The following is a 463,797-nucleotide window of genomic DNA, read 5'->3' on the forward strand; positions in this document are numbered from 1 at the left end:
CCCTTCCATTTCTCCTTAGAAGATTGTCGCTAATTGTTCCCTTAGAGCTATGGTCGCCTTTGCTTGGAGGACCCGGAATCCCCATTGGAAAATGGACAATTTGGCTCAAGTGTCAGGACGAGGTCTATCATACAAGAGAGCAGCCTGTGTGGGCTAGAGGGGAACTGGGCAGCCCAGCGGACATCTGGGGTGCCAGTCTCAGCTCCCTTCCCTTCCTCATCCCTCAGCCACCATCTCCACACCCTACTGCCTGCACCCGGGGCCTGTGGCTTCATGCCCTGTCTCCTGGAGCACGGTGCCTGTCCATCTCCCCTCTTCTGTCCACCCCTCGTCCGGCTGCCAGCGTCTATTCTCTGAGACACACAGAGTTCGTGGAGTCATGCAGATCCAGGGTTCAAATCCTGGTCCTCACCACATGCTGGGACAGCCAGAGAACCGCTCTTGTAGGTTCTCTACGGGGATTGGTTCCAAATGCTCACCACAGAGAAAGTTCTCAGGGAATGCTAGCTGGCCTTGTTGTCATCTTTTATCGTCATTGCTGGGCTGGTTGTCACTCATCCTTCCCAGCCAGGTGACACATATTGGCTCCGTGACAGTCCAGGGTTTCAACCCGAATTCCAGGCTAATCTTTCCTTTGACACTGTGAATGCCCCTCGGCCCACAGCCCCGCTCCCTGGGGCAGCCCACGTCTTCTTCTCTCCTGGCTACAAATGGGCTCGAGGATACCAGCTCCTAAATGTACAAATGTTACAAAAAAAAAAAAAAAAGCTGAGCTCCCTGTCTCCCTCTAGCACTTACCTATGTCACCCATTCACAGGACAGCACCTCGGCAGGACTCTCCAAGCGGGCTCTCAGGTCACCTGCACAAATCTGGACTTAAGGGAAGAGAAAGGCCAGGATCCTCATCCCAGCTCCGGGCTCGTAGCCAGAGCCCCAAGCCAGGGTGCGCTCAGGCTGGCTCCCAGATCCCGCCCCTGCGCCTTCCTCCTCAAGGGGACACTGTTCAGCCCAGCCAGCTCTCTGCTCACGCACCTGTGTCATAGACCTGAGACTGTGTCACAGAAGCAGACAGAGCTGAGCATCCACACACAGGTGCACGGGTTCGGAGATACACACTGGCTGTGACACCCAGGAAACAGCCAGAAACAGAGCCACTGTCACTTATCCTGCACATACCTACTCAGACTTCCCAGATGCCTGGAGCTGGGCTGGGACGGGGATAAGGCAGGGGCATAATGGCAAGGGCACTGTGGTATGCTGAACAGAATCCCCTCAAAATTTATGTCCTCTGGAACCTCAAAATGTGACCTTGTTTGGAAATGGAGTACTTGAAAGTATAATCAAGGAAAGGATAGAGATGAGGTCATACTGGATTAGGGTGGCCCTAAACCCAATGACTGGTGTCCTCATAGGAATAGAAGGGGACACCCGGAGGACAGAAGGCCAGGTGCTGGTGGAGGCAGAGATTGGAGTGCTGCAGCCATAAGCTATGGAATGCCTGGGGCCACCAGAAGCTGGAAGAAACAAGGAAGGATCCTTCCCTGGAGCCTCCTGAGGGAGCGTGGCCCTGGCAACACCTTGGTTTTGCACTTCTGGCCTCCAGAACTGTGAAGGAATACATTCCCAATATTTTAAGGCACCCAGTTTGTGGTACTTTGCTACAGCAGCCACAAAAACCAAATACAGGCACACACAACTACACATACACAAACACACTCAGTGCACACAGGAGTACACAGGGGTGACACACACATAATAAGCACACTGTGACCCTTCTGGCTCAAAATCGCCCTCCTCCCAACCTGTTACAAAGACCACTCTGCCTGGGAATGGACCCTGGCCATTATGGCTGCTGTGGGTCTAGGCACTGGGAGGAGACAACTGTGGGCAGTAGATGGACTCAGTGTGGGACCAGAAGCCCAGACTGGTAGACGTAGCCTGGGACCAGGTGTTGGGGCTGCAGACCCCCTCTCCGCCTCACCTTACTCCCGTGCCATTTCCCCACTAGGGCCTTGCTCTGCTCCAGTTCTCTGTGGTCCGCTGGCCCTCTCTCTTCTAGTCTCGCAGCTCTTGTCACCTATTCCTGGAAAATGGCCCTGGAAACAGAAGCTCCACTTGCCTTGTTCTTCTGGGGACGCCTGCCTGCAGCCTGGCCTGGGGCCGCCCCAGCAGAGCCAGTGGTGGTAGACAGGTGGCTTTATCTCCGAGGGCGTCCTCCCCAGTGGTGGGTTCCCAGAGGCCTCTCCCAGGAGCCTGGGGATGTGGGATGTGTGGTCCTCTGAGTCCAAGGAGGGTAGCTGGGGCCCTGAGAATGCCCCTTCCTCCTTCCTTCCCTCCCTCCCTCCCTTCCTTCTTTCCTCTCTCCCTCCTTCCTTCTTTCCTTCCATCCTTCCATCCTCCCCTCCTTCCCTCCCTCCCTCCCTCCCTCCCTCCCTCCCTCCCTTGTCCCTTCATCCATCTGTCACATCTTCACTGAGCCCTAGCTAAAGAACTTGGTCTGGATCTGAGGACCAAAGAGAATCCTGCCATTGCCCAGCATTAAAGGAGCCCTCAGTCTTGGGAGAGGCAGAGCTGAGTACAAACATCCCATCTCCTGTGATCAAAACTAAACAGCAGGAGAACCAGTAAAGGAAAGTGAGACATCGTCCTGGGAGGGGGTGGGGGGCATACTGACACTGAGCCCGGGAGGGCACTTTCCCCTCGGCTGTGTCTTGGAGTCTCCCTCTCCTGGTTGCTTTGCCCGCATCATTTCCATCTGAGGGAATGCCAACCTTCCCTCTGTCATACCATCCCCCCATCTCAGCCAAAATCTTGCCTTCAGCCCCCACCACACCCTCTTCCTCTCCACAGCTGTTTCACCACCATCAGTGGGTTCCATCACTTAATCAAGACTCAACTCTGGCCTCTTTTGTCACCTCCACCACTCCCACCCTAGCCTGGGCTATCACACTTCTATCTCTTGCGTAGATACCTTCACAGCCTGGTCTCCAAGCCTCCAGCCCCACCCCTCCAAGTCTACGCTCTGAAGAGCAGTTAGAGAAATCATGAAATAGATCATGTCCCTGACCTGCCTCAAACCCTCCAATGTCTTCTCAGATTAGAATAAAATCTGAGCTCCCCACATGGGATATAACTCCAGCCCGCATTTCACCCTCACTTCCCTTCTTCCATCACCACATCTATGATTTCTCCTGGACGCACATGGATCCCATCCTCTGGGCCTTTGCACATACTGTTCCTTCTACCTGGAACCCCTTCTTCCCATGATTCACTCTCACCTGGCTCAGTACTGTTCTCCCTTCGGGTCTCAGTTTAGACATCACCTCCTCTCAGAAGCTCTGGTCATCAATCCTTCTCACTCCTTACCCAAACTGGGTAAGTCAGGCTGGGCTCCCCCAAGTATAGGTATTTTGGGGAAATGGGACTGGATTCCAGGATGATTTCTTCTAGGGTGGTTCTTTCCCTCAGCAGACGTCAGGAAAGGATACTGGAGAGCTGTAGATGTCTGGTCCTCAGAATGAACATGCTCTACTGCTGCGTCTTCCACCCCAAACACTAGACAAGGTGACCCATTCACTGTAACACTTTTAGAAACAGATTGGCAATACAGGTTAGATACAATGGAAGAGAAAAATACAAGAAATAGAGTCTAACTGTAGGGTGTATGAAACACAGAATTAAAATATTGGATAACAAGTGTATAGAAGGAAGAGTAACAAAGCTAAAGCATTGTCCAGTCCATACATTGTTTGGGAGAGGAGTCAAGATATTATTTATTCACAGATGACACAACTGTCTACATAGAAAAATCCTAAGGAATTGACAAAACGTAAATGAAATCATAAATGAATTTAGCAGGGTGAGAGGGTGCAAGGTCAATATACAAAAATCATGATCGTTTGGATATACTAGCAATAAATAATTAGAAAATAAAAATGTTTGATGTCAATATCATTTATAATGGCATCATAAAAGTGAACAAGAGAGGGAGTTTGGGGAGGGGGAAGAGCAAAAAAAAAAAAAGTGAACAAGAAATAAATTTAATGAAAGTGATGCATGATGTCTCCACTGCAAACAACAAAACAATCCTGATTAAAAAAAAAATTTTTAATCTAAATAACTGGAGAGATAACCACGTTCATTGCTGAGCATTCTCCATATTACGGAATTGGAAAGAGATCCATGGACTTCTGGTGTATCTTTAGTGTTCTGATTCTTGACCTGGGCTACGTGGGGTTCGTTTAAAAATATTCCTTAAAATGTATATTTGGCACACACACGTTCAAAGAAGCACTGTTCACAATTGCCAAAGGGTACAAATGACCCAAATGTCCATCAATGGATGAGTGGATAAACAAACTGGTACATGTAACGTACCACATTGTAATATGCCGTATGGAATATGCCACATGGGATGTAATACAATGGGTTATTCAGGTATAAAAAGGAAGTGCCAATACGTGCTACAATATGGGTAAACATTGTGGTGGTTAATTTTATGTGTCAACTTGACAGAGCCACAAGGTGCACAGATATTTGGTCAAACATTACTCTGGGTGTTTCTGTGAGGGTGTTTTTGGATGAGTTTAGCATTTGACTCGATAGACTGAGCAAAGCAGATTGCCCTCCCTAGAGTGAGTGGGCCTCATCCAATCAACTGAAGACCTAAACAGAGCCACGTGCTTCCGGCTTTCCTGGAACTGAGAGTTGGAAAATGTATCTCCTGGGGTAATTCCAGTCTCAGGGGCTCAAGTTCCCATGGTTGCTAATTTTCTCTCTGACAAAAAAAATGGAGATAAAAAGGAGCTTTCTGATGCAACACCGTCCTCCAGAGCCTCTATCCTCAGACAATTTTGTCAGTCGCTCCACAGACCAAGGCAAGATTCATGAACTGAAGGTGCTGGATGCCAGGGAGGTTTTATCAAGAGGGCATCCCAGGATAGGAATTCAAGAGTATGTAGGGGCTGGGAGGAGAGTCTCTCAAAACATGGCAAGGAGAGCTGAGCGTCTGGAACCCCACTGCTCGTGGGGCTTTCTGGGGTCTGGGTATGGTTAGAGAGGAGCTATTGTAGCAAGAAAGAACCCCAGGAACTGATGGTTTTATAATTCATTTTCATAATCACACCAAGTTTGAGTATATGCAGGCATTTGGAGGGAGAGAGACTGTATATGCCTCTTAATGTTCCCCAGCTCACAGCTGGGCATCTGACCATTTGTCTTTTTCTCCACTGAGCAGCACTGCCGTGAGTCCAAGTATGCCAGACCCTCAGGGGAACTCACGGATTTTATTTTATTTCTTTTTATTTTTTAATTTATTTTTTATAAGACTTTGTGTTCAAACATGTTTGGAAAATTCTCTTTTTTTTAAAGATTTTATTGGGAAAGGGGAACAGGACTTTATTGGGGAACAGTGTGTACTTCCAGGCCTTTTTTCCAAGTCAAGTTGTTGTCCTTTCAGTCTTAGTTGTGGAGGGCGCAGCTCAGCTCCAGGTTCAGTTGCCGTTGTTAGTTGCAGGGGGCACTGCCCACCATCCCTTGCGGGACTCGAGGAGTTGAACCAGCAACCTTGTGGTTGAGAGCCCACTGGCCAATGTGGGAATCGAACTGGCAGCCTTCGGAGTTAGGAGCATGGAGCTCCAACCGCCTGAGCCACCAGGCCAGGCGTTTTAAAGTCCTGGAACTGAGAGTTGGAAAATGTATCTCCTGGGGTAATTCCAGTCTCAGGGGCTCAAGTTCCCATGGTTGCTAATTTTCTCTCTGACAAAAAATGGAGATAAAAAGGAGCTTTCTGATGCAACACCGTCCTCCAGAGCCTCTATCCTCAGACAATTTTGTTTTAAAGTCCATACTTGAACTTGCTTAGAAGCTGCTGAGCTGGGAAGACCTGGAGCTCTTGATCCTTGCTGAGAGGTTAAACTTAGGACATGCTCCCTGGCACAGCCCAGAGACTCCTTCAGCTCCTTCCAAGGACAGTCTAAAACACTGACACGCTGAAGCAGTTTCAAAGGTGAAATCAGATTAGCTTGGAGAGCCAGAGCAGAAAACGCCAAACCTCTGTCAAACCATCAGAGGAGAGAGAACACATGACTTGGAATTGGTCAGAATGGGTTCAGCTCCAAGCTCTGCCAGTCAATCCCTTTACCACCTTAGACACGTTCACTCAGAAAATGCTTATGGAGTACTTGCTACGCTCCTGGTGTGCTGTACGGTTGGGAGTGAGGGTCAAATAGACAGTAAAAGCAAAAGAGCTTTGTGAACTGGGCTCTCAAGTCACTCATTATTTGATAAGTAACCGAGAGAGCGAAAGCTGGGGCTGCAGTGTACTTGAATGGGCCAGAGGCACTTTTGCTTCTGTGAACTTCTTCCTTCATAAAAAATTAAAGATAAATAAATAAATAACATTAAAAATTATATTTTACAACTTGTTGTTGGTACAAAGACACGTACACTTCAGGTTGGATAGAGTCATCTTTTCTCTTCAGAATTTAAAAGAAATGAAACCATTTGCATGGACTTTCTGTGCCTCCTTCATTCTCCATCAAAGGTGAGAGATGCTGCGAAGGTTTCGCTGGCAACAGGGAGTCAGCTAACCCAATGCCTCTTCTCTTGTCTCTCATTTTCAGCAAAGGGCATCAGATCTGAAGTACAAGTAGCAACGAGGAAAATGTGAAAAGGAAGGATTTTAAAAGTCAACTCAAAAAACTGGCCGGAAGTGTTCTTCAACCCAAAGTGTGAAAGAGCTGATTTAGGTCAAGGACATAACAAACCCCAAGCCAAGACTTCTCTCTGTGCAGCCCTGCCTGCCGGACTGGGGAAGGTGGGTTAGTGGCGGGACTGGTCTTTTTACTAAAGTGCCCTGAAGGAAGAATGTGCCCAAAACCCAGAGCAAACCATGGCAGTGCTATTGGAGAAGCTATTTGCAGGGGGTCCCAAAAACCAGAGCGGGGAAATGCTGCTCAGTGGATTCATCATTAGCAAAGGGACCCCCTGGTAATTCTGGAAGGGAAGGTGAGGTCAGGGAAACACAGTGTTGAGCGCGTGTGAGAAGGAAGGGGGCCTCTTATGGGTAAGACATTGGGGGATGCCATATATTCTTCAGAGGTAGAGGATCTGAAGTACCAGGGCCAGTGATATTAAGTTCACATCGTGTTTCAGACCAATCGACGCTTCTTGGATGTAAACCAGAGTTGAGCTACATGGTATCTTCTCACGGCAGACACTAAGGGGCCATCGACCAATCAGCTGAGATGACCACCGTTTCAGAGCTGGGTGAGTGACCAGGGGGAGCACCAGGGCAAGTACACCTAAGAGGACCCTGGATCCTACAGCTGGTGAGGTGGCTTCTGTCCCAGGCCAGGCAGTGGGACAATCATCAAATCGATGAGGTACACATAACATAATGGGAGCAGAAAAGCCAAAGGTTTACTTGTGGAAGCAGGATCCAAAAAAATCCATTACTTTTTGTTGGAAAGTAAGATGTAAAGGGAAATACAGGAACTCTGGACTTACACCAGCTGTTGTTTAAAAATTGATCTTGCCACTTGTCCGCTGGGTGATCTTAGGTTGATGTACGCGTTTCCTGTCGTGGTTGTAACAAAGTACCACAAACTGGGCAGCCTAAAAGAATAGAAATTTATTGCTATGGTTCTGGAGGACAGAACTCCAAAATCAAGGTGTTGATGGGATCAATTCCTTCTGGAGTCTCTGAGGGAAAATCTGTTTTATGCTCTTTCAGAGTCTGGTGGCTCTGACAATCCTTGGTATTCCCTGCCTTGTAGCTGGGTCACTTCAATCTCTGCCTTCATCTTCAGCTGGCCATCTTCTCTGTGTTTCTGTGTGTCCTTTCCTCTTCTTATAAGGATACTAGTCATTGGATTTAGGGCACACCCTAAATCCAGGATGATTTCATTTTGAGATCCTTAACTAATTACATCTGCAAAGACCCTCTTTCCAAATAAGGTCACAGTCACAGGTACCAGGTAGATGTGAAATTGGAGACGACATTATTCATTCAATCCAGTATAGTCAGTTACTGCACTTCTTTCATTTTTGTTCGCTCTCCCATGCAAGGCAGATAATAACACCGACTGGTAAGAATCAAGTGGAAAAAATATGCCTATAAAATACTTCAAATTATCCAACCCAAAATGTCAATAGTGCTAAGAAACCTATCAGCCATTCTCTGACCTCAGCTTGGTGCCCAGTGCATAGTACATGCTTAATAAAAGTCAACTCCTAGATATCGGTAAAAAGAAAAGAACCAAGTACATTGTTCACATGAAAATCCTTTGACAAGGTCCAGTGGAGCTGTTAGGCTATGAGTTGGCCCCAAAAGATAATGCTTAAAGAACAAACAGTTCTCTACACAGAGATGTGGAAACAATGCAATTCTCCAAGGATTTAGATTGGGACTAGTTTTATTAATATTTCCTTTTAAGTGTATCTGAAAATCTCTAGGCATGCATGGGACATGAAGCTCATCTCTGCTGAAAAACTAAGTCAATGGACTCAGCAGACTTCCCAGAGGCTCCATCCAAGGTCAGAGAAGGGTGATGGATTTCAGTTGAAGGGTCTCTCAACCTTGGCACCCGTTGAAATTTGATACCAGATAATTGTTTGTGGTGGGGCCGTCCTGTGCACTGTACGATGCTTAGCAGCAGCCCTGGCCTCTACCCACTAGGTACCAGTAACACTTCCAGTCATGACAACCAAAAATGGCTCCAGACATTGCAAATGTCCCCTGGGCAGGGAAGAGGAGAAAGTCACCTCTGGTTGAGAATCACTGAGTAAGACTAATAACAGGGGAATTGTCATTTCAAAAGAGCATGACTGAGAATGAATTTGAATTTGATGGGTTTTTGCCATGCGACGGGACAAGTGTTACAGTGTTGAATAATGTCAATAAAAAAGCTAATGTGTATTGAGCAGTCTTATTATATTCTAGACACTGAGCTAAACACCAGGGATATATTATCCTACCTTAAGAAGGGTTTTAGAAGTCACCCAGCTGATCTTTTTTGATGTTTACATTTCCTCTACAATATGAATCATAGTTGGGAACTTAAATCAAGAAATTACCATATGCCTGTCATTGTGTTAAGCTCTTTAATTCATTTTTTCATTTAATGCTCACAGCTACTCCCACAAAGAAGGTATGATTTATCCCCATAGACAGATGGGGATACTGAGTCCCAGCAAGGTTAAATAACACACCCAAGGTTACAAAGTCATAAAGTCAAAAAGTTACGATGAAGCTGAGCTAGCATTCAAATCTTGCTCTCAGCCCAGACTTTATTCTCTTAATTATATACCAAACAATCCACACACACCATATTCCTACTCTTTGGAATGATCTTCCTTTCTCGATCTGCCTAAAAAATAACCCTACCCAACTTTCAAAATTCAGCTCAAAAGTCTCTTCTTCTCCCTAGACAGAGTTGGCCACTAAACCCCTGGGAGCCCCCAACACATTACGTATGTCTTTATCACATCCTTTTTCATACTGTCCCAAAGTGATTTGCTTACCTATTTGCACCCCTTGTCAAACTCTAAGTTCTTGGAGGACAGTGCTAAGAGGTCTTTTTATTTTCAGCTCATACATCATGGATTGAATTAGACAGACACTACCTCATGAAGCTCTCCATTCCATTTTGGGGTATTTCTTGTTAGTCAGAACCGTAGTTGTCCTGTTTGGTTTCCACCCACAGGTAGAATCAGGTAGTTAGGTCTTCCTTCTTCTTATAAGTTAGATTTTGAGGGCAGCTCTCACCTCAACCACATCATTCAAAGATGTTTTCTCTAGTAAGTTCCTACAAGATCACTCTGTTTATATATTTTACACTTATTTCTACTTGAAAATATATGGTTTGCTTGTTTCTTTGTTTCTTATGTCTTTCACGAGAGCAGGGACCTTGTCCACCTTTTTCACCACTGTGTAACTTATGACTCCTTCAGTGATTAGAACTTTGGAGGAGCTGAATTAATTTTCATTAAATGAATGAATGAATAGTTGGGGGCAGGATAATGAAGGGCCTTAATGTGATGTAAAATCACATAAATTTAAGAAGGGCTTACATGCCAGCCTTAGTGTGGCATTGATGTGGGTGAAACAGAAACATAAAGATAGAAAGGGACAGTTAGCAGTTAGGCAAGGGGAAAACACTTGACTGTGTTTCATGATTAGAGGGAATCAAGTCAGAGAAGATGAAAGATGTTTAAGGTAAGTGTCATCAATGATTTGGGCACCAGAGAGTCTTCAGTAGACACCCACACAACATTGATCTTTCTTGGTTGCTAAGCAGCCCACCTCCTTATGACACCTGGTAAAGCAAACCTCTGCGAGGATCTATGCAACGCTGAACCCTCATGGTCTTAAAATGCTGGCTTCTCTGTACGACGCTATATATGTCTTTGTATTTCCCCTTTGATGATGGCAACAGATGCTACTTTGGCCCAGAAGTTCTCAATGTTGGAGATGATGTGTATGAACAGTATCCTAGGACAATCTGAGTTTTCCTGAGAGGTGATATTGAAGGTAAGAAGGTCAAGTATGAGTATTCTTAGTTAGGTGCAGGCGGTCCCTCCTAATCCTTCATCTTCTGGTCCACTGCATTCATGCAGCAAACTTTTGTTGAGTACTTAATACACACTAAACATAATGTTCTGCACTCCCACCTTATGGAATTAAACCTCAAAAAGATGGATGATATTCCAAACAACTCGTCATCCACAACCCCAGACCATTTGGTTCCAACCCCTGTCACTTATATGTCTCTTTACAGATAGATGCTTTGGATCCACATTCTAAATGTTATCTCACCTCTGACTCTTCCCCGTGAGTTTGGAAACAAGCCTTTCCTCATGGTTTTGGACTTAATTTTTGATCCATCCTCATCACCATATATCAACTTTGGCAAATTCTCCTTACTTCATTTTCTAGTCTCTTCAAAATCCCACCTCTACTTTGTCCCCTAGGGCACCTGGAATGAGGTGTATTCCTATATTTCACTGTGGCTGGCTTACACTCTCTAGCTTGGAGACAGACAATTTAACTGCAAATGTTGGGGAGTAGTACTTGCCTGGAGGGTGAAGGCAAGACTTTTACACAGAAATAGCAAAATCAGGGCATTATTTTGCTGTTCCCCATCTCCTGGCCAGAGAAGACTGAATCAAGCATGATATTTTTTTTTCCTACTGAGACTGAATGTGCTCTTCATGCTTCTCAAGAGACTCCAACAGTCACTCTCAAACAATTGCAGTTGCCATGTAAGGTGAAACTACCCCCAATAAGACTCCTTGCCAAGTATCTTCTTCCCGCCGATGAATGATACCCCCCAGAGGATGGGAGAATCAAATCAGTCAGTGACCTTGGACTTCACTCTCATGGGTCTCTTCAACCACTCAGGGCCACATCTGGTCCTATTCTCCCTTGTGGCAGCCGTATTCACCACGGGCCTTCTGGGCAATGCCATCCTGCTCTTCCTGATCTGCACAGACTCCAGGCTCCACACACCCATGTACTTTCTTCTCAGACAACTCTCCCTGTTGGATGTTGGCTTTCCACTGGTCACCATCCCCAAGATGGCAGCCAACTTCCTGCAGGGAGAAGGTTCCATTTCCTTTGGAGGTTGTGCAGCTCAGATGTTCTTCCTGATGCTGTTGGGTGTCTCTGAGGGTGTCCTGCTGTCCCTCATGTCTTATGACCGCTACGTTGCTGTGTGCCACCCCCTACATTATCCTGTGCTCATGAGACCCCAGGTGTGCCTGCTCATGGTGGGTACTTCCTGGTTGTCAGGTGTGCTGGTGGCCTCCATCCAGACCTCCATCACCCTGCACTTCCCCTACTGTGCCTCACACACCGTGGACCACTTCTTCTGTGAGCTGCCAGCTCTGCTGAAGCTCTCTTGTGTGGACACCTCCGGTTATGAGTTGGCGCTGTCCATCTCGGGGGTGCTGATTTTGTTGCTGCCCCTGTCCCTCATTGTCACCTCTTATAGCCACGTTTTGGGGGCTGTTCTCCGCATGCGCTCAGCTGAGGCCCGATACAAGGCCTTCACCACCTGCTCCTCGCATATCACTGTAGTGGGGCTTTTTTATGGGGCTGCCGTGTTCATGTACATGGTGCCAGGAACATACCACAGCCCACAGCAGGACAACGTGGTCTCCCTCTTTTACAGTCTTGTCACCCCCACACTCAATCCCCTCATTTATAGCCTGAGGAACCGAGAAGTTCGAGTGGCTTTGGTCAAGGTCCTTGGTAGAACTGGCTTCAGATCAAAGAGAAGACATCATGGGGTGTGCTGGGTTGATCCAAGGACTCTCCCTTACAGCTAAGACCTTTCTGTCATTTGCAGTCCATGTAACGCAAAGCATTCTGTGACCACAGTATCCTAGGACAATCTGAGTTTTCCTGAGAGGTGATATTGAAGGTAAGAAGGTCAAGTATTAGTATTCTTAGTTAGGTGCAGGCGGTCCCTCCTAATCCTTCATCTTCTGGTCCACTGCATTCATGCAGCAAACTTTTGTTGAGTACTTAATACACACTAAACATAATGTTCTGCACTCCCACCCTATGGAATTAAACCTTCCTCCCCCCAGGCTCACTTTTTCTCTTGTGGATTTGTAAGAAACAAACATAGCGATCCCCATCACCTAAACAGGAGGAGTGGTTGGGTTATACATTTTGTCTTAAACAAGAAAATTTTTACGGCAAAAATTCCAACTCAACATCAGAGATGAATCCCAGCTCATGGATATTTTGGCCACCTATAAGTGTCCTGACTTACACCCATTCTTATACATTTCAGTGCATTGAGCGATGGTTCTGGGACCCAATGCTTGAAATCCAAGCAAGAAAGGGAATTCAGGGACTGGTACTCTGAGAGTGATGCTCAGATAGTCCCTGCCTGTGTTGGTTCTTAGCACAGTCTTTCTTGGAGTCATATGTTTAGGTTTTACAGAAGTGGGGACTGCACCCAAATGACCTTGGTTGGTCAATCCAGCATGTGTTACTTTTTCTGTCTCAGTTATTATAGAACAGAGATGTAAGATGGTGAAGCTCACTCTTGACTGAACGTCAGGGCCATCTAAGATTTGAGGTTGGCATTTTTGAACTTCTATTGCCATCACCAATGGGAACAAAAGTTAAGGTTACTCAGTTAAGGATTTCCAGGGGAATGATACATCCCTGTTCTTTACCTTTGCAGAAGTGTTTATCTAATGTATCTTTGACACAGTACATTTTTTTTTGTTTAAGGAGGGCGCAGCTCACATGTGGGGATCAAACCAGCGACCTAAGTGTTATTAGCACCACACTCTAACCAACTGAGCTAACAGGTCACCCCTCTAATGTATCTTTGGATCAATAATCAGAGCCATTTCTGTGTATACAAAGGCTGAGTTGACATGCCATCCTAAGCATTTTGAATGGCAGGTGCCAACTCTGAGTCGAGGTATTGTGTGTGTTGAGGAAAGAGGTTGTCGAGTGGGAGCTTTTAAGGGTTTGAACAATGCCATCAAGCCCACACTCAAGCTCAAGCCCTATTTTCAAAGTTGTCTGGGACTAGTCAATATAGGCATCAAGAATGCTATCTGTAGTATACTATCTTACAGTATAATATAACTTTATACAGTATAAAATCACTAGAATACTGTATTATAGTGTCAGGGATGACCTATACTGTAATTTATGTGGATAATAAATGAGCTTGTACTTGTAAAGCCACAAGGATTTTCTACTATCGCAGCGTATACCCTCAACAACACTATGAGTACATACTATTATTGTCTTATTTACAAGTGAAGAAACTGAAGCACAGGGAGTTTACATAATATGTCCAAGGTCACCCAGCTGGGAAGTAGGGGAACTGGCCTCATTACGAGGTCATAGGTGAGTTAGGGAAGGTCAGAGGCAAAACTGGAAGCCCTTATCATGGTCGTGCTGCTCTAAGAACTGAGCAGGTAAGTGAGGTGTGGAGGGAATGTTTTATGCAGTTTACAAACCATCAAAATTAAGTCAGTAAGATCTTGAATATTCTCTGTCACCTTTCTCTTGGATTTCTACCCCTGCTTCTCCCAGATCTGGTAAAACTTCCCTGAAGTTATAAGAAATAGACTTATAGTTTAAAAAGTAAGCTGGAGGCATGGGTATATTTCTCCCCAAACTTAAAATACTTTGAAGAAATATTCTATTGTGTTTGATGTAGTGAAGGGAACATAAACAAGATAAGGCTCCAAAGGGCTGGTGGGTTTTATTTCTTAGACATTTCATGAACATCGCAGAAGGAGGGAAAGGTTTTAAGCCACGTTCAGTGGGGGAAATGATGCCAGTTCTGCTTCTAGCTCTTCCCCTTCCTTCATCTACATGGCTGACCTTGTCAGAAGGACTGGATCTCTCACCTCGTCCCTTTTCTTCTTCCTTCTCACACGCAACGGAGATCTCTAAAAGACAAACGGCTTTATTGTGAAGTACACACATTTTTTAGTTTTAATAGATAGTCCCAAATTACTCTGCAAAGGTTGCCACCCATGGATGAGAGTGATTATTACCCCAGCTATGTGACTGACATGTTGGGTGATAAAACTTCACATTTTTGCCAATTTCCTGGAGGAACATTACATTTCTTGGTTGTATTACTTTCAAGGTCCCTGATTTCTAGTGAAGGCGAGATTCTTTTCATAAGCTTATTGGCCATTCAAATTTCCGTGGCTGTAGATTTCTTGTAAAAGTATGGAGAGACAATTATGAAACTACTAATCATAAGAAAGTTGGTGTGTAACATATGGTGTGGGTAAGCTGGACAAACGCATGATACATGTCCTGGGAGGGGTGGAGCAGGGTGACAGAATTTTCATCCCGTGCGCTACTCAGAACGGTGCATAATTTAAAACTTATGCATTGTTTGTTTCTGGAATTTTCCATTTAATATATTCTAACCACGGTTGACCACGGGGTACCTAAAACCACAGAAAAGGAAACCTCAGATAAGGGGGACTACTGTATTACTCTCAGGCAAAGCACACTTGAAAGCAAGGAGAATGATCAGACATAAAGGACGTTTCATAACGATAAAAAGATCAATTGATCAAGAAGATACAAATATAAATGTTGTAGATGCATTAATTTCTCAACTCCCTTCACATTGATCCTTGATTCTTCCGTAGTGTGTATTTCAAACCAATAGCTAGGCGGCGCTAGCGTTTCTAAATCAAGTAGGTCGTTCCCAAGATTCTCCAGAGGCATATTTCACCACTGAGGTTCTAGCCAGCACCAGCTATGTCTTTCCTCAAGCATCAAAGCCCTGCAGTGCCTGCCCCCGACCTCTGCAGCTTTCCAGGAGATTCTGAAAATAATTGTGATCAAGGGATAAAAACAAACAAACAAACAAACAAACAAACAATGAAGCAAGAGTTTTGCTCCAAAACACGAAAGGAAAACCACAAAATTGAAATCAATAAATGTTTAAAGAAATGACTACTAAATGAAATGTTACATCAACTTCACTAATTGTTGGCTTTAATATTTATAAAAATGCCAGTATAGTCCACAACAGTTTGCTAAAAGAGTGGGTCTTAAGCGTTCTCATCACAAAAATAATGGTAACTATGTGAGGTAGTGGGTGTGTTAGTTAACTTGATTATGGTAACCATTTCACAATGTATACGTATATCAAATCATCACCTTGTACACCCTAAATATATACTATTCTATTTGTCAATTATACCTCAGTAAAGACGGAAAAGGGGTCCCATCTAAAAAAAATGTTAAGAAATTCATAAGCAAAATAAGCGTTGTAATTGTTGTTTTAATCTACTAACTTTGCGGGTTACTTGTTACTCAGCAATTGATCACTGAAACAGCTGGGATGGAAATCAGCCTCCTCCGCAAAAAACATCCAAAACATCAAGAAGACTATCAGATATTCAGACTTGTATGTACTAATGTCAACCATGATAAGTGCCTTGAAGTTTAAGCTAAGAATACTACAAGTCTCTGTATTATAAATTCATTTAAATAGAACTCATCTTATTCTTGCTTTCTGTACATTAATATTTACAGTATATGGTTTATAAAATATTATATATTATCTCTGTGGTAGATATAATTTATAATTAAGTGTGACTATATGGCTCAAATGCTTTTACTTATAAAAGTCTGTGTCGAAAAGTATGGAGGCCCTGTCTAGAGACAGACATCTGGCGAGATTTTGGGAGAAGGGCACCATAGATTTGCAACAATGACCCAAAAGTGCCAAGGGAATTCTGCCATCCAAGAGCCCTTGAAAAAAGTTCTCCCCAGGATAAGTGCCTCCGAGATCAAAGCCTCTCCCCACCCCAGGATCAGCAGAAGTGTGGGAAAAGGAAAAAATAAAAAAAACAATGAGCGTCCCTTGCTTTCCTCAAGTGGCCACATCTAGCAGTGGTTCCGTTTAGGGCAGACAATTATTTGTCATCTGGATCCCTAACAAGGCACTTGAGGCCTCAGCCCAGAGCACAGGGATCAGAGTGTGAGCACTAAAGTTCCTCCCTGGGGGACCGCAGACTTACCTTCCCATCACTCAAAGCCCCAGGCCCCATTCTCCTTGCAGCCAAGTTCACTGCTCAACAAGTATCTCCAGATCCAGAAGGTAGAAATATGTGGGTCACCCTGGGCTTAGTGCTCACCTGCCAAGGAAGTGGTGAGAGAGGTGAACAAGTGGAAGCAGAAAGAAAGAGCAGGAATTCTGGAGTCAACGAAACCTGCTGTGTGACCTTGGGCAAATGACTTTGCCTCTCTGAGTCCTGATGAGTTAATCTTCATATTGTATAAATGGGACCAGAAAGTCTTCATATATGTAAACCATGCTGGCTCCTATATCGAAATGTTTTATGAGAGCAGGCTTTGGAACCCAAAAGACCGGACCGATTGGACCTCCTTCTGCCTCCAAGTTTTCCTAAAGAATAGGAGTAATGTTAAAATAAATAAAAGAATGAAGAGGAAACTTTAGGTGCAAAGGCAGAGAAGTGTCTAAACGGAATGTTCTGTCGGGGAAGAAGGACACTTACTTCCGGTTGGAGTTTGGGTTTCGTGAAGATGGGACAACTAGGAGAGAAGAGGAGGAAAGCTGGAAGGCCACCCATGGCTGTAGGCTGATTTTCTGCAGCCTCAAGTTGGGGGTGATCAAACCCTCGCCGGGTGCGTTTCCTAGTCCGGACTCTGGGAGGCGCTGGTATATCGCCGCGCCAGTAGGTTTTCCAAAAGTCTTTGAAAATGTTCAAGACCGGGAAGAAAATATTAAAAATCACAGTCTGAGGTCTGAAAACATAAAAACAAGGCTGAAAAATCAAACTAAAACCTTTGAATGAAATGTCTTTTTAAGCTAACATGATGTCAGCTTCATTCGTTGTTGTCTTGAACACTTTCCCAAAATGTCATTACGTTGGAAAGTTATCTGTGGGTTACGCGGTCTCCGTTTGCAAAAATTCCTGTAGATGTATAATAAGTAAATGAGTTTTTCATGGCACCAAAATATTTTTTTAAAAAAAGTATAACTATTCTTTCCATGTTTTTTAAGCAGAGGAAGAAATAGACATAATGTGGGTGCTTTTTAATATGTTTGCTACGAGGCAAAGCAGGACCCCAGAGAATGCAGGTGCCCAGGAATGCCCCACCCAGCCTCCTGCCTTAGCACACGCTGTTGCTTCCGCCACAATCACTCTTCCTTCTCACTTTGGTCAACCAAACTCCCATTCATTCCTCGTGTCTCAGTTCAGTGTCACCTCCTCAGGGAAGTCTCATGCCTCCTGTGGGGACAGAGGCTCAGAGAGCAGTTTCCAGGCTCTTGGCCTCACGTGGAAAGGTGCTGGCTCGGGTAGTAGGTGGTCATCAGCTGTGACTAGTTGGCCATCAGCTGTTACCGGTTAGCCATTAGCCACTGATGTAACTGCCGTGGCTAAGCTAGCAAGGTGTGGCGTGGCGTGGCGGAGTGTGGATTGCAGATTGCAGAGAGGTGGATTGCAGTTAGCAAGTGAGGTTGTTTGGCCAAGACAAGTGGACGGCAGGTTGCAGATCGTGTGGCTCCTGCTTCCTGAGTCTCCAACCCAGCCGCCAGTGAGAATATAGTGGTATAGTGAGCCATTAACCACTAATATAACTACTGTGGCTACGCTAGCAAGCGCGGATTGTGGATTGCGGATTGCAGAGAGGCGCGGATTGCAGTTAGCACGGCGAATTGCAGTTGGCAAGTGAGTGTGGGTGGCAGCAAAGCGGAGGGCAGGTTGCAGATCGTGTGGCTCCTGCTTCCTGTGTCTCTAACCCAGCCGCCAGCGAGAATATAGTGGTATGAGTCCCCTGTGTATGGTCTGTGGGTGTTTCCTTTTGGCCTCACCATATCCTGCGCTCTATGTGGGGAGCGGGAGCTGAGAACCCACATGACACCCGGCATGACAATCACCATAAATTTATGAATTGTGCAAAGATTGGATTTCTGTGTGTCTTCACTCAACTGTGATCTGGGTGAGGGGAGACATGCTTTCTTCACCTGGCCCAGGGCTTGGTACATAGTAGGTACTCAATAACAATTGCATGAATGAATGAGTGACTGAGTGAGTGAATAAATGAACAGATGCCTGAGCACGTAGACCTGTTCTTGTACAATCTTCCCACTCAATTCAAAATTCACATGATTCCATTACAAAACTTTGAATACTGGTTCACACAGTCCTCTTTGAAACTCATGCTGATTGTTTCAGCAACAGTGCCTGTCCTGCCAGCCCTCTGTGCCCAGCCCCAATGCTGAGCAGTGTTGGGGCAGCAGAGAAAGCTCAGTACAAGACCCTGCCCTTGAGAAGTTCCAGTGTGGGGTGGAAGCACAGAACGGGACACAGAACTGGACTCCCAGCCCAAAGGTTTCAGGCTGGACCAACGTGAGGTTCCCAAGGTTGGTGAGCAGTGAAGGGAAAACGTCCTGGAGAATTGCCTTGGACTTGCCTGGAGAGCAGAGTATGAGGAATCATTAACTTGGAGGGATGGGAGCATTTCTAGCAGAGAGACTGCGTGTGCAAAGGTCCTGAGGCTTGAGAAAGCATGATTTTGCGATAGAGAGGGCATGGGAACTGACTATGGAGGGGACTGGCAAGGCCAACTGAGGCTATGTTATAAATGATCCTGATACCAAGCAAAGGGGGTGGGACTACATTCCACAGCAAGAGACTAGACCAGCATCATCTGTTGTCAAATTGGGGCAAGCAAGTTGTTACAATGGGAGTCAGGGCTGCTGGGAAAACAGTGGAGCAGGCTGTGCAAGGCACTAACCTCAGAGGGGTGCCATTCACACAGACTGCAATGAAAAGGGTGCTTACACACACACACACACACACACACACACACACACACACGGGGAAATTATGCCATACAGTGGCACTTCATGTAAGGAGAAAACTGAAGAACATCCATTCACATTCATTTTTATTTTCCAAAAAATGTTTTAAAGAATAATAATTAGGGAATGGATAAAAGACTTGTACATTTGAACTTCATCAAAAAGGGTATACAGATGACAAACAAGTGCATGAAAATATGTTCAACATCATTAGCCATTAGGGAAATGCAAGTCAGTGCGACACACCTATTAGAACGGCTAAAATAAAAACACTGACAATACCAAGTGGTGACAAGAGTGCAGAACAATCAGGACTCTCATATGTTACTCCTGGTGGGGATGCAAAATGGTGTGGCCACTCTGAAAAATGGTTTGACAGTTTCTTATAAGTTAAACTTCATATAACCCAGCAATCTCATGCCTGGAGAAATGGAAATGTGTGTGCATGAATATTCATTGCAGCTTTATTTGTCATAGCCAAAACCTGGAAACAACCCACAGTCCTTCAATAGTCGAATGTCTAAAGAAACAGTAGTCCATTCATACAATGGAATACTACTCAGCAGTTAAAAGGAATGAACTATTGACACATGCGACAAACTGGATGGTTCTCGAGGGTCTTGTGCTGAGTATAAAAAGCCAATCTCAAAAGGTAGCATACTATATGGTATGATTTACATAACATTCTCACAATGACAGAATCACGGAGGTTATGTTAACCAGATTACAGTCACCAGGGGTTAAGGAAGTAGGGACGACTACAAAGGGGCAGAAGGAGGGAGTTTCTTTGGGGTGATGGAACAGTTCTGTGTCCGGATTGTGGTGGTTTCATGAATCTACACAAGTGACAAAAGTTCATAGAGCATTTCAAAGCAATTGAGTGCATAGAAAAATTGGTGAGCTCCAAATAACGTCGTTAGTTAATAGTATTGTGCCAAAGTCAAACCTGGTTTACATAATTATACTACAAATATATAATTATATATAATATTTTATATAAATATAAAATACTACAAATATATAATTATATATAATATTTTATATAAATATAAAATACTACAAATATATAATTATATATAATATTTTATATAAATATATTATATAATATATAATTATACCTCTTGTATATATAATTGTAAGTTTTTATTGGGGGAGGCGGAGTGGAGGATACCTAGGACCGTTCCATACTGTGTTTGCAACATCCATGTGGGTCTAAAATTATTTCAACATTAAACATTTTTTAAAAAGTAAAAAGAATGTGTACTTCTCTAACATTTCCTATTTCACTTGGTTGACTCTTCAGCTTTCAGCCTATTTTGATGTGTATAACTCAGTGTCCATGTACCAAGACTAATAGATTTACAGATTTCATTATCCATTTTTTTTCTCAACCCATCATCAGAAATAAACCTGTGAAAGACCACAGGTTGACCCTAACACCAACCAAAAAATGGTGATGGAGACACTTCTACCTCTAAAATGAACTTTGTGTCAGCCACATTGTGAGGGGAAAAAGTGATGACAAAGAAAGCATTGGTGATGAGAAATAACCAAGCATTATTTAATTGTAAAAAACCTATTTGTTGTAAGTGTTTCTGTCTGTGACCCTTTACCATGAATTTTGCCCCACGGTACCTCGAAGTATTACTGTGGGGACAAAGCCAGGAGTGCAGTTTCCAGGCTCTCCGCCTCACGTGGCAAGGTGCTGGCTCAGGTAGTAAATGGCCATCAACTGTGACTGGATGGCCTTCAGCTGTGGCTAATTGGCCATCAGCTGTAACCAGTGAGCCACTGGCCACTAATATAACTGCAGTGGCTACGCTAGCAGCAAATGGGGGCTAGCAAGAAGATGGTGGCTGAGCTAGCAAGCGCGGATTGCAGTTAGCACAGCGGATTGCGGCCAGCAAGTGGGGTTGGTTGGTTGGCAGAGAAGCAGACAGTAGGTTGCAGATCGTGTGGCTCCTGCTTCCTGTGTCTCCAACCCAGCCGCCTGCGAGACTATAATGGTATGACTCCCCTATCTATGGCTCCATTGGTGTTCCTTTTTGGCCTCACCATGTCCTGCATTCTTATGGGGGAGCGGGACTAGAGACCCTGCATGACACTCGGCATGACAGTTACCTACTGTTAAGGTTTTTACTGAAACAACCAAGAGTTTATTTCATCCTAATAGCATCCCTTTTAAATTTCAATTTGGGAGATCTTTTATAAGCATTTATCACACCATTAAGACAGTGGTGTCATATTTAGTTTTTAAATAAATATAAATGTAGGAGGGGTATGTGCTCAAATATACAGAGGGTGCCAAAAAATATATACACATTTCAAGAAAGGAAAAAACTATATTAAAATTGTAATGTTCCATATATATCGATAACAAAAGATAAATACAAGTCATGTGCATACATTTTTTGGCACCCCCAGTATTTACCAGTAGATATTTGAGGTCAAAAATATTTAGAACATAAAAAGATGCTCAACATCACTAATCATCAGGGAAATGCGATTCAAAACACAATGAGATATCACCTCGCACCCAACAGGATGGCTTCTGTGGGGGAAAAAAATCAGACAAGTGTTGGTGAGGATGTGGAGAAATTGGAACCCGTGTGTACTGTTGGTGGGAATGTAAATTGATACAGCCATTGTGAAAAATAGTATGGAGGTTCTTAAAAATATTAAAAATAGAGTGACCATATGACCCAGCAATTTCACTTCTGGGTAGATCCCCAAAAGAAGTGAAAGTGAGGTCTTGAAGATATTTTTGTACACCCATGTTCATAACAGCATTATTTATTATAGCTGGAATGTGGATGCCACCCAGCTGTCCACTGACAGATAAGTGGGTAAACAAAATGGTCCATCCGCACAATGGAATATTATTCAGCCTTAAAAAGGAAAGGAATTCTGCTACAACATATTTCAGGCACTCAAAAAAGCATAGATCATAATTCAAGCTGGAACACAGCTTGTATTCATGACCCAACTCAAGAAATAAAACATTCATGCACATCTCCCTACTCCCATACTCCTATTCTCCTGTCTCTCTCTCCCTCTCTCCTCCATCCTCCCCCCTTCTCTTTCCCTCCCTCCCTCTCTCTGAGACATCAACATCCTACACAACTGTTTTCACGTTTCAACAAGAGATAGATCCATGAACAATACATAGAATTGTGTTGCACGTTTTTAAACTTTACATAAGTGGCATTATTCTGTGCACCTCCTTCTATGGTGGTTTTTCTCCTGCCCAGCATGATGCTTTTAAGATTCATCCAGATTGATGCGAGCAGTTCAACATTTCCTCCATTTCTGTGACTATAGAATTGCTCATGGAGTGGGAGGTTCATATTTGACGGATGGACCCCGACTGTGGTGGACACTTCTCTTTCCAAATGTCCTTGAATGTGCCTCACTGTGCACCTTCAAGAGAATCCCTCTGTGGAGGAATTGCTGGGTCGGGAAGGGAACCCTGTCTCTGTCACTGTGTCAGAATTCCTATCCCCAGGTTGGGGGATGCCTCACTTAAGATGCTTCATGAGTGATCGATGAATTAACAGGGATGTAAAACAGGGTGTATAGACTTCCTGGGCAAAGGAGGAGAGAAACAGGGCAGCAAGCAGAGGGACCCATGGAGAAGGTTCCTTTCCAGGTCAGAAGTCATAGGATAGAGGATTAAGCGGCCACTACGGACTGAGCGATAGGACAGGGAAAGATTCGAGGTGGGTCTTGTGTGCTGGAGAGAAGTCCTGAGGGAAGAGCATTAGAAGCAGAGGAAACAGCAGGTGCAAAGGCCCAGAGGTAGAACCAATCTTGGACCAAGAGACCTGCTTGTGTGTGGCTGGGGGACAGTGGTGTGAGTGGAGATTGGGGAGACGAGCAGGGGCTAGACTTTGCAAGATATGGACTTTTTAAAACTTCTTTTTAAAGATTCCACGTACGAGTATACAACGATATCACACAGTGTTTGTCTTCTTTTGTCTGACTTAGCGCAAGGCCCTGAGGGCCTATCCGTGTTGTCATAAATGGCAGAATTTCCTTCTTTTCGTGGCTTAATAATATTCTATTGTGTATATACACCACATTTTCTCGATCCATTCATCCATAGGCAGACACCTCGGCTGTTTCCATGTCTTGGCTATTGTGAATAATGCTGCAATGAACAAGGGGATGATGATATCTCTTTGACATCCTGTTTATTGGAGCATGGTGGCATATATACAGTTTTGAGAAAAATGTTTAAAGTGTTTCATTTGAGTTACATCTTTTTTGAATCATCCAGAGATAACCTAACAAAGAGACTTGAATGGTACCAAATTAAAACATCCAGCAACTTTTGCAATTTTTCTGGAAACTCGGAATTACGTGATATCTGTACAACAGCCAAGAAAGTCTTCACATAAATATTTTTCATTGCAATGACATTTCTAAACCAGCACCAGAATATCACAAACTTCATTTGATTGTGTTTTAGATTCAGTAAATTTAATTCTATTTTTTCACTTTTTTCAGATTTTATTTCAGATGTTCTGAAATAAATCACCACTTCGTGTGATTAACAACAAACCTTGAACTGCTTTCAAAGTCCTGATTTCCACTTTTTAAATAGATTACGGAAAGAACTTTAGCAACACCGTTGAAGCTTCATTGATCATGATTGAAATTATACCGACTTACGAGGTCTGACAATTAAGTTCTCAAACTTGTTGCAAACAATGTTGCTAACCTTTTTTGATATCAAAGGGATATTCATGACAAATTTGTACCAACTGGACAAACAGTTAACCAAGTTTACTATTTGGAAGTGCTGAAAAGGCTGCGTGAAAAAGTTAGACAACCTGAACTTTTTGCCAACAATTCATGGCTCTTGCATCACGACATGCACCAGCTCACACGGCACTGTCTGTGAGGGAGCTTTTAGCTGTAAACAAATAACTGTATTGGAACACCCTTCCTACTCACCTGATCTGGTCCCCAATGATGTCTTTCTTTACCCGAAGAGAAAGGAAATATTGAAAGGAAGACATTTTGATGACATTCAGGACATCAAGCGTAATACGATGACAGCTCTGATGGCCATTCCAGAAAAAGTGTTCCAAAATTGCTTTGAAGGGTGGACTAGGTACTGGCATCAGTGCATAGCTTCCCAAGGGGAGTACTTTGAAGGTGACCATAATGATATCCAGCGGTGAGGTATGGAGCACTTTTTCTAGGGTGAGTTTGCAAACTTAATTGTCCGACCTCGTATGTAGTTTTCCACAGAGCTGTTCCCTTTTCAGTAAACAGGTTTTGCCATGAGTCTGAGTGGCAACATTAATCCCATATTGATATTACAGTTTTTGAAGTTTTATTAATTATTTCCTATCTGAAAAGTCTCAATTACTTTTAACCATACATTAGAGTATTTTAAAAGTCTTACATTGCTTTCTAAATGCTTTCGGTCTGCTTTGCCAACATTCTTTGACATAAAAAAATTTTTTCTGGAACTTTTTATTATTCAAATGTTTGTTGTTTTTTTTTAAAAAAAAAGATTTTATTGGGGAAGGGGAACAGGATTTTATTGGGGAACGGTGTGTACTTCCAGGACTTTTTTCCAAGTCAAGTTGTTGTCCTTTCAGTCTTAGTTGTGGAGGGCGCAGCTCAGCTCCAAGTCCAGTTGCCATTGCTAGTTGCAGGGGGTGCAGCCCACCATCCCTTGCGGGAGTGGAACCGGCAACTTTGTGGTTGAGAGGACAGCTCCAACCATCTGAGCCATCTGGGAGCTCAGCAGCAGCTCAGCTCAAGGTGCCGTGTTCAATCTTAGTTGTAGGGGCGCAGCCCATCGTCCCTTGCGGGACTTGAGTTGAATCCGCAACCTTGTGATTGAGAGCCCACTGGCCCATGTGGGAATGGAACAGGCAGCCTTCAGAGTTAGGAGCATGGAGCTCCAACCGCCTGAGCCACCGGGCCGGCCCCTTCAAATGTTTTTTTAATGTGACATGGAATTCCTCATTGACTACTACAAATTTCCTTTCTTTGAGCCAAAATGAACAAAACGTGATTGCCATTCAGATGACATATTTAAGTATCAACAATTCCGACTTTAATGAACAGTTTTTGAACAGCATTTGCATCCAATATTTACAGCCCCTATTGGCATAAACTTCCCACAGTGTTATTTTTTTTTCCACAGTGTTACTTTTTAACTTTTGTTTTTTATTCCAAAAAATATAAATTAATTGCTATATTTTACAGAGAGTCTTACCCGGCAGGCAAACTGTTCCAGGTTGCTCTGAGTTCTCCAAGTATCAGATGTGCCAAGGCTGCAGTTCACTGTAAATATCAGTTCTCGTGCTCCCACAAGTACAGCGGAGTGTCAATTGTGATATTTAACAGGATCATTAAAAAGCTTATCCAAGCTTGGTTGCCTTTTCATTCTGGATGTTTTCTTTTAATCTTTTATTATAGACTTTTCATTTTATAATTATCAAAGCATTGCACACTTGCACCTCACATAAAATGTACAATGCACAAACAGTAAAAGCCAAAGTAAACCTTAACGATTAACATTTAAAACCAGAACCAATCTTGAAATTTGAGGATGATGATAGACTGGCACCTCTCCGGTAGGCCAGAGCGTTTCATATGCTCACAACCACACTGCTCACAGTAACAAGAGCCAAATTGGCAAAAAGTTTTGCAAATGTTTCTCAGATGCTCCCAGTGTATCAAAGCTCATTGCAACATTCAACAACAGTTAGCTTGAAATAGTGAGCTTACATTACAATTTGTATTGTTGATTAATTTTCCTGTTCTTTGGGAGGATTATACGTGTATTTTCTAGCCTGTGCCAGGTATTTCTGGATTTTATCAAGGGGACAATTGTACTGATGCATGCTGGATGTATACTAGCCTTGGATTAGCAACAGGAGTCATGGTTGTTTTTGACAGACAAGGACTGGCAACGTTTTGAGGAATGTTGGGGTCCAATGTAGCAGAGCCAGGGGGCAGTAGCTGGAGGGGTATTTGGGATGAAGAAGGGATTCTTTCACAGATGGAAAAGAAATTTTGGAGCCCTTGCATCTTACTTAGTGTGGGTTCTCACCAAAGCAGGTTTTGAATCAAGGACTTGAGTGCAACTAGTTTATTTAGGAAATAACCCCAGGAGACCCAACAAGCATTTGGGGAAGAAATGTGTGAATGAGCAGGTTCCCACTCTGGGCAACTGTGGGGTGATCCTTTTAGGGATCTCTGAGAGAATGTAGAACACACCTCAGAACTGCCTCCCTCAGGAGTGATGAAACCAGGAGAGTCACCCATCAGCGCTGTTCCTCGCTGGGGGTGTCGACTCCCAGCACTTCCATGTAACCCCATCTGTGGGCTGACCCTGCTGCTGGGGCCGTATAAAGCCCTGGGGCATAGAAATACAGGTGGTGGGGCGGCTGGTTAGCTCAGTTGGTTAGAGCGCGGTGCTCTTAACACGAAGGTTGCTGGTTCGATCCCCACATGGGCCCCTGTGAGCTATGCCCTCCTTAAAAAAAAAAAAAAGAAAAGAAAAAAGAAAGAAAGAAATGCAGGTGGTGGAGGTGAGAAATGGTCAGTGTGTCTGGGAGTTGCACCAAACTGCAGGTGACGTCCTGCAGGTGGGCTGTGGGCAATGAGTGGTGTGTTCACTGATGGAAACAATGCAGCAGATGGGTGGGAGGATCCTGTTGCAGGACAGAGTGGGAAGAATTGATGAATGTCTGAATGAACGACTTGTGACGAGATGCAGTGTCCAATGAAGGGGCTGCCCTTGGCCAGGACCTCGGACAGCTCCCCCATTTCCTCTCTGATTGATACGGGATGGCCATGGAAGGGGCAAACCTCACCTGGGTCTCTGAGTTCCTTCTCTTGGGCCTCTCAGAAGACCCTAAACACCAGCAGCTGCTGTTCATATTGCTCCTAAGCCTGTACCTGGTCGCTAGGAACCCTGCTCATCATCCTGGCCATCGCCACTGACGCCCGGCTCCTCACTCCCCTGTATTTTTTCCTGGCCAGCCTGGCCTTCATGGATATTTGCTTCACTTCTACCACCATTCCCAAGATGCTGGCCAACCACGTATCAGGGCACAAAGGGATCTCTTATTCCAGCTGCCTGATCAAAATGTCCTTCTTCATCTGGTTTGCCGACATTGACAGCTTCCTGCTCACCATCCTGGCCTACGACCACTATGCAGGCATCTGTCACCCTCTGTACTATGCCACATCTGTAACACCGCAGTTCTGTGGCCTCCTGGGGGTGGCATTCTGGGATGCAGGCTTCAGGAATGCCCTGACCCACACGGTGTTACCGACCTGCCTCTCATTCTGCACCCACCACCAGGTCCCCCACTTCTTCTGTGACCTCAGCCCTTTGCTGAAACTGGCCTGCTCTGACCCCTTTCTCAACAATGCAGTGGGGTACACAGTGGAGCCATGCCCATCATCACCCCCTTTGTGGGCATCTTTGTCCCCTACAAACACATCTTTGCTGCTGTGCTGAGGATCCCGTCCACGACAGGCAAGCGGACGGCTTTCTCCACCTGCGGCTCCATCTCTCTATGGTGTCTGTGTTCTGTGGGATGCTCACTGGGGTTTATTTCAGCCCCACGTCCTCCCACACGGCCCGCAGAACACGGCAGCTGCAGTGATGTACGTTGTGATCACTCCCGTGTTGAACTCCTTCATCTACAGTCTATGCAACAGCAACATGAAGGGCACCTTGGGGGCCCTCGTCAGCAGAAAGCCAGTTTTTGTTTGATGACCACAGCACGGGGACGTCTGAGTGTCTGCACAGAGTGCCCGTCTGTCCTGAATCTCCCTCCATGGTCCCAATCTTAGATATTTCCTTCAGATCGTTCTTGGCTTATTTGCTTATTTCTTCATCCTTCCAATAGCTACTTACTGAGTATCTATTACATTTTCGGCACTCTTTTAAGGGCTGAATGTCCAGTAGGAAACAAAATCCCTGGCCTTGTGGTGCTTACACTACAGCGTGAAGAACACATCGTGGAAACAAAAGACACCAGGATTCAAGCCCCAGTTTGGGTTAAGGTTCAGGGTAAGCACCTCACAAAAAGACCCAAAATGCAAAGGCTCAAAAGTCATAAGATTTTGCTAACTGAGCTTATTATTACTTTAGCAAATAGCTCCTCTGAAAAGCTTAGCAGGCATCTGGTCTAGGTGCTTCTAGTTTTCCATTGCTAGGAACCACATCCAATGTTCTTTTCTAGCCATAGTTCTTGGGTCTATTTCGTTTGCCTCGTTTACTTCCTTGAACTACCTACATCTTTGTAACTCAGCTAATGGGCATCTGAAACCATAGCCTTGTGTGAGAGGCGAGATCTCTATTTATACTGTTTTAGGGAACAGGAAGCTGTTGGCTCTTCCAATTTTGTGATGTTTCTAACTGAAAAGTGGCCGATTCTTGTCTAAGATTATCTTATTCTTGCAATTCCTTGCTACAATCACCAAGGAGCAGCCAACTCACAGTGACATTCTAGCTCTTCCCAATCACTTCTAGAGACACAGGCTCTGTAGATCTACGATCTACCTCTCAGGTTATCACAGGTGATGGTATTACCAAATGTTGTTCTTTGGTATAACAAAGGTCACCAGCTTTCTAGCCTGCAATATATGTCCTTACCACTAGACCACTAAGCTGATGCAACTAATTTTTCATTTTTGTGATTGCAGCAACCACTTCTGGTTCTAATTTTTGTATGAGAATAAATAAGCAAAGTAGTAGTTTTCTAGGGCTTCTGTAACAAACTACCACAAACTAGATGGCTTAAATAACAGAAACGTGTTCTCTCACAGTTCTGGAGACCAGAAGTCTGAAATTAAGGTGTCAGCAGGTTGGTTCCTTCTGCGGCTACGAGGGAGAATCTGTTCCAGGTGTCTCCCCTAGCTTCTGGTGGTTTGCTAGCCACCTTTGGTGTCCGTTGACTTGTAGATATCTGCCTTCATTTTCACAAGGCATCCGCCCTGTGTGCATGTCTATCTTCAAATGTCCCCTTTTTATAAGGACACCAGTTATCTTTGAATAGAAGCCCACCCTACTCCAATATGACCTCATCTTAACTATTATATCTGCAACAGTCCTACTTCTCAACAAGGTTACATTCTGAAATAATGGGGGTTGGGACTTCAACATATGAATTTGGGAAGGGAACATAATTCAACTCATAACATTTGCTAAAAAGAAAAAAGAAAGACTAAAGGAATAGGACTCAAGCAAGGTAAAAGTTTGTTCCTCGTGTAACAGTCAGAGTTCCAGGTCAGTGGGTGACTGCTCTTTTAAGTCATTTACAGACCCAAGTTCCCTATGTCTTATTTCTTGCCTGTCTTCCAGGGCATTATTCTTGTCTATAAGATTGAAATTGTGAACTCTAGATTACAAAAATATATAATCAGAGAGCACAGGGGAGGCAAGTCTTTGATCTTGAAGTGCCACGTTGTGGGGACAGAGCACCAGAGAGCAGTTTCCAGCACATGGAAAGGTGCTGGCTCAGGTAGTAGATGGCCATCTGCTGTGACTAGTTGGCCATCGGCTGTTACCAGTTAGCCGTTAGCCACTGAGATAACTGCCGCGGCTAAGCTAGCAAGGTGGTGGTCTGGTGGTGTGGCGTCCGGGCGTGGCATGGCGTGGCAGAGTGTGGATTATGGATTGCAGAGAGGCGGATTGCAGCTAGCAAGTGAGGTTGGTTGGCAGAGACAAGTGGACAGCAGGTTGCAGATCGTGTAGCTCCTGCTGCCTGTTTCTCCAACCCAGCCGCCAGCAAGACTATAGTGGTATGACTCCCCTATCTATGGCTCCGTGGGTGTTCCTGTTTGGCCTCACCATATCCTGCGTTCTTGTGTGGAGAGAGGAACTAGAGACCCCGCCTGTCACCCCCATGACACACGTACTTCTCATTTTCCACACCAGGTTATACCTAGCTGCAAGAGAGGCCAGGAAATATGGCATAGGTGGTCAGCTGTGTTGCTAGGCTGTGATTCTGTTATTACAGAAGAAGGAGAGAGCAGATTTTTCTGGAGAGCTAGCAGTCCATGTTCCATCCCTCTAGCTACCAAATACAGGCATACTTCATTTTAATGCATTCCACAGATATTGCGTTTTTTACAAATTGAAAGTTTATGGGAACCCTGTGTCAAGCAAGTCTCTTAGCATCATTTTTCCAAAAGCATTTGCTCACTTCGTGTTTCTGTGTCACGTTTTGGTAATGTTTGAAATATTTCAAACGTTTTTGTTATTATTATATTTGTGATGGTGATCTGTGATTGGTGATCTTTGAGAAATTATTTATGAAGAGAAAACTCAATCCATGCATCAAGCTTCATTGTTGTCTTATTTTAAGAAATTGCTAGATATATGTGCACAGAGGAGAAGGTGATATGCACTTAAGAAGAATGTGTGTTCTGCTGTTGTTGGGTGGAAGGTGCTACAGATGTCTATTAGGTCCAGTGTGTTTCAGAGTCACGCAAGTCTTCCATTCTTGTTGATCTTCTATTTAGGTTTTCTATCCATATTGAAAGTGGGTTGTTGAAGTCTCCAACTATTATTGTTGAATTGTGTTCTCCCTTCAATCTATCAATTTTGGGCTCATGATATATCTACACATATATTCTTTAGTTGAGCTGTCGTGGCTGCCTCGATGTCCTGAATCAGTTCAAAACATTTTCCTTTCATGGTCATTTTGACTTTGAGGAAGAGCCAGAAGTCACACCGTGCCAGATCCAGTGAATAAGGTGGAATGAGGACACACTGTAATATTTTTATTTGACAGAAATCGCTGTACCAGAAGCGATATGTGACACAGAGCATTGTCATGATGGAGGATGAAGTAAAGACACGTATGAAAGAGGACTTCCAGAACTGCTTCAGAAAGTGGCGAGAACGATGGGATAAGTGTGTTTGAAGTGAGGGGGTGTATTTTGAGGGTGATTAATGGCAATGTGTCTTTTACTGTAATAATTTTTTTTTATTTAAACATTCAAAAAAAGAAAAAAGAAATTGCTACAGCCATCTTCAGCAACCACCACACTGATCGGTCAGCAGCCACTAATATCAAGGCAAGACCATCCACCAGCAAAAAGATTATGACTCTCTGAAGGCTCAGATGATAGTTAGCATTTTTTTTTAGTAATATAGTATTTTTTAAATTAAAGTATGAACATTTTTTTAACTCATAATGTTATTGCACACTTAATAGACTAACGTATAATGTAACATAGCTTATATGTACTGGGAAACCAAAAAAATCCATGTGACTCACTTTATTGCGATACTTGTTTTGTTGCGGTAGTCTGCAACCAAATCTGCACTATCTCTGAGGTCTTGTTAACGAAAGCATGCTTCTTTCCACCCATACAATCCACTTCTACCCACCTTGGAGGAGACAACCTGAAGTCCCATCCTACCAATGCATTCGGTTTTGAGTCATCAGGGTGGAAAATTTCTCCCATGATCCAATAATTTATAAATGAAAAGTCCATTTATCTCACACAGTGCACAATATGAGACCAGCTGCTGGTCCTTAATAGAAATCCAATCCCACAGGGCAGGATTTGTTTAAGAATTCCTTGCTACGAAGTGGAATAAATTCTTTGGCTCTCTGGAGGAGAGTCCATTGTCTGTTGTTCACTGTGATCTGTGGTTTTGCCACCTGTGGGGACCGAGTCCCAGAGAGCAGTTTCCAGGCTCTCGGCCTCACAGTGTGGGGGTGGAGGGTGTGCTGGCTAGGATAGTGGATGGCCCTAGGCTGTGATTGGTTGGCCGTTGGCTGTAGCCGGTTGGCCAATTGGCTGATGATGTAACTGCCGTGACTGCGTTGGTTGGTTGGTTGGTTGGTTGGCAGGCAAAAAAGCCGATGGCGGGTTGCAGATCATGTGGATCCTACTTCGTGTGTCTCACCCAGCCACCAGGGAGGATATAGTGGTATGACTCCTCTATCTATGGCTCTGTGGGTGTTCCTTTTTGGCCTCACCATATCCTGCATTCTTATGTGGGGAGCGGGAGCTGAGACCCCTCATGACACCCTGCATGACACCCTCTGAGGTGATCTTCTTTGTTATTACCCTCCATGATTATTTCCCTCACATTTGAAGTGAATATAGTGGTTGAGTCCTGTTTTGGGGACTTTACTGCCCTCATAGATTGATTCCTCCATGCAGATTAGAGACCTGGAGAGCATTTTAAGGCTCAAACAGACCCAAAGTGGGCTCATAGTTTCAAGATAATTCTCTAGAACACTTAGTAGGCTATTTGTTTCCATTCAGTAACCACGCCCAAAGTTCCTTCATTCCTCGTTACATTCCTTGAATGACTCAGGTCTATCATGTTAAGAATGGCTGACTGAGGTAGTTTGACACAAAAGTCTCAGCCTATCCATAGTGATGCCGTCAGCTGGACTACTTGCAGCAGCCCCCACAGACGTTTCCCCATCAGAGCTGAGTCTATGCTGTGGCTGGACCAGTTCTTGATTGTAAGACACACCTGAGCAACAACCATCAGGGAACTTTGAAAAAAAAAGGTTTATTACTCACAGGTCCTAGAGGGTACATGGCATACCTGGGGTCCACACAGCAAGGTCGTGGGGGGAGAGAGAAAGAGAGAGAGTAGACCTGGGGCTCTGTCTTTATTGGGGTCTGGGTGGGGTGTCTAAGGTTTTGTGGGTTAAGTCTTTATTGGCTAATTTGAAGGGTAAGAGAGGGACTTCGGGTGCAGGAAGGGAAAAGCAGGGTCACTTACGCGGTCAGTTATCTAGGTCACCCAGAGCTTTCTGAAAGAGGGATCTTTGTGGGTGGGGGTGGCCTAATTCTTTATCTGGTTGTTCTGCTAGTTAGTATCTGTGTCATACAGCTGGCAAGATGTTTATTCAAGATGAATGAGTTATTATTCAGCCATAAAAAAGAAAGAAATCCTGCCATTTGCAATAACATGGATGGACCTTGAGGGCCTTATACTAAGTGAAATAAGTCAGACAGAGAAAGATAAATACAGTTTGATCTGTTATATGCTTATATGTGTATCTACAGAGAACATATCGGTGGTTGCCAGAGGCAGAGGATGAATGTTAGGAAAAATGGTAGTCAAAAGGTACAAACTTCCAGTTATAAAATAAGCAAATTATGGGGATATTATGTACAGCATGATGACTTTAGTTAATAATACAGTATTGTATATTGGACAGTTGCCAAGAGAGGAGGTCTTAGAAGTTTTTCTCACAAGAAAAAAATTGTAACTACGTGTGGTGATGGATGTGAAGTAGAGTTATTGTGATGACCATTTGGCAATAGATACAAATGTCGAATCACTATGTTGTACACCTGAAACTAAAGACAAAGCAAAACAAGTTGAGCTGTTATTTAGGACAGGAGTCAGCCAAATGTGGCCCACCACCAGTTTTTGTAAATAAAGGTTCATTGGAATATAGCAACAACAACAAAAAATAATTTAATTTAGGAATATAGAGGGATTTCTCAGAAAAATAGACTTTTTAATCCAAATAAAGCAGCTTTGCTGGATGCCCAAGATGTGTGTCCTTCCAAAAAGGAGTGGTTCTCAACCAAGAGAATGATTTAACTCCCCCCCCCCCCCCGCCCGGGGACATTTGGCAACGTAAGGAAACAGTTTTGGTTGTCATGACTGGGGTGCTATTGGCATCTAGTGGGTAGAGACCAGGGCTGCTGTTCAACATCCTATATGCACAGGACAGCCTGTGACTGTAAAGAATGGCCTGGCCCCAAATGTCAACAGTGCCACGGTGGAGAAATCAGCCTTAAAGCCTGGCATGCTTTAATTCTTCACCACCCCAATCTGCACCAGGTCAGAAAGGCAGCGCCGAGGTGGGACCTACACAGGCAACATCCAGAATCCCAGGAGAGACACATGGCTGACAGGTTACCTCACAGACAGAGCAGGTAGGGATCAAGAACTAAAAAGGGTCTGGGAGTTCTCCTACTTTCAAGTGGATAATTTAACCTGCCGTGGTTTCCCCAATGCTGACAGAAGATACGAGATTCCTAGGTCAGAGACAAAGGACTTATTCACAGCACAGCAGGCAGCATAAACTTTGTGTTTGCTTGTTCCTCTCAAGTCCCACAGGGACAACGCAAGTGAACTCAGATTGGCACTGGATGGACATTGGCTTTGCATCACAGCTGAGGAGCTCTGAGCTTAGAAACCCCAGTCTTTTCAAGTGGACTGCAAACAAACTTGCTCTCCCTTTATCTCAGAGGAGACATTCATCTTTATTATATGGACAGCAAACAAATCTGCCCTCTGTGCCACAGGAGGAAACTCTACCTTCCAAGGCTGTTTGCTATATAAATATCTTTGAAAAGATAGCTGGAACAAAAGCTGTCCACACCCCTGCCTGTGATGTGAGTTATATGAAAATACTAGAAACTCAGGGAAATTGTCTCCCAGCAGTAATAGCACTGACACCCAATGGGCAGTGGCTGTCATATGTAAGGGTAGTTTGGGCCAGAAGTCACACGTATGAGGCTGTTTAGGGTATAATGTAGTGGTTCAGTGTGTAGGCTTGCAGTTAGACAGACTGGGTTCGAGTCCTGGTTCTGCTACTTCTTAGCTGTACGACCTTAAGCAAGTTACTGTACTGTGACCTCTCTGTGCTCCAGCTTCTTCTGCCATATAATGAAAACAACAATAATCCCTACCTCATAGAGTTATTGTGAAAATTAATATATGAACTTATATAAGGTACTTGGAATAGCGCGGGCAAATTGAGGTCCATGTCAGTGTTGATTATAATTATTACTAATTATCATGATGATGCTGCAAAGCTTGCAGTCATGCCTGTTTTTCTGCATTTGTGGGCAAGCTGTGTAACCCACACAGTTCCCTTGGAGTCTGTCTCAGAGAATTCGAGGACACCAGGGCCTTTTGCTCACTCCTCCCAACATTGACTTAATAAACAGGGCTGCAGGGCTGGAGCAGTAGTGGTTTCAGGTCCGGGGAATCAGAGGGACTCAGGTTCAAATCCTGCCTGTGCCATGTGCCAGCTGTGTGACTTTGGTGAGCAACTTCCCAGCTGAGGACCTACAAGTACTTCCTGCACATTGTTCTGAGTGAAGAGAAAGTGAACCCCCTATTCCCGCCACCCTACACGCCCCACGTGACCTGCTCAGGTAACACTCTGAGTCATCTTTAGCCTGTGTCATTTTGATTGTCATAGTCATATTATTATTCAATAAGCAAGACTCCACTGGGTACAAGCTGAGAACATCTTTGCTCTTTTCCTCCAGCACTCAATACATTCATTCTGGCCTGGCCGTCACTCTGAACGCCTCAAACTCCAGGAGAGATGTTGGTGGGGGGTGGGCAGGGGCACCCCCATACTCTCCTCTGTCATCTGATCCTTGCAGCCTCATCCAAGGCACGCTCAGTCCCTTCCACCTGTGGTCTTCGCATATGTAACACTCATCTCCACCACCCCCACCATCACACCTTTCAGTCCCCCAGGCATGCCCCTCAACTGCCACCTCCTCAGGGAAGTCTTCCCTGACTTCCACCCAAGGCTCATTAGGTCCCCGTGTTGCAAATTCCATTAATATTTTTATTCAAAACTCTTGGTGCTGCCCAAGTCCCCTCTGCTCCCATTGTTCTCCACTCCACTGCAGTCCTACCCAGGGATTCATTCTTCCAGAAACGGCAGGTCTTGGGGTGGGGTGGGTTTTGTTTTGTTTTGTTTTGTTTTCCCAGCTGCTGAGGGGGGCACAACCACCCAAAGTCAGGCCAGAAGTGCAGAGGAATCAACAACCGCCGGCCTGCCCAATCAGGGAGCAGCCTTCAAGGAACGAGGATAGGGATTGGTGGATAAATTCCAGCTCCCACGCCCCTCAGCTCTGAAGACCCTGAAGAGCCTGCTCTCTGCTGTCCCCAAGAGGTCCCCGGCGGGACTGCGCCCCAGTTGTCCAGAGTGGTAACTGTCTTCATTACTGCGGTTACTGGCCACATTCCCTTGTCTCACCTCCTACCCCTTACCCGGTGTCTCCTTGAATTACTTCCCAAATAAATTACTTGCCCCCGAATTCTTGTTTCAGCATCGGCTTCGAGGGGAGCCCAACCTCAGACACCAGTTTGCCTTATCCTAATGAATTCCGTAATTGTTTGCAGGTATTGGGCATCTCTCCCCTCTGGCTTGAGTCATGTCCACCCTAGTGTCTCCAAAACCTGTGCAGTGCCTGGCATGTAGTAGATGCTCAATAAATGACCCTGAGTCTCTTGCCCATAAGGTGGCCAGGATGATAATGAGGAGGTCTGCCCCCACTGGGGTCCTCAGAAGCCCTCAGTTGGAGAGCTACAGTGCAGGAGGGGAGATTACTCCTCCCAAGCTATAAATGGCAGCCTCCACCTGCCTCATGCCCCAGGTCACACAGAATGGACAGCTGGGTCAGGGCCCCCAGGGGCCAGGAACCTAAGATGACCTTTCAGGCCTAGCCAGGATTCCTGGTGTGTCCCGAGGCAGGTACACGGAGCGGCGGTAACTCTAGTCCTAAGACTGCAGGAGGTGGGTGGAAGTGGCACAGCTGGTACTAAAGCCATTCCTAGTTTCCCTCTTCCTTCTCAGGCATTAGATTCCTCCTCCGGGAGCTCCCTGAGCAGGAGGCTGGTCCAGGGACAAGGGTCTGCCCTACAAGGCCACAGAGCAAGTGTGGGCATCTCCTGAGGGAGGGATCCTTTTCGGAGCTGGTGGTGTCAGGCCTGGAATTAGCCACACCACCTGCGGGGAGGCGGGTCCCAGGTCTCCCTGGGGGTGTAGGGGTGAGCTGACCTCTGATGACTCAGCCTGAGACAATCAGGGAATGTGGGGGGGAAGGCATGGTGGGGAGAGATCTTAGGACCTCTCTCCAGCTCTGTTCTAAAGTCAGCTTAGTCACAGGCTGGGTGACTCTGGGTGGGCCACTCTGGACCTCAGCTTCCTCCTCTATAAAGTGAGAACAAAAACAGTCCCCTGCCCCTTGGGGTTCAGGGAGGCTGAAGTGAGAAGCTGCTGCAAGTCAAGTGCTCAGAACAGCATCTGATACATGGTGGGCACTCAGCGAACAGTATTTTATTATCTACCTCTGTACTCCGCACAGCCAGGACATGGGGAGGGGGATGTAGAACAGAGTTGGGAAGTCTGGGCTGGACTTTTTCGACTCTCTAACATAGAGAGAAACCAGTGTTCTCAGAGCATAAGAGAGGTTCCAGAATGTTCTGTTTGCTACTATTTTCACCCCCATGCCTTTGGGTGGGGAGTTCTAACCATGACAAACAGAAGGAAGCTAAGTGGCAGTAAAGGAATCAGGATGGGGCACAGGGAAGCTGAGAACTCTGAATCTTGGCCTGGCCCCGAAGATCCCCAGTTGCACTGGCCACTGCCCAGTCTCTCTTTATCCCACTCCCTTCCTTGGCTTTGGGCAGGAAACACGGAAACCTCACTACCTCCACCCAATTCCACATAGAAGTCTTGATGCTGGGCTGGGGTTTCAGGGCACTGTCCAGGAAGGCTTCCTGGAGGAGGAGCCATCTGATCTGGGCTTTAAAGGATGAATAGAAGTTTCCTAGTTCAAGAAGTGAGTGAGTGTGTGTGTGTGTGTGTGTGTGTGTGTGAGAGAGAGAGAGAGAGAGAGAGAGAGAGAGAGAGTATTAGGCTGGTGCAAAAGTAATTGCGGTATTTGCAATTATTTTTAACCTTTTAAACCTCAATTACTTTTACAGCAACCTAATATATATAGAGGGGGATCATTCATTTTAATTATCAAGGATTTTCTGATCTTCAGAGGCCCACAGATAAGACCAAGGCACAGTCATGTCCAAAGCAGCTCCCAGTCTGCAAACGGCGACCAAATAATAAGAGTAATGGCTCCCACATTCTGAACATGTGCTGCTGGGCCTCGGCACGGGAAAGGCACTCTGTGTTTGTGAAGCACATGGATGAGCAAACGGATCTTTTGAAAGGCAGTGAATCCTGCCCCAGTTGCTGGAGGAGACAGGGAAGGCACAATGGGCAGAGAGGACCTGGTACAAAGGCCTAAAGGTGGGAAATGGCAGCACTGCCTGGGAAGCTGTGGGAGGAACTCTGAGCTCCGAGTGGGGTGAGTAGGAGTCTTGAGTGAGAGGCTGAAGGGCTAACGCCTCCTGGAGCTGAGGGTGCTAGGGAGTCACAGCAGGATTCTGAGCAGGGGAGAAAAAGGTTGGCGTCTGATCTGGGCCTGCCTCGGCCTCTGAGAGTTTCTGAGAGAAAGATGGCTTAAGTCAATATCACTCTGGTGAGCTGGATCCACAGCGGGAAGGGGAGATGGTGGAGAGAGAGGGAGACATAAAGAGAGAGAAGGAGCGAGAGGGGAACCTGGAGAGATAGAGAAGGACAGAGACAAAGAGATACAGAGAGAGAGAAAGAGGTGGGGAGACAGAGAGAGGGAAATGGAGATAGACACAGAGACACAGAAAGAGACACAGAGACAAAAAAGAGAAATAGAGGCACACAAAGAGAGAGACAGAGAGGTGGAGGGAAACACAGATAAAAAGAGAGATGGAGAGAGACATAGAGACAAAAAAGAGATGGAGGGAGACAAATGGAGAAATAGAGACTGAGAGTTACTGAAAGAGAGATGGAGAGAGACAGAGGGATGGAGAGAGACACAGACACAGAGAGATGCAGAGAGACAGAGACAGTCACCAAAACAGAGACAGGGGGAGAAGATGGTGAGACAGACACTCCAGAAAGAGGTCCCTGTGGCCATAGCAAGAAATGGGATGGGTCTGACCCCCAATTCCTGGAAGCAGAGCCCAGTGGGGAGGAGAAGGGAGGACAGGAGTCTCGCCAGCTCCCCACACTCCTACTCTGCAGCCCCCTCCTGCCTCCCAAGCAGAGATGGGGAAATCGAGGCCAGCCAGCAGGCGGCAGGGGTCCTCTGGGCCCCGCGCTGTGCCGCTCGCTCACTCAGGACCTGTGTCACCAGGTTAAAAATGGAAACGGGTCGGACCTTTTTTTTTTTTCCTTTGAGAAAATCCTAGGCCCAAATAAGGCATGGGCTGCGGGGCAGACGGTGAGCTGGCCAAGTCCTCCTGAGCGAGCGAGTGGCGGCTGGCCCAGCCAGCCTGGGCTTGGGCCTCCTCCAAGACTCGCCCAGGCAGGGCGGCACACCCTTGGGAGGCTATAAGGGCCTCTCCCCCCGCCCTGCTGCTCACTTGACAAACGCCGCAGACCCCACCACAGACCCCGCCGCCTGCATCCCTGTCTGCCCAGCCATGGAGGCCATCAAGAAGAAGATGCAAATGCTGAAACTGGACAAGGAGAATGCCATCGACCGGGCCGAGCAGGCTGAGTCGGATAAGAAAGCTGCTGAGGAGAAGTGCAAGCAGGTGAGGGGCCACCCATTGGGCCACGCAGGGCAAGGCTCTGGGCTGAGCGTGGGGGTCTCAGAAACCTTGCTACCTGGAAGTTGGGAAGGGGACAGAGGGTGGTGACGCTCCAGCTGAGAAAGGGCGAGGGGTCATTGTTTCCCTGGGGAGGTCCCTGGGCTGGGAGAGGGAGGAGTGACAGGACCCACCCAACATGGCCAGGGGGAGCCAAGCAAGTGAGAGAGAGATGGGACATGTGTGTGTGCTGGATGTGTGTGTGTGCAAATGTGAGAGTGTGTGTAGGTGTGTTGGGGTGAGTGTATCCGTGTGGGGGTGTGTGTAGTGGATGTGGTGGTTGGAGTATACTGTGGTGTGTGTGTGTGTGTCTAAGTGTATTTGTGTGTGTTTGAGCATTTCTGTGTGCACATGTGTTTTGTGTATGTGTGTGTGTTTCTGCTGGAGAGAGTGTGGAGGGGTGAGAATGAGTGTGTGCAGAGAGAGGTATGAGTGTGTGGCTGTTGGAAAGCGGGTGTGAAAGAGTATGGATGTGTTTGTGAGTCCGTGTGTGTACACGGTGGTATCAGTGTGGTGTTGTGTGTACGGGGAGAGGCTGGCTGTGTGCACTTGTGCAAAAGCTGGCATGACTCATGGAATACGCGAGTGTCAGGGTGAGTTCGTGTGTGTCTTGAAGTGACTATATTGGTGTTGGCCTGTGTGTGCTTGTTGGTGTGTGCTCTTTGGTGTGTGTGCGTGTGCCCGCTGAGGTGAGGGGGGCGGCACAGAGCTGTCTGTGTATGTGGGTGCCCCTGTGCCTAGGTGACGGTGAGCCTGTGGGTCCCCACTGGTGACTGCGCTGGGAGGGTGGCCCAGTGTGGGTGTGTGGTGGGGCCAGCTGCGACTGGCTGCAGAGGCAGCTGGGTGAGGGTCTGGAGACGGGGATGAGTGGAGAATCTCAATGAGGCTCTGCCTATCTGGGGTGCTCCTGCTGTCCCTGCTGTAAACCTGGCAGGGCCGCCTGTGGCAGGCAGAGGCCCTGGACCCAGAGCTTTAGAGATGAGAGTCTCAGGAGTCTGACAACACGGGTACATTGGGGAGCTAATAGAAGCGCAGTGGCGGAGGTGTGGGCTCGGGCTCGGCACTCCCAAGGCCATGGCTTCGGGCAGAGCGGAAGTCAGTTGTGTGGTTCTGCCAGAGCAGCCAGTGGGAGGAGGGAAGGGGGTCCTGCCCCTTCCAGAGTGCCCTGCCCCCCACAGGGCTCATCCATAGCACCCCCCAGGTCAACCAGTAAGCCCTTGGTAGCTTTCAGGGTCTCAAATAAGCCCCCGGAGCCGCCCAGGATAGTGACACAAAGTGCCCAGCCCTGCCCAGCCTGGGCGCCAGGCCAGCTTGGCAGGTAAAAGCACAAGCTCTGAGCTCAGGCTGGCCCCGTTCGCAGCTTGGTCACTGAGCTCCCTGAAACAAACACCTTCACCTCTCTGTGCCTCTGTGGCCTCATGTATGAATTGGGGAAGTGACAGTAGTGCCTCCCTCGCCACCATGAGAGGACTAGAGGTGAATGTGCAGGTGGAGCCCTTGTCCCCACACCTGGCACAAAGTAAGAGCTCCATAAATGAGGGGTTTTTTCCTACGCCGTCCTACTTCCCCTTTGGGCTTCCATCCCCCACGTCCTGGGGCTGCCCCGAGTGCCTATGACACATCCGCATAGGCCAGCTCCACCCGTGTTCCCTGGCACATATGCCCCCCCCATGCTCCTCCCTCGCAAACACAGACACCCATCCTATGCTGGCCCTGAGCTGCCGGCTTCCATCCATCATTCAGCTCTCATCAGGAGGGGCTTCGGTAGGGAGTCAGAAAAAAGAAACTTGATGGCTGCTCCTATTTTCACTAAGGTGTAAGTGGGTGACTGATGGAGCCTACTCTACCAAGGCAGACGCAAGTTCAAAAGGGAAGGTTCCCAAAGCCTCCAGCCAACTAGGCGGCCAAGGAAGAAGGGACAGATTCTCTGGGCTTCAGCTGGATTTTCATTCTGTTCTTATTTTCACACAAAGCCTCCTACTGGGGTGGATTTGTGCTCGAATCTAGGCTGGATTATTTTCTAGCTTTGTGACTCAGGGAGTGTTGCTGCACAGCCTCTCAGCCCTCAGTGTTCTAATCTGAGGAATGGAGCAAACAATGCCTTCTGATGGCCAGGCATAGGACCCAAGACCCCAGAGGTACCCAGCAAATGCAGAGCTCCATGGGGCCCATGGCTAGTCCTGCCTGGGAACAGAGGCAGGAGGCGATGAGGGACTGACTCAACTTACCCAGAGTGCCTTATGCTTCAGAGGAGACCAGAGAGTGTGGGTCTTGGGACCAGCCTGACTCTCAGGGACCCTGTAGCAAGGTCCCGATTCCGGGCCCCATCTGTCCAGTGTGGGAACAGCACTTAGAGATCCACCCTGCCTGTTTCCTGCCCACTCTCCTCCCAGGGCAGTGACATCCGCCACAACTGGTCTTTGACCCCACATCCTGTCTCAGCCCTACCCGAAGCCCCCTTTTACAGGGACTAAGATATGCTGTCCGTGACTCTCCCAGCTATTTTATAGGCAGGGAAACTGAGGCCCAGAGAAGGAAGTGACTTGTCTGAGATGCCCCAGAGCCAGGGCAAGGCTCTGCCCATCCAGCAAGCACATGCTTTGTGTGTGGAATTCAGAAGGAAAGAAACCAATTTGTGTCAGTCTTATTTATTTTTCATATGGGTTCCAACCACTGAAGGGTTTAGGTTTGTGTCATTGATTCATTCTGAGAACTTCCGTGGTGAGTGTTGGGCCTAGCCCCATGCCGGGCTATGCTGGGGCTCAGGGTGACCTTAGGCCCTGGCCCGACTCCCAAGGAGCCCCAGGCTGTGGGAGACAGAGCCAAACATGGAGGGACACCCCCTGCCTCCAGGGTCAGCGCTAGGTGAGGGACGGACAGGGCCTGGAGGGTCCAAGGGGAGTGGCAAGGGCTCTGGCCAGGGCAAACTGCCCAGGGGAGGGGGCATTGGCGGTGGGTGTGGAGGGTCAGTGGGAGGAGGGTGTGCGGGGCAGTGGGTATAGCATAGCCAGCGGTCAAGGGAACCAGCTGCAAGTCAGTCTGACAAGGGTTCAAATCCCCTATCTGTATGGCCCGTGGCAAGTCCCTTCCTCATCTGGGGTCTCAGCTTACCCTTCTGTAACATGGGCCTTCAGTAATAGGCTTGGCACATTCTGAATGCTTCATAGCCCCCTGCCCACTTTATCCTAGTCTCCACCCATTGTCCAAACGTTGCCAGAAAATGTTGTCAAAACCCCAATCATCTTTGTACCCTGGTGGGGTGCTCATAGACCACTATGTCAAGGCCTCCATTTTGCAGAAGAGGAATTGAGGCTAGGAAAGGGGACAAGGGTCATACAGCTGGGGTTTGGAGTCAGGCTTCTTGGCTCCTTGCCCAGACGTCAAGGTCAGGTCCCATAGACCCTGATTTAGGCCTGAGCTGCTGCTACCCTCTCCCTCCTCAAACCCCCCACCCACTTCATATTCCCCAGCTCAGTGTGGGACACTCAGGAGCCCCTGGATGGGAGACTGGGTGATATCACCTTGGGACAGGGGCCCTTCTAAGAATTTGCACTTTTAAGAATACACACACACACACACACACACACACACACACACATTTTGCACATCATCTCAGGGGTGACCTAGATCAGATTCGAGCTTGATCTAGAAGCTGCAGGCACAGTCGCTTTTATAACATACCCTCTTTGGGAAGGGAGAGAAGTAAGTCAGAGAGAGATTCAGGAAAGCAGGCCTGGCAGGAGGGCCTGTTTAGAAGTGGGTTCGAATTTTGTGCTGTGTGACCTGGGGAAAGTTGGTATATCTCTCTGGGCTTCCTGCTATGAAGAGGAAGCAGGAGGATGAAGTGGGGCCAAGTGGGGGCTGCCTGCCCACCCTGAGAGCATGGACAGGATCAGGGTTCAAACCACCAAAGACATATGAATAAGTCAGATCAAAGCATGAGTTGGACTGACCACCCCAGCCCAGAATGAGAGGCAAGGAAGGGAGGGGCAAACTGTATGTGGCAGAGAAGGCTTCCTGAGCTGACCCTTGACTGATGTGCTGGGGAGCAATAAAGATAGGGAAGTTAAGGGGTGTGTGGTTTGTATCCCATAGACCTGAGTTTCTCAAATTGGGGATACAAAAAGGGGGGGGCAAGACTCTCAGGATAAACAAAGATGACTCAAAATTTGGGAAAAGTAGGGGACATTTTTATTAAAATGAATACAAGCCAGATGTCCAAGAATTTAAAAGATTTAACCTGAGCCTCAGAAGAAAGTGGACTTTGAGGGGTAGCTCTCTTTTAGCCAAGCCTCCAAAGTCCAGGAATACTGGGGGTCTGAGTCCTTTAATCCTTCAGGGTATTTTTGTGAGATAGTCCGAGAACTACTCTCTTGGGCAATGGGAAGCCATGGCAGGTTCTGGGGAGGGGGGAGGACATACACTTGGAAAGGTTCTCTGGCTGCCAGTGTGTGTGTGTGGAGGGGCGCAGAACCAGAGGGAGAGAGCCTGGGGGCAGAGGGATGGTCTAAGCCTAGAGTGTGAGTGAGACTCCCCCTTTTAGTTTAACCCAGATCACGGAGAGGCTGCGCCCCTGAAACTGGGATGCAAAACTGAATGTGTGTTTCTGAGAAACATTCAGGACTCGTTTCCCCAAAGCTGTGCCCTATAGAGTATTGGGGGACCTTCGAAAAATAAGCACAGCTTGTCCCAGGACTAGGTAAGGATGTGAAAACCATATTAAAAGGTAGTAACTGAGCGGTGCAGTGTTGTTATTCCTGTCTTATAGGTGAGGAAACAGGCCGAGAGACAGAGGACCCTGTGAATGCGGGGGGCGCCCCTGCACCACGGGGACGTGGCCTCCAGACTGACGAGTCCCCCCCCCCCCCCCCGTATCCCCAGGTGGAGGAGGAGCTGACACACCTCCAGAAGAAACTGAAGGGGACGGAGGATGAGCTGGACAAATACTCTGAGGACCTGAAGGACGCGCAGGAGAAGCTAGAGCTGACTGAGAAGAAGGCCTCAGACGTACGTGCGCTGGAATGCGGGAGCCCGCGGCGGGGTCCGGCAGAAGCCTCGGGGAGGGAGGGAGGAAGAGGAGAAGGAGGAGAAGGAGGCGGTGCCTCCCGGCGCTTTCTCCAAATAAGTCCCGAAAAGGGGCACTTTCCAGCAGCTGCGGCCAGCGGTGCCGACGTCAGGCCCTCCCCCAGCGGTGCTGACGTCGGCGGCCGGGCCCGGTGACCTCATCGCCCCGACGGCGGCCGGGCCGGGGGCGGGGAGGGGCGGGGGCGGCCCCGGCGCAGGCAAAGGCTCGGGGGCCGGGGCGCGGCTGCTGCAGCTCTCGCCGGAGCCGAGTCCAGCCGAGCCCAGCGCCCGCTGCGTGCGCCCCGCGCCTCTGCGCCATGGCCGGCCTCAACTCCCTGGAGGCGGTGAAACGCAAGATCCAGGCGCTGCAGCAGCAGGCGGACGAGGCGGAGGACCGCGCGCAGGGCCTGCAGCGGGAGCTGGACGGCGAGCGCGAGCGGCGCGAGAAAGTGAGAGCCGCGCCCAGGACCCCCGCCCGACCCCGCGCGCCCCCCGGCCTGGCATGACCCCCGGGCCCGCGCGCCCCCGCCCCGCGCACTCCCCGGTTCGGCCCCGCGCGCCCTCCTTTCTTCTCTCCGCGCGGGTCGCTTCCCGCGCTCCCGCTCGCCGCCGCCGCTGTCCACCCCCCATTAGCCCGCCTTCGCGCCCTTGGGCCCCACCGCTCCCGATCGCGGGCCTGCACCCCCCTCCCGCTCCGTGCTGGTTGCTGAGACCCCTTCCTCCACACCCTCCTCCTCCTCGGGTCTGGAACGGGAGAGGGAGTACCGCAGCCGGGTCGGGCGGGGCCAGCCGAGCGGGAAATGGGGGGATGGGGCAGAGGGGTTGGCGATTCTGGAGGTAGGGGGTAGGAGGCACCTCACAGCTGCCGACTTGAGGCTGGCGCCGGGGTCCAGAGCCGGGGGGATCTGCGGCTGCACCTAGGAGCGGGGAGTGAGAGGTGGAAACGAGCATCCATTGTCTAGGGTTGAACTGGCCGACTTGACTTGGTGCGGGGGAGGGGGGTTGCGTCGCACTTTCTCGCCTCTTCTGCGGCTTCCCGGCTCTCGCTAAACTTTCCCAGCTGTTCCCAGGGGCGCGGCGGCGACGTGTCTGCTCCCGGCAAGGGGCGGAAGTTCAACCCTGAGCCGCCGGCCTTAAGCTTCCCAGCTGGTCCCTACGGGAACCAGGGCCGCGAAAGGGACCCTGCCTTCCTCCAGGAGACCCTCGGAGTGTTAGCACGGGTCCCTCGATCCCCCCGGATCGCTGTGTGCCTCCTCTGCACGTCTCGGGGGCTGAATGAGAAGGGGGCTTCGCTGCCCTCTCTCCATTCCCTGACTGTCCATGGGGGTGGGACAGATGGTGGCAGCCTCTGGGGCTGAGGAGGGAGAGATCTGGGTTGGTACTTAACTCCTAGGGGGAGTCTCCCCATCTGTACAGTAAGGGTGATAATGATGGCCACTCTAGGGTAGCTAGGAGGGTGCCAGGAGTGAAACCTCCTGTCGTGGCATCTGGCAAATAGTAGTGTTCGATTTTATTTAATGGGGGCAAGGGGGACAAACACATAAGGCTGATTTGCATCCCAGGGGTCTCTGTTCTGGGAGCGCGGCAGGGAAGCAGCCATCCAGTGGGGCTTCAAAATGGAGGTTGAGCAGAGTCTTATGGAATAAATTAGAGTTTTCTAGGACAGGACACTTGGTTGTAGGAAGACTCAAAGGCAAGAAAGTTGGGGGAGAGGGTAGAATCCTAGGGATCCTGAAAGCTGGGTGGGGACCCCAGAAATGAAGATGCCCGGCCAGGTGGAATTGCCGTGGGTATGGACAGGTCTGGCCCCAGACTGCTTTGGGTTTGGCCCAAGTCACAGCCTTTAATTCTGTAAGGGCTGCTCTGACCCCCATGTAAGCCTCCAACAGTAGCTGGTTTGGCCTCTTTCGCACACGTAACCCTCCCTCTGATCTCATCCCAAGTCATCTCACTGGAGGACAATTACTTCTGCTTAAAAATGGCCCTCAGCCGTGAGCCAAGACAGGAGTGGGATAATCCAGTGGGGAGGAGAGTGTTTTTGGAAAGTTGCAGACTTCTTTAAAAAAGTTTGCTTTTCAAAGTATGCTTCTCTTGATTAGGAGGGAGAAAGCCTGAAGAAGGTTCCCGGGCAAAGGAATGGAGCCCAGAGGGGAGGGGGGAAACCCTTTCTCCGTCCCTTGTAGAGAAGGCCAAGAGCGGCGTGTGGCAGACTTCTGGGGCTGCCTTCGACAGCTGGTTTCATTTAGATTTTTGTGTGATTAACCGACATCTTCCTGTTCCTTTGCCACATGTATCTAGCAAGCCTCTTTTACCTTATAAGGGAAATCCTTTGTAGAGTGTAGAAGCTTTGATTGCAGGAAGGGGTGGAGCCCAGAATGACTAGCAGTGACTAGCAGTTTTTCAAAAATACATATATATGTCATAGATGAATGCATCTGAGAGCTCTTTCGATTCAAGATAGCTGAAAATGTGCCGAAAGAGTGGTTGTCAGGATTCAGACTCCCCCACATAAAAGCCGCTCACTTTCTTTTTTTTGAAAAAGCTATCTCCTAAATCAAGCACCTCTGTATGGTCTTAAAAATCAATTCGTTGACCACTGACAGGTGTGGAGTTTCTTGTTGGGGTGATGAAAACATTCTGGAATTGGTGGTGGTGGTTGCACAATTTTGTGAATGTACTTAAAAATCACTGGGGAGAAATTCAGTTCCTGCCCCAGTTGCTGGAGTAAAGATTCATGTAATTTAAAAAGAATAAAAGGCACTCATTGGAAGGAGTGGGTGATGTTTCTTAAAAGAGTTCGGCAGTGGTTTTTAATGGATTTTTTCAAACTGGTGTTTCAGAGGAGGCTGCCATAAGAAACACTTGTGGGAGCTTCTCCATCTGCTGCTAGGACTCGAACTGAGAAAAGTTACCTGATTCTCTGTATTTTTCAGCAACTCTGACCTCATTCTATTATTCCTTTATTTTTTTTTCTGTGTAAAGGAGCAGAAGGATCAGTTTCCCACTTTTACAGCCTGCCCCCATTCAGAGATTATTATTAATTTTTTTTTTTTTGACTTGAAGAAGCCAGTGTAGTTTTACCTGGGCCTTCACTTCACCCATTCTCAATATCCTTTCCTGAATGTGCCTGGCCTCCAAGCGCTGCAGGATTCAGGGTGCAGGTTCAGCGAGGGAAGAGCCCTGCGCTGGGGCACAAGAGGCCATTCCTTACCAACTCTGTGACACTGAACAGGACTACTTCCCCTTACTGGGCCTCAGTTTGCCCATCTGTAAAATGGGTGGGATACGAGAGGATTAAATGAGGCGAAATCCTGGCCATAAGAGCTGCCCTTTAGTGGGACTTCCACGTGCCAGGTGCAACACCTCACCCTTCAATGACAGTCCTCGCAGTGGTGTGGATGTAAAGTAACCAGGACACGGAGGCTTAGCGTGGTGAAGCAACCAGCCCAACAATCACATGGCTACAAACTGAGAAAGCAAGCCAGCAATTTTTGATTCTGGAGTTTTTGCTTTTATGCACCACATTATCGTCCTGGAAAAGCCAGTAACACTGTTCAGACATCTCCTCCATGCCTGTAACCAAGATTTCTTTCTTATATCTTTCTGTCTCATCATCTCTTGGCCAAACTTTGTTAAGTATGGGGGTTCCATCTGGGCTGCTTCCTTCCCCCAGTGTACGGCCACCATTTCACTGAAGGTTCCATTTTCTTGGCATTTATCTTGCCAATGAGGTGACTGGGAGGAGACCTCACTATGTGACAGGGTGAGCCGGGTCACCGGTGGCCTTGTTCTCTAGGAATCCATGCAAGGAGAGGTCAGCACTGTCCTTTCAGCATACGGTGTACTTGTCTGTCTTCCGTGTTGACTTGACTTCCCATCCTATACTGGGACACGTCGTTGAGTGGCAGGTGTTCACTGACGTTTTTGGGGAAGATCATACAGAAATTCACGTTCTCCAAAAAAGAATGTGAATTTTTTACTGCCTAGATTCCTGGGCTCTGGCAAGGGAGTCATGTTAGCTGAGGGGAGGGCAGCGTGTGAATGGGGGACTTCCGCCGCTGGCTGGCTTCTTACCTCCTCACCTGGGTGCACCTCTGACCTCCTCAGGCTGAAGGGGATGTGGCAGCTCTCAATCGACGCATCCAGCTTGTTGAGGAAGAGCTGGACAGGGCTCAAGAACGACTGGCCACAGCCCTGCAGAAGCTGGAGGAAGCAGAAAAGGCTGCCGATGAGAGCGAGAGGTAAGGATGCTTCGACCCTGGTGGTGTTGGTGATGGCTTCTGGGAAACGGGGATCTAACTGGGTGGCTGACCTCGCGTAGCGGTGGTGAGATCACGTGGAATGAACATGTGCACATGCAGACAAGGTGTGACCGCACCTTCTAAACTGTCCCACTGTGTGTAGAGAGGTGTTCGTCGTTGTGGTGGTGACGGAGAAAAACTCCCACCAGGCAGCGGAAGGTAGAAAATATGGGCAAATAAAACTGCAAGTGTGACTTACAGAGCCTGGAAGCCACTGTGCGTCTCATCCATGTTTTCAAGACATCACCTTCCGGGGTGGTGTGAGACGGGGGCAGGTGAAAAGTGGGAATGCGCCGTCTGCGTAGATGACTTAGCAGTGCTGTTGGGCAGGCTTTGGGCGACTGAACAGTGACAGCAGGGTGTCAGGGACATGTGCAAACTGACCCCATTGATGTACTTGCAGCTGACGGCGCCCCTTACCTGTGTGGCATGAATGCTGCGTTTTGGGCCTCCAGCAAGGTGCTCCATCCCCGGGAGCGAGACAGTTCTCTGGCACAGTTCTCTCAGATTGTGATTCTCAGAAGCAGCCATCTCCATGGGGTGGAAATGGGTTCCCTGTGTGGCAGCGGTGTGGGTCAGGCCGGGGGTCACTGCATGTCTGCCACACGATCCCACCAGCAATCTCACTTGACCCATCCCTCATGGTTGCCCAGGATGAACTCCTCCAAAGGATTCATTCCTGAATGTGCTGTGGTGACTGCAAACCAGAGATTAAAAACCAACTGGGGAATCTTGGAGATCGACTCTGGGAGTTGCCCAAGCAGGAAATTTCTTCCCATGCAGTAGAACAGCCTGTGCCGAGGGCACAGACCCCAGGACAGGCTCTTAGTAGAGGGAGAGAGGGCAGCCCCAGGGAAGTGTGAAGGACCCCGTGACCCGGTGCTCGTGGCTGGGTTAGCTGCTGCCCGTGTGCACCGGCAGACTAGCCTGGCCAGATGTCTCACTTCCAGGATGGCCCCAGGGCAAACCCCAAAAGCCTGGGAAGGCCCCTCACTTGTATAATGTCACCAGAAGCTTTTGGTGACACCGTTGTTGGCAGCTGATTATGATTATGATTATGATTATTATTATTATTATTATTATTATTTTTGGTAAAAGGAATTCTATACCAAGGAGCTGGAGAATCTGGGTTCAAGTGCTTCCACGTACTACGTGGCCTTGGGCAGATCACTTTGATTTCTCCAGGGCCACAGAGGGTTTCCTAAGCTTGCTCACCTGCTGATTTTGAGGCCTTGTACAGGTGCACAAGGTGTTGTGACAGTCAGTTGAGAATGATAGTGACAGCCCACATGGAACTATTTACTAGACGACAGAAGTATGTGGTCCTCTGCTCTGGGCAGGCACAACACACAGCGATACGTTATCCTGGGTCAGCCTCTTCAGAGGTACTGCTCTGACCTGGTCTCGTCCAAGCAGTGCAGACCAGAGTGAGCTCATCTCATGGTCAGCCCGCTGAGTTGTGCCAGACTTCGGATGGATCCACTTCAGGTTCTCCTCCTCCCTCATCTTGTAGGTACCTGTGTCTCACCTGGGCTTTCCACAGCAATTCACATGGTTTTGGTGTTCACTCACTCCTGTTTTTGAAACCTTCCAGTGGTTCCCTGTCCCCTCGACATAAAACCCTTAGCATGTTATTCAAGTACCTTGCCTGCGGTCTGGCCACCCTGACCTCCTGCCACGTTGTGTCATTCCTCTGGGGCTTTTTTATGTAGCTTCCTCACTGAAGAATAACTTTTCCCTTGTTCACTGTGGCCTCTCTTTTGGAAAGTTTTCCGTGACACATGCACACCCCCTCCCCCACTGCAGCAGAATTCATCTTTCCCATAGCCAAGATGGCCCAGACCTCTAATCGCATGGTAGTAACAATTGGAGTACAAGTACACCCTGTTACTACCGTGTTTCCCCGAAAATAAGACCATAACCGGACGATTAGCTCTAATGTGTCTTTTGGAGCAAAAGTTAGCATAAGACCCAGTGTTGTTAATGATATGATATGTTATGTTATGTTATATTAGACCCGGTCTTATAGTAAAATAAGACCGAGTCTTATATTAATGTTTGCTCCAAAAGACGCATTAGAGCTGATTGTCTGGCTAGGGCTTATTTTTGGGGAAACACGGTCGTTAGAAGTGGTATGGAATGGAAACCCAGGCTCTGGAGCCAGACCACCAGGTTTGGGTCCCAGCTCTGCACTTACTGTGTATGTAACCTTGACCTGCTCACTCAGCCTGTCTGTGAAATGGGGTCAGTGTACCTACTAACTACTTCATGGGGCGGTTGTGAAGTGTGAGGCACTTAGAGCAGTGCATGTGGGCAGCTCCACACCTTCCTCTTTGGAGTCTGGTTCCCGGCAGATGTCTGGGACGTTTTTTAGATGCACAGGTGTGTGATAAGGCGATGCTGTGTACGTAACAACCATGTTACTCCTTGTAGAGGAATGAAGGTGATAGAAAACCGGGCCATGAAAGATGAGGAGAAGATGGAGATCCAGGAGTTGCAGCTCAAAGAGGCGAAGCACATTGCAGAGGAGGCCGACCGAAAATACGAGGAGGTGAGTGGGGCTGACAGATGGCGGCAGCGGCAGGAAGCAGGGAGGAAATGGACGTGTGATAGGGAGACTCCAGGGCCGCCCAAAGGAAGCTCTCGGGTGGGTCAGCTGTCCATCTGCATCCACATCTGTTTTTCCAGAGACGCCATTTGGCTGGGAACTTGATCTTCCACAATGCCAAAAGGTCCTGGGGAATTCTGTGACGCTTGTCTGACTTGGTGGGGAAACCAACTGACCAGATCGCTTTTTGTCCTGCAGCTGCGTGTTTCAGCGCAGTTTGGCTAAAATTGGGAATCGTGGTCCCCGGCCATGGGTCTTGCCAATAAGAGCTCAGTCCCCCTCCTGCCTGCCTCCAAAGTCTCAGCTCTTCCTTCCTCTCTCCTGTCTGCCTCACTCCTGGGGCCCAAGAGAGAGAGGTTAGGTGTCGTCCAGGACTGAGGGCAAGCAGCAGCAGAAAGCCCCACGCTGGCAGATAGTCTGGGCATGGCCTTGCTATCTGTACCGGGAGGGCATCTGACTAGGTGTGGCTGTTGCAGGTCAGTCTCTGACCATCCTTTCTGTCTCTGCAGGTAGCTCGTAAGTTGGTCATCCTGGAGGGCGAGCTGGAGAGGGCGGAGGAGCGTGCCGAGGTGTCTGAACTGTGAGTGGCAGAACAAGACTGAGCGGCCCAGCTCAGCTCCTGGGCCGGGCGGGAGGCAGTTGGTTGACACCGACCAGGGCCTCTGTTCAAGCGGATGGGCTTCTGGGACTCATGGCTCGGTCCCTCCTCTTGGCCTTTGGGGCTGACAGAGAGATGGTGACTGTCTGTCCTTCTGCACATGTGTTGACTCTTCCCACCAAGGTATCGGGAAGTAGGAGGGAGACGGCTGGTAGCAGAGGAGCCCAGACGTCTCATTCTCCCAGAGAGGGTATCTCAGGAGGCTGTGCCCTCTTAACAGAAAGCTGAGCATGGAAGGCAGGCTGCTCCCCACCCACACACACCCCCCACCCCCCAGTGTTTAAATGCTTTGCTCCTGATGCCATTATTTGGCCATGACTCGTTTCTGGGGTAGGGGGTGGGGTTAGAAGCCTGACCAGAATCCCACAAGCTCCAGAAAAACAAAACTCCTCTCTCCTGGGCCCTTCAGTGCCGTGGAGCACCCCGCATCCCACATCCCACATCCCACAGCACTGAGAGGCATCCAGTTTCGCAAATCTGTTCGGAGCTTGCTTCCTGGAGTGTCCGGTGTAAACTCTGGTTGCAGTCTCCCAGCCTCCTGCTCTCCATTTCATTGCTACACCTTCCGGAGTCGGAGTCGGCCTCATCAATCATAGATTCCGCAAGTCCCTGTTGCCTCAGACTTGGCAGGAGCCCAGGAGCATTCTACAAACCTTCCAAATATCCTCAGCCCGCCTGCCGCGCCTTTGCCTGGCACGATAGGGTTTTGATAAGTACACAGCGCTCAGCTCAGAAAAGGCCATTAACATTTCCCCCCTGCATTCCTTGTGGGGGCCCCAGGCAGTGTCGTGCCCTTCTTTGGAAAACTGCTTTTAGGGGAATTGCCTGCTGTAAGGGAGGTTAAGACACAAGCATCCTTTGTCTTTGTGCAGAAAATGTGGTGATCTGGAAGAAGAACTCAAGAATGTCACTAACAACCTGAAGTCGCTGGAGGCTGCCTCTGAAAAGGTTGGTTGGCTTGAGTTGGAGGGTGACTGGCTAGACTTGCTTCATTTCTTCCCCCAGGGTACACAGGAGCACGCTGGGATGTTCAGCCACAGTAGCTTTGGTCCCCAGCAGCTGGGTTTTCCCCCCACAGAAATAGGTGTTCGGTGGGTGGATTTCCCTCTTCTGTGGGGTCTTAGCACCATATTTGATCTCCACTTCGTATGAGGGTGAAGGTGGAATGTGAGATTGGTGCCTAGTCAGGCTCCTCTTGGGGACATCTGAGCATTAATCCTAGAAATACAGAGCCCTGCTCTCATTGGATCCCCTGGTTCCGCCAGAAATACGTTCTTGAAGATCATGCAGCAGATATCAGGGGAGGAATTGGGCTTTTTAGGTTGAAACAGTACCCAGAGCAGTCACTACAGGATAGGGTCACATTAGGAGTCTTCCATGGCTCACCCCGCCGAATTCTCCATCCTCGTCTCTTCCTCACGCCCTCCTCCTACTGCCCTCCAGTTGCATTGAACTTCGGTTTCCCAAACATTCCGTGTTCTCTCATCACCTCTAGTTCTTTGAACCTGCTGTCCACTGCAGCCTGGAGTGACCTTTCCTTTTCTCTTTGTTTGATAAACTCCTATGCATGTTTTAGGCCTCAGCTTAACCCTTTTGCTGCAGTGGTTGGATATATCTGAATGAGTATATCTGAAATTTTTATACATAAAAATAATGTCATTTATGTACAAAGCAGCTCAAATTGTTGTTATTAAATGCATAAAATAGTCAAAATATCAACTTTTTGTTTTTTGTGGATTTCTGACACATTTTGGGGAAAAAAACTTTGAAATCAATTAATGCAACAAAATTAAATAGCACTTCTGCTGAGAAGCCATCCCTGATTGCTCATCTAGGTTAGGCGTTTCTCGGCTGCGTAACCCCACCTATGTCTTTTCCTATCATGATGGTTGATGACATTTATCATGATTACTCAATTGCATGTCTTTCTTGCTAGATAGTACACTTTAAGGACAGGGTCCATATCTGACTTGTTAAGAGATGTATCATTAGTCCTAGCCTTGTGCCTGGCTTATATTTGATACTAGAATATTTGATGAATAAATACGGTCCAGGTGTTCCCACGGTACCGTATGGCCTCTGCTCCTGTGAGAGCTCAGAGCTGAGTGGAAGAGACTGACAAGAGAACAAGGTGCTTTGGGACTTCAACAGAGGGACTTTGGAAAGCTGGGAAAGGTGTCACTAGGCAGTGACCTTTAATAAGGCATGATGATGTCCAGGAGCTCAAATTCCAGAGTCAAGTTCCAGCCGAGGCTGGGTCACTTGATAGCCATGTGACCCTAAACACATTTCCTGACTCTTTACTCATCTGTAAAATGGGATTGAGGGTCTCTCTAGCAACATAGCGAGCAGTTGATAAATGTTAGCTCATATTAATCCGCGGTGAGCCTTGAAAGACATACGAAATTTTTTTTTTTTTTTTAAAAAGTAACATTTATTAAAACAGTACAAAATCATTTTTTATTTCGTGAAGAAAAATTTTATTAGTTCAGGTGACATGTAATCCTGACAGGGAGTAATGGGGAAAGGAACATTCTGTCTTGGAGGACCCCAACACAGACAAGGGCTGGGAGACCAGAGGGTACGCAGAATCTATTGATGTGACTTGGGGAAGTTGGCAGGAAATGGGGTAGAAGCATGGATGTGGAGGACCTTGAGTAGCATGTATTTCCATTCAATCATCCGCCCACCCACCTCACACTTTTATTTCAAGTTATCTGCTCAGGCCTTTGGATCACCCAAAGATTCTCAGAGGGATCACCCAAAGATTCTGAGTTTTGCACACATTTCTTCTGCCTGGAAAGGTGCCTGCCTCTACTTTGCTTCTTAGGCATGTTCAAGCACACGCTTTTCTCCAAGGAGCAGGGAACCGGTGTTCTTTGATGCTTTGCTTTTGTCTCCTTTTTTTAAAAGCAGTGTTTTGGTTTCTCCCACAGTATTCTGAAAAGGAGGATAAATATGAAGAAGAAATTAAACTTCTGTCTGACAAACTGAAAGAGGTGAGTGATCACACCCAGCTGGTTAGGTTTCTGCTGGGGCTGGTCTTGAAGCAATCATAGCTACTCCTGTGTTTTTCTTTAGGCTGAGACCCGTGCTGAATTTGCAGAGAGAACGGTTGCAAAACTGGAAAAGACAATTGACGACCTGGAAGGTATGAAATTACCATGAACTATGTTTGCTCTGCCTCCCCCGTCCGACACATCCACAGAGAGTTGCGGGAGATGTGTATAGAGGCTGGGTTCGGCTTTGTTTGCCTTAGGATAGAAAAGTGCGTCATGACGTCACACCTGGAAGTCTGGAGCACTGGAATTGGATAGTGCAAATCAGACTCAGGCTTGGGTTGCTATTTTTCGAGAAGTAAACTGTCTCTGGTTAATTAGCTCCACATGTGAGTACAGAGACAAATATGGCTGATTTAAAAAAAAAAAAAATCTTTAGAATGGCCTTCTGTTGCCTCATTTCTGAGAGATGCCTTGCATTTTTTAGATGCCTTGCATTTTTTACAGAAGCTCTCTCCCAGAGAGCTCAGAGCTTATCACCAGATGAGAAAACGGAAATATAGAGAATGTAGAGACTAAATAAAGACTCCAGTCTGCAAGCTTGGTGCCCACTGATCCCAGAATTTCTTGTAGAGTTCCAACTTTTTATAAAAATTCTGTCCCGTTTATTTTCATGAAATAATTTGGGAATTGCAGATCTTGGGTTTCATACGGAATTTCTCAAGCTGCCTGTTCCACTCAGAAAGGGTGCAAAACTCTCAGATCACATGTCCCGTGTTTGGTTTGGGAAGTGAGGTTTCCATATAAGGGGAATGCCCCTGGTCCAAAGTATGACCTTTGAACCAGGTGACATCATTGAAAATCAGAAACAACGCAGGGTAGGAAACTGGTTAGGAAAAGCTCTGTGCATTTCCTGCCGCCATTCCTAAAGGTTCATTATGGCTAATCCCCTGTAGAACCTCAAACCACTTAGAAATCACTGTCGATCTTTTGTTTTCTCATTTGTTTTCGATAGGACACAACTTCCTCTTAGTTCATGCTTTGTTTTCTCACTTTTTTTTCTTCCTTTCATTGCTCATCTGTGGCACACCATTCCGACCCTCGTGTTCTGTCCCCTGTACCTCTTCTTCTGAACTCTCCCCGGGGACCTCCGCCCTCTAGACGAGTTGTACGCTCAGAAGCTCAAGTACAAGGCTATCAGCGAAGAGCTAGACCATGCTCTCAACGACATGACCTCTCTCTGAGAGGCAGCAGGGGTGCTGCCCTCTGTCCTAGCAATACTGAAGTCTGCCTTCTCACTGTGGTGCCTACGTTCCGTGGGCTTCTAGAAGCTCCCGTTTCCTGCCTCCTGGTTTGATCCTTCCAACTGCCTTCTGTGTCTGTGACCAAAATAAAAACAGGCGGTCCTCATCTTCATGCCCTCTCATTCTCATTTTCTCCACTTGCCGCTTTTGAGCCCTAGTAGCAATGATGCCCTTGACAGTGGCTGCAACAGAAAGTGGGTGGTTCAAATGGAGAGCTCGTTTCAGAACGAAAATTATGCCCACGTGATTCTTTTCTGATGACGTGAAAATAAAAGCTAATCTGGGACTAACTCTCAGACGCGGGGTTAGCTAACTGTATATGACACCAGTAGTGGGTTTTCCTTAAATAGGAATTGTTTTGAGTGCAGACTCACCCACCTTCTTAAGCAGCTTCATAACATTGGCAGAACTTGCAGAAACCAGCTGGCTTGTGTCTAAAAGAAAGCTACCATTGAATGGTGTTTGCTCTATGGATTCAAACAGCGGCAGTGGCATTTTGGTCTCTTGATTCCTTTTTTTCGCCATTTGTTTCTTTGTGTTACACTCTGAGAATGGTGCCTGGGGTTCCCCACGTCTTCACTGTTCATGAAACATCTATCCACCTCTTAGTCCTGAGAGGACGTTCACTCATGAAGTTCACCTCTCTATACCTTGGCCTTAGAAAACTACCCTACATGGAATTCAAGAGCATTAGATGGAAAGGGAGTGGAAGCTGCTGAAATGCCAGAGAAAGGAGGCGAGGTGATCCTTTCCTGAGTTCCAGTTGCCTGAGACGCTAAACGAACATTTACCTCCCCTCATACTTGCAATTAACTAGTACCGGGAGCCTTGCTTTGGTTGAGGAAGAGCTCATGAAGTTAGCCTGTGGGTGTTCAAAAGTCATGGTTATAGTGACCAAAAGCTCATAGGTTTTTCCAAGAGAGTCCAAATTTTAAACAGTCTATCCAGTCTTCCCCTGCGCCCCACCACGACCACCTCAGATTGTCCCAGAAACACTGACATGTTGATGTCCAAGCCACACCTTCCAGACTGCCCCTTGAACCTGAAAATGGCATGAAAGTCTCCAGTTAGAATCATCAATGTTGGGTCCCTGTAGCTTTTCATTCCTCATCCTGTAATTTTTTTATTCAGGTGGGAATCTGTCCCGATTCTTTTTTATATTCATTGCTTCAAAATACGCCTCCCCTAAACAACCTAGACCCTTCCACACGCAGCCTCTCCCTGTTCCTAACTGCCACCCACTGGGAACTTCTGCACACACTGCTCCCCTCACACACTGCCGTACACATCCATCCCTGGAAATATTACAGACTGTGTGGGGGTGGATGTTTTCTGTTCGCTCTGTGTATTTGTTCCTGGTATTTTTCCAGACATTTGTATAGCCTCCACTCTTTGAAAATAACTGTAGCCCTGCCTCTCCAGTCATTCTGCTTAACTAAGCACCTAAGTAGAACTTGACTGACAAGAGATTTGGGCAATGGGGATCTACTACGACCTGTTGACAGTCCATGGGTCTGTCACGATTCTCAAGGGCAAATAACACTTTCAGGGAAAGTTATTTTATCTCAGACCTAATAACAAAGTAGATGCCAGGAATCTAGTGGCAAGGTGAGGTCAGGATGTGTAGTTGGGATATCTGGGTTTAGATTCTAGCTCTACCACATAAGCTGTGTGTCCTTGAACAAGCCATTTAGCTGCAAAATAAAGGTGGCATCTTAGCTATCGCAAGGATTAAATGAGATAGTGGAGAAACTGGCTCACACAGTAGTAGGCACTCAATGACCATATGTCTTTCCAGACTGAACAGGCCTGGGTCACTGTTCTCTCTGATGGAATCCTCGCAGATTAGAGTGGCTTGATTTTCTTTTTTTTTTTAAGTGCCTCATCAAATGAAAGGTTCAGTAGTTGGAGTCGAAAGGCTGCTCTGTTGTGCAGTCACTTTTTTTCTTTCTGAAAATTTCCAAGCTGATCCTATCACATTTTATAAGGCAGTTTGCTTCCCTCCAGTATTTTAATGAGCCTTGGCCTAGTCTCTTAATCGGCCATCACTCATGGCAAACCAGTTCTCCCTTGTGCTCTGTCATGCATAGCTCTAAATGGCATCTTACTTTGTTTATTTGTTTCATCAGCTCAATCATTTAGTAACATACCTATAGTCTGGCTTAAATCTCAATCATTTTGCGTTTACCTGGGGTCTGACTACATTGCTATGGACACAGACACGGTAACACAATTACACCTGGGATTTCAACAGCCATTCCCAGAAGCACCAAAGGAAAGATGGGTTACAGGATTGTATTTTCCTCCCCAAAGCTCAGGGACTAATTAGCTGGCACTAAGGGGAAACTGTATTAAGTCACCCATATCTAGGACTGAAATCTTATGTTTGTATAGCACTTCATAAGTCCTGAAGCATTTCTCATTTCTCATAATAGCCCCCATACCACACATTGGTATTGTTATCTCCATTTGACAGATGAGGAAACTGAGACCTAGAAAGGTTCAATGGCTTACTTCAGCAGCACAGCTGGGGCTTAAATCTAGGTGTTCTGTCTCTAAAACCAGTATTGCCAGATTTAGCATATTAAAATACAGGACGCCTGGTTAAATTTGAATTTCAGATAGGCACTGAATAATTTTTTGGCTTATCTCATACAGCATTTGGGATATATCTACCATACTAAAATTTTATTTATCTGAAATTCAAATTTAATGAACACCCTGTATTTTATCCTGCTATCCTATCTGACTCCCAAATTTTGTACTTGATCTCTAGTATTCCATCGTGTTCTTTTATAATTAAGATGCAAAGTACTTTCTCTGCTATGATTTGCTCTGGCAGTGAGGAGTTTAGAAAACCTTTTTGCCCTTTAACAAATGTGCTTATTAATTTATTTTTCTCCCACTCTTTTATTTAATTCTCACCAGAAAAACTTGCCCAGGCCAAAGAAGAGAATGTGGGCTTACATCAGACACTGGATCAGACACTAAATGAACTTAATTGTATATAACCAAAACAGAAGAGTTGTTCCAACAGAAGCTCCAGACCTCCGTGTCTTTCTCTTCTCTTGTAAGAAGTTTCCTTTGTTACTGCATCTGCGCTTTGCTGGAAATGTCAAGCAAATTATGAATACGTGACCAAATATTTTGTATCAGAGAAGCTTTGAGCACCAGTTAAATCTAATTCCTTCCTTTTTTTTTTTTTCCCAAATGGCACCAGCTTTTTCAGCTCTATTTTTATCCTTAAATTGCATTTATCACTAAGGTAGGCAGGGTGTTTCCTATTGAACATAGTCTCTTAAGACTGAGGGCATTTGGTTCCCAGGAGATTAGACAATACCACACTTTCAAAACACAGAGTCCAATATCTAGTCACTGGTCAATTTAAAAGGCTGAAGAATAGAACCTCTGAGCCACCAGTGGACACACTACAGGAGGCCGGGGACCATCACATGAAAATGGGTGGGGGTTTTCCTTCCAGAGCAAAAAGGGGGCGGTGCTGTTGTGGGAAGTCATAAACCACAGATAGATTAACCTACTCACCCTGGCTTTTTTCCACATTCTACCATGCAGAACAAACATCTTCTGAGCAGTCAGCATGAGAATGCTGGGGAAATAGTCATAATACTCTGATAAGAAGCCATCCACTCAGCAGGAATGAATATGGTAGAATTTAGTACTGTTCATGGGACTATATCAAAAAGACTAGTCACCATCAATAATTTAGCAAAAGCATTTTTCTATTAATAAATATTGGTCAGAAAAGGCCTCTCTGGCAGCAGAGATAAAGTAACTGGCCTAACTTCATCTCTTCTGTACTTTAGGGAATGGTACATTGAAGATTTACGTGTCTAAGATTTTAATTCCTTCTTCAGGACCAAGTTAATAAAAGACCAGGAAACTCCTGATTAAACTGGATATGGAGTATTTTGTAGACAGGGCTGCACATGTTAGCTTTGTTACATTCTCGCTTTCTCGGTTAACATCTCAGAGCTGAAACATTCCATATTCCCCAGCAGTGGGGGGGGCCAGTTTACAATTCTGACTAAAAACCACCCTGCTTCTAGCTTATCCGACTCCTCTGCCCCTCACTCCTATTTATTACACATCACACTACCCAGGAGATACACTAGCAAATTGTGCAATTGAATAGAACCCACACTTTTCATTTAGATTCTTGCAGCTGTATCATATGTAATACGTAGTATCACTTTTTCTACATTTTGGTCAAATAAATTTTTACATAAACTATAATTTGTGTGACTTTTAGAATGCGTCGAGACATAGAAGGCATTTTGGTTCATTGAATGCATGGGATGCGGAGATAACTGCCACAAACTTAGCAAATTTTATTTATTGGCTGTATACCACAACTTCATGATGTGAGGATTGTGATCTCTTTATTACAGGTGAGAACACTTTGCCTCAGTAACTCAAAAGCTCCTGTCCTTTGTTATTCCCCAGTCCTGCTGAGCCAGGCTGTGAAGAATGAGGAAGGTTTTAATAGATGAGATAGGAGCAGGAAAGATGGTCCCTGTTGCTTGAGTCAGGAAAGCATAGGCCTGCCTGGGTACGGTCTTCTGTGTGTTGAGTATATAAAGGAAAGAAATCCACATTGATAAGAACCTTAATTTGGTCAGGAGTAGAAAGCCCCTGACATTAGGAAAACCCACTTAGCATTCATTTTCAGGAAGGGCTCTTAATAGAATGGAGGGAAACTAGTGGCAGGAAAACCAGTGAGGAAGATGTTTCCATTAATCCAGGGAAGCGTTGGCCGTGAAATCAGAAGGAAGAAGTGATCTGCAAGAAGTAATCTTACGATTTAGCTGACTGAATGGTACAGAACTTAAAAGTGTCAAAGGTGACTGCAGTTTCACTACCTGACTTGCTTTGGTATTTGCCTCAAGATCTGATATTGGGACAGGCGGGTAGGGAATCAAAAAGAGAAATGAAAGCCTTGAAAACACTGATGCAGTATGCAAACAATTTTTTGTTACCAAGTACAACTGAAAACATTTCCTGCTATTCAACACTTAGCTGACACTGAGCTCGTTTAGATGGTAGTTGAGAATGTCAAACAAGTGCCTTACCATCATTACTAAGGTGAAGTTCTTTCTCCCTCCTACCCACCCCCTTGGGCTGTAATCTAATCTCAGGAAATTGTGTTAGTCATCCTTGTGGCCCGGCAATTAACACAAATATTCAGTGTTTATTCAACTGCCCTGTCTCCGCTCTTTTGGAGTTCCCAGGCCCATGAAGTGTGGGTGGAACAGCAGATGAGGTTAGGACTAGGTTGTGAGGACTTTATCCTGCCCGTAGACCATGGATGGACATTGGGTAAGTGCTTTAGAATGGGCACACTGCAGGGTGGAATCTGGATTAGAGAATGATCGGGGAAACCAATGGAGAGAGGTGATGATCTCATGGGTGATGGAAATAGAAAAGCAAGATCCAAGAGCTATTTAGAACCTCCTTCAGAACCAGGATGTGAGGGATGAAAGAAAAGGCTCAAAGACAACTTATTTCAGTAAGAAGGTAATTCGGGACAAGCTAAGTGTGAGTAGAAGACAGTCGAGCTCAGTTGTGGACATGATGAATTTGAAGTATCTTTGACAAATCCAAAGGCAGATATCAAGAAAGTTAGACATTGAGGGATGGCTGGGCGGGCGATGGATTCTCTAAGAAGTGAAAATCACCAGTGTGGTTTCACTAGAAGCCACAGGAAGTAAGATCACTCAGAAAGTGGGAACAGATAGGAAGAACCGTGAGGAACATGGACATCTAGGGGACAATCAGTAACCCCCGCCACCCCCAAAGACTGCAAGGGAATCTGAGAAGCAGCAGCCAGAGAAAGGGAGGTGGACGTAGCTGGTAAACAGGCAATTAAAATGGAGGAGTGCCAAGAAAAGGAATTGCCAGAGGTGTTCAATAGCATCAAATACGGGGGGCAGGGGTGGGGGTGTGGGGGAGGGGGTCGGTAAAGCCTACAAGGTGTCCATGGCTCTGGACGAAGCTTTTTGGAAACATTAATAGAATGAGCTGAAATGCAAGGTCGGGGCGCCCTGGGGCCATCTCGGAAGATCCTCCGGCTCTGATGGCCCACAATGAGGGTTTGGCCCATCTCTGAGAAGCAGGAAACCCTAGTGATCAAGAACTTGGCCTCTGAAGCTTCCCGGTCTGAATTCAAAACCCAACTTCCCACTTCGGGGTCCGAGAAAGTCACTTAGCCTCTGTGGCCTCGGTTTTCTCACCATAAAACGTGGTTAAACAGCAATACCTACCCCACAGGGGGTTGGGGTGGCGATGAAATATTTTGGTATTAAGTGTTGACACCACTGGTGGACACAGAACCAGTGTTCCTCAATATACCTGTAATTCTCATTCTAAATCCCTCGGCGGGTTCTGGACCTCCGAGGGCTGACTGGGTTGGGGTGGGCAGGCTCCAGGGGAAGAACTGAAGGCAAAAAGCGGTCTGGACAACCTCTAATTAGGGCCGAGGGCATGTCGTGAGTTGTCCTAGCGCGCTCAGGTGGCGAAGGCCTGGGGATCTCTGAATAGGTCCCCTGGCCAGAGCTGGGATCCCGGAGCACGTCTCGGGGGCCCTCGCTTCGACTGTGACGATCTCTCTTCAATCCTTTCCTCTTCGGCTTATCCAGGCCTGACGTGGAGGCCCCAGAAAACACCGCCAAAACCATCGCACTTTCCCCCTCTCGCCCTAGCGCCTACTGAGCCTGTGCGGGCCGAGAGGGCGGGAGCCAGAGACCAACCCCACGAGCGTGCGCCCTCTGCTGGCGCCTAACGGTCTCCCCGGCGCGCGTGCGCACGAGCCCCAGGCCCCGCCCCCAGGCTGCGGGCGCGCGGAACCGTTGGTGCCGCTCCCCGCGCTTCCCCGCCCCTCGGGGGCGGGACGGGGCCTCCCAGAGTCGGTGAAAGAAGGCGGGGACCCGGGATGCCACGCCCCCTATCCTGGTCTTCATTTGAAGCCCCTCGACTCCTCACCGCTGGCCAATCGTAGCCCGCCCTGTCCCGAGCGTCGGCCAATGAGCGGCGCTCTCGGGCCTCTTCCGGCTCCGGGCCCCGCTCGCCCCTTCCCCAGATCTCCCCGCGATGGGCGGAGCACTGTGGCGGGCGTCGGCCGCGGTGACGCGCGGCGGGCCGGGAGCCAATGGGAGGTGGGCTGGGCGCTGATGGACGGGGCCAGCGGCCAGTGGCGAGGCGCTGGCTGCACTTCCCGTCGGGGAGAGAGTGTAATATGGCGAAGACCTACGATTACCTGTTCAAGCTGCTGCTGATCGGGGACTCGGGGGTGGGGAAGACCTGTGTCCTGTTCCGCTTCTCCGAGGACGCTTTCAACTCCACTTTCATCTCCACCATAGGTAGCGGGGCTGGGGAGCGGCCGGGGTCTCCGGAGGCCCGGGCTGGGCGCGCCCCTGAGGGGCAGGGGCTGAGGGAGGGGCCGAGCCGGACGGACCCAGGGGTCTGAGGGGGTCGAGGGGGTCCTTGGGGAGAAGAGCAGCCGCCTCCGCTAGCGTTCGGGCGTTCCCGGGCCATGTGGGGGAAACCAAGTGCCCATTTTGCAGATGAGGAGACTGAGGCCCCGATCCTCAGCCCCCTGTTAAGTGAGTGTATGTCCTGGGCTGGGGTCTTGGCGTCTGTCATTTTGTTCTGTCCTTACAGCAGCCCTTAAAGTAGTTCTTTTGGGGTCCCCGTCTTGCAGAAGTGAAACTGAGGCATGGGGAGTTGGCCGTGGGTAAAGACCCCTGACATCTGACTTTATTGAGAATGTACTGTGTGCCAGGCACTGTATGTGCATTATCACACTCTCCAGTTCTCTATATTAGGTCTGTTGTGAGCCCATCTCACAGATGGTGAATTTGAAGGTCAGGGAGGCGTGGGACTTATCTAAGGTCATACAGTCTTCAGGTGACAGCGATGGGATTTGAATCCATATGTGCCTGACCCCAAAACTCAAGGCTCAGCCATCCCAGAGAGTGGGAGCACAGGACAAGCACAGCTGATCCACCTTGGAGCCAGGACTCTAACCTAGACCTGTCCTGTTCTTTCTTCAGGAATAATCAGGGGTTAAGTCTCTAATCCCTGACCCTATGTCCCCCATAGGTGAATTTCCTCTAGAAGGAGTGGTGAGAGGGAGTCCAGAGCCTTTCCCTGCTCTGCCTCCCATCCCACTCAAGGGTCACAGCATTGGCAGGTGACAGCTGCCTTCCCTGGGACCTGTCATCCCCAAGGAGATGCCTGATAAAAAGCTTCAGTGAGAAACCGAAATCAGCCACTGCCACTGACAGCCCAGACTTCCCTATCATGAGGCCCAGGACACCGGTTGTCACTTTGCAGAACAGCCTTTCCCACAAAGCCAGCCCACATTGTGGTTGAACAGAATTGGCTTGTTGCTTTTCAGTTCTGACGGCCACAAAAATGGATCTGACTTCTCCTCATGCCACACAAACAGCTATTGCCCACGTGAAAAGGTTTGACCTGGGAGAGTAATACTGATCTATACAGCCTTGCTCCGCAGTGGAGAAGCTGGAAACGGTTGCCAAGCCCAGGAGTTGATTCTGAATGGAGAAACTCTAGGGAACAGGCTCTGCCTTACCCCAGTGTAACCTGAACCCAATGAACTCATCTCCTGAACCCCACGATGAAATGCTGATTGCCCTCCTTCAGGAGCTGCATTTTGCAAAACAATCAGGTGCCAGGTGCAAAGTAAAGAAAATTGTTCTGCTTGATTTCCAGCTGCTGTTCACCCTTGAACAATCACTTCACCTTTCTGAGCCTTGTTTCTTTAGTTTAGGAGTAGTGCTCTGTGCAGAGCCCTAGGTGGTGGAGGATCAGAACTGTACAATGAATAGAAGGTTGTCTGCCAGGGTCCGTCCAGAGGAAGCAGAGTGACTCCTGTAGTGATAGCGTCCCTCCCTGGGGCACAGGTGTTTCTGATTCTTCCCCTCCCCCGCTCCAAGCTTGAACCTTGGGATAACCCTTGAACCCCCACCAATCACTTAACACCTGGCAGGCTGTGGGTCACTCAACAGAGATCTCACTTTCCCAGTGTCAGGATCTTCCTGTTCAGCACAAGCACTACTGCGGTCAGTGCAAGGGTGGGTTTTTGTTTGGTTTCTGATTCTTGACCAGAAAGTCCAGGCTGGCATGCTAGGGCTCTGAGGAGGCTGGCCTCCACTTACAGAGGAGGCCATGACTTGGGCAAGGTCACCTAGGTAGGTGGAGGTGGCACTTGAACCCAGGATCCCTCCCACCCACTCTGTATTGGTTTCATGAAACTTTCCTGCAGGCCTCTGTCTTCTAGGAAAGTTTAATTCACCCTGACCTTGAAGTTACGGCCTCATAACTCTTAGGTCTCATAAAGTTTACACGTCCTAATTAAATTTGGTGTGTTAATAAAACCCGGGAGGAGGATAGGGCCGAGTGACGTGGGGCTCTGCCAACTGAATGGTGCTTCTTGATTTCATAGGTGCCTTGCATCTGTGATGAGATGGGAGGTGTTCTAGGAAGAGATGACCTGGGCCACTTAGTTTTGAAAGACAACCTAATGCATAAAGGGGAGTCTCTGTTGGCACTCAGTATACCTCTGGGTTTTCTTTATAGATCAGGGATTAAGTGGCTCTTCATTTTCTGCCCAGGTTATGTTTGCCAAAGTCTGTTTTTGTAAGCTCCATTGATTGTGTGTGGTGTGAACTTGGCCCTGTGGCTCCAGGAGTTGGTTCTCCCCAGCCTGGCTTGGCCCTCACTACCTCCTCAGGACCTCATTCATTCATTCCTTCAGGGAGACGGATGATGTTGGTAAAAGTGCTTTTTAAACCATGCAGCGCCACGTAGGTCCCGTTTCTCTTAATTCTTTCATTCAACCATCTTTCTGTGATGTCCGCTGTGTGCCTTGGTACGGGGGCTGCAGAGATGACTCGGATGAATCAGGGAGAAGCAGAACTGTAACAAGGCCTGTAGTCAAGGTGTGTGTGCAGGATGAGGCAGTTGGCTTCCAGAAAATAGGTATTCAGCCCCTGCCACGCTTAGTCACTGGATATGTGGCCATAAAACTTTTTGAGTCCCTGTTCTCATGTAGCTTATGGCCTAGTGGGCACAATTCAAGTGCAGGCTTATATTCTTTGCGGTCCCCAGGACAGCTCCTGAGGCAGGGAGGGATGAATTAGCATCACCATCATGGATTCTGAGGGGTCAAACCAGGCCGGAGACTCGGAGCTTCACAGGCATTGATTTAGAACAAACTCCCGGGGCAGAGACTGGGTTTGGCTGTTTCCTCTCCTTGCAGGCCATTCAGATCAGCAGGTTTTGCTTCTAACGTTCGCAGAGCAAAGAAGCAGATAGACTATGTCAGGGATAAGTGTGTGAAAAGAAAAACAGGTAAGAGGAAAGTAGAGGATGGTGAGGAAGGCTCCTTGGAGGAGATGCCTGGAGTAGGGACCTGAGTAAAGGGAGGGGAGCAGGGTGACCGTGGAAGGAAGGACATTCCAAGAGAGGGAAGAGCAAGCGCCAAAGCACTGAGGCCAGATCATGCTTGGGATGGCTAGTCAACAGCCACGTGGGCAATGTGGCCAAGGTGTGGCCCGACAGGAGGGCATAAACCGTGGGTGCTGAGAGTTGACACGGTTAGGCTAGACCTTGGAGCACACAGGCAACTGTTTTCACTTTATTCTGGGGCTGAGGGGATGGTGGGAAGCTCTGGGAAGAGGTTTGGGTTTTTGTAACAGTTTTATTGAAATAAAATTCACAAACCATAAAACTCACTCATTTAAAATGTATGATTTGGTGGCTTTGAGTATATTCAGAGTTGTGCAACCATCACCACCATCGATTCCAGAACATTTTTATTATGCCAAAAAGGAACCCCAAACCCCTCAGTTACACCACCATCCCACCCGCCAGCGCCCCATCTCCTCATTCCTCCTCTAGCCCCTGGCAACTGCTAATTTCATTTCTGTCTCTGGATTTACCTGTTCTGGACATTTCCTATAAATGAAATCATACACTGTGGGGTGGTTTGTGTCTGGCTTCTTCCACTCAACGTGATGGCTTCAGGGTTCATCTATGTTGTAGCGTGTGTCAGTGCTTTATTCCTTTTCATGGCTGAGTAATATTCCACTGCATGGACGGACTACATTTCGTTTATCCATTCATCCGTTGGTGGACACACTGGAAGGTTGGGAGTTGAGGTTAGCTTTGTGACGTGGTTGAGTTGGTGTTTTTGGAAGCTGGGGAGGGGATTAAGGGAGCAACGGTCACAGCCTGGAGAGGAGCTGAGGACACTGAGAGGTCACCCTGGTCCGGGAAAAGGGGACTAAAGCCGGTGGGTGGGAGAGAGGAAGGCAGGGTCAGGAAGGCTTCTTTGGCGGTGACCTGTGAGTGGCTCTTAAAGGAGAGAGGTTTGCCAGGCTGACAGGTGGGGAGGGTGGGGACCACCGCACAGAAGGAACAGTGTGTGCGAAAGCTGGAGGCCCACGTGTATCAGGAGCCTCTTGGGGCTTAGTGCTGGGAGGGCCAGGGGCGCAGGAAGCGTGGGTCTCTGGCCTGCAAAGGGCTCTGTTGGGCCCACTCTGCTAGGTGCCTGTTGGGGGAGGAAAGAGAGCAAGGCTTTGGCATCTGAGCTACCTGGGTTTGCCCGGCAGCAACCAGCTTCACTCCAGGCAGCTCCTGTCCATCCTCTGAGCCTCAGCTTCCCCGTCTGTGAGAGGAGAAAGTTCTCTGGATGTGTCCACATTTGTTGTGGGGGATTCCAAGACCCACCCCACGTGCCCAGTGCCAACCAGATGCTCCATAAGCCGTGGCCACTGATACCTGCACAGGTTGGCAGTGCGCGTCCTAGACGCAGCTTGGGAAATGGCCTGACAATGATGTGCCTTTTTTTTTTAATTTTCTTTCAGGAATTGACTTTAAAATTAGGACCATAGAGCTCGATGGCAAGAGAATTAAACTACAGATATGGTAAGTTATTGCTTTCGTCAGTGCCTTCCGCTGGCGATGCTTCGAGCAGAGGCCCCTGGTGTCCCCGCCCCGTGCCCATGCCCTCGGCCTCCCTCTCTCTGTGCCCAACCCAGACACTTTCTTCAGAAGCCCCTGGAGCTGTCCTCTGCTGGCTGCTGGGACCCAGAGTCTATGTCAGCACCTTCTGGGGACATAGCTGCAAGTCGCCATCAGCTTAGCATTTGGGTTTGGGCACAGCCTGGCTCTGAGCTTCAGAGTGGCCTGCTCCCATTGGACATGGAGAGAGCCCTCTGTGGCTGCGAGGACGGCGAGATTCCCTGGCCTGGCACTTCCCTCTGAGCCTGTCAGCTCCCCGAGGAGGCCGCCATCACTTCCTCTTTCCTGTCCTGGGGCCGCCCAGGTCTCACTTCCTAACACTCAGACCTGAAACCCCAGAACCAAACATAAGCTGAGGCTGGGCCTCATGGTGGTACCGGTTTTCATTCCACTCACCCGGGGCCGACTTCTGTGCCACAGAAAATGGAGGAAGTATGAGTCCCTGGCACTCATGCTGACTGGTCTGCAGCCCACAGTGCTGGGAGCTCAGGCTGAGCTCAGATGGTCAGCTGTAGGGCCGTCCTGCCCTGTAGCCACACACTTGCAGGGAAGCCTGAGCCCTGAGCAAAATAAAGAGAAGTCATGTTTGCGAGGGTGGCACCATCCCTGCGGTCCAGATGAGCGCCTGTGGGGGTGGGAGGATGCACTGAGATGGCCTGCAAAGCCACCCCCTCCGCCCCGCTGCAGCTCAATCCCCCGCTCAAGTCTCAGAGCGTGAGCGTTACCCCAGCCTGCTTCTCGGCTTCCCTTGACTTCCGTGGTGTTCACCTCTGAGTCTGATTGCAGAACCAGAATTTGGATGCGGCCTAACACCTTGTCCATCCTGCAGAGCTCCTAGTCAGTCAGCTCTGGCTGCCTTACAAGTTACCACCTTGTGAGTTATAAGCCAGACAAGTTCCTGCACTTCCAACCGTGGCGCCCCAGCCGCCTCAGTGCCCAAGTCCAAAGTGACACTGTACCGGCAAGCAGAGTTTCGCTTTCCTTTCCTCCAGTCTTCCTGCTTTGGCTCTTAGGAATCTCAATGGGGGGGCTTTCTTAAAACCTTTCTAGACTAGACCACGGTTGAGATTAAAGTGGCTGTAACCATGAATGTCACCTGCTGTTGGCATCAGAAAGTCAGCTGAGTCCCCAGCGAGGCGTTCTGTGCCGGCCAGACATGCAGAACCCTCCCTGGATGGGAGATGAGGGGTGCAGAGTCGCGGGGGAAGCCCTGGACCCGGAGACAAAGGACGTGGCCCTGGCTCTGCCACCGATCTGTTAAGTCACCTTGAAGCCAAACACGGAACACGCTCCATGCTGGGAGCTAGGCTCGCCCGAGCCTGTCTTACCCAGGTGTCGCCTCTCTGCAGTGAGGAAGGACTTGCCCCCTGGCCTCCACTGAGATGGCGTGAAAGTGCTTCCTGAGTCTCCCCCGCTGAGGTCACCCAGCGGCTCAGCCCATCAGCGAGAGCTGTGTTCCCAGGCCGCATGACCAGTCCCTTCCACACATGCAGCCCTGGAATTATACAAATAATAACATCCAACTATGGCTTTCCTGACCCAGAAACTCTGGGAAGAATCCCCAAGAAGCAGAGGTACAGAAGATGGTGGCTTTGCTGCGTCCCCAGCTGGGAGACATTGGCGGGTCCTCTGAGCTACACTTTTTCTCTGACAGAATAATAGAGTAGGGGCCACTGCCCACCGCAGGATGACAAATCAGAGGTGGCCCGTGAGAAACCTGGGCATCCATCCTGGGTTAATGCCCTTGTTCCCACTGTGACAGCACCACTAATTTCCCTTCTCCTTCTCATCTTTAGGGACACAGCTGGCCAGGAACGGTTTCGGACAATCACAACAGCCTACTACAGGGGCGCAATGGTATGGCTTGGTGTTTTTTGGTTTTTGTTTTTTAAAGTCAAAATGGATGTCACTGCTTGGATACCAAAACCTGGCCATTTCTGAAGGAGCCCCAGGCTTTGGCTCCTCAGGGGTCCGTAGTCCCAGGTTAGTTTTAGGAAAAGGCTGTGTGGTGTGCTCCTCCCCCACATACATACAGCTCCTTCTGGCTTCAGAGACAATGCAGGGTTTAAGGAAACCTAATTCTTTGGGAATGAAGGAAGACACAGGAAGCCGGTTCTTCCAGGTGAGGTCAGTGAAATCGGAGACGGCATGCCCCAACACTTAGGAGCATTCACACGGCCCGCGTCGGTCTCTGTGGAATTTGCTACTGAAAACTTGACAGTGGTCCAGGAGCTGACTTGTTCTGGGCCGTTGGCTGTTATACTCGTTGCCTGGGCCTGAGGCGGGATGATGTGATCAGGAGACTGGCTCATCATCCCTCAAGTATTTTTCCCGAGTGCCGTGTCCAGGCCAGGCTTGACTTGGGTGCAGGGGGGACCTGGAATGGGCCGGGGTCCCGCCCTCGAGGGCCGAGCGGGTCATGCACGTGTGAGGTCTGTACAAAGCAGGGTGCTCAGGGGCCAGAGGGAACAGACACAGACCCAGGACCTGGCTGAGCACCCTGCGTCAGCTTCTGAACTCCGTCTCCTTACTTGGAAAGTGGAACCGAGAACAGGGACTATGCCCCAGGCAGCTGAGAGGCCAGATGGCCGCCTCTCCATTTCCAGACCCCATCACGCCCTGCCCTCTCCATGGCACACCTCATCATTTCACTGTAAAGACACCTGGTTCCTTCACGAAGCCATGCGCTCCGTGAGGGCTGGGCCGCGTCTTGGTCACTCCTGCCCCATGCCCTGTGCCTGGGACTGTGCTGAGAATGTGGTGGGAGCTCAGGAAGTGCTGCTGGATGGCAGACATGAATGGGGACATTAAGTATTTAGAGTGGCCCACGCTGTGTCTGAAACATCATGGAAACTCAGTCACAAGGGTGGCAACCTTAGCACTGCCCATTAAAATTAGTTTACTAATTTTCCCCTCATCTTGCTGTGCTCTGGTGGAGTGGGGGCCTTGGGGCACTCGGGTCCTGGGGGAGCTTCTGCTGTGTGGCCTCAGGTAGGCCCCGTCCCTTTATGGGCTGAAATAGAGCCCACCACCCCCACCCTGCACCCCCTTCACCGAGCCCTTCCCTGTGCCAGGCACTGGGACCAGATCTTGCCATAATCCCAACTCCCCTAGCAGGGATGCCGTGGTTATCCCCACTATACAGATCGGGAAGCTGAGGCTCAGTGCCATTCTGTACCCAGCTAAAGTTCACACAGAGGATACATGTCTGGGCGGGTCCTAGTGGGCTCTCTCTAGCGCCCACATCCTCAGCCCACCTCTGACCAGGCTGGACTGAGCCATTTGTAAGACCTTGTCCAGCCCCAAGGGGATTGTGGTCTGTGATCCTCCTAGACCTGCACTGCTTGTACAGAAGCCACCAGCTATTTGAATTTAAATTGCTTAGAATAGGAAACAGCCCTGCAGTCTCCCCAGCCATCCTCCAGGTGCCCACCCCATCAGGGCTCAGATGGAGGTAGGTTCCCTCTGCAGCTCTTTTGGGACCTACGGACTGCTCAGGTATGCACACATTGATGATGGAACCACAGGGGTGTCAATGCTGCCTGGCCCTGAGCTCGAAGCCAGGCCCCACTCTGGGGGGGTCCCTGGAAGGCACAAGGGTGTCAGGGTCAGGCTGCCCAGGGTGCAGACCCCAGCTGTGCCCTTGACTGTCCTGTGGGACTGGAGACAGGACCTGTCCACCCCTCCCTCCAGCCTCAGGTTCCCCATCTGCAGAGTGGAGATGACAGGACCACCTGACCTGGGCCTGGGAGGTTTCAGGAAGACCCCAGTACAGTGCCTGGCACACAGTAGGTGCCAGACAAGAGGCCATGCTGGAGCCCCCAGCAGAGGCAGTGCTGGCTGAGCCCAGGAGATGACTTAGGCCAGGGCGGGGGTGTGAGTGAGGGTGGCAGAAGCCGAGCACGGCAGAGGTAGTCGGTGTGGGAGGGGAGCACCATGGGCGCTGGGGCCGTGGAACACGGCGTTCGGGGAGCTGCAGGACATGAGGCTGGGAGGTCGGTGGACCTCGGGGGCTGCTGGGGTGAGCAGGCCGTGCTTTCCGTGCCTGTAATAGGGAGCCAGCAAACCCACTCGTGAGCATGGGTGTGGGGTGGTCTGGCCTTTCGGATGGAGGCTCACCTCCATGGGTGGCTGAGGGTCAGGACCAGAGCGTGGGAGGCCACCGAGAGGCTAGTGCTGGAGCCACCAGAGGAGCCCCAGGGATGGAGAGGAGGGAGCTGTGGGGAGAGATGTCATGTCGGGGGCCTCCCGCCCCGAGAGCTCGCAGCTTGTCCAGAGTGCGTCTCTGTCTCCCCCTGCTCAGGGCATCATGCTTGTCTACGACATCACCAACGAGAAGTCCTTTGACAACATCCGGAACTGGATTCGGAACATTGAGGAGGTAAGGCTTGTGGGCCCCATCCACGCACGAGGACCTTCCCATCTGTCCTCTCCTTGGTCCTCACCCTGGAGCCCCTGGTTTATAGATGAGATCGCTGATGCACAAAGACACCCACCAGGAAGTTGCCCAGAGCCCCATTCACTAGGAACATAGCCAGAGTGGGGCCTGGAACCCCGGTGGTCGGTCCCGGAGACCACGCTGGCCTGGCCGCTTCACAGAGCGGCTCTGAGAGCCCACTTCCCCAGCTGGGCTGTTGGGTTGGGTGATGTGTTGGTTACGAGAGAGGTGATACTCAAGCTCTCGGTCACCACGAGCATTTGTTGCTTTCCAGAAAAGGAAGGTTCTAGAATTGGCGTGACCCTTCTATTTGGAGGGTGTGGTGAGAAGATGTGTCAGGTGTACTTTGAGCCATAGCAGAGCAGGGTGTGAGCTGGTGTGAGCTCCTCGTGTTCAGGCCAGCAGCACTCGGACTGTAGCTGGCTGTGAAGGGAGACCTTGAACCGTAGAGGGAGCAGAAGGTGGCCAGCCCTGCCTCCCCGTCCCAAAGCCAGTGTCATCACCTTCGTGCTCTCCAAAGAACTTCTCACCTCTAAAGCTGTCCTGGATGATGGCACATATAGCTTTTGGTGACTCACCAGGTGGGGCGTACGGTCTGAGGTGTGGCCAGAGGACTTTCCCCTCCTGGACTCACTGCCGGCCCCAGGCTGCTGAGCAGGTGCACAGGGCCACCTCCCTGATGACAACAGTTTGCTGGTGGGAGGCTGCACGTGGCTGAGGAGAAGGAACTTCCATTCTCACGGCGGGCTTTGTGGAAGCTCCGTTTCTGGCCAGCAGGCGGGAGGGCCTTTGGGTTGGCAGGAAGTCAGGAAGAAAGCCATGCAGGGCATTTCAGTGAGACCAGGTCTGAGCTGCAGCAAGCAGGTCCTGTCCGGTGGCTTCAGGAAGCTAGAGCCACTGCCCTGAGCAGGGGCTCGGACAAAGGTGCCATTTTCAGGCAGAGTTAAGGGACCACCAGGGGATCACGAAGCACCAGGGCTGCCCCCCCGCCCCTCCCCCCGGCACAACCGGAGCCCAAAGAGAGAGCTGGAGCAAGGCAGAAGCTCCCAGGACAGCAGCTGAGGCCCCCAGCAGAGGAGCCTGGGAGGGAAAGAGGGAGGTGAGCAGGAATACCTCCCACAGATCCCGCCAGGACAGACACAGGAGCCTGGTTGACGCAGCCCATAGAGAAGCCATCCTCCGCAGCCAGAAAGCTTGATCAAAGAAGCAGCCAGAACCCTGGACTCGGCCCTGGCTTTGGCTGTGTGACATCAGAAAGGCCACTCAGCCTCTCTGAGCTTCAGCTTGTCATCTGCACAAGGGTGTGTCTAGCAGTCCTGACCCCACCGTTCTGATTTCGGGGGTCAGGCTGCAAGTGGGCCTTGAGCCAGTCTGACCACGCGTCTCATCTCCCCTGTCTGCCCCTCTGCCCCCAGCACGCCTCTGCAGACGTCGAAAAGATGATACTTGGGAACAAGTGTGACGTGAATGACAAGAGACAAGTTTCCAAGGAACGGGGAGAGAAGGTGGGCGTGGCAGCTGGCTTGGCTTGGCATTGCCAGGCACCTTGGGGCAGAGGGACCTCGGGATTTAAGGGTTCCCTACATGGAGGCCAGCCATGCCCTGCCTCACAGGGCCCCCCAATTGCTTGCTGATGGGAAGGCCGACTTTGGGTTAGAACCCCTCAGAATCTTCATGAGCATAAGGTGACCCACCATCCTGGCTTGTTCAAGACTGGGGGTCCTAGGACAAGGGACTTGGCTGGGCACACCGGAACAAGTCAGCCCCTTCCGTGGGGCACATGGCATGGGAAGAATGAGTGGGAAGCATGCCCAGTCGAGCTTCAGGCTCAAGACTGCCAGCAGTGAGGGCTTCCAGGCTGTGCTCTGCATTGTCCTGCGTGGTGGAACCACAGGAAGCAAAGGGTGGAGCCGTGGTGTGAGCCAGGCCCCCGCCAAACTCCTGCCAGGGACAATCGCCACCTGCTGTCCACTGGTGACTCAGAGGAGCAATTCCACAGCCCTGGACCTGTCCCCCTATTACTGTTCCCTCCTTAGGGTGCTTCCTGGGGGTCAGGGGCTCCTGGCGGCTGATGTGTGTGTGTGTGTGTGTGTCTCCCTCACAGCTAGCTCTGGACTATGGAATCAAGTTCATGGAGACCAGTGCAAAGGCCAACATCAACGTGGAAAATGTGAGTCCCAGGCCCACAGTGACAGCCCCTTCGGGCTGAGGATCAAGCTGTCCCCTCTAGGGAGGCTCTGCCACAGGGAATGGCCACAGGCTCTGGGCTGCCCTGTCGGCCATCCGTCCAAGAGGCACTTCCTGGGTAGGGCTGTGTGTGAGGCCCAGGTGGCCCTGGGGGAAATTACCCCCATGTTCTGATGTCAGTAGGTGCAGGCCTTGGCTAGGCACTCAGGACGTCATCTCACTGGCTCTTGGGGAGCCCTGGGCAGCAGGCAGGGGTTTACAGATGGGGAAACTGAGGCCTAAAGAGTCCCAGCTGGCTGGCGCCCAGGCCAGCTCCGGATTGGTGCTCTTGGCCATGCCACCCACACAGAACGGTCCCAATCACGGGCCCAGATGAAGCAGGGAATCCAGGCCAACCTCCTTTCTCCACAGTGATGCCAGCCTTGCAGTCCACCTGGCGGGTCCATCCCACCACCCCAGTGATCTTTCCAAAACGGGTCATCCACGGCACTCCCACCCTCAACCTCCTACATCAGTCTCAGAAGGCCCTCCGAGCCGGCCCCATCGGGTGTGTGCCGCCCATAGATCAGGCCTTACCCACCCCTCTCCATCCCAGGCCACCTCCAAACCTTTGCTTATGGTCCCTTCCCTCGCACCCCCTTTTCTATCAGGCCTCTCCCCAAGGAATCCTCTAGCTCTGATAGGGATGGCTCACCGCTTTGGGTCCCCAGCACCTCGAGCCCCCCTCCATGACAGAACTTTCCTCCTCGTGAGGGTTTGCTGAGACTGCCCCTCCCACCAAACCAGGAGGCCCTCAAATGCAAGTGCTGAGGCTGAGTCATCCCTATATGAGGCCCAGGGGACTGAGTGGGGTTTGTAAGTATTCACTGATAGAGCAGGCAAAGGAAGGGAAGAAAGGGTCAAGAGGCTGCGACGGAGGCAGCAACCTGGTGTCAGGCCAGCTCGCGCCTTCGCCATCCTTGGAAGATGACCCTTTCACCCCATCCCAGCCCTTCCAGGCCCCTCTCCCGGGCAAGGACCCAAAATGAAACTTGTTTGGACAAAGAGCTGCTTGTCTTTCACTGCCCTACCCCTGACCATCAGAAAGGGGGCAAAGTGGGCAGACAGTGCACGAGTCAGGCACAGGTTCTCTTCCTGCATTCTTCCAGATTGGTCAGTTAACCGCTGGGTGCTTTGGGCCAAGTCACTTGGCTCCTCCGAGCCCCAGTTTCTTCCCTGACCCCACCTCCTAGGGTCACTGATGGGGCCGAACAGGTGAGACCCGCCCCCCACACCCTGCTGTCCTACCACAGCCACTCCACAATGGTGCCCAGAACCAGCAAGGCCCACCGGCTGCTCATCTCTGGATGCTAACTACATCCTTATTCCACAGGCATTTTTCACTCTCGCCAGAGACATCAAAGCAAAAATGGACAAAAAATTGGTGAGTGTATGTCTTTCCTGATCCCCGCATGGCTCCCTGTGGAGCCTGCCGTCCTCTGTCTCGGGTGTAACGCAGCCCTGGGCACGTCCTGCGTTTCAGGGCCCAGTTGGACCCAGTAGGGCATGGCTGGGAAGGACTAAGACATAGCAGGTGTGGTTGGGACATCAGCCCCTGGACACGCTCATCTGCTCACTCCTTCCTCATGGCCCAGAGTTACTCAGCTCCAGGCTGTGCCCAGGCAGACGAGGCCCTGCCTACTGAGCTCACAGGCCAGCCGGGGACACAGAGACGATGGCCCCCAGCAGCACCCATCCTGATGAGTGTGGCAGGTCAAAAGTCTTCCCCTCCCCCCAACCCCAAATTCTGCAGGTTGTGACAGCTGGACAGCCTTCAGTGGGTCCCAGAGTTCTGACACCCCAGGAGGTCCTGCCTGAATCCCTCCCATGCACCCTTTCATTTATTTCTGGGGATTTTTTTACTTACCACAGGAGTACTTCGTAGTTCCTAGCACTCTACATAACTAATGCTTTCTTGGTCAAGTTTGAATGCTCAGCTGTACTTCAGGCACGTTTAGCACCTAAACAGTATCATGAGTGTTGCTCGGTTTCAGTGGTCATTCTTTCCCGGCCAGGGGACCCTCCCCAGTGTGACAGGAGGATAAAGTGCTGTGTTTGTGGAGTGTTTTACGTCTTGTCACACAAGAGGACACATGAAACAAAAAGTGCCAGTCAAGTAGTTCACACCTGATTTAAAACGAGTATATTTTTGTAATTTTAAGATACCATAAATTGAATCACAAGGTACAAAATCGATTTAATAGCAGCTCTTTGGCCAAAACGGGAAACAGCCCATGGAAACCAATGTACTTTTATTACAAAAAAATTTCTTACAACTGTGATTTTACAGTTCTTTTTCTCTTCAGGCTAATGTTACATTTTTGATTTTTAACAATCCTTCTGACGCACTTTTGTCCACTGGCAGCTACGCTGAGCATCACGGTGCCCTTGGCCTGTGTTTTTGATACTGGCCCAATGATTCCTCCAGAATGTGCCATATCCTTCCAGGGCACAGATTTCAACGTGCTGATGTGCAGCCATCATCCTTGTGATTTCGCGTTTTCTGAAGTGAATCACAAATCACTGACAGTCAAATTCCTACCCATTTCCTACCACCTTTGTTAAATGCAGCCATTTCATATTGATCTTTTTTTAAATTTCTTTAATTGACATATAAGAGACATACAACATTCTGTAAGTTTGAGGGGTACGATTTGATTTGATACATTAGTGCAGGGGTGTCCAAACTGCGGCCCGCGGGCCACCTGTGGCCCGCAATCCATTGTTAATTGGCCCGCAGCAAATTCCAAAAATATATTTAGTTTACTTAAATAAACCAGGTGAGGCAGTACGTACTTCACCTCGAGTGAGTGGCCCGGCTGTTTGTGTATTTTACTGTATATGGCCCTTGGTGAAAAACATTGAAAACAGTTTGGACAGCCCTGCATTAGTGTATCGCCGTGTGATTACCATGGTAGCGTTAGTTGACACCTCTGTCACGTCACACAATTACCGTTTCTTTTTTGTATTGAGAACAGTTAAGATCTGGTCTCTTGGCAGCTTTGCAGTTGGGAACACGTATTGTTGACTGTAATCACAGTGCTCCTCACTGGCCCCCGGGAGCTGTTTATCTACCGGTTGCAAGTTGTATCTGTCTTCTCCACCACTGACATGGCCAGCTCTCCCCACCCACATCGTCTCTCCTGAAAGTGTTGCAGAGAGCCGGCCTCTGCCGATGCCCACCCCGGCTCCGGACCTCTGGCGTTCTCCCTCAGCACGACCCCGTGCTTCTCACTGCACACCCCGGGCCAGCGTCCCTTCCATGGCCACCTGGCCTCGTGGTCTGGCTGCTGCCACCCACTCTACCTTGTCACCTTGCTGTTACCCTGCCTCCTGTGCTCCAGCCACACTGGTCTTTTCTTGTTCTTGAAGCACCCCAGTATTGGTTTGGACTTCCTTTCCCCTCCATCTGGGGTGCCACCGCCTTATTAGTTCCCTAGGCCTCCATAACAAATTCCTGTGACAAACTTCGCAGCTTACAACACATACACTCATTATCTTAATGTCCTGTAGGTGAAGAGTCCGCTAGGGGCCTCACGGGGCTCAGAGCAAAGTGTCGGCAGGGCAGTATTCATTTCTGGAGGCTCCAGGGGAGAATCCATTGCCTTGCTTGTCCAACTTGTAGAGGGCACTGCATCCCTGGCCTTATAACCACTTCCTCCATCTTCAAAGCCAGCCACTCAGCGTCATTCTGACCCTGCTTCCATCATCACCTCTCTTTCTTGGACCACAGCTGAGAAGGTGTCTCTGCCTTTGAGGATTCACGGGATTAGAGGGGGCCCACCGGGGTGATCCAGCCTGTTCTCCCCATTTCCCCTTAGTCACATCTGCAGCATCCCTCCTGCCACGTCTGGTACCATAGTCACAGGTTCCGGGACTTAGGACACGACGTCTTTGGGAGCATCTCTGCTGACACACACCAGGACTGTCTCAGGCGTCGCTCCCTCACTCCCTGAGGTCTCTGTTCACACGTCATCACCATCAAAACACTTCCACCCCTCGCCCTGTCTTTTCCTTACTGCTCCCCACCGGGAAGTCACGCTTGTTTGTTTACCTGCGTGATTTCCGTCTCCCATACAGTGTGTTTCCCAAAGCAGGGGGCTCTTATCCGCCACTGCATGCCCGATGACACAAAAGTGCCTGACGCAGCATATGCACTCAAGGGTTCCTGTTAACTAAATTCAGGTTTTACCTAAGAGCTGAAAGAGGAGAAGGAATTAGTCAAAGAAGAAAGGCTGAACCTTTTCAAACAGGGTGACATGGGAGAAAATAGGATTTATGTTCCCAGGGTTGGCAGGGGCCAGATGACAGAGGCTCCGAATGCTGGGTGACTGATACGGGCCAGTCCTCTGAAAAGAGTGTGGGGCACTGGTGTATTTTCAGTAAGGCTTACATGGGCAAGGTTAGAGTTTAGGGTTAATATCACCCACAGCGGGGTGGCAGGTGCACTGGGGGAGGAGGTGGTGAGCCAGAGCCTCAGCACAGAGACATGGGGACCAGCCAGGTGTGAGTGGCTTTAGGACCTTGAACCCCAGCCTCGCCCCCCAAATCCTAAAGGACAGAGTCTTTCTGCTGCCCCTTGGCTGCTTCACTGATAGGTGCTCGGCACAGAGGGGCAGAAATAAGGAGGGAAGGGTCGGTGGGTAGAGAGAAGGCAGTAGGGAAAATAGTGAGATGGGTGGATAAATGGAAAGATGTTGATGGGATGAATGGAAAGGCTAGTGGGTAGGTAAACAAGTGATTGAAAGAATGAACGTGGTAGAAAGGGTGGGTGGGTAGTAGATGAAAAGTACATCTGGGTTTGTGAAAGATGGATTGTCAGTTGGAAGGGACAGTTGGATGGGGGATGGAAGGGGATAGCTGGGTAAATAATGGTTGGATGGAAGCATACAGACTGATGGTCGGTCGGTGGAAGGGGATGGATGGTTGGTTGGTTGGTTCCTTAGTTGGCTGGGTGCTTAAAGGACGTACGAGACGTAGTGCTGATGCTCAGCCGTAATCTCAGAAAACCTTTTGTGACTTCAGGAAGGCAACAGCCCCCAGGGGAGCAACCAGGGAGTGAAAATCACGTCAGACCAGCAGAAGAAGACCAGCTTTTTCCGATGTGTTCTTCTGTGAGGAACGCCGCCTTACTCTGAGCCTCGCTCAGCCGAGCTGACTGTGCCTGCCCTGAGTGAGCCCCTCACTCAGCTGGGGCCCTCCCCCCAAAACGTCCCCGCCGTGGCCACCGGGCCTACGGCCACCAGAACACAATTGAGAAATTGTTTATTTTAGTAACTGTCTAATCTTTTTCAACTTTGAAGATGGAATAAGTTAAGGATTTGCTATTTTTCCTGTGACGTCCGCCGAACTGGCCCACGCATCGTGTGCCTGGAGAGGACGATGGAGACGAGGTGAGCCTCCATCTCCGGGGCGTGACACAACTAAAACCGCACCAGAAAGCCCATCGACATCCCCCACCGCAGAAGTGAGGTCCCCAAAGGCCAGTGATGGTTCCCGGAGTGCCCCGCTCTGCACCATCAGCGAGGTGACCCACACCAGGCCCTGGAAGCATCCGCTGACACAGCTGACTCCCACTTTCACCTTGTCTCTCAGTTTTGGACAAGTGACAAAAACCGTTGTTTCTTTTTCCCATTCTCTTTGACTCTCAAACCAAAGGGAAGCACACATTAAGGAAATCCTGTGTAAAGTGTTGAGAAGGAAAGAGGAGTGGAGCGGCCTTTCCTGCACACAGCCGGCCTCAGTCTGGAGCCCAGCCAGGCCGCGGGCGTGGTCGGCGGGCTCTCGGCAGCCCCCGTCTGATCACCAAGGTGACCCTGCGTCCCACGGGTAACCCCGAAAGTACGACCATACACTGTCCACCCGCGATTGGGGTGTCCGCCTTCTCAGCCCCCAAACAGCCTCCATTCTTCTTCATCTTCCCACAGTCTCTCAATTGGACATTCTTTCTAGCTGAGATTTTTATTTTTCCAGATCGGTAGTGCCATGAAGTGATTCCGTCTTTGATTTCCAGTGGCAAACCCAGGTGACTGGGACAGGTGCACACCTATGGCTGGATGTGGCCGAGAGCTTGAAGCGTCCCTGGTGACAGACTGACCGCAGAGCCATCTGGGCTGGTTGTTAACTCCCGTCATTGGTTTCGTTTTGACAGCTCTGCCTTCCCATAGAGAGTACGCAGTTGGGACCAGGTCACCAGGTCTGAGGGGTGTCACCAGGGAGCCTTTCTTTTTCTTTTTCTTACCCTCCCCCCAAGTTGCTGTCAACCCAAGCCACTGGCGTCGTAATTTCTTTTTTGAATTAAAACCAACATACCAGCCATAGTCTGCTCTCCCCTGAAATCTCTTAACATGCTCTGTGTACATCGATAAACGCACTTAAGGAAAACAAACGAGTTAGAGCTCATTTTAAAGTTCACAGATTTTCATGTCCACAGTTTCCCTGTAGGTAGATGTGACCAGGTATTGAGTTGGGGTTCACAGGTTGCCCATTTAAAATACAGCCCAGGCTGGTTGGGGCCTTGGGTCTGGAGAGGCTCAAAGTGGAGGTGGTGGGTACCGCAGGCTCTGAGGAGATAACAGTGTTATCAAAAGACTGACTTGGAAAATTAAGCTGCCACTCCCCCCCAGCTCTACCCCAACCCGCAGGTAAACGTGTCCCTACTCTTCGCACCACTTGGGTTTATCATGTGCCCTGCTGAACCCGCCAGGTCAACTTCAGACCACATGGTGCCACCAAGGTTCTCTCATCTTGGTCCCTGCTGACACCCATTCGGCAAGTTACACACTCAGCTGAGCCCCCTTCCTCACCTCTCGGGAGCACACCCCCCGATTGTCCTGGCTTCTAGCACATGGCTTGGCCACTGCCTCTTCAGACTGGCCCTGCAACAGATTTCTTCCACTCTGTTGGGGTCCCCAAGACCACCCCCTGGTCAGTGATTCGCTGGAATTCAGCATATAGCTGATGTATTACAGCCAAAGGACACAAAAGGAAAATGGGTTCAGGGAAAAGGTGGAAACCAGGTGGAAGACTCCAGGAGTACTCTCCATGTGGGACACACTTAACTCCTTCATTGCAAAGCCGTGACAACCCATGTGAAGTGTCTGCCAGGGTGCCCAGGGTTTTATGGGGGCTGGTCATGTAGGCACCTCTGCCTGGCGTGTACCAAAATTCCAGCAGCCCAGAAAGCAGGTGCTTCGTGTAAACCACATCATTTGTACAAACATTTAGGCACGGTTGTGAGCCACTTCACGTAGGGAAGGTTTTATATCAGCGTGGGGAATTTCACCCTACAAGTTCCTGAATGCCAGCCAATGGCCAGTCTGGCCAGCAGGCCTTTAGACGTGCCAGTGAGTTCTCCACTGCAGCTCTAACCCAGAGCCCAGTCTGAGCTCCAGAGACCCATGTCCACCTGCCTGCTGTCTATTGTAATGCAGGTAAATGTCATAGCTAAGAGCTCTTATCTTGGCCTCCATCCTCCATCGTGCCCTGTAGCCATCCCCTCCCACACTGGAGCCATTACCCCCTTGACCTCTTTCCCAGCCTCTCCTTTGTCCTTCAGTCTGTTTTCAGGGTATCCTTAAGAAACAGAAATAAGACGGCACCTCTAACTCCCCGTTGTATTCAGATACAACTCATGCTCCACCATGGGCCACCAGTCCCTGCATGCTGTAGCCTTGCTCACCTTTTCCCTTTTCTCTGCCGTCATCCCCCGGCTCACCATCCCAGCCCTCTCCTGCTTTACTCCCTGCTTGCTGCTGCCCCAGTGTCTGCACCTGCCGCACCCTTAATCTGGCAGTCCTCTGAAATCTGCACGGGCCACTTGTCCATCAGGTCATGACCATCCAGGGCTGCCTCTGCAGAGAGGCCCCCCCAAACCTTCCCCCCTCTCCTCCCACCTCATCTTCATCACATCTATGGGAACTCGCTTCTCATGGCCAACTCTTATTTCCCCTTCATCATGGAAGCTCCACAAGCCTGACTTCACGCCTGACATACACGGCGAGATGGCTTTGTAGTCACCTACCCCAAGGGCCATTGCACATAGGGCCGTGGAAGTCGGATCACCGCCTGAGGCCCCAGTGAGAAGTCCTGGTGTCGGAGAGCGAGGGGCCTTGCAGTCCCAGCCACAGATCTCCCTGCTCGTCCCCTTCCGGAAGTTCCTCTGGGGGCTGCCTGTCCATTCTCAGCTTCAAGGACAGGTCACAGAGAAGTGGAGGGGAGAATTATGTTGTGACATTCTCAGAGGTGATGTTTGTGGGAGACCACATCCCCCAAGCAGGTCCGAGGAGTTGGGTGGAGCCCTCTGTAGTGGGGCCTCGGGGGGCCAGCCCAGAGGTGGACGGAAAGGCCCCATGTTCCTGGAGGCTGAACTCGAGGCCAATGAGACCCTGATGGCCAGGCTTTCTCAGTGACAAGGTTGCTTGGGCACTTAGATCCCCTCCCCAGCAGTGTTGCTCCTCATCATCCAGGTTGGGAGCCAGCCTGTTGGGTTGTGGAGGGCATGGAGGATCAGAGAGGGGAAGTGAGTTGCCCAAGGTGGCCCAGCCTGGGAGGTCTGGAGCCCAAGCCTGCGTCTCCCCAGCCAGATGCAAAAGCATCAGATGAAGTCAGTGAAGAGTCCTGATATTACTCTTAACTGAGGCCAGTGCAAGTGCCTGAAGGTTGTCTCGCTTACCATCGTCACATGTCTGAGGAGGGCTATGATCGTGCAACTTCACAGGTGAGGAAACTGAGACCCAGAGAGGTTGAGCAACTCATCCAAGGCCACACAGTGAGTGAGTGAGAAACAGGTTCGTTTGTGTTTCCTACTTGGGGCTTATTGACCCACAGACTCCAGACAGAACCCCTCCGTAGAGCAGGGGGCGGTGAAGGTACCCAGCTTGAGGCTGCAATGAGGTTATCTAGACCTGCTGGGCCAAGGTGATAAGCCTGCAGGGAGGGCTCCCCGCCCGCCCTCAGCTTAGCTACGAGGATCTGGGCCATTCTGCCTGAAAGAGGAGGAGGAAGTGGTTTTGCCCATGTGCTGTAGAAGGAAGGGGGGCAGCCAGCACACATCCGGGGCCAGTTGATCCGTTAGGCGCAGGTTCCCATATTCATGGCCCACAATGTATGTAGGGGCCCCCAAAATGTTTTTTAAAATCAGGAGGGAAAAAACAAATACAGTAATAATGAATATATAATAATGATACCGACACAGTCATAATTTTTAATGGTTTGGGTTTTGTTTTTGTTTTCTTTTACAGAAGTCGTAATGTGGACCTGTGTACACAGTGAGTGAGGGCCAGCCTGTCCAGGCTCGATGCTGCCTCAGGCCCTTTTTCTGTGCTGCTCCCTTCACCTAAAGCAGTTTGCTGCCCCCCTCCCCCCACCCCACCCCAATCAGGGTGACTCCTACCTGTCCCCAGGTTCCCTTTCCTCAGATCATTAGGTCCCTCTGGGGCGGTTCTTGCAATTCCAGTCCCCACTTCCTGACCAGTTGTTCACTTTTAAACAAGGACGTTAATAATTTCTTCCTCTTCATTGCTGGCTAATATAGATGCTGGGGTGGGCGTGGGATGGGGTGGGGGGCTGTGCCTGTCTTGGAGTCTCATCTCTCCCTGAGGATCTGGCTCACAACAGGTGCTCAATAAAGGCTTGCTGAGGTCTGGGGAGAGCGAGGGTGCCCCTCCACCTGCAGCTAGCTCAGTGGCTTTGTCAGAGTTCACACAGAGGGCCACTGGGCTTGTCCGGTCCCGCCCTGGGGCTCACCTGCTGAAGGAAACAGGAACCGCCCCAGGGCGACACCCCGCCCCGCTGACGTGTGGACCCTGAACTGAAACCTAACCTTGTGCAGGCGCAGGGCACAGCCAGAACGAAGGCCTCCCAGGGGTCTCCCAGGTATGTGCCGTGCCCCGGGTGGGGACGCCTCAGTGAACCACATGCCCCCTCCTAGGCCTGCCCCCTGCCGACTGAGGCTGCCCCCACCCCACCCCAGAACCTCAGCCCCATCCTGGCCCTTTAGAAAGGAGCCCCATCCTGGCTCCTTTCCCCGGAGCTGGGGAAAGGGCATTCCCGGCAGGGAACAGTATGGGCAACAGTGTGGAGGGGAGAAAGAGCTTGGTAATTTGGGGGAGAGCAAGGATGCTGTTAGGGCTGGAACATGGGCCATGAGGAGGTGGGGGAGACCCCAATACCAGGGTAAGGAGTTTGAAACTTAGTATGGCTTCATTCATCAGTACACTCTTCATCAGCACACACCCTGCACCCTCCTCTGTGCCTGCCCAACTCCAGGTGATGCTGTGGACCCAGAAAAATCCAAAAGAACCTAGCCCTGGTCCCAGATCCTGGGAGTCCCTAATATGGGACACACAGAACCAGACACAGACACTCCAGCTCCATGAGGCAAGGCTGGGTCTGAGGCAAGAACAGTGGGGGACGTGGGGGACAGAAAATGTCACCAGGGCTTTGTTTAGGGGAAGAGGAAGGAAAGCTCTTCCCCTAGAGAGGGGGCTTTTTTTTGCGAGGTCTTGAAGGATAAGTAGGAGGTCTCCCAGGTAGAAAAAAGAACAAGCCTGTAAACATTACCCCATGCTGGGTCATTACTGGACTCATGAATATTTATTATGTACATATAGGTGTTTTGTGCTGGTCTCAGCCTATCAATAACCAGTGGTGTGGCTGGACCAGCCCTTGTGGTTCTTATTATGATTTCAAGATGCTCTTCAGCAATAACCATCAGAAAACTTAAAAATAATGATCATAAAGGTTTTTTTATTACTTATAGGACCTGGGAATTATACAACACATGTGGGACCGCACAGCGAGATCCCAGGGAGAGAGAGCAAGCGTACATGGGTAAGTAGCCAAATGGCCAATTACTGAAATCAACCACGATCTCCCAAACACAGGAGCTTCAGTGGGGGAAGGCAGCCTGACTCTTCAGTCGTGTGGCTGGCAATGTTTATTCGAGGTTGCTCTCACTGAAGTGGATGCTTCAGCAATCAAAGCCTAAATCAGATATTCTTATTACAAAAAAGGAAAAGAACACACACTGCCAGGGCTTAACTACACCAGGTAAATATCATCATTATCCCCAAATTGCAGTAGAAAATATAGGCACAGAGAGGTTTAAGTTGACTGGCCCAAGGTCACCCAGCAGCTAAGTGGGAGAGCTGGGATTTGAACCCTGGCTGTCTGGCTCCGATTCCAGGTTCTGAACCGCTTTGTCACCCTGCTTTATTAAACACTTCTTAATAGATTTAATTTCACTTGCCCCAGAATTCCTTTGGGCCGCTCCCTGTGCTTGACATCTGTTTTCTGACAGGAGAAAGTCAATATTGACTGAGTTGGTCAACAGGTCCTTCTCTGTGGAAACAGCTTGGTAGGAAGAACCTTGTGCAATATTGAAAAATTAGACAGGGACAGTATGGGGGAGGGTAGCGCAGGGCCAGTCTGGGGACAGAATTAAGGGTGAATGTGAGGGGTCAACCCAGCAGGGCACAAGGCTTTTGCTAGCTTTCCACTGACTTTGTACTGTTTTGCAAATTGGTGCTGGTTTCTTTCTGTTTTTCTCTACTTCTAGTGCTACCTGAACTTGAAATTGTCGAGAATGAATGTGAATTAACCATCTACCTGGCACATTATAGGTCTGCCATCAGTGTCGATGGCAGAAGCAACTGTTTGGGGGCACATCTCTGTGGTGTTTAATGAAACCATGGCAACCCTTTCTGGCACCCACTGCATGTCCACTATTTCCTTCATTCACTTACCATTTTGCCATTTCCACATTCTTCTGGGGACATTGGTAGTTAATATTTAAATAAACTCAGTTCTTAAACGTAAATACATATGTTTATAAAGGGAATTTTCCAACACTTGTAGTAATGGCCTAATAAGAATAAAAGGAAAAATCCTTGGAGGATTTTTAGGAGGAATCAATGAATAAATGTGCATAAAGTGCCGGCACATAGTAGCTGCTCAAGAAACACAAGCCAGTTTCAAGCCTGTTGCTCTTTCCAGCTTGGAGGACTTCTCAAAAGAGAGACAAGGACAGAACAAAGGTGAGAGGTGGACCAGGCTTGACTCTCTCCTTCTTCCTGCCTCCAGGTGACATCATCCCCGGGAAGCCATGGCAGAGGCCAGAAAGCTGCCCCCGCCTCTGCCCCCACGACTGGACTGGTTCGTGCAGACACAGGTGGACCAGCTGACCCAAGGAGGGGTTCCTGCATGGTTCCACGGTGCCATCTCGAGACAGTGAGGACCCACACACTATCCACCCTGCCCTTCACCCTCTTTCTTTGTCTGCCTCCACCCGGGGCAGGTTTTCACTGTGGAATTCTGGGTTCAGCTCAGCTAAGTGTGTTAAGAGGGTGAAAAGAGCTCTGGAGTCCTGGGCTTGAATCCTGCCTCTTCTGTGAACTCGCTGTGTGCCCCTGGGCAAGTTACTTTCTCTCTCTGGATCTCAGTTTTCTCTATACAAGTGGCCACCAGACCTGCACTGCCAGGACCTGGCAGGCCCCCACACTCCCCGTTGTCCAAGCCAGGAACCATCAATCAATGATGGCAGGATGCAGCCTCAGAATTCTTAACACAGTGCCCTAAACAGCTGCTCTTAATACATCAGGTATACAACTAATGTGCATTGTTTGTCTCAGACTGAGCTCTGAGGAGATGAACAAACTCATGTAGTTAGTCACCCCCAGGGCCTGGCTCTGTATAAATGGAGTAAAGAACATTTATTGCGACCCATGGCATGTAGGAAATCAAGAGAATATTGTAAAAGCTGTGTTCTGCCAAAAGACATAATTGTGCGTGGTTTCTGAGTTCTCGGGCGTGCCAATAATATATGAGAGCCACACACTGCAATTTTTATATTTTCAGTAGCTCTATTAAAAGAAGCAAAAGGAAACAATTGGAATTAATTTAATCATATCTTTTATTAACCTGTTATTATCATGTCAACATGTAATCAGTACTAAAAAAACATTCATAAGACAGTATATATACATATTCCTCTACTTGTACTGTCTTTAATTAATTAATTAATTAATTTTTTATAATAAATTTTTTTTTAAATTACAGTTGACATACAATATTATTAGTTTCATATGTGCAACCTAGCGATTAGACATTTATATAACTGCCGAAGTGAGAACCCTGATAAGTCCACATAGTTATTACAATATTATTGACTATATTCCCTATTCTGTGCCATAATCTGGTGCGTATTGTATGTTGAAACCACGTCTTGCTATAGACCAGCCACACTTGAAGTGCTCAGTAACCGCTCATTTGTAGTGGGCTCTGTACTGGACAATGTGGGTCCAAATGGTGTGGCTTGTCCTATAGAAGGCCACCTTACTCTCTGTGAACCCCGGAAAATAGTAGTACTAGTCATAGTAAATGATAGTAATACAGTTGACGCTTGAACGACGCAGAGTTTCGGGGCACCAATTCCCTGTGCAGTTGAAAATCCCTATAGAACTTTGACTCCCCCAAAACTTAACTACAATTGGCCTTCAGTATCCATGGGGGACTGGTTTCAGGACACCCCATGGATACGAAAGTCTGTGGGTGCTCAAGTTCTCTATATAAAATGGCGGAGAACAATATGTGCAGTCAGCCCTCCACATCCATGGATTCCCAACCGTGGATGGAAAATCCTATACATACGGCCAATTTGTATATTTATTGAAAAAAATCCACGCATAAGTGGACCTGGCAGTTCAAACCGTGTAGTTCAAGGATCAACTACAATAACAGTGAGCCTTTGGGAGCACGTACCAGCTAGAAGTTCCCACACTTATGTTGTCCCCACATTGGCACTGGGAGTGAGGGTTTACTGGCCCCTTGAGGAAGCTGAGGTCAGAAAGGGACTGACCCTCGCCAGGGTGTCACACAGTGAATGAACAGCAGAGCTGGGTTTTGATCTCAGACGCATCTGGGAACAACTCTTGCTTTACGTGTCACACCCAAAGTTGCCTTCCTGGGGGGATTCCAGGCATTGGGAAGGCAGGCAGAGGCTGTGGCAGATGGGAGGTCAGCCCGGGGTCAAGGTCATCAGAGGCCTTCTGCCACCTCTGTGGGAACATGTCCCGGAATATCCCAAGGTCTGAAACAACCAAGAAAAAAAATGCTTTTCGGTTGTTTGCTTAGTCCTGGGCTGTCTGGTGCAGCAGGGGTCTGGGTAGTACGCTGGCTGCCTGGACCTCAGCCATCTCCCCCATGTGTGCCCTTTCAGGGAGGCAGAGGACTTGCTGGAGCCACAGCCACTGGGATCCTTTCTCATCAGGGTCAGTCATACCCACGTGGGCTACACACTCTCCTACAAGTAAGGCCTGGGCTAGGGGCCAGGGCGGGGGCAGGAGGGCGCTGGGGCTTCCATGGAGGGGGCAAGGGCTGCTTCATGCCATAAGTTCTCAGAGAGCAACTAGTGGGAAGTTCTGGCTGAAGAGTGTGCAGTGCCGCTGTGGCTGTCACCAGTCGCCTCGGGCCTGATGGTAACTGAGACTTTGCGTCTGAGAACAGGGGCTGCTGGCGGCCTGAGAGTGAGTGGCTGCTGCCCGTCTGCTCACCACCACTCTCCCTTGCAGCATCTACTTGGCAACTGTCTGGCTCCACCCGGGAGGACATGTTAGGGAAAGTCAGGGCCTTCCCGCTCCCTGAGTCCTCCAACTCTGGCCTGGCTCCCACTTAGAGGATTTCATAGTACAAACTACTTTTCAAAAGGATTCCAGACCAAAGGAATGAAAGAAAAGAAAAATCCAGTGGCCGTGTTACAGTTACCCCCGGCGGGGGGAAGCTTGGGCACTGAGTGACACAGCCCCAGGCCAGTCCTGCTACTACACATTGGGTGACCTTGGACAAGTTACTCAGTCTTTTTGTATCTTCCTTAAGTCCTCATCTCTAACATAGGAATGCTAGAATTAATTCAGTCTTGATGTGAGGATTAAAAGATACAGTAAGCACGTAGTAGGCCACTAATAAATGTATCCATTCATTAACGGAGCGCTGGGGCCTGACTCAAATTTTCATTATCATTTCTGTTGATCATTTACCCCTAGCCAGGCACTTAGCTAAGCTTTTCCTTTAGTAGCTTGTTTCGTCTTCACAAGAACTGCTGAGATCAGCCTTCGTAGCCCCGTGTGATAGATGGGGCAACTGAGACGCAGTGTGGTTAGTCACCCCCCAAGTAACATGGCTAATGAGTGGAGAAGGCTGCGTGGGAACCTGGGCAGTTGGGCTGCAGCCATTAAGGGCTGGGGGGTGGGGATGGAATGAGGGGACTGAGATGTGGGGAGTGAGATGTCCCAGCCCTGGCCGTGTTTCTACAGAGCCCAGAGCTGCTGCCGTCACTTCATGGTGAAGCTCTTGGATGATGGCAGCTTCATGATCCCTGGGGAGAACAGAGCCCATGCCTCGCTGGAGGCACTGGTCACCTTCCACCAGCAGCAGCCCATGAGGCCACACGGGGAGCTGCTGAAGCAGCCCTGTGGGCAGGTAAGCGTTGGGACTCTGGTGGGGTGGGACGTAGCTGCCCTCCCAGGGGCCAAGTCCCCCAGACTCATGTTGCTTCCACCCGTCCCTTTCAGCCTCTTGTGGACTCTGTCCTTCTCATGGTCCCTGGCCCCAGCTCCACCCCTCCTGGTCCTTGCCTGCCCCCCAGCTGATTTTTCACAAGGATTCACGTGCAGGGTATAACCTTGGCTGATCTATAATAGCATATTTCCTTATAAGCTTCAGTGGGTGGGGTCTAGTCCTCAGAAGCTGCTGTGGGCGGGGCAGGTTTCCTTATAAGGATCAGTGGGTGGGGTCCTCAGAAGTTACTGTGAGAAAGGCACACTTCCTAATAAGGGTTTGCAGGCATGTCCAAGGCCCATATACGTTTCTGTGGGCGGGGCCTAGGCCCTGAGAAGCACCTGTTGGAGGGACATGCTTCCTTACAAGGTTTGTAGGTGGAGCAGCCCTAAATACCAAGGTCTGGGGACCCCAGTCCCATCCCTGACCCCTCCTTGGGGCTGAGTGCAGGTCCCCTCTGCCCCACAGAAGGATCCAGCAAACGTGGACTATGAAGAGCTCTTCCTTTACTCCAGTGCCTTGGCTGAGGAAGCTGCCAGCCCAGCCCACAGCCCCAGCGAACATCAGAGTCCTTCCTCCCGACCTGTGGCTGCACCCAAGGAGGTATGTGACAGACAGTTGGTACCTCCTACCTGGGAGAGGGGCAGTGGCAGAGCCGGCCAACAGCTGCCAGAGGAGACTTTCTAGGGTGAAGATTATGTCCTGTAGCTCCAAGCTTAAAACCTTCCAGCGATTTCCCAAGGCACCGCGATGAAAATCCTAACTGTGACTTCAGCTCCTCCTCCTGCCCATCACCAGCTCCGCTTCAGCCCCTCTGCCGTCCCTTCTGTTGTTCAGACACGTCAAGCTAACCTCAGGGCCTTTGCACATGCTGTGTGCTCTGCCTCTAGATTTCCCATGCTTGGCTTCTTCCTTCAGTTCTTCAAGTGTCTCCCTGCCATCTCTAGATCTAAAATTGGTGCCCCTGCCTTCTCCACCACATCACCCTGCTTATCTGTAACAGAGCACTCCTTGAAATTTGAAAGTCTTGTTCATCTATGGGTTTTCATGTTTCCTGTCTGCCTATCCCCTCAGTTATCACCCCTTAAGGGCGAGAGACTTGGGGTATTTATCCTTCAACTTCCGTCAATCAATGGTCAAGCGCTATTCCTCAGAGATTTTGATTCTTTGGTACTTCTGGTCTGCCATATGGACACAGTGGGCACTGGTGGCCAGAGAAGGCCCTCAGGCAGAGTCCCCAGGGCCAGCATTTGGGAGTAGAGCTGGGGACACTGACGTGCTCAGGGCAAAGGGGATATGGTTGGGCCATCAACAGCATCTGCCACACATGAAACCCAAGATTTGGTCTGAACAACCAGGTAGATTAGGGGTCAGCAAACTATGGCCTGAGGGCCACATCCGGTCTACTGCCTGTTTCTGTATGGCCCACGAGCTAAGCATGGCATTGAAAAAAATCAGAAAAAAAAAAATTATTTCATGGCCTGTGAAAATCAGATGAAACTCAGACATCTGTGTCCATAAAGTTTTATTAGAATGTGGGGCCACTCGCTTGACAACAGCAGAGCTGAGTAATGAGACAGAGACTGTATGGCCTGCAATGCAGAAAATATTTGCTCCCTGGCCCTTTAGAGACAAGGTTTGCCGTTTACTGAGATGGGAAGGATGGGCCATGAGATTAGTTTTGGGGGTTCACACGGGGATGGTTGTCGGCCCCAAGGCATATGGGTGGGACCCAGATCCCAATTTCTGGGGCAGATTCAGAGCTCTGGTGGGCGTGTTGGCTACAGGCCTCATCTACTCTCGGTTTCAGGCCTCTGCAAAACCAGTCCTGCTCCATCGGCCAAAGGAAAGGAAGCCATCGGCAGAGATGGGCAGAGTACCCACGGAGGAAACCACTTCCTCCTGCCCTCCAAAGCCCCCTCTTGAAGAGGCCTGCCACAAACTCTGGAAGAACCTCAAGACGCTCCCTCAGACTGGCAAGAAGGTCCAGCAGCAGTTGAAATCCCACCTGGCAGCCGTGAGCTTGTCACAGCTCCGGGACTCCAGGAAACTGGAGGTGACTCATGACTCAGGAGCCGAGGCAGGTGACGTGGCTAGAGACGGTAACATCTGCACACACCCCTCTGTGGCCACCTCGCTCACAAGCCCCTCACAGCCCCAGGTTCTAAGAGACAAAAAGGACTCCTCCAGGAGGGACTCAAGTTCGGCAAGCTGGAGCGAGGAGACCCTGAGGGCCAGAGGTTGGCACCAGGTGGTTGTGAGGGCCCTGTCCTCACAGGTGTCCAAACCGGAGCCGAGGGGGTTTGCAGAACCCCAAGAGGACTGGCTCCCCGAGGAGTACCGTCCACCGCCACCCTTTGCCCCTGGATACTGCTAGAAAAGAAGTTCGCCCTGGCTCTGGGATCCTTGTGGTAAGGGGCTGCTCACACCTGGACCCCCTGTTCTTTACCCACTAGCCCTCTAGACCCTGAGAAACCCAATAAAGACATTGCTTGAGTCCGCTCCTGCAATTGCCAATGGGGTTATCTGAATCACAATAATCAGCTACAGCAGGGTCTGGGGCACCTATTTCCATTACACCGCTGAGGAGGCCCATCAGGTAGGCTCTTTCTGCACATATTAAAGAAGAGACCGAGGGTCAGAGAGGAGGAGAGGCATGGCCGGTTACACGGCTGTGGGGTGGAGGGTGTCCGAGCCGGGACTGGAAGTCAGGTCATTTGGAGCCCTTTCCTCACAGCCCCTGTACTGGGCTCCACCCCAGTATGTCCTGGCCATGCCTTCCTCCAGGCTTCTCGTGCAAACAAAGGAGATGAGACACGTGGAAGGCTTAACGCACAGCAGACACTCCCGGACACCAACATCAGCTTTAGGAGAAGCATCTGTGTCATTTGCTTTAAAAGGGAGAGAGGGCCCAGGGCCATGGTTGGGGAGAGCTCAGGGGGGAAGCCTGGATCACAGGGCTGTGTGACCTTTGGCAAGTCACTAGACCTCTCTGGGCCTGTTTCCTCATCTAGAAAACGGGGAGAAGAGCAGTCCCTCTTTCTCAGGATGAAGCAGCAGGATGTGCAGAAAACCTGGAGCTTTGGTGCACAGTGGGCACTTAATAAATGGGGGTTAGGATGGGAGTGGGTTCTCTAGAAATGATACACAGTGGGAATGTCTGGGAAGGTCCCTGAGGCTGCTCTCAGCTGCAGGAATGACTGTTCTTTGGGGCCATAGATGGGGCCCCGTGGCGTGACCGCTGGTGGAATGGGTGTGGGGCTTCCCAAATCCACAAAGTATAAAGGTCTGGGATCTGGGGTGAGCCGGGCCTGGGGTCAAGTCTGCCTCTGCAGATGACTTGAGGTGTGGCCTTGGGTAAGTCACTCTGTTCCCTCTGAATGAAGTGTGACTGGTCCTTGGCCAGCCCTGCTGGGATGTCACAGGCAGCCAATGTGATGGCAGAGGGGCAGGCGGTTTAATTAACTGTAAAGTACTATGCCTGCCTCAGTGAATGACATTCCTGCCAACCCCTCAGAGGTCTCCCCGGCAGCGTGAATGAATCAGCAAGGAGTTAAGCCTTCAGTCCCTTTGAGGAATTCCGGGATTGAGGGGAAAGGGGCCTCGAGCAGTTGGGGATAGGGTTTGGTCTTGGGGGGCCGTAGGGTAGGACGGCATGGGCCTCATCTCCACACCTCATCTTTGCCCACTGAGACCCACACCGAAACACCCAGCCCTCACAGTAGAGAGAGATCTAAGTCAGCCTCTTCCTTGTACAAACAAGCCGATAGTGGCCCAGAGAGGGTGCAGCCACACCCAGGGTCACGCAGGGAGGGCAGAGATGAGATCCCAGGCCTCTTCCCTCCCCTCTGCCAGGTTTAAGTGGAAAACATGTCGTCCCAGGAGGTGTGACTCAGTGATGTGTGTTTATTCCCAGAGCCCAGATTCCATGGTGGGGAGAGGTGTCACCCTACCCTCCTCTGGCCCGGCTCTTCCTCCTTGGTGTCTTCAGATGCGGATGTGGAAGGTGCTGTGCGCAAAGAGGAACGGAGTCAGTGTCATCAGGCAGAGGGCAACCCCTGCATCCTCCTCCCCTACACTCCAGCCGGGAGTCTCCGAGGCAGGTCAGGAGCCACGTGGGGAGATGGCCTCCCCCGCCCCCCGCAAGAAGCCCCAGGCTGTAGATCTCCTGAGTCCCCCAGCGGTTGGGAGCACATCTCTTTGGATCAAAGTTTATATTCTGGACTTGCTGTGGGACTCTGAGTGAGTGCCTGCCCCTCTCTGTGCCTCAGTTTACTCCCTTATGAAATGAGGATAATAGCTGTCTCTCCTTCATTGGGCTATATTGAGGGCGGAAAGTGGGACACACAGAGGGTGCTCCATCATCCTGGTTCTCATTCTTTGTGTCTCCATCTGCTAGGAGACCAGCCTTGCTTATCCAGGGTAGAGGAAAGAGGTCCTTTGTGCAGGCAAGGACACCACCATACTAACAGCCAACCCAGCAACCACAGCACACAATTATTGAGCACCAACTGCATGCCAGGCACTGCTCTAAATTCATTCCATGTACTAACTCGGAGGTCAGTCAACTTTTTTCTGGAAAAGGCCAAATAGTTGATATTTCCAACTTGGCACAACTCAACCCTGCCTTGTAGTCCGAAAGCAGCCACAGACAATGCAGACACGAATGGGCATGGCTGTGTGCCAGTAAAACTATTGATGGACCTGGAAATATCAATTTCACATCACTTTCAAGTATCGTGGAGTATTATTATTCTTTGATTTTTTCCCCCCAACCATTTAAAAATATAATTTAAAAACTATTCTTGGGAAGTACAAAACCAGGTGGCGGGCCACCCCCTATACTAACTCATGTAACCCTCACTATCCAACATACAGTGGGGGGCTCTGAGTCTCCCTAGGGTTGCCAAGTACAGTTGTGCAGTCTGTTCACTGCAAAATGTTCAAGCAAGGGAGGACTGAAGTTCAGCCATGTTCTACTCCCCCAAAGAGCTGTGACCACCCACAGGAGGTGCCCATGGGGTCCCTAATTGTCCCCATTTTAAAGATGCAGGCGATTTTAAAGACTGAGGCCAGGGAGGTTGCGCAAGTTCCCCAAGGTCACAAATGAATGAACAAAGGAGCTTTGACAAACCAAGTCTGTGAACTCAGATCCCTTCTCACACGTGGAAATGGATTGTGCAAGGCGGCAGGGCGGCAGAGTGTCACCTGAGGAAGTCGGGTGCCCGCAGGATCATGTTCTGGAAGTCGTCCAGGGACAGCCGCCCGTCGTGGTCCCCGTCGGCCTCATCCAGCACCTTTTCGCACACCAGGCTCACCTCCTCAGCGCTCAGCTCCCCCCGTGTCAGCTTGGTCACCGTCTGTTCCAGGTCCCACATACAGATGTAGTCGTCCTCGTTGAAGTCTGAGCAGGAGGATGGATGGGGATGTGGGGTGGGCAGCACAGGAGGAAGGGTGACTGGGCCAGGGTGGGCATACCTTGTCCCCATATAACAGAGGAGGAAACTGAGGCCCTGGAGGGAACCCAAGACCCTGGGGGAGAAGCTGGGTCTTGCTTTTGAATTGGGCTGGGACAAGTTCATTCATCCATTTAACAAGTATTTATTATTGAGTACCTACTATGTGCCAGGCATCATGACGACCGTTATTCATTCATTCATTCATTCTCTCACTCAACAAGTATTCATCGAGTGCCTATTGAGTGCCAGGCACTGTGATAAATTTTTATTAATTCAACAAGTATTTATTGAACACCTACTATGTGCCAGACCTAAGAGACAGATGGTGAACCAAACAGACACTTACTGCCCTGGGTCTCCTCAGAGAGAAAGTCGATAAAAAGTGAACAGATCAATGAACAAGAAATTAAGCAGCATTGCTCCATGCTAGGAGAGAAATAGGAAGGGGGTGGGGAATGACTGGGGTGGGGGCCACTTTTGACCTAAACTTCGAGGTAGGAAGGAGCCAGGGGAGAGGTGTTCTGGGCAGATAGAGGCAGAGGTCTGGAGACAGAAAGAATTTGGTGTGTTGGAGGAAGAGTGTGGCTAGAATGGAGTGAGCAAGGAGATGAGGTCGGGAGGTAGGGTGGAGAAAAAGGCCAAGCTGGGCCTCGAAGCCCTTGGGGAGACACTGTGACAGCAGAGCAGCCCCTAGCCCGAGGCCTGGTCTTGTTCCCACTCTTTACCCCACACTCCCCAACCCAGGGTCCTGCACGCACCATAGATTTTAAAAGCATAGTAAGCTTTGAGGTCACGGGGAGCCATTTCGCTCATCACAGAAAACATATCCAGGAAGTTGTCCAAGGTCATGTGGCCGTCCCCATCCTCGGAGAAGACCTGGGCAATCCTCTGGCGGAACGGGTTGTCCTGGGAACAGGAAGAAGGGAGGCCATCCCTGGCCAGGGTCTCAGGGGCTCCATGGGGTCTCACTCTCAGCACCCACCTTCCCGGGAACCTCCAAGTAACCCCCACGAGACTCCCTCCCTCCCATGGTCCCTGGACAGAACTTCAGACAACTCCACTCTCTGTCCCTGTGGTCTGGGTGGTGTTGACCCCACTTCCATCTGCAGCGGCAGCCACAAGACCTGGGTGAGGCCAATCAGAGACTTCCATTTACCTGGCAACCGTGATTGGCTCTAGGATAGGCACATGACTCAAACTAGCCAATTGGAGGCTGCCCTGGGAGGTTTTCTGAAGAAATTGGGATGGAGGGACCTGCTTTCTGATGGTTGTAGAGCTGACAGGAGGAAACCTGGGGCCTCTGAGGGCTCCATCCACTACCTCAAATGCCATACACACTGCCTGAAAATGAGGCCTCTTCCTAGGAGCTGAGAGATGGAAAGAGATTCTCAGAGACCCTGGTTTCAGCCATACCTGATGCTAGCCCTGCCTCTGGATTTTTTGCTCATGCGATCTAATCCATTGCGTCCCTTTTGAGTAAGCTTTTTGTCCCTTGTGATACAATAATCTCTAGGCACAGTCACTCACTCCACAAGTCCCCTTCAAACCATGTGTTGAACATTAGCAGCTCGTACGATGAAAAGAACTAACGTTCCCTGAGTACTTGCCATACAACAAACCCTGTGCTAAGCATGATCTCATCTCATCTTCCCAACAACCCAGGGTTTGAATCCTGTCTCTGTCATGTTCTGGCTTCATGGCCATGAACAAGTGTCTTGACCTCTCTGTACTTCAGTTTTCTCGTCTGCAAAATGGGAATCATTGCACCTCATTGGCATGCAGCAAAGGAATTCTAGTGTTTTCCCCCTGCCTGCCCCATGACCCGGCCATACCTTCAGCTCAGGCATGCTGCCGATGAGCTCGTAGGGCACCTTCACATCAGGGCAGTTGGTATAGTCGAGGGGGACAAGCTGGGGGGCCAGGTCCTGGTAGCGATAGAAGAGCCTAGTGTAGGGAGGGAAATACCAGGAAGTGCTGGGAGGTGGGAGGGAGGGGACTTGTCCCTCTTCTCTCACTCTTGCAGCTACTCACTCCACACTGAAGGATATTGGGTCCCTAAGAGCCATCAGTCCTGGGCCCAGCCTTCAGGCACACAGAGCAACACACAGGCACCTCTATCTCCCTGGGGACAAAGCCAAGGTAGACAGACAGTCCCAGAGCTTGGGGACACCAGACTCGGAGAAGCAAGCCAGACAGGATGAAGGACTTCCTGGAAGAGGGGTCATTGGAGCTGGGTTTGGAAGCATGACTAGGAGCTCACCAGGCAAATGGGCTTGACAGAAGGGAGAGTGCGTAGGGCGAGATCATTTCACAATAAGCATTGAGAGAATCTGAACCGACCTATGAATCTCTGGACGTCATCACTTTGTCAGCAAGACCATGTTTTTAAAGACCCTCCTCCTCATTTTCCCTCTCCCCCTCCATAATGGGAGGCAGGATTCCCTCAATGAGGCAGAGCAGAGACAAAGGCTAATATTCAGGCTTTTCAAAAGGGTAACTGAAAGGCATTTTGGAAAACACCAAATGCCATACCCACTACCTCGACTGGGAGGCCAGCTCTGAACTATGATGCACTCACCTGGTGACACCATTCCTTCATTGGGCCCCTGAGCAACACCCTAATAGAGATTTTCCTTGATGACCTAATAGAGAAGTCCCCACGCTGCTAGAGACTGTCTCAGAAGGGGACAGGAGCCTTTGGGTCATACGGTGACTAGGTACTCAAGGAAGGGAGTATCTGGAATCCGGTCTTGACCACCGGATGGGTCCCCTCCAGGGACAGCCCGAGTTTGAGGTGCTGTACGGCCTTGAGCAAGTCCCTCTTCTCCTTTGAGCCTCAGTTAGTCTGTCTGACAAGCGAGAAGCTTGGGATAGACGAAATATCCGCCCTCAAACTCGTTGGGACTCATCCCATCTGCAGAGTTGGGGTCAGCCTCCCCTGTCTGAGCCTCAGTTTCCCCATCAGTAATTCGATCATCATAGCCGGGGTGACCCTGCGAGCTGTCTTCGCCCAGACAATGGGGCTCACTGGTGAAAGGTGTGCCCATCAATAATGGATGTCCGTTGCCCACACAATTGGGCCCTTGGCCCCGATCACTCTGCAGCCGAACCCTGGCCAGCTTGGGTTTCACAGCTCCAAGTTCCTGGGTCAGGGCCTCTGGACAATGGCTCCCTGGGCCAAGTGATGATGTGGGATACCCATTTATGTCTGTCTCGCTCACACCAGGGACCTGAAACAGCCTCAGGGCGCCTCCCTGTACCCTCCCCTTGACGTCAACCCCATAGCCCAGAGCTGCCTCTTGACTCTGCAGCTGTGCCCCCAGCCTCTAGTCTCAGCCTCTTCACACAGGCCTGGGGGGTGGGATCCTTCTAACATGCTGACCTGTCTCTCCCCTGCTCACACACTCTCCATGACTCCCTGCCACCCTTGGGAGAAAATCCAAGCTCGTCAGCCTACAGGCGAGACAATAAGATCAGATGTGGCTTCTCAGCCGCCCCATCTCTGCCTCTGTCCACTGACCATTAGCTCTCTAACTGCCACGAAGCATTGGCCCTTGTCAAATTCCAAACATCCTCCAATACCGTATAGAAAGCTGTTTCCGGGTCTTCCTCCCTTCCTCCCCAGACTGACCTCATGATTTCCTTCCTCGTGAAGAAGGTACAGTCCTGGGGAGAGAGACATTGGCTTGGCCCAGCCCCTACCCGGGCTTCCTCTCCCCACCTCCCCCTGCTCATCTCTGCCGATGCCACACACAGAGCTGCACCAGGAACCCTTGCTGACTGCCCACCCAGGACCAAGGGATGCTGCCCCCATTCCTCAGGCCAGGAAACCAAAGCTGCCCCACACATTACTCCCACCTGATACGCTTCCAGCTGCTCATGAGTAAAGACTGTCTGCTTGTTGCCCATGATGAAGGCCACCGCCAGGAACAGGCTCCTGAAGCCCCCAGGCTCCTCAGGGCCACACGGTTGCCAGGCTGCCACGCACCAGTGTCTAGGCAAATCTCCCTGCCCTGGCTGTCACCCGCCCACCCGCCCCATCACCCCAAGCCTGGGTGAGACTCAAGTTACAGCCAAGCTCTCTGGCCAACAGTCTGAGTATGTCCACGGCCACCAGGGCAAGAAGAAAGTCTGTGGGAGGTCACAGAGCCTCAGACCACATCTGCCATCACCAGGTGGGCTTGGGGGGAGGGGGCACCTTCCAGAGACAGGCATTATGGTGGAGAGGCTTCAAGCATATTCCAGCTCAAATACTAGTTCTCTACCCACTAGCTGTGTGGCCCCAGGCAAGTCACCTGACCTCTCTGAGCCTCATTTTGTAAGATGGAAATTATTTTTGTACCTACTTCATAGAGTTGTTCTGAGATCTAATGAGGGCATTAATGCAACCAAAAAATTGGACTTATTAATCACTGGGCATAAAGTTTCAGTTAAACAAGATGAAAAACTTGTACAACATTGTACCTGTCATCAACATTAATGTAGTGTACACTTAACAATTTCTGAAGACAATAGATCTCATGTTAAGTGTTCTTGCCACAATCAAATAAAATTACAAAACATGCAACTATCATATGACCCGGCACTTGCACTCTTGCGCAGTCCCAGAGAAATGAAAATTTATGTTCATACAAAAACCTGTAATGAATGTCTTATTCATAATAGCCTCAAATGGGAAACACCTCATATGACATTTCCCCTTAGAACATTAATTATCAGTGGAAGTAATATTACCCCAAAGGAGACAAAAAATTGGTTCAGGGTGGGGACAAGAAAACCTTAGATATTTCAATGGTTTCTGGCCCTTCAAAGCTCTACCCTCCCTGATAAAATCTTATTCATCAGTATTTAACTTTTCTTATTAAGTGAATTTAAGTTAAAGTGTTCTCTTTAGGTGTTGATAATGAAAAAAAGGTTGAGAAATACTGTCTTAAATGTTTGTAAAATATTGATGCATCTACGATGGATGGCTTCATAGTGTCGTGACAAAAGCAGGGATGGAACACTCAGCATAGGTTGGATTCCAGTTTGTGCCTCAGTTCCTCTAATAAAATCAGGATGGTTTATGTAACAAGGTGGCTGTGAGAGTAAATGAGATGATCCATGTAAATCCATATAAAGTATTAGCTGTTGTTTTCATCACCCCCATTTTATGAGGAAAGGGAAGCTCAAAGACTTCAAGCCACTTGCTCCAGGGCACACAGTCTTGGAAGCGCTGTAGACGAGCTCCAAAATTGCTGGGTTGGCTGGGGAGAAGAGATTTCTCCACTTGAGTTTCTCCTGTGTCCCTCTCTGAGGAGTTGATTCTACCATGGATGGACCCATGAGGAAGCTGGCACAGGCTGGCAGTCCCCCATGGTTCTCTGTTGGCATTCTCATCCAATTCTGAAATGCTAAAAGGTGAGACTTTGGCTGGAGAATTGGGCAGCCGCTTGCTGCCCCCTGCAGGTAGAACTGGGAAATGCAGGCACCGAGCCCTCCTTGGTCCAGTGTCGTCTAGATTTGGGGATGCTTGCTTTTTCTACCTCCTTCATCCCCTACCTTTCCCACCACCACCCTGCCCAAGTCCCTGGTACAATTTGGGCAACAGTACAAATTAAAATGCGTATTAACCATTGAACCGTCAAAATATGGCAATAAAAAAGAACAGGCTATCCAAATACATGCAAAACACTCAAAAAAGCGTTGGGTGTTAAGAATTGGAGTTTGTCAAATTGGTTTCAATTGTCTAGAGGAACCCAAAAGCGGAGAAACCATAAGTGGGGCCCAAAGCCGGAAGTGTGGCACAGGGTGCAGAGTGGCCCATAGCGCCTGACTCTGCAGGCTCAGCCCTCAACCCGGAAGTGTGGCCAAGGACGCATGCGCAACGCCTAGCTGGGCCACTCAAGACCAAGGGAGGCAGGCGTTCTTCCGGAAACAGTGAACAGGAAGTGTGGCAGTTTACCTGGCGAACTGCAGACAGGCGTCATGGCGTCCTACGAGCAGGTCCAAAAGGGGCCCTTGAAGCTGAAAGGCGTTGCAGAGGTCGGCGTGACCAAGCGGTGAGTCCCGAAAGCCCATCGTCTGCCCCGTAAGCCTTTTTCCGACACCCCGGGCTCTTGCTCTCTGGCCGCCCTCACTCCATCTTCTGTTTTCCCTCCCAGGAAGAAGAAAAAGAAGGACAAAGACCAGGCGAAACTCCTGGAAGCGATGGGAACGAGCAAAAAGAACGAGGAGGAGAAGCGGCGCGGTCTGGACAAGCGGACCCCGGCCCAGGCGGCCTTCGAGAAGATGCAGGAGAAGCGGGTGAGGCGGGTGGAAAGGCTGGGGATGCCCCGCGCCGCGGGCCTGGGTCTCCGGGGTGGGTGCTTAGGAAAAGCCCGGAGACTCGGAACCGGGACAGTCCCGGGATGCTTGGAGGAGGGCGAGCGGTCAGAAATGATCTTAATTCCGGGGGAAAGATGCTGAGCAAGAGGAAGAGTCCGCGTCTGAGGGAGCTCGGACAACGGGAAGGACCTTCAGCCCGAGGGGACAGCAGAGGGGAGAGCTAGAGATGGCGTTGAAAGGAGCCAGAGCTGGAGACCGGGTTTGTCGCTCCTTTGCCCTGTGACACTGGGCCAGTGACTCATCTTCTTTCCGTGCCCCAGTTTCCTCATCTGTAGGGGTCAAGATACGTACTTTTTCCTAAAAGGAATGGGAGCTTTGTGATGGCATGTAAAGCATTTGTCACTAGGTCTGGTATAAAGTCATTGCTCAGTTGATGTTAGCTGTTGATGTTAAATGGTCGTGCTCCCTGCTGTAAGTGTCCACAAACTCTGTTCCCGTGACGACTTCGTTGGCAGATTCAAATATGTTGTTTTTAAGTGTCTGTTATTTTTCTAAATATCGATAAATGTGGGTGGTGGGGCATAGGAGGGGGCAACGTTAGATAAGCTTGGCCCGTTACGCTGGGGGGAGGGACTAATAGGTCTCAACTGAGGGCCATTTTGTCCCCCTACTTCCCTTCCCAAGAAGACATTTGGCAATGTTTGGAGACATTTTTCTTTGTCATAACTCAGGAGGGGAGCTGCTAGCATCTAGTGGGTGGAGGTCAGAATGCTACTCAACATTCTGCAGTGCTCAAGATAGTGCCCCTACAGGGAAGAACGCAGTACCCAAAATGTCAAAGCACCAGGCTGAAAAACTCTAATCTTGGTCTGGGTGATGCCGTCAAGTGACATGGGGAAAATTGTACTTATTGCTCTCAGGCTTAATTCAGTAGTACAGAGAGAGAGAGAGAGAGAGAGAGAGAGAGATGAGAAGCACTGTCTTTTGGGTTCCAGTCTTGGTGGTGTAACTCTGGGCAAGTTGGCTAAGCTCCCACACCTCAGTTTCTTCATCAGGAAAGTGGGGCTTAAGTCCCTACCTCGTAAGTTTTTGGTGAGGATTTAACAAGTGAATGTACTTAAGTCCCTTCCCACAGTTATAATCAGAGGCAGGCTTGGGCTATAACTCCTGGAGCAGGAATGGAGTGGGGAAGAGGCTAATGCAACCTACAGTGCGATTAATAGTGGCTTCTTAGAGGTGGGCAGTAATAGTGGAAGCTATGGAAGGTATCGAATTTGGGATAGATTTGGAAGGAAGGACAGCAGGATCAGCTGATGGATTGCGTGTTGCGTGTGGGCTGGGAAAGAAGAATCAAGGATGACCAAGATTTTGGGCAGGAGAAGCTGGGTGAAGGAAGGTGCCATTTACTGAGATAGGAAGGACTGTGGGTGAAGCAGGTTTCTAAAGGGAGGGATCAAGACCTTGGTTTTAGAGAAGTCAACTTTGAGGTCCCTTTTAGTAATCCAAGTGGAGAATTCTCGTGGAGCGTTTGATTTCTGAATCTGCAGTTTAGTGGAGAGATCTGAGCCCCAGATAAACATCGGGGAGTTGCTGTAGAACTGGATGACCTCCTCTGAGGAGCAACAGTGACAGAGAAAAGGTATAAGGTCTGACCTCTGGTGATTAGAAGGTGGCAGAGAAGAAATTGCAAAGGATCATGGGAAGGAGGAAAATCAGGAGAGTGTGTATCCTTAGGAGCCGAGTGGAGAAAGTTTTGGGGAGAAGGAATTGATCAGCCGTATCATATCCTGCCAAGAGGTCTTGTGGGGTGAGCTCTGAGAGCCCTTTGTTGGCATTTGGAATGAGGAGGAAGAAAGGCTGATTCTTTCTTCAATAAATGTAATATTGTATGTCAACTATAATTAAAAATAAAATTTAAAAGGAAAGCTGGATTAGAGTGGATCCATGAGAGGGTGGGGAAACGCAGAGGTGGAAACCAGGAATAGAAGTGACTCTTAGAAGATTTACTCTCTAGGGGAACAGAAAAATGGGTCCCTTGGAACTGGAGGTGGTAGAAGGTCAAGGGAAAATTTTTGTTCTTGGCATTTAAAACGAGCAGTGCTCTTGCAGGTTTTGTTTGACCGAGGAGAGAGAGAGGAGGGGCGGATGAGAGAGAAGGAAGAAGGTGTGGGCAAAAGCTAGGTACAGTTGGGCAATGCAGATTCCCTTGTGGAAGGTGTTTCATCGAGTGCAGGGAGCATGAAGGCTGGAGCGAGTGCAGGGCCCTTGGGGTACAGCCCTGGCCTGGAGGAAGGGATCAGGCCATCAGCTGATGTGCACTCTGGTCCTTATTTTCTGTGTGTGTGAAGTGGAGATGGTGACAGCACCCAAGATACCCTGTGAACCTGATTCATGGAGTTAGGGAGAGGGAAGGCAGAGCCCCACCAAGGGCCTGGCATTGGTGACAGCTGGTGAGGTCAGCGCGGCCTCTTGTTGAGAGACATGAGCCTCACGTAGCAGGAAGAGAGGCAGGGACAGACACTTGAGAGGGAGGGTCAGCCGGTGGGAGCTGACTGGAAGCAGAAGGAGATCAGGCAGCAAAGGAGATGAGGGACAGGGAGGAGCAGCCAGGTGGCAGCTGACAGTATTATCTTATGTGTTTGTAGATTGACCAGGCTCGGCTAGGTGGTTCTGCTGACCTTACTTAGAGTTGGTGCAGTCAGACAGCAGCTGGGGCTGGAGGCCGAACTAGACTGAAACATCCAAGATGGCTTTGCTGTCACATGTCCGATGCCTCAGTGTTCCTTCCATGGCCTCTTTCCCCATATGTCACTTCCAGGTCCTTTCTTTCCACTAAGGTCATCAGACTTCCTGCATGATGGCTGGCTTCCAGGGGCACAAAGCAAAAGATGCTAGCTTTCCTTACGGCTTCAGCACAGCACTGACACTACATTCCGTTAAGTAAACTGAGACACAGGGCCAGCCCAGAGTCAGTGTGGCAGATAACTGCGCAAGGCCATGAAACCAGGTAGTGCAGCTTCTGGGTGTACAGGGTGGGGTGGGCCACCAAAGAGAGGCGAGCGGTTTACTCGTCATCCAGTTACTAAGGGTAGAGCCAGGTATGGCCCCAGGTCTGTGTGGCTCTGCATCCCACGCTCCTAACTCTTAGCCAGGTACGTTCAGGTGTTGGGAATGAGGGGTGGGACAGGTTGTGGTGATGCTGGATGCATAGTCCAGAGTCACTTGTGAAGGGGATTTGGATCTTGCAGCCCTCCTGGCAGTGTCACTCAAGCATCTACTATGTGCCAGGTCCTTTCCTCATTTTTCATCCTTCCTCAAACCCCATCTGGGACTTTTTTTTCCTGCAAAATGAGATTTCTGTCAATTGCCCAAGGAAGCAGGAAGCACTTGTACAGCTCCCAGCAGAGTCTAGTCGGTGCTAGTACATTTCCTGCCACTCAGACCAAAGGGCAGCTGACCTGGGTTTCTGGGGGAATGTGTTGTAGCCAAAGGTCTGGTCTGTCGGACCAGCCTGAGTGCAGCGGAGGGAACTGAGACCTCCAGCTGTTTTAGGTGTGAGAACCAGGCCGGCTAGGGCTCGCATCTTCCATCTTGTGCTGGTCTGGGCTGTATTGAACACATGACTCACCTGCATTTCTCTCCTCTTTTCAGCAAATGGAAAGGATCCTGAAGAAAGCATCCAAAACCCACAAGCAAAGAGTTGAGGTAAGTCACGTGCCCAGTGCTGAAGGCTGAACCATGTAAGTCCCAGCTGGGCCCAGGCAGAGGATCCGATGGAATGTCAGCCAGGAGGGGGTTTACCCAACCTCTTTGGGGTCCTTGAAGAGAGATGCCAGCGTTCTGACTGCGATAAGGCCTGGCAGGGTGGCTCTGAGAGGAGAGGGCTCACCGAGGGGAGGCAGGGTGTGGAGTAGTGCGGGTGGTAGTGCTCCATATCGCTGCGTGGTGCTGTGCTGATGCGGGCTTTCTCTTCGGCTTCCCTAGGACTTTAACAGACACTTGGATACGCTCACAGAGCACTATGACATTCCCAAAGTCAGCTGGACGAAGTAGCCTCCCCACCTGGGCTATGGAGTGACACCTTGGGGAAACAAGGTCAAGTTGGGTTCTATTTGGTGCCTTTGGTATTTTTTAGAAACATTCTTTTATACACACCATGGCGTCTCCTGCTGAGACAGTGCTTTTCAAAGCAGTGTGCCCTCATTCTGGAACTTGATTAAAGTAAGACTATCCTTTTGGTCTATGTTAGTTTCTCAAGAGCACATTGAAGATGAAACTTTGTAGTTTGGACTGGAAATTATTGAGAATTTACCCAGAGATTAAGGTTATTTCTGTTGCATCTAACTCATTTTGACATCCAGCCAGCTATCTTTGCCTGGATGAAACTGACTTCAGAGGAGAAGGAGCTGCAACGTGCAGACTCGCATGGAGCCCTGCATGTGGGGCCCGGCATATGTTGCCCTTTTGAGCTCCCTCTAGCTTGGGGCTTATGCTGTTCCATCCAGGGCCCAGGGAAGCCACTTGCAGCTTGGTGGCCTTCAGATTGCTTCCTCAGCCACCTGGCCAGGGAGAATAACCACCCAAGGCAAGGATGGAACAAATGCCTTGTCCCTTTCTGAGCTGAGCTGGTGGCTGGCATGCAGCCTGTTCCCCCAGTATCCCCATTCCAGACATGTCCAGTGGGTGTTGCCATGGCAGACATTGCCAATCGAGTACCATATTCTTTGTAATGGAACCCGGACACTGCCTGCCTCACTACCCTCAACCCTGGGCTCCAAGTAGCCCCGTTTATTCATAGTTGGCACATACATAATACCTATGTGGCATTCCTGGCCTAAGGACACCTCTTGGTGACGGGACCAGGGCAGAGCCTTAGCACAGACAGACATGGGTGCATTCAAAGGGGAGGACCCAACTTCCAGTGCTGGAGAGCCAGGATCTGTGAGGGACTGTATGTCCCCACTGCATGAGAATCAGACTGCATATGCTCCTGGGACAAATGGTCTCTGTTGATAATAGATCTAAAAGAATAACAAAGTCAGAAGAGAAAATCTGAAGTATTGGTTTTGCAGCTCTAACATGTGAACTGCAGAATAAAACAAAAACCAGTTATTAAATATAAGTCTGAGTGTCTTAATTATAGGCTGTTTATCACTAGAAACACTGCCTTTGAATTTATTGCACATGAAAAATATGCGTACTACAAAACCACTGTTTGCCCTCAATTTGGAGAAAATTGGATGACATGTTTCCACCTGTGGTTCGAAACCCACCTAAAAGACATGACATACTCTCATTAGCAGTGGGTCCTTTGGGCAGACTCCCCCATTGCCTCGTGGAAAGTCATATTCAGATCTTTTCTGTTCATGAGCCAGCAGTCGGGGTCTGTGAGCATGACGTGCTGTGGAAAGTCAGTATGGTAGAAGATAAATATTCCAATTCTCCCTGCCTAACAAACCGCTCCAAAACGGGTGTAGTTTAAAAACCATAGGATTTCTCTCTTCACTATTCTGTGGGTTGGTTGTGCTCAGCCAAGTGGTTCTTCTGCTCCATGTGGAGTTTAGTTCATTTGTGTAGCTGGGTCGACTTGCCCAGAGCCAGAAAGTCCAAGATGGCATCTCATTCTCCAGAATCTCTCCCCACACAGGCTATTTCATTGCTCAACCCAAGTCACATCAAACTCAGTCTGGGCGGGAACTACTCTAGGGCATGAACAACAGGAGACATGGTTTATTGGGAGCCATCACTGTTACAGCCTACCACAGTGGCTCTCAAATTCGGATATGTTAGACTTGGGGAGCATTAAAAACCACTGACACTGCCTGGAGTGGGGTTCAGTCATTGAGAGTTTTCAGAGCTCCCCAGGTGACCCTAATATACAGCAAACTTTGAGAAACCCTGATCTACCACAGTAAAGTCTTTTCTGAGATGTTGCAGAGGCTAAATCTGGCTTATACATTAAATATAAATGCCAAGGGTGAAATTCAGATGTGGCTCTGAATTTCCCCACATAAGGAGCAAAGGACGTTACAAGTAATTTATGTGTGAAGTGTTTACTGTGACAGTCCTCTTGGCATGTAGGAGTCTGATTCCTCAAAAGACGTTTGTCCACCCAGCCCCTGTGATACCTAGTATTAAATATCTAAACGCCCAGAGCAAGCTTGAAAATGTTCCATAATGAGAGACGTCTCCTCTCCTGGCTGGTTTTTCTTTTTGCCTTATAGGTTTTGGCTTTTTAATTAAAAACAGACATGATTTTCTAACATTGCCATAAATTGAGCAAAGTATGAGGGTAGGTGCAATAGGGTTTCTTACAAGAAAACTGTCAAAATGTCTATCTTGACTGCTTTGTGCTAGAATGCTTCCATCCCACGATTTAGTTAGCAGTGCTCCAATATTCCAGTGTTCTTGTCTGGATTTTCCTGCACTTTCATCTCTATCCTAAGCAGAGGACATATTGCAAAAGCCACCTTTCAAAACCCCAGACAGAGATAGGAGGGAAGATCAAAAGAGAGTAAATTGTTCTGATATTGCAGGGTTGAGATCCCCAAGGCACTGTGATGGCTCATTGGCACAGAATGTAGGCATTTCTCCACAGCCCAAATGTTCATGAAAGCAAATGAGATACCATTCAATTGATTAATCAGGGTTCACAATTTGCATTACCCACAACTGAAGCAGGGCCTGGTTGGGACCTCTGTAATAGAGGCCTTGCAACGTCCCACCTTTCCTTGACCTATATATAGCTTAAAAATAGATCATCCCCCTGCAGCTTGAGCTCAGAAAGTACCCTGTCCCACCCAGTTCCCTCCCTGTTTTAGAAAATTACCCTGAAATTTAGGATTAATACCCTTAGGCTTATTGATAACATTCTCAATGGTCTACCGGGCTACTCCCATCTTTTTTCCTACGTTGCTGAGTCCGCCACCAGAGAATCATGTTGCCAGAGGGAAGGCTTCCTGCAGACCCCCAGAACTTTCACATAATCTCTAGAGGAACGCCCAGATTTTCTCTTAAATACCCCAAGCTGGTCTGAGAATATTAAGGCAATTTTTGGAGGTGTTAACCCGCTGTCTTCTCAGACCACCAGGGCTCTGATAATAAATGCTTATTCCATGACCCAACTCCTGTGTCGGTCTAGTGGTTGAGCGAGCCGTGCACGCAGCTGGAGTCCTGAACTCGGTTGGCCCTGGGTCTCTCGGAGGCACTCTGAGTTCAAGCCGCAGAGGGAAGCCAGCCAGGAGGGGGGCAGGGCATCCCGGAGGCATTCTGAGTACTGGGGGCCCAGCTGGGCCCTGCTTCACCACCAGTGGGCACTAATTACAGAAATAAAACCCGTGGTTTTCAGATCATTCCAGGCAATAAACAGGCTCGCCTGCTCACGAATGTTGACAGTGACAGGTGACGCTGTTCACTTAGCTCCTGTTGATAAGGGTTGATTGCTATTCAGAGTTGTTTGCCCTCTTTCCAAGGAACCACCACCTTACTCCTCCCCATAAACCGTATCACAATTGGTGACTGCATATTAATTTTTTTCATACACTCCTCCACCAGAATAGGAGTTTCACAGGCCTGGGCCCCATGTAGGATCAACCACCGGGACCTCTCACCTAACTTGGTTCACACGAGAGGGTTTCCAGCTTTCAAGGCTTCGTCGCCCAGCTGGGTAGTTAGAGGGTGCCCTGTATCAGTGAGCTGCAACAACCCCGACGCTATGCGTCTTACTTCCGGGATGCTTTCCGAGCGGAAAATAACGTCACATAGGGCGTACTACGCCTGCGCACATTCCGCCCTGCGCCTGCGCATTCCTAGTAGCTCCTCCCTCGACCGGACATAACGGTCCGCGCGCGGCTCCCCGGACCGGAAGTGGAGTCGAACCGTCGCGGGGCGTGCCTGGCCTTCCTCAACGCCCGGCAGTCCCCGCTGTCGCCGCCGCCCTCGGCTATTGCCGAGGCTTCCCGCAGCCGCCATGTCCGCCAGTGCTGTCTACGTGCTGGACCTGAAGGGCAAGGTACGGAGGGCTCCCCACCCTCCCCGTTGCCAGGCTGCCGGCGGGGACCTCGCCCTTGGGGACCCACCCTGTTGCTAGGCAGCCGGTCAATGGGACCCACCCTGGTCCTAAGCAAAGAGACCGATAGGTCTCACCTGAGGGTCCCATCCTGTTGCTGGGTTGCCAGGCTGCGGTCTCTGGTCTACGAGACCTGCCTTGTTGCTAGGTAACCGGCCGCACGACCCCGCTCCCCCTGTGGGCCGGAAGCTCAGGCCTCCTTGGGGGCTGCGGAGACGGCGAGCAGCATCCAGCTTCTAAGCCAGGCCTTCCGGAGGCAGCGGCTCCCCGACCCTTGGCCGGACGGAGGTGGCAAGGCGTGTCGGGGCCAGTGTGCCCTCTGGGAGCACAGCCGCTTCTGTTTATCTGGTTATTTCTCTGTGCTGGTCTGTATGAATTTCTTAACGTTCGTTGTGACATTAATTTACAAAGGTTAGGTGAGGTGGGTGGTGGGCGAGCCATTTTACAGGAGAGAGAAACTGAGGCATGAAGAGGTTCCATAACCCGCCTAAGGTCGTACCCGTCACAGAGATGTGGCAGGTTTAGGAGTCGAACCCAGAATGATTTGTTCATTCAGCTGTTAATTTGAGGAGCACCTCCTAGGTGCCAGGCAGGGTGCTAACTCTTAGGCCATTTTGAGCAAAATCCGAGTCAGGTGCTGTCCCTCTGGAGCTCCCAGTCTGGCGAGGGAGAGGCACACTGATCTAAAAAGCACAAATAAATGTAAATTGCAATGATTTTGCAGTGAAGATACAATAGGGAGAGTCAGCCTCAGCTGGTGGTCAGGGAGGGCTTCCTGGAGGGAGTGATAAATCAGACTGAGATATGAAGGAGGAGTTGAGCATAACTAGGGCTCTTGAAGCCTTTCAGAAATTGGTTGTTGCCTTTCCTGGATGGAAGGCAAGTGAATGTCTGGCCTCTTACAACTGGGAGCAATGAGAACAGGTCCAGCTACATTAAACCTTAAGTCCCACATCGATCAGTGAGAGAACTTACTGGGTGTTGGGCTTAGGGGGGGCAGGCAGGAGTTAGCTCAGAAGCAGGGGGGAGTCAAGTTGGAAGTGGCTGTCCCTTCCTGCCCGACTCCCCACCCCCAGTACTTTCCCAGAGTCCCTTGAGTAGGTTGCCTGCCTTGGATGCCACCCAGAGTCAACAGCCTGTGAGTCCCAGTGTTGGGCTTCCGTCCATGGCCTTAGAGGCAAAGAACGATACAAGGTGCGCAAGGTGGGTGCAGTGTTTCCTGAGTCCTGGTAGCACATGTTCTTGCTTCCACTGTGGCCACCATGTCCCAAGAGGTCCCACAGGCTTCCTGTCACAGCTCACTTGTTCCTTCAACAAACATTTCAGCAGCACCCAGCATGTACCAAGCCCTGTGCTGACTATCTCACTGTTACTATGGAGTTAGGGCTGAGGTCAAAACTCATCTCTGCTGCTCAGTGATGTGACCTTGGGCAAGTGCCTTCACCCCTCTGAGCCCACTGTCCTTGCAAGTTCCCCTGGGCCTGGAGGTCTGGCAGGGGGGTACATGGATCCAGATGGTCAGATCCAATTAGTCACATGGGCATGAACAAAGCCCCAGGTTATATAATTACCTAACCTCAGTTTTGGTTGGAGAGGTGGTTACAAAATGCTTCCTGGAAAAGCTGGAAAGGTGATCAGGTGGCAGTCAGGTGGACAGGTAGGAGTTGCAATGGGCCCAAGGGGCAAGGAGCAGCTGAAAGTCCTGGGTAACACGAGCCTGGAGGGTGGTGCCAGGAGGACTGGCCGTTGAAGATGTCCAGACAGGAGTGAGGTCCATAAGGGGCCATTTTGATCCCAGGAAGGAGGAGCCACCAAAAGAAGATTATAGCCCAGGAGAAGCATGGCCAGTCGGCCTTGAGGGACGCTCCCGAGCAGCCACGGGCTTCCTTCCCATTTTCAGCAACCGTCACGTCATTTATTATTCCACTCCCCATTCCCCACGGAGCTCGTGTTTTGGAAGTTTGCCTCTAGCGCAGACTTCATTTAATCCAAAATAAGGTCATGGCACATGAAGAAATACATGACCATGTGTCTATCTGCCAACCAGAGCCTCTGATCACCAGGGAATCCAGTGTGGCCACACTTAGCTGATAGAAAGCTCTCCCCTTACTTTCCTTGCTTCTCTGCAGCTTCTGACACCACTCCCACTGTCAGGGCTTCCGCTGGCTCCAGGTGGCTGCACTCTGTTTGCCTCCTGTTTCTCTCAGCGGTTGCAGGTCCCTTCTCCCCTGGAGATGTTGGCCTATCAGGCTGGGGCCTACGTATAGCTCCTGTACTGTCTTTTCCTCAGACTGGCTTTGATTCATGTCAGTGTGCCAGTGACTCAAATTTGTACCACAGTCCAGAGCACTTATCTGGAGACCCACTGGCCTCTGGGACACAGTGGAGGTCCCACAACCACTGCAAACTTGGCATTTCCCAAAATGAACTCCCGCCACCCCCCCCAAAGCTGCTCGCTCTCCATTTCAGTGAGTGACACTGCCATCTATGGGACTGCCTGCATTAGAGACCTGGCCATTAGCCTGGCCTCCTTTTCATCACTTTTTTTTTTTTTTAAAGATTTTATTGGGGAAGGGGAACAGGACTTTATTGGGGAACAGTGTGTACTTCCAGGATTTTTTCCAAGTCAAGTTGTTGTCCTTTCAGTCTTAGTTGTGGAGGGCGCAGCTTAGCTCCAGGTCCAGTTGCCGTTGTTAGTTGCAGGGGGCACAGCCCACCATCCCTTGCGGGAGTTGAACTGGCAACCTTGTGGTTGAGAGCCCACTGGCCCATGTGGTAATTGAACTGAGCACCAACCGCCTGAGCCACCGGGCCGGCCTTTTTATCATCTTTGTATCCATGTTCACTGCACAGACATTTCCTGAGCAGCTACCATGGGCCAGGCTCTGTTCTGGATGTTGGGACAAAGCGGTGAACGAGACAGAAGTGATCACTGTTCTCAGGGAATGTTAGACTCTGATAGAAGTGACAGAAATGAGGATACAAATAAATGTACAATGTAGCCATGGCGTGGGCAGTGAACGTAAGGTCGGGTTGCAGACAGATCTCTCAGCTACATCAAGCAGGAAAGATTTCTTGGAGGAGGTGCCATTTGCGCCGAGGCTTGAGAAATGAGAAGAGCCAGGCCAGGGCATTCTGGGCAGAGGGAACTGCATGTACAAAGGCCCTGAGGCAGGAACAGATGTGGATTGCTCAGAGACCAGTAAGGGAGCCAGGATGGCTGGACTGGGGTGAGCCAGGGAAGCATGGATGGAGAGGCACTGTCGTGGCCGTGAAGAGCCAGATGGCCATGGGGACAGACTTGCAGTTTGTTCTCTGAGGGGAGGCAGGGGCAGACAGCAGTTTCATGGGAGAAACTGATCTGCCTTTTGTGTAAGAAGACCCTTCTTGCTCTTTGTGGGGAAGGAATTATGGGTCAAGGGCAACAGCTCAATGTTGCCTGCCTCCTCCAGCCTTTGTCCTTTCATCTGGGACCCAGCTCCAAGGCTCTCCTCACTTCACCCAACCAGTGCTCCCAAGTCGCCTCGTGACCTGTGTCCCTCCCCCTGTGCCCTCAGTCATGCTGGCCCCTCTGCCTATATCCTGCCTGTCCCCTCAGGCTTCAGTTTGAAGGTCATGCCTCCAAGGAGATCCTCAGTTCCCCCCAAGCAAGTATCCCAGTGTAGAGACCTTATTTGTCTTGGTCACCTGTGTATCCCCAGGCCCAGCACAATGCCACCTTAGAGGGACACACGGTGCATTCATGTTGAGTGAGTGGACCTCTGTTCATTCCTGGGGAGAGCAAATAAATTGCTCCCTGCTCTTGGAGCACTCTGGGGACCCGGGGGCTCCATGTCAGTGGCAGCCCCCAAAAGTGGATACCTGGGGAAGAAGGTGGGCCTTGGGAAGCCCAGGAAAACAAGGTGGTCGGCAAGCAGAAGTGGCCCTGCAGGGGGTGAGAAGTGGAGCTAGAATCCTGACTCAGCTTTGCTCACTTGTGACTTCAGGCACGTGGCACCACCTCCCTGGATGTCACCGTCCATCTCTGTAAAAATAACAGCCATATACTCCTGGCAAGGAGTACATGAAGGAGCACATGTGAATCCTTCAGCCGGGGCCTGGTCCAGGAGCCAGTGAGCTTTCCTACTGGGTGCTGGGTCCCTAAGAGGCCTGAGCCTCAGCAGGAAGAGGGCACAAGGTCCCTTGCCCACAGCCTACGAAAGAGGAACTAGGAAGGGAAGATGTTCACTCACTCTCATTTTCATTCTCACTCTCCCTCTTTTCTCCCACTCCCGGCTAGAAACAATAAAGACAGTGATGTGTTTTCTGAAACTATAGGTTCTGAGGCAGGTGGTTCCCAGGTTGGCCAGCTCAGTGATGATCTCAGTGCATTGCTAAGTCCTGCAGCTGGCTGTCCACGTGGGCCCACGAGAGTGGCAGCAGCCCTAGGCAGCATCTCCAAATAGAGCCTTGCTTAGGCTGCCAAAGCCTCAACCCTCCTTTTTATTCCTTCAGGGAGGTATAACTTACATGTAACAAACTGGCTTAGTTAAAGCCTTGAGTTTGAGGAGTCAGTCATTGTGTATATCCAGGAAGCCATAAGCACACGTTCTGTCATTCCCGAAAGATTCCTCATACCCCTTGTGTTCAGCCCATCCTCGGGCAACACTAATGTGTTTTCTGTCACCATTTCCCAAGATTTTATAAAAGGGGACTCCTGCGGGATATGCTGTCCATTGTCTGGTTTCTTTCACATGGCCTAGTCCTCCATGCTGCCGCGTGTGACTGGTCACTCCTCTTCATGGCTGAGGGGTGACCCTTGGTGTGGATGGACATGGTTTGTGTCTGTTCACCTATTGAAGGACATTAGCATTCTCTCCAGCCTGGGTCCATTTAAAATAAAGTTGTGAACATTTCACATCTGAGTCTTTGGACATGTGGTTTCATTTCTCTTGTAAATACCTAACAGAGAAATGGCTGTCATAAGCTGGTTTAGCTGTGGGAGAAGCTGCCAAACTTTACGAAAGTGGTTGTCCCATCCTGCGTTCCCATCGGCGGTGGACAAACGTTCCGGATGCTGCGCTTCCAAACCCACAGGCTGTGGAAGAGAGAGACCAGGAGAAGGGCTTGTCTTCAGGCCACAGGGGGGTTCTAGCAGATGTGGACACTGAGCAGCATCCCCCGAACGGGCGCCCTGACACAGGCAGAAGAGCAGGGGGAGTCAGCACAGGAAAGGCTCTGAGAAGGTCTGCAGTGAGAGCTTATGGGACGTTGTTGCACTTGGTATCTCCTGAGCAATTCAGTTCTGGACCCTGGTCCCACATCCCCTCCCAGCCTCCCCTGCAGAGACCCCCGCTGCCCCTGGCATGTCTCACCCCCCACCCTAGGCACTGAAAATGAAAGCTGCTTCCCACCCTTCCGCCCCCACCCAGGTGCTCATCTGCCGGAACTACCGCGGTGATGTGGACATGTCGGAAGTGGAGCACTTCATGCCCATCCTAATGGAGAAGGAGGAGGAAGGGATGCTGTCGCCCATCCTGGCTCACGGTGGGGTCCGCTTCATGTGGATCAAGCACAACAACCTGTATCGTATCCCAGGGGAGATCCCAGGGGACTCCTTTGTGGGCATGTACGTGTGCACCCACACATGCACCCGAGAGCTGCCAGCACCTGCCCTGGCCTGGCCCAGCTGCCTTGGGCACAGCGGGGCCAAGAGGCCCAGCCCTGCCATCCCGGAGCTCCTTGCTGCCTGAGGAGATGGGCAGAGAACCCATGATGACAAGCGTGATGGATGTTAGGAGAGGAAAGGGTGTGACAGGGACGTCCTCTGGTCTGGGGATCCATTAAGGTTTCCCTGAGGAGGTGACATCCTGGAGGAGACCTGCAGGAAGGCAAGAGGTCTGCCAGCCAGAGGAGTGGGTGGGCCCCAGGAGCGCGGGGCCTGGGCAAAGGCTCTGCAGGCGAGAGGGAGGCTCAGTCCAGGAGCTGCAGTGGGGGTGGCACGGAGAAGTGAGGCGTGGTGGCAGTGAGGCTCAGCAGGGTCTTGTAGGACCTCACCTTAAATGATAGAAGTGAACAGCTGGGTGGGGCTGGGGAAGGTGGTGGCCCAGGCCTCTGAATGCTCCTTAACTGTGGCCGCCATGCAGTGGTTGCCACCTCCAAGAAGAATGCATGCGTGTCACTCGTGTTCTCATTCCTCTATAAGGTGGTGCAGGTGAGTCAAGCCACCAGGGCCCTGGAGGGGTGTTGGTCACCCTGGCTCTGCTGTGTACCTTCCCTTACCATCCACCCGAGGGCTGCAGCATTCCCAGGGAGGTCTGAGACTGAAACCCCAGGAAGTGGGATGGCGGGCTCCAGCTGCCCTGTGTGTGGGATTCTGTGGCCTTGTTTGCCCCCCACTGTCCTGGTGAGGGGAGAAAAGTGAACAGGAGAAGGTGGGGCTCAGAGCAGGGGTGTCCCCTGACCCCAGGAGAAGCAGGTATGCCCCCAGCTGACTGTGGAAGGGTGGAGGCTGGCCAGCTGAGAGTCAGGGGTTGGGGAGTGAGGTAAGCAGAAAGAGGGCAGAGCTAAGCCCTGCTCAGAATCTCCCGGGGGCTCTCAAGGCTTTGGCCTGCTGAGGCATGCCATGGAGAGAGCTCGCACACATCAGGCCCAGGCTGACAGCACGATGGGGAGACGGAGAGAGCAGCACGTGCAAAGGCCCTGGGGCAGGAGTACATGTGGTATAGTCAGGGAACATGAGGCAGGCCAGGGGGCCCGGACAGGGGGAGTGAGGGACAGAGTGGGACAGGTCAGTAAGGTGGGTGGGACTGGACCACAGGTGGGGGTCAGGAGAGGCGTGCGAGGCCTAGTGCGGAGTTCAGATTTTATTCCAAGTATAATGAGCAATGGTGGAGGGCTTTAAGCAGGAGACTGCCAAGACCTGATTTGAGGTAAGATAGTCTCTGGCTGCCGAGCAGAGAAAGAATACGAGGGCAGCCGGTGAGGCTGCTGAAGCTTCCAGAAGAGAAATGGAGGGCCTGGCTGAAGTGTTGACGAAAGTGGAAAATTGGACCCCGGAGGTCTGGAGTGGGCCCAAGAAAGCTTTCGTACCTGAGGAACACCTGTGCTGAACCTTGGGGAATGGGCTGTCTGGCAGAGAGGGTGTGCGGGGAGGAGAGCAGGAAGTGAGCCTTCATTGTGGACTGGCGGTGCTTTCAGAGGCAGGGCCTGGGAGCTGGGAAGTGGGAGGAGGAGGTTCTCCTCCCTGCAGTGTCTGGCAGTTCCTCGCTGCTTTGGTGCCCTTCCTTTGGTATTAGTGCTAACGAAACGTTTCTTCCTTGGCATGCCTTCCTTGAGCCTGTTGAAATGGGAAAGATGCGTCTGCCTGCACAGCTGCACAGACTGGCAGCTCAGGGAGGCTGGCGAGTCTGAAAGACCACTTAACCTGTCCCCAGTGGCTCTTGCTTCCCACCCGAGTCGCTTCTGACTCAGGCCAAGGGTGACAGTTACCGTGGGGATTCAAGAGACGCTGGGAAGGGGCCCCAGGCCTGGGCGCGTCTGTCAGCGAGGGGAGAGCAGGCCACAGGAATGGCGAGGCTTCTGACCAGGCCTCAGAGGACGCCTGCGCAGCCCCAGCCTGGTTCCCACTTCTCAGGCAGCCACACTGCGGCCCTCATTGCCTGAAGTCGAAGGCCTAGAGCCTCCGTAGCAGTTGCCACGCCCGGACATGGGCAAATGCAGCTTGTGGGCAAAAGGGCTATTGTCTCTGGGCTGCAGGGTGTGAAGGGCAAATGGATTTGTGCAAGTGTTCATCCCTTTGCCCATCCTTCCTCTCCCCCGTCCGCCTGCCCCCACCGCCGACACCACAGGTGTTTTCAGAGTACTTCAAGGAGCTGGAGGAGGAGAGCATCCGAGACAACTTTGTCATCATCTATGAGCTGCTGGATGAGCTCATGGACTTCGGCTACCCCCAGACCACCGACAGCAAGATCCTGCAGGAGTGAGTGTGCAGGCTGGGGGCCTGGGGGCCATGGCAGTGGGCCCCTTGGGATCCTTTCCCACACAGCATCCCTGCATGGCACGAGCGCTTTCCTGTTACTAGGTCTTTATTTTCCATCCACGAAGCCGTATGAAATGCCTGGTGGTTAGGAGTCACCTGCCTTTGTTTTTATTGTCACAAAGGAGGCTGTGATTTTAAAAAAATCTTCTTTCTCCGGAATCCTGCCCTTCAAAATAAAGGCCACTGTGGATTAAGCACTTCTCATGCCCTGGGCCCTCTGTGAGCCTCTTACAGTCACCTGAGTGACAGTCTGAGGTGCTGTCTCCCCGTCGTACAGGGGAGCAAAGGAAGTCTCAGGGAAGCCATGGGACTTGCCCCTGTCTCATGCCTGGTGCTCCCCAAGTGGGAGCGGGGTCACCAAGTTACTTTCCGAGGGGGCCAGTCCCCTCTGCATGCCAACACTGGTTTTCCTCACTACTACCAGTGGCCCCCGAAATGAATGCTCCATGTTCATTGTAACTTGAGTTTGTTGGGGTTTTTTGGAAATCATAAGAGGTCCTTGACTCACACAGCCCCAGGTGAAACCAGAGCCTGCCTTTTCTGGAGCCTTCTACAGTGTGGGGCTGTCTTCAGGAATGTCACTGTCTGAGATCCTTAACTCTGAGCGTGGTCCCCCAGGTACATCACTCAGGAAGGCCACAAGCTGGAAACGGGGGCCCCTCGGCCCCCAGCCACCGTCACCAATGCCGTGTCTTGGCGGTCTGAGGGCATCAAATACCGGAAGAATGAGGTCTTCTTGGACGTCATCGAGTCAGTCAACCTCTTGGTAGGTTCCCTTCTTTTCTTTCTTTTTAAAAAATGTTGTCTTCTCCATGATTGTTGTAAAGGCAAGTAGACTTTTAAAACTAGCAAAGCCCTGAGAAATATTCAGGTTCCGTGTGATAGCAGATCAGCAGGATTCAGTTTGGACCACTCATCACAACGCGAGCTTCTTTTATCTTCATTAGCTTTTCTTCTTCTTTAGAATCAACACATGTGCATTATTTTAAAAAGACAACAGTATATACAGTTAGAAAGTGAAGGGCTCCGTGTTCAGAAAGACTACCACACTGAAGAATTCATTGTCGTCCTTTGGGACTTTATTCTATAGATACACAAACCTAACCAGGTAAAATTGACCTATGAATTTTAGAGTATGTGCAGATTTGTGTACCCATTACATTATCAGGATACTGAACGGCTCCATTACCTCACAGACTCCCTTGGTGCTGCCTCATGGTGGTCACACCTTCCCACCTGTCCCCAAACCCTGGCAACCACGGATCTGCTCTCCGTCAGTATAGTTTTGTTTTTTTGAGATTGTCAAATGAGTGAAATCCTCCCGATGTGACCTTTGGAGTCTGGCTTCTTTCACTCAGCATATTGCCTTTGAGAGTCATCCATGTTGCTCCATTTATCAAAAGTTGGTTCTTCATATATTTATTTATATTTTCTATTCTGAACCACAGTGTGTTTATCTGTTCACCCACCGAAGGACATTGGGTTGTTTCCCAGTGTTCAGCAATTGTGAATAGCGTTGCTATGAACATTTCGTGTACAAGTTAATGTGTAGACAGAAGTTTTCATTTCTCTAGGGCAAATACCCAGGGGGATTGCTGGGTCGTATGGTTAAGTGTATGTTTAACTTTATGCCACACTGCCAAGCTGGTTTCCATTGTGGCCACACCATGTTGCATCCCCACCAGTAACATCTGAGAGTTCTGGTTGCTCCACATCCGTGATGAGTATTTTTATTTTTGTCATTCTAATAGGTATGTATTGGTATCTCATCATGGCTTTAATTTGCATTTCCCTAGTGGCTCATGACGTTTAACATCTTTTCATGTGCTTCTTTGTCACCCATAGATCCTCTTTGGAGAAGTGTCTGTGTGTCTTTGGAGCATTTTTAAATTGGGTTGTTTGTTTTCTGATTGTTGAGTTTTGAAAGTTCTTTATATATTCTGGATGTAAGTCTTTTGTCAGATGTGTGATTTGAAAATATTTTCTCCCCGTCTGTCATTTGTCTTTTCATTCTCTTGGCAGTGTCTTTCACAGAGCAAACATTTTTAATTTTGAAAACGTCCAATTGATTGTGTTTTGGTGCGATGTCTGAAAATTCATTGCCAAACCCAAGGTCATATAGATTTTCTCCTAAATTTTCTTCTAAAACTCCTATAGTTTTACTTTTAGGTCTGTGATCAATTTCGAGTTAAATTTTACATAAGGTATGAGGTCTATATCCATTTTTTGCATATGGAATAATATTTTGTAGTTGTCCTATTATCACTTTTTTGAAGATTGTCCTTTCTCCATTGAATTATTTTTGCATTTTCGTCAAAAATCAATGGGCCATATCTGTGTGAATCTATTTCTGGGATCTCTATTGTGTTCCATTGATCTATGTACCTATTCCTTCGCTAATACTGCACTGTCTTGATAACTAACTTTGTAGTAAGTCTGAAAATCAGATAATGTGATTCTCCCAAAATTCTTCTTTTTCAAAATTGTTTTAACTATTTAGTTCCTTTGTATAGAATTTGAGAATCAGCCTGTCTATATCTATAAAAAAAGTTCTGCCAGGATTTTGATTGGTATTGTATTAAGTAACTATTAATCAATTTTGAGGGGAAATTGATATCTTTAGTATATTAAGACTCATAACCCCTGAAACAGTATATCTCTTTATATTTAGGTCATCTTTTACTTCTTTCATAAGTGTTTTGTAGTTTTTACTGTGTACATGTTTCATTAGATTTATACCTAAGTGTTTCATTTTTTTGAAGCTATTATAGATTGTATATTTTTAATTTTATGTAGAATTCACCAGTGAAATTTTCTGAGCCTGGAGATTTCTTTTTAAGAATATTTTTCGCTACAAATTTCGATCCTTTGAGTTATAGGACTATTCAGGTTTTCTGTTTCATCTTGGGTAGTTTTGGTAGTTTGCTGTTTTCTTAAGAAGTTGGTCCGTTCATCTAAGTCATTGAGTTTATATGCGTAGTATTGCTTATAGTATTCCCTTATTATCTTTTTAATGTCTGCCGGCTCTGTACTGATATCCTCTCTTTCATTCCTGATATTGGTAATTTATGTCATGTTTCTTATTTTTTGTCAGTCTTGTGAGAGTTTCATCTATTTTATTAATGTTTACAAAGAATCAGCTTTATATTTCATTGATGTTTCTCTATTGTTTTTGTTTTTAATTTCATTGATTTCTGCTCTTTAATATTTCCTTCTCCATGATTTGGTTTTATTTTGCTCTTTTTTTTCCTAGTTTCTTAAGGTAGAAACTGAAGATATTAATTTGAAACCTTCTTTTCTAATACAAACATTTAATGCTATAAATTACTCTCTAAGCACTGCTTTAGCGGCATCCCACAATTGGTATGTTGGGTTTTCATTTTTGTTCAACATATTTTCAAATTTGTCTTGAGACTTCCTTTTTGATCCATCTATTATTTAATAAAAGTATATTTGTTAATTTGTAAATGTTTGCATTTTTTTTAACATTGATTTTTAATTCCGTTATTGTTTGAGAATATACTTTGTATAATGTCAACTCTTAAAAGTTTATTAAGGTTTGTTTTGTTGTTTACAGTGAAAAATTTTTAGTTTTGGAATTAGCCAGCTGGACTCAATTTAGATGCTCCCAATTTTGTTGGCAACATCCAAAGCATCGTAGTCAGGAGCCAGTCGAACGTATGCCTTCTTCTCTCCGTCAGACCTGTTGAGGGTGTTGACCTTGGCAATGTCAAGGTCATAGAGCCTCTTCTCAGCCTGTTTGATCTGGTGCTTGTTGGCCTCGGCATCCACAATGAACACACGTGTATTGTTGTCTTCTATTTTCTTCATGGCTGACTCGTAGTTAGGGGGAATGTGATGATGGCATAGTGGTCAAGCTTGTTTCTCCCGGGGGTGCTCCTCTGAGAATATTTGGGCTGCCTTTGGAGCCGCAGTGTCTTGGCCTTTGGAAGGGGGTGATGTGCAGATCTTTTTCTTATTTTTTGTTTATTTATTTATTTTTTGTGGCTGTGGATGCTTTTCAGGACTGTTTTCTTCGCCTTCAAAAGACTTTGCTTTGGCTTTGGCTTTGGCTTTGGGAGGGGCAGGGGCTTCCTTCTTCGCTTGTGGCACCATCTTTGTGGAAAAGTTAAGGTTTGTTTTCATGGCCCAAAATATCTCTCTTGGTGAATGTTCCATGTACACTTGAATAAAAAAATGTATATTCTGCTGTTGTTGGGTGGAGTGTTCTTTAAATGCCAGTTAAATCCATTTGGTTAAATGGCATTATTCAATTCTTCTAGCAAGTCTTGCTAATTTTCTGTCTATTAGTTTTGCCCATTACTGACAGAGGAGTGTTAAAATCTCTGTCACTGTGAATTTGTCTGTCTTTGCTTCACATGTTTTGAAGCTCTGCTGTTAAGTGCAGACACACTTAGGATTCTTATGTTTCCTTGGTGAACTCAGCCCTTTTTCTTTATGTAATGGCCCTCTTTATTCCTGGTATTTTTTTTTGCTGTGAAGTCTATTTTGCTATTAATATTGTCACTCTAGAGTTCTTTTGATTAGTGTTTACACAGTATATGTCTTTGTACCCTTTTACTTCTCTTTTTTAAATCCTCTTACTTTTAACTTCCCTACATGATATTTGAAATGAGTTTCTTATTGATAACATATAGTAGGGTCATTTTTTAAAATCCATTTTGACAGTCTCTGTCTTTTAATTGCTATGTTTAAAACATTTATACTTACTATCACTATAAATTTTTTGGATTAAAGTCTACTATTTTATTTGTTTTCTGTTTGTTCCCTCTGTTTTTCATCCCTTTGTTTTCTTATCTTTCTGTGGGTTATTTGAACATTTTTAGTATTCTATTTTGCTTGTTGTGGTTTTTACTGTATTTCTTTGTATAGTTTTTTTAGTGGTTTCTATAAAATACATACTTACCTTCTACTTAAATACATACTTACAGTCTACTTAGGACAGTATTTTACCACTTTGATTAAAATTTAGAATCTTTACTACCCATTTATGTTGGTATTGTATACATAGTTGTCCTATGTATTCATCTACAGGCATTGAAACTCCATCAGACAATGTTAAAGTTTTTGCTTTCAGTTGTTAAACATACTTTAAAGAACTCATGAAGAGAATAAGAATAGTCTACCTTATTTACCCAGATATTTACCATTTCTGTTGTTCTTCCTTCATTCCTGATTTTCCAGGTTCCCTTCTGGTATCATTTCTCTTCCATCTAAATCTTATTTTAGCAATTCTTCTAGAAGAGGTCTACTAGCTTCAAATTCCCTTAGTTTCCTTCCTTGAAGAATGACTTTATTTCACCTTCATTCCTAAAGGAGATTTGCACTGGATGTGAAATTCTGGGTTGTCAGTTTTCTCTAAGCACCTTAAAAATGTGCTACTTCCTTCTGGGCTCCATGGTTTGTAATGAGAAGTCTAGTCACTAGTCTAGTTAGGGGAAAAATCCTTGTTTCCCTATTGGCAACTCATTGTCTCTGGCTGCTGTCCAGATTTTTTTTTTTTTTTTTTTTTTTTTGCTTTAGTTTTCAGCAGTTAGATTATGATGTGTCTAGGTATGCATATATTTGTGTTTTTTACATTTGGAATTTGTTTGACTTTTTGAATCTATAGGTTTATGTCTTTCACCAAACTTGGGATATTTTCATTATCTCCTCAAATTTGTTCTAATCATTTCTCTTTTTTCCTTCTGGACTCCAGTGATGTGAATGTTAAACATTCTGTTATTGTCCCCGAGCTCTGTTCATTTTATTCCATCTTTTCTTCTCTCTGTTGTTTTAGATTGAATAATTTCCATTGATCTGTTTTCAAGTTCACTGACTCTTTGCCATTCTGCTACTGAGTCCATCCAGCAAGTTTTTAATTTCAGTTATTGTATTTCTCAGTATAAAATTTCCATTTGGCTCTTTTTCCTGTCATGTTTCTTTATGAGATTTTTTATTTTAACGTTTGTTGCAAGAGTGTTTGCAATTTTTATCGTAGCTATTTAAAGTCTTTGTCAGCTAATCCCAAATATCTATGTCATTGTTGGTGTCTGTTGATTGTATTTTCCACGTGAGCTGAATTTTCATTCTGTGTGTGCTGAATAATTTTAGATTCTATCGTGGACTTTTTTTAACATTACATTTTAAGATTCTAGGTCTTATTTAAGTGATATGGAGAATGTTGATATTTTTGTTTTAGCTGACGGTTGACTTGGTTCGGTTCAGACCACAAGTTCCAATCCCCACTTTGGGCCATGAGTGTCAGTTCAGTTTTCAAAGCCTTTGTGCCATTTGCAATTTGAATCTCCCCAAAGTATGCACTGCCTGGTGGTCAGTCAGGAACTGGGTAGTTTGGTTCTCAAAGTCTTTGGTATGCTAATTATGACCCTCTCGCTGCATGCCCAGTTCTAGAGAGATCTAAAGACATAAGCAATGCCATGGGTCTGCTTTCCTGAACTCCTCACCCTCTGCTATCTGCCTGGTACTTTCCGGCTGCCTGGGGCTTCCCTTTTGGTTCTGTTGCCAAGCACTTGGGGCTCTAGATCCCCACTCTGTCATCCTTGGCCACACTTGGGCCTGAATACTGGGCTTGCCCCACCCTCTCGGAACAGCAGTCAGATTGCTTGGGGTCTCGGGGAGCAGAGAAGGGGGAAGAAAGGGGATTTCTTTACTCCTCTGAGTGGCAGGAGTTCCCCTTCTGTCCTGGAGCCAGAGCTAGGTGCTTCTGAGAGCCCTGTCTGCACCCAGTACTCACTTCCGCTTCCAGGTTCCTCTGCGCTTTCACATGGGGGGGCGGGGGTTGCTGCTTATTCTCGGCTCCTCCTGGATTTGCTTGCTGCGCTTTTCAGTCTTCCCATAGTTGCCTATGCCTAAAGTCAGTGGCAGAGAAAGGATGTAAGCCAACCCCACGTCACCCACAGCTGGCCTGTCTCCACATCAGAGATCGCCCCACCTCCACTGTGTGTGTGGCCCACGATGACTAGGCCGGTGCCGTCACGTGGCTCACTTAGGGACGCCCATCCTGACTGTGACACACAGTGCAGAAATGAGCGTGCTCTTGCATCCTCAGACGTGTTTTGGGCATCTCGCTTCCCTGGGCAGGATTTCTGGAGGCTGACTTCCCAGACGTGGCACTGTTGAGATGCTTCCCAGAGAGAGGCTCCTAATGGACTTCACGTAACTGAATTTGCCTTCTTACTTTTTAAGTCGAGGGGCGAGACGGTGGCTTCACTAACTGCATTCCCCTCCTACCTGAGGACCTTGGTCTGAATTGTTTGTTGACCCCAATACATGGTCCATCTGGCTCTGGGGTGTCCTGGGTGGAAAAGCAAATCCCAAGAGCAGGAAAACAGCTGTGTGGGAAAGCACAGAGAATTCAAAGGTTTGGGGACGTCCCTGCATGAGGCTGTACCTAAAGGACTCTGTTCCTCCATACACGAGGCAGCATGAGGCACGTAAGGACATCCAGGCGTGTTGGAACGCCACCTTCCTAAGTGTGTTTGCAGAGCCGGCAGCCGAGTCAACATCAGCCTTCAGAGCCCAGAAATCTGGATGGCGTAGTGCACTTAAGCAGCCGGTCCCTCGGCAAACATCTCCTCCGTGCCTGCCCTGGGGGAGGCACCGGCTTTGGGCCACTGGTCCCCCCTCAGCTGAGAAGGGCAACCCTGCTGCCCGCAGGGCGAAGATTAGCTTTGTGGGCTGTGTGGCTTTCTGTCTCCACTTCCTGGGCCTGCCTTCCCAGCATTCATGACCTCCCATGCTCAATTACAGAAGACTGTGCAGTCCCGACTCCCCAAGGGGGACACAGCCCCCCAGAGAAGGGGACCGAGGGGCAGTCACAGTGCAGGGGGTGGCACGGAGGACCCGTGGAGTAAGGCAGGTGGGAGTGGCAGCCAGCCAGAGCCCAAACAGGAGGACCCACGCCCGGTCTACCATTGCTGCTGACTTCCACCTGCCTTCAGGCGCCTCCCTGTGCTGACCCAACGGCGAGCAGCTTGGCACAGCCCCCTCACGAGGAGGGAGACGAGACAGGCAGCCGGGCTGGGGGAGGCAGAGCAGGCGGCAGCTGATGTGCGCCATGGGTCAGGGAGCTGCTTGCTGGGGTGAGGACAGCGAGAGGCCCGTGTGGCCAAAGTCTAGCGAGCGACCGAAGTGACAGAGTCAGAGCCTGCAGGGCCTCCTGTCCTGTTCTGTACCCACTCGGGGTCTTCAGCCGCTCAGTGCCTCAGTTCTCTGCTCCCCTCAGAGGAAAAGGGCTTTCGTGTGGACATGTGGACAGAATTTCCTGCTTCTTTGCATAAATCGGAAGCTCGGGCCCTCTACCATGTGTGTGGCTATGTGCCTGAGGAGTGGCCGGGGTGGCCCCAGTCTTGTTTGCTGGTGTGGATGTGGCCTCATACAGAGTGGCTCTGTGGGGTGGTGGTCAGGGTGGTGGCCCCAGCGCCTCAGTTATCTGCTCTGTGCCTTTGGAGGGTGGCTCCCCCCTCTGTGCCTCAGTGTTCTTATCTCTAAAATGGACACAAGGAGAGTAGCTCCATCAGTCTCTAGGACAGTTTCAGGGTTTGCCCGTCAGCCTGTTGTGAGTTTTAATCGCACTCTCAGATGCCTCCAGTTGGCACATGAGTGACAGGGTTGCCCAAGTCATAGCCCTGACCCAAAGATGGTTGAGGGGTGCCGAGAGAGCCTCTGGCTCAGAGGGATGTGAGCACTGTGCCTGTACCTGTTTAAGTGCGTTGTTATTTTGTATCTGTGGTTATAAGACTCAGGGTAGCCCTGGGGAGCAAGGAGGGGTCAGGGCCAGGAAGCTCCATCTTTAACAGGCGCTCAGGGATGTGGGCCTGGTGGCCTCCGCAAACCCCACATGGAGAAACAGGGATCTGGAAAAAAATGAGTGTGGCCTGCTCCGAGAGAGAGGCCTGGCACAGGGACGAGTCCCCAGGTCTTCCCCCGGCATTTAGGGCTCCTCAGAGGTCGCGATGCATGAAAGAGCCCTCAGACAGGATTCCGGGCCCAGGTCAGCAGGCCTGTCTGTGAGGGGGGAGCCCCTGTGGCCTGAGGGCTAGAGAGCAGAGCCCACAAGGATCTGCCTCGCTGGCTCTGGCAGGAAGGCTGGATGGGATGGGTGAGGCGCCCCCAGCCCGGGACAGTGAGAAGGGAGTTGAGAATGGGGGTGGCCGAGAGGGTCATGCAGCATGGCGGGGGACAGTGGCTGGCAAGCTGGGCCTCCCTTCACATCCCTCCCTTCCCCCCAGGTCAGTGCCAATGGCAACGTCCTGCGCAGTGAGATCGTGGGCTCCATCAAGATGCGGGTCTTCCTGTCAGGCATGCCCGAGCTGCGCCTGGGCCTCAACGACAAGGTCCTCTTCGACAACACGGGCCGTGAGTACCCAGGCCCGGGGCCCCGTCACACAGCAGGCCTTGCCCTGGACGCAACTGCATCCTGAGCTCAAATTAGAGCTGAGGGAACATTTACCTCAGTGAAAGAATGTTGATCTCAAGCACTTGGTTTAAAAACATTTTCATGTTGTTTATGAGACAACTGTGAAAACTAATACCTAGAAATGATACCTAAAATTAACACCTGATAAATTAATAGAAGGGACCTGGCCTGGAGGTAGCACGTCCTGTTGTGGGCCAGGGCTAGAGCAGCCTCCGGGGTCCCGATTGCTGGGGCTCCGTGTTTACAAACTGGACCACCTGCCTCCCAGCCTGCCACAGGCCAACCATGGCGGGTGCGTGACCGGCGTGGTCAGAGTTACCTCCGCAGTGGCAGAGCAGCTCCCTTCCTAGGGCTGGGTTCCACCCACACAGCCCCTCTGTGGGTGGGAAACCAAGACAGGACCCTAGGACCCAAGGGACAGCGGGGCCAGGGCCCTCGGGAGCCCCGAGCTAGTACCACAAACCTCCCAGCTGGCTTTGTTAGTCATTCAGCAAATGTGTCCCGAGCAGCCACCCTGCTTGGGGATTTGGCGTGAACCAGGCTGAGCGTGAGCCCAGCGTCGGGAGGTGAAGGGGTCTTCAGGAGGCTGAGGAGGGCTGGGAGGGTGGACTGGGGGGGGCCAGGCTTGTTTCAGAACCCGGTCCCTTTTGTGTTCAGGGCCCAAGATGTTGTCACAGATTGGGGGGCGGGGGAGCCCAGGCAGTGGAAGCATTGCTGAGAGTGGCCCGGAGGCCTCGGGTCTGTCCCGCCCTCACCCCCGCCTCCTCTCAGGTGGCAAAAGCAAGTCAGTGGAACTGGAGGACGTCAAGTTCCACCAGTGCGTGCGGCTCTCCCGCTTCGAGAATGACCGCACCATCTCCTTTATCCCACCCGACGGCGAGTTCGAGCTCATGTCCTACCGTCTCAACACCCACGTGAGTGCGCCCAGGGTCCCCCACCCTGGGGCCAGCTCTCGCCGCCATGCAGCCAGGGAGGCTCCGGGTGGGCTTCTGCCCCCTCCCCACGGGTGGGACAGTCCCCATCCAGGATGAGGCTCGTGTCCACGACGTGACCCCCAGGGCGAGTACTGGGGCTGCCCCAGCTCCAAAGAGCCTGTGTTTGAAGACGTGGGTCTCTGAGCTTTGTGAGGGGCCAGGCCCCTTCCCGGGCAGCCCCAGCAGCGTCCCTGGTGATGTTCTCCGCGTTTTCACGGAGGCCCTTGGCAGCTCTCTGCTGCCGGGGCTCTGTGCTCGGGCCTTTCCTCGTGCAGCTGTGGACTCCTCCGAGAGCCCTGGGCTCACACCCGGGTGAAGGGTCCCTCGCCCTGGGCCTTGGTCTCCCTCTGAAATGGGGCTTTGTACTACGACCAGGTGTGAGTGTCATCTCTCCTCCCCCGGCAGGTCAAGCCCTTGATATGGATCGAGTCAGTGATTGAAAAGCATTCCCACAGCCGCATTGAGTACATGATCAAGGTGTGTGTATACCTGTGCACACATCAGCCTGGGACAAGACGGTGAGGGGGCACGGGGACGACCCTTCCCAGGGCGGGGCTTCCTGTGTCTCCAGCCTGTCCATGGCCTTTGGCTACGGTTCTCACCCAGGGCTGGGGCTCCTGTGGGGCTGCCTCTGTGACTCCCCTCCTAGGCGGTGAGGCCTGTGGCTGTCATTCTTACAGCCTCCCTGTGAGCGCAGATTCAGGAGTGGGCCTGGGGCACAGAGGGGAGAATCACGCCCAGGGCCTGGGTGTGGCCATTGTAGCAGTGGCCTGTGGCCATGCAGCCAGGAAGGTCCTCCCTGTCAGGTGGAGCACTCCTTCTACTCAGTACACCCTGTCTAGCCTCGGCCAGCCTTGAGGACACAGACCTTGAAGTCCTAGGAGGCCAGGGCTGGGCCGGAGGGAGGGCTGGGGAGCCCCGAAGGTCAAGGGATTGACTAGGAAGGCAGAGACGGAACTTTCAAAGTCAGGGGTAGGGAAGATCTCGGGGCGTGAGAGAGGGATGGGCTGTGCCTGAGAACTGGTGGGGTTCAGCTCGGTGGAGGGTCCCACAGTCCAAGCTGAGGGGCATGTGGTCAACGTGGCGACAGGCTGGCGGGGCTGGGCTATCGCGCCTTCACCCTTTACCGCATGGGCCTCCTCTCCAGGCCAAGAGCCAGTTCAAGCGGCGGTCGACGGCCAACAACGTGGAGATCCACATCCCGGTGCCCAATGACGCTGACTCGCCCAAGTTCAAGACGACGGTGGGGAGTGTCAAGTGGGTCCCCGAAAACAGCGAGATCGTGTGGTCCATCAAGTCCTTCCCGGTGAGCGCTGTTCTCGGCAGGGCACCCCCTCCAGACGTCCGCCCACATCCCACGTTCCCCCTGTGCCTGTCATTGTGGCCCGGCAGCTGCGGGCCCTTTCCAAGCCTCAGGGCAGGGCTTAGGGCCAGGATCTTCACCTGGGACTTCCGGGAGGGCCAGAAGGAAGGGTGGATGGAGAGCCGAGGAGCTGGCCAGGCAGGGAGGGAAAGCTGGAGCCTTCTGGGGGGGCAGAGGGTGACTCTACCTTGTGGGGCCCTCCCCACCTTCCTCCTCAGCGGCAGGGCAGCGTCCCCTCCCCCTTCCCTCCTTCCTTCTTTCCTTCTGTCTGACACCCTGGTTTAAACTCAGCTTCCCCGAGGGGAATAGACTGCCCTGAAGTCGGAGTAGCACAGGTTTTGGGAATCCATCTCCAGCTCCAGGAACATGTACTTTGTGCCCTGTGCCAGCTCTGCCTGCTGGCATGGCTGCCTGGCTTGTGTTTAGATTCTGAGCACTTGAGTCTGGGTTTGCAGGAGTCGCTCCCGGAGCACCTGGAAGGCGGGTGTGTGCCCATGCTGATTACACTGTCCTCATCTTCTGTAACGCAGGCTCTCAGCCAGTCGCTGCTTTCCCACGCTCTCCTTTCTGTCTGGACCCTGCAGAGCTTGGGGACAATCCCAGCTGAGTTAAAGAAGCTGCACATGCAGCCATTCAAGTGCCTTGATTTTTTTTTATGTTAGTCCTTTCCCTCAAAACCATGATATAATCACGTTACAGAAAATGTAGGAAATAGAGGAAGGAGAGAAAAAAAACTGTAATCCCGCCACCATAGTGCAATTGCTATTAGACTTTTGATGTGTTTCATTCTAATCTTTCTTTCTTTGTGTTTTTGTCTGACATTGTTCTGAACAGGAATAGAGCCGATCTGGTGTTGTTCACTCGCCTTGCTCATATCAGGCGTTTTCCAGGTCACTGACTGTCTTCTTGGTGGTCGGTTTGGGCAGCAATAGAGTATTCCACAGAGAGGGTGACAACCATCCTGGATTGTTGATTCTTTCCACTGTTTAAAATAGCATTTATTTTTTAAAAAATAGAAAAATCAGAAGGTAAATTGCATGGTTAGCTATAGAGGAGGAAGAGACGTGGCCAAGGGCTAGATCCATCCAACCAGTGTAGACTATACCTTATTTTGTATCCTGTGGTGTGTTTCAGTCTAACCTTTGAAATTTTCATTTGACTTTGAAACCATCAAAGTATTTTTCATGAGTGTAAAACAAAAGTAAATCATAATGGAAAAAAACGAAAGGTAAGGATTTCTAAAAATCAAAAACCAAATGAATTTACCAGTGTATCAAGTTGAGACAACCACACAGAGACAAATTACAAATGATGTGCCCAGGAACAAAAACAACTGCAAAAAAACAATTCCATACATACTTGTATACAAATCCTTCCCCCGTCTTAGATTTTTTCCACATCACTGATTCAGTATACAGTTTGAGTTAGGGTTGGCCTTTTTTATTCAGTTTTTAAATGTGTAAATCCCTTATGTGGTTCAAAAGTCTATTTAAAAGAGAGAGAGAGAGACCCAGAAGTCTCACTTCTACCCCTGACCCCTTAATCCCTCTTTCCATTGTGGAAAACCGTGTTCATTTGTGTCTTAACCTTCTGAAGTGTCTTGTTAAAAAGAAACAAACGTAAGTGAGTATATTACTATTGCTCCTCCTTTGTTACCAAAAGGAAGAGAAATACTGGTCTGCCCTTTGCATTTTTCTCGTAACCATTCAGGAGAAATGGGTATGTAAGGAGATCTCCTTGTTCTTTTTTTCCCGCTGCATAGTATTCCACTGTGTGGCATTTATTCCGTCTTTATTCAGCCACCCACCAGGGCATTTATGTTGTTTGTAATGTTTGGCTTTAGTGAGACCACTCTGGTGATTGACCTTGGGCCTGTGTCATTCTGTTTACTTGGAGGCGTAGCTTCAGAGTCGATGCCAGAAACGGAATTGCTGGGTCAAAGAGACACATAGCTGAGATTTTGTTGGACTGTTTCCAATTCCCTATGTGGGGCTTGTGCTGTTTTATGTTCCACCAGCTCAGTTTCCCAAGCTTCACCAGCAGAGTTGCCATGGAGCTTTCAGACTTCTGCCAACTTGATGGCGGAGACACGGCCTCTGTGCCATTTCTCATTATAAACAAGGTGGAGCCCCTTTCTTTATGCCTGAGGGCCATTTGCATTTCTCTCTTTGGAAACTGTAGTAGCTGCCTCTTGCTCATTTTTCTGTCAAGTTTGGTCATTTTCTTCTTCGTTCCCAACAGCTCTTTATATACGAGGTGTGATCAAAAAAATGGTGAATGTTAAAGTTTAAAAAAAATTATTGCAATAAAGGACACATTGCTAATAATCCCCCTAAAAATACTCCCCCTCGCTTCGAACACACTTACCCTGTCGTTCTTGCCACTTTCTGAAGCAGCTCTGGACGTCCTTTCATGAGTACCTTTAGTTGCGCTGTCATGGCTGCCTCCACGTCCTCAATCAACTCAAAACATTTTCCTTTCGTGGTCATTTTGATTTTAGGGAAGAACCAGAAGTCTCACAGTGCCAGATATGGTGAATAAGTGGATAAAGACACACTGTAATGTTTTTATTTGACAGAAATTGCCATACCAAAAGCAATGTGTGACAACGTGACATAGAGCGTTGTCATGATGGAGGATGATTTACAGCACACTTTAAAACACACCTTCTTTCAGCCGTAGCTCATACCTGACTGACTGCACCAAACAAGTTGAAACTTGTCACACACTGTTACTAAGGTTCCACGCGCCGCTTCCTGTATTGAAGATCCCTGCCTTTCCGTTGGATGGCACTGGACTGCGGCATTCACCATACTTTTTTTTATCACATCTCATATGGGCAATATTAGTACTTTTTCTTTGATACAAGTTGCAAATGGTTTTCCCCAGTGTGATGTTTATCTTTGACTTTGCTTCTGGTGTTTTTTGCTCTGCAACATTTTTTGGATTGCTTCTTTGTTTCATTATTGTTGTTTAATGTACTCAGATTTCTCGGCCTTTTCATTTTATCATGTCTGGATTTTAAATCATGCTTTGAAAGGCTCCCCATTCCCAGTTATAAAGGAATTCACCCCTGTTTGCGTCTAGAGCAGGGGTGTCCAAACTGCAGCCCGCAGGCCAATTGCGGCCTGCGATCCATTTTTTATTGGCCCACAGCAAATTCCAAAAATATATTTAGTTTACTTAAATAAACCAGGTGAGGCAATACGTACTTCACCTCGAGTGTGTGGCCCTGCTGTTTGTGTATTTTACCACATATGGTCTTTGGTGAAAAACGTTGAAAAAAGTTTGGAAACCCCTGGTCTAGAGCCTACCCAGTGGCATTTTTAACCTTGGATTTGAGGTCCTTTCAGGGCATGGACTGGTAAATGGGGTGAAGTACAGATCCAATTTGATCTTTTTCCAAATGGCTATCCAGTTCCCAAACAGCATTTACTAGAAAGTTCATCGTTTCCCCAGTGGTTTGAAGCACCACCATGGTCACATATCAAATTTTCAGGCAGCATTGTGTCTCTTCCTGAACATCTTGTCTGTCTATCCATACAGCAAGGCCACAGTTTAACCTGGGGCTTTAGTCCGTGTTTTAACATCTGATAGGGCCGCCCCCACCCTCACTCCCTCGCCCCCGTCACTTGTCTGTTTCCCGGCAGTTCTTGCGCGTTCCATTTTCCTTAGGAATTTTAGAATCCGTTTGTTGTACTAAATGAATAAGTTAATTGGGAAGAATTAACACCTTTATGAGGCTGAGTTGTCCTGCTCAGAGGCTTTGGCCCGGTGTCATCTTTATGCTTTTCGGGAATGTTCTTCACGTTGACCTCATGTGGACTTTCCCATAGTTAAAAATAACAGTTTTTATTGAGGTACAGCATGCATAAAAGTACACAAATGAGTTGTGATGAATTTTCTCACAGTGAACACATCCGTGTATCTGGAACCAGGTAACAGCCAGAAAACACCCCACCCAGGATCCCCAAGGCTCACCATCAGTTTTTGTGCATTTCTCATTAAGATGATTTTTAAGCTGATGTTTTGGTAAATGGGGCCTTCTCTTCCATTCTAGCTTCTAACAGGTCACTAATGTTTGTATGGCAATTTTAAATCCTGGTACCGTACTGGATTTTTTGTTTGCAGTAGTTATTCTTTTGATTCACGTGGGTTTTCAGATATCCTTTTATATCTTTTGCAGCCAGATCAGTTTTCCCCTCCTTTTCTCTCCTATTCTTGGGCATTTGATGGCTTCTGGCATCTCATTGCTTCTGTCTCCAGGGCCCTCCCATAGTGGTGGAGAGAACGGCTTCTAGCGTTGTCCTCGACTGGAGCCACCAGGGTTTCCCCTCCAAGTTCAATGCTGCTTTGACTGAACAAAATCCAGCCCTTCCTTGCTGTGTTTTTAGCCCAAATGGGTAACAGATTTAGCCAACTGCTTCTTCAGCGTCTTTTTCAGTTTAGATCTATTAGTGGGATGAGTCTCAAACCATCAGTGTGTTCTGATAAGCTCCACCTGGTCGTGGTACATGTTCTTTCTAAGGTGCCGTTGAATTCTGTTGGTGAACACTGTTGTGTTTAGGATTTTTGCATTGCTATTCATAACTTTCTGGAACCAGAGGGAGATTGAGTTTTGTTGGGACAGTCTCTATCGGGTATCAGTGTTATACTCATTTCATAATTTTTTTGTCTCCCTTTTCCATGCTGCAGAACAGTTTAAACTTGAGATTGGTCTTGAGATGGTGGATAGAATTCAGCTGTGTAATCATCTAATCTCTGCTGCTTTCTCTATCTCCCGGAATAGAAATTGGGCTATTTAGAGTTTCTATTTTCGAGTCGTTTGAGTAAATTCTCTTTTCCTACAAAATTATCCATCCTAAGCAGGTTTTCAACTTTGTCTACATAAAGTTATAGAAAGTGTTTTTCCCCCTTCTCTTATAATAGTTACTTCTCTCATATTTCTTATTTTGTATATTTGTGTCTTCTTTTTTCTTGATAAGGTTATCTAGTTTGTCTATTTTTTCATATTCACTTTTGATTTGTTGTAATATTTTCCCATTTTATAAGTCTTTAACTTCTTAGTCTTTTTTTTGTTCTAATTCTAACTTTTTGAGTTAGATATTTTAATTTGATTCTTTTGTCTTTAAATTTGTATGGAGTAAGTACTTACACCACAGATGTTCCTCTTGAGCCCTGTCTTAGGTGTATGACCCATAGAGTCTGACATGTAATATTTGGTATCATCATTATCCAGAAATTCTGTAATCAAATAGAGAGTTGTGTTGTTTAGTTTTGTTTGAATTTCCTGGTGGAAGGGCCTTTTGTTTCCATTTTCTCCTCACTCTATAGATTTGGTACCTTAGAGTCAGAGAATGTTATTTGTACTCTTACTACTTCTAGAATTTATTGCAGTGTTCATTGTGGGCCAACATAAGGTCAGAGTTTGTCAATATCCCACATGACTTGGAGGAGAAGATAAGGTCTCTGTTACTCGGGTAGAGAGTTTGACACATATGCATGAGGTTCACTGTGCTGTGATGATACCCGCCAGGCAGAGAGCTGGGTCAGCGCTGCCTCCTCTGCTTCCCTTTGCATCTCTCGCAGCATCTGCTTTACAAAAGTTGCTGCTGTGTTCCTCGGTGCAAAGATACTCATAACTATTATATCTTCCCTGTGGATTGTAGGACTGTGGCCTGTAATTCTTGCCCTGAACTCTCCCTGTGACAGCAGCCCCTGCTCTGTTTTGTTTGCCTTCACCTGTTCTTCCTGCTGGTTTAGCCTTCCTCTGCTTTGGCAGCATAGAGTTGGGTTTTGGTCTGTGAGCCAACCTGTAATTCTTTCCCATTAATAGAAGAATTAAACCCACGTATGTCAACATGACTGGTTCGAGGTGGGTGTGCAGACTCCCCCCACCCCAGAAGGGCTGCTGCTTTGCACATTCTTTTGCTTTCAGTTTTCCTTGTCTTTATAAGTCTCGGATTTTTGGTCCTGTTATTGTTTCATACACAAGCTGATGGAGCTGATTTTTTTTTCTTTGCCACTTGCTTTGTCTGTTGCTGAGACCACATTATTCTCCCCTCATTGTCCCAGAGTCTTTACTCAGCATGTGTCAGAGTCAGGCAGAGTCCCTGTTCTGTCATCGGCCCTGGAGGCCATGAGTAAAGAGTGACCACTCCATCCCGGCAAGGGAAGCATGAGCCCAGCGCTGGGAGCTATGGCTCTGCCCGGCGTGCGAGCACAGCCCCCACTCTGGGGCAGAAGCAGCCCTGGTTGGCAGCCCGTCCTGCTGCAAGAGCCATGGGGATCCAAGACAGCAGTGTCCCACGCGTGGCAGGACCTGTGCTCCGCCCTGCCCGTCCTGCTCTGGGCGAGACACACTCGGAGCTTGGACCGCCAGGCCAAGAAGCCTTACTCCTTGTGGCCAGGACTTGGCTTCTGGTCACTCCTGGCCCTGCTCCGAGAGTCATTGCTTAGCTTCCGGGCCCAGAGCCACACCTTACTCCCCCTCAGGTGCGGGACCTGGGGCCAGCTTCTCAGTCAGCCCCCAGCCCCAGCCTCTTTTGTTACCGCTCCCCGTTCCGTTCCGCATTTTGACAGTAGCTTCTTGCTCTCACTGTCGCCCTGACACTGGGCATGTGGAGGGTTCTCTCAGAGTCTTCTGCTGTTCTCCCTCTCTTCTTCCTTCCCAAGGCCTGTTGGTCTCATTTTCCTTGAAGCAATTAGTCTCTCTCCCTGGGAGCTTGTGAGACTTTCTCTTGATCCTTAGAATTCAACGATTTTCCCCAGCATGGCCTCTGATCTGCCCGTGGGGCAGGTGGGGGAACTTTGTAAGGCCTAGATGATAGTGTTAGAGGAGCTGGGCGCTGGGTGACTGCTGGTCATACAGGAAAGGGCTCCGTGGCCGGGCTGGCAGCCTGCAGTCTCCAGGAGCAGCTCTTGGCCAGGCTGGGCCAGGGCCTTGGCCTGACCGTCCCCACTCTTGTCTGCTCCACCAGGGCGGCAAGGAGTACCTGATGCGGGCCCACTTCGGCCTGCCCAGCGTGGAGGCCGAGGACAAAGAGGGCAAGCCCCCAATCAGCGTCAAATTCGAGATCCCCTACTTCACTACCTCTGGCATCCAGGTACGTGCCAGGGCTGCCGGGCGCAGAGCAGCCGTGGACAGGCCCCACGAGCCCCACAGGGACCCAGAGTCAGTCCAGGCCCGGAGGGTTGTAGGTGACACACAGCAACGCAGCCTGCTTAGAAACGGGTTCTGTCGGCTTGTCGCAGGCGCCGTGGTGCTGCCCCAGCTCTGCCTCTCCCCATGGGCCGCCTGCACCCCAGCAGAAAGAGGCCCGCACTTGTCTGCTCAGACCCAACCCTGTGCTTCAGCTCTGAGCCCAGAGACACATTCAGCCCCCGAGACTAGAGTTTGAGCCTCTAGTGTTCACACGCTTGTCTCATTGGGGCCTGTCTTCCTGGGTATTTCCATGAAAAACCTGCTAGGGGAAGAAAACCCTGGACTTCTCCAGGAATCTGCTAGAGTCCAGGTCTGTGAGCACACATCCTGGCTCTTTGCTGCACCTTCTAGAGGCAGCTCTGCCCTCCCACGGCCTTAGCGTGGTGCAGACAGGTCTCCATGACCTGTGCTGCCCCACTCCTCACAGCACCCCCCACTCCAGGCCCTGGGGGGATGGATAGGGGGCACGGGGGGTGGGGGCAGCATGGCATGCTCAGGGCCCTGGTCCCTGTGCCTCAGGTGCGTTACCTGAAGATCATCGAGAAGAGCGGCTACCAGGCCCTGCCGTGGGTCCGTTACATCACTCAGAACGGAGGTGCGTGCAGCCTACTCGTGGGGCAGGGGATGGGGGTCCTGAGAGGGTCCCCAGTGGCCTTGCGGCTGCCCCCAGGGTGGCACTCACAGATACCTCCCTCCTAGATTACCAGCTCCGGACCCAGTGAGAGGACAACACCCCACCTCTGGTGTGGGGGCTCCTGCTGGAGGCTCTGGGAGGAAGGCCTGCCAAGCCCGCCTGAAGGAGAAGGGCACCCCAACACTGGCCACCCTGGGAGACACCTCCTCCTCCAGGCGCACCTGCTCTGCCATCACCACTCACTTCCAAAGCCCCTTCTACCAGGAGACGCTCATCTTCCAGACGTCCTGTCTGTTTGCCCCCCTCTCACCCCCGAGTCAGTCGGGGGGAAGGAAGTGAAGCCTTTCCCCCCAGAAGTCACGTGCTGTTCAGCTCCCTGGCGCCCAGAAGATCGAGAAACCCCTTGCCCGGCTGCAAGGCCGCACTGTCTGCTCCCACGCTGTGGTTTACGAGTGCCTGGGGTTTGTCTTCTCCCTCCCTCGCCATGTGGGAACCTTGTCTGCGCCCCCCTCCTCGTCCTGAAACTCTGGGACAGCACTTAGTGGGGACAGGACACCCGCCCCCTGCTCTCCTCCCTCCCGGGGTGGGCCTCCCTCCACGTAGGGCCCGAACCCAGCACTTTGGCCTCTGGTGGCTCCTGGCCTGGACCCACTGGCTTCAACGAGTCACCTCCCCAGGGCCAGCCTGTGCCACACGATGCTGTCATGCAGCCACATCAGTGTTTGTCCCATCCGGGGAGGTGGGTGTAGCAAGGGCCGCTGGCCTTGGAGGGTGGGGGGCACGGGCCATCCACAGCTGTGCTTGGTTACCTCCCCCATCTGTGTTCGTGTCATAATTACATTAAATTTCATTAATGAAACCTGCCTTTCCTCGGGTGCAGTGTGGTGCAGACTCCTCCCGGGTGACCCGGGGAAGTGCAAGGCTCACGCCAACCTGTGTGTGGCCTGCATATGTCACTGGCTCCCAGAGCCTCTGTCCCCCAAGTGAAGTGGGAACAGGCAGAGCCATTGCATTGGCCCACCAGGACCACCCCCCCCCGGGGGGCGCGCAGGCTAATCCTTCCCCTCTCATCCGAGGTAACGGGCAGCGCCCACGCCTCGGATGCCAGCAGTGCCCCCATCCCTCCCGACCTGAGGGTCTTCCTCAGAGTGTGGGCCTTGCTCCAGCAGCAGCAGTGTCCCCTGCGAGCTCAGAAATGCATGTTAATGGCCCCCCCGACCTTCCAAGGCAGTGAGGACGGGGCCCAGGAGACCTGTTAGCTGGCTCTGCACGTGATTTGTGGGCGCCCTGGAGTCAGAACCACTGCCTGGTGCAGAGGGGATCGCAGCAGGCACGTGGGAGGAAGTGCCTCGTGTTCCCACCCAGGGACCTGCCCTCCTGCTCGCTGCCCTCCACCCTTCCACTGCGGGTGGCCCCCCACTGCCTTCAGAGGCTGTGCGCCCTTCTCCTCTCCCTACCCCATATCTCCCAGCTCCCCTTCCCCCTCAGAGGTGTAGTGGGCATCAGCCCAAGTGGAATCTTGGCTTTCTTCACACGTGGACTGAACGATGCTGTGCCAGCCCAGGGCTCAGGCCAAGCCCCTGGAGGCACCCGTGGTGCCCCGCGCCTCACTGCCCACGCCCACTGTTGCCACAGCCTGATGGCCCCCTCCAGAGGCCTTGGGTCCAACCCCATTTTCCCTTCTCACTGCCGTTTCTGGAGGCCAAGCTGCAGCATGGAGCCCCTGAGGGACAGAGAGATGTCTCCGGTCATCCAGTCAGAGTGGTAGCCTTTGCTTAGTGATGTTTGGGACAGTGTTACAGTGCTACCTCGGTTTTCGAACTCTGTTGAACATTTCGGTTTACGAACTCCATAAATTTTATGGATCTATGATATCATTAGATAGCAAAATTCATGCTATATTTGCAGTTTTAGGGGTTGATTTTAAAGGTCTGGAACGGATTAATCCATTTTGCATTACTTTCTATGGGGAAACTGCCTCGGTTTTCGAACGTTTCAGAACTTGAATGGTCTTCTGGAACAGATTACTTTTGAAAAACCGAGGTACCACTGTACCTTGCAGGCCCACTATAAACACACAGAAATGCGTAAAATAAAGTGAACGTGCACAGCTGAGCCCACAAGAAAACGAAGGACCTAAAACAAAGGAACCAGGCACCAAAGAAACAGGATGAGGTGGTGCTGGGTTGCTCTCGGGAGCCTAGGGGTTTGGATTTAAGAGCCAGGCTGTTGGTGGGACTTTTGGCCTGTGGAGGTTGGTGAAATGCCATGGAGATCCCTGCATGCAGCTGAGATCCTTGGAGGTCGTAGTTACACTCACAGTAGGAAGGTAGACGGACTAGAGAAGCTGCGTGCCCTCTGGCCCTGGGAGTCAGGAAACACTATTTACTGTCTTGGCAGGAAAACTGGTAGAGAAAAGGCCTCCCCTGAAGTCTTACGACCACCAGTTTGGAGCTGAAATGTACGCTGCCCGGATGGTCTGGAGACACCTGACTTTTATGAAACATGTCTCTGGAGGGGTGCGACTCCAAGGTGCTCACCCTACACATGAGTGCACATTCTGAAAATTATAAAATGTGTGCGAGTCAGCAGACTAAGCCGCAGGATCAAATCCTCAAGACCTTTGTAAGGATTGTCAGACACATGCAGTAAATACACTCTTAAGTGATTAAAGGCAAAAGGGCTCAAATTTAGAAAAGAACAGTGCAGGTAAGACTATTGCAACATCCAACAAGATAAATAATCTGTATACAAATGGTACAACTTCTAGAAATCAGACAAAAGGAATCCCAATAGAAAAATGGGCAAAACGTGTGCACAAACAATTCTGAGAAGACAGAACACACATGGCACTCGTGAAAAGCTGTTCAACGTCATCATTAAGGAAATCAGTGATCACAGTTAGATGCTGTTTCACACTGATCAGATTGGCGGGGAAAAAACTAAAACGTCTGACGGAACTAGATGGTAGTGAACAGAGGAGTGTCAGGATGTATAAATTGATGAATTCACTTTTTAAATAGGCAAGACCAGCAAAGTTGTGTGCGCGCAGTAGGTAACACGTGGAGCGTACACTGAACACGTGCACTTGATACACTTTATATGCGCGTGTTATTGCTGAGCTTCCAAAGCTTAAAGGTTAAAAATACAGCTAAAAAAATAGAAACCATGTTAATGAAAGGAGAAAATTGCAGGAGGATGTTGTCTCATTATTCTTTTTTAAAAATATATAAATATTATGTGTTTATTTGTTAAGATTTTATTGGGGAAGGGGAACAGGACTTTATTGGGGAACAGTGTGTACTTCCAGGACTTTCTTCCAAGTCAAGTTGTTGTCCTTTTAGTCTTAGTTGTGGAGAACGCAGCTCAGCTCCAGGTCCAGTTGCCGTTGCTAGTTGCAGGGGGCACAGCCCACCATCCCTTGCGGGAGTCGAACCGGCAACCTTGTGGTTGAGAGCCCACTGGCCCATGTGGGAATCGAACCGGCAGCCTTTGGAGTTAGGAGCACGGAGCTCCAACCGCTTGAGCCACCGGGCCGGCCCCTTGTCTCATTATTTATTAAAAGTTTAAAATCATATAAAACAACACTTTCTATTTTGTATGGCCACATAGTATGTCATAAAATATAAAATCACAGAAGAGAAAGACTAACTCCACACCAGACAGTGGTGCCCTCTGGGGCAGGAGAGGATTGGGGCTGAGCCAGGAACTATGGGCTTCCGTTGCATCTGGCAAGTTGTATGGTCTGTGATACATACTTGGACATTTGTTAAATGATCACCAGTGTTTTTGTGATGGCCCAAGACTGCTCTTAATTAAGATTGTAATTCAGATCATGTCCCTCCCCTGTTCAAAATCCTACCATAGCTCCCCAGTGCCCTCAGAGTAAAACCTTCACTCCCTGCTCTGTAGTCTGGCCCTGGCCCCTCTCTGGCCGCCGCTCTCACCCTTTTTCCCTCTGCTCCAGCCATTCTCACCTCTTTGCCCCGAGCTGCATCTCACCTTGGAGACTTGGCACTTGCAGATCCCCATGCCTGGTGCGACCTTCTCTTGGCTGCCTCCTTGACACCCACAGCTCAACTCAAATGTCACCTTCTCGTGGCCACTCCAGCTTGTCCTTACACGCAGTTGTCCTTTGTTCCACATTTTCCTGTGCCCCATCTGCCTAGAAGCCCCAAGGGCAGGGTCTTCTGGTTTGTCAGTGCTATGTCCCCAGGGTCCAGGGCAGTACCAGGCTGGGTCTGGGACCTGAGGATACACCCATGTGGCTCTGCCAGTTGTGGCCACCAGGGGACGCCCATGGGTCAGAAATCAATGCTTGGGAGCCACTGGGCCAGGACCAAGACCACAGGGAGAAGTGGACCAGACAGGCAGTCCGGGGGGGAGGCTCGAGCCCTCTCTGAGCACAAGGGTATCCCAGACCCCTGCTATCCCTCCTGGGGGTTCTCACTGCCGCCTGACTTGACAGATGTGGAAACTGAGGCTTGAAAAGATCATAGGTCACAGGTTTTGAACGCTCCCTCAGCTCTCTCAGCCCCATGGAAGAAGCTAAGGAAGCGACAGGCGGAGACACTGGGGTCCTGGTCTCAGGGTGGTGCCTGTGATCCCCACCAGTTAGACTAAGGACTAAGTCAGGGCTAGCAAGGGGGCAGGCTGACCCTCCCAAACGCAGGGAAGCTCAGTTCATGACAGGTTTGCCCAGCCCCTGCCTCACAGCCCCCACATTGTACACACGGAGAAACTGAGGTCCAAAGATAGGCCAGAACAGTCCTCAGGGCACCAGGACCAGCAAGGCCCCGATGCCCAGCTGCCCTCGGAGGTGGGGGTGGGTGCCTAGTGAAGCAGATAGGCAGGGCACCCCTCACCCACTTCCTTCCAGCTCTCTATCCAACAGATGGAGAACGGGGTCAGGCCTCTTCCAGGCTCACAAGGGGACCCCTGTCCAAAGCTGAGCCCCACAGACAGGCTCCCCTTGCTGTGTGACCTTGTGCAGGCTCCTTACCCTATCTGGGCCTATTTCTATGACCACATAGGGCTTCTGCATGCCATTTTGTTAGAAAAGAGTCTCTTGAAAAAGGAAGTTCTAGGTTGTTGTCAACCAGTTACCCTCTCTAGGGGCCAAGATCCCTTTAAAAGATGCAAAGGCCCTTGTGGCAATTCACTGTTGTTTTTTTAATTGAAGTGAAATTCACATGACATATAGTTAACCTTTTTAACGCAAGTCAATCCATGGCATTTAGGGCATTCACAAAATTATGCAACCGTCACCTCCATCTAATTCTAGAACACTTCATCACACAAAGAGGACCCATACGCATGAGCAATGACTCCCCACCCCACAGCCCCTGGCAACCACCAGTCTGCTTTCTGTGTCTGTGGATTTGCTTATTCTGGATACTTCATATAAATGGAATCACACACTGTGTGGTCTTTTGTGTCTGGTTTCTCTCACTCAGCATCATGTTTTTGAGGTTCATGCATGTTGTAGCGTGTGTCAATGCTTTATTCTTTTCATGGCTGAGTAATATTCCATTGTGTGAAATTACCATATTTTGTTTATCCATTCATCCATGGATGGACATCTGGGCTGTTTCCACCTTTTGGCTGTTGTGAATAATGCTGCTGTGAACATCGGTGGGAAAATGTTTGTGTGAGTCCCTGCTGTCAGTTCTTTGGGGTTTATACCTTGGGGGAAATTGGGGGTTCATACGGTAATTCCATGTTTAACTTTTTGAGGAATTTCACTGGTTTTTATAAGACTAAAAGACTGTGGCTCCTGGCCAAACTGGGAATACCGTGCCCGGAAATTTCTGGCAAGTTCTTTTTGATGAGCACCTTCCTCTGTGCCAACCTGCCCCTCTCATCAGCCCTGCTCCATCCTGACCGACCACAGCCCCCTCCCCACGGAGACCCACAGAGACCCCCGCCGGCCCAGCCTCCCTGCCCTGCCACACTCCATTTATGTTCTCATCAACCACACATCTTTTTTTAAAGGAAGGGGAACAGGACTTTATTGGGGAACAGTGTGTACTTCCAGGACTTTTTTCCAAGTCAAGTTGTTGTCCTTTCAATCTTAGTTGTGGAGGGCGCAGCTCAGCTCCAGGTCCAGTTGCCGTTGTTAGTTGCAGGGGGCGCAGCCCACCATCCCTTGTGGGAGTCGAGGAATTGAACTGGCAGCCTTGTGGTTGAGAGCCCACTGGCCCCTGTGGGAATCGAACCGGCAGCCTTTGGCGTTAGGAGCACGGAGCTCCAACCGCCTGAGCCACCGGGCCGGCCCCAATCACACATTGTTAATGCTGCCGATAGTTCGTGTATTTAAAGTGTTACTCAATTTTCTTAGTTTGGTTTAGTAACTGTCTAAATTCATTTTGGGGTTGAGATAGAACGTGCAACAGAATGTGCCAAGCACTCAGATCTGAAGTGTGAACCCTGACGCGTTTTTCCCTCTGTGTGCACGCAGATCGATGCCTAATGCCCCTCCACCTCCTGGGCTGGCTCCCTGGTGTTGCCTCCCAGAAGGAACCAGGATCCTGTCGGCTAACAGTATTGGATTGTTTCCCCTGTTCTTGAACTTCAGATAAATAGAATCACAGTGGGCATTGTTTAGGATCTGGCTGCTTTTGCTCAGATCATGATCATGCCATTTAAGAGTCACCCATGGTTTTCATCCCTTTTCCTTGCTGTATACTATTCCACAGTGCAACTTGAAGCCAATCTGTTTGCTCAGTTCTCCTGCTGATGGACGATTGTACTGTGTCCTGGGCTATTAGGAAGAAAGCTGCTCTGAGCATATATGGCCACTGCATGTTTTAATCTCTCGGGTAAATGCCCACGGGCAAGACCTCTGAGTTACAGGGGAAGGGAGACCTGTGTCTAGCTTTAGTAGACACTGCCAGCCAGTCTTGCAAAGTGGTGGCACCATTTTAGCTCCCACAGCAGCGAGTGAGCGTTCCGTTTGCTCCACATCCTCACCAGCGCTTGGTGTTACCAGAGTTTCATTTCGGCCCTGCCGGTGGGGCAATAGTTCACGCATGTCTCAGCTCTACTGTGGTCCAGACCCCGTGCCCACTGCCAGGCTCCCCAGTGAAACTGCACCCTTCTGTTGTTCCTTCTGTGTTTTCCTCCCACCTGCTCCATCTTCATCCCCTCAGCTGAATCCTCTTTCTCGTTTTGATCTTGAACCAAGGATGCCTCCAGGTCTTCCTGCCTCCCAGGTAATGACCACAGATTCCAGGGGTCCCAACAGAACCCGATACTCTGCTTCTCCTCCTCCCCCATGGCGGGGGGCTCTCCTGCCTTGGTGAGCGTGGCCCAGCTGTTCCATGGCACAAAAGGTAAACCAAGGCGCTCCGCCCCTACATCGATCCATTGAAAGGGCTCCTGCCCTTTCCACCTTTTTAATCTCACCTCCCCCTTCTCGCCTCTCTTCCTGCTCCTACCTAGCTTAAGCCACTGCGTCCATGGCACTGGATGGGCCCAGCTCCTGACAGGTCCCACCCCACATTTGGCATGTGCCATCCAACTGACACCAAAGTGACGCTCATAAGACCACGTGGTGCCAGCTTATGGCTTTGGGTAACTTCCTAGCATTTGTGCCCTGACCAGGCCAGCAGGTAAATCCCTGCCCCGTCTGGCTCCTCTCACCTCTCCAGCCCCTGCTCCCGCCCTCAATCATTCCCACATTCATTCATTTGGGTATTTATTGCACACCTACTGTGCAGAGGGCTCTGTTCTCATGCAGACAAGCAACTGAACCAGACAATCAAGCCCCTCCCCTGGGGGTCAGAGGGGTGGGGGCAATAGGTGATCTTTGGGCTCATGGCATGTGGGGGACTGGATGGAGGGAGGGATGGGCAGACAGAGCCAGCCCAGGGTGGCAGGGGAGGATGAAGACCTGGGCCCCCCAAAGGAATGGGGAGCCATGGAAGGTTTTGGGTTTTCACAGCTTCCTCTGGGGGCTGATGGGAGAGGGGCGAGCCAGGAAGGAGGGAAGTTCGGGGGAAGGGTGGTGGGGGATGGAGAGAAGAGATCAGATTTGGGGGGATGGCCAGAGAAAGCCGAGAAGGCTTGGAGACAGCGGGGCTGTGGGTGGGAAGGTCACGGGGGTGAGGGTGGCGTGGAGGGGCCTCCCACACCCTCTGGGCAACAAACACATCCGACCCCGGGATTCAGTTCCTCAAAAATGCCACACGCACACGTGCACACACACGGGTGCAACTTGCACACAGACACACACACACACCCACGTATAGCACACAAACACAAGCTCCCTCTCAAGCCTGGCCTTTGAAGGGACAGTCTTTTCTGTCCCTCCCCCTTCTCCCCACAGGGCCCCCAATGCCCCCTCCCCACCCCCAGGCCCAGAGCAGGTTCAGGCGTCACTGAGCCAGGGTCAGAAGTCCCTTCTGCCCCTTAGCTCCTGCCCAGTCCTGACCACGTGATGATGTGTCCTGCTCTGTCCCCCACGCGGGGGACTCCTCAGGGCACATGCAGGTGTGGGAGGAGGAGTCAGCAACACTTATGAGCAAAGGGGTCTTGGTCCCCTAAGCCTCCCTTCCCCTGCTGCTGCCCCCACTCTCCTCCCACCCTCAAAGCAGGGCTCCCCACTACCCGACCCCTCATCCAGCTCAGCCTCACCCCTTGATGGAGCTGGGCACAGACACCCCAGCTCTGAGGGGTCAGGGATGAGCCAGAAGATGGGCTAGGGGGCCCAATGGCAGAGCTACCATATTTCACCGAAAATAAGACCTAACAGGAAAATAAGCCCTAGCATGATTTTTCAGGATGACATCCCCTGAACATAAGCCCATAATGCATCTTTTGGAGCAAACATTCATATAAAACCTGGTCTTATTTTCGGGGAAACACAGTAGGATCTACCCTGGAAATCAAGGAGGGCTGCCTGAAGAAGAGGCATTAGAGCTGGGTTCTGTAGGGTGAGTTGGAGCTTGCCAGGCAGATGGGGTGGGGGGGTTCTGTAGTCAGAGGGACCCACCCAATAAATCCCTCTAATGCAGTCTGAGTTCAAAACAGCTCCAATGGGAGGGATCATTGGATCATTTGCATTTTAAAAAAATTGTGGTAAAATACACACAACAAAATTCACCTTCTTAATCATTTTAAGTGGACAGTCCACAGTGGCATTAAGTACATTCACATGGCTGTGCAGCCATCCCCACCATCCATCTCCAGACTGAAACTCTGTCCCCAGTAAACACGAACTCCCATCTCTCCCCTAACCCCCAGCCCCTGGCACCCATCATCTACTTCCTGTCTCTATGAATCTGACTCCTCTAGGGACCTCGTGTAAGTGGAATCACACAGTATTTGTCCTGTTGTGTCTGGCTTATTTCACTCAGCATCATGTCCTCAAGGTTCATCCATGTTGTAGCAGGTGTCAGAGTTTCCTTCCTTTTTAAGGCTGAATAATATTCCGTTGTATTGATGGACCACATTTTGTTTATTCATTCACCTGTCGTGATTCTGTTTTCAGTTTTTTAAGGAACTGCTGTACTGTTGGTTGTTTGCTTTTAACCCCAGGGTATTCTCAGTCATCCCATCTAGGACTGAAACAGCTCTCCCTGTCCCCACTTCCATACGACAAGCAGGGTTCCCCCTTGGCTGCAACTCAATTGTTTAATTCATTCCTCAGATCTGCTCTGAGAGGCAGTGACTGTTATAAAGCCCATTTCACAGAAGAAAACTGAGGTTGGAAAGCAGAAGAGACATGCCCAATGTCGGCCAGCATGTCCCAGCTCCCAAGACCACAGGCTGGGAGCCCTTCCTCACCCCATCCCCTGCCCAGAGTGTCCCCAGCCCCTCAGCAGTTCCTGCCCAGCCTGTCCGCTGCCCCACCTGCGCTCAGACACTCAGAGCGTTTCCCATCCCACTCCTGGCTCTGCTCCCTTCCAAGAGAAACAGGTTGCACCTGGAACTGCTTCCCAGAAGGCCACGGGTGGCAGGAGCCCAGCCACGTGAGTGGGTGTGTGTGGGAGCCTGCAGTCACATGGCAGCCCCCGCAATGCCACCCCTCAGGATGGGAGGGGCCACGGGTTCCAGACCTAAGAGAGCGGGCATGGGGGGTGCTGAGCACACAGCGCTGGGGCCAGCCAGATCTGAGTGCAGCCTGGGCTCGGCTGATTGGTTGCCTGCTGGGTGACCAGGACATCTGAGCCCCAGTCCCTCATCTGAAAAGTGAACTCACAATGGCCCTGGCCTCTCAAGGAAGACTCGGGGGATGTGTGCAGGCTGGGAGAGCTGATGCATTGTCTTTCCAGCAGGGGCGGGACCCCTCCAGCTCCAGCCACAGCCACGGGTCTTCCTATCGAGTGCGGAGTGTCTGAGGGGGAAGCCAATCTCTCCCACAGCCAAGAAAATCAGAAAACAGAGGGTGCAAAGGTCCATCATTTAAAAATTTAAAAACTATCTCCAGGAAACTGCCACACACACATGTAAAAAATCCTATTTTTTTGATGGACGTGAAATTCACATATCATTAAAATGAACCATCTGAATGTGAACAAGTCAGGGGCATTTTGCACATTCACACGTTTGGGCAACCACTACCAATATCTAATTCTAGAAGATTTCCATCCTCCTAAAAGGAGCCCCCGTCCCCATGAGCAGTCACTACCCATCCCCCTCTCCCACCGCTGGGACAACCACTGATCTGCTTTCTGTCTCTATGAATTTGCCTGTGCTGGACGTTTTATATCGATGCAATCATATACCCTGTGGGCTTTTGTGTCTGGCTTCTTTCACTCGTCATGATGTTCTTGAGGTTCATCTATATTGTGGCACGTGCCAGTGCTTCGTTCCTTTTTACGGCTGAGTATTATTGCTCTGTGTGGATGGACCACATTTGGTTCATCCTTCATCCATTGGTGGGCATTTGGGCTGTTTCCAGTTTTTGGCTACGGTGAATCGCGCTGCTAGGAATATTGATAGACAGTATTTGTTTGAGTCCCTCTTCACACATTTTGTGTTCTACGAGCAGGAGATCCAAGTGGCTAAGGCCGGCTGGAGACAGCGCTGATTTATTGAACAAAGTTCCACATTTTGCTCACATCCCTTGAAAAGCACTAATGAGATCATCTGTGTCCAGCTCTGTCTCCTCCAAACTTGGAGCTCCTTGAGGGCTGGGCTGGGGGGCCAGTGGTGGGGGTGTTGAAGAAAACAGATGCCGCTATCCCCACTTGATGGATGAGTGACTTGGAGAGGGGCCTGACCTCCCAGGGTCACACAGCCATTTAACCGTAGAGCCACAACTCAACTCTGGGGCAGTTGGACTCCTAGTACAGTGCTCCTCCCCAAAACTCATGTGTTCACCAAATGACCCACCACCCACCTCGGGATGCTCGCCCTGACCCTCTCCTGGATCCCTGCAGCCCCTGCCCAGGGCCAGAACAGCCTGTCCCCTGTGGGGGGGCAGGTGCTGTCCTCCCAGTGGCCCTGGGATCACAGATAAGGCCACTGGGACCGGCTATCGGGAGGAAACAGCTTGGCAGGACAGGAAGCCACAGCATTGGCCAGCCGCGCCCTCCCCTGCCTTAGCCTATCACGGGCGAGATATTTTGGGAGCCACTATATAAACCCCAACTCAGCTCCAAGTTGTTCCCGGGGGAAGCCTGAGGCTTCACGTTCCCTAGCAGCCCCGCAGGCCTTGAGGCTGCTGTGGTCGGGGCACCTGAGTGCTCAGAGTGAGGCAGAGCAGCAGGGGCACCAGCTTGCTAGCAAGCTGACTCCCTTCATCCGTTGAGCATCCACTTTCTTGCTGAGTGACCCAGGGCAAAGTGTCTTCACCTCACTGTGTCTCGGTTTCCCCCTCCCCACAACACTCTCCTAGTCCTGTCCCAGGAAACACAGACTCAATTTCAGACACTCCTATGTTCCAGAGCCTTTCCTGAAGTTCCTGGGCTTGATGTGGCACCTGCTGACACTTGGGGGCCCACATTGCCCCCTCCCCACACCCCGGGCTGAGCTCAGGAATCTGCATTTTAAACCAGCCTCACGATGAGATCATTATACAAGTTCAAGTTTCTCAAACTCAAGAACGTACAACTGGTCCAGGCCTCTGCAGGACTCCTCGCCTCCCCCAGACCAACAAAGCCCCCTGGACCCGCACCCAGCCAGACCCGACACAAGTGCTAGATCACAGAAACAATGTTATAAGAATGTGGTTGTGATTATTCCCAGTTTACAGCAGAGGTAATTGGGGCCCAGAGAGGGAAAGGGAATTGCCTGAGGCCACACAGCAGGCCAGAGACAGGCTGCATTAGAACCTAGGCCCGGGGTCTCCTCCTGCACCCCCTGCACTTTTCATGGGGTTCAGAGGGGCCGAGTGTGGCTCCAGAGGTCACATGACTAGCCAGGGGAAAGATTGGGATTCAAACCAGGCCCGCCTGCTCCCCATGCCCCCCCCACCCCTTAGGCTACCAGGGCCCAATAACTATAGCTTGGGGCCGGACTAACGCGCATTTCACCCAGCACCAGTAAAAGTGAAACGCAGAAGTGAAATAAAAATACTCAAGAGCTCACTGGGGCTCGGAGTCAGCTCCCGCTCTCAGCCCCTTGGCCTTTTCTTAGTGAGAGGTGAGGGGGCAGGACAGCAGGCCAAGCGGGGAGGCCAAGCGTGGTTATGTAAATGGCAGGCCCAGCACCTGCGGGCCGCTCGCCAGGGCGGGTGATGGAGCATGCCCAGCGGTCCCCACCCCAGGCAGCTGCAGCTGCCGAGAGGGAACGGCAGTGCCAGATATAACCAGACCTGAACTCCACCCAAAGCCAGAGCTCCCAGCCAGTCCTGTGCCTGGAAAGCCGGTTTTGGCCAAATGACCCTGGGCAGGTCATTGTCCAAGTCTGGGTTTCCATCTCCCCATCAAGTCCATCTCAGCATGTCCACATGTCCCCTGTAGTCCTCTCTGCAAGGCTGGAGGGGGGTGAGGGGCTAGACCACTCAGCCCTGGTCATCCTGCCGTCCTGAGCTCCTACTCAGCTTGCTGCCAAGGGGGCATCAGGCTGGGATTGCTCTCCTGATGGGATACTCACGACCATTCGAAGCAGTCTGTAGCTTAGAAACTGCCTGGTGAAAGTTGGTGCCTCTCTCAGGGCCCATCCTGCCCTGCTCTGCCATCTGGCCATCTGGAGCAGGTGACAAGGACCTGGGTCTGTCCTTCTCTAGGTTAAATGCCTTAGAGCCACCAGTACCTTCTCCCAGGGTACCACTCGAAAGTGTACACACCCACCTATCCACACACACATGCACACACACACACACACACACACACACACACACACACACACAATGGTCTTCCCCAAACCTGTTGCCATCTGTCTGCTCCATTTCAAAGTGGCAGAAGCAGCTGCTTGCCTGCTCTGACCAACCCAGAATGGGGTTTGTCAGCTGAGATATCACCTCTTCATGCTGGAATCTATACCTCTATTAATGCAACCCATGGTCCCATCAGCTTGGTCGGAAACTTTGTCACAGGCAGAGGGCCTCTCATATGATCATTAATCATCAATTCAAAATATTGAGTCCACATGGACCCTTTGGCAGGTAGGCTGGGAAAGTTCTGTTTCTTGATCTGGCTGCTGGTTACATGGGTACATTCACTTTATAAAAATTTATCAAGCTGTAGACTTAGGATTTAGGCACTTCTATGTCTATATGTTATGCTTGAATAAGATGCTTAAAAAGAAGAAAAGGAAAGGAGGCAGTTTGATGGCAGGCTGAGACTGACGGGTAAGTAGGGAGTAACTAGATGAGGTTCGGAGGCGTGGATGGATGCAGGAAGAGCATTCCAGGCAGGCACAGCAGATGCAGACCTGGGGTCCTGAGGGAGCCTGATGTGTCTGAGGCCTGTGTGGCTGGGGTGGAGGACAGGAATTAGCCACATAGAGTCTCAAAAGCATCGCCACCAAGTGGAGGCTGACATGGAATGGACACATGCAAAGGCCACCAAAGCCACAGAGCCACAGACAGGGGTGTTTATTATGATTGAGTGAGTGAAGAACCCTCAGCCCATTTGCCAGAGGGGACAACTGAGGTCCAGCAAGGCCCAGTTGCTTGACCACAGGTAGAGGTGGAGGTGCCACATGAGCCTGACCTGACTCTCCAGGCTTCTTTCTTTCCAGTCTGACACCCAATGAACCTGGAGGGTGAGAAGGATCCTTATGCCCAAGAAGAAGCAAGGTGTCCTGGGTAAGAGTCCCAGCCTGAACTCGCTGGCCTCAGTGTCCTCATCTGTAAAATGGGGGCCCGGGAGGGCTGCAGGGAGTGCTTGACAGGTGGTAAGTCCAGTAGGGTCCTCCCTGTGACTGTAGTCTGAGGGCACCTGGCCAGCCCAGGGGGCATTTCATAACTGGGAACCAGAGAAACGGCTCTTCTGAGAAGCCCAAAGCTGAGGAGGAAATCTTTACCTGTGGGGGACCATGGGGTAAGTGTGCCCCCCCCACAGCCTGCACCAAAAGAGACCTTGCAGAGATGGCAGAAGGTGGGAGCTAAAAACAAAAAGATGTCCCAGTAATGCAAATTCAAGCCCACAGGGTTGAAACTGAAGTAAGAAAGAGAGAGCGACGGAAGAGATGCCTGTCAGGGGACAGCCATCTGGTGCCACGCAGGGGCCAGTCACCACTGAGCTCCTGCACCCCACCTCCCTAGCTTGGCCCTTCATTGAAGATGAGACCCTGCCACCACCCCACCCTATCACCCTATTGAATTTCTGGCTCCCAGCCTGGCCCCTGGCACTGGGAGGGGCTCAGGAAGTATTTTTTGCCTGAATAAACAATTGTAGGTGCCCCCCCCCTTATCTCAAGGGGAGCTTTATCAGCCTGGGTACAAACCCAAGCCTGGGTTCAGTCTGGCCATCACATGAACCCCCAGTGTTCTCAACTGAACTACAGCTTTGGAGGCGCATGTCTTAGGGGAGTTCCAGGAGATAAGCCATGGCACATGGAAAGTCGAGAACACAGGAAGTTCTCGACAGACACTCACTGCCGTCTCCTCCTTACCCCCATCCCTGCCTTGTACCCCTGAGATGGGGATCCAGTCTGTACCTCCCCTCCACAAGAGGCAGAGGCAGTCCCCAGGACTTGCCAGGGGCTGGCAGCCTCCCCTATCTCGGCTCTTTCTAAGAAGGCAGCTGAGATGCTATTCCTCTAAAAAGGGAACCAGTGGGTTGGGCCAGGTATTGCAGAACCCTCCTCTTGCCAGGCCGCCCCCGGGCACGGCCCGACCCCTCACCGGCTTCAGGGGCCCCTGGGCTTAGCCTGGAAAGATTTTTATGTAAAAGTGGCCAATGCAAATCCAGGGGCCCAGAGACCATGAAAGGCCCCACTTCCCCCTTTACTATCCCGGCCTGGGTGGTGGCCACATGTGGTGGCGAGCGGGAAGGCCAGTGGACACCCAGCTGTCCCAACTGGACTGGCTTCAAGCACCCACCCAGCTCTGAACTGCTTTGAGGGTCTAGGCCCCCAGACCTGGGACAGAGGGAGGGGGAGGGGAATCACAGAGGCTAGTTCTGATTTTTTTTAACTGAGATAAAATTAACATAACACAAACTTGACCATTTTAACCATTTTAAAGAGTGCAATTCAGTGACACTTAGTACATTCACAATGTTGTGCAACCATCACCTCTATCTAGTTCCGGAACATTTCTATCACCCCCCCCCAAAGGAAACCTGGTCCCCATGAGCAATCACTCCCCAGCTCCCTCCCCCGGCCCCTGACAACCACTAATCTGCTTTCTATCTATGGATTTGCCTGTTCTGGATATTTTATAGAAATAGAATCACACACTATGTGGCCTTTTGCGTCGGGCTTCCTTCACTCCGCATCATGTTTCTGGGGTTCACCCCCGTTGCAGCGTGTGTCAGTGCTTCGTTCGTTTTTGTGGCTGAGTAATATTCCCTCGTGCGGATGGACCACGTTTTGTTTATCCTTCATCCATGGATGGACGTTTGGTTTTCTCCCCTTTTTGGTGACTGACTAGAGCTACTATGAAATTGTGTGCAGGTTTTTGTGGAGATGCTTGTTCTCACTTCCTTGTGTCTGTACCTCGGAGTGGAGTTGCTGGGTCATATGGTGACTCTATGTTCAGTCTTTTGAGGAACTGCCAAACTCTTTTCCACGGCAATTGAATCATTTTACGTTCTTACCGGCAATGTAGGCGGGTTCCAACTCCACATCCTCACTAACATTTGTCCATTTTTGTCTTTTTGATGATAGCCATCCTTGTAGGTATGAAGTGGAAGCCCCTGTTTTACAGACAGGAAAACAGAGGCTCAGCGAGGGGGACCCACTTGCTAAGTGTGAAAACTCAGCTCCTTAGACTTGAAGGCAGAGAGGGACGTGGGTGGGTCACTGGGAGAATGGGGCAGACGAGCTCTAAGAAATTCTCCCCAAATGGGAATCAGAGACCTGGATGGAAAATTTTGGGTCAGAGAAGCATCCTGTCCAGCTTCCTGGTGCAGGCCGAGGCCCCCATGGAATCTTCTGCAGGAACCCAAACAGAACCTCCTTACATGCCCCCATAATGGGCTACTCACTACCTATAGGGCAGACTATTGGGACCCTCGCCACAGACAGCTCTCAGGGTTAGGAGAGCCTTTCTCAGATGGGACCTCACTTCTCTCCTGGACCCCCACCGGCCTGACACTGACCTTGACCCTCTGCTCAGGAGCAGCTTCACAGAGGTCTACAGGTACCACCCAGGCCCCACTCAAGCCTTCTCCGGCTTCACAGCCAGGTTTCTGATACATAAAATCTGTTACTTTAAAAAGAGCAAGTGATCACATGCAATGTGGGACTCTGGAGCAGAAAAAGGACATCCGTGGAAAAGCGGGTGACGTGTGAATAAAGCCTGGCATTCAGTTAATAGTAACGTAAACACCAGTATTGGTTCCTTCAATTTGGCAAAGGTACTGTGAAAATGTAGCTTCTTCAAAGCTAGGGGGGAGGGCATACGGGGCTTCCTGTACCGTCTGTGTGACTTGTTGGAAAGCCTAAAATTATTTCAAACGAAAACGTTTATTTAAAGAGTTAGCTGGACATAAACACACAGCTTCCCAAACCCCACGGTAGGGAACAGAAAAAGAATAATCTCAGAACACAGGACCCAAGCAAGGCCTGGGGACCCCGGTGACCTCCTCACCTTGAAGTGTCTGACAGTTCTGTCCCAGGCCAGGGCCATGCCTGCTGGACTTTTCCAGGGAGCAAGCTCTTCACGCCTCATCTTCATTGTAAGCTCAGAGGTCCCCCGCAGACCTTAATCCAAATCAGCCCCCTCCCCACCACTCAACACTCACTAGACCCTATACATCGATTCACAAGTATTTATTATGCAGCTGCTATGTGCTCAGCTGGAGGTACAGCAGTGAACAAGGTAGACAAGAATTCCATCAATGAGGAGAGAACAATAAAAGTATAAATGTTCAAAATAACATCTTTGTGATATAGAAAAATGTGTGGGACGAGGACAGTTGTTTTCAGCTGGGAAGGTCAAGAAAGGCCTCATTTGAGCTGAGACCTACAAGAGGTGAGGGAGTGAGCCAATGGAACAGCATTCGTAGCAGAAGGAACTGTCAATGCAAAGCACCTGAGGCAAAACCGTGCCCAGTGTGATCATGGAATAGCAAGGAGCCTGACGTGTAAGGAATGGTAGGGGATGGGGTCAGGGGGTGGCCGGGGCCAGACCACAGGGCCTTGTGGGCAACAGCGAGGGGTTTGGATTTTATTCCAACCACACCTGTGGCCAGACCCCGGACAGGGCCCAGCACGCTACAGTTGTTCTGAAAATATTTGCTGAAAATGGAAGGGCGTACTGCGTTCTCAGCTTTTGGAGTATGCCCTTGGAGCTTCAGGGCCTTTGTACCTGCCCTTGGACCCCTAGATGCAGGGAATTCAGGCCTGTGTATACCTTTCTGAGGAAGCTGGAACAGCAGGACTGAGCTGAGTTGGCCTTTCCAAGGCCTGAGCCCTTGGCCAACTCCTGCCTGAAGCCTGAACCCAGGAAGAATGAACAGAAAAGAGGCCACCGCCCTGGACAGAGGAGCCTGAACAGCTGGCACTTCTTGCCAGCGCCCTAGCAATGCGCACATTTTCCCTGGACAGCCCCGGGAATGATGGTGACTTATTCCACTCCTCCCAAACCCTGTCTAGGAAGCAAAAGGTGTTTCAGACCCATCTGGCACCAATACCCATTTGGCCAAGCCAGACCCAGGAAAGGGGGCACTAGGGCCCACAGGACCTCAGTTTTCCCATCTGTGAAATGGGTGGGAAAAGCCCCCAACCCAAGGCTACCATCAAGTACTAGAGGCCCACCTCACCCTGGTGTCCCTGAGCACCCCACGTGCTGCCCTCCGCTCCTGACCACGGCTGGGCCCAGGTACTGTTTTGATCTCTCCCTGCTCGGTCGACCTGGCGCCACAAGTCTGATGGCTGCGAAAACCACAGCTCGGGGGCTGTTATCTGCTATCAGTGGCGGGCTGAGGGTGGTTTTGGGGCCTTTCCTTGCGTGGGCTTCTCAGAAGAGCCTGCCCATGTCATCACAGGGTAGCTGGCAGAAAACAGTCGGGTTATCAGGCCTCCTCATCGCGATCCTGGCCGATTAGAGCTTTCCATGCACCTAGTGACTGTTTACAGGACTTATTTTTAAGATTCTTGGCCGGATGCCTCCTGGTCTCACAGCCAGGGGGTCAGGGCTGGGGAGAGGGGAGGCAGGGCTGAGCCAGGGGCTTCTGGAAGGCTTCCTGGAAGGGACACCAGAAGAGGGCCTCGGGGGTAGTTGCTGAATGTGGGGAGGGCACTCTAGGCAGAAGGACTCGTGGGCAAAGGCTTGGAGGAGCAGACCACCTGGCAGGTTCAGGTTAATGAACTGGGGCAATCTCAAGTGCACTGGGGACTTGACAGAGTTTAAGCCAGGGAGGGAAGGGGTTAAGGACAAGGGTGAGGTTCCAACCCCAGTTCTCTGTCTGGGCCCTGTGACAGGACAGGCAACTTGCACTCTCTCTCAGTCTCAGTTTCCTCATCTGTGAAATGGGAAGGGTGGGAGCACTCACCCTGTGGGGTGGTGTGAGGATCAAACGAGACCACTTGGGATGGGTTAGAGGGAGAAGCCCCATGTGGGGATGAGCAGGAGGGGGCTGAACCAGTGACACCATCAAGAAATAGGAAATCCATAGGGACAGAAAGTAGATTAGTGGAGGGAGGACAGGGAGGTGACAGCTAAAGGGTGCAGGGTTGTGTCCTGAGGTGATGAAAATGTTCTAAAATGGACCCGGGTGATGGTTGCACAACTCTGTGAATATTCTCAAAACCATTGAATTGGGCAATATAAATGGGTGAATTATATGGTACGTGTGTTCATATCTCAATAAAACGTAAAAACAAAAGAGGCCTTTTCTTCCTTGGATCTGAAAAGCACAGGATGCAGCTCCGAATCTCCCAGCAGGAGGCGTTTTGTTGGGCGCTGACGGAGAAAGGCAGTGAGTTCCCTGTCACCCAAGCCAGGACCAAGCAACCTCCACCAGGAACCCCAACAACCTCAGCTGTTCCTCCCCCTCCTCCAATGTGATAGGTGCCAGGGGCCGCCCCTCAGATGTGGCATCAGACACCGGGCCCCCAGCCTGCCCACGACGCCAGGCCTAGCTGGGGTTTCTGTATATTTACTACCTGTCTACCTGCTAAGCCACTTCCTCCAGGCTGCTGCTTGCCTGCCTATCTGTCTGTCTGGCTTCCCCAGTTCCTGGCACAGCCTGGCCCTGCAGAGTCAGAGCAGCTTTGCTTTGCCCCCTGGGGGTCCTCCAGGATAGCGGAGCCTCAGTTTCTTCACCTGAGCAATGGGGCTCAAATTGCTAACCACGTGGGATGGCTGTGAGACACAGGGCCTTTTCACTGGCCGTTCCCTCTGCCGGGTGCACCGTTCCCACTGTCCTCTCTCACCCCTGGGTGAAGCCATCCGTGACTCCTGCACCCATATGCACAGGTTCACTCTCCCTCACCCTCACCTTACTTCATTCTCCTCCTGAGTACCTCAGTACCTGGAATTCTATTTTGTGTCTACGGGGACTCATCTCCCCCTGGCCTGAGAGCCCCATAAGGGAAGCGGCTTTGACTGTCCCTGGCCCCCAGCAAGGGCTCAGTGACTGTTCATTCATGATTAAATGGGTGAGTCTGGTAGAATTGTGCCCATAGATTCCAGGGGGAAAATGCATGTCGTTTTGTAACAAGTTAACAAGAAAATGTCAAGGAGTTGAGGGAGAAATTCAGGTGAGTTTTCACAATAAATCCCGAAACCTGAAAGAAAATTTTGTGCTTGGGGAGGTGCCAGGCTAGATCCAGCCCCACCTCCCACCTTCAAGGGGCAAAGTTTGAGCAATGGGACCCTGGGGACCCCCCTCCCCTGCAAGGTCTGGCAGGGTCCTCCAGCCCCATCACCTATCACCTTCAGATAGTCCCAAAACCAGAAGAAAAAATGAAATGAGACCCTATCCTCCAGGCCAGGAGCTCTGTTCCTGGGGACCACTCCAGGGACCATTCTCCTGAGCCATGATTTCCTGGAAGTGGGACGTTACCTCCTGAGAAATACACTCACTGCCTGATCAGAGAAATCACTTGCAAAGAGGGGGAGGAGGAGATATAAAAATGCTGGGCTTCTCATGGCTGACCACAGCTCCAGGCCAGGGTGTGGTATACAGTGTTTAGCAAGACCTTTCCCAGTACGGCTGCTTGAGAACAGGCCTTGGTTTGGACACCGCCTCTGAGAAGGCTTTCAGGATACCCACGTCCACCCTGGGCCAGGCTGGGGGTCCTGGGGCTCTTCCTCGTTCTTACACTCCCACACACCTGAAACCTGGGGGGAATCTGGCATAATAGAAATCTCTGCCTCCCTCGCCCTCATCCCTGAGCATTTACAACTGGTTCCCAGGCCAGTGACGATACTTGTGTTTTCCAATACACAGCTCCAAGATGAGGAGGCGTGCAGGTATGTCTCCAGTCCAGGCTGAGAGAATGAGGGAGCCTGACTGGGGCAAGGTCCCTGGAAAATGGGATGGAGGGACCGTCAAGAGCGAGGTGTCCTCCAAAATAATACATGGAGCCACTTAAAAATATTGTTGGAGCTGCCACACCAGAGAAACTGCCTTGCACATCTTAGAGTTCAAACCTTTGGAATGTTATAAACAGGGCAAAATAACCTTTGGACGGGGCCTAAGCAAACTTGTGCCCCAAAAAATTGTTTGCCCAGGTAACAAGAAAGCAGATATGATGACGACAGCACTCTGCTACCAGACTGAAAATTAAAAACCTTAGTTAGAATTAATGTCACTATATTATTTGCATCAACAGAAACGCCTTTTTCTACTGATATAATTTTTCCCCTTCCCTTTTCTTATAAATACCCATTGCCTTGTTTCCTAACAGGACGTTATTTAGGCTTCTGCCTGAATCAGTGAGTCTTGGATAGCTATTCTTTTTTTATCTCAAATAAATGTTTGCTGCCTTTGACTTTGAAAGGCCTTTTATTTTTAGGTTAACAAAGGTCTCGGCTGATAGACAGGCTTGGGTTCAAATCCTGCCTCTGCTCCAAGACTATGCATTTGTGGCATTGTTGTCACTATTCTTATTATTATCTGCTCGATGCTCTCTCTTCAGAAGGAGGGTGGGGGTAGTTCAGAGGCTCAAGACAGACAATGGGCTCCAAACAGGCAGATGCTATGAGCAATTTTGTCTGGTAGCCAGTTTAGGATGCTTTCCCTTGAACTGATCTGGTTCCCCAAAGTTTCTGGCAAACTTCTGCCCACCTCCCTACCCCACTTCTTCCTACCACCCACCTTGACCTCTCTGTTTGGGCCACACGCTTTGCAGCCTTGTGGCTCCTTGGAAGTCCTGCTTGTTCCCTACCCCAGGGCCTTTGCATCTGCTGTTCCCTCTGCTGAAAGTGCCTTTCCTTCAGATTCTCACACAGTGCGTTCCCTCATTTCCTTTGGGCCTTGGCTCAAATGTCACCTCCTCAGTTAGGGGTCCTAAGCCCCTCATGCCTAAAGTAGTCCCTTCTCTCACTGCCCTGTTTATGCAATTCTCTGTCTCTATCGTGACTTGTAATCAAATTGTCAGGCTCTCTCCTCTGGAATGTCAGCTCCATAAATCAGGACTGGGTCTGTCCTGTTCACTGCTGTGTCCCCAGGGTGGGGGACTAAGCCTGATACATAGTAGAGGCTCACTAAATTCAGAGAACCAAGGGACATTGGTTTTTTGAAGCCTAAGTTCTTTAGACAGAGAACGAGACAGAAAACAGGGCTGCCACCTCATGCCACAGACACAGCAACATAGCCAGGGACAACAGGAATGTGCCCAAGTCCTCTGTCCCTGCCCCACCCCCACCCCCACTGCCCCACTGACCCCATTGACCCTCTTCTTTCTCAATTTCCCCCCTTGAACCACTTCCCTTCCAGGGTACTTCATCCTGGGGGGAGGAGGTCAAAAACACCCTCCTGCCTGTGGGTTCCTTTCGGCCTCACCCCAACCCTGCAGGGGGAGGAGAGATTGTTATTATTCTCCCTGGCAGATGAGGAACAAAGTCAGGGGGCCCAGAGAAGGGAACTGGGGGGCCCAGGGTGCTCCAAAAAACCTCCATCTTTAAGAAAAATAATATGTAATGCAGTATTTGTAAAAATCAAAATGAGTGTAAAAACATCCATGATGAACAAAGTATCAACATTCTAAATAAGGACAGGTCAGACCCAGCTTGGGCAGGATTCCCCTTCAGTCCTCACTCCGGTCCCAGAGGGGAACCCGCCTTCAGAGGGATGGCTCTCCAGCCCCAAACGCAGCCCCCTGAGAAGTCATGGTTCTGGGTGGAGATCCTGGGAGACTGTGCCAATAGGACGTGATGAGGGGGTCCTTACCATGGCAGAGCCCCAAGACCCACTGGGTGTGTCAGTGAAGTCAGCCAAAGTGGACACACGCTAGAAAATCAACTCTGAGTCAGAGCATGGGAGCAACACTGGGAGGGGACACATCAGCGGCAAGATCCAGACTGGGGGAGAAAATGCAAACGACCCAGTTTCTTAACAAATGAAAAGCAAGGGGGAGAAAGAAGGATAGAGGAGAAGCTGTAAGTTAGACATTTCAACCCAATGCCCCACTGGCCTGCAGCAGGATTCAAACAAACTAACTGCAAAAACAATATATATAGTATATATATATATATATAATGTATATTTTAAATTTATATATAATATAAATATACATACATACCAGTGATGCCAAAAAAATGTAGACACGTAGACACTTTGGTCAACGTTTCTCAAGTAGTATTTCGCCGTCATCAGGAGTGTCTGGACGCTGATGGTAACCACTTTGAGCACCTCTTGTCACTGTAGAAGTCACATGTGACTTGTATTCATCTTTTGTTATCAGTATATATTGAGTGTTACAATTTTAATACAGTTTTCCTTTCTTAAAATGTGTATACATTTTTTTGGCACCCTCTGTATGTGTACATATATGAATTGACTGTATATATATGTGTGTGTATATATATATGAATATATACAGTCAATTCTCATTGTTCACTGAAAACACTGAATTAGTGAATATTGGACTATTGTTCCTAGAGGAAATACAGGGTTAGGTTTCCTCAAGCCTCTGGTCACAACGTTTTTATCAACTGGTCAATATATACTGTATTTTGCCATGTATAATGTACACTTTTCTACCCAAATTTGTGAGGGGAAAAATAAGGATGTGCATTATACATGGGTAGTACTAATTCCGTATCTATATAAACGTTTTAAATTCTTTGATTTATGCTTATGAGTTAAAAGTATAACTCTAGAAATCAATAATGATATCCATATGCAAAATAATACTGTAGGGACAGAGCCATGAGTGCAGTTTCCAGGCTCTCGGCCTCACGTGGAAAGGTGCTGGTTCAGGTAGTAAATGGCCATCAACTGTGATTGGATGGCCATCAGCTGTGGCTAGTTGGCCGTCAGCTGTAACCAGTGAGCCATTGGCCACTAATATAACTGCCGTGGCTACGCTAGCAGGAAATGGGGGGCTAGCAGCGAATGGTGGCTGAGCTGGCAAGCACAGACTGCAGTTAGCATGGCGGATTGCAGTTAGCAAGTGAGGTTGGCAGAGACAAGTGGACGGCAGGTTGTAGATCATGTGGCTCCTGCTTCCTGTGGCTCCAACTCAGCCGCCAGCGAGACTATAGTGGTATGACTCCCCTACCTATGGCTCCGTGGGTGTTCCTTTTTGGCCTCACCATGTCCTGCGTTCTTATGTGGGGAGCGGGACCAGAGACCCCACATGACACCCTACATGACAAACGCCCTGGAATATAATAATCGGTTTTGTTGAACTTACAACGAACTTGCAACAAGGAAGAGTTCTTGGCCTTCTGTGAAGGGTCAATATCATATATTTGCTACCGGTACAGGAGTACCTTGCATCTGTTCTTGTATATTTTAATTATTTGTTACATAAAATTTCTTGTACCATAATATGCTAAAAATAAATGCTAAAATTCCTTTTTCAATACAAAAACAAGTACCTAAATGTAAACAAATAAAAATTTGAATTAAAAAATTAAAACAAAAATTTTTTCCCTGAAAGTTTGGGCCAAAAACATGAGTGCGTGTTATATACAGAAAAATACGGTAATCTTGTTTTGTGTGTTTCCGTTTAAAGACACCATATTTAGTATATATTGTTGATTTGTTCACATTAAACTCACGTCCACCAGCGCTATAACTCACCCCTGAATGAACTCTTCTAACATTTTCTCTATAAGGCACATGGCAGCCTTCTCGCACTTGGGGATACCAGATAGCACTTCAGCACTATGGTTGGGGGTCATTTTAAACAGCGAAATCACCAACAAAAGGACAAAAATGGGAGAAACGTGTCATAGATAGACAGTTAAAGAGAAAGATGCTTGTTTACAGTCTGAGAGGTGGAACAAGAGGGCACAGTATCCAGTGTCTGCAAACTGACTTTGGGGCTCCATGGACTGGATGAGGGGACATGGGAGAGGAAGAGGTTGGGTGCCTGTCCCTCATGTCTCTGAGAGGCCAGACCCTTCTCCACAAAGCTGCTCTTCTCTCCGATCCATTTGGCCCCACGTCTGGGGAACCAAGTAGCCTGACCAACTTTGACGACCCTGTGAACCGATACAATTGTTATGTCATTTTACAAATAAGGAAACTGAGGCTCAGAGAAGTTAGTGGCTTGCCCCAGGTCACACAGCTGGTAGGTGGCAGAGCTGGGATGTAAATGCAGACAGCCCAGTTCTAGAGTTCACACCGCACTATTTCTCCTCAAAGGGATGGGCTTTCAAGTTTTCTCAGCCCTGCTGAGCCCCTCCCCAAATCCCCACATTGTCCTTGACCCTCCTCCCCAGATTTGTGCCCCACACCTCAGCTGTGGTTTGGCCAGGGAACCCACCTCCCTCTATCTGGACCCTATACCTCTGTTGATGTGGCAGAGACTCACCGCATCCCAGGCCCCGCCTCCCTGCCCCTGCTGACTCATATCAACCCAACGGAACCTAAGGTTTTTCTCACAGGTGCTGCCAACATGCCGTTATCTCCCCCACCTGCTCGTGGACACTTCCTTTCCTTGAACCCAAGGGCAGGGCTAAACTTTTTTTTAATTGCAGTGAAATTCACATAACATCAAATTTACCATTTTAAAGTAAACAATTCAGCGGCATTTAGTACATTTACAATGTTGTGCAACCACCACCTCTATCTAGTTCCAGAACGTTTCCATCAACCCAAAGGAGACCCTGCCCCCATCAGCCATCACTCCCTAGTCCCTGGGAACCACGGAATTGTCTCTGTGGATTTGCCTAGACATTGCGTATAGATGAAACCCTAGACTATGTGGCCTGTTGTATCTGGCTTTGGTCACTCAGCATGATGTTTTCAGGGTTCATCCATGTTGTAGCGTGTGTCAGTGATTCATTCCTTTTTATGGCTGAATAATATTCTGTTATATGGATGGACCACATTTTGTTTATCTGTTCATCCATTCATGGACATTTGGGTTGTTTCCTCCATTTGGCAATTGTGAATAGTGCTGCTATGAACATGCGTGTACAAGTTTTTGTTTGAACACGTGTTTTCGATTTTGGGGGCTATATTCCTAGGAGTGGAATTGCTGGGTCATAAGGTAATTCTATGTTTAACTTTTTAAGGAACCGTCAAACTTCAGCAACTGCACCATTTTACATTTCTGCCAGCACAAGGACTTAGCATTTTTGAATCCTGTGACTTTCACCTAACTAGGACCCAAGTTCAAATCTTGGCTCAAGCACTGTGACCACATGATCCTTTTCTTTCCCATCATCCATCCTGCTTTTTCTGGTACCAACACCCAGTTCTCCTTCCAGGAATCACCCATCGCATCCTGGCCATCAGGCCTATTGATCTCAGAGCCCCAGACTCCCCAGGCTGGGAGCAGAGAGATTTAGGGAGCCAGAGAGAGCTCCTCCAGCTAAGAAAATCCCTGAGAACAACACAGATGTGAGATCCACTTGAGGGGAGCAGAGAGAAGAGGGCGGCCTTGGTGGCTGCCAGGGGCTCCTGAGCCAGCAAGATTTTAAATCTGTTTTTGCACAGAAATAGTCTGATAGACCTTAAAACAGGAATAAAAAAGAACCTGTGTTTAGAGTTGCGGGCCGAGTGTCTAGGCAGCTGGCAGCGTTTAGCCTGGCACAGATGATCTAAAGCAAGTGTGCGGTTAAGGTCGTGTTCAAAAATACGGCTTCGAAGCTGCAAGCTCGGGCTGGGCCATGTGCCCTGTAATTCTCTTTCCAAATAAAAGGCAGAACTATTCCTGGCTGAGCTTGGGGACTTCTGCGGCTGCTGGGGCTCCAAAGAGGCCGGCCTGGAATGTCAGGCGTGGCCCGCGCCCTGCCAGGCAGTTTACGTTTAGAGTCTGTAATTGTAAGACTTTTTAATTAAAATGTTATTCCCGCGGGGGCCGTCCGAGGCTGCCCGAGCCCGGGATCCCTTACACAGGAGACCCACGGGCTCGAGGCTGAGCACTGGGAGTGTGTGATGTTTGGCAGCTTGAGTCAATTTTGAGCTATTTGTGGAGGGGATAAAAAAAAAAATAAAACCAAGCATCCTTTGATGTTTGCCAAATATAGCATTTTGCTTTTCTATAAGCAAAGCTCTGATTTTAAAAAATAATATACTTGGTCAGCCATACAAAGGCACGAAGCCCTGATTCATGCTATAACGCGGATGAACCTTGAAACTATGAAGCTGAGTGAGAGAAGCCAGACACAAAAGGTCTCATGTTGTGATTCCGTTTATATGAAATGTTCAGAACAGGCAAATCCATAGTCACAGAGAGCAGATTGGGGGGTACCAGGGCCTGGGGCTGGGGGAGTGGGGAGTAACTCCTAATGGGGACAGTTTTCTCTGTCCTCAGGCACATGCAGCAGACCTGTCACCTTCCATTTCTGCAAAATGGAGCCAACGCTGCTCTCACACAGGGCAGGGCCGCGCTGAAGACCAGACAGTGAAACGGATGTGAGCTCGCCAAGGTGGGGGAGGGGGTGAAGAAGGGGCAGCCTCGACCCTCTACCCACGCTTGCACCCTATGCCCCCCCCTCGTGCTTCCATTGGCCCTTGGAAAGGACTCCTGCCCTGGTCCCCCTGCTGCAACTGTGGATGCTTCTACATTGCCTTGAACCCCCACTCTGAAGCCGGGGTGCCACTTTCAAAACTCCTGGTGTCCACCTCACACCCAGGAGACTGACTTAATTGGACTCAGTGGGGCCCGGGGAACCAAGGCTCTGCTTTGCGTTTCGCAACGCTCTATTTTGAAAAATGTGCAACCTAATAGAAAAGTAGCTGAAATAATGCAGCGAACATCCACATACCTTGCACCCAGACCCACACACACTGCCAACAATTTATGAAGATTTACCCACATTCTATCTATCTATCTATCTATCTGTGTATGTATGTGTATATATGTAAACAATTGATAGAAATGATATATATACAGTACATAATTTATATATTTATATATTATATTAATCTGCTCAGGCTGCCATAACAAAATACCACCGACTGGGTGTTTACAACAGAAACTATCGTCTCACAGTTCTTGAGTCTGGAAGTCCAAGATGAGGGTGTCAGCAGGGTTAGTTTTTCCTAAGGCCTCTCTCCTGGGCTTGCAAATGGCCACCTTCTTGCTGCCCTTTCAAATGGTCTTTTCTCTGAGTTCATGTCCACTCCTGGTGTCTCTTTATGTCCAATTCTTCTCCTTATAAAGACACCAGGCAGATTGGATCAGGGCCCAATCGATGGTCTCATTTTAACTTAATCACCTCTTTGAAGGCCCTACCTCCCGATACAGTCTTATTCTGAAGTACGTTCTCCTGCCTGCATCTCCTAAGAACTAGGAGGGTCTCCCACATAGCCCCAGGACAAGGGTCACACTCCCCAAATCGCACATTGAGAAATGCCATCATCGAATCATTCTGTAGTCAAATTAACCCAACTGCCCCAATCAGATCTGCCATGGTCTGAATGTTTGTGTCCCCCTAGAATTCATATTGAAACCTAACCCCCAATGGAATAGTGTTAGGAGGTGGGGGCCTTTGAGGGGGTGATGGGGTCCTGAGCGTGGAGTTCTCCTGAATGGGATTAGTGCCTTATAAAAGGGACCCCAGAGCGCTCCCTCACACCTGCTGCCATGTGAAGACAGCAAGAAGGTACCCTCTATGAACCAGGAAGTGGGCCCTCACCAAACACTAAATCTGCTGGTACCTTGACCTTAAACTTCCAGCTTCCAGAACTGGAAATAAATTTATATTTATAAGTCACCCCGTCTGTGGTATTCTGTTACAGCAGAATGGACTGAATGGACTAAGAGAATATCTTTTATGGCAACTTTTTCTTTTCTCATGTAGGATCTAATCCAGACTCACCCACTGTCTTTTGTTCTCATGTCTCTTTAGTCTCCTCTTAAGCAGGAGCGTTTCTCAGCCTTTCTGTGTCTTTCACGGTGTTGACATTTTGTGGAGAGTCCAGGCAGTTTTGCAGAACGACCCATGGCAGGCTGGCCTGCTGGTTCTCTGTGACCAGGTTCAGGTTGTGCATCTTGGGGCGGGAGCCACGGAAGCTGGGCTGGCTGGTCCTCCCCCAGTGTGTTATGTCAGGAGGCACCTGATGTTGTCTCGCCCCATTGCTGGTAATGCTAAAACTGTGCAATCTTGGTTCAGGTGGTGGAATCATATATCTTAAAATCTCCCCCAGTCACCTAAAACTAAAAAAAGGGAAAAAAATCTCCCCCAGGCAGTCAAATGTTCAGGCAGAGCTGGAAACAACTTTCTTCAATCACCTCCCTTTTCTGCAAATGCAGAAAAACTACATAGCTCTGCTAACCCCAGCTTACACGTCCATCTTGGGGCTCTCTCACACTGATATCTGATCTGGACAGGTGGCAGGGAACCAACAGGACCCAGGGATGACTCAGACCCTCCCCTGATTCTGAGGAGGTTCGTAAAGGGGCTCATGTGAGGGTGGAAAGGATGTATTACTGGAAGCTTCCTGGAGGTGGTGACCTCCAAGACATGCCTGCAAATGGACTGCACTTAGTGCCATCCCAGAGTCTAAGTTCTCACCAAAATATCTGTAGGAGCCTCCTTCTCAGCTCACCCAGCAGGATAGCCCAGGGGTTCATTGCCCCCCATTCAGGGGCTCATTTTGACTCACCCCATCAGACACTTGTGGCAGTTTCCCTGTGCAGTGGGCAAACACACTCAGGCCCCCATCATCAGGGACCAAACTATTTTGCCTTCTTTGAAGTTTATGATCTCCAGGGGATGGAATTTGAATCTCTTATTTTATCCTTGCAGCTTTGGAGTCTGAACCACAGTCCAGTGTGTGCAGTGGCTGTCTTGGAGGGTCAGAAAAAGGGGAGCTATTTTGGGTTCTGTGGGTTGTAATTTCTGCTGCTCAGAGAAAGCCTAAGGGGTGGGGAGCAGGAGGACGATTACTGGCTTCTCTCACAGAGCCTCAGTTTACCCATCTGCTAAAGGGGTGAGTAATTCACACCTCGCATGAGGGTGGTGGAGAGTGGGAGAGATGCTGGGCCTGAAACGTCCAACCCAGAGTTGGTGTTTTCTGCCTATGTGAAGGGGGGGGGGTCTCTCACTCCCCTTATACATCCCACCAACCAGGGCAAGTGGGAGGATGGTGATTTTATTTTCATTTTTTATTTATTTTGTTTGTTTGTTTGTTTTTAAATAATGGAAACAGGTGGGGTTTTTTTAAAGATTTTATTGGGGAAGGGAACAGGACTTTATTGGGGAACAGTGTGTACTTCCAGGACTTTTTCCAAGTCAAGTTGTCGTCCTTTCAATCTTAGTTGTGGAGGGCACAGCTCAACTCCTGGTCCAGTTGCTATTGTTAGTTGCAGGGGGCGCAGCCCACGGGAAGGTGATTTTAACCTTCAGGAGACACTGGGCAATGTCTGAAGACACTTGGGATTATCAGAACTAGGGGCTGGAGACCAGGGATATTGCTCAGTACCCTACAACGCACAGGAGGCCCCCTCCCCAGAGAATGACCGGCCCTAATGTCCGCAGTGCTAAGGGTGACAACCTACTGGAGAAAAATACTGTATCTGTCATGTAGCCATACGACTGTCACGTAGGTGACTTTGTGATTTAAAATATGGCTCAGGGTTACATGCAAGGGTATGTGTTACATTATTCCTAATAATGGTAAATGGTATTCCTAATAAAGTGGAGGCAGCTGAGGCATCTGTCAATAGAGAAACAGCTAACTATACACTGCACACATTCATAACATTGACTATGAAACTGTTTTGATAAAAATGAAGGGGTTCTATAGCAGTGGTTCTCACCCAGGGGCGATGTCGCCCCCAGGGGACCTTTGGCGATGAGGGAAGATTTTTTTATTGTCGTATCTGGGAGGGGGAGGGTACCACTGGCATCTAGTGGGTGGGGAGCAGGTTGCTCCTCAGCAGACTGCCGTGCACAAGACGCCCCACGACAGAAAATCATCCAGCCCCAGACGTCAGTGGTGACAAGGAGGAGAATTCCTGACCCCAGGGAGCCATCAGAGGGGACATTTGAGCTGAGATCTGAACCTGCCACCCTAAGTGATGTTTGTAGGCTCCGGCAGAGGGCATAGTTCCTGCTCACATGCCAGGGCACAACGATCAGCAAGAGAGGAAGCAGGAGGCCAGCACTGGTGTCCCTGGGCAAGATGGAGGCGGCTCTGCAACTACTGTCTCAATGACTCAAGTCTGCCTTGTAGCTCAAAAGCAGCCACAGACAAGCTGTGCATGTGTGGGTGGGGCTGTGTGCCCATAAAACTTTATTGATCGGCATCAAAATTTGAATTTCATAGAATTTCACGTCACAAAATATTATTCTTCTTTTAATATTTTTTCAACGGTTTAAAAATGTAAACACCATTCTTATTGGGGCAGAGGTGATAGCTAAGGGGTGCAGGGTTTCTTTTGGGGGTAATGAAAATGTTCTAAAATTGGTTGTGGTAATGGATACACAGCTCTGTGAATATACTAAAAGTCATCGAATTGTATACTTTAAATGGGTGAAATCGTGTAATATGTGAATTATATCTTACTAAAGATGTTATAAAAGGAAAACATACAATAGCCAAGGTGGAAACAACTCAAATGTTCGTTGACAAATGGGTGGATAAGCAAAATATGGTCCATCCATAGAATGTACAATGGAATATTATCAGCCACAGAAAGAAACTGACACCTGCTACAACCTGGATGAACCCTGAGGACATTATGCTGAGGGAAATAAGCCAGACACAAAAGGACAAATACTGTGTGATTCCACTTACGTGAGGTCCCTAGAGGAGTCAGATTCATAGACATAAAAGTAGATGGTGGTGCCAGGGGCTGGGGGAGGGGGAATAGGGCGTTAGTGTTAGGTGGGGACAGAGTTTCAGTTTGGGAAGATGAACAAGTTTTGGAGATGGATGGTGTGATCGTTGCACAAAAGTGTGAATGTACTTAATGCCACTGAACTGTACCCTTAAAAATTGTTACGATGGTGAATTTTATGTTATGTGTATTTTATCACAATTTAAAAAAAAGAAACGAAACGTTCTCAGCTCATGGGCTGTATAAAACCAAGCGGGGAGCCAGATTTGGCCCCTGAGCTGTAGTTTGCAGACCCCTGGCCCACCCCATACAGGTTGGCTCTAGGAATAAAAGTGTGTGAAGCCCAGATGGATCCCCACCCCCACCCCAGGAAAGGAGCCCACCCACGTGGGGGCTGGGGCTCTATCCCCATTCATCTCGTACCTGTGAGACCCTGGGCCAGTCCCATACCCTCTCCAATCCTCAGTTTCCCCATCTGCAAAAGGGAGGGCTCTCCTGTGCACAAAGTTCCCATGGATCCTGGGGGGGTCAATGTCAGGGCACAAAGAGTTGGTTATGCGCTCGAAGAAAATCAAAGGGCTTTGTGCAGGGTCCCGTGGCTGATAAGCGAAGGAGGCTGGGTCTGAACCAAGTTTTGGCTTTCCAACACACCCCCTTGCCTCCCCAGGAGAAACAATCGCTGCCCACAGAGGATGCAGGAAGAACGACATGTCACACCAGAACGGAAGCATTGGGATGTCTTTGTCTCAGAGCACCTTCCACCAAAGCGCAGATAGCATGGGTGAATTGCTCTTTTGCAAACGGCCATTTTTCCCAGAGGAAAATGACACGGCATTGACAAAAATAATTTATTTCAACTCCAAGCCTTAAAATCATATTGAAACACAAAATCCATCCATCCACAGATGAGTAGATAAAAAAAATCGAGTCCATTCGCACAAGGAATATTATTCAGTCATGAAAAGGAATGAAGCATTGACACACACCAGGTCATGTGTGTGTGTGAATGCTGAGTGAAAGAAACTAGATACTAAAAGCTACTGGGTGAATGGTTTCATTTATATACACTATCCAGAACAGGCAAATCCGTAGAAACAGAAAGTAGATTAGTACTTGCCAGGGGCGGGGGGTTGGGGGATGGAAAGTGCAGCTAATGGGGACGGGATTTTATTTTGGAGTGATGAAAATGTTTTGGAACTAGATAGAGGTGGTGGTTGCACAACATTGTGAATGTACCCAATGTCACCGCATTTTCCACTTTAAAACAGCTAATTTTATGTTATGTGAATTTCACCTCAATAAAAATACATGGATAAAAATAAAAAACAGAAGCATAAAAAATACACCAATGCAAGCATTTGTCTACCCAGCTGGAGGGGGATGGGCACACACTTTTTTATCACTTTGGGAAGGGACCATGGATTGGAGGTAGGGGGTGGCCTGGGGGCCCTGAGCATGGCCAATTTGTCAGCGCTATGGGGGCCGTCCGCAGGCTGGCAGAAGTGCAGGGCTCTCAAAGGTTTTCTGTCAGGGCTTTGAAAGGCGGCCAGGTTTTTTCCCCCCGGAGCCAAGCAGTCTTGGGCCTGTTGTTCTCAGCAATCTCGGGGCCGCGTGCTAGCAGGAAACACGGCCAAGTAGGGCTTCCTGCGCGTCGGAGAGAGGAAGCTCCGTAATGTTCTGGAAGGCCGGGTTAAAAATAACCCCGGTATATAAAGAGAGCGGAGGGTCTCCTCTCTCCCTCACTCTGGCGCAGGCCGGCTGGATGTCGGGCCGAGCAGGTGGTTTGGGACGTAAAGCAAGCCAATCCCCCGTCCCTGGGCCCCGGAACTGGGAAAAACGGCCAAGTTCAGAATCGCAAGGCTGCCTCGCTTCCAGAACTTAAGCAGAATCAGGGCCACTGTGGGTGTTCCTGTTTTAAATCTTTTTCTCCAGCAAAGAATTCAACCTCCAGCCGCTATCAGGGGAGACAGAGAGCTCGCTGTGATTGCGGCTGTGAATGCACGTAGGCTCGGGGCTTGGCAGCCAGGGTTCCAGTCCTGGCTCTGCCACCTAACGCTGGGTCTGTTTCCCTGTCTGTACAAATGGGACTAACAATAGCTCCTATATTGTGGTAAGCACGAAACACTCAGGGGAGATGCGCTAGTGGGTGCTACATGGGGCTGAGCAATTACTATGAATTCTTACCAGTATCTCCAGGGCCTTCACTTCCCTGGGCAAAGCACGCCCGTATATTATCTCATTTAATCTGTGCGTCAGTTCTTGTATCATCCTGCCCCCTGACAGGTACAGCAAATGAGGACTGGATTCAGGTGTTGTCCCAGTGACTCAAGACCACGTGGCCAAGTTGTCTAAGGCGGGGGGTCTCCAACCTTGCCTTCCAGAGCCATGGAGTGCCACCAGGGGCTTCACTGGCTTCACCTTATCCCTGCCCCGATGAAAAGTAGCAGAGATTTGAGCCAGAATCGTCCTAACTTTGGAGCCCACATTCTTTCTGCTCTATCCTTACAAGTTAAACTTTGGGAGTTAGGAGGGTGCCGTGGGGAGACGGATGTCCATCAGCCTGTAAGTAGGTGGTTTTCCATGTTCTGAGCTGGGCGGGGTTGCCTTCCTGCAGGAGCTGTCATCGCCGTTGTGACAGTGAGAACGAAGCCTAGCCATTGCCCACATTTGGGCACCAGGGTTTGGGGTGTCTCATCCCGAGCTGAGCCACACAGATCAGGAAAATAAAAGAAGACACAAATGACCATTGTCAGGAAGGAGAGAGGTGACCCCATGACAGATCCTACACATCACAAGGGCACATTATAAACAATATGTTGCCAATCGATGGCTCCGATGGCATGGAGAAATTCCTTGAAAGATGCCAGTTCCCAAAGCTCACCGAGATAGCCCTATGTCTATGAAAGAAATCTATGGTATGGTTGAAATCTTCCCACCAAGGAAACTCCAGGTCCAGAGGACATCCCTGGTCAATTTCCCCACACATTTAGGGAGAAAATAATGCCAGTTCTACAGAGATGCTTTCATAAAACTGGAGCAGAGAGCAGGCTTGGCAACCCGTTCTAAATGGGGGGCTGCGGTGGGGTGTGCTGTTCAGTAGAGCACTGGGGCCCCCCACACCTCTTCTCCCCAAAAGAGATGCTGTTCTCTTCAAGGGGATGTTTTCTTCTGCAGTTAGGGCAGATCCCCGCCAGGCTCGGGGAAATGAAAGAAACGTTTGCTCTCCAGAAATCGGATCCAGACGTGCCAGTCTTCTGAACGGCGCCTTTGTACCCTGAGTGCTGCCACAATTAGCGCCGTCCCTGGCTGCGGCCTGCGGATCGTGTCTGCCTGGGCTCTGAGGCCTCTTTCAGAAGTCACCGGCATCCTCCACCAGCTATTTTTAACTAGCCAAAGGGGACTTGTTATGGGCTGGGGGAGACCCGGTCAGAGGGGCTGGGGGGGACATCTGTGAGGCCGAGGGAGGTGGCAGGCCAGCCAGGGGGCTCCGCGTGGGGATGGTAAATGGAGGTGCTCAGTCAAACTCTGGGCCTCACTTTCCTCATCTGTCGAATGAAGGCCTGAATTTCATCAGGGGCTTTAATTCCAAAGTAGCGTGAGGGCCAAATTCCATCATGAATCTCAGAGGCCTGCTCTCTCGGCCTCTCTGTCTCTGTGTTTCTCTCTCTCTCTCTTTCTCTCTGTCTGTCTCTTTCTAACTCTCTTGCTCTCAGCATCTCGGCCGTGGGATGTGCGCATTTCTGCACAGTCCTGCCTGTGCAGGGAACAGTACCAGATGACCAGTTCTGCTGCCTCATTTTCTTTGTTCAGAGACAATATCACTGACTGATGGATCAATCGATTGTTCCTAAATCACTGGGCCAGAGCCTGTGTGCTTGTCCCCACGTTCCAGAAGAGTAGACTGACTTTTGTCCCAAACATCTCAGAATGAGCCTGTGCCCTCTCTATGATTCGAGTTTCTCCATTAAACAAATAATTTGTCTAGACCCCTCCAGGAAGCGGTTTCCCGTTCCTGCCGAGATGTCCTGCTGCCCCGCGACCTCCCAAGGGACTGAGCTCAACTACACACCAGCCTACGTGCAGCATCACCTTCTGCTAATACTCCACCTGCCCATCTGGGGGGCATGTACAGAGGGGAAACTGAGGCTCGGAGAGGTGAAGGCCCTCCCCCAGCCCAATAGGGGCGGCTGCCTGGCTCCAGGAACTAGGTTGTTCACCAAAGTGTCTCCTGATTGTTGAAATTTAAGCTTTTTTCTGGTCATCAGTCTGTGCTGGGGGTAAGGGTGGGGGGTGGGTCACAGCCCATGAAGCTGCCTTCCCTAAGCCGCCTCCTTGGTCCCATAGTGGCTTTCTTGTGGACTCACCCCCAGCTGTGATTCTAGCACCCTTGGCCTGTTGATGGCACTTCTCTGGAAGGACCTCCCCAGGCTCTGGGGTCACACAGACCCACATTGGAATCCCAGCCAGCCACACTGAGCCTCCGGACAAGCTCACTGACCTTGTGGGCCTCAGTTTCCACTTCTGTTAAAGGGGTACATCTATGGTCCTGGCTTCCCACGAATCAATGGGCCTGACAGCACGGCTCCTGGCGGCAGCTATCCAACCACAGAAGGTCCCTGATTCCTGCTTGAAACTCTCCAGGATTCTGGCCACAGTCCTGATGGAACCCCAAGCCCAGGCATGATTTTTTAAAAAATCGTGGTAAAATATACATAACATAAAGTTGGTGCCATTTTAACCATGTTCAAGTGTGCAATTCGAAAGCATTTAGTGCATTCACAGTGTTGTGCAACCATCACTTCTATCCAGTTTCAAAATGTTTCTATCACCCCAAAAGGAGACCCTGTCCCCATGAGCAGTCACTTCCTATCCCCCTTCCTCGGCCCCTGGCAACCACTGACCTGCTCTCTGTCTCTGGATTCGCTTGTTCTAGACATTTCATAAAGATGTGATCATGCAACATGTAGCCTTTTGTGCATGGCCTCTTTCACTCAGCATAATGTTTTTAAGATTCATCCACATTGGGGCATGTGTCAGTGCTTCATTCCTTTTTATGGCTGAGTAATATTCCACTGTATGGATGGACCACATTTTGTTTATTCATTCATCCACTGATGAACATTTGGGTTGTTTCTACCTTTTGTCAATTGTGACCAGTGCTGTTATGCACATGCGTGTACAAGGGTTTGTTTGAACACCTGTTTTAAGTTCTTTTGGGCCGATATCCAGCAGTGGAATAGCTATGTCACATGGTAATTCTATGTTTAACTTTTTGAGGAATCCTGCTCCATTTTGGTCCTGGCAGAATAAAGCCTGCATTCTCCATGCCCCTTTGGACACATCTGCTATTCATAGCACCTTGAGCTATCCGCCAGGAAAGACCCTCACACTGCACCAGCTTCTCTCAACCCTCGTCTTCCTCGTCTGTGCACTGATCATGGTGATGATTTAAAGAGATGATGTGAAAAATAGCCTCAGCGGTGACTTAGCACCCACTAGGACCTCAAGGAAGGATGGTTGCTCCCTCACCTCCACTCCTTGAGTTTTTTCTTCTCCTCTATGTGGTATTGCCAGATAAAACACAGGATACCCAGTTAAATATGAATTTCATATAAATAAGAGGTTTTTCTCATTCTGTGCAAAATTTAGGTTACACTTATGCTAAAAATTTTGTTCATCTGAAATTCAAATTTAATTGGGCGTCCTGCATTTTATTTGCTAAATCTGGTGAACAGCCTCTGTGACAATTGCTTCTCATAGTCAGGTAGAAATCCCAAAAGTTACAGAAATCACAGCCAGGCAGAAATCAAGGCAACTATGCATTTCTGGCCCCCAGCATCTGATACATCTAACTCACTTTAGCAAAATGCCTACTGGGGCGTGAGCCACCGAGATGTACCCAATACACCACAGGTTGTTGAAGAAAGGTCTGGTGACAAAGAATTTGTTAAGACCCTGGGAAATTTTTGAAGGTTTATTTCAGACAGATGACAAATGATCTAAATTTGTCCCCAACCCCAGGCTGCAGGAAGGCCAGTAAGCGAAGGGGTGAGAGCACAGTGTGGCCCCGTGAAAGGACACTTCACTGGAGCCTGCCTCCTGGGGCACAGAGGTCTGATTCACGCTTCCTCGTATTCAAATAGAGCCTGCCATGGCCGGAAGCATCTCTACAAGGGGCATATTGGCCTGAACAGGCGACACTTCTCCCTCGATTTTTCCCAGAACATGCTTCTGGGCCCTGCACACGCATGAGGCTTGGGAGGTGTCAGGCAGTGCCACATAAGGAAACCACTGTCATTGCCATCCACCCCAAGACATGACCTTGAAGGAAGACCACCTTCTCCAGGGCCGGCTGATACAACAGGGACAGGTGGCCCAGGGCTCTAGGACTTTCAGGAGGCCACAGGAATTTCTTAATTTCTTTTAAAATCAGAAGAAAATAAAAAGAACATCTAAGGCAGAAAACTGGATTTTAATTTTTTTTCTTGCCTCCAGGGGGTAATATATGAAAGGTTTAAATCAATTAAATTATTTTAACATTTTTTAAATGGAAGAAGCATATCCCATTCCATGCAATAGTTGGTACATATTTGTGCTAAAAATAAAAAGTGTTGTTTACCTGAAATTCAAATTTAATTGGGCATGCCATGTTTTATTAGCTAAATGTGGTGACCTGGGCTTTCTGTGACAGTGGGCCCTCACGGCCAGGCAGAAACCCGAGGCAAAAGCAGATGTGTCTAGATGCTCTCCCCCCAGACCCCCCCACGAAGTCCTGAGTCTCTCCCACAAAGATGAAGACAGCCTCGTTAGATGTTTGCACTGTGAAGATGGGAAAATGCCTCCTATAGGCACATAAATATCTGATGGGCTCCACATTATGTGTTTAAATGTTGGAAGGTACCTGGAGATACAACCCATTTCTCAGATGACAAAACTGAAGTTCGGAAAAGAGAAGCAACTTGCCCAAGCTGTAGGCTGTGGTTCACTAAAAATCTTCCTCTGGGGCAATGGTTTTATATTTTTTTGACGTCCTAGGCTCCCGTGTGATGAAAGTTGTAGAGACCTCATTGTAGAGAAATGTCCCAGTATCTCGCCTTCAGTTTCAGGAAGTACATAGACCCTCCGAGGCTCATCAGGGGAATAAGCCAGGTCAGGATCAGAGACTTCCAAATCAGGCAGTCGGGCTCCTGGCTCAGCAGGAGATCTGTTGTGCCTCAGTTTCCCCTCCCTCACTCCGAAGAGGTGGAAATATTACTGGCTGTCTAAATCCTGAGGACCAAGTGGGCCCCACACAGGGACTGACACATAGTAGGTCTTCAAGCAATATTAGTTTTCTTCTCGTCCCTCGGCCCTGTGTACCCACCAACTCTCTCTCTCTCTCTCTCTCTCTCTCTCTCTCTCTCTCTCTCTCTCTCTCACACACACACACACACACACACACACACACACACACACACACACACACTGGGTTGGCATTTTAAACTCAAGACCTTCCCATCTACTCCTGGAAAAAAAAGAAAGGAAAACTCCCTCTACTATACATATTTTCAAAAACTGCCCTTTTGGTGGAAAAGTTTTTACATCTTAAGAAAACCCTTATTGTTTGACTCGTTTGCAATAAACATGTGGCTATTTTTAAGTGCCAGGGGACACATGCCTGCAACCCCGTGAAAAGAATCTGTGTGTCCTCCACGCACGTCTGGAATTGCCTGAGTGATGTGGTGAGGAGGGTGAGGGGCACGAGCTGTTAGCCTGCCAGGAGCACAAGGAGCCTTCTAGAATATTCCGGAACATTCTTTCTCAGGTCATCAGAAATCATATAGTTGGGGCCCTGCCTCAAAGTTCCAGCTCTGTGAACCGTTGTTTTCCGTTTCATTTTTCCTCTTTCTTTTTTTTTTTTTTTCTTTCTGAAATCACATTTGTTTTTCCATAATCGAAAGCGCTCACACAGATCTTGCCCTGGCCTTCAAACATGCTGTTCTGACCGAGACGTGTAAACAACCGCTCCCCCCACAGCTGGCTGTTTGGGTGACACTGGAAAATCTTCTGGAGGGAAAAAAAGGGGGAGGGAAGTTTTCCAAAATTCAACTCAGGACTTACGTAACATAGAGTTTATGCAATGGGCCCCTGGACACAGATCCAGCAGCTCGTCCAGCTGCTAAAGCTCTGAGCACCGGGCGGAGAGCTGTGCTGGCAGCAATGAGACACGAGAAGGGAAAGGAAAGTTCTGGCAGGGATCCCTGACTCCTCCACGAAAGTGATAAGGGGAATGTGGGCCGTGGCTGGGAGGCCACGTGCATATTTGAAATACATTGGCAAGGCCGAGCTCTTGTAAACTGTCACAAATCTTCCATGGAAAAGGACTCCAACAGCCACAAACAGGGGAGACCCAGGCACATCTGTGGGTCTCCCACAGTGATCCAGGATTTTGTTGTTACTTCCTCTTTAATTCCTCCTAGCGCCCGCCCGTAGGGGTTCCACTGAGCCAAACACCCTTCCCATTTTATAGAAAACAAAACCCAAAGCACAGAGCAGGGAAGAGACTTGTCCCAGGAAAGTCACGTACAGCACAAGCAGCACGGGAAACTTAAAGTGAGATCTGACACCACATTCAATACTTTAAATATTTTCTTTAAAGACCACCCATCCCCCCTCCACAGGGTAGGGGGTGATTGTTGGAATCAGGACCTGAGAAATTTGTAAAGTGGGGGTGACAACAGTCGTCCAGCGCAGATGTGGCAGAGATGGCTCATTTCACAAAATTCAAACCTAAGCATTATCTGCTGGCCTGCTGCCCCTGCCCCTATCTGGTCCCCAAAGGCAGCTGGGGGAGGCTCTCAAATACGGCCAGGTTTTGTGTTCAGGGTTTGGGAGGGTTTTTCTGCAGACTATGTGGGCCATGCTCTGTGCTCTATCCTTGGATGCTTGTCAGTATCTACTACAGCCAAGACCCAGCAATCCCACCCCTAAAGAAATAAATATATATGTCCACACACACAAGAAATGTAGCCACATTATTCCTAATGGCCAGAAAAGGAAACCCAAATGTCTTCAACGAATGAACGACAGTGTATTCATTTAATGGAATACTACATGCCAGTGAAAAGAAACAAACACCTGCTACGTACATACAATGTGGAGGAACCCAGTGGGCGCAATGCTGAGCAAAGAGGTTAGACGTGAAAGAGGGCATAATTGTGATTCCACATCAGTGAAATCAGAAGAGGGAAAACTCATCTCCCGTGACAGAGGTCTGAGGTACGGCTTCCCTCGCCAGCAGAGGGAGCCTTCAGGGGTGACGGATGTTCCCATGTTTTGATCTGGGTGATAGTCATATCAGCAAAACTCACTGAGCACGCACTTCAGATGTACGCACTCAGTGGCATGCAAGTTTTCCCTTCGATTGAGAAGATCAGACAGGCATTTATTGAGCACCTAGTGCATGCATGAAGGGGCGGTGATGACGCAGACCCCACCCCTCCTGCCAGTTCAGGTGTCAGGCAGCCCACAGGTGGGAGCACCAGGTGGAGGGTTGAGCAGGAGGGTTCCACCCACGATCAGCACAGGTGCTGGGAGGCCTGCCAGCCCCGTGGCCCAGCAAACTCCTGCTCTGTCTGGGAAGGAAAAGCAATTGGTTCTGACTGAGTGGGCAGAGGGATTCCGCAGAGGAGGGACAAGCGTTGCAGGCCAACGAGAGGTGGACGGTGATAGAGAGAGAAGGTCTGAAAGAACTGCACTCACAGGGGCCACCTCGCTGTGCAGGATGAGCTGTCATCTACGATGGTGGCTACTGTGGGTGAGCGATCCCTGTGCACGAGGCACGTTACAGCTTTTATCTTGCCATTCCACTAAACACCCCCTAAGCTCCACTTGGCAAGTGTGCCCAAGGTCCCCAAATTGGGCCCAAAGGTAGCCAGGTCCCCACTGACTGCTGGCTTTCCTGGTGACTCAGCACACTCCAGGACAAGGTGTGTCTGGGAGCTGTCCGAATGCATGCAGCCTCCCCTGAGGGCCACCACCCTTAGCACACAGCCTCTGGGTGGCGGAGACACAGTGAGTCACAGGGACATGGCCCTCAGGTTGCCTGCAACGAGACCCCTTGTCGCCACAAATCAATAAGCTTGGACAAAGGCCCTGACAGGTGGCAGCCAGCCCCTCAGGAAAACTTTCCAAGTGACCCCCTTTGGACTTGATGAGGACAAAGGCAGTGGCCAGTCACCTCCAAAACTCCTCAAAAGTGAACAAATGACTCTTCTGCATGGATGTGGTCCCTCCATTCTTGTCTCAGGGAGCTTCTCTCCTCCAGGGCATTGAGGCCCACAGCCCAGGGGACAAAGGACTTGCACTATTTGATGCACATTGTCTTTATTTGGAAAATAGGCATTGGACTGTGTTTATAATGGGGGACAAGGGACTCCCCCACCCCAATTCCACCCACGGGCCACACCAGCAATCCTTTCATAACCATTCAGGGGTAATGGCAGGGAATGAGGTGGGGGCTTGTGCCAACCCACGGGCCATAGTATGAGACTCTTGACCTAACGAATCCTTATCCATCACCGCCTCCAGGCAGCCCGTCCACTCGGATGCCCCTCACGGCCTTATGAAGCTACATATACTCCCATTGTCCCAAGTTAAGAACCATCACCCTAACCTGAAAATTCTTCCAGGACAGAAGAAACCCCTCACCACCACCACCAATACTCGGGACAGAGCCTGCACACAGCAAATGCTTAAAAATGGATGCAAATCAAACCCACTAGGTTGGCAAAAATAAAAGGGGGGGGAGGAATAACAAGTGTTAGTGTGAAGAAATTGGAACCCTTGTGCATTTCTGGTGGGAATGTAAAAATGATGTGGTTGCTATGGAAACCACTCTGGCAGTTCCTCAAAAGATTAAACATAGAATTACCACATGACCCAGCAGTTCCACTCCTAAGTATAGACTCAAAATAATTGAAAACAGGTGTCCAAACAAATATGTTCATAGCAACACTATTTATAATACCCAAATATATATATATACACACACACACACACACACACACACACACACACACACACATCCATCAGTGGATGAAGGATAAACAAAATGTGGTCCATCCATACGGTGGAGTATTACTCAGGCATAAAGAGGAATGAGGAATTGACACACGCTGCAACATTGATGAACCCTGAAAACATCATGCTGAATAAGAAAAGTCGGGCACAAAAGGCCACATGGTGTATGATTCCATTTATATGAAATGCCCAGGACAGGCAAATCCACAGAGACTGCAAGTGGATTAGTGGTTGTCAGGGGCTGGGGGAGGGGACATGGGGAGGTGCTGCTCACGGGGACAGGGTTTTTTTTTTGGGGGGGGGTGATGAAAACGTTCTGGAACTAGATGGTAGTAATGGTTGCACACACTGTGGATGTACTAAATGCTACTGAATTGTACACTTAAAAATGGTTAATGGTTATGTTATAGACCAAATGCTTGTGTCCCCCTCAAATTCATACCCCAGAGCAATGGTATTAGGGGGTGGGGCTTTTGGAAGGTGATTAGGTCACAAAGGTGCAGCCCTCATGAATGGCATTAGTTCCCTTATTAAAGAGACCCCAGAAAGCCCCCTTGCCCCTTCCACCATTTGAGGACACAGCTAGAACCAGGAAGCGGGCCCTCACCAGGAGCTGAATCCACCAGCACCTCGACCTTGGACTTCCAGCCTCCAGAACTTTGAGAAAGCAATCTCTGTGGTTTATAAGCCACCCTGTCTATGGTAGTCTATTATAGCAGCCCAAACAGACTAAAACAGGCTAATTTTATGTTATAAGAATTTCACCTCAATTATAAAGAGAAAAAGAACAACAATGAATGCACAGGACCAGAGGTGCATATCTGAAATTCCACTCCCTTGCTCCTTTCTCCGAGGGTCTCTGTCTGGCAGCACCCTCCACAGCTGACTCAGCCTCCCTTCTACAAACAGCCAGGGGGGCCGTGTGTGCGAGGTCAACACAGTCCCACGCCCTTTCCCACCCTAGGTGTGCAAGCAAGCCCACAGCCGAGCCTGATAGCCATGGGTTCAGCCAATATTTTCTCAGAGGGGCGCTGTCTCTGGGCCACGGGCACACAGGTGTGACATTGCAGGCTGTGAGTCAGGCCTGGGCTGAGCTCCCAGCACAATGACACATGAGTCAGGCTGGGAGCTGATTGCGCCTCTGGTTTTTCTTGCTCTGTACATTCCAGCATATGACAGGTCTTCTTTCTGTGGTTCATAAGTCATTGTTTGGGGTAAACAGCACAGACCACTGAGTGCAAGGCTCCCCAGGGTCACGGGGGCTCTGACTTATTAAATTGCAAGTATCTAACATCTTCCATGCTGGTCATTGGGTGACAGGAAAGGGAGGTTCCCTTCCTCCAACCAAGCCCCCACAGGGCCCCGGAGTTTGCAGGAAATGCAAATCACAGATCTAAGGAGCAGCCTGGTCTCCTATGCATGGTTAGACAGAGGGTCTCCCCACTGTCTTCCCACACAGGGAAAACTTGTACACATTGTTGGTTGTCACAACTGGAAGGGCTGCTACTTGTATCTGGCAGGTAGAAACCAGGGATGCTTCTCAGCATCCTACCGTGCACGCCACACAGAGGATGATCAGCCCCAGATGTCAGCGATACTGAAGGTGGAAAACCCCGCTTATGGGGCCCTGTAACCCAGTTCTCACCCTGGCCTGCCTTCCCCCTGCCTTTTAAGATCATATTCTGGGGGATACACCTTAACCACAGAGCCGTTTTCTTGCAATAGGGACCGGAGTTAGTGGATGTAAGCAGACCCGAGTTTCTGTGTGATCTTCAGTAGGTATCTCAGCCCCTCTGAGCCTCTGTTCTTCTCGGATAACTCAGATAACCTCATGGAGCTGTGGTGCAGATTAAACCAACTCTGAGCATTAAAATGCTCATGTTCTTTAGGCTGAAAGTCAGAGAAGCACGCTTCAGACACGCCACTCAGAAGCGCCTGCTTCTCACTGTGTGTTTGAGACTGTAAAGTGTCCACATTGGGAAACTGTCGGGGGAGAAGAGGACTTTTGGGGTTTCCAGGCTCTCCTGTTAAAATTTTTCTTCCAGCAGGAAGGCACCATGAAGGGGGCACATCCTGGCACTTGGCCCAGTGCCTGATCCAGGCTATTGTCATATTCTGGTTTCAAGGAACCAAAAACCTCCCTTTGGCTCTTGAAGATGCTTGAGGAACGTTCCTTCAGTGCCCCAGTCATAAAGCACAGGATTAATTACCATCACAGTGAAAAGCCATGAGGACAGCAGGTAACCCTGGTATGACATGACATGGAGGACGCCCACCTCTGTGGTCCTCTCCCCCAAACCCCATACCTCCCCCACCCCCGGCTAATCACAATAAAACATCACGCAAACCCATACTGGGGGACATGAAGATGTGTTGCGGGGATACTGGCCAGCTCGTCATGATTCTGCCAAGGTCATGAGAAAAACAAATAAGTCTGAGAAATCATCACAGACCAGAGGAGACTGAGATGAAGGTGGGATCCCAGAACCGAAAGAGGATATTCATGGAAAATCTGGGGACATCTGGACAAATTCGGGAGTTTCGTCAATCACATCATCCCAATGTCAGTTTTTCACTTTCCACAAATGCCTGTAAGAAGTTAATTTCCAGGGGAACTGGGCGAAAAAAATACAGACCTCCACATCTAATCTTTGTAACTTTTCTGCAATAGGATTTGTCATTCCCAAATCAAAAGGTTATTTGTAAAAACAACAAGGACTCTAAGCTAAGACAGGGAGGGGAAAACCGTTATAGGAGACATACTTAGGCGGAAACGTCATTCCTGGTCTCTCTGAAATTCAAATTTAACTGGGTGTCCTGTGTTTGATCTGGCGGCTTTAGTCTGGGCAGAAAAGGAGTTCCATTAACTGGGATGGGAGAGAGAGGGACGGGCTGGAACTGGGGGGGATTATGAGCCCCCATTTCATCGAGGCCAATGATGACTCAATAATGGTAATGATAACAATAACAATTGCGTCTCTTGACATGTATCTTACTCCACCCTGGCTGTTTGTGGGTGCGCCTTACTCCCTACCAGACTCAGGGAACCTGCAGAGGGCATTCTCTGCCACATCCAGCCGCGGGCCCAGAGTGCAGAGCCCCCAGCTCTCCTTTCCAGCCAGCTCCTGACTCTATGCATACATTTCCTGGAGCCGCTGTAACAAATGATCAGAAACTGGGGGGCTTTACACAACAGAAATTTATTCTCTCACTGTCCCAGAGACCAGAAGTCTGAAGTCAAGACTGGGTTCCTTCTGGGGTCCTAAAGGAGAATCCATCCCAGGCCCTCTCTCCCTGCTCCTGGTGGCTGCCGGCCACCCTTGGCATTCCTTGGCTTGTGGTTGCATCGCTCCAATCTCTGCCTCCGTTGTCACACGGCATTCCTGTTGTCACATGTCACTTCTCTTTTCTAGTGACAACTGACACTGGACTTAGGGTCGCCCTAAATCCAGGATGATCTTATCTCGAGATCTTTCACTTAACTACATCTGTAAAGACCCAGTTTCCAAGGATTTCACATGTACAGATGTGAGAGGTTAGGATGTGAGCATACCTTTTGGCAGTGGGACACCGTTCACCCCACTGTACTGCAGATAGTTTTCTATCAGAGCCTGTCTCTCTTTAAGATTGTTTTCTACCCCGAATTCAACCAGAAAAGCATTCATCGTGTAGGGAACACAAGCCAGCCATTCGCCCAAGGTCAATGTGCAAAGCTACACAGATGTTGAAGAGCCAGGAATGGGGGGTGGGGGGTGGGGGTGGGATAGGTGTTCCAAATCCCCCCTGAGCTTCAGTTTCCTCATCTGTGGAGGGGGCTGATTTTCCCATCCAGGTGAGATGCATTCTGTCTGAGTTGCAAGGACAAGGGGAGGGGGTATCCCAATCCTCGGCTGGCCTATTGCTTGGCTCCCAGCAGAAGGTGGGAGAAGCCCGGTGTTCTCAGAACAGGGGGAGAGAGAATGTGTGCAGGAGAGAGAGAGCTGTTGTGGGAGCTGGAAGGAGGAAATGAGATTGTGCATATAGAGGCTCCAAATAAATGTCAGAAGGAAAAGAAGTATCCCTAGGGGTGGGGGGAGCATAATTAGAAGACCCCGGCCCTCATTTCAGCTCAGTGGACCCTTTCAAAAATGGATCTGGTTAGATGGCTTCCCAAAAAATCAGATATAGAATTACCACATGACCCAGCAATTCCACTCCTAGATATGTATCCCAAAGAATTGAAAATACGGACTCAAAAGTTGTACATGAAGTTCATAGCAGCCTTACTCATAATAGACAAAAAGTGGGAACAACCCAAATGTCTATCACCTGATGAATGGAGAATGTGGTGCATCTATACAGTGGAATACTATTCAGTCACGAGAAGGAACGAAGCGCTGACACATATGACACCAGGGTGAATCTTGAAAACATACTGAGTGAAATAAGCCAGACATAAAAAGGCCATATGTATGATTCCATTGATATGACATGTCCACAGCAGGCAAATCCACAGAGACAGAAAGCAGATTAGTGGTGGCCAGGGGCTGGGGGAGGGGAAGCGGAAATGAAAATGTTCTGGAATATTTACAGCATGAAGGTGATAGTTGTACATTGTGAATGTACTTCATGTCACTGACTTGTTCACTATCAAATGGTTAATTTTATGTTATGTGAATTTCACCTCAATAAAAAAAAAAAATTGAAAGTGAAGAAAATGGACCTGAAAGATATTTACACGCCTTTGTCCTCCAAAGAAATTCTTCCAGGCACTCAGAAATCACCAGTTGCCTGTCTCAAAGATGCAGAACTTAACAAGTAAACTTTAATAACGTTAAACAGGGAGCTTACGCAATTCATGCCTCACAGAACGCAGGCTCGCCCATCGAGGATGTGTCATTACTGATCATCGGTGATGCAGACATACGACATAATAACATCACTGTTACTATCGCCCACCCTGACGACGGCACTGCACGTGAGCAGGCTGAAGCCACGCGCTCGAGGCCGTTCACAGTGGAAGGGGCAGGGCAGACAGATTTAACGCCAGCTCCTCTGGCTGACGACAGGGAACTAGGCGTCGCTCTCGGGGATTCTGTGCAGGCTGGTTATCTGGAGGAGCCAGGATCAAACATTCCTTGGAGTCAGAGGCTGGTCAGGGGGCTGTGCCAGGCTCCCAGGAAGAGGGGCCACCAAGTGCCAAGAATGTGGGGCTCACACTCATTCACTTAGCCCCCGGCCCCAGGCCTCCCCACCTCCCCCATCAGGTGGGATGCATGGCTCTGCGGGAGCGTGAGCACAGAACACAGGGGCGACCGGGAGGACAGGACGCCCCACCTGGCAAGGCACGTCAGGGAGCCCAACAGGTCCAATTAGCTGCCCAAACAAGTGACTTCACAGGCAATAGCGCTGCAGTCCCAGGCCAACAAGAGGCAAAGAGGCCAGGGCATTTGAGGTGGGCGAGGATATCACTGCCCTTTTCTAAGCTATGAGTATGGGATTGTCACTAGGTTCCAAGAAGGGACAGGGATAACACAGAATTTATTGCAGCCTTAGAGGCAGCCTGCATCCATAGATGGGTGAAAGGACAGACAAACCATGATCCAGCCATACAATGGAATACTATTCAGCAGTGAAAAGGAGAAACACGCAACAGCATGGCTGAACCTCAATCACGCTGAGTGAAAGAAGCTAAAGGACCCTACTGTATTTTTGCCATTTATATGAAATTTCCAGAAAGGGCAAATCTACAGACTCCAAAAGCACATTAATAGTTGCCTGGGACTAGGGGTGGGAGTGGGGTGGACTGCAAAGGGCAGGAGGGGGTCTCCTTGGGGTGATGGAAAGTTCTAAAGCTGGATCGTGTGAGGGTTGCACCACTTGGTATATTTTACAATATGTAGATGATACCACAAAAATAGAAATAAAATACAAAATGTTTAATATAAATAAAATTTTTAATAAAAGATAAACAAAAATGAAAAATTTAAATCTAAACAACTAGCCAAATAATTAAAATAAATCTAAATAAATAAAATGAAAAACTTTTAAGTCTAAATTTTAATCTAAATAAAATTTAAATTTTTAAATAAAATAAAAATAAATCTCAATAATTTAAATCTAAATAAAATTAAAATGTTTGATTAAAAATAAATCTATATAAAGTTTACAAATTTTAATCTAAATAACACTAAATTTTTTTAATAAAATGAAAGTAAAAATAAAACAGGTAACAAAATGGCAAACGGGTAACAAAAAAATCACTCGTACGTCATCAGTAAGAAACTGTACCTTTACATCTAGGTGCTTGAGTCATGACTGATACTGATTGTGCAAACCACTGACCTACAGGATGCCTTCAGATTCCTTCTCATCTTTACTTGGCAAGTTATTGATGTAACACCTGGGAGCTGCCCAAGGGCAGGGACCACCTTATTCTGGTTGAAGGCTCTCTCTGGCACCTGCCCAATAAGAAGTATTCCATAAACGTCTATTAAATGCAGACTGAGGCAGCAATGGTTTGGGAGGGCCACCTCAGACTCGAGTACAAAAGCAGCTGCCCTGGCTTCTCCCTGTGGAATCATCTTCAGGCCAGAGATACAATTTTCTGCTTGCAGGACGTACAGTCTCTTTCTATATGTATAGTCTCGATGCATCTGTGAGTGGGCATGACTGTGTGCCAATAAATTTATGGATGCTGACATTTGATTTTCATAGAATGCTTATGTATCACGAAATACTATTCTTCTTTCCATTTTTTTCAACCACTTATAAATGTAAAAAATCTTGCTTAGCTATTGGACAAACAAAAGCTGCTGTGGTCATATATCGTATGATTCCTTGTATCTGAAATGTCCAGAACAGGCAAATCCATAGATAGAAAGCAGATTGGTGGTTGTCAAGGGGCTGGGGGAGCGGGGTGGGGAGTGACTGCTCATGGGGATGGGGTCTCCTTTTGGGTGATGAAAATGTTCTGGAACTAGGTAGAGGTGAGGGTTGCATAACACTGTAAATGTCCTAAATGCCAGGGAATTTTTCACTTTAAAATGGTTAATTTTATATGTGAATTTCACCTCGAGAAGAATTATAGACACACATATACATGTATATAATTAACATTGGAATACACATGAAATGTAAAGAATAATACTATTGATATTTTGATACATTTTTTAAAGCTTCCAGCCAGAGCAGGTCAGCCCTTGGTTTAGGTAAAAAAATTGCTACCAGGAAGGAAGGACCTCTTCTAGGAAAAGTCCTTTGTATGTGGTGTCTCCTATCTAATCAACATGTGACAAGGCAGGCATTCTCATGCCTCTTTGATGGGTGAAGGACTAAGGTCCGAAACGAGAAGGCCATTCATTCAAGGTCACTGGGTTGTGAAAGCCAGGGCCAGAATCTCACCTGGGGATCCTGGCCTAGCCCCCTCTCTTATGTCCATCACTTACTATGCTGAATAGATCTGCCGTGAGGATGAAATGAGAAAACATAGGCAGCTCTTCAATGCAGTGCTTGGCAAACAGCAGGTGCTTAATCATTGTCCCTCCCTCCCCTTCGCCTGTCTTCTGTGTGACCTAGACTAAAGCAGCCATGGCTGGCTAGTGAGGAGATGAAGAGTTCTCATAGGAATCTGGCAGTCATGAGCCACGTAAGCCTTGCACCTTCCCCGCACAGCCACTACTTAATTGTTTATAAGCAATAAGAAAGCCCCAGAGACAGTGAGACAAACTGGAAAGTGCCCTTTCTCATTGAGCCTCAGCTCTGAGCATGGCAGTGGCAAGGGGATGACCTCGGTAAGAAGCCCACTTGCAGGGGCGTCCCTCTCCACATCCATCATCCTCAAGAAATGCCGAGCTGCCAAATATCTTTACAACTTGGGGAGCCCAGTTTGGCAAGACGCTGTGAAAGACTTGCGCAAACTTAAGCAGAAACACCCCCATCCACCCAGCTGGGAGTCGTCGTCCAGTTGCTGCTGTCATGCAACTATAATTCCTCTAGAGCATTCATAACTTGTCTTGGAAGCTCAGCTGCATTTTCGGTGACGTGTTTTCTGTAGAATTCCTGAGTGCTTGCTCTTGGAAGTTGGGCTAAGTGTACACAATAGTTATTTGGGGTGGAACAGCTGGTAAAGGGAGAGGCGGGCTAAACTCGAGAAGAAAAGTGGAAAGCAATGAAGAAAACTAGAAATGACCAAGACTCAGTTCAAGGAGATTGTGGGGGAGTAATGGGTCACGTACTTTTTTAGCTTCCTCTCCATGTCCAGCAGAGCACGGAGAGGGAGATCAATGTTTGCTGCTCAGACTGACAACTTCTGATTCGCAAGTTTCCTGAGCCCTTAAAGTAACAGCCTGGCAGGAGATGGTAAATGGGAATACATAAGGACCATTCACACAAGCCTCTGCCTGGAACAGACATCACCAGTCAATCGCAGTACTGTGTCCGAGCACTGAGCCTGGATGCAATCTCAGGGACTGTGCCAGCACAGTGCTCAAGACATTATCAATGGGTTAGAGGAAAATGATCTGCCTCCTGGGCTTAGACTATTAATGTTAGGTTGTTGGGTGACCTGGGGGAAGAGAGGAGAACAAGAGTATCACCATCAAGGGGCAAAAAGTTCCCAACTGGGAGAGGGGGGCACCAAGGCACAGACCTGAAGCCGGTCCCTACTCTCTCAGAACTTACCCATGACACTTAGCACCCACCTTGGGTTTCAGCATGGTCAGTTCACTTACTGACCATGTAACCCTTGGAGGTGTGACTTTTGCCCACCCCGCCACCCTTAGCAGCTGAAAGGACAGGCTGCTCAGAGGCTGGGAAGCTTTGACAAGAGTAAGTCACCCACCTAGTAAGAGGCAGTGCTGGGAACCTGAGTTCAAGTCTAGAGCTCTTTCTCCAAAAGCATCATCACCTGAGATGTCACCAGGACACACACACACACACACACACACATACGCAGGTAGACAGAGCCTGGATAGCAGGGTGACAGGACCACAGCATGAGAGGCCCCATTTTCAAGCACCCCCAGCACTGAGCTTCTCCCATGGTGCCTTGCCTGGGATCCCATCTGGCTTATTTGCTCATGTCCTTAATTGGGCAGCAAGCACTCTTGAGCATTTACCCGTGTTTCTCATATCTCACGATGAAACTGAGGCTCAGAGAGGTTAAGTGATGTGCCCAAGGTCACACAGCAAAAATGTAACTAAAGTCCACGCTCTTTCCATTCATTGGTGGCTCTGTGTGTTCCATTCACCAGGCGCTCTGAAGTATCCATACTGCTGCCAGAGGTGCTGGTGGATAGCCAGCATCCTCGCATCATGTTTGTAGCAACACTGGGTCCACAGCTGGGCCTGCTAAACACAGAGATGAATCCAGGGAGGTCCCTGCCTTGGGGGCCTCCCTGTCTGGAGAGGAGGCCAGGTAGGAGACCAGCTGGTTTATCAACTGGTATGAGCTTTCTGGGGTGGCCACCACAAACTGGGTGGCTTAAAACAACAAAACTGCATGCTCTTATTGTTCGGGGGGCCAGAAGTCTGAAATCAAATTTTTGACAAGGTTGGTTCCATCTGACGAGGCTCTGATGGAGAATCCATTCCAGGCCTCTCTCCCAGCTTCCAGTGTTTCTAGGCAATCTTTGGTGTTCCTTGCCTGTAACTCCATTGGTCCAATCTCTGCCCCATCTTCATATGATTGTCTTCTCTGTGCTTGTGTCTCTGTGACCTTTCTCTTATAAGGACTCTTATCATCGGATTTAGGGCCCATCTTAGCCCAGAATGATCTTACTCGAGACCCCTAATTACACCTGCAAAGACCCTCTTTCCAAATAAGACCACATTCACAAGTATCAGAGGTTAGGACTTGGACATCTCTTCTGGGAGACACATTCAACCTATTGCCCATGGCGACAGAAAAAAACAAAGTCTGCAGGAGGCTGGACTGAGGTGGAGAAAGTGTGGACAATCCTGCACGACAAGGAGACACTCCCACGTGTTCCTCTGAGAAGCGGTAAGAGAAATATCCACTCGTTTGCTTGTCCATCCATCGGTGAATATTTATTGAGTGCCTACTGTGTGCTGGGCTTGGCTTGGAGAGCACAGTGGATCCAAATAATACCTGGCTCCCACCCTCCCCGCAATTCACACACTACTTGTTGGGGAGTCAGAAAAAAGCAAAAGGGTAGATAAAAATAATGACCAATAGTGAAAGTGCTGTAGAACAAACAAACAAAAAGAGGGAGCAGAAAGGAATTCTTCTTTCTTGAAGAAGAATAGGGCTGGTATGGGTGGGGCTGGGGGGAGCATGGAAAGCCCACACTTATGCTGAAACACATAGAAGATGAGCTGAGGACAGCTTTTCAACAATGGTCCTGGGACCACCAGGTATTCACAAGCAAACACAAACAAACAAAAAATTAACTCAAAATGGTGCATTCACTTAAATGTAAAAGGCAAACCTATAAATCTAGACAACAACATAGGGGAAAATGGAAATGAACTTGGGTTTGGCAATGACTTTTTAGATACAAGACCAAAAGCACAATTTGTGAAAGGAAAAAGTAATAATCTGGGCTTCATTAAAATTAAAGATTTCTGCTCTACAAAAGGCACTGTTACGAGATTCAAGAGACAAGCCACAGGGGCAGCCGGTTGGCTCAGTTGGTTAGAGCACAGTGCTCATAACACCAAGGTTGCTGGTTTGATTCCCACATGGGCCAGTGAGCTGCGCCCTCCACAACTAGATTGAAAACGACTTGACTTGGAGCTGATGGGTCCTGGAAAAACACACTGTTCCTCATTATTCCCCAATGAAAATTAAAAAAAAAAAAAGACAAGCCACAGACTGAGAGAAAATCCTTACAAAACACCTATTGGATAAAGGACTGGTGTCCAAAGTATACAACAAACTCTTCACACTGAATAAGAACACAAACAACCCAATTAAAAACTGAGCCAAAGATCTGAACAGATACCTCACCAAAGAAGATATGCAGATGGCAAATAAGCATATGAAAAGATGCTCTACATCCAGATGTCATCAGGGGATTTCAAATTAAAACAGCAATGAGATACCACCACATAGCTATTAGAATGGCTAAAATATGAAAAACTGACAACACCAAATGCTGCCGAGGTGGTGGAGCAACAGGAACTCTCATTTCTTCATTGCTGGTGGGAACGCAAATGGTACAGCTCCTTTGGAAGATGGTTTGGCGGTCTCTTACAAACCTAAACATAGTTTTATCTTAACAATCCACCAGCTGCATCTAGGTATTTACCCAATTAATTTGAAAACTTATGTCCAGGCAAAAACCTGCACATGAATGTTTATAGCAGCCATATTCAATATATATTCAATATAGCAACTATATTGCCCCAAACTGGAAGCAACGAAGATGTCCTTCAGCAGGTGAATGGATAAACTGTGGTACATCCAGACCACAGAATCTTATTCAGCGATAAAAGGAAATGAGCTATCAAGCCACGAAAAGACATGGAGAAATCTGAAGTGCATATTGGTAAGGGCAAGAAGCCAGTCTGAAAATGCTACATCCTGCATGAGTCCAACTATGAGACATTCTGGAAAAGACAAATCTGTGGAACCCAACCAGGGGTTAGGGAGGAGAGAGGGATGGAGAGGTGGAGCACAGGTGACTCTCAGGACAGTGACATGATTCTGTATAACGGTGTAACAGTGGATACATAAACACTGTGCATTAGTCAAAACCCATACAACATACACTACCAAGAGTGAACCCTAAACTATGGACTTTAGTTAATAATAATGTATCAATAGAGGCTCTTCAATTGTAACAAATGCACACTAATGCAAGATGTTACCCATGTGCAACCTGTATGTGGATGGGACGGCACGTGGTCACTCTCTGTACTATCCGCTCATTTTTTCTGTAAACCTAACACCACTCTAGAAAAAAAGACAGTTCATTAGTTAAGGAGGCGGGGGCAGATGAGCTAGAGCCAACCAAGTGGAAAGTGAGAGGAAGGAATGCTTGGTGAGGGCACAGCAAGTACAAAGGCCTGGAGAGGGAAGGTACATGGCTAGTTTCAGGGCCCGAAAGGAAACTGAGAGAGTGGGAAGGGAGAGGGATGGGCTGGAGAGAGGTGCAGGAGCTGTTGGAGGCTCAGGAGAGGACAGAGGCCTGTAACTGCCTCCGAACCATACATCTTGGGGATCAGATTTGATTCCCTAAATCTTTCCCTCGTTATCATATGGGGAAACTGAGGCCCAGAGAACAGCAATGAGAAAAGCACTCAAAGACCGCTCATGGGGTGTCATCAGCACTTCCACAGAAAAAGAGAGAGGCTGCGTGACCCTCACAATATCCGTTTGGTAAGGTACTATTATTGCCTGCATTTCACAGATGAGGAAGCGAGCCCAGAGAGGCTAAGTCACTTGCTCCAGGTCACACAGTGAGGGGTCAGTGGCCAAGGCTGACTCTCACCCATCACGGTGGCAGCCACAGGGAACACATCTGAGCTCACCCTGAAGCCTCCAGCAGCCCGGGGAAGCTGCAGAGAGGATCCCTGCCTCCTCCAGCAACTGTGCCTAGCACTGAAGCACCTCCGGGGCCCCACTGCCTGGCAAATAGGGCTTATCAGCGAGTGTTTGTCGAATGCACAGTTGGATGAATCACGGTAAGGTGGTGCACCTCAGGCTCCTTCCAGCTGGGAGGGTCCAGGATTGTGGACCCAAAAGGGGTTCCTTGGCACCTGTACGGTACCAAGGCCACCCTCCTGTAGCAGTCCTGGTCTGTTTCACTCCAGCTGCTGTCAGTAGCAAAGCCCTTCTGGCCCCCAGGGAAGGATTCCAGGGCAGGGGCTACCTGCACCCATGCCACCTGGCTATGGGACTGCGGATCACCCTAGAGGCCTCCCGGCCTAGAACGTGGGTTCTGGGGTCAAGACACCTCAAGCCTCTCCCAGTGCTCCCTGGGCCTCAATTTCCCTGCTCTGAAGGGCTTCCTGGAGGGACAGCCTCTCAAAGACTGAACATTTTTCTTGATGTCGCCATGCAAGTTTTTCTCAAGGTGATGGGTATAACAGTTGGTGAGGCTAGGTGCGCCCCCAGAAAATGAGTGGTGAAGTCTCACCATCTATCATGAGTCCTGGGAACCCCAATCTCCCCATCCATCAGGGTTCCGGGGGAACCCCACTCCGAGGTTGTGAGGCCAATCACGCCACCCATCTGGGGTTCTGGGGACTCCTCTGAGTTGTTGGGGCCCACTCGCCCCATGCACCAGGGATCCCAGGAGGCCGCAGGGCCCATGTTCCGCTCAGAGTCCCGGGTCCCGGATGCCACCCCCGCTCCAGGTCCTCCCCGTCTACGCGCAGGCGGGAGCCCACGGGGCGCCCCGGGGATCCCTGGGCGTCCCGCGGCTGTTGTGGAGCGTGTGTTGATGCCGTCGCCAAGGAGACGCGCGGAGGCGGGCCGGGTCTGGGGGCGCGGCCTGGCGGCGCGAGAGGGGCCGGCCAGCGGCGTAGGGCCCTGGCCGCCACACTGGCCAGGGACGCCGCCGCCCGCCGGCTTATATACCGCGGCTAAATTTAGGCTGCGCCCGGAGCTCGTCCCCATCCGGGACGCGTTTCCGCTGCCGCCGCCTTGGCCCGGCCCCCGAGCGCGCGCGTCTATAAGGCTTGGGCGGGCCCGGCCGCGGCCCGCAGAGCCGTCCCCGCCCGCCGCGCCCCATCAGCCGCTCACCGGTGTCCGAAATCGCGTCGGTCCCGGGTCCCGGCCATGGCGCTGAGCGAGCCCATCCTGCCGTCCTTCTCCACTTTCGCCAGCCCGTGTCGCGAGCGCGGCCTGCAGGAGGTGAGGGCGGCAGAGACTGCCGGGGCGGCCGGCTCAGGGTAGCAGAATGTGGGCTGCGGGGTAGTAGAACGCAGGCGGCGGGGACGGTGGGCTTAGGGTAGTAGAACGTAGGAGGCGGGAACGACGGGCTCAGCATAGTAGAACGCAGATCGCGGGGAATGCAGGCTCAGAGTAGTAGAACGCAGACGGCTGGAGGCGGTCCCCTGGCTCCGCCGTGCGCTCACGCCCGCTCCCCATTGCCCTGTCACCCGCAGCGCTGGCCGCGCGCAGAGCCTGAGGCAGGCGGCACCGACGACGACCTCAACAGTGTACTGGACTTCATCCTGTCCATGGGGCTGGACGGCCTCGGCGCTGAGTCCGCCCCGGAGCCGCCGCCGCCGCCCCCACCGCCTGCGTTCTACTACCCCGAGCCCGGCGCGCCGCCGCCCTACGGCGCCCCCGGGGGAAGCCTGGTGTCCGAGCTGCTGCGGCCCGAGCTGGACGTGCCGCCGGGGCCCGCGCTGCACGGCCGCTTCCTCCTGGCGCCGCCGAGCCGCCTGGTGAAGGCCGAGCCCCCCGAGGCGGACGGCGGCGGCTGCGGCTACGGCTGCGCGCCGGGTCTGGCCCGCGGGCCGCGGGGCCTCAAGCGCGAGGGTGCTCCGGGCCCGGCCGCTGCGTGCATGCGAGGACCCGGGGGCCGCCCCCCGCCGCCGCCCGACACGCCGCCGCTCAGCCCCGACGGCCCCGCTCGCCTGCCCGCGTCCGGCCCACGCACCCCCTTCCCGCCGCCCTTCAGCGGCCCCACCTTCACCGCCCCTGGGCCCGGCCTGCACTACGCTCCGCCAGCGCCCGCCGCCTTCGGTCTCTTCGACGACGCTGCTGCAGCTGCCGCAGCAGCAGCTCTGGGTTTGGCACCGCCCGCCGCCCGAGGTCTCCTCACGCCGCCCGCGTCCCCGCTGGAGCTGCTGGAGGCCAAACCCAAGCGCGGCCGCCGCTCCTGGCCGCGTAAGCGCACCGCCACTCACACCTGCAGCTACGCCGGCTGCGGCAAGACCTACACCAAGAGCTCACACCTCAAGGCGCACCTGCGCACTCACACAGGTGGGAGCGCTGGAGGGGCGGAGGGGCGGGGGGGCGCAGAAGGAGGGGCGAGCTGAGAAACCCCCCAGAAGGCGGGATACAGGAGACTGGGGAGGGGGCGCGTGTGTTTAGGACTCCCCTAGGGGCGTGGCCTGGGAAGACGCGATTTTAGGAATCTGAAGGGAACTGTCGCAGAATATTGGGGAGAGGGGGCGGGGCGCACGCTTAGGACCCTCCGGGGACCGCGGCTCAAGACTGGGGAGAGAGTGAGCGCTTTGGAACCTTATTGAGACTGTCTCAGAATGTTGGGGACAGTATGCAAGTTTAGGACCCCTTTGGGGGCGTGGCTCCAAACACGGGAGTGGACACTGTACGCTTCGGGCCCCTGGGGGCGAGAATAAGGACGTCCACGATTGGGCGACACGTGCCTAGGACCCTTAAAGGTTCAAAACGTAGAGGGGAGTGCCTCAGGGAGCTGGTTAGGGGTAGGTTAAGCGCACGCCCGAGTAGGCACTATTGGGGTGAGGGTGCGCACAGGCGGACAGTAGAGACCCTAGGAGGAAAACTGAGGCCCGCTTTCGCCCCCTCTCTGCAGGCGAGAAGCCTTACCACTGCAACTGGGATGGCTGCGGCTGGAAGTTTGCGCGCTCAGACGAACTCACGCGCCACTACCGCAAGCACACGGGCCACCGGCCGTTCCAGTGCCACCTGTGCGACCGTGCCTTCTCGCGCTCTGACCACCTGGCGCTGCACATGAAGCGGCACATGTAGCCTGAACGACCCCCCACCCACTCGCGCATGGCCGTGGCGGGACCCACGCGCCCAGCGCGGCCCCCTCCGAAACTGTGACTGGTATTTATTGGGCCTAAAGAACCGGGCCGGGCACAGCGTGGCCACCGAGGGGGCTCCCCCGACGACGACGACGGTGATGCCCTGGTCCCCATCAGAGACTGAAGGCCCGGTGGGAGAAGACCACAATTCTCCTTGACGAGTTTTGTTTTCAAAATGGTGCAATAATTAAGTGTGGTCTTCCCCCCACCGGGTCTACACTAGAGGATCGAGGCTTGACGCCTTGTGAAATGTATGCAACTTTTTTTTATAGTATTGTACATAGTGACTGTGACAGATATTGTATTAATGTAAATAAGGAGACAGGTGGGCATTTTGGCTGCCTGGTTGATTTTTATAAGACTCGTTGGTTTTTTTAATTAAATGTTTTCTCATCTTTTTGAAAAATCACAGCGCTCTTTTGGCTGCTTGGAAGCTAGGGGCTTGGGGCACTTGGGAGGGGGTGGGGAAAACAGGCAGCTCTGATGGAGGGCAGCCTGTGGGGGGTGAGGGAGGGTGAAAGTGGGTCCTGCCCTGGCCAGCATGCAGGTTGCCAGCTGCAGCACCCAGCTGCCAGGAACCTGTGGGTTTTTCTATAAATTTAAACACTGCGTTTTAGGACTGAGGGAGAGCTATTTTAAGGTTGTTCCCTGAGCCATAAATTGCCTCCTTTTCCCCAGAGCTGGGGAAAGTGCTGGTCCCACTGACGTGGCCCCTCCGGGCTAAAAAAAGCCTTACCTACTTCTGAAGCTTCTGAGGTTTTAGCCAAACTTCTGGAGTATGCAGGCATTTTTTGAAGGGGGGGGGGCGGACAAAAATGTTAAGTTTCTGACATGCTTTGCCTTTTGCCTTTTACTAGTCTTGCCTTTAAGCAGGATTTTTTTTTTTTTTTTTTTTTTTTTTTTTTTAAGGAATGGGTTCCCTATCTTCTTAGAAAAAAAGGAAGTCCATATTGAGAGCCACACATGGTGGGTGCTCTTTTCCAGATGGGGAAACTGAGGCCCAAGGTGGTAACTATGGAGTAGTGGTGTGGGGTGCTAGCCTGGTCTGGCTGCTTCCCGAGGATCCCCAAACCCCACTAGAGGCGATTAGGGGCTTTCTGCAGCAAGCCACCTGTTGCTTCCATTGGAGGGACTCGAACACCCTCCTGCTGGTGCCATTGTGAGAAGGAGTCACATCAGAGCCTTAGTGGATGGAGGTGGCCACTCCAGTAACCCACCTCATGAGCAAGGGAGACCCCTGCCTTCTACCCCAAATGTCTCAGTCAGGGGAGAAGGTTGCCTTGCCATGCCCTCATCTTCCCCCTTCTTGGGGCCCTGGGTGGGTAACCATGGCCACCAACAATTGCACAAGTGTTTTCCAGAAAGTGAAAATAGCTCATAACAGCACCCATTTTAAAACTCTCTCGCCCGTTGCGACAGAGGCTGGGATTTCCTCCCTCCCTCCATCCTCCCCACCCCACCATGGCAGCCCTGGAAACAGCTGAGAGCGTTTGGTAATCCAAAAAAGCAGAAATGGGAGATGACAATCTGATTCATCCTTCTCGAGTAAATAGCTTGGCCCCACTTCCGCTGGTTGCAAAGAGTATGTGTGTGTGTGTATCTGTAAGAGAGAGAGAGACAGAGAGAGCGAATGTGAGTGCCTCCTGTACCCTCTCTGCAGCTTTTGCCAAAACTTTCCCAGAGGGGAACAGTGGCCCCTGGACCTGTGGAAATGCCCCCTCTTTGCTCAGAGCGAGTTTTGGAGGCCCTGGGGGAAAAAGAAAGATAACAATAAATTTTCATTTTTGGTAGGGTCTCCAGTCTTTCCCATGAGTTTAAACTTATGGGGAAAGCCATTTTTCTGCTTACCTGAGAACCCCTCCCAGGTGCCCCCACCCCAGGCCTCTGAGTCCAAGGAGAGGCCAGTTATAATGGGACTGAAGCTGTTGAGTTTGTGTTTCCTGAATGCCTCCAACTGATAGAGCGTCATGCTCCAACACAGCTGTAGGTTTCAGCAAGAGACACTCGCCAGGCAAAGGGGCTGCTCACACTGATTGATGCAGACACAGCCCTCTTCGTTTTCTCTGCCCCTTTCAGAAACTCAAGTGTCGACTTCCATCTAATATCTTCTGGATGGGTGGTTTTCAACCACGGGTGACCAGATCTGGAGGAATTTTTGGTTGTCACAACTGTGGGGGGGGGTGGGGCGGGGGGGGGCGCTGCTGCTGGCATCTAGTGGGTGGGGTCCAAGGAAGCTGCAAAAACATTCTACAATGCACAGGGCGGTTCCCCACCACAGAGGATGAGCCGGCCCCAAATGTCAGCAGTGCTGAAGTTGAGAAACCTGCTCTGGTTCCTAACAGATCATCGTTCTTTGCTTTTATGAGCAAGGAGGTGGCCCCGTCCCAGGAAGCAAATTTCCATGTCAAATGTCACCCGCAGAAAAGTATTGATAAAACCTCACTGCTGGGCCCAGTCTGGATCCCAGTGAGAAGACACGGAACCTGGACACTTTGTGTTCCCATGAACAAAGTCCTGGTATCCATTTGAGAAAACATTAAATATCAAACAAGAAAAAAATATCACCCTGCATTCTACAATCCAATTCCAATCACAGTTTTTTTTTTGGAGGGAGGGATTGCTGGCCAGTGGCTGAGTTGTTGTCACAAGGCTGTGATTATCAATGTATCCTTTTTTATTTTTTTTCCAGGCAAGTTTATAACCATTTTTCCATGTTTTCTTCCTCCATGATATGTTTTTATTATCATTTCAAATGGCGGTACAATATTCCATTTAGGTGTGCCAGGATTTGCTTGTACAAACAAGCACTGAGCATATGTATATGCTTGGCCATGTTTCAGTTTTTCCTTGGGAACGGAGGTGGGTAAAAGAGTTGGAAGCGTTGAAGGTTTGTGGAGGTGGCTTTGGGCTTTGGACATCGCCAAAATGATCTCCCAAGAGTGACTCCAGTGATGAGGGAAGGATACTGGAGCCATTTTTCTGCTAGAGTTTCTTGTGTGTCAGGGAACCCTGACATCCTGCAGGATGGTGTGATGTGAAGTGGGGGAGGGAGAGCTGTGAGGGGGTAAGGTGAGTCAGCACCCTGCCCCATCTGCAAAGCTGAGCGAGCACCCAGGCCCACCCCCACCCTGGGGTGTTGAAAAACAACAGGCCAGAGATGGCTTGTGAAGGCACCAGTGCCAGCGGCTTCCTCCAATGGCCTGGACCCACACTGATTTGAGGATGGATCATTCTCTGGGGTGGGGACCATCAACTCAATGCCAGCAGTACCCAACCCCCAAGTTGTGACAACCAAAAATGTCTTCAGACATCGCAAGTGTTCCTTGCGGGCAGGATCACCCCAGATTGAGAACCACTGTGCTAGGGGTTCTGTGGACACCTAAGAGACTGTGCATCTGTAATTATCTGACCTACTGAGTGCCTAGGATGCTGCACACATTTAAATACACACACTGAGTGAAAGGGAGAGACAGTAAACTCACAGATGCTGGGGAATCACCCTGGTTTATACCATCTAACCCATCAGGAATTTATTCTAGGTACATAGTGGGAACTAGGGACCTAAATCAAAAATTTTTCCCCAAATAGCACAGCTTTTCTCACCCTTGGCACCACTGACCACAGGGGCTTATCACTCAATGGTGTGGAGGCCCATCCTGTGTGCTGTAGGGTGTTAAGCGTGTCCCTTGGCTCCACCCACCAGATACCACTAGCACCCCCTCCCCCAATCAGGACAACCAAAATGTCTCCAGACACCATCAAATGTTCCCTGGAGGAGGAGGGGACAGAATTGCCCACAGTGATGACCAGTGCTTAGGCAAAAAACACTCTTCCCATGGAAGCCCTCAGGTCTGCTGTGTGTGCCTGTTTCCTTACCTGAAGGTAAGGGTGCTACAGCCAGAACACAATGACAGAATGGGGACCAGGGCCCAGCACTGGGGCGTGGCCAGCACAGTGGGTCTCCTGGGATGAGGTTGATGTACTTGCATTTTAAGTCTCCCTGCCCCTCACCATCTGCCTCTATGTCTAGATGATAGATGATGATTGGTAGATGATAGGTAGATAGACAGATAGACAGACTGATGGTAACCTTTCTTTCAATTGCCCTCTCTCCTTTCTGTATTTTTCATCTCTCAGTCTCTCTCTCCTTCTCTCCCCCCTTCTGTCTGTCTCTGTCTCTCTCTCCCTTTCTGTCCCCTCCCATCCATCTCACTGTCTTCCCCACTTCCCCCTGCTCCTTTCTCTATCTCTCTCCTTCCCTCCCTCCTAATCATTTATTCATTCATGGTCCCGATGCCTCAGCCTCAAGTGGAGTCCTGGCGAAGCAGAAGTGACTCAGAAGTGACTCAGCTTCGGCCCTTCACCGAGAGCCAGTTAACAAGTGTTTGTTGAGTGACTAACCCAGTGCTAACTTGAATTGAACTGCAGGATTGGAGCAGGTGCTTTCATCTCAGGCATTTTCCACATATTCTCACTTTCCACCCTCCCCACACGCCAGGGCGTTGGGAGAACAACCCACTGTTTTCCAGATGTGGGAACTGGGGCTCAGGGAGGGGAAGGCGAGCGTGGGTGCTGGTGCTGATGCAGGTGGTGGAGCCAGGGCTGGAACCCAGGTCGGCCTGGTCCTGATGTCACAGCTCTCCCGCCCCCCCTCAACCAATTTGAAATATCTACACACTGAGCTGTATCAAGTTGGCTCTGTTATCCTCCATCCTCCACACACATGATCTTGGGGTTCCTGGATGCCCCAGTGAGTCCCCTCGAGGCCTCCTTCTGAGCACCTTGGAAAGCTCATTTTCCAGTAAAATCCCAGACAGTTGGGAACGGGGTCAGGTAAGGCAGGCGTTTGGCGGAGACTGGCTGGATGAATAGTTTCCTGAGATGCTGCGATAGGAAACAAAGGAGGTCTAGGAGGGCAGTTTCCCCAAAAAGCTGAACAGAGAGCTATCATGTGACCGGCAATCCCCCTCCTTGGCATAGAGCCCAAAGAATTGAAAACAGAGACTCAAACTGATGCTCGTACACGAATGTCCACAGCAGCAGGATTCACAATCAACCAAATGTCCATCAACAGGTGAATAAACAAAATGTGGTCCGTCCACGTAATAGAATATTACTCAGCCATAAAAAGGAACGAAGCACTGACACACGCTACAACGTGGATGAACCTCAAAAACATGATGCTGAGTGACAGAAGCCAGACAAAAAAAGACCACATAGTGTGTGATCCCACTGATATGAAATGTCCAGAACAGGCAAATCCATAGAGATGGAAAATAGATTCGTGGTTGCCAGGGGCTGGGGGAAGGGGGTGGGGAGTTAGTATTTAATGGGATAGAGTTTCTATTACAGGCGATGAAAAAGCTTTGGAAACAGACAGTGCGGATGGTTGATAACAGTATGAATGTATTAATAACACTGAATTGAATACTTAAAAATGATTAAAATGGTAAATTTTATGTTATATATACCTTATATTTTTTTTTATAAAAGCCTGGGAGTCTCCATAGGCGGAGTCAGGGAGTGAGATTTCTGTGGGTCTGACCCTGTGCTGAGTGTTTTCCAGGTGTCTGTGCCCATTTTACAGGTGGGAAAATGGAGGTTTGAGGGGGCGAGGCCAGCATCCACATGATGGAGCCGAGCTTTGAACCTGAATCTGCCTGAAATGAAAGCTTTTCCCATTTGTCGTAGGGTGCAAGATGGGGACTGGACTTATCATGGGGATCACTTCATAGATTGTGTAGATGCCTGACCACTGCACTGTATACCTGAAGCTGAAGTTGAATAGCATTGAATGTCAATGATAATTAAATATATGTGTGTATGTATATGTATGTGTACACACACACACACACACACACACACATGAGGTCTGACAATTAACTTCGCAAACTTGTTGCAACGATGTTGCTAAAGTTTTTTGATATCAGAGGGATTATTCATTATGAATTTGTACCAACTGGACAAACAGGTAACCAAGTTTACTATTTGGAAGTGCTGAAAAGGCTGCGTGAAAAAGTTAGATGACCTGAACTTTTCCCCAACAATTCATGGCTCTTGCATCATGACAATGCACCAGCTCACACAGTACTGCATGTGAGGGAGTTTTTAGCCAGTAAACAAATAACTGTATGGGAACGTCCTCCCTACTCACCTGATCTGGCCCCCAATGACTTCTTTCTTTACCCCGAAGATAAAGGAAATATTGAAAGGAAGACATTCTGATGACATTCAGGAAGGACATCAAGGGTAATGCAATGACAACTATGATGGCCTTTCCAGAAAAAGAGTTCCAAAATTGCTTTGAAGGGTGGACTAGGTGCTGGCGTCAGTGCATAGCTTCCCAAGGGGAGTACTTTGAAGGTGACCGCAGTGATATTCAGCAATGAGGTATGTGGCACTTTTTCTAGGATGAGTTCAGGAACTTAATCGTCCAACCTCATGTTTTTATTTATATATATATATATATATATATACATATATATATATACTTATATTTATATATAAATATATTTAAAAGTTTATATATATAAGTATATAAATATATATCTATATCTATCTCTGTAGTCGTGGGATGTAACGTACAGCACAGGGAATAGAGGCAATGGAATTGTAGCAGCTCTATATGATGTCAGAGGGGTAGTAGACCTCGGGGGTTATCACTTGGTGAGGGGTGTAAATATCTAACCATTATGTTGTTTCGTAAACCTGAAACTAATATTTAAAAAAAAAGAAATAAAATTTAAAAAATAATGCATTTTTAGAAAAAGACAGTTTCTCCCATTGAGATGCCTCAGCACTAGACATTCACTGTGTCTCTCTAGGCCTCAGTTTCCCCATCTGAAAACAACAAGGGCATTGGACCTGACGGCTCCTCTACATGGACCTCATATTGGGGACAATTTTTTCTCCCAATTAAAATCAGATGGCATCCTCCAGCAGCCCCCCACCATTGTAAAATAAATCTAAAGATTTCATTGCAGTCAGTGGGGCCCCACCTCCTTCTGCCTGCCTCTCCTCTCACCCACCTGTGACCTCTCAGCCACACTAGCCTCCTTGCTGCACACCAGCCATGCTCTCCTTCAGTCCTGCCTTAGGGCCTGTGCACTTGCTGTTCCCTGGGCCTGGAATGCTGTTCCCTGCATCCTTCCCATAGCCACTGGTAGCAGCCATGCTGAGCTATACTGAGGGTGTCTCTGCAGCCTCAAAGCCAGAAATCAGATCCTCAGGTAAGGACATGAAGCTGCTAGACACAGGGCTGGAAGAAACTAGCCCTGGAGTCTCATTTTCCAGCACCTCTGCTTCCTGCTCTGTGCCTGAGGGCAAATGGACCCTACTTGACCCTCAGCACACCGTTCCTGCTGCAGGCCACGTCCTGGGGAAAGCCTCTCTGAGGTGTCATCTCCTCATCGTTGCAGAAGAGGAAACTGAGGCCCTGAGGTGTTTCCCAGAGCCAAACACTGGTGCTAGTTCTCCCCCTCTGAAGGTGGGGCTTTTCCCTCAGTGGTGTGACCGGAAAGGCCAGGGTTTCTCCTGTTTCATGGGGGAGGCAGAGGGAGGCCAAGCTCAAGGCCCCAAGACCTGTTCTCAGCCTGAGCACTGTCTCCCTCCTCTAGCTCCCGCATCACCCTGTTCTCTTCCCTTCCATTCTTGGTTTTCGTTCTTTTTTTCATTGTGGTAAAACGCATACCGTGTTTCCCTGAAAATAAGACCTAACCAGAAAATAAGCCCTCGCATGATTTTCCAGGATGACATCCCCTGAACATAAGCCCTAATGCGTCTTTTGGAGCAAAACTTAATATAAGACCTGGTTTTATTTTCGGGGAAACACGGTATAACATAAAATTAACGATTTTAGCCATTTCTAAGTGCACAATTCAGTGATATTAAGTACGTTCACATAGTTGTGCAACCATCCTCACCATCCATCTCCAGAACTTGTTCATTTTCCCAAACCAAAACTCTGTCCCCATTAAACACTAACTCCCCATAGCCTTCCGCCCAGCCCCCGGCATCTACCATCTACTTTCCGTCTCTATGGATCTGACCCCTCCTTATGTGAGGGACCTCACATAAGTGGAATCAGACAGTATTTGTCCTATTGTGTCTGGCTTATTCCACTCAGCATAATGTCCTCAAGGTTCATCCATGTTGTAGAGGTGTCAGGATGTCCTTCCTTTTTAAGGCTGAATAATATTGCATGTATGCATGGATCACATTGTGTTTATCTACTCATTCTTCAGTGGACACTCCGGTGGCCTCCACCTTTTGGTGGTTGTGACTAACGCTGCAGTGAACATGGGTGTATAAGCATCTCTTCGAGATCCTGCTTACAGTCCTTTTGGGATTCTACCCAGAAGCTGAACTGCTGGTTTTACTTTTTAAAGCATTATTCCCTGCTGCTCAGAAGCTCAGAAATGTTTTTGTTTTCTGAGCAGCTCCCTCCGGAGCCACTGGCCAAGACCGAGCCCCTACAAATGTCCCAGAATGTTTGGTTCTCAGTTCTTCACCAGCTCGCTGCTGTGTCAGCTCCAGCCAGCCACACTCTGGGCCTCAGTTTCCTCCTGCATGAAATGGGGGCAATAACAAAAAAGTGAGGCGAGCACTGCTAATGCCGGCTCAGGGTCATCCGGAAACTCGGGTTTTGCAGCAGCTGGGGCTGTGCAGAGAGGCAGAGCATCAGCGGGAGGTGGACAGGCCTGCGGTGGAGGTGCCACTCACACCCGGCACACCCACCGCCTGCTCCACCACCAGCTGCTCTGTGTGCAGTGAGCGCCCTGCTAACCAGGCCCAGGCGTCCCAGGATGGCCTCCCGGAGAGGGGAAGCAGACGCCTGACACCAGACCAGAGACCCTCCACCAGGCAGCGCCGGGGCTGAGCCAAGGCGCAGAAATCCAGGCTCTCGCACAGGCTAAGGCCATCGGCCCTCACTCCAAAGCAGCAGAGGCCATGCAGAGAGCCAGGCCAGCCCAGCCTCCAGAGCCACTGTGCTAACCCTCGGAAACTGGGCCTATAGGCCGAGTTCCCGCCAATGATGTGCTGCTTACCAGGACGAGACTCCGTTTTCACCTAGAGCAACTTGAACAGAATATTCTATGAACAAGCCTTTCCCCACTTTCCACTCCCCATCCTGTTTTTTTTTTTTTTTTAATTTTAAATATGGGGAGTCTATAAACCAACTCGATTGAACAGGATGTCTGTAAGACCCGCCCACAGCAGCAGAAGACACATCTCTCTCAAGTGCGCAGGGAACATTCCCCAGGCTAGGCCACAAAACCAACCTCAGGCCATTGAAAAGGATCAAGATAATACTAAGTATGTTCTCCCCACCACATGGAATGAAATTAGAAATCCAAACCAGAGGGAAATTTGGCAAGTGAAGAAATCCGTGGAAGTAAAATAACAATAGTGCAGGAGCCTGCTCCGAGACTTGACCAGCAAATCCTGGGAGTGAGAGATGCATGCGAGGGCCTGAGCTCCAGAGCTTGGGGTGGAGTGGAAAGCAGATCTGGCTTTAGATGGGGGAAGGGGGGCTGGGTATACCTGGAACTCATCTGCAGAATTGGGGAGTCTGTGAGGTCTCTGGTGTCCCCCGGAGGTTTCCAGTGGCTCCTAGTAGTCTCTAGAATGGGAGCCTAGTCAGTTGCTGGGGACCCCACGATCAGCTCCCCATGGCTCTGAAGCTGGCAGTGGGGACCCCACTGGGGATTTGTGCTTCTGAGAGCCTGTCCCAGCTGTCCAGACTCACTCCTCCCTTGCTCGTTTAGAACATGCTAGAACTCCTTCACTCAGCATTCTGGCCCCTTATGGCCAGTAGCTCCCCTCCCGCTGAGCCTCTACTCCTGCCACCCCACCCCCATCCTAATCTGTGAGTCCCCCTTCCCCCACCTGACTCACCCTTACTTCTCTCCAAACTCACATCTTTGCATAGGCTGCTCCTGGTGCTGAAAAGCCTTTCTCACGTGTCCACGGGCAAAACCCTAGTCCATCCTTCGAGACTTAGCTCATGTCACGTCCGACAGGAAGCCAGCCATGACTCCACCAACACAACCCGGCCCTCCACCATGTAACCCAACCTCCCAAGGGTGGGGGCGTCGGGATGGGGATCTGGTGCCTCCATGGGACTGGGCCTGGGGGTGCTGCATGAGTGGGGGTCCTGGTTGAGAAGGGTGAGCACTATAAACTGGCAGAGTAGCTTTGCTCCCCAGTTCTCACAAGGAACCAAACCCAATTGCAGGGCTTCCGGGGTGACAGGGTTTCTTATCGACTCAAGAGGCCAAGACGGTGCTGAGCAGTGTCGGTGTACAGTGTCCGGTGGCCCAGGTCTGCGCCAGCTCTGGCGCTCCCCTCCTGGCCACAGCCCTGGGCACCTGCCGGGTCCTCTCTGAGCCAGAGCTTCGCCCTGAGCTGCTCAGAAAAGAAACATATTTTCTGCATCCATTCTTCCACCTATGGACACGTAGGTGGCTTCCATGTCTCGGCTATTGTAAACAATGCTGCAATGAACACGGGGGTGCAGATATCTCTTAGAATGAGTGTTTTCATTTTCTTCAGATAAATACGCAGTTGTAGAATTGCTGGATCATATGATAATTCTAGTCTTACTTTTTTGAGGAACCTCCATGCTGTTTTGCATAGTGGCTGCGCCCACTTACAATCCCACCAACAGTGCACAAGGGTTCCCTTTTTCCCACATCCTCGCCAACATTATCTCTTGTCTTTTGATGATATCTATTCTAACAGGTGTGAGGTGATCTCTCACTTTGGTTTTGATTTACATTTTCCTGATAATTAGTAATGTTGAACATCTTTTCATGTGGTACACACACATACACGCACATACACATACACACAATAGAGTACTACTCAGCTGTAAAAAAGATGAAATGCTGCCATTTGCGACAGCACCGATGGACTTTGATGGTATCATGCTAAGTGAAATAAGTCAGAAGGAAAAGGACAAAAATTGTATGATTTCACTCATCTGCGGGATATAAAACAAATGAACAAAACCGAAAGAAATAAACAAAGCAAAACCCAACTCACGGAATGACAACCAACTGGTAGTAACCAAAGGGGAGACCGGGTCGGGGGAGGGTGAAATGGGTAAAGGGGATCAAATACATGGTGCCGGATTAAAACTAGATTTTAGGGAGTGAGCACACGGCAGTGTATGCAGGTATCGAATTAGAATGTTGTCCACCTGACACTTATATAAGGTTATTAACCAATGTTAATTCAATTTTAAAAAAAAGTAAATCAGAGAGTTGCGTTTCCACTCGGTGGGGGCTCAGCCGTGGCTGTCCCCTCCGCTCTGTCCTCCAGTGCAGGTGGAACCCCATAGGCGGGCCTCAGGCAGGACCAGAAGATGGCACGTGTGCCGCAGCCCAGGGACGCTGGCTCAGTCCTCAGCGGGCCACACTCTGAGACACTCGGCTCTAAATTGTCACAGTCATTCAGGAAATAGTTCTGTACCCGCCAAATGCCAGACGCTGTTGTAGAGGCAGCTGTCCTAGATTGTCAAGTGCATCCTCATTGCCCTCCACCTCAGTCACCTGTGATTTCAACCTTGACCCCAAGTTGGCCTTTTGGGGACTGTCCCAAGATGGAAAGACACACTCCTGGGCCAAAACCCTAGTCTGCGCCTGCCCTCAGGGTTCTGTGATGTTCCAAAGCAAGGAGGAAAACCAGGAATCAGGAATCCAGTCGACCCCATCCCTCCGCGGGGCTTTAAAACCTGCCCAGAGACGCCAATCCTGATTCTCCCGGGCAGAATTCTCTACATTCCTGGTGTGTTTCCGTTGAACCCCAAACCTCAAACACATCCTGATGTCTCATTTCCTCAACACAGCCCCAGTGACTTAGGCCAGCTTGTGGGGGCTCATCCGTTCGTTTTGAATCATAGGAAGGTTTGTCGAAGGAAGAGTTTCTCATTTCAGAAGTTGGTGGCTGTTCCATCGAGCACGGTCGGTTCCCACCAACCCTCTGCCTCGCTTCTGTGGGGCTCACTGCAGGAGCCCGCGGCCGGCCGGCTTTGCCCTGCCTGCCAGGAGCTGGGTGCTTGGTGACAGGGGCAGCCCTGGCGGTTGACATGACAGGGGTTGGAGACACAGGACAGGTCTGAGCTCCTGCTGAGTTCACCACGGTGGACCTGGAGTCTCAGCCCCATTTCCTCCTCTGCAGAAAGAGCCCGTGAGTGGCTGTCTTGAGGGGCAGCCTCTGAGGCATGGGTCTGCACTATGCCTGGCACACAGTGGGCACTCACTGAATGAATGGTGACCGTTATTAAGAGAGAGAGGGCACAGCTCTGAAGGAGGAAGCCTGCTCATTCTACTTAATGCCACTGGCCACTGAGAAATGGGACTGGGGTGGGGGGGCTGCCATAACAATCCCAGTGTCACCAGCAACTGTCTGCCTCGGAGGTGACTTCTGCTCAGAGACAGTGTCACTGTAGGACATGACCTTGTATTGGGGTTTTTTCAAGTGTAAATCGGCATCACCTGGGTACCTTTTTTTTTTTAATCTGTGCTACACACCACCTGTTTTTTTAATATTTATTTAAAAAAATTTTCTATCACCGTTGACATTCAATATTATTTTATATTAGTTTCAGGTGTACAGTTTAGGGGTTAGACATTTGTATAATTTATGTAGTGACCTCCCTCCCCGATTAGTCTAATACCCACCAGCCCTATTCATAGTTATCACAATATTATTGACTATATTCCCTGTGCTATACTTTACATCCCCATGACTATTTTGTAACTACCAATCTGTACTTCTTAATCCCTTCCCCTTTTTCACGCAGCCCCCCGACCCCTCTCCCATCCAGCAACCATGAGTTTGTTCTCTGTATCTATGAGTCTATTTCTGTTATGTTTTTTGTTTGTTTTGTTCTTTAGATTCCACCTATAAGTGAGATTATATGGTATTTGTCTCTCTCTGTCTGACTTATTTCACTTAGCATAGTACCCTCTAGCTCATGGGTGCCTTTTTAAATGGGAGGGACCCTGACAAATTTTTGCCTGGAGGAAAACTTTTCACAATTGCTTTATTACTGTTGCTGGCTTGTTGGTTAAGAAACAAAAGGGATGTTGCTTGCAGCACTATTCCTAATAGCCAGAAAGTAGACAGGACCCAACTGTCCATCGAAGAATGAATAAAACATGTGGTCCACCCACACAGTGGAATATTACTCAGCTGTGAAAAGGAAGGAAGCACTGACACACTGCACTGTGGATGAATCTTGAAAACATGATGCTGAGGGAGAGAAACGAGACACAAAGGGCCACACGTTGTATGATCCCATTGATGTGAAATGTCCAGAACAGGCAAATCCAGAGACAGAAAGCTGATGAGTGGTTGTCAGAGGCTGGGGGATGAGGAGTGACTGCTCATGGGAACGGGGTCTCTTTTGGGCGTGATGGAAATGTTCTGGAAGTAGACAGATGTGATGGTTATACAATACTGTGAATGTACTAAACGCCACGGAGTTGTACACTTTAAATGGTTCATTTTATGTTATGTGAATTTCACCTCAAAAAACAAAATGATTTTTAAAAGAAGCAATGAGGAATAGGGGCTTCAATTGTAAAATTTTGCTATTTTTAATGAAATTCTTTTTGTGAATGTGATTGTAAAATAAAATTCATCTGAGGGAGGCATGGATAACAAAACATGGTATATACATATATGTACATATATATATATATACACACACACACACACACACAATAAAATATTATTCAGTCTTAAAAAAGGAAGGACATTCTGACACCTGCTACAACATGGATGAACCTCGAGGACATGATGCTGAGTGAAATAAGCCAGTCACAATAGGACAAATACTGTGTGATTCCGCTTACGTGAGGTCCCTAGAGGAGTCAGATTCATAGAGAGAGACAGGAAGTAGATGATGGTGCCAGGGGCTGGGGGGAGGGGAGTTAGTGTTTCATGGGGACAGAGTGTCGGTTTTGGAAGATAAAGGAGCTCTGGAGGTGGATGGGGGTGACGGCTACACAACAATGTGAATGTGCTGAATGCCACTGAACTGTGCACTTAGAAATTGTTAAGATGGTAAATTTAATCTCATGTGTATTTTACCACAATTTGATAAATAAATGGAAGAAAAGGAGGGAAAGAGGGAGGGAGGAAGGAAGGAAAATTTGAAAAATCAAACATAACAACAAAGAACTAATCTGCAGCCTCTCGGAATCCCAAACACTAATTTCACATTTGCCATGTTGTCAGTGACATTGGATCATTGTATTACCACCAGCCACACAGAAAGAATGTAGTTCAAACACTTCCGTTCTTGTTACTACAGAGAGTACACTAGCGATGTGTATAACTGGGTGCATGAGTGATTTTCAAGAAAACAACGGCTTTCCCATTTTAGGGTTTAAAAAAATTCTTTTCAGCCCATGCATTTGTCAGCCTTGAGAAAAGATGGGAAAGACGGGCCCTGATATAGAGAGTAAGGGATCAAAAAAAATTCAATGGTTTGACATTATCATTAGATTCACAGGAGGAGATGCTTTTATTTCACATAATTTCCTCTTAAACACATTGACTGTAAAATTATGGGGAAACAGGAAGGGAACCTCTGGTTTAATGGTGTTGAGAACAATATAGCAAATAATTTTTATGTTTCCAAGTAATACCACCCGCACCCTAGAGAGAGAGAGAAATCCAATCACACAGAAATCAGAAATTGTTCAGCCCTAATGAAGAAAATAAATTCAGCTGGAGTTCCTTGAGGGCAGAGAAAATGTCTGGCTCACAACCACCTCCCCAGTACCCAGCTCAGGCACTAGACCTGATGTGGCAAACTATGGCCTATGATCCAAAAACGACCCGATAACTGTGTTTGTAAATAAAGTTTTATTGGTACACAGCCACAAGCATTCATTGGCATGTATTGTAAAGCTGCTTTTGTGCTACAATGGCAGGCTTGAGTAATTACTACAGAGACTGTCTGTGATGCCCTAACAGCCAATAATATTTACTCTCTGGCCCCTTAAAGAAAGTTTGCTCTCCCCTGGTCCAGAACAAAATGAGTGTCACTAAAAGTTTGCTGAATTAACTCAAATTCAAAGTAGAATTGGCTGCTGGCAGCATCTCCTGTTTCTGGAAACACAACTGCATTTGAGGGCATCTGGTTCTGGAAGAAATGTAGTGTAGCAGATCTACCTGGTACAGTTCTCTGAGGCTCTTAGGAGAAAGCTATAAATGACAAACCGTAGGAAGGAATGCCACAGGCCCCAGGGCCTGGAGAGTGATCCCAGCCTCTCAGGTAATCTGAGGGGGGTGACTTGGCAAGAATGGCTCTGCTGTTGTTTCACCGACTTAGCGACTTAGCGTGGAAAGAATTTGCTCGATCTGGTTTCACGGCCACAACAGTCGCTCTCTGAAGGCCAGATAGGGATAGCTTCCCCAGTCTCAGTGCCTTGCCAACGTCTCCCATCTGGCTGGGGTCTCTGCGTCCCCCAAGAAAGTGCACAGCAGCCCTGGGGGGGGGGGACTCGGTCTGTTTCATGGGGAGGTAACCCAGGCCATAGCTGATGCAAAACACCTGCTCATTTGGTCAACCCCACATCTAAAGAATTTTAGCTTGGGGAATACACATGGCGCTAGCCCAGAAATTGGGGTTCACTGTCAGCAAGACAATGTGCACAAAAACAGGGTTCAAAGGTGTCGGTATGGATGTGAGAGAAGCAAAGATAGAGAAAGAGTTGCTAGAAACGTGGCCAATGTCCAGAGGTCAAAATATCAAACAATGCCACACACAGCATTTTCTCCAAGCTGGGACATGGGGCTGGGGGACAAAGAGCTGTCTGCAAAGGCAGGGAAGTGCTCTATGTCTGAAAAGAACCCCCCGACACACACAACTGAAAAATCAGGTTTCCGTTACCAGGAACCTCCATCAACTGAACCATATCCTTGGCCTGGTCAATGCTTAACAGAGAGAGAGCGAGAGAGAGCGAGCGAGCGAGAGAGAGAGAGAGAGAGAGAGAGAGAGAGAGAGAGAGAGAAGCTCATACAACTCAAGTAAGTGGGATGGAAAATGAGACAATTCTCTCGCCCTGTTGGCCTTCCCTGGGGCAGGGTGGGGGGTCGGGTGGGGACCATGCTGTCTGGGGAACCATGATACAGGACATGATAACTCTGTGGCCACACACAGATGTCCTAAGAGAACAGGTCCTCAGGGAGGCTGAGAGGCCCTGGAATTTTTCCCAGCTGTAAGGGATGTATTATCCACCTGGAAGGGCCAGAAGAGCTACCCACACCCCAGGCTCACAAACTCCAACTCCTCAAGTTTAAATGCAGGCACTGTCTATGCCTGAATGCCGTTTCATCGCCAGCTATAAAAATAATCACTGTGGAAGCAGTGACAAGCTCATGACACAGTCCAGCAGTGCCACAGAAGGGCAATGGCAACTGTCCCTCTCAAGTGGAAAGTCCCCTGGCCAAGCCTCTGAATTAGAGGCAATATCCTTGTGTCCTTGATTTTGGACACAACCGCCATTTTCCCAAATGGTGGCCAATCATCGACTTGGTCCATACAAGGTGCTCAGTACACACGAGCCCCCTTCTCTCCCAAGACCTTTGTGTGATCAACCGCACAGAAAAAGTTAGTGGCTGGTATTGGCCTCCTGCCTCCCGTCTACCCTACGCCCGTTTCCTTTAGAATTAGGCGCCCATAATGAGGAATAATGTAATCGCTTAGTTAATATAGACAGAGCCATATCTCAGCATGTTCTTGGGTAGTAGAGCGAGAATATGTCAGCCTTACTATCAAAGCGCGAAGTACTCACTATCATAGCAGCCATCGCTTTAATAATAACCATCTGAATCAGTAATAACAAAAACCACTACTACTGGCTGCGGGGAGGGGGAAATGGAGAGTTGAGATAGAGTTTCGGTTTTGCAAGGCAAAAAATTATAGAGAGCTATTGCACAACAATGTGAATATGCTTGCCATCACTGAAATACACACTTAAAAATGGCTAAGATGGTAAATTTTATGCTATGTGTTTCTTGTAACCACAATTCGTAATTTAAAAAACTGCTACTACTGTTTTTAGTCCCTGATTCGAGTGTTTAGAATGTGCCGGAATTGCTGTGGATCCACACAACTGCCCTGAGAAGTAGATGGGATTAACTCCACCTGACAGATGAGGAAGAATGACTCTAAGACATGAAATGAACTCACAAGGTCACCCGCTATCAAGAAGGGAGCTGGATGTACTTATACTCAGTTTGATTCTATGATTCAGCCATTTCCTGCATCCCCACAGCCTCTTCATAACTCTGTGACATCTCTGGTCGCCCTGAGGAGAAGGAAGCCGTTGGTCTCTTACCCCAGGACCTAGAACCAGAGCTCTGGTCTACCACATTGTTCTCTTAGAACCAGGATCACCACTTCCTTTAAAAAGTGTGTTTACGGTTCAACAATGGCTACTTCTTGCCTTGGGTCTTTTTTTTGGCTCTTGGAGTGGAAACTCTGCCCTTTGTCGTCAGTATAAAGGAACAATATTCATTGTAGACTATTATCTCTAAAAGTCCTCTGGCTCTCAGAGAGGGCGTTCACCCTTTGAAGGTTAGCATAGGAAAACCAAGGGAAAGTCACAGATTTGTTCATTTATTAAACTAGTGTTTCTTATAGCATACAAGTTTTTAAAGTTTATATAAATAATTATATTATTGTTGTATTACATAGTATTGATAGATATAATATATATTATTGATTTATATTACTGATGTATTTATTTAAACTAGTATTTTTCCTCTAGCTATCAAACGGCTATCAAGAATGGACAAAATATTTTTTAATTGAAATATATTTAACATATAACATTGTGTAAATTTAAGGTCCACAACAATGTTAGTTATATATATATAATTATATATTATAATCTATAATTTATAACCATATTATATATATATATATATATATAGTTGCTATTGAAGTGATAATTATTACCTGTATTACGTATCATGTTACATAATTATCCTTTCTTTTTAGTGGTTGGAATTATTAAGTATCACTCTCTTAGCAAGTTGATTATAATACAACAGTGCTGTCTATATGTGGACAAAATATGTTAAATAAAGATGAGGCTAGCACAGATGATATCTGCTCCATCTTCTTCTTTTATGTTACCCCAAATCCTAAAATATGTGCCTTTCTAGAGACTTGAATAATAATCGTAAGGACTTTTAGAGTTAGAAGAGTCTTCACTGGTGATCTGGTCCAACCTCACTGGCCGAATGAGGATACTGAGCCCCGAGCAGTTAGGTAGTGTGCCCAAGGTCATGAAGCAGAGTGTGCACACAGCACAGCCACGAGAAAGCAAATCAAAGAGATATTTAAAGACCCACTAAACATAAACACAACTCAAACCATGCAAGCTCACATCACGTAATTTCTTTGGAATAAGCTTGCGATAAGGATCACATTTCCATTTCCCTTTATATTTTTCCAGCAACGGCCCATGACACAATTTGTACAGCTCCTGGTAACTTGGACTGGGGAAATTTGGGGGAAGAAAAAAAAAAAGGACGGTGTTTCAAAGGAACCAGATCTGATAAGGGGGCAGAAATATTTACTCCATTATTTCAAGAGGCAGGTTCTTTGTTTTTCAGATGCTTCCTGTTTTAAAAATAGCTTTCCACAACTGTTCCAGGACTAGAGTGTCCTTTTAAATGAAATTGGCTTTGAAGATATGATTTCGTTTACGTGCAGCCAGTTGCAGATAATCAGTCATTCTTTTTCCAAAATGATGCGCAGACCAGGTATCCTGGGCCCGAGGGTCAGGTCCAACTGCAGCTGGAGCTGATCACTGGAGCCCGACAGGGTGATGAGCCAGCTGCCACGGGTGAGAGCCGGCGGATGGCACCTTCTAAGGGGAGAAAGACTTCCAACCATCAGGGAGGTAAATGAAATTACAAAATCAAAAGTTGCTGTTCATCTGAAGACATGACTGATGGAAAGAGGGTGTTACTTTTCATTTTGTTAGGTGAGATCATTGCATGGTGGTTTTAGGAAACGGTGTCCACATTTCTTAGTGACAAGTACTTAAATACTGACAAGTGAAATGACATCACAACTAAATTGCATTAAGGTGCGTCTGCCAAGAGGCGAAAAGGAAACAGGGATCAGTGATGCGACAGTGGCAAAATCGGGACGAGAGCTGATGCTGAGTAATGGATGAGAAGGGGTTTATGTCCTCTTCTTGCTGCTATTATGGTTGGAGATTTTCATCACACATGTTTTTTTCAAACTGGATACTCTTTTACGGGAAAGGGTGTGAGTGTTCTCTGCGAGGGAAGAGGCAGCAAGAGCCTGTGGCAGTGGGGAGGGATTAGTCGATTGGAGGCGGATTATATATACAGCAGATCTGTGTGTGAGTGTCTGTGTGTACGCATATGTATGGCTGAGGAAGAAAGAAACAAGATTTATAAACTGGTAACCTTTTGGGGGAGGAGTCTGGGAACCTCTAAGAATCGGATGAAAAAGTTATGGACAAAAACAAAGAAAGTCTATAAACGTGCATTCAGGAGTTGGCAGGTTATCTGGAGTCCATCCCATTCTCCTGGGTAAGAACTCCTTCAATTCATTGTATGGTCTTCCATTCCATTCCATTCCATTCCATTCCATTCCATTCCATTCCATTCCATTCCATTCCATTCCATTCCATTCCATTCCATTCCATTCCATTCCATTCCATTCCATTCCATTCCATTCCATTCCATTCCATTCCATTCCATTCCATTCCATTCCATTCCATTCCATTCATTCCATTCCATTCCATCATTCCATTCCATTCCATTCCATTCCATTCCATTCCATTCCATTCATTCCATTCCATTCCATTCCTCCATTCATTCCAGTCCATTCCTTTCCAGTCCATTCCACTCCAGTCCATTACTATCCATTCCATACCATTCCATCCCATTCCATTCCATTCCATTCCATTCCATTCCATTCCATTCCATTCCATTCCATTCCATTCCATTCCATTCCATTCATTCTATTCCATTCCATTCCATTCCATTCCATTCCATTCCATTCCATTCCATTCCATTCCATTCCATTCCATTCCATTCCATTCCATTCCATTCCATTCCATTCCATTCCTCATTCCATTCCATTCCATTCCATTCCATTCCATTCCATTCCATTCCATTCCATTCCATTCCATTCCATTCCATTCCATTCCATTCCATTCCATTCCATTCCATTCCATTCCATTCCATTCCATTCCATTCCATTCCATTCCATTCCATTCCATTCCATTCCATTCCATTCCATTCCATTCCATCCATTCCATTCCATTCCATTCCATTCCATTCCATTCCATTCCATTCCATTCCATTCCATTCCATTCCATTCCATTCCATTCCATTCCATTCCATTCCATTCCATTCCATTCCATTCCATTCCATTCCATTCCATTCCATTCCATTCCATTCCATTCCATTCCATTCCATTCCATTCCATTCCATTCCATTCCATTCCATTCCATTCCATTCCATTCCATTCCATTCCATTCCATTCCATTCCATTCCATTCCATTCCATTCCATTCCATTCCATTCCATTCCATTCCATTCCATTCCATTCCATTCCATTCCATTCCATTCCATTCCATTCCATTCCATTCCATTCCATTCCATTCCATTCCATTCCATTCCATTCCATTCCATTCCATTCCATTCCATTCCATTCCATTCCATTCCATTCCATTCCATTCCATTCATTCCATTCCATTCCATTCCATTCCATTCCATTCCATTCCATTCCATTCCATTCCATTCCATTCCATTCCATTCCATTCCATTCCATTCCATTCCATTCCATTCCATTCCATTCCATTCCATTCCATTCCATTCCATTCCATTCCATTCCATTCCATTCCATTCCATTCCATTCCATTCCATTCCATTCCATTCATTCCATTCCATTCCATTCCATTCCATTCCATTCCATTCCATTCCATTCCATTCCATTCATTCCCATTCATTCCATTCCATTCCATTCCATTCCATTCCATTCCATTCCATTCCATTCCATTCCATTCCATTCCATTCATTCCATTCCATTCCATTCCATTCCATTCCATTCCATTCCATTCCATTCCATTCCATTCCATTCCATTCCATTCCATTCCATTCCATTCCATTCCATTCCATTCCATTCCATTCCATTCCATTCCATTCCTTTCCATTCCATTCCATTCCATTCATTCCATTCCATTCCATTCCATTCATTCCATTCCATCATTCCATTCCATTCCATTCCATTCCATTCCATTCCATTCCATTCCATTCCATTCCATTCCATTCCATTCCATTCCATTCCATTCCATTCCATTCCATTCCATTCCACTCAATTTATTGCATGGTCTTCAATTCAATGTATGGTCTTCCATTTCTAAGACATAAACAGCCTCTTTCTGTGCCTTTCCTGGGTACGATGGATATGTAAAGCAGCAGCAAGCAACAAGAAATATAGCTTTTCTAAGACCAGCCAAATGCTGAGCCACAGCCACTGGCTGGCTTTGGGACTCTGGGCAAAGGACTGCAGCCATTGAGCCTCGGTTTTCCCATCAGGAAAATGGGCTACCATTCCACCCTCCTCACCTACGAGGCTGCTCTGAAGTTAGAATGATGAAAGTTGAGTTGCTCTGAAAACTGTGAGGTTTTCACCAAATGGATAAGTGTTGGTCTCATGTTCAAGTAGAAAGCTGTGACCACCTTGGAGAGAAGTGACGTGGTACCTTCCCCAAATGGCTATGACAAGAGGGGCACAGAGCACAGGGCTTTTGGATTTATTCTGGTGGTTCCCCCACAGGAGGAAGCCTTAGGAATCACTTCCAGTCACATTCTGGAAGCTGCTCACTCTTCCCGAGAGGATTAGGGGCACCTCACAGGTCAGGGACACCTCACAGATCAAGGGCACCTCACAAGTCAGGGAGCTCATGGGCCTCGCACCAGGCCCCAGAACCCCACTGCTGCACTGACACCTCGTGGGCACCGGGGAACCTCGTCCCCTCCAGAAGCTCAGAAGCCCTTTGTCCATAACCCGGAAAAGAGATCACCCAGGGCTCCGGCTGTCCGGTTGGTCTCCACATCCCCCTAAATCTGTCGGTAACCTCAATGTCTGGTTTCCTTTCAATCTCACAGGTTATGGCTGAGACAAGTCTGTGCAACAAAATACCTGGGTCTGAAATGCTGTCTTTCAAGAACAAATCTGTTTCCAGGTGATGGAGGTCAATCGTGCTGAGGACATGCAGTCTTGATAAGATGGGACAAGAGGTTGTCCCAACAGTTAAGTCCAAAGTTCTGGGATGTTCTACGGAAATTCAGCTGTGTCTTAGTGGAAAGCTCTCCCCGTCTCCTGGTTCTGAGTTCTCCCCAGACCTGTCACTCCAGGAAAACCATGAGGAAAATGCCAGACAGATCTCACTTGAGAACAAGCTACACCAGACTTGATCAGCTCTCCTCAAAACTGTCAAGGTCATCAAAACCAAGAGAATCTCAGAAACTGTCTCAGCACAGAGGTGGCGAAGGCGAGGTGATGACTAAATGTCATGTGGAATCCTGGGACAGAAAAAGGACATCAGGGAAAAATCAAGGAAATCTCAATAACGTATGGACTTTAGTTAATAAAGCTTCCTTATTTGTAACACTAATATTATTTGTAATGTCAATATTGGTTCCTTAATTATAACAAATGTACCATACAAAAGTAAGATGTTAAAAATAGGAGAAATTGTGTGAGGGGCTCAAGGGAACTCTTTGTGGTATCTTTTGTGATTTTTCTGCAAATCTAAAACTGGACCTGAAAAATAAAGTTTATTAAAATGCAAAAACAAGCAAATAAATACAGTGGTCCCTCAATATCCACGGGGATTGGTTCCACGACCCCTGAGGGTGCCAAAATGCCCAGATGCTCAGGTCCCTTTGTAAAATGGCCCGGTACTCGCATATAAACCTAAGCACATCCTCCAATATATTTTAAATCAGCTCTAGATTACTTACACCTCATACAATGTAAACGCTGTAGTTGTCACATTGTATTGTTTAGGAAATAATGACATGAAAAAAGCCTACATGTTCAGTACAGATACATAGGTGTAGCTACATGGTACACATCCGCAACGGTGTTAACAGTTTTTCCCTAATATTTTCGATCGGCTGTTGGTTGAATCTACAGATGCGGAACCCGCAGATAAGGAGGGCCAGCTGTACCTCTCTCAGAATGATTTCCTGGCTGGGATTAAGCATTTGGAATCAGGAGGCGGAGAGCTCGTGTGCAGGAGCCGGGTGGGGGGTCAGCAGCCCTGCCCTACCTGGGGAAAGAAGGGGAGAAGGCAGGGACCAGGACCCAGACACACAACTCACTGAGAAGGAACTTTTCAAAACGGTTTCTAGGCTCTAACTCGACCAGAAGGGGCTGGGTGGGTCTGTGTGCCCTGCAATTTCCAGTAAAGGCTGATTCTGGAACATTCTGGGCCTATTTAGCCCTGGTGTTGGCATCTTGCCCTGTTCTTGCACGGTTTAGGGGTTGGAACTTCTCTACTGCATTTCTCTGGATAAAGGTTGTTCTAGGGCTGTGATCAGGCCACTCAGATTCAAATCTTTATCATCTTTTCCTGAGAGAAATCAGCCTACGACGTCTTGTCTGCTTGGGAACGAAGAAGCAAAGCAGGTTCCAGTATGCAATGTCCTCAGCAAGTCCTGAGTCCCGACAGTTATAAGTCCAAACTTCTGGGACGTTCCAGAGGAGTTCCGCTGTGCCTTAGTGCAAAGCTCTCCCCGTCTCCTGATCCCGAGTTCATACTGTGAAGACTGACTGCCCCCCGTGGCCTCGCGCCTCGTGGAGATCAGGCCTCAGTGAACAGGACACAGTCTCTTGAAACAGCAGTGATGTGACAAAGGGCTGCGCGTTGTGCATCCTGGGGGACAGGGTGGCCTCTGAAAACTTCCAAATTGGCTTTCTCTGTGGCCCCGGAGTCTACTCAAACACTTAAGGTTTAAACAGAAACACTCAGCTTGGTTTTCCACGTCGCCGTGGGCCTGGTCTGCGTCTGAGATACCATGTGTGATCATTAAGGCAAACGATGTTTAAATGAAAAAGAGATTCTTGTATTTTGTATTAAAATATTTTATATTAATCATTCAAACTTAATTTTTATACAACGAATGCATACATCGCCAGGGTGTGTATCTCAGAAGGGAGGTTGAGGAGGCAGCGGCTGGTGCGTCCTGGGCGCCGGTGCTCTCGGTGACGGTGAGCAGGGGCCAGCCGGCCAGGAGACAGCCCACGCTCCTGCTGCTCGTTCCAGGTGGGGCACTGTCACCAGGCAGGGATGTCACAGTGGAGAGGTGATTGAGGTGGCGTGGCCTGTGCCTTCCTGGGCCATTCTGCAGGGTGAGCCACATTGTCTCACCCGTGAGGAGCTACCCAGAGCGTCCTGCCCAGCGAGTCCTTGACATGTCATGTGAAATGGGGACCACTGAGTGTGAGTGTGAGTGTGAGTGTGTGTGTGTGTGTGTGTGTGTGTGTGTGCAGACTTCGGAGTTTTGTCCTTACGGAACCCGCCCCACAGCCGTCCTGCTCCATCCCACGCGCGGTCAGCGCCCGTCCTAGGCAGCGGGCATGTCAGCCTTGCTGAGCGCGATGGCCAGCTCCAGGTCCTCTTGCTCCTGCCGCCGCAGCCGTGCCAGCCTCTCCTGCTCCGCCTTCTCGCTCTCCCGCTTGGCCCACGCCAGCTGCTGCTCCTCATTGCCAAACTGCAAAGGAAAAACGGAGGTTGGGTTACATGGCCTGGAGCTGCAGCTGCTGGAGGCGGGGTGGGGGGGCGATGGGAAAAGGGCCTTGCAGGTGGGCAGGGCGCCGGGAACCGCAACGCTGGGATGCATGGGCGGGGGGTAAAGACCAGAAAAAGCCAAAGCTTGTGTCTTGGCTGGGGGGCGGGGAAAGGACACCCATGCCCCAGCCCTGCCCTCCAGTCTGAAGGGGTCACATGCACGAGAAGCAAGGCTGAGTCTGACCTTATCCGCCACCTTGGGCCTCAGAGAAACTAGTCACCCGTCCCCTGCGGGGAACCGAAGCAGGCAATGAGACACATCAATGTAGGGACACTGAGAGAGTTCCAACGATCCCCCAAGACTGAGTCTATGAGACTTCATGAGGGTGGGAGGGAAAGCCCACATGGCCTCCTCTCAGTGTCGGCAGGGCATCTCTGAAAGCAGCCGAGAAGCAGAGGTCCACTGAACCCCCAGAGCCAGGAGGGCGAGCCCGCAAAGCCTGGGCCTCGATGGCAGGCCGCTGACGGTGGGCAACAGGCACTGGGACTGCAGTCTGGCTTCAACAGCTCTCTGATTTCCAAATGTGTAAAGGGGCCGGGAGGCCAAACGTGCAGAGACAAGTGGCATCTGCACCCACCCAGCCCAGCTCTGGGACGTACTAAGAGCCACCTTGGACTCGAACATTTACAGGTGCCCTGCCACTGACGCTGCCATTCAGTCCATGAGGTTTTCATTGTTGGGATCCTTGTCCAAAAGGTTCATTTTGACAAAAAGTATCTTCTTTCAAACAAGGGAAGGAATAGTTTTGATCCCGAGATGGGTGATTTCAAACCATTCAAACCATTCCTTAGCTCTAAGGAAAGAAGAGTCAGATCTCACATGCTCTGCTCCCGGCATGAGTCCCTGACAACCCAGAGTTCCCCCGGGGTCCCCAGTCACTCTGTTCCGTCTCCCGGTGAGATGCCTCCTGCCTCGTGGGACCCGACAAAGCTGTGGCCTGTTCAGGGCCTCCCTCAGTCAGCATCTCTGTTCTCAGCACCGACTGTGGCCAGCACTCTGCCAAGCACTGGGTGACACCAGAGATAAAGAGGCAGGCCAGCCCTCTGACAGGTGCCCTCGGGAGCAGACAGACAGACGATTCCAATCTGACACAGGCTCCCGTGGAGGCCCTTGCAGATCCCACGGGGCGCCGGGAAAGGAAGTTCAACAGGAATTCACAGCTACTTCTTCACACACACACACAGTCTGAATGACAGCCCAGGAGAGGGGCTCCTCCGACAGATGGGGACACCAAGGCTGGACTGTACCTGGGTCTGGGTGGGGGTGTGTGTCAGCTGTAACTACAGGAAGAGTTGGGGTACAGCATGGTACCTGGGCCTCCAGGGCCCACCTGTGTGTGGCTCTGGGTATGAAAGCACCAAACATCAACCTTCGTGCTGCCAGGACAGAGTGGGGAGGGACTAAACCAACATGGGCTCATGGGCCCCAGAAAGGAGCTGAGACCTCCTCTCTGGGGCTCCCCAGGTCAGTGAGTGAGGTGATCAAACTGGCAATTTTTGAATGTTTCACGGCTTAATGGCCGGTGTAGAGATGGGGCCAAATGGTGGGGAACCTGGGCAGGGGAATGGGGAGGGGTGGACGGAGGGAGCCTGGTCCAGAGCCAGAGGTGGCCTGGAGGAAGAGGTGACACAGCCCAGGAGGCCTCTCCCCACCTGGCCCAGGGAGCCGGGCAGGGACAGGTGGTGGGTCAGCATGAAGAAGCCTGGTCCAGGAAGGAAAGGCTGAGTCTTGGTTTCTTAGAGAAACTGCCCAGAAAAATGCTCAGGGGTCAAATGGGTCTCCCTGAAAACTGGTCCCCACCCCTTGTGTTTCCACCACAGGTCACAGATAAGCTCCGTCACCACTCTGTGGGGATTTTCCAATACCTCATTAGGAGAAAAACAAGGAAAAAACAACAAATGCTGGTGGAAATGACTGCAGGGTCCTGCTGACAGCAGCGGAGGGAACAGCTCAGCTGACAGAGACCCTGTCCCCCGCCTCCCAAAGGAGGGGGGCACAGAGGGGAAAGGGATGCGCTGAGGCCACACCACGGTCTCTGCTCAGCCCGAGGGCTTGGAATGTCACTGCACAGCCGCCTGCTCGAGGGTCTGTGTTTTCAAATTAAGCACGCTGACAGGAACGTTCCAGAAACCTTCCGAGTGAACTGGTTCAAGGCCAGCTTAGGCCCCAGCGTGAAGACTGGCATCAAGCAGCGGTCTGCACGCACTGAAGCAACATGGTGGACGGCGACGTCAAGAGAGAAAACTGGAGCAAGGGGGTCTTTGGGTCTCAGATCAGCAGCCAATCCTTTCTGGTCCCTGGTGGAGACACCTCGACAGGGCCACTCTCTATCTAGTCTTCTGACCTGTAGGAGTCACCTGTGGGCAGCTCTGATCTCTGCGTCACTCTTGGGCCGTCACGGGGCTGAGGCACAGTAGGGCACGGGGATGCCGTGCTTCCCAGACGCCTGCCAAGGGCAGCGGCTGAGGACGGATGCTGGGCGGTACAATTTATTGGTCGGCGTTCAGACGGCTCTGCACACGAGGCGCCCGGCACCTTTCCTTACTGGGGACCGACACCTGCGCCAAGACATCCAATGGCACCACCACCGCATCACCCAAGGGGACACTTCTAACAACTTCCTGTTAACTCACTTATTCTGATGTTGACATTGCATCTAACTCGCTCCACGGCGCAAAACTTATCCCATCTGACATTTGCTCTGCGTTCAATGCAGACTTCCGGAAAAAAGGGCCATTTTGCTAACCCATAAATGCTACTTCCTGATAAACACATTTGCCTGAGACAGAAAGGCTGGTTTTTCAAGAAAGCTCAGAAAGGTTTGCCACAAACAAGCACAAGTAACCCATTGATGGAAACTTGGGGCTCGTAAATTAGAGGGTCCCAGGGCAGCAGAGCCAGGGCGCCAAAAGGGGTACTGTGTAGGTGTGTGTGACATCGGCGTCCCTAACTCCAGCACGGGCCAAGCTGCCTCTGCACATGGCACACGTCTTGGAGGCACTGAGAATATCTGATCTGAAAGTCACGTGGCCAGTGTGCTGAGCATTTAAACCCCTCGGCGTTTACTGAGGAAGCTGAAATACACAAACCAGAGGAAGCAACTTTGGCCTTTTTTGAGTTAGCACACAGATCAAGGTCCAGTGAACCTCAAAACCACGGGCTGATGGGCTAAACCCCCGGACACCATAAAGATACAAAGACATCCTGAGTCCCCGGAGCGGGGCAAGTGTTGACCATGTTTTTGGACGATGGTACCCAGTCAGGTGTCCTGCCTCTCCTGCACCCCATCCCGTCAGAGGGAGCCAAATCTCACCGATTTACAGATTTCCCCTGGAAAAACTGGGGCATCTGAAGTGGGAAAGTTGATTTTAAACAGAAAACAGGGCTGCAAACTCGACTGGGCAGAATCCGATTCTCTGCCTGGAAATGAGGGTGATTAAATATCGGGGCTGTTTTAAACTTGAAGTTAACAACTGTTCTGGAATGACCAGAAGTGTGGAGCTCAATGATAGCTTGAAACCTTGGGTGTTTTTTTTTTTTTTTTAAATGTTTTCCAAAAACCAGCCATCAGGACGGGAAGGGGGAAGGGGCGGGGGGGGCAGACCACAGGAAATAGAACTATACATTTCAGAAAGAGAACAGTCATTTCTACAAATTGCCGTTCAAATCCACTCACCCCTCTGCCCTGCCCAAAACAGACTACCTGAGTCGTGTGAATGGCTCTATTTTTTTCATCAGCATTTAATATTTTTTCCACCGCAAAACAAACACCGTGCTATTCAAGAAACTGTAGATAAAGCGGGTTTTGTTTCTGGCTTTTATTAACAAGGTCTCCATTTGTACACATCCACAGTGTGCACGGGCTGTCAACAAAACCAAGCTAACTGCAGTCGTAAAATATTTACAGGTTGCCAACAGGCAGGACCGTGGCAGCGCCTTGGTGGCTTCAGGAAGCCCCAGGATAGCTGGGCACGAGGGGACTCTGAAATGGACCAGCGTTCACGGATATGGCAGAGCTTGTTTTAAGACGGATATTCTAGGAGTCGAAGCATCTATAAATAATGCATGTCACACCTAACCAGGAAACAAGGTACTTGGCAAACGTGAACTAAGAAAACTTTTTTTTTTTTTTAACACGGGCACACAACAGTGAAACCGATTCTGGGAAGACAAACTCTGAAGCTCTGAGAACAAGATGTTTGGGTACTGAGGAGGGTGCTGAAAACACCCGAAAGTGACAGCGTTTTATAATCTGGAATCTTTTTTAGCACCGAGAAAACAAAGCCAGACTTTCAAAATCCCAGGATTAGCTTCTGAAAAGGCACTTGACTTTGCTAAATAGCTTTCTGGGGACTTTTCTTTTCTTTTCTTTTTTTTTTTTTTTGGTAAAAGAGCAGAGCTTCAGAGTGGTTGTTCTAGGTTGGATTTCTCTTCTCATTGAAGCTGGTAATTGAAATAAAAGTTTTTACAAAACCAAACTGCTCTTCCTTGATGCACCCCGCCCAGTCCTTCAGTTCAGACTTGCTGCACAAAATGCACTGGGTTGGGACCATCAGAATTCTTGCACAGAGACCTTACTGGGGACAGAGACCCTAATGTAACTTTTATAATCTTGTTTTCCTTCTTTGGAAGCAACTGACTTCTCGGCTTCCAAAAATCAATGAACACAACAGCCTCTGGGCGAGAGAAACAAGACACAGTCGACCGGGAAAGACAGACGGACAGATTCGGCCACTGTGCTGGAAGGACACGTGCCCTTATCACAGAGTATCCAAACCGTAGCGCTTTTTTGTTTTTTATTGAGAAATGGTTCTTTTTCTTACAGAAAGCAGCAGCACAGAATAAATAACATGGGTGATGGCACGAGGTACCAGGGGATATAAGCCAAAAAACAGCCCCAAAGAAGCTGCAAGCGGAGGGGAGGGGTGGCACGGTGGCGGCGGCGAACTCAACTTACAGAGGTGAAGTCTGCAAAGCCCAGGGAAGAGGCTTTAGAAGGCTTAGCTGAAGAGGAGGGAGCAAATGGATCTTTTCCACTAAACGGGTCCCCAAACCCCCTTTTATTTTGGAACGGGTCGCTGCTGTCAGCCCCCAGTGGCTGGAATGGGTCGGGGGAGTCGGAAAAGTCTGCAGAACCCAGCTGGCTTACGGGTGTACTTTTACCTGGAAAGTTTAGGAGAAAGAAAAAAAAGGGAGAAAAAAAGAAATACAAGTTACTGACCACGGACAGAACAGAGTCCTGACTGAGGAGGCGGGGGGGTCAGCGCCCACTGGGTCACCCTCTCCCCTCTTTGGAAAAACTTGGAATGCCGCTCACTGGTGGACGGACTCCAGGGGGTAGGGGAATGGCTGGATCTCTTGCTTTATCCAGGTTTAGCAGTTTGTGGGTGATACCAGAAAACCACTTCAGATGACCCCCCTCTCTTCCCTGCTCACCACGGCTAAAATTTACAGTTGTCTTTAAAAAGTTTACATGCAGGCATGTTTCAAAGCGATTCATTTCAGTGTGGTAACATTCACTATCACGCTGAGTAAAAACAAACAAACAAAAATCATGGCTGAGCAGAAAAATACACAGCAAGCTTCCAACAACAACAAAAAAGGGGAGGGGTATTTGCAATGCAAAGGGGGGGCCTCATTTCACACCTCGTGTAGAGTTAGCTGTGTTAGCTGTGAGGGTCTGGCGGCATCTCACTAGACAGACGCCCCTCTGCTGTCTTGGGGTGTAAATTCTTTCAGCTCCTGCTTCTGCCCCTTTGGTGCTGGTGGCTCCGAGGACAGGGTTTGGGCCTTTCTGGGCTCCTGCCAAGAGGGTGGCTCTAGGATGCCTGGGTCCCAGTAACGCCGATCTCAAAGGGGCCGAGGGAGACAGGTGTTTAGAATTGGAGGGAAACGAGACTGTGAGACCATAATTGGGGGTGTGGCCTGAGGACACGTGGATTCTGCCAACAAGTCCCGCCATCCTGCCAGAAAATTCCATAAGGAATCAGACGCCTCTCCAGGCCTGCTTAGCAATGGGAGGCCCCACTTGACAAGACTTGGGAATCTGCCGGATTTGCGGGCCAGGTTACTCCAATAGCAGGGCCACAATGAATGAAGCTTCATTCAACAGAGGGGCCCATGCTCCCCCCCGTTCCCCGCGACGAATCCTGAAGGCCCCTACAGCCCACGGCAGATTCTGCCCAATCTCACATCCCAGTAGCTCTGCAGGGCCTGAGCGGCACCTTTGTCCCCGAGCTCCCAAAGCCAGGGCTTCTTTCCTGCTGGTCCCTCCGCCCAGAATGCACTCCCCACTCACATGCCTTCATTTGGGGAAGCCCCTGTGACACCCCTGTCCCCTGGTGCCTGTGTTCAGGACTTTCGGCCCAGCCCTGGGGCAGGCCCAGCTGTACCCCTGGAAGATGGTAAGCAGCACAGCAATCACTCTGCTGGGCCTTGCCTGCTCAGCCTCAGTTTCCCAATCCATGAAATGGGATTGTTGTGGGATGAATTGTGCCCCCCCCCTACTTATTATGGTGAGGTCCTAATCCCCAGGACCTCAGAATGTGACTGTATTTGGAGATGGGCCCTTTAAAGAGGTGATTAACTTAGGATGAGGTCATACGGGTGGGCCCTGATCCAGTGTGACTGGAGTCCTTCCAAGAGGAGATCAGGACACAGACACACAGGGCAGACCACGTGAGGGCACAGGGAGAAGGCGGCCGTCTACAGGCAAGGAGCGGCCTCAGGGGAAACTAACCCTGCCGACACCCTGACCTCTGACTTCCGCCTCCAGACCGGGAGACAATGTCTGTTGTGTGAGCCACCCGGTCTGCGGCACTTAGTCCTGGCAGCCCCCGCAGGCTCACACAGCGGTAACGAGGGGCGGCTGCTTTACTAAGCCATGTTTAATGGCACACCAATGCCAGTAAGCTGTGCCTTAGTTCATTTCTGGGTCCTCTGTGGCTGCTTTCATCCATGACAACAAAGCTGGGCGCTTGGGACGGAGAACATAAGGTGAGCAGGGCTGAAAATATTATCTAGCTTTAAAAACACAACCTGTGCATCCCTCTGGCACGGAGAGGACACACAGCTCCGATGCCTGGTAGGCGGTCAGCACACCACATGGACCAGGTCCTGAGAGGCTGCAGGAAGCTCCAGGCCCCCGGGAGTGGGAACCAAGCCAGTGCAGCTCCACCTCCTGGAAGTCAGGCCAGCGGGGCACCCTGTGGACCCCGAAGGAAACTGAGGATGCTGACTGCAGCTCTCCGTTCTGCCAGAGGTGCTCAGATACACTTGGGCACGCCCCCACCCCAGGCCTCTCCACAGGCTCCCTACCCAACGTCTTATGAGTTCCCTGCTCTGGCTCCCATCCAGTCTCCTCCAACCCTCTGCACCCCTTCCCCACTGCAGAGCAGGGGCACGTGTGAGGGTGACAGGTGTCACCCCCAGGAGAGAACACGCAGCAAGACTTCTCATGGGGTGGCTGGCTGGCTCAGAGACCCTCAAGTCCTGGAAGAGTTGCCCTGAGGAAAGCGCCAAACCCCAGGTGATGAAACTACCTGAGGTTTGCTTGTGAATACACACACGTGTTCTCATGCAAAGACACTGGGGGGGGGGTGTGTGTGTGTGTGTGTGTGTCTCTCTCTCTCTCTCTCTCAACCTGCAGCCACTTTTGGGCCCAGAGAGATGAGCCCTCATCTGCACACTGTGCCAGTGTGAGAGGACCCCCAAAGCCACGGGCAGGGGTGCCCTGGGGTACAGTGTCCAGAGGGATAGGGACGCAGGCTTGTGTCACACAGGGAAGAGATGCTGACCTTGTGACCTGGCCACCCCGGCCTCCTGTGCACAGCCACTTCCACCATCCTGACTGCCCTGTACTGTCCAGCCAGCTAGTCTCTCTCACGCCTCTCCCTTCCCCCGGCACCCTCCGCAGGGCTCACTCCTCCCCTGTAGGCTCCCCCACTGCCTTGTTCACCTCCCATGGCACTGACTTCTGTCCTCGTCTAGCCGCCAGCACATCTGAGGGTCCTTGAGGGCCAACTCCATGTGGCTGGTGGAGCTCAGCACACTGCAAGTGCCAGTAAATCCCACCCCACCCCTGGTGCCAGCCAGCCCTCTGGGGGGTCCTCGTGGACTGGACACTCCTGAGGGACTCAAAGCCTTTTGGGGGAACAGCTCTGAGAAGCTAGGAGGAAATAAAGGACATCGGGGCTTCCCTCCTTTGCAAGAAACAGCAATACTCACTGCTGCACTCTTGGGCTATTTTCGTTATTTACTCAAAACTAAAAGGATGATGGACCAAACAGCAGAATTCTAACATGGGAAAAAGTAAGAGCCGCTAGGACAGGCTGAGAGCCCCAGGGCAGGCATAACCTTTGGTTCTGGGAGCAAGTCCAGGGGGGCAGCTGATTTCTGGAGTATTCCTTGCAGGGTCTGGTCACAAAGGGCAGATATCTGAGTGGGATAAAGACGTTGGCTAACCCCAGCCAGGGGTCTGCATGTTCAAATACATCACCCACTTCAGTGCTTTTTTCTTCTTTTCAATTATGAAGAATTTCCTCCCCTGGTTTGGAGGGTTTTTTTTTAATTTCTTTTTTTTTTCTTGGAGGGGGATGTTAAGAATCCAGCCTGCTGGGATTTGAAGCTGAGGTTTCTGACAAGCAAAGAGATGATGAAAAGCATCGTTCACATCAAGAATTGTCCTTGCCTGGTTTTGCTGTTGCCGAAACCATTGTTATTTAGAAATCATGACTGTGTTAATATGAAACCAGGGCACATCAACTGCTCTTGTTTTCAGAGGGGAAAAAAAAAAAAAAACAACGGTTTTTTCTCGGTTGTCTGTTTTTGTGCTTCGACATGAAGCTGAATTATTGGACCTGACACTTGCAAAATCGGGGGCGTTCCTGGTTCGCCTGACACTCCGCTTTCTGCGGAGCACGCCTGCCAGGACTGGCGCAAACTTCCCTCTGCATCCTCACTTATTTTTAGCAGCAGCACTTTTAAAACATTCTGGGTCTAGTTCCTACTTTTATGTAACCACTTCTGCTAACTCCTTCATTGTTTTTCCGATTTTTCTGAGGTGTAGCTTATCTTAAACGTGACAGAGTAACTTTTTTGCCTCCGTGTCCCTGAGCAAACGCACGGCACAGTTTTATGCCTGTTCACGGTATGAGAAAGGAAGGATCAGGACTGAGGCATGGTTCAGAGAAGGGAACAAAAATCTTGAGCAAATTGGTACAAGAGCTAACCAGGACGGTGCCTGGCACGCATGGTTTGGTGTCCCATCCCTAGATTTCTGCTCACGGAACCACCAAGCCCTTAGCGTAGCAGAAGGCAATGACCTAAGTCAAAATAAACAGAGAGACCCTGCTGGGGGCTACCGGCTGCTGACTTGGTACCCACAGTGATTCTCCAACACTCAGAGTTTTTCATGAACAGGAGGAGAGGGACGCAAGATTGAAGAAAAGGCAAAATAGGGCTTATTTCAAACCACAGCAGTTTCAACAGTTACCCAAGCGGTGCACCGAAACCGCACACAGGACTGCCTTCAGCAAAAACAATATCAACCCGATGGTTTACCACAGTGTGTGCTGTTAAAAAAAACTTGGTGGCCGGCTCCACCCTTGGTTAAATGTCTTTAATTCTCCTATTTCTTAACTTCTTGAGGCTCGAGAGCCCCCCGGGCTGGGATCGGCGAAGTGGCCGGGGCCAAGGCAGTGACTCCAGAACGAGCTGCTGGGCAGCAAGACTCCCAATTCTGCTTTTCCCAACATGCTTTTCAGGAAACCCTGGCCGGGAAAGGTCCCCGAGAGCTGGCTCATGGGAAAAACAACGGAACACAAACACACACCCACCCCAAGTTTCAAAAAATGTGAACACTGAGAACTCTGAAAGAAGGCGGGTTCTCGTGTTCGAAATTTTTTACTTAGGAGGCGAGTGCGAGGTTTCGGGTGATTTAGGATCTCAATATTATCTGATTCACAAAAATATCAAAAATACATGTGAACGTGTATAGTAGTCATCCCAACCAAACACTTGCTGGGTTCTGCTTATAAAAATTCAGGGCTGCAGTTGGAAAACGCAATTTTGTAGATGAGCGATCTATACAAAAACAACAAAACAAAAAAATAAAAAACAAAGGTTTGTGGTCAGGACAGCTGCCCCACCTCAGCTATTACCCTACACAACACAGGACGTTCTCACAACTGCCATTTATCCCAACGTGAGGTGTCCATACAACTGTCACTCATCCTACACCACACGGGACGTACACACAACTGCCATTCATCCTCCAGAACCTGGGACTCCCACTCAACTGTCACCCATCCTACACAGCACAGGATCCCTACAAAAGCGTCACCCGTCCTACACAATACGGGACACCCACACAACCACGAGGCTTCTGCGAGTCACACCACACAGGAGAGCTGTGGCTGGGGAAGGGGCATTCCTCGTTCCCTTAGCTCTTCCCTTCCTACTTCCCACACCCCCAACTGGGGGGGCGTGGGAAGGAAGAGAGAATACAGGCTGCCCAGGGCACAACCCTTCACATTTATAATCATTTGGCAACTTTTTACTGTAGAAGCTACAGAACACGAAGCCATGTTTCCTCTGGCTCCCACTATGGTGGGCCGTGGGAGCAAGGTCACCGAGGACCATCTCACGGGCCTGCAGGTGAGGAGTCCTGCAGACCCAGCCCTGCGCTCACTGCTGCACACCGAGAAGGTGAGCGGCAGATCAAAGCCGTGCCAAGTAGCACAGCCCCGCAGATAAAATCTGAGGTCCCACCATCAGAGCGTTGAGATTTTCCACTAAAAATATTTACCGAATTTTAAGAAAATCTGCTTAATGCATTGAAAGGAACAGGATGAGGTTTGGTTCTGAATTGTTGAGAAAAGCTGAACAAATATTTACTATTATCCACGAGGCTCCCCCACAACGGGTGTGTTTTCCATCCTTTGGGAGATGTCTGCGGTGGTCAGAGGTCGTGGAAACCACACCGGGTGATGAGCCCAGTGGATGTGGGGTCACCCATCATCAGAAAGAAAAAGGGAAATGGCAGGGGGGAAGTAGCCATAAATTTTGGGCCCTCCAAAGACAAATACCCGTAAGAGTGAGAAATAAAAGCTGCAAGGTTTCCACAAAAGGTTCCTATGACATTTATAAGAAACCTGGTGGGGGCTACGTTAATTCTGTAGCTACGCCAGGGAGGGGGCTGTGTGATTCACAAAGGAATCCACAAATCCCAAGTCAATCTTTATGACTAAAAGAATACAGACTTCGGGGCTCACGGTTCCGCTTTTTGAAAAATCACACTTGTTCTCTGATTTGCACCTTCGACACACTCTGCTGGAGCAGCCCACGTGCGTGTGCCAGGCCGGCTGCCTGTGCGGGGCGAGGGGCCTTAGGGGCTGGGGAGCCAGAGCCACACAGCAGCCCGCTGGGGGGGGGGCAGCCTTTGTTCCTCCCGCAGAGCACCGACGTGCCACCTCTGCCCTGGCGGAGAGGCGCTGCGCCCACATTTAAGAAGATCACCCAGGTGCCACGCAGCGGGTCTGGAAGTGATTAGAAGGCAGGTGCGCACGGGGGTGCAAGGTGCAGAGCCCACCAGCGGCTCCCCTCCGCTGTGGGAGCCGCTCGGGAGTCAGGAGAACCTGCAGCAGAACTCAGGATCCCCACACACTCTGCTTACGGCCATCCCCCTCCCCATCGAATACACAAACTGTTTTTCAGTTGACAATGGTGGAGGGAGGGGGGTTGACTCAGTGCTTTGAATGTGAGAAAAACAAGAAGAGATGAGGGACCACGTTCACCTCATCAGAAAAGCAGGGGCCACACAGGAAGCCCCTTCTTGGGCCCCCTCCCTTGCTGTAGGTGGAACCAAGGGGCTGGGGGAGGCCTAGTGGCAGGTACACAAGACCCCCATGCTGTTTGGGGAGGGAGCTGGGGGCAGGGCAGCGGCTCCTGTCTGTTCACACCCATGCTCAGATGCAGGATGGGAGTCCGAGCTCCCAGGGCCTGCAGCCCACTCCACAGCCGTCCAGAAGCCCAGCTGGTTGAGCCAGCCAAGCTCTGACTCCTGCGTTCCAGGACCCCAAGCCTGGGCATCTGCACACCCACTGAACAACAGGTGACAACTGTGTCACACAACTCCCACTCAATCTACCCTTCTGGGTGCAGGAGGGTGGGTGTGTGCTAAGATAGGCAAATGCTTCTATTTTCAAATTCAGCCGTCTTTGCAGAACAGAAATTCACCCGAAGAACAATCCATCTCCAGGCATTTCACTTGTAAGAGGCTGAGAGGAAAATGACATTTCTCCCCCTGCTGGGAGTAGGGGCCTGCCGGCTCTGGAGGACTTGTTGTCAGGGGGCACACCTAGCCTGGCACAGACCCTCCCAGTAGGCAGGAAAGGTGGGCTTCAATGGCTGGCCAGCAGTGCTAGAATTTTCCAGGCTTCTCGAGCTGGCAGCGAACCACTTGTCCCATTCTAGAACTTCACATGTACCCACCAAATTATCTCTTTGAAATCATCGTGGGAACGGAATTAAAGTAGTTAAGTTCAAGGCTGAGGTGCTAACCGCACGGCTCAACTGGAGAAGCCATTTAAAAAGTGGATCTTGCGCAATAAACAGGTCGGGACCCACATTGGTGAAGGACGACCACCCTGGTTTTGCCCGGGCTGGGCCTCTCAGAACACGGGCAAAGCCAAGTGCACAGCAAGGCTGGCGTCGGGCAGAAACTCAGGGCTTCCTCTGTGACCATGTCCCTTGTGGCAGCTCCCCCAGGACAGTCAGGGTGACGGATGAGCAAGCAGGCTGGCCCTTGGGTGGGCGGCAACCAGAAAACAACCCAAGAGAAAGAACCAGAAGCCAGTCATCCTGTGTGGAGTCCACAAATAGGTGGTAGGAGGGGACTTGTGTTCTAGGGGGAAAATGACTTTTTTCTTTTGTTTTTTTGATAATCGTTTGAATCATACAGGACGCGGGTTAAGTAGTATCTCGTTTGCCTGGGTGCATCAGAGGGATTATAGGAAGGGGGGAGGGGCAAAAAGACCTTATTAAGTGTGTGCTTGGCTTTATTCTGGGGGTGAAAAGGTCATTAGCAGTAATAAAAGGACAATTAAATTGGGGAGAGGTTAAAGGTGACTGGCTGGTTAGTGGTGAAGGCGTGCTAGCTGGTGTCACCCGGGCGCTGCAGGAACCGCAATGCAGGGCTGCTCTTGCAGGAAGTGGCAAGGGTGGGGCCGGGCACAGGGTCCCGCTATCTGCCGCCGCGGGGCGCGAGGCCCAATCACTGACACCCACACAGCCATTTCCTGCACTTGAAAAAAAATCTGTTTCTCCCTTTGCAAATCAACAACTTTTACCTAGAAACTCTTCAGCGGTGAGTTCTGACTGATCTCCATCTCTGCCCGTTGCAGAAATACACACTGTTTACCTGGGGAGGTGTGCACGCGCAGACTCTAACTGACAGGTTTCGGCAGCTCCTGATTTGCATCTGCCAGGAAGAGACCAATTCTCTCGACCCCAAACAGACACCTGCTGATTACTGAATACCTTGATAGACCTTTCTAGAAAAGACCTGCAGGCACAGAGAATTGAATGCCCAAAGCCCATGAATACCCCAGTAGGTGATTCCATGGTCCCCGAGGCAGGCTTTCTGGCTGGGCTCAAGAGAACTGAGCAGATGACCAGCCAGGGGCTGCTCCAGTTACATGAGCATGACATCAGAACTCTCTCCTGGGGAACCTCAGCAAGGTCCCCCACTGTGACTGCACAGGCTGACACTTAAATACGTGTGTTTATCGCATGTCAATTAAAGCTCAAGCAGGCTAAAAAAAGCAAACAAAAAGTAATTCCCCTGGAATGTGAAAACTGCAGCCTCTAGTGCATGCAAAACACCACGTGTGACTCCAAACCAAATGTGCATTTGATCCTGCACAAGCGACATCGCTAAGCTTTGCCAGAGAGGCCCCTGGAGCCCTCTTTGTAGTTCAACTGCCCACGCTCTGACTTGACTCAACTGCGAAGATTTCTGCTAAACTGCAGCCTGATGGGGAGAAAGGATCCCTGATAAACCCTGCACGCATACAGCCCAGCCTCCGTCTGTCCCGGGAAAGGAGCCTGAGGAAGGGGGACCCCGGTCCTGGGCCAGCATCCCGGGGCGGGTTGGGTGGTGCACGGCATGCACGTCACATCATGGGTGATCACTATGCAGGGACTCTGCCCCCACGGGCCCCTGCGAGGCCAGCGCTGGTCCTGTGCTCAGGCGGGGAAGCTGAGGCTCAATGAGGTTAAGATGCTTCCCTGAGCCTCTCAGGGAGACGGTGGCAGGAACAGCACGTGAGCCCCAGCCCTCGCTCCAACGTCCGGAAATCAGACTGATCTAGCAAGTGCCCTGGGTCCTAGCAGCACGGGCAGCGCAGCAGCTGAAGAGAACATCACATTCACATGCCCTGGCCTCACACGTGGTGCCAACTCTAGGCACAGAGACCTGGCAGGTTCTAGAAACTTCTGGGCCCCTTGGAGTGGACAAGCCTCAGGTGGGAAGTGGCAACCTCAGACCTATGTCTCATGCAGGGTGGCAAGATGTTGGAAAAGCCCGTTCTATCACCTTGGTTCCTGTGAGTGCACGTACGAAGCTGCATGTTTGGTTTGTAAGAAAAACCGCCATCAACGGGCAGTCTGGATAGTCCACTCCGTTCCACAGGGTCACAGCTCAAACACCAGGGCCACAAGGCCCTCCTCCCCACTCAGCCACGCTGGGACCGCCACCCCGCCATGTGTCAGGAAGGCCCCTGAGTGCAATCACGTGGTGCTGCCAGGTGAAGGCGGCCGCCTCCGAGTGCTGGCCTCACGGCCTCTCCAAGCAGGAAAAGGCCGGGTCAGTGAGAGGAGAAAAGCACATTCCATGCCCTTACTTTCAAATTGCTGGACTTTATGTTTTCTTAAAAAAAAAAACAAAAAAACAAACCAAAAAACCCCAACACTTGGACATGCTGTTGGCTGCCTCCCATCTGAAGCAGCCAAGAGAACAAGAGGCATGCCTGGTGTTTTCATAACCAACGCTTTGAGCAGGACTTCCCCTTCATTCGTCTGCCAACCTGCCCTAATAACCAGGCAACCTCTGGGATGCTCCCGGTTTAAGAGCCTCGCTCCGTGCGGTATAGACGGGAAGAGGGGCCTCAATTCCCGCGACCCGGGAAGCAGCATGGGGCAGATACCCTCCTCTGCATCCCCAAATTGCCGAATGCTTGCCCCCAAATGCAACTCATAAAAGCGTCAACTGCTGGGCTGACATCGTGTGTGCCTGCGTCGCACGGCTTGCGGTTTCCACGGCTAGTGTTAGAAGTTAGTACGAACCACAGCAAAACGCCACTGGAAGCGCTCAGCTGACAACCTCCACAGTGTGTACCTACCACCCAGCGGCGTGTACAGTGCAGAGCTTTTCTGTTCAGCCTTCACGTCTAGGTAAGAGAATCAGACGAAAGACATTTAGGCCTCTCTGCAGATACGTCCTGGCTGCTCACAGATGAAACAGTGCGCACGCGTTGACAGTTTTCCACAGCACCCTGAACCTCATAGCCTGATTCTCATGATAGCTGTCTTATGGGGGTGGGAGGCCCAGGCAGGGGCAGGTCACCAAGTCCAGAGCTGGCCCTGCTGCCACCTTGATGCATGACCTTGGGTGGCCCATGTGACCTCTCACTTCCCTTTCTTCTTCTGGTAAAAAAAAAGGGGGCATCACATTGCCTATCTTGACTGCCCTGAGGGTCCGGGAAAATACCAGTCCTGTGACTGGATGTGAACAGGACCCGGGGTCCTTGCAGCCCGTGGCAGACCATGGACGCGACAGCCCAAGGTCATGAGCAAAGGCAGCCTCAGACCCCAGGGACAGGCCCAAACTTCCCCAAGTGTGGAGAGCTCTCTAAAAAGCCCGAGCTCTGAAACCAGCTCCCAGGAGGTCACCCGTCCCCTACTATCTAAGTGCATGGTACACTGAAAAAAGAAGCCAAAATGCGGAGGGTAGGCTCGCAGAGAGAGACCCGAGGGAAAGGACATTGAGGGCAAGTTCAAAGCAGAGCCAGCAGTGGTGCAGGTAAGGGGAGGAGGCCGAGGTGGGTCTCCAAGGAAACCGTAGAATGAAGCTCTGCCCCTGCTAGCCAGTGAGGGGAGCAACTCTTCCGCGAGGCCCAACAAGTGCTGCCCTGCTCTGCGGGTGTGTGCATGTATGTTGCATGTACATCCACATGGGAGCCTGTGCACCTGCGCAGTGTGCATGCAGGTGCATGCAAGCACTGTGAGAATGTGCTCATGTGAGGGTGCATGCATGGGATATGTGTGCACGTGTGTGCATGCATGTAGACATGTGTGTGCTTGCATGTAGGCATGTGTGAACTATGCATGCATGTGTGTGTGCACGCACACATGTGTGCTCTGGCTCTCATCCTCAGGCAAAGTGAGAAGGCCTGACGCCATTCCATCAGGAGACAGTCACGGGTCCTCTGAGAGCTGCTACCTGTGTCTACGGTACACGCGCTCTCTCACAGATGGAAGGGAATTCCTCTGTTGTTTTTGCTTTTCTCCCCCGTTTTATGGTAAATGCCTTTGATGTGTGGCTGATAGAGTGATCTCTTTACGCATCTGTTTCTACTCACAGTTCACTGAAAACCTGTTATAGATCCACCCAGCCCATGGTCGGACTTTCTCTCATGACTCATCCAGAAGGAGGCCAAACTGGGCTCAGCAGGTGGGGCGCCCGTCCTCCTGAGAGAAAGCCCTGGACTGGGTGACAGGAGCGGAGAGGCAGCATTTTTTAAATAACTTGCCCTCTGTTTGTCTCTGCTGACAGGTGGAAGTCGTGCAGGAAGACTGGCCAGCCTTGAACCTGTAACTAGAAAGCTCGGGGACCAGCAATGGTGATGCAAAGTGGAGCCCTTGGGGCAGATTGAAAGGAAGGAGCAGGCTCGGGCAGGTAGTAGAAGGAACAGAAGGCAGGACGGAGGGAGCACTCACAGTCTAGGGACAGTGTAGGTGAGACTCTGCCTGGAGAGCAGTGAATGAAAGAGAAGTACTAGCCAGGGTTCCGAGCATACAGGAGGGGGATGGGCAAAGGGGCTGGGAAATTGCACCGAGTCCCTCTGCTGCTTTCGAGGCTGATAACCTGGCTATGGGCCCAATACTATCACATAAGAGAGATCCCACACATGACTTAAAAGTGCTCAGAATCCTCAGGAGGACCCAGGCGGCGGCTGAATGAAATTGCAGCACCATCAAAAGCCAAGTGAGGCAGAGTCTGCAGGAAATCCCTTGCTCAGAGCCATCTGCTGAGATGGCCGGGACGGGAGCAGAGCAAAAGGGAGACCGAGCCATCCTGCCTCCTCTCATGTCAAACACAGCCAAGGAAGACCCCATGTCGACCCTCACCCCGAGTCCTTAACTAGGCTGGAGGCGCTGGATCGAGGGGGCCGCCTCAGCTGCCGTCCTCACCCCTGGGCCACCCTGAGTCAACCTGGGAGAAGCTTGCTGGGGTAGAGAGGCCAGAGGGGCCGCACAGCCTTGACCACATCTCAGCCAGGGGCCATGTGGCACCTCTCCTGGCACCCAGGAGGGCCCTGAGCCCTGGGCCTTCCAGAGACCATCCCAGGCCCCACACAGCCCGGCCCACAGGACAGGGCAGGACGCATGCTCCAGGCACACACCATGAGGAGACCGAGGCAAGTGGGCAGAGGGGAGACCCTCTTGCTCTGTGTGCAGACCTCATAGAAAAACTCTACTCTGGGCTGGAGAACGAAGGGGGGCGCTCAGTCCCCCGCCGTCCTGTGACAGTGGGCAGGTGGGCGGCGGCGAGAGAAGAAAGCGTACTGACCGCTGGGCGGTTTAGGCCGTGGCGGAGCAGGTTTCTTCGGAGGCAGAGCGGGAGTGTCCTGTTTACTTTTAAAGGGGTCATCGGAGAATCCTGCCCCTCCAAAGGAGGAGGTGAAAGGGCCAGAAGGTGGGGGCTGTAAAAGAGGACACGAAAGAGAGGCAAAAATAACTGTTAACACGGAGCAGCGGACGTCCACCAAGCTGACGCTCACGTACCAAGAGCCTGGCGAGGCCCCACCCTCTGGGCTGCGTAGCTCAGCCCCTGCTCAGAGCTGGGGTCTCTCACAAACTCCCACTTTCCTCCACCCTCAACAGCCAGGGTCCCCTGGCCTGTGCAGGACGAGCTGGCAAGCACACAGAGCACACAGGGCAGGTGAGAGCAGCCCCGTGTCCCGAAGGGCTCGTGTTGTGGGAGAGTGCTCCCGCCACACACGCTTTTGTCACCTGCACGGGACGTCTTTCATGACCCCAGGGTCCCCTGGCCTCCTGTTCATGCTTCAGACATATGTCCCACCCTCACTCCCTTCACAGCGACAAGCACCTCCAGATGAGGGTCAGACAAGCACCAGACCCTCTCTGTGCCCCCGGGGGCCATTGCCCAACTAGTGACTCAGGTCAGAGCCCACCTTTGAATACCGGGCCCAGCCCCACCGCTGTCACCAGGGCAACGGCTGCCTCTGTGCGTTCTTACAACCTCTGGCCCAGACCCTCCCCCCGCCTCTGCCACCTCTGTTCCTGACACCAAATCATCCCACTGTCTCAAACCCAAATCGGACCACATCACCCCAGCCACAGACACGCATGGAAGATGGGTGGGTGGGTGGACAGATGGTAGACGGAGATGATGGGGAGGTAGGAGATAGGTAAATGTAAGTCAAGATGACAGGTAGGTGGGTAGGGAGGTAGATGGGAAGGCAGGTAGCACTGCATAGCCCAGGGTCCCATAGGTAACCTCCAAACACTCTTTAAAACACAAAGGGCCTCATCACACCCCCACTGCCTAATTCTTTGGCCTTATCTCAGCTGTCTCCCCCATTCCCTCCTGAGACTTCCTGGTCCCTGGGACCCCTTGGACCCCCATCTCCAGGCCCCTGTGCACATGGAGTCTCCAGCTGGGGAGCTCAGCCTGCACCATCCACTGGAGCAGGGTTTCCAGGCAGGAATTCGCATCCGTTCTCAGGAATTTTTTTCGCTTTCCCGTTCCTGAAGCCTGAGAAAAGTTGATCGGGAAAATCGGCTCCTTGAACCCAGTAATACCCACAATGGGAAGTAAACGTACTACTCACACTGTATCTCTTAGACATTTTTCCTATTTACCGCTAGGGTTTTTTGGTGGGAATTCCTGCCCATTCTCGGGAATTTTTTTTGCTTTTCCATTCCCGAATCCCGAGAAAAGTTGGCTGGGAAATCGGGAAGATCGGCTCCTTGAACCCAGGTGGTTGGTAGTATCAGCTGTCACTTTGTGGAAACGATTCATTGTGGAGAACAGAAAACAGTTTATATCTCAGGATTTGGGAACCGGACAGCGAAAAACATTCCTGAGAAGGGGCGGGAATTCCCGCCTGGAAACCCTACACCGGAGTCCCTCTTCTTCTTCAGAGACTGGCTGGACGTCAATGCCACAACCAGAGCTCTCGTGGACACCCCTTCCTGCCAGCTGTGCCTGTGGATGTCCCAACAGCACCCGCGTCACGATGACACGCTAATGGGTTTCCAGGCCCAGCCCACCTAGCTGGGCAGCCGGGAGGGCAAGCACAAGCCCCCCCCCCCCTTCTCCATGTCCACTGAGCGCAAGCGCAGGTGACGGGGCAGCATGGCTGCTGGCTGAGCCTACAGAAGCAGTCACCACCTACGTGCAACCCCACCACAAGCCCCTGCATGGCACCGGGCACAACACACCTTCACTGACGGGCAGATGAGCCATGGACAGGCCAGCTCATCTCACACGATGAAGGGGCCTCGGGCACCCCAAAGGGAGATCACTTTCTACAGGCGTAGGGGACCACTTTTACTAAAACAAAATAACTAGGAAAACATAGAGCAAGGGGATACCTAGCTACAGCAGTCCCCCCTTAGCCAGGGTTTCAGTTACCCCTGGTCAGCCACAGTCTGACAATATTAAATGGAAAATTCCAGAAATAAATAATTTGTAAGTTTTTAAATTGCGCACCATTCTGAGTAGTGTGAATCATCCCTTTGTCTAGCGTCTCCACCCTGTAGACGCTCCCCGTCCGTTAGTCACTTGGTAGCTGTCTCAAGTGATTAGATTGACTGTCGTGGAATTGCAGGGCTCATGTAACTCTCATTTCATTTAATAATGGCCCCAAAGCACAAGAGCAGTGATGCTGGCAATTCGGACACGCCAGAGAGAAGCCGTAAGGTGCTTCCTCTACATGAAAAGGTATGCATGCACAGGAATAAACATTGTATATGTAGGATTCAGTACTATCTGTGGTTTCAGGCATCTACTGGGGTCTTGGAAAGTATCCCGCACGGTCAGGGGGGACTACTGTAGTAGAAACAAAAGGAATTGGTGAAACCAGTAAAAACACTAACACTAGTTACTCACAGAGCGCAGGTGAGATGTGTGGCAGGGTGGGGTGGGCTACACACAAAAGGAGATGGAGAAGGGCAAGGAGGGGCACTTTTAATTCTGCCCCCCTCCGTGGGGCCGGCCTAGGGACACACAAAGCAGGAACACAAAATACACGTGTGGGACTTGCTCAGACAAGCAGGACGAGAAGTGGGGAGAAGGGCCTGCCTCCCGTCGGCCTGTGCTGTGCTCCAGGATCCATCACAGGGATGGGGCGCAGCCTCCTCTGCCTCTGGTATCTAGTCAGAGACACTAGTCTCGGGTGGGGACAGGCGGCCAGCCCACAGGGAGGAGGGGCCTGACAAGCTCCTGCACACTCAGCTGACCCAACTGGGAACCCTGGGGCTGCCTGAGTAGGAGGTGCGAACTCTGCTGATCTTCTCACCACATCGTCCCAATGGCCTTGGCAGGGAGTCCTACTGTCACCACTTCCGTTTTTTATACACAGGGAAACTGAGGCACAGAGAAGCGATGAGCCAGCCAGTCACACAGCACCTCAGTGGTGGAGTCAGGGTGGGAACCCACGTCGTCCGCCTCCTGGGCCAGGGGCTCCTGGGCCCTGCCCTCGGCTGCTGGCAGCCTGCCCCACATGGTGGGTCTTGGGCCACATTCTGGGCAGAGCATCCCTGTCCTCAGGCCTGTGAAGGAGACACACGTGGATGTAGGCAAGAGGCAGAGCAGGCCGAGGGGTCAGTAGGCAGAAGGCCTCTGGGAAGATGGGGATCTGCAGCTCCCCCAAACTCATTTCTCTGCCAAGACCACCCTAGCTCTGAGTGAGCAGGGCTGCTGGGCAAGGAGGTACCAGCTTCCACAGCTGCTGCTCCCCTCTCCCAGGCTCTATGGTCACTTGTCCCCTTTTAGGTACAGAAGCTGGGGAGTCGCTTTGCAAAATCTGCCGCTTGAGTTTCCGGAACAGCTGCCAAGTCAGGCTGCAGGGCACGGTGTCAGGGCTGGGATCTGGAGACCCTGCCCGGCCACCTACTAACAGCCTCGGTGCCTCAGTCTCATCAGAGAAGTGACAATAATGACAGGCCCTAGCTCACAGGGCTGTGCCAGAACACAAGAAGGTCACGTGTGGCTCCTGGGCAAAGTCAGCACAAGGACAGTGTGGTCGTTATCACGCCAAGGATGTGGATGTGACTAGAATTCTTTCAAACGCCGCAAGAATCTGCAAACATCCCATCGGCTCCCGGCACTTGAACTCTGCTGCTCCTTGTTACCCGCAGAGCCTTTCCTGGGAAGAGGCAGCACGAGAGCTGGGGTGCGGTGTCACCCTGCAGCTTAGCTTTCAAATGGTTGATTTAAGGTGTTGTCTGGGAAAGAAGAACGGGGTGGGGGCAAAGGAGATGGAGAGGGAGGGAACTTCTGCTTCTGCCGTTCACAGAACACGCCCTGGGCCTGGGGCTCCTGTGATATCACCACAGCCTGAGACAGGCAGGCAGGAGGCAAGACCGTTTTCCTAGCAGAGGCAGTCTGACTGGCCCTGAGGCCCCCTCGTGGACCCCAAGGCGACAGCTCTGGGGAAAGGGTACAAAGGGATGCCAGGAGCCCTCTGGATACCGCCCCCCCAAGACCACCTGATCCATGTGCTGCTGTGGCCCTCCCGGCTGGCTGGGGACACCATGGGCCAAGCTGACTCTGCCCCCTCCTCTGCTTAAACGCACTGAGCCAGGCGGCCACTCCGACATGAAAGGGTTCCAACCATAAATGCCTGGTATGCCCACACCAGCAAATTATATCACTTCTAACACCAAAAAGCCGGCATCATTTCCGAATACCAATTTTCACAACTTTAAATTTCCCAAGAAGTCTCCTCTGGGACCTGATTCATTCCTCCTTAGGCTGTGGCTTCAGGGAAAGTCACTATTTTTAGAAGGTTTTCAGTAAAGCCAGTAGGGGCTCTCTGGGCTGGCCCAGAGTGAAGTGTGCTCAAAAAAAAAAAAAAAAAAAAAAAAAAAAAAAAAAAAAAAAAAGACAGAAAAGTTACTATGAAAAAAGCAGCTCTAAGAGAAATGTGTTTGGGGTTCAAAAATAGCCCTAAATAGAAATGCATAGCTTTAAAGGATGATTGAAAAATGGCTGAGAACGGACTAACAACCAGCCAAGTTTCATAGATGGCCTTTTTTCAGGGGAGAGGGGTGAAATAATTAAGCTGGGCTCTTGCTTTTATTCTCAGATGCTCTCTGAAATCTATTTGGGGGAATTTGTTTTGAAACCAAGGTAACATAGGCTTGAATCTGTCTAGAAAAATCTCTTTGGGTCTGGGGGGCACCTCCGATAGAACTGCAAGTCTGAAGAAGCTCCCAAAGGAATCAATGGAAGTCACATCACTGGCTGTCACTTTCCTTCAGCCAAGCAGTGGGTGGACAGCCCTGCTCAGATGGGGGAAAAGCTGGAGATGTAAAAACACAAAACAAAACAAAACAAACCAAGATGCCAAAAAAAAAAAAACACAAAAAAAAAACACACCTTCTTGCCACTTTACTTTCGTTTCCCTCAGCATTTTATTTATACACACGATGTTGTTCTTGAAAAACAGAAAGGGAACCAAAAGGGAAACGCAGACCTACAGAGTTAGGGCTTGGTATTTAGCGGGACCAGTGGCACAAGATCAGAACGGATGGGATCGTGGAAACAAAACAATGGGGTACTGGAGACAGATTTTCCACGGCCCTGTCCAGCTCCATTCCCACCCAGCATTGCCAACAGGAAGGGGCGCTGGCTCTAAAGTCACAATTGCACGTGTGTGTACGGCCTGATGGGGACAAGGGAAGGGAAACTGGAATTACAAGAAGGAAAGCGCAACTTTAGGTTAGAATGGGCAGAAATACAGGAGAGCCCAGGCTCAGAGCTGCCTAGCTCTGGGGTCTCTACAGAGTCAGCCTGGAGGAGGGAGGGGGGCCATTCTGGCCGTCAGGGCCCCCCGGCTGGCCGTCCTGCCTTGGCCCTCAGAGCCCATGCAGTCTCTACTCGGACACCTCTTGAAAGGGGGACTTCGCTCATGCCCTCGTCCTTGTCCTAGATGGGCTACTGCTAACTCACACTCCCTCTGACTCTTACCTCCTACAAGGAGAGGACACACTGAGAGTTTGAGAATCCAACGTAAACCCTTCCTTGGGGATTGCTGCCACCGTGTGGCAGAAGTTTTATGATTTAAGGAGATGGTTTCCCGCCCACAAAGCAGGGATGGAAGCAGAGGACACACAGCTCCACTCAAGGAGCACGGGCATGTGTCAGAGCCACTAAGGGACAGGCAATCTCATACCCAGGTGCTTTCTGGCCAATCCCAGACAATATCCCAACCATCAGGGTCACGGTGTTTCCATCTGAGGGATGGAGTCTCTTTCCGTCCAGGTCCTGGAAGGAGCGAGGCCACAGCAGCAGCACTGCTGGGCTCCTTCCTGCAGCGGCCAATGGGCACACAAATGTTCTGCCGCTCCCAGAAACTGTATGTGCTACCTCCCCAGTTATGCTCATGGGCTTCTTTGAAAACCTAAACAGAATTTCAAGTGTTTCTCGGAAGCCACGTGCCACAATCACACATGCTAACCACAAGCGCTCGGTGCCCAGACAATCGTGTGCTCCTGGTGATGAGCGAGCATGGAACAAGCAGGCAGGGCACCCCGAGGAGCTGGCACGGCAGGGGCACTGGCAGGGATGAGTGGGGTGCTCCTTGCTGCAGGTGCTCGCCTCTCACATACTCCGGGGGCCCCCCTCCCCAACCCCCTCTGCACCATCGGCTGTGAGCCTTACCCACTAGGATATAAGATAGGGGATGAGGGCTATATTCTACCTGTAGCCACCCCACAGGTGGTGGTTCAATGGCAGAACGAATAAAGAAAGCCGGGTCCTACTGCTTTGGGGCCATCGCAAGTCTCCTTATCTATGAGGGATCTCCCCTCACCTGCCTAGGGGGCTGCCAAGAAGGAGAACACATGGTGCCAGAAACTAGGGCCTCGAGGCTAAGATGATGCTTAGCCTAATGATGCTTTGCTTAATTCTTATCAAAGAAACATATGCTCATAGTTAAAACCAAACCTGTTCTTCTAAAGGTTATAAGAAGAACAGAAGACCCTCGGCCCATTACCTTTCCCATGTGCCAAGGCCAACGTTTTTGATTTCTTAGTTTCTTCTGGAATTTACCTCAGTAATCATGGGCTTCTACTGTTAGTTCTTAATCTGTTCATTTCAGACATGATCTACTGACTTCTCGCTACATTAAAGATTCAGCTCTAACCATACCCTACCCATCGAGCCCCTCTCGACAGCGGTCTGACACTATCGGGGGCTATATTCACAGTCTGTTAACGTAACTAGGCCCACACAGATACAATGTCCAGCCAGTGTGAGTGTGGTCTGTCTTGAACAGTTTACTTTTCACCTACAGCTTTCTTCATTGAGCCCTCAGTTTCCAAATCCTTCTGGGGTTCTGTCCCAGGGCATCTCCAGACACTGGGCGCACTTTCTCCGGACACCCACCACCTGCCAGCCTGTGGCCCATGGTTCCCGCCTCAGCTGGCTGTGCACCAGGCCCTGCTGCCTGCCTCCCTCCCAAGCCTTCTGTGCCTAACACCTTCTCAGGTTTGTTCAACCACAGCAACGACTTTATCTCCTGAGCCATCAGACGCCAGAAGGAGCAGGACGGGTAGCCCGTGGCACTTACGCCTGGGGAGGGATTGGCAGCTCAGGCCTCTTCATTCAGACGGAGATGGGTCTGGTCACAGCTATGGGCATTTTCCAGACCCTGTTTGCTTCCTCACCACCTTGTGTGAGGGTACATTGCAGAGTTTGACAGGTACAGAGGAAATACACATTAACAGGCGTTAACAACTACGCCTGGCAGCCACGACAAGACCACAAGAGGCACACGGACTCGGGCAGAGGCGTGGATCTCCACGGGAGGGGCTTTACCTTGGACATCTGGCTGAAGTCGGCAAAGCCCTCAGCACTACTGAAGGACCCACTTCCGAAGGGGTCTAAGGTTCCAAAGGGACCTGCAAGCAGCACCAACAGAGGCAGAGTTACAGGGTATCCTGGGACACGTCCTGGGGTCCGGGGGAAGTGTCACCTCTCAGTACTCAACAGCCCTAGAAGCAGGAGATCCAGGGCGGTTGTGTTTCTTTGCTGGGGTCATTTCTTTGACGGGGTGATGGCTGCTGACCCGCTGGGTCAGGAAGGGAGGTGAGAGGGAGGAGAGGAGCCATTCGACAGTGACCTGCCATCCACACGATTGATGTGGGGTGGTCACCTGCAGGTAGAGATTTTTACTGAGCTTTCTCTTTGGTGGGGTGACTTGCCTCGAGTTAACCCCCCCCATGCCCACCTACGATACCAAACTCTATAATCAATAAGCGAAATGCCAGGCCAGGCAACAGGACCAGGCAGGGCCTATTCCCAAAAGCAACGGGGAGTCTGCAAACGCTCCCCTTCCTTGATCTACAAGCCAGTACCGTTGGTAAAACTTAGGATTCTTTTAGGAAAAAAAAACCCAAGGTACGAACCAAAGATTTATATGGAGGAATGAGTCAAGAGTACCTAACAACGCTGGTGTTAATTACTGAATTAATTCCTACTGCTGAGCTTCCTTTCCAGAAGGATGCTAGAGCTTGCTCAGGAAGATGAGTAGCCAGCAGGAGCTCTGGCCAAATTGCTTCAGGGGAGGGTCTGGGTGCCACTGACTAATGACATAAACACCGAGGACACACCCATTTTGGAAATGAAAGCATTAACTGGGTGGGCTCCACTGCCTGAGGAAGAGTCAGAAGGAAAACAGCCATCAGTCTCACCTGATCCTTTTGAGGAGACACTGGAGGTTGAGAAAGGGTCACTGGATTCAAAGGGGTCGAGCTGAGTGAAAGGAGAGAGGAAAGAGTGAAAAGCAGTTCATTTGTTGTACTGTCCATTCATTCAACCACAAATTTTCTTGACATCTGTGTGCACTATACCTGGTGCTGGGCCTTGGGGAGGATAAAATGATTAAAACTAAACCCCAGCAGAGTAAAATCCCAATAAACTGACCCCTCCTGTAGATAAACTCTAGACAAAATCCAAAAACAACCAACTGCCTGAAGGCTCAGAAGTGAACCTAAGCAAGAAGGCTTTGGAGGAGAATTAAAACTTGGCAGAAAAAACACTACAGTTGACCTTTGAACAACACAAGTGTTAGGGGTGCTGACCACCCCTACTCCGCTGCGCAGTTGAAAATTCACGCATGACTACAGTCAGCTCTCCACACACACCAATTCCCAACCGCAGATCAAAATTACAGTGGACCCTTGAACAACTTATAAATGGAATAAGTGGACCCACGCAGTTGAAGTCCATGTTGTTCAAGGGTCGACTGTACAAAGTTGATTTTTCCACTTTGACAGCCACAGTCTGAGGGTACAGGGACTCCAATAAAAAATGCCATGTTTCTGCCCTGAAGAACAGAGGATGGAGGTCTCAGACAACCAAAGCCATGGGAAAGAGACAGGGATCCAGAGAGGAGAGGAAGAGAATGGGAGCCCCAAATTCCATGATCAGCTCTGCTCAAGTCTCAGACTTACCCCTTGCAGACTGAGAGCAGCCTACAGCTAAGGCCACAGTAATGAAATCACAGGCGCGAGAGGGAGACTTTGCAGTGTGAATCTCACCAAGTTAATGGCCTGCTGAAACAAAACCACCCACACTCTTTGGAGGAATGTAACAGAATCCAGACTCCACAACAGAGAACTCATAATGCACAGGCTACTGACTCATACAAAGAATCAGAAAAATGTGGCCAATTCTCAAGGAAAAAGACAATCAATGGAGCCAATCCCAAAAGAACCCAGATGTTATAATTCTCAGAGAAGGACAACTTTAAAGCAGCAACAACTGTGCTCAGTGAGGAAAATATGCTTGGATGAAAAGATAGGCGATCTCAGCAGAGAAACAGAAACTATCCAAAAGAAACAAATGGAAATTCTAAAACTAAAAAGTTTATCTGGAATAAAAACTTTACTAGGTTAGCTGAACAACAGATGATAGAGAAAAAGGTAAGTGAAGTTGAAGACAGATCGGTAGAAATTACCCAATCTGAAGAAAAAAGAGGGAAAAAAGAGTGAAAACAGAGCTTCAAGTACTTGTGGGGACATGTGTAACCATAATCCCACAAAGAGAAGAGAGAAAGACAATAGGGTAGAGAAAGAAAATATTCAAAGAAATAATGGCTGAAAACTTACCAAATTTGATGAAAGACATAATTTATAGATTTAAACCTCAGAAAACCCCAAACATCATACATACAAGAAAACCACATCCAGACACTTCACAACCACACTACTGAAAAGCAAAGATAAAGAGACGCTCTTTAAAGCAGCCAGAGAAAACAACATGTTACCTATGGGGGAACAATTATCAGAAAGACTCATGACAATCCATCAAGGACAATGAAGGCCAGAAGGCAGTGAAACAACACCCTAAAAGTGCTGAAAGGAAAAAATACTACTAGCTCAGGCACAAAGACCCTTCCAGAATGACAACAAAGTAGATCAGTATTATAAGAAGTGCCAAGTGAGTTCTTCAGGCTGAGGGGAAACGATAATGGAGAGAAAATCATATCTTGAGAAACGAATGAAGAGTGTTAGAAATGGTAAATCTATGGGTAAAATAAAAGGCCACTTTTTCCTCTGAAATTTCTTTAAAATATATACAATGGATTAACGCAAACTGTCTTATGGAGTTTATAATATATTTAGATGTTTTACATTCAGAGGACAGCTATAACATAAGGGACACTGCTAGGTGTGGGAAAGTGGATAAATGGACCTATATGATTGCAAGTTTTCTATATTTTACATTAAGTGATATAACATTAACTACAAGTAGCCTATGAAGAGTTAAGAGTATATATGGTAATTCCTAAAGCAACCTCTAAAAAATAACGAGAAGAGGTATAGTTAAAAGGCCAACAGATACATGAAAATGAAATTCTAGAAAAATACTCAAATAATCCAAAAGAAGGCAGGAAATGGGGAACAGAAGAACAAAACACACAGGTGATAAAAAGCAAGCAAATAATAAAATACTAGACTTAAATCCAACCATATCAATAATAACATTAAATGTTAATGGACTAGACACCCCATTTAGAAGGCAGAGATTTCCAGACTGGATAGAAAAGTAAGCCCCGACTACATGCTCGACACAAAACATCCTTCATATATAAATACAAGATACATTGAAAGTAAATGGATGAAAAAATATATTTGATGCAAAGAGTAAGCAAAAGGAAGACAAAATGGCTACTTTAAATGTATGATAAAATAGATTGCAAGACAAAGATATCCCCAGAGGAAAAAAAGAAACTCTTTATAATGATAAAAAAGGTCACTGCATCAGAAAGATAACAATAACCATACATGTGTAGGCACCTGACAGCTTCAAAATATATGAAGCAAAACTTGACAGAATTAAGGGGGATACAAAGGATAGAAACAATTCCACAATCAGATTTTAACACCCCTCTTTCAGCAACTGGAAGAGCTAAAAAACACCCACAGTAAACACATAGGTGACCTGAACAATACTATCAACCACTTTCACCTAATTAGCATTTATAGACCATGACACCTAATAACTGCAGACAGGCATTCTTCCCAATTGTATGCGATATATTTACCCACTCCAACCATAAAACAAGTCTCAATAAATTTAAAGGGATTGAAAACACACAAAATATATTCTCTAATAACAACAGATTTTAATTAGAAATCAGTATTATAAGATACCTAGAGAAAAAACCCAAATATCTGGAAATGAAACAATACATGGTTCAACAGAGAAATCACAAGGGAAACTAGAAAATATCTCAAACTGGAAAACAATGAGGGTACAACATATCAAAATGTGTGGAATGCAGCTAAAGCGGTGCTTAGAGGAAAATATGTAGCTTTAAACACATATTATAAAAGAAGGTCTAGGCCGGCCCAGGGCTCAGGTGGTTGGAACGCCGGGCTCCTAACACAGGTCGCTGGTTCAATTCCCACATGGGCCAGTGAGCTGCGCCCTCTACAGCTAAGATTGTGAACAACAGCTCTCCCTGGAGCTGGGCTGCCGCAGACTGCTGTGTGCTGCTGTGTGCTGCCATGAGTGGCTGGCACAGCCGTGAGACGCTATGAGCAGCCGACTGTTGACCGGCGACCGACTAGGCTCATAATACCAGCATAGGCCAGGGAGCTGTGTCCTACACAACTAGACTGAGAAACAACTGGCTTGAACCGGAGTGGGAGGGGGAGGAGGAAGAAAGGGGAAAAAAAAAAAGAAGGTCTAAAATCAATTACCTAAGGCTGAATCTTAATATACTAGAAATGGAAAAGCAAAGTACTATAACCCAAAATAAGTAGGAGGAAGGAAGTAATAAAGAGCAAACATCAGTGAAATAGAAAACAAACAGAAGAGAAAATTAACACAGCCAAAAGTTGGTTCATGGAAGATAACAAAATTGGTAGAGAGAGGATAGACCATCAATACCAGGAATGAAAAGCGGATCCCACAACAGGTCTTATAGACAGAAATGTTACAAATGAACCCCTGCCATCGAGGAGCTCTGGGCCTGGGGCTGCAGACGGATAGAGCCATAGAGAAGAGGAAAACCAGCGAAGCGTAAGGTGGGGCCAGAGATGCAGCATAGAACACCAGAGGCGGCTACAAACCACTCTCACATAGTCAGAAAAATTCTCTATTCAGTCACAAAAAGACACTTTTGCTTTTTAAATCCTAGTCAACACCAATGTAAGCCAGTCTGCTGGAGCTAACGTGCACAATGCCTGGTTTAACAGATGCGGAGTCGGGGGGCACACAATTGCCTTGCACACTAAGTGCGGCTACGCCGCAAGCCTGGACTTCCTCCTGCAGTGACGGGGACCCACTGAGGCAGTGTGACTCCAATGTCACCATCAGTGCTGTGCGTCAGGTAGACAGCAAGGTGTCGTATGGAGGCTGGGGCAGTGTGTGGAAGCGTGTGGTGCTTTGTTTTGTTTCATCAGGAAACAGAGTGTCAGGGAGGGCAGGCGACAGAGCAGAGAACACACCAGGCAGGCCTGCGCTGAAGTAAAGGAGCACAGAAAGGGACAGAGGAATGAGAACTGTTCAGGTCACAGCCCCCTGACTTGGGCTCACTGGACCACTGGATGTGACACCCTGCTTCACGGGACAAGCCCGGCAGGGACCCACTGCAACAGTCGTCCTGCCATCCAGTAATGAGACTCGCTTGGCCCGTGACCCAGAAGCTGCTAGAGAACCGCCTGCCCTCGCACAGCCCACATGGTCAGGCTTAGCAAGCACAGTGTGAACGGCGGAGTCCTGACTCGGCCACTCGGAGGGTGAGGACAAGCTGCCTTCACACAGGCAGTGCTCACACATGTAGCACCTTCACCTTCCCACGTCACTCACCTTTGAAGGTAAGGAAGGGTTTTTCGTGAATGGGTCTGAGGTAAATGGGTCGTTCTTCGTCTGTTTCTTGAAGAAGTCGTCAGGGGCAGAGCCACGAAACGGGTCGCTTTCTTTGAAAGGATCTCCTCCGAAGGGATCTAGAAAGTGTTTTGGCAAGTGAGGAAAAGAATGCCCCATGAATAAACATTATGTTTAATGAAAGAACCAAAATATGAAAGAATACGTAACTGATGCCATTTATATGAAATTCTAGGAAAGGTAAACCCATAGTGACAGAGAGTAAGTACGTCAGTGGTTGCCAGGGCCCTGGGGAGTTGCAGGTAGGTGGCACAGGGGAACCTTTCAGGACGATGGAAATGTTCTCTATCCCTTGTGACTGTACACATTTGTCAAAACTCATCTCACTATACACTTAACACTGTAAATTTTGTTGTGTATACCTCTCAATAATGCTGATTTTAAAATAATAAACAACGTTGGCAAATCAGATTGGCAAAACGTTGGCAAAAGCAGATTAGTGGTTGCTGTGGTCTGGGGGAGAGAGATGGGCAGTGATTGCTAATATGGATGGGTCTCCTTTGGGGGTGAGAGAAATCTTCTAGAACTAGGAAAACAGGTGGTAGTCGCAGAACGTTGGGAATGTACTAAATGCCAGTGAACTGTTCACTTCAAAACCGTTAATTATGTGTTATATGAATTTCACTCCAGTAAAAAAATAAAATAAATAGATAAACAAACAGGCAGAGTGATCCCAACACCACGCCCACGGTGTGTTCATTCCCCTTAAATGTGGGATGTGGGTGGCTGGAGATGGCGGAGAGCCACCTTCACCAGGAGGGAACAGGACACTAGGCTTTCGTGCAATGCAGATGGCCGTCGTCCCCAATGCACACTGCCGCCACCCCTGGGATGTGTGGACAGCAAGCACTACACAGGACCCCTGGACGCTGCCACAGGTGATACAAGCAGGCACAAGAGACCACGTTGCCGTGGGTGTGCCCTATCGCCGGGCTACCAGGAGCTCCTTTGCTAGGCACCTAGGCACCAGACTGTGAGGTGGGGGACAGCATCGCTGCCAGGCTCCTTCAGAAATGAACCGCCCTGCTGCCAGGTGGGGGGGGGGGGGCTGGCAGAGGAGGCTGGAAGGTGTTTCCAGTACCGTCGTCTTGAACGAGGAGCAGGATTATGTGAGGACCAATCCACGAAATGGGTCTTTTAACAAAGGCTTTTGTGTTTACCTGTGGAAGCTGTCTGTCGTTCTGCAAAGGGGTCGTGCTGGAATGGGTCACCTAGATTAGAAGAGAGACGACGCTTAGCTCTACGGTAGACATGACCCTGGCATGTCAAAGTGGGAGAACAGGGGACGCCACTGTCTGAGGTTTTCCATGGTAAGGACATTTCAGAGGAAATGAAAGGTACTGTTGGCCGCTCAACACAGGCCAGAGTTGCAGAAAATGTACAATGAGCCAGGAATTCATTCTTCTCTTTCTATGGCACGTGTCACTCCTGTATCTCATCTCCCTCTCATGTCCCTCGGCTACAAGCACACGGGCCGGGGGCTGCCATTCCTCGGCCACAGTGTCAGGCCTGGAGCCAGGACGAGCTCGGTACGTCTGAGCCTCAGGAGCTGCCTGGTGCACCCTGGACCAAAGGTCCTTCACTCCAAATCTGAAACTGGAAAGGCTCCCGTTGCCGCACCCTGCCTTGGCATTTTTCTCAGAAACATACAGATAGCCTTCCTGGAAATACTGTTTTGCTCTGGAAAACATAAAGAAACTTAGGAAATCTTGTTTCTAGAAATTCTTATTCTTGACTCACGTGTGGCTTTGGGTAAACTCGCCACTTAAGGCCTTAGATTTACGTGGGGCTCTGTCATTCATTAGGCAGTTTCATAATCATTACTACATCTGATTCTTTTACCAATCCTGCGAGGGGCGCGAGGAAGAATCTGCGCCCCACTGGTGGGAGGGAACTCAAGTGTGCAGTCTCAGGGCCAGGCCGTGAGCTCTTCCCACCTCAGCCCAGCGCCTCGGCTCTTTACTTAACTGGGTGAGGTGACAACTCAAGAGGCCCATGAGGCTCAAAGAATTCCTTTCCTCTTCCATTTCAGTGGGTAGTATCTCCCAATTATTCTAGTCACTAGATAACCCTAAATGGCACAAACTACACAGCCTTTCAGTGAGAGAGTGGATGCCAAGTGCGATACCTTTGAAGGGATCAGCTCCTTTAAATGGGTCGGATTTGAAGGGGTCTTCTGCCTGGAAAGGATCCGGATGCAATTCTTGGGTGTTGTTGCTAAACAACAAGGCTTTATTTTTGAAAGGATCGTCCTAAAATTTTGTGAAGAGACAGGACAGGGATTTTGTTATTTCAGATTTAAAGAAAAGTACAGAATTCCATACCTAACTTGTATATTTCCCCTTTAAGTGGTGTGATCCTAATGAGAATGACTTTTAGAAAAAAATCATTGAAGAAAGACGGACTTTAGTTAATATTGTGTCAACAGTGATTCATCACTTGTGAGAAATGTACTGTATGCTGATAACAGGGGAAGCTGGGCGTGAGGTACATGGAAACTCTCTTTACCATCTTGGCAATTATTCTCTAACACTTCTAAAATAAAAAGTTTATTTAAAAATCACTGAGTGGAAGCAACCCAAGCATCCATTGACAAATGAATGGATAAACAAACTGTGGTACCATGTTTCCCCGAAAATAAGACCCAGCCGGACAATCAGCTCTAATGTGTCTTTTGGAGCAAAAATTAATATAAGACCCGGTACTATATTATTATATTATATTATATCATATTATATTATACTATACTATATTATATTATATTATGTTATATTACATTATATTATAAGACCCCGTCTTATATTACAGTAAAATAAGACCGAGTCTTATATTAATTTTTGTTCCAAAAGACACATTAGGGCTGATTGCCCGGCTAGGTCTTATTTTCAGGGGAACACGGTATACACATGCAATAGAATATCATTCAGCCTTAAAAAGAAGGAAACTCTAACATCTGCTACAATGTGGATGAACCGCGAGGACATTACACTGAGTGAAATAAGCCAGACACAAAAGGACAAATACTGTGTGATTCCACTTACATGAGGTCCCTAGAGGATCAGATTCATAGAGACAGAAAGTAGCTGGTGGGTGCCAGGGGCTGGGGGAGTTAGTGTTTAATGGGGACAGAGTTTCAGTTTGAGAAGATGAAAAGTTCTGGAGATGGATGGTGGTGATGGCTGCACAACCTGAATGTACTTAATGCCACTGAACCCTTAAAGTGGTTAAGATGGTAAATGTTATGTTATGCATATTTGACCATAATTAGAAATTTTTAAAAAAAATCATTCAGTCTGAAAAAAGTCAATTTTTGGAAATGTCAAGAAGAAAATGTAACGAGCCACCCAACTGCAGCATGGGCCTCTTCAAATGTGTGACCTCCCTTGGTCACCTTTTCTCAGAGAGCGTGTAGGCATTTTACAAAACGCTGTTTCCACACCAAGGAGCACGCTGGCTATTTACATCCTGGGAGGAAGTGAGTGCTTATGCAGTTAGAATTACTAGAGCATACGATACTTTGCATTTTTTTAAAAAAGTGCTTATTTCTAGAAACAAACAAGCATATTTAAATCAAAAGAAAAAGATTTGCTTTTGAAGAGCACATTTTTATAACGGAAAATGGCCTGAAAGGGGGCGGAACAATATACGCGGGAACAATGCACTTGATTTAGAAATACTGCGTGTATTTTGGTTAATAAAGACATCCTCAATGAAAACATGAAGGTTTCACTGTGATAGTAAAAAGCACAGTGTGCTCCCTGACTCTGGTGAATGTGTGGGCATCTGTGTGGCTGGCACACGAATCCATTATTCTAACTGACCAAAAACAAATAAAAGAGCTGGGGCTTCTGTCAAAAAACAGACAGTGGTTCACAGGGGAACGACATCAAGGTACCAAAGGAAGATTCCTGATAAGGCTCCCACCATGTGGGCCAGTCTACCTGCAGCGGCAGGGCGGGGGGCGAGAAGGTGGGGGGCAGGACGGATTTTCAGAGGCACCGGGCTAACAGGAAGCCATGGACTTTGGAAAAGCAAACCAACACCCCTGGTCTCTGATGAATAGAGAGCGATTTTTTCTTACCTGGGAAAGGTTACTGGAGCCTGCAGCCACAGGGCTTCCCAAGGTGGGGAAACCACGCCAGATTCTTAGGCAAGTAAGTACAGAGGTCTGCAAGCACCGCGTCTGGCGGCAGAGCGCAGTCCTGTGAGGACGTTGTGGTGCTAATGACCACAAGATGGGTACCCAAGGAGCACCCGATGAGGCTCTCAGAAAACATGATGGAGAAGTCCTAATCTAAGGAAGCCTGGGAGCCAGGGGGAATATAAGCTTCTCACACTGCGTGATGGGGCAAGGTGTCTGCTCCAGAAAGATCAAGAGGGATGACGATCTGGATGAAGCAGGGAGTTAAGAATGACGGCTTGGCCTCAGAACGGAAACTTCTAATTCGTTTTTAATTGGCACTGATTTACTAATTGGTTGGGTTTCTTTGTTTGGGTTTGGTTTTTTAAATGTTTTCCATCGTTACTTGGAAGGCTGCCAAATACCAGTGGAGAATGGCAGAGAAGAGATTGACTTTAGGGGCTCTGGCTGCGAGCCCCCTGAAATGAAAGTCATGTCTGCAATCTCTCTCTCAGGGGCAATGATGTGCCTGAGGCAGCTACTGTTTCCTCCCCTTCAAAGGAGAAGCCTCAGAAGACCCCAGCAACATTCATGTGGTTAGGGGAACCACCGGGGGTTTGGATTCCATTTCACACAGATTCAGAGCAGAAAACTACATGCCCCGTGGAACAGACACCATAACCTCCCCCGTCCACTGACCACCTACCAACGAGCATTGAGCCATCTGCCAAATCGGGAGATGCAAGTGCAGCAGACCAGCACGGGGTGAGGGTTACATCCCCTGGCAGAGGTAAAATACCTTCGACAACGAGTTCAGTGACCAGTCTCAAGTTCCGCACTTCGTAGGAAATAGACTGTGAAACAGACAACTGTGAAAGGGCATTCAAGGGGTTTCTGTGACATTCCTTCCTTTTTAAAGGGGACTGGGCAGTGGGATGCTGGCGAACCAGCTCTCTCAAAGAGTCCTGATGGGCAGCTTCTGCCAATTCCTGGGGTGTAAATACACCATGGCTGATTTCAAGTTACAGGTTGAACAACCAGCTTACAAAATTCCTATTTAATAATCAGCGCTGGAGCTTCAGGAACACGGGCTCCCGTGGGCTGCTGGGGGCTGGATGCAACAGACAACCCAGGTTCTCAGGATGAGTTCTGAGCAAGGTTTAAGTCTGGATGACTTATTACCTACTTTCTACTAGAGGCTGATTGAGTACTGACAACAAGGGCAAGAGGCCAGTATACTCTTGATCTAATGAGAGAAGCCATATCTATGGCCTTAAGAATCCTGTGCCTTTTGGAGAAAGTATCATGGAGTGAGCTTAACACTAATTCAGTAACCTTAGAAGCGCCCAGGCTTAGAAAGCTGTAGCTGCACCTCTTTGGTTAGACTATTCTCAGGGAACTAAACCCCTCACTTTCACCCCCCTTTGAAGAGAACTAAGAGCTCTCTCTCCTCTGGAGCAGTCTTGAAATGTTCAGGAGTAAATAAAAAGCCCTCTTCAAAGTGTTCATTAAGAAATGGAAACAAACCAAAAAAAATGCTTTAAAAACTGTATTTGTACAACAAGATAAATATAGTTTTTCTTTCAGACACTGGTTGCAAGTTTCTATGTAACATCTGACGTCAATGTTCCAAGATGAATCGACTATCATGTAAACATTGCCCTGCTTAGAAGACGAACAAAAATAAAAGATAAAAAAATCTGGGGGGAGGGGAAGAAATCACTGGCCACTTGTAAACTGCCATGTCATTGCCAACTTTTATCCAAGGCAACCAATCTTATCAAAACCTGCCAAAGGATTTAAGAGTGAGGTGTTCCCTGAACTAGGACAGAACCAAACAAGCTGAAAGCCATGTGAGGGGACCAGTGACAAAGAGGGAAAGTAAGAGCAGGGCTGCGAAGCGGACAGACACACACCGAGGGAGCCAGACGCCAAGTGGGAAATTCTGCCCCACGCAGTTCATGAAGAATGGATGTTCGTAATCTATAGTCAAGCTGACATGGGCCCAAGAGCAGATAGAGAAGTGTCACCTGTTTACAGTTCCATAAGAATGGGGATTCTAAATGGCAGAGGGAAGCAGTGACAGCCAGAGATAGGAGACACATGAGAACATCACCAGCGTCTTCTAAGCAATGTGGGGAAGGAGGCTGTTTCCCCATAAACTCTTGGGACTGAGTACTTGGCTACTGAGAAAAGAAACATGTCAAGGAATGAACATAAAGAGCTAGTCTTGCAAGTGAGAGAGAGAGAGAGAGGCTGTATTATTACAGAGAGGAAAGGAATCCAGGAAGCAAACAGGGCAGGGAGCAGGAAGGCTCAGAGGGGGAGCCCTGGAAGAGAGAGGCGCAGTGCAGGGTGAGCTGCTAAAGGCTCTGGGAGCGAAGCACAACACATCCATTGAGATCAACCGCGTCCCACTGGCGCCCTCAAGAGCACAGAGACACTCTCCTGGGCCAGACTCAATTGGAAACAGCATGCGCCAGGTCTCTGGGCTACAATGGCAGACTCTGGTGGGAACAGGGGGACATGACAATCTGAAGAAAAAGTAACACTTGCTGGATGCCAGCACCCTGAGAGCCCACAGCAACCAGAGAGGCCCAGAGTCAGGATGTTTGAACTAAAGTGCTGAGGTTTCAAATGTAACTAGAATGTCAGGACAAAGGCCAATTCAGAGGTGAGACAGCAATGTCCCAGGAGGGCTGGCATTTTCTTGATCTTTATCAATACATTTGATTTTCAAGGTGCTCCTTGTGGAAACAGACACACACACACACACACACACATCCCTTCCCCCAACAGTGGGATGAGGGTTGCACAACATGTGAGATCGATCCAAGTCTGGTGAGGTTTGGGAAGCCATCCCCATTTGGGTGGTTGGCCCACAGAGATGGAAGTCTTTAAAAAGTGGTTTTACAAAGGAAGCAGGCCTGTCCCAGGCTTTGTCGCAGATGCCAGGATGGAGCGTGGCCACGTACTCTGGGCTGCAGGGCTGGTGGGGACTCTCAAAGCAGCAGTGAAAACGAGAAGCACCCTGCACTTGGATAGAACAAGGCTGGCAAGTGCTGGACCAAGTGGGCAGGGCATTCTCAGATCCCAACGTGGGCCCTAATCCCAGGACTGGAATACATTTATTCGACCTTTACCATGGCTCCAAAACCGCCCCTCTCTGTCAGGGAGACGCCCTCGCTCAGGTCGGCTAAGTTGGTCAGGCTGGCGCCGTGGGCCCCATCGAGCGCCTCGTCGTACTGCTCCAGGCTCCTGTGGGCTTCCTGCTGGCTTTCGTGCAGCTGGGCGAGCTTGCTTCTTGCCTGGACAACAAAGACATCACCAGCATCAAGTGGAGTTCAGGGGGGAAGTCGCAGGTGAGACCTTCTTTTCTCCGACTATCCAACCCCGAGCAATTCACGTGGGTAACTGAATTAGCCATCTAAGGAGTAGAGGACCCCAGTCGCCACGTTTACAAGAAGTGACTGCTCATAAACTAAGACGATGCCCTTCTCACAGCCCTAGGAGGCCTCTTTGTATCCCCAGCCCCTGAGGGAGGCGCCGGTTCAAACAAACATTTGTTGATTCTGAACGAACTGAAATTGGACAAAACCCAGATTTACAAGCTGTTCAAAGTGATATGAGACAGTCATTCTCTTTTATAGGGTGTTTATTACCTTATTTATTACCTCATTTGCTCCTCCTTGTCCTGGAGAAGGCACATGAGGCCCGGGAAAGGAAGACAATCTATGAAGTCCCACAGACCCAAGTGTGTACCTTAAAAGTCTCATACACACTGCGTGATCTCAGGCTGGGGACCTGAGATCTGCTTCCTCCTCTCATTGGAAATGATGGGTAACACCCCCAGGGTCTGGCAGGCTGGGCAGCAGCTACTGTTATTATCATTGTCATTATTACTACATACACTCATATGTTGGCTCCTATCTAGATTTTACAAATTCTAAGGTCTGGGGGGCGGGGGAAGGAGGCCGGGTAGAGAGAATTTGATAAGATAATCCTATCGATGTTAATTAACAAGAAAGCACAATTTGGGTATTAAAGCCCTAGTATGTGTTTGTGATTAACTTTTGTCCATAAACTGGCAAAAAGGAGCAAAGAGGTCTCTTTAGTCAAGAAAGGAAGCACGAATAGCCATTCCGGTACTGCCGAGGGCACATGTCACCCCCACTCTGTAGGGGGGAGACCCCAGGACCAGCAGAGACCCCTAAGCTGTCACACATAGAGGGGAGCAGGAAAAGAGCCCCCCCTCTGCCGGCGAGCAGCACTGCAGGCCACGTGGCTTTTGTACCGGAGCAGGACCGGGAGGGGGTGGATGAGGGCCCCAAAGCTGGTGACGCTCATCACAGGGTGCAGCGTCTGTGACGTGACGGCCTTCCAACTGCACTGGGACCGAGACGCCGGGCCACCTCTCTGACCCTGACTCTTCCGCTTGTGCGAGGACCAGGCTGTTAATTTGATGTCCCCACCCAGCCCCTGCCCACTCCCCGAAAAGGAGGTGTGCTCAGGTGGGGAGGGGCAAAGACGGGGAGGCCCAAGTCAACGTGATGCTGGAACATATGCTTGGGGTTCTCATCGTTTAACCTCCAGGCCTGTTTCCAAGAGAACATAATGCGAGTGAGGAAACACGGGGCCTCGGCACAGGCAGTCGGCCCTGCCAGTCACACACACCGACATGACATGACAGCTCGCGGCAGCTACTCTGCTTCGCAGAAGCCCCCAGAAGACGTCGGGCCACAGTGGCCTTGGCAGAACCCACGCCCAGGGAGATACCTGGTTGATTTCGTCTTGCGTGGACTTTAGGGACTTGATGATGGTTTCCAGTTGAACCTTCCCAGCCTGAATGCTCTGCTCCAGCTGGGTCTCTTCCTGCTGCAGCCGGTTCAGCTCCGATTTGGCCCGGTTCAGGTCATCCTCCTGGGACTTCAGGTCGGATTCCTGAGACTGGATCTGGGTCTTCAATGAGGAAATCTGAAACAAGATGAAATGCGGCTCCGAGAGAGAATTCTGTCCTCAGTCCTGGGTGGAACTACCCCAAGGGAGGCTAGACACCTGGTTTCCTCACAGGCCCTTTCTCCACACTCAAAACAAAGACAGAAACAACAAGGCAGACGTGCTCGCCCCATGTGACTGGCAGGAAGTTGCTTTGGGATAAGGAGGAAATGGAACTGGGACAAGCACAGGCAATCTGACTGTCCCCAGGGGCTGAACACCCCATTCCAGGTCTTAGAGGGTCTTACAGTCTGCTGAGGCTGCAGCCTCCCTGCTTTGTAACGAGCACTGAAGACAGCAGAGGAGGGAAACAGGCACGCTGGGATCCCCGGGCTGGGGGGCACGGGCCATGGTGGGGTGTCCACATACACGGGTTTGTGGGGATCGAGGCCGTTCACTTCTGCCACTTGGCGGCTAAGACTGAAGTCAGGCCCCAAATATGTGGACAGGTTTCTAAATGGCATGTCCAACTACTCTCTTAAACCAGCAGGATGTCTCCACAGTATGCTTCAAGGTCATCAGGAGCTCCCAGGAGCCCTTGGGAAGCGCCCCCCCATGTTGGGCGTGGACGGGACTCACCATCTGAGTCTCATCCTGGCACTTCTGCCTGACGTCGCTCAGCATGTCTCTGAGCTTGGTCTTCTGCTGATCCATTTCGTCCAGGCGGTCCTGGGCGTCCTGTTTCTGAGCTTCCAGCTCTTGTAAACTGCTTGTTTCCCGGTCTAAGTCATTTTGTAATTCCTACGGAAGGAGAGTTGTGTGGATTTCCTTGAGCCTGGTGAGCACAGGCCAAGCTGAGACAACGGTCACAGGGTGAGCTGGAGCCCCCTGGACATCCACGCGCGGGTGGGGGGGTGCGCCCTGTGAATATGTGCATCTCGGCTGGGTGGCCGGGCTCGATCTCTCCTTGATTCCCTCAGCAGGTATTTACTGATGGCCTAAAAGAGGCCAGGTGCTAGTAGCGGGGCTGGGTAAGAACAGCTCTCCAGTGACCTGCGGCCGGGGCAGGGGCTGGGGTAGAGGAGTCACCCGAGCACAGAGGAGCTGAGATGAAAGGCACAAAGAGACAGCATGAGCACTGTCAGAGTCACGGGGGCACGGAGAGACCCGGAGTGCCGCTGCACAGGTGGAGAAGGCCCATGGAAACACCACTTAGGGCAGACCCGAAGGACAAGCCGGCAGCAGCAGGAAAAAGCAGCAGGGATGTGGCTGTTATCTCAGACGTGCCCGTGTTCACCAGTCTCAAGTAAATCCAAAGACCCACCAGAGAGGCCCAGTGGAGGGGGCCCCGAAGAGGGGCAAAGGGAGCAAAGGGCAGCAGGGTGAGGGAGGCAGAGGCTGCACGCGATTCTGCAGCGGGAAGCCCCTGCAGGTCATTCAAGTGTGGGAGTGGGACCTGTTGCTTCTCCATTGCTAAAGCCCTTCCAAGTCGGCTGTATCTACAGAGCTAGCCAGTGCAGGAATCCTTGGCCCTGACTACAACAGTTCTAGGAAAAGCATCACAGAGGTGTATGAAGCATGTGAAAACGTGCAACATCTGTGACAGCAAAACAATGCAAATTCCGCCAGGCGGGGCTGGCTGCTAACTTCCATGGAGCTTGATAAGCACCTCAGGCTCCGAGTTCCACTGTGAAATGAACAACGCATGTGGCACATGTGTTTTGCACGCTGGCATTCGTGCAAACAGGAAGGGGAGAATATGCATAGATGTCTCTCCTTAAACATGTATGCGACCTTTCTGGAAGGCCTCCTGGGAGCTAATTGACTGCGCCTCTGGGGACCAAGGGGAGAGCGGGAGGCTTCTCGTCTTTGATTTTCAACCAGGCAAACGTCTTGTGGAATGTCTTATCTGTCTGTAAGATAACTAAAGCTGGAATAGAACGGCAGAGGAGAGTGTGGCCTAAGGGGCTGACAGAGGGAGCCAGGTGGGGAGGGGGTGCAGACTGGGCCCAGGGAGAGGTGACAGTGATCTGGGCGAAGTGGTGGCTATGGAATCAAAGGAAGGGGTGGATGTGAGGGTTCCTGTGTGGCGGGGGGAGGCCGGGGTGGTGAGGCCAATCCCCAGGGCTTGCCTGGGCAGCGGGTGGCTGGTGCCTTTTTAAGGCGAAAACTTGAAGGAAGTGCAGGGTCTCCCTCTCCCTGCGTTGAGGACAACAACCTCACGGCTCTTTCTTCTCTTGAAAGCCAAAACACATCTCTGAGTTATTTGGGGGAGCTGGGTTCTCTGCTCACCACTCTCCCTGACCCTGACCTTCAATGCGAGGAACAGCTCTCGAGCCTCACAAGTTTGGGACGTAACACAGAATGTTTGAAAGGGAGTTGGTGGAGGAGAGTCTAGATATGTGTTTCCCACATCTGAGGAAAGGACAGTTGATGGGGAAGGGAGAAACGAAGGAGGAAGAGGGTCAGGCCCGGCGTGGCAGCCTGGGGGAGCAGGTGGCCAGCAGCCTAGGCCATCAGGAATTGCCCTCATCCTGTAATGGAGAAGGAGCCATTGAAGAGCACTGCGGGGACGAAGACCCATCAGCTCGTGGTTAGGAAGGGTGCTGGGGTCAGAGTATCTGAGCAAAGAGAAGACAGAAATAACCCAAACGACCCACAAACTCAATGCAATCCACGCCAGAACCCCAGCTGGCTTCTGAGTAGACACTGACAAGCAGATTCCAAATTTCAAAAGGAAATGCAAGGGATCCAGACTAGCCAACACAGTCTTGAAAAAGAAGAACAAAGTTGACAGAGTCTTAGATTTCAAAACTTACTACGAAGCTACTGTCACCAAGACAGTGTGGTACTGGAATAAGGAGAGACATACAGGTCAGTGGGGTAGAACTGAGAGCCCAGAAACAAACCCACACATCTATGTCCAACTGAATTTTTGACAAGACTGCCAAGACCATGCACCAGGGGAAAGAATAATTTCTTCAACTCACGGTGCTGAGACAACTAGATCTCCACATGCAAAAGAATGAAATTGGACCTTTACCTCACATCATACACAAAAATTAACTCAAAATAAATCAAAGACATAACTCTAAGAGCTAAAACTGTAAAATTCTTAGAAGAAAACATGGAATTAATCTTAGTGACCTTGGATTTGGCAATGGATTCTTAGATATGACACCAAAAGCAAGAACAAAAAAAAAGGAATCCATGAATGGGGCTTCAGCAAAATTTAAAAGTTTTGGGTTTCAAAGGGCACCATCAAGAAAATGAATAGACAACCCACAGATGGAACACAATATTTACAAATCATATGTCTTATAAAGGACGTATATCTAAAAAACATGAAAAACTCTTATAGCTTAGCTATAAAAAGACAAATATCCAACTAAAACAATGGGCAAAGGATCTTAATGGACTTTTCTCAAAAGAAGATATAGAAGTGGCCAATAAGCACATGAAAAGATGCTCGATGTCATCAGGGAAAATATTCGGGGCTCTGAAATACCGCTCCACACCCAACAGGAAGGCTATAATAAAAATGGGAAATAAGCGTTGGCGAAGATGTGGAGAAACTGGAATCCTTATGCATTCCTAGTGGGACTGTGAAGCGGTGCAGCCACTTTGGAAAACAGTCTGGCAGTCCTTCCAAAGGTTAAACATAGAGTTATCATATGACCTAGTAATTTCACTCTTAGGTGTAGACCCAAGAGAAATGAAATCCTACGTCCACACAAAAACGTGCACATTATGTTTATAGCAGCTTATTCACAATAACCTAAAAGTGGGAAAACGCAAATATCCATCAACTGACAAATGAATGAAATGTGGCCCAACCACACAATGGAATATTACTCAGCCATAAAAAGGAATAACACTGACATGCTACAACATGAATATACCTTGAAAACATCATGCTGAGCGAAAGAAGCCAGACAAAAAAAGCCATATGGTGTTATGATCCCATTGGCATGAAATGTCTAGAATGGGCAAACCCAGAGACAGAAAGCAGATTAGTGGTTGCCAGAGGCTGCAGGGACGGGGATGGGTAGTAACTGCTAATCGTTATGAGGTTTGTTTTGGGGGTGATGGAATTGTTCTGGAACTAGATAGAAGTGATGGTTAAGCAACATATTGAATACGCTAAAAACCACTGAACTGTACGCTCCAAAAGAGTGAATTTTACATTATGCGCATTACACATACATGCATCTCAACAAAGAAAACAAAAAGCCCTGCCTATGATTATAGGGAACATAACAAAATTCACCTGGACGCCCCCACCGAGCTCTGGTTTCCAGTGAGTGCAGGACTGCCTTCCGTTGCCCCCTCCTGCCACCACTGATATCCTGTCGTCTGTGATGGAAACTCCCTGCGCTGCATTTGACACAGGTCGACCTGACCCGAAGGAGTACCGTGCTTACCTGCACCTCGTTCGTTTTCTGCCTGATGGCCTCTTCCTTTTCTCTAATGTCTTGTTCCAGTGAGTATTTCTCCCTGAGTGTTTAAAGACATTTCACGAGAGCACAGACAGAGTCAATAAGTCAACTGTCACCACAGTGCAGCCTCTCCCCTCCACGTCTCAAGACCCGATTCCATCCATCCCCAGCGGCCCTTACTTGGTGAGGGCGGAAGTCTAGGAAAAGCCCCAGGGACCATCCCCCTACGCGTGATCCCCTCCCCTGGGAGCATGGGGGGAAGGTGTGGATGCGACGACACGCGGCTCCCCACGTGGCCACAGGCACCCTTGAAAGCAGTGTTTTCAGAGTCAGAGTGATGCCCACGGCGAGAAGGACCTCCCAGACTGAGGGGCCACGGAGGAAGGAGCGTGGTCGGCCTCTCAGAGCAGAAGCAGCCCCTGGCCACATCCAGTGGGAAGGGAGACCGCAGACCCATCGCTGTGAGGAAGTGGATTCGGATTCCTCCCACCCACACACGCCCGCTTCGGTTGACACCTGACCTTGGCCCTGTGAGACCCTGAGAGCTGTGTGCTAACAAACGTGTGATGTTAAGCTGCTACATTTGTGGCAATCTGTTACACAGCCAGAGCAAAGTAACTGTCTTCACTCCCTTACTGAATGAATGAGGAGGGCCCACTGCTCTGAACCACCGAGTGCCGAGGCCACGGGCCACACCGCGAGCAGCCCCTACCCGCATGGAGCTCCTAGGCCAGTGGGGGGGACAGGTGACAAGTCAATGCACAAATGAACACAACCTGGGGCCACAAAGGGAAATCAAAGAGGGTAAGGAAAGGGAAGGGCTCTCCCGGGAGGCGTCCTGTGAACGGGAGACGCGGGGGAAGAATGCTCTAGATCACAAGAACAGGAAGGCAAAGCTCAGCTGGGGGAGCCATAGTGCGAGGTCTGGAGTGATGCAAAGTGGGGTGGGGCAGCACCAAGTGGCAGTGAGGGTCTCTGGCCCCAGGGCTACCCCGCCAACCCCGTGAAGGAGGCTGTGGCTGGCCGCTGTGCACACAGGCGCTCGCCCGGTGGGGCCTTGCCTGACTCCGCAGCTGCACACAGCTACCAGCAGCAGCAACCAGCATCTCCTCCTTATGGACTGAACGCCTGTGTCCCCACTCAAGCTCCCATGTTAAACCCTAACCCCCACAGTATGATGGTATTAGGAGGTGGGGCCTCTGGGAGGTCATGAGGTGATGAGGGCGGAGCCCTTGTGAATAGGACCAGCGCCCTTATAAAAGTGACCCCAGAGCGCTCCCTCACCCCTGCTGCCATGTTGAGAAGACAGCGAGAAGACAGCTATCTATGAACCAGGGGGCACCCTCAGCAAACACCAAATCTGCTGGCATTTTGATCGTGGACTTCTAGCCTCCAAAACCATACGAAGTGGATGTGTGTTGTTTAAGCCTCCCAGTCTACGACACTTGGTAACGAAGTCCGAACACACTGAGACACCCCACAGGGGCTGCCTCAGCAGCAGGGACATCGCTGTCCCACACACCCTGCCTCCTCCACCACCACCCAGCACTTGCACAACAAAAAGGCCTTCTTCAGGACACTTGCCAGAAATGAAACAACTGTGACCATCTGAATATTCACTTCCACAAGCCTAAGAGCTACCTAACAACACAATGTCCTCCTTATATCCAACCCATTATGACTGGATGACACTGCAAGGGGAGAGGCGTGTCTCCACACCTCCATCAGTAACAGCCTACTGGGTCCCTCGCGAAGCTGCCAGCTGGGGGCTGCTCCAGGCCCGGCCTCCTGCACACACCTGCCTCTCACCTGCGCAGGGAAAACACTCCCCACTGCCAGAGGCTGCACATGTGCAGATGCTCCCCTGGCCTGACTTGGACACTGGTGCCCTATATCCCTGCATCAGGCCCCTTTCCTCCTCCACCTGCAGTCCTGTCTAACAGCCCATGTGGGCTCTGGCCTCCATCTTCACAGACCCTCTTAGCCTTGCCAGGCTGCCCGTGCTGATCCCTGGTTTGGAAGACATGGCCCCCGGAGCCAGCAAAAGGTTGGAGACCATCCTCTGGGCTGACCGTGAAGGGGGCTGTTTGGCTTCCACAGGCAGCCAAGGCTGAGGCTTTGTAACCCACCTAACTGCTCCCACCAGACATCTGACCTGCCCTTGCTTTTCAGGGCTCTGCTGCACTCAAGGTCCCCAGCTGTGAGCGCTGGGGAATCAGCCCTCTCTGGCAAAGTACTGCGATTTTCATTTTCAGGCAAATAAGCGCTCTTTCCCATGGAGGGCAAAGCGCCTCTGGCCCTTCTGCTCGGTGCCCCAAAGTAAGGAGAGTGCGCCCTCCCCCAGAATTAACTGGAAAGAGGATGCTACCCTGATAAGGATCATAGGGACACACAGAAACTGGACACTTTTTTTAAGCCTGACTCCAAGAGTGCAGACACCCTTCCAAAGCCCTCGTTCACACGTGGGGAAACCGAGGCAGTGAGTACAGGGAGTGGAGCTGGAGATCTGGATGCGAGGCCACTCTAACAGTTCAGCTGTTGTTCCTAAGCCTTTACCTGACCCCCTGAAACTCTGCTGCTTTGTGTCAGAGATAAAGCCTTTGGGGCAGGGGGGAGGGTGTTGGTGCAGCCTGAGACCCCACACACCACAGCGGCTCTGAGGACTTACAGACTCAAGCTTGTTAAGCCACTTTGGGAACTCAGGGGAATCTGTGTCCCTTAGCTTTTGCTGAACAAACTTGTGATGGTCAACTTTCCAGGCGTTTCCAAAGCCTCCAACACTCCCGATAGCATCCTGGAGTAGGGTTTGTGTGAGAGTCGGAAGGGGAAAACGCTGCCCTATTCACGTACCTTTGTAGCTGGGCGATCTCTTGACTGATATCATCGAGTTCCTTCACACCAGTGAACTCCCCAGATCCAAGAGAACTTGAGCTGTCCTGAAACCAAATTCAGACACGGCATTATGAATTATTATACCACACTGACTTCACTACACAGCATGGACTAGTAGGTCTTAGAACGAGAGGTAAAATCATCCATCTCTCCCCCACCCTGAGAACTCTCTGGGCGGCCAGACACAACCCAGGGCCCCTGCGGAAGGCTCGCGGAATGCCAGCGCCACCTGGTGGCGGACTGTGGCAGCGACATGAACACAACAGGGGTGCACCAGTGGCTACTCACCGGAACCGGGGTGCCTCTCTCTGAGGGTGGGACCATGTCCGGTGAGAGGACCTGAGGAGGGTCGATGCCTTTACTGACCTTCTGCTGAATGAAATACATAGCTAACGCGAATTGGTCTTTGCTTAACTTCCCCGTTTGCCTCGTATCGGCCAGAGCCCTGGGAGAAACGTGGGGATGCTAATTACATATCACAGACATCGGATTCAGGATTCAGCCCGAGCAATGAGTACCAGTCACGGAACCCATTCTTGTAAAATGGACGATAAAAACAACTGGCCACAATGCAATGCCTTTTCTACCGAACATCCAGCTCTGGGGAATAGTCTTGGCCCCCCACCTGAGCATCGTGCCCAAAGGCTGGCCAAGGAGGGGCTGTGGGGGCTCCCTCCTGGCTCTATCACGTGGGTGGTAGACACAATGGTCTAGGACGGAGCAGCAATTTCCATGGAAATGGAAGCTGGGCCAAGTGCACACGCAGCTCTCTAGCTGGTTCCTGCAGCCGGAGTCAACTGAAAGCCTGGGCTGCTGGTTTTCAAGGGAGGACGGCAGCAGCATTTAGGGTTGTCATCATGAGGGGCTGGCTGCACTGCACAGGACAATCCCTCCCTGCAGGGGTGCAGCTGCCCAAGTGGCCTCGTGACCACTTGTCGAGCAAGGCAGCAGCTCGACACCCTTGGGAACTGGGAGTCGGCCACTATGGGAAGGGAAGCCTCATATGATAAAGACTCAGCCTCCACGTCTGTGAGAAACATCTTCCCTTCACTCACTGCCCATTCAACAGTTTTTCCCACTGTGCAGTCACCTGCAGAAACAGCGAGACCATCTCCTAATGCGCAGCAAAGAGAGCTGGAAACGCTGAACACTCAGGCCTAAGAACTGTCAGTGAACAGGGCTGCGGGGGGAGTGGAGACCTGCCAGAAGTCACGGATAAAGTCTGGTTTAAAAACGGCTTTGCTCTTGTCACAGTGCAGGGACACCATTTCACACTGTGATTACTTCTCGTGGGTCTGCCCACGAGGGCCAGTCCTGCCACACACCCAGCACACCCACAGCAGCTCAGGCTGCTGCCTCTTCTCTCTAGCCCCTCCCCTGCCAAGGCCAAGTGCAGATGCTCCGTCAGTGTCCACACCCATCCTGGCACCACGCTCACGGGGCAGGTGCCAGACGCTATTTGGGGAAAGGCCTAGGCCCCATTTCCCCTGCAACCCCTCTTGTCCTGTTCTCTCCCCTTCGGTTATGTTCCCTTTCCCTGGGCCACCGGCACACAAATCTAGACTGTCTGTCGTTTCACTTTCTAGTGGTGACTCTAGAGCTCGCTCTGTCTGCCTTTGCCCCACTCCCTGTACACAATCCTCTGTGCTCCTTCTGTGATCCAAGCATATTCATGATTTCACTGTCATTTACATGTAGTTGTGCCACTTGCAGGTTGAGGTGTATGTTATAAATTACTTCCCTTGCACTGTTGCTTCATTTGAAGATCGGGGCATCGTGTCGCTACCTTTGAATTCCACGTTTGTCCATTTCAGGTGACAAAGGGGACTGTTTTACTGGTTTCTTAAAGGGGGAACTGGATCTGAAGGGGCTGTGGGCGGGCCTCCCCCAGCTGCCTTGGTGACTGACGTAGGGCGTCATGTACTCCTTCAGACAGGACGGCCCACTTTCGGGGGCAGGGCTTCACCTCACAACATGGACACCTGTGAATTACTGCTCAGTGCAGTACTAACTCACTGCTCTACTTGGAGGGCTCGCCTTTCCAGCATTACGTGGGAATTCTCTCCTTACAACGCCCTAGTGAAGGCCCAGGGCTCCGAGGACAAAGCTAGGAAGTGACTTGCACAACTGGCCAGTGACAAAAGGAGCCACTCCAGTGATGTGAAGATGGCTCTGCCTAGCCCCCAAGGAAAGTGGGGGTGAAGCCTGCTCCTTGACCCGGCCCTCCCCCAGAAGCCGAGCCACTGACCTGCCTAGGGCCGTACCCCCACTGCCCAGGGCCGCCCTGCTGGAGCCTTCGGGGCCTTGCCTGCACACTCCCCCAGAGAGGGCACGGCTGAGTGCCTCCACCCCAACCGTCTGTGGCCAAGGCTGGACCTCCTGCTCGAGTCAGCATTACCACCAGCAAGAACGGGTCCAGCCGTTCAAGCAGGTCACCCCAGAGCTCTCTAGAGGGTCCAGACAGATCTTCCTGCTGAAGAACAGTGAACTGACGTGCACGGAACACGGGGTATGGACTTTTACACGTGCACCTCGCTCAGCTCCTATCTCCCTGGCAAGGCAGCCAGTGCAGGGCTGGGGAGGTGGCCTGACCCCCAGGTCCCTCATGACACCCCTCCGGTCCTTCACACAGCACAGCCTCATTTCCACATGGCCCCTGTGAGCCCCTCACAGCCATCATCACACACACAGCGAGGCCCGCATACCAAGGAGCAGACGTCCGTCTACCCGCCCTTACCATATGTGTGCTAGAAGGTTCTGAGTGAGGCCAGAGTGCATGAAGATCTCCTTCACCTCCAGGCCGCTGACATAGCCATCCAGGTCCAGGTCGGTCTTCAGGAATATCTCGTCAAAGCGCATCTTGTCTGCTACTGGCACCACCCAGTTCACGGTTGGCTGAAAGGGAGTTTTAAAACGGTTCATCCTCAAGCTTTTCATCACCTACAAATACGCACGACGAAAGTGCTTTCACGTGCATGTTAGCAGAAAACCCTCCTCAGGACTCCAGGCGCCGAGGGCAGACAGGATCCTGGCTCTGTAAGCAGGAACACTGAGGCTAGGAAAGGTGAATGCTGGTTGGTCCGTCTCGCCCAGCGGCCAACCTGAACCTCTTTGCACCGCAGCACAGCACCCAGTCTCCTGGTGCTGAGAGGGACGTAAAGACCCAGCAGGTCCACGTGCCAATGGCCCTTCCACCCCCCACCGCCTGGGACATGCTGGCGACCTTCCAGGAGGGGCTTCGAGTATGCCAACAAAACCCTGCTCACCACCCATTTTGGAAGACCCAGCTTCTGAGAACCAGCCCGGCTCCCACTCCAGCCTTCCTGGTCTGCTGCCTTCCGTCTATAGATGCTTTCCGGTAGCTGCCAGGGGTGTCTCAGTGGCCACAATACCAGGATTCTGCACTCCATCCTTCTTTGTCCCTGCCCCGATTCCCTGTGACACAGTGGCCCCCCATGAGGTGCTGGTGTGCACACAGCACTGATGGGGAGCCTCTGATGAGCACCCCAACACCCTCAAAGAAAGGTGCTCTCTGGCAGACGGAGCTGGGCCTCTCACACCACCTGCTCAAGTTTACTTAAGAAGGGCCAATGCCATAGAGGGTCCACCGGGCCCATGCACCTTCTCATTCGGGGTCTACAAGGCCCCTTGGGCTAATTGATTGCTAACTCTGGATGTGTCACCTTTGACCTTTGGCGCTCTCATGGCACCAGGTTCCACAGCATCAATGCCCCTTTTTCTAGAGATGTTTCTCCTCATCTGCTTGTCCTGAACGATCTCCCTCATTATCCAAGTCTAGAGGGATCCTGACCTGAGCACCAGGAATCCAGAAAGCGAGGTTGGGAAGCTAGGGCACCACGTTACCCAGAATGTTTCAGGTTGGGGTTTCAGGCAGGAAATAGAATGACTGAGTACAGCAAGGAATTGATCAGAAAATTAATCATAATCTATGGACCAACGTGAAAGGCAAGGGCTCTGGCTGCAAGAGTTCAGGCAGCAAGTGAGACCCGAGTTCTACTTGTCACATTACGCTTCCCGTCTGCTGTAGATGCGTCAGAGACGTACATATAGGAGCTCTAATGAAAAAGAGGCTTGCTGTCGTAAGTCAAATGACTGGAGCGAGTTAAACCTCAGGTGCTAAGAAACCCAAGGAAGAAGTAACAACAGGTCAGACAGGCTGAGCTGAGGGAGAGAATGCTTTCTGTGTCCCGTGAGTCCCAAGAAATTACAACAAGAGTCCTAACATTTGCTGTGCAAACAGAAGGACCTTGCTGCCTGATTTCTGGGGTATTGGAGCACATCAGCAGCAAAGCCCCAATGCCTGCTTGGCTACAAATCTACATAAGACAGACCTCCCCTTAGATCTGGGTCTCCCGGAACAGACTGGCTTTAAGGCTGACACAGTTGCTGCAGGCCCCCAGTGAACAGGAACAGACCTTGGTGGTTGGAAGGGGCTTTACCCCACACCTGGCCATGAGGCCAGGACCAGGCAGCCCTTGACCTTGAGGCAGCAGGCGGGGGCAGACAGGACATTGCTGGCCTGGAGATGAAAAAAGTGGAGGACAGGGAGCAAGTAAATTGTGGGTCCCCATTCTCACGTCTGTGATTCTACGAGCTGCCCCTATTCATGGTGAAGGGGGCATACCCTCCCACCGCCACCTCAGACCCCAATAGTGGCCACTGGTAAAATCAGTCTAGTTGGAGGAGGGGGGCGGCAGCATGCTCCTGGGATCTGGATGAGGCTGGTCAACCTGCGGCCATCAGCAACTTCAGTTCCACTTGCTTCCTTGAAGGAAAACACATCACCACTAACCTAGCCTACGGTGCTTACTAAGAGCTCCTAACAAGAATTCTGCAGACTCAAGGGGGAGCTGGGTCGTCTTGGAAAGCAACAGCTCATGCAGACCTCAGAGCCTGGCCTCTCCGTCTCTCTCGGTCCCCACCCTGCTATCCCTTGGCTCACCCTGCCCCAGCCTTCTCCCTGTTTCTCCAACACACCAAGCACCCCCCACTTCAGAGCCCTGGCACAGCTTGGTGGTCCTCAGAGGCCGTCCAGCTGGCCTCGTCGACAGGGCCGTGCCCCCTCCTCACCCAGACACTTCCAGGCCAGGCCCTGTCCTGCTTTCTCATGGCTGTCGGACCTACCTTAGTTTATTGATTTACTTATTGTCTGCCTCCCCACGGAGGGCAGGAGCCTATCGCAGGGTCACTGTGGCAGCCCCTAGGACCCCCAGGACATGCTGGGCATAGCTGGAGAGCTGCTTAAGATGCCGAGGCTGGGCTGTCCAGACACGGGGCTTCTTAGCAGACAGCCAGGGAAATCAGGTTAACACCAATCAGAGAGAACACCTGTGGGCCACGCCCTCCACCTGGCCGAGGCACTGACAGGAGCTGTGCTAGCCTGTGATCAAACCACCTACTCTATTTTTGTTTCCTCTAGGGTGTGATGTGTTCTCTGAGGTCCTTGAAAATGAGCCTCCTGAGTCAGATGGTTAACTTTACAAATATCACAAGCAAGAGAAATCAATGTCTGGTTGTGCACTGCTCATTTTCACTTTTATCATATTCTGAAGTTGCGTGGTGGTGCCAGCTAGCCTTCTTGTCACATTCATTGCTTTGCATTTGAAGCCGCAGATGAGGCAGAAAGCGAAACGTGATTCCAGATGTCACTCACATTCACGTTCTTGTGTGTTTTAGACAATCTCAGAGGTGCCCTTTTACAAAGATGCTGCATTTGCCAGAACAAGAACCATCTTTTTGGTATATAAGACGCTACTGTGCGGAGACTCTGACCCCACGTGTCCTCCTGACATGAGATGGATGCCTCTCTCACTCACCTGATCATTCAATACACATTCGCTGAGCAAAGCACCAGAAATTATTCTAGATGGTGAGGTTATAACCAAGAACTAACTCTGCTCTCCGGAAGCTGCAGTGCATGCGTGTGCGTGTGTGTGCATGCACGTGCGTGCGTGTGTGTGCGTGTGTGCAGTGCGTGCACGTGCGTGGGTGTGGGTGTGTGTGTGTGTGTGTGTGTGTAAACTTTGGGATAGACGGAGGAGAAGGGTTGGGTACGCAGGACATGGGCTGTGCTGGGTAATGGTGTGGTCACACCAGGCCCCCCGATGGGGTGCCCCATGAGTGGAGGCTCATGAAGCGAGGTGTCACGGTGAGGTCTGGGGACGCCCCTCTCAGCGGAGGGACTGCCTGAGACTGGAGGGCCAGAGGCGAGAGGAGAGAGCCTGCGCAGAGGTGGGGATTTGCTACGTGTCTGAGGAAGGGTGGTATTTCTGCACAAGTGAATGAGAAAGTTAATTCTGAACCCCTGCTGCTATGGACTGCATGTATGTGTCCCCCCAAATTCACGTGTCGAAATCCTACCCCCGCCATGTGACGGTATTAGGAATGGGGCCTGTGGGAGGTGAGGACGCCGTGAGGGTGGAGCCCTCACGAGCGGGATTAGTGCCCTTATAAGAGACCACAGGGAGAGCCCTTGCCCCTTCCGCCAAGTGAGGACACAGCTAGACGACGGCTGCCTGAGAACCAGGAAGCCCTCACCAGGTGCCAAGCTGCCCATGCCTTGATCTTGAACTTCCAGCCGCCCAAACTGTGAGACATACTTGTCTGTTGTTTATAAGCCCCCCCCGTCTACAGTATTCTGTTACGACAGCCCAAATGGACTAAAATGCCTGTCACAGATATTTTTAATTTAATCACAAACATTGCCTTTTTGAGGTAACAAATTACTTGCTCCCAAGAAACATCAAGCTGGGGCACTACACCCGAAAACAGCTGCTCCAAGAAGGGACCCCGCACACTGAGGGCACTGTACCTGTGTTTGCTTGATGCTGTGCTTGGGAGATAAGCTTCCTGTGCTGTTCAAGCTGCTGACGCTGCCATGGGAAGGCGTGGAGCGGAGGCTGTCCTTGGGTGGGGGGCTGGCGGGCAGGACGGGCACAGCGCCCGGGAACACTGTCTTCTTTCTCTTGGAGGGTGGGATGAGGGCTGGGGGCAGGATGGAGGGCACTGGCTCCTTCTCGAGGGCGCGGTACACCAAGTGCATTGCCTGTAATAACAAAAAGGAATCATGGTCAGGTGGCCAGGCCAAGCCAAGGGTGGGCAGAGGGCAGCTCTAGCAGGGGCTGTAGTGATGAGACAAAGAACGCTCTTTCAGAAGTTGCTTCCAAGTGGAACGAGTAAAAATAAACCTCTTCTGATGAGCTATGCTTCCAAAGCAGGATTTTCTAAGACATTTGTTTAACCACATGAGGCTGAATGAGTACAAAAGGAATTCAATCATGCCAGACTCCATACATGTCCCTTGACTACACAGGAGAGACACTGGCTCCAGGGCTGACAACTTCCAAAGCACTGGAATTTGGAAATCTAAAGACACTCACTCGCGAGCTGTATGGCTTCAAGATATTCCAGAGATATAGAAAACTACAGAAAAATGTGTGCTGTGCTGAGGACACTCCCTTGTTTGAGGCAGGTAGAAAAAAGAAACTTTGTCTAAAACAAGGATTTAAAAGTTTGTTTTAAACTGTAACAAAACCAAACCATAATTACAATCCTCACCACTTCAAACTACCCTGGTTCCCCAAAAATAAGCCCTAGCCGGACCATCCGCTCTAATCCGTCTTTTGGAGCAAAAATTAATATCAGACCCGGTCTTATTTTACTATAATATAAAACCAGGTCTTATATAATATAATATAACATAACATAATATAATATAATATAATATAATATAATATAATATAATATAATATAATATAATATAATATAATACCAGGTCTTTTATTAAGTAAAAACAACAGGATGATGGAGAAACATGGAAAACGCTCAAAGCGAAAAGGCAGAACAGAGTTGATAGGTGGGGAAAAACACAATCGAGTACTGTTGGGTGTCGGTTTATGGGGGAATGGTAAGAGAAATTTATAATTCCCTTGGAAAATGGTTTAGATTTAACCTAGAAGTTTAAAATCTCAAAAGCTTTACACACATAGGACAGATAATAAGAAACCTCAATTCATGTATATGTTGTAAAAATCACATTTTAAAGATGTTCAAAATTCCAGAACAGAAGATGTATCCGGAATACAGTTGTTTCATCGTTTTTTTATTGCTTGGGTATTCCCAGGTAATTCACAGTTGGGGTTTTGGTTTTGGTTTTGTTTGGTTGAATAATTACTATTTATTAGTGCTGTCCTTAACTACAGGGGCTACTTCATTCTATTTTTTTTGTTTTTGTTTGTTTGAGATTTCATGGAACAAGGTAAGAAGTAAATCCCATGAATGGGAGAGAAAGGTCCAACATGGGTGTGAGGTGGAGGGGCGGGAGGAAGAGGAAGGACAGACTGACAGGGGCCCAGGGTGAGGAGGGCAGGCGCAGGGGGAGGCCAGCCCAACCCCCTGGGCAGCTGAAAAGGTGGGTGGGTTGGGCAGCGCCATGGGAAGGTGGCCCATAGGACGGGAGAGCCCTGATCCACACACAGCTGGCTCCATTGCTGTCACTAGAAGAGGGTGCGAGGACCTGGGCTCGGGCACGGGGAGCAGATGCTGCTGTGCTAGGGTACCTGGGGGGCACGTCTACACACACACCTACTTCCCAGTTCTATCTGCTGGGAAGGCTGGGGAGCAGGGGTACCCCAGGGGCCAGATTCTGGTTTCCAACGCCATTCTCCACTACAAGGCCCGGGGCTCCCTGGAGAAAGGGCTGATACAGGACTGGGCAGGGAACCTACGGGGCAGCTAGGAGCATCTTACCGTGCCACAAGGAAGTAACTGGTCAGAGAATGATGGGATGTGACCAAAGGACAAAGGAGCCATCTGGAGGAGCTCCCACTGGGCAAAACAAGTCACACCAGTAAAGGATTATAGACAGTGGAGCAGAGGACGCATCCATGAGCGCGCTCTGATACAAACAAATTCCTGAAGGTAGAAGGCCAGTGAGAGAATGTGCAAGGAATGACAAAATTACAAGATCACCACCTGCAACCACCAGAATCCCAACTGATGCAGGCGAGACTCCCAGGAGAACCAGCGGGTAAGAATCAGACAGGCAACAGGGTGCCCAGTCTCTACGTACGTCCCACAAGAGACTGAGCACAAAGGGGAAGAGGAACAGCAGGGAGAAACCCCAGCCTCCACCCTGATGGCGATCAAAGCTGCCACCGTGGTAATGACGTATAAGACCTCAAGTGTCCTATGGATGCTGTGTGCCCCAGGAGAACTCCTGTCACCTCCATGAGGTCCTGCCACCACAAAAGTGCACAGCTTGGATCATCAGAGGAAACAGCAGACAGGCCCACACAAAGGGACACTACAAGATGCACTCTTCAAATGGCCATGACACATACAGACAGAGCAGCCCCAGATTAGAGGACATGAAAGAGACAGGGCTAGGGAACGTAACAAACCAGGCTGGAGTCTCTTAACTACAAAGGACATTTTGGGGACAACTGGAAAAATCTGAATAATATCCTTAGATTAGATAATAGATGATATAATAGATATAGTAATATATACGATGTAAGCTATAACCTATAATAGATACCGTAATAAATTAAATAACGTCAATGTTAATTTCCTGATTTTTGAATCGGACAGTGGTTATGCAAGACAATTCCCTGGTTTCAGGAAACACACATTGAAGTATTTTGGGATTAAAAGGTATCACGGCTACAACTTACTCCAAAATGGTTCAAAGGAAAAGTTCACTGGTGCATACACAGACATACTCTCATAGAAAGACAGGGAAGGAGGGAAGTAGGGAGGGAGGGAGTCAAGAAATGTACTAAAATAGTAACGCTGGGGTATCTGAGTGAAAGTTATTCAGAAAAATTCTCTGTATTATTGCAATTTTTCTTTAAATTCAAATTATGTCTAAATAAACACTTTTTAAAAATTAAAGGAGAAAAAAACGAGTCCAGAATCCCCCCTCCCCGCACCCTCCCCTTCCTTAGCAGAGTGGGGAGAGAGACACAGTGGGGACCTACCACAGCGGGGACCTACCACGCGGGGACCTACCACAGTGGGACCTACCACAACGGGGACCTACCACAGCGGGACCTACCACAGCAAACTCATCTCTGTCCAGGTGTCCGTCCTTGTCAATGTCACTGAGGTCCCAGACCTGCAAGGGAAAAAGCAGCAAGGCTTACTGGGGGGAAGTACTACGGCTTACTGGAGTGGGGGAGATACCAAGACTTAAGGGGGGAGAATCAAAGCTTAGTGGGGGAGGTACTGAGACTTACTGAGAGAGGTACTGAGGCTTACTGATAGGAGATACTGAGGCTTACTGATAGGAGGTACTAAGGCTTATGAGGGACGGGGGGAGAGAACCAAGGCTTACTGGGGGAGTTACTGAGGAATAATGGGGGGAGAGTACTGAGGCTTACGAGGGGAGGGGTATCATTCATGGCTTACTGGGAGGGAAGTACCAAGACTTATGGGTGGGTGGGAGGTACTGAGGCTTACTGGGGGGAGGTACCAAGGGGCAGGGAGTACCAAGGCTTACTGGAGGAGGTACCAAGGAATACTGGGGAGCAGGGAGTACTGAGGCTCCTTGGAGGGAGGTACCATGCATGGCTTACTGGGGGGGCAGTACCAAGAATTATGGGTGGGGGAGGAGGTCCCAAGCCTTACTGAGGGGTAAGAGCCCATGTGCAGCAAGTGAGCCCACCTGACTTCAGATTCTGAGTGCATCCCAGGGGTAAAATGAGGCAATCAAAAATGCATTAAGAACCAGTCTGTGGGTTCTCTGAAAACAAACATCCCCAATGAAGTCATGTCAGTTCCTAGGTCCTTTCTGACACATTACGGCCGTTTTCTCTAACAAACGTTCATGATTATGATCACACCCCCCCTGAGTTTTCCTTCATCGTCTTACAAAGAAATCTTAGTGAAGGTGGTTTGGTTTGGGCACAGGTGTTGCTCTGGACACAAGACACCCGACACACACACACCCATCAGCCCCCGCCCCCATTCTTCATGCACAGGGCCGTGGGCAAGTGATTGAGCAGGTCTGTGGTGTCTCATTTCTCCCATCATTGGATCGTGCAGGAGGTACCGTGGAATGTGCTAGACGCACCTAGCACCAGAAGACCAGGCGGGCAGGTATGGGTTCCTAGAAAAAGGCTGCGTGCCAAGTTTTCTAAAGCACAATCAAGGCACCAGCTTTCTGACCCAAGTGAGCTCCCCAGACAAGCCAGCCAGCCTGACTTGGCCAATACTGGGCACGGCACCAGTGCCCAAGCTACGCGTCACCCCAGGGGTCTACCCGAGATGCTTCACATGCTGGTTTCCCTCCCCACCATCATCAATCACCAGGGACTTCAGCCCAGGGACATTTCTCATGTGAGTCCTCCTCTCCACCATGCCATGTCCTTGACTCAGGTCTCTCGAACGCTCCAGAGCCTCCAACTGGCCTCCCTGCCTCTAGTCCTGTCCCCAGGGTTACCAAAGGGACTGGTCTAGAATGAACTCTGAGCCCACCCTGTCCTGCTGGAAGCATCCAGTCCCTGCCCCTCCACCTGGCACAGAGCCCCCAATGCCCTTAGCAGGCCCTGCACCCCAGCCCAGCCTCCTGGGACTCCACCTTGACCTCTAGGGACACCAAACTGTCCCCAGCCCCCTTAAGGTACGGAAGGCCCTTTTAAAGGTGCTCCGTACCAGGCTGTGCTTTATGTCTCTTTTCCATTTAGGAAGCAAAGGCTCTGGAGAGTCACTTTCCCAAAGATACAGCATATGTGCGGGGGGGGGGGGGGGGGTAGGGGCGGACGGGAGGGGCGGAGGGGGTGTCGCTGGACAGGAACAGGCCTCCTGCCTCCACTCTTCCCCGTGCCCAGGGCTTCCCCACTGACATGGGGCCGGAACATTCTTTGTGGGGTGTCCTGGGCGTTGGGGACCAGCCAGGACCTCATTCCCTTCTCTGTGCAACCCTGGGTGACTTATCAGTCACTCTGAAGACCCCTGTTTCCTCATCTGGAAAATGGGGGAGACACCATGCAGAACAGGTAGTTGCAAATAAATACTCAATGACTTCATTCATGCGAAGCCGTAGAACAGGGCCTGGCACATACTAAGTCCTCAAAAAATAAATATGAGGATCTTAACCATCACTTATTTATTCGACCTCCTGGACTTTATCTAACTTCATCCCCATCTTCCCAGTGCTCAGCACAAGGCCCGTCCCACTGGCAGTGCCCGCAGGGGCCTGGGGTAGCAAGGGTCACTCTCAGTCCTCCCCTCTAGGCCGGCAGCTGCAATCCCACCCACACACACATAACAACCATCCCGAGTCCGGAGCAGGGAACTCAGCACAGAGACAGCCATGTGGAACCAGGCTTTGCGCACAGAGCAAACACCAGGGCCCTACCACAAACCTCAAAAACTTGTATTTTTTGAGTTGTATTTTCACTTGGGAAAAAAAAACTTGTATTTTTACTTGGAACAAAATTGAGACTTTTTGGTTTTTAAAGGAAACACATAAAATTTTTTCTGAACTTGCAGGATTGAAAGTACCTTTACCTTAACGCAGAAAACAATTAAAAACTGGAAAAAAAAAAAAGCTATAGACATAAGCTACCACACTTCTCCCTGGAAACACAATGGAGAGGGGGAGATCCCAGATCGGGTTCAAGTCCCACCTCTGCCCATCCCTGGGCCCCAGGCAGTGAGTTCACTTCTGAGGCTGCCCCTCCCCCCCGTGTGCGACGGGCCATAACAGCACCTTCCCACAAGGTGGGGAGCACCCATGAGCCGTACCCTTGAGGCCGAGCCAGCCTGGCTGCAGCAATTGCTCCAACCACGTTGGCTCCCCCGATGGAGCGTGGCGGGGCGTAAAGCCTAGTGAGTGTCTGTGGAGAGCGGGCACAGGGCCGGCAGAATTCAGTGGCCCTGCAAGAGGGGAGGGAACCACTTACCCTGCCCAGGACATCAAGAGGCAGCTTTGAGTTCATGAGGACGGGCTTGACTTTGTCTCCAGAGAGCAAGCCATTGATGGGTAACAGGCTTTCAAAAATTCCATCGAATTTCGCCTTTTCTTCCACCTAGTTAGAAATAGTCTGAGTGAGTACAAACGTGGGCCTATGGGAGAGTTCCAAGGGAGGTGTGACTGGAAGCAGGCGAGGGCCCCCCCACCCAACCCCCAGCCTCTCCTAAATGCACAGGATGGTCTTACAGCAGCTCGAGGGATCTGATGCCCTAAAGGAAAGTGCTCTCCGGCCCACGGATCTGGCAGCCAAGGTCAACAGGAAAGACAGGACCTGGCCACAGGGGCTGCCTAGGAGACAAAGGTCGCCCCACCTACCTCCTAGGGCAAAAGTTCTTTAAGACGAAGAACTAAAACTGGGGATCACGCTACAGAACTAAAGAATCAAATGTAAAAATAAACCAAAGACTGAGCAACTAATTATCCAAATCAGCTTCAAGCTAATACTGAGCAACTAATTATCCAAATCAGCTTCAAGCTAATAAGTCCTCTGTGTATAAGAGTAAAAGAATAAATAATAAAAGTGCCTCATGAACAGAGTGAAAGTCTGGGCAGGACTTACAGAGCAGCGGCTGTGAGATATGACACGTGGGCAGTGTGCAAAGGGGGCTGTTGGTGAGGAGGGTCTGGGCAGGGGGCCTGCAATCTGCCACCTACGGACACAGAGCCCAAGGCGAGGGGAACTAGGGGCTGGCAGACACCTCACCACCCACGCTAACCACATGCTGGAGCCACTGGGCGCCCTAGTTAAACACCCTCAACAAGCGTCCATCCACGGAAGAACAGAGAAGCAAAATGTGCTCTATCCATACAAGGGAGTTATCACTCAGCCTTAAAGAGGAAGGAGATTCTGACATACGCTACATGACAGCATGGACGAGCCTGGAGGACATCATGCTGAGGGAATAAGCCAGAAACCATGGACAAATACTGTCTGACTCCACTAATGATGAGGTCCATAGAGAGATCCAACTCACAGAGACAGGCAGTAGATGGTGGGCGCCAGGGGCGGGGGGTGGGGATGGGAGTTAGTGTTTGACGGGGACAGAGTTTCAGGCTGGAGGTGGATGGTGTGACGGCTGCACAACGATGTGAATGTACTTAATGCCACTGAACTGGACACTTAAAAGTGGTTAAGACGGTGAGCTTTATGTGATGTGTTTTACCACCATTAAAACAAACAAACAGAAACCAGAAGCCCAGTCACTACACACAGGAGTCGCTGTGAGCGCTGAGAACCCCAACACCCTACCCTGGCTGCTTGGAGCGTCAGGGCTCCTCCTGCTCATCTGTCAGGCTCGCTGACAGGGTGCTCTGAGGAGTCCAGGAACGTTCCCAACAGAGAAAAAGACTTGGCACTTCAGGTGTGTCACAGGTTCTCTGAATGGCATCTCCCCTGAAAACAGCCGACCCACCCCAGCGCCACGCCTGCCCTGACTCCCCTTGGCGAGGGAGGCCTCCACGAGGCCCCCGCCAGAAAGGGGCCAGAACGGTTCAAGGAATAAGATCTCTTTGGTGCCGTTTTCCACCACAAAGCAGCCCTTTTTCAAAGTAGGCACTGTGCAACTAGATGATGGACAAAGAAAAGAAGCTCTTTACTACTGTGATCACAACTAGCAAACTGCTCCATTGCTCATGGAGGCGACTTCACCACTCCTTGGTCACATGAATGGCCTCCTGCTCTGTCCCCACACAGACGCCCCCATCATAACCCTTCCAAGGAGGGAACAGACCGACTGCGTAAAAACAGGCCAGAAGCACTTGGCAGGGAGTGCGGTCTTTATTTTGTGGCAAGACTGTTATTAACGGTGGCATTTAAGCCAAATACAAGTGAGGAATGCGACAATCCCCTTAGAGTGGGTGGGAGGGCAGAGGGCTCCCTATCTGGGGGTTCCCTTAGGAGAAATGCTACACTTACTAGAAGACACCACTCACTTGTTTTTTCTTTCTTGAAGCAGTAACACGGCCTTCTAGTCCTAACATCTCTTTCTTAAAAAGTTTATGCGCCGAGAGAAGCTTTTCAAAAAGCAACAAGAGCATCAGAAAGGTAAGAATACCACGTGAACTAGCCGAAAATGAGAGAAGGAGCAAAAGCACGCTGGAGCTCTTGTGAATTCTCACAATCTCTCCTCTATTCTGATTAACCAACCCAAGCAGCACAAACCACAGAACATGACCTAGAAATGCAAGATTTCAACTGTAAAATTTTCAGAATACAATGCCTGAAATTTAGCTGACTGCCTTCGTAGGCAACACCCAGTGATGGTATAAGGCCACAGCTATTTCAAAGACTTTCATTTGAAAAAGTATTTCATCCCAACGCTGTGGCACACTCACTCGGAGACAGCAGGTGATATAACCGGCCTATGCAATCTTTGGAATAGCATCGTAATGGTCAAAAACAACTGCACGTGAATGACAGCCGAGGGGTGCCACCCCTGTCACTTACCCTCACAGCCCAATGGGCCTCTGCAGAAGGCGGCGTGACCATCAAAGGGCTGCTGGTGTCGTGCTGGGAAAAAGAGAGAAACATTCTGCCGTGGCTCGCACAGAATTAAATTATAGGAGGACGTGTTTCTAGAAAGGATACACATTTCAAAGTGTTTTCAAAACTGGGGAAGACCTCAAAAAGTTACACACAGAACAAACATAGGACCCATCAACTCTTCTCGTAGGTGTGCACCCCAAAGAAGTGAAAAGAGGTGTGCAAACAAATCCTTGTACATGAATTATTATGCCCATTGGCAGATGAACAGATTAAACAAAATGGGGTGGGCTACACAATGCAGTCTTCTTCAGCCATGAGAAGGAATGAAGCACTGACACAAGCTACAGCTGGATAATCCCTTACATTAAGCTGAGTGAAAGAAGCCAGATGTATGGTTCCATGAAATGTTCAGAACGGGCAAATCCAGAGACAGAAAGCAGAGTAGTGGCTGTGAGCGGCTGGAGGTGAGGGAAACGGGGAGTGATTACTTAATGGGTACAGGGTTTCCTTTTGGGGTGATGAAAATGTTCTAGAACTAGACAGAGGTAATGTTTGCACAATATTGTGAATGCACAAAACGTCACAGAATTCTTCATTTTAAAATTGTTAATTTTAGGTTATATGAATTTCATCTCAATAAAAAAAGTGAAAGAGAAAACATGGAGTGAGAGAGAGAGAGTGTGAGCTAAACAGATGGTGGGATAGAAGGTGAACTTGAAGGATTTTGACACTTACAAATTTAGGTGGCGGCATGCTCAAATTCAGATTGCTCAAGGTAACTTCGTGGCCACTCTGTGCACAGGCCACTAGTCTCAGTGCAACATAGAAACCCTGCAAATCCAAAACAGGGGGAAGTGTAAATCCCACCCGCCGTCTGCAGCAGAGAGGTTGTGGCAACAAGCTTCAGGGAAAGAGGGATTTCAGCTCACTTCACCAAGGCAGACTGTGTGCGAAAGTCACAGCGTCAAGTGGAACGGGTCTCTCCCCGGGAATACTGTTTAAATGAATACTGTGTTTCCCCGAAAATAAGCCCTAGCCGGACCATCAGCTCTAATGCGTCTTTTGGAGCAAAAATGAATATAAGACCTGGTAATATATATTATATTATATTATATTATATTATATTATATTATATTATATTATATTATATTATATTATATTATATTATATAATATAAGACCTGGTCTTATATTATTGTAAAATAACATAGTAAAATAAATTATATAATGTAAGACCAGGTCTTACATTAATTTTTGCTCCAAAAGACACATTAGACCTGATGGTCCGGCTAGGGCTTATTTTCAGGGAAACACGGTATGCTAAAACGGACTTAGCCCATTGCATTCTGAATGCTGTAAAATTTCAAATGAATGTGTTTTCAAAAATAATGAGCTGCCAAAACTTAGGAAATGCTAGACTCTCTAAGTAGCAGGCTTAACATGTTTAAGATTATGAATTATGGTTCATATACATGACTTTTTAAATATGGTTTGGAACAGACACTGCTCTTTAGGAATTTACACCCGGGATTCACTGTGATCCCCTTGGTCTCGATGGACAGAGCATCCTCCACCCTCCCGTCCCACCCCCCGGTGGCCCCACGTGGACGTCACCTCCCACGCAGGGACCAAGGACCTGAACGACGCCATCAGTGACCGTGGCTCCCCCCGCCTTCCTTCTACCCCTGAACTGGCCACACCACAGGCTTAGTGGACACATGCAGCATCGCCTAATTTAATTGCTCAACTGACCCAAGAATATAGAATGCTTTAAAGCGATAACCACAATTACGGTTTTAAAAAGGTCGCCAAAGAGATAAACAGCCTTCCTCAAGTTGATGTCCAAAAAACACTCGCGTAAAGTGTAGAGAAAAGGGGATGTAAGTAAGTTTAGGGGGGGCTGCATTAGGCAAAGTGAACAGGTTTCTTCCCCCCAAGGCTGCGCAGAACCTGGCACAGGCAGACACACAGCGTGAATCTCAGGAAGGGCGGAGCAGCGGCTCACGGCTGTGGGTCACCAGGAAAAACATCCCCTGGAATGTAGTTTGGAGAGAACTACACTGACCTAAATTAAAATATGGCCATTTAGAATCATTTGTAAGTTCTATAAATTTCCCTTTATAGAACATTCTTGAAATGACACAATGACAGAGAAGGACCCAGCGATTGCCAGGGGCTCCAGTGACTCCAAGGGCAGTGGGAGGGGATTCTCCAGGGGGCTGGGCCAGGTGTGTGTCTTGTCTGTGGGGGTGCTTCCATGAATCTATGCAAGTGATAAAATGACATAGAACTACACACCCCAAAAACACCCAAAGAAGTGCAAGGAAAACCCATCAGCTCCGAGTAAGGCCTCTGGTTGGGTGCTGCTTCTGGCTCTGAGCACGGTGCCACGCTGACGTAAGCTACTCTCACTGGGGGAGCAGAGGAAGGAGGCATGGGAACTCGGAACTACTTACGCAACCCCATGTCAGTCGGAAGTTATTTCAAAATAAAACGTTTTGAAAACATTTCAATCAATTGTAAGCACACAAAATATGAAAAGATACGCTAACCAGGAAAGATGGCTCCAAGTATTCAAATAAAAAACCTTTATTTCAAAAGGAAACCTTCCCATTTTCACAATTTGATGGCCGCACTTTTGTCTAATTGCACGTGTCAGTGGCATGAACAGGAAGGGAGCACAGAGGTGGCCAGCCTGGGGGCTCTGGCCCGGCCCCTCCACTTGCTCTGAGCATACGTGTATATACCTGTTTGTCCAAGAACCCTTTACCTTCTGGGTCAGCCAAGTCCCATATCTGCAGAAACACAAAAATGCTTGTGAGTGCAACCACTCACTGCTCACTACCCGTTTATTCACAAAACAGGAGCTGCCACTGCTGTAAACGGGCCGTAAGGGTAGGCCAGAGCAATCCCAAACTCAGAACAGGTGAATGACCTGTGCCCTCCCTCCCCCCAGGGCACACAGGCAGTTGGTGGCAGAGCCCCGAGAACACCCAGGCCAACAAAACGACATAAATCCATAAGCTGTCAAGACCCCGTAAGCACTCAGGCCTCTTGTCTGCTACCCAACAGCGGGTGATAGCTGCCATCAGAGCATGTGGGCCCACCAATCACAGCCCTGAGAGGCTGGCAGTGGCCCGCCCACTCCCCCAGAAGGCCCATCCTTAGGAAGAGGGGTCTGCACAGGACAGGGGGACCCCGAGGGCAGCCGCAGAAATCACCCTCGGTCTTGATGTACCTTCCCAAGGATAATGTCTGAGAGCCCAGACTTCTTTAGAAAAAGTGCAGCTTCACTGGCCCCAACTCGCCCTGTGTACGCTGGGTCTACCTGCAATGGAAGAGGGACACTGAGCTGGAGCTTCAGGAAATGGAACTGCAGGTAAGGTAGCGCCCACCACACTGACTGGGGCTGATAATCCAGAGAACAGAAGGGACCAGAGGCTGGGCGGGGCTTCAGGGCTGGGCTTTCCGGGTCCCTCACTCCCTAGTTCCATCCAAAAAGATACCGGTGAAACTTACCTGCTTGTAGTAAGACTCATATAACGGATTTCCAGTGGGAATCTGTAAACAAAACCACAGATACTGGTCAAAAGTGGACACACTCCCTCTAAACAAAAACCACATTGTCCCCTCAATTTTGTCATTACCAAAATATACAATAGTGAAAAAACAAAAGTTATGCACTTGAAGCATCCTCTATACACAGACTGCTGGTGCGTTTCAGACACAGATACTGTACTTACTGGATTTAGAAAAGGAAATGCTAATGCTCAGTGAGCCAGTCCCAAACCCTGCACCAGCAATGTGGTTGCTCAGGCAGTAGTGCAGTCCCGAGGTGATGTCCTTGAGCTGAACAATGGATTCAACGTGTCTGGGAGCTCAGAGGAGAAAGACACCCTTATCCTGTGAGATTGTTCTCTGGCTCCAGAATCAGAACAGGAATCTCTGACACCCTCATGAATCACCAGACACACACAAGCTTCAGACCGGTTTCCCCACCCCAGGTGTCACCCCACCTGTTACGGCAGGGACTGCAGAAATGCACACTGCCTGGCCAGTGACCACTCCTACGTTGGTGAGCAAGACGTTCAAAGTCCTCAGCTCAAGACACTCCACATTCGGGCCATCGGATCCCTGAGACAGAGCTTTTAACAACCTCATCCAGTGTCATGTGGCAAGTCGAGGTCACGCTTGGATCCAGCCTGGCTGGCAGCCGAGCCCTTGCACTTCCCACCATGTCCAGGGCCTCTTTTCCAGCGAGCCATCCCCAGTGGTGAGGAGGGGGCACCTAGGGGAAGTGGCAGCGGGGAAGGAATTAAGCAGCCACGAAGAGGTGGGCTATAAAGGTTGACACACGTTGGTGTTTTACTGGGTGAAGACAGGAAAGCAGTACATCAACCTGCTGCTGATTTTGTGAGCAAAGGAAAGTGCAGACGACACCATTACGTGTATGGTCATATAGAAGAACAAGTGTGAACACAGCTAAAGAGAAAAAAGGGAAAGACGAGGACTGGATGAGGGATGGGATTACAGTGCTTATTAAAATGTCTTTGAATGCTGTCATGTGATTTTTTGTAATGAATAAGCCTGCAGGGAGGTACGTTCCTGTTACAGTCACTGAATTTGAACCAGCACAACACTTGCATACACTATGCCGTAAAGAGTCATTTCAGGGTAAAAATAACACGCAATTACGGTCAGCTTCTCTAGAGGACCTCAGCACCTGCCAACATATAAAGAAGTGAAAGTACCGAAAACAATACCCAGACAAAATAAAAATAGAAGAGCATAAAGATCTGAAAGAGGAGACAGGAAAATCAAAACAAAGAAAAGGGGGAAGAGAAGAGATTCTGAAAAGGCAGAAAACGCTAAACAAACAAAAAACTAAGCAAGAAAGTCTGGAAGGTGAGATGTAATGGCTTGAGAAAAGAAAAAGGGACGACACCGGTGAGGATGAAGAGGTAGCGGGCTGCCCAGCTCCCTGGCCAGCGTCACCCTCCTGCCCAGAGCTTGACACGGTGGCTGGGGGAGGCTGTCACCCTCAGCTCCTTACAATCTTAGGTGGCAGCGTCGACCATCGCACCTTGCGTGACCTCATGAGTTTAAAACTCCAAATGCTTTCAAAACACATGTCCCCAGAAGAGTAAGGCCGACACAGGAAGCAAAGTCAGGCAAGCCGTTTGTCATCTGTCAGTCAGGGTGACAGTGGCCGGGCCCAGACAGCACACCACGTCCCACTGACTTACTGGAGTGGAATGCACAGACCCCAGAGGCCCCCACTTTGAGGACAAAGGTCCCCTTCCCACCAACAATCAGGGTGGCGCAGGTCTGAAGTGCATTTCCCCTAGGCGTTTTTTAAAAATCTCACGGCAGGCAAGCAAGGTTTCCAAGTTTCTGTTGAGTCCGGAGAAAAAAATGACGGTATTTGGGGCAAATAAATAACAACAGTCTCAAACTTCCCAACTGCTTCTGAGCTACAAGATCCACAAGAGAAACAAGACCCTGAAGAGTCCGGAAAAGCACCGGAAGCCCCAGACCCCAAGCTCCGCCCCTCTGTGCTGAGGGTTCACCTCATGGACAGGCGAGGGCCAGACATTGATCCCAAATGATCGCAATTGCCGGGAAAGCACAGCGCGGGCCTCAGCCACTCCTCTGCGACTACAGGAATCAACTGGCGTGGGCTGGGACAATGAAGCAGGAAGGGGGTTGGATTTAATTACACATACTTCAGCTACTGCAAAGCAGAAGGGGGAAAAGAAGGGAAAACACCAGGTCTAACTGGCACTTCCTCTTACTACACTGCTTCCTTACCGGGACGATGGAGTCACACCTGCAAGCTGCCCGAAATGTCAATGCAACAGAGCTGAAGACACACGCTGCGAATGCCACGAATCCCCCAGTGACGGGCAGTCTGTGTGGCCCAGCTCCTGCAGAGACCTTGGTCACAACCAGCTGGCTGGTGTGGGCAGCATCTGCTAGAGGGAGTGTTACAGCTGCTGGTACAAAGCCCTCTGAGATGCCCGCCCACGTCTGACCCCAAAGCGAGCCCAGGGCCAAGGCAGAAAGGGAACGGGCCAGGGAACAAGGCTGTCACTGTAAGAGACTGCAGAGGGCTAGGTGATGGCTTCAAGAATGGAAGCGAGAGAGGCAGAGCTGGCCTGGGATAGCATTCTCTTCCACCAGCTGTTTCACTAAAATGCCATCTTCGGCTTGGCAGCATCTGAATTATTGGGGTTCGATAATTTTTGATTTGACCTTCTTTTAGTTGCTCTTCATGTCTTAAAATACTGAGATAACATGAAAAGTTCTGTGGCCTCTTTGTTCTATCCTCCAGCAATTTACAAGTATGGGGACAGGGAGGGGGCACATTGGAGAACAAGTTCACATCCTTCTGTTGGGAGGGCTTTAAAACCCCACAGTTAGGGGAGAGGCTGCAAATTTAACACCAGAGAAAACCAGCTTGAGAGGAGGCACAGCAGAACCACTTTGGGGGGAGACTCTCTGAGGACTGGGGTTCTAGCCACTCCTAATTCCCCAGGATTGAGTCCACCTAGCTCTGAGCCCTGCTTTCATCCAGGGCAGGACTCCTAAATCTTTATGCCTGGAACCAGGAGAATTCCCAGTCTGCTGGAAGTATGTTCCCTCGTGCAAAACAAGGCAAGGATCGCTGACCTTGCTCAGTTAAAAATGGCATTTTTAAAGCAAATTTGTCTTCATTGTAAAACTTTTCTTTAGAAGAGTGTCTATAATTCCCTATTCTGACAAATAGTGGATCACACTGATTGAGCTCTTTTAATCCTCCCAACAATGCCATGAGCAGGTAGTATTGTAGCCCCAATTTGCATATGGGGAGGGTAAGGTTACCCAGGATCACAGAGCCAATGAGTGACGGAGCCCCGGGGTGCCCAGGTCATGTGGCCCTAAGCCACTGTGCCCCTTGCAAAAACAGCCCTGGCATGACAGAACTGGGTGTGAGGCCACAGCATGGCCCCTCATGCATGTTCACCTGGGAAAATGCACATACGTGGTCATGTGCTGGTGTATGATTCAACAGATGAGGTCAAAGTACAAGACTCAAGACAGACTTGAGAATATACACTGACTTGAAATGCAGCCTGCCATTTCCCCAGGAAAACCGAGATCCCATAAGGGCTGTTTTCCAATGCGGTTGCCAAGTTTTGCAGGAAGTTAGGAATCTAACACCAAAAGACATGCCGGGTCTGAGTTCCCATGAGGAAAACCAGATGCTGATGCGAAAACAGGGCCTGGAGAAGTGCTCACTTGATAATCCTTATATGTTTGCCTTCCACTTAGAGTTAGTTAGTTCCCCTTGCTGCCTGCAGAACCAACATCTCAGCTGTGTGCACGGCCACATTCTGCAGGTGAGGAAACTGGGACTTAACTCATTATCACTCAAAAATCATCAGGAAACGGGGGCATCCTGAACCTTCCTAGAACTGAGAGCTCTCTCCAATTGCCCAACTAGAGGTTCCTAAACCACAGCTAAGGTAAACACGACCGAGAGATGGAGAATAACTGGACGCGAGAAAAAGCTTTTAGAAAGCTCAAGGAAAACGAGAGACATCCCAATTTAAAAATGAGCAAAGTATAAGGGAAAGGCAACTCAGAAAGAAGAGATGCCGCAAATGGGGGGAAATGTTCAATGTGTGTACTGCAAAACCAGAACAAAATGCCAGTGTTTGCCATCAGGTTGGCAAAGTCCAAGACAGGGTCTCTGCAGGGCTGGCCAAGGAGGAAATACACGTCAGGCCCTGCTGGTGGAAAGATAAACCAATCGGCCACTCTGGAGGTCCACACAACAACATGCAGAAAACGCGGATGCCTCCCATCTGCAGGTTTAACTCAATTCCTACTAAACTCCAGCAAAAGTCTCTGTAGACGCTGGTAAGATTACTCTAAAATGTAAATGGAAAGGCAAAGAAACGAAAATGGATAAAACAATTCTGAAAAAAAAAGAATAAAGAGGAATCACTCTACCTGATTGCAAGGCTTGCTATACAACTACAAAAATCGAGCCAGTGAGGTAATGATGGAGGAACAGACACACAGAGCCATGGAACAGAATAGAGAGCCCAGAAACAGACCCACACTGATGTGGCCAACTGACTTCTGACAAAGACGCAAAAGCCACTCAGGAGGAAAGACGCCTGTGTGACAAATGGTGCTGGGACAGCTGGACATCCAGAGGAAGAAAAGGGGCCTCGACATGAGTCTCACACTTTACACAACTCCAAATGGGTCACAGACTTAAATGTGAAACTATAAAAACTTTAGGAAGAAAAATAGACAATGTTCAGAATCAGGGACTGGACAGAGTTCTTAGAGGTGACACCAAAAGCCTGATTCATAAGAGGAAAAAAAGATCAATAAACTAGGTCTCATCAAAATTAAAAACATCTACTCTGCAAAGGCCCTGATAAGTGGATGAAAAGACAAGCTACAGACTGGGAGAAAATACTTGCAAATCACATATCCAACAAAGGACTAGTCTCCAGAATATATAAAGAATTCTCAAAACTCAACAGCAAAAATGCAAACAGTGCAAAGAGAACATGGGCAAAAGACATGCAGGGACTTTCACCAGAGGATATGTAGATGGCAAATAAGCACATGAAAAGGTGGCCAGCTCTTTGTTAGCCATCAGGGAAATGCAAACTAAACCGCAGGGAAATGCCACCCCACATCTACCAGAATGGCTAAGATAGTAACACTGGTGAGTGACACACAAATCAGACAGTTCATACATTGCTGGAGGGAATGGAAAAAGGTCCAGTTACTCTGTGAAACAACGCGGCAGTTTCTAAAGAAAAAAAAAAAGCGAGAGAGAACAAAACATACGACAATCACTCCACCCAGGCAATGTCTTGGGTATTCTTCCAGAGAAATGAAGACATGGGTTCACATACCATCCCGCATGCAGATGTTTACCGCAGCTTTCCTCAGCATCACCCAAAACTGGAAACACCCCAGACCGCCTTCAGCGGGTGACTGGTCCCGTGGAACACTACATGGCAATGAAAGGGAGTGCACTGCTGATACAAGCAGCAGCCCGCAGGCATCTCCAGAGGCTTACGCTGAGTGAAAAGGCCGACCTCCAAAGGTTGCGTCCTGTAGGGTTCCATTATGTAACATTATTAAAATGCTGGAATCATAGAAATAAACAGATGAGCGGTCGCCAGGGGTTCAGGAAGGGGTGAGGTGGGAGGGAAGTGGGAGCGCCTATAGAAGGGCAGTGGCGGATCCCTGTGCAGACAGAACTGTTTGTTCTGCCCCAGACTGTAGCACTGTCATGTTTTGGTTGCGACAGTGTACTACAGATGTCACCACTGGCGGCAGCAATGGACACGCTTTGGTTGATTGGTGTAGTACGGATCTGTAAGACGTTCCTACTGGAGACAAGGGGGGAATGAATACACAGGATGTTTCCGCATTATTTTTTACAAGTGTAGGTGAATCTACACTTATCTCAAAATTTAAAAATAAAAAATAAAAAAAGACTTAAAAGACCTCACAACCAAACGCAAGGTGACATTTTTAGACAATCAGAGAAATGTAACTATGGATGGGTATCGGACAGCACTAAGGAATTACTGTGTAAGGTGTGACGTGGCCCTGAGGTTATGTAAAGAAAAACGGCCTTAACTGTTTGAGATGCACATTACAATTTCTAAGATTACAAAAGCCTCCGAAATAAAAATGAACACGGGGAGATGCGGAGACAGGTGCAAAGAGGTTTACAAAACATGGGTCTCCATTGTAAACGGGTGGGGAGTACCTGGGAGCTCATGAAACTCTTCCTGAGATTTTCAGTGTTTAAACTTTTACTGGCAGATCCTAAGGTACAAGCCGCTTCAGGGTCAAGTGTGGTCAACAAAGAGCAGCTTTACTGAGTCACGCTTCTGTCCAACAGTAAAAGCTAACATTTCTTTAAAACACACAGGCAGGGCACACACGTATGCATGCCCCCCACTACTGTAAGGTCTCCTCCTGAAAGGGATCAGCTATGCAGGACGGGAAAGCAAGAGGGTTCCATCCGTTTGCCCAGCTGGAGGGCGGGGCTACAGGTGACAGTGAAGGGCTGGAAACCACTGAGGACCGGTGAAGCCAGTAAGGAACTGCTGTGTCTCCACTGAACGGAAAAGCACACGGCAGGCAGTAAAACCAGAACGGGCAGAATGTTTATGAGTGGGGTACGATCCTCAGATATCTGTCAAGTGAAAGGGAGGGCAGCAACCAGCTCCCGCAGTTATGACCTGGCTGGTAAGCACGAGGTCATCAAATCCATGTGGATTGAAATGAGGCGGGAAGGACACCACGTGCTAACAGGGATTCCAACTGGCGAACCAGCTTCCTCCTCGTGGCTTTCTGAGCTCTCCAGGGTTCTACATTAGCACACGCCGCTTTTGTAAGTAGGACAGAAAAGGGAAAGAGAAGCACAGGAAGAGGGATCTCAAGGAAGATACAGAGTTCTGCGCAGGGACCCAAAGGACCACCACGCTGAGGGACCCGCGGAAGACGTGTGTCCACCTTTCCACACAGGACCCTGTCCCACCTACTCAGGGCCGGCACGGTGACATGACACGGGGTAGTTCTCACGCCCTCCAGGAGAACCAAGAGCAAAAGACCCACAGCTGCAAGTTTAGACATGCACTGAAATGTCACTGTGAACAAGACCATTGAAGGGCGTTCAGGGCCGGGAGCCATGAGGAGCGGCTGGAAAGGCTGGGAAGGGGACAGGAACACAGAGTCGAGGTGTGAAAGCTGCAATGCTCCCAGGAGACCCTCCCTCTCAGCCCCGTCTACCAGAAATGCAAGTGAGGGAGAAACAGAGGTCACCCGACACACTGCCCTATGCAGGATGCAGCACCGCCATACAAATGTGGACTCGAGTCCTACCCCACAACTGGCATGCTGTGCAACCGTGGGGAGTGAGAGCAGCCTCTCTGTGCCTTGATTTCTTCATCTGGAAAAAACGAAGGTGAGCATCCCCACCATCGGAGAATGCCACAGGATGAGCGATGGTCAAACACTGACTGTCTCGAGTCCTGTCCTCTCCCTGCTCACTCTCCTTCCACCCCAGCTCCGTGTGCAAACATGTGCTAGTCCCAGAATGCACCCCCCAGCCCGGTTCCACTTCAAGCCACTGCCTCCCCCTACCCTTCACAGAAACTTCCTGAAAGGGGGGGTCAGCCCTTGGATTCACCAGTTCTCAACTCGTGGACTTGTGAATTCATTTGTTCTCTCATTCAGCAAACACACTGAGCTCATACTGCGGGGACGCGTGGAAGACACACACTGTGTGGGAAGGCGCTCTGGGGCTCAGCAAGGGGCGGCAGCGTGAGCCCACAGCTACAGAGCAAGGGGGCTCCAGGCGGGGTGCCGAGGGCTATGACAGCGGGAGGCGCGGCCAGGGTCCCCAGAGCCTGGGCGAGGGTCAGGGGTGGGCAAGGTGGGTTCCACAGCAGAGGGGCAGGCAGGGACTCGGGGTCACTCGGCATGGTGTCAGCCAGGCAGGAAGGGTGGACACAGTAAGATGACAGTGTCTGTCACGCCTCGCTGAGAAGCCAGGAACGTCATCTTGAAGGCAACCTGAGCAAACGTACACATGAGGAGGTGACCTGAACGTGCACTCAGCTGGCAAAAGGGGTGACAGGAGGGCAGAGAGAGCCAGGCGGGAGGGATCAGGGAGAGATGGTGGCAGCCCGCCAGGAAAATGAGGCCTAAGGAACGCAGTGATTCACTGTGTGGAAACATATGGGGGGTGGGGGAGTAGCAGTTCACCTTTAAACTTGTTTCTCTGAGGTGCCCTACGGGGGCATGGAGGTGGAAATGTCACTGCCATTCCAGCAGTATACACTGAGCGCCTGCCTGGTCCCAGGCACAGGCCTTGGGGAAGGTGCAGCAGCGAATAAGGGGGACCCCCCCCCCAGACTCAGGAGCTCCTGCTCTTCCAGGAGACCGGCATTAGAAATGACAACACACACAAAGAACCACCACCTGCTGTGACGAGAAGACAGGACACACACCTGTGAGGGCAGGGGGGCAGCCACCACCCCAGCTGAGGCTGCCAAGGGCACAGGGCGCAGAGGCTGCGGGGCAGCGCGGGAGCTGGACAGGCCCCCAGTGCGAGGGACGGAGGGACACTGGCAGGAAAACACCGAGGAAGGGAGGTCCGGGACAGACGGACAGGCGTGTGCGCTGGGGCGCAGGGTCAAGTGCAGCCCCGCGGAGGGAGCTGGCGGATGGGGCTGGAAGGGGCTGGGCGAGCAGGAGAGCCCCGACCTCTCCCAGGCAGCCTGGACGGAGCAGGAAGCAGATGCCAGCCCTTCCTCCTGAAAATGCTGCTTAAGGTCCCAAATGGCCCGGGCATCCCCACAGCCCAGCCTGGCTCCTCCAGGCGTCTCAGAGAACAGCCCTGCTCCATTGTCTTTCCTTCCTCTACACGAGGGGCCAGGTGCTGAGCAAGGCCCTGGAGAGGCGCCTGGGGGTGATGGCTCAGCACTAAGGGCCCCTACACAGCAGGGCACCCACCACACACAGCGCTCCCAACTTCCCCCAAATATGCCCTGAACCTTCCCGAAATTCCTTTCCTTCATCAGCCACGCCAGGGTTCCAAGGTCCCTGCCACCTTCTGAGCCCTGGGCCAACATGATACCGCCCCTTAACAGAGGACCCTGCCCAGAACCCAGGTCGGTCCCTACCAAGAACTCTCAGACCCCCCCGAGCCAGGTCATGTCAGCTCGCTCCTCCCCACCGTGCCCTCTGTGGGCGGCACCGCCAGCCTCCCAGTGCCCACTGCTCTTCTGGAGCCTGGGGGGCCTCTAGGCTCCAGATTACCAGGTGAGAAAAAACCCGGCTCTGCTGCCAGAGCTGAATGTCTGGTCCGGGGAAAAAACGCACACAGAAGAGCAAGCTCTCTGGTGGGGACAGGGAGAGGAATGGAGCTTCGCCCTGCCAGGGACGGGGGCGGAGGGAGGAATTAGGTGGGCAGAGCAGACAGGGCTGGCCTGCCCACCACGCCTCTCTGCACACACCTTGGCCCAGACCTGGCCCCAGCCTCCCAGCTCAACCCTGCCTTCTCCGCTTCCCTCTCCATTCCTTTCCGTCCAGCACATGGTCACTCCCCGCTCAAAAAGATCGTCCGCGATAGCTGAAGGACTGTGACGTCCTGCCCTTCAGCCCAGCCCTCGATGCGTCCCACAGCCACCTCCTGCCCCTGCTGGGCTGACTTCACTCCACACACTCACATTCACCCATATACACATATACTCAGACACTTTCACACACTCACACACACTCACACATACACAGCCCTCAATCCCCACCTTCCTTCCCACTCTGCTGAACACACTGTGCACTTTTCACCCCTTATCTTGGCACAAATTATTCCCTATGCCGGGGGAGGGGGGGTCGGAGATGGGGGGGTCTGCCTGCTGAAGGCCAATTACCTCCCAGCATTCCTGCTCTAAGAAGCCTCCAAATTCCCCCCGATTAAAACAACTCTCGGGCCGGCCCGGTGGCTCAGGCGGTTGGAGCTCCATGCTCCTAAAGCCGAAGGCTGTCAGTTCGATTCCCACATGGGCCAGTGGGCTCTCAACCACAAGGTTGCTGGTTCAACTCCTCTGAGTCCCACCAGGGATGGTGGGCTCTGCCCCCTACAACTAAGATTGAACAGGCACCTTGAGCTGAGCTGCCACTGAGCTCCCAGATGTCTCAGTTGGTTGGAACGCGTCCTCTCAACCACAAGGTTGCCGGTTCGACTCCCGCAAGGGATGGTGGGCTGCGCCCCCTGCAACTAGCAACGGCAACTGGACCTGGAGCTGAACTGCGTCCTCCACAACTAAGACTGAAAGGACAACAACTTGACTTGGAAAAGTCCTGGAAGTACACAATGTTCCCCAATAAAGTCCTGTTCCCCTTCCCCAATAAAAAAATCTTTAAAAAAAACAAAAAAACAAAACACAAGTCTCTCTCTCTCACACTCCCATAGCCCCAAACTTGCAAAGGGGCTGTAATGATCACCTCCCCCTACCTTTTCAATTCCTGCGGGGTGCAGATTTCACATCAATTCTACCTTGTGCACTGCTGGGCCCATACACAACAGGTCTTCGGAAAATGTTTGTTCACGGAATGGATAAGATTTAGGTGAAGCCTGAGGAGGGAGAGGGTGAGAGGGGAGCAGAGAGGCCAGAGCCCAGGCATATACAGCTCACCACTCAGCAGCAAAGGGAAGACAGGCCACGAAGCCTCACTGGGCCTCAGTTTCCCCACCTGTAACGTGGGAAGACAGCAGTCCCCGTTCATCTGCAGTTTCACTTTCTGTGGTTTCGGTCACCCACACTCAACTGTGGTCCGAAAATGCTACATGGAAAATTCCAGAAATAAGTAATTCATAAGTTTTCAATTTTGCGCTGTTCTGAGTAGCATGATGAAGTCTTGAGCCGTCCCCACTTCGTCCCGCCGGGGACATGAATCATCCCTTTGTCCAGCATGTCCACGCTGTACACACTCCCCGCCCGTTAGTCACTTAGCCGTCTCAGTTATCAGACTGACTGGCCCAGTATTGTAGAAAGTCACCTCATTTTAATAATGGCCCCAAAGCACAAGAGCAGTGATGCTGGCAATTTGGACACGCCAGAGAGAAGCCGTAAGGTGCTTCCTTTAAGAGAAATATGTGAGATATATATCTCACATATAGCTATACTTCACATATAGGGTTTGGTGTTCTGTGCAGTTTCAGGCATCCTCTGGGGGCCCTGGGAAGTACCCCGCGGGATAAGGAGGGACACTGTAATGTCGTGCCACGCTGAGCATTACTGTAAGCGTCAAATGAGACTACGAGGTAAAGCACAGTCTACAACAGGAAGCCGTTATACATCTATCATTATGGTGATTCTTCTTGTTACTATTGAGCCAGAGGAGCCCGCTTTATTTACAAAGAATCAAGGGGTGGGGAGGGAAGGCAGGCAAGGCTATCCATCAATCAGGACTGCGCTGCAGTGTCCAGTCCTGGTCCTTACAGCCTGCCACACCAAATGATCTCTGCCAAACGATGAACCAGCACCCCAAACGCTGGCTATAGTTTTCTCTCCTAACTAGTTGGCGGAGCTGCACCCAACAACCAGGACAGAACAACCTGTTACCAGTTCTCAGTCTCAGTCGCCAATTTTTTAAAACATACAATTTCACACACAGTAGGTTAAGTACGAGTAGTTACCTATAAAAAACCTACTTATGTGGCTGCGAATTAAAGGATATTTTCTAGTGGCTAAAAGTCAACCAAAAAAATTAAATCCATGGGCAGCCGGATGGCTCAGTTGCTTAGAGTGCGAGCTCTGAACAACAGGGTTGCTGGTTCGATTCCCACATGGGTCAGTGAGCTGCACCCTCCACAACTAGATTGAAGACAACGAGCTGCCACTGAGCTGCTGGAGGGGCGGCCAGATGGCTCAGTTGGTTAGAGCACGAGCTCTCAACAAGGTTGCCGGTTCAATTCCCCCATGGGATGGTGGGCTGTGACCCCTGCAACTAAAGATTGAAAACGGCCCCTGGAGCTGAGCTGCACCTTGCACAACTAGACGGACGGACGACTTGGAGCTGATGGGCCCTGGAGAAACACACACGGTTCCACCATAAAATTTAAAAAATAAATAAATAAAATAAAAACAGCCTACTGGAAGATGAAAGCTAAAAAGAAATTGCTAAGTTATTTGGAAAAAAAAAAATGAAATCCACAAAGTCAAACGCCAACACTAAAAGCTTGGCCTGAAAGGAAATGCTGATTTCATCGGCCTGGTGTGTGAGCAAGTGAAGTAACAGCGCTGGCTCGCAGCACGGCGAGCAGCACGGCGAGCAGCACGGCAAGCAGCACGGCAAGCAGCAGGCTCCCTGGACCCACTCAGCAGCCGCGGTGGCGGCGGAGCCCTCTGAGCCCCTCTGGAATCCTCTTCTCCATGGGTAAAGTGTCCAGATGGAGGTAGGGGTGCCCCGCAGGCCCAGAGGCCGCTCTCCTCTCTATCCAGGAAAACACCCCCAGGGAGAAACGTTTGCGATTCCACTTGGGTCTGTGGGGTTCTGGGACCCCCACTACAAACTGTGCCCTTTCCATGGTGGGGGATGGAGAGGGCTAGCCCACCCCCACAATTTTACATTCCCAATTAAGTAGTCTCCATATGAGGGCCTTATCACCAACAGTTTTTGTCCTGTTTAACCTTTCCCCTTTACAAACAGTCTGAGAGAGCATTTTCTTATTGCACTGGAAACTGTAAAATTGAAAAGCACATCCTATGTGGATTAAGAAAAGCCAATTTGCAATGGATCCATGTAATGATTGACAGGAACGTTTATTACTTTCACCAGTAAATCACTGGTCGAAAGAGAAGCCCTTCCCACACCCTCCTAGAGCAGCAGAGAAGAGTAAACGGGAGCCACAGGGGAGGGCTGGGGGCTTGGCACCAGGACGCTGGTCAGTCACCAGGGAGTGGGTCTAGGCAGGCAACACTCTGCCATGTGCCTGTTTCTTCCCCAAGAGACAAAACACCCTGCAGATCAACTGCCGTCAAAGGCAGCCACAGAGACAGACTGCACCCGGCTGCCATTCCGAGCGTGCAGTAGTCAATCAACAGACGGTTATCATCTGCCTGCCTCAGGGGCTGGGGACGCAGCAGGGACAGAGCTGCCCCTGCCCTCCCAGGGGCCCACTGTGTGGCACCCACAGGAGAGAATCATCCAGGCACCCCCACCTCCCTGGGAGGCCTGAAAGCCGTCATTTCACCTCTTGCCTTCTTAGTTTACTGGTTCAGACACGAGCATAGGCCCGACGACAGTGACGGCTCCTTGATGATAAACAAAGTGGGTATCCAACCACACTCCCTTACTTCCCTGTGAGACCTGCGCACCAAGTCTCTCCCAACACCGTTCTGGAAGCCCCTGGGTTAGCAGTCAGGGAAGGAGAGGAAGGTGTATGGATGGAGGGAGGTCTGAAAGGCCGCCTCCTGTAGTGAGTATATCAGTCCTGCTGGAACAGAAGAGGGAACAGAAAGAGGGAGGTGCAGGAGCCTCCGCCTCCTCTCCAGCCCAGTGAAGGGCTCCCACCCACGCTGCGGGCATTTGCCACACTGTGTCTGTGCCCAGCTACAGAAGAGCCCATCTCAAGGGCAGGGCTCAGTTTTGTTCCTCTCAGGCTGGCAGGAGGCGCTCAGCAGACAGAATGCGGGCTGCTTCCCGACTGTGCCTGAATGTGGGGTGTCACCTGGCCCAGACGGCCTGCTGCAAGGTGGTGGGTCTCGTCTCAGCTGACACAGCCGCCCACCTGGCACCACCCCCCTGGCAGGCTTGTCTTGTCCTGATGGCTACACACACCACACCAGCTTCTTTATCCTGCTTCCTCCCCTACTTGGAGGGCCCCTAGCCAAACAGCCAGCCCCCTCTGCTCTTCCAGGAAGAATCTCAGGCCAGGGCGCTCTTTGTCACCACCTGCCCATGTCACAGCAAGGCCTGGGCATTCCCTGCACAAGCAGTCAAGACAATCGAAACTTGTCACCTGACTCCTCAAGAACCTGGTAGCTGCTCACTGCCTCCCACCCTGTGGACCCGCCCTCCCACTCAGCCATTCATTCAACAAATGAGCAATGAGACCTGGCGTACAAGGACCGTGAGAACAGGCACAGCCCCCGCCAGTGTGGGCCGGGCATAGGTGGCGGGGGGGGGGACACCGTCAGTCAAATCCCAAAACAAAGTTACCCACTGGTATTTGTAAAAGCACAGGGCATCCCCACCAGCAGGAACAGCGAGCCTGGGAGACAGTCTGTCGGGAGGCTTCACCTGACCAGCCAATGTACCAGCTGAGATGTAAGAGTACAGATGAACCCAGAGATGAAAGGGAAAGAACATTCCAGAGAGAGGCAATAAGTAGTATGTGTGGAGGCCCTGAAGCAAGAAGGAACATCACCTGAAAGAAGGGCCCTGGGGCCCTGAGCAGAGCGAACGGGGAGGGCAGATGTGGAAGCTGCAGGACACAGGTGTGCCACATGCTGGACGGGCCACAGGCCTGGCCCAGTCCACAGACAGTGGCGGCCCGGCTTCCTGGCGCCACCTCTGCCTGCTTTCAACCAGTGTGTACGCGAGAGCTGGCTTCATATCAGCCAGCGCGAAATATAATCAGTAAATCAATTCCACTATCAAGAATCCCACCCAGCAGGCAGAGCCAGACAGAAATTAGGAGATAGCTGTGTGTTGGTCATCTGTGCCCTCCATTTCCCTCCAACGGCTTATGGCACTAAGCGCTGGCACGACCATGGCAGGCAAAGCACCTACGCGGGAGCAGACTTTTGGGCCACACAGCAGGCAGGTCTCCCTTCCTCCCCCACGTCTGTCACCAGGCACTCTCTGGGCAAGCAGACACCATCCATGCCTTTTGTCTCAGGCCACTTTATAGGCCAGGCACAGACTCGAGTGCCCCATTTACCAAACCCTTCATCCTAAGTCACCCAAATGAAAAAGAGGAATGTGGACCCCAAAGGCCCAGCCCCAGCCTCGCACTTGGCCCTTTGAGCTGGAATTCTGGCTTCTGTGCTTCTGCTTATTCTGTGTTGCCTCGAGGAGGCCACTCCTCCCTCCCTTCCAGCGTCCCCCAGCCCGGTCCAAATACCCCCTTCTCCCTCACGCAGCAAGTCATCACCCCTCCCCCCAGCTCAGGCCACCCCTGGCCTGAGTCCTTCTAGGACCGGGACCCAGTCGACCCTCTTTGTGGGTATGGCCCACTCATTCTGCATCAGCCTGGAAGCACAGAGCACCCACTCGCACAGGGAAACCTGCTGATCCCTCGTAAAGACGATGAGGGAGCCTTTCCATGTCCCCCGCCTCCACCTTCCAATGAGATTAAAACAATAAAAAAAAAATGTAAACAAGTGATCTGCTCTCCACCAGACTCCACAGTATCTAGTGATTAGGTAGCACAACCAGTGTTTAAAACAAATGAGCTCTCACACCCTTATAATGCTTGGTAGCAAAGAAACAAATCAAAAAACATTTCCAAAACAGGCAACTACAGAGCAATGCAGAGCCCAGACCTGGGTCAGAAGAGCCATGTTTGGCTCAGCGCTTGCTGGACACAACCTTTCTCAAGCGACGTAACACCTCTTGGCCTCAGTTTACCCTTTATAAAGCGAGGACGAGACCGACGGGGGCGGGGAGAGTCTGGGGGCAGAAACCGAGCAATCCAAAACGCATTTTCTGCTCCGTCCGTGGCACTGCGTGCTGAGGCCTTCCTGGACCTCACGTATGGGATCCTAACCTCCTCGCGGCACCGTTCTCACAGCACAATTGCATCGCCATGGGCCAGACCTTCTAGTGCCTGCTCATTTCCTTAAATCTGTGTCCCCTCCTTAGAAACTCAGTTTCACGGGGCAGGGCTGTCCTCAGGTTCACTGCCACCTCCCCCTGCCCAGTAGCGCCCCACAAAGAGAACATGCCCAGTAAATATTTGCTGAACAACCGGAGCGATACACAAATGAGCACAATGACAGCCCAGCCAGCCCCCCGCGGGATCCTGACACTCCACTGCCGAAAGGCAGTTATATACAGTTGTTCCCAATTTGCAGATGGAGAAACTGAGGTGCAGAAAATACCGCAGAGCTGAGGGCATTGAAAGAATATCTGGGGACCCTAGCACTGAAATACAGGAATCCTGGCACACAGGCACTCTCAAACGGTAATGGGCCCAGAGTCTTCTCCGAGGAAGACTACGTAGCAGCTTTCTGCGCGGACATTGGCTGCTCAGGTCAGGTCAAGGTGGGGAGAACCTGAGAGCACCCCAAGGAGTAGGGCTGATGAGGTGCCTCTCACTGGGAGGGTAGCAGTGTGTCCGTCTGTCGGCACAACTATGTGGCACAGCCTGAGGCATCGGACACTGGACATTCTGCCCTCGGGTACCATTTGATCGAAGACAGTCACTCCACTTCCCAGGTCAGCAGATCGGGGTTAAGAACCAGGAGTAGGAAAGTTGCTTTAAAATTCAATATTGCGGTGGAGGGGGCAAAACTTACATGTTCTTGCTTGACCAGGAGTTACTTAGTCACAAAAACCAGGCTGATGCAGGTCCATCAGACAGAAAGACAGCCAAGGAATTCTGCATCTTAGTGGGTGGGGCCCACCTCGACTCTAAAAGCCAGCTCCCTGCCCACCACTTTATACCGCACCACCATCAGCCTTCTAGTAAGGTGGAGAGAGACGAGCAATTATTGTAGAGGAAAAAAACCCAAGGGACGAAAGGACAAACAAGTGTCCCAAAGGCTCCGCATTCATTCCAGACACACTGGCCGGGTGTCGTCTGGGCGGGGTGCCCAGCAGGCTGCCTGGAAGAGGGGAAAGAGCAGGGCTCTGCAGGCAGGCAGATGTGGGTCGACTCCAGCTCTGCACCCACCAGCTACAGGGCTTTCGCAAGTTACTGCAATTTCTCTGGCTCGGTTTCCTGTGTGTGAAACGGGAATAAAACCTCCGAGAACCGCAGCACATATTAAGGAGATGGATATGAAGTACCTGGGTGTGGGAAGCACATGCCAAGGCGGGGAGGCCCCCAGTGGCCTGGGGTGGGGGCAGATGGAACTCCCTGAGCACAGCGCAGACTCTCCACACCAATGAGCCCCATGCTTTCCTGCAGTTACCGCGTGCTTCCTAGGTCCAGGGACCACACAAGGAACCCCTGGGAGGGATGGGAGGGAGGAGCTCCTGCTCAGCTGGGGCTGAGGGAAGAAGACACCACCAAAGAGGCCTCTGGGAGCCGCCTTAGGGCAGGCAAGATGCAGCAGGTCCCAGCTTGACGTTCCAGCAAGAGCCAAGGGCAGGTGGAAGGGAGCACTGGGAAGAGCGAGGGGGTTGGGTGGAGATGACGGAAGAGTGGGAGTGAGCCCCCAAGGTCAAACAGCATGAGCAGGGGTGTGGGAATGCGGGGCCAGGAGCAGTCAAGCTGGACACACTGGGGGGAGGGGAATGGGAGCAGCTAGAAGTTTCTGGAGCAGGCAGGTGGTTGAGGATGTGGTTGAGACGAATCCCACAATGGTGTGGGATGAACTTGGAGGGAGAGGTTCAGCACCAGAGGACAGCGCCAGCCCGTGAACGTTGTGGGTGTGGTAAGGAGGTGACTGGTTCCAGAGTCCAGAAGGCTGGCGGGGCAAAGGAGAAACAGGAGACTGGATTCCAGGGCACTGGGGAGGGAGGCAGGTTTCGAGTGTGGTGCACAGACTTGCCAGAGACAAAGAACATCGAGAGAGAGGATCCAGGCAGGAGAGGCTAAAGTGTGGGGGCAGAAGACAGAACGTGAAGGCCCACAGGTTGGCTACAGTGACAAGGGTTTCTGGGCTCAGAGAGGACCAGCCCCAACGATGGCCACTCGTGTTAAGGATGGCAAAGTGGCCAGTACCCTGTGAGAGCGCATGGTACTAAAGGGCAATGGGCACACATGTTTCTGGGGTGCGCAAAGCAAAGGGAAGCTGTGCAGGGAGAAACATAAATCAATGAGACGTTGATGGAGGGTAAAAAAACAAAACAACAAAGCAAAAACACTCCTACAGCAGGAACTACACAGATGTCATAGGTAGCGCAGAGCAGGGAGCAGACCAGGAAAGCTGCTGATGGGAAAAGCACAGGCAGACCTGGGGGCAGAGGGACAACACCCCACTCCGGCCCCTCTGCAAAGCCACTAGCTGACCACGTTACTCACCGTCAGCAGGTCACCCATACACCTCAATCCAACCAGAGCACAGACTCCTGCTCCAGGGGGCTCCCCACCTCCCCAACCAGAAAGTATCCTGGAGTCATATCCACGCTTCCCCTGGAATTATCTGTGAACCATACGATCCCCTCAGCCAGACCGGAAGCACCTGGAAGGGCTGTGCCTCACACCTGAGTCGACAGAAACACCTGGTATAGAGCTTCACTTAAGAACAGGGGTAGAGAAGTGTTGACATAATGACACGAAGGAAGAAAACCTGGCCACGCCTTTGTTCAACAAACAGAAAGGAAAAGGACCAGACGACAGCAACCTGAACTTGTCACAGGACCCAGGCTGTCAGTCTCTTAAAATTCTTCATTCAATTTTGCTCCTACTCCAGCCCCCAAACCACATGTAGAGAAGGAAAAAACACCTGTGAACGGTGCTGGGTGGGGCAAGTCATCGGTCCGTGCTTCATGGGTTTACCTGACACTTCCCGGGTGCTGGGCATCGGGTCAAGAGGCCTGTGCCTGCTCTCCCTGGGCACCCAGTATACTGGTGACAGACAGCAAACAGACCCACAGACATCTGTGGGCTATGCCTGCCGCTGAGGGGTGACGTGAGGGAGGCACACTGCTGGGGGGAGGGTCTACTCATGAGAGGCAACCAGCAAAGGCCTCTGGGAAGAATGACATTTGAGCTGCCACCTAAAGGAGGGAAAGGAGCCAGACACTGGAAGAACAAGGGAAGAAGCAGGGAAGAGCAGGCAGAACAGGCAGAAGGAACAGCCTGTGGGGATACCCTGAGGACAGAGAGCCTGGACTACAGGGGGAACAAAAAGTAGCAAGTATGACTGCACTTTGGGTGCCAGAAAGAGCAGGCAACAGAAGCTGGCAGATGCTGGAGCCAGACCAGCAGGGCTTCCTGGGGAGGAATTGGAATTGAAAAGGTTCTAAGCAGGTGAATCACATGACCTGATTCAGGTTTTCATACTTAACCTCACAGCCTTCCTCTAAAGCACGGGTGTCCAAACTGCGGCCCGCGGGCCAACTGCGGCCCGCAATCCATTTTTAATTGGCTCACAGCAAATTCCAAAAATATATTTAGTTTACTTAAATTAACCAGGTGAGGCAATACATACTTCACCTCGAGTGAGTGGCCCGGCTGTTTGTGTATTTTACGGCATATGGCCCTTGGTGAAAAACGTTGAAGAAAGTTTGGCCACCCCTGCTCTAAAGCCAATCCTTCCTCAGTAAAATAAGAAGCCCCTTATTATAATATACAGAGAACTTTCACATTAGAAGAACTTGTTACTTAGTAACCACTTGACTTTAATGCTTTTAATTTACTGTTACAAATTGGCTAGTTCTTGCAAGATTTAGCAGGTAGGTATGTCTCTCTCCTTGGATCAGCTGAGCAGTGGTGTCAACCTGCCTATAAGCTCTCCTAGGGTTTGGAATTCTTATTCCTGTTGTCTCTATTCCCACATGTCCAGATCTGCCAGAGAATTAAATGATGACTACATTTTAGTATCACTGAGTGCTTCTGAAGTGCTAGGCACTGTTCTAAAGGCTCTACATGCTTATTTCTACATTATCTCATTTTTTTTTTATATTCCCATTTTCCAAATGAGGCGTGGAGAGACTAAGAGCTTCATCCAAGGACACTCAGAGGAGTAAGTGCTGGAGCCAAGAACTCAACACAAAATGATCTGACCCTGTGTCCTCAACTCTGAATCCTGATGCTGAGCTAGGTTATTCTGGCATGGTGCTAATACAGTATTACAGCAAATACGACACAGGTATTTAGTAAATAAAGGCAGCTGTTATTAGCAGGACACAGGTAGTTTCTCGTTCCCACGAAAGTGTCACCTCCAGGAGAGCAGCGACCTTGTCTGTCTGGGTGACTGCTGCGCTCCCAGCACCTGGGCCAACACACATCTGAAGGTGGATAAATGAATGAAGGTCCCTCCCAGAAAGCAGGGCTGCCTGCGCATGGCTCTTTTTTGGCACGTCTGTGTCGCGCCACTGTTATTGCCCCCTTAGAGCATTAGGCGGATTTGAGAACACAGATAGGTGCCGGGAGACCTGTGATCCCCCCTTTTACCGCTCAAGGTGGCAGAAGCAGCTCCCAAGGGAGGGAGCGAAGAGTCCGGGATCCCGCTGCTGACGGGTCCTGGCTCCAGCGGGGTTCTGCTCACCACCCCGACGGGGACACTGTGCGCCCCGGCGCTGCGATCCGGCAGGAGACAAAGACTCGCGGGGCTGCAGCACCGGCACATATGCTCTCCCCCCATCGCCCACCTCCCCGGGAGGAAGCCCGAAATCACCGTGCCTCGCCCGGCCTGGGATCTGCGGTGGAGGGCGGCCGGACCCGTGGCCGAGCAGACAGGAGCCGTGGCCCCGCTTGGTGGCCCCCCGCCGAGGGTCGCTCGGGCACCAGAGGCCGCGGGCCGGGCCGGCCTGTCACCTTCAGGACCGCCCGCCCACTCGCGCGCCCTCCGCCGGGGCCCCTCAGCGCGAGCCGCCACGGCTCGGTCGGGCCTCCCCGCGCCTCCGCCTTCCAGCGGCGCCCACCTCGCGCCCCGGCGCCGCGCCCCCGCCCGTCCACCCGGCCCATACCTGCTGAGAAAGCGGGAGGAGCGGCGCCGCCATCTTCCCGCGGACTCGGGCTCCGAGTGCCGGGGCACGGGGGCGGGGCCGCGCGTGCGTGTTGATGCGAGGGGCGGTGCGCGCGCAGCTGGGCCCAGGAGAGGGCCGGGCCAAAGCAGGGCCGCGCACGCGCAGCCGAGCCTACCCCAGGCCGAGAAGGGGTGGGGCGGGGGACGCTCGGGGACTCGACCCGCGTGTCTGCGGAACTTCGAAGACCCTGCCCCGCTGTCCGACTTTGTCACAGATCCTTGCCGATGCCGTGCCATCTGCAGGGAATGCCGTTCCCCTCCCCGTGCGCCTGGGAAATGCGGTATGAGGAGGCCGTTGCCCACCCTGCAGAGGGAGGGTCGGCATCCTCTCCCTGCCCCACACCACTGCGTCCTGTTCCTAGGATAGCTCTGTGTGTCTATTCGAATTTGTGTCGTCCCCTTAGGGCTTCAGCTAAACTCGGTTACGAGACAACCTCTTCTGTGTTGCAGGAGCACGCACAACGCCTAGGGTCATTTCCCAGCCGCCAGTTTATAGCTGTGTGACCTTAGTCTCTCTGCACCACCCCCCTCCTCTTCTGCAAAGAGGGAATGGTGCTATGTGTTTACTGCTGTTCCGTCTCTATGCCTCACACTGTGCCCTGCACAGAACAGGCACCTGATATTTGCTGGAAAACCATTCCTGGAGGGGTATTTATTTATTCAGACACTGATAAGAGAGAAATTCTGAGATGTTCTAAATTAAATGACCGGGGCTGGAGTGAGAGACAGAACTGGGAGCTCGCTAACAAGACGGCTCACACTCCTGAGTGTACGTTGGAGTTTTGCATTAACTTCCAAGTGGCTATTTCTGCAATTATCGAAAAGAATAGCCGAATGCTACTGCACCCCAGCATCTCCGCTTCTCGTTTACACAGGAACTTTCCAGGCTTGCCCACCACCTAGACTCTGCACCTATCCCAGAACTCACCATGCTTCACCTTCTCCTTTATCTATAGCCAACGTAAATTCTTTCCAAACAATTTACATCTCTGCCCCCACAACTTGATGTGAAAGAAACGCTCGCCAACTCAAAGACAGCAGACATGTTGCCTTTTCCACCTGGCACTCACGCTGGGGGTTTAGACTTCATGCACCAGGAACTGCCCTCTTTTTTTCTTGCTAGCAATGGCCCAATAAACCTTTTCTTTTAAAAAGACTTTCAGCTGTGAGAGTTAAAAAGTTTTGTGAACAACACATGTTGCTGTCCTTTGGCTATGGACCCCCACTCATCTGTGGCCAGTTACCACTAACAGGGTGAGGAAGGAAGGACCAGCCAGGCAGGACCACAGTGGCCCAAGGTTTCTTCAGGGCAGGTCAGCCTCCCCTTACCTGGTCCCCTATGATGGTGGCTGCTAGAAGGCCATACGATCTCAGGGGTGGGGCACAGCTTCCGGTCTACCTGCTCTTTCTGGAGTCTCAAGAACTGCTGCTCCAGTGTCTTCAGTGACTTCGTGCCTCATGCCATTCAGATGAGCACAGAGTGCTTTGTGACTCATTCACCAACCATTCACCCACCAAATGCTCCTTGAGCACCTCAGCACAGGTGCTCCAGCGTTGGACCAAGCAGACACATGCTGTACCCCTGTTGACAACCTAGAGCAGGGATAGCGTGTCGGGGGTGAAGGGGGGGTCTTGCCCTGGAACCACCCACATCGCTTGTCAAACACAGACTGGATTTCTGATTCTGATTTATAGAGATGGGTGGGGCCTGAGATGTTTGCATTTCTACCAAATCTCCAGGAGATGCTATAGAGGCTGGTCCCAGGCCCCCATTGCGAGAACCACTGGTCTATGGTCTAGAGCAGGGGTGTCCAAACTGCGGCCCGCGGGCCAACTGGGGCCCATGATCCATTGTTAATTGGCCCGCAGCAAATTCCAAAACTATATTTAGTTTACTTAAATAAACCAGGTGAGGCAATACGTACTTCACCTCGAGTGAGTGGCCCGGCTGTTTGTGTATTTTACCGCATACGGCCCTTGGTGAAAAACATTGAAAACAGTTTGGACATCCCTGGTCTAAAGGAAGAAAAAAAGACAACAATCAATCAATCACATGAGGAAAGAGACCATTATAAAGAGTGATAGGTTCTACAGAGTACTCCAAGGGTGTGACACTTGGAGGTGGGGAGCATGCATGCAGTGACGGTGGGGGCTGAGGGCCGTGGCAGACAGAGGCAGCTGAAGACCTAAGAAGCATGGTGAGATTGAGGCTCTGAAGCTCAGAAAGCAAGACAGTGTCAAGTGGGGCCAAGAACACACATGGTCTTATGGGACACCGCTGTGTGAACGAGCAATCAATGAAAACCATGTGTGATCCAGCCTTGTCTTTAAATTGTGTTGCTCTCTGTGCCCCAAGTTCTCAGTCTCACCGTGCTCCTTCACCCCTCAGCTCCCTGTGCGAAGAGCAACGGGAAGCTTCCAGAGGGTTCTGAGCATGATCAGATCTATGTTCTAGAACAGTGACTCTGGATGCAGCTGGCAAAGTGGACTGAGACAGGATGGCTGGAAGCCAGTGGGCCATCTGGAAAGATGTAGCCGTGGTCCAGATGGGGATAATGGAGGTTTTCAGCCGTCTTGAGCACGTTATCAGTTCGTGTTCCATAAGGAAAAGAGAAGTTATTCTAGATATTTCAAACAGAGATAGTTGATACAGAAGATTGAGTATAAAAGCATTGGGAAAACAGAAGGGTTATGTGAGGTTCCCTAAGATTAGTAACTATAGGAAGCTGCTAACCCCTTTAGGGCTGGAAAAAGATGGTACCTGAAACCAATAATCGCTGGGCCCTCACCAGCTACCGCTGTTTCCGCCATTGTTGTTAAAGTCACTGCTATTGTCACTGCTGAACGTGTTGGCAGAAGCCTGAAAAAAATGGCTTCTCTCCACCTGCCTTACAACTTCCTCTGACAGAACATGATGGGCAGCAGTGTCTGGGAAATGCGTGCGGGCTTCCAGCCTGGGTGTCAGAGGCTGTCGGGGAGATACCAACAGACTCTCCAGCATCTTCTTGACTGGAAACAGGCTTGGCGGTGTGAGTGCCACCTGGCTAGCCTGAGTGGCCTAGGGTTTCCCCTACTGCTGTGGCCGCCACATTTGCCAGCGATCAACTGACCTGGGGCCTCTCTCACCAGAGTCCAGGGCTGGGCTGCCCAACATGGCAGCTATTCTCCACATGGGGCTATATAAGTTTAAATTACTTACAATGCAATAAGATTACCTCCATAGAATGTTCAACAGGAGTGAACCCAGTGCAAACTGTGGACTCTGGGTGACAACGACGTGTCAGTGTAGGTACATCCATTGTGATAAGTGTACCAATGTGGTGGGGGATGTCATTGGTAGGGGAGGTTGTGCGGGTGTGGGGACGGGGTATATGGGAACTCTCTCTCTTTTCCGCTCAGTTTTGCTGTGAACTGAAAATTTCCCTAAAAAACATTTATTAATTTTTAAAAAATTCATTCCTCAGTCCCACCAGCCGCAGCTCAAGGGCTCACATGCAGCCAGTGGCTACTGTTTTGGCCAGCACAGGTGGGGACGGTTTCTGTCTTCACAGAAAGTTCTCCAGGATGAGCTGCTGCAGAAGATGAGCTCTGGGGGTCTGAGCTAATCTGACACATCTTTGTATAATTCTTTCTGGCATTTTCTCCACAGTCCTGGTTCTCATACTTCCCTCACTAACTTCTCATCCTATTTACTGATGAAAGAGGTGGGTAGTGTTTGAATCCCACCCCTGCACAGCGAGAGAGTCAGTCTTTAGTTTCTGAGACTGATAATCAACTCCTGATAATCCATGAAGACCAATGCAGCCATCAGCTGAAAAAGGCCACATTTGAAGGTCTGCCAACTTCGGCTACAGCGAGACCAAAACTTGACAGAAATTCACTTCCTGGCCTGACTTTTCATACTGATCATCTAGCAATATGCATCTATAATTTCCAATTTATTCAGCTTATTTGTAAGTTCATTAAATTTCAAATTTCTGGTGTACTAAATTTGATTATTTCCAACACAAGTTTCTGCATGAAAACAGGTCTCTTCAAAACAGAAGATTGCTATGTGTGACTTTAAAAAAAAAAAACAGAAAATCATTTGATTTGAAAGAAAAACATTAAACTGAGAAGTAATATTTTCACTTGAGAAAATAAATTTCATTCCTCTGTTTTACAGAGAACTAATAGCCACAGAAGTGGGTCATGGGGGTAGGGGCAGGGAGCATTAGCTTCTTTCTAGCACTTCAAATGTCTGTGCACAAAATCTGGGTTCTCCAAAATAACCAGTGTACCAGCGGAGCACACAAAACCTTTCCACACCAAGGATATTGCATAAAGATTTCATGTTGGGAAAGTCTCATATGTTACTGGTAATTTACAAAGTGAAGAAATGAGGTATCATTTCCCCTTTTTCAAAGTAAGTTTACCAACTTTTATTTATAAAACATTTTGGGGGTTAAGAAAAAGCATCAAGATTTTTGGCCGGACTCTCACCAGCCTCTGGCTTCCAGCCTTCAGCTTTGTCCAGAGGAAACATCTCGTGCTCAGGGGCGGGGACTTGGGGAAACCACCAAGACGCATTGGAACATTTCTCTAGGAAAATCGAACCAATAACCACATAAGTAGAGGTCTGAGCCTTTATAAGTAGGTGAAAGTAAAGCAAGGTTTTACCCGTCGTCTTTATCTGGGGAGGTAATGACTAAAGTTCATTCCTCCTATGAAACCTCTTGAAGACATTTTCTTTCCCATCCAACTTGTCCATCAGCAGCATTTCCTCCTCATCTTCCTCACGGGCCCTCTTCAGTTCCTCCTTGGCCTGGATGTCGTCCATCTCCCTTTCTGGGCCCTGCAGAAAGAAGCAAAGATCCAGCCAAGGATTACGCTTGCTGGGACCTGACCAAGTGTGCCTGCAAGCTGTCCCTGCCTCTGGAAGCCTCCACTCCAGCTAGGGGCAGCTAAAGAGCCCCCAAGCCTATCAGGTCCTAATCCCTGGGCCTTGTCAATGTGACCTTATTGAGGAAAAGGTCTTTGCAAATGAGGTTAAATTGTGTTGAGATGGGGAGATTATGCTGGACTATCAGGTGGAGCCTAAATTCTGTCATAAGTGTCCTCATAAGAGAGAGGCAAAGAGAACTTGAAACACACACACACACACACACACACACACACACACACACGAGAAGGCCATGTGAAGATGGAGGCAGAGATTAGAATGATGTAGCCACAATCCAAGGAACACCTGAAGCCACCAGAAGCTGGAGGAAGCAAAAGAAGGATCTTCTCCTGGAGCCTTTAGAGCAGGGGTGTCCAAACTTTCTTCAACGGTTTTTACCAAGGGCCATATGCCGTAAAATACACAAACAGCCGGGCCACTCACTCAAGGTAAAGTACATATTGCCTCACCTGGTTTATTTAAGTAAACTAAATATATTTTTGGAATTTGCTGCGGGCCAATGAAAAATGGATTGCGGACCGCAGCTGGCCCACGGGCCGCAGTTTTGACACCCCTGCTTTAGAGGGAGCGTAACCCTGCTGATGTCTTGATTTCAGCCCACTGATACTGATTTTCAATTTCTGGTCTCCGGAACTGTGAGAGCATAAATTTGTGTTGCTTTCAGCCAGCCAGTTCGTGGTGATTTGTTATGACAGCCCCAGGAAATGAATACACCCCCTTCTTTCTGTTCCCAGAGCGTGTGGGTCCCTGTCATTCTACCAGCTGACCAGTGAATGGGCAATGAAAGGAGGCCTCAGAGCCTACATGAGAAAATCCAGGGAACATAAAACAGGACAACATATTGAAAGCTGTTTGGCTGTGAGGGCTCCTGTGACCCAGCCTGTCTACTCCTGGGCTTGTGTCTACTGAAAGACATGTACAGGAATGATTATAACAACTCTATGCCTGAGGCCACAGCTGGAAGCCACCACCTGAAGCTGCATTGACAGAGAATGGGTACACACCTCTTGAAATTTTCTCACAGGAAGAATGAGCTACTGCTGCATGGGATAATCTGAAAGCATTTCACTATAATGCCGGAACAAGTAAATATTGGATGGCTCCATTTATATGAATTTCAAAAGGAGGTCAAATTGATCTATGGTGATGAAATAGTGGTTTCTTTGGGGGCAGGTGCGGGATGGGAGGGGGTGTGAAGAGGCACCTGGGGCCCTGGTAGCTTTCTGGATCTTCATCTGGGTGGGATATTCATTAGTAAAAATGCATCAAGCCCTTTCCTATATGTTAGACTCAAGGACAGAAGCAAACGAATAATGAAAGAAAAGTTCATTGCGATCATCATACCTTGGTCTCACCCCAGGTGGCCTTGCCAAAATTCTCAGCATACTCTTCATCATCTGTGATCAGAAAGTTATCGAAGATGGTTCCAGATCTCACCTGTGGATGAAAATAAGGCCTTCTTTACTGATGTGAGAAATGTAACAACTTTCCACCAAGAAACAGTTGTATTTTGCTCATTACTGTGACAGTGATTAGCTCTCAAGGGTAGCACATGCTTAAACCCATTTCTAGAATGTTCATTCCCTCCAGGGCACTGCTTCTCAAAACTTGATTCCTATTGGGATCACCAAGAACATTTCAGAAACTCCTGATGCCTGGTCCCAGCACTAGGGATACTGATTTAATTGGTCTGGGTGCTACCTGGGCATTGAGACTCTGCACAGCACCCGGGCACCTCAGGCACTCAGCAGTGTCCAAGAACCATAGCTCGAGAGCCTTCTGTGCACCATGTGGGCTGTGGACAGGCCGCGGCAGAACCACCTGGGAGCTTGGTGGAAACACAGAATCTCAGGCTCCACCCTGGACCCGCTGCATCAAAATCTGCAATGTTGTCCTAAAGCTGATGGATCCATAGGTCAGCTCTGAGCAGAGGCGTGACCAATTCCCAAGAGGTCGGGAGGCGAACAGGAAGTGCCCAGAGGGTGGGAGGGGCATCTGTTTTGGCCCCGGCTGTATGTCTTGGGTCCAGGTATGGGTGCCAGGCACACAGCAGGAGCTCAAGGAATGACAGTTATGTGAATTAAGGAGGTTAAGCTAAAGTTCAGAGTTATGAAATTCAAGCAAATTAAAAACCCAGTGACCTGCCAAAGCTCCAGCCCGATGGCACCAATGTTCTCAAATTCGGAGAGGTCATATTCTGTCAAATAGTTGGTGTTTTTCATCTTTTGATGGAGCCAAACGTCCTTCTCTATACCCTCTGGTTTCAGGCCATCCTGCAATAACAAACCATATGTGCTGGTCCCGAGTGAGGCGGGCAGGGGAGGGGGCAGCCCGAGGGTGTCCCAGGGGGAAGACACCACACACCTGGTATGGAGGCTTCTGCAGCATCACAGCCGGCCAGTCCCCATCCAGCTCGTTGTTCCAATCACTCGGCTTGCTGGCACCAGCGTCCAGAAAATGCTTCTCCCAGTCCTGAACATATAGGTAAGAAAAACAACGCATTCTCAGATTTGAGAAAGGAAATTCTTAGCTACAAGGAGGAAGGGACAGGCCCATGACCCTGGTCGCTGTTTCTCCATCTCTTTCTCAATTTGCTGGTTGAAGGGCCAAGTGCTCAGGGTCACCCATCCCACTGGGGGCCTCAGGGCCACACATTGCTGGATTCTCTCCTTAACCCGCCGTGTGACTGCAGTACTTTCCCCAGGCTGTTGAGAGGAACAGCAGTGTGGAAAACTTGAAATGATGGCTAAAGATAAAATGATGGGCAAAAAGTGATGGTGGGAGACAGGGCCACACATTCACTGATGGTTAGGTAAAGTCTATCCTACATCACAGTCACACATGGACTGTTCAAGAAAGAGGCTGCAACATCCGAAGATTTATACTTGGGGACTGCTGGGTAACATGAGAAAAGCAATTATCATTTAGCTCATATATATATATGTATATATACACACACACACATATATACATGTATATATGTATATATACATATATATTCGTATACATATACACATATAACACAACACAAAATGTGATCAAACAATACAGCGAATGTTCAAATAAAAACAATTTATTACAGTAAAAGACACATTGCCATTAATCCCACTCAATATACTCCCCCTTGCTTTGAACACACTTATTCCACTGTTCTTGCCACTTTCTGAAGCAGTTCTGGAAGTCCTCTTTCATGAGTGTCTTTAGTTGCTCTATCATGGCTGTCTCAATGTCCTGAATCATTTTTACGCTGGGAAGAGCCAGAAGTCACATGGTGCCAGATCCAGTGAATACAGTGGATGAGGACACACCGTAATGTTTTTATTTGACAGAAATTGCCATATACCAGAATCCATGTGTGACACGGAGCGTTGTCATGATGGAGGATGATTTAGGGCACACTTTAAAACACATCTTCTTTCAACCGTAGCTCACACCCAACTGACTGCACCGAACAAGTTGAAACTTGTCACACACTGTTACTTAGGTAACACGCGTCACTTCCCGTATTGAAGATCCCTGCCTTTCCGTTGGATGGCACTGGGCTGCGGCATTAACCATATACTTTTTTATCACAATGGAAAGTCTCTGTGGCACACATCGCTCCTGGTACGGCAATTTCTGTCAAATAAAAACATTACGGTGTGTCCTCATCCACCTCATTCACCGGATCTGGCACTGTGTGACTTCTGGCTCTTCCCCAAAGTCAAAATGACCATGAAAGGTAAACGTTTTGAATCGATTCAGGACATCGAAGCAGCCAGGACAGCACAACTAAAGACACTCAGGGAAGAGGACTTCCAGAACTGCTTCAGAAAGTGGCAAGAACGATGGGATAAGTATGTTTGAAGTGAGGGGGAGTATATTGAGTGGGATTAATGGCAATGTGTCTTTTACTGTAATATGTTGTTAAAATTTAAACATTCACTGTATATTTTGATTATACCTCATACACATGTATGTGTATATACACATTTATACACACACATATATACATATATATATATATATATACACATGTCTATATATATGTATTAGGTTGGTGCAAAAGTAATTGCAATTTAAAAGGTTAGAAATAATTGCAAAAACCGCAATTACTTTTGCACCAACCTAATATATGGCTTAGTAGGTATTGAATAAATAGTTGTTGAATAAATGAATGGATGAGAAAAGTTGTTACAGATTAATATTCAGATAAACACATATAAAAGCATAAAAGTCATGCACAATGGTATTTTCTCTTCTAGCACTGAGAAATTATAAACATTTTTCACTCAGGGGGCTGCTCTTCCATGATACTCTGTAACTTCCCACAATGAATACATGGGAGTTACTGGCTTTTTGCCCTACAGCTTTTTGCCCAGACCCCAACTGGCTAACCATGAGCCCCTGCTGTGTTGGGATCCAGAAAATGGTTATAATTCAATCCCAGCAGCGAGGCGCCTTAGAATTGTGGGTTATCAGATCTTAACGCCATAAGGAACTAATTTGTTTAGGAACTCACACGGATGGACGTGAACACAGGGACAAAACACAGCCAGTTTGGAAAAGAGCTTCTGAAAGGACGATTTGGCCCCAGTGGGGACCTGTCTCCACCCTCTCTGCTGGCCACTTCCTCGCAGCCCAGAGGAGGCTAGGATTCCAGTCCCAAGACCTGCGTCTCCTACTGTGCAGCCTGGGGGCTGCAGGGTCAGTTTCTTTGCCATTCTGTGTCTTGTTGAAAGTAAATGCTCTTTCCGGGTGAAAACTCCCCTTTTGGTTTGCTTTGAAGGTAAGAAAGGGAGGGGGGAAACTTTGCCTTTTTTTTTCTTCCTTGAGAAATGATGGAAAAACCTTATATGATTGGGGTTTTACCCTAATCTGAAGACATTCTAATGGATTGGACACCATGGATTCCAAATTCATGGAACTTAACTTTCGATTAGGAAAAAAAAGGGTTGCCAAAAAAAATTTAGTAGTGTAAACAAGATGTCATTTTGATTTAATAATTCCATTCGGTCTATGATGAAGTATTTGATGATTATTAGATGAAATATCTGCTTATTAGATAGCAATGCCTCTAATAAGTTACAAATTGTCAGAAATTAATTGTAAGCATCAGCCCAGTACTCTTAGTGATGGCAGACGACTGTCTTCAGATAAACGGCTCACATTTTGGTACAGTGTTTGATGTTCAAAACAAAATGTCCCAACAATAAACAAACATAAACTGGAAAAATAAAAGGTAGCTGTAGTGGGTAGTTCTCAGAAAGATTTGTCCACATCCTAAATCTGGGAACCTGGGAGCGTGAGCTTATTTGGAAAAAGGGAGGTCTTTGCAGATGTAATTAAGGTAAAGATCTTGAGGCAGATCCTTCTGGATTATTCAGGTGGCCCTAAATCCAATGACAAATGTCTTTATAAGAGACAGAAGAGACACAAGAGGAGAAGGCCATGTGGCGATGGAGGCAGAGATTGCAGTGATGTGTCTACCAGCCAAGGGACACCTAGAGGCAATGGATGCGGGAAGAAGCAAGGAAGGACCCTCCCCCTCAGGCTTCAGAGAGAGTGAGACTCTGCCGACACTGATTTCTAACTTCTGGCTTCAAGAAATATAAGAGAATACGTTTCTGTCCTTTAAACCATCCACAGCAGCCCTAGGAAACTACCATAGCGTTATGTCAACTGATTCTTGGTCGTCAGGCATAGGGTGAGGCAAAAAAAAAAAAAAACCACCTAATGTTCAAATGCAGAACAGCAAAAAAGTCACTTTTAGGGCCGGCCCGGTTGGAGCTCTGTGCTCCTAACTCTGAAGGCTGACGGTTCGATTCCCACATGGGCCAGTGGGCTCTCAACCACAAGGTTGCCAGTTTGATTCCTTGAGTCCTGCAAGGGATGGTGGGCTCCGCCCCCTGCAACTAGAAACGGCAACTAGACCTGGAGCTGAGCTGCATCCTCCACAACTAATATTGAAAGGACAACAACTTGACTTGGAAAAAAATCCTGGAAGTACACACTGTTACCCAATAAAGTCCTGTTCCCCTTCCCCAATTAAAAAAAAAAAGTCACTTTTAAAAAGATTGCTGATGCATTTAACATTGGTTGAAAAGAACAACTCTTACTTGCTTTGATCACAAATATTATAAAACTCACAATACCTTGAAGCGTGCAGATCTGAGACTGGTTTCAGCGCACAGGCAGTGGGGAGGGCATTTTGATCATTACACTGCTGTCATCATGATTACCAGCCACACAGCAATCACACAGGACCTGGTACTTCCATACTTCACTTGTGCACTTTCTGGAGTTGTTCGGTATGAATCCTCACCTGGGGTTTGTCCTCTCTCTTCTGCTCCCTGTCCTCGGACTCTGCCGAAAACTTCTCCATCTTCTTCAGTGACGTTAAGTTCCAGTCATACTCAATGCTGCCGGATTCAATCGCTTGGCCATCAATTTTCACTTCGTAAGTGAGATCTGGTCTTAAGATCAGCGTGTAGAGGTGTGTAAAGCCATCAACCTGCACGCGTTAGGGGAGAAAAGGATGACAATGAGATGTCTCAGGGCAGGTCTAAACATGCACTTTAAGTTGTCACCAGTCAAAACCTTGCTATAAACAAGCAAGAAGAGAGGTCCTAGGGATAGGGGTTGGCGTGAGACTGCAACGGGGTGTCCTACGGAAGAACGCCCCTTTGCAGAACACTGCTACGTACTGGCAGCCTTCTCGTGCGTGGCTGATTCCCTTTAGTACAAAGACGCCGGCTCCCACTACAATCCCACCGGCAGTTATACAGGGTGGTCAGTGTAAACCACGGGACCACCTCGCTGTTTCTGAAAAGTTCTGTGGAAAATGACTTCCTGTTCTATATTCTGAAAGATTCCAAATGAAACTCACTGTAACGCAGGGGAGAACTTTCTGATGACCTGAGCTGTCCTACGATTGCAGCTCTGCCACGGCAGGCCCGCTGCCCCCTGAGTCACGGTGAGAGTCCCAGGCCGGACACAAGGAGAGCATTCAACAAACATGCAATTGGGGGGACGGGGGCCTGGGGGGGGGGGCCGAGGGCGCCCAGGACGTGCCTGCCTGCCAGCAGCGGAGGGGGTTCCTGCACCCCACTCCAGCAGGGGTTCTCGAAGTGTGGCCTCACAGCGTCGTCATGCTCCCAGGTGGCAGCCTGGTGGACCCAGCAGTCACTGTCACAGGCCCTCCAGGGACACACACACCGCGCAGCATCTTAAAGGTTCCGTGTCAGGAGGATTCTCTCCCTGCCAAGCGGTGAAGCTAAAGGCCTCTTCAGTTCCCGTCTGCTCGGCTCTGCTGGACGGGCCACTGCTGTCCGCCCCGGGGCCAGTGGCTCTGTCCAGAAGCAATACTACAGTCTACTCGGTGTGACAGCCACGTACCGCTTCTCCCAACGCTCTCCCCTGCTCTCCGCGGGCCTGCCTCTCAAACCCCTTTCCCAATTTATACTTTGGGCTCCCTGGCCCCATTGCTGGTGCCCTCCCTCCAGGATTTGGCCAGAGCAGAGCCTGCTGGGGAATCACATCTACTCCCACACATGTGCAATGGCTCCAAAAGGCACCTTTAATCCCAACCATCAGCCTGAGCTTCAGACCCCAGTTTCCAACACCTTACTGACACCTCTATCTATATGTCTGCCAGGATTTCACACCCCACGGTTCTAAACACGACTCCCGAGTCTGCTGTGGTCCCCTCCTTGGCTTTTGTTTCCCCTCCCGAGTAACAGCAAAGCCACTGAGAGTCATCCTCCGTACCCTTAGGAACCACATTCCAAACATCACGAAGCCCTCTGAACCCCACCCCGAATTATCTGCCAGAATGCTCCCAGGCGCTGCACCCCGCCTTGTCAGAGCCTTGGCCTGCCATTCTCACCCTTCTCCCTCACCTTGTCCCTCCCCAAAACATCTGAGCCATTTTTCTAACATGCAGAGCAGACGCCCCTGAGGGCTGACCACTGTCCGCAGGCGAAGGTTCTCCCCTTTCCTTTCCAGCATCCGAGAATGAATCAGAGCCCAGTGAAGAGAACGGCGCTCCTCCTGGCAAGAGCAGAATGCGACCAGCTGCTGGGAATGAGTGTTCCCTCAGCACAAGCGTCGTATTTTGCTGACAGGTTGCAGAAACAGCAGCACACATCCGAGGATGCCATCAGCCTGTGGGTGCCTCTCAGGGCCCTGGAGCCTTGCTGACCCCAGGTGGTCACGCTTTGGCCTCCCCGCCAGGGTCCGAGCTGCACCTCGCAGCCTCCCACACACCTGCTGTGCAACAGAGCAGTCTCTTGAGAATCGATCATAAAGACCTGCCCTTTGGTTGCAACGCTGCGTGGAGGAGGAAGACTTGGATTGTGAGCTCCCCTTTGCTCCCTGGGAGGGGTGTCAGGAAGAGCTGTGTGTGGGGAACGCTGATCTCTTAGAACCACATCGGTGGGTGGGACCCCACGGGGACTGTGCTGACAGTGGACACTCACAGGGCTGTGGGAAGAGGCCTGCTGTCTGGCTGCTGGGGTTGGGTCTGAATAAGGGACAGTAATAGGGAGATGCTTCCCCTCCGTGCTGTCAAGGATTCTGAACCAGCTTGGGCCTTCTTCCCAGATTCACAGGAGCTCTGGGCCTGGGGGACCCCTCAGGGGACAGGTCCTTGCTTCCTGGCACTTACATTCAAATGAGCTGGGCGGACACTGGGGACATACTTCCCTTCCATAGGCCCTTCCACACGCCAGGGATTTAACACAAGCTGCCTCTTTGGAGAAGGCCCAGGCTGGGCCACTGAGTTCTAAAGTGGGCCCTAAGACCTACGAGTCATTTTCACAGATGCCCTAGGTACAAAGATAAGAGTGCATGCTTTCATTTTAGAAATAGCCCTATTTTTAAATGTTGTGGTATTCTGAAGACTAATTTCTCCAGATTAATTTTCAGGAATAAAGAAATAAAATCAGGACTACTTCATTCTTTAATGATAAGCATAGTTGCAAGGTGACCATCTTGTTGTAACCCTGATGGGACAAATTATAAATCAATGTCCTAGGTCACGGTAAAAAAGGAGTGTGCCCTCCTGATGGGGAAAAACTTCAGAAACCAAAACGAAGTAGTGGACACATGTCTTTAACGGGTCTGCTAAACTGGCAAGCAGGGACGGAGGGGGCGGGGTGGGGAGGGGGTTGTTTGCAAAGACCCATCCCTGGCTCATTGAAATACTTCAAGATCAAAACTATTTTCTCTGAACTTACATTATCATCCATCATCCGGCAGGAGTTAACACAATTACTGATTTGAATACAAAAGCATTTACCTTACATCTGATAGGTTTCTTGTTTGAGTGATACTGATTCTTGAAATGTAAAATGACATGAACTTGCTTGATATCAAATCCACAAATATCGGGTCCTACAAAAAAAAAAAAACACCACACACACACACACATTAGCTGCTCTCAATTGCTTTCCACATGCATCACCACAGGATACGCCCCACCATTCTGAATCCTGAAACAGTATCTGAGGCACAGGAAGCTTCCATGTCCAGGAATAATCAGATATTCATGGGGAGCTTTTTAAGTGGACAGTGACACCATTCCCAGTTCAGCTCACTCTTCTGTTCCCCACAGCCACTTTGGACTCAAGCTAAACCAGCACTTGAGTACGAAAAGGAAGGTTTGACAGTAAGTGTCCCCAGCTTGCTGCCTGAGTCTGGGGCCCTCACTCTGAATCTCTGACCAGTGCACCAGTGCCCAGGTGAGGGCTTTGGAGCTGGACAGACTGGCCCCGACCTCAGCTCTCCTTCACTCTCTTGAGACATATTCGCCACGATGCAGCCTCCCCAGACCTCCGTGGGAATCGTGACTTCACAAAGCTATTTTATCAGTTAAATGGGTAATGTATTTAAAGCTCAATACTTGTTGCTGGTAATATTATGATGCCCCAAGACAACCCGTGCACGCGCATGTTCTTAATAACCCCAAATTGTAAGCAAAAGAGACACTGCCATCAGATAGATTTCTGACGAATTGTAAAATCTAGAGAGTCCCATTCAAAAGTTATCGATTTTTAAATTGGCACAGGGTTCAGTTTCACTCAGGACATAGAATGTTGTAGGACATTCTATTTCCTGCTTGGGAACTAGGGAGTTTTGAATATACTAAACAAGGTTTTCAGGAGGGATCTGGAAAATTAGTCAAATCTTCTGAGGGAATTACCTCACTGCAGCTTTATTGACCTTAAGCCTCAGGGAGGTACTAAAGCATCTGAAGATCTGTCTCAGATCAAATTCCACCAGATCTACTGACGCTGGCCTGCATCTACCCCTGGGGATTCTGGCGAACATGGCGTAAACACAGGCAAATCACTGCGATCTCTTCTAGAACTTGAGTGATGACCTCTCGCATAGATGAAAGAGATCAAGGCTACATGTAATGACTTAAAGAATGTTATCAATGTGCCAGAGTAGATGTGACACTGAACTTGGAAGTGGCGTATCTCCCGGCTGAGTTCTCATGTGTTTACATCATTTCCTGTTTTGATTTTCGCTGGAAAACATTCCTGTTCTATTTTGAAACAAAAGCCACGCGAACAACTTGTATGAAAGTTCTACTACCTCAAGATTGAAACACGAAATTTATTTTTCCTTCAAAATTCCCTCTCATTCGCAAGCATCTACATGCTTTTAATATTAAATTAGGCTTCAGAACATGCCTAGACCTGACCGGAAAATCTGGACGTTTTCTGTTAACAGCGATCATAAAATATTTACACACATAATGGACTTTTGTGAGGAACTAGGGTAGACAGATGCAAGTAGTTTAATCTTTCTGAGTCTGTTTCCTTATTTGCAAAGTGGGAGCTGTGTTCCCTATTTCCTAGGGTTTTATACATAATCTAAGATTGCATGTGTCAGGCCCCTGGCAAGGGCCCCCCAAAATGTACTTCTCTCTTCCCCTTCAACACCCTGAGCCTCCGCAAGCTGCTCTCACACCAAAAGCTAGAGCTGAGACATCACATGGAAGTGTTCTAACAGTGACACAGTGGGTCTGAGTAAAATGAAACTGATTTTGAGTTAAAAGCAAAAATACGGAAAATTTTTTTTAACTCCAAGATATGCGGTCTCACAATTCAGATGTAGCAGACATGATATACACACACACACACACACACACACACACACACACACACACACACATACACACACAAAATAACCACAAATATCCACCAAACTAGTAGTTTAGCAAACCTAACTAAATCAAATATTTGTGAAATCAGCTCTAATAGGTAATATTTTTTTGCCAGCTATCTCTGCCATCCTGTTTTAAGAGAATAAAAAAACCCAAGACATTTTAATTACTTTTTTCATCAAAATAAAGACTATTTCCACTCCAGATTTTAAATTCAAGAGTAAATGCAAGGTACGGCAGAGTAGAGAGAATTCTGAGTGGGGAGTTGGAAACTGTAGCGTCTGTGCAAACTTTGAATTTATCTAATGCTGTGGACTTGAACAAGTTACCTCGCTCTCCAAAATGACAGTGCAGGGTTATATTTCAATCTCATAATAACCCAATACCTAATACAATAGAAAGAACATATAACATTCATCCTGCTTCTACATACAATGATACTATGACCAGTTGTATATATAAGACCAGCAAAAATGGGTGTCTGAAGCCTGGTGCTGATCATGATAAATTCAGAGATAAGCATGGAAAAACTATGAGGGAGAAAAGTTCTAAAAGACAAACATTTCAGATGAGGGGAAAGAATTTTAAAGAATAAGTTCCCAAATTTGGATTGTGGAGGGTTATTTTAGAAATGCACCTTAATTTTTAAAAATTTTTCACTTTTTTTTTATTGTGGTAAAACACACCTAAGATTTACCACTTGAACCATTTTTAAGTGTTCAGTTCGGTGGTATTAAATACATTCACACTGTTGTACAGCCATCACCACCATCCATCTCAGGAGCTCTTTGCATCTTGCAAAACTGAAACTCTGTCCCCATTAAACACTAACTCCCCACCCCTTTCACCCTTTTCTCCTCCAGACCCTAGCAACTGTTATTCTACATTCTGTCTCTATGATTTTGACTACTCTAAGGACTTTATATAAGTGGAATCACACAATATGTGGTCTTTTGTGACTGGCTTATTTCACTTAATGTCCTTAAGGCTCATGCATGTTGTAGCATGGATGTATCAGAACGTAGTATCACCACCAGAGTCGGGGGGTAGGCAGAAGAATGGGGTGGGGGGGATTAAAAGAAAAAGAACGTAGTATGAGAATTTCCTTCCTTTTTTTAAGGCTGAATAATATTCTGCTGTATGGATAAACTACATTTTGTTTATCCATTCATCCTTCCATAGACATAGGTTGAATGCTCCAGTTTTGTTCTTTTTCAAGATTTTTTTTGTTATTCAGAGTCCCTTCAGATTCCATATGAATTTTAGGATGCGTTTTTCTCTTTCTCCAAAGAAAAGTCACTGGAGTTTTGATAGGGATTAGATTGAATCTGTAGATCACTTTGGGTAGTACTGATATTTTAACAATATTAAGTCTTCCAACTCATAAATGTGGGATGTGTTTCCATTTATTTGTCTTCTTTAATGTCTTTCAGCAATATTTTGTAGTTTTTATTGTACAGTCATTTGCCTCCTTGGTTAATTCATAAGTATTTTACTCTCTTTGATGCTATTGTAAATGTAATTTCCTTTTCAGATTGTTCATTGCATATAGAAATGCAACTTTTTGTTTTGTTTTGTTTTGCATGTTGACTTTGTATCCTGCTATTTCGTTGAATTCATTCATTTGTTCTAATAGTGTTTTCTTTTTTGGTGCAACTTTTAGGGTTCTCTATGTATAAAATTATATCATCTCCAAACAAAGATAATTGTACTTCCTTCTTTTCAGTTCGGGTGGCTTTTATTTCGTTTTATTGCCTAAACGTTCTGACTCAAACTTCCAGTATTATGCTGAATAAAAGTCGTGAAAGAACTTCCTTGCCTTGCTCCTGATCGTAGAGGAAAAACTTTCAGTCTTTCACCATTCAGTATGATGTCCACTGTGGGTTTATCACATATGGCTTTTTATTATGTTAGTTTCCTACTACTAGTTTGTTGAGTGTTTTTATCATGGGTGTTGAACTTTGTCAAATGTTTTTTCTGCATCAATCGTGGTATATAACATTTGATGAAGTTTTGTATGTCAAACCATCCTTGCAGTTCAAGAATAAATGCTGGTTGCTCATGGTGTATAATCTTTTTAATATGCTGCCGAATTCTGTTTATTAGTGTTTTATTGCATTAATGTATAAAAGCTATTGATCTACATCGTTCTTATAGTGTCTTTGTTGGGTTTGGTATCAGGGTAGTGCTGGCTTTATAGAATGAGTTAGGAAGTCTTCCCTCCACTTCAGGTTTTTGGAAAAGTTTGAGAAGGATTGGTTACTGTCCAATGTCCTTTCATGTCACCTTGCAGGACTCCCTTGAGTATTACTTGCAAGGCAAGTCTAGTGGTCATGAACTCCCTCAGCTTTTGCATATCTGGGAATGTCTTATTTCCTCCCACACTTTTGAAGGACAGTTCTATTAGATATGATTCTTGGTTGACAGTTTTTTTATTTTAGCAATTAGAATATACTGGCCCTACTGTCTTCTGGCCTCCAAAGGTCCTGTTGAGAAATCTGTTGAAAATCTTATTGAGAATCCCTTGTAAATGATGGTTCACTTCTCTAGCTTTTAAAAATATGATTATAATCTGTCTTGATCTGGGTTTCTTCAAGTTGACCTTACTTAGAGTTCACTGAGCTTCTTAGATGCTTATATTCATGTTTTTAATCAAATTTGGGTTGTTTTCAAGCAACAATTTTTTTTCCCAAATATTCTCTCTCTCTGCCCCCTTTCCTCTTTCTCCTGTAAGGGGCCAGACAGTAAATATTTCTGGCTTTGGGGGTCTCTGTTACAATGACTCACCTCTGCCATTGTTGCTTGAAAGCAGCCCTAGACAAAATGCAAATGAACTGAGTGAGGCTGCATTCCAGTAAGACTTCATTTGTGGACACTGAACTTTGAGTTTCACATCTTTTTCATGTGTCAAAAATATTATCCTTCTTTTGATTTTTTTTCAATCATTCAAAAATGTTAAAACCCATTCTCAGTTCACGGGCCATAACAGACACAGGCTGTGGGACTGATTTGGCCCATAGGCAGGATTTGCTGACTCCTGATATATTCAAAAGACTTGGGTATACATTAATGTTAAATAAATAACTTTCTCAAAAGCACCCTAGAATGATACAGTTGCCTTTTTATAATATTAAATAGGTTTAACAGTACTAAAAACCTTTGGTCAGATATACTCAACACTACTATTTTAGCAAAATCTTAGTCTACTATAGCATGGAAGCATTTTCAAAGTCACTAGAAATGGTTGCATTGTACTACCTGAACTCACCAAACATAACATAGTACTGGGATTTTCCATTCAGGTTCTTCTGATCCACGTCTGCAGGGAAGACCTTAATGTAGCCCCCTCCACAGTCCATTTTCTGCTCGTGTTTCACTGTGTACTGAATGACCAGTGTCTTCCCTTTATTGGTAAATGGTTTGAACCGTGCAGAGATGGCATAGAATCGGCCATTTTGAGTGGTTTGCAGACCTTCAAACAAAAAGCATTCATGAAGGATTAGAAATGACACGCTACTCAGTGATGCAGGAAATTAAATAGTTGTCTTTCCCCTCCCCTAAATAATAAACCTCCTAACCACTTATGTCTATCCAGCGCTTGTAGCTTTTTTATACAATATACAATGGACATCCCACTACCAGGCTCTCTGCTGCCATGGAATTTCTTTTTGACACACTAAGAAGATGTTTTTGTACTTAATACACCAATGTTATGTCTTATGTTATAAAAACATTTCAGCTCTGAATGACAAATATGCAATCTAATTATGGATAAAAGGTTAATTTTGCTTCCATTCATCTTCCAAGGGGGTGGGAACATACAAGGAAGCTTGTGTAGCAACTGAATTAAAAAACAAAGCATTCTACTTCTTTTCCTTAATTCTCATCTTAAAACAGTGAGTTAAGACACAAAACAGCAAATGGATAGAGTGCTGATCTGTAAAAAAAGTGTTTCATTGCACTGGGGGCACTGGGTGAGTGTCATCTGTATGATGGCTCTTTTTATAGAGATACCATCCTTTCGTCATGTGAAGCATCTCATATTCGTTTTATAGGTTTGTGTTCACTTCAAGAACAAAACTCCTGGACTGGCCCAGTGGCTCAGGCGCTTGGGGCTCCGTGCTCCTAATGCCAAAGGCTGCCGGTTCAATTCCCACATGGGCCCGTGGGCTCTCAACCACAAGGTTGCCAGTTCAATTTTTCGACTCCTGCAAGGGATGGTGGGCAGAGCCCCCTGCAACTAACAAGGGCAACTGAACCTGGAGCTGAGCTGCGCCCTCCACAACTACGATTGAAAGGACAACAACTTGACTTGGAAAAAATCCTGGAAGTACACACTGTTCCCAATAAAGTACACACTGTTCCCCTTCCCCAATAAAATCTTTAAAAAACTAAAAAATAAAAAACATAAGAAAATAACAAAACCCCTTTTCAAGAGACACTAGGCTCTGTACCAAATCCTTATCTTATGCTGGAATTCATCGGACACACCTAAAAACAGAGCCAGTCTTATAACCTAGTCTTCCTCGCTCCAGACTCTGGCCCTCATAGCTGCCTACGCAGAGAGTTATCATATGAACGAACTTGGCATTTCGTATCAATAGGTCCAAGCCTGAACTCACGCTGATTTCCTACTACCACACCTCTCTTTCTGTGTTCCCCATTCTTTCCTCACCCTTGCCTTTCTCAGGGGATTTGTAGCCCCTCCCCCTCTCTTGGCCTCTACCATCGAGGCAATTCCTAAGGCCACGTGATTCACCACCTCCATGTCTTATTACCCTTCTCAGCGCCCCCCCATGGTTTCCTACCACCTCCCATCTCTGTCTGACTAAATTCTATCTGTACATCCATGGCTTCTATGTCATAGTCCCAGGGGACCATAACATAAGGGACCAAATTAACTGGTATCCTCAGTGCCTTGCCCGCGTTGCATCTGCATTTAGCAGTCATGTGCTGGAGTGAATGAAATGCACAGAATCTCAGGAATCCAGACTGGAGGAAGGAAAAACATTGTGGAGAAAAAAGCAAGTGGGAACTTCTGCCCTTGGACAAACTTCATGGAATAACCTGTTTGTTTTCATTCCATGTAGTCTGAATTCCACATAGCCTGATTTTTGACCAACTCTTTGGGCCAACATGTAACTTACAAAACAACGGATATACAATCGAAAACCAGAGGCTGCTGGATAGGGCAACGTCGGGCCAAGATAAAGGTTGAATGGAAGGTGGAAAAGAGGAAAATTTTTCATCCACATAAGGGTCGGCAAATTTTTTATGTAAGGTGAGAGAGTAAATGTTTTAGACTTTGTCAGCCTTTTGGTCTCTGTCCCAACTACTCCATTCTGTCTTTGCAGTATGAAAGCAGCCATAGACTATATGTAAATAAATGAGCATAGTTGTGTTCCCCTGAAACTTCTTGTATGAACCCTGAAATTTCATATATTTCATTGAATTTTGTATAATTTCTGCCTATCACAAAATAATATTCCCCTTTCAGTGTTCCAACAATTAAAAAATGTAAAAATCATTCTCAGCTTGTTGGCTGTACACAAAAACAGGAGGTAGACAAGCTGTAGTTTGTTCCCTTTGATCATCAGGAATGAGAAGAAGCCAGAATAGAGGTTATCCTTGGTACCAGGAGGCTACTGACTGAAAGGGTGGGGGCAAAAGGGAGGCCTCTAGGGAGGAGGGGCTGAAAATGTTCCCTAGTTTGACCTGTGTGTACAGACGTAAACATTCCTCCTGTTGTATCCCCTAAGATCTGTACACTTGACAACATCTAACTTTTACCTTGTTTTACTTCTAAAAGTGAAAATAAGAAGTATTTTTTCCTCTGCAAGGCAAGGCCCGGGGGTCTCTGCAGTGACTACAAAGCAGGGTGATCTCGGGCAAGTAAAGAAAGGAGAAAACAAGAAATAATGCCAAACCCTACCTGTGCCTTCGTTTCCCCAGCTGTGAATGGGTGTAAGAGGTGTTCGCCGTGAGCCACACCTACCTTGAAAGACTGTTATGGAGAGTTTAGCATTTAGCTAGACTTTTCTCACGATTCCTACACTAACCTTTGTCTTTCTCTTTATGGCCATAAAATTTTCCCGACGAGAGTCTAAAATGCCCCAATTGGGAGTCATTAGTGGATTGCACCCATCGGTTCCTCCAGCGCTCTGTGGGGCGAAACAACAATGGTTAGGGCTGAAAACTGTTAATTTGGGTCACGGTGAGGGGGCCCATGGTGAGGGGGCCCCTCGAAGCTTCGAAGCTTCGAGGCTTAGCCTCATTCATTCCACTGCGACGCGCCAGGGCCACAGGAGACTCAGGCCATCCCTCGAGCAGCACGGAACCGGGGAGCTTACGACCCCTGCACCGCGGGCGTCGCCCCTTCACCTCCGTCTAGAAATTCCTCCTGAAAGTAGACGGTTGCCAGCGCCACTCGCAGCACGCAGACCGCCCAGGCCAGGACGTGAGCCGCTGCCATGAAGGGTGCAGGGCACTTCTGTAACCGCCTCTGCTCCCAGCGCTCTCTGCCGCGCTCCGTCCCCGTCCCGGGACTACAACTCCCGTCATACCTCGCGATTGTGACCTGAGGCATGATTGATCCCTGATGCGCGGCGTAATCCGGTCCCGTACTACCACTCTCATGACGCCCCACAATTGTGACCTGTGGCGCTATTGGTCTTTGGGGGGGCGGTACCTGCTGGGAAATGTAGTCACTTCCGCCTTGGCGCCGTTGCCGGGGCAACGGACCTTTGGTATGAGTGCCCCGCGGAGATCCTAGGCGGCCGTCGCGGATGGACGCCATGGGAGGAGGTTGGAAGGACTAGCTGGGCGGCGGCCGGGCTTGGGAGAGGAGTTGCAGGGAATCGGGGCTCGTCCGGGGCTGAGCTGGGAAGGCTGCCCCCACCTCCCGCCCCGCGCCTCATGCCTCAGTTTCCCTGTCTGGGCCCACTCGGGCGCGTGATCCGGTGTGAGTCGTTTCCGATTTGGGGAAAGACCCCGGAGAAAGACTCCGAGGCACGTCAGTGTTTTCAAAGTTTTTATTTATTTTTAACAACTTTGAGGATGCATTTACATACCATACAGTTCACCCCCTTTAAGTGTACAACTCCGTTGTTTTTAGTAAACTTACCAAGTGGTGCAGTTATCACCACAATCCAGCTTTAGAACTTTCCATCACTGGAAGAAAATCCCTCTTACCCCTTTGCAGTCCATCCCCGCTACCACCCCCAGCCCCAGGCAACCACTGATGTACTTTTGGACTCTGTTGATTTGCCTTTTCTGGGCAGTCCTTACGAATGGAATCGTACAGTGTGTGGTGTTTTGCATCTGGCTACTTTCACTTATTGTAATGTGTTTGAGATGTATGCCTATTGTTGTGTGTATTGGTATTTGTTCTTTCTTATTGCTGAATAGTATTTCATTGCATGGATGGACCGCAGTTCTCACCCACTCTCTAGTTAATAGGTATTTGGATTGTTTCCACTTTTTGCTTATTGTAAATAATAACTATTATGAATATTTGCATACATTTCAATTATCTTGGCCACATGGAGTAGAATTGCTGGATCATTTGGTAACTATGGTTACCCTTTTGAGGAACCACCAGACTGCATTCCAAATTGGTGACTGCATCATTTTACAATCCACCCCCCCAACAGGGTATGAGGGTTCCACTTTTTTCACATCTTTACCAATGCTTGTTATTATCTGTTTTTGATTATAGCCATTCTGGTGAGTGTGATGTGGGATCTCCTGGTGGTTTTGACTTGCTTTTCCCTAATGGCTATTAACGTTGAACATCTTTTCATGGGCTTGTTGGCCATTTGTGTATATTCTTTGGAGAGATGCCTGTTCACATCATTTGCCTACTGATTTATTTTTAATTGTATGTATTTTAAATAGATCTATTTTACTTGTGGTAATATGTACATAACATAAAATTTGCCATTTTAACCATTTCTTCTATTGTTTTATTTTAAAACCTAGGGAAAATTTCAGAAGAACTAAATGCTAGAAAACCTGGCCTGGTGATAGGGCCTCCCCTCTGACCCACAGAAAGTTCTGGACTGAGTCGTCTCCTGGGCCTCAGCTACAAAAATATTAACGAAGATAGCTGTTGACGTTTCAGAGCAGTATGGAGACGAGGTACGATTCTGCGTCTTGTCTCTTTTGCCTCACACATTATTATTATTATTATTTCTTAAAGATTTTATTGGGGAAGGGGAACAGGACTTCATTGGGGAACAGTGTGTACTTCCAGGCCTTTTTTCAAGGCAAGTTGTTGTCCTTTCAGTCTTAGTTGTGGAGCTTAGTTGCGCAGCTCAGCTCCAGGTCCAGTTGCCATTGTTAGTTGCAGGGGGCGCAGCCCACCATCCCTTGTGGGAGTCGAACCAGCAACCTTGTGGTTGAGAGGACGCGCTCCAACCAACTGAGCCATCCGGGAGCTCAGCGACCCCTCAGCTCAAGGTGCCTTTTTCAATCTTAGTTGCAGGGGGCGCAGTCCACCATCCCTTGTGGGAGTCGAACCAGCAACCTTTTGGTTGAGAGCCCGCGCTCCAACCGACTGAGCCATCCGGGAGCTCAGCGGCCGCTCAGCTCAAGGTGCCTTGTTCAATCTTAGTTGCAGGGGGCGCAGTCCACCATCCCTTGCGGGATTCGAGGAGTCGAACCAGCAACCTTGTGGTTGAGAGCCCGCGCTCCAACCAACTGAGACAGCTGACCACCCGGGAGCTGAGCGGCAGCTCATTGACTTCATTATAGTTGCGGAGGGTGCAGCTCGCTGGCCCATGTGGGAATCAAACCAGCAGCCCCGCTGCCCAGAGCTCACGCTCTCTAACCAACTGAGACCCCCGTCTGCGCCGCCTTACATATTATTTTGCGGGAGACATTATGCTCACAGAACAGATCTCCCTCATTCCTTTTAATCGCTGCATCGTGTTCCATCATCTGAGTGTGGTCTCCTGGACTTTACCAGGTCTCTATTGATAGGTTCAGGTTTTCGATGAGTACAAACAACACTGCCCTGGCATTCCTTAAATATACATCTCGGCGCGTTTGAGAATGTAACTGTAGGTAAATTCCCAGATGTGAAATTGCCAGGTCAGGGGTCTGTGCAGTTCACATTTTCATTGCTGGTGCTGAGTTTCGCATTAAAGGGCTGCAGCCAATACATACCCATCCGTGCCGTATTTCTCCATCTGTTTACATCTTTAAAGCCTTTTGAAACCTTTGTACATCTTGCAGTGGATCGTTCCTACTCTCTCAGGGGCACACAGGAACTCTGAGAATATGATGAAAGCTCTGGTCCTTCTCCCACAACAGTGTACGCCAGCATGCACACTCGACCTGTGGCCGACAGTCGGTGGGGGGTGCTGTGTCTGTCCATAGCTTTCCCCTCCTTCCTGGGCAGTGGTTCTCACACTTTAAGTGAAATAAGATTTGGCAAGGAGCCCATGAAATACACAGACTGTGCTTCAACAGCTTTTTGTGAGAGAGCTGAGGACACTTGGATAAAAGAGGAGCCTCGACTTGGGGTACGATTGGGGAGCAGGACTCACTCGGATGACAGGGAAAGTAACTGGTGAGGTAGTGAAGCCAAGTGGGGGACAGTGGGGTCTTTGGAATCAGACCTGAGCTTTGAATTTGGCTCAGCTACTCATCGGCCAGGTGACCTAACCTGTGGGGGCTTTCATTTCCTCCACCTCCTGTAAGAAGGGGTGACAATAATCGACTCATGGGGTTGTGTGAGGGTTAGATGAGGTAATGTACCTCTGAGCAGAGGGGTGGGCACACTGCTGAAGCCTGAGAACTGCTGGTGCTCATGTTTCATATGTGACAGGTCTCATTTAAGACCAGGTGTTGAACGGTCATTCATTAAGTGGTACCAAGTGTCTAATCATTTTACTTGTCAGCATCAGGCTTGAAGGGGAGGCTCTGGCCAGACCGCGAAAGAGGATTTGCTCTCTTCTGGGGTGGTGAGAGCCACTGAGAGATTTGAATGCACAATACAAACATCAGGTGTTCTTACTATAAGTTTTCTTTCTTTGCTCCCTAGAATGGCTTCAACAAGGAAAACCAGCCATCCCATGCGTGATATCTTGGGCGATTTCAGTGATATTTCCTTAGAAGATTCCAAGGTGGAAGAAATCAGAAACTTGAACATCAGTAAGAATCTCACCAAAAGAGCTACCAGTCATAGCAGATTTCTAAAAAGAAGCCAGACTCTGGGTGAAAAACACTTATTCCCGAAAGAGGATGCTGGCCTGGGGGGTGGGCCCTGGCTGTCCTCAGGTAGACCCCTGACCACGGCCTCGAAGCTCAGGACCAGTGCCGCACTCAGGAAGCTGGCCCAGATTGAATCCAAGATCATGAACCGGAAGGTGCAGCTGGACTTGTCTGACATGGAATCCAACCCAAAGACCTCCAAGGACAGTCTTCCCAGGAGAGCAGACGAAATTCCTCCAAGGAATACGGTTGAACTTTCTTCACAGGAAACAGTCAAAACCTCCCAGAAGCAGGCCTGTGCAAATCCTGTCACTGAGAGTGACACGCTGAGAGGAAAGACCAGTAGGTTTCTAAAGAAGAGAGAGCCATCCATTGAAAAGGTATCCCCTAAAGCCCATTTTGGGAAAGAGCGGAATTTTCCAACACCCAAAGAAAAAGAACCTACTAGAAAATTGGATTCTCCAGACAGTGATGAAGAGGAAATGAAAGAGTTGCTGGGAAGCTTGATGGAATCTTCTAGAGAAAAAGAAATACGCACAAAGCAGGGTTTAACCAGAGTCAATGAGAATGAACAAATTGAACTATTCTTGGTAAGGTTCGCATGTATTTCTTTTCAACAAAGCCTTTGCATTTGTACCTTTCTGTCATAGAGCTAGAGACTTGATAGCAGCCGTCACCCATCTACCTGAGAAAAGGGATTGCCGAGGAAAATTTGGGTTTCAGACAGTCACAGCTACTATTGTGGGCATGCTCTGTAGGGGACGGAATTATTGGGGGCACATTAGGCAGTTCTGCCATACTAACTAATTCGTTACTGTGTACGCCGCAGGACAGCACTTTGTCAGACGGATCCAACACCAGCAGTGATTAATGCCTTCAGCGACCACGCCTACTTGTCACTTGTACCACACAGCAATCGTTCACTTGGGAAGACTGTATTTCCATTTCTTAATTGGGATGAAAGTCACATAAAATTAACCATTTTTAAATGAACAATCCAGTGGCATTTGGTACATTTACAATATTGTGCAACTACCACCTCTGTGTAGTTCCAGACATTTTTATCACCCCCAAAGGAGACCCATTAAATAACCACTCCTATTTTCCCCTCCCCCAGCCCCTGGCAACCACCCATCTACTTTCTGTCTCTGGATTTGCCCATATCAATAGCATCATAACGCCATGTGGTCTTTTGTGTCTGGCTTCTGTCACTCAGCATCATGTTTTCAAGGTTCATCCACGTTGTAGCGTGTGTCAGTGCTTCATTCCTTTTATGGCCAAATGACAGCCCACTGAGTGGATGGACCACGTCTTATTTATTCATTTATCCACCGATGGGCATTTGGATCACTTCCATCTTTTGGGTGTTGTGAGTCCTGCTGCTATGAGCATTTGTATATAAGTATCTGAGTCTCTGTTTTCAATTCTTTGGGGTAGATACCTCGGAGTGGAATTACGGGGTCCTATAGTAATTCTATGTGTAATTTATTGAAAACCAAACAAATTGTTTTCCACAGCGGCTGCACCATTTTACATTCCCACCAGCAGGGGATGACGGTTCCAATTTCTCCACATCCTCGCCAATACTTCTTATTTTCTGTTTTTGTTTATTTTAATTTTTATTTTGTTTATTTTAATTTTTATTTATTTAAGTGTGTTTGTCCAGGACCCATCAGCTCCAAGTCAAGTAGTTGTTTGAATCTAGTTGTGGAGGGCGCAGCTCACAGTGGCCCATGCGGGGATCGAACCGGCCACCTTGTTGTTAAGAGCACTGCGCTCTGACCAACTGAGCTAACCGGCCGCCCCCATATTTTCTGATTTTTGATTATGGCTATCCTCGTGGATGTCAAGTGATAGGAAGGCTGTGTTTTAAGGGGAAACAATCCACATGTTTTGCTTTTGTTGAAGGCTGTCATAGATCAGGTACTCAGGGGCCTTTATTTAGAAAATATATAATTAACAATATGTATTTGAAAGCAAAGTGGTATTTCTGATTATTTGAGGAGTATTTCTAATCCTAACATTATCTTATCTAAATATTGTACCTTGACTTTCAGAGATGAGGGGAGGGGAGAGAAAGGGCCACCGAGGGATAAATATCTGACCTCGGAAGCCTTGGTCTCATGCACCCCAGTAGCCACGTGTCAAGTGATAAGGACTTGTTTATCACACATTTGGTCATTTTGTTTCTTTTATTTCCGCCAAGGTAGGCTCAGATTCCAACTCAACTGAAACTCCTTTCGCTACCCAGTGAGGAACTTTCCAGCCCAGAGCCACTTGGGACACCACATCTGCCAACCTCCCGGTCAGCAGACAGGACCCTTCACGGCCTGCGCTCAAGAGCTCGCTCCCCACCGACTCACATTCCAGGGGACAAAGGCTCTCCTGCGGTGTCACCTTCCATTACCAGCACTGTGTCGAAGTCAGTGCCCTCGATGATGACGCATGGCGGGCTCTTGTCCCCTGCTGGAAGGAGGGAGGCTGGGCCTGGGGAGGAGTTGCTGTCAGAAGCCTCCGACAGCCTAGCCGGTAATCCGCAGCCCTGGGCACGGCCGCCTTTAGGGTCCCCAGTGTGGTGGTCACAGGCTGTTGTCACAGGGAGTGCATGCTAGACCTCGTGATGGCCCCCACTCTCTGACATCCTTTCCTGGTGGAGGGGCCACGTCAGATTTTTGTTCTGTCTTTAAAAACATCCAGTAACCCCGACCAATTACAGAGCAATGACCCGAAATCTTTCTAGAAATCCTTCTAGAGCCACAAGCAATAGAAAGGCCACTCAGTTTTCCTTTTAGTGGAAGAGAAATTTGCCTCCTTTTTAATTTCAGAAAAGGAAACACGTCGCTATCACCGGTCATCATTAGACATTTCTATTATTTCCATATTAATGTTTTTATTTCAATAGTATATGTATTTAGGAAAGAGGAGAAAGGAAAAAGATGTACCAATGTGGATTTTTTTTCCCTCTGGGAAGCTTTATACTCAAATCTAAGCTACATAACTGTGTCTTGAGTGCCTGCTGTGTCTGAAGGTGACAAATGCCAGCCGTGCCCCAGGGCCTGGGCGACCATTACCTATGAATCAATTGTAGCGGAGGAAAAGGAAAAGGCTTTTTCCTTTTCCTTCTAGGTTCTCAGCTGGGGCTCTGTAACAAAAGACAGATGAAGGGGAGAACAGCATGCAGACAGTAAATAAATATTTAATGTACCTTTTACATGCTGGGAGCCCTCCTAAGGAACTGAAGACCTGAAAGAATGGGTCAAGCCTGAGTGGGTGTGTGCTAGGTTTGATGAGGGGTGGAAAGGCCTGGAAAAACGTGATGGGATGAAAGAAATGAGCTAAGGGCCATCAACGTGACGGTAAACATCGATGGAGTAAATAAACGAGTAAATATTGTCATGTTACATTTTTAATTACAGATTTTCGAATAAATATTTTATCCCTTGATGATCTGGTCCCAGCTGTCAGTGAGAAATCAGAACAGAAAGTAAGTACAACTAATTTTTCATTGTAGGTCATTACATAGAAAGGCTTGCAACCATTATGCTTCATTTAGGTGAGCGGTTCTTGGGCGGGGAGGGACGGGAAGGAGGGGATTGTGCTCCCAGGGGACACTTGGTAATGTCTGGAGACGTGTTTTGGTTGTCATGACTGGGGTTGGGGGGGTGCTACTGGCATTGAATGGGTGGCAGCTGGGGATGCTTCTCAGGTTCTGGGAATGCACAGGACGGCCCCCCACTGCATAAAATGTTCGGCCCTCAAATGTCCATAGTGCATAACACATAATGACACCTTAACATTTCATCCACGTGCCCCCTACACAGACTCGCACCGTCAGTGTTCAGTGCAGTAGTCCGCGCCGAAGCGTTTCACGAATCCTGTTCAAATACTCGGCCTATTCAAATCTAACGAAGGGCCAGTGGGGACCCTGGCCTGCTGGGCCCCCCGGGAGAGCCCTACACCTCATTCTAAGGCAGTGGTAATTTGGAGCATTGTTGATCACTCAAAAGCACTTTCCAGTTACCTCTGCCTTCATTTTAGAAAGGAGGTCAGAGGGAAGAGGCATCCAGCCAAAGCCCCTGGGCCAGGGGCCCCCCAACGGAAAGTGAGGTGTCAGAGCACCTGAGTGAGCCGTCAGCCTCCTCTGCGGGGCCCAAGCGCAGTGCCAGCCCGCGGCCTATGTCTGAGGAACCTCTAGCCAGCACAGTGAGCTTGGCTTACTCAGAAGATTTCGACACATCCCCAAGTCTGACAGCGTCAGAGCCGATCACCCATTCTGAGGAGTCTCCAGACAGGACAGTATCCACTTCTTGGGAACGCTCTGCAAGCCTGAGGACAGAGCATCCCCCACCAACACGTACCTCTCGGAAAAAACGGGCCAGGGCTGTGACAAGAGTCGTGGTGAAGGAGACGGCCGTGCAGACCCTCGATCCCGCCTTTACCTACCAGTGGACAAAGGGTAAGCCTGTGGCCTCAGGCCCCAAGGAGGGAGGTGCCGGCCGTGGCAGCAGTGATGGGCGCTCAGACTGTGCTCTGGGGCGCCCCGGAAGTGTGATGAGCCCCAGGCTCCGGAGGTCTGGGCGGTTGTCATTAAACAGCTGGGAGGGACCTCGGTGCCCCAGGCGCCCCAGTTTCCTTCTCCACAGACGAGGGTGTTGCCCACTGTCTTCCGAGCTCTCAGACATTCTGAAAGGTTCCAGAATCAAAGACTAAGGCAGTGGTTCTCAACTGGGGTAATTCTGGCCCTGGGGGACATGGGCAAGGTCTGGAGCCATTTTGGGCTGTGACTGCCGGGTGACAGTCTAGTGGGTGGGCGCCAGGGATGCCGCTCAACATCCTGCTCCCTCTTCTCGTTTAGATGACACCACAATGTAGACAGAGCTTGTTCTTGGACTGTGCAAAGGGCTCTAATTCTCCCCGCTGGGCTCGTTTGGATTGGGGACCTTAGCCATACCTCAGCCATTGCCCCAAATCCTGCCACTCACCTCCATCCCCTTTGTTCTGGGGACAGCGGCCGGCGTGGCGGCCATCGGGCCGGCCTTGGGAGGCGCCTACGTGGACCCTGAGCCCATCGCCAGTCACGTCATCAGCGCGGACGCCATGGAAGGTACCAGCCCAGCTCCGGGGTCCTTGCAGTGAAGTGGATGCATTTCACCTGCTAATTCACACCCACCCTTGGAAGTGTGGCACCCCCTTTAGCGCTGGAATCGGGATATCCATTGGTGGGGACTGTCACAGCCACGGGCAGCTGCCACAGGTCCTAGGATCCCAGACTTGAGTGTCTGAGAACCTTCTGTCTGTCTCGCCAAAGGATACCAAGGTCAGACAAAAGAAGACGGTTACAAGTAACACACCTCTAAGTCCTCCACCCCAGCGGAGCTATTTTTACTTTTTATGTTTCCCTTTGAGTGTTTTTGTCCATAATCCGTATGTGTTTCTCCCCGGTAGATACTCAGCGAGTACTGTGAGGCTGCCAGCTAGATGGACAGGGCCGTGGCCTCCTAGCTGAGTCTGGGGGTTGTCATGGGTCCCCGAGAGGAAGGCACCCAACAGCCACCCAAAAGCCACCTTAGGGAGCCCAGACTCTGCCAGATCCCCGTGGGGCCACTGGTGGCTCACATGACACCAGCAAGGGCCCATCCAGTACCTGCTCTTTTTTTATTTTTCCATTTTAATTTTCATGACATTTTAAAAAGATAAAAGATATTAAAATATACTGGTTGTAACAGATCAAATGTTTATATCTTTAAAAAGACATCATTTTTAAAGACATAACATTAACCTCAAAGATTTTTCTATGTAGTTTTAATAATGATCATTTTTTAACACTTGTGCAGTTTTTATTTTTAATTGTATTTTTATTTAAAATTTTTATTTTTAATTGTACTTTTAATTAATTCTGTTTAAAAATGCATAACATTAAATTTACCTTCTTTCCCATTTTTAAGTGTACAGTTCAGTAGTGTTAAATAGATTCGCGCTGTGCAACTGCACAATTTGGGTGTCAGTTTACTAACCTTTCTCTGTGTTGGACGTGGAGGTGAAAACTTCCGCTTCCGCCTGGGAGCAAGCTTTCTAGACATGCAGCTTTGAGGTTCACACGCATCCGTGAAAGGCACTCGTTCATTTACTAGAGACAGACCTGGAATAGGCGAGGCCTTCACTCCTTCCCCAAGTGGCAGCACTTCTAGAAAGTCTCCCGACATAGCCGCGGGGTTGGGGGCTGCAGAGCCCATGGGTCCACAGCAGCTGACGCTGGTGGGGTGAGGGTCCTGGGGGGTGATGGGCGTGGGCCGCCCAGTGAAGCAGCTGTGCTGCGCAGCCCTGACAGCTTACAGCCCCGCCGTGCTGGTACTCAATGACATGCTGAAGCAGCAGCTGAGCCTGACGCAGCAGTTCATCGAGGTTGGCCGGCACCTGCACAGGTCCCTCCTGCAGTCCCTGGATGGAGACTCCTACCACTACCACACCCTGGAGGAAACCAAGGAGGTGAGCACAGCACAGCTACTCCTTCCCTCCTGGGGAGGGAGGGCAGGCAGGCCTCCGGCTGTGGGGACAACTCTCAGCCCAGGGCAGCAGGGACGCGAGGGCCCAGTCACCTTCTGTCCTAGAGGAAGGAGCCAGTATTGGGAGGCGGGGACACCAACAGCCAGGCTGGCCTGGGGTGAAGCTGGTGTGGCACTGAGTGACCTCAGTCCACAGGTGACCTCCTTGGTGAGGGGTGGTGGCCCTCCATGGACACTTCTGCAGCACTGGCCCACTGGGGCCTCTCTTCTCAGTCCCATGGGCCGAAGCTCGCAATACCCCTTTTTCCCTCCAAAAATTTCATTTTTGTCTGATGACACAAAATGTTATTTCGTAAAAAAACTTGGTTAGAGATATGTAACTATTTATAAAGTCCTCTGTGAACTGTGTGTACAATATATAAAGTATATTACAATGTAATAGGTACATTATATATATGTATTATGTATATTTCTTTATAGAAATAGCATAATACTCTATGAACTTTTCTGCATGATTTTTACCTACCAATATTTCAGTATGTATTTCTAAAAAATAAGGACTTTTAAAAATTAGTCATATCATACCAAAACCCAATTAACTTTTCTTTGTATCATTGGACAGTCCAGTATGCAGATTTCCACTTGTCTCGTAAAAGTTGGACATTTTGTTCCCATTTTTTTCATCATGATCCAGACACAGTTCATACATCGAGATTATCTGCTGTCTTTTTAGCTTCGTCATCTGGAGCAGTGGTTCAGCCCTGAGCAGTGTCCAGCCGCCGAGGCTGTGACTGCCAGGTCCTGTTGGCAGCAGGGCAGCCCACTGGGGCCGCACTGAGAAACCTGCTCTACGGGTCTCCCTCACTCCCGTCTCGTTTTCTTGCAGTTTATTTGTTAAACAGGTTGTGTGAGACTCCCCCATTCTGGGCTTTGCTCAGTGTTCCCTGTGGGGTCCTTTAACTTGTTTCTCTGTTGGACGCCCATCAGTGGACTGGACGCAGGCGGAGGTGATCTGTCGCCTGCCCACAGCCAGCCCACCGTGGCTTCTTGTGTCTGTTCTGGGCCCACATCCTGAGTGGCACCTGGGCCCTCGTCCCCGACTGGTCACTCGTTTCAGACCAGCCAGGGCTCACGCCTCGTTCCCACAGCAGTCACATGGCATCCTGTCCCTTCCCTTTCGTTAGCCTGACCAGGAGCGTGGTGCACAGGCACCGCCCTTAGCGGCCAAAGCTCAGTGGGCTGCGGTGGGGTGGTGACACGTGTCCTCTGCCCCACAGTACATCAGGCAGCACAGGCCCGCCCCGCTGACCCTGCAGGAGGCTCTGGAAGAGGTGAAGGAGGAGCTGTGAGCGCCAGGTGAGGCTCGACTTGTGGGGCCCTAACGAGCTGGTCCAGTACACTGGCTGAGACTTGTCAGTGTCCAGGGGACATTCAGGGGGGGGGGGGGGAGCAGCTGGTACCCAGGACTCACTTGGGTGGAATCCAGCTCCAGCCTTTGCTGAGTAGTTGATCTTTCCCAGCCCTCACTTCCTCGGACACACCACAGACCAGTGGAAACGGGATGCAGGTGGCGCTCCATTACCACGTCTGGCAGGACAGGAGATGCCAGCTCGTGTGGGGCCCTGCGGGGTGGCTCCACCCAGCCAAGCGCTGGCTTCCCAGCGAGCCGAGGTAGATGGGGATACGAGAAACCCCATTTACTAATGAGGACCCAGGGCCAGGGCTCCATGCTGGGGACTCCTGTGTGACATCAGGCAGCTGGTGATCCAACCCAACCACTCAAGCCGCACTCAGACACCCTCCCTACTGCACCCGAGCACATTTCTGACACCAACGCACGGAAAAAACGGTCTTTAAAAAAAGTCTTTATTTGAAGGCAAAACAGTAAAATCCACAAATTGTTAACAGCACGTTTATGCTTTATCCTGAAACAGATGCGTTTAAACAATTCACAGCTACAGGAAACCCGGAACAAAATCAAATATTTTATCACATCAGGCTGAAAAGTTGGAGAGGATTTTGCATCTTATCTAAAAGAATTTTTCAAAAATGTTTCTGTACAAATAAATGGCACCGCACCCTGTTGCCCGCGAATGCCAAGTGCGGCCGATCCCGGCATGGTCACCCCGCGGCTCCCTCCAGGACTCACCTCCCCTTGTGGGGGTTGTGGGGGGGACAAGGAACAGGAAGTGACAGAGCAGGACGTATGGTCGGTGGCTGCTCCCCATGGTGTGGGTCTAAAGGGGCTGTCGCACGCAAGTGCTGGTGTTGGGGTTCCTCTAAGTGAAAAACACAAGTAGGTGCTAAGGGTCCAGATCCTGCAGGGACGTCGTGACGTCACGCTGTGACCTGAAGATGCCTGAGATCCGTCTCCTTAGTTCCTTTTGTTTCTGCGACAAGAGTAAATGGCTAACGTTCCAAAAACAAAAAAAATTCAACTAAAGTAACTGAACTAAGGGACCAGTATGTCTTGGGGGCATCGTTTCAAATTATCTCACTGGGGCTCATTTTAGATCAATCTTCGTTTTTTTAAAAACTCAAGAATTTGGAGTAAAAATGAAAACCCTGTTTAAGTTTGCAAATCCAGGTTCTGTGTTTCTGTTTGTGAAGAGTGAGCAGTACTGGCACCTGGCCTGAGCTGTCACGGCACATCCGGTGGGTGCAGGCGGCCAGCCAGCCCACCACACCCCTCGTCTGGATGGCAGCGCTGCTCACCCAGGGCTGCCTCCACACACGCCTGCTGGGGAGACGTGAACCAGCTGTTCCTTCAGGTGTCAAGGATTCTTGTCTGGGGTTGAGGGGTTCATGTTTCTTGCTTCACTGTCCAGGCGTTGAGCTCAGGGTGTCTCGTCTCAATCTTCCTTCTACATTAGAGCTGGTTTGCAGGTGGTTGCCTGGGCCGCCCACGTGGTCGAGCATGGCACCGGTCACTATGCATGCTGTGGCTGTCCTCCTCTTCTGTCGCTCCCCCAAGATGGAGGCTGTGTGAGAACCGAGCTGTCCCTACCATGTTCCATGGCCCCTAAGCCAGGCAGGTCCCGCCGGCCATGCTGCCGGCGGCTGGCATGGCTCCTGGCCGCACTTACTTGCACTCTTCCCTGGCTTTCATGCGGGCGATGAAGGAGTAGCTCTTGTTCCTGCGGTAGTTCTCATAGGGGTCGTCCAGGGCCACACCCACGCCCTTGTACTGGTCCCACTTATCCCGCACGTCCCCGCCCTTGATGGGGTCCTGGATCCCTTGCTCTTTCACGCCGAGGCCACCAGATCCACTCCAGCCTTAGGAAGGAAGAGGGGCGAGCGGTTACAACCCACAAAAGCGGAAAATCTGGTAACTTTCCCGACAAAGTTAAACAGAAATGCATATGGGGGGTAAGTAACGTGCACACATGCGGTTTATAAACGCGAGGCTGATAAAGGAAGAAAGAATGCCCAGCAAAAGCCTGCTGGCTTGCCCTTTTTTCAAAGATCCCGTGGTGAGCTGGGACTTCCTGTGACTCCATCACGCCCGACCCCGAATGCCCACAGTAGGTCATTCATCTTCCCTGGCACCTTACCCATTTTCACCAGCATCTGATGTCCTTTGTTCTCTTCCCCAAGCCTGGAGTCAGGTATAGGAGGTGCTGAATTAGAACCCAGACCAGCCGAGGAACTAAAATTGAGACAGGTAACTTCTTTTACAAAAGAGCTGGTACATTTATTAGAATGAAAGCTCTTAGAATATTACAGCGTGCGGCTTATGTGAACGGTCACAGTGTAGGATGGACACACATACACTTGTGTCTACCATGCTTCGTCGTCCTCTTCGCCAGCCAGATAAGGGGGTTCCCTAAATGATGGGCCCTGTCCCACACTGCACAGCAAGGACAGGTCACAACAAACCCCTAAAATGGTTAGAAACACAGAGCCCAGCCACTGCCTCAGGCTTTACGATGTGACCATAAAAAGGTAAGACCACGGGGTGAGACGAGGAGATGCCATTGTCCCCGTGCTAGTACCCGGGATCCCTGAGGCGCCGACCCAGCACGTCTTCTAATGAAAAGTTGCAACATTCACAGCAAAGCCTCAGAGCTTCCAGTGCTACCAGCGGGTGGGTCAGTGGACAGTTAAGACAGAAATCTTACGGCGGGGTGGGGCTCCTGGACCGTGACCGACGTCTCCTCCCTGGGGAGTACGACTTGGACCGGGAGCGGGAGCGGGACCGGGAGCGGCTTCGTGAGGAGCGGGATCGGCTGCGGCTCCTGCAGGAGTGAACGGGAGAGCCCGCGGGTCAGCCCACAGCCGGTGACGCCTCAGGCCCAAATCCCCGCAAGGCCGCGCCCGCCTACCTGGAGCGCGAGCGGGAGTAGGAGCGGGAGCACGAGCGTGACCGTGACCTCGAGTACGAGCCAGACGACTTGGAGGACCTCGAGTTGGAGCGAGAGGAGGAACGCCCTCTGCTTTTGGATCTGCTCCGAGACCGTGAGGGTCCACTGCAGGGAGAGGCTGGTGAGCTGGAGCTGGCACCCCCTGGCTCCCCCACAGGCCAGGCCCGCCACCCCTACTCCGGGTTTCGGGAAGACCTCAGGGATGAGGAGTAAGGACACGCCATTCACACCGGGTGTTGTGCCTAAACAGCTTGGTGGATACAGATGGCAGCAAACTTCTCTTGTGCCGGGGTTTTTCCGTTTAAATTTGGGCTTGTGGGAACAGCTCCCAGCGCCTTTATCCTTGGCACAGACCTAAGACCCAGGCAGAGGCTACACGACTTCCTCTGCCTGCGTTGGGGCATGACGTGACGTGTTAGGGCGTCACAGGACAGTGTCTGGTTCCCTCTAAGCCACTTCAAGAGCAGATGTGGCCAGGGAGGCATGGAGACTCCACACTCCTCACCTGTTCCTCTTTTCCTGGCCTTTCCTCCGTCGGGCCCGCATTTTTGCTCGGAAGAACTCATAGAGGCCGTTCTGCTCCCAGCCTTCACTGTAAGACAGGGCCAAGCCCCATGTGACCACGTCAGCCTCCCCCCTGCAGGGCCCTGGGGAAAGCTTATCAGGACGAAGTGCCACCAACAAGCCCTCAGAGGCGTGCAGCCTCCCCTTCCTCATTCACTCAGGGTGTGGAGCCCTGGCCACCAGGTGACACTCAGGTGGTCATTTCAACAGAGCCACCCTTTCTCAGGTGAGGAAGCAGACCGAGGCCAGGCTACTCGCGGGGCAGTGGAGAGGCGGGGATGTGTCCCAGCTCCACCAGGCACCCAGGCCTTTCCACACTGCTGTTCTGAGAAATGGATGAGGAGGGTTTTAGGGCCTGTGGTCACCGTAACTGGGGACCAGGAGCTCTGGCTCACAGACAGGCACACCCGCTCCTAGCATAGGAGGCCATTTTAGCCGGGCTGGTGATGAGGCCATTGGGGGAGAGGATCCTGAGGAGGACCTGTGACAAAGCCCGGGAGTGCGGCAGCCAGCAACTCCTGAAATGGGCCACATCTAAGTTCTTGCTCTAATGTGTCCCGACTATTAATAGCAAAGTCCTTCATCGAGGGCCACCATGTGTGACACATCACCCACAGCCAGGGGAGAGAGGGACCCTCTAGCTCGGACTAGAGAGCTCCTAGAGATGCCACGTCCTCACCCGGGCCTCACACCACTCTGGGCAGAAGGTATGGCTGGGAGGAGTCTTTCTCATGAAGCGAACCCGGGAAGACAAGGCGCTAAAGCGGACAGACTGCCCTCCCCTCCCCTGCCCCGCGCCCAGTCTCCCTGAGCCCAGTACCCACCTGTTCCTGGGTCTGTCATGGGAGGGAGGGCTGTAAAAGGCCTCCACGGCCGCCAGCAGCCTCTCGCTGGGTGGCATGGGGGGCGGAAGGCGGATGTCTTTAGGGTCCAAAGGCTTGTACTCGTGGTCTTCAAGCTGCAGCAGAGAAGAGCTGTTACTACACCTTGCTGGGGCCCAGCAGGCCCACCCAGGGTGCTGCGGAGGCGGGAGACAGGGCCGTCCCGGGTGTGGTGTTTGGGTTGCCCTGGGCACCAGAGCTCATCCTGCCCTTCCTGGGAGGCCCACGGTCTTGGAGGGCTCCAGCCACATCCTCAATGGGTGGTCGAGGGCCCCTCTGAAGTCCATGAAAGCCACCGAGTTCTCCAGAAACACACACAGAAGATGTGGCCTCCCAGCTTAGGTGACGGAAAGAGCCCCTGGTTTATTCCGACATTGCAGATCCCACGTGACCTGTCTGCAGAAGCCGCCCCGGGCCCCTGAATCCTACTGGGGGGTGTCATCTCCCCTGTGGGCCCTCCAGTCACACAGCAGCCTTGGCCCAACCCAGGAACCCCGGCCCAGGGACCAGCTCTCCCTGCCGCCCAAGCAGACCCATCTCCACTGCCAGTCTGCGGTGGCTCAGGGGGCACGGGAAGGGACAGCGACCAGCGGGGTCCCTGGACCCCCAGGCCTGACTCCTTGTCCACCTTGCCCCTCACGTGCCCCTCTTCCTGCGCCTGCAGATTCCCGTGTTCCCGACATGCACAGCTCAGAGGCTGCCCCTTTGCTGAGAAATCCCTCTGCCGCTAGCCCCCGGAGGTGGCTTCCGAGGGCTGGCACTGAGAAGACCCGTGCCTCATGCCCAGCCTGGCCGGCCCCAAGTAGCACCGAACTCGCAGCACCAGGAGGGCGGGGTGGACGGGACACAGGTCTCACTTGCTGCCACATCAGAAGGTTTAAGCACGTGTGTCTGAGGAAGGGACGCTGGCCTAGGCGCACTCTCACTGACTAGCTTGGTCAAGTTCACTGAGGGGTGGGAACCGAGGTGGGCAGGGGCCTGAGGCAGCGGTGTTTTATGGCCTATGGGAAACGGTTTCCAGCCATGAACTTCACACGGAGACAAAGACACACCGAGCTCACTGCAGACCTTACCTTTACGAGGGGGGCCATCAGCCCAGCAGGGAGATCAAAGTAGGGCACGTTGGGGACCAAACTGGGGTCATCATGGTTGATGTGGGGAGGGCCCTGTCGCCGCATGTGTGGGGGCTGCCCGTTGAAGCCATGGGGAGGAGGGCCAAAGTCAGGGTGCTGTGGGCCACCCCAGGGCGGGTGCTCATTGATCCCAGGATGTGGCATGCGGTGGCCAGGGTGGTGGTGAGGGGGTCCCATTTCTGCAAAACAAGAACTTGTCTCAGGCCTGCAGGGAAGTCGTGAGCAGGGCAGCGTCAGGGGTCAGGCACGCTCTTCAACGTGACAGGTGCTAGCAGAAAGGAGCTCAGAGAGGAGCAAGGACATCAACGCCCACTTCCTGGGCAGCCCAGCCTGGCAGCTTCTCTCCCTGCTCAGGCAGTGCAGTGACGAGGGAGAAGCTGAGGCTTAGAGGGGCCTGTCCTACATCCCCAGAGGCACCTGACGGACCTCGTGGGTGAAAGAAAGAACCACAGGGAAATCAGAGCACCCCCAAACAGCAATGTTATAGGCTGAACTCCTGACCCCCACAAATTCACCCCCAGTCCTAATCCCCAGGACCTCAGAATGTGACTGTATTTGGAGATGGGCCCTTTAAAGAGGTGATTAACTTAGGATGAGGTCATACGGGTGGGCCCTGATCCAGTGTGACTGGAGTCCTTCCAAGAGGAGATCAGGACACAGACACACAGGGCAGACCACGTGAGGGCACAGGGAGAAGGCGGCCGTCTACAGGCAAGGAGCGGCCTCAGGGGAAACTAACCCTGCCGACACCCTGACCTCTGACTTCCGCCTCCAGACCGGGAGACAACAAATGCCTGTTATTGAAGCCACCCAGTATGTGGCATGCTGTCACAGCCACCCCAGGACACTAACACAAGCAGTAAACGTGCTACGTGGTCTCTGAGCTGAATTGATAGCCAAAAGGAAATTTAAAAATAATGGTAGAAGCAGTAAAAGTGTGGGAATGAAATTTTTTTTAAAAAAACTAAAGATTCTTTGGGAAAAAACAACCAACCAAGCAGAGAAGTTGATGAAAACTGCAAGACGAGGAACAGGGAACCCACGATGGGCCCTGGACTCAGCGCCTGCTGACTGCCAGCCCCTCTGGGCTCCTGGGGGTCACTTCTGCTTTTGGAATCTGTCTTCCCTTCCCTGTAGGACAGATACTGCCCTACTCCTGGGTGTGTGGGAAGAGGGACAGGGTGTCACACCTCTACAGCCTGGTGCGTGGTTAGTGCTGACATCTGAGTTACCAGCCTGTTTGCCAGTCTCCCCCACTTCCTGAGGACCCAGGCTGGGCTTCTCCACTATTCCGTGACTCTGCCTGTGACGTAGACTCAGGGCACATCAGGTACACACCAAGGATCGCCAGCAAAGCCATCAGCTTGCTCAGGAGGCCGAGCTGTCAGGTGCCTCCTCCAGGTGGGCGGCCTGAACGTACTGTCTTCTCCAAGGGCGCTGCATACTCACCAGCAGGGAAGTCCCCCTGGGGGTAGTCGAAGCGGTGAGGATAGGGTGGCCGCTCGAAGGGGTGCCTCGGGGGGAAATCATCCTGCATGAAGCGCGGCGGGAAGCGGTTGAAGTTGTGGGGATGTGGTGGCTGGTTGAACTGCGGGTGCTGCTGGTGGGGCGGGAAGGGCCCTCGGAAGTGCGGTGGCCGCTGCATGCGGAAGGGCGGCTCGCGCTGGCCACCTCCCCAGGGCGGCTGCTCGTGCTGGCTGTTCCAGGGGCCCTCGAACTGGCTGTTCCAGTTGGGGTCGGGCTGGCTGTTCCAGGGTGCATCGCGCTGGCCGTTCCAGCCAGGGTCCCCGCGCTGCTCACCCCACATGCCCTCGTGGCTGTTGTTCCAGGGTGGGCAGTGGGGAGGTCCGCCTTGGTGGTGCGGGTAGGGGGGCTGTTCTGGAGGCTGCGAAACAAAGAGCAGACACGAGCCTCTTAGGAGGCCCACCCAGCACCCTGCCAACACGTGGCCTCTGCGCTACCCAGGGCTGCAGGTGACGGCCCACTGGGCGCTCCCCTGGGCAGGCCATGGTACCTGGTTTATGCTGACGTGTGCAGTGGATGCTGCGGTGCCCACCCCACCACTGGCCCCTCACATCTATGCAGATGACCCGACTCCCAACCGCAACACCTGCACCTTGGCCGAGGGCTTCCTCTGGGTCAGCACGCAGCCCCACAAGCTGGGGATCTGAACACCCCTTGCCCCCTCGGCTCTCAGTGGACGGTGCAGAGGTGCCTCCCCTATTGCTTCCAGAGTGTGCGCAGTGGCTGAGCCCCAGGGGCCCATGGCGGCCACCCACCCTGGCGGTGCCCCTCCCCCCCATCACGTGCTGTCTCCTGGGTCATCTCCCACATAAACTCCTTGCCCTCAAATACTGTCTCAGGGTCTGCGCCTGGCCCCATGCCAGGAAACGTGGTTTCCTGTAGGCTGAAGACCATACAAGCTCTGATCTCACCCAGCTGCTGCTTTGAAGACTTAAAGCTCAGATTGCAACCGAAACGCAGGGCCGGGGAGGGATGTGCCCAGATGAGGCAAACCAGAGGGCCCATCTCCAGGGTCGTGGTTGGCTAGCTTTGTTGACCGTTACCACTGGGAGGCCGGCCTTGGCCACCACACTCTCAGCTCTTCCAAGAGAAGCCAGGAAGCCAGATCTTAAATATGGCACCTATGTCACAACGTGTTAAGACACTACGTGGGCCGACCAGGCCAAGTTCATCGCCAGGCCACGGCTTCCGACAGTGGAACGCCAACCCAGGGCAGACCCTTGGTGAGGGGGTCCCGTTGTTGCGAGCCTTCCATTCATGCTATGCCAGATGAGTTGACCCCTGCCCTGGCCTAGAAGTTTCTGAGCCCAAGGAAACAGGAGGAAGTGACCAGTCTCTCAGCCTCAGAAAACGCTGCCAACTTTACATTCTGACCTCCCCCTTCCTTATGAAAGCACCATGTTTCAGGGTGACAAGGTGTTGATACTCCTTGATACTCTGCTAGTTGAACCAGTGAAACTAAGGAAGGAAAGGGAATAAATACCCTGTTGCACTTAATCATGTAGAATTTCCCAGAACTCACAGCAAAATGGGGATCTCTGTTACTGAGAAGCCCCAGGTGATCAAAGAGCCAGAAAAGGAAGTAAAGGCCTGCCTGTTTTGCTCTACCCCATCCCTGCACCTTTGGAAGACGAGACTAACACCCTCTCCCCCAGGCCTGACCCCACGGCAGAGCCTCAAGTCTCCCAGCAAGCAGCTAAAATCCCCCGTAACCCGCAGCGGCTGCCGCCCACCTGCGTTCCGTCCCATTAGGCCCAAGCGTGCCCTCCCTGCCCCTGTAAGAAATACCTGCTGTTGGCCCCAAGGAGCAACGGGGTGAGGCTGGTCAAACCATGGGGGCTTGTTAGGCGGGATCTGGTCGTGGGGCCCAGGGCCCCGGGGGCCGGCGGCAGCAGGGTCCTGGACCCCTCCTGAGGCATCATACTCCGAGGAGCCAGGCATCTGGATGGGAGGCTTGTTGTCATCTGGAACCAGGCAAGAGGGCGGTTAGCAGAGGCCCCGGCAGCAGGAGGCAGCACCCAACACGGTCTTTAGGAAACACCCGGGCAGCCCAGGCGGGGCTTTATTTCCTCATAAATCCTTGCTTCATGACCCCACTGAAAACTGATAACCGCTGGGAAGACAGCGGGAAGAGGGGAGACTGCCTTCGCACAGGACACACATTTTCCTGAAAGCTTTGCAATATCTCACTTCTGCCACGTTGGTTTTAGTTTGCAGAGGAATTTTTATTATTGCTGAATTTCATTAAATACCTTTACTGTTTCCAAGCGAACGATCATTTCTTCTCATCTGATCTTATTTTATTACATTTTTTTGTGTTACTTTATTCGACTTTTTAGTGTTGAACCATCTTACATATTCCCGGGACATGTCCTTTTTGGTCATGATGTATTTAAAAATACTTGGCGCATTTTATTTGTTAAGATTTTATTTAGTATTTCTGCATCTTTGTTCTGAAGTGACACTGGATTATTTTTAAATCTTTCCCTAATTATAGTTTTAATCCTTACCTATCTGGAGGGACAGTTACCCGGGTGTAGAAAAATGGTTTGGGCAGCTTTCCTCTTCCCCTGTTCTCCAGGACAGTTTGTACAGGAGGAGAACTGTCAGAGTTGTAAGAGTTTCATTACATTTTGCTGTGAAATCCCCCGGGTCTGGTGCTTTAAACCGATTAGAACCTGGCCTGGGATTACGGGACCAGAGTCCTTTCTGGAGGGAGGCTGCTTCCCAAGGGCGGGTGCTGAGGGGACCACGTACCAGGCTGGGTGGTTGGCGGGATGGCCGGGGCAGGCGTGGGGGCCGGTGGCGGGGCTGGCGGTGGTGGCGTGGCCTTGACTTCAGCTTCCATTTGTGGCATCTGGATCTGCTGCTGTTGTTGCTGCTGCTGCTGCTGGGCCAGGCTGTTGACAAACTCCTCGTGCTGCGTCTTGAGGGTCTGGATCTGCTGCTGGAAGGCCAGCTGCACTGGCTGGACCACTGAGGAGTACTCGTTGATGAGAGTTGCCTGGCAGAGAGAGAAAGGCAGCCCGCTTTCAGCGTGAGCCCCTCAGGGCCCCCCCCCCCGAAGCAGCATGGGACAAATGCTGGGAAAGCACCAGGAAGTTGGGGTGCTGCCATGGACAGTGAGGCCCAGGGGCCTGGAGCAGGCAGGCGACTGTCATGTAAAATAATCAACTGGGTCTTGACAACCTGAGCATGTGAATCTAGTGAGAGTTGGTGACGTGCGGTACAGTTTGGAATTCTCTGGTAATGGAATCAGGCAATGATAGCCACGCCCTGAACAGCCACTTAGACTTCAAACCCATCGCTGATGAACGTTCTGGGATGTGCTCACGGGCTGTGCTTATTTGCTGCCTGGCATTGAGTCACCACCTCCCTGAGCCTCAATTTTCTCATCTACAAAATGGGACAACACTGGGACTGGTCTCTGAGGATTTCAGAGAGAAGTCAGTGAAATAATGGAAAAAAGAGGGTAAAATTTAGAAAAAGTCTGAAATGCACTTTGTTTGTTTGTTTCTGAGCATGTCCCTGTTCCCGTGGGGAGGAAGGCGTTTAGGACCATCCCTGAGGGAAGCAGTCTGCCTGTGCCTGCTATTCAGCCAGGCCTTCTGGCCTGAGAAGGGCTGTGAGCTGTGCCTTTTATTCCAAGAGCTGTGCGTGGGGCAGTGATGCTTGTGCCCTGGCACAGGGGACCAACGGGACCCTCCCTGCCCTGTGGCCCTGTCCCCTGGGCAGACACCCCCTGAGAGCAAAGGCAGATGTGCACACGGGGAGCACTGACTGCATAAGGTGACGGCCACAGAAGTCTAGAGGACATCGGGGTCTCCCCACGCTCCCATCATGTGATTGTGTGCCTGGAGGACCAGAGCAAACAGGCCAAGGGCACCCCTAGAGCAGGGCTTAAATTGGGCACCAGGTCACAAGGACACCAAGCAGAGTCTCACTTGTGAGAGCGCACCCCTCACTGCACGCATGGACGAGGGCCCTGAGGCTGCTGCTCGGACCCCGGCCGCCAACACTCGCCACTATCCCAGAGGCACCACCAGAAACCCAGTTTAGGAAATGCCACCTGGGCGCTGAGAGCACCACGCCACTGCCCACTCCCAGCCCGGGCGGTGGAGGCGGACCTCCAGACTTCCGGGCACTGGTGAGTGGCACCTGCCCTGGCACCGGGAGCCATGTGGGAGGCGGCGGCACTCACCTGGTACTGGCCGAGCCCCAGGGCTGGGCTCTGCAACTGCTGAATGATGGAGTCATCAAAGTAGCCGTTCTTCTCCCACAGCTGCAGGAGCTGGACGTGGGGAGGAAAGGCCACGTCAGGGGGAAACAGCGCCCCCCAGCCCCGCCCACTCCCCTCACACCCTCTCAGCAGCACCCCTACCCGGGCGATCTTTTGCTGTTTGTCCTCCTCCACGGCCAAGAAGCTGGTGCAGTAGATGGGCACCACGACCTTCTGCAGGGCGGCCAGCAGCTCCCTGGCCTGCTTGCGCTGGCTGTGAGGGAGAGACCTTCCGCGCGTCAGGGCCCTGGGGCGGGACCCGGCCACGCGCCCGTTACCATCGCGGCTCCAGCCACAGCACCCTCTGCCTTCTCGGGGAATGGGCCCCCAACCCGGCTGGGACGAAGGCTAGGTTCCCCATGAGACCTGTGCTGGCACTTGGGCCCGAGGGACAGGCTGGCAGCAGTGGGAGAAGGGAAAGAATACAGGCCGGGGCCCTTCAGAGCAAGGCCTGTAATACACCCTGGTCTCCTGGTCAGTAAAATAACCCTTCCCTCCGGGATGGTGTGAGGATGGACGGACGGGGGCCTGGGAGAGCCCTGCTGTCCATAAAGGACAGGCCAGGGCTGCTGTGGGTTCAGGGCCTGTCCAAGTGACCTTGCAGCACTGTCACCCACTGCGCACAAAAACACTCTGGCTTGGGCCCCAAGTTTCAGGAGGCAGAACGAGTGTGCCTGGCACTGGGGACCTGGGGCTGGCAGGGCAAGGCAGTCTCCCCCCGTCCCTATCCTCCCAGGGGCACTCTGAGCATAAATGGGTGTGGAGGCCCCTGCGGCTGTGCACGGAGGTGGCATGGGGCCCCCTGTGTGGCACTGGCAGAGTCTGCATGGCTGCCTCCGGGGGAAGGACATGGGACAGAAGGCGAGTGGCTGGAACCCCTCCCAGCACCAAGCTCACCAGAGGGAGCTCAGGGACAGGAGCAAGTGCCCAGGGCCAGGAAACAGGCCAGGGGAAGGAGAGCAGTCCAGGCAGGAGGACAGGGCAGGTGGCTGGAGGGCTGGCAGGACAGGGCTATCTCAGCAGAGCTGCGAGTCAGCAGAGCAGCAGGTGAAGCAGGAGGGCAGAGAAGGTTCCAAGAGGCTGCTTATTTCCCGACAGCGGAGAAATAAGGGGACGATGATGCAGGGATTGGCTGTGTGTGGCACGGGGTGGGGAGGGCAGGGACCTGGGATTCACGAGGGGCAGAAGACGGGGCAAGGCAAAGGACTGATGGGGGCAGGCCAGTTTGTGCTGCCCTCGTGGGTGCAGTCCTCCAGCTGGCCAAGCTCAGGGCCAAACGTGGCGGCCACATAGCAGCCTCACTAGCACCGTGTGTGCTTCACCTGCGTCCTCCCTGGGCCTGCCTCGGCCCAGGCATCTGGTTCTTTAAGTTAACCTAAGGTGCCATAAGGCACCAAAGAAGCCATGCAGAAGGAAACACCGGCCTGGCCTGGAGGGCAGGGGGCGTGGGGGCTGGGGCAGAGGGCCAACAAAGGGAACCCTACAGGAGGGACCCTGAAGCAGGGCAGTCAGGTGACGGGGGACATGTATGTGGATCAGTGAGGGGGAGCTGGCAGCTGATAGAGAAACACCAAAAGATACCAGAAACTACCCCAGGGGAGCAGAGCAAGGAGCAAGGAATGGTGGCCCCAGGGGTGAGAGAAAGGGCGGAGGCACGGGAAGGTAGTGTGCGCGCACGTGGTGTCCTCCCGGCAGAGGGCTTGTGGCTGGGACCGACCCTCCCTCAGGGTCTTGGGACAAGGGACCCCGTCCCAGGACAGGCCAAGCGACTAAGCGCAGTGAGGGCCAGGCGGGCGGGGCCTGAGGAGCCCTCACCAGTGGTGCAGCACGTCGTTGATCAGGTAGATGAGGTGCAGCCGAAGCTCGAAGTGTGCGCCGTCCGCGGTGATGCGGTTCCGGAGGTGGCCGGCCATCAGCTCGCAGTGTGGCGGCGACTTGGCGTTGCTGAACATCCAGTTCTTCCCGGCCTGTGACAGCCAGGGCGACAGGTGAGCGGGGCTGGGCTCCCCCAGCCAGAGCACGGGCAGGTGTGTGGGGAGGCGGTGGGGTCCCAGGTCGGGGCTGCCGCTGCAGCCTCTGCCTGCCTTCCTGCCCCTTCTCGCAGGTGCTCAAGAGAGAAGGGCGGGGCAGCCGGGCGCCCCTCGAGCAGCCCTCGCCCAGACAGACTGCAGCAGGCTCCCACCTGTCAGGAGCAGCGGGCTCTCGGTGCACCCTGCCCACCCAGCCCCACCTGCCCTCACCGAGATGGCATCTTTGGTGCACGTGTCGATGATGGGCTGCAGCAAGTTGTCAAACTCGTTCATGTCCAGCTGGGTCTCCTCCAGGAGCTTCTGCATCTGCTGCTCCACTGCATGGGCCAAGGCCGCCGTCACCTGCTCCTGGGAGGCCAGGTGGGACCGAAACTGCCCGTCAGTGCCCCGCCCCTGGCACCAGGAGGTCTGTCCCTCACCCGCAGCCCAAGAACTACATCTGGGGCGGTCATGGCCATGGCCGGCAGAGCAGGTAGGAAACAGAGCGAGCTAAGACACAGGAAGAGACAATGCCCCCACCCGTGACACACAAAAATTAAGACCCAGAGAAACTCTACAGACGAATTCAACACAAAAGAGAAGTGAGCAGCAATGTGAACAGATAGTACAAAGAGGACATAGAAATGGTCACTGGTCAGGAGAAAGGGGAGCAACCTCACTACAACCAAGAAATCAGAAATTAAAACAGGACACCAGGGTTTTGCCCATTAGATCGGCAAACTGAGAGATGGCTGCGATCCAGCTCTGCTGTAAGGACAGGTGGCCAGCTCAGGCTGGCCCAGGCCAGACCAGCCAGCCTATGACCAGCTCCGGCTGGGAACTGAGAGTGAGCGATTCAGCATGTTTTGTTGTCAGCTATATGACAGCATTTTATGTCTTCAATCTAGTAATAAATCTGGGGTTGGTGTTTCAGATGTCTTATTCTTTATTCATCTCATTTTCCTGGCGATCCATCCTATTGTATTTGGCCAAATTATCAGACTGTGACGGATCAGGACAGAAGGGTCCTTCCCCACAACAGCTTGGGGTGGCCTAGCTAGCAGGAGCCAGTGCCAACGGCACCCAAGCCACCTGGCATTCTCTGTTACACAATTTCTAACATGCAGCCCCACTTGTAAGCATCCACCCCAGCAAAGAACTTGTGGGATGATTTCACTGGAATGAGAAGCAACCTCTGTCCAGGGTCAGGGGGTCGGGCTAAACACGCCCTGGGCAGTCGCGGCAGTGGCTGTCATGCACTGAGCGCTGGGAAGCCCTGTCTTCAGCGCTGACATTTGGTAACGAGTCCTCCTGACTTGTTACTCAGCTATTGTAAGTCCCAATATGCAGATGTGAAAACTGAGGCACAGGGTGAGCTCTAGGAACCCACCTTAGGACCAAGAGGGGAAGGGGAAGGGCCCTGGGCCTGATCAGGGCACCTGTCTCAGGGCCAGTGGGTTGAGAGGGAAGAGGAGGAGCGGGACCCGTACCTGTCTGAGGGCCAGCAGGTGCTGTTCCTGCTGCTGCAGGTTCCATTGGCTCTGTTGGATGAGCTCGTCCATGGACGGGGCTCCCTGGGCCGGCGGGATGGGTGCAGCAGGGGCCAGTGGGGGCTGTGGCAGGGCTGGCAGGGCAGCGGCTGGCTCCAGCTCTGGGGCCTGCTGCTTGCAGATAACTGGCAGGAGAGGAGAAAAGGTGGCCCCGTGAGAAGGTGGCCGGGATCTAGGTGTCCCCTCAGCCTGTTGGACAGCTCTAGGCCATAGGGCTCCACTCCACTCCCTACACTCACCATCCACAAACGGACCTCCGTGATGTGCTGCAGCCAGCCCCACCGGAGTCTGCCCGGCTCCCTTTACTCTCAGGCTGGCCCTCCCGCCCTGCCCCCATCCACCCAGGGCCCAGTCCCAGCTCCCTTCCCCAGATCTACCTAAGGCTCTTTCCTCTGCCTGAACACTTCTCTCGGCAGTTTCCACCTGGCTAACTGACACAGCCATTATTCCCAGCTAGATACTGTTACTTGCAGAAAGCATTTCATGAGCCCCCGTCTTCCCCTGCTAGAAGCACACTATCCTTCCCTGGTTACAGCTCCAAGTCCCAAGCAACCTTGGATTTCTGACCCTGCAGGGTGGGAAGGGTGAGGGGGCTCCTCTCGCAAGGGAAGCAGCTCTCGCGTCACGGTCACTCTAACCAAAGCACTGCTCTTCTCTGCCTGGTTAGGCCATCAGTCTCCACCCGGTGCCTCAGTTTATGAATTCGGCCCCTTAACCCCATGGCCCACTCCATCAGACTCCAACCCACTGACCGAATTCAGGCCTTACAATCAAATGCCCCGTTCATTCCCCTGGGGGCCTCACGGTCCCAGCCTCCACTCCTGCTCCCTCCAGCCTGGCTACACGAACCTGACTTGTCACTCCCTTGTTTTAAACTCTCTCAAAGCTGGCTTTACACTGCTTGTAGCAGGAGTTTTAAACGTGGTGTGCTGGGGCTAAGGAATGATGGCTCCAGACACATAAGCACGTATAATATTTTGCCTACAATTTCAGGCAATTGAAATTTCTTCCCCACCCCCATCTCAAATCTAAATAAGCACAAGAATCCCTGGACCTAGGAAGAACACACAAACATTTCCCCTGGCATTTCTATTCTAGATTAAACCCTTCCCTCCTCTACACACATTCTAGGCTCCAGCCACGCTGGGCCTCTCATGCCTTCTGGCGTCTCTCATGGATGCCTACACACACCAGGCTTGTCCAAGCCACTGCACCTTTGCTGTTTCCTACAAACTTTTTATTGTACATCTACTGCGTACGGCGCATTAAGACACAATGACCCAAAACAAGGTCTGGTGGCTTCAGGGAGCTCGTAGTTCAGGACATATTCACCTTTCAATGCCCATAAACTTGGCAATCCTCTACTCCTTAACAACACATTTAGAGGCTAGGATTTTAAACAAGACAGATGTAGGTCCTGCCCTCAAGGACCTTACCACCTGGTGGTTATTTATCTATTATCCAAAGGTCAGCTGGAATTCCTAACCCCATCTTGAACCGTTTCAGGGCAGGGCCAAAATCCTGATGGCCCAACTCAGTGAACTTTGACAAACATCTGCCAAGAACTAAAACCTAGAGGAACAATTCTTTTTGATCTGGACTGCAGGCAGCTGAAATGTACAAAAACCTTGCTGGACCCACGGAGAGCCCACAAAGGGCCTCTGTCACTTCCTCCTTGGTAAACACTGAAGCGGTCACTCTATTTCAGCTGACCTCAGTCATCACGTCTGCAAAACAATAGAGGAACCCCTGATCCCAAGCCCAGGAAGAGGATCGATAACCTCGTCCTCCATTACACTGGGACCCAGCAACTGCTGCTGCAGGGCCCCGGGAAGAGCGGAAGGGATCTGGAATTCCCAGCTGCCCCAGAAAAGAGCAAACGACCCAAAACGTGGTTTGTGGCAGAGAACGCACTGGAATCAGAGAAAGGAATCGCTCGATGGGGCGGCCTGAAAGCTGGAGAGGACTCACGCTGCTGCTGTTCCAGCGCCAGCTTGCACTTGTAGTAACTGTAAAACTCGCCTCCAAACAGAAACGAGAATTTCGGGTTGTCTTTCTGCTTCTCCATCGTCATCTTCTCAAACTCGGGCCCGTTGCGAGCCACGAACTGGGCCAGCTTGTCGATGACATTTCGAAGCTCCTGGTCTGGAGGACGGAGAAAAGGCCACGCGGAGCGTCAGCAAGGACCGCCTATATCCGTGGGCCCTGGCGCCCCAGACCCCGTCCGCCGGGCCGGGGTCCCTAGCGGTGGGCCCCGCAGAGGCCGCCCTTGTACGGGTCCCGATAGGGGCCACAAGCGCGCCGGGAATACGGGGACCCGCGGGAGAGGCCGCAGGCGAACCCGGGAGGCCGAGCCCCGCCCCCTCCTAGGCCCGGAGACCCTTGGAGGCGGAGTGGGCCAACAGGGGGTTCCGGGGAGAGAGAAACCGTCCCTAAACCCGGGCTGGGCCTCACCATCGGGCGGCAGCGGCATCTCCATGGCTCCGGCCGCCGGGAGCGACCTCCGGCACCTCACGATCCCCCACCAGCGCCGTCTGCGGAAGCCGGCCGGAAGTGGCGCGAGGGAGCCGTTTACGGCGGGCCTCACGGGCTACTTCCGCCCGCCACTTACGGCCGTCGCCCAGAAACCCCGGAAATGAGGGCAGGAGGCGGGCTGGAAGAAGCCGCGCGAGGCCGAGTGCGCGGGAGGGGCTTTCAGGCGCACACGCAGGAGTTTTTCGCGCATGCGCTGAGTGGGCCCTTGTCGCGCGCCGCCCCAGAACGGCTTGGAGAACGTGGACTGTTTTTAGGTGCGGCCTGGGCTCCTCGTAGTTTCACGTTGCAGCCCGAAGGCCTGGCGGGCTATATTCTCCACCGGGCCAGGGCCCTAGGGAGTTCTTGCCCGGGTCGGGGCCTGTGTTTCCTCCCGGGGGGGCTACCGTGAGGAGACTGCCAGGCGAGGCGCGTCTTGGGAGGCTCCCTGCTTGGCGAAGATGGAACTCGGCCTAGTGAGGGTCAAAAGATCCCCCCCGCTTGGTTTCTCTCTCTCAACCCACCGCTTTGGTAAGGCAGACTTTGGGGCCAGTATCACCTACCCCTGCCAGCCTCAGAGTCTGCCCTTTTGGGGCTTGCGTAGCTTTCCTGCAGTCCGGGCTGCTTGGAAGGAACGCCCACAACCTTTCGTGCCAGGCCGGCTAGACTACGCACCTTCCTGAAAGGGGCAATGATGTTGCTTCCATAAGGAGTGTCGATGTAAGAAACGTCCAAACCTGTAGATAATTTTTTAATTTATTTGAGCCAAACTGGCGACAATTGCCAGGAAGCAGAGTCTCAAAGGATTGAGAAAATGCTCTGGACAATGGCAGTTTTGTAGCTTATTTTATACATTAGAATCAAAGGAGACATGGTTACATGGAATCCGTTGATGGTAGGTTAAGCGGGTGGGAGAAAGCAAAGTGGGGAAATCTCGGGTTGGATAAAAAGGCAAACTAGAGAAACACATTTACATTGGTGAGTACAGAATAGTTAACATTTACAGCACATAAAGATTGTAAACCAGGAACAAAATAACAATGAGGGGTTCTGTGGTCTCTTGCTGTGGTGTGGTGGTTGTGTCCTGAGAGATCTGGGAACGATTACTCTGACATGTTAAAGGTATGTTACCTTGATGCAAAAAGACAATAGACAGGCTCACTTAAGGTAAAGATTGACCTTTGTCAAGGAAGCTATAGGCCTAGGACAGGACTATCCACCAGACCCACTTTTAGTCCAGAATTTTTATGTTTCAGAACATCCTATGTGGTTTCTTTCAGTCTCTGAGTTTGTAAGGCCTGCCACGTAAGCCTCCCCTGAGCTTGTCAGGTTTCCTGTGTGGCCCTTTTTTCATCCCCACAAACATGAAGTTAATGCATGCTAATTGTGGGGAAAGATAACAAGAACGAGCACATGACAGAGGAATACAGACTGGATGTCCCCCGTAATCTGAAGGGTGCCATAGTTGACACTTGGCTTGGCCATACCTCCCTATTTTTTTTATGCAAATCGATGTATTTTAGATAAACTTATTTTTCACTGTTACAAAATTTCTCCTTCTGACTCTTAGGGATTGCGTTCTGTATGCCAGGGGCTGGCAAACTTCTATAAAGGCCTAGATTGCAAATGTTTTAGGTTCTGTGGTCCAAGAGGCAAAATCGAGGGTATTGTGTAGGTACCAACGTAACTCAAGAGAAAAATGTCCATAACATTTTTTTATTGGTGGAAATCAATCTTTAAATTATAAGTCTAATGAGAAGAATGGAATGCTTTGGAGAGGGTTCCAAGTTAGTCTTTCCTGCCATCAATTGATTGCAAATGTTCACCTGTAAAGACTGTTTCTGGTTCACAAAAATGGGGGCTGGATGCAACGATGAACAAGTCAGACCTAAGCTCTGCTCTCATGAACCCAGCCGATGGGGTGGGAAGAGACCCATAAATCAGTCAACGTGTCATGACAAAGGTATTATTAAGGAAAACAAAGTGCTGAGACCTTGATAAGGGAAGAGGGTGGGGCCCACACCGTTAGGGTTACTAGGAAGGAGGGAAAGGTGAGGTTTGCACTGAGATAGCAGTCAGGAGCTATCTAGGCAGAGGGCACGTTTGGGATTGTTTTGTTTCGTATGATGCGCAGTAATCTGGGAAGCGTGGGCATTTTTCCATCCCAGTAAAGAGCTATATCAAGAAGTCTTGACTTTTCATCTGCCATGGATGGACTTAGAGATAGCACAGTGTCAGATGCATAGATGCATTTTTGTGAGTTGAAGATACACAGCATTTATCAGCTTCTTAACAGAATCTGTGAACCAAAACAGGTTAATAAATTTATATTGTCCTTTTCAATGACTGCATGATTCTGTGGTGTGGATTTACTGTACTTTATTGAAGCCAGACACTGTGGAGTCTCCAGGGTTGGTTCCCCTAAAACTTGGGTTTTGACCACTATTAAGTGTCTTAGTATATATAGATCTTGTGCTGAATCGAAGGGTGTGCACGTTTAATACTTTTATTGCTCAACTGCCCCCAGAAAGATTGTAGACCCATGGCCACTACTTTCATATGTTCATTTCAGTGTGTTTATCTGAGACTGAAAATTCAAGCATCCCAGGGCCTCACCCGGCTCATTTCAGTGGGCCAATCAGATCTACTGGTCAAAAGAAAGCAGTCAAATTGCTAGAAGTAACCGCTGTTGCAGAGATGGTCTCCAAGGACCTGGAAACAAGACTTAACAACTAAACTGCACACTGCACATCTGGGTGAGATGAATTTGCTGAAGGAACCCACCTAAGAAGCAAAATAGTTTACGATCACATGCATACCCCCTTTGATCCTGCAAATGTGCTGTGAAGAATGTATCCTAAGAAGTGTGTGCTACATGGTGCACTGCAAACAGCCCATAAAATGGTATTTAAACACGCAGCAATATGGGTTGTTTCATTGTAGTACGTCCATGTAATGGAACATTACAATACCATGTACACAGGCACAAAATCAAGGGAGAATAATAACATGGGGAAATGTTCCTAGCATACTTTTTAAAAGCAATTACAAAATAATATGCACAATATGCCATTTAAAAACAATGTGTATACATCCTCCCCAAATGCGACTGCTGTGTTCAGTTTCTTAAGTATCTTTTCAGAGATAAACTATTCACAAACATTTATATATCGCAATGTATTTTGGAACTTGTTCCCGCTATACATAGATCTTTCGACATTTTCTCTTTAATAATTTTTTTGAAACTTAAAAAATACAGACAATAAAAATTATTTAAAAAGTAGGGACTGGGGCCGGCCCAGTGGCTCAGGTAGTTGGAGTACCGAGCTCCTAACACCAAGGTCGCCAGTTCGATTCCCACAAGGGCCAGTGAGCTGCGCCCTCTACAGTTAAGATTGTGAACAACGGCTCTCCCTGGAGCTGGGCTGCTGTGAGCAGCCGAAGGTTGGCGTGAGCTGCCACGAGCTGCTGAGTGCAGCTGCGGGGCTGCTGTGTGCTGCCGTGGGCTACCGTGTGCCGCCATGAGCGGCCAGTGGTGGCCAGCGGGAGAGGCCGGCAGCTGGCAGGAGCTGCCATGAACTGCTGTGAACAGCTGACCAACAACTGGCGACTGACTGCTGCGTGCGCATGGGGCGGGGGTTGGCGGGGGAGGCAGAAGAAGGGGAAATAAAAGGGACTTGGGAAATCTAGTTCCATCCAGACCTACAGTCTCAAAAAAGCCAGAACTTGGTGTGACTGCCACCTCATCTCCCATAGTAACTGAACCACGTGTGGTCAACTAGTCGAAGCCACAGCAGGAGGAATGGGAACAGAAGGTCCAGTCCTGTGCTGGAGCACAGAGCATTCCTTGGGCCTAATGATGTCACCAGGCAAACCTCTGGTCACACGGGAGTTGCCCTGAGACAAACAGGAGTATTCCAGTCTGGGAGAGGACATTCCTGAGTAGGAGTTCAGACTCTAGTGTCTGAACAATGGGGTCATCCCTAAACCTGGCCCTGACAAGGTGACGACCCTCTGAAGGACTTAGGAAAGAATGAAGCACTTAGGAAAACTTACATCCATTATCTAGACCATGGGACTTCTGGAAGATTGCCATCACAGACCAGTCCAGAGACTTGACACAGAACTGATGCTTTTCAACAATGTACTTTCTACTATAAGAACTGTTTTCCGTTCTTTGGACCACTCTGGGTATTGCCTAGTTGTGTTTCCGATTTGCAAATCCTAAGACCCTTGAACAGATCTTTGTCATTTATTTCTAACCAAAGCCTCCTGACTCTTTTGTGCTTGGTCGACACATTCAACTGGGATTGAAGGAAATTCTGTTGGGAATGATTTCTGAGTAATATGGGGGAACTAGGCTTTGGAGGCAGATAGGTAGCTGTGTGATCCAAGACAAGTGACTTAACCCCTTTGGGCGTTGTTTTCATCTGTAAAATAAGTAATAAAACTTAACATAAAGATGATAAGGATTGTGCATGAAAACCCACCACTGCAGCAGACACATATTAGCTATGACTCCTGCAAAAACAATCACCATAAGCACAGCTGCCACAACACTCTTGGGTTTTCCATGTTATTCTGTTTAATAAAGGCATGTCATTAACTCTTTAAGCTGTGATTCTATAGTTTTATTCTCTCATCTCATAGACTCACAAATCACAGGTCCTAAACTTGGCTCAGTTAAAAAAAAAAAGTTGCAATACACTCGGATATGAGAACCAGGTCAGTTTCTCTGTCTACTTCTTGTTTGTCATGTTGCTGGGCACACTAAAGACAGGGTCACTCAGAGACCCTCACTGACAAACTGGGACCAGTCTCAATTCCCTGGAGACCATCATTTATTTTTGGTAAATGCCATCAATGAATATACAGTATCATTCCCACAGAACAGTCTATAGCATTTAGGTCTTGGAAATGTGACAATGGAAAAAAAAGGCTTCACAATTTTCAGATCCTTTAATAATTTCATGTCCTATGCCCTTAAGGCGGTTAGACCCTTAAAGTATCAGGTCTGGTTACGTCCCAGTAACAGTAAAGGGCCTACTGAACGATGTATACTAAATACACAGCAAAATGCAGAAACACCAAGTGCTGCTTCACTGGAACGTATTTTGGCTTCTCTCCTTTGTAACGGGTTTGACTTTCCCTACAATGAGTGACTTAAAGTAAGTGCTTAAAAATTCCACACCAGGTGGTGGCTGGTAAGCTCAGTTGGTTAGAGCATGGTGCTAATAGCACCAAGGTTGCCAGTTCGATCCCTGCTGCGCCCTCCTTAAAAAAATCCCACACCAAATCTAAACACTAAGCAAAACACTATTCAAAAATGCCCTCGGCCTCAGTTTCCCCTTCTGTAAAATGAAGGAGTTAGGTCAGAGTGTCACAGGCCAGACCGCATCATGGATGGGTAAACAGAACTCGCTGCCACAACTGCCTGCATTGAGGAGTGTAAGAGGAATAGAGATGCAAAAATGAATGCAGGAGTGGGTGGGGGTGGCGGGCCAGGGAGGTAGGGGGCTGGAAATCAGGCCTTCAAGAAGTCAATGTCAGCTCTGAAATATCAAGTTTCAAAAATATGTTTTTGTCCTTTGATTTGATGATTTGGTCTAATATGATTGTCTCATTAATTCCAGTGTATGTACTTACTGTAAATTTATGTTATGTACAGAATTAAATATCCCATTTATTAATTTATAAACCATAATAAAACCAGTCAGTTATTTCCCCTCACCAGCAGATCTTGCATTGGAAAAGGAACACTAATATACAAATTTCAGCAACATTGGAAATTTCATTAAAGCTGAATGGAGGCATAATTCATTTTGGGGTTCAATTATATGTTCAAGGAGTCGGTTACTGTAATCATAAAGACAACGATCAGAATATCTTGGCAGACTTGCAAAAATTATCCCCACTTGTTATTCACCAGTGAGAAAAATTCACCTGCCTCTGGTGAAAGCACTCAGCGAGCTCCTGTCACCACCAATACCCTTCAGGACGGCCTTTTCAGGTTTCACACAGCAATCATCTTGAAACTTGGGGCCAAAGTAATTATTAGCAAGTGAACAACAGACAACAAACAGGGACTCCGGAGGCTGGTGCTTCATAAACTCACAGGTCAGAAGGCTTCTGTGAACTCGCCAGGAGTGGCCCATTTGTGAGCTGACAAAGCGGGACCTCTTCAATACAAAATTCCAATGATCAAAAATCAACCGACCAGAAGTCAAGCATAAGCTACGACACTTCTTTGAACGGGGAGACGTCTCACTCACCAGCAGGTAAAGGGTGACCCCCAGACAATGCTGGAGGAAGAAAGCAGCCATCGCCATAGACCCTACCGACCCAGCCAGTGGTCCCCTCAGGGAGGCAGGACACAGTCCTTCGTGATGCCAACAAAGCTGGAGACCCTGATCTGGACCTTGACACACGGAGGTCCCTGCTGGGCTCACATAATCTTTCTGAAGATTTGAACCTGCCAGAACCCAAACTTTTCCTTGACCAAAGCATCAGGTTTGGCAAACCAGATCCTCACTTGGTGCTCGCCCCTTCTCCCCCTCACCAGGACATGATTCAGATCACAGCGTAAACACGAACAGGCCGTGGAATCCAAGCACTGGGCTCTTGTCTGCAGACAAATCATCGACATGATATTCCCGATTCATTCTGCTTTCAGCGATTGTGGTCATTCGGGAGGCGCTTCTCGGCACCTCACTGCTTCCCACAGAATGCCGAGATGTGTCAAGACAGGCATCACCAGGGGGAACTTTTCTTATTTTTAAACATTTAAAAACAAAAGGGTTTTCAACCCATAAGCCAGTCTTCATGCGTCCCCTCCTGGGGGGGGGACCAAGGCATAAATACACACACCACTATAAAATATCCCCTAGAAAAATGCAAGATTCTCATAAAATCAGTATCTCCGCAACATCCTGCAAAGTCATCACAGCAGTGAAGACCCACCAGAAAAGACAAAACGACTATTATAGAAATAGAGCTGGAAACACTGAACGTGATTTCCTAACGACCCCCGCCCAGCTCCATAGTCCCCTCCTCATGCCCTGGGCGGGGCAGTGCCCTGCACGCACCAATTCGGACTCGCAGGTCAAAGAATCAGCCTCCAAGAATCCCATGCCAACTGCAATAGCTGTTCACTTGGGCGTGCTTGCTAGTAACTGCAAACGGCCATGGGGCTGGTGGGGAAACTGAGTCCATCCCCTTGCCTGCTCCGGGGTGTGTATCCACAGTGATCCCGCCTTTCCAGAGGGTTACCTGGAAATGTTATCTGGGAAGCAGAACAAAAACTCTGAAATACATGACATAGGGGAAAAGTCCACGCAGAAAGGTAACACCTGGCCAAGATCTCCGTAGCAAAATCGCCCTCAGATGACAGACTCCAGGAAGGAAGGGCAGGAAACGAGCTCGAGGGTGGTGGTCCTCACGGCAGGGAGGGCGTCCTGCTGCTCCGGGCGCTGGGAGCCCAGGGTCCTCTGATGGTTGTGTACCACTCCTATGTACCATCCCCTTGGGTGGGTTTACATTCACTGGTTGTCAGAAGTGGTGCTGCTGGGGGTGGGGCAGGAGTCACAGAAAAGCCCACCCTGTGCATGAGGCTCTACACGTCATAGCGGTTCAAATTGTACGAGTTCGGGTAGCTCTGCCGGCTGTACTGGAAGTGGTCTGTTAAGGTATTGTTGCGGCCGTACTGATAGTCCCCGTGCTGGGGGAAGAGGACGCCATTATGGGGCTTCTCCAGGGGGCTCCGATGGTGTTCTTTACTGCTCAGGTCCCCTGTCGAGACGGGGAGGAGGTGCTTCCTTGCTTGCTGATTTGCATCGTACTTGGTCTGCAGGATCAAGAGAGCAGTGGGACACTTGGCTCCTTCCCCAGGACACGCGCATAGGCCAGAGGGGAGCTCAAGATGCACAGGCAGACACAAGTGTCGACCCAACCAGGGCTCAGACATGGCCAGTGAATGATTAATGGACCAGCCCTCCCTGTTAGCCATCCATGTCCTTACAGTGGACTAAACAGATCCTACGTGAGGAGACCGCGAAATCCTGACAAAGCCGCAGTAGACCTGAGAGCCACAGCTGGAGCGAGGCAAGAGCCGGAGTCATCTATGTGGATAAAGGAAGGCCAGGGCGGGTGGGGCTGTGCCAAGACCATAAACCTGTCGGTGGCAAAGCTAGGAGCTGGAACCTGGGCCTTTTAGCTCCTGGCGAGGCCCCTTCTTTTCCTCCCTCCAACTCTTGGCGCCTCCCTGGGCGTGGAGGGGACAGCCTCCCCCACCCCAAACTTACCTTGTTGTACAGGAAGACCCCCAGGATGGCCGTCATCATGCCCAGGACATTGGTGCTGGTGACTGGGTTCCGCAGCATGATCAGGGACACCGTGATGACCATGATTCTCTTGGTGGCATTGGCCACTGAGTAGCTCAGAGGGCTGATGAGGTTGAGGATGCTGAAGGCGATGACATTCTGGGCGAAGTTACAGAAGCCACTGACAGCCAGGAGGAGGAGTGTCCAGGGCCACTGGGACACGTATGTCTATAGACAGAGGAGCAAGACAGCACTGCGGTCACATGCCTGCCCTGGCGGGGGCGGGGCAGTGCACAGTGGCTTATTGGGGTCACAGTGGGGAGCAGACCCAGACCGTCACATGCTCAGGGGCTTTGTATGCAGAGCCTCTGACCCTCACCACCAGCACCACCAGCACCTCCCTCTCCTGCCGAGGAAGTGGAGGCTTGGACAGGGGAAGTCAGGTGCCTATAGAGGGCACAGAGCAGGACGGGAACCAAAGCCTCCCTCATCCCGGGACAGTGAGGGCCAGGGCTCTGGGCTCAGCACAGAGAGAGAGGCCTGCTTCCTGGACCTGGTCTCAGTCTGATCGGGCAGCTGAAACAGACACCGCAGGCTGGGGGCTTACAAACAACAGACATTATTTCTTAGTTCTGGAGGCTGGAAGGCCACCATCAAGGAGATTCCATATCTGGCATGGGCTTCCTGTTTCATAGACGGTACTTTTTCGGGGTGTCTTCAAGTGGTGGGAGGGTGAGAGAGCTCTTTGGGGGTCCCTTTAAGGGCACTGATCCCACTGATGAGGGCTCCACCCCCCATGACCTCATCACCCCCCAAAGGCCCCACTTCCTAATACTGTAACATTGGGGGTTGGGTTTCAAAATGTGAACTTTTGGGGGACACAAACATTAAGACCAGAGCAAACATGATGCATTCTATAAGACAGGGAGGTCCTGGGAAGGCAGCCCCTGAGTGTGTGAAGAACCCCCCAGGTGGGAAGCCAGAGGCCCTTGGTCTGCCCATCACTGGAAGCCCTGGGCAGCTGCTTGACCTCTCTGGTCGTAATGTCTTATCTGTGCCATGGGGGCTGATCCCTGTTGAGCCCATACAATGCCACTGCTGTGGGGATCAAACACGATCATGGCTCCGAAAGTGCCACACAAACATAAGAAGGTGCTATTATCAAAACTGCAGTTACTGTCTGACCCTCCCCGGAATGAGGCAGTCTGATGAAGGGGGCCCAGAAGTCAAGAACCCACTAGCAGACATCTGGACCACAGAATCCCCCAGAGAACTAGGTAGGCCCCATCCTGGCCAGGTAGCTGGGAACGCTCAGCACTCAATATTTCTGTATATGTATTTACAGGACGCCAGAAGACACATAGCACGGCTCCCACACTTCCCGGACCTCTGCAGCCCCACCTTGGTACCTTCAGAACAGGGAACCAAAAGGCTGTATAGATAGGCTGCCAGGCCAGCGAATGACCTTGGAGATAGCACACCAGCCACAGACAGCCCCAGGCTGTCCGTCTCTCTAGTGTCTGTGACCCAGACAGCAGTGCTGGGACATCCCTGGTTCCCAGTGCTCTGAGGACAGAGGTCTCTGCAGGCCAATTCCTGGGCCACAATGGTCTCGGCTCTGGGAGGATACAGCTGGCTCCCCCAGGATGGTGGCCCTGCGAGGACGGGAGCTGGAGCAATCTTAGGATGACTACCTGATTCCATCTCTACCACCTCTTGGGAGGGATCACACGGTCCCCTCAAAGGTGAGCAAGATACACTGAGGTGACCTGCTCAAGGTCACTTAGACTTTTGCCCCTCGTTGGGATAATGGCCCCTGTAGGGCACTGTTGAATACTGTGTGTTCCTATAGGGCTGCCATTAGAATGGACAAGGGCCCCATAACGTTAAATACACACACACACACACACACACACACACACACACACACACACGGTGCCAAAAATATGTATATACATTTTAAGAAAGGAAAAAACTGTATTAAAATTACGCTGACGGTAACCACTTTGAGCACCTCTTATAATTGCAGAAGTCAAATGTGACTTGTATTCATTCATCTTTTGTTATCAGTATATAGCGAGTATTATAGTTTTTTTCTTTCTTAAAATGTGTATACATTTTTTTGGCACCGTGTGTGTGTGTCCTCTAAAAGAAAAAGAGGATACTAAAATAAAGAACAATAAAAAAAATCTTGATCACTAGAAGAAAACTGAAAAAAATATCAATACAAGAAAAACCAAAGAAGAGACCAGAGCAAAGTCTGTCTACACATGTTTGTGCGTGTGTATGCAGACACCAAAGAGCTGTAACATAGGACAGTAAAAGAGAACCGACAACAAACTTATTGACAATACAGCCAATGAAAGGAATGAGAAAGACCCAAATACATCAACATGGAGTGATCTCCAGGACATATTATTGAGTGAAAAGAGTAAATTGCTCATTTCTAAATATCTAAAAAGTCATTTTTTTGTGTAAGGACGAGGGAAGGTGCGAATATATACAAGTTTGCTTACATCTGTGAAAAGAAACACTGAGAGGGTAAACCAAGTGCACGAAAATGGCTTCATATAGGGAGTGGGGGAGAGTGGGTGAAGGCGAAAGGGACTGAAGCCAGGCTTCTTTGAATAAACCTTGTCATATCCTTTGACTTTGGAAATAAAAGATTTGACGTACTCAGTAGGGGCAAAAAAAGAAGGCAATGCCTAAAAATTGAAAACAAACCCAAGGAACCCAACTACATAAGTTGGTGACACAGGCACGTTGTGAAAACAATTATTTCAAGTGCCCTTAGAACACAGTATTTCAAATGAACAGTAAGTCCTCATTTAACAGTGTCGATAGGTTCTGCAACTTTAATCAAACCAACCTATAACGAAACCAGTTTTACCACTGGCTAATTGATAGAAACAAGAGTTAAGGTTCTACGGCATCTCATCAACGCTCTAACGAAACACCATTATTCGAGGACCTGTTGTACATTTTTAATGGGACGTGTTTTAAGGACAAATAGAGCTGCACAGAAATCTTAAATTTCTCTCAGGGCTCGAGCCGCTGTTGCCCTGCAGGATTCTCATTCTGGAGTGATTATCTGTGTGTACAGGAGGGTCATGCACGTGAATAACTGGAGTAGGACGAGTGAACAGGAAATGTTGCGAGGAATCAAGCATTCCAGAAAAAATATAAACAAAAAATTAAAGTAGTAATAAATCCTGTGACATTAAAAGGGAATTGAAAGAATCAATATGAACTCTCCCTTCTGCCCCAAATACGTCTCCCCTAGTATTTCACTGCATAGGCTTAAAAGTAATAATAGTCCAACAGCAGTGAGTGCACACAGCGTTCAGATTGTGTCTCTAAACACCAGTCTCCACTAAAAGCAACCTGGGTTCCCCAAAGAGTGGCTGATGGCAGGTCTGGGACGGGAGGTGCACAGATAAAGGAGCACATTTTGCTGGACCAAAAGCCACCAAGGCTGACGTGTGTTGTCAGAAGGGCAGGGAGCCAAAAGGAAGGACTCCATCCGCCAAGACAGGATAAATTGAATATGAAAAGACTAACAGGAACAACTGACAAACACAAATTCACAATGAGACTAAAAAAACCAAAAGAATCCTCCTCCATCCCCCCCAAAAGGAAAAAAAACAACACCCTCAACTTACTGGTTAACATTTGAAGTCAGCTCTTCACTCTTTACTCTGAAAACTGGTAATTAAAAGAGAAGCCCTGAACTGCCTTCTTGTGGACTGTACTTCAAGGTTAACAGACTAGTCCTGGTTGACTGGAAAATTCTTCACAGAAAAATCACAGCAAATCAGTGTGGAAGGGAAGTTAGAACCCGGAGCCACCGTTGGCTCATCTGGTAACTGAAGGTAATTTCCACAGCACCCACAGGTGGTACTAAGGATTAAGGACCAAGGTCAAGAGTCCAGTCAGACCCAGTAAGCCCTACTCAGCACTAACTTTCTCCCGAACTGAGGCCTGAAAGAGCCACGCCCACCACCTTCTTCTCACTGTCACCTGCATTAGCACTCTCTGGAGGCTGGCCTGGTGGGTGGTGGGAAGAAGCTATTTCCGGTACTCAGAGAGCTACAACTACGACTGGAATAAACAGAAATATGTACAGTGATGATGTCAAAAAAGGAATTGAGCACAGTTTTAAAAAGTCAGACTGAGATCTGAACCAGACTATTAGGACAGGAAAAGCCCCCATGCTGGGAGTTTTCTCTTCCTTCATGCCACTGGTAGAAATGTGACCACTATCAGCAGCTGGGATCTCCCACGCTGGAGAGGAAATGCAAAGGAAGCTGACTTCCTCGACTGCACATAACGTGAATCATGACAAAGAACTGAGTGTTCAAAGGCTCAGGCTGTCAGTGGCCCCGAATGCTCCAAAGTCAACACAGAGGCATCATTCCCCAACAAAACACCTACTCTGGAACCAGTCAAGAAAAGGGTGTGTTTTCGGCGCTGGCCAACTCACCAGGTCATTGCTGACCAGGAAAGCTGAGAGGTCCACCAGGACCCATGTGGGGATCATAAAGAAGACGGCATGGCAGCCCAAAATGTTCAGCAGCCGGAGATGGTGGATCCGTGAGTCTCTCAATACCTGAAGAGAGAAAACTTCTTTAAAGACTGATTGACACCATAAGTGGCAAAAAGGGCTGTTACCCAGGCCCAAACACAGTGACTGTACATGAACCCTGACATCTGACCTTGACTGACAAACCTGCAAGTGCACCTATGACGAGACACAAAGCCCATGCCCAAAACAAGCACTATGCTTCATGCACAAAGGACCAAAAAAAGAAAAAAAAAGAAAAATCAACACTTGGGGCCAGCTGGGTGGCTCAGGTGGTTGGAGCGCCATGCTCCTAACGACGAGGTCACCGGTTCGATTCCCACACGGGCCAGTGAGCTGCACCCTCTACAGCTAAGATTGTGAACAATGGCTCTCCCTGGAGCTGGGCTGCGGTGAGAGCGGAAGATCAGCGTGAGCTGTTGTGGGCTGCCCTGGGCTGCCGTGGGCTACCATGAGCGGCCGATGGCCAGCGTGAGTGGCCGGAAGACGGTGAGAGCTGCCATGAGCTGCAGTGAGCGGCCGACCGACGACCGGAGACTGACTGCCTCGGCCGGGGGGAGAGCAAGGCTCACAATACCAGCATGGGCCAGGGAGCTGTGTCCTACACAACTAGACTGAGAAACAAGGGCTTGAACTGAGAGTGGGGTGGGGAGAGTGGGGCGCGGGGGAGGTGGAAAAAGGGGGAAAAAAAATTAAACAACAAGTAGAAAACCAGCAGAAGGGCAACATGAATTTTTTTTTTCTGCTCCACCACCAAAGAAATCCCTACTCGGCCACTTTTTCAAATGCCACCCGTGCACCCCCAAAACACCATGCACATCCCAGATGGTGCCCAAATACCTTTTTGGAGAAAATATTCTGAAGTGAGAAACACAGTGTGGCAGCAAGAGCACTGATGAGCCCCCACATGTCAAATGACAACTCGGTGACAGTGGCCAGCAGGACCCCGCTGATGATGGGGATGAGTGATAAGTACACCTGCGGGAAGAAGGCAGGAGGGGCCGCTGGGCTGGCGTCCAGCTGGGCTGCCCGACAGACGCCTGGGAGAAAGCCTGGGCTACGCTCTCTCCCTCACCGAAGGGACACCACCTACCCCTTTGGACAATGGCGTTAGCTGACCGTGATGCGCTGAGGACTTGGGGGGGAGGCAGATGGTTATCAGGGTACCTGGGGCAGGGCTGTCATTGTGGGCAGCACTATTCCCTATACCAACACCCCCCAATAAGAGCCACTGCTCAGGGCCACAAACCGGGGCTGGTCCGAACAGATCTACCCATTGCCACCACCAACACACCAGGGTCTGAAACCCCAATCCTCTAAGAGGTTGGCAGGGTCCCTCTTCCAACATGCAGTTACCCCTGGCGGGGACACTCCCCCCCACACCTTCTCCAACAGGAGACCTCTTTTCCCCTCAGGTCTCAGTTCACACACCATCCACAAGAACTTTCCCCAACCCACCTCTCCCCGTCAGGTTCCTCTGATGCGTGTTCCCAAGCACAGAGCTTTCCACCCCTTATAAGTGTCCCTTACATCGTCTGTGCTGCTGCAACTCCCTTAGGGCAGGTCCTCGTTCACTGCTCTATCCTGGTGCCCAGCACACAGCAGGCATCCAGTAACATGCCATGACAAGAGGCCTTCCAGAACGTTTGAGCTTTCCAGAGCCTGGTGCATGGAATGGCTCCTGAGCTCTGCTGGCTAAACAGCTCCCATATTCTGGGGAAATGGGATCCATTCCTGACATCTAGCTTTTCTGACTCCCCGCTCATCTGTCTCCTACAAAGGACATTCTTAAAGCACTGTGGCCATTTTTAGGAGGGGATGGTGAGGCCCTCCCACTCTCCCCCACACCACCCATTCAGAGCAAGAGCTCTGAATTCCAGTTCCCCTATTGCTGGCTGTGGCCCTTAAGCACAAGACTCTCTCCTTACAAGTCCCATTTCTTCCCCCTGAGATCTGGAATGACCTGCCTTATCTGCCTTACGGGTGGGTCCATACTTATTCTGTCATTATCATTAGTCTCCTGTCCAGGCCATTCCCCACTGTTTCCTCACTGGGTGAAGTTTCCGGCTCTTTGCCCGAGCTGGGTCCAATGTCCCGTACAACGGGGAAACCTGATAAACGGCTGTGATATCGAGTGATGCAGTCGCACAGCTCCCAGGCAACTCCAACCCAGGAGACAAGTCACATTTGACATCACCCAGGGGGCAAACAGCAGAGCACACCCAGAGCTTTCAGGGAAAAAGATGGGTCGAAATGAAAAAACCAGCTAGAGGCGGCCCAATTTCTATAAGCTAATCCAGGGCACTGCCGCTTTGAGTTACATCAAATACAGGAAGCCAGAAACTGACCATGTAGAAAGAGGTACTCTGTCCAACATGAAATGGATTCCAGCTGGGACAACGGGAGCCCCACTTCCACTTAAGGACACAGGCAAGGCTGTCTCTGGCTGAAGCCACAGCTTCTCTCACCCTAAGCCAGAAAATACCCTGGACTGGCATCTTGAACAGACCCTGGTTTGTGCCCAAAGCATCTTCCTTACGCAGCCCTGGGTTCTGCGTGTTGCTTTCACTTCCATTCTCAGACATTCCCAATTCCTAGCTGTTTTTATGTCAAACACTTTGCTGAATTTTGCCAAAATCAGACTCCTTTGGCTATCCTCTCACTCTGACCCTAGCAACCCCTACCCTGACTGACCCGTCTCTTGCAAAGAAGTGAAACTCCGTTAGATTTCCATTCCAGCAAGAAGTTAGATGTTCCACCCCAGATCCCACTGGAGGGGCACAGGGTGCCTGGCCAAGATGGGACCAAGTCATTGCCTACCTGCAACCCCGGGTAGGGAATCAAAACAGGGAGGAAAGTGAGACCTGAGAGAGACGGCAGAGTCCACGAGACCAAACAGCTGAGACAACTCAGGGAAGCACAACCTTCACACCACAGTGGCCCCCAGGGTGAGTTGAGAAAATTAGCAGCAAAAGGGCCACCGGAGGCATCTAAGCCAACTTCCTTATTTGCCAGGAAGCCTGGCAGCCCGCAGGCCAGGAGCCTGGACCACGTCACCAGCCAGGCAACAGCGAAGACGCCCTTGGAGCCCCCACCTGCCCAGAGCCCTCCTGGGTTACCTTGGTGCTCTGCTTCTCTTTCATGATGATCCGAGACAGAAGGACCACCCAGATGGGCATGGTGGCCTTGACTGCGAAAAGAAGCAAGGGGTGCTCAGGGAGCAGTGCTAGACCCAGGGCGCACCCTGGGAGCCTGTCCCAACTCCACAGCGGGTTGGGATAGCTTGGCAACCCCTCAAACCTCGTCAGTCCTTCTCTTTCTGTGGGGCTTTCCCCCCATCCCAACAGTTGTGGTCCGCCCTGCTCGGCTCCCCAGCTCCCTAGACCCTCGTGCGTGTCTCTCCCCTGCTAACAGCCTTGGCGGCCCCAGCCCGGCATTCAAGGCTGGACATCAATCGTCCGTCGGCCGCGGCACCCACCGGTGTGCGCGTAGGACACCGGCACCTTCCAGATGCTGACGTGCGCTGACACGGACGCGAAGTACTTGCCGAAGGCGAGCGGCAGCACATAGCGCGGATAGAAGCGCGGCGGCAGCAGAGGGCCGGGCGACGGGTGCGGGGTGGGCCCGGAGCCCGAGACTGGCGGCGCAGGGGGCACGCGCCAGGCGCGCAGCAGCGGTGGGAGTCCGGCGCACAGAGCCAGAATGTGGCACAGCGACACGGTCACGGGGAACGGGAAGGCGCTCAGGATCACCTTGTTAACCACGTTGCCGCCTGCGCTCAGAGCGTACCACAGCAGGCACAGCGCCGCCACCCGCGCGCCCTCGCGCGCCCCGCCGCCGCCGCCCGCCGCGCCCGGGCCCCCTGCGCCGGCCGCCACCGCCGCCATCCTGCCCCAGCGGCCACCCCTTCCCGCCCGTCCGACGGCCAGACGCGGGGCGGGAGCGGGGCCGGGATGGGCGGGAGCGCCAGCCAATATCGCTCCCCATTGGCCGCCGCGGTCTAGTGTCACCGCCGTGCGCCGGCTGACGCGCCCGCCACCACGTAGCGAGCGCAGGCCCCGCCTCCCGCGGTGGGTTTCCGGTGGGGGCGGGGCCTATCTAGGAAGCGGAAGGAGATGCGGCTGAGAATTGAACGGGTCTGCAGAGTGGTGGGCTGGGTGGGCTGGCCGGGCGCCGGGAGCCAGGGCCCCGCCGCGCCGGCCTTAATGAGCCGGCCGTCGAGCTCGCAGGCCACGCCTCGACGTCCGCGCTACACGGGCGCCCTCCACCAGATTACTGATGGGCAGGCGGCAGCGGAGGTGAAGGATCTTTCACCGAGGGTGAAAGACCAAATTGTGAAAAGCTAAATTCTTTCTGAAACCGGGAGCGGACTCCCGTGGTCGGTCATCGGGAGCACGTCCTGGGAACCGCCGCGACGTGCTCTGTGCGGTAGGTATGACCCTCTCCATTTCACAGACGGACAGACCGAAGCTCAGACATAGCAGCCTCCTCGGGTACTGTGTGCAGGGCTCTGCGGGAGGGGAAGGTGCCGCCCCCGACTGCTGGCGCCCCAGGACCAGCCTGGTTGGAGCAGTCCCAGGCCCCAGCGGAGAAACCAAGCGGTGTTTTCAGCAAGATGATCTTTCATGTGCTCTAAGTCATGTACGAACAACTTTTGGGAGGGAAGAGGGTGTTAAAATTATTTTACAGTGGCAAATTATAAAGTGGCAACCATTGATCTGCAAAATGTTGGAGGGAAACCTTAGCTTAAACTTGAGTTCTTAAAAGTAGGCAGTATCTACCCTGGAACTTACTGGGTACTCAGACAGGAGAGGTGGTCCCTGCAGGTGGGGCAGGGAGCAGAGACCTGTCCCAAAACCCAGATCTGAGGAAAGGAGGTGTTCATAGGACACCAACCTGCACGCTAAATCTCCCAGCTGTGCCAACCACTCTTTGTCACTAATGTCACTTTCTTGGACACCACACAGCAGCAGGGCTGGCCACATTAAGGGGGAGAAAACAGGCAGGTGGAGTTAGGAAAAGAACTAGATACTCCACAGCACAGATGGTTCCACTGACTTGTTTTTAAACTTTGATCTTTTTAGTCCTCACAACTCTGGAGTAAGCATTTGCATGTCCCAAATGGGGACACGTACTCAGAAGTGATTAGCCACACAGCTGGTAGATGGCAAGGCCAACGTTCAAACTGACTGCCCTCAAAGCCACTTCATCCACAGCCCTCTTCTTGGGGAGGGTGTCCTGCGCAAGGCTATGTCAGACCCCCACTGGCTCTGGCCTGACTGAAGGTCCCTGGACCCCTTGGTTTGCCCTGTGGGGCTGCTCCTCTTAAGAGGCAGCTGCTTCCTCATCTGTGAAATTGAGTAGGTATGTCCAAGAGGACACATTCCGGAGTGAAAAAATCTAGAAAATCAAAGTCAGCTTATGGTTCCAGAGACAAGGGGGGAGAATGAAACAATGACTTTATAGTCAAGGAAGAAGTTATTTTTTTGCTCCCTTCTGCATAGGAAGCTGGCAGTCTGGGGCCAGAGCCAAGGGATAGGCTGCTAGACAGGGCTCTGCCCCACGCCATGTAAAAACTACAAACACCTTAGGGGGCAAAACGAGGTCACCGAGACGTAGGCCACTGAGCCTGCTTGGGAGGGCCGCTCTCTCCGGGGCAGGTGAGGCCTGGAGACAGGATAAGATTCCTTGATGTGGACCCTTGGTCTCTGTCACCCAAAGCTAGCAGGTGACCTTGGAGGTGGGAGAGGCAACATGTGGCCCTGAAAGGATGAAAGGCAAGTAGAGGTCCTTGCCCACGCAGAATGCTAACAGGCTGACTTGGTCACTTTGCCTGCCTGCCTTCCTGCAGTCTAGATAGGGGGTGCAGGTCTTTCTGGCTCACCCAGAAATCAGAAAGAGTTGATTTGGCTGTCAAGGACCAAATTAGAAACGATTCTCAGACTGGTTTGTGCAAATGGTTTTTTTTTTTTTTTATTTCCACATTTATATCACAAGGTGTCCACTTATTGGACCAAATAGCAAAGTTGCTCCCTTCTGCATCCTGAGAACACAGAAGTCTAGGTACTGTACATTCACTAAGGCTCCTTGTTTTTGCAAATCGCGTTATGACAATAACCATAAGGCAAACGAATCTAAAGGAATGGTCATGAGTGTTTCCAGCGCACAGACGGGTCTCCTCGCCAACAGTACAGCATACAAACCAGTAGCACCTGTGGGAACTGTGTTTTGGGGATGGGACTCTAGAAAGGTGAAGTTTTCTAGATATGTGCAGGAAGGGGAAATGGAAAGGGAGAAAGGAAAATTATTTGGCTGATGGTGAGATGGAAGAGGGGAATAAAATAAACTCTAGAAAACTTAAGTTTTTGCAGCATTTCTTTAAAAATTGGGTCTGAACTGAAACCAGATACGAATGTGTGGATGCCCGTGGAGTGTGGGTCAAACTAGCTGGCCAGGTGGCCCGCCCAACGCCAGCAGCTTACTACAGCCGAGAAGCTTCTGGCACCGTGACGGAAACACTGGCCTGGTGGGGTGCAAACACAGGCTGTGGTGGTGCCCACAGCCTCAGACACTCGGGGCCAAATGAAAGAACAGAAAACACAGATGAGATGCGTGCTTCTGTTAAAGGTAACCTCTCCCACAGGTTTTCTGTGCCTGCCTGCAACTGACGTCCCAGCACACCGGTGCTGGGAAGTGTCCGCACCGCTTCCAGGGTGGGGGACTGACGCTTTTTATAGCTGGTCTGCTATAGAGTTCTGAACTCACTTTGCCGGCCTTCCTTCCACACGGTCCTTCCTTTGTAATTTTGTTAGTAAACTGGTAGCAGCATTTCACAAAAGAAGGAGAATTTAGAGGGAAGAGCATGGAGTGACCGAGACTCCCGCCCCCGCCCCCCCACCCTGGCCGTGCTCCCCACCACTGGAGGCTCCCAGGCCCCGGCCACCCCCCGCCCGCTAACTGCGAGGTGGGAATGCACTTAGAGGCCGAGGGCCCGTCAGTCCAAGCAGACATAAGGCAGAATGTTCAACCGCCCGTCGTCGCCGTGCGGGTCGAGCGATATGCACTGCGTCCAGTCATACCAGTTACCCTGTGTGTCCTGACACCCGTTCACCCCTGGCCACTGGCGGGCCTGCATTCTGTCCAGATCGTCCTGCGTGACCTGGCGGCTCAGCCCCGGGAGGTCAGTGGGTGGCCCCGGAGGCAGCAGCACGTGCGGCGTCCTGGCCCCACGCCGGGTGCTCTCCTCCTGCTTCAGGTACTCAGCCATGAAGTGGTGGGCGCCCGGGGTCTGCGCGCCCGATGACGACAGCAGGCTGCTCTGCCGGCTCAGGTAGGACTGGATGATCTCATTGCGCGACAGCTCCTTCCAGTTCGTCTGCTCAAAGGGGCTCTGCAGGCTGGCCTTGGCCTCAGGCTGGTCCAGCTCTGTCCTCGGCTGCTCCGTGTGCACTGGGCTCTCGGCCCGTACTGGCTCTTTCTGGGTCAGAGGTTTGATCTGTCTTGTCATGGGGTCAAAGGTGAGCTTCCGCTCTTTTAACCGGACAGGCTTGACACCTGCCTCGGCCCCCTGGCCGTCCAAGTTCACCGTGTAGTCACGCGGCCGGTACCTCTTCTTCTTTTTGCTGTCCGAGCCACCAGACGAGGCTGCGTCACTGTCAGCCCTGGAGGAGTCCGGGGAGAAGCCAGCCCTGGGCAGGAGGGGCTCAGCCTGGGGCGGCCCCGCCTTGCAGCCTGGCCCCACCAGCCGCTGGTGGCCCTCGGGCTGCTCTAGCCAGCACACTGGGCTAGCAGCACTGGGCAGCAGCTCCAGCCTCCGCACGGGAGGGGTGGACGGCTGGGCCAGCGGCAGTGGTGATGGCACCTGCGTGGCATCGAGCGACTGGGGCCGTGGCGAGGGGCTGGGCACAGAGCCCTTGGGTGTGTATGGACTCCGCTGCCGTGCAAAAGAGCCCTCGTGCCGTGAGTTCCGGGGGCTGAAGGAGCAGCGAGGAGGCCCCTTGGGGTGGGGGGGCCCCGGGGTCTCGTCCGCCCTGTCCAGCTGCTGCAGCACCACAGCCTTGCTCTGCAAGCAGGGCCCAGGGGGCTTGCCCAGGCCCGGAGAGCTGGTGTGTGGCCTCACGGCATTGACAGGGATCTTGCCGCTGTGCTTGTCATTCTCACCATGATCTAGGCGGCCGCCCTCGGGGCCCACGTGCCCACTACTGTCCAGGGAGCCTGGGAAGCTCTCGGGGCTCCCGCCAATCCCGTTGGTGGGGAAGGGTGATGAGTTGGGGACCAGAGAGTCATGGCTTGCTTTGGAGACCTTGGGAGGTGGCCCAGGGTGGCCAAGATCGCGCTGATCCCCCCGGCGCTTGCGGCTGCCCAGCCTGTCCAGCCGCTGCCCAGGCAGCCTCTGGATGTCATTGCGGTTCTTCAGGTCGTGGATGCTTTTGGGTGCGCCGGCCACCCCCGCCTCCGGCCGGCAGTTATGGGCACCCCCATTGGCAGAGCCGGGGGCCCCCGCCAGCCCCCGCAGCGCCGCTTCATTCTGGTGCACGGGCTCGATGAGCTTCTGCCAGCTCCGCAGCAGCTTCTTGGCCCGCTTGGCGAGCTCCTCGTTCTTGGTCTTCTTGCGGACGTCGTTGATGAGCTTCCCGAGTCTGGTTTCCTACAAGAGAGAGACCATGACACACTGTTGGGGGAGAGAGTCCCCCGTGACCCCTAAAGTACCGGCTCCCCAGACACAAAGCCTACATGGGTTTTGGGTCCTTTGTGACATCTGAGTTCTCAAATCGAGTCCTCAGACTCTCAGGTCCTGGAGCCAGAGAGAGCGTTCTCAGAAGCACCATCCTGCAGGAGGCTGGCGCCACGGCCACGACAAGGGCGCACAGGGAAGAGTGTGCCAGGGAAGAGCACACTGTGGCAAAGGCAACAGCGAACAAAGGCCCAGGGCCAGCGTCACCCATGTGGCCTCTCCTGGGGCCACCCCCCCCCCCCCCCCCCCCCCCCCCCCCCCCTCCCCCCCATCGGCCCTGAGGGTGCAGGCATCCTGTGGAGGAAGCAGCCCCAGCTCTGAGACGGAACCCTCCCGCTCCTGCAGTGCCCGCCACGTGCGTGGGCCAGGGACGCTCACCTCCAGCGCCTCTTTGGTAATGGGGTATTTCTCCAGGCTGGAGATGACTTCCAGCACCGCCACCATGTTCCGGATCTGTAAGACAAGAGCTGCTCGTCATGCCCCGGTCCTTCTCCCTACCTCAGCTCACTCCGTTGCCCTCACACGAAGAGCCAAGGGAGCCCCCACCCATACAGCCTCCTACCTGCTCCAGGGGCCAACATGGCACCCAGCGCTCACCCTCCCTTCCATGTACACATCCACCCACCCGCGTGGCTGTCACTCAACCAAAACATGATGTTTGTGAAACAAGATCTGCTCTTGATCCGGGAGACACACTCTATTCTGCCATCTGATGGGGTGGGAGGCTCAAGTATTTATTAAATAAAACGCATCAAGGTTAAAAGAAAAGATCGATACATAATAATCCAATTGATTTGGCTACATTCATAAGACCTTTGCATCCGGAGACACCATAGAGAGCACAAAGTCACAAGGTGGGAGAAGACAGATGCCACAGGGCCCCAAGGATCCCCATCTGGAATATACAGAGACCCTGGGCAACACACCTGTGCTTATCTCCTACTAATCAGGAAACGCAAACTGAACCCTCCGGTGGACACACGGTACACGCCCACCTGGCAGAAATGGTACCTGCCAACACCAAAGAGTTCTGGGCACAGCAGACTGGAGAGCGGGGGCTTTGGTACAGAGAAACGTGAGTAATCTTGCGATCCAGCAATCACGTCCCTTTAAGACACACGCTGCGAGCCAAGCCCAGTCCTACTGCTCATGTTTCCATATGTCACCACCTTGTTTAACTGTCACAACCACCCTGGAGTAGGTACTGTTATCACATTTTACAGATAGGGGAAGGTACAGGTCACGTGGTCAAATGTTATGATGATACCAGGGTCCTCCAAGAGTCGAAGGAACAGAGTGAGAAAAAGAAAGCGCCATAGAAAGAAGCAAACCACAGCTTCTGTGCACCAAGACAGCTCAAACCGCAGGGAGTGAAGTGTCACAAACTACATACGATCAATTCCGCTTACACCAAGCAACACAGCATACTCAAAATTAATTCAAAATGAACCACAGACCTAAACGTCAGAGCGAAAACTCTCAGGCTTCTAGAAGAAACAGAAAATCTTTGCTACTTTTTGACAGACAAAAATTTCTCAGGAGCCCCAAAGCACTAACCATCCAAGAAAAAAATACGGACCAACTGGGCTTCATCAAAATGAAGCACGTGGGCTTCTGAAAAGACACTCTTAATGAAGAGGCAAGTCTCAGTCTGGGGGGGCGTGTTGACACCACATTCCCGCCGAAGGATCTGGGTCCAGACTATGTAAAGAACTCCGGTAACTTCACAACCCAAACAGTTGCAGGTTTCCAGTGGCTGCCTGGCGGGGGAAGCCCACGCCCCGAAGAAGACCCCTCTCCCTTCCCTCCAAGATGACAGTGAGCACATGCGCGCGCGCGCACACACACGCACACACACACACACACACACACACACACTAGCCCCGAGTTACCCAGGCCCGATACAGCAAGGAAAGGTACACCTCCCACCCAGCCACTGCAACGTCTCCTTGTAGCTTTTCCATAAATATTCTTTGTATATACAAGCCTGTGTATACACTTATCACATTTAAACAAACAAACATAGTTCTATGCCTTACTCTTTCTCATTAACATGTGACACATCCAGCAGCACAGACCCTCCCTTTGCTTAGCTTTCCAGTGGGGGGAGGCCCCAATGAGCAGCGCGCGTTGGGGGACACGTAGGTGTTTCCAATCGCTCTTGCAGATGCGGCTGCAATCCCCACCTTTACCAGACGTGACTCTGGGCTACCAACAGACAAGCAGCCCCAGGGGCTGCTGGTTCCAAGGCCGGGAACAACTGTAATTAGCCTGGGGCGGCTGTTCCCATTGGAAGGCGGGAAGCCTGTTTCCCACGTCTCTGCCAGCCCTTTGCTGTATCAGTTTCCCATTGCTGCCCAAATGATCCCACGTGATCACAGACTGAGCGGCCCAAACGCGCCACACGCGTCATCTCACATCTCAGAATCCAGCGGGCAGGAGTGTGCTCAGGTCTCTCTGGGCTGTGATCCAGGTGTTGGCAGGCGGCCCTCCTTTTGGGGGGTTCTCAAGGGCCCGTTTCCTGCTTCTTCAGGTGTTGGCAGAATTCAGTTCCTCATTGCCGCAGGACTGAGCTCCCTGTTCTCTTGGTGGCTGTCACCTGGAAGCTGTCCCCAGCTTCTGGAAGGAACTGCGTTCCCCAGCTCGCCCCGCCCCCGTCTTAAAGCCAGCCTCACGTCTCGTCTCTGACCCCCCAGGAAAGGGTCTCCGTTTCTAAGGATTCCGTCAGGCTGGTATACAGCCTTTGGCACATCTGCAAAGTCCCTTCTTCCCTGGAAGGTACCCCATGCCCAGGTTCTGGGGACCACGATGTGGGCATCCTTGGGGTCCATCACTCTGCGGGCCACATTCAGCTTTTCTGTCTTACGGGCCCCATTTCCAGCTGCAGCCAGCCGGGCTGTAAACTGCAGTGACCACAGAGCAACGACAGTGGCCCTCGCCATGCCTGACACCTCGCGCAAAGCTGTCCCTCTGCCAGGGGGCCAACCAGCATCCTGGCCACAAAGCCCTTCCCGCATGATGCTTCTGTCCAAGGCGGTGGCCGTGAACCCATCCAGATGGCCCCAAAAACCTACGCTCCAAGCCGCGCCGAGGGGGAGGGTCTGAGAACCCAACCCCCCCGTACCTCGAACGTGCCGAGGGCAGGCATGCAGAGCAAGAGGAGACGGGGCGGTCCCACAGGGACAGCAAGGCCACCCGCTCCCTGTCCCCAGCCCTGGGTATCTGGCCCCGACAGGGTCCCAGGCTTGCCACATGGCCTATCTCCACTCCAGTGACCTCATCCTGGTATATTTAGAGCCCTGGGTCCCCACACACTCCTGAACCAGCAGTCCCCGCAGAGCAAGACAGGCAGCACAAAGTGTCCTTGTCCTTGGGCAGACATTGTCCCACTGCCAGACAGGAGGGGGAGGCAGAACACCTGGGCAGCCCGGGGCTGGCTGTGAGCTGGTGCTACAGACACCTCACAGCCAGGACCCGCCTGGGGAGCTGCACAGGCGCTGGGACTGGTCAGGCCGGGGGGCCCTACTGTCACTCAGGCAGCGTGCAGAGGCGCTCGGCCTTGTGGAAAATGCTCTCCCCTGCCTTCCTCCTCCTGCCCGGGAAGCATGGACACTTGGGACCACTTGGGGGCTCAGCCCGCTGGCTCTGCCCGCCTCTCAGGCCATGATGGCAAGGACACTGAGCACCTATAGGAAGCAGCGGCCCGGCATTCTAGGTACATCAGTCAGCAGATCCTGAGAAAGGCCACAAGGAGTCCCGAGCCTCAAGCCCCGGCCCTCACCACACTGGACGGCAGGAAGGAGCCCTGGGGTCTGTGCAGTGCCAGGCTGGGACTCTGGCCTCACACCCAGCAGGCAGTGTCACCCTGGCCAGCCTGGCCCCAACCCCACACAGAAGGCGGTTCCTGAACTTGCCTTTCCAACCGCTCCACCCACTCAGGAGCAGCAGGCCTCCCCGCCGTGATGGGCGGGCAGGTGGGCAGCACAGGCGCCGAGGCTCAGATGTGGCCAAGGGGCGGCTCCCATCCCAGCTCCAGGCCTGAAAAGCCCAGCACGGGTCCCTGGGGCAAGGCAGTGGGGTGTCAGCTAGAAGGCGGCAAGCAGGCATGTCTATGGCGAGGGCAACGCCTGTGTGGGGCCTCCCAGGATGGAGAGCAGAGGCCCCAGCACCTTGGCGACAGTGAGACGGCACCACAGCCCTGGAGAGGGGACCAGAGCCAAGATTCCAAGAGAACACAGCCCGCCTTCTACGAACTCCAGCCACCCCCTGGAGCTGATGCTGCCACCACTGCAACAGGCCACCTGTTTGTATGAAAAGACATGCGCTCTTCGTGACGGCGCACACGCTGCTCCGGCCTGTACTGTGGGGCCTGGGGCCCCGTGCAGCCCCCTGCATCCGGGCCCCTCTCCCCTTTGGAGGTTTCCCTTGGGATTCTTCCCAGTAAAAAAATACCTCTTCAAACCACCTACTAATCGGCTTTCCCAAAGGGGCAGAATCCACCCATCAGGGAGTCGCAGCACCTACAGCCTCTCATTTCCTCTCTGGGGCTCCCTCAATAGATGCAGATGCATTTGTATTTCCTGAACAATTCAGGAGTCTAGTATCACCTCCCCTTTCTACCAATGACGACTTCCTGTGTCAACTGCTCAGGGCTCCAGCCACTCAAGCGGCCCCTTTGTTTTCGGTCTTTGGCCTCAGGAGGGAAGCGATGGCAAGAGGGGTGGGTCCCTGGCTTCAGATGTGACAGCCGACCACAAGCCCAGCAAGGCCCCAGCCTGTCTGTGGATACCCAGGCGCACTCACACGTGAAGCCGGAGGCCAGGTGGGGGCATCAGGGTCTGCAGCATCTCACAGAGGGGCCTGGGCCAGGCTACCCTGCCTGGGGAGGGGGGACACGGGTCAAGGGAAGCCGGTGTCCCATGGCCTACCCACATCACATCAGCTCCTGGCCGACACTCACACACGTGTGGCCGTCATCCTATGGCCACAGCTAAGCCACATGACCTGGCTACTCAGGACCTTTCTTCCCAGCTGCTGCCGAAGGCCATCCAGCCACACTGCCCCCCGCCCCCTCTGACACCCTGTCATAGCACTGGCTCCTCCGGAGTCCAGACCAGACTGCCTTCAGAAAACCTGCCTACACAGAACGCATGGTATCATCTTTAAAACCAGACCCCGCCGGAGGAAAGACTTGAACGCCCTCAACACGTCTGAAAGTTGCTCTGTGAATCGCATCACTGGCCTGGCCTTCGACTGTGTGCAGAGCTGGGCCAAGCACAGGGGGGCACACAGCCACTGAGCAGCTTCCTCCATACCCTATTTCAGGGGATTCGTAGGTGAACCCCAAGCCCTGAGTAATTACCACCCAGGGGGATTTCCACTCCGCTGTGAAACAAGGAACTGAGACACTGAGCGAGTTTTGGTGCTTGTAAGGCCCCCGGTTCATGACTCTTCTGCATGCATCAAGGACTCCCATGCCACCCAAAATCCCCAACCTCTAGGTAACGAAGCTGGACATGTGCAGTCGTGGTGGCAAAGGGGAAACCCTGCGCTCCTCGAAGCCCAAGCACTGGTGGGCTGGCCCAACTCTCATAGGACCCCCACTTGTTGGGTTCCTCCAGAGGCCAAACTCTCTAGCTTTTCATCTTTGAAGCCCCATTTTACAGATAAGGAAACTGAGGGTCCAGGGCTCACCATGCAGCTAGAAGGTGGCAGAGTGAGGCTTTACACTAGCATGGCACAGGCTCTGCCCACACCACACATACCATCTGGTGTTTTACTAAGTGGAGGGAGGGAGGGGACCAGACACCACCAGACGGGTGACACTGGCATCCCGCCCACTCTCCCCAACCTGCCACAGCAGGGACATGCACAGGTGACAAAGAGCTCCTGGAAGCCACACAAGGCCAGCCGTAGCTTCACGCTCAGCAACACCTTCGGATGGCCTCCAGGTTACTTCTAGCTCCCCCCATACCGGGGTCATAGAGCCAGGGAGACCCACATACCCTCCCACCAGAGCAGGGGCGTGGCCCACTCCCAACGCTCAGCCTGAGCCACAAGTCACTCAGTAAAGGAAGCGCTGGAGCCGGCTCCTTTCTAGGCCCTGAACAACGTACACCCAGGGCGGGCTCACCCTGTCTCACTGCCTGGCCCGTTCCCCGGCCACCCTGTGGGCCCACACCTCTGCAGGGCAGCCCATACCAGCTCACTCAGTGGGCTCAAAGCAGGCCAGGGCAGCAGTCAAAACGCAGTTCAGTTTAAAACCAACGATGTGAAAGTTGTCTTTTTTTTTTTTTAATGCAGAATGGTCTAGACAAGAATTTACAAAAACCACTTAACTCAAAACACTTTGGAAGTGTTCAGCAGCAAGCAGGCTGTCCTCCCAAACCCAAACATGCCACAGATGGTCCCCAGCAGCAAGCAGACTTGGAGCCTTTCAATGTGCTGAGCATTCAAATGTCCCCGGCTGAGTCACCATGCCCTGCCAGCCACATAGCGGGTATCAGGCATGCCTGCTGAGGGTGGGGGCACAGGCTGCATGAAACGGAGCTTTGCCGGCGAGTCTGTGGCTGTCATTTCATCCCAGCTGCACCATTTTCAGCCACGGCAAGTCTTCCTGCTTCTGATAACTCCACACATGTTCCCAGGCGGATGCTGTTCTGTAACTCAAACTACCCCTGTCACAAGTTGGTGAAAGAGGTGGCACCTGCCTCTCCCCGAGTGCCTGGCAGAGCTTGGCCCCTGTCCCACCCAGTTTCCAGGAGTGAGAAAAAGAAGTTAGTGTAGTCTGATCCTCCTTCTCGGCTCTGGAAGGTGCCTGCCTGGTCTCACAGTTAAGCAGGAGCAAGGGGAACTGCCCTCAGGGGATGCCATGCCAGCGCTGTGCTCTGCCTGGCGAAGGCGCCATCCTCCACCAGGACCCAGTGGAAGCCTCACGGTCACAGGGGCAAAGTCTCTCTCAGAGGATGGACAACACTGGAGCAGGAGATGGGGGCTGTCCAGGTGCAGCTGCCAAGCTCACCACTTGCAAAAGCACAAAAGCACTTCCTCATCCGTGGGGCCCATCTGCTCCCTAGACGCACCCACAGCTGGCCCAGGACCACAACCTGCACGGCCCGACTGGCATGCACTCACAGCCCGGAGCGCACCCACGGCCAAAGCACAAAAGTGCAGCTACAGGTTTGCCCGGGCCTAGGGGCCTGCCCTCCACAAGCAGCCCAGGTGGAGGCGGCCGGGGCCTGGGGTGCCGTTGGAGCTCCCCGTCAGAACTCCAGCGGGGTGGGGTGGCTGTCATCCTGGGGCCCGTGTGAACGAGGCTGGCAGAGGAGGAGGCGAGTGGAGGGCGGGGAGGTGGCACTCCTCTCCACAGCCCTGGCTCCCAAATGGTCCCTCTCTCCCTCCTGTATATCTCAGCAGCTCTTCCCAACAAAACGACCAACTTAAACTCTCCTGACCCCCGAATCAGGTCAACAGGGTGTACAATTCTGGTTGTAATCTGACCCTTTCTGAGAGCACAGGATCTCTCAACACGTCATCCGTGAATTGGTTCATTCCTGCACGGACACAACTGGAAAGCCAAGCCGAGTGCTGATTCTGCCAGCCATGCCCCAGCGGGCCGGCTGGCAGTGCACCCAACGACAGCCTGCCGGGTGGAGGGCTCTCCCTCCCATCCTGCTCCTGTAGGAACAGCCAGTAAGGATGCCAGTTGTACAAGAGATAATGACCTGATGCCCATAGAAGGGACGCACGTACCCAGTGCTCAACACACACGCACGGGGAAAACGGTTGATCCATGATGAGAATGAGCCAGCTTTTCAGAAACTGAAGGGAACCAACCTCTAAGAGACTAAGTGAAACAGCGAGGTGACAATGCACTCCTGCGCTGCCAGCTGAAAATGCCCGGCGGTGGAGCTGGGCAGACACAGCAGGGCCTCCAACCTGGACGTAAGCAAGGTCAGCCACCAACCTGACAGAATGTTGGGAAAAGCTCGGATCGTGCCTGGAGGCCCTGAATGGCACACTGACCCCCGTCCTCGAAGACTGTGCCCTCCGGGGCCAGGCCAGGCGGCTCCGTGGCCCCACTGCGATGCCAGGAGGCCACCCCTCCCCGCTCCCTACTGTCCCGTTGCTCCTGAGCTGTGTGTGCAGCTGCAGGAGTGGCAGTGGACACAGGGACCTTCTCAGTGGGCATGCCTGCACCAGGGGCCACCATGGGGAGAACCAAGGACAGCGCCACTCGTGGCACAGGAGAGCGAGCCTGGGCATTCTGTGTCGGACAGCACGTAAGGGTGGACTCTCATAGCCTATGACCCAGCAAGTCCACTCCGGGGCACGTACCAATAGAAATGCGAGCGCATGTGCACCGAGAACGGTGGGCACAGTCGCATTCAGAACAGTCCGAACTGAAAACCACCCTCATGGCCAGAGCGTGAGCGACTGAAGTGTGGTCTAGCCAGTCAACATCGAATGAAGCAACTACTGCGACACACAACACCAAAGGTGAATCTCGACGCTGTCAAGTGAAAAGCCAGGTATAAGAGAACACCATCTGCGCGGGAGTGCCAGACTTCCCAACGGGGACAGAAGTCAGGGAAGTGGGGTGGGAAGTGGCCAGGAGATGGCACAAGAGTGGCTTCAATTTGGGTGTGTTCCCTTCATAAACATTCGCTAAATGTGAAACTTAGGACTCGAGCACTTGGCTGGATGCTGTACTTTAATAAGTTGACCTTAGAGGCCATCTCATCCTAAAAACAGAAGCTAGAGCTGCTGGGGTTGAGAGAAGGGGGAGGTACTGGCGAGCCAAGCCCTCCCCTCGCTCCCTTCCCACACTGCAGCACGGCCCTTCCGAGGGTCCCACATAACAAGGTCAGAGAGCCCCTGCACCCCGAGCCCAGGCTATCCTGAGACATGTGGCATGCGCTGCTTCACAGCTCACAGAGCAACGTGCCCACACGCTCCTGCCCTGGGCAGGGGTCAGTCTGGGGAGGACAAGGGCACTCTGAAGGGTCCAGGGAAGGAGCCCTCTGCAGCTCGGTGTCCCCACGAGGAGACAAGGTGACTGGAGCAAGGCAGGCAGCACCTACTGCCAGCACTGCCTGCAGCACTGCGCTAGGCGTCTGTCCCTTATCACACGGGGGTCTCCTCTGAGACCACAGACCTCCACAGCAGGTACTGCGCCACTGCCCCCACGAGGAACCAAGGGGCCTGTCATACAACTGGGCCCAGGCTCGTGGCTGACCTAACATGCTGATCTACGTCGTGCAGTCAGCCCCGGCTTGCCTCCATGCAACTGGCCATTAGCCAGTCGTACTGGTGACCTGGAGAGAAATGGACAGCTGGCTCGAGGGAGGGACATGGGACAGGGAGGAGTGTGCACGCCTGTCCCAGAAAAGACACAGCAAAGAAAGGAGACTAGGAATTAAAGTGGGGAGGCGAATCACATTTGAAAATCAATTTGCCATAAAAAAAGGTCAAAAATGAAAAAGCCTTATGATCATTCCAGTCAGTGTAGAAAACAAACATTCGACAAAACTGGACAACTATTCCTGATAAAAACTCTCAGCAAATCAGCAATAGAACGTTCTCCGCCGGATGAAGTGCTTGTACAGTGCCCACAGCTAACGGCATACTTCCTGGGGAGCGGCTGACTGCTTCCCCCCTGAGAAGAGGTACAAGGTTGTGAACTCACCACTCCCACTCCGTCTTGTCAGGAGGTTCCAGCCAGTGTAAAAGCAAGGGGGGAAAAAAGACATCCAGCTTGGAAAAGAAGTAAAACAGTCACAAATAACCTATAGAGAAAATCTTACAGAACCTACAAGTACAAAACACAGCTGAGAGAAGTTAAAAGAGGCCTCAATGAATGGACAGCCACACAGAGCAAGTCAAAGGATTGGAAGAATTAATGTGATTAAGATGTCAATTCTCCCCCAAAACTGATCTAGAGATTCAACACAAACCCAATCAAAACTCCATCAGGGTCTTTGGAAGACATTGACAAGTTGATTCTAAAATTTATATGGAAACACAAAGGTCCTAAAAAAGCCAACAAACTTTGAAGAAAAGAAAATTGGAAGACTTATATTATCTGATTTTAAGACATTCTATAATCAAGACAGTGCGGTATTGGAGCAGATACAAACAGATCAACGAAACAGAACAGAATCCATTAACAGAACCAGACACGCGTGGTCAGTTGATTTTTAACAAAAATATTAATAAGGCAATTCAACAGGGAACAAATCATTTTTCAACAAATAGTGTTGGAATAACTGGACAGTCATATGCAAACAACAACAACACAACCCCAACTCCTATATCACAACATTAACACAAAGTGAGTTATAAACCCAAATATAAAAGTTAAAACTCTAGGACATCTAGGAGGAAAATCATAATGATCTTGGGTTTGGCAAAGACTTTAAAAATATGACACAAAATGCACACATTATAGAGAAAACATAAACTGGATTTCACCAAAATTGAAATTCTTTGCTCTTCAAAAGGAAAATGAAAAGGCAAGCCACAGACTGGGGAAAAATACATACAAATCATCTTAACTATAAGAGGACTTGTGTCTAAAATATATAAAAACTCTCAACTCAATAATTAGACAAAGAACCCAAGGGGAAAAATGGGAAAACGCTCTTTCACCAAGGAAGAGAGATGCATGGCAAACAAACACTTGGAGAGATGCTCAGCATTATTAGACATCAGGGATAAACAAATTAAAATCACCATGAGATACCACTGCGTATCTATTAGAAAGACTGAACTGAAAAAAACCGACCACACCCAGTACTGGCCAAGACACAGGGCGACTGGAAGTCTCATACACTGCTGGTGGATGTATAATATTCTGGCAGATTCTTAACCCCAAATTCTAACAACCTGTGAATGGATACATGAATTGCAGCATATCCATAAAATGAAATACTACTCAGCAACACTGTTGATATAAACAATACGCACGAATCTCAAAATAGATATGCTAAATGAAAGAAAAGCCCAGACCAAAATAAAACCCAAAAGAGTACATACATATTGCACGATTTCACCAAATTCTAATCTACAGTGACAGAAAGCAGGTCAGCAGTTGCCTGGGGACAGGGGTGGGTTGCAAGGAAGATTACAAAGGGCCAAGAGGACTTCTGGAAATCATAGACGTGTTTATTACCTTGAGTGTGATGATGGTTTTTAAGGAAAGTCTGACAATTAAGTTCACAAACTTGTTGCAACAATGTTGCTACCTTTTTCAATATCAGAGGGATTATTCCTTATGAATTTGTACCAACTGGACAAACAGTTAACCAAGTTTACTATTTGGAAGTGCTGAAAAGGCTGCATGAAAACGTTAGATGACCTGAACTTTTCCCCAACAATTCATGGCTCTTGCATCATGACAATGCACTAGCTCACACGGCACTGTCTCTGAGGGAGTTTTTAGCCAGTAAACAAATAACTGTATTGGAACACCCTCCTTACTCACCTGGTCTGGCCCCCAATGACTTCTTTCTTTACCCAAAGATAAAGGAAATATTGAAAGGACACATTTTGATGACATTCAGAACATCATGCGTAATACGACGACAGCTCTGATGGCCATTCCTCCAGAAAAAGAGTTCCAAAATTTCTCTGAAGGATGGACTAGGCACTGGTGTCAGTGCATAGCTTCCCAAGGGGAGTACTTCAAAGGTGACCATAGTGATATTCTGCAATGAGGTAGGTAGGCAGCACTTTTCCTAGGATGAGTTCTCAACCTTAATTGTCCAACCTGATATATCTGTAGGTCAAAATGTAGCAAATTGTACACTTTATGTGTACAGTTTATTGTATGTCAATTACACCTTAATAAAGCTGTAAAATACCTACGCAGGCAGATAATAGGTGCAACAAGGTCCTAGAGAAAGTGGGTGGTGGTAGGCGAAGAGAAGGAAGGCTCTTTGTTGAAGGTGAGGCATCGGACCCCCCACAGTGGTGACTCAGCCCTCCCTGGAGGTGGAGGGTGGGGCAGAAAGTTCCTTCTCCTTTCAGTAAAATGCAGAGAGCGCTGTCTGTCCTGCCAGGGGTATCTGCCAGGGGTATCGCAGGACTCAACACCTGCAATACTGCATGTAAGGCACTCCTCATAGCAGACAGGGCTCTGGCAGGCAGCAGTAAACACCAGTTTTTCCTTCTGGGACATTCTGCATGCCCCCAAAACACCTGTGCAGCCAACAGACTGCGCAGTCTAACTCTGGGTTTGGAAAGGTGATTCTAGGCTTAGAGCCAGGCCCAGTCCTAAGGCGACGCTGCCAGGTGGCCGGAGCTGGGTAACAGTGTCTTATAGATTGTGAAAGAAAAGGCTCAGCAGCCACCGAGGGCTGAGCTTAATGACATGAGCCCTCCTCCGCCTGCCTGAGGGGATTCATCAGACTTCGACTGGAGACCCAGGAGAGGCAGCCAACTTCCGTGCTCGCAGGGGAAAGGCCAGCAGCCGGCAAACATCTGCACCACGTCTTAGGCAAAGGACAGTCTGCGTGATACCCTGTATCTATCCTCTGGACACGGAAATAGCCTGACAGCCTCTTTCCCGAGCTCTGCATGGTTTTCTCCCACGGGAATTAAGCTCCTCTGACTGAATCTGTCTGAAATTCCGACTTCCCCCCACCCCAACAACTGAGCTAGACCCTTGTTACTCTCAAGTAGGGCTCAGCCGTCCCCGGGAGCCACTGTGTCCCCGGGAGCCACTCTGACTCACAATCTCAGCTCCAGCCCAGACCTCTCGATCAGAAGCCACATGTGAACAAGCCCACTGGGAGATTTCAGAGAGAGCGCGCACAGAACCCCCCGCCCCAAAGCAGTGGGTTCCGCTTGGGACCTTGTGCTTGGCCAGTTTGGATTCTTCCCAGCAGCAATGCCGCCAGCACCACCTGCACTCTGCTTTCCAGAGCACAGGGCCCCTCCCAGGTTGATCTCATCCAATCCCGATGACAACCCTAAGTCCAGACAAGGGTGTGACGTGCCGAAGCTCGAACGCCTGCAAACCAGACGGGTCCCTGCGCTGCCCTGGCAGTAGGGCTGCAGAGGCCGCCCACCAACGCCTTTGCCAACCCAGGAGAAGGCCATGACCAGAGGTGGTGCACTGGGTCCAGACAAACCACCGCAGGATGGAAGAAGAGTTCATGGCTGGGCTGGTGGAAGACGTGCTGTCAGACGATGGCACCTGGCAATGTCACTGCAGGACCCTCAGCCCTGCACACTCGGCAGCCCCTCCTGCGGATGTTAGCAAACTGTGTGCCACACGCGTTCCTTCCAAACAGGAGTCACACTCACCTGCTTGCCTCCCATGACACCTGGAGCCTGTCACCACCCCCCACACCAGCTCTACAAGCTGGGCTGCCAAGGGCCCCGGCCTCATGCACCCCCAGAGCTCCTGCCCAAAAAGGCACCTCCCCTCTTCGAAAGCCCAAAGCCAGGGCTTCTAGGAGAATTCGGTTTTACCTCCAACAAGGACCAAACCGACGACCGTGATGACGTCGGTAACATTTCCTAAGGGGAGACCACGCTTTCCTGGTTCCAGCCAAAAGCCTACACAGCTCACTGCCTGGGAAACAACTGTTCAACGGTGGCGCCTGCCTGGGCATCACTCACCCCTCAGTTGTGAGAACACAAGTCAACTAAAATAAAAACTCACACGTACAGCCCGCGCGCACAGCACTTGGCCAAAGCTGGCCTGGCCTGGCTGGAGCTGCCTCTGCCAGATTCCTACCCAGCCAGACTCCATGTCGAGGCTCCTGCAGGGCCACCAGCACGGGGCCTGCAAGGACAGCCCAAGTCCCCAAACAGGGGAGGACGGCAACAGCCCTCAGCAACCCTCACAGGTCAAGAACCTGGCCCCAAGGAACCCTGGCACCCCTCCCCGGGCTGTGCGGAAAGCAAGACCGGGCTGCTGCCTTACACTGCCCAGGAGTTTTGGGGAGCATGCCCTCTCTAGAAAGAGAACAGCCCCCGCACCCACCCTGCCTTTCCTTGCCTGCACCACGCGTGACATTCCTCTCAGCTCTCACTGTCGTCCGGCCCTCCACCTGCAGGTAGGTAGGTGCCACGAGAGCAGCAACCTTGGTCATGTTCACTGTCCCCTCCGTGGTGCCCAGGACAGTGAGTGCCGGCACAGAGCAGGGACTCGATACGTGCTAATGAATGAATGAACAGACAGCCTAACAGATGCATCGGGTCCCACCCTACTGCTGTAGGTCCCACCGTGTTTACTCCACGTCAAGGTCTGCAGCCACCAAATAACTGGTGTCTGGAGAGCAAACATGCCTCGTCCTGTTTCCACGTGTCACCGGCACTGGCCGGTCATGGGAACAGGGAGGTGACGTTCAGTGGTCCTCACACCACCCCTCTCCCCCACGAAGGACAAGGCAAAGGGCTCCATGTCTGGGCGACCAGGCAGAGGGGAAGCCGCGGCCAGGGCAGGCGGAGGCCGTGGCTGTGGTGGCACAGGCTCTGTTACTCATCCAGGCAAACATGTTTGCTCAGCAGGGTCCAGTGGCTTTAGGGAGAGTCTTCTATTTTCAATGCAGTGGTCCAGGAAGTTACCACAAATATTTTCTCCAATTTACCTTCTTGGCAACCCTGAAATTATTCCAGAGGGTTACATAAGGAGGGAGAAGGGGAGCCAGGGGGTTTGCAAAGCCAGGCAGAAAAGCAACATGGAAAGCAAACTTCACAATCCACAAGGTCACTTGGTGAGAGGATTATCCGTAAGGTGACAGCTGGCACTGCTGGCTATGGCGGATGGGTGGCAGGTGCTGGGAGAGGATCATTGCAAAGGCACAATGGAGGATCACCACACAGCTCCTGAGGACACCGGCCACCAAAAGCCAACTCAACCACCTCTTCCCAACCTTCCCTGCTGGGCACCTGGGAGAGAGGAGCCTGACCACCCAACAGCCGCCATTTCCCGGCTCCCCAGACTCGCCTGCATCCCACGAGGGATGGGGCAGCAAAACCGACCTGAGGCCAGGACCCTGCCCCACTGGTAAATGTCCCAGGAAGCTCAAGGTCCCGTCATCACACGGGTTCCAGAAGCACCACAGCAGCTTCTCCTAGTTTGAAATGCATGCTGGTACCAGCAAAAACACTGAGAACCGGGAACAGAGGGGGTTGCGCTTTTCACTGTATTTCCTTCTGTATGTCGTTTGCTAACATGACTTCCTCGGTATGTTAAACCTATTTTTTCAAACGTGTTTCAGTCGGTGTTTTCCCCTTCTCGTCCTCACCGTACAGATGATACCAAACAAGAGAAAAACAGCCGTGTGACAAGGTTCGGGAGGGAACGCAAGGATGTTTGTTACTACACCTGCATCGCGTGACAGAGGTTACGCCGGCTGCGAATCTCCACGTGTCACCCCACCCACAGGGCTTGGCCTGGGCGCCTGGGCCTCATCGCAGAGCCGCTCCTGAGACGCAGGGCTACTCTTTCCTCCTGGAGTCCTAACTCCAGATTGCTCCTTCTCTCCCTCTACTTCCCGGTCTCGCCTCAGGCAGCGCCAAATCTGCACCACAGGCCCAGGTGCGGCCTCTGGACCCCATAGCCCACCTGGTGGCTCTTCTTCCACATCTCAAAGGGGCTCGGGGTGTCCTGGACCAAGGTGCAGCAGCAGCACCCTAGGAGCAAGCAAGCCTGAGCCCAAGGGAGCCTCCTTTTCTCTCACCTCCCACAGGCACTGCACCTCCAAATAAACCAACCCCATTAGGTGGGTCTTCTTGGGACCCTGATACTGTGGGCCTCAGCCCGTCTCTTACCCCAGTGCTCAGACAGAGGCTCTGTCTCTGCATCTGACGGAAGCCCCAAAACTTTGGATGCACTGTGATGACGTCTGAGCTACCACGGCATGGACTGGGCACAAGGGGCACCCAGGGCTTGATGGTGCCCGTGCTCCCCTCCCCTCCTCCGACAGCATCTACGGAGGCACTACTGTTGGCGCGTGTCCCCTGAACCCCAATAACCCCAGGAGACATGCCAATGGGAACACCACCACTCAAGCGTGACCGCAAAGGCCCCGCTCTGCAGCACTGCCCTCCTGGAAGACCCTCACCCCCCACTGGCCTGAGCCACGGCGACGTTTCTCTGGATGACTTTCCCATCCTGTCCACAGCGTGTGACAATGACTGAGTTGAAACTGCATCACTGACACTGTTTTCTTTTTCATTGAACACTTCTCCTCCTGCTGCGTCACCCTCCTCACGATCCCGTTTACCAGCTCCAAGTTCCACTAATGCGTCGGAATGTCCGTGACCTCCGGCTGCTGGACATTCCGGTTCCTTCCGAGTTCTCCTACGGCAACCGAAGCTGCCGTGAACACCTTCACATATACAGCTTCCTCTTTTTTTCCTTGGAGACAAATTCCCAGGGGTCAAACTTTGCTCCACGGGTCCAAACACTTTCATGGCGACTGGTACGACCTCAACTGTTTTTACTTCCCCACCTGCACAAGGCAGTGGCCCTGCTACCAAGGGAGGAAGAAAGCGCCAGGTCCCTGAGAGGGGGGCCACCTTCCTGGGAAAAGCGCACACGAGAGCGGGGCTGTTCCCATCTGCCCTGGTCACCTATGCCCCAAGTCGGCCCGGGCCTGGCAGGGCGTCTCCAAATGACCAGAGGGGAAGGGCGAGAGGGCCCTCCGGACTGGCACGCGGCTCAGAGAAGGAGGAAGTGTCTGCGGCCAGACCAGGGGAGGCAGGAGCTGAAGGCACACGTGCTGACTCCACATCTATGGCGCTGCCACATTACACACTGCCTCCTACAATAACAAAGGCTCCAACAGCCTCACATTCGGAGTCTATTTTGGCAGCACCTCTTGGTGGCAGGAAGCCGGCTTCCCACTGTCGTTTAATGTCCATAACACCTAAGATTAGAATCAGAACAAGACAATCGTGCGTGGGCAAGCATTAGGACAAGCTCATTTTCAAAAATCGACACTGGAAAACCTTAGAGAGCACCCTCACTGCCACCCGGAATATGCCCGCTCCTGTCCCGGTCCCTGCGGACACACGCAGCTGCTCCCGACAGTGTGGGCTGCTTGGTGGCTCTCAGCCACCGTCAGTCCTGCTTTCCCATGGCATCGCCGCACAGCCACCTCCTAAAGCTGCTTGCAGGCTGTCTCCTTGCTGCTCCCAGGGCCCAGTTCCGTCCCAGCCCCAGCTCGTTCAAAACACGGGCTATTTCTTTAGCCTACATGGCTTCTGGGGACATGATGGTGATGGCCTGGCCTGCCTCCTACACACGCCTTAGCATCCTCGTCAACCCAGCACAGAGCTTGCTGGAAGCACGAGCTGTCCAAGGGTCCAGAACCCTGTTTTTCTCTCTCCCTAACACAGCAAATAAAGTCCACAAAACTTGTTACCATCAAGAAGTAACATCAACAATTAACATCCCCCGCACACCCTCCAACGGCTGCTGAGCTGTGCAAGTTGCACCGCGTTGGCCAAGAGTCCCAGGCTCCTGGGCGGCTCCAGAGCTGGGCACCTAGCTCGCTGCCCTGCTGCCCTGCCACCCCGTAAGTCCACAGCCCAGGGGCAGGCGCAACACTAGCAAAGACAAGCTCCTTCTGACACTGGCACATCAGGCCGCTCTGTGCCCATCATCTGTAACAGGCGTTAGGACGAACTGGAAGGGAGAAAATGTGCTAAGATGACAAACAAATCAAATATAATGAGTTCACCAGTGGCTGAAAACTGGGATAATGCTACTGAATGTAAACCTAACAGCTACAATAAATAAAAGTAAAAAATGTAGCACACTGACTGGGGAAAGAACTTATACCAAACCCTGAATTCTACTCCAAGCTCCCGAGACACCCCCACCACCCCAACAAGGGACACATCCCCACGCTCACCTGGATCTTGAGGACAGAAGATGCCTGAGGAGACACTAGTCAGGCCACGGCTCCAAATGCCACCTGAACGTCAGCTGGCCCTTTACATTTTCCCACTTTACTCTTATCCTAAGCAATAGTGCCTGGGCTTGGGGAGTAGGTTCTATTTTTTCTAGCGCCATTAAAACAACTGCAGAGCTATCAAAATAAAACGGGGTCCCCTCCCTCCAAGTCTGGAAAGCCTTTCTGCACCCCCCCCAGCCTACAGTCAGTTGGCGACACTGACCACCCCCCCAGCCTTCACACCACGTACCGGCAGCCTCCTCGACTCACAGCTGAGCTCGAGTGTCTGCCCCTTGGAACAGATGCCACGCTCCTCTCGTCAATAAATGCATGGTGTCTCCAGGCCTTCAGGAAGCAGATGTGTGGGGCCACAGCCACAAGTGGAGGGAGAAACAGGACCACGCTGCCCTAAACACTATTTTTTCTGACCCAGAACCCCACATTAAAGTGAGGGGCAGAGAACCCATCAGACACTGCTGCATTTCTGCCTCTGCCAAGCTCCTGAACAGGGGATCTTCTCACTCCTATCTCTGCAGGACTTTGGTTGGGGCCTCCTCAGGGTGGGGGCGAAGGGGAGGCAGGCAATCCTCCAATCACAGTCAGGGCCTGCTATGGCCAGACTCCGCACAAGGTGGGGGCAAGGGATACCCCTCAGGCCCTGGCTCACAGAGCCCCATCCTGGGGGTGGAGACAGGTGAGTGTCCCAGCACGGGGCTCCTGCGGGAAGAACAGCAGTCAGAACTACAGACACAGAACAGGGGGAGGGAAAGGGTTTGTGAGGCGAGGAGGGAGAGGCGGGCGGAGGCCCCGTGCCAGCGACATGGGTTTGGGAGTTATGCTTGTCTTGTGGAATCGGGGGCACCCTGGGGGCTTGCCGTGGAGGGCTGAGTTGGGCTGCAGTTCCTATCGTTCCTGAGGAGCGTCCTGAGCTCATTTCACTCCCTTGGTGGAAGCGTGTGTGTCCAGACCCCTCCATGTGTTGCTGGCACTGCTTCCCTGCCTCCACCAGCCTCAGGCTGGAACTGGGGTTCAGCAGTAGCACCCTGTAGTGGGCAGGGCGAGTCCCTTCCCCTCCTCTGAGCCTCAGGCCTCATCTGCTCCCGGGGCGGCAGGGAGGGAGGGTGCCAGTACCATCCCCCAGTACCAAGCCCCCAGATGCTTAAGGACTAGACAGTGTGTGCAAAGCTCGCGGCCACCAAAGGGTGATAACCAGCGCTTGTCACAGAGGCACTGGCTCTGCTTCTGCCCCTTCCTGGCATAGCCCTGGGCTCCCACCAGGCTGAGTGAAGGGACAGCAGATACCACCCCCCCTCCATGTCCACTCCCCTCCCAGTGGTAAGCCTACAGGTCCTGCCTGTTGTCGGAGCTTTGCTGGAAGACGCGCTAGGAAGAGAGTTGGGTTCTTTACAGCCTCAGTAAGGCCGATAAAGTATGACCTCATTTGTTAAGCAATTTTACATGGAGCTCCACAATTATCATCCAGACGCTCCAGCGTCTATCAACCGCCTTTTACAGGCGGGAAGGTTAAGGCACAGAAAGGTCACCTAATCTGCCGGAAGTCACACAGCTGGGTCCAGGGCCCCGGTGGCTGGCTCCCAAGCGCCAGTTCTTCACCACACGCTCGGGTGCCTCTGACAGAAATACAGAGCTAAGGCCTGGCCTTGAAGGCGCTCCTGGACTGCCTGGGCGGGCGGGCAGACCATGAACAGGGAGCTTCGAACAGTGCAGGCTGGGAGGCTGTGGGACGTTCAGTGTTACGCAGCCTCCAAGGAGGGGGACAGTAACAGGAGACTGCAGGCCAGACCAGGAAGGTGATGACACGCCAGGCGGGGGTCCAGCAGGAGCAAAGGGCCGTACTTGCATACAGCAGCAAGTACAGACAACACAGATGAGAGAGGGAGGGGGCCGCAGGCAGGCCATGGAATGAATCCCAGGCCACGCTCAGAGCAGGGAGTGACACGGTCAGACTGCAGTTGTAAATAGCTGGCTCCATCTGCCTGGCGGAGAACTCAGAGCTCAGCAAGGAGACAAACCTACTGGTGCCGGCCAGCTCCAGGGAGAAAGATGGGGCAGGGCAGGGTGGGTGTGACATGAAGGGGGCCACTGAGGCAGGAAGAACCCGGGGCTCAGGGCAGCAGGCTGTAGAGCCTACTGTGTTTCACCCGCTCTAGATGTGCTGTACGCCATCGCCCACTAAGACAGACAAATGTGCCACTGGAAGAAATGCCTACCTCACCCACACTTGCTTCTGCTTGCAGCAACCCCGAGAGCTCCGAGGTGAGAGCACAGTCTCCCTCACACCCCAAACACCATCTGGGACCAGATGCCGTCCCCAACTGTCCCCTCCCCTCAATCAACACTCGACGGATCCTAAGGCTAGCATCCCCGGCTTCTCTCCTCCCGGCAGCCGTCACACCTGAATGCCACACATCCGGGGCCCAACGCCACCTCAGCCCCACCAGCAGCCTGTCCAAGCTCAGTCTGCAACAGGGGCCCTAGTGGAAGAAGCCTCTGCGTGTCCGAGCTCCTGGAGGTCCTTCTGCCTGGACGGCCCCCCTCAAGCGGCCCCACCCACCCGCGTTCCTCCCCACCTCTCCCGCACAGGGCCCTTACACCCGTCACCGTGTCACCATGTCGCCGTGCCTGTGCCCACCCAGCACTGCGGCTCACAGGCACCTCCTGTGCCAACGGGCTGGGCCTAGAACCCAGAACCTCCTGCTCGAAGGTCACAAGCAAGTCGCCACCATGGGTCACTCGTGTCTCTGAGCTAAGGACAGCAGGTACTCCTGCGGGACCGTGTGGGAAGCTGCCTGGCATGTGGTCAAGTGTTGGCCAGATGGGGGTCACCTGTCAGGGCGACTGCTAAAGCAGACGTGACCCCCAGGGCTCCGGGGCTTTTCTGAACGCTCAGGCAACACGTGATGGGAGCTCCAGGAGAGCCCGGGCAATGCGCTTCAGCAGTCTCCCCCCACCGGAAGCAGCAGGGCCCCAACACGGCAGCCTGTGTGTGTCTGGGACAGGCGTGTCCTCAGCTGCCCAAGGCTCTGCCCCCATGCGCAGCCCGGCAGGCCTCCCGGAGCCAATGCCAGCTCCACCAGCACCTGCCCTCACATACCTACCCTCAGCTTTCCAGAAAGGGAGTGGGGGGCGGGGTGCTGCGGCTTCAGGGAAGCTCTGTGGCCCGGTGAGGCCCCAGGTAGAGCCGGCAGGTCAGAGCATGACGCTGACCTTTGAGCTCCAGCTCTGAGCAGAGCGGTGGAGGCGCAGGAGGCGCCCACGGAAGTGCCCTCCACACTCTGCTGCTGTGGAAACCACCCCCCCAACTTTCACTGACACACCCACTTGGGCAGAGACTCAGAGCAGACATACACAATATTCAAAACGCATCCTTCTAGTAGCAGAATTCTGGAAGCCAGCTCCACAATAATGAAACAGCTCCTGTCACGGAATATTATGCTGCAGTTAAAGAACTGAGTTAGGCTTGTAACAAGGACAGAAAGCCAGGACACGCTGAGGGAAATGAGCTGGCTGCAAAGTGACAGACCTGCGTGCCAGAATTTATTTAAAAACCACGCACAGTATTCTGGGACGTATCTCTACATGAGCAGGAGACGTACTCCAGACCCACGACAGTGGTTTTCTCCAGAGGGACAGAAGAAACGGCATTAACAAGAGGCCAAAGGGGCCTTAGCTGTAAGTCAAACAAACATGTCAAGTTTTAAAGGAAAATGCGTTTATTGCTTGTGTGCTGACAAATCGGTGAGAACAAAAAGAACGAAAATGCAACATTTTAGGTAGAGGACAGGACAAGGGAAAGCCCAGAGTGCTGGCCACACCTGGACGTGCAAGCTGGGGTGGCCCCAGGACGTGGGGGCCCTGGGGGGACTGTAAGCCGCTGGGGTCCTGAGGCAGGGACTGAGCACCTACGGGGTTCGCACACAAGGACACTGGCTTTCAGAGACCCGGGGTATGGAAGGTGACCCTAGGTCTCACCTGCCAGATCACACGTTTCCACGTGTCAGGGTAACTTTAATAGTGCCTTGTTCACTCTACGCGTCCTGGTCTGGATGAGAAGACATCCAGTCGCCCTGGCTACAAGGACAGGGAAAGAATCACAGCTATGCCTCCTGACACGGCCCATACCACTGCCGCCCACACGTACGACAGACCACACGCTATGCCTCTGCTGTAAGGACACCGTCCCATAGAGTCCTAGAGCGACACTGGGGTGGCGCATTTCACAAATTCAGAAGCCAAGACTCAGAAATCAGATTCTGCCCCAGGTGACACAGCTCACAGAGTCTGAGGTCTCAGTGTGGGCAGGGCTAAGATGAGGCCCTGGGTCCTCAGACTGAGATACGGGCCGAAGGCCATCATGCCCAGGTGAACGAGAAGAAATGGATGTAACACAGACATTAGATCCAGGAGCCCACCTCCATGGGGAGCAGACGCAGGAAACTCCACTGGCATCCACTGCACCCATCTGCTGCTCATGGCAGCTGCTGTCCCCATACACTGAAAGGAGCAGCAGAAGGGACTGGCATAGGGCATCCTGCCAGGATGAGGCACCTCCATTTGCCGAGGCCAGGAGTGGAGTCTCCAGGCTGGTGCTGGTTGGCATAAATGGAGAGGAGGTGAGAGGCTCGGATGAATGGTGGGTGGGGGACAGGCGTGATAAGCCAGAGGGGTGGAAGGGGCAGGTGGAAGATGCCCAGAGAAGGGCACCAGTGCCAGACCCCACAGCGCTGGAAGGGAAGACGCCGAGGGCTCACTCTGCAAACGGGAGCCCCTCAGAAAGGAAGAGCTGGAGGCTGCACAGAGCCCTTAGTAACCAAGTGCCTTTCACACGTCTGCTGATTGTATCGGACTCGTGGCAAATCTTGTCATTCAGTCACGCCAGCTTTCCTCCTTCCTTCCTCACCTCACTCACACACTTCCTCACTTCTGCCTCCTGCAAACGGACGGGTGTCGGCTCACGACTCTACCAGGCAGCTCGTTAGGTCAAAGCAAACCTGTGGCTCCACAGGCCAGGGCCCACCTGGGTGAGACGCATCGGGATACCACAATGTCAGGCTCTCCGGAACTGCTCTTACTCTGCTCCCTACAAGATCATGATGGCTTTTGGGCTGGGTCCCCCAAAGCACAAATGCCTTCATCTAATTAGGAATGCACCAAGTCTGCATTCTCAGTGGGTCCTTCCGTCTCATTGCCTAGCAGCGTGGTGCTAGTCAGTAAAGCAGGGGTGCTGGGCCCCGGGGCCGGGAGCAGAGGCCGCTGGGACTCTGGACTCTCTGAAGACTGTCTGGCCCCCATAAATGAGGCTTGCACAGTCAGTACAAAGCAGCCTCAAGATGCAATGGTATGGGTTGAAACAAATATGACACTCGGCATGCTGAGATCCAGAGCAATTTTTATAGTCCAGCGGTGAGGTTAGCAACAGTGGAGAACACAGCCAGAAGATGGAGCTGGTCAAATTTTCTTTTGGGGAGGGGGGCGGGGGTGGTACACACACACCAAGAGGCAACATTTCTCTAATATCAAGAAGATCTTGGACATGGGCGCCCAAACCCACCTAAACTGCACCCTGTAACTGCTGCAGCCAGCAGAGAACAGGCACGAGTTCATTTAGCAGCTATTTACTTGCTGGGAAAATAAAAATGTATTGCGCATGTGCTGAGGGGGAAGTCAGGGAGACAAGAGAGCAGGACGAGTGATTGTCCTGAAAGCTTTAAAGAAAACAAGCAGTGCAGCATGTTAGAGAAAGGCTTCCTCCCAACCGCTGGCTCAGAAGAGGTGTCACCTCAGCCCTGGAGCCCCAGAGAGAACAGGCAGCAAAGGACCTGGAGCTTAGTGGCCCTGCCCCCTTCCAGGCAGCTGGCTCATCATGTACTCTTGAGGGACTGTGAGCACGGCCCCCAAAACACTTGAACCGAGAGAACCTTCCGGCAGCCAGCGGCAAAGGCACAAGGAGCCCGTGGCCTGCAGCCCAGATCTCCATCTGCACACACACCCTGCGCCAGGGTCTGCGCGGCCACATCTGTCCTGGACCCCACCCAGGAGTGTGCTGGAGCCAGGTCACAGCAGACCAGGAGAGCCTGAAACTTGCAGTAACATTGGGAGCCAGCTGGTAAACACAGCCAGTTAACAATGCAATGACAGAAACTTACAGTGAGTTATAGTGAAAACACAGGTGACGAAATACTCAGAACTCATCACTTCCTACTTATTTCCCCATTCACTGTTATCTAGGTTTCTGATTATTCATGACTATTGTATTCCACGGAGGGAATGGTGCCCTACTACTGGGCGTCTCCTCCCAACTCCACATTCGTGACATCATGTTAATAGCTTGAAATTAGCCTCGCTGGAAGTATTTAGACCGAGGAGATTGGCAAAACACTAGAAATCTGGGCTTGATTTATTGTCAGGTCAGTGGGCTCTAGATCAGAAGTCTGAAAACTATCCAGCCCAATGCCTGTTTTTCGTAAATAAAGGATTTTTCCCTCATTTTATTTTTATCGAGGTAAAATTCATGTAACATAAAATTAACCATGCAAATAAAGTTTTATTGGAACACAGCCACATCCATTCATTTTCATATTGCCTATGGATGCTTCTGCGTTATAAATAAAGGCAGAATTGTTACAGACTCTATATGGCCAAAAATATTTACTATCTGGCCCTTTACAGAAACAGTTAGTCAACCCCTTGGGGTTCAGATCTAAGAAAGTGATGGAGAAAATGTTGATAATGCAGATGAAACTTAATAGCATATCATGTCTGTAGCCATTACATTAGGAATTGCACACACAATCGGGGAAATATTCTACTATTTGAAAACTATTATCTGATTCAGCAAAGACATCACATGACTCATTAATATAAACAAAAATATCCATCAATATTCATGTCCGAATTACACTCAAAAGTTGACTGTAATACAGAAAGTTCAGCAAAAATCAACGAAAGCAGTCTATGGGAAAGAACTGGCTCCATAGAATTGACAATAGAGTGTCGTGTATTTCGTTATTTGTCAACTGTATTCTACCCATCCTTTATAAACTTATGTGTATATATATATATATATATATGCATACTTTTTACCCTAGAGAACCCACTGTCAAACATTTATGGGCACACCATACAAAGTAAAGCAGAGTTCTTCATTATTTCAAAGTACTTGAAAGAGCATTTGAATTAAACTAGAATCCATTTGTATTACTGTATTTCAACGTTACATAGAAATGAAAAGAGGGAGGAACTGGATTCTTTAGAAATTACAATGACTGTAAATTACTAAATGTTAACTAAAAAACCGGTTCTACGCTTTATTGTCTCCATATGCAAACAGAATTTCTCCATAGTGATGATCAAAGTCTAGCAAAATCTTACTTAATCTATGAGTTTTGTTCATGGACACAGTGCCCCCCCTTTTATGTTTCCAAATCAACGTTTTTTGGAAAGTCAATACAAGTTCAATATTTAATACATTCCCTAACACTTTATACTTTGCTTTTCTTATCATTATACTGAAGAAATGCAATGCTCCTGCCTTGCCCTCCAGTCCCACTTCAAGTTTCCTGGGACACCGCTCAGATGCCATCATTTCATGTGTGTGCCATGACATGAAAGAATCTAGAGGCAGGGTGACAGCAGCGAGGAGACTCTTTACACGGGTGGCCAGCAGAGGCCTGAAGGAGTCTGATGGTCGCAGTGGTGGAGAAGAGGCCTGGACAGTCATGAACGAGGAAGAGGGAAGTGTAAATTGAGGTAGGAAAGGAAAGGAAAGAGGGGGCCCCGTCATAGAGCATCTGTGGATCATGACGTAAGGGGTGGCGATGTCTATTCTCAGTACACAGCGTCTTAAGTGACAGAGTGGTGTGACACTGGTTTGGAAGGGACAGAGGGAAGTTTTCCAAGAAGGAGATGGTCAGGCTTAGCCTAGAGCTGGAGGAAAAGAGGATGAATGGAGAACTGACATTTTGGCGGTTGAGCCGCTAGAACTTCCAGGAGGAAAGCAGGAATTAAACTAGAATCCATTGAATTAAACTAGAATCCATTTGTATTACTGTATTTCAACGTTACATAGAAATGAAAAGAGGGAGGAACCTGGATTCTTTAGAAATTTCCAAGCACGAGTGACTCAGGAGTTTGAAGGAGCCACAGGGACAGCTCCATCACCTAGGATGCAAACCTGGAGCCCACGCACGTCCACCGTCCTGCTGGGCTGGACCCCAGGCCCCCGAGAGCATGGAGAATGTGGGTCTATGACTGGTGGACGTGGCTGGAGTAAAGCATTGAACATCCCTGCTCTGAACCTCTCAGAAACACGAGAGAGGAAATACTCTCCTCTCCACTGCAGCACACAGAGGCCCTGTGACCCACTCTATACCTGATTGCTCTAAATAGTTCCTGAGTGCTCTTCAGGCTAAAGTAGTCTACTTCTATTTTCATTTTTTTACAGTTTAATTGAAAAGACAACGGAGTATAGGAGAAACAAAACCGAAAACCGTTCCCACTGCCCCAATACACGTGCTTCCCATTTTCCCCAAAGTTCTAGTTTTTGTGCCTCTCCCAGTGGGCACGGCTGACAACAGCGCTCCTGCTTCATCAGGTCAGGCTCGTCCATTCCACCACAGAGCCTCTGGATTGTCCTTCACGACTCTGTGCTGTGGGACCCTGTGGGTGCACCAGGCTTCCCAAGCTTCTCCCATGCCGTTTCATTCATGACATTAATGACAATTATTACATGAATATATCCATTAACACTGCTATTAAAAATCATCATGCATCTGTAAATAATTTCCAAGAGTAAAATGACCAGATCAAAGGACACGAGCATGGTTATGCCTCTTGCTACATAGCGTGTTCCCCCAAAAATAAGACCTCGCTGGACAATCAGCTCTGTAAGGCCCGGTCTTATTTTACTATAAGAACATAATATGGAACGTTATATTATGGAACATAATATAATATAATACAATACAAGACTGGGTCTTATATTAATTTTCGCTCCAAAAGACACATTAGAGCTGACTGTGCAGTTAGGTCTTATTTTCGGGGAAACATGGTAAATAGTTTCCAAAAGGGTGAAGTATGAAGTAGCGCCTGGGTCCTGCCAGCAGGGTGGTGTGGGTTGAGGGGAGTGGGGTGGGCGATGGGCCCAGTCTTGATTACCTGCCAATGCCATTTCTTCCCACGTTTTTGAGTACAACATGTATTGTCTGATTATTAATGACAACATTTCTCTGTCCGGTGATATCTGAGCTCTTGCGATTGTTAGTTCTGAGTACATTCTCCATTAAGAAAGGATACTGCCTTCCTAAAGACAATTTTGCACAAATTTATTCTGATCTCCCCCATTTGCAACCACAGTACAGAGGGACTTAGAATAGTTCAGGGGAGTTCCACCCCAAGCACCTCTTCCAAAGAAGTGTGCCTTTTCTTCCACAAGTCTGGGATTTTGTTCTACAACCAATTTCTTCCTGTTTCTCCCCCAGGGAGCTTTTCAGAATGTGTAAAGTTATACAGTGCTGTCTGGTAACTGCTCACTGCTCACACTAAAGGGAAGAATATCTTTGAGAAAACACTGGCATCTGTGAAAACCTAAGTTAAATATACAAACTCCTCCAAGAGGAATAACCTTCCCCACCCCCAGAAAAGTGGAGGTACCTACTATGTACCCAGCAATTTCCCTTCAGGCATTATTTACCCTTCAGTAGGGTAGGGCTTGTCCTCACTTAATAGAGGTCAGCAAATTTGACAGACTGACAGCAAGTAACTGATGTGATTTGTCCAAGGTATAAATACCTCAGACACAGATGTAGAGATTTGAACCCAGATCTAACTCAAAAACCCTTGCATATTAAATACTTTTCTTTCTTTCGTTCCTTCTATCAGTCCGTCATTGTTTGTTATTTGGGGTGGGGGGGGTGCCCAGGATTTCTAGTTGGTTGTTAACCTCATTCATCAAGCTACACTACTGAAGGCTTTCTTCTCCACTCGTGAATGGAGCTGACATGGCTCAGAGGCTTGAGAGACACGGGAGAAACGAAGGCCAATTGGCCAGGGAGAGGTTGGGACCCAGAGGGTGACTGGGAGGGGACAGGAGCCTCATCCTGCATCCCCATGCCAGCCCAGGCACAACCTCCTCCCCCACCTCCCATGTGGAAAAAGACAACACAACCCAAAGCTCTCACCCAAAGCACAGTGATCCAAAGCCCTCAAAGTGCACTATTCAGTTCAGGTGAGCATTAAAATTAAACAGAAATTGAGGGGCTGGCCCAGTGGCTCGGGTGGTTGGAGCGCCGAGGTCGCGGGTTCAATTCCCACATGGGCCAGTGAGCTGCGCCCTCTACAGCTAAGAGTGTGAACAACAGCTCTCCGTGGAGCTGGGCTGCCGTGAGCAGCCCGAGGTCGGCGTGAGCTGCTGTGAACTGCTGTGAGCTGCCATAGGCTACTGTGTGCTGCCAGGAGTGGCCGGTGGCCATGGTGAGTGGCCGGCAGCCGGCGTGAGCTGCCGTGAGCCGTTGTGAGCGGCCAAACAACGACCGGCAACCGACTGCCTCAGCCAAGGGGAGCACAAGGCCCATAACACCAGCATGGGCCAGGGAGCTGTGTCCTACACAACTAGACTGAGAAACAACGGCTTGAATCGGAGTGGGGGTGGGGGAGTGAGGTGGAAGACGGGGGGGGGGGGGGGGGGAACTAAACAGAAATTGAAATCAGTTCCTCATTCTTACCAGCCCTGTTAGGTGCTCACTATGCACATGTGACCGCGGCTCCACACTGGACGGTGCACAGAGGACTGGTGCTCTGGGAGGAGGAAAGGGCGCCACAGGCTTCTGGCGCACCCCTCCCGTCTGCAGTGGGTGCACTGCTGCCTCAGGATGAAGCAAAAGCTCTGAGGTCAGTTCAGCAGCTACTGAACCTCGCTCAGCCCCAGGCTCACCTACGAAAGGGGTGATACCTAACGCAGGGCACAGTCAGCGCTGATGCTGTGCTCTGTCACGCTGTTTGCTGTCATAGCTCAAAGGTGCAGTCCCTGCGGAGACAGCCCTTGTGAAGACGACACTAGAAGGCACTGAGCAGTTGATCTGAGTAGGCTCGGTCAGGGGACTGCACGAGGTCCAGGCTGAACGTCAGCTGCCGGTCTCTTACCCAGGGACGCACGAATGCCCCCTTCTGCTCCATCCAGCTACACGGCCTCGGGCAAGGACAGCCCCCCGCCCTTTCCCCTCACACGTAACACACAGTACCGGCTCCCTCAGGGTCGTCTCGGTGACCACACAGACACTGGGCACTGTACCAAGCCCACCCACAGGCCCAGCCTGTCAGGATGACAGCACCAGGTGATGGCACCGACAGCCCCACGGCACCGATAAATAGAGCAAGGCCACAGCACAGCTGGGGTTCAGGGTTCAGAACCCTCTGCTGTGGGGAGTCCTGGCTCAGGCTTGGCCTGAGGGAGGGAGGAGGCTGGTGCACTCCTGTGGGACTAGGCCGTAGGGGTTCCCCATGCCACTGAAGGGAGCTGGGCAAGTACTGCAACACCCACAGCTGCCCACCTCCTTCCCTGGGTCCTAGCGCCAGCATCCAGAGTCTCGACTCCCCAGAACTGAGCACCACACTTAGGACACACTCAGTGTCCGAGTGCTGACCATGCCACTATGGCTCCAAGAGAACCCACAAATGACAGAGGGACCCCGACGGGCTGAGGTCTGGAGAGGGCCAAGCAGCCATCAAAGGCAGGGGGGCATCCTCCAGGGAAGCAGCCACCCCAACTCCAATACTCCTTTGCAAAGCAGCTGCCCTGCCGCGGCCCCAGCAAACCTGACTCTTACCCGAACCCAGTGTGGTCCTCCCAGACCACCACTCCTGTGCTCATGTGGAGCCGGAAATCAGAGAGGGACCACAGCCATTCGGACACTGGTCACTGGCCCTAACAGAATGCACAAACTCACTACACACCAGCAGGAAAAGAACCAAGTGGGGCAGGAGACACACGCATGTCACATAGGTTAAAGGTGCTGCAAGAAAAATCGGACCAAGATGCCAGGAACAGCCAACAGACAGTGCTCCTGGGACAGCTGACACTGGCCTTGCTGGGCCCAGAACCTGGAGGCAGGTAGGAAGGGAAGGAGAGAGGGAGAAATGAGGGAGGGTGGGCCATCCAGATGGGAGCACACAGCAGGTCACAGTGGACTGATGAGCAGCTGAGCATGGGTGGGGAGAAGGGGCGCGAGGGATGCTGAGCCCAAGTCGGGTACAATGTGCTGTGCTGATTCTGTCTAGGGCCTTTTGGTGGCAACTGACAGAAAAGCCAGCTCAAATGGGCTTCATCAAGAAAAGAAACCACTGGGGCTGGCGGGTTAGCTCAGCTGTTTGGAGCGTGGAGGTAATAACACCAAGGTTGCCGGTTCAATCCCCGCATGGGCCACTGTGAGCTGTGTCCTCACTAAAAAAATAAAAAGAAACCACTGGCTCACTTAGCTGAAAAGTTCAGAGCAGGGCTCACCTTGGGCCATGGTGACTTAGTTCCCCTCGCTAGACTGGTCTCACTACTGAGCAGGCCGTAACCAGGCAGCAGATCCCAAAAGTGACCTGCTCCCATTCTCGCCCATTCAAGCCTCCCCAACTACGCAGCAAAGTGCTAAAACTTTCATGGGCTTTGATTGGCTTAGAGGCTCATTTTTGAACCAATCACCAACCAGGAAGACGCAGCCCCATGATTGGCTAGTTCCCAGTCACTGACCATCCTTTGGACATGGACCAGAGGGAGGAAGGGCGGGGACAGGAAGGGAATGAGAGCTGGATGCACAGGCCTATTAGTAGCTGCCACGCATGTCAGCACCTAGGATAAGTCAGGCCTGGGGCCATGTCCCCTCCTCAACAGCCTTCCTAAGCATCTATGTACAGCCTCCTGAGAAAACTAAGGCTGCAAACTTAACCTCATCCAAGGCTGCACGGGGAACAGCAGAGTCAAGATTCCCACTCAGTTCTGCCCAACGACAAAGCCCAAGTCTCCCACCCAGAGTGTCTTCACTGTATGTCCCCTAAAGAACTCAGACTTTCTCCAGTCAGCGACACGGCCCCAACAGAGGGGATGAAACATCCCAGTCTGTTTTCATGCCCTCCCTCTGCAGCTGGTACGGAGGGGAGAGCAGGAGGCAGGGAACCCGTAAACGGCTGCACCACACATCCCTGGAGATCCTATTTGCAGGAAGGGGGCCGCCAAGGGGAGGGGACCCCAAGGTGGCTCTGAAGTGGCCTGAAGAGCGAAGGCACCACCAACTGACAGAGCACCGTATACCGGAGGCAGGAGGGAAGCAGGTGTATCGGCTTTGGAATGGGCTGCTTGCACATCCAGGACAGCAGGCGGCTGGGAGCCGTGGCTCTGAGAGCACCTGGGGAAAGTCTCAAATGCCAGACAGGGGCCCAAGCAGTGCAGGGCGGAGCTAAAATGCTCAGGGGGAAAGAGGCACCGCTGGGCACAGGGTTCGGAGAGACCAGAAAGGCCAACACAGCAAGGTGCAAGGGGGCCATGGACGCAGGGTATCGCTCAGTGCTCAGGCCTCGTTCATTCCATGGAGGCACATTCAGCACTGACGGCAGTGGGCACTGAGGATGGCACGGTGACCCAGGAAGACCGTCTGGAGTGACAAACACAAGCACATCCTCATGCCCAAGGTTGGCTCCCCTTACGACGCAGATGCCACCTCCTGTTTCCCAACGTGTGGGAGCACCGCACCGAGCGGATAGCAAACCACGTCCACCCCGTTCCTAACACAGGCGTGTCAGCCCCGGGGGCAAGCAGGTGCCCTGTCCCCTGACTGAGCGGGCGCTGACAGGCCAGTCCAGGAGAAACCCTAAGACAGCCCAACTTCCACCCCCTTTCTGTCCTGCCACAGGGAAAGGGTACAGCAGCTGGGGGCGCCTACCGCTTCTGCCTGCACAGCAGACCCTGCTTCTTTTGCTAGCTCCTCCCTGACTTCCTGTGGGTACTGACTTTCCTACAGGGCTCCCTTCACCCCACCCCCAGGCCAACCCAGGCTGACTCTCCAGTTTTCAAAGTGGAAGCAAGCAAGTGAATCCCTTCCTGAAGGGATGAGCCTTCAAGAGATCAAACCAAGAAGCTGCTGTATTTCCCACCTCATGGAAGAAGTACGTCCACAAGACAGACAGATAGGCGTGCGCGCGCGCGCGTGCGCGCACACACACACACACACGAGCTGCCAAGGACAAAAAAAAACAGAAATACTGTTTCCCTCTCAGTTCTCCCACCCCAATTTCAATCCCAAATGGCACTTTGACTCAATGATGCGAGGAGGAGAGGTTACAAGCAAAGGCAGGATGACCTCACAGAACACCTGGCGGGGCGTGGGGTGGGGTGGGGGGTGACGCTTCTGCCCTTTGGTGAGAAGTTAGGCTCCTGCAATCAATGGCGGCACTGGCTTATCCACCGACCTTCAAAGTGAGAACTAAATGCTTGAAAAGTTCCTTTAAAATAGAAATGAAAGTGAAATATTCATCTACAAACCTTTTCCCCAGTCGCACGTAAAACGGAACATGTGACCCACTTCTGTCACTGCCAGGCTGTCAGTATCCAGCAGAGGAGCAGACATCACCCACTTCAGGTGCTTGCTGAGAGTCCACCAGAAACGCAGGGAGGGAAAAATGGAGAAGGCCATGAAAATCACCTGACCCTACCTAGCCCTCAGTTACCTAAGAGGAAGAAGCCAGACCCGGAAATGCAGGCACCAGCTTCCGGTTACCCAGATAAACCAGGGGAGGGGACAGACAAGAGGAAATGGGCAGGACAGTAAGATCCCACCAGACCTCCCAGACCCCGACTGGGGCCAGTCCATGCCTCTGAGCTGAGAGGACATAAGTCCAAAGAGCTTGACTCTTGCCTGGGTCGTGGGCACCGCCTTCTCGTGACTATAGGAGCCTGTGTGCTCCGCGCCTCCTGCACTGCGTCACCTCCCCGGCCAAGCCTGGCCCAGGCAGCTACTGCAACACCAGGAGAGCTCATGGGGACAGGGGCACAAGCAGCCCTGTGGCAGGCTCTCTGGGACTCCTGAGTGCTCCCCAGCCCAGGATGGGGTCGGAAGCTGTAACCTGCACCTGTGCACACACAAGGTAACAGCAAGGTGCCCAAGTGGGACCACAGGCAAGTCAGACTGCAGGACCCATCAGAAGGAATGGTTATTCAGAACCCAATCCACCCCATCAGTTACTCTGGATCTTACATTTCATTTAAATCCATTTTGCCATCTGGACCCCAGTCGCCCAGGCCCAGCATTTCGCCCAACTATTTGATGGCGCTATCATCAAAGAGGTGATTAAACCAGCAAGTACCCGGGAGACAAGGCCAGCTTGCTCCGCGCCCCACTACCCCCTTCTCCCACGAACAGACCCTAGACCCTGATGTCTCTCTCCTGGGGCATCCCCTTTATTCTGGGTCTGTCCGGGTAGAACTAACACCATGCCCAGATTTAGGGGTGAACCAACCAACATAGCCTGCTAATTCCAGCAAAGCCTAAGGGCACCAAAAAAATTCTGCTGGTGCTTCTGGAAAAAAAAATCACCTGTTCTCTCTTCCCCGGACGACGAGGGTGAATCCTGAAGCTGCAGGGGCTGGGGGGAAGACACAATACTGTGTGAAGGCAACACTATAAAAGATGGAACAGAGAGATGGTCTTTGAGTGACATGAGCAAACCAGCGCCTTTACTTCTTAAGCTCCTGTCATGAGCATAGGGCTACCCTCCCTCTGGGGGAGGCCCGCCAACCGAGTTAGGAAAGGAAGTAGAAAACAGGTGTTCTGCCAGCAACTACCTAACTCAACACTGGAGGCAAACAATGAAACAATCAGCGGAAAGGGTCAACTGTTCCTATATTACATATCTACACACCAGTATCACTCACTCCGACAGGCGGCACGAGAAAGCCAGCTTGCCAACTGCTTGCCCAGCACAGGGGCAAGAGGCACCGAGCGGGGTAAATAAAGCTGTGAAGTGGCTTCCAGCAGGGCTGGCCTTAACAAGAGGAGGGCAGTTAGCTACCTGGGGTCAGCCGGAGAAAATATGTGGACACCACGGCCCCGCCCAAGTGGGCCACGGGCCTGACGGCCAGAGGGGGCACGAGAGCTAACTTGGGATGGGGGATATCAAAGCAAGCCATCAGAGGAGGAGAAGCAGCCAGCGCCCAGTGTGTGCAGGCAGAGCTGCAGCCAGCCCGGCGGGTCAGGAGGCTGCCCAGGGAGCCAAGTCTCAGCAGGGATGTGGGTAGGGGATGGAGCTGGAGGTCCCAGCAGGGCAGAAGGGCTACCTACGGGGCCCCCAGTGCGAGCTGCGGTCACACGTGCCTGAGTCCCCCATCAGTAACTCACCTGACTGCTCGCATCTACACCTACCGTGTTTCCCCAAAAGTAAGACCTCACCGGAAGATAAGCCCCAGCATGACTTTTCAGGGGGACATCCCCTGAACATAAGCCCCAATGCGTCTTTTGGAGCAAAAATTAATATAAGACCTGGTCTGATTTTTGGGGAAACACGGTAGAATCCCCGACCACAGCCATGGCTAGCCACTGACATCACCACTCTGTGCACACAGCGACGAGCGACTGGGGTCTCCGCAGCAGCCACTTTCACTGATCCTGACAAATGAAACCCAGTGAAAGGAGTGTCCAGGAAGGGTCTGGTTTGTCACATGACCAAAAAGGTCCAAAAGGGCCCAAAGTGGCATGTGAACAGTGTCTCCTGGGAACAGCGCAGGCTGGGATCTAAGATCACAAGCCCTCTTTTCCGTCGGGGTAAAAAATGCCAGCCGAAAAACAAAAAGCAACAACCGCCTCACATCTTTCCCTGGGCCAATTCAAGAGCAGCACAAAGCATTTCCTCCTGGCCCAGAATAAAAAACGCCTGTAGAATCTCGCACAGGGATCCTGAGACCGGGCAGGAGAGTTGAGTACCCGCCTTGTAGCCACTGCGCTCTCATGGTGACAGGAGACACCGCAGCAGGTGAGTGCAGGATGGGGGATGGGTTCCAATCCAGAGTGATCCTTTCTAGCTGTGTGCCCGCTTAGCCTTTTCCACACCAGCACAGTACCTGCCTCCCCGGGTTGTTGTACACATTAAATGAGTTTTGAACCTGTGAGAAGTGCTGAAAATTACAGCACCTCGTACCTGCTCAAGGTTGACAGCCAGTTCCCAAGATCAGCCCTTTTCACAGGAAGATCAACAAGCATCTGAGCACCGAGTGGCTGGGGAAGTTCTAGGCACCTGGGAAAGAACTCAGGGTCCACGACCAGGGAGCTTGTGATCCAAGAAAAATGTGATTAACAAGATGTCTTATCAGCAGGAATGTAGGTTTTAAGTTATGTGCAGTGCCTGAGGGAGACTGTCTTAGATTGAAGCAGGAAAGGTTTCTGGAAAAGGGAGAGCATTTGGGACGGGGCGGGGGCGGGGCAAATTAGACCACAACAAACAGGAGGTGCAAAGGTTCCCATCAGAGGTGTCACACACAGACAAGGTCAGCTCGCAGATTTAAGTAAATGCTGTTTGGATGACAAGATACAACATCATTTGAAAGCACAACTAGATTAGCTTCTGTCCTTGAATTTTCTCAAAAAAAAAAAAAAGTAAAACAAACAAACCGGCTACTCAAAGTACACCTGTCGTTATGTGGAAGTTCCTGAATGTTTCTGATCATAAAAGTGGATCCTGACAGACAAAAGGTTAGTTAGAAGCCACAGGCTAGAAGATTTTAAGGGGGAAAAGTTGTAAGAACTGGGCAGGAAATGGAAATGGCAAAACTTAACATTTAAAAACACTTCATGTTTGTGAGGTTAAAACTCAGAAGATGCACTAGAATTCAATTTCCATGCGGGCACTGCTTGTTGGGGCGCAGGGGGGCACGGTGCTCAATTAGCCAGCCGGCTTCCGAGCCATCCAGCGCTGGGTTTAGGCCCAAAGCTGCCAACAGCCTCCTCTGCGACACGAGACAGATTACTTATCTCTGCTCTCCTCTAAAATGAACTTCAGAGAAGCAACCAGGATGCGAAGCGCTCGCTGCACACTGTTCCTGGCCCACAGTGCGTGTTCACTTCGGAGCCTCCAATGGATGAAGACAGGAAACTTCACTGTAGTCCTAGGAGCATTTCAAAGCTCCGAACCCCATCTGCCCCGCAGTGACACCTCCCCTGACGTGACCCTTCTCTTTTAGCGGGCTCCACACACACTCACAGAACCTCCAGGAACTCGTGGATCAGGAGTCTGGGAGTCCAGACAGAGGGCCCAGGCGTGTCTGCACCCCCCACCTGGCATGGTGGCCCTGGACTGTTTCCAGTCAGCTCCAGCGATAATCAAGAGCTCCCCAAAATACAGCGGGGCCTTCCCCCCAAGGAACTCCTGCCGCCCGCTCCTGGGTGTGCCTCCAAAAGCCACACAGAGCAAACCTAACACCAGGACACAACAGCACTTCAAATACTTGAAACCAGCCTCCAGGCCCTTCACAAAACCGGACGCCTGCCCCTTTCCCATCCCGCTGCTGAGAGCGCGAACCACTCAAGACTTGCCAGCTATTCCTCCAAACTCTCCGTTCCTCTGGGCTCAGACGTGAACCGAGAACTGACTTCTATACCTGACCGTAAAATGTTTCATTCTGAAAACTCACATGATGAAGGATTCTAGAAAGTCCTTTTACGATCTTAAGAATTCTAAATCATCTTTCAGTGAGATGCACGAAGAACTGTTTCATTTGGACCCGAGCGCCGCAGCCCTGTACGGCTGCCCTGAGCCGATTCCCTCCACCAAGCAGCGCATGTGCACTCTCTATGCCTGTCCTCCTCCCTGCAAGGGCGGCTCCAGGGCCCCCGAGGATAGGGCCACGCGTGTCCAGGTCTGCACCCTGCGTACTCGCACATAAGCACTTGCTAGAAATGTTTATTCAACGGCTGAGCTAGTTTCTTCAGTTTTACCGTATTTCTCTATAAACGGCATGTATCATTTGGTAATTGAGATGTAAGTGTATTGCCTCCCAAGACCTGGAATTCATTCCGAGTATTTTTAAACGAACGCAGCATGCAGAACATTGGTCGGCTTTCCTTATGCAGGACATGCTCCCCCGTTCGTGGAGTCCTTACGTCACTTCTTGCTCCATTCTACACGTGTGCCCCGAGGGTGGAAAGGAGCTACTTCAGAAGGGGGCTCTGAGCGTGGGCACGCCGAGGCCTGACTGAAAATGCGCTGCCTACACCGCCACCTGCTGAACCACCAACTCAGTCGCCCCTTCTGCCCACCGGCTAGTGGGTCCCCAGAGGGACACGTGGACCCAGGACAGCCCACCAGGTAGTAAAAGGAAAAGCACAACTTCTACGGACAGAGACAAAGCCCACAGCTTCCAGAAGGCAATGTACAGCGGGGGGTTGGACTGGAGACCCACCCACTGGGCTACCAAGAGCTCAGGCTGGGGCCTGGTTCTGGTTAAACTGAGAAGATGCCCATAAGCAAGGCACAGGCGAGGACGGCTCCCCTCCGTCACCCAACCCCAAGCCTGGCACCCTTGAGGTATGTGTCTGGCCACACAGTGGCATCTCGAGCCCAGGAGCCCAGGTGACTATGGCGCCTTTTTAAAACTGTATCAGGACAAAAGTCCCTGCCCACAGGCTGATCTTGGACAGTCCTCCAGGCCTCTGTGACCTCCGGCCAGGACAACATACTGAGCTTAAAGCCACCCCTGAGGACTGCCCGGACAGCTCCGTGAAGACGGAACGTGAAGTCCATCTTCTAGGGGAGAAAGAGTCACAACACGGGCACACACCTGCTTCACAACAAACACTGTTACCTGCCGATCTCCCACCGTCACAAAATGCCACAATGCTCTCCTCATAGAGCCTGGTCACAGTATAAAGAGCAAAAACAGGAATATGACTGCATTTGGGCAACAGAGCCATCAGGCAGAGACACGTTTAGATTTCATATCCTCTAATACATTGGAGAGAATCAGAGCCACAGCCTTCCATTTCACAATTGAGCGGAGTCCTCTTTCCTGTAGACCCAATGGCGTTTTGCGTTCACATCCGAAGTGCTACAATCTGGAAGCAGAAAACAAAGCTGGAACAGACTCATGGAAAGGTCCATGTCTGCGGGCAGTTGCCACACCAGTGTGGTCTGGCCCAGGACTCTGTCCCTGACAGAAATCTTAAGATGTTTCCGGAACAAGCTGCCCGATATTATCCACCTGTGCGATCTATCACAGGTAAATCTAACTGAACTGGGAATCACATATAAATTTGTGCAGGAGAAGAGGCTCCCCTATGTTTTCTTACCAGCTCACAGACGCTGTCCTCTTGAGCCACCTCAGAAGCCATCTCTCCATCTTTGAGAGCAGAGTGGTGGCGTTTAGAGTTGGAAGCACGTCACTTAATAACTTTGGGTAAGTCCCTAACATCAGGGCGGTCACCTCACATGAAGTCAGAAAGAAACAAAAGTATCTTGTCCTCTTAGCCACAGGAGACACTAAGCAGCACCTGTCACTGTGCAAAAAGGGGAGACCAGTCACTCGGCCCCCTTCCTTACAGGCGGTGGGGGGAAGCAGGCGATGCTGCCAAAGGGCCGCGCCGAGCTGTGTGAAGTGTGCACCTCTGTGTAGCATTTTGTTGGAATTGTGTTATTTTACAAAGTTCACACAATGCACGTGGCATTCAAATAAAAATGTTCTACAACAATTCACATTCGTCTCGGCTGCCCCTTCCATAACCTGAACCCCGGATCCAGAGGAGCTTTGCGGGGCATGTCCTCCAGTTTCCAGTCCCACTTTGCAGGTGAGGAACCTGCAGCGCAGCGAAGCTAAGCGGCACCTTAACCTTCAAATTCCTAGGTGGGAAAATTATCCTTCTTGCATGTGTCTCTCTGCAAAGGTCACCTCCCCTTGGTACCTGGTGTCTGCAGAACTGCGAGAAAGAAAGTGGTTCCTAAGGTTTCTCGCTGGAAAGCGTGACCACTGGGAGGCATTTACACAGCTGTCCAGGGCAAGTTCAAGTTCCTCTTCCCGCAGTGGCTTCTCGGGCCTCTCCCTGCTCTGAATACAGCGACGCTCACCTGCCTTGAGCAAGGCCTGCCTTGTGCTGTTATTCCGCTTGTCGTGGGGACATACTTTTCTCAGATGCCAGACGAACATCCGTTCCTTACGGCTCTACAGAGTTCTGCATTAGAATATTCCTGACTGAACTCTGGAGCCTATAGCAGTCACAAGGGCTTTGTGGTGATAAGGGGTTCAAACGTAGCTCCTCAGTCATAGGTCCCAGAAAGATTCTACGAGTCAATTTAACCAGCACTTAGAAGGTCCACCTAGTGCTTCTGCTCTGAGAGAGAAGGAAAACGAACCATGCTCATGAAGACTGATTCTGGGCAGGAAGACAAAGCCCGAACTTGCGTGAATCAGTGAGTGTCCCATAGAAACAGGAAGCTAATCACCTGCTGAGAAGACTGTGCTGAAGTGGTGTGACTGATTTCTGGGCAGGAGAAGACACTGCCCTCAACTTTATCCACAACCAAGCAAGATCAAGCTGGAACAAATGCGCACACTGCACTTCAGATTTTCAACACTCTGGGCTGACATACCATGAAAGAGTAAGATTTCAATTATTCTGAAAAACTGTTAGTTGCTTTCTGAAAAGGAGTGTAAAGGATTTACTTCAGTACTGAGTTGGCAGAAATTAACTCAGAACCTGCTGCTACAGAAATTCAAATACTCCAGAGGCTAGAATTTAGAGCAAAAAAACAACTTTCCTCTTAAGAACTCTTTTGTCAAGGAGATGCTCAGTAAATGTTACTTTGTTACTTCCCTAACTTTTCAGATACTTGTGGATATTAGGTCAGCGGCTTGACATTAATTTTTCAAGCAAAAGCTGTTTGTTAACCATAATTGCATGTCCATAAAGGTAAGCATTACATGACACAATTCTCTGTATTTTCTCTCAGAAGAGGTTTAATTTTAGTGTTGGCTCTTCAACTCTGTCCCCATTTTTTTCATGAGCATCTTAAATATGTGTCAACCAACTATCCAGAAGTGTTCATAATTGGGCAAAGCAGAGAAGAGCGCCCGTGCGGCAGCAATGCCCTGTTGGAGCGCCCTCACTCTCACCTGGGCCCAGGTCAATCGTAAGAAACTGCAGCCCTGTGGTTGCACCTTCTCCATCAGCAAACTATTCTGCCACATCTCTAAGTTTCTATACACGGTTTGAACCAAGCCGCACTCCTGTCAAATGACTAGTAACAATGCTCACAGACACTAACAATGGCAGCATTTAAAGGAGGCACTTTCTTCATCGCTCATATTCAAAGAGACAATTTCCCAATTCTATCAACTTATTTTAGTAGGGCTCTAGCACACCTATCGCTAGAGTTGCCCAAAGTAAGCCACATGAAACATGAATTCCATGCTACGTAATACAGCCATGGGCTCAGATGAGAGTAATGTTTCTGCACACACCAGGATACACGAAGCTGAGATTTGTTCCCTCCTCCTACTTCTAGGAACCCTCTAGATTAGAGCCTTGCACAACACTAGAATCCCTGAGGTCACTGCCCACCTAATCTGTAACATCGTGACCACCTGTCAAAGCACCTTCTGATGTCAAAGCGCCTTCTGATCCCAAAGCTCTCCTAGGTGGCATTAAGAATCAGTGCTAATAGGTCAGCCACTCTCAGATACTCCAGAAGGCAAGCAAGCACATGGAATTCAAGAATTGCACTCTGACTCGACAAAAGATGCAAAAGTTACCAAAGCTGTATTTTTCATGTCACTTGCTTTATCCTCTAATATTTCAGTGTTGGGAATTGCAGCGGCACCAGTTACTGCAAAAATTCTGGGAGGTTTTATATAGCTTGTGCCTACTCCACCCCCAAAGTCCTAACAAAAATGTATACACTTGTTAAAGGCAATTTCCACCAAGCCAATCTTAATGGGGCCCGAAGACCAGGAATAAGAGAATTACTTATGATAGAGAAATCAGAGCCTTACAATTATCATAACCCCTCCAAAATTACCCAAGACAATTTTTTCTTCCATCTGCAGTATGTTAAAGTGATTTCAGTGGCCACTTCCTGGTCTCCCAGCAAATGCAGGGCTCACTTCATACCTGGATGTCATCCTCCTCCTGCTTAACCTGCTCCTGCCACAGGGGAAAATGACCCCTATCATCAACAACCCCTTGGAGAATATATGAGAACACAATGAGGCTTCCCCTACACACACGGAGGGGGGACAGGGGAGATCCCTCTGCAAACATGGAGGGTCATCTGACAAAGCGACACCCTGGGGTTAACCCTGTCATCTAGGTCAAAAACCACCTGGCTAGAACCTCCAGATAGGGGGAAGGGACAGCCGAAATAGGGTTCTTGGGTGAACCGGAGAGAAAACAATCACCTTTAATTCCCTACCCAAAAGTGGGGCTCTGGCTTGGTCAGAGACGCAATGGGCAGTTAGGCCCAGAAAAGCAGCATGAAGGATCCCACCCTCCTCCCCAAGATCATCTTCCGTTGGCAGCGACTCGAAGAGGGATCCAGCAAAGACATGTCCATTCGCAGAACCGAAGAGACCTCTCCACGCGCCCTGGGCACCCGGCTAGGGGCAAAGCAGGCCGGGGGTTTCCCTCCGAAGCCAAGGTGCTTCCAGCAGGGAGAAGAAGGAAGGAGGACTTCCCTGATCACCCAGAAGGCCGAGATACTGGAGGCACGGGCTCCCGGAGTCATACTCCAGCCACCAGTTGCTCCACAGTCTTTCTCCCTCCCCTCCCCCAAGTCGAGAGGGCTTCCCGGGGGGTCTCTGGTCTCCGGAGAAGGGGAGGCAGGTAAGCTCCGACAGGAGCAACAAGGGTCGTAGAACTCAAGCAGGAGGGAAGGAACAGCTCTGGCCTCAGCTCCCGTCTGTATCCTCCACCCAGGCCGCACGTAAGCCTCGGCCTCACGTACCGAGCGCCGCCGGGCTGCCCGACCTGCCCCGGGCCCAGGCCCGGGGGACGAGAGGCCGGGATGGCAGCGGCCCTCGGGGGAAGGTGGGCCTCGGGCGGGTACCCGGGAACCCCGAGGGTGAGGGGCACTGGGGAGGAGGAGGGTCCCGGGCCCACGAGGCCTCGGTCCTGGCCCGCGCGGCGGGTACTTACGTTGCTCTGGGGGTCGATGGCCTGCAGCAGCCGGTCCCTGATCTGCTGCGGAGACGCCGGAGCCGCTGTCATTGCCTGGGCGAGGCGGGGGGGAGCGGCCGGGCCAGCGGGCGGGCGGGCTGAGGCGGGGGACGGGGGTCACTCACTCGCCGGCCTCCGGGAACGGAGCTTCATGTTCCCCGCGGCGCCGGGGGAGGAGGGGGCGCGCGGGGTGGCGGAGAGGGGAGCCGGAGCCGGGGCTCGGGCCCGGGGCGCCGCCGCCACCGCAGGAGGAGGAGCCGCCGGAGCCGCCGCCGCTGCTGCCGCCGCCTCGAGAACCAAACTCCAGTGAGCTGCTCCTGCGCGGAGCACTCTGGGTAACCCGCGCCGCACGCAGCGTCGGCGCCACGCTGAGGAGGTTGGGAGATGGGGCGGGCGGAGACGCCGGGCTTGGGCGGGGCCACGCCTGGGTCACACCCCTCGCCTTTTACGCATGCGCGCACAGGCGCACTCGCCCACCGCGCAGTCCCAGTCCCCTGCTCGGCCCGGGGAGCCGTTGGGAAACGGTTGGGCGGGGCAACGGTCGCCGCCTGGAGCCCCGCCCCCACCCGGGCTGGGGATGCTGAGGTTCCCGACCCAAACGCGAGATGCGCGCGGAGTCCTTGAACTCGGCGCTGCGGGTGCCGCCTCAGCTGTGCAGGGCGGGGAGGGCGGCGGCAGCACCCCTCTTCGGGAAGAAAAGCCTTCCTTGCACTGACAGAGGTGATAGGGGTCGCGGGCGGGAGAAGCTGCCAAGTTTTCCAAGCCTGGGGGGGATCCTTCCCACCCCCTCGATCTGCGTTCCTGGGGGCGAGGGAGATGGATGTCCACGTTGTGATGCTGCGCGCGTCTGGGTCTGACCGAGGGATGTCAAGGGACGTTCCAGCTCTGGTTCACTCCAGAGGGCGGGGGTCTGCAGCGCCTCGCTGGCCCGGGTCCCGAAAACATGAGACGGAGAAGCACCTCTCCGAAGAGCCGCCATCCCAGCTGGGAATGCCCCCAAACCAGCCCCGTGAGCCGACCCCATGGTTGCAGACCTGTGCCCCGGTGACATTTGGGGCCGGATCACTGTTGTAGGGCCGTCCTGGTAGGATGTTGAGTAGCATCCCTGGCGTCTACCCACTAAATGCCAGTAGCACCTTCTCCTCCAGTGGCGACAACCAAAAATGTCTCCAGTCATTGTCTGATGTCCCCTGGCAGGCAGAATCGCCCCCTATTGACATCCACTGGTTTAAAAGACCCTTCTACCTTGCTTGGCGTGGAGAGGCTGGAAAATTGAAACCCTCATTCTCTGAACCAAACATTTCTCAAAGGAGAAAACTGCAGCCCAAAGTCACCCAGAGTTACAGGTTAAACCCAGAACTTCTAATGTCAATTCTAAGGGTACCCCCCACCCTCTGCCCCACCCCCTTACTGCCTTCTTTCATTGCTGTCTTCTCTCTCTGGAAGCTCTATTAGAAATACTGTTATGAGACAAGGGGTGGAAAGGCAGGCTGAGTGGATTATTAGTGGCAGCCTCAGGAGAAATAACTTTTCCTTGTTACAGGAAGACCTAGATTTAAAACAGAAGAGAGGCAGCTGATGAGAACCGCATGTGCGCCTTGGATCTGTCCTACACCTGTTAGTCTTGCATTTGTCATGCTTCTGCGAAGCATTTTTATTTGCAAAAACGGCTGTTTCCGTGGTTGTGGCTGCTTGCTTCTGCACATGTGAAAAGTTTCACATCACACTTGTAGAAGAAAATAAACACAGGCAAAATACTCCGTTCAGTTACTCTCTTTAGCATGAGGTGCTTTGTGTACATGCTCCAAGTTGGAAATCTGCCCACTTAGAGATATTCTTTCTCACTTCAGATAAGCAAAATAAACAAGCTTCTCCCCCAAGTATAATCCGGTCCTGCCTCTCTCTTAAATTTCTAACTAGATGTACAATGTCTTATTTTTTTAAATCAGGGAATAAGCCATTTGTTTTGCATGGGTCAGGTTACTTAAGAAAACTCTGGAAAGCACTCAACTTACCTGCTTTTTTTAAACTAAGAAGAAACATTAAGATGACTATGAGCTCCACAGGGGCACCGACTCAACTCCGTGTCCCCAGTAGATAGAAAAGTGCTTATTAAATATTTGTGAAGTAAGTGAATGTCTCATCAGATACACAGCAGTTGAATACACATACCCAAACATACTTATGCGGTTCAGTTCCACAGACCTGGCACACAGTGGGGGCTCAATAAATAATGGAAAAAGTATTTTATTAAATACTTTCTACAACATGAGGATGCACATGGACACAGAGTTTCATTCCATATTTAGCATACAGCATGTCCTCGAATAATGTAACAAAACGACGTTTTCGTTATAATGGTGAGATGCCATAGGAACTTAACTCGTTTTTTATCAATTAGCCTATGTTAAAACTGGTCTCATATGTCATTTTACTTAAAGTACAGAACTTATTGACAGTATTGAGGACTTACTGTATATACAAAGTATGCTTGTCATGGTAAAGAAAGATCGCCACGGAACAGTTTTGAAAGTTAGCAGCTTCTCTTACGTCCATGGTAGATACTGAATTTCACTAGCTGACTTTCTGCTTTCAAGATACTTGAAATGTTATGCAAAGATGGGGCTCAAGGTAAATCCTCGTGCTGTAATCGTTCTTCCCCATGATATGTCCCTTAACTTAGATACAGAGACCATTGGTTCCACCAATCTGAGAGGACAAGATCTTTTGTGCTTGAAATGTCCTTGGGAAAGCGGCCTCATCTCTTAGTGAGGCAGCCCCCAAAGGTTAGGGCGAGGAAGTGGCTCTGAGTCCATGGCTTGCTCTTGCCATGGAAGTGGGAGGGAATGTAGTTTCAGGACCTGAGTGCACAGCATGCCCAGGCAGTCTTGGCAGTGAGAGAGTGGAGTCCTCCTCCGTTGGCAGACTAGTAAGGGCATCCCAGAAGGAAGTCAAGAGCTGGAGGGCTCCCACGACTGCACAAGACAAGTGTTCAACAGCGACACCATGTGACAGCAAGGAGCAACAGCAGCAACGCCCTAGGCAGACTCACTGCTAAAGGGAAAAGCCGCTGTACCCTTGCGTCACAAACCCCTGGGAGGTGGGCAATTTAAAGGAGAGGAAATTACTGGACTTATCCCAATGATGTATGTAAGCGTTCCAGTGATTGATAAGAAAAACAAACATGAGCAAATCCACCACCTCACTTTGACCCATATGTTTGCTCTGAGTTTAACAGTCTGGTGGAAATTTTTAAAAACCACTTTCTCCTATTAACTCATTCAGCCATATCACTGATCTCAGAAGTACCTAGAGAGAGGTCTCAGGGTTCTGCTTGGCTTTGCAGCAAGTCCTGTTTACTTTAGAAGTGAAACCAATTTCAACAGTTTTGAAAAGCCCCTGAAATGTCACTGCTTTTAGGAAGACTTTCAAAGATAGACGGGACAATTTTTATCGTGCTTTCAAGTGGGATATAAACATGAATAAAGCCTGCTCCTGAGGATCTAGTTTTGAAGCCAAGCACTGGAATCAAGTCGGGGTCCCATTAATCCAATATTTTAATTGTACTGTCCGAGCGAAGTGCAGCAGGAGCCCTAAGGTGGGGAAAGCCCTTCTGGATAGGTGGACCAGGAAAAATGTTTGACAAGAAGGCAGCACTTCAACTGAGAGTGTTCCAATACACTCATACCCTCTGACCCGATCGATGTCTCACAACTTCTAGAAATTTTTCCAAAGGAACCACCAATCAGATGCAGATAAATGTGTACGTATGTACAAGGGAGGTCACAGCATCATTTATAAGAGCAAAAGAGTGGAAGCAACTGAAGTATCCAGTAATAGGGGAGTACATGAATAAACGGGGGGGTCAATTCATGAAAATGGGAAGGTTATGGACTGGGAGAGACCAAAGGAATCGATAACTCCGATGGGGGTAGCGGTCTTATGGGTGGATGCACATGAAGAAATTTACCAAGCTGTATATTACTGTACATTACACTTTGAAAATAAAGATATATAGCTAGATAACAGATAGCTAGATAGATAATAAAGCCGTTAAAAACCAGTACTGAAAAGATGGAAAAATGCTCTCAACTTAATACTAAGTGATAAAATGCAACATATATATACATTATGATCTTACTTTTATTAATATATGTATACGTATGTACATGATGCATAGAAAAACTACTGGAAGGAAAGAAACCAAAATATCTACAGTAGTTGTCTCTGACAGGTAGAACAGGTGATGATTCTTCTGATACTTTTGCCTGCAGTTCCACACTGTTTAGAATGAACATGTGGTGCCTTCTGGTCATCTCATCCAGTGCCGGGTTCTCCTGACCTCTAGTAACCTAAGGTTCTCATCTTCTGACTCAGGTAACGCTAATCTCAAGTGTGCCCATAATCTCCCAAATCCGGAAGATGGATTTGCTGTCAGGCTGAGTGATGGATGTCGATCTAAGTCCTAACAGTTGGTGTTTTCCCTATTGCCCCAGTTTTGTATTATTCTTAGTAATAATAATAATTACAGAGAATAACATTTATTGAGTACCTACTACATGTCAAGGTTCCCCACTGAGGGCTTCACATGAGGACCCTGATGAACCCTCTGGGCAGTCAGGCCCTATGTCAGTCCCTCCCCGTGACTCTGGGTGGGGCCTGCAACTCACTTCAGCCTATAGGATGCAGTGGAGGCCACATCCTGCCCAGTCCAGACTAAAGTTTAAAGAAGGCCTGGCAGTTACCACACCAACCAAAATTCCACTCCTGTGAATACCCCCAAGAAAACCGACACACAGACTTGTCCAGGTAACTGTCCACAGAAGCACTATTCATAATAGATGAAGGTGCAAACACCAAATGCCCATCAATAAATGAGTGGATAAACGAAATGTACATCTATACAATAGAATATTCCGCAGCCATAAAAAGGATTGAAGCACTGACACAAGCTACCATGTGGATGAAAACATCATGCTAAGTGAAAGAAGTCAAATACTAAAGGCCACATTTTATATGACTCCATTTGTATGAAATGTCAGGATCAGGCAAATTCATAAAGACAGAAAGTAGATTGGTAGTTGCCAGGGATGGGTGGAAGAGGAGAATTCAAATCGGCTGCTAATGGGTACAGGGTTTCTTTTAGGGGTCATAAAAATGTTCTGGAACTAGGTTGTGGTGACGGCTGCATAACACTAAATATACCGAAAACCAATCATACACTTTAAAAAGGCGAGCTGTATGTGAATTCTATCTCAATAAAGCTGTTTAAAAAAAAAAAAAGGCAGCCCGACAGCATCTGCCTTTGCAGTCCTGGGAGCATGGAGCTGCCATGTCAGAATCTGGTGACTGTGCTGGAGGGGCACATGACAAGAGGGAGAGGCCCAGGGGCTCCATGGAGGAGAATGAGAAACCCGGAAACAGAACACTGAGCCCCACTCGCCTAATCCCAGCCAACTGGGCCATCCGTGCTGAGGTACCAAATACGTGCCTTGTCCAACTTCCTGCCCACAGAACTATAAGTAAATAATAGATGTTTTAAGCTAGTTAGTATTGGGGTCATTTGTTAAGCAGCACTAGCTAACTGAGACACAGTTGCTACTGTGGTCCTCAAATGACACACAAGGAGGAGCCTTAGGTTGAAGAGTGAAGATTCACCCACAGCCTCTTACCCCAGTAGGGCAGCTAGGATTCCAGGCCAGATCAGCTTCTGAACTCTTCTCTCCATGCTTCATGGCTACTTAACTCCTGTGGCCCTCCTGCCTCGTGTTTGTTTTTGGCCATGTGTCCCTGTGTTCCTGTCCTCTTGAACTGAGCCCCAATCCTCTCACCTGCCGACTGTTCTCCCTCCAATCTGCTATACACATGCACCCAGACAGCAATTTTTTATTTTTGACTTGATCTTTTCTATTACAATGATCTTAATTCAGTTAAGCACAGGATAAACAATAATCATATATAAAAACAACACAGCACATATAACCTTCACACACACACACACACACACACACACACACACACACACACACAAGAAATAAATGATCAACCTTTCTTTTGATTCTATGTTTCCACTGCTGCCCATGCTTTTTCTAGAAGCTACAGGAATGCTTGTATTCATCTCCTTTTATATTTAATTCTTCAAAAGACAAACCAGGTAATATACTTTGGAAACTATAAAATTCATTTTGTCTTTTTTTGGTTTGTAGTCACAAAATTATTCTTCTTGTTTTATTTCTCTTTTTAAGAAGACCTCAAAAAATTCGCTAAAATATTGTGTCATCTATTTGAAATGTCCAAATAATCTAATCACTTGATTGGGACGTTCAGGTAATTAGATTATTTCACTGTAATTGTCTGATTATTAGATTAGAGGCTATTATTTTGCTTAGTGCAGTTTTATATTCCCTCAATTACACTCATGAAGCAAAGAACCAAAATCAGTAACTGTTCTAATTCTCTAGTGAATGGTTTTGATAAAACATTTCATTTAAGTGTCTACAGAAATAAAATCAAATCATCATTTGTTTTCTTATTAAAGGAACTGCAGGATAAACTACACATTTGTTGTGGCTTTTACCCAAGATTGGCCTTTTCTGCTCCAGGCGGTTCTTTCTGACACAGGGTTTGAAATCTTCTTGTCCCCTACTCTAAAAACTAGGTAGTCGCCCACTTTATCTCGCCTAAGCCCTTGATCTTCCAAGGTCCTCATCACACACCACACATCACACTTTTCACAGGCTGATACACGCCATATGCATGCACTGCGCATGTTCCTGGTGAGCCTTATTTCTCACCACCCCTAAGTAAGTTTTCTCCATGCCTATCACACCGGTCACCTAACTATCCAACTAGGTGACCTGGTTCTTGCTCTTTAGAGGCGTGACCTCGCCAAACTCATGTGGCTGGATTTTTGGCAGGAGACAACTCCAGCCCAGAGCTCAGGGTTCCCAGATTTGCAGGGAAACACATGAACCAAATCGGGTATGAGCTATTCCCCCCAGGAACAGACAAAGGCCAAAGGGCAGGTATCAAGAAACGAGGAGATGAAGCACATAGAAGCCACAATAAAAGACTTCAAACTGGCCAATGGAACTTCTCAGGAACATAGATAAGGCGTTGTAACCCACAAGAAGCAAACATACTCCAGAAAGTATTTCCTACAAACACACTGTAGGCTACAGAGAGACGAGGGAGAATCAAGTCCTGGTGAGTACCTGGTCCCAAGCCGTCCCTGTCACAGAAGGAGAAACTGATGCCTAATGAGGAGGGGCAACTCCCCAATGAGTCAGGACAGGGACTCACAGCACGGGCCCACAATCCTGCCCCACCATTCATTCCAGAACCCCCAAATTCTGAAAGCTATGTCTTCTCTTAATTTTGCAGCAAACCCGTTTGTTGGCAAAGCTTGTCTGTTTAGTCTTTGCCTGTCCAACTTTGAGTGAATGTTGGGTGTTTTGCAACAGAAATATCACCTGATGAGTGTGCGCCAGCCCAGATGCCTTTGCGGTATCCTGTCACATGCAGGATGTGCAGCTGGCAAGTGCATTAAGTTCTGAATTTGGAACTGGCTCCGGTGCCCGGGTTTCATAGCAGGCCTCAGCAGTGAGGACCTACTGTGTGCTGGGCATGCACCACCTGGCTTGGACTAAGGAGAAAGGGGCCATGAATCAAAGATGAGGGCAGCCTCTAAAAGCTGGAAAAGGCAAGGAAACAGATTCTCCCCTAGAGTCTCCAGAAAGAACCACCTCTGCCAACACCTTGATTGTAGCTCAGTGACACCTATTTTGGATTTGTGGCCTGCAGATCTATAAGACAATAAATTCGTGCTGTTTTAAGCTGTGAAGTTTGTGGCCATTTGTTATAGCTGCCCCAGGGAAACTCATGAAGGCCCTTGACTAAAAAAGCTTACACCCTCTCCTTTCCGTGCAGTGCTGCCCAGTTAGAGCTTTCTGCAATGAAATGCACTTGAAATTTAGCTACTTTGAGGAATTAGGGTTTTCATTTTAGTTAATTGAGATGGAAACTGAAATAGCCACTTGTGACTAGTTATTATTTACTGATTTAGTTTTGGCTGAGCTTTCTGCGTTATTGCTCTGGCGGGGGAGGTACTGAGGAGCTCCTGGGGCAAGCCCACTTCCTCATCAGCGTCACGGGCTTCTGGCTGCGCAGGCTGGCGCTGGCCATGCGCAGGTCCGGATGGTACTTGTTCTTGCAGGTCATGTGTCGGATGCTGCTGAGGGTGGCCTGGGCGTTCTTGTTGATGGTGGCCCGCACATAGGAGGTGGCCGGCTTTGGCTGGCTGGACCTCTGCTTCATGATGACCACCACACCTCAGCCGGGGGCCGCTGGCTCCATGCCCACCGTCTTCCAGTGAATCAGCCCGTTGTAGCAGAAGGAGTTGCAGGCCTTCAGATTACTGGGCTCAGTGCTGTACATCTGCTTGTTCCTTTTGATCAGGAAGCTGGAGCAGTTGCGCACGACCATCCATTGCAGATGCGCGGACGTGGTGATAGCTCCTCCCGTCGCGGCAGCCAGAGCCGGCGCTAGCTGTTGAACAGCATAGGCCATCACTACTGAAAGTGTGGTCTAGGGACCAGCAGCATAGTTAATCCCTGGGTGCTGGTTAGAAATGCACAATTGCAGCCTGCGCTCCCACTCTAAGTTAAATCCACACTTCACCAAGACCCGCAGCGGATTCATGGGGCCGTCAAAGTCTGAAATTGAGACGCTGGGGTGGAAGCCACCATCCATTTCCAAATACTTTACTGTGGAACCTCAGGAGGCAAAGTCCCTTTGAAGCAGTTCTCAGGGTCAGCCTTCCTAGACTACATGGAGTTTTAAATTTTTTTAGTATCTCAAGGCAAACTATTAGCCAAGGAGATGAACTAACAGCTGTTGAACAGCTACTGTGGGCCAGACCCTTGCCCATCTGTTATGGACTGAATGGCATCATCTCAAACTTCCTATGTTGGAGTTCTAACCCCTAGTGTGACTGTATTTGGAGACAAGGTCTTTAAAGAGGTAACTATGGGGGGACCCATAGTATCCTCATTAGTAAAAAGCAGACACCAGGAATGCACAGAGGAAAGGCCACATGAGGACCTAGAGCAAAGCCACATGAGCAAGGCGGCCGTCCACAAGCCAAGGAGAGAGGTCTCACCTCAACCCTTCCAGCCCTTGATCTTGGACTGCCAGCCTCCAGAACAGTGAGAAAATAAATGTCTGTTGTTTAAGCCACCTAGTCTGTCACACTTGGTTATGGCAACCCAAGCTAACACACCATCTCATGGAAGCCTCATAAAACCCTGCTGAGGGTGACATTTAATAAAAGTAACGACACTGAAGAAAACACCACCACTTGTTGCCTGCCCCAGGTCAGGCAGGTTATAGGCACACGTCAGGGCTCTCTCCTTCACTGTCCCCATGTCACAGCTGAGGACAGGGCGGTGCGGAGGGCTCCACGTTGACTCTGTAAGCAACAGAGCCCGGGACATCGTCCTTTCTGCCATAATCTTCTTTGCCACTTTTCCCCAATTCACACAATAAACTCTAAGAAGAATCACTGAAGCTTTATTCCCCCAAAATAACTTCTACGACTCCCCAGCACTGTCAACACTCTGGTGGCCCCCATGTAACACCAACAGGCACGACAGTGATGTGAACCAAACACAGATGAACAGGATTCACACATAAGATGTCTTTTCTTTTTCCTTTCTCCAAATTGTCTAGTCCAGGGGTCGGCAAAGAGTCAGAGAGTAAATACGTCCAGTTTTACAGGCCAGATGGTCTCTGTCACAAGAACACAATTCTGTCCTTGAAGCTCAAAAGCAGCCATTGATGATACATTAACGATTGGATATAGCAGCGTTCCAATAAAACTTTATTTATGAACAAAGAAACTTGAATTTTTCATTTTCCTCTTGATTTTTTTCCCCCAACCATTTAAAAAAGTTAAAGCCCTCTCTTTTGTGGGCTGTGAAAAGTTAAGTGGTGGGCCAGACGTGGGCAGCAGCTTGCCGACCCTTGGTCTATTTCAAAACAAAAAGCAAGCCACGGAGCCACACACTGAACTAATTCTTGGCATTTTCTTGTTGAAAAATGTGGACTTTGAATTTCTGATTTGCTACAGTCTCTTTTGCCCAATTTCTCATCCAGGAACTCTTGCTAGTCCCAAACTCTCACTTCCAAGAACGCTCAAGTGCCAAAGAGAGGCTTGAAGCAAATCAAGTGCTTTCCTCTGCATAATGAAAATCAAGGGAATGGTGAAAACAAGTCGAATTTCCATCTTTTTTTTTAAAAAAATAGTATGCCTTTTGCTTTAAGCACAAATGATATACATCTTTCATCAACACCAGAAAACATCAGGAGGTTTCTCAACATTTCATAAACTCAAATTTGGTTAAGGAGATAATGAAACGGTTGAAATGGAAAGAAAATGCTTCGCTAATGACAGTCTCGCTGGCTTTTCAGATCTAAGCACTTCAGAGGAGAGCCGATCTCATTATCACATCACGCTGCTGCTCAGAGAAATCAGAGTCCAGGAGGGACCTCGCCCCTAACTATCAAGAGACAAAATCAGGTTTTGGTCTATTAACCACATCACTTGAAAATGGCTGGCTCAGCAAGTTTGAAAAACATGTTTGCAAATGTCTTTATTAAAATCCAGACCACAACGCATGCAAATAATTCCACCAGCTTTGGGGGGAAGGGGCACCTTGAGATTCTCCATTATCCTCTAGTTCAGGGGTCGGCAAATTGGTCCTATAATGGGCCAGATAGGCAATATTTTCAGCTCTGTGGGCCAAATGGTCTGTCAGCAACTCTCCCATAGTAGCAGGAAAGCAACCAAAGCAGCTCTAGACAACATGTTCTCAAAGAGGCATGGCTGGATGCCAATAAAACTTTATTTACAAAAACAGGTGGCAGACTAAGGTCTGTGATTTCCAACTTCTGCTCTAGAGCAGCTGGAACTGAAGTGCAATGAGAAACCCACACAAAGAAGGGACGTGTTCTGTTCTCAAAATGACAAGGGTGGAGGAAGCAAAAGGAGGTTTCTGATGTGAATCCCCAGTGGGGATGACTGACATGAACCTCAAAGTTTGTAGCCAGGGCAGGTGCTGCAAATGGAGGACTTCTCTTTGTTCTCCACGTGTGGCCTCCCGCCTCAGCAACAATTCCATGTACCACACTCCAGGGCGAGCAGTAGTGGGCATTTCCTACTTAGAGGGTGGTTCAGATCCTTGTAGGCCGAGGTGGAAAATCAGCTGTTATGACGTCAATTGCTGTTGCTCGCACAAAGAAACAGTTATCGGAGTGGAGCTGAAAATCTCGTCCTGATTCACCGCTTAAATCAACTGAAGCTGCCTAACACCATTCCTGGTCAGAGGTGACAGGAATCTAGAAGGAAGTTTTTTGGTATGTATGTTTGTATGTACAAACGAATGAACAAAAAATAAATAAACACAAGGATGTCAGTTGTCCAAGGTGCATTATTTCTTTGGGTTTTTTTTTTAGCCTCAAGCTGTCAAGGTAGATCTCTAAGTGACTCCAAAAAGTCACTAGGAAAGATCCACTGAGATGTCCACCACAGTTATTTATAACAGACCAAAACTGGAAACAACCCAAGACTCCATCAGTTGAGGACTAACTTAATACATCCTTACACTGGCTTATTTGCAGTTATTAAGAATGGTATAGTAGGAAAATATATAGAAACGTGGTCATATTATCAGATGAGAAAAACAGGCTAGAAGATACCATTTGTGTAAAGAAAACGCATGTCCCCATACCCAACGCACATTCACAGAGAAAGAGCCAGAGGAATGTGTACCTTGGGTGATATTCTCTGGAGGAACAGGATCATGGAAGGCTTTTACCCTTAGAGCAAAGCTGTATTTTATAATTTTCCTACAATGAATGTGCACTGGTAGTAAGAAACGAAAACAAAATAAAACCAAAAGCCACCAAAGCCGTAATGGCGATACATCATGAGGAAGCCTTCCTGAGCGCTCCCAGAAGCAGCAGTGAGGGAAGTCAGCAAAGGTCGTAACACTGGTGACATTTGTAACAGTGGACGGAGTACAAATAGAGTTAAGTGAGAGGGCCTAGATTAACGAGGGATTTATTGACTCTGCACAGTATAACTAAAAATGAGAACCATGAAGCCTTTCTGGCAGCCCAGAAAATATAAAGGAAGAGACGCTGAAATGAAAACAACAGAACCGAAACTACTTTACCCACTATTGGGACTACGTGGTATATCCCAACAGGCATAAGGAAAATGCTGGAAAGGGAATGGGACGATGGTAAAAGGTTGTTCATGCTGGAACTTGTTTCCAATTTTTAAAAATGTTGTGATCATCCTTTCACGGTAGAGGTGTGGATTGAACAAATGAATCAAGGCAAGAAAAGAGAAGCAGGGAGTGAGGACACCCACAAATATCGAGTGATTACTGGATGCCCAGGTGTCCAGTTAAGCACCCAGACCAAAATTAAGTTCACCGAACCTTACAACAACCCCAGACAGGTGTAACTTTCAAGCCCATTTTAGAGATACAGAAACTAAGGCTTAGCGAGGGGAAGCAATAAGCCAAGGCTCCCCCCAGCAAGGAACGGAGATGGGATTTGAACCCATCTCTAAATGACCCTGAACATGAGCACTTAAATGCTGTGGGACCCTATGCACCCAAAATTCAAACTCTGATAAGCTTTGGTGCCAGTGAGGGTTTTTGAAAAGCTTCCTAGAGATCCATGAGGTGCAATTTTTAAAATGTATAGCAGCGTCTGATACGCATCCCCCAAAGCTACCCTGCTTATAAGAACTTAACAATGAGATAATAGTTCTCTGGAGAAAAATACAATTATTGAAACAAAATCTCAATAACACCATTCTCTTCTCCGAGAACAATTCATCTCCATAACGCACAAATGCCTCATCTCATTGAAACCTCAGTGCGGGTCTGAATGAGGCAGAGGTTTCCTCGCACCATTCACACGGATTGAAGAATGACCAGCCAAGATCCTGGCATGTCCATTCTTGCGATAAGAACACAGGCCTGGGTGAAGCTGGATTCAGAAGCTATGTGCCTTGCTACTTACAAACCATGAAATGATGCTTGGCTGGATTTGACAAGGGAATAAACTATAGAAGCAATGAAGCAGAATAACATTAGCTGAACAGGAGAACAAGTGGACTTGACTCTGACCTAGTGAACCCCGTCGTTATCTATGGCTCTTTCAATTCTTCCAGGAGCAGCCGACTGACTCGAAATTGTATTTGCCCAATCCCTGCCCAACATTTATGGAGCAAAATCCAAAAGGGAACATCGTTTCTGACTGACAAGTCTCCAAAATGAATCCTAGGTGTTTCCCACAGTGTAATTCGAAACAACTCAAGTTGGAAGTCAACTCGTTGGCTACAAAATGTATAAACAAAAGGTCCTTTTTGGAAACGAGCTTTATTTTCAATGCTATTTAGTTCTAGAAGCCTGCATGTTTACTTTTTTCTCCCACCAGGTTGACCTACAAGTCAGGATTTCAACACCACAACAAACAAATCAAACACCAGGTACCAACCACCGGCCTTTCATTTTGGCAAGTGAGCCAGGACTCTCCTTCAAAGAAGCTTCTGCGCAAAACACTCGAATGAGGCTCATTGTTTTTCAACCTTGAAATCACCCACTTGAAAAGCAGACCCAAAAACCCCAGTTTTCAGAACTGGGCCCCAATATCACCAGACAAATCACTCTCACTCTAAAAATTGTACAATTAATGGCCCCAAAAGTTACTTTAACAGGGGACCTTCAAGGCAAGGCAAAATTTCTTGAAAGACCCCTGTCTGGCCCTGATGGTTGTCCTGCACCTCTCTTCTGTGGGAACCAGTAATACTTCACCCTTAAAGTCCTGGGGACTGACCGAGTAAAGCCCATTGGGATGGGGAAGGAACTTGGCCGCAGACTTAGCAACAATGAACTTCGTTATTCACAAACAAATCCAATAAAAGAGGCTGCATCCAACTTAAAGCCAACCTTTCTGTTTCAGATCCCAGGATATAAACGATTTCTAAAAATCTGTATAATTGGAACCAAATTATGTTTATGGTTATTAAACATAAGCAAAGAAATATTCAGAAATGTATTTCTAGTGAAAGCTAGGTGGAAGATGGATTCCAATCCAATAAAACAACCTAGAAATGTTCTCTTTTCCACCAATGCATTGTTATCATAATCCCTTACATAAACCCTTCTGAAACTTCCTAAGTAGACAGCATTTCAACGCAGAGATCGACGTGAAAATATCTCTGAAAAGGAAACAGTGATGCGGCCGGGAAATCATGCATATCTTGGCGAACATTTCTTTCCACCCACCACGAGCTTGGGCTTTCCGGGAAGGTCACGGGTTTTCCAGTCAAAAACATTCTTGAAGTCATCATGGAAGAAGGGAGACTCCACATCTGGGAAGGTGTGTTCTTGGTTCCGTCTCTGGGGCTCAGGAGCCAAACAGCCTGGAAAAGTCAGAGGGCAGAATGTCTGTGAGGATGGGAAGCTGTCACTCTGAAAACACTTTTTAGAAAATATTTTCAGTTGCTTTTATTAAGGTTATTTTACATCATTTTCTGACTTTATAAGTAATTTTTGTTATACAACACTGTGAATGTACTTAACACTACCAAACTATAAACTTAAAAAAATGTAACTCTTTCAAAAATTGTCTATTTCATATGGATCTGTACCATTTTATTTTCACCCACTGACTTCTGCAAGTCAGTGGTGACTTTCATGTCAGAAAGAGCTTTGAGTAAACAAATGATTCCAGATAACTCTGTTCACTGAGGAACATCTGGAATAGGAAAGGCCTGGAAACTATATAAATGTCCGTGAAGTTTAGGAATGGGTACGGAAGTTATGACACAAGCCTGCTCCTGGGGAAAACTACAGAGCTGTTAAAAAGGTACATATGAGAATTATCTGCATTACCTTTGCAACATTTTTTTTTCTTTTTAATTTTTTGGAGAATATTGGGGGACAGTGTGTTTCTCCAGGGCCCATCAGCTCCAAGTCGTTGTCCTAAAATCTAGTTGTGGAGGGTGCAGCTCAGCTCCAAGTCCAGTCACCGTTTTCAATCTTAGTTGTGGGGGGCACAGCCCACCATCCCATGTGGGAATTGAACTGGCAACCTCGTTGTTGAGAGCTCGCGCTCTAACCAACTGAGCCATCCGGCTGACCCTTTGCAACATTTAATAAACCTAAATTCTTTCCAAAATAAAAAGGTTATTTAAAAAAAATAACAGCTGGCAGAGGAACAAATGGATTGCCACATGAAAAAGAATGAAGCTGGATCTCTACCTCACACTATATATAAAAATTACCTGGATCTCTACCTCACACTATATATAAAAATTATCTCAAAATGGATCATAGACCTATTACGACTAAAATTCTTAGAAGAAAATCCAAGGTCACAAAAATTTATGCCTATGTTAAGTAATGATTTCTTAGCTATAACATAAAAAGCACAGTGATGAAAGACAAAATTGACAGACTTCCATCAAAAATTAAAAAATTTTGTGCTTTAAATTTAAATGACACCAACAAGAAAGTGAAAAGACAACCCACAAATGGGAGAAAATACTGGCAAATCATACAACTGATAAGGATTGTTATCCAGAATATAAAAAGAACTCTTACAACTCAGTAATAATCCAATTAAAACTAGGCAAAGAATCTGAATAGACATTTCTCCAAAGAAGATATTTAAACGACCAATAAGCACATGAAAATATGCTCAATGTCATTAACCACCAGGGAAATGCAAATCAACCTTCGCATCCTCTAGGGTGGCTACAATTAAAAAAAGACTGACAATAACAAGTGTTGGCAAGGATGTGAAGAAATTGCTGGTGGGAATGTAAATTGCTGCAGCTACTTTATAAAATATAAATATGCCTCCTCAAGAGGATAAATACAGAGTTACCATATGACCCAGAAATTTCACTCCTGGGTGTATACCGAAAAGAACGAAAAACTTAAGTCTGCACAAAAACTTGTACAGGAATGTTCATATCAGCATTATTCACAATAACCAAAAAATGGAAACATCTCAAATATTCATCAACTGATGAGTGGATAAACAAACTGTGGCGTATCCATACACTGGACTAGTATTTAGCCATAGAGAGGAATGAAGTCCCGATTCATCTATAACACGGAAGAAACGAGAAGACATTATGCTGAGTGAAAGAAGCGAGACACAAAAGACTATATGTTGTATGATCCCATTTATATGAAGTGTCTAGAATAGACAAAATCCATAGAGACAGAAAGTAGATCAGTGGTTGCCAGAAGCTGAGGGGAGACAGGAACAGGGAGCGAGTGACTGCTTAATGGGCACGGGGTTTCGCTGAGTGATGAAAATATTCTAGAATTATATAGTGATGATGGCTGCACAACCCTGTGAATATACGAAATATTGAGTTTAGTTGGTGAAGACCAACTTCTACTTTATACTTATTAATCCTTCTCTGTGGTTTGACACCCTTATTGTCTCCCTATTCTTCCCCCTGATGTTTTGTTATGAAGATTTCAACACATAGAAGAGTTAAAAGAACAGTTCAGTGAATGCCCACATACGCACCACCTACATTCTGCAATTAACACTTGGCTTTACTGTGCACCTATCCATTTATCCATCTACCTTATTTTTGATGTGTTTCAAAGTAAGTTGCTGGTATCAGTACCCTTGGTCTCTAAACATTCAGGCACATTTCTTCTGTATTTCAAGTTTTTCATGCCTTTTGAAAATTTCCAAAGTAGCCCAGAAGTGGGTGCAGGGAATAGCGAACCATCCTTCGGGCCCTGCTGCAGTCACTTCCATGGACAATCTGGAGTCGATTCTTCCAACTCCCTCACTGGAGTGTTTCCCTCACAGACTCCAGGTACTTCCTCAGCATTTATTCACTGCTGACTGTGTGCAAGTCACACCTGAAGCCGAGCGTGCTACAGGTGACATCGGCCTTCACTGTCAAAACATTCCCCAGTGCAGACATAACCTTCTGGCATATCAGCCCTGATGGCATCATGATGGTTGGTCATACAGGCGTCCTTTAAGTTACCTGACTCTTCCCGTTTTTCAACATTTAGGTGATTTCCAGTGTTTTAACATCATTGCCTCCCTGACAGCCCTCCGTGGAGCGAATCTTCCCTCACTCCTGGCCCCTACAGGAAGAGGCGGCCTAGGTCAGGGGACAGCACAATCGTTCTGTAAAAGGCACACAGTAAGGAGTTCAGGATATGTGGGCCAGGCAGACTCTGTTGCAATGCCCCAACTGCTGCCATGCTAAAGCAGTCACAGACCTGGGTATGGCTGTGTGACAACAAAATTTCCTTCATGAAAACAGGTAGTGGGTAGATATGGCCCAGGGGCTGTGGTTTGCTGACCTCCGACCTCAGTGGTTAGTCTGGAATCAGAACCTCCCCACCCCCCACTTCGGGGTGGCCAGTTAGCCCCATTGGTTAGAGCACGATGCTCATAACGCCAGGGTTGCCGGTTCAATCCCCATATGGGCCAGAGTGAGCTGTGCCCTCCACAAGCAGATTGAAACAACTACTTGATTTGGAGCTGATGGGTTCTGGAAAAACACACTTAAAATAAATAAAAAGTTTCTTTTTAAAAAAAAAAAAAAGAGAAGAAAAGAAATCCCCAATGCAACTAGAACTGGGTGACACATAGCTAGGTCAATCAGACTTTGATCCCACAAAACAAAATCAGGACACTGGGCTATTGACTAAGCTAGCCTCGGGCTAAGCTGGGAAATCACAGAGCCTGAGGCTACCATCCTGGTCACAAACCAGCAGATGTGCAGTGAAGGAAGCTGGTCAGGTAACAGAAGACAATAAAGCCAATGAACAGAATAGAACAGAATAAAAAACAAACACCGAGTTCCTCCCTGCCTCAGGACCTTTGCACATGCTGCTTCCGGTGCTGCCCTGCCTCTCACCAGCTCTGCAAATCGGGTTTCCTGTTCTTGATTTAAATGGCACTTTCTCTGAGAGCCTCTCCCTGAATATCTCCTAGACTGGGAGACCCCCTCCCTTTTGCCACTTCTCAATTGATTTTTTTCCCATGTGTTGTTTTCTGTCTGTGTTCCACCTGTTGTACTGTGCGTTCGCTGAAGGCAGGGACTACAGTCTCAGGTGTAACCCGAGAGCACAACCCATGACAGACAGCTGTGAAGGAATAAACGAATAAATGGATGGGTAGGAACCTAGAGAAACAAAGGCTGGAGGAGGTCCCCAATCCTGTTCTACTTCTCGACGAGTCCTAGTTACACTGTCTGTACTCTTCTGCATTCCTTGATCTCTTCAAGAGCCCTCTTTGTACCTGAGCAGCCCTCATCCGAGCTCCCAAAAAGAGCCTCTCTGCACGTCCGTCATGGTCTTCATTCTGGGCTCTAAAACACTTTCCAGTGGCACAGTGAACTTCCTCCTTCCTTCATCTCCTAAGTCCTGAAAACATTTCCTCCTCAGACAGCACTGGGCTGGCACAAGGACCACCCAGCAACCCCAAATTCAGTGTCTCAACTACTCAGGATAGCCAACTTTTCATTTTCTTCCTTTTTTGGGAGAAGCACACAGGATGGGCCCAGCATGGCTGAGAACTCCAGGTTCTCCTAATGTTTTAACCCTAAGTCTGTCTACTCTCCGAATCTCATGATTCATTAACAGAAGCATCGGAATTATGGTCCCAATGCTGGAAGAAAAACAAACCCAACTACCTTTTATTAGACTCATAAGAAAGTGAAAAAGAGCATGAAAACAGCAAGTCTGAATACACGTCTGCTGGCTTCCAGCAGGGAAGCAGCAGGAGCAGGCAGCACACTGGCCGTTCAAGCCACATTTTTCACCTTGACAGATGCCAAGTATACACTAAGCACAGCAGAGCTGGCGAGAGGTAACCAGGGAAGGCATCTCTTGGCAGCCCCTGGCGACATACCAGGCACAGCCAGAACTTGGGAGAATGCTGTGTTCCAATTGAAGCTCCAATCTGGACTGCGGTGACATTGCTTAAACCCTGTAAACCCCCGTTTCCTCTCTAGTTTGGCGAGTGCTTATTTTGAAAGCAGAAAGTGTGACACCAAAGTGCAGACTGAGAAAACAGACAATGGGGCGGCTGGATGGCTCAGCTGGTTAGAGCGCGAGCTCTCAACAACAGGGTTGCTGGTTCGATTCCCACATGGACCAGTGAGCTGCACCCTCCACAACTAGAATGAAGACAATGAATTGCCGCTGAGCTGCTGGAGGGGCGGCCGGATGGCTCTGTTGGTTAGAGTGTGAGCTCCAAGCAAGGTTGCTGGTTCAATACCCACATGGGATGGTGGGCTGCACCCCCCACAACTAAAGATTGAAAACGGCAACTGGACTTGGAACTGAGATGCGCCTTCCACAACTAGATTGAAGGACAACGACTTGGAGCCGATGCGCCCTGGAGAAACACAGTCCCCCAATATTCCCCAATAAAATTCATAAAAAAAAACCCAGAGTGGCCATGAGGTGGGTCATTCTGGAGAACTCAGAAGTTAATGACAATGAAGGGGACAGGCAGGCATGACTTACACGATCATGCAGAACATCATGAAGACATTCCACAGAGCGATGAAGATTCGGAAGTACCTGAGGCTCAGTAAGAACTCCCGGATGTTATCACCTGAAAAGGCAGAAAGTATGTTTATAAGTACTAACATTTCTGCTGTCACAGCTGCAGGTGCTTCTGTGGTGTCTGCCCACCCATACCTACTGCCCCCACATTCCAGTGGCAGCGCAGCTGTTCCTTTGGGTCTCCTCTGCTTCCCCATCCTCAGCATTCAGACTTGGCTGCTCCTGACCAGTCTTGGGAAAGCACCAAGCTCCCAGCCTCTGATTGGCTCAGTTAGGGGCACATGACCCAAGTTTGCCCAATGAGAGTCAGCCTTAGGACTTTTGTTCCAACTACCGTTTTCTGCCAGGCTGGCTGGGCTGGACAAATGTAAGCCAAGTCCTCTAGGGCAGGAGTTGGTAAACTATGGCCTGGAGGCTAAAAATGGCCCCTGCCATCTGTTCCTGTATGGCTGGGAGCTAAGAATGTTTTTCATATTTCTTAATGGTTAAAAAAAAAAAAATCAAGAGTATTTGGTGAAATGCAAAAATTACATGAAATTCAAATTTCAGTGTCCATAAATAAAGTTTTATTGGAACACATCCATGTCCATTCATTTACATATTGCCCAGGGCTGCTTTCGAGCTACAATGGCAGAGCTGAATTGTTGCGCCAGAGATAGCATGGCCCACAAAGCTGAAAATATTTATAATCTGGCCCTTTACAGAAAAATGTGCCGAGCCCTGCTCTTGGGTGGTCTTTGACTGACAGTAAAACCAACCCGGGGGGGGGGGGGGGGAAGCTGGATACAGTCACATGCTGGAGAGCAGCTTTGAGCCTTGAATCCAGGTGTGCCTGAAGACAATTATGTGCTTGTATGTTTCCATTTGCTTTAACCGCTTTGAGCTGGGTTTTTAGTGTTTGCAACTAAAAGCATACTATTCAGGCAAGTAAAACAGGAGTTCTCCTTTGGTGACAACTTACTCTAGTTCTCTCTGCTGCCAAGGAACAGAAATCACTCCAAGAGGAGCCAATTTGGTATCTTAAGACTCCAGAGACCTAGGTTCCAGAACCCTTCTCTGGGATTTTGAGTAGATCACAGCCCCTCTCCAAGGCCTCCAGAATGAAATGAACTGGTCCAGGTTAGGTGACCTACAAGGGTGCTACCCAAAGTATCATCCAGAGACCACAGCTGTCCAGTCACTATGGAATACTGGGCAGGAGCTCAGAAATTTTCACAGCGACCCAACATGACAGCTACCTGGTACTGCTGCACCATCCTAGTGCGTGATCAGCACACGGTCTTGCTGAACACGGTTTAGATGAATCCGGGTTTGTGCACCCCATGGGGTTAGCCATGTGTGGTGCTTTTGTAAGTGTTGGCCCAGCACGGACTGCAAATGTCAGAGACAGATCTGTCCCCAGGATGTCCAAGAGGCACTGCTTGGCAAGGCCCTTCTCTGACCCAGGGTCACATAAACAGGCTCTCCTGCCATCAACAGAGGCTCACTAAAGGCCACTAATTCCAGGTAGGAGCTGAGTGTGTGACAGAAATCCCTGCCCTAAGGAGTTCACAGGGAGGACAAATACTAAACAAGCAATCGCACAGCAAGATGGAGCCAAAACGAGCTGGAGCCTCTTCTCTGGAGCTTAAGGTCAAGTGTAAAAGGTAGACAGCCAGATGACAGCACACATAAAGGAAAATTATAACTGTAGGAAGTGATGAGTGCTGACCTATGTGGGGAGTTCTGGCAGGATAAAGAAGTGGGTGACAGGTGGGCAGAAGGAACAGCACATCCTCAGGCCCTTCTCCCTCTCTCTCTCTCTCTCTCTGTCTCACACACACACACACACAATAAAAAGAAAATTGGGACAGCACTTGGTGACAAAGAACTGTCCTCTCTGAAATGGACCCATTGCAAAGTCCAGAAAGGCCTTACCTGTGCCAGGCTCCCTGGACTCCTCCCCAAAGCCCTGCGTGTCCTTCTTTTTCCTACAAAGAGAAGCAGTCAGTGTCTACTTTCGACGGGACACAAGGACCACTCAGTCCCCTGCCCTCAATGAGTCACGGACACTGAGCTTCAGCTCTAGTCCTACTTGCTGTGTGACCGCGGGCAGTTCAATGACCCTCTCTGGGCTCCCATCTGCCCCACCAATCACTGCCACTGACACGGTAGAGAGGGTGGTTCGGGGGTATAGGTCAGGGCTAAGAGTTTCTTGGGGGACGGGCCTGAGGCCCTTCGGGGTGAGAGCAGAGGGACACCCGGGTAACGAAGAGTCAGGATCTTAAGTCACAGAGGCACCGAGACTCCCAAAGGCTGGAGGCGGGGCCAGAGGGCCGGCTAGGACTTGGGAGCTGGGCCAGCGACGTGAGGCGGGCTCACGCTCACGGGGGCGGGGCTACAGGTTCCGGGTGGAGCCCCGGTCCGACGCGGCCTACTCACAGCTTAAAGTTGAGCACCGCCCCGGCGTTCATAAGCAGCGTCCTGTGGGGAGAGAATGCGGTTACCTAGACCGCCCCCTCCCCGTTGGGCTCTCTCTCCCACTTTCTAGTCCCCCAATTACCCGAACAGCAGGATGTCTCCGATCATCGTTATGGCCGTAGCGTCCGTCAGAACCGGAAGCGGAAGCCCAGGGGAAGGAGGGGAGAGGAGCACAAGCCGACCAATCGCCAAGCAGTGCTAGCGAGAGCTGAGCCAATCGAAAGCCAAGGCAGGCAGGGTGTCGCCCTCTGCAGGTCCGGCCCCCTTAGGAAAGAGCGAGAGCCCTTCCTCGCTGGGAAGTACCGGAGTTGAGCGAAGAGATGGCGAGCGTGTGATGTCACCCAGGAGCGGTGTCATCTGGAGACGGGATGAGGTCCCTCATTGGGGGCATACTGCGCATGCGTGAGGGACCCGCGCGCTAGAGAATTTGCTCAGATGCTTTTCCTTCAAGAGCCGGAATCTCGGGTGGGGCTTCTGGAGAAACGGGGCCCCTGACCACTGAGATTCACAGGGGAATGGATGACGCATGGGCTCTCCGGGGCATGGACGCCGCTCCTGGCCACCATGGGAGGCGGGGACCTCCACTATCCGGGACGGGGCTTCCCTACCAGGTGGTCCCTTCGGAGGACCGAGGTCCCCGTGGGAGTCGGGGGTCATCACTTACGGAGCCACACGGAGGACTTGGGTCATGACAGCTACATAGAGGACGGGGTCCTGAACGAAGGGACCCCCTGGGGTACTGGAGGATGGGGTTCACCACTGATCGGGCCCCACGGCGGATGGAGGTCCCGATCCGAGGGCTCCACAAAGGACGTGGGTCCGCATCGAGCCCCACTTGGACGAGACTTGACTGAACCGTTCCTCCTGGGTGGGCTCTGTGAGGGACCCCTGCCCCTCAATGGACAGCTCCTCTGTCCAACTCACTCCACATGGCCAGCACCCCGCTTCGCTGGGCTGAATGGGGTCGTGATGGCCCAAAGGAGAGATAGAATAGGGTACAACAGACCGGCCGGGCTCCGTGGGACAGTACGGCTCCACGACAGCTGTCGCCCCTCCTCTCCCGCGGGGCCGGGTTGGGGGCGGTGCCTGGAGGGCGAGGGCGGGTCCAACCGCGGGGGCGCAGTTGCTGGGCGGCGGGCGGCGGGACGCACCCGGCTGGGGGCTGGGGTGGGACCCGGCGCGCGCCATGGAGCTGCTGACCGCGCTGAGTCTGGGCGAGCTAGCGCTCAGTTTCTCGCGGGTGCCGCTTTTCCCCGTCTTCGACCTCAGTTACTTCATCGTCTCCATCCTCTACCTCAAGTATGAGCCAGGTGAGCTAGGGCGGGCGGCGAGGAGAAGGAAGCCCTGGATCATGGGGAGGACAGTCCCAGAGACGGGTTCGGGGGAGCAGACAGATTATGGGATCATGGGGTTCTCCTACACCGGACGGGTAGTGGGGAGACACGAGGGAGGGCAAGGAGAGAAGCCCTCCGAGATAGTGGGACTGGGGGAGGGGAAGCGGATGAGGGCTGGAAGGAAGGAGAGGAACGTGATAGTTCAGAGCAGGGGGAACAGGTGCTGGGGAGGGGACAAGGAGAGAAGGTCAGGGGTCCTGGGAAGGGAGGGTCGCATGAACTTGGGCAAGAGGCATATGTCTTCGTGAGGGTGCAGGCGGGGGTCGGTGCTGCGGGCATGGCCAGCTGTCCTGGCTGCCCGCAGCCGTGACCTCCCGCCTTGCCCTTGGCGTACGGAGCGGGAGCGGCAGCTGAGTGTCTATATAAGGGCTGGTCGTGCTGGGGTCAGGTTCAGAGAAAGTGACACCGGTGCCCCCTCCCCGGTGCGACCGTGGAGTGGCTGTGCTGGATCTCCACTCGCTGCCGGAAATCTTCCAGCCCTGGCCCGTGTCCTGTCCACTTCTGAGCATACCCAGCTCTAGGGCAGGGTGGTTTAAGGTCAGCTTTCTCCCACCATCTCCAGACCCCCATAGAGAATCACAGAGGGGAAGACCCAGCTTCTAGGATTTAAAAAAAAAAAAAAATAGGGTAAGTGGCCTCCAAAGAATGTGTTCTATTTTTATACAATGTTCACTGAATATTCTTGTTCATCTCCTAGTATTTTAATTACTCTAGCACACAAGCAAACTAAACGGACAGTAGAATTTAGCTTTAGGAGAACGATTAATCACCCCAAAACTTTGTGACCCTTTCTCCCAGTTAGATGTAAATCACCCCCTATATTCTCAGAATGGAAATAGCTTTTTTTAGATGATAAAAATAGGTGTTCGTGTATATTTAAAAATCCAGCCAAAAAAGCACAAAGGAAAAAAGAGAGAATTACGGTTCTCTGGCCACCCTTCCAGACCTCTTTGCATTTATACCCCCATAGTTATAGATGTAAATCCACGATCTTATGCAAATAGGATTATACTCTGCTTGCCAAGTTTTTTTGTTATGTTTTATTTTTGCCAGTCCACAGGTCAGAACCCTTTTTTTTTTTAAATCTTTTCTGAGAGCAGCTACTTTATAAAGCAAAATGAGCTTTGTATTGTTGTAGCATGACCAAGGGGCTGTATTTCCTGTCTGGGGACGAATTCTTGGTGGCTCGGCCAGTTCCACGGCGAATATGGAACCTTGGGAAATCTCAAACTGTGGAGCAACATTGTCCCGTAGGATGTAGGACACAAGTGTCTGGAGGAAGGGGTCTCCAGGCTGACTGGGGGTACACAGGTGGGGTCCGCACATTCCACTACAGTCCCACTGCCGTCCCAGAGTAAGTCATCCGAAGCAGAAGTACCAGAGCCTGAAGGTTCCAGAAGGTTGAGAGGGTTCAGCGGTTTTCAACCCTAGCTCACGTTAGAGGCCCCTGGGGGCTCTTAACACCTCCCCCCCACACACCAAATGTCTGGGGTGGGGCTCTGGCATGCTCATGTTGGAAATCTCCCCCCCCCAGGGATTGCTGTCTGTTGTCAAGGTTGAGAACCCACTGCCCAGTTCAACCCCCTCCTTTTGTAACTGGGAAAATAGGAAACAGAGGCTAAGCTAATTTATGCAGGCACTGCAGCCGGTAGGTCATATGGCTGGTAGATGCTGGCCTTGGGATTCCAACCCAGGTCTGCCTCACCCCAAGAATCACTAGGATTACTCTGGGGTACTTGCTTCCCCTTACAAAAGGGAGGCATTGGACTTAGCTGTTAGCCCCTGCTTAGCCTCTGTAAAGGTTTCTTTTCAGAATCCATGTACTGATTGCAGGAGCAGCTCCAGGATTTGCAGAACCCCTTGTTCAGAAATTAAGCATTTCCAGACAGTGACTGCAGAACATCAAACTGAACGTGGGGCCCTTCTGAGCACGGGGTCCTGGGTGTCTGCACAAGTAGCACACTTGCAGCTGAGAGCAAAGTTGGCTTTAAGGGAAAATCTTCTAATTGAGAGTGGTTCTCCCCCTAGTACTGAGTCAATACCAGGCTGGTTACTGCACCTCCAGGAGCTTCAGTTTGCTCATCTGTGAAATGGGCTCTTGGTAAAAATAACCCTGGACTTCCTTTCCTGGCTGTTGTGAAGCTCTGTTGAGAATTGTCAGTGGTAGTGTCTAAGGCACTCAGGAGAGGTACTTAGACTTATTTGTAAGGTAGAGGGAGATTGTGTTTCCTGGGATGCAGGCATTTTCTGGGTCAGGCTTTCCTGCTGGGAGTGGTCCTCAGGTGAAGAGCATCTTTGTATCCCCTGGGAGCTGGCTAAGAAATGCAAAATGCCAGTTCCCTCCCCCCACCAACCCAGACCTGCTGAATCAGAATCTGCATTTGAATAAAATCCCTATAAGCACACATTTGAGAAGTGATGGACTGAAAAAGGCTGGAGCTCCTTCTGGGGCAGGAGGGTTGGGTCTGGCTCACCTCCCAAGACCCCTAGCTCTATGCAAGAAGAGACGAGGAAGTAGTCTCTTCCTCGGCAGGTGCTGGCTGGCTGCATGATTGAAGGAATGATGGAATGAATGAATGACAATCCTGGTTTCCGTAAGGCTGGCCCATCCAAAGAACTTTCCAGACTAGCAATCCTCAAATTAGACCTACCAAGGAACCTTGAAAAATCCTGTTGTCCAGGCAGCACCCCTCCATCATTTAAATCAGAATTGCTGGGGTAGCACCAGCATCAGTATGTTTTTGGGGGGTGGGGGGGTGACTGGGAAAATTGAAATATTGTTTATTTCTTATACCTTTGCCAATACAATACGTTTTATAAAATGCTTTTTATCTTACACCATTTAAACACTTTTTTGGAAACATTTTTCAGTTATAGTTGACACAATATTATATTAGTTTCAGATGTCTTCAAGTTCCCCAGATGAGGCCCAGGTCTCTGCACCAGGGTTTCCCAACCTCAGCACTAGTGACAGTTAGGGCCAGATCATTCTCTGTGGTGGGGGCCATCCTGTGCATTTCAGGATGTTTCACAGCATCCCTGGCTTCCACCCACTAGATGCTGGTAACACACTCCATGTGACAACCTAAAATGTCCCCAGACATTGCCACCGTCACAGACATTTGCCTCCAGTTGAGAACCATTGATGTAGACTGAATCTCCAACTCCATTGCTTCCAAGGGCCAGGCAGGTGATATATGGGAAGCAATAAGCCAGCCAGGTGGGGACCGTCCCCAGGTGAGATCCAGCCATGCTCATCTCCACCTGGTTGGGCTTGGAACAACCAGAACTGGTTTTTCAAGGGAAGCTGGAAACGTGATTTGGCTGTTGGAACACTTTCTTTTTCTTTTTTAAATTAACAGACTTTATTTTTTAGAGCCATTTTAGATCCACAGCAAAATTAAGCTGAAAGTACAGTTTCACTGACCACCCCCCCCCCATACACACAGCCTTCCCCACCATCGACATTCTTACCAGAGAAGTACATTTGTTACAGTCAATGAACCAATATTACTATCATCATCGTTATTATCATGTAATGGTCATTGTCATAGATTGTCACCATCATTATCAACCAGCCTACAATTTACTTTAGGAATCTTCGCTGTTGTACGTTTATGGATTTTGACAAATCTACAATGACGTGCACCCACCATTATGCTATCATGCAGGACAGTTTCACTGCCCTAAAAATCCCCTGTGCTCTGCCTATTCATCACTCCCCCACCCCCCACCCTGAACGGCCACCAGCCCCTGATCTTTTTTCTGTCTCCATAGTTCTGTCTTTTCCAGAATGTCATAGAATTGGACTCATACAGTCTAAAGCCTTTTCAGACTGGCTTCTTCCTTTCACTCAGCAATAAAGTTTCCCCATGTTTTTTTGTGGCTTGATAACTCATTTCTTTTTGGTGCTGAGTAATATTCCATGGTATGGATGTACCACTGTTTAGTTATTCACCTATTTATCGAAGGACTCCAGCCTATCTTGGCTAAAGTTTGAATTTTTAAAATGTTGTGGGGTCCGAGGGAACAGTTCCTTCATCTCTGGTTTGAACTGTCAGCTTTTTGAGGATAGGAGGCTGCTCATCCTCCAACCTAGAGAGGCAGGGGCTACCGACTCCTTCTACAGGGAAGGAAACTGAGGCAGGATCGTGACTTGAGGGCTCAATGAGAGACTCGGTCGATACACCTCCCATGTTTAGACCTCTGACTAAATAGCACAGAACGAGGGGCAGTGCTGAAAGTGCCCTGGGGAACCTTCAGCACTGTCCTGCCATCCACCGACAGCACTGACCCCTGGAGAGGGAATGTCATGGAGCCCATCACAGGCTAGAACTCGGGACGATCAGGGTTTTCTCCTCCTTCCTCAGGCAGAGCAGATGTTTATAAATTCATCCACTAGAATTTCCACCCACAGATACTTTCCATTTCAGTTCAGTCCCACGAATAACTCGTACAATCGCTAAGCACTAAGCAATTTCTTTTCATCCTCACAGGCACCCTTTGAAATGAATAATAGCACTGGGGTTACCAACTCACCCAGGTTTGCCCAAGACAAGAACCCAAAGTTCCCTGTCTCAGGAACCCTTCAGTCACAGGCAAACTGGGACAGTCCCTCTAGACAGCACCCCCATTATACACAGGAGCAAATAGAAGCTGGCAGAGGGGAGAGCTTTGGTGGCAAACCACATCCTGCTGCATCCAGGTACTGCCCCCAAACCAAGGAATGTGATAAAGGGAAGGAGCCAGGGGCACAGTTTCTCAGCCACTGCCTTGCTGTGGGTCCTCAGGGCAGGCTGCCCCATCAGCCTTAGTCTTACCAGCGGTGGCCATGGGGAGATGCATCCCATCCTTCCTGGATTGCGGGAAGGTATTGAGAATGATAAGAAGCACCGTGATGATGACGCCCACTGCATTAAGTTGTCAGTACAATTCAGTGCTCTCATTCTCTTTCGACAGCAGAGGAAACTGAGGCTGGAGGTTGGGAAGGCCGCAGTCATTTGCCCAAGGCCTGCTGGAGTGAGCAGCAGAGCCAAAACCCAGGCATGTTACTTTTCTACCAGGACTCATCCATGGTGCCAACACAGAGCCTGCTTTACTCCTGCAAAACCCAGGCTCCCACCCCCACTCTCGGTTCCTGGGATAGCCCCAGAGGGCACAAGAAAGACCCTGGAAAGAATTCAACCCCTGGGGGTTATTTTTAGATGCAGAGGTATCCATTTCTGCAAAACATGGGTGCCTCACTTGACCTGGTCCTGCAGGACCCACCAGCTGCTCCGAAGGATTAACTCTCAGCTGGCAGTGTTTTAAATAGACAACCCACCCATGAGAAGAGAGCACTCTGCCTTCTTCAAGTCTGTGGGATCTTGGTAAATGCTGAGACTTCAAGACAACCTGAGGGCAGGGAGAAAGCCCACAGAGCGCTTGTAACCCCAGGGTGAGATGGAGGAAGGAAAATTCGATTCCAGTCATTGTTAGGAGTTGGGCAAAGAAGAGTGTAAGGATTTGCATCTGACAGAAGGAAAGGACTGCAGGGAGAAAAATAGTTCAAAATCACATGGATAGTTGGTGGGGGTGACGAAGAAAAAGGGGTGTGTGTTGATGACTTACGCTAAAACAACTTGTATTAGGCCTGCTTTTTTCTTACCAGGTTCTGTTTGTGTTAGGAAGTTGATACAGATTACTTTGAGGGAAGAGAAAACCAGATTTTAAAAAAGTTTCAATTACAGTTGACAGTCAATATTATATTAGTTTCAGGTGTACAGACAGCTAGTGGTTAGACATTTATATAATTTAAGAAGTGATCCCCCTGACTAGTCTAATACCCACCTGGCACCATACAGTTATTACACTATTATTGACTATATTCCATATAGTCATATGCTGTTCTTTACATCCCCGTGACTATTTTATAACTGTTTAGGCCAGTTTTCTGATTATAAAATATAGTGTATGCAAGAGAATGGGTAAATAACTTGTGATCTATTTCTGTGATGGAATAGTATACAACGGTGAAATGAATATTACTCTTGAAAATATGCTCAGTGAAAGAGACAGATGCAAAAGGCCATGTTATATAACTTCACCTATGTGTAATACATAAGTTTTCACCTATGTGTAATACATAAGTTCTAGAACATTTTCATCACTCCAAAAGGAAACCCCATCCCTCTGAACAGTCACTCCCCATATCCTCTCTCCCAGCCCTTGGCTACCATGGATCTGTTTGCTGTTTCTATGGATTTACCTGTTCTGGACATTTCATATAAATGGAATCATACAATATATGGCCTTTTGTGTCTTGCTTCTTTCACTTAGCATGTTTTCAAGATGTATCCCTGTTGTAGTATCTACAAGACTTTATTCCTTTTCAAAATTAATTTAGTTTCCAATTACGGTCGATACATAATACCATATGAGGTTCAGGTATACAATATGGTGAGTAGACATTTATATACCTTATGAAGTGAGCATCCTGATAAGGAGTTCAGTCCTTTTTAAGGCTGAATAATGTCCCACTGTATGGATATATCCCATTTTGCATCCATTCATCATTTGATGTCCACTTGGCTTATTTCCACCTTTTGGGAATTGTGAATAGTGCTGCTGTGAACATGGACCTTTAAGAGTCTTCTGGACCCTCTTGGTGGGTTCTTGTGGGTGAAACAGCTGGAGCGCCCACTGCTCACCCAACGCAGTGAGACCTCTTGTTCCTGGACCACGGCCATCAGAGATGGGGCAGGGGGTAGACCCTGACAAGGGGACTCGATACAGAATGTGGAGCCCAATGCAATGAGTCGCAAGAGCGTTCCGTGTCCCCCCTGCTTACCAGCTTTTGGGGGGAGCTCTTGTTTTTGCTAGTTTTGATGATTAAATATTTCAAAAACACCAATATCACAGACACCTCTGCCCCCTCCACTCAGACTTAATAGTTGTGAACATAGATTTGCTTCAGACTTTTTTTTTGAAAGAAACAGGGTGACAGACACAGCCAGCGCCGCCCCTTCCCCTCCTTCCCTCTCTAGATATGACCACCACCTAATATCAGTCTGTGTTGTGCCCATGCCTGTATTTCTGCCTTCACCACTGTACACATATCTATGAACTACAGTAGTCCCCCTGCCCCCATATCTGTGGTTTCAATTATCCGCGGCCAAACAAACGTATTCTCTCGCGGTTCCAGGGGCCCGAAGTCCAAAGTCAAAGTGTCAGCAGGGTGGTTCCTTCTGGAGGCTCTGGGGCAGGATCCTTCCAGGCCTTTCAACCCTGGCTTCTGGTGTTGCTCGTAATCCTTGGCATTCCTTGGCTTATAGATACATCAATCTCTGCCTCCATCTTCACATGGCCTTCTGTATGAGTTTCTTGTGGTTCCTGTAGCAACATACCACAAATTGAGTGGCTTGAAACAGCAGAAATGTATTATCTCACAATGCTGGAGGCCAGAAGTCTAAAATCAAGGTGTCAGCGGGGCCATGCTCTCTCCAGTGGTTCTATGAAGGAATCTTTCAAGTCTCTTCCTAGTTTCTGGAGGTGGCTAGCGTCTTTGGTGTTCCACACCTTGTAGCTGCATCACTCCTGTCTGCCTCCATGTTTACATTCCCTGTGTCTCATCTCCTCTGTTTATAAGGACACAAGGCATTGGCTTACAGCCCACCCTAATGACCTCATCTTCATTACATCTACAAAGACTCTATTTCCAAAGAGGTCACATTGACAGGAACCAGGGGTTAGGACATCAATATATCTTTGTGAGGGCCACCGTTCAACTCACAACACCTTCTCTGTGTCTGCTGGAATATCATTCAGCCTTAAAATGGAAGGAAATTCTGACACCTGCTACAACACGGATGAACCTTGAGGACATGATGCTGAGTGAAAGAAGCCAGTCGGGAAAGACAAATACCATGTGATTCCACCCTCTTCCCCCCGCCAGGCGCAGTGGAGCTGTCCCGGCGCCACCCCGTGGCGTCCTGGCTCTGTGCCATGCTGCACTGTTTCGGGAGTTACATCCTGGCTGATCTGCTCCTCGGGGAGCCCCTGATTGACTACTTCAGCAACAACTCCAGCATCTTGCTGGCCTCAGCCGTCTGGTAAGCATTGCCAGGTTGGCAGGGCATGGGAGAGCAGAGCGGCGGGAGGTGGGGGTGGGCAGGTGGGCAGGGGCGACCCGGCCGCCAGGGAGATGGGAGATTGGGGGAACTGGGATCCACCCGCACAACCTCCATGGTGGCCCCGAACGCACTGCTCTCCGTGGCCCAGCCCTGTCCTGAGCCAGGCGCGTGGGGGGTGCACCCAGCCTCGCCTCCCCGCGGCCCTCACAGTCTGTCTCTCCCTGATGCTTGGCATTTTCTCCCTGAAGGTACCTGATTTTCTTCTGCCCCCTGGACCTCTTTTACAAGTGTGTCTGCTTCCTGCCGGTGAAGCTCATCTTCGTCGCCATGAAGGAGGTGGTGCGGGTCCGCAAGATTGCTGTGGGGATCCACCACGCGCACCACCACTACCACCACGGCTGGTTCGTCATGATCGCCACCGGCTGGGTCAAAGGTAAGCAGGACAACGGAAATTCACCCGCGTTGAGAACCCCTGCGCCGTGGTACATACCGGGCTCCCTGGCTGGCACATCCATTGTTCCTAAGGGGCTAAGGGAAGTCAGGACTGCTGCAGGAGTACAGGTTCCCCATTAGCCCACGTCTTTAGGGCAAATGAGAAGATTCTTCCAGAAATATAACTGTCAAAAGAAAATAGGAAAACGATGAAACGATGACCGCTGATATCTCGAGCAGGGTTCCTCAGCTGTGGCACGACTGACATTTGGGGCCGCCTCATTCTCGGCGGTGGGGGCTGCCCTGTGCATGGTCGGGCGTTTAGCAGCATCTCTGGCGTCCATCCACCAGCAGCATGCTCCCTCCCCAGTGGTGACAACCAAAAATGTCCCCAGACATTGCCAAATGGATCCATGGGAGGCAAAGTCACCCCAGTTGTGAACCCCTGGTGCAGTGGTGCATATCAGCGACCCAGTTACCAAGCTGCTCCTGGAGGGGGCGCCCAAGCCTCTTTGGCAAATACATTTGGGGTAAATGAGAAGATGCTTTCTTGAGATTTAACCATTATGCTATCATCACATGGGTTTCCTTCTTCTCTCTCCAGGAAGCCTGTACTACAGAGCAAATCCTCAGGGGTATAGCATGTCTCCCAGAGGGCAAATGGCTTGAGAAAGATTGAGAGCTCAGGACCCTAAGGAAGGAGGTTGGAGGTTGGGGGTACTCTGGAATCCTCCTTCACAGCCCAGGGTCCTGGATTGGGGGCATCAGAGCAGACAACCCAGATTTGTCCAAGCCTCGCAGGTGGGATATTAGCTCGATTCCTTCATGCTGGTTTTGCTCCAAATGTGCTGTGTGACCCTCAGCAAGACTCTGCCCAGTCTGAGCCTGTTTCCCCACCGGCAACTGGTCATCATACACCCCAAGCCCACTGTCCCTCTGGAGAAAACTCCAGGATCGGAGAGTCTACTTTCTTGGGTATTCAGCCAAGAAGGACAGGAAGCTGGGGGTGGCAGGCTCATTAAGCAGCCCCCTGTTCCGTAGGCTCTGGCGTCGCCCTCATGTCCAACTTTGAGCAGCTGCTCCGAGGAGTCTGGAAGCCAGAGACCAATGAGATCTTGCACATGTCGTTGTGAGTACCCTGTCCTCCCCACCTGTCCCTCCTATGCCCCCTGGACTGGACCATGGGTTGGATACTTCTGATCACTTAGGGCCTCAGCCCTGATTCTGCCTTCCTGAAGCTTCCAGAGGACATGACTTGGGGAACCCAGAGAGGGAACCAAAGCTCTGCCAAGGGAGCAGGGGCAGGCAGCGATACAGGGAAGTGAGACACTTGATTTGGGTTTTGAAGAGTGAGTAGGAGTTTTCTGGCAAAGAAGGAGCCTCCGGACAGAGGCCAGCACCTCTGCCAACTGTCAAGTCAGAAAAGAACAATGATTTTACCTAGTTCTGCAGGGTAGGGGTACGAAGTGTGGGTGGGAAGCACGGGGCCGGGAGTGTGGGTGGGGAGTGTGGCTGGAGTTAAGTGGGGGAACAGTGGGAAGGGTCAGACGCAACATCCAGGACCCAACCCAGAATCCCATGCTGCCTTTAGCCTCATACATTTTTAAAAGACCTTACAGGTTAGGACTAGTTACATTTTCTCCTAATCTATAATAAGTAAAACTATCACCATTAAATACAAAATTAAAAGGCTTACCCATATACCGATGAAAATGACCTCTTGTTTTACACTTAGGAAAACATAGCTTTATCTCTGTTCCTTTCCATGAGAAGCCGGTACCCACCCTCAGTTTAGTAACAGGGAATTAGGACGCAGATGGTTGCATCGCCTGCTACTAAGTGGGAAAACGGCTTCCCCTATTAGATTCTATTTCTACCTCATCAGCTGAGGGTGAGGGTTCCAAGGAATCACAGACATAAACCCCCTGGCCCTGGTACCTGGTGAGTATTTTGGAAATATCAGGTAGAATTATTGTTAGGTGCATGTGATGAGTGACAGACGTCAGTAACAGAAGTCGTGGGTCTGTCTTCTACAGCGAGTTAAAATCTTAGAAACCTATTCTACAAGGAAGAAAAGGAAAGAAGAACTGTGTGTTATAATCCCACCTCCTGGGGGAGTGTGCTGTGCACAGGTCCCCAAGACCACCCTCAGGTGTGAGGGTGCACTAGGACTCAGAACTCAGCAAAGCCCTTTTACTCAGGGTTATGTTTATTACAGGGAAGAGATACAGACTAAACTGAGCAAAAGTGAGACTCGCATGCGGTAGAATCCAGGAGAGACCCGGCCAGAGCTTCTGGTTGTCCCTTCTCAGTGGAGCTGGGTGAATGGCGCCTTTCTCCCAGCATCCATGTGTGACAATATGCATTGACGATGGCGAATCAGCAAACTCACCCAAGCCCTGGTGTCCAGGGTTTTTATCGGGGCTCAGTCACAGAGACATAACTGACTGCCTGCCTGGCTGACCTCAGCCTCTGACCCCGCCAGAGGTCGAGCTGATACCATGTGGCCCAAGACCCTTACCCTAAATCACACTGTTACTATCTGGTGTGGCCCAAAGTCCCCAAGGAAGCAAAGACACTCCTATCAGGCAGGACATTCCCAGGGCTTAGAGGGCGGCTCCTAGGAGGCAGAGACAAAGGCCAGATGTCTCTTTGGGCCAAGCTAACCCTTTACCGCATAACGAGACACCACCTCCTCTGTACCATGTGGGCATTTTCCCACTTCCCACTCAGAAGCTGGATGGGAGCTGGGACTGGCTGGGGGCAGGTGGAGAAGGGGTTCTGGGACAGAGGTACACAGTGCCTCCTGGTAACCGTGGCTGTCTCTTCCAGCCCTACCAAGGCCAGCCTCTATGGAGCCATACTCTTCACCCTCCAGCAGACCCGCTGGCTCCCAGTGTCCAAAGCCACTCTCATCTTTATCTTCACCATGTTCATGGTGTCCTGTAAGGTAAGCTTTCCTGTCCTGATCCATGCCCACCCCCACCTCACAACCTTGGGTGTCCAGGAAAGGACAGCCCTAAGTGGGGTTGGGGGTGGGCGCTTACCGGTAGGTCCGTGCATGGAGGAGGGTCTGAGAAGGGCAGTGTCCAGCAGGTGGGGATGGAAGTGAGGGAACAAGTCCTTCTGGGCAGAGGCCAAGAGGTGGGCAGGGGTGTGTGGGGTCTGTTTGGGGCTTTGTGGAGGGACAAGATACAGGGAAGGCACTCTCAGGATGGTGGGGACTCGGGCTGGACCAGACATGGGGCTGGTCTGACTATCAGTCCTTGAGTTGGGGTCACCCCACCCCCAGGAGGGGTCTTGAAGAGCCGTGCTGTCCTCCCTCCCTGTGAAACTGGGGAGCTCCACTGCTGGCTCTGGGAGGGGACCACAGACCATCGAAAGGGAGTGAGCGACTCCAGGCCAAGCACAGCTCCTCCCTGAACCCAGGTGTGGGAGCACTTCCGGGGAGAGGGTGACCACACTTCCCGGTGAGCCCGGCACTGCCTGGGCTTTAGCAACAAAAGTTCTGCATCCTGGGAAACCCGGGATAATTGGTCACCCTCTGGGGATGTGTGTAGCCAGAGGGCTGGGTCTCGGCTACCTCTGATCCTGACCTGGCTGACTTTCTCTCCCCTTTTCTCCTCTCCCCTCCTTGTTTTCTGCCTCGGTCTCCCTCTGACTCTCAATGTCTACCTGTCCCCCCACCATCCCACCTCAGGTGTTCCTGACGGCCACTCACTCCCACAGCTCCCCTTTTGATGTTCTGGAGAGCTACGTCTGCCCTGTCCTGTTTGGGACAGGTTTGGGGGGTGACCATCACCACAATAACCATGGTGGGGCCCACGGAGGGGCCCACGGTGGCAGTGGACCCGGCTCCCCGCACTCAGCTATGGCTGCCAAGTCCAAAGAAGAGCTGAGCGAGGGCTCCAGGAAGAAGAAGACCAAGAAGGCGGATTAGGGGGCAGCCTGAGGGGCCTGCGGGGTGGTGGGGAGAGGACCCGGACCCAGAACCCTCAGAGCCAGGGGTGGGGGAGTTGTCCTGGGCTCATCTCTCCTCTCGCTAGGCCTCAACTTTCCTGTCTGCAAACTGGGGCCATCAGCCCACCCTCCAGGGCTGATGTGAGGGGTGAGATGAGATATGGGGGTGAAGGGCATTTATAGGAATGGGGATCCCTCTCTGCCAGGGCCATGTAGAGTTACAGATTTGGGGAGGGTAGGCCCCAGAATCCTGGCAGTGGCTCCAGCCAGAAACCCTGGCAGTTAGATCCTTGGTTCTATTATTTCCTCTCTGAAATTAAGTTTTGACTCCAAAAGAATTTCAAGCCGCGTTGAGACTCATTCACTTGAGGGATGATTCCTGATTACCTCCTGCGAGGCAGCTGCTCTGATTTCCACGTCTTCCTGCCGACTCCTCCTGGGAGTCCCTAGGCAAGGTGCCTCCTTCTCTGAGTCTTGCGTTTCCCATCTGTATAGTGGGGACCCCAGCCCTCCTCTGTACACAAGGGCTGATACAAGGCTGGACGTGAACCAGCCTTATAAGCTCAGAAGCACCGTGTAGTCGGGAGGAGAGGCCATGACAGGTGTTCACTATGCTTGAAAACAGCTTTGCATTTTAGAGCCTATGTGTTTGTGGATCGGAGAACCCCACAAGTTACTTGGCATACCTGGCACCAAAGAGGCCTTTGGGAGACACGTCTAGGCCAGACTCGAGAGCTTGGAGCGTGGGAAAGGCTTGTACTGATCCTTGGCTTCGGGCTGCCCCCAAACCAAAGAAATGTAGCTGGCTGGGTGGGGGTTCCAACGTCCAGCTCTGTTCAGGGGCTCTAAGCACTTGCTTTTTGGTCTCTGAAAGCATCAGGCCTTCCTCAGGCTGCCATCCGTCATTGCCGTTCACTCAGTTACTCAACAAACATGCTGCTGCCTACTCTGTACTGAGCCTTGTGCTGCTGCTGGGTGGGCTGGGAACTTGCTTCAGGGTGAGCTAGGGGAATGGTAGCTGAGGGCCCCTTCCAGCCACCTCCATCTCATTCTAGGTCACCAGGACATCCGAGAGGGGTGGGTGGGTGGCAAATGGCCAGTGTCAGGTAGGGTTTGGGCCCCGATCAGGCTGGCTTGAGGCTGCCCTGTGCACATGGGTGCTCAGGGCGAGCTCAGGGCCTCAGTGTGCAGGTATGTTGAGATCAGTGTGGGCTTGGTGGGGTCCCAGGTGTTACCCAGCTGTAGGGAAAGTGCCTTGATCCGGTGATGCCTGGGAGTTGGATGGATCCTGAGGCTGTGAGGCCCCGAGTTCATCCTCTTGCATGTTCATCAAAGCTCGGCATGAAGGTTCAGCAAATAAATGTTGTGAGAGAACCCTGCTGGCTTGTCTGATTTATTCCTGCTTTTTTGGCCTCAGGACACAGTGGGGGTCTATGTCATTAGAGACGCTCAGAGGTTCCAGGGGAGTGAGGCTCGTGGCAGCCCCTGATCACCTGTGGGAGATGGTGGCTGTAGGTGAGGTCTGTGGGGTTTGGGGTTAAGCAGACCTGGGTTTGAATCCTCCCTCTGCCACCAATAACTCATGGGGCCTCTCCTTTTCCAGGCCTGTTTGGGGGAATTATTACAGGGTGATGATTATTACTGCCCTTCAAAGTTGGAGGCAGGATTAATGGGGCGGCTGGGATTTGCAGCTAAGAGTCTGTGCAGGATCCTGTTAATAGAATGAAAGCCAAGCCACACACTGGGAGAAAATCTTAGAAAATCCCACGTCTGATAAAAGATTATATCCAGAATATATAAAGCATTCTCAAAACTCAATAAAACAAACAGCCCAATTTTAAAATGAACAAAGGATTTGAATGGACACTTTGCCATAGAGAATATACCAATGGCATAGAAATAGGCACACAAAAAGACACTCAGCATCCTTGGCCATCAGGGAAATGGGTGGGAAGGTACTACATATTCATGAGGGTGGCTAAAATTAAGACCGACTATTCTAAGTGCGGACGAGGATGGGAGCAGCTGGAACTCATACACTGCGGGCAGGAATATAAAATGGTGCAGCCACTTTGGAAGACAGTATGGCCGTTTCTTAAAAAGTTAAACATGCACTCACCATATGACCCAGCCATTCCACTCTTGGGTATTTGCCCAAAAGAAATGAAAGTATGTGTCCACACAAAGACATGCACAGGAATGTTTGTAGCAGCTTTGTAATAGTCCCCATCTGGAAACACACAAAGGCCCATCAAAAGTGAAAGCATGAATGAATAACTGCCCTACCCTTGGAAAACTGCTCAGCAATCAAAAGGAACTAATTGCAACAGCATGAATGACCCTCAGATGCATCATGACGGGTGAAAAAAGCCACGCAAAAGAGAGTGCATACTCTCTGATTCCCATTATGTAAAATTCTAGAAAAGGCAAATTCATCTCTAGTAATAGAAAGCTGAGCAACGGGTGCTTGAGGAGAGGGGCCAGTGGGAGGGATGGCCAAAAAGCACAAGGGAACTGGAGGTGGATGTCTTCACCACCCTCATTGTGATGATAGCTTCACAGTCTATATAAAAGTCTGACAGTTAGGTTTGTGAACTTGTTGCAACGATGTTGCTAACCTTTTTTTGATATCAGAGGGATTATTCGTTATGAATTTGGAACCAACTGAGCAGTTAACCAAGTTTACTGTTTGGAAATGCTGAAAAGGCTGCGTGAAAAAGATGACCTGAACTTTTCACCAACAATTCATGGCTCTTGCATCACGACAATGCACCAACTCACATGGCACTGTCTGTGAGGGAGTTTATAGCCACTAAATAAATAACTGTATTGGAACACCCTCCCTACTCACCTGATCTGGCCCCCAGTGACTTCTTTCTTTACCCAAAGATAAAGGAAATATTGAAAGGACACATTTTGATGACATTCAGGACATCAAGGGTAATATGATGACAGCTCTGATGGCCATTCCAGAAAAAGAGTTCCAAAATTGCTTTGAAGGGTGGACTAGGCACTGGCATCGGTGCATAGCTCCCTAAGGGGAATACTTGGAAGGTGACCATAGTGATATTCAGCAATGAGGTATGTAGAACTTTTTCTAGGATAAGTTCAGGAACTTATTTGTCTATGCCACAATGTTTCAAATTGTATATTTTAATAT

At 50.3% G+C, this 463,797-nt stretch overlaps 16 protein-coding genes, 1 long non-coding RNA gene and 2 pseudogenes across 43 annotated transcripts; 10 read left to right on the forward strand and 9 right to left on the reverse strand.

Moving 5' to 3' along the window:
* The first annotated feature begins 11,340 nt into the window (after window positions 1–11,340).
* On the forward strand, window positions 11,341–12,333 carry LOC117038494 (olfactory receptor 2Z1-like). The gene has a single exon (XM_033135459.1). The coding sequence runs from the start codon at window positions 11,341–11,343 to the stop codon at window positions 12,331–12,333; it is 993 nt and encodes a 330-aa protein (XP_032991350.1).
* Window positions 12,334–27,185: 14,852 nt separating this feature from the next.
* Window positions 27,186–28,116, forward strand: LOC117038495 (olfactory receptor 1361-like; annotated as a pseudogene).
* Window positions 28,117–39,525: 11,409 nt separating this feature from the next.
* TPM4 (tropomyosin 4) lies at window positions 39,526–60,974 on the forward strand. Of its 4 annotated transcripts, none has more exons than XM_033134328.1 (9): window positions 39,526–39,732; window positions 44,668–44,793; window positions 48,958–49,091; window positions 51,585–51,702; window positions 52,269–52,339; window positions 53,290–53,365; window positions 55,354–55,416; window positions 55,499–55,568; window positions 59,649–60,974. In XM_033134328.1, exons 1-9 carry the CDS (start codon window positions 39,619–39,621, stop codon window positions 59,729–59,731), a joined length of 855 nt encoding a protein of 284 aa, XP_032990219.1. In that variant the 5' UTR covers window positions 39,526–39,618; the 3' UTR covers window positions 59,732–60,974. The 4 variants fall into 4 exon arrangements, with proteins under 4 accessions (XP_032990219.1, XP_032990220.1, XP_032990221.1 ...); XM_033134329.1 differs by lacking the exon at window positions 59,649–60,974 and adding an exon at window positions 56,578–56,832 and having other exon boundaries at window positions 39,529–39,732; XM_033134330.1 differs by lacking the exons at window positions 39,526–39,732; window positions 44,668–44,793 and adding an exon at window positions 45,049–45,299.
* Window positions 60,975–63,848: 2,874 nt separating this feature from the next.
* On the forward strand, window positions 63,849–81,055 carry RAB8A (RAB8A, member RAS oncogene family). The gene is made up of 8 exons (XM_033134104.1): window positions 63,849–64,096; window positions 68,630–68,690; window positions 70,583–70,643; window positions 73,090–73,167; window positions 74,640–74,729; window positions 75,329–75,394; window positions 76,784–76,834; window positions 80,476–81,055. The coding sequence occupies exons 1-8, from the start codon at window positions 63,886–63,888 to the stop codon at window positions 80,566–80,568; spliced, it is 711 nt and encodes a 236-aa protein (XP_032989995.1). The 5' UTR covers window positions 63,849–63,885; the 3' UTR covers window positions 80,569–81,055.
* LOC117037737 (uncharacterized) lies at window positions 68,349–69,804 on the reverse strand. The gene is made up of 3 exons (XR_004425581.1): window positions 69,555–69,804; window positions 69,183–69,346; window positions 68,349–68,430 (listed from the first exon to the last, which is right to left on the reverse strand). It is a non-coding gene; the product is annotated as an uncharacterized LOC117037737 (long non-coding RNA).
* A 3,886-nt stretch (window positions 81,056–84,941) lies between the features above and the next one.
* Window positions 84,942–95,059, forward strand: HSH2D (hematopoietic SH2 domain containing). Of its 2 annotated transcripts, XM_033134103.1 has the most exons (8): window positions 84,942–85,326; window positions 86,213–86,283; window positions 87,535–87,681; window positions 89,669–89,758; window positions 90,762–90,927; window positions 91,474–91,608; window positions 92,816–93,416; window positions 94,922–95,059. In XM_033134103.1, exons 3-7 carry the CDS (start codon window positions 87,557–87,559, stop codon window positions 93,380–93,382), a joined length of 1,083 nt encoding a protein of 360 aa, XP_032989994.1. In that variant the 5' UTR covers window positions 84,942–85,326; window positions 86,213–86,283; window positions 87,535–87,556; the 3' UTR covers window positions 93,383–93,416; window positions 94,922–95,059. The 2 variants fall into 2 exon arrangements, with proteins under 2 accessions (XP_032989994.1, XP_032989993.1); XM_033134102.1 differs by lacking the exon at window positions 94,922–95,059 and having other exon boundaries at window positions 84,943–85,326; window positions 92,816–93,525.
* CIB3 (calcium and integrin binding family member 3) lies at window positions 94,892–100,523 on the reverse strand. The gene is made up of 6 exons (XM_033134106.1): window positions 100,323–100,523; window positions 100,096–100,130; window positions 98,297–98,408; window positions 97,223–97,370; window positions 96,214–96,409; window positions 94,892–95,014 (listed from the first exon to the last, which is right to left on the reverse strand). The coding sequence occupies exons 1-6, from the start codon at window positions 100,371–100,373 to the stop codon at window positions 94,993–94,995; spliced, it is 564 nt and encodes a 187-aa protein (XP_032989997.1). The 5' UTR covers window positions 100,374–100,523; the 3' UTR covers window positions 94,892–94,992.
* A 1,821-nt stretch (window positions 100,524–102,344) lies between these two features.
* Window positions 102,345–107,013, forward strand: FAM32A (family with sequence similarity 32 member A). 2 transcript variants are annotated; one of them, XM_033135225.1, is made up of 4 exons: window positions 102,345–102,505; window positions 102,608–102,749; window positions 106,422–106,475; window positions 106,755–107,013. In XM_033135225.1, the coding sequence occupies exons 1-4, from the start codon at window positions 102,432–102,434 to the stop codon at window positions 106,821–106,823; spliced, it is 339 nt and encodes a 112-aa protein (XP_032991116.1). In that variant the 5' UTR covers window positions 102,345–102,431; the 3' UTR covers window positions 106,824–107,013. The 2 variants fall into 2 exon arrangements, with proteins under 2 accessions (XP_032991116.1, XP_032991117.1); XM_033135226.1 differs by lacking the exons at window positions 106,422–106,475; window positions 106,755–107,013 and adding an exon at window positions 102,905–103,311.
* A 3,598-nt stretch (window positions 107,014–110,611) lies between these two features.
* Window positions 110,612–139,338, forward strand: AP1M1 (adaptor related protein complex 1 subunit mu 1). The gene is made up of 12 exons (XM_033134873.1): window positions 110,612–110,781; window positions 116,250–116,406; window positions 116,964–117,031; window positions 118,668–118,798; window positions 119,477–119,624; window positions 128,113–128,239; window positions 129,072–129,214; window positions 129,680–129,751; window positions 130,422–130,580; window positions 137,618–137,743; window positions 138,361–138,436; window positions 138,541–139,338. Exons 1-12 carry the CDS (start codon window positions 110,740–110,742, stop codon window positions 138,561–138,563), a joined length of 1,272 nt encoding a protein of 423 aa, XP_032990764.1. The 5' UTR covers window positions 110,612–110,739; the 3' UTR covers window positions 138,564–139,338.
* A 55,744-nt stretch (window positions 139,339–195,082) lies between these two features.
* Window positions 195,083–197,565, forward strand: KLF2 (KLF transcription factor 2). Its single transcript, XM_033133331.1, has 3 exons — window positions 195,083–195,265; window positions 195,520–196,345; window positions 196,920–197,565. The coding sequence occupies exons 1-3, from the start codon at window positions 195,191–195,193 to the stop codon at window positions 197,093–197,095; spliced, it is 1,077 nt and encodes a 358-aa protein (XP_032989222.1). The 5' UTR covers window positions 195,083–195,190; the 3' UTR covers window positions 197,096–197,565.
* Window positions 197,566–221,366: 23,801 nt separating this feature from the next.
* EPS15L1 (epidermal growth factor receptor pathway substrate 15 like 1) lies at window positions 221,367–309,345 on the reverse strand. 16 transcript variants are annotated; one of them, XM_033133426.1, is made up of 27 exons: window positions 309,194–309,256; window positions 293,770–293,971; window positions 288,362–288,403; window positions 288,081–288,170; window positions 287,590–287,637; window positions 285,579–285,674; window positions 284,805–284,867; window positions 282,288–282,413; window positions 279,433–279,496; window positions 279,376–279,386; window positions 276,191–276,424; window positions 272,096–272,253; window positions 269,647–269,803; window positions 269,317–269,402; window positions 266,452–266,524; window positions 262,667–262,828; window positions 261,869–262,066; window positions 260,230–260,400; window positions 255,101–255,224; window positions 254,133–254,183; window positions 252,895–253,031; window positions 248,265–248,325; window positions 247,390–247,472; window positions 239,887–240,019; window positions 237,437–237,484; window positions 226,993–227,198; window positions 221,367–221,957 (listed from the first exon to the last, which is right to left on the reverse strand). In XM_033133426.1, exons 2-27 carry the CDS (start codon window positions 293,770–293,772, stop codon window positions 221,811–221,813), a joined length of 2,772 nt encoding a protein of 923 aa, XP_032989317.1. In that variant the 5' UTR covers window positions 293,773–293,971; window positions 309,194–309,256; the 3' UTR covers window positions 221,367–221,810. The 16 variants fall into 16 exon arrangements, with proteins under 16 accessions (XP_032989317.1, XP_032989313.1, XP_032989321.1 ...); XM_033133422.1 differs by lacking the exon at window positions 293,770–293,971 and having other exon boundaries at window positions 309,194–309,276; XM_033133430.1 differs by lacking the exons at window positions 293,770–293,971; window positions 309,194–309,256 and adding an exon at window positions 288,859–288,964.
* Window positions 309,346–313,597: 4,252 nt separating this feature from the next.
* CALR3 (calreticulin 3) lies at window positions 313,598–331,880 on the reverse strand. Its single transcript, XM_033134525.1, has 9 exons — window positions 331,731–331,880; window positions 331,409–331,510; window positions 328,618–328,821; window positions 323,475–323,569; window positions 320,499–320,687; window positions 316,559–316,666; window positions 316,336–316,467; window positions 315,539–315,631; window positions 313,598–314,086 (listed from the first exon to the last, which is right to left on the reverse strand). The coding sequence occupies exons 1-9, from the start codon at window positions 331,819–331,821 to the stop codon at window positions 313,940–313,942; spliced, it is 1,161 nt and encodes a 386-aa protein (XP_032990416.1). The 5' UTR covers window positions 331,822–331,880; the 3' UTR covers window positions 313,598–313,939.
* Window positions 331,881–332,068: 188 nt separating this feature from the next.
* Window positions 332,069–344,652, forward strand: C18H19orf44 (chromosome 18 C19orf44 homolog). Of its 4 annotated transcripts, none has more exons than XM_033134288.1 (10): window positions 332,069–332,153; window positions 333,330–333,488; window positions 335,398–336,157; window positions 337,778–338,096; window positions 338,984–339,051; window positions 339,606–340,023; window positions 340,576–340,671; window positions 341,887–342,053; window positions 343,348–343,426; window positions 343,591–344,652. In XM_033134288.1, the coding sequence occupies exons 2-9, from the start codon at window positions 333,478–333,480 to the stop codon at window positions 343,417–343,419; spliced, it is 1,911 nt and encodes a 636-aa protein (XP_032990179.1). In that variant the 5' UTR covers window positions 332,069–332,153; window positions 333,330–333,477; the 3' UTR covers window positions 343,420–343,426; window positions 343,591–344,652. The 4 variants fall into 4 exon arrangements, with proteins under 4 accessions (XP_032990179.1, XP_032990176.1, XP_032990177.1 ...); XM_033134285.1 differs by having other exon boundaries at window positions 332,078–332,361; XM_033134286.1 differs by having other exon boundaries at window positions 332,078–332,361; window positions 344,005–344,652.
* Window positions 344,653–344,956: 304 nt separating this feature from the next.
* CHERP (calcium homeostasis endoplasmic reticulum protein) lies at window positions 344,957–360,922 on the reverse strand. Of its 2 annotated transcripts, none has more exons than XM_033134284.1 (17): window positions 360,829–360,922; window positions 360,346–360,519; window positions 358,315–358,499; window positions 357,056–357,193; window positions 356,631–356,782; window positions 354,918–355,029; window positions 354,738–354,827; window positions 353,294–353,540; window positions 352,325–352,500; window positions 350,462–350,897; window positions 348,953–349,191; window positions 347,823–347,956; window positions 346,940–347,026; window positions 346,396–346,539; window positions 346,192–346,308; window positions 345,625–345,719; window positions 344,957–345,346 (listed from the first exon to the last, which is right to left on the reverse strand). In XM_033134284.1, exons 1-17 carry the CDS (start codon window positions 360,851–360,853, stop codon window positions 345,153–345,155), a joined length of 2,745 nt encoding a protein of 914 aa, XP_032990175.1. In that variant the 5' UTR covers window positions 360,854–360,922; the 3' UTR covers window positions 344,957–345,152. The 2 variants fall into 2 exon arrangements, with proteins under 2 accessions (XP_032990175.1, XP_032990174.1); XM_033134283.1 differs by having other exon boundaries at window positions 354,918–355,062.
* A 5,799-nt stretch (window positions 360,923–366,721) lies between these two features.
* SLC35E1 (solute carrier family 35 member E1) lies at window positions 366,722–377,672 on the reverse strand. The gene is made up of 6 exons (XM_033135461.1): window positions 377,264–377,672; window positions 376,905–376,975; window positions 374,626–374,763; window positions 373,687–373,812; window positions 369,186–369,431; window positions 366,722–368,728 (listed from the first exon to the last, which is right to left on the reverse strand). The coding sequence occupies exons 1-6, from the start codon at window positions 377,670–377,672 to the stop codon at window positions 368,498–368,500; spliced, it is 1,221 nt and encodes a 406-aa protein (XP_032991352.1). The 3' UTR covers window positions 366,722–368,497.
* Window positions 377,673–377,906: 234 nt separating this feature from the next.
* Window positions 377,907–424,936, reverse strand: MED26 (mediator complex subunit 26). 3 transcript variants are annotated; one of them, XM_033135054.1, is made up of 3 exons: window positions 424,608–424,936; window positions 382,898–382,972; window positions 377,907–382,432 (listed from the first exon to the last, which is right to left on the reverse strand). In XM_033135054.1, exons 1-3 carry the CDS (start codon window positions 424,677–424,679, stop codon window positions 380,780–380,782), a joined length of 1,800 nt encoding a protein of 599 aa, XP_032990945.1. In that variant the 5' UTR covers window positions 424,680–424,936; the 3' UTR covers window positions 377,907–380,779. The 3 variants fall into 3 exon arrangements, with proteins under 3 accessions (XP_032990945.1, XP_032990946.1, XP_032990947.1); XM_033135055.1 differs by lacking the exon at window positions 424,608–424,936 and adding an exon at window positions 414,980–415,146; XM_033135056.1 differs by lacking the exon at window positions 424,608–424,936 and adding an exon at window positions 384,938–384,956.
* Window positions 424,937–430,696: 5,760 nt separating this feature from the next.
* LOC117038497 (60S ribosomal protein L28-like) lies at window positions 430,697–433,196 on the reverse strand (annotated as a pseudogene).
* Window positions 433,197–438,069: 4,873 nt separating this feature from the next.
* Window positions 438,070–446,934, reverse strand: SMIM7 (small integral membrane protein 7). The gene is made up of 5 exons (XM_033134582.1): window positions 446,823–446,934; window positions 446,702–446,743; window positions 446,198–446,250; window positions 444,239–444,329; window positions 438,070–439,131 (listed from the first exon to the last, which is right to left on the reverse strand). The coding sequence occupies exons 1-5, from the start codon at window positions 446,846–446,848 to the stop codon at window positions 439,116–439,118; spliced, it is 228 nt and encodes a 75-aa protein (XP_032990473.1). The 5' UTR covers window positions 446,849–446,934; the 3' UTR covers window positions 438,070–439,115.
* Window positions 446,935–447,856: 922 nt separating this feature from the next.
* Window positions 447,857–461,809, forward strand: TMEM38A (transmembrane protein 38A). Its single transcript, XM_033134581.1, has 6 exons — window positions 447,857–448,050; window positions 456,068–456,224; window positions 456,494–456,678; window positions 457,719–457,806; window positions 459,510–459,627; window positions 460,378–461,809. Exons 1-6 carry the CDS (start codon window positions 447,927–447,929, stop codon window positions 460,615–460,617), a joined length of 912 nt encoding a protein of 303 aa, XP_032990472.1. The 5' UTR covers window positions 447,857–447,926; the 3' UTR covers window positions 460,618–461,809.
* Window positions 461,810–463,797: the final 1,988 nt, after the last annotated feature.

Source organism: Rhinolophus ferrumequinum, chromosome 18 (assembly GCF_004115265.2).
Source record: "Rhinolophus ferrumequinum isolate MPI-CBG mRhiFer1 chromosome 18, mRhiFer1_v1.p, whole genome shotgun sequence".
Classification (NCBI taxonomy): domain Eukaryota; kingdom Metazoa; phylum Chordata; class Mammalia; order Chiroptera; family Rhinolophidae; genus Rhinolophus; species Rhinolophus ferrumequinum.

What these genes read in the sequence shown, in the direction of transcription:
- LOC117038494 (XM_033135459.1), top strand. Translation starts at nt 11,341, where the DNA reads ATGGGAGAATCAAATCAGTCAGTGACCTTGGACTTCACTCTCATGGGT.
- TPM4 (XM_033134328.1), top strand. Translation starts at nt 39,619, where the DNA reads ATGGAGGCCATCAAGAAGAAGATGCAAATGCTGAAACTGGACAAGGAG. An exon ending in CCGACCGAAAATACGAGGAG is followed by an intron (nt 51,703 to 52,268) that starts GTGAGTGGGGCT and finishes CTGTCTCTGCAG; the next exon opens with GTAGCTCGTAAGTTGGTCAT. An exon ending in GACAATTGACGACCTGGAAG is followed by an intron (nt 55,569 to 59,648) that starts GTATGAAATTAC and finishes AATTCTCACCAG; the next exon opens with AAAAACTTGCCCAGGCCAAA.
- RAB8A (XM_033134104.1), top strand. Translation starts at nt 63,886, where the DNA reads ATGGGAGGTGGGCTGGGCGCTGATGGACGGGGCCAGCGGCCAGTGGCG. An exon ending in GGATTCGGAACATTGAGGAG is followed by an intron (nt 73,168 to 74,639) that starts GTAAGGCTTGTG and finishes CTCTGCCCCCAG; the next exon opens with CACGCCTCTGCAGACGTCGA. An exon ending in CCAACATCAACGTGGAAAAT is followed by an intron (nt 75,395 to 76,783) that starts GTGAGTCCCAGG and finishes CTTATTCCACAG; the next exon opens with GCATTTTTCACTCTCGCCAG.
- HSH2D (XM_033134103.1), top strand. Translation starts at nt 87,557, where the DNA reads ATGGCAGAGGCCAGAAAGCTGCCCCCGCCTCTGCCCCCACGACTGGAC. An exon ending in CACGGTGCCATCTCGAGACA is followed by an intron (nt 87,682 to 89,668) that starts GTGAGGACCCAC and finishes GTGCCCTTTCAG; the next exon opens with GGAGGCAGAGGACTTGCTGG. An exon ending in CTGTGGCTGCACCCAAGGAG is followed by an intron (nt 91,609 to 92,815) that starts GTATGTGACAGA and finishes TCTCGGTTTCAG; the next exon opens with GCCTCTGCAAAACCAGTCCT.
- CIB3 (XM_033134106.1), bottom strand. Translation starts at nt 100,373, where the DNA reads ATGGGCAACAAGCAGACAGTCTTTACTCATGAGCAGCTGGAAGCGTAT. An exon ending in CTATGCTTTTAAAATCTATG is followed by an intron (nt 96,410 to 97,222) that starts GTGCGTGCAGGA and finishes CCTCCTGCTCAG; the next exon opens with ACTTCAACGAGGACGACTAC. An exon ending in CGGGCACCCGACTTCCTCAG is followed by an intron (nt 95,015 to 96,213) that starts GTGACACTCTGC and finishes CTTTGCGCACAG; the next exon opens with CACCTTCCACATCCGCATCT.
- FAM32A (XM_033135225.1), top strand. Translation starts at nt 102,432, where the DNA reads ATGGCGTCCTACGAGCAGGTCCAAAAGGGGCCCTTGAAGCTGAAAGGC. An exon ending in AGAAGATGCAGGAGAAGCGG is followed by an intron (nt 102,750 to 106,421) that starts GTGAGGCGGGTG and finishes TCCTCTTTTCAG; the next exon opens with CAAATGGAAAGGATCCTGAA. An exon ending in CCCACAAGCAAAGAGTTGAG is followed by an intron (nt 106,476 to 106,754) that starts GTAAGTCACGTG and finishes CGGCTTCCCTAG; the next exon opens with GACTTTAACAGACACTTGGA.
- AP1M1 (XM_033134873.1), top strand. Translation starts at nt 110,740, where the DNA reads ATGTCCGCCAGTGCTGTCTACGTGCTGGACCTGAAGGGCAAG. An exon ending in TCGAGTCAGTCAACCTCTTG is followed by an intron (nt 119,625 to 128,112) that starts GTAGGTTCCCTT and finishes CCTTCCCCCCAG; the next exon opens with GTCAGTGCCAATGGCAACGT. An exon ending in TCACTACCTCTGGCATCCAG is followed by an intron (nt 137,744 to 138,360) that starts GTACGTGCCAGG and finishes CCTGTGCCTCAG; the next exon opens with GTGCGTTACCTGAAGATCAT.
- KLF2 (XM_033133331.1), top strand. Translation starts at nt 195,191, where the DNA reads ATGGCGCTGAGCGAGCCCATCCTGCCGTCCTTCTCCACTTTCGCCAGC. An exon ending in GCGAGCGCGGCCTGCAGGAG is followed by an intron (nt 195,266 to 195,519) that starts GTGAGGGCGGCA and finishes TGTCACCCGCAG; the next exon opens with CGCTGGCCGCGCGCAGAGCC. An exon ending in GCACCTGCGCACTCACACAG is followed by an intron (nt 196,346 to 196,919) that starts GTGGGAGCGCTG and finishes CCCTCTCTGCAG; the next exon opens with GCGAGAAGCCTTACCACTGC.
- EPS15L1 (XM_033133422.1), bottom strand. Translation starts at nt 309,226, where the DNA reads ATGGCGGCGCCGCTCCTCCCGCTTTCTCAGCAG. An exon ending in AACCTTCTAGCACACATATG is followed by an intron (nt 269,804 to 272,095) that starts GTAAGGGCGGGT and finishes CGTTTCTCCCAG; the next exon opens with GGCTCTGGCCGATACGAGGC. An exon ending in GTTTTGGAGCCATGGTAAAG is followed by an intron (nt 255,225 to 260,229) that starts GTCGAATAAATG and finishes ACAAAATTTTAG; the next exon opens with GACGATCCTTTCAAAAATAA.
- CALR3 (XM_033134525.1), bottom strand. Translation starts at nt 331,821, where the DNA reads ATGGCAGCGGCTCACGTCCTGGCCTGGGCGGTCTGCGTGCTGCGAGTG. An exon ending in AGAGAGAGGACAAACCCCAG is followed by an intron (nt 316,667 to 320,498) that starts GTGAGGATTCAT and finishes CTATATGTTCAG; the next exon opens with GACTGGGAGAAGCATTTTCT. An exon ending in TCGGGCTGGAGCTTTGGCAG is followed by an intron (nt 315,632 to 316,335) that starts GTCACTGGGTTT and finishes TTTCATCCACAG; the next exon opens with GTGAGATCTGGAACCATCTT.
- C18H19orf44 (XM_033134288.1), top strand. An exon ending in CAGCGCGGACGCCATGGAAG is followed by an intron (nt 340,672 to 341,886) that starts GTACCAGCCCAG and finishes TGTGCTGCGCAG; the next exon opens with CCCTGACAGCTTACAGCCCC. An exon ending in CCCTGGAGGAAACCAAGGAG is followed by an intron (nt 342,054 to 343,347) that starts GTGAGCACAGCA and finishes TCTGCCCCACAG; the next exon opens with TACATCAGGCAGCACAGGCC.
- CHERP (XM_033134283.1), bottom strand. Translation starts at nt 360,853, where the DNA reads ATGGAGATGCCGCTGCCGCCCGATG. An exon ending in GCACCAAAGATGCCATCTCG is followed by an intron (nt 356,783 to 357,055) that starts GTGAGGGCAGGT and finishes TGGCTGTCACAG; the next exon opens with GCCGGGAAGAACTGGATGTT. An exon ending in CATGACAGACCCAGGAACAG is followed by an intron (nt 347,027 to 347,822) that starts GTGGGTACTGGG and finishes CCTGTCTTACAG; the next exon opens with TGAAGGCTGGGAGCAGAACG.
- SLC35E1 (XM_033135461.1), bottom strand. Translation starts at nt 377,672, where the DNA reads ATGGCGGCGGTGGCGGCCGGCGCAGGGGGCCCGGGCGCGGCGGGCGGC. An exon ending in AAGAGAAGCAGAGCACCAAG is followed by an intron (nt 374,764 to 376,904) that starts GTAACCCAGGAG and finishes TTCTTCCCGCAG; the next exon opens with GTGTACTTATCACTCATCCC. An exon ending in TCCTGGTCAGCAATGACCTG is followed by an intron (nt 369,432 to 373,686) that starts GTGAGTTGGCCA and finishes CTCTGTCTATAG; the next exon opens with ACATACGTGTCCCAGTGGCC.
- MED26 (XM_033135054.1), bottom strand. Translation starts at nt 424,679, where the DNA reads ATGACAGCGGCTCCGGCGTCTCCGCAGCAGATCAGGGACCGGCTGCTG. An exon ending in CCATCGACCCCCAGAGCAAC is followed by an intron (nt 382,973 to 424,607) that starts GTAAGTACCCGC and finishes CTTGTCTTACAG; the next exon opens with ATCCGGAACATGGTGGCGGT. An exon ending in TTACCAAAGAGGCGCTGGAG is followed by an intron (nt 382,433 to 382,897) that starts GTGAGCGTCCCT and finishes TCTCTCTTGTAG; the next exon opens with GAAACCAGACTCGGGAAGCT.
- SMIM7 (XM_033134582.1), bottom strand. Translation starts at nt 446,848, where the DNA reads ATGATCGGAGACATCCTGCTGTTCGG. An exon ending in GGAGACATCCTGCTGTTCGG is followed by an intron (nt 446,744 to 446,822) that starts GTAATTGGGGGA and finishes CTCTCCCCACAG; the next exon opens with GACGCTGCTTATGAACGCCG. An exon ending in GCGGTGCTCAACTTTAAGCT is followed by an intron (nt 446,251 to 446,701) that starts GTGAGTAGGCCG and finishes TTCTCTTTGTAG; the next exon opens with GAAAAAGAAGGACACGCAGG.
- TMEM38A (XM_033134581.1), top strand. Translation starts at nt 447,927, where the DNA reads ATGGAGCTGCTGACCGCGCTGAGTCTGGGCGAGCTAGCGCTCAGTTTC. An exon ending in CGCCACCGGCTGGGTCAAAG is followed by an intron (nt 456,679 to 457,718) that starts GTAAGCAGGACA and finishes CCTGTTCCGTAG; the next exon opens with GCTCTGGCGTCGCCCTCATG. An exon ending in TGTTCATGGTGTCCTGTAAG is followed by an intron (nt 459,628 to 460,377) that starts GTAAGCTTTCCT and finishes ATCCCACCTCAG; the next exon opens with GTGTTCCTGACGGCCACTCA.